This window comes from Falco punctatus (assembly GCF_963210335.1).
Source record: "Falco punctatus genome assembly, chromosome: 3".
NCBI lineage: Eukaryota > Metazoa > Chordata > Aves > Falconiformes > Falconidae > Falco > Falco punctatus.
Genome location: NC_137582.1, coordinates 87597556 through 88174271, shown reverse-complemented (window position 1 = coordinate 88174271; position 576716 = coordinate 87597556). Strand labels below are relative to the sequence as shown.

At 40.1% G+C, this 576716-nt stretch overlaps 4 protein-coding genes and 2 long non-coding RNA genes across 35 annotated transcripts; 2 read left to right on the top strand and 4 right to left on the bottom strand.

Annotated features, from left to right (window-relative positions):
- Window positions 1–98829: 98829 nt before the first annotated feature.
- LOC308061303 lies at window positions 98830–121689 on the bottom strand. 2 transcript variants are annotated; one of them, XR_013927161.1, is made up of 4 exons: window positions 121033–121689; window positions 118452–120467; window positions 108227–118121; window positions 98830–107815 (listed from the first exon to the last, which is right to left on the bottom strand). It is a non-coding gene; the product is annotated as an uncharacterized lncRNA (long non-coding RNA). The 2 variants fall into 2 exon arrangements; XR_013927162.1 differs by lacking the exon at window positions 98830–107815 and having other exon boundaries at window positions 108202–118121; window positions 118452–120505.
- Window positions 121690–121826: 137 nt separating this feature from the next.
- Window positions 121827–123229, top strand: RPLP1 (ribosomal protein lateral stalk subunit P1). Of its 2 annotated transcripts, XM_080381101.1 has the most exons (4): window positions 121838–122013; window positions 122119–122193; window positions 122519–122636; window positions 123109–123229. In XM_080381101.1, exons 1-4 carry the CDS (start codon window positions 121942–121944, stop codon window positions 123186–123188), a joined length of 345 nt encoding a protein of 114 aa, XP_080237227.1. In that variant the 5' UTR covers window positions 121838–121941; the 3' UTR covers window positions 123189–123229. The 2 variants fall into 2 exon arrangements, with proteins under 2 accessions (XP_080237228.1, XP_080237227.1); XM_080381102.1 differs by lacking the exon at window positions 122119–122193 and having other exon boundaries at window positions 121827–122013.
- A 1282-nt stretch (window positions 123230–124511) lies between these two features.
- PTK2 (protein tyrosine kinase 2) lies at window positions 124512–348738 on the bottom strand. Of its 18 annotated transcripts, XM_080381071.1 has the most exons (37): window positions 348494–348738; window positions 333353–333411; window positions 307293–307393; window positions 303714–303740; window positions 256016–256242; window positions 244134–244300; window positions 234881–234968; window positions 217726–217805; window positions 216060–216122; window positions 211531–211585; window positions 206989–207129; window positions 206187–206264; window positions 205043–205150; window positions 203664–203781; window positions 195686–195716; window positions 193187–193239; window positions 184289–184372; window positions 183064–183081; window positions 179102–179158; window positions 177656–177676; window positions 176496–176593; window positions 172842–172926; window positions 164821–164921; window positions 163395–163510; window positions 160797–160897; window positions 159409–159498; window positions 157860–158064; window positions 151335–151446; window positions 148378–148464; window positions 147095–147232; window positions 145365–145496; window positions 136697–136759; window positions 132287–132326; window positions 131426–131532; window positions 127247–127402; window positions 126708–126788; window positions 124512–125761 (listed from the first exon to the last, which is right to left on the bottom strand). In XM_080381071.1, the coding sequence occupies exons 5-37, from the start codon at window positions 256208–256210 to the stop codon at window positions 125549–125551; spliced, it is 3282 nt and encodes a 1093-aa protein (XP_080237197.1). In that variant the 5' UTR covers window positions 256211–256242; window positions 303714–303740; window positions 307293–307393; window positions 333353–333411; window positions 348494–348738; the 3' UTR covers window positions 124512–125548. The 18 variants fall into 18 exon arrangements, with proteins under 18 accessions (XP_080237197.1, XP_080237211.1, XP_080237212.1 ...); XM_080381085.1 differs by lacking the exon at window positions 307293–307393 and having other exon boundaries at window positions 348494–348736; XM_080381086.1 differs by lacking the exons at window positions 307293–307393; window positions 348494–348738 and adding an exon at window positions 347689–347912.
- A 14387-nt stretch (window positions 348739–363125) lies between these two features.
- On the bottom strand, window positions 363126–437677 carry LOC308061304. 3 transcript variants are annotated; one of them, XR_013927165.1, is made up of 4 exons: window positions 421805–437417; window positions 421630–421725; window positions 420086–420172; window positions 363126–417084 (listed from the first exon to the last, which is right to left on the bottom strand). It is a non-coding gene; the product is annotated as an uncharacterized lncRNA (long non-coding RNA). The 3 variants fall into 3 exon arrangements; XR_013927163.1 differs by adding an exon at window positions 437548–437677 and having other exon boundaries at window positions 363126–421725; window positions 421805–421905; XR_013927164.1 differs by having other exon boundaries at window positions 420086–421725.
- Window positions 437598–482738, top strand: DENND3 (DENN domain containing 3). Of its 4 annotated transcripts, none has more exons than XM_080381066.1 (23): window positions 437598–438200; window positions 444849–445122; window positions 445861–445976; window positions 446485–446615; window positions 452795–452906; window positions 454507–454626; window positions 456070–456288; window positions 458607–458728; window positions 459187–459342; window positions 462095–462191; window positions 467456–467559; window positions 467864–468045; window positions 468651–469172; window positions 470020–470282; window positions 470834–471004; window positions 471858–471987; window positions 472456–472563; window positions 473796–473935; window positions 475164–475324; window positions 476900–477033; window positions 478039–478154; window positions 478284–478421; window positions 481197–482738. In XM_080381066.1, the coding sequence occupies exons 1-23, from the start codon at window positions 437766–437768 to the stop codon at window positions 481395–481397; spliced, it is 4152 nt and encodes a 1383-aa protein (XP_080237192.1). In that variant the 5' UTR covers window positions 437598–437765; the 3' UTR covers window positions 481398–482738. The 4 variants fall into 4 exon arrangements, with proteins under 4 accessions (XP_080237192.1, XP_080237193.1, XP_080237194.1 ...); XM_080381067.1 differs by lacking the exon at window positions 452795–452906 and adding an exon at window positions 452715–452764 and having other exon boundaries at window positions 446474–446615; XM_080381069.1 differs by lacking the exons at window positions 437598–438200; window positions 452795–452906 and adding an exon at window positions 452715–452764 and having other exon boundaries at window positions 444985–445122.
- A 6156-nt stretch (window positions 482739–488894) lies between these two features.
- Window positions 488895–576368, bottom strand: SLC45A4 (solute carrier family 45 member 4). 6 transcript variants are annotated; one of them, XM_080381091.1, is made up of 9 exons: window positions 575754–576368; window positions 529036–529170; window positions 525252–525868; window positions 502275–502463; window positions 499106–499285; window positions 497921–498996; window positions 497723–497822; window positions 496503–496714; window positions 488895–495674 (listed from the first exon to the last, which is right to left on the bottom strand). In XM_080381091.1, the coding sequence occupies exons 3-9, from the start codon at window positions 525493–525495 to the stop codon at window positions 495312–495314; spliced, it is 2364 nt and encodes a 787-aa protein (XP_080237217.1). In that variant the 5' UTR covers window positions 525496–525868; window positions 529036–529170; window positions 575754–576368; the 3' UTR covers window positions 488895–495311. The 6 variants fall into 6 exon arrangements, with proteins under 6 accessions (XP_080237217.1, XP_080237216.1, XP_080237215.1 ...); XM_080381090.1 differs by lacking the exon at window positions 575754–576368 and adding an exon at window positions 553604–553721; XM_080381089.1 differs by lacking the exon at window positions 529036–529170.
- Window positions 576369–576716: the final 348 nt, after the last annotated feature.

Sequence of the window (576716 nt, the reverse complement as noted above, 5' to 3'; positions counted from 1 at the left end):
TTCACAGTGTTGCCACATTCTCACAGTCTCAACCTGCTTTTTCTGACTAGAAACTCTTAAAGCCAAGGGTTTGGGCCACAGATCCTTCCCTGTGGATGAGAATGATAGGGACAGCATTAGAACCCACCCCCAATCTCTTGCATCTCAGTTGCATATTTCTGCTATTTTCCTATTGCGTAAATTACATACTGTGTAAGGAAATTATTCTGAATAGTCAATAAGTCATTATTTCCTATTACACTTATCTTAGGAAGTAGAGATAGTGTTTGTACTTCCATAATGATAATTTCAGAACAAAGGTCTACATCTGGATCAACATGCAGATTTGGTATTCTGTGTAATCATATCCTGCTTAGATATTACTGAGTTCATTTAAATATGGAGCCAAACAACTTTCCTAACTCCTCCCTTCCCCAGACAAGATATGGATCCAAGAGGGGATCAAAGCATTTTTGGTTAATCTTGCTTCTGAACACTTTGCCTCTGAAACCAAAACACCTAATGTGAAAAGAGGCAAAGAGCCAGTGATCGCTGGTACAATACAGAATCTGCTGTTAGGATGACTTTTCATGGTAGTGATTCCCATTTTCTTTACTACATATTATATATTCTAACAGGTTTCTCTTTACTGTACAGAATATTTTGGTTAAATGCATGGTAAACCACTAAGGAAGTCTAACTTCCTTTGAACTCTTTCTGGAGACAAATGTTTATGTTTAATTATAATTGCTACCCTCTTTCTTTCTATTTGAAATTCTCCAACTATTCTAATTAGGCTTCCCCAAAGGACAGAGAACATTAACAATCTGGGCACAGTCTGGCTTTCTGAAGTGCTCAGAATTCTACTGTTAGTGCTATTTGAGGAAACATAAGAGAAACCCAACTGCCCTGGCTAGCATGGAATAATTAATAATAATAGCTATGTAGTGATGACAGATCCAGGTTAATTGCATACTAATTAAAGGCTACAGTAAAGCAAATGACTGTTTGCATTTGAAATGATGGCTTGTGGCCACAGTAACTCACAGAAATTTGCTGTAGCCTCTTGGCAAGATCGCAAATGGGAATTAAATTCATTTGAGACATGTACACGTGATCTAGTCTGAGGAGTCAAGAGCTTTGAGAAGCTATCACAGTGAGATGGCGATAGTCATTAATGAAGAAGAGTTTGATATGAGCTGAAGTTAAGTTCTGAAAGACTGAATGGAGAGAGTGGCTGGCAGATCTGGGAGTCAATCAAAAGATAATTAACGGACAGTGCAGAGTACAAGGAACTATTCAGCATGAAGAACAGATCTTTAGTTAGGGGCAAACAGCGAAGGAGCCAGGAGGGGAGTCCCTCAGTTAGCTATTCCTGGATGCTTAGAAAGAAAATTAAGGAGCTTGTCAGTCAAAGGATAACTGGCTGAAAAATGAGTGCTGGTCAGCTAAGAGCTATATTAGAACTCTGTGCTGTTCAGAAAATAGTCTGAGGCTTTACCTGAGCATTTTTTTAGTGTGTTGTGAGATAAAGGGAAAGTGATAACAGGCTGTTTCTGGGGAGGAAGGACATCTGATACATTGAGTAATCAAAAGCTAAACTGAACACTGAAGAACACCTCATGTTAGTATATTTGGGGAAATAGTAAAGAGGTCCAGAAACACAACTTGCAGTCATCACTACTAAGTACATAGACTAATCGTAGGTCACCATCCTGGATTTTTCCTGTGTCTGATTCATATTAGACTTTGGCCACATCCAAACTAGAGCCACTCCTTTGATGAGTGGGAGCAAAGAAATACAGGAACTGAGAGAAAAGAAGAACTGGGTTCGTATCTAGTGGTTAGATTCAAGTACCACTGAAATTCAAAGGGTTTTGGATTATATACGGGTTTATTTACAGAACAATTAAATAGAGAAATACAACATTTGAAATAAAATAACAAAAACAGTGAAATGAAATAGTTACCTAATTAACCATTATAATAATAACTTACGTTTCAGTTTTAGCCTACAGGCTTTATTGACATGCCTCAAAAACCAAATCTCTCCCACAGAACCTTGCTAGAATGCATAGTCATGTAGCCCTTCAGTTGTATTTAAAGTAAGATTGAGTAAACAAATTCTAACCCTACAATTCTAACTTTGTTTCCTTTGTACATTACTGCAGCTCTTAGAGCAGATCATGTATACATGGGGCTTTAATATTAAAAAAAAATCCTTATATTAAATATTTCCCTCTATGCATATTAATATTTCATTATTTGATTGAATTAAGAAAAACATAAAAACATTTTAAATTATTCTGTGCTACACTGGAAAAGGCAAAGTAATACCCAATTGTTTAAGAAGTTGTGAATATTCTAACTAATATACCCTGTAGAAAACAAATTTTGTGGCTAGCTTTCAGCATTTTTTCTGATTGAGCAAAATGCTTAATCTAAATCGAGTTTTGTGAGGATGCTCCATTAACGGTGGTTTTAAAGTCCAAACCAATGTAAACTTTAAATACAAATGTGGTTATACTTGGTGATAAAGTAAAAACTGAATTAGAGTCATTAGTTTCAGAAGATTTGGCCATATAAAATTGTTTAGTCAAAAATAGTTTTTAGAAGGTGGGTTTTAGCCAGAAAACTAAACTATATTACCTTATCAGGCAGCTAGAGAAGCAGCTGATGTTAGTTGACATTGTAAATGGACTTCAGCAGTGTAATGGTAGCTGTTATCAGTTAAAGAGTTGGTCCAAATTGTTAGTGAAATATTAAATATGTCATGTGTCCTATATAGGTTTGCTGTTTTGTCTGTAAAACTCTACAGCACCAGCTGCAGCTTTTCCCAGTTTTATTATGGCCTTTTTTTCCAAGAGAAAAAGAAGTGACTCATGAATTCTTGTTCTTGCAGTTGAGTTTCTAAGAATGTGTTTTAAAATCATAAATAACAGGATATTCGGTTCTTTCAGTAGCTTAAGTGAACTCAGACTATGGTGTCAGAATTTTTAAAAAAAGAAAGATAACTTCATGCACTTTGAAATCAATGTGGCAAATCTGAGAAACCTTGAGTAGGCAGAAGAAGCTGAAGGGGTTGAAACTTTGCAAGACCTGTGCTAGATAAATGACCTGCAGCCTGCAAAGCCTCTCAGTTTCTAATATACACAATGACAAAAGATTAGGATATAAGTGGCAAGCTTATTTAAGCAGAAGGGAGAAGTACGGTTTTGCTGTTCAGGGTATTTGAGGCATAGTTTTTCTGAGGAATAAGCTGTTCACAAAAAGAAAAAAAAAACTTTTGGGAGAAACCGGGAACCTACTGAGGCAAATGATGAAAGGCAATGACTTACTGCTGACATTAAGAAACTGCTTTTACAGGACAGGAATTTAAAGAGATCATACCTGAAAGACACAAAGAAAAGTACTACCAGAAAACAATTTAATGATAGAGTAAAACAACAGCAATATCTGTCTACCTCCCAAATTTTAGAAGTTAGAAAAGCATGTTAAAAACAATTATTTACGAGTCTAGAGAGATGTGCTCTACCTTCTCCTTCTTCCCACCTCCCCCAGAGACCAAGACTTACAGTATCAGAACCTCAAAAATTCTTTAAAAGTTGACTTTAACACCAGTTTTCATTTTGGCTACATAAGTAACAAACAGAGCACTAAACAACAGATATTAGTATTAGCCCAGAAGAACTATTAATACAGAAATCGATGCTGTTGTATGAATAAACAAGGAAAGTCCTACTCATGGTTTTGAAGCAATACTGCCTTCATAAGTGAGATGGAAAAGTAGAAGAGCCAACTGTTCTGACACAGAAAATACCATGTTAAGTGTAGGGACAATGAGAAATCTAAATTTCTCTCTGAAACTAATAGTGAGTCTGAAATGCTTAGAATCTTTAAATTTTAGTTTTGGGGGGGGGGGGAATAATTAATTATTGTCAGTTGGTGCCATAAAATCACATTTTACAGCAAAATAAAATTAAAAAAAAGAGATATCCAGATATTCCTGAAGACATAGAAAACCTGTCAAGACACTGTAAAATCAGGCAGCAGAAAATCATGCCAGGAGTATGAACACTGCTGTTAACTATGATGCTTGAAGTGAAATATAGTGCAGTTTAATAAATTGACTAATAAATTGACTAATGACCAGTGAAAAGAGTTTCCTCAATAAATATAGTAGTAAACAGAAACATCAGTCAGAATGCACGTTAGCCCCTAAGAAAAATAATGGATATAGTACTTTTGAAATAGTGCAGCATCAATACCCCAGGATAGCATTCCTTGGACAGCTCTAAATTAATGCGGTGTATTAGACACTCACTTGTGATACTTGCCAGTCAGACTGCTGTAACTGCGGGTAAATACTTTCACTACACTGTTCCTCACTAGAGTTTTGAAAGGCTGCTACTCAGTGTATCACCTTCACAAGGAACATGTCAGGAATAAAAGGCTGCAAGCATATTGGAGGAATCAATAGAATGCAAAGTCACTGGTGGTAGATAAATAACATGAGGAACATGTAAAAATTCACTTCAAAATTCACTACATTACAGCAAATTGAGAGCTCTCCAGGAGAGATCACCACCCATTAGTTGTTTAACTATCACCTTTTGAAAGTACTCACATAACTGACACTTTAACCTGCAAAATATAATTACACCACACCAGGACGATCCTCACCAGGTATACCATTTGTAATGAGATGCTTTTACAGGACTTAATCAGAGGGATGATTTAGAAAGTAAGGGCTTGTCCCTAGAAGTTTAACTGTTTGCATTGGTTTCAGTCTATTGGACTATCTCAGAAATATGCGCAAACCTGAAATAAGACCCACTAGGGTATTTAAGATATTTACCCCAGTTCATTAAACTAACAAAGCATGCCTGCCAAACCCTAGGCTATACTTCAACTACAATTAATGAACTGCTGTGTGGGTTTCACTGCAGCTGCTAACAATACTGAGCTTAGGACCTTCTGTTGGAGCGATGTAAAACCTGGGTCCCTAACGCTGCTTTGAATCAGTAGAAGAAACCACAGAACAGAAATTACACACAAGGTAATGTGAGAAACTACTGAGATAAAAAACATTTGCACTGCTCCTGGTAGTGCAACTCAATGCATAGTAGAAATGCAAATGTTAATGTTTGTACAATAGATTAAAGTAACTATAATTCTGTTTAAAAAAATTCTTTTAACTGTCACTAGGTTTAATGTACTTCCATCACAGCATGTCAGGCTCCTGCTTTGTTATAGTTTTCGAAAGAAAGGTTTAGGCTAATAGTTTCCTCTCTCACAGCTAGCATATTGCGATTACTACTGCAGAATTTTAAGATTTCTATCAAATTATGGCAAATCCAATGCTCATGTGTCATACTGGACTACCTGGTTATATTTACCACTACCTGCAAAACTGATGCTGAGCATTTGTAAATCCAGTCTGAAATGGTGCTTAATGCTAGAGAGGAGTTACTCCTGAGTTTTACAGAACAAAAGGACAAAGCCTCTTTTAGTAGAAAACATGCTATTGGCTAGCTTTTACACACTAAATGTTGAATCTGGTACAGTGTTTAAGGAAACATTGTCATTTGATTTCAACTTGGTTAATTAGATTTAGTTTCTGTGGTGGGTTGGCCTTTCCTGGTTGCAAGACACCCAACCAGCTGCTCTTTCATTCCCCCTCCTCAAAGGACAGGGGAGAAAATGAGATGAAAAAGTCATGGATAAAGACAGGGTCATTGCTTATCAGTCTACCATCACTGACAAAATGGACCCGGCTTGGGGAAACATTGAAAAATCAATGTTTCTTGCCAATTCAAATTGAGTTGTAGGGTGAGAAACACAGCCAAAAAATAAAACACCTTTCCCACCATTCCCCCTTTTCCCAGGTTCAACTTCACTCCTACATCCCAAACTCCTCTACTTCCTCTCCCCCAAGCAGCACAAGGGGATGGGGAATGGGGGGCTGCGGTCAGTCCATAGCAGCTCCCCTCTGACGCCCCTTCCTCCTCGCACTTCCCTGCTCCTGCTCTGGGCCTTCCCACAGGCCGCAGGGAACCACCTGCCCTGCCGGGGTCTGCTCCGGGGCTGCGGGGCGCCGGAGCCCCCTGCCCACCTCCCGCTCCCCCCTCGGGGCTGGCCGGGCTGTTTCTCACCCCGTTGCCCTCAGCCCTGGCTGCCGGGCACCGTTTTGCCCTTTCTCAGCCCGGCTTTCCCCGAGGCGCCCGCCCGTGGCTGCGGGGCTCAGCTGTGCCCGCGCTGGGGCCAGTGGAGCTGGCTGGAACCGGCTGGAACCAGCTGGAACCGGCTGTGCCCAGCATGGGGCAACCCCGCCACCACCTCATGGGGGCCACAGCTGCAGACCCCCAGTACCAACACCTGGACACCAGCACCCAGTTCAGTTTCTAATCAGTTTTCTGTTCTCCATTCAATCAATTTGTAGATTGAAAAGTCACCTCAGCTGCAAGGCTTCACAGAGGCATTCACTAGATACTGGCTCCCACTGGCTGTTTAAGACAGAAGTTCTCTGAGCCAGGACCTAAGGATCAGCTCAGGCCCACAGCCCTGCAGCCTGCTTGAGTGACTGACATTAGGTAAAGGTCTTCTTTTTCAGCCTGCCTCCTCCTTAGCATCCTGAATACAAATAAACACAGGAAACTTTTAATCACCTGTGACTTTGAAAATCAGCTGGATCAAGATAATACATAACAAAACCTGTGCTGAAGATACTGTGTCTTGATGGCAAGTAGTGTTGGCTTTGTGCATACTTGTTTCTGGCTGGGCCAGTAATGATTAGAGTTATCACAATACAAATATTTATCTTCATGTAAAATGCTCAGTAAGAACATATGCCTCCAAAATGTCATAACATATTCATTTCTGTTTATAATTTTTACAACATATACTTGGAGAACTAGTTTTATATACTTTCTTGATAAAGAATGTAGTCTACCCATAGCTCAAGATATTGCTAGATTTAGCCAATGTAAACCTTGTTAACAACAAGAACAAAATATTTCAAAAAAATAGACAGTAAAATCTAGTATTAGGTTTTCTGACTGTTGTGGTTTAATCCTGGCTGGCAACCAAACACCATGCAGCCGCTCACTCACTCCCCCTTCACCCAGAGGGAACAGGAGGAGAATCGGAAAGGAATGTAAAACTCCAGGGCTGAGATAAAAACAATTTAGTACGTAAAAAAGCCCTGCTCACACAAGCAAAGCAAATCAAGGAATTAATTCACTGCTTCCCATGGGCAGGCAGGTGTTCAGCCATCCCCAGGAAAGCAGGGCTCCATCACGCTTAATGGTTGCTCAGGAAGACAAACGTCATAATGTCAAATGTCCCCACCTTCCTTCTTCTTCCCCCAGTTTATATACTCAGCATGACATCATATGGTATGGGATATGCCTTTGGCTAGTTTGAATCAGCTGTCCTGGCTGTGTCCCCTCCCAATTTCTTGTGTCACTCCAACTTTCTTGCTGGCAGGGTCCAAAAACTGAAAAGTCCTTGACTTAGTATAAATATTACCCAGCAACAACCAAAAACATGTGTGCTGTCAACATTGTTGTCACACCAAATCCAAAACACAGCACTGTACCAGCTGCTAAGAAGAAAACTAACTTTATCCCAGCTGAAACCAGGACACTGACCCACAAGTGCTACGTAACCAAAAGTGAATTTTGTAAAGCTCTTACAAGGTGGAGGTGTGATAAAGCATCTTAAGTTCCAATCAGACTTTGCAAACAAGTGCAGACCTCCACAGTTAAGCCTGACTATTAATTACAAACATAAATGATAACAGAGCCAATTTTACAGATTATTTCATACTACTGACAAAATATTATACTGATAAAATACACTTTTTGGCAAACTGACCACTAAAGAAGGTGATGGAGAACAAGTATTTCATGGTTTGGAAATTATCTGCTCAGAACTGAAGCTAACTCATCTTTCGCTTCCATACAACCATGGTTTAAAGCTGCAGTTTTCTCTCAGACCACTATATTTAATATTAACAATCTTGAGTACCATGCAGTACCTACGTTTTTATTCTCTGCACAGTAAAGCAAAATAGCATTTCTTTTAGGACAGGATGACTACAAAGAAACACACATCCTTAAATAAGTGTCTAAACAGGTTAGGTTTTGAAGTGTTTTTCATATGTCCTTGGAGTACTGAAGTGTATGGATACAAACTCAGTGTTCTAGTCTACATCTCTGGATGCATCAGTCCAACCCCCATTAATGGGTCTCTCTGAACAATGTAATAATCTGTTTCTTAGCCTCTTGAAGGAGAACAAATAGATATGATTTTCTACCAAAGTCAAGAGCTCTAATATATTTTCTTAAGAATTTGAGCCAGCTCCTCAGGAACTTGGAATCTCATAACAAGTACAGCTCTGACTAAACTCCAGTCTGTTAATATCCTTTGTTCCTTGCAACTAACATAGTATGCTAAAACACTCTACAAAATTTCCGTATTTTTTTTAGATCTGACTGACATCTGTTTCATTACTGACAATTCTGAATCACCAAAAGTTGCAAGGTGTTTCTCGGTCATCTGTCCCTTGCCAAAAAAATGCTGGTTAATCTCATGTGAATCTTTTATTTCTTTTATGCACTCATCACTGTTACCCACTAAACTGACTCTTACAGCATGGTGAAGACTGCACTGCTGCTCCAACCACCCCGTTCCTGTATTTTTAGTAGATATGACTGTACTCTGACTCAGCTCTTTGGGACTGAACTTTTCTCACTGTTCCTAACTGAAAGCAAGTACCATCAGCATAAAACAGTCACCCAGGCTGGAGCTATTAATTACCTGAATATACCAAAATTTCTATGTTTGAATGAAAAATGGCTTCATATCTTTTAAATAAATTGCCGATTCATGTAAGCATGCATCTTCCATGTTAATACTCCTGTAGATGCTTGTGAAACAGTGAGAATTGTCCATTGTTCATTTATTACAAATCCCACACTTCTATTGAGGAAGACAAACAGAGGAATTCTTGTCTTATTAAAGAAGGCAGAATAAAAGGTAGACTTTTGCCCTAAGTTAATATCATTTGTGTATCCATACCACAGAACATTTTTCTTGTAGTTTTGGTAGTCCCTTCTCCCTTACCTTTAAAAAATAACACAGAATATTATTTTTGCTTTAGAAGTTACAGCAGTTAACACTGCTCTGGAATTACATTGTTATATTCCCCTTGAATTAGTAGATTGAAAGCTGAAGGAAGATTTATGTGGTAGAAGTATTGATAGGGCTTGTTTCTTCTCACAGCACTCTTTCTACAAATTGGCTGGAGTAGAAGTGTTTGCCAAAGAAGGGAGTTCTGGTGAGTATCTTCAAAATACATAGGTAAAATTTGGTATATCATGAGTTCTTTCAAATTAAATGATCTCACTGCATTTTTCACTGAATATCTTCTGTCAACAACTCATCTCTACTTCTCTTGCTCACCCGGACTTTTTGGAATATGTCAGACCAGTGAAGTACAGCTATGTCTTTCTGTATGGTGAATACTTGAAAGGCTAGCTGATGATACTGAGTTTTGATACACTCGGTACATTAAAACTTTAATAACAGAGGCATTCAATAAATTAGGTGTGGAAATGGAGAAGGAACCAGCAAAGAAAGCTGAAAGCCCAGATGAGATTTTCACCTGCACATGAATTACAAGATTTTACTATATATATATATATATATACTTTTTTAAAAAAAGATCAAGGCAGCTAATACTATATTGTAACTCTTCTCCAGTTGTTTCTGTGTCTCAGCAGATAGTAATAATTGGCTAACATCACTTTCTGATACTCTTAACCCTTTTATGCCTGACAAATATATCAGATGCTTTGGGAAATTATTGTTGGCATTCCTAATCTCTTTGGTATTGTCTGCACCATATAGATTTGACAAACTCCTCAACTTTTGATTAAATCAAAACAGAATGTTACACATTCTCTGGACTGGATATAATGACCTGTTAAAAAAAAAAAAATAAAGTCTCCTGAATAAATAATAGGCAAGGTTTTGTGTGACTGAAATCAATAATACATTCAGAATTGGATTCAGATGGAACAGAAAGTTTTCTACACAGTACTTGAAAAATATTTGAACATAAAAGATGTAAAATTTCCAGATATAAATAAACAGAGATGGCAAACAAAATCTAATGGAAATACTAAATGAGCTTGATTTTTTATTTCATTGGAAAGTATTTGAAAATAGTCACGCAGAGAAAACTATTAGCAGCACTGTATTAATCTACATTCATTGATGGATGAATAGATCTAACAATTTGTGCTCTTTGAGTAGGCGATAAAGCAGTAATTCAGCATCTTGACCAGAATGCAGCAAAATGTCATTTGCAGGGAAAAATGTTATTTTAATGAAATATCTAGTCCTTTTTATGGTGCAGATTTTGGCCCAAAACACAGACTGCTTATTGATCAAAGTAGTGTAATGAATATGTAACACATCCTCTCAACATATCTTTCTACTGTCTATAAAGGGGCAGCTAGGCTAGCCATTTCCAACTACATTGTACATGTGGCAAGTTAGATGAGAAAAAATTCACTTTTTGCATCTGAAATTTACAGGTGTAACTAAGACCATGTTATGTGGCAAAGAAGGCAGGCACAATGTGTAAGCTAAACGCTGGCCACAGTACCCAGGGATTTTCCTATGGGTTAGCAAGCAGGCAAGTAAGCAAAGGATGATTTCTCAAGACTCTGCTACTGGAATATATTTAGCTCAGTTTCTACAGCCACAATAACTGGGACAATTCAAAAAGAATGTAGTCATTGTCAGGAACTGAGTTTGCGTTGTGTCTTCTGGTGACTACTGGAGGAGGCAGAACAGCAATACAGCACCAGTAGTTTTGGTGTTTATCCAAAGTGTTTATGGCCACAGCGACAGTTTTGTTCCATATTAGAACTAAGCTGAAAGGTATTGATAATTAGTTTTAGCTATCATCATATTAAGACCAATAGGCTTTTCACTGTATTGTTAAAATTTGTCTCTGAATTTTGTGTCTTGGCCTGAAGGTACCAGCAGCCCTGACTGTCCCTGCCCAGTGCTTACAGCTCCTTCCCACCCTGCCCACGTCCTGGGACCCCATGTCAGCCCCTGCCTCAGCAACACCACAGCAGGGCCAATCTGCGGCTCCCCACAGCCCTGCCCCGCCTGCCCACGGGCCCCCAAGCTGGGCTGTCCTGTGGGCCCCTGGCTGCCAGCTCCTGGCTGGGCCGGTGGGGTGGCCCTGGCTGCCAGGTCCTGGCATAACCTACACAGTGGGACCCCCAGAAGCTTATGGCCCCAGGGTGTTGCTGGCCCCCACACTGCCCTGATGAGATTTTAGTGCCTGGCCCCATGCAAATCAGTTTGCCATGGTTTCTGCCAGCCCCCACAGAATCTCAGTATTCTGTGCTCTCATTTTAGTAACACCTCACATTAAATATAAACCTGTGTTTCATCCCTCACCCCTCTAAATCTTGCTCAGACTGGCTATACTGTACACCTGAAGTTTTTAAAAGTAAATGACAAGGGAATGAAAATAAATGTTGTCTTGTCAAATGAGATCCACAATGCCACAGGTTAGTTCATCTTTCTTAAGGCAATGCATCTAATTGCTGAGCAGTCAGTAAAGCATTATTTAAGAATTGTCCTAATTAAATTAGGCTACTCCAGTTTGCTTAAACACATATTAATCTTTCATAATGATATCAAATTTGCAAAAGCCTTAGGGAAAAATTCTGCAGTAAATAATTTGTAAATGTAATAAATGTTTAACCTGTAAAACAATATGTGAGGTAGAATACTTCAAAGCAGTTCTAGTTTATGACATTTTTTTGCTTGAATAAAAAAGTGAATGAAAGCTGCTTAAAAATTTCATTGTATCATTCATGCGCAAAGTCTACTGTGTTGTATTTGATTGATGGGAAAGGGGGCAATTTGTATATGTCCTAAACATAAAACCTTTTTTAAAAGTTCACATTTTAAAAGTTCAAGTTCCCTCATGTTATACTTTGTAAAGTACATAGAAGCTGCCTTGTTTTCCCACTCCAATTTAAAACTGGAACTGGGAGAAACTTAATTATGATTAGAATAATGGTTAATGGCAAAAGTATATCGATTATAAGCTACAACACAAGAAATACTACTTTTGGTGCCATGGCCTGAGACTAGAGTTAGAGACATGACCAGTGTTGGAAGGTAATTCAGCAACATCACTTCCAATGTTTGTATTCAGCCTGAGTTAACTTTGCATGCAGTTTACTCTCAGAAGTGAGAGACAAGTGGTGGCATTAGAAAACTACACAGCAAGTCTCTGCCACTCCTGTTAAAACTTGGCATGGTGGACTGCACAGTGTGTGAGCTTTCTCTTTCAAATAGCTAAGCCACAGTCCTTTGCAGAAGAATTGGTAGTAGCTGTGACTGATCCATCAGGTGGTGCTCATCATCTCACTGAATTAGACACTGTGAGCAAAAGCATCCAAGTGTACCAGAAACTGAAAATGTTACACTGTTCTAGAATGAGACAAGTGGAAAATATATGCTATGGGCATGACCGTACATTGAAATGATGTTCACAATTTGCATGTATTTGGTTTTCTCTGAACAACCCTACAGAAATCCCTTTTTGTATGCAATGAGTACTTGACAGGAATCCATCTATTTTTGTTTCTGTAAATCACATTATTTTGTAATGTATGTATGTTTTGTATCACTTATTTGCAGAAGTGATTGTGTGAGAAAGTGAGCCTGTAGATGACTATGTCTGCATCCAAACTTAATAGCAGATGTGTGCTACAACACCACCTGAGTTTTTCATCGGTCTGGGTATACCCTGCGTATTCTGTGACCTGCCCATACCACATTATATCATTCTTTTAACATATGTTAAGATTTCTTCTTTATAAATACCAGGGTGCAAACATGGCACAAAAATGATCTAGAAATAAGAAAAGCTTTTGTGTCCTGCAAGTCTCTGATTATGACTACAATTGCAAACAGTTTGGACAAGCACAAATGCTGATGCTGAGAAATTGATGTCCATGTTGTAACTGTCCTCTATAGAGTGCAACATCTGATCCTGAGGATCTGACAAGCATGCTACACACATTTCAAACACTTTCTTTGTTTGATTTTTTTCCTGACCTTCAAACTAGACTGGTTCCATTAACTGGCATTAAATCTGCTCCTCAAACAGTTTCTGGTTTAAGGGTATCCCTAGAGTGAACCAAAGCATAGTAAATGGGAATTATCAAAAGCTTTGGTTCAGAAATAGCCATGATTAGAACTCCTGTGTTCATGTAGATACATTTGCAGTGACTGAGTCAATAATATACAACTGGAAATTAGATTAAAATCCCATGAAGAAAATTTCCTTTAAAATTAGGCAATACAATCATGATGAGACTTCCTCTTATTGTTTTTTGGGTGTATACAAGTTCAGTATGTAGTTTACATTAATTGTTTAGGCTTCCAATATGGGTAACAGGACCAGAGACAATTATGGTGAATAAAAAAGTTGGATTTCTCATCATTGCCTTAAAATGGGTGAAATTATCTTTTGGATGTATCAGGCTGCTTTCATTGACATTAGAGAAGTCTAGAGCAATGACAAGATACCTAATTTTTGGGCAGCTCGAAGAAGATGGTCTCCATCCCAGTTCTAGTAACATCTTTTAAGAAACTTTTAAGTTCTCACTGCTTTTTGGTGATTTTATGCAGAAGGTTGTTTGTATATAGAAAAATAAAGTCTGTGGTTTGCAAACAGTGTTGGCAGTTTCTGATTTTCAGAAGAAATCATGCCCTTTTGAACTCTGAGGAAAATTAAGCCAGCCAGTTGTTCAGTTGCTCAGCTGATATTCTAGAGATGTTTGAATGTATTACCATGGTTTCACAAATAACTGAGAACTAAACTGAGTTTATGGGTGAAGTGCTGTTATTAACTATTCACACACAGAAGTGTTTTGGGACTTTGTATGGGGTATCTGGCCAATTTGTGTCATGTTTCATGTAAAGTTAATAAAAAACAATAACTAAAAACATTTAAAGAAAGCCTTTGCAAAGGAGACTTCCTGGGGCATAGTTTTCCACTTACAATAATGTATAGAGGATTCTGATGCGGTAGTTCACTTCCTATTGAGCAGAGTTATTCATTTCAGGTGGCTGTTAATCAGTCATAGAGGGAACACAATGCTAGATTTCATAGGTTTTCTCAAACTAGGTTATTGCTGTGCTCTAACTGATTATCTTTTCTTATTTACTTCCTCCTGACATAAACTTTAGCAAAACTGATGTGTCAGAATGTTTCAGCTTCAGTGAAACAGCATTTCTTCCTGTCTATTTATCACGTTCATGTCAATGTTAAATTTGCTGATGAAAAATCCAATTTGAACTAGCATGAAGTTTTCTGAAAAGGCCTGTTCAAAATTTGTAACTTAAGAAAAGCTTTGCTATCTGTAATCCTTCCCATTAGCAAGCAAAACCTGTTTTGTGGATTGGGGAGACTCCAGCACCACTCATGGGACTATCCATTCAAATGTCCAGTGGAACTGTATAGTGAGACATTCCCAAAAGTACTGCAAGATCTAGAGCATGCAAAAAATTTGCAAGAAGAAGAAATAATTCCAAGAGAGCAGGACTGCACCACCAGGAAAGACTAAAAATTATCCCGTATTAAGAACTATCTTTTGGATGCATATCAAATTTTCAGGAGGATGCTTATGAGATTCTTTTTGGCAATGCTTGTACCTCACTATATTTTAGGTGTTTTGCTAAGCGTCAGCCCTTTCACCTGGCATAAAGAGTTCAGAGCAAGCATAAGAATCCCACGCTTGCTTTTTACATTAATTTCTAAGCTCTGTTGTTTGCATTAAAGTCAATAATAGAGTTCCTAGTTTTTCAGCAAGATCAAGATACAAGCATTCTACTTTCCTGTGATTTTTTCTTGAATATAGAATCCAGTAAAGGACTCTACATTTTTTATATTAGAAGCCATAAGAAAACTTGTTTGCCCAATTAGAAAGAACAGAGAAAAAAGATGTTCATTTTCATAAATATAACACAATGTTTATTACTTGTTGAAACAACATTTTCACTAACACAATGATGCATTTTATACAATTTATTATCATGTCTAGTAATTTAAGGGAGAGGAAAGCCATTTTCTATAGCATGGGTCCCACATGGTCTTGCACTAACATACAGTACAATTATATGTCTCAGATGAGGATCTGATAATAATTGTGACAGATGGACAATGGCCTGGTAATAAATGAGTATTTCATAACTGAAGTACATAAGGGAAATTTCTTTCAACTTTAGGGGAAAAAAAATAATAATCCCAGCCAGATGGTTTAACTTCAAGAGCAATAAGTGAGCAGGCTGATAATGAAAGCATGCTTTCTAAGTTAGTTTCCCTGAGAACAAGTCAGCTGTTCAACAATCTTCTGTAATATGCTGAGATTTAATAATCAGGCTGACTATTTGTGGAGCATTTGAGTTGTTTCTTTTGCCTTCATCTGTATTCTTCTTGTCCAAAAGTGCAGTAAAAGAAGTGTCTATGTCTTTGTTAAGATGACACTACAGCTCTATAGCTGATCTACAAGCACGCTGTCTAACTTAATCGGGTTATAGGCAATGTGGGTTTAGTTACTTTAGGCAAACATTTTGCGTGAAATTCTTCCTCCCTAATCTTCCAGAATATACTTTTGAACAGCTGTATCAAAGAGTTGATCCCTAAGGAGAAAAGTTCACTGGAGAAAAGGCCAAAAGTTTTAATGGTACAGTAGTCTGTTAGCTTTGGGATATGGTTGCCTCGGGTGCGAGTTCAGATCCTTTGAGTCTTTTGAGTTACTGTTAACAAAACATAAATTATTATGGTGTCACCTGTACTGCAATGCTATTAAACCTTTTTGACAAGGAATTTGAAGAATTTCATAATACTGCTGTTGAGGGCAAGACGTTCTTTTTCTGCCCTTATTAATACCCATCTTGCAATAGTTAAGGGGGCAGAGCCTCTGCTTGGGTCAATTATCGTTCCCTAGAAGAGGCTGTAGCAAAACCAATGCTGAGCATGCTTGTGCTGCATTGTAATTTGAAGTTCTGCTACTTTCAGACAAGTTTGTTTTTGTCTGTTACTCTTCTGAGACCCACAGGAGCTCTGTTCTGGCATTTCCCTGAAGGGCAGGAACACCACAGGCTGTGTGGGACCAAAATGTATTCTGCTTCTAACTATTCCGCTTCCCCAGCAGAGAGGCAAAGCAAGTATCAGGGTTATTGTTGCTGTTCTGAACACAGGTTATGGATACTGGAGCACAACAAAGTAAACTGTATGAGAAAGTTCAAATGACGATGTAGGGCAGGGCACAACACTGGTATTGCTACAGAGGATGCAGCAATGTAGTAATAACAGTACCTAGTAACTGGTGTCACAAGCATCTAAACATCATTATAACAGTGTTATAATGACATAGGCATACTAGCTATTACCAGTGCTATGATGAGATATACCTTTGAAACTGTTAACTTAATCTTTTGGGCTCCTGTTATTTGTTCTAGTTCAATTATTTGCTCTTTTAAGAGTTAGATCTCCAGCTACACTACTTGCAATTAGCTCACAAAATCCTGTCTTTCTGACAAGATTGTACCATTTTAGTTGCTTACAATAAAGGACAATGAATTTACAAGAAGTATAGGCAACTTAATGAGCATATCATTAGTGTATCTCTGTCAGGGATATATTTTACTTCTCTTCCTTGCATGCAGCAAGATATTTGAGCTAGTAACTAGACATCCCTTTTGGGACACAGAGCACTCTTGTAATCTTGAAATTGTCCCTGGTTTTCTCTGCCATTCTGTTCAATATACACATGAGCTATTCAAGAATCTTCCCCACTGGCTCCCTAAAAAGCTGTACGAAATTACCATCACCATCATATATGGCTAGATATAGCAGGGCTGACCTTAGTATCTTATTTCTGGGAAACTGCCTCTTAACTTTTGAAAATCCTTTTCTTTTGTTGTACAGTTGGTAATTCAAAAATAGCAAAGAGAACAAAACAATCCTAAACCAAAAAAAAAAAACCCAACCCAACAGCTGAGTAAATGCCAATATTATGATATTTAAAGTTTTTGCATTTTTTTGTTTTGTGGATTTTTTTTTCTTTCTTTCTAATCTATTACAGGATTTTTATTTTGTTACTGAAAGTGGACACATAGATAATTATGGCTCTTGGTAGCTCATTAACAGCTCTGCCTTTATAGATCAAAACATTTAAATAATGAGCTGGTCTAATTTGATTTCCTTGTTGACTACCAACAATTGATTTTCTTCTCTCTCTTAATGAATGATTCTGTTCTTTATTTAGGAAACTAGTTCCTGGGCTAGACCAAGAGGTAGATCTTTCATGACTGCATATGCTTATGTGCTTTTCTTTAGATATGTCATAAATCATTATTTTATGATATCTTGATTATTTATTCAACTGTAAGCTTTATGGAACTGAAATGTATATCTATACATAGATACTTCCATGGACGTGTGTTCCACATGTTCACTGTGAAATTTATTCTGAACAGAGATAGGGAGGCCTGTAACAACCTTTTAAAAACATATCTAAGGTGAAACATAACAATTGCTTTGCAATATGTAGGGGTCACAGCAGTGAGAAATAATCTTTATTTCAACTGATACATAAACAGAATTTTCACAAGTACTGTATTTTTTAAGCTCATTTCTGAAATGTCTTAAGACCTCTTTCTCTTTGTGAAAGATGGAAACATCCTTTGATACTTATTAGTGAGCTGAGCAAAAAGGTGGAGTGATGACTCAATAGCCCTGCATGTTTAGATGTTTCAGAATGTCATGGTACAAATATTTTAAGTATACCTGTTCTGACACTGCCAGAAATACAGATATTTTCACTCCAGTAAATATTGTTGCAAGAATTAGAGATGTTACGGCTCCCCATTGTCTGGCCTGCCTCACTTTTGAAAATTATTACCTGCATCACAGAAGGGGCAAAAGGTTGTGCCTGAGCCACTTCAAGTTGTCTTTTCAATGTCTAAACTTAAGCCATACATGATTGTGAGTTTGAACTAAATAACAGTAGGCTTAGCAGTTGGTAAGATACAATTACACTCCTGCCTTTGCTTAGAAGAGCTGCTACTAGTGATGTATGGGCAAGCTATAGCAATAGCAGGGACTGTTGATGCTTGTCTGCCACTGCCAGTAGAACTGACCTCTATTGTTAAGTTCTGCCAAGATGGCAAAGCTGTGAGGAAAGAAAACATATGCCCCACTTAATGCAACTATGCCTTCAAAACTCTTGATGTCAGTGCAGCTTTACTGAATGTGGAGTGCTTCTGTCAGTTTAACTGTGTCTGCTGTTTCAGGATAATACAGCTGAGCTGGCAGGACAACTGGAAGTACGTACTTCCTCTCCACTAGGAGGAACTCTGCTGAGAGAACTATTTTATAGTCTCCAGTGTAGTCATGTATACTTTCAAGAGGCTGTGGTATGATCTTCTGTCTGTAGGTATCAGGAAAACTTGTATCAGAAATGGGATTAATACCAAAAATAAAATAAAACCTCAAATGTAAAAGTCCTTATGGTATTATTTGATAGCAACCTACTAATGTGAGAGAAATCACAGCAGAAAGGAGTAAAATGGGAAAAAAGTATGAAGTCTCTCTCGTCTTTTTAGCAGAACCATGGTTTTGAGAATTTTGTCTGTAGGTGAAATAACTGGTTGAAGGCACCCCTTGATCCCTATTATGACAATATAGGTTTCTCTATCTATTTCTTAGAGTTGCCTCCTGCCAGTATGAGTTAATGGGCTGACGCTTAAATTATATGAGAAAAAAGAATAGAGTGAGGAGGAAAACAAGCAATTTAAATGTGGGAAATAAGGAACTGCATACAGCCTTAAGTTGAGATATGGATAAATGCAATGGAAAAGGTTGGAGAAATGTGGAAGTGAAAAGAGGTCTCATACTTCTTCACTGTAGTATGTGAAGAATGGGGAAGAAACATAAATATGGGCCAGCAATAGAACTGATGTGTATAGTAGCACTTAGGTACATTCATGACTGGCAATACAATGGTGCAAGGCATAAAAAACTCTTTGTAGAAGACTTATGATACAGATCCCTGAGAATAAGAGCCAACAAATAATGATCCAGTGTTTTTTGAAATTAATCTAAGAACAATCACAAAGACTTTGAAAAAATATAAAGTATAAAAAGACATCTCGATATAACAGTCAGGAAGGGCTTTCAGGAAAATGTTTGCTTTGTAACTGAATAAACGGGAAAGTAAGAGAACAAGTATTTGGATTTGCACAGATCTGGAGACAGGTTGTAAAAAGCCAGCAGGAATCCCATACAGGATGTTCTTAATGAAGCACTAGAAACATTTTTTCCAATTTTCTACTAGTGCCAAATGCAAGTCTAGCACTATAGGTCTTCCAGGCTTCTCTGGTTCATAAAAAAGAAATGCAGTGTTAGTTTTAGGCTTTGTGCTACCCAGTGTCATTCTATGCATAGTATGCCCAGACTATGTAACTTCTAGTGATCCTCAGTGGGGCTGCCAAAAATGTAATTATCAGGCCCACCTGCAGCATATACTAATACTGGAAAAGCAATATCTAAGTTAGAATAGTAGAACCATTTAGATGCTTTCCTCTGCTCTTTCACCCTGGTTCTTCATCAGCTGAAGTTCTGTTGAATTTGGTATGGAGCTATAACTACCATGGCTGATATAACTGAAAAATGTCTAATAGTATCAAATTCCTTAGAGTGGTTTATTGTATTGTTATTGTTATTAGTGCAGAATACTTTACCTTTTTACACTATTTCAGGAAACTTTGGAGGGTGGTTAAATACATGCTATCATAGTCCTCTCAGAGAGAGCAGAAGCTTTTATTTACTCAATACTTAGTGTTTTTAGATGGGAGGGAAGTTTTTCAGCAACAGCTACTGTAAACCCTTTTGAGATATCAATGCTTTAATAAGGCATGGCTTCTAATAGGATCTAATGAATAAAGCATTTTGCACTGTTTCCCATGACATGCTGTACAAGCATGTCTGCTGTAGCTTTTGCAAAATTGCCTTTTCATAGGTTAGGTAAGCAAAACTAGTCCAAAAGTTATTGGCACATTAAATTTCCCACCACTGTTTCTTTGAAAAATTATCACATCTAAATTATTTGTAGATTTCGTTAGTTTTATTAACATTGAAAGGTGAAGTGATATTGCTTTGGCCAATATGATTGGGCAGATACAAAATTGTTTTGAAATGTTCAGTGCTCAACCACTTAACAAAAGCACAATACCAGGAGAATGCAGGTGGCTGGAGTATTTTTGTTTTTCATATAGTATAGTGTTTGCTTTTTGTGAAAATTCTATGTGCAAATACTGAAACAAACTAGTTAGGTTGGCCTAGTTTGTACTTTGAGTCCCAAATTCTTACTGAAGAGCCTAGTGAAGAGGAAAATAATTGTTCCTTATACTTACTTCTGCAATTTCAATTAAAAGTCGAAAAGGAAGACCTATGTTCTATGGCATGTTCTCCTTCACAAAGCTACAGCTGTTTCACATGAAAAGTAAGGGAGTAAGTAGTGCTGCCCAGGTAATCTGGCTTCTGTGCACAAAGCACAATGCCTGTGAGTGTGATACGAGTAAGCTTTTCCTGGGGGGTGGGTGGTAGGGGTGGGGGTGGGGTGGGGTGGGGTGGGAGAGAGACTGCTGTGACCAGAACCTGACATCCCACTGAGAAAAGCTTCTAGCAAAATCTTTTATGCCTAATAGAGGGAGAAAAAGTGAGAGAAACAATTGAGAGAAACAATATTTTTGAAAAATAAATAATCATTTGTTCCTCTGTCAGGATTAGCAAATGAATATTTCTCTGATACTAGGCAGACCTTTATAATTATTAACTTTTAATATAATTCTTCAGTTAGGAATAGTCATTAGGCTGGCAACTAAACATTCTTAAAAAAAAAAAAAAAAAAACAGAAAAAATCAACCCCCCAAAAGAAATTATTACATTGAATATTTCAATATTGAAATAACAAGGGGGAAAACGTCTGTCCTTCCACAGCTGGTATAGGAAAGTACTTGTATTTGTATAGTCACTTCTACTAATTTTCCAGGAGAAAGACATAATGCAATTGCTACTAAAAGAAAAGTGAGATGAGAGGAGGGTGAGACAAGAGAGAGAACTTGTTTGAGATGTGGATAATTTGTCTTAATTCTAAGGGGTGGTGAGTTTAAAATGCTGAGTCCCTTAAAATTCAGTGGACTTGTAAATATTTGTGCAACTCAGTCTTGTAAAGAAAATTGCTTATATCTGAAGAGGTCCAAAATGAGTAAAATGAAAGAGGACCTTCAGAGAACAGCCTGCTAATATTAAATGCAGTCTGGTAAATTAATGTCTTGAGATTGCAGCTTAAAATCATGCATAAAGAAATGCAATTTTTATTTCAACTTTCTTTTCACTCTTTATTGATAGTTATTTACTGTCACTTGCTGTACAAGGGTGCTGGGACAAGACGACTTCCAGAGGTCTCTTCCAACCTCAACCATTTTGTACTTCTGGGATTTAATCTGATGTCCATTCACTAGTTCAGGTGATGATTAGTCCAGGCTTGTGGTACTCAAAGACATTTTCTGTCTTATTTTCCCCTTCTAGAGGTGGTTCTCTTCTGCTCTGGGTGGGGTTCTGGAGTTTTCTGGCTCTATTTATGATTTGTTTTCCGCTTTCAATCAGACCAGTTGCTCGTGTAATAAGTAAGAAAGTGTTAGTTGGCCTGAATACAGCTAACTGAAATCGGTCTTCAGCTGATTTTTTTCTTGCCATTTTTTTTAGTGTATTTCCTTTTTTTATTCATTTTATATTCTCATCTGTGACTCAGACATTAGAAGATGTTGACAATCTTGCTCAGCTTTATTTTGTATATCTCATTTTTTCTGTCCCAACTATTCCAGAGATTTGACATTCACTACTATCTTGCTATTGTATCTCTAACTATTGAGACAGGAACAGGAGTCTCGGCAGGCAAGCTAAAAAGGGATGTGGAGCTGAAAGAGAGCATGGTTGGTATGTAAAGAGGTAGGCTTGAATAGGCCTATTTGTTGGAACAATAAAAACATACAGAGGCCATGGCCTTTCTGTGATTTAATGGAGGGCAAGATTGGTACTTTCCCATCAGGTACTTGTATTGCAAATGAACTTTTCAAACCTGACCTGAGGATTTAGCCACATAGCATTCATTAATTTTCTTAAGAGTTAACTCCCATGAACTCATCCTACCTCTTTGGGGTTAAATTTTGCCTTCAGTTACATTCATATAGTGTCACCGCCAAGTTCCTGAAGTATTGCCAGGAAAAGACAATTGTGTATCCAAGGCCAGAAGGGTCCCTAACAGCAAGTGAACTGGTAGTGTACTGTGTAATAGCTTTAATTTACTGACAGAGGTAAATTTTCTTAACTGAAAACAGAGAGCCAAATTAAAGTATTTATGTGTAGCTGCTGTTTAAGACAAGAAAATATATATTAACATACTTTGTTCTTTCTTTTCTGATAAAAAGCAAGGGTTCATTTTCCAAAGTGAAAAAAACAATGTACCAGCTTGTCTATGCCATCACTGTCATGGTGTTGCTGTGACTAGGATTTAATGCGGACACTTTCTAGAGACCTTGCAGAACTTAATTTATCTTAAATGTTTATTTTTTCCTACATGTTTAAGGAAAACAAATTAATATATAGAAGGAAAATCTTGATTTGAATTCAGTTAAATGTCAGCTTATGTCATATTAAGTAGCACTGTGGGAGGACTGTTGTGCAATTAAAATGGCTTGGTGTCAAGAAGAAGTATTCATGGTGATACTGAAATATTAGCTGGGATTTAAAGATGTTTATAAACTGGTCTCTTGATACCTTCTCCAAGTTATTTCCTCCAGCAACTGCATTAATTTCTAAAAACTTCATTCAGATTGCTAAAATCAGTATTTTCACAGAAATCTGGATCACTCTGGCCTAAATAAAAATGTATTTACTTACTTCAGTTTCAAAATTAGGTATTCATCTGTCATTTTATCTATAACATCAACAACAAAACAACCCAGCTTTTCAAACCTTTGGGATATTAGAAACCAGTAAGAATCTCTGGAGTCGTCCAAAGTGTTGCTCCAAAATCTATCTGTAACTAAGACATGTCTAACTACAAAGAGAAATAGAACAAACTCCTAAATCTGTCTGCCACATGAAAGCATACCTATTTGCTCAATTTCTGTGGGCAAAAGCAGATACTGACTTAAGTCTTGGGAAAAATAGGTGTGGCAAAAAGCAAAACAGGCCAGAAATGTGTCAGGCCCATTTTCAGTTGTATACAAGATTACAGTCAGGTCCTGGATGGAGCTTCTGCATATCACACAAAATACTTTAATATAAAAAGATATAATCAGTGTCACAAGCACAGATAAATTTAGCTAGTATATTGATAGGAAATACAGACCTTATGAAGTCTAAGACAAGATGTCTAACAAAACCAGGAAATTTGTTCCACTAGTTTTTCAGTTGTCAAGCCACCATTATTTCTATTTTCTCCAGCTATGTTCTGAGATCATATCCTTACCTTAACATTTGACTCTACTTCTTGCAGAAGAAAATTCCTTCACTTAAGTGTGAGCATGACCACATTAGGTTTGCAGAAGATAACTTGCAATATTTTTTCTGGCACTGAATGCTGAACAGGGTACTTAGCGCACTGTGGAAATGCTGCAATGCTTGAGACCATGTTACTTATATATGTTACCAAAGGAATTAGGAATTACGTGTGGTTAATTTTCAGCTTCTTAAACAAATGCCCTAGTTCATCAGAAAAGACATGTAAGCTTTGTACCTTGATTTGTGCTATGTTGCTTAGAGATACTGTGAAATGTGTCAGGAAAGAAAAGTCCTTGAATTTCTTCTCCTTCAGTTGTGAGTCTATTAATAGAATGGGCAGAGAATTGTAATGCTTCATTGCTTTTGGCTGATGGAGGGGAATACAAGGACCTTACTACTTTCAAAGTGGCTTTGAAATAGTATTGCCAGCAACAAGGCATCAGAGGAGTTCAGCACTGTAAAGTAAAAATTATATTAAAAAAAATATATGTATAGAAAAATGCAATTTTCTCCTTACTTTTACTTTATCAGCAGGAAACTCAGATAACTGGCTCTGTCATTTTCCTTATCTTCTGCAGCTTGAAATTAATGGGGTCATAAAGATATACTAATAAACATAAAACTTAATAGTAAAAGCTTTCTGGTAATCATCTGATTAAAGTGGACACTGCATGACCCTATAGAATAATCATGATCAGTTACTAGCCTAGTGACTAGGAATAAACAGCTGATTATATGACTACACAAAGCTTCAAAATTTTCATAGCAGCTGAAGCTCCCATGTATCTGAAATATTTCGCATGTCCTTGTGTAAGGTATCATTTCTGGGGGCTGCTAAGGTCCAGCAGTTTTCCATTAAGGTAAATAAGAAAGTCTTGACCATCACAGTTTGTGCACCATTGGGTCCATTATCTTTTGCCTTACAGGTGATTTGCTATGTGTTTTATTACAGAAGACAGAATATTGTCCTGCAGACAGAAATGTCAAAGCTTATCCATATAGGGGTACAGTGATACTTTCCAAGTTATACAGTAGAGTATTGCATGATTCTCATTAATTTTTGTAGGAAGTAGATAATTTAATATCAAAAAATGACTCTGAAAAGGAGTTAGAATTATTTTTTTGATGAAACAAAGCATACAAATGCATACAGAAATTTTTAGTTGATTTAACACAGTATCTTTGACCCTAAAAGAAGAAAGAAAATCTGTTATAACTAGGCACATAGCTAAAATATAGTGGCATGTGCTGGCAGACGAAAATGTTCATGCAAGTAGCCAATATATTAAAATGGCTGTAACTGTACAGAATTCCTCAGAGCAGATCCAAACAGCATTTCCACGAGCATACTTATTTCTTTTCTTCTGCCAGGTACTAAACATCTCTATTCACTGATGAACTGTTACCCTGTTAAAAATGTTGACGTGTGACTAGCCTCATGCAGTTCTCTGACTATATTCTCTGCATTTGTGTAGCAACTGCAGGGCCGATGCCAGGCAAGGTTTGGAATGTGTTAGTCAATCTCCGCGATAGCCAGCAGGGGGTGCTGCTGCATCGGTTTTCAGGGTTGGTCACCAGTATAAATGCTGGATATTTTTAAACCCACGGATGAAAAGGTGCCATTATCTTGAAATAAGAGACAAAATATGTATGTTTGCATGAGGAGTTTTTGCCAGACTATGCTTGGGATGAATAAGCTACTCAAAAGTGAGAAAGCAGAGAATGAGTGGTGTACAATGGAACAATACTATTTAGTGTTTGAATTTAATATGTCATATATTTACTTAGACTGCTGAATACAGGAGCCTTCAAAAGCCGGCTTAATATAGATTCAGTGATTTAAGCAATTACTAGATGACTGTAGTCCTTGCTCCGTGTGCATAAGAGAAGCGCTTATGTAGAAAAGATGCTGGACTGGAACAAGCCTGGGTTCTGTTCTCAGGCTCATCATGACAAGTGTCAGAAAGTCATTTGGGCTCCATTCAAAATATTTTTCTTAAGCACATGCTTATGGACTTAACATCTTAATCCATCTGATGTTCAGTCTTTTATCTTTAAACAACAGTACAATACTTTGCCCTTCCCAACTTTTTCCTCATATTAAAAAGAGGTATGTTTTGATGTCAAAAAGCTGTAGTCCTCCAACTGGTCTGAAAAAACCCAGTGTCTTAGCACATACTTTTACTTTATCCTTAAAACATTATAGGACATTACAAGACTTCGAAAGTTCAAGGACAAATACCATGAAACTGATTATTTAAGAGAGCTGTAGACCGAGAAATTTTTGCCAAATTTGTCAGCTGAATTTGAACTAACTGTGTATATGATCCTAAAACAATGCTTTAACTAATAATGCATCTTTTCAGTTTCTACCAGGACAGGTTTTGTATGAGTATTATCACACTGTTAACTGGCAATACTTTTCATACCTTAATAATAATAGATGTGTCAGATAGTGTGGTAGAAAAGAGGTTTTAATTAAGCATGTATAGAAGCTCTGTAATTAGAAAGGCCATTGTCAATTCTAGTATGAACCTTGCCTTGAGGATGTATTAACAACCCATGAAGAAAGTTTTCTCATGAAATCTAATATTCTTTTTTGTCCAAATGAATGATATAATCATAATTCTCATATAATTCTAATTCTAACCTTTCTATTGCTTGAAAGTCCCTCAGCAGGAACTGCAAGATTGCTAGACATCTGAATGAAAATTATTACTTCACCTGTAGGACATTCACTAGTTTAGAACTGACTCTTTCCCATCTTCAACTGCAAACAAATGGATTTTCTTTCTCAAATGGAAGTTTGTTTTGAAGGTGCTTATAGATGTATAGTGGGGATTAACTTGTAGTTCTGTCCAAACTAATGCATTTGTATAGCAAATGACAAAAAATTACTGCTTGCTCAGAGGTTATGATGCTCATGACAATAAATGGCACATGTCCACACATACTTATAAGTTCAGTTCTACCCTGGTAGCAACTGAGGGAATGGCCACAATTTATCCCTTAAGATGACAGAATCAGCTGGCAACTTACGAGTAATAAAGGGAAAGGGAAATTCCTATCCCCTACCCTGCAATTATTTTTATGTTATGAGCCCTTATAAGAATAAAATTATTTGTATTACTCTTCTGTCTTCAAGGAGATTAAACTTTACTTTAGAAATTGAGTCAGCATATATTTCAGCTCTAATAAATGCTGTATACTTATGTTTCCAGAGGAGTCAAGACACCCAGAAGTACTGCTGTAGAGAGTGTAACCATTTAATCTGTCTATTGGGGAAAGCTTTACCAAAAAGGCTAAAAAATAAACCAGCAAATGTTCAACTGGTATAGCTTGAAAAAGACTACTTGGCACAATTTATTGTATCTGTTATCTTCTAAGCTGTTTGCTTTTGTTCAAATAGCTAATGCAATGATGGAAGCAGGGAAATATTAGATGCAGGATAGTGGCAGGGACTTTTCCCCAAGAAAATATGGACACCAACAGTCTGGGGTGGACTCAATGACCAGGCTTCAAAATTAAAAGCAACTTTAGAGGAACCATGGTTGTGGGGAAAATACCTTTATGCAAGCTATTTAAGAGATTCAGCCTCTTCAGTTTAATACAGAGAAATGACCCAAGATTTACGTTATTATTACAGCCTATAAGCACCTCTAACGGAGGAAAGATTTTCAGCAGCTTATGTCTCTAAATTTAGCAAGTAATAGCACAAAAGGACTAAACCTGCCACACAAACCTTGATACATTCAGGGTAAAAATAAGGGGTATAATATCTTAAACTACATATGTGCCCATATTACAGTTCCCAGCTTCACATTTTCCTGTGGACTTCTCAGAATGCTTTTCCTAGTTATTTTTTGTTTTGACAGTAGTGTTTTTAATTGGTACAGCCTAATTCAGCTCTAACACTTGTTAAAAGTTACTCAAATGTGATTTATTAATAATTATTCTAATAATTATTATATTTAAGTAATATAAAATTATACACCTCAAAATCTGTCATTTACTGATGGTAATGTAAGTAGGTTTAGGCCTTCTGCATTATGCAAGCTGCTATTCTACTCCATCTGTACAGTTAATCATATAGTAAAGCCAAAAGGACAATCAAGACTTTTAATTTCCATATTTATATAAAAAAATGATACTTAGTAAATCCTTGATATTATTTTCTTGGTAAATTACACTTATTTCCTATATGGTATTATAATCACTTCTGGCAGGCATTACATCATTGTATTTGTAGGCTTTCTTTATAATATCTTAGGTCTATGAAAAGCAGAGTCATAAGTCTTACTTCCTAAATGTATTTTTCCATGTATATATAACAGACAAACTGTGAATAAGGTGTTTAATGCACAGAATTATAGATAGCTTCAGAAAGGAGAAGCCACAGTGAAAATAATCATGTGGGTGTCTTAAACAGAACATAGGGTGGCTTTAAGCATGTAAATCCAAAAAGTCATCTAAAAAAAGTCTCTATTACTATATCACTGCAAGTATCCAAAATTTGTAGGCATCTTATTTTCACCTTCTGTATATTCTCTGGAAGCTAGCAATTCTCTTTGCTTGCCCTGAACTGTCTTCATGTGAGCAATGAGAGGCCTTTTCTGTTGTTGAAATCCAAGAACCAGGTAGAATGAAGCCCGTTTCCTAAGAGTATCTAGTAAATGCATTTAAAGCATACCCAGAACAAGCTGCTTAGATAGGGCTTCCTGGAAATGCCATTGGAGCGACTTTATTTTTTCAAGTGAAGATGGTATATATAACTTCTGTAGTACAGAAATCACACAGTTCAGGAGGTAAATAGTCTACCTTTGAGTTCAGTAACTAGGATACCTAGTAGATGAGTCCTCATTTCCCAGGACTATTGTTGCTTTAGCCTGGTAACGTTTCAAGAGAAAATGATCATCTATACATAGGTAAGTATCCCAACCATAATGATACAGAATTATTTTGCTCTACATCTTTCTGATAGCATAAATGTTTTCTTTTTTTCTCAATACTAGAAAAGAAATAAATGAATAACATAATTCTGCTGTGTCAGCTGTGTCAGCTTCATGAGCTTCCTTTCACCTTTTCAGAAGGCAAAGATGTATATAGAGAGTGCTGCTTTTCCATCTAAATCCTCAGGTATGTGTATGTTAATTTTGAGGTGGTGCATCACTGCTTCTGTGTAAGAAGCATTGCCATCTACACAGCTGCAAGATTGTTTCATGTTACTCCCTCACTTGTCGAAAAATACAGTCCAGCTTTTCCATACACTTCCTTACAGTTTTAAATATTCTGGAAAAGCACTACTATGCCCCCCCCCTGTTGTATATTCTGATGAACATCACCACTTCTGGCTAATCTGAGTTTTGGAGCTCTTCTTTTCTTGCTCAACACCTCGTGAGGCAGCTAGCTTTTGGCACGACACTCCTTGCAGCCCACAACCTTGCAGTACCTCTGACAGCTTGTTTTCTAAGCACCCCACACTGTATCCCACTCAGCTGCCAGTCACTTCTCTCCTCTGTAATCTGTCAGCATGAAGCATTCCCAAACACAGGTTAGCAATGACCAGTCCTGGGCCTGATCGCTTTCTCCACAGTTAGAAATCCATTTGCTTCACATAGGCATCTTGGGCAGAGACCTAAGCCATGCTGAGGCAAAGTCTTTCTACTGGTCATGTAAAATTTTGAAGAGATGACCTTCTACACCAGGGGTCCTCAAACTTTTTAAACAGGGGCCCGGTGCACGGATGAAGTGGCAGGCAGCCATCTGCGGCTGCTTGGTTCCCCCCCCAACCCCCGGGGGGGGCGGGGGTGTCTGTAAATACCGGGGGCTGGATTGAGGACCCTGGGGGGCCGTATCCGCCCCATGGGCCGTAGTTTGAGGACCTCTGTTCTACATCCATGCATCAAGGACAAATCCTGATTGCAACCAGTCTGGCACAGTTGGGTAGGATCCAGATTAACATTTCTGCGCATTTTCATCTTTGAAATGGAAGGTTGAAGAAAAGACGCAGATGAGAGGATTTCAGGAAAGGTAACACCAGGCCCTCCCACACACACACAGGCACACAAGCACACCCAGAGGTGCTGCAGTGTGTGCAGAGCAGTAGCCTATGGAACCAGGAGTGAAGCAATGCCATAGGAGGGACAGAGGAACCAGCTGAGGAGCAGCCACACAGTTGCCTCAGGAGAATATGGGAGCTCCCTGCCTCTCCCAGGGTGCTGGTGCCCACACTGAGGCCTAAACTCCTGTAGGGCCCTTGCAGCAGGGGTCACTGTGGCTGGTGACCATTCCCTTGACTGCAAAGGACTTGTCCACAGTGCACAGAGGGAGGGTGTCAAGGCAGTTCCTGGGCTGATGTCCTGCAGGGCCTGTCTGACAGTTTGCAACCAGGGACAGGCCTAGAACAGCAGTAATGTTGGAGTAGCACACATCTGGACACCTGGCCTCCCTGGCACCCTCCTCACCCTGTGGCCCCTGGCCCTGATACTACCACTGGATCTCCATTGCTTCTGTATTAACATCTATGGACTCATTTTCCATCCACTAGCAGGGAAATGCCCCAGTCCCATATACCACTATTCCCAGCATGCAATGCACAGGACCAGGTGACCTCCTGGGTAGGGGTTTGGTGCTGTGGGAAGTTTCTCTCCGCTCTGTGCAGCACCAGCAGCATGCTAGGAGACCTTCTGCCATGGGATTAAGCCCTGCCCAAAGAGATGAGCATGCCTAGGAAGGGTTGAAGTGGCTTCAATTAGAGAAATGACCAGTAAGAATGACAGACTGTCCAAGAAGTTTGTACATAAATAGAGACATCCTCAGCTGAGGTCACCTAGACTAGCTCCTACACAACCGATGGAAAGAGATATCCTGGTTTGCATCAAATACGGATGATTGGATACTGCTTCAAAACACCATGTACAATGGAAATGATCTCACCCTGTGGGAAAATGTTAGAAAGGAATCTTACAAGGCCAGTTTAGGTTACGGTTGAACAGGGACCTGAGAAGATACAGTGTTTAGTTAATATCAACTTACCTAAACTGAAACCAACTGCAATGGTCCTCCCTGTCATTGGTTTTGTAAGCAGTGGTAGCACTGAAATTCTCGAGTCCTGAGATTCTGTGGTTGCTCTTGCCTTTGGAGTCCTAGGAGTGAGCGTCATGATTGCTCTTGAGCAGTAAAGTTTTGTTCCTGTATTGATTTATAAGTATTTTGATGGGGTATTGTGATGGAAGTTAAAAGATGCAGGGATAAAACATGTTAACCTGCAGTTTCCAGTTTCCACATGTCACTACACTGGTGTGTTCAAATGTACCAAATAACAAAATGAGACCTGTAGAGATTAATTACCAAATGGCAGCAGCAGCAAAAAATTGTGCTGCTGGTTGTTTAGGGGCTTGCCATGGCCTCAGTGTTTTTAATCCTGTTCCCTGTACATCATTACTCCCATAAGAATGATGAATACAGTACAGGTGATTTAATGCTGTTACTTCTTTAACGGAGGGGGAGGGGGAGATATTTACATAGGTAATTAGAGTTCAATTATTCAATTAAACATAGTTGTAAAAGCAGAGGCAGATGAAGTAAGTGGTAGAACTGCTGTGTGAGAGGAAGTGCAGAAGCAAGTTTGGTGCACCTGTTGTAGGCAAGGTTTGAGAAGAAAAGAGGGGACAAATGTCTGTATGTAGCAAAGGTTGACAGTTTGTATGAACTGGTAGAATAACATCTGAGGAATGTAAATTAAATAATATTTAATTTAGAGAATTATTTGCATTTTCAGGTACATACTCATTTGTGCATGGATGACCAAGTGTTAAGTTGATGCTGGAGGAGGCTTTCATTTTGCTTACTGTAAGGCATGTGAAAACAAGCCTTTTGTTGCACAAGTAGTAGTTTCTCCATGTCAAGTAGCACTGTGAAACTAATGTAAAATGTAAAAATGTCTTCCTCTGTATGTTTATGGAGAGGTCAAGTATGTGTAACTGCATGCCACTGTGCTTTACCCGTGTAAAGGTGCAGCTTTTACACTAAAAAGTGTAAGACATATTCTCATTGTTTCAAGTGTTTTGTTTATAAACAAAAATTCTAAATTTTGCACTGAATATTTTTTTATTGAAATTCCAAAATATTATGGTTCATGATAGTTTAAATGCTTCAGGTTACCTTTTATACAATGCCACTCAAAACATGTTTATGTAGCTCAAAGATCAAGTCAGGACTTTAATAAATGCATATTTATTTTAAATGAAATTATTATATTTAATACAAATATAAGTTATTCAGAATACAACATTTAGATATTTTAAATTTAAAAAAATACTTTTTGCCCCTTTTTCCCAAAAATCTGTTGAAATCACATTATTTCCACAAAACAGTACCTTGCAGACATTTCTTTGTCTGCTCTTACAACTTCTGATCCTTCATTGTTCAAGGACAAAGTTACTTATAATCCTTTTTCATAATATGCAATATGAAATTGTGCAAGTCTTAAACTTCTTATAAGAATAATCTCAAGAATCAGCATTCATTGATAAATACTCCATGATGTACCATATATTGACACAATGCAGAAAAAACAAAAGGTTCTTTTTTTTCCTCTCAGTCAAAATGCCTCTGTGAACTGCTGTAGATACTAATAACCTTCTGTGCATCTTTAAATAACTGTGACTATAAAAAGCCATAGTCTAGTCCTCTAGGTAATTTGCAGAAGATAGTAAAGGGCAGTTCAACAGCAGCCACATGTCAAATAATAGTGCTTAGGAAATCTCTTCCCTATGTTTTTTAATAAAAAAGGATGCATTCAGGTGTTTATTTTGTTTAATATAAAGCTTTAAAAACAGTGATACTGAAATCTTAACGTTTCTATTAAATTATTTAAATTAATCCCATTGAGTTCAGAAGTAGATTTGAAAGACACATCAAAAGTACAGTTAAAAACCTTAAAAATACCCCTCAGAAATTGAATTAATTCCACTGCTTCACAAAATCTTTTATTTAATTTTTTGTGTTTTGTCTTTTTTATGGATCTTTGCTTGAAGCAAGAAGGAACCATAATTAGCTAATTAGGTCTTTTACAATCTAAATGATTCTATGATTCTGTAATTCTAATTAAGATTTTAAGGTTCAAATATTATTGACCTTTTCTTTTTTGCAGTATTGGTCTTCAAACTTAAAAAAATTGTCTTCTCATCTACTTGGAGCTCTCCAGGGCGTGACTTCTAAGTGCGTTTTCAGAAATCATCACCTCTAGTAATTTGAATATAGGGCATATACCATTATTTCCTCCCTGCATGGTGTTTGCTGAGCTAGCAAGCAGAAAGACACAGAACTGGGAAGACTTGAGAATGAATACTGATTGCATAGGGACACATCTTAGTATTTACTCTACTGGTGTATGCAGGAGAGGAAAACTGCATTTGGTATTCCTTATATTTTTAGAGGCATGCAACCTGTTCTTAAACAAAGCAACCACCTCCCACCCTGCAAAAAAAACCTCAAACTATACATCAAAAACAGAGTAGAGACACAGATGGATGTTCTTCTTTTACAGATCAACTTTGAAGAATCACTTTCATTCTGACTACTTCATTTGCATTTTTTATAAAACAGTCTTAAAATCAAATGTTACATTACTGATGAATGGTCAATAGCATACAGCTCAGACTGCTGTTTAGACACTGCATTACCTCTGAGGCAAGCAGGCTGTTCCAACAAGAGATTGTCTAACTTGTTGCAGAATCACCTGTAAATGTGTAGTAAACCCTTGGAGCTTCAATCATTTTCTTATCTATTCTATTGCCCACAGGCTAGTCATTACTGCAGTATTTACAGCTGTCACAATAGTTAATATGATCTAGGCATAGCTCCTTGTTTACTCATTGATGTGATGTGACAGTTAAATAATAACCATCATAATCACAGGTATATAAAACCAGAAGTATTTTTTACTCCTATGGAGATGCTGCTTTCATCTACTAAAGGCATTGCATGCAGTCTTTTAAATTATTGCACCACACTGGGAGGCATTATAGGGTATTTTTTGCTTTATCAGCAACTTTAAAAAACACTGCTTTTTCTGTTTCCCCAAAGAGGAAGAAAAAGATGGCACAGATTCTGGTTTTTTTCAGATAACATGGGGTATTCATTGGTAAAAAGTAAAAATGAATGTTATCCCAAAAGGTGAAAAAGAAATAAAATCGGTATAAGGTTAAATCCTAGAAAAAGAAAGAAAAAAATTATGACAAAGATTTACTATGACAAAAAAACAGATCAGTTTCCGGCATACCCAAATGCACTCATTTACTGCTACGTTTACTTAGCATTTTGTCTGTTTTCTCTAAGGCTCAGATTAAATGGATAATTTTTAGCTGCAATCTGAAAGGAAGATGCTTTGGTGGCCTATGGACAAGGTTTCTATGGGTACAGATTTGGCTATTTTGTATGACTGATCCCAAACCTCCTCACCCCACCTGCCTTTTAATCACATACAACACTCAAGAGATGAGAAAAGGTGAGGCAGTCAGACAGTCCTTCATTTCTCTTTCATAGCATGATAAAGCAAGAAACTCTCCAATGGTAACAGAGCAGACCATTGCATTTGTTAAGCTCTTAATCTTAGTGTCAACCAAAGCCTCACCAGATGAAATTGTTTGTCTCTTACAGTTGCGTGAACATTTGTACTGTAGAAGCTCACTTGAGATACTGCATTTGGATCTCATGTCTATCCGTGACTGGCACGTTAAAAAGCCAGAAATAAAGCCCTTGTGTGGCTACTCAGTGTGAATAAATTGACAGATCCATCCAGGAAAGATTTACACTTAAGGTTTTAAATGAAAAGGCAATGAATTTATAACAGGTTTATACAGCAGCTTTAATCAAGTTTGTACAATGCTGAGCTGAGAATTCAAAGAAAAACAAGAGAAGGCACAAAGTATTGGCATTTATAATTGCCTAAGAAGACTTCAGCAACACAGGAATTTTGCAGCAGCAACAGATTCTTATGTGGTTAGAAAGACTGAATGCTATTTTAGTTCTTGTGCTTTACCAGTTAGCTTTACTAAAAGACAAGTCTCCAAGTGGCAAGTTACATCTAGGTTTTTTTGCTCCTCAAAACTCACAGATATTTTTAGTCAGAGTATATTTTTTGGCTGTTCATTCACATCAGGTCTGGCTTAAAGTTTGTGACAGTTTTAGACCAGTAGCGTAAAGGCTGATTATCAGCTGATCAACAAGCTATAGTGGAAGTCTTTCAGAACTTTCCTAAATTAGAGGGGTTTCATACCCAGAATGTTTACCTCCTTGTGCTCACTCTGTTTTAAAAGTGAGCTTGGGGCTTCTTTCATAATGGTAGGGATAGATTAAATAAAATATTCTGTATAGATTTTTCATATAATCGAAATCCCAGTTGATGCAATTACCAAATTCAATGGAAAAACATAGAAAAGGGAGACAGAAATTAAGAAGTACAAGTTAAAAAGGAAAAAAACATTTTCAGCCAGGATATGAAATGAGATGTTGATAAGGCAAAAAGATAGAGGAAGGCTGTCATTTCAGGTATAAGGTACACATTGCTTCAATTAAAAGAAAAAAAAAAAGTCACATTCTATTGCACAAGCTTTCAACCAGAAGTGTTTATCCTTCAGCTGTCATCTCAACTGACTATTTACATGTTGTAACAGGCAATAAATTCAGCTCTAATACTACAGAACATCTTACCAGAAATTGGACATTAGTGAAATAGTCTCTTTGGTTGTTTCACACAAATACTGCATAGAAAAAGCTTTCCATTGTAATGTTTAATGTAGTAATTTTGGGATTTTCTATTGGGAAAAAAATATGTAGAAATATTGAGTAACTGATCCTCTGCTTTGGAAATGTCACTGTCATGCCAGTCAAAAGTGTGGTTTGGAAAATAGTAGTAGTTGCATCCCTGGAAAGCAATCCATGTAAAAGAAATTACATTTAGGAACAGGTATTTAATCTTTAGTTTATATTCATGCATAAACATCCCAAAGAAGATCCATCTTTGACTACTTATTACTAGCTCTCACAGCAGGCATCTTTGACATGTCATTTTCCAAGTCTGGGATGTGTCACATGGTTCTTCTCAAACTATGTTGCCTATGGGCAGTTGCATTTGCTTAGGTTGTTTGAAAGGTGTCTGGAAGAAGGAGGAGGGATTGAACATCTTGGCTTTGCAGGATAAACTCCTGTGTCCTAATAGTGTCTGCTATCCCAGAGGTAAAACTGTCCTTTCTCCTTTAACAGCCTGGGCCACAGGCAAAACCAGTGTCACCACCACTACCTCCTAACTGACCTCCACCTTCATTAGTGCTGCCTAGACCACCCTCTCCTCCTCTAACAAGTCACACAATGGTTGTTTCATGCAGCACTTTTAGAGCAGATATCCCATATTTTCCTCCATTATGACTCCAGGTTGATCCCCTTCACCAATTTACCTTCATTTGCCCCCCACCCCAAGCAACCGTGGTCTTATTCCTCACCCTTTCTTAGACTATCAGCTTCTTTCACAAGATGCTTTTTGTCTTTAGTGAGATTCCTGGTCTGAGCAGCAGCTGCAGGTCTAGCTCTCTCATTAGAGTAACTTGGAAGTAATCAAACCTGGTAAATGGAAACTTACGCTATTACATTCTGAAAATGCATGTCATTCAAAATGTTAGAGTAACCTCACCTGCATACATTTTTTGGAAAGTTGAGGAGGGAGTACAGGTATTACTATAAATATTTTAAAGCTGTGGCCAATTAAATTACCTTTTTTGCCATTTTTTCCTCTATCTTCTTCCATGCTCTCAATTTTTCAGAGAATTTGTGATTTGGCCACTTGAAAAAATGACAGTCTCAAAACCTGGGCATTGGAAGTGCATAAATGTTCTTTTCAATTCTGAGAGGAACATTTAGCCAAGGAAGTTAAAGCTGTGTTTAGAAACTATTAAATCTGTCACTTTAAACTATACCTACCCTCACGTTGCCACTGATAAGGAAGCTCCTGCTGCCTAAGTGTTTTAAAGGAAATTATTCTCTTGAGGAATGTCAGACTCACTGCTTTAAATGTTGCTTCCCACTGCAGTGTGACTGAAAAGTCTGTTTGCCAGTATTATAAAAAAAAATCCACGTAATTCCTTTTCCTATGGACATACATACCTTGAAATCTACCTGTATTTGCAGTTACCATATTAAAAATAGTAAGTGATGCTTTTCTTTCACTAACAACTGCATCAAACTTTTATCTGGTGGCACACCAGCAAATAAGCTTCAGTGAAACCAGTGGCATGTTTCTGATAATTCAGTGACATAAGACTGAACCTCAGTAATTTTATTCTATGTCAGGCCTAAATGTTTAACAATTTTCACAGCAGTCAATCAAGCCTGTTTCTTCTTATCTAGTTCTTTCTTTCTCTTTCTCTGGTGTAAATTGGGAACAATCCTCTCTGAATTCAGTGGAGTTAGAATATAAGGGGAGAGTAAGACCACTTTTGTGCTAGCTTTGCTCTCTGACAACTGCCTTAAAATAAGCAAGTAGAGTACAAAAAGAAAGAAAAAAAAAACCCAAACAACAAAAAAACAACAACCCTAACCAATACTGAAAGTGTATGACAGAGGTAGCCAAACTACTGAAAGTCATAAATCCTGCCAGTCAGACAACTATGACTATTCTTTTTTCCTTTGGCCTGATACGTGGCCATTTTATCATGACCTCAGGTTACAGTTTTTGTCTGACATTTTACGGTACCCAGAGGTATTGACATATCTGTTCTATATCCCTTTTATATACATAATTCTCACTGAGTTATTTGGGGAATTATTTTTCAGAATTTTGGTGGATTATCACAACTCATTCTGAAAAATAACAATGTCACTCCCATTTTTGTGAATAAGTGAATATTATTAGATAATACTAAATTTTCCTTGTAATTCTTGGTATCATGTCTCCTTGCTTATTTTTAATACAGTTATTGTACCATGGGCACTTTTTCTTCATGTGTATGGAAGATGTGTAATGTGTTGTGCCATATGACAGTGTCATGGTTTAACCCCAGCCAGCAAATAAACACCACACAGCCACCTGCTCACTCTGCTCTGGTGGGATAGGGGAGAGAATCAGAAGAGTAGAAGTGAGAAAACTCATGTGTTGATAGAACTAATTTAATAGGTAAAGCAAAAGCCATGTGGGCAAGCAAAGCAAAACAAGGAATTCATTCACCATCTCCTACCTTCAGGGATATATAATGCAATTGCTCGCCACTTACCAACCAATTCCCAGCCAGTTACCGACAACAGGCTTGAGACAGTTTTCCCCCTAGTTTATATACTGACCATGATGTATGGAATATTCCTTTGGCCAGTTTGAGTCAGTTGTCTCCTCCCAGATTCTTGTCCCCCCACTACCTCCTCATTGGTGGGATGAGGTGAGAAGCTGAAAAGTCCTTAACTCTGTGTAAACACTGATTAGCAACAATTAAAACATCAGTGTGTTATCAATATTATTCTCATCCAAAATCCAAAACAGAACACTATACCAGCTACTAGGAAGAAAATTAACTCTATTCCATCCAAAATCAGGACAGATAGGGAAATGGAACAGGTGACATTTCAGGGTACTTATTTTTCATACTTCCCTATTTATAACAAAAGGAACTTCTTGGAATATTCAATACACTTGCATACTGTCTTCACTGTGTCTGTATTAAGAAGAGGTAATATAAATATGGTAGGAATTCTAGAAGAAATTCATAAATATGTGTATTGCAAATCTTTTGTAGAAAAGATTGAGAATATTGCAATGTGTAGGTGTTATTTGTTTCTGTGTGGTATAGCTGAATTTTAACTGCCTTCATTTCTCTTTAAAAGCAGATATGCAGGATCTTCAATTACATCTTTCACATTTTCCAATTTCTTTTATAATTTAAAAGTGCAAGTGCTTTAATTCTTTAATCAAAGTATTTTTTTATTAAATTTTGTGAGACATTTTTCATTGTTAATCTTACTTAAATGGGCTTACTAAATGCTTCTTTGCAGGATATGCATCCTCTCCAGATTCTGCTCTTCCTCAGTGCAATGGAAATTGAGTTGGTCATTTAAATTACCTAGTGTACTGAAAATAAAGAACTTTTCCAGAAAACTGGTTGAGTTCATAAGTTACTTGCCTGTGAAGTACAATTTAATCTTCTTTTTGTTACAACAGTGTAAATTTTTGTACGCTAAAAAGGTACTATAGTAAAAATGTTATGATTATCTGATTCTGATACACTGATAAGGTACATGTAACTGGAATTTCATCCTCTTTTAACAGAAATCTGCTCTATTTTGTCAGTCTTCTCTGCTGCTACAGGCAATAGGAATGAACATAAAGAGAACACCTCCCTGGACTTTTCTACAGGTTTTAAACTTCAGTGTGAAATTTGCTGCACAATATCTTTTCAGCAAAAGTCATTGTCAGTGAGCTCAGAAATACTCAGAAACAGTTTTGGTGCAATGATCATTTGCTAAATCCAGGTGGTCATTCCAAAGCAACTTGCTTAGATTCTTGGCCTTGTGCAGTCCAGTGCCTAGTACTTTTCACCAGGGCTGACCAGCTCTTCTCTTTCAGCTGCTTCGCTTTTTTTGGTGTTCACAGAAAATGTAAAAGGAAATAATTTTCACCGAGCAGCTGATAGTATCAAGAAGTTTCAAGTTTGAAGAAAATAATCGCTTAAAAATCCAGATCAGTCCAATGCCTGGTCTGCTCTTTTGTGCTATGCTTTTTATAGTAATCATTAACAGATGCTTACATGTAGGTGTATAGCTGCTTATAGTGATCCTAATCATAGAATTGTCACAGGTGGGGAGAACCTTGCTATGAATCTGGAGGGATTAGAGCCATGTTCCAAATCACAGACAGTGGCATCTTGTTGGTTCTTCATGAACTTCAAAACATCTAGTTTTTTTCTAGTCATGTAATAGGAAAGATCTGGATTTTTTTTTTTTTTAAGAGATGAGAGAAGAGAAGATCATCCCTCAGATCAAAGCAATCTTGTTCCATGGCTGCTGTGGAGCCAGGGACATAAGGATTTCAGGGAGTGTGCTGCAAAAGCAACATTCTAGAAATACTTGAGCTGCTAATCTTCAACTTGTAGCTAAAAATAAGAAACAAGGTAAGGAAAACTTTATTCAAGTGTTATTGTTGAGATGTACTCTGGTGAATGTTATGTCTTCGTTATTTAGGGCTTTTTTAATGCATGTAGTTATTGGTTATTAGTTAGTAGTTATTGATAGCTGTTTAGTTTTTAATACTTGTTTAGTTATTAAATTGTTAGTATATTAAAATATACTCTTTTTGTACCCACTTTGTGGAGGTATTTTTAAATAAATCAACCAAATATATGTCAGCTATAATTTTTAATTTTAGAAGTGGAAAAAAAATTTACAATGAGGATTAAATGGAAGTGTACTTTTCAAGTGAAAAAAGATTGTAAGTTTTTATTAGTGTAGGCTTTAAAATTCCAGTATTGTGAGGTAAGAATGGTGTTAAAAGTTTAAAGAATTTAAAATTATTTTTAGATCAAACCCTATAATTTGTAAATGGATTTTGAAAACTATTTTTAAGTGGATTTTGAAAACTATTTTTAATCTTTAGGCCTCATCATTTCAGATTTTTATGAGTAATCTTGAGAGAGATATTCTTAAATGAAATTTCATACATTCATAAGAACTGAGATTTTAAAAAGTGTTAAATTCAAGAGTTAGAATGAAATATCTGGTGGTGGCAACAATGTTGTTTCAGGCTCTTACCAACATCTCTTACACTTTTAAAACTATCTTATGCCTTAGGACCTTTCATACCATAAGCAGAGACTGTTAGTGAGTTTGGAATTTTAAAACTTGCATCTTCAATGTAAAAAGCAATTAAAAGAAGGTGTCTGGGGCACAGTACGTGAATGAAGAAGACTCACCCTCTCTCCAACATGCAATTCATCAAAAAAGCTTTTCTTTTCAAATTAATTTTTGGGGTCTATAGGGTATCATGAAAATATGAACTTATGTGAACTTCCAGAAAATAATAAAGAAGCCTGAAGAACCCAGAGCATTGCAGCTGCTGAGTTTCTCTATAGCTCAGTTGAAAAGCTACATAAAAGACAGGTTTCCACAGCTGCTGAACAGGCAGACCTTGCAAGGCTTCTGTGACCCTTGATCTGGAGAAATGCGTGTATTTATACGGATGTTAAATGAAGGGAGATTTACAGGTTCAAGGAGACATACTCCTTGAAGTATGGTGGCCAGGCTTCAGGAGCTGTAGTTCAGCTATGATTCCTCCCAGTTTTTTGGTCTCTCCAATGCGATAATTTTTTCTTTATTCTTGAAAACTTTGAAAAATAGCAGAAAATTCAGAACTGTCATCAAGTTTGTGACCAATTCTGCTTTAATTGCTGTTTAGAATAGCTTCCCCCCCCCTCCTTATCAGAAGACTTGTTTTCAAATTATACAAAATAAAGAACAAGTGCTGCAAATTCCCCTGTGACTCTTGAGCTTACTGCACTCTAGATTAATCTGGGAATTAGAAGCCCAGGAAATAAATTTTAGGTGACAGGACACAGAAACAGTATACAGGTCTGTGCTCCAGACCTGTGCAAAATGGGTTGGTACAAGTTGGGGACATCATGCTTCATTTTGCTGAATATTTCAGTCTCTGCAGTTCAGTATCAAACATTAAGTGTATGAATACTCAAAAAATACTGAAAACTTAAGTAATAACATCTTAATAGAAGAATTTCTTTAAAAACTTCTACTACATTTTGTAGAAACCTGTTGCACCATGCTTTTACATCAAAGGATGATAATTAAAGATACAAATAACTCTAGTTAAGTCTTGAAACCAATACATCACAACATTGGGGTTTGTAATTAATTTCAGAAAAAGTTCCATACAATACCATTTGTTGACTTCTAACGTAACCCTGCTTGCTTAGCTGTTCAGATATCTTCTTCTATTTCCCATTAGTGGGGGAAAATACTCAAATATACCTTAAAATAGCTGGAATTGTAGATTAGAGTTTATAACAGCACAGAATAATACTATTTTACCAGATTACTTGTTCTCTGTTGTTTTGATTTGGATCTAAGTTTGCTGTAGGTTCTGAACTTGCTTCCAGTATCCATATGTCAAAGGCAATGTGTACTAGCAATACATATTTATATACTAATATAATAATTCTATTATATTATAATTTATAATTATTTATAACAATAATAATTGTATAAAATGTAATATAAATATATTTTAAAAATATACATCATGTGTGCACAAACAATTCCAATTTCAGATGCACGTCAATATTGCTAATACTACATCCTGTCACATTAGTAAGATGGTTTCTGTTAGCAGAGCTCCATTTTTAATAATTAAAAGGATGCTTCCAAGACACAGGATTTGTGCTCATGCATTTTAGTAAACAAATGAAGACCTGAGTTAGCAGATTAATTCCTCTAGGATTCTTCCATAGTCCAGGGGACCACTTCCACTTTGGGAATGGAAGGACCCCCAAGGTTTAGGTTAGATGAATTGCCAGTTGGAGTTTTGTATTTCTTGGATGACTTGTAGATACAGGGTAAGATAAATAGGCTTCTAACTTGCCCACCTTATTTAAAATTGCCTAGAGTTCAGCTTGCAGAGCACAGCCACCAGACGCAATAGTCTCTGCAGCATTTTGTGCAAAAGGGTGTGCAGCAGGGGCCGGGAGCTCTGCTGGAAACATCATTGCGGGGCTCCAGAATGGGGTGATGTGCCATGGCACAGTCCCCAGCACCAACTGGAGCAACTTTTCCTGTAACATCAGAAGCCTTAATTCAAACTGAGCTCCTGACTGAACTCTGCAGGTCTGGGCCTGCAGTGGTGACTGGGACATCAGGAGATTGTCTTGTATGCAGGTGTGTTGTTTAAGATATGTGTCACTAAGTAATGGTGCTGAAGGAGGAAATCAGCAGACTTTTCAGGAGGAAAGCAAGTCACACAAGTGGGAGTCTCTCTACCACAGGGGATGGAGGCCCCCATCTGCTAACCTGATTTTCTTGTCTAGGGGGTTTGCTGCTTGCCAGGGCCTTGAATCTGGGATGTTGTGAAAAGACTGCTGAGGCTTGTCTGGCCCTCAGACTGCTATGCCCTGCTGCTCTCCCTTATAGGTACCAATAAAAGTGCCAGGGGTGACCTGGAACACAACAAACATGATTACGGGGAACTGAGGTGAAGGGCATGAGGCCCACAGTGGGTTGGTTGTTGTTTTTAGGGTCGGGGGGGGGTTGATCCTGGCAGTGATAGGGAAGAGCTTGAGGAAAAATGGATGGATGCTGTGGTTCAGCAACACTTTGCACAGCTGGTGTCAACAGCAGAGGTTTGATTTTTATGAGTGGAAACCTCTTTGAGGATCAAGAACTAGGAAGGGATAGGATCTGCCTTTCTAGTCAGGGAAGAAGCTTTTCTTATCTGGTGAGGAGAACTTTAAAAAAGAACAGTGGAGGAGGGAGAGGATGACCTGCAGTCAAGGGAGAAAATGGTGAACTAGGTTGATCTGCAGTGTGATGTGGAGAAGACAGACCTGATAACCAATGAAACAAGGCTAAAGGAGCCCCAGTTCAAGTGTTTCAAACTTTCAAAACAAGCAGGCAGTATCCTGGACTTCATTAGGAAGAACATTTCCAGGAAGCAGAGAGGCTTATCTTCATCTGCTTTTAACTCTGGTGAGACATGTCGGGAATGCTGGGTCCCTGCCAGGAGTCTTAAGTACAAGACAAGAATGGAGATCTGAAGTGAGTGCAGTGAAGGGCTAGAAAAGATGATTAAGGGTCTGGAGCATCTGATAAATAATAGGAGGTTAAGAGAGCTAGGACTGTTAAGCCTGGAGAAAAGAAGTCTCAGGGGGATCTTACTAATGCATACAAATACCTGATGGAGTGAGTAGAGAAAATGGAGCCAGATTCCTCTTAGTGGCACCTAGTGACAGGAGGAGAGGCAATTGGAACAAATTGAAATACAAGAAATTCCATTTAAACATAAGAAAAAAGTTCTCTTTTTATCATAAGGATGTTCAAACACTGGAATAAGTTGCCCAGAGAGGTGGTGGAATTTCTGTTCTTAGAGATGTTAAAAACCTGACTGAACATGGTTCTGAACAACCTTTTCTAGTTGACCTTGCTTTTAGCATGGAGTTTGGACTAGATGAGCTTCAGTGGTGTCTTTCGAACTCATGAGTGATTTTGTGAATGCCCAGATTTTATCGGAATAAATTTGAGCCTCTGACAAAAAGATATTGAGTAAAAGAAGGAAAGAGACTACAGTATATACACCCTTTCACAAACTTACCAAACAACATCTTAAAAAATACATAACCTGAGGGTTTTTTTCACACTATTAATATATATCACACTATCAATATGTAAGTACAGAAACTATTCTAGATAGCATCTGCTGGAATTTTCTCAAAAAGCATTTTAAAAAGAAAAAAACCTATAAATTCATTGAAGTCAAAACATCTTGTTGAATAGCCTTCTGTTTTCATGAAGAGATGGCTCTGACCTATCTAATACACACATTTCTGACAGAAACTTGCCCAGTTTGTAGCTACTTCATGGTGGGATTTACAATTCCTACACCTCTAAATCCCATCGCTACAGCACAGCAACATTACAGAAAGTTGCACATCTCTTGTGCAAGAAACTTGAATATGAGAGGCATACAGGTTACCTACAAGTCCTGAAACCCAGAGTTCTAGACCTCAGGTCCTGAACTGGGTATTCTTATGGCTTCATGAGATCTCTCTGGGTTGTCTTTTGGGAGATGAAACGTACAAGAAAAGTCTCAAGCAATGTTTTCTTGAGGAAGTTTATCATATCTTGTGAAATACAGGTTTGATTTAAGACTAATTAATGTCGAATTTGCAAAAAATAACATTTTTTCATTGTTGTTAAGTGCTGAAGATGTTTTCATTTACCACATCTCCCATAAATAACAGATTTGTTTACTTATCAAATTGTATTTATTGAGTAGTCTAGCTGTATAACATAGGTAAGTTCTACATAGTGATGTTGTTTCTAGGTCGCTATCGTTCAGTTAAACTGTAGTGCATTCCTGACCAAAAAAAGTCTTAAAGGGGAGAATCCAAGAAAAAGATGTGTTCTATTAACATCTATTAAAGTAAAGATAAATGAAAGGAACATTGGAAAGGCTTACGATATTTTTATGTTAAGTACATTGCTATGTTTTGTCAAGAAACTTCTACTAAAGCAGAGAAAAAATGGTAAGAATATGATTTTGGACCAACTAATTATAATTTAAAATTTCCTAAGGTAAAAGGTCATGTTAATTTGTAACAATAGTTTTGACATTGGGAAGAAGAAATTAAAGAACAGAAGAAATTTAAGAAATTTTAAGAACTGAGGAATTTAAGAAATTAATGTACAGAGGAAAACTGAACTGTTTGACTGCTGCAGCTAACAGAAAAGCTGTTAAAGATTCTCTAACATATAGAAGATTGTGTCAGCGCTGAAGTACCATATTTCATTCAAGTAGAGAACTGAATTAACAGGAACCATTACCAAAGCTACACATAAAACTTTATAACTGTTTCTGAATCACTTTGTTCAGATAGCTGGAGTCCAGACTTGGGGAGGAGGAAGGCTGCAGTTTGGGTGTGGAGCAGAGCACACTGAGGAAGGACTCAAAAGTGGAGCAGACACAACTTGTACTACCAGCTGAGCAACAGCTTGAAACCTAGCCCTTCTGCTAGAGACTTAAAAATCCCTTTTGTGTGAGGTGTAGTTAGAGGAAGAGTGAAGCAACTATTTAACCAAGAAATTACCTTGGATATGAAAAACAGGACTGAGATATAATTGAAGTAATGCTTCAGAAATCAGGAAGTGAATGGTATTGGTTTTCTATTTGGTTGTCTATCTTTTCTCCCTTAGTAGAATGCTATTAGGTAAGCAAATTGATTGGTATTTGTGAATGGAGAAAATGAGCTCACCAAGTACCAACAGGTTTTAGTTTAAGCTTTCCTCAGCTTCTGGGTGAAGATTCAAGCCACTGTTTTGTCAGCACACTTTAATACGTAGGCCAAGTTGCTGATGGTACAGGTTTGAGAGGTAACATGTCTGGATCTTCTGCAAATTGCTGAGCTCTTCAGTTCCCATTAAAACTGCTGATGAATCCTGAACCCTTTAGAGATTTTGGAACAATGGATAGACTTACAAAGAAATCCTGTAAACAAAAGCTAGTTATCTAACTTCTACTGAAATGAATGGTAAGTAAAAGCTTTTTAAAATCTCCCTGATGTTTATTTATGACTTCAGGCATATAAATTCCTAGCAAATTTTGTCTTGGAGAATCTTTAAAAAATCATCCAAAAACCCCAAAGACTTACCTTTATCCTGATAAATAACCAGTGAGGGTCTTTGAAGTAAGCTGAGGAAATCTCCCCAAGAACTGAAAATATCTGTATACTCCTAAAAAGATGGAAATAGAAATTTATCAAATATTATGACAAGTAATAAAGAAGGGAAAAATAAAGGGGGTGGAGGGAGGAAAGGAAATGTTTGTTGCAAAATCAGTAATTTTTCTTTGAGAGAGTCTACCTATAGTCTTGCCTGGCTTACTGTTGAATTAAAAAGTCAGAACAGGGTAAACTTACACCCTGTAGTATGCAAATACTCACTTCGGGCAATTACATCTCTGCACATGTTATGTCTTTTCAATGCAATAGGTAACTGGTTTAATTTAGTTAACAGGCTGATGCTTTAGACATACTGCTCCACTGGTTTGCACATGATTTTATCTTTAATACTTTCTAAAGTTTAAGTTAGAATTTTGACTGCTGCTGAACTTCTGAAATTACTTTATCTGATATGTAATTCCAGTAGCTCAACGCCAGTAAAAATGGTAATTATTACTTAAGTCCAAATGTAAGTTGAGTTTGTGAAATGCAATAAAGTCAGATTTTATAAGTATTTTATAATGTTCTTTTGCAAAGGTCATAAAATTTTAAGATATTAATAATTCTGCTACTTGACAGCATTATAAATTATGAACAAAGCATATTCTCCTTTCATTCCTTTTTGAAGGATGTTTTTAATGCAAGTAATAAGCGAAGGTTTCAAGTTCTTAAAATACAGCTTCCTTGGTCAAATTGGCTTTAATAAAATCAAGGCAAGTCCACTGTGAGCTTCCACAGTCATACAATGGACATAAATGAGAAAAAAACAATTTACAGTGAAAGATGACTGTAAAAAGAGTAAAAATTTTTAATTAATGACAATTCCACTATTGCTGTAGTTTGCAAGAAAAAAGGAAAAAAAGGAATCAAAAAGCAGATGATCTAAATGTGATTCATAGTGCTTTTGTTCTTACATTTTTTTTAATTTTGTACCAAAAGTCTACCAAACACCTGAACCATGACAGTGATGGCATTAAAGCCTTCTGATGTCTGTATTTGCCGCTTTGTTTCAATTAGACCTGTTCCAGGCTAGATAGGAGCTCATGTCCTTCTGTGTGCATTTTCCAGTTTTCTCAAAAAGTAAACTAACATGCAGAGCACTGAACAAACTTTATGATTCACAGAATGCTAATGAGCAGTAAGTAGTGAAGAGGCTGATATTTTCCTGTTTGGTCTGAGAACAATGGGAACATCTATCTTAGATCTTAGGACAATATCAACTACATTTTAAAATAAACCTATATTCCTTTTATTTCTCTTTGAAAACCTAGTTGAGTTTAAGCTATGCATCTGACCAATTTCATTGAAGTATTCCTTGTCCCCCTCCACATTCAAGAAAAACATTGTAATTGCAAGAGTTTCTAAGTTATCTGCCTTGGTTTGGCAACTAACTGTTCTGTCTCTTTCTGGGACTTAGGATATGCTGTCAGATTCAGCGAAAAACAATGTTTTTTCTCGGGATGAGGCACTCTGCAATCTCTAACCTCCTAGAAAACAAAAGTTTCTTACCTTCTTTTCTCTCTCCAGCAATTTATAAGAACTTTCCCCACCATCTGAACAACAACTTTTGGGTATTCCAGAGTTTTCCTTTAATCCTGGAGTAACAAAAAATCAGCAAAAGAAATTTTTCATCACTTACCCATTTCACTTTAATCTCTTGAGAGTTAGCCAACTGTCTGACCATTCCTTTCTCTCATTTAATCTATTCAATCTTCACTTCAGGTGGAAGTCTCATGTTCAGTTCCCTGTATGATATAGCTTTCTGCTGTACCAGTCAGCAACCTAAGCCATGACCAAAGCTCTATTGCACAAGGTGTTGTAAAAACCCACAGATCTAAATGACGATTTCTAGTCCCCCAAAAGGGAGGCAAACAGCTAACAGGCTTTTGCAGACTTTTTACTTGGTTTCAGATCCTTTGTAGGAGCATATATTCTGTACTTTGGAGACGGTAAATGAAAACTCTTACTTGATATAGGGCCCAAAAAGATATTCATGAAAGGAGAATGAAAGGAAACAATAACTAAGAAACCATTGAAAGGAGCATCCTTTTGACTGAAATAGATTGAACTAATCACAAACAAAAAAAATCTGAGTATTTAGAAAACAGCCTGGTTACAAAATTAGGCTAAAAATTTGACTTAATCTTCCCAAAGGCATGCAACAAGTTAGAGCTATCCATTTTCCATTCAACATTAAAACAGTCTTATTTTAGTGATTTGATAATAAAAGCCTGACTGACATAATGTTCTTCACATTCACTCCAAGGTTTCCACCTGAAGAAGTGATGATACCCTTAATGTTTTACATGTTAACATCTAAAACTTAGGTAAGATGTAGGAAATAAATCATCAATGTGTGATTTTCAGAACTTAACATTAAGAATTCTTTCTTTCTGTTAAATCTGTAATACTGTATTTTATTGTGTGTTTCTATTGTGTGATCATTTACTCTATTATATAATCAATATTTTCAGAAACCTTTAACAGTATTTCTTCAGAGACCTCAGCTTTGGATAAATTCCTTGAGCTCCTGTTATACAATTCTTGTCAATAAATAAGCAATGTTCTGTGTCTATATAATGTCATCTTTCTTTCCTTTTCAGAGCTGTGTCCTAATCTCCCTGCCCTGGGTGGTTTGAGTCTTTCCCTGTTATTTTTTCAGGTTTTGAAGAAAGCAAAAGGTTCACCATGCCATGTGACTGCATTTGTAGCCAAGAAAAATTGCTGAGGCACTACATTGGTTGGCAATTTCCCGGTGAATACAGTAGAAAGGGTTATCAACAACAAGCATGCAACATAAATCTGTATTGTATAAATTTAAATGTTTTCAGCATGAAGTTAAAAATGGACTGTTTAGGACAAAATGAAGTTCCCCTTGTGATACAGTCTGATCACAATCTGTCACATCAATTAATGACAGTCAGATGCAAAGACAGTCTTAATTAGTCAACTTCCAGGAAGTAAGAATTAAATCAATGCCTGGCAATACTTAGAACAGGCTTTTAGAATGAAGAGTAAATTATCTTGACATTAGTAATGTGATGCTTAGAGGGAGATGAATTACCAGTAAATTAGTACTTAAAATATTTCTTTTCACATTTAAAGTGTTATTAAATTTTTTTGTTTTGATACAGAATGAGGTTGTTGACATATCTCTTATGAAAAATCAGTCATAAATACTATATCTTTCAGTTCAAGGGTAGTATGAATTTGATTGTTAACTTCCCTTTCAGGTTTACTCAGAAATGCTCTTTAAACTATTTATTTCCATAAACATCTTTCAGGGACACTGGGAACAAGCTTAGGTCAAGCAAGAGATCCGAGTTCTTTATTTGCTTATCATGAGAGCTGCTTAGTTTCTGATGATCTGCAGTAGATCTAACACAGTATCATAATCCCTCAGTCTGTGACAAGATAAATTGAAAGTTATGATTTAATGACCCAACAGATACATTATAATATTGGTTCCCATTTTCATGCCTGGACAAACAAACAGATATTTTTCTACTTTGTTTTTGAATACCTAAGATGTTTATGAACTCCAGCAGACAATGTATGCCCCAGCTAATATTGTTTTAATATCATAAAGCTGCCCTGGAGTGAAAATATCCATTTCTGTGGCAGCTTACTGGAAAATTCTAGTCAAACTCAATTATCTATGGTTATTTTCAAGTTTGCAGTTCATTCATTATTAATGGATGAGTTAATTAAATTAATTTCAGTGAAAATGTTGAGACAGCAATTCATGTTGAGGTGATACGCCAATATACGCCAGGAGATGTCTGCTTCTTCATTAATTTTCTCTTGATTGAGGTTAAGTGAATCCCTCTGAGCATCTTTTAGCAAGCTTCAGTCCTTGAGGTGAGAATCAGTTTCTGCTAAAAGCAGTTGTGTGTAGTGGAGATTTGGGGTTTTTGTAGCTCAAACAAGAAATTAAGAGTTGCATTAAACCTTCCCGTATATTGACTGCTTTTAATTAGTTAAGCATGAAGATTAAAGGTGTCTCCTTGCACAAAATGTATCAGAAGGTGCTGCCCTTGTGTTTTCTGCTGACTAGAATAGATTCTATAACCTTGAATTAGGTTTGACCACTGGGTTCATATTTAGGGTTTTCAGCTTCTGTTTCAAGAACAGATAAGTGGAAGCAATGTAAATTTTTGTTAACAGAAGAGGAATTCCCCTGAGCTCCAGCTGCTCTAGACCGTCAGGAAGGTCTGAGCAGCGCTGTGCAGGTATGTCACGGCACCCATTACAGAACTTTCACCATTTCAATTTCTCAGCTTGCCTTGTACTGCCAGAAAACATGACCTAATTATTTTTTCATATGTTTCTCTGTTCACCAGGAGACACACTGACAGTGTTGCTGAATTTAAGGCGATGTTGATATATTTTCAGTAGTGACCAGAACTGGAGATGTGCATAGTGGCAGAGATTCCCTACCTTCCTTGGTGGGCTCAGCCCGTGTATGCACTGGGGTCATGCTCTTCCCCACCACCACCACCCCCCACCCAGTGAATAAGGCTTTTCCTAGAGCATGCTGGAAGTCTAACTATCTGCCAGACAGAACTTAAGACTATGTGGTCTTCTTATATGGTCCTAACAGTCAATACAAGGAGCTTTGATGAGATCCCCTCTCAGTCTTCTCCCAACTGAACAGTCCCAGCTCCCTCATTCTTTCCTCATAGGAGAGATACTCCAGTCCCTTCATCATTTTTGTGGGTCTTCGCTGGACTTTTTCTCTTTTAAGCTGGGGAGCCCAAGACCTGGGCACAGGACTACAGCTGTGGCTTCAACAGTGCTGGTAATCAAAATTATTTCTTTTTAATTAATGGCAAAATTGAAATGATGGTGAATTAATTTGCATATAGCCAGACACTAAAATCCTTTCAGGGTACCAGGGGGTCCAGTGGCTCCCTGTGGTTGTCAGTGAATGTCAGGGGCTCCACCAGATGGGTCAGGGCAAGGCCTGGCAACCGAGACCCATCCCACCACCTCAGCCAGAAGCAGGGCAGCCAGGGCCATGGACTGGAGCAGCCACAATCCTCAGCATCAGGCAGCTCACTGAGGATGGGAATGCTCTGAGGCCAGGCCAGGACATGGGCCCATGGGTGGGCCAGGCTCTGTGGGGCGCATGGATGAACAGGCCAAGGCTGTGGAGAGCTAAACTGGCTCTACTGTGGCATCACCGGGGCAGGGGCTGGCAGCCCCAGGGTGCTGACATGAGGTTCTGTGCTGTGGGCAGTGTGTGGAGGGTAGCCCTGGGGGCCTGGACAGAGACAGTCAGGGCCTACAGTGTTCCCGGGGACATGACCAATCCTTAGAGTTGATTTTGTCTTTAAACTAATTTTGGTTTTATACAGAGCTTTGAGATGTCACTTTTATCTAAAAAAAGTACAGTGTGTTGACAGAAAGTATTATATTCTACAGTTCTGTGTTTATTAGGTAAATATGCCTTTTTTTTTCTTTTTTTCTTTTTTTTAATAGCTGTCACTAATGATTAAAACTGCCCAAAAAAGCACTGTGAATCTTATTTTTCTTGTGTATGTTTGCCATATTTATCTGTTTGGCATGGAGTTGTTTGGATAAGGGAACCTTGACAGGGTGACTTCTGATTTCTCATAAAGACAAAAGTGAAGAACAGAAGAGGCTTTGCCCAGAAATTGATCTTGCACATATCCTATTAAAAAAATGTTACACCTAGAAACAGGACATAAAATTCAGTCAACCTGGTGTCAATTTAAACTTTTTTTCTTTTTTCTTTCTTTTCCAAATGAAAAGACAATAAAATATATTTAATATCCAAGCCTATGGAAACTTGCTGCACACAAGCAGTTACAGCTGATAATCAAATATTTTTGAGGTTTCAGTCTATGCTGGACAGAAGCTTGGACTGAAGATGCAAGCAGGATTTATATGAAACAGGCTCATGGCTGGTGATGGCTGCTAACTGCATGACAGCAGTGAAGGTGACAAGGTGGTGTTACATGAATTAGGGCACAGACAGCACTGCTTTCTCCCTGCTGTAAGGAGGGGAAAGAGTAACTAGAGTCAAGAGGGGACAGGCACTTTAAGAAACAGAGGAGACTAAGGGGCCAGGGAGTGAGATAGCTCAGGAAAATGGATCTGGGAGAGAGATCTGCACTGACTGGAGAAATACTAGGCCTTTATGAAGGCAAGGAGTCATTTTAAAATGGGGATAAATTGGTGATGCTGCAAAAATCATCTCACTCTACTTCCATCACTGACTGCTAGTCTTCACACACTCTTCCTGCTTTCCAGTCCATTAACCTGCCAAGAACAGGTTTCATTTTAACCCAGAACAAGACACAGTGGGAGCGGAAATGAGAGCCAGGGAGAAGGAATGAGGTGTTAAGATTGCTGCTTTTCATGCTGCATGGCTTCCATCTACTTGTCATGAAACTACAGCCTGGGAGGAACTGGGAGAAAAGCGAGTGAGTGATAGCAATGGGTATGAGATGTTGAAAGGGAAAAGATGAGATGTAAATGGGAGTGTCCTGGTTTTAGCTGAGGTAGATTTAATTTTCTTTTTAGTAGCTGGTGCAGTGCTCTCTTCTGGATTTGGTGTGAGAACAATGTTAAACCACAACAGGGAGCTAAAGGCTAGAGCCAAGAAGAGGCTGGAGCAAAGGGGGTACTGTGGACAGCATAGGAAGTGCTAACTCCAGTGACTCTGCATTTTCTTGTGTAACACTTAGTGTAACACTTACTGGAAAATGTTTCTGGTTTCCATGTGCTGTGTAGCTCGTGTAAACTGTGAGACTCATGATGATTACATACCCTGTTTCCCCAGGGGATAAAGTTCTGAGTATCTAAAAGTTCTTAGATTCCTGCTGATCAGTTCCTGAGTCAATATAAATGGAAACATGTCAGAAATACTTATGCCAATATTTTTATAATAAATATCATATTTTATAATAATTATTTCATAATCTGATTAAAACTTGCACATGAAGCACAAAAATAATGTCAAATTAAGAGTTTCTGTTGCTCCTGGCTGACTGTGTGGGATAGACAGCATACATACAAGCAAAGCAACACCTACTGTTTTCTCCTTGCTCGGGTTTTACTCCAGCATTAGTCCACATTGTTCAGACCCAGTTCTCAGCAATGAAGTATTAATTTCCCTCTGCAGTTTTCTGATGTTTTTAACAGTTGACTATCAAATGCTTTGGATAAATTAATTTGTTTTTACATTGTGGAGGGGAAGCAACAGTTAAGTTCAGAAGCTTACTTGGGAGTCTCTATTGCATATACACAAGTATGATGTTTTAAAGGATTATCTGTGGCAGTACAGTTCTGGCACTTGCTACTTTTTTGATTGTTTGGAGAACAATGTACTGTAAATGTATCTCTTTTGTATAAGAACTCTTTGGGTTCTTTATGTTTGTTTGCTTTTTTACACCATTGTCAGCTAAAACCATAGGAGAAAAATAAAAATAATTTTCCTCTTCTTCAGCAGCTTAGCAAGTGTCTGTGGGAGCTATTCATCTGTTTAACAGCATACTATAGCAGAAGCAGTCATTGAATTAATTGAACTCTTCTAATTGTATTAGCCTTTGTCACAGTTTGTAAATGTGGAATTTCATTGCAGTTTTAAATGGTGTGATGTATCTCTGTGTTCAGTTTGAATTACATATAGACAAGCTCTTTTCACATAACTGAAATCATGAGGTAGTACATACTGCCGTAGTATAACTCACTGACAAGGCAGACTTCACATCTGCTTTTGAATACAGTTGCCACATGCTCAATTAATATGGAAGGGTTGTAAACATGGAAGCTAACCATGAAATGGAAGACATATAAATGTGTCAGGTTTTGAGATCTTCATTGTGAGAACATGTGCTGCTACTTTAAATTGTGGTCAAAATCTCTGCAGTTAAGATACGACATGCTTTTCTGGTAATGAAGTTTTCCAAATTATGTTAGAAGCATACAGAATCACATGATTATTTGAGCCCACTACTTAGATCCAGAAGTATTATGCCTGAACTACAGGCTGTTAATTTCACTTTAATTAGAACATCATCTTAATGTCCAGGTCCAGTTTTAATGATAAGGAGCCCTCAAAGTTTCCATTCATTTGTTTTTTTCTTATTCAGTAGTCAAATGCATTTAATTTTAAATCTTACTAATCCACTATCATTTAGGGAGAGCAATATTAATCAGTTAAGAGTATACTGTATATATTAAAAGCATTTGCTCATTCAGATTGTTTAGTGTTTTTATTAAAATCTATTTTAAACTGATTAATAGGAATTTATGTATTAATTTGTTCATGTGAATGTAGATAACATCTAATGAAAGTAAAGCTCCCAAACATTTAACTTAGATAAGGAGTCACTTAATGAGCTTCTTATAAAACCCAATCTACTTAGCATAAATAATTACATTATGATTTATTGCACTTTTGCATAGTTAAGGGAGCAACTCAAGAAGTGATTAATTTCTGTTCTTAACTTCAATTTCTTTGCAAAGTAAATATTTTTGCATTTTAAAAAAATCAGTATATTCTTACATCGATGTAATTATTTTTCATAATACAGGCACAAACTCCAATGAGTCTTCTATCTTAGCCTTTAAAATAAATATACTTCAATAGATAAAAGCAGATAAACTGCATTGGAATAATGGATGTTATGAAAAAAAGTAGAAACAGTCACATTCATTTAGAGGACATATGCTTGTACCTGGAGCACAAAAATAAGAAATCTACCCAAGTAATTTGCTCTCATGAGTATGCGATACATTAATAGCCAGCTTAAAACATTCTGAAAGACATCCACCTTCCACAGAAAACCATGCTTATGGTAGCTGAAGGTGTTCCTTGATTGTATTCTTCTACCCATAGCAACTTTGCACTTCATAGAGGCATCTTATGTAAACTGAAAAGCCTAATACAAATTCTTCCCTAGATACTTCACAGTCACAGACCAGTTGCTGAGTTTGGAAGGGAGCTCTGGAAATCCTCCAGTCCAACCCCTGTGCTCAAAGTAGGGCCAGCTGGGGAGCAGATTGCTCAGGACCATGCTCTGTCATGTTTTTAGCATCTCCGAGGATGGAGTCTCCAAACCTCTCTGCACCACCTGTTCCAGTGTCTGACTACTCTCATAGTAAAAATGCTTTTTTTGTGTGTTTAGAGGGAATTTTATGTATTTCAGTTTGTGTCCATTCCCTCTTGCTCTTTCACTAGGCATCACTAAGAGTCTGCCTCTGTTGTCTTTTCTCCCCCACAACCGATATAAATGCATTAATGATTCCCTCAAACATTTTCTTCTTGAGGCTAAACAGTTCCAGCTCTCTTAGCCGTTCCTCATGTATCAGATGCTCAGATCCCTTTAACCCTTTCATGGTCCTTTGCTGGATCTGCTTTGATATGTCAACACCCAAAAAAACCATCTAGAGGGCTTGCCACTGTCTATGCTTTGTGCCAGAATTAATCAATACTGTACACGCATTCTGTCTTTCCTCATTTTCAGTCATTTGAGTCTGAAGTAGCTAATTATTACTGAATTTTCAAATGTTTAGGTTTTGTTGCATGTGATGCTTTCAGAAGGCACAAGTTACCAAAACCAATTTTAAATCTTCATAAACTGTTTTATTTTGGTATTATTATTATTATTGTTGTTATTATTATTATCATCATCGTTGTTATTATTGTTATTATTATTATTTAAAATATTATTAGTGGTTTTAAAGAACAGCTCAAAATCAACCTATGTCAATGAAGCATTTAGTTTATACAGTGTAATTTATAAGTCTGTTATTATAGAGTCATACCTCTGTAGGTACTGACAACCTGGAAAACATGTAAGTCCCACCACTGTTTTAAATCACCTGTATCCTACTAATGACAGTGAGGGACTGAAGAAGATTGATATAATGCGAAATAAGAAATGTGTTTAAAACTGTGGTAACTCCAGTCCTACACTATTTAAAGGGTTGTAATTGACCTTTGATGTCTTTCCTTTCACCAAATGTGCTTGCTATGTCCAATGTTACTTTTATTTAAATTATTCAGTAGTTGAAGGCATACCTTTAGTGAGTTAAATTTGAAATTCCCAAATATTATTTTATGACAGGGATCATCAACTTTAGCTCAATTTAATTTCAAATGCCAAAGTGTGCATTGAAATTTCAATGAATATTTCCAGTGATAATTACTCAATTTCTATATTTATAAGGGAATTGGCACCTCATAAATATCACATTGTGCTATTATCTCCATATGTGCCTGTTCCTTCTAAATACAGAAAATCAGCAATTAGCACTGAAATACTCATTAAAGTTTGAAGGTAGATAAATAACAAGCAGGAATGCCATTTATTTATTATAATTCACAAAGCAAAGAACATCTAACTGCTTCTCATTTGATTAATGTGTCCCATGCCACCAGTTACACTAAATACTTAATCTGACTGAACTATGAGTAGATAAAATTCATACTAGTTAGTATGACAATATACTAAATGACCTGTCAGTTTTGGCATGGCACAACGTCTAGTTAAGTTTTAATTATCCTCACCTCTAATGTTAGGATTGCAAAACCATCATAGAGTTACTTTTTTTCCTCCACATATAGAACTGTCTGTTGGTTGGTTTTATTTTTGGTTTGGTTTTTTTTCAAATAGAAAACAAATTCATGAGGTGCACCAGAGGTATATTTTATGTCAGTAATGTTGTCTCTTCCTTGGTTTTGACATGTTATCTGTCAGATCGTCAAATCAGTGAGCTACCTGTACTGAAAGCTGAGTCAGACTGGAAAGTACAAAATTAAGAAAATTGGCTTCATTGTGCAACATATCTTCAAAATGCATTCTCATTATAATTTCTGTACCATGAATAATCTAGCTTGTTTCTCTTTGCACATACTAACTGTTGCTCATTTGGTGCTGCACTGCTTGCTACGTAGAGCAGATGATATGAAAAGTTCTCAATACCTGTCCAGATATCAGTCTTAAGTCTAAAGATGATAGAGTAAGAAGTTCTTATTTTCTCTAACAGTATTCATGTCTCCCTTTGCACCAAAGCTCAGGGCAGGTGAAAAGTCAAACCACCATGTGTAAAATAACCTGTAAGCAAGGGAATCTTAGGCTTAATAAGCTGCCTTTCCTACTCTTTACCCTTTCCTTGACAGCACTTTGATTTATGATTTGGATATCTTTCCACATAGCCTCAACTATTAGTGATACTTTTGAAATACAAAATTATTTTTCCTAAGCAATTCATTTTCCTATAAGCATACACTCAACAGAAAACATTAAAAAGAAGTATTAATTTTATATGTTCTTGGAAATCAATTATTTTTTATGAAAAAAAGGATAAAGAAACATTTAGAAAATCCCTTTGTAATCTCAGACTGATTTTGATACTGTCTTAAGGTTTGTTTTCTTTTTTACCTGTGTTAGGGCTTAACATGCAGATACTCACATGTTTCTGAGGAAATAATTCCAATTTAGATGAGATTCACATCTCTCATAAGCCAATATATTTAAATGGTATATGGCTGCTTCATTTATACTGGACCCAACTTGTTTTCTGTGAGTGTGTAAAATGACTGTGTGTTGTTACATTATTGTAACAGGTACCACATATGAAAGGTTGTACATTTTCATCTCTAAAAAAAACCCAAAAACTTAGGAATAAGGGGAACTTCCAGATAATATGCTTATCTGTCCTGAACACAAATGGTACTTAGAGCTGGAAGTATAGTAAAAGAAAATGTTACCCATTGATTATTATAACAAACTTCTTTACCCAAATGAGCCTGATTGCAAGTGTCTGTGATGGTAAAACTATGGTAAGACTAGAGATTGGGAAGAATGGAAATTTAACCAAAGTGATAGTGGGTATTTTTGTGTGAAACTTTGGCTACATTAGTTAGGTTCTTAGGAAACAATGTCTATCATCTTACACTAGGAAAACCTCTGATACATTACTGAATATTTTGTTATCCCTCAATCTGTGCAAGAATCCACTGCAGGAAAATTGCTTTGAGAATGTCATTTTCTGCAAAACCATAGTAAAGCAACATCAGCATTCACTCTGTGATTTTATCTGGCTGATTTTTTTGTAAAAAATATTGAAAATACAGGCATATTTTCATGCCTAATGATCTGAGGTACCTAACTCTGCCTCCAGATTTTGACAGAAACAGATAGCCTGGCTATCTTTCAGTTTGAGAGGAAGTCAAAGTACTCCAAAGACCAAAAAAAAAAAAGAACCTCTGTGGCACAAAGAGAGTCACCAAAGGGGAATCCATGACTGTCTCTTGTCACATAGGAATTAAGAGAAATTATTTGCCAATAGCAAAGGAGAACACAACAGCTGGGACTGAAGGCCCGGAGATAATAGACATCAGGATGGTCTGAATAGGCTACAGCAGCAGCCTAAGCTTAATTGTTATATAATGCTCCAGAATAATTCAAGCTTTGCTACAGATGTGTCTGTTAATTTTACCTATGTTTTATTTGTAATTGACTTTTGCTTTCTCAAGTGTTATTTTATGGCACATATCTGATAAAGCATAATACTTGTATAAAGCAAACATTGCCATACAATTTTATTTCTATGACTTATCAACCTTGTACATGCATCCTTAATATTCTCAACAGGTATTCTCACCCTAGCTTTTGAGAATGTGTAATGCATTTAGCATTTTAAAGTAGGATAAGCAGAAAAAAAAAAAAAAAGTAGTGGAGGAAATTTAAGAACTTAGGACCAGACTGTGAAGCTAACCATATTTAAAGCAGGTGGTGGCAATAAAGACAGTTTTGCTGGTTAAACTAAGAGTAGAGCCTACTCCAATGGAATATTGGGTATGTTTTCAGATGCTTTGGAGTTTGTAATGATGTATGGACTCATAATATACTGCAGCACTGCCCTTAAAGTAAAGACAAGCCTTGATATAACATCACAACTTGAAAGGGAGTAAATACTTAGAAGCATTGTATAACTTTCATTCTTACATATACTTCATGCTGTTGGCTTTAGATTACTTTACTGTGCATCAGAAAAGACTGCTCCTGACTTTGCTTTAAATTTACTGTCTTTTTTTAATGCACTGCTGAAGGTGAATAGATGTCAAGAATGATACATTAGTTAATGGCTAAATGTATTCATATTGAGAAATTGAAGGACAGTTAGTTAAATGCAGCTGGACAGCAGGAAAATAAATGACTGCGTTCTCAGAGTGTCACTTAGAATTTCATGGTTGTCAGTCATCAGAATAAATTCCAGTGTGTCTATAATGGGGACTATAATTACATACATAAGAGGAAAGCTGGTGGGGTTTTTTTGACACTTAAAGAAAAAAAAATCTTCCAGTATTAACTCTTCTTTTAACATTTATATATATATATATATATATATGGAAGTCATCTGGAAGTCATCTGTACTAAACTTATTGTATCTGAGCACTTTAAGTATCAATGTTCCTATTTAAAATACTGCTTTGGGTCCATTATATAGTTTAATTATTATTAATTGGTGTAATCTATGGTAATACTTGATGAATTAGACTTGTTGAGTCATAATTCTGTAAGATTAAATGAAATCTTTTTATTTTCAATTGCTTACCAATAAACATGGTTATATTATTACTGGCAGTGACCAGATACTAGTTCTACTCTTGGTGCAATGTTAATTACATGAGATCAACAGGTAGTTGTGGTTCTACAGACTGGGCATGCTGAAGCTCCTGAGAAATCAGAGGTTTCAGCAATAGTTATTACCCTAAATGTCTCTAGCTTACAGATCTTAACAGGTAATGCAGTGCTGGTTACAAAATATTATACAGCCTTATCACCCTTTCTGGTGATTACTGCCTTTGTCAGGATCTACTCTACTTAACTCCACTGTGCCCCAGTCTGTACAGATTGCAACCTGTCCTGGCCGTAGGTGCTGGCAAATGGGGGCTGCGGTGGCGGCCCTGTGAGGCGGTGTTGGGGCTGCCCCGTGCTGGGCACAGCCGGTTCCAGCCGGTTCCAGGCGGCTCCACCGGCCCCAGCGCAGGGCACAGCTGAGCCCCGCAGCCACGGGCGGGCACCTCGGGGAAAGCCGGGCTGAGAAAGGGCAAAACGGTGCCCGGCAGCCAGGGCTGAGGGCAACGGGGTGAGAAACAGCCCGGCCAGCCCCGAGGGGGGAGCGGGAGGGGGGCAGGGGGCTCCGGGCACCCCCGCAGCCCCGGGGCAGACCCCGGCAGGGCAGGTGGTTCCCTGCGGCCTGTGGGAAGGCCCAGAGCAGGAGCAGGGAAGTGCGAGGAGGAAGGGGCGTCAGAGGGGAGCTGCTATGGACTGACCGCAGCCCCCCATTCCCCATCCCCTTGTGCTGCTTGCGGGAGAGGAGAGAGAGAGTTAAGATGAAGCAATGAAGTTGAACCTAGGAAAAGGGGAAATAGGGGGAAAGTATTTTTACGGTTTTGTGCTTTTTTGTCAATATCCATTTGAATTGGCAAGAAATTAATGTTTCCCTGAGTCACGTTGGTTTTGCCTGCAACGGTAACTGATAAGTGATCTCCACTTATTTATCTTGACCTTCAATGAGCTTTTCCATCCTTCTGAACTCCCTGACCACACAAACTAAACCATTTTCAGGGCTGGGGTCCTTGAAAGTTTCCTCCAATGCAAAAGCTTGACTACACTGCAGGGCTGTAAGAACCTGCAAATCCAACTGTTAGTGTCTCACTACGTGACAATGTTCAGACAGGTATTGTTGGTGAAGTGCGATATGATGCAGTAGCCAGCCATTAATCTGCCCTTGCCGCCAGTGCTCAAACTGCTGGTGTCGTGTTAAGATGGCCAGGTGTTTGTTGTGCCACCGCTCCTACCATAGGAGGTCCTACTTATACTTACTGTCCAAGCAGAGAGTTGATTCAAGGAATTGCTTCACTGGGTCATGGCTGCTGGATTATTTCTCCTTCTCAGTCTCTTCATGAGTCAGTTGCTTTGCAGACTGGTAGCAGTCAGTTATGGATCTGCACAGCATTGGCCAGGAGGATGCATACAGCCCCTTGCTAGGCTTTCTGTGGAAAAGGTGGCAGGGGACAGCAAGACCTGCACTGCTCTGCTTCCCTTTTCTGTCATGTTCCGTAGAGAAAGAAGGAAATAAAAAGGCCATTTCTAGCATCAACACTTACGTGATCTGTGGGGAACTGTGGAAGGCTTGAAGATAGGTAGTTTTGGGGCATACACTATTTAACAGTACAATCTGATCTATCTGCAAGCACAAGTGATTGCCAGTTTTCCACTGACGTCCTCTCAGCAGTATTGTCAGGTCAGAAATTTAAGGGTTTCCTTAATCTAAGGCTTGTCTGACTGTAACACTTTTTTCTATGCACTAATCCCCATGTACTAATTTTAGTAGGTGTTGACAGCCTTTTGGCTGTATGATTTTTTTAAGAGTTAAAACAAGATACATTATAAATTGTCAAATCCTAGGGTGGGGAAGTAATCTGGGGCCAATCCCTGACTGGCGATGAAACTATTATAAATGAGGAGATGGTATATAATTTTGTGGCATAGTGTTTTTGTAGAAGGGTTTTATGTGTGAATGCAAAGGAAGAGAAAGATGTGTCAGGGAATGGTGAAAAATTTATCAAAAGGCCAGTACTGCTTCAGGAAAACATCTGTGCTTATTTCAGCTGCATGAAGGGGATGCTGTGGAAAGGCACAATTTTGACAAGTCCTGAGACCCTGAACTGCCAGGTTAATAGAAAGTCCATAACCTTTACTAGTGGTGGAAAAATCAAATGTGCTGAGCTACATCCCTTCGCACACACAAAGGCCCCTTTCTACCCAACAGCTTGTGATTTAACCACCTTGGGTATTTTTAGTGCTTTTGATGGTTAAGACTATGTAAACAAACACAATTGAGCTAATGTTCCTAGAGGGCAATGTCAATACAGATATTTAGGTCTATACAAAAATTGTATAATAACTCTATTTTGAATTCTACAGCTTCTTTCTAGCACAACAAATTTATAGCAGGAAGTTCTTTAGCAATATTAATGTAGAACTCCTGAAAAAAATATTTTAAGCCTTAATTAGAGCTTTGAAAAACTGGCATCTTTAAATTAAATATGCTTAGCTTTCATTTTTCTGTAGAAGTGTTCAGCTCTGAAGTAATTTAGTTGATTTACAGTGCACATTTTAATAGCAAATTATTATCATGTCAATAAGGACTTTCCATGTTTTCCTTTCTTTTAAGCAAATAAACCACTCCAAATTAGGTCTACTTAAAATATTGGCAATAAAAGATATAATAAAATTTTGAACAACTGCAGATAGTACTAAAGGGTTTGTCTGAAAGTTTTCCAATGTTATTGTTCAAAAAAATTTAACTGCTTCATCTGAGCACTTTCAAGGTTGTATAGAATACAGTGTTGAATTATTTCTTCCCTGTAAAAATTAAAGACAAAACAAAACAAAACTCTGATATTTTTACTTCATTGACATGAATTATCACTCATCCCAATTGTGTATTTTTTTATACTATTCTTCCAAAGGAAGTGCAGAAATATTATTGATTTTATCGGATAGATTGACAAAATGCAGAAGATTGTACTACTATACTGCCAGTAGTAATACCTTTTCTCAGGATGCTTTCACTGTTCTGTACAACTAACTTTGCATACACCCAAGGTAAACTCATGTCTCTTTTCTGAGCTATGAGGTGGCACAGAGGTATGCCTCAGCATAAGTTATTAGAGGATCATGTCCTAACCATGTGTTGAACTTGATTTTGAAAGATAGTGGACAGTCTAACCTGGGTGTAGCCAAGAGTTTAGGCAGATTATTAAGACAATAGATTTGCTCATTTTTCAAATATTTGTTTACATTCTGTGGTGTTTTGGATTCCAGCAACTGGAAAACTCTCAGAACTTTACAGTAGCTAACCCTTTAATATTCTCTGCTCAAGGTAACGCTTTGTTGCCCAGCAATTTGATTTGATTTTTAAATGCAAAACATAGGCATCTTGGACATGCTTTTAAATCTTAATTTTCCTCATCTGTTCCCCTTGGGCTTACCATGACTTTGCAAACATAGTTCTGTTTTGCATTTCACTTTTGTTTGCTACAATGAACTTTTAGGAAAATGCCTGGCTGACTGAAGAATGCAAACTGGTAGATGCCAGTTCATTGCAGATGCAAAACATTTACAAAATGTAAACTCAAGATATTATGATCTGATCTTGTTTTCTAATTGCAAAAAACAATTTTAGTGGAAAGAAATTGTGCTCCATCTGGCTATAAAGAAAAAAGAATATGTAGTAAGGCTTACTGTAAACACATGCTTAAATCTGCAGATGCGGATAATCATTATAACTTTTTTATCACAGACAGTGGGCAGTGGTAGATTCCTAAGCAAAGGGAAGATGGGGCAAATGCATAGTAATAGTTTCGCAGGTCCCAGTTGTGCAGATGCAAGCACTTCCTGGCTTAAGAACTTCTTGAGGTCATATCCCTGTTGCTGTTTTAATATCATTAGTAATTTTCTTTCCCTCACGGAATGTATCTAATTGTTTGGGTTGAAACTCCCAATGGTTTCAAAAGGTTATGGCTCAAAGGCATAGCCACAGAATTTACATAATAAGCACACACTTGCTTTGTCTAAGTGTGTCAACCTAGGAGTTTTCCTGGATTATTAGGGACAAAGTTAGTTTTAAAACAAAAAAATACCTAATTTTATCAAAAGAAAAACATCTTATTTGTTCAACACTGTAATTTAGAGCTAAGAATCAAACAGCTGGTGCATAATATGCTTGTTATAATTTGAATTTCTTTTACCTGACAAGATTTTATTTGGGGAAAGAGAAACTTAGCTGTTCTTTCCTATATAGTCTCAGTGGAATCCAGAGGAAAATGGAAATGGGGACATTTATCTGGAAGATTTTTGCATACAAAATAAATGGCAAAGTTTTAAGGGCATATGCATTTGAATACTATGATGAAAATGTCATTTAATGCAAATTCCAAAAGTAGTATCAACATAGAATTATAAATTTGACAGTGAAGTGCCTTTCATGAATAAATAAAGAAAGGTTAGGATATTGCTGTCTCTATCATGCTTCTGTTTGATCTTCATAGTTCCTGCTATTCCAATTTGGTAAAAATTAGGTGGTGTTTAAATCCTCTTTTTTTAAAAAAAAAAATTATATTAGCTATCGGCCACCACTTTTCAGTATTCTGCAGATATTCAAACATATCATTGTCCTCTTTAAAGCAGAAATAATCACACATGTAAAAATATGCAGTCAAGACATTGCTCTTATCCATTAAAAGAATATTCTGTCAAATCACTTTAAGTGGGAAGTGAAAGGGGTTTTATTTTTAAGCTTGATAAAGTGTGTCTTTTAAAATTGGAAAAGCAAAGCGGACCCATCTTAATTTCATGGTAATGCATTCACTGGAAAAGGGCAACATTATAAGATATATTTTCCGTCTGTGCTGAATTTTCCTTATTGGATAAAAGATAATGAATCATAGAATCATCTAGGTTGAAAAAGACCCTTAAGATCATCAGGTACAAATGTTAACATAACACTACCAAGTCCACCACTAAAGCATGTCCCTAAACATCATGCCTGCTATGTCTTTTAAATAGCTCCAGGGATGGTGACTCAGCCATTTCCTCAGTAGCCTGTTCGAGTGCTTGACAACCCTCTCAGTGAAGAAATTTTTCCTAATATCCATTCTAAACCTCTTCCTGCACAACCTGAAACCATTTCTTCTTGTCCTATTGTTTGTTACTTGAAAGAAGAGACTGACACCCACCCTCCTACAACCTCCTGTCAGGTAGTTATAGAGAGCAGAAAGATCTCCCCTGGGCGTCCTTTTCTATAGGCTAAACAACCCCAGTTCCCTCAGCTGCTCCTCATAAGACTTGTACTCTAGACCCTGCACCAGCTTTGTTGCCCGTCTCTGGACACACCCCAACACCTCAATGTCTTTCTTGTAATAAGGGGCCTCAAACTGAACACAGTATTCGAGATGCAGCCTCACCAGTGCCCAGCACAGGGGGACAATCACTTCCCAGGTCCTTCTGGCCACACTATTTTTGATATGAGCCAAGATATTATTGCCTTCTTGGCCACCTGGGCACACTGCTGGCTCCTGTTCACCCAGCTGTCAGCCAGCACCCCCAGGTCCTTTTCTGCCAGGCAGCTTTCCAGCCATTCTTTCCCAAGCCTGCAGCATTACATGGGGCTGTTGTGACCCATGTGCAGGACCCAGCACTTCTCCTTGTTAACTCTCATGCAATTGGCCTTGGCCCATTGAGCCAACCTATCCACATCCCTCTGCAGAGCCTTCCTACCCTCAAGCAAATTAACACTCCCATGCAACTTGGTGTCATCTCCAAACTTACTGAGGGTGCACTCAATCCCCTCATCCAGATAATTGATAAAGATATTAAACAGAATTGGCCCCAGTACTGAGCCCTGGGGACGACCTATTATGACCAGCCTCCAGCTGGATGTGACTCCTTTCACTAGCATTCTTTGAGCTTGAGTTTTTCACCAACCAGCCAGTTTTTCACCCAGCACAGAGTACACCCATCCAAGCTGTGAGCAGCCAGCTTTTCCAGGAGAATGCTGTGAGAGACGGTGTCAAAGGCTTTACTAAGGTCCAGGTAGACAACATCCACAGCCTTTCCCTCATCCACAAAGCAGGTTATCTTGTCATAGAAGGAGACCAGGTTTGTCAAGCGGGACCTGCCTTTCATAAACCCATGCTGGCTGGGCCTGATACCCTGGCTGTCCTGTGCATGCTGTGTGATGGCACTCAGGGTGATCTGCTCCATAACCTTCCCTGGCACCAAGGTCAGGCTGACAGACCCGTAGTTCCCTGGATCCTCCTTCCTGCCCTTCCTGTAGAGGGGCATCACAGTGGCTAAACTCCAGTCTTCTGGAACCTTCCCAGTTATCCAGGACTGTTGATAAGTGATGGAGTGGCTTTGTGAGTGCTTCCACTTCCTCAGTACCCTTAGGTCATTCTCATGCAGCCCCATGGACTTGTGTGTGTCTAAGTGGATCAGCAGGTCACCAACCGTTTCCTCCTGGACTATAGGAACTTGATTCTGCTCCTCGTTCCTGTCTTCCAGGTCAGGTAGTCACAAAGGAAACATGCCTACTGTGCTGGGCAGGAATCTGTCACCAATGTCCCCTATCCCTTAAGCTCACCACATTCTGCGAGTAGAAGAGTGAACAGGGAATCCTCCATGGAATCCTCCATGCCATGTGTCCTGTCTGCTTTTTGGGCCTGTCCCAGGGAAGGTAGGGCACAGTTCCAGTAGTCTGTCTCTCTCTCTCTGTCACTAACTCCCTGATACTCCTCAACTTACTCACCTCTTCCCAGAGCTCTGCTGCTAAGCAGGGGAGTTCCTGTACCTGGGCACACCTCCCACAGGTGTGCTCACTGCTGCTGTCCAATACTGCTGTAAGAGCAGGGCACAGCCTGCAGCCTGGCTCCTGGGTGGCAGCATGTTCCCACTGGAGCTCTGTCTGGGCAGCTGTGTCAGTCACGGCAGGTGCAGTTTAGAAAGGCTATGGCTTTCTGCCAGTTGGAAACCGTTGCTCCCTGGTCAAGCTGGCAGAGTTACAGCACCCTTCCTGCATGCCCTTCCACTTGAACCGGTGCACGACACCCTGTCTGCTAGTGCTCCCCAGTTGGCTGGCTTTTGGTAAATGCATGGGGAAAAGAACACAGTCAAAATACTTAGAACATATACAAATCAGGGTTTCAATTATGTATTTCATGTAGTACATTATTTTTGCAATCTACGTGACACAATGAATAAAAGAACAATCGGTGGAAGGAATTAAACAAATAAGAAAATGGAAATTAAATGGTAAGGTTTTGCATGGGCAAACCATGATAGTATGTAATATGGATGATACTTACAAATCCATTGTATCAGTAAATTAAGGAATGTTAGGAAGGTGATGAGTTTTACTCATTTTACATATGCTGAAAAAAATTGCTTAATATTCTATAATGTGGAATATGGTTAAAAAGCCTTTAAAGTTGACCTTAACTGAAGTCAAAGGCTAATCTCACTAAATTTTCAATTAGTTCTCACATATTGAGAGTATAGTTATGTAAAATAAAAACAAGCCTAAAGATCAGAACTTCCACAGGTGCTTTTAACTAACCACTGTTTCAGCTAACTGCTTTGTTAAATGCTTTCCACATTAAGATATGTGTGGGTTTTTCTCAAGCATGTAACACCTTTTTCTATTATACTTCAAAGAAGACAATCTTTGAACGGCCAATACCCAGTATGGACTAAGGTCATAGAAAACTTTCCATTTGGTTCAGTCTCAAAATTTCAAGCTCAGATTTTACTGTTGGTTTTGGGGACTGTGCTCCTTCCATCATAACTTTGTGATGATGTTTTTGTGTGTGTGCATGTGTCTCTAACCTTTTAATACTGAACAGTACTTGCTTCATACATGTATAGTTAATATGATTCTTCTGTGTTGTCACCTGTCTCTAAGAGAACATGTCCTGAGTGGTCCTGCTTCCACCCAGAAAGAAACATTTCAAAATGTCAGAATTCATTGGGTTTTACAAGAACTGTTCCTGAATGTTTTATTGGCAGCTCTTTGTTTTCCTGTTAGTATGATGATGTAGTCTACTGTTAAATCATGGAGTATACATTTGCCTTGGAAAAGATCTGATAGGTAGTGGTTGAATCAATATTTTTTCTGGTGAAACTAGGAGTGCTAACGCCCAAACATGCATGGCTGCAGGCCCAGAAATGCTTTAATTTCCATTCTTTTTAATATTCCATAGAAACAAGCTAGACATTTTTGAAATACTGGTGAGGGAAGTTGAGGGAAGTATCTGGGGGTGTTATGTCTCTATCCGAACATAAAATGAATTATTGAGAAAATCTTGGTATTGGAAGCATAGAAAGCCAGAGAACAGGTTCTGTCCTTTGATCAGTCCTGGAAATAGAGCAGTTTGTAAATCATGCCAATATCATAATTAAATGTCATACAGTGGAGACTTTGGCATGTTTCAGATTAATTGGTAAGTGTTTGGAAAAGGTGAGGAAAATGAAATTTCATAATTTCTGTGGTAGTCTGTGTCTTAGAAGAAGCCCAGGTTGCTCAGAAATACAGTTTGCAGGAAAGATAATGTCAAGAGCCAACTAACTTGACTACTCCTTCCATGACACTATAATAATGCATGGTCTGTCAGATACTGAGATAAAGAGTGAAAGAAACATCATTTACCAAGCTGTCCTTTCTCCCTTCTTCTCCATAAAGAAAGAAACAACAGAAGGCCTTATGATTATGGGAGGGAAGGTAAAATAACTGACAAAATACTTCTGGCAGAATTTTAAAAATTATATAAATATTTTCAAAATAACTTCATATATTTCTGTATGCTATGGTTTAACCCCATCCAGCAACTAAAGCACCACACAGCCACTCCCTCCCTCCCCCCCAGACGGAGGGAGAAGAGAACTGGAAGAGTAAAAGTGAGAAAATTTGAGGGCTGAGATAAAGATGGTTTAATAGGTAAAGAAAAAGCTGTGCCTACAAGTAAAGCAAAACAAGGAATTCATTCATCACTTCCCATCAGCAGGCAGGTGTTCAGCCATCTCCAGGAATGCAGGAATACATCACATGTAATGGTTACTTGGGATGAAAAATGCCATCACTCCAAACATCCTTGTCTTTCTTCTTCTTCCCCCAGCTTTATATATACTCAGCATGACATCATATGGTATGGAATATCTCTTTGGTCAGTTGGGGTCAGCTGTCCTGGCCATGTCTCCTCCCAACTCCTTGTGCACCCCCCGCCTACTTGCTGGTGGGGTGAGATGAGAAGCAGAAAAGGCCTGACTCTGTGTAAGCACTGCTCAGTGATAACAGAAACATCCCGTATTATCTACTCTGTTTTCAGCACAAATCCAAAACCTAGCGCCATAGCAGCTACTACGTTAACTCTACCCCAGCTAAAACCAACACACTGTAATTGTACTATATAAGAAATACTCAGACCTTTTCTCTTACAAAACTAAAACCAGTGAAATATATATATTCTAAGAGCTATTTTGATATATCTTGAGTTAGGGGGAAAAAAACCCATACAAATTTACAAATAATACATATTCTGATATGCAATTCTGTCCCAAGAGGTTTCAAGTTTCATTAAGAGACTGAAGCATTTTTAGTGTCTGAATAAATTTAAAATATTTTAAATCTTTAAATTTATTTACAGCTTTTCATTATCACTTCATTATCTTAAAAAAAGGAAACAAAAAACCTGAAAAGTGAGGAATTTTTTGCCCATCCTTGTGTAAGTGTAGCCTGCTTATGGCTACTCTACTTAAATATTATAGACCATGCTTCTGTTTCAAGATGAATGTGGTATCTGTAGTTATTGAATGATATTACATTAATCAGAAGTTAGAAAGCAGTGTTTTTCCACCAATGGCATATATTTATCTGGAGACAAGATACAGGAAATATGCTCTGATAGTGATGAGAATATGGAATTCACCTTTATCATAACACATATTCAGCGTGACCACTCAGTTCACAATTTGCCATAATCTTATCTTGTTTTGCTTTTGTTGAACACTTTCAACTCCTCCAGCTTGCAGGAGAATGTGATTTTACTTTCATGCAACTAGACAGAGCACACAGATGTCACACAAACAAGAAAATATAGTTTAGATATTCCCAGAGCATATGTGATGAATGGAGGGTTAAGAGAACCCTGAAGTTCTTGATAGATGCTTTATGAATTCATGCTCATTATAACTTGGTCTAACACAAAAATACTGGGTTTTCCTCATGTTTTAGCAAAACTTTAATATCAGAATACTCTGCTAAGGAGTCATCATGAGATTTTTTTTTTCTAAAGTTGCATAGCTCCAGCTTCTCTTAAAAGTAGTAGCTGCCCATGCAGCTTATACCAATATCTTAGACTTTGCAAAACAGAATATAATTTGTGGTAGAGGAGCTGACAATTCTTGCAAGAACTGTGATTGTTACTGATTATTTATGACAAACTATTTTCAGCATAATAGCACCAAGGAGTCATAGCTGTAGATTGGGGTTGTAATGTAGTAATCACTGTGAACAAAACCTAGAATAAGAGGACAGTCAAATGTAAATTGATGCATACAACTGAATTTACAACATTAGCTCTATTAATGTTCATCTAAACTAGTGTCCTTATCCCAGTATAAATGATGGTAGAACTCTAGCTGATATAACTAATTGATCTTTGCTTACTGGGTAGTTACCTTCATTACTCATTTAGAGATTTTGATTCTATTAGAGATGTCAAAGAGTTTAATCATGGCAAATATGTGTATCTTGGAGTCTGGGGGACCAGTCTATGGCAGGCCCACTATGTACCTCTGTCTTAGTGTATAAAGCTTTAAAAACACTTAAAATGAAACAGCATTTATTGAAAGAGATTGAAAGTAAGATTTTTTTACTATTCTCCTATTGAAGGGGATGTCTGGTTATGGTGCTCCTCTTCCTAGGTTTTCTGAAAAGAAGAAATCTTCCTAACAGTTAACAAATAGCTTCAAATTACAGAAGGGAGAAGTGATTGGAATGTTATATCCACCATTTATGCACAGGACTTGCATGTACTCTATTCATGAGTTTAAAACTACAGAGGCACCAGAAGAAATAAAAAAATAAATTTAACCTTGGTAGAGTAGGATAAAGGTTATTAAATGTTTAGAAATTCCACCTCAGTATTGCCTTTATAATCTTTTCCTGGTGGAAAATTTTCAAAAGAACCTGAACAATTTAAGTACTTAGCTACAACTGACATACAATAAAACATGAGAATCTTGTTTACCAAGATTACTTTAAGATATCTTCCCTAATAATTTTAGCTGGTAGTGTTTAATGGTCTTTTCTTGATGTTTGCACATTGCTGGCGTGCTTTAAAGATGGTATTTTTGATCTCTGGAATTTTTCTTTCATTAGTTAATACACAGTTTTATGTTTGTTGAGTTTAAAGATCAATAGCAACAATAGCCTGTCTTAAACCCTGATTTGAAGATAATGGAGCCCCAATTCAAATTATAGATAAATATATCCTGTGCTGTCTTTCCAGATAACTTGTAGCCTAGATGCAGTAGACAACATTTGCCCAAAGTTGTCAGAAACCTATATAATTAATACATCTAGTTTTATTCCACTTTTCAAATTACATGAAGTAGTGCAGTTTGTCAGAATCTACTGTTAATAGTAGAAGATCTTGGCTTATAAAAGTAATGATTCTGTGATTATTGACAAAATTAAATGGATCACTAGTAAAAACACTGTCAGTATTCCACCTCAGGACACAGTTTAGGAACTTGTGATAAAAGCAACAGTATATCAGAAACTGTGGTAGCTGTATGTGTTCCTATACGTTTCACAAAAAAATGGCTGAAAGGAAGTAATTAATTACATCTGTAGAGTGAAGCAATATCAATCTGTCACTCCAGCTAGACCAGACTGCTGTACTAAAAGTGCTAGAAGTCCACAAAATCAAAGGAATCAAAACATGTCTGTATTTCATTTTTTATTTTATTATTTTATGGTGCACTGGCTGGTAAAAACGTAACTGAATAATTCAATACTTCTATCTTGAAAATAAACCAATAATTATGAAACTTAATTTCTTGACTTTTATACCTGGCATATAACAAATCTCCTTCAGTTGTGTATTGAAATCCAGTAAATGATGGATTTAATGAACAATGATATGATTTAAATTAGATCTCTAAGTGTTACACATCTCAAAACTCATCAGTATATTTTCAGCTGAAATAATAAATGAGATGAAAGACTAATTTATTTTATCAAAGTTGGAAAGTATATTCATGTATATTCTTTAGGAGAAGAGACAGAAGTATAAAGAACTCCTGTTTCCACTTGGTTCAGAGAGAAGTCGATGTTCAGTGGCTTGTCTCAAGCTATATGTAAAGACCATGGCAGCACCAGGAACATGAATACATTTTCTAGCTCACAGCATAGTTCAAACTGTACCCCATCAAAGTTATTGACCAAAAACTAAACCAGACATAAATAAAACACAAACCTAAACCACATTCCAGCTAAAAGCCAAGGAGTGTGTAAAATAAATCTGACTGTGGTTGTTAAACTTCAAGTCTGTTACAATAATTAATATTAAGTAACAGTTTAACTGTGCTTCAATTCTAAATGGAAAATGCTAAGCCTATTTAGGACACTTAATTTAATGTGTTTACCTAATTGAATCACTATACCAATTCTGGTACAGAGCTAGGCTCCAAGTGCAAGGAATTCAGAGATGGAGAACTGAGTAAGAACACTTTATGCATACAGAAAAAACTTAATAGCAGGATTTCAGGATTTGTGCAAAGCTCTAGGTGCTTTCATGCTCAATACCCTTGCCTTAGATTTGGCAGACCCTGGTTCCATTCTGCCAGAGGTACCTGAACAACTGCTTCACATATTTCTATTGATCCACATGATTGATATGTGCAGAGTCTCTTGAGTCCTTCTCAACTTTCCCTGAGAGGCATGAAATATTTTTGTATAGAACTTTTAAAGACTCCTTAAAGACTCTCCAGGATGATGGCTATGGCATTCACATAAAGGTAGGATGCCTGGATTTAGTGGAAGATTATGAAGAACAAAGCAAAACCTAAGAATATCTGCCCCATCTTCACAAGCACATATGTATTGGAGTACACCATGGTCTGATGGTTGAGGATCTGCCCTACTGGGGCAGATAGAAACTAGTCTCCCACATTCCTGGCAAACAGAGTAAATAGCAGTCATAAAAGGAAACAAAGCCATCCTAGAAACTGGGGGAAATTTTTATAAGAAATACATTATTTTATTTGTATTTCATAAAACCTGCATTATTTCATTTTAATTTTACAAACTTAACTTGATTGGTAAATGTGGAGAATATGAAAGAATTCACTTGCACAGAGTGTTTTTCAAGAGCAATGACAACATAATTCAAGTTGGTAGAGGCACCTGGAAGTCACTGGACTGCCAACCCTCCCCCAGCTAATAGTTTTCAGCTGGTATATTATTTCTTTCATGTACTTATCACTGAAATAAAACTTGCATGTGATCTCAGAGAATGCATACTGTGATTTTTTTTTTTCATTTTCAGCTGCCACTGGTTCTTGTTCACGTGTTCTTTACTGCCTGATTTAGAGTTAGGTCATTAAATGGAATAAGATCATAACTATAACCATTTGAGATTCCAGAGGACTGGAGTCAGGAGCCTTTTGCTTCTGTTTAGAAACCCTAGTACAAAAGGTACCATTGACATCATGGGTAGACATGTTTAGATACCAACGACATAGAATGCTATGCCAGGAATGTTCTTGTAGTCAGTTCATAAAACTTACACTTTCACATAGATAGTAGGTTTATGACCAAGTTATTTCAGGAGATCCTCAGAATAGTAAAGGCCTGAGCCCTAAATCACCACTGTTCTTCAGAATATGCAGTAATTTACACTAGAGCAACATTTTAATAAAATGTTACCATGCTGATCTGAGAGCATTACATGCTTACTTTAGATGTGTTACTGATGCTTGCACAACACCCATAGGAATGATGATGAAGAAAGTCTTTGCTGCTCGTTATATTTATAGGCATCCAGGACTGTTGGCTTGCACAGCATTTGAAGAGCTCCTTTCAGACCACTCACAGACTAAGAAGCGATCAGTAATTTCTCAACAATTCTGAATGACATGCAGTAATTTCATATATGCTTGCCATGATTCAAAATCAGAAAAAATAAGTTCTATCCATAGAAAAATTATTTAGTAGGAATACTTTTTCAAGGGTTAGCTTTTTAAAATTACTCATAAGAAAACATGCAGTAGCCTCAAACATTACTGTGCATAGCCTATCAATTTCTTACAAAACGGGTTTGTGTCTGAGTAATCATTTTGTTCAGTCATTATTTCCTGGAATGTATGAATGGCAATTTTTTTACACAGAAAAAGGGAAAAAAAGTCAAAGGTGAAGCTCTTTTATAGTTGATGTTAACTAGTAGGAAGGATGTGATAGAGTTCACAATCCTTAGGAAGAAGAAAAGCAGAATAAAAATAATAGACTTCAAAAAGGTGGACTTTAACAAACTCAGGACACAGAAATGAAATTTTTGAAAAATGAGTTAGGGAGGGTCAGCTGATTCCTAAAGAGAAAATATTAAGGGCATAAGTGCAAACTATCCCATTATAGAGGAAGAACAGAAGTATATTAAGAGATCAAATTACAGAAACCGTGAAAGATCATACAGGCTATGGAAACTAGGTCAGCTAGAAACTTGGAAAGGTAAGAAAAGTAGCACACATAGGTAGGAACAACAGAACAGAAACAGCCCAAGAAAATACAGTTAGGAAGTAACGTGCAAGAGCACTGAGAAGTCATTCTACAAGTACATTTAAGGAAAGACAGGGATAGCAATGGTCTATCAAAAGGGGAAAATTGCTTTGTCTTTCTACCAGCATTCCCTGAAATGCTCAATTATAGGCATAGGTGATGTCAATGATCAGTTTTTACTGCTAGAGAAAAAATAAACTGGAGCATACTCTGAAAAGATGAGTCTGCTCAAATCTTTTGGCCTTGATGATCTGCATATTAAACTGCTTTAAAAATGAATTAATGGCAGAATTGTTAGCCATTGTTTTTGAGGGTGCATGAAAAATGAATCAGGTGTTAGAAGACTGGAAAATGAAAAACATAACATTTTCAACAGGAATAGGAGAAAGAGATGGGAAAATATTGCTAAATTATTTCAATTTTCAGCTCTATTCCACACTTTCTTCTCCCCTAAAATAGTGACAATCAAATGATCTGTAAGGTTTTAAAATATAATGAAGTAACAACTAATTTGGATTTAATGTTTTATGTATAGTAGAGAATCAAAAGATACTATGTCGCTTGACCTTAGTAAGACTTCTGGCAGTTTCATGTTTTTGTAATTAAGCTTCGCAGATACAGTATAGATGAGACCACCTTATAGTGAAACTGATCACAGGATGGTATTGAGACTGTCGATGGAAGGAGCTTTAGTTCTGAGTAAAGCCCTTCAGTGGATCCTACTTTAATTTTCGTTTATATTTCATTAATATCCTGGGTGATGGAATAGAAAGTATGCTTATTATGCTGTCCTGGTATAAACTGCAAGCATATTGGAAGTCTGTATTATAATGCAAAGTAATTTTAACAGGGAAAAAATGTTTTTAAATGTATGATTCAATTCAATAAAGATGACTACAGGCTTCTACTTTTGAGTTGTAATATCAGATGCCTGAATACAGAGATAGCAGTTCTACATGAGTTGATTAGATAGCAATTCAATATTGAAGGATCTGAGGATAATCCTCAGCAGATCATAAGCCACACATCAGTCAGTGGTGTCATGCTGCTGTAAAGGAGAACATTGTAAATCATGCTGGGATATGTAAATGAAGTACAGCTTACCAAAAATGCTATGTAATTCTTCTGATTTGCTTATCATATATGAAACCTTAGCTGGAGTACAGCAACCTGTTTTGGGGAGCATTTGGACCCATCAAGAAAGCTATACACCAATGCTACAAATAGGTCTCAGGGGAAAATTAGTTTACTTGGAGATCTGGATAATTCTTCTAGTAAGGGGAAAATGTACAATTTGGGATTGGTTCTTTGAAAGAAACCAGAAGTTTCAAGAGTATTTAATATGTAAAATACTACTTGAAAGAGGAAAGTAGTTGTCAGTTCTCTGTGTTAGTGATGTCACGACAATAGGTAATTAATAGGTTTAAATAGCAGTTTAATTTACATGTTGAAATAATAATCATAATGATATATTAGAAGAGGCCAGTTTCAGAGTCTGTGAAGTCTGCACTGTAGAAAAGCTTTCAGAACTGGAAAGAAATATCTTGCACATAATTAATTATACTTCTTTCCATTTCGCAGAAAAGAGATGTACCAATGAATTTGTGAGAACCCTTACAGTTCAGTTCTATAATTCTGTACTCATTAATTCAAAAATTGAGAGTCTATAAACAATTATTTATTTATTTATTACTATGTAAATGGAAGCAAAAAAAAAGGGGGGGAGGGTTTTGAGCAAAATTCCTGGTGTAATTATGACAGAGGAACTGACAGTTATTTCCCCAAAGACTGGGTTTCTACATTGTCTAATTGTTCTACATTTGCAAAGAAATATAATTGAATCTCAAGGCAAATATATGCCCTCAAATCCTGTTAGAAAATAATGGGATTCAGATGTATAATTTCTCAGCTCCTGCACACAGCTTTGAAAATACCCTGAAGTCTAAAAGATCATAAAGGTATCCACAGTGACAAACCCCCAGTTTAAAAACAAACGTTAAACAGTTTTGTATCTGTTCACAAAACAAAATGCCACATTTCATAAAGACCTGCTTCAGGTGGAGAAAGAAGGGGAGATATTTTCATATCCAAGAGTGTTTATCAACAACCAGAGTCTGCCCTGAAGCAGATGACACCAAATTTAGCAGTCACTGTTCACTTCAGTGGGATACCTCAACCCACCTCTGGTTAATTAAAATGATTGATTAACTCTGCTTAGCATAAAATAAATTTTGGCACTGTAAGAAAAATGTGAACTACCAAAAAATCTCGCTTTATTTCTTGTGGTGTCATGGTTCTATGATTGAACGGACCCAACATATATTGCTGAATGACAAAACCCCATAAAAATTAATATTCAGTGTTTAATTTAAGTAATGTGGTAGTTACATGCACTAATTCAGCTAATTAAGCAAACAATTAAGAGCTTGCAATATTAACAAGTATTTGTATAATAGACATTTATTGAAGTTTGTTTGTAAGTTTGTGTTATAGGCATTTTAATGATTTTCCTAATTGTACTGACACATTACACAAATTAGAATTAGACCAAAAATTTGGAAAAAGCCCTGGACAACACTAATTCAATCTTCTCAAGCATTTATAGATAGCTTAAAACAATTATCATTGATTTAACTAATTATATTTGCTACTTAATCTAAATGGAATACTTCACTGCAGCCTGAATTGCAAGTTTTACTGGCAGTTATAACACAAAATATTATGCAGATAATTGGTAGTTATAGTACTGTTGTTACAATAAGACTTAACAAAAGTTTATATACAGATTTTATGAAGCTCTAAGGTTGAACTTAGAAGAGAAAATTTTTATTTAGGTCACAGTATTAAATATTACAGTACAATTATCAATGTTTTATTATAGAATTCAATGATTTCATCTTAGTCCTTTGATATTTTATATCAACAAGGGATTCATTACATCATGGAAATAAGCTGTTTGTGCAGTTTTATGTCATGGGAAAGGGATCATATCTCTGTGTGCTAATGAAGAAATTCTAAGGTGTTGATCTAACAGAAGAAAAAAAACAGACTCTTCCTACTCTTTCTCAGCTACCTCACTTTTCTTTTACTGCTGCATTGCTAGTTATGTATTCAAGAACAATGGAACCTTAATATATTGTTCTTTCTTCAGAAATTTAGCATGTTGTTTGCATGATGTACTCTTTTTATAAGAAATGAAACAACAAACTATCTCATGCCTGTGAACCAGATTTTTTTTAAATGTATATATTGGAAACCACTTGATCCTAAGAAGTTCCTCTCTAGCAGTAAGTAATTTTCAATATCAGATTTTTTCCTTTATCTTGCATTTTCCTGTTCTCCACAGAATTCAAGAAATAAAGTTCTCATAATGCTAAATTACTGTACTGACACAAAATGCTAGTCTATGTGAGGGGTTAATGAATATCAAAAGAGATCATAAAAGCATTTAGATATTTAATATGCTTTTAAAATACAAACACAGTATTACATATTACACTACAAATACAGCATTACATACAAGTGTCTGAATGTCTAGGCAGTTGCCTGTTCGGGGAAAGATACTGAAGAACCATTTAGGTATAAACTATAAAAGCGCTATACTGTATAGCCTGTCAATGAGAACAACACCTGAACAGTGATTGTAGTATGTTGAAAAAGAACTCATGGCTTCCCCCTGTCATGTGAGAGCTCTGTTCAGTGGAGCTAACAAATGAAGCAAACAAAATCATCTGGGAAGGACAAGTGCCCCATCCCTCAGAAAAGAATAGCCTTGCTCAGTATGAGGCATACCTCCTGGAGATAAGTGACATGCATTTAAATTGTCTCCCAAATAACTCGGGGTCTGTTCTGATTTTCCCTAATTTGTGCTCCGGGATCTTTTTCCATCAATCTGTCTTGCAAAAGGAGGCCTTTAGAGCTGTTGTTCTTATATGTAGGGAGAACACAAGAAAGGGCAAAGCTCAGCTAGAGTGGAAACTGGCCAATGTCGTTTCAGATAACAAAGAAAGGCTTCTTAAAGTATGTTAATAGCAAGAGGAGGTCTAAAGGAAATATTGGACCCGTGCTTGTTGAAGATGGTCATTTGACTGATATGAAGAAAAAGCAGAGGCATTTGATGCTTTTTTTTCCTCAGTCTTTAATAATACTAACAGACCCTGGGCTGCCCAGTCCCCTGAGTCAGAGGACAAGTGTGGGAACAGTGAATTTTCATTTGTGGACACTGAAATTGTAAGGGACCAACTGTATCAGTTGAATGTTCACAGGTCCATGGGGCCTGATGGGATTCATCCCAGAGTTCTGAAGGAGCTAGTGGATGTTACAGCAGGACCTCTCTCAGTCTTCTACCAAAGGTCCTGGGAGTCTGGGGCTGGGGAGGTCCCTGCTGACTGGAAGCAACCCATTGTTATTCTAATCTACAAAATGGGTGTGAGGGAAGACCCAGGGAACTACAGACCTCTTAGACTAACCTCATTCCTGGAAAAAAATATGGATTTACAAAGGGAAAGTCTTGTTTAACCAATTTGATAACCTATGATAAGGTCACACACCCAGTGGATGAACAGAAGGCAGAGGATCTAGGCTTTTGGGAGTTTAGTAAGGCTTTTCATACTGTCCTTCACAACACTCTTCTGGACAAGCTGTCCAACTGTGGGATGAGCCCATTCACACTACGCTGGGGGAACTGCCTGAACAGCAGCGTTGTAGTGAATGGGGCTACATCTGGCTGGTGACGAGCCACCAGCAGTGCTCCTCAGGGTTCAGTTCTAGGGCCACTTCTGTTCAATATTTTTATCAACAATCTGAATGCAGGATTTGAATGCACCATTAGCAAGTTTGCTGATGATACCAAACTGGGAGGTGCCTTTGATTCTCTTGATGGACAGAAGGCATTGCAGAGAGATCTGGATAGATCGGAGCATTGGCCTGTTATTAACAGGATGAAATTTCACAAGTCAAAATGCCAGATTCTACACCTAGGACAGAGCAATAGCAGGCAGAAATATTCATTGGGAGAGGACTGGCTAGAGAGCAGCCCTGCAGAAAGGGATCTGGGGGTGCTGGTGGGCAGCTGGCTCAGTATGAGTCAGCACTGCGCCCTGGCAGCCAAGAGGGCAACCCACATCCTGGGGTGCATCAAACACAGTATAACCAGCCCGACAAAGAGGTGATTATCCCACTGTATTCAGCACGAGTGCATCCTCACCTTGAACGCTGTGTGCAGTTCTGGACACCATAATTTAAGAAGGGTGTGAAGGTCCTTGAAAGCATCCAGAGGAGGCAGCAAAGCTGATGAAAGCGCTGAAGGGAATGTCCTGTGAGGAGCGGCTAAGGACTTTGGTCTTGTCTAATTTGGAGAAAAGTAGGTTGAGGGGTGACCTCGTTGCTCTCTACAGCTTCCTGAGGAGGGGAAGGGAACAGGGAGGTGCTGGTCTCTTTTCCCTGGTATCCAGTGATAGGATGCATGGGAATGGTTCAAAGCTGCGTCAGGGCAGGTTTAGACTGGACTTCAGGAAACATTTCTGTACTGAGAGGGCAGTCAAATAGAGAGGTGGTTGATACCCCAAGCCCTGTGTTTAAAAGGCATTTGGACAATGCTTTAGGTTGGTCAGCCCTGAACTGGTTATGCAGCTGGACTAGATGATCATTGTTGGTCCCTTCCAACTGAAATATTCTATTCTATTCTATTCTATTCTATTCTATTCTATTCTATTCTATTCTATTCTATTCTACTCTGCTCTGCTCTGCTCTGCTCTGCTCTGCTCTGCTCTACCTATTTTTTGGATCTTGAGATGAAAGGATACCCCCCTCCTATGTTCTTTAAAACATAGTTCAGATGACCCCCCTCACAGAAAATTTCATAGTACAAAGTCCAGTGTGGATGGTTTCACAGAGTAAAGCATTCAAAAAGCAGAGTAGTAGTTTGCAAAGTGATAGCTTTGTCTTCTAGTTTTGCTACTGTCTAGTTCAGATGAATTAAAGAGAAATTTAGGTTTTGGATCATATATATATGGCAGGCAAGCATGTAAGTCAGAGGTGCTACCAGCATACCTGCTAAATTCATTAGTTCCTTTCTTTGTGTGAACCTTATTTTGTCTGGTCCCTCTCTTCCTCATCTGTAAAATGGTAATCAAAAACAAACAGGGCAGGATGATGTGATAGGGGGTGGAACAGGGGTAGGGGAACAACTGCATGCCTAGGAAAGACAGTTGCCTGATACATTTCTTGAGCTCACCTCTACAACATCAATTTTATGAAATCTTCTGCTATGAAATATAATCTCATAGAAAGGTTTCTATTCTCATCTCTTCTGCTTTTCTTTCCCTTGCCTCTTTTCTTGAGAGGAAACATGCATTAAGACTGAACTAGTCGGTTCTTTGAAAAGAAAGAACTGTGTTTGCATCATGACTCTCAGAATACAAAAAGAATCCGTCTCACTGAAAAAAAGTATTTTTGTAATTAAATCATATAAATAAACAGATTTTATAAGCTAATGATTGATGTCATATTGTGGTTGTTAATGAGGAGTCTGAGCTTATAGCTATAGTGTTTTCAGTGTAAAAGAATTAAAGTAAAATACTGGAGAAAATCTTCTTAAGAAAGAAAAGGATTTGTGTTTGATTCACTCAAACTGTTAACTGTCTAAAAGCAAGCAGTCTGTATCAAAACATTCCAAGGGATGTTATATTTCAGAATAAGACTTCTAAAGAACTAGATGTGTTACAGTTAGGCATAGCTGTGGATGACTGTCAGTACTTTACCTTTCAATGAATTTCAGTCTGTATCACTCATACTGCAGAAAACTGTTATACTATTGGTTTTTATAGGAACTGGCTCTGTGGTTTTGTCCTGAAATTTTTGTTTGGCTTTGAGAAACCTTTCTAAATGAGAATTTAATGGAAGAGAAATAAGTTCTTGCAACTTAGTTCAGTTTTCAGGTACTGAAAACCATTCCACTAGAAAAGAATTAGACAGATAAAACCCTTGTCCAAACCTAGTGTAAATGCCTGGAAATGTTAACAAGCAAACAGGCTCTGGAAGAGGTACATTTTTGAAAGCTTAGATCCATTTTTCCAGTCAGACAATCGTCAGGCATCTTGTAACATTTACAGTTATTCTTATATGGCAGAGGAGGCTCCATAGTTTCAAGGGACATAAAAGCTCCTGTTGGCCATACCTGACACCCTGAACCAGGTTATCAGGCCTCCTCTGCATTAAAGTGAAAGTCACTTATGCTTCTGGTGGTCTCAATAATTCAAAATCCTGCAACTGTTTCATAAAAGTTTGAAAGATTTATCACACTTAATCTGATTCATACTTCCTATTTCATGTTAACCACAGCAGGTAGAAAGAAATAATTTCAGTCTTGTGAAAGCTGAAAAAAACCCTTCACATCATAAAGTGATAACTAAATATTTTAAAGGTTGACCATCAATATGAACCAAATGAGCTAGATCCTAAAGTTCAAAAAATATATAACATTTTGTTTTATAGAACTGTAAATTAATGCCTTTGGAATAGCACTTAGGAATAGATGACAGGAAAGGGAAATAGAAGAGCATATTATTAACATGAAATGTGTAATATTGCTGGGTTGTTAATATTGACAGAGGCATAGAACAGTTTTTCCATTTGACATTAGTGAAAATTTTTTAAACTTGAGAGCAATTTCACTTAGGCTACATGCAGTATGCAACTGCTTCATTAACAGAAAGCAGTATGATATAATTTTTTGAGTGGCAATTATTTTCACTTGTGCATCCACCTTCACAGGGTTTATCTTAATGTTTCAGAACTTTTGGTACACAGCAAAGCTTTTATAAGTCTGTCTGCTCAGAGGAGGTGTATTGATTATGCAAACTTGCTAAATGTTGCTCACAGTTACAGGGATTCAATAAAAGCAAATACTGGTTGTTTAGTTGAGCTGGTCTTTCAGTAAAGGTCTGATGAAACTTTAAATGTTGAGGCTATTTTAAAATTATTTATTTCAAAACCAGAGAATGAAATGAAATTCTGACTACAGACTGAACTTTATAAATTGTCATTATATCCCATTTATTTAAAAACCTATAAATTGAAAACAGTTATTTCTTGAATTATTTCTAAATGTTGTTTGACATTTCTTTTTAAATATGAATCTTTCTACTTGACTGGAAACCTTATCATTGGATATGATTTTTCTACACTATTTGACACACGGTGACGTTTAGAGGAAATAAATATCAAGATTCTTAAGAATTTAATACAATAATTTTGGTGTCTCTGATTTGTCAGTGTTTGAGGGATACATTTTGCTAGCTAGCGGTGATTTATTCTGCACATTTTGATGGTGTGCAGAAAATAATGTCAAATACGCAGATTACAGTTAAAAAAAAACCCAACAAGTGAACCTTCTGGAATGGCTACTTGTAAAAGTACAAACCAGGGTGCTTGGTTTAATGAGATGGTCCTATTACTGGATCTGGAATTGTAAACTCTATTTAGTTCTGAAAATCTTTTTATTTATTTATTTGTCAGAATTCAAGGCAACACATCTTTTCACGTGAGACCTATAGATGCCTGTTTCAAAAACTGAACATGTCTTTTGAAATTCAGCAGGTTTGGATGTTATACATATTTTCAAGTAATACAGGCAGACATTAATTTCAGAGCTCTTTCTCCCCAGTAGTCCTGAGAGATAAATCCTTTATAGTCTTATTGTTCTACCACCCTTACTGCTGATTTCTGTGTCCTGTTGACATTTGTACTTATTCACTGAAAGTATGGACTATCTGACAAATTTTAAGTTGTGAGGGTTTTCTGAAGTACAGAGAAACAATAGGATATAATTCTTTTTAGTTCATTTCTTTCTGTCTACATTTAAATATTTAAATTTTGTCGGAGAAGGGGAGAGTTTAAGTTGGCACTAGTTGGATTATTACTAAAAAAGTGAAACCAAATCTAGGCCATATAATAAGTAATTGTAAAATAACTCATATTATGACACTCTCCCCAGTGTAAGTAGAAATCCTTCATATGAACAAATTGTAGTGTCTTGGAAAGTATTCTTTAAAGGAAAGTCCTGTAATGAACTAACTGCATTATATCTTATCTAATATTTATAATTCGCAATGCAGCACTGTATTGTAGGAGTCTGCACATCTTTTGGCTCTAGTCCAAGGCATCAATTATAGCTATACAAATTTATAGGTATGATTTTATAATAGGTACCAGCAAGAGTAGTGTGGAATAGTGAAGCTGGTTGTAAAGCTGACAGTGGGAATACACAAAGGTCCATAAAGTGTAGGACATGAACACTCAACTGAATATACACTACCATGGTTGATGTGTTAGCAGTACTGCTGATTTTCAACAAAATGGATCATTAAGTATCTCATTTGTATATTGTGAGAAGTATAAACAACATCTACTGTTTGTGAGCATCTATAATACTAAGTAAAGTTAGAAATGCATGGAATATTGCAAGTAGGTTGTTGGGTTTTTATTGTTGCTGTTTCTTCCTTTAATATTAATTTCCTATACAGAGCTTAATTTTGATTATAAATGAAACCTTCAACATTATTTTTTTTTCTAAAATTGAACAACTCTATATAAGTAATTTCAAACAAATGCCATTTGTGTCCTATTTTTAAACTGAAGAATTTTAAATAGCATTATTTATACTTTAAGTATGTTTCAGCAGAAAAGTTAGAATCATCTCGAAAGCCTTCTAATTCTTCAAAATAAAACAAAAATGTAACTTCTTTTTCACTGTTAGTAGTCATGACTGTGTTGGGGGGGTTTCAGTGCTTGAGGAACTGTTAATTGAAATTTAAAAGTGTAAGCTCACAACTTTCTGAGGACATTTGAATTAAAAGTATTATACTTTTTACATTAAAATCCATTAGCTTCTTGGTTCTCAAAATCACAGGTAAACAGATGATGGAAAAGCTTTGACAGTCTTTAGCTACAAAACGGTGAATAAATTATCAGCAGATTGTATAGCTAGAACATTCCTGTTCAGAATGCATGTTACTGTGTTAAGAAAACAAACCTATTGATTTCTTTACATCCTAATCAAAATTGTATTGCTTTTTTCCTTATCATTTGGAAGCTAACTGTATATTATGGAAAGGTTGACAGAAGTTGGTAACTTGTGAGACCCATTTCTGCTGCTACTCTGAAAATGATTGCCAGTCCATTGTTTTGTGTGCTTGAGGCCAGGTGCTGCATGCTTTTGGCTCTTGTGGACTTCAACAGTGTGTGTGGGAGCACATTGCTTCTGAGGGTTGGGCCAATACTGCATTGAAAAGCCTAATATCAGTATTTCACTGTTCTGTAAACTCTTTTGGATTTGAAATTTCTGTGTCCTTCAAGTTCTTGTTCAAATGAGCATGAGTTTGGCTGGAGGAGTAGTTGTAAGTGAGTTTTCAACTGCCTTGTCCTATGGAAAGTATGAATTATAAATGAACTCAGAATCAGGGTTACAGGCTGCTACCCACAAATAGCTTAATCATGACATTTCAATTTTGACTAGCCTTTTTCCTGTGGGTCCTGCTGTTGGGGGACAAGTCCACTGGGATATATATATTTTTTTTTATTATTTTTTTTTTGTAATTGCATGTGGTAAAAAGAGATGCAGGAACATGCCACTAGTGTGCCCTACTGCAAAGTAGGTCTGTCATAAGGGTATTTCTGTATTCTTGCTTGCAGAATAAAGATAGACCTGCTATGATAGGTTGGACTAAATTCTGAGTGGATCCCATCAATCAGTGTGCCAAAGGCACAGACATATGCCACCTGCATGTTGAAGATATCACATCTCTTGGATTAGCGGACAGGAACTATCTTGACATGCCAAAGAAGTCTTTGAGTCTACTTTGTCCTGAACTTTTAGCCAAAGCTGCAATTTCATCTTTTGAATTTTAAACTATATTCCTTCAGCCTACCCATTTACCATACAAAAGAGACAGAAGGCAATGCTGAGTCATCCAGTGAGCATGTCATGATGCAGCCCCAAAATGCAAACATTTCTAAGCAAGCTCTGTGGGCACACAGCAGTATCAAACTTTTAGAGATTCCCTTTTGCTTCATCAGGACACAGCAGGACTCATACATAAGAAGTTTAAAGTCCTTTTTTTTACATGTTATTGACAGAACCAGCTGACCACCACGCAACTAATGATCAGTTCATTGTCTTTAAAGTTATAACCTACAAGCAAAACAGCTTGAAATGAAGCTCTCCGTTATGGCATTGCTGATTTTTTCAAGCATAAGAATTTTTAATGTCAACTTGTTTGATATTTGTTGAGGAAGATGTGGAAAGTTTTAATTACATAGAGCACCTTTATACTCAAACATTATTTTAAAATTATTATTGTTGTGACAGCTTCTATTGCTGCAATTTAAGGAAGGCTGTACTTTGGAAATATGTTCCAGAAAATACACTGTGCAAACAAAGGGTAAAATAGTTTCCTTGTTTCTTTATTAAATTCTAAATAAAAATAATATTGCTTTGCAATAATTTTGGAGGTATAGACTTTCAAAGTCAAATCTTAAAATTATGATAAATCTATCTGGCATCATACAAAAAGCTAAGATAGGCCCTCATGCTGCACAGAAGCAAAATGACAAAGCTAATTAATCACCTGTTGCACCTGGAGAAGGCATCACAGATACTGTTGAAGCATTCAGATTCCTTAGCCACCAGCTAAACACAATTCCAGTCGATGTGTCTAAACTAGTATCCAAAAGAGCAATATACAAAAGTCTGCATCCTGATACATTGCAGCATCCAGAGTACTGGCTGGCTGACAGCAAGGATACTCAGTCATTTGAAGAATACCAAGAGTGGGAAAATAAGAGAATATTCTGCCATTTTGCAAAACAAATAACATCAAGTAATTTTGGATATATATTTCCCATTAGAGAATTCATACCTCTACTTGAAAGTAAAATAGTGGAAAATCCTATGTGAAGCAATTCTTACGAGATGCACTTCCTCTTTGTAGAGAATTTATATTGCTAAAATTTTAGATACATGTGAAATCACAGTTCCAGATGAAACACTGGTATATTTATCACAGGAATTAACTCTTACCTTTGCCACTTCTACTGTGTTGGCTATGTGAGAAGAAATGTTTGAGTTCTCAACAGGTTCCTGAAGGCATTTTTGTTTCAGAAGTGACTTTTTTTGATGTGAAATGAAATATAAAGAGGTTCACTGCCATAGATATGAATAAATAACTGCTTTGGTTTAGGCACAGCAAAGACTAAAAGAATCACTGTATCTGTACTGGAGGCCAGCATATTTAGCTTATAGTATACTAACACTTAATGTATTAGAGGAAGCACTTCAGAGGGCACAGTCACAGTTAATTTAGGGTTTATTGTATATTCTGCAGTGCTGCTCATTTACATGACTGACTACTGTGCTTGAAATTCTTTTTATTTGTCATATTTCTTTAGGATTTAATTCTGAATTATCTACACGTATAACTTTAAGCTTCTTTCTATATCTAATCTGTGTAGGATGCAGTGTCTCATAGCTCTAAGCAGCATATCTTGGTAATTACTTGGCTTAGTAATTCACATCTCACTTTTAAAACTTCCCATAAACTTAAGTGAAACATACTACAGAAACACAAAGTAGGCCATTGTTTACTACTTCAGTGGAATTATTCATACAGGTAAAAGTAGCGTTTCCTGCATTGGTCTCACAAAGTACCATAGACAGATAAATTTGGCAAGCCTTAAAGATAATTGATAATTAACTAAAGATTAAATAAAAAAGGACAAATAAGTGAAAATAATATTACTTTATTATCACCACATTTTCATGTCAGGGGCTTGTGTATACCTGTGTATATTACACACAGATATGCACAAGCTTATGCCTTTTTGTCTATAAGAGATGCTAAATTTTATTAGGAATTAAAGAAAGAAGATGTGCCAGGGTTTCCTACAAATAGGTAAGACAAGAAATACTAGATTTCTTAGTTCTTAAAGTAGCAGTTCTTTCTGAAAGGAAATAACTGCTTTAGGTTTGAAAACAACTCAAAAGTCAAAATGATCAAGAGAGAATTTATTGTCTCTCCCAATCTTTCTACTCACTCTGGTAAAGTACATTTGACAGAGAAACTTCTATGCTAACCACATAAATACTGGGAATGCAATTACACTCCCACTGGCATCAGTCACTGCAAATCAGTAGGGAAAAAATGTTTTGTGTAAACGCAGTAACTCTCAACATGTTGTCTTCTGCTTCTACTCTTTTGCTTTAGAAGTGGAAAGCATGAAAGATGTCTTATGAATCAAAGTTTGAGTGAGATCTGTAAGCAAGAATGGTGAGCTGGCAACAGAAGCTAAAAGCACTCATTGCTAGTTTTTCTGAAGACATAAAATGGTGTTTGCATGCTTCAGAGACCATTCTGGAACAGAGTATTATAAATTATTAATGTGTAATGTGATCTGTAGAATAGGTCTAAAAGAAAATATTTGACTTACTTGAAAGGGCTCAAGAAATGAAAATTTTAATATATTTTCAGATCATTCTTAGAATTTGACTAATTTTATTTATTTTTTTTTTTTATTTAAGGAATCCAAAAGCCGTCTTTTCAACACACTGCATAGTTTTTAAGCCTCAAAAGCATTGTTTTTCCTCAGCAAACATGTTAGTTGTCACCTTTGTTTTACTTTATCTCTCTACTGCTATACATTTCCATTAGCTTGGTTTCTTCATAGTTCAATTATACCTGAAGAGAGATAAGCAAGGTATCAATCATGTGAACAACTTTTCATGTAATACCTTACTTTCTAACTCCAGCAAGGTTTTGGTGAGTTAACATATTCACTACTTAAGCTTGTCAATAAAAATAAAAGAATAATGGAGTGCTTGCCAGTTTTCATTACATTTTAGTATCAAATGATGATGGGACATGATTGCTCTTGGAGAAGAAAAATGAACATTGGATTCTTTCAAAAATACAATGCATTTAGGCAACAGTGACATCAGAAATTGCACAGCAGAACATGTCCTGAATTTATTGATTGTGTCACCTATCTTTCCATGTGTAGGTGCCTGAATATTAGAATAGAGAAAATACTGGCAAGATCATTCTTTCTTTTGTTTTCTGGGTAAAACTGTGAAAGTCTGTGGCAAAGTCTCCTTTGTCTCCTGGGTAGAGAAAGGAGGAGGAAGGTAGCTTTCTTTTCCAACATAAGAGCCAGTCCCACTGGTGGTCTCTCTTCCCTTCTGAGGGGGTAGAGGAGGTTCTCTTATCTTATTTTCTCTCCTGGGTTTCACTTCTTTCCCATCAGAAACGGGAGGGGTGGGGGTAGTGGGAAAGCCAAATAGGGGAATTTTATTGTGGGCATTTTTTATTTGATTCAGAGCATTATGTTAACCAAGGACTGGAAAGAAAAACGGAGAACGTTTGGAGAACAATGCATTTCTTAGTAATGCTTTTTCTGCTGTTGGTTTCCTCACCTGATTTGCATTTTTCAGCACTCAGTGGAAAGGCAGAGAGTTGGGCAGCTAGAAGCCTGAAAGGAGGAATGCTGCATTTCCTGATAACCAAAAAGAGACAGAGAAAAAGGAGTCTTTCTGTTCTGATCATGTAGGAAGTGGTATCCATTACCACTGGATTGACAGTGTGTGTTACAGACTACTCATTTCTGGTCCCTTTTAGATGATTGGATTGATTTTTCCAAAGCCAAAGCACTGTTCTATCACTAGATCAGTAAGTAAGCCTTTGATACTTTGTATTATGTATTTGCATTTGTAGCAAAAGAGTGCTGCTAAGCATGGAGATCTGTCAAGACTGATCCTGTGATGTGTAGGTCAGTTTTATTGTTTTCCAAGCATTCTACCTTTATGAGTATAGAGAAAAAGAAGTTGGAAATCTCTAATTAGTATATAGGCACTATTCCCACCCCTGCATAATAATGGTAACACAGTAATGTTACCGTAAAAGTCAAGCAAGAAAGTAAAGTATCTTTACCCGATATAGTAACATGAGCTATTTTTCTTCAATAGATGTTACAGCGCTTCATTTGGTCTGGTCACTATTGTCACAACTTCTGCATCTCCATTTCTTGCCATCTTTCAGAGTTTTTTCCTCCCACATTATGGTAAACCTTAATTTACATCTGTGTTTGTTTTAATTTAAATCCTGTAAGCTCTTTTTGGCATATGTTGCCCATGGAATATTTGCTTATGTTTCATTGCTGGAATAGGAAGGCATGTTTCTCAGGCCACTACCAACTTTAAGGTTGGTTTCCTCCATGGCCAAACAGCTTTGGTAGTAACAGGGGTTAATTAGCATTAATTTCTTTTTTATTTTTGAAGTTACAAAACATCCCATATACAAGTTAACCAAGAGTTTCAGCATCACAATATGGTCATAGGATGTAATTACCCAGTAGATTGGTAAGATTTTAAAATGTTAACTGTTACTTACATTCTCAAAATGTACACTCATACAGCCCCAATTGTCCATCCGTACTGATGTTTCAACTGCATAAGCAGTTAAAATGCAAGCTGTCTCATTGCAGTAGGACCTTGCTAATTTGCTCATAGCTTCTTATAACATGCATCATCAGTGAGCATGCATGAGCATTCACAGCGCTTGGCCCATTGCCCTACGCGCTATGTAGCCCATGAAACAGAGCACTCTACCTGGACGGGAAAATGTCTGCTATGTGAAAATGACCCAGAAATCCTCATAACCACACATGACCACATCTACTTGTCCAATGTCACAACTCGCTGATGTCCTCAGGATCGTAAAAGTCCCTCTTTCATAAGGAACTAATTGTAAATTTTCAATGCTCCTAAACATAGGCAGTCCTTTTACAACACATTGCAGCCAGTCTGGAGTAGTTTCAGCTGTCAGGGAAGAGGAGAGCAGACATGGTGTTTTGGGAACGCTCTTTTTTAGCCACAGAGCAGGAGCAGAAGAAATAAATGAAAGATTAAAAAGAAACAAAGTGACCTTCAAATACTTTTCCTATCAGTGGAAACACCCTGTGCACGCCCTTCTGAAACTGTTGCTAGAACTTCAGTAGTCTTGACAAATTTAGGCAGAAACTTCCAGCAAACAAATATGACTAATTTTATAAACTTAGCTGGAGAGACTACCCGTTAGAGAAAGCACCTTTTAATGTCAGAGTTGTGATTTATGTAACTGTTTTGGGGGCATAGTGGCAGAATTTGAAAGTGCCCCATGTGACTCCAGAGGTATGATAAACCAGGTACAGGACACGTACCATTATACATTGCTATCTAATCAGGCTGACATATGAAAAACAGCCAAGTACAATGATATATATTCCGTGTTCTCTTACCCAGAAGGAAACTAAGTTATAAGGTTAACATAACAAGCAAAAAAGGTATACTTTGACCTTTCTGTACAACAGTTTTAGAAGGAACTCTTTAACTGCCATTGGGATTGAGTGCTCCAGAGCGTGTTAAGCCTTGCCAGCCCACTGGATTCACTCCCATGGATCAGAGGTTGAACATGACAAATATGCCTATCAATGTATTCCTTGCAGCTACATGTGTTTCTGTATTTTCAGGATCAGCAACCTTGTTAAGTAAAAAGTTATGGGAACTATTTATACAGGATGTTGTAACAAACTATTGTTCAATATAAGGTTGAGTGTTTAATTTGTTTATTCATTTCGGGAAGAAAGTAGGACAATTTATATTTTGAACAGGTTGGCTATAAATATACCGTTATGCCAAGATAAATGGCTAAAACAGTGGTTATAAATTTTATTTTGGCATTGCAGTAAATTGTGTATATTCTTTCCTGAATGTACTGTGAATTAGCATTTTTATGTATCCATGACATGACCTTTAGGATTTAAACTTTCTTTAGGAAATTGTTCTCCTGGAATCTTTATAGTTCTTACCAAGTCCTTACTGAGATATGAACAAGTGAGGTCAGTGGCATCTGTCCCCTACAATTTAATACAATATTTTGTGCAGTCTCAGAAATTCTAACTCATCATCTTTTAAAATTGCATCTGTCAATGCTCTTTTCAACATCTTTTTTTTTTTCCTGTAAAACACACTTTTCAAATAAAGAAATACAGTTGCTTATTAAAAAAAGAAAAAAAAAAAAAAAAAGAAAAAAAAAGAAGCATCCTTGGGAGGGAGTAAGGGGTGAATCAAACAAAAAAAAAATTTTTTTCCTGTTTTTTCCTTTCCAAATCAATTTGGCAGTGAGATGTTCTGATATACAAATGGTTGAGTCCTCTTTTGTTTGTCTTCCATTGGCTGGGATGGACAGAGTAAATCCAAGACCTCATGCATGACCCCAACAGTAGTCTATGCTAAGTTACACTGATGTGCTTCAAGAAGTGCACTTTTCACAGAATATATACTAATGAAAACAGGAAACTGTACTGGATATTAATTTCCTTACTGGATGCCATAAATCTGTCACAGAAAGATAATAAGGCTAATATTTGTCTTTAGTGATCTTCATTATTACTTTAAACATATTAATAAAATTAATAAGCTTAAACTGAACCTCATTTCAGTGTCTGCCAAGCAATCAAATGGGAAGAAAATTCCTACAAAGGATTTAAAAAAAAAACATTTAAAAATTTTATTATACTGAAAAGATGCATGTTAAGAATCTTGTTATTTGCTTACATGTGGAACATATTTCAAAGGTCACATGTATTACTGATGAGCTTATTGTTTATTATTAAAAATATTTGTCAAACTGTGACACAAATATTTATTTTCAACATATTAGCTAAAACATTAATTATTTTCAGCTATTAGAACATCCTAATGAGAAACTATTATTAATATGTCTAACAAAGTTCACTTTTATTTGAGACACTCACTGAGGTAATTAGTAGACTCCTTTCATTCATTAACATTTCAAATCTCATTAAAATGTAAATGGGAAAAGTTTTTGCGTATTAGAGGGTATTGGCACTCATCATAGTAAGTAATTTGGTCTTCATTAATTATAAAGAATATAATAAATAGTCATTTACTTTTGTGAAAACAGCTGGTTAAAGGTTGTTGTACTTGTGGTTTTTAGTGTTGCAATCAAAATGGATGATTCTTTGTATAGGTCTAATTAATTCTCAGCACTGCACTAGATGGCACACAAAGTGAACAGACTGTATAAAGGGTTCCTGTTCCTCGTGCAGCTGTGTATATGCAGGAGAATTACCTTGAAGTAAAGGGCTTTCCTCCCAGAATGTAGATGGGTAAGGTTAACACAGGATATTTGATAATGACTCTGATGCTCACATTCTGCTTGTAAAATGGTAGTTCAGATAATAAAGATAGTTTATTTTCATAATCAGATCTATTGAAAAGTTTTCATACAGATGTTTTTTACACCTTCCCATCCTGGATGTCAATATTATATTGACCACCTATTTGACAAGCTTTTGGAGGAATTCTAGATCAATTTTTTCAGTCTGGATAAGATCACATAAGATTTGATTTGTATGCTAAAATTTAACAGGCTTCTAAAATAAATTGTTTCTGCTATCATTTTAATGTAATAAAAAAAACAGGGGTTACTTTGGTATATAATGCTTGACCTTTACATATATTAGCGTAATTTTTCCTGTCTTGCATATATCAGGTAATTCTCTATCAAAGCAACACCTATAAATATGGAGGTGAAAGAAAAAAGAAAAAAAAGAAAAAAAAAAAAAAAGAGGAAGAAACTGAAAGACATAAAAATGTTAAGAAAGTATTTTATGTACATTTTTGTAAATAGAATTCCAAGTGAAACTGTTGTTTTGATAGCTTTTTAACACACTTTCTGTCAGTTTTTCATAGTTCTGTCCACAAAGGGCTGGTGGTTGTTTTATCTGAATCATTTTGTATAGGTATATTAGTTGAATTAAATTTGACCAACACTTACTAGAATAGTTTGATTTTTTTAGAATTTATTTAAGATTAGTTTCTCAATAAATGAAGATTTATTTCAAAATATGTGGCAATAGCAACCACTAGTTGTTAAGCATAATTTCTAAAATAGTAAGAATATGAAAACTGATGTCTTTTCCTTTTTCATAACAAGTCTCAGAATGAAGCATTTCCTTTTACATTTCTTAGGATACCAGCTTTTATACATATTCTGAAATGCCATCCTCAGACAAAGGGATTATAAACCAATTGAATTAACGAGCATACATAAATGAGTAGCTTTTTATTGTGGAAGAGCACAACATACCTTTTCATTTGATAAGCACAAGAAGAATCATTTGGAACATAGGAACAACATGGCAAAACACCAACCTGTGAAACTTACCTGCTGAATGACTGAAAAGTAAGAACAAAGAACACCACAATCTACTCAGGTACTATAGAAATGATTGAATTAATAAAGGATTTATGTGTCCAAAGTGGGACTTACAGAGTTTAGGTGCTAACATGTTCACTGTTACATGTTCATTCAAAACCCCTGCCTAACTACAGCCCAAGCCTTGGAGTATCAGTGCTCCAAAATCTGCTGATTTCTTTTTCCTGTCAGGTTCTCCAAGTACTTTGAGTTGCACATCTGCTCAGCCCTTGAAGTATTCCATGCTACGCAGCTTAATACCAGGTCCCACCCAATGGAAAAACCTGACATTTCTTTATCCTTGTGTGCCAGTCTAGAATGTGTACTGCAAGAACCACTTAGGACACAGCCTGCCACAGGACACATTTTTGGCCAATATTTTTATGTCACCAAAATTGTGGTTATGATTCAGTCTACCTTTTGCTTAAAAGACTGGGTACACACTCAAAGCTTAATTTCAGTTGGAAGGAAACATCAATAAGTAGCAAAGTCAGATTCTTCTTCTTACTTCCATTTCTCCAAATTTCCTTTTTTCTCTTTTTCTTTTTTTAATGTTGGCACAGTCGTCAAGAAAGGGAGAGGAATATAACAACCAATATATACTACATTCTGGAAGTTAAAGCAATATCTGGTTAGTAAATATGAACTTGAAGTACCTTCAGACTACTAAAGCAATTATACTCATGTCTCTTATTTCCTCAGTAGGTGTTTTCCTTGTTATACTGCTGCATGGAAGGAGGAAAGAGATGCATAGGTTTCAAGAAAAGTGTTTGAGCTCTACTTATGTCTCTGAAGGAAGATACATAGACCTGTGAATCTGGAGGATGGATCACTAGTGCAGGGTTTTTGACTTGTTCTCTTATAATTTCCCGACAGATAACTCCTGATTGATGCTTTGCTAAACACAGTGGCTCCTCTGGATGCCATGCAGACATTTACCCCTTTGTAGCAGCTGTGTGTGCTGTTCAGAGAAGCTTGGCACCAGGATTGTGTAGTCCACCGTGGGGAAGTGTGCAGAATTTGGGGATACGGTGCCTAACTGTAAGTATTGAATTATTTAATAGAATTTGGATCTACTGCAATCTTCAGTACAGAGTTTCTCAAGGTCTCCAGTGATATGCCCTTTTTTCTTTCCTTACTTTTTTTTTTCTTTTCTCTTTTTATTCAGGAGCTTTTTTTTTTCTTTTTTCCTTTGTAGGTCATGCAGTTAGTATCTCCTAACTGAGTTGGATAGGTATACTGAAGAAAACCTTTCTACCATGATTCAAGCAAACTGTACACAACATGTACCCTAAGTGGTCTGTTTGCATTTTCAAAATATTTCCTGTGATGAGCCTGCCTGTGTTAGAGCAATCACAATAACACTACTTTTAACTATTTTCTGTCCAGTTGTTGCTTAATAACCTGGCTTTTTATCAGAATCTCCCATCATGCATTGTTTAGAGTAAAGGTTATTTCTTCTTGTATTTTCATAAAATACTAAAACAATGAGATGGGGGCTTTTAGGTATTCTTGTAGAACAGGTAAGGAAGTTAATAGTTAAGATACTGCAACCAGTTTTATGCTGAAGATGATAATTACTGGTGTATTAACTTGAGAACCAAAATATCTCTGGTAGAGTTGGATGAAGGTTATTTCAATTAGTGGCCCAGAGTGCATGGCACTTCTGTAGAATCAGTTACTGAGGGGCTTAACATAGTTTCAACAACATACTGAAGATTCCCTCCCCTGAAGGAAGACTGTCGTTAGAGAAAAGGCATGAAGTTGATAATGAATACCCCAAGTACCTGTAGTAAAGAGAGATTTCACATCCCTGAAAGAATCCCACTGGTGCTGTCTCGCTTGTGCTTGTCAGGAAAAGCCCCTAACTTCTCTAAGAGATTTTGGGAGTTGACTTCAAGGGTGACATTGTGTTTGCAACTAAAAAGGATGGAGCAGAGACAAATATATGTTTTTTCTCTAGTGCTGAGTTTTCACCATTTATCTCTGCAGTAATCCTTTCTTTTCCTTTAACTTCACCTGATCTATTCCAACAATTTAAAATAAGTGTTCAGTAAACTGAGTTCATAAGCAAGAAAGTTACCAGAATCATGCCATTTCCATGTGTAAACCTTCTGAGCTGCAGATCAAATCTAACGTGCCTACATTGCAGTCTTGAAAAAACGTTATATGGACTTGCTTGAGGCAACATTAGCCCAGGAATTTCTGTGTTCCCTATTCTTTCCTCAGTGTAGACCCTTGTCCTACATATTCTTTGTGTTAGTCATAACATACTATTTCCTGATTCTTTATTCCCTTTTCTACACTAAATAATTGGGACTTTTTCTTATATCCAAGAACAAATCTGCTCCAGCATTTTAAAGGTGCAACGTGCAAGTGTGTTTTGCTTCTACATTACTCAATCAGATACATATCCCAGAGGTATTTATCTGTAAGTATATTAGGCCATATGTCAGATTGGAAAAAGCCATTTGTTTACAAATGACTAAAATTTATTACTTCATTTCACAGGAAATACTGGTAGTGATTTCATCTGCTTGAAAAAAAATCTCTAAAAAATTCTCGCTAAACAGAAGGTTTTGAAAAACAGATTGACAAAATACCTGCCTCCAGTCTATAGAAAAAAACTATTGGTTTTTTATGTCTTGACTAATGTAAGGCTAATGACTAATTAGGCTATAGAAACTCACCTAGGAAATGCTGTTTGGAAGGGTATGTAGACAGATTCCAAGACCTTAAGCCTAGCCCAGGCTTCCCAGGCTCCAGCTTCCAGTTTCTGAAGCAAAAAGCCTGAGCATCCTGGTACCTTTAATTCTTGGTGACTGTCTAGGTGCTTCCAAGCCTGTGACAAGGCTGAAAGCCAATGCTGTTGCAAGTGTGTGCTCCTTACCCTGTAGCATCGAGTTTGTATGGAGGTTGCTCTAAGATGAAACTACAGATAACTCCACCCAAAGGAAGCATGACAGGAGGGTTACCCTGCGATGTCTGATGGCCATGCTCCCAGGCACTGAAAGTTGTAAAGACACGGTCGTAGGGGCAGTTTGACTGGTAGGTTTGACACAGACGTTCTGTGGGAACCCTGACTTCTGATTTGCCATAAGTTAAATTGGAAATATTTAAAATTATACACTTTTGTCTTTTAATAAAGTGACACCTTTTACAGCAATTTGTGGGAAAATTACTTGGGGGGGTGAGAGGGGGAGGGAATTAGAGAAAACTGCATCCTACTAGAAACATAGCATTACAGAAAGCTTTTCAGGGTAAAATACAGTTATCACTTTCAAGATGGTTGACAAGCACAAAATCTACTTTACCACGGCTCCTTAAGAAACACACCCTTAACACATGCTGATAGGAGTAACAGAGTATGGAGCAGAGTGGAGACACCCAGCCAGGCTCTGCAAGAATGGCAACTTGATGGTACCACACATGTGATAAGATGAGAAGATGTCCACTGCTGAGCCAACAGTTGTGGTGAAATTACTTTCCTTGGATGAGATCTCATTGTAGTACCAGTGCACACCTCCATCCCAAAGTTACCTGCCTCCAAGGTACTACCACACCTCACTGGGCACATGATACCAATCGGTAACAAAAACATGTATGACTAGAGTCACTCAAGGTCCACCTAAATGTAAAGAAAACCAACTGATCTTGGACTGAAAAAAAGTCATGAAGGGAGGAATTGTCTAAACTTCCAATTTAATAAACTGATTTCGTCTTTAACTATATGTTAAATATTTCTGTGCACAAAGTTTAGCTCAAGCTGACTCACACTCTGATTCATCAAGACTGACAAATGAAAGGACTTATAATCAAGGGAGTCAACCTTGGGAAACGAAAAGATGGGGAAAAGAACACTGCTATCTAAATTATGCAGAAAGAAGCCTCCACATAAGAAAGTTCTGGCCACAAGAGGAGACAAGTTAATAAGGTGTTGTAATCCTCAGAAAATTAGTTGAAATTAGGACATAGTTAATTATGGTAGTGGGAGATCACGACCTCCAACTCAAATAACCCCCCTGAAAGAGGGCAAACCCCAACTTGGAGAGCATGTGTAGTTAGTAAAAAATTTCAGTAGTGCTACCTGAGGATGTGTACTAATTTGTATTAGAAGCAAGAAACTTGTAACCAATCCTGTGTATGATAATGATACGAAGTATAAGAAGTAACAAGGAAAGGAAGAAGTTAGGGAAGACTCCATCATAACTCCTGGGATCAGTTGATAGGCTGAACCTGTCTTCTCCCCCATAGGGACATCTACTGAGTAAGAACTTTATGACTAACTCACACTAGCTGTTATTAGGTGGATTATTTTAAGCTTGCTTTGCAAGCAGTGTATTGTCACCGGCAATCTTTGAACCTAATTCTGTCACAAACTTGCATAATAAAAATCTTTAGCTGAAGTTCATTTTGTATAAATCTCTGGAGATTTGAGTAGTTGTTGTAAGGGATTTGACTCAGTGACACTGTCAGCGGGTCTCCCTGAATAGTTTAGTCGAGTCACCCTCCGATACAGTGGGCGGTCAGGTAGCAGTCAAACTGGTCAGGCACAAGGGTCTCGTCTTTCTTGGGAAACTGGCAGGCTGATCAAATATAACGGGCTAGAGGAAACCCCTCCTTTTAACATGAGTTAATTGTTTCTCTGAAAGTTTCCAGCTAGTTTTGCATGTGTGCATCCCTTCAGAGGCAGTGTTAGATGGTACGTTGCAGTCAGTTAGTAGCGGATGTAAAAGGACGAAATTATTAAGACTACTATAGACAGGTTGTCAGATGCTGTTTCCTGTGATTGGCGAAAAAAGATGACATCTCCTTATACCCCATCCTTACATTCTACTGACAGTTTTCTGGGAAATGAGGCTTGGAAAAATCACACAGTATTTCTGTCTGCCTATCAAAGATACCGTTCACGGTTTTATTTACTCCTTGCACACTCTTGATGCAATTTTGCTGTGTTTTCCAAAATTACTGCTGGGTTCTCACATCACAACTTCATAAAAGTTTTGGGGGTTATTTTTTTTATTATTTTATTTTCTTTCTTTTCATATTCAGTGTAATCTGTGAAAAATGGGTAGTTCTGATTGATTTGTTTCTGAGTTTTTGATGGAGGCCCAAGCCAGCTTTGTTTCACAATTTGATGTGTAATCTTTAGATTTGGAATTTGACTCCCAGGACTGCTAATAAGATCTGAAAGCAGGCTTATCCTTGCACGATTGCTGTTGTCAATTTGTAGAAAAATGAAGGAAAAGCCACATTCTGCAGTACATGTGTGAAGGAAACAGAGCATCCTTCTTCCCCTATGCAATCCCAGTACCAATATTTTCTGAAAAACAGGCAAGGAGGGATGAAAGAGTCAATGCTGTATAGTTCCTAAGGCTGAGAACCAAAAGACCTGTCTTGTATTTCCAGCTCTGTCACTGACCTGTAGTGTAAAGTGCAACCTGGCGTGTTTGGAGTTTGATGACTTTGTGTATTTGTCAGCGGTCTCCACTCCTGCCCACTGACAGTTTGCTATACAGAACAATGACACCTTTCTCCCAGGATTAGGCAGAACTTTTCCTCTATGCTTTTTGATTTGAGGACTTTTATGGTTCCTGAGCTTTCTCTGGGACAGAACTCCCAGTACAAAGCTATACTTTAAAGGGCATAACATAATTCTTGATATTAAAATTAATGTGATTTCCCTCTAGCCAAAATTCTCAATATTATGACATAGCCCAAGAATGCGAAAAGGAAACCTAACAGAAGGAGAGCAAACTGCTTTATTCGGACAAGCAGGCACCAGCGTAAACTCAAAAAAAATGTACTGTGTATTAGCTTATTCCAATAAAAATAAGAATGGTACCAGATGATAAAATATAATACAACAGAAATACCAACAGCAAAATTTTAAATTTATGTTTTGAATGCCTACTTTAAAAAGGTCCTTTGTTATGAAGAAAAGCAATGCTAAAAGTTTTTGAAAGCAGCTGAAGCACATTTTCTAATTAGCTCACAGAGAAAGGGAGTCATGAGATGCTTATAGTTTTGGTTCTGGTTCTCTATACTACATACAGTATATATGTATACATAGAGCTCCTTTTTGTTTGGAATAGCAGGCATGGTCATTCTTCCATATATCTGTCCTTACTATCATGACAAGTGTTGATAGTCATCAAATAATATAGAATTTAGTAGGTAGCATGGGTATAAACAAGAACATACCGCCAACTTTTATTGCAAAGAATTTTGCTTAAAGCATTCCTCATTTAATGGATAAAAGTGACTGTAATTTTAAAGTACGTTTTTGATGTTGATGCCGCTTATTATAGCAGCTGGTTCTTTGTCAAATTTGATAATAGTCAAAACAGGATTTTGTTGTCCTTCTTCTTCTTGCCATCTGTTGCTGCTACAGACATTTTTTCAAGAAATAGCTTCTAAATGAATTAGGTCACATTGTTAATGTGTTCTCTTTATGAAATGTTTAAAATTAAAAGCATAAGGAAAATTATGGTGTAACTTAATCTCATAGTATAACTTAATATACAAAAATTTTATTAAAAAAACCCCAAATGTTTCTTTTTAGATATATGTTTTCAGCTGATACAGCTTGTAATCTTATAAGAAATCTGATTGCTTACAAACTTGTAATTCAGTTTGCTATTTGAACACCAGGCAAAGTATATAAAAGATAAAATCAGGTGCTGAAATAAAATAAGAACAAAGGAAAAATACAATCCTGAAATCTGACTTTGTTATACAACCTGAATCCTATTTCATACATGTCTTTCAGCCTCATTGAACAGAGTAAATAAATTCTTTAGATCCTGAGCTCAGCAAATCTTACCAGCATATGTCTCTAAGCATGCAAGTAGCTTTTTTCACCTCACTCTACCTCGAGTTCCTGCATTATCTAATTATTTTAAGGATGAACTATTAAATTATACTGGATGGGAGAATTACACATGCAGAAGATTAAAGGTTTTCATGTCTGTCTCTACCACAGCTAAGCATTTTTTCAAAAGGAGAGAGAGGATTTGTTTGGATATTTAAGGCCTGAGCAAATATCTTGATTTCATCTTCAGAGCACAGAGTACCCTGAGCCCTGAACGAAACACAAAGAAGCAGAAATGTAAGTGAACCTGTTCTTAAATATACAGTCATATTGCACAAATAAAGAAAGAACCATCTTTTCTGGTTTTTAAACACTTACCATTGCAACTTTAAACATGCTTTTACTGTAACTTTAACTATGCAATGTATACTTAAGGACGTAAGATGTCTGAGCTGGAACAAGCTTCTTGGAGCAATGTTCACATTGTATGCATGAACTGGGTCAGTACCCAAGGCTGCATTTGTAATGCTTGCTGCATACAAAGAAATAAAAGGCATGTGGCAAAGCCCCTGTGAATTGCTACTCATTTGCAATACCTGATAAATGTGATAAATGCCATTAATGTCCTCTCTGAAATTAATGTAATTTCTACAAGTAGATCAGTGATTGCAACTACTTGTTATCTTAGCAAACACCTGACGGAAGGCAGAGTTTCATAATATGGACAGACTTGTGTAGAATGTGCAATGTGTTGCAAGTGCAAAAAGGACTAGCCAGGCTGACTGCTTCATTAGCCAGTATTTCCAGCCATGCTCCGTTTAGTGAAACTACCGCTTCTGTAGCAGTAGCTAACATTTCTTACCAATTAGTACGTATTAATTGTCATAGTCCTTACACAAGCATGGGCAGGCATCATCTTTCTAATTCCTGGCTAGTAGTTAATTTTAAGATGGGGGTTGCTTTTCTCCTGCTTAAATAATTATTTGATAACTGGTGAAGTGTCAGATAAGTAAAGGGTTATAGCAAGTTTGTTGTCTAAATGTGAAGGAAGGTGGGAGGAAATTCCTGACCCTCAGCATCACCAACTCAGAACACCAGAACAAGAACTCCTTAGACTCATTTGCCAAGCCTATTTTCACCAATTACAGTCTGAATCTAAAAACACTCACTGAAGTCTTGTGCTTCTAAGCAGCAAGTTTAGAAATGCAAAGTCAGGAGGCCTGGATCCTAGTATTCAAACTTTAGGTAAAGATGGGTAACCACTTAAGCCTTGAGATCTGAACTCCAAACAGCCTAAATTGAAGACTGCCTTGGGTTAGGTTCAGTCTTTTGCTCCCCAAACTTCCTCCTCATAAAATTTCCACTATACATTTGTGGAACTGCAACTTTAAAGTACTTTATGGATTTTGGTTCCTTTTCTCCTGATGGAACACTATTACAGAAATTTATTTCTCCTGTGGCTTGAAATCATCTTCCAATGATCAGCTTAAATTCCTCATGGCCAATTTATTCCCATTTGATCTGTACCAGTGGTGTTCTTCAGCTAAAATAGTTCTCTTTCCCTGGAGTTTTATTGCCCCAATCTATTAGATTCAGTCTCTTAAGTCCTTGTGTTGCTTACTAATTTTTATACGATAGCTTCCTTATTCCCTGATGATCTATCTTTTCTCTGTATTGTTATGTGTTTGAGTTACTTTTTTCTAATTAATTATTGTCACTATATACCAAAATTCTATCAGCCTGTATTCCAAGTTCTGCAGGTGATACACAGAACAATGGTAAGCAGTCCTAATTTGAACAGTAATGAGGGAACTCTGCACTGTATGTGGGTGTACTGATCATACAGCAAATATTTCAATGGTTAAAGACAGTGTGTCAGTCCACAACTTGGAAACTGCATGTATGCACCAGTTCATATTAATTTTAACTAGTATCTTGCACAATGGCATCAATAGTTTCCTGTTATGCTTGAAACATGCCACCTGATTCACTTCTGTATAGTTTTACATCTATACACACACATATATTTTATATATAAGGAAAATACATACATATGTGTATATATATCTGTACCCAATTACAATTGCACTGTGTTTCAGATTTATAATTATGCTATTGCCAGGGACTGTTCATGGGTAATCTTCATTCTCTGCCACTTGTAACTGATGAGCTCTGAGCTTTTAACAGCAGTGTTTCTTTGTCCATGTGTACACTGTATTCCATGTTATGCTATTGAACTTTGGTGGACTTGGCAGTGCTAGGCTAATGGTTGGACTCGATCTTCAAGGTCATCTAGTTCTTTCAATGTGCTTTTGTTATCTCCTTTCCCACTGGAGGGGGCATCCCACCCTTATGCTGTCATCGTATTTCATTAGTCTGAATCTTTTTCTGTGCCATGTCTGTTAATAAAAATTCTAAAAATGATAAATTTCAAGGCCAAACCTTAAGGAATTGTCCTGGTCACCTCCTGCTAACCAGACAATTATCCTTTCACCACAAACTGACTCTGCCTAGCTAATTCTGTATTTTAGAATTCTTTTGCTAACTCCCAATTTGGCTAATAGTTTCCGATGAAGAACCATATCAGATACCTTTCTGAAGTCCAAATAAATTAGATATATTACATTTCCCTTGTTACTCTATTCTCTGCATATTGGCAGTGTAGCCCTTTTATACATATTTATACATATTACTTGCTCATAGAACTGAATGTATTTTCATCATTAATATTAGATGTCTCCATACTTTGTTAATAACCCTTGTTGTTACAGGTACCTGGTGCTTTGGGAAGGATTTCTTGTGTTTCTGAAATATTTGATCACTTCTGTTATTTATCAAATAGCAATCATATCACAGGTTATAATCAGAGGTAAGAAAATATAGCTTAGAAATCTTCATTGGATTTTTTAAGGCTCAAGTCTGCAGTGTTTCCAAGTCTTCTAGTCTTACTAAAGTGGGAAGCTAAGATCTTTTGAAACAGAATTAATCTTTGTAAGAAATATTTGGCTTCTTAGAAAGCAGTTATTTTATTTGAAGCTTTTAGACTCCATACTGCCAATTTCCTCTGAAACAGCTTTTCCATCTGCATCTAGAATCTGCCTATAATGTCATACCTTGCTCAGGATTCGGGTTTTTTTTAGTTTTGGGATGAAACTTTTTTGGAGGGGTGGGGGACAGTTTTGGGGGATTTTTTGTTGTGGAGGTGGGTTTTGTGGGGTTTTTGGGGGGATGGTTTGTTTGTTTTGTAACATGAAGTGTAATTTTTGCTTTTTGGCATATTATTTCATTACAAAATCCTGTTCACCCAGCAGGGTTTTTCACTATGTGAAAGCAGAATTATTATAGCTGTAAACTGTTAATGATGGCATAAGGAAATATAAATTGCCTTCTACAAAAGATTTTACTATTATGGGGAATAACATTATTTTTAAGAGCAAATAAAATCTATCACCTTTTTGTTCTGTGTCTGAAGTGCATTAATAGTCACTGTAAACTTTCAGAGCTGATGACTAAATTAAGCCTGGAAGATCCAGCCCCACAGACTTCAAAGTGTGCAGATTGAAAAAGTATTTCAGGGCAGCCAGGCAGGGGGGATAAGTTACCTTCTGCACAAGACCCTAAACCAAAGAAATCAAAATAAATAAATGAGCACACATGCACACACAACATCCAAACACACACACAGACAAAAACAAATTATAAAGAGGTTCCACACATTTTCTTAAATAGTCTACTGTTGAAAAACATCAGATCATATTAGATCAGGTTGATCTAAACCACGAACATGTTAAAATCAAACTTTGAAAAAATCAGAGTGTGCATATTGTTGTGATGGTAATTTGATTGCTGTAATTTTTTTGTCAGTGAATGTGCTCATTAAACGATGATCATGCTCTTGCTAACAAAATCCTTCTCTATTCCACTTCAGCAACATTTAGCTATTTTTCAAGGCCTCTACGATGACTTCAAACTTCTCTGGTTAATTAGTAGACTCAAAAGGATATTATTTTTAGACACTAAGGCCTACTGTAGTACATTTTATTTTCTTGTCAGAGGTCTAGTCATTAAATAATTGGATAAACCTACATGTAAATAGTTATGTTCTGACAGATCAATTTTTTTTAGTAAGATTTGTTTATTTCTCTGTGTTTAAGCACAGTGAGTAGATAAATCAAATTAATAAAAATGATCAAAATGAAAAAAATAATAGAAAGGTAGAACAAATATAAACATAAGTGAATATATTAAATAATTTTATTTGCTCTGAAACTCATGTATGTAATTATTCTGATGTCTCATTCATGAAAGCATTTTTTCTAAACTGTAAATACAATTATATGCTGGAATTACTTTTATGGCTGTGTGCAGGATTCACACACTGGTCTCCATGAAATGTCTTTTACACAGCTATCTGGTCATTCATGTCTACATGTTAATGGGTACATATGGTGATATGTATGTATCTGAAGTAGCTTCACAGCTGGCTTCATAGTATATTAGCTCCAATCAAAAAGGAAAAAGGAAAGAGAAAAAAAGAAAAAGACAGTTTTTCTTTTTTACTGCTTTTCCCCTAAACTTCTAGACACTGCCCGTGGCAAGACACACATTGTGACATTAGGATATCTTTTAAGTGGGGTAATTCTGAACAATTTTCAGTTACATTTTCTTATCCATAGTTGTTCTTCAAAATAACAATTATTTTTGATGGGCAGGAACATTGTGATTGAGACAGATCACAGGTAATTTCTGGTACTAATTTTTCAGTGCCTGTGGAGCAACAGATACAAAAATGTTTGAAAGGATCTATCTTCTCTTAGCCAGGCTGGTTATGTATATGCTTTTAATGTGACATGCCACTTTTCTGATTTGTCACTTCATATTTATGCTACACAGCCATATGCTTAATCATTTCATGAGGAGTCTTGTCATGGTAACTCACCCTAATATAAAACGAAATGCAATGTAGCATGTCTAGATACAGAAATACGAAATACAAAAAACCATATAATATTCTATGACTTTGATATGATTAAGTAGCACACTGACACCTAGCAGAGCATGTGCAATAAAATTAAAGATACTATTTATGAAAGGAACATTCTTGCTCTTCAAGCAGTTCCATAGATTCAGTGTATTAGGATATAAGTTCCCTGTTTCTGGGAATTTTGGTACATACAGCACTAGAATTGGACTCAAGAAAAATGGTTTCCTCCCATGTCTTCCACAGTGTTGCTGAATAACAATCATAGTATCTAGGGAGTGTATTCGTTCTGTTGGCTTTTCTGCTTGAATTGTAACTGCTGAAGAATGTCCTCCAGCAGCTTCACTTTAGTATCTGCCTAAAAAGTTTAACAAGTATATGATTTTCGGTTTGTTATACTTCTAACTCCTGAAGACCTGAAGAATTGAAAGAGAATTCAATTTTTTTCCAAATTGCCTTCAGCTCTGATTTTAAAAGAGCATAATTTGTTGGAATTCTTTAATTTTACAAGGTAAAATTCCATTTCACTAGAATCATAAATTATGCTTATTCATGTTACACATTCAGTTAATTCCTATCCTTGCTCAGGAGAAGTAAGATCACCATTGCAAGCTCAAAGTTTCATGCTTTTACTTTCTATTATTTTCTACATTTCCTTCAATATTAAAATTATTATTTCACCTCACCAATTCATGTTCAAATTTTAATAAATGTTCCATTTAATTTTGGTAATTTTTTCATTCACTACTACTGCAACTTTGTCCAGTTCTCCCTCTGGTAAAACAGGGACAGCCCTCATTCCTTCTGTATGCTCTGCATGTCTGCAAACACTTGGATGTTTTGCAAGTGATATAATCCATGTGTCCTTATTCTAGATCTCTGTCACACATCTTTTTCAGGTTTGCATTTCTCCCTGTCTTCATCAAGGCACCCTCCACATAGCAAACTTACAAAATTGGGTGGGAATTGTATCAGTCAGAACCTCTTTTATATTTCTTTCCCTCTGTATTTTGTTTGAAAACATTGCTCTCCTCTCTCTTCCTGTGAAATGTGCCACACTTTTTTTTTTAGTATCATATCTGTCTTCCCCTGCTTACATTAACTGAAAACTATAAAACTTACCAACTGAAGACATCAGGTGTCTGAAGGCTAGCAGTAAACACTTTCCACCGGTCAGTCTTTGTCCGAATTCATTGAGTGCAGACACATTTTTGTAATATATCTCTGAGGAACTTTAACCTTGATAAACGTTGTAAGTACACCATTCCCACTGCCTGGGGTATTGCCTTGGTTTTATTACTGGTGATATGTATTTTTTAATGACCGCTCTGAACAATGGAGACAAAGAAAAATCTCCCTCATTCATTATCTGAATTTAGCTGATGCATGATGGGTAACAACTTTGCTAAGCTTTTCTGGCATAATTTTATTAGTATTCATAAAAAGCCATCCCCACTGATGAATAATCTTTCAATCATGAACAAATCAAACTCAGTTTAAAAAATATGATGTGGAAACAAACACATTCTTTTACAGTGCTTAGAACTGGAGGGATTACCTAGTTTTCCATAGGAAACATTAACAGACATCTATCCTCTCCAGTATTAACTGCAGTCAAAAACTCAATGTACAGTCTGTTGGTCATAAAACAAAATTAGCAGGCTTAAACTCCAACAGCACAAAATTAGCATAATAACAATATGTATCAGACCTTGGTGTAAGATAAAAACAAAGCAAAGGAGCACTAGTTGGAAGAAAAAAGAGACATGTTTGATGTGACAGATACATGAGTGGAGCATGTTCCTCAGTAGGAAACAGACTGAAGGGCATTCAGAGCAGTCCCTGGAGATACCCAGCAGTGGCAACCAATAGTTCCCAAAACAAAGTGAGTGGAGGAACAAGTTCCCCCTGCTTTGCATAGTCCTCAGTGGGGAGAAAGAAGGCAGAATCCCATCCTGCCAGGTTGGGAGTAAAAAGACAGGTATTTTACTCCGCTCATGTCTAGGAACAGCTGGTAAACTTCATTCCTGGTGTTCTCCATGTAATGTCTTCTTCCACTTACTGCAGCACTGCCTTGGCTCTGCAGCAAGCCAGGAGAGAGGTCATACCACTGCTGCTACTCCTGGGGCACATGACAGCCTCAGTGTTGGCAGGATGGACCTACCACAACAAGGTCTCCTAGGACAAATGAGAAAAGTAAAAATAATGCCAGCTCATCCTGCTTGTCTGTCTGCTATGAGACAGAAATCTAAGTCATGTACAGTCTTCTCTGAATCCCCCTGGCAAGGATATCTTGTTGCTATGTTGCACAGGAACAAGAGAAAGGGAAAGCTGTGATTGGTTTTCTGGCTCAAATCTATAAGTTAAGATAAAAAAAATTAACAAATCCTCCCCAAAAAAAACAAAAACAAAAAACAAACAAAAAAAACCACAGAAAAAACAACCAACCAAACACACACCCCCCCTCCCCAAAAAAAAAGAACACACCAAAACTCCACCACCACCAAAAAAAACCCAAAACCCCACACCCAAAAAGCACACACTCACAGATACCCCTCCTCAGGAAAACAAAAATAAAAGGTCTGTCACCTTCTGTCAGATGGCAGCTGGCGTTACCGCTTTTCTCATCAGAGCTATGTAGAAGTGTTTCTCTTAGGCCTTGTCTTTGTTGATTCCCTACTCAGGTCCTAAACACACGGAAACAGTAAAAGATGGGAGAGAATATTCTGAAGAAAGCAAAGGGGTTTATAATTCCCAGCTGCATTAGGTTCAGGTACAGCCTAACCCTACATTACTCACATGATTCAAGAAAAAGTAATTGATATTACCATAAGTAGATGTTCCCAGAATCTCTCTCCAACAACAGACAGACACTGAACTGAATTTATATTTGAAGTAGAGATTGCTTTTGTGCTAAGAACAGTGAGAGCTGGAAGAGCAAAATGTCCTGTCTTGACGTTTGAAAAATAAGTGTGGAGTGGAAGGTGGGGAAGTGGTGGTAGAATTGGGATGAACAAAGCTAAACTAGGAGTCAATCCTTGACTTCTGTGGGAAACCATAATCCCACTTTTAATAAAACTACATTCTTTTTTCAGGACATTGGCTACCATTCATTACAGAGTTTTGTGAAATTACTGCATGCTATGTGTGAAGCAACTCATTAATCTGAACAGGGTTTAGCAAAGCCTGTGTTATTATTGATCAGCACTGGGCATTGCACTGATTGCTTTTTAACTAGAGGAATAAACATGCTGAATGTGGTTTGGCCATTTTTGCAGTGTCTGTGGTACATCTACTGCACGTGTAAATCCATGTGTTAGTGCCAATCACAAAATTACCACCTTTCTGGGTATAAATTAATGGTTGTCCTTATTCAAATAGATATACATGTAGATTCTATGAAATAAATACATCTCATAGAAAATGAGTAAAAATGACCCCCCCAAAAAAAAAATTACCAAAAAAAAAAGTATTTTAAAAACATTTTCATAGCTCATGGGCAGCTAAATAAGGCCCTTATTCAAGAATAGAGTTCAGCTATATCAGCTCTGTAACAAGTGATCCCTCTTTTATGTAGTTTGAATTGACTAGCTGCAGCTTGTTCTTGACCATTAGGAAATTTAGATCTTTTCTCCCATCTTGCCTGAGAGCTTCCTTCTTCAAGTACATGGGCTGAAGCCTGCAATATGTCTTTGCAATATAAAGGATTTCTGTCTAATTTAAATTTTATCATTTATAGAAGAACTAAGCTATTCTTGAGAGAGGGAGAGATCAGAAAGTGTATTCACTATCTCAGCTTTGAAATATTGTCTTTGAAACTGCATAATTTGGGAGACAAGAGTTAAAATCACAAAGACATAGGTCAATAAAAACCACCAAGGATTCCTTCTTTCAGAGTAGCTGGTTTATCATATCAAGTATAATTCAATGTTTCTGAGGCACAAATGTGTATCATACTGAATATTTGGAAAAAATATGGTCTAAGGATAAAGATTAAATACTGAAAGTGAGAGAGAGATTTATGCTGCTCTTTCTTGTGAAGGGATATGAAATATGAGACAGTACAACAGGAAAAAAGGTGAACATGTTCTTGTACTGATAGGTAAAAATACAGCCACTTAAAATAAATTTGTTTGCGTTGAGTCACTGGCCAGAGTTTTTGGTTCTGTAAATATAATGAAGCCGAAGTCTGATTTACTCCATGAGCTCTTTCAGAGCTCCGTTAACTCAGTAAAGTGCAGAACACTTCTTATCCATTGACAAACATACAGTATCTGGGCTTTGAGCTGTCTTTCTTTGCCTACCTCTGAGGGCAACTTCAATTTGTTATTTCCACATCTCGCTAGGTCCCGCTACAACTCCAGCTACAGCGCTCCCCAAAGGAGTTGTATTTTCTCCCTGTATTTGCTGAGGTTTGTGGCCTCTCACTGACATAATACTTTGATTGTTTGTTTGTTTTTTTGGGGGGGTTGTTGTTGGTGGTGTTTGTTTTGGTTTTCTTTTTCTGGAAACTGAGTGAATTCTACCCTTCTTTGATGACCTGTTGGATACAAGAATCTGAAAAGTGACCTTTTCGTTTGCCAGTCTGATTCCCCAGAAGAATTTAAGGATCTTTAATAAACTCTTTTTTAGTTCCTAAATTTTTCTGAAGTAATAAGTGTTGCAAACAATAACAGGAAAATTTAGGTGTAAAATCACATTACTCCAATCACTTAAATCATCAGCTTGTAATCCCAGTTAAGGAAAACATGCAAATATTTGCTTGGAGTTCATTTGAGACCTCTGACATTACAGCTTTCTCCCTCCACACATTTTGTAAAACAGCTGTAATTGACATTGAATATGTATGAGGAGATTTCCACCCCATCTCAGGAATGAAAACTTTGGAAACTTATGATGGTAAATAGAAAGAGTCTGTAATTACCAAGATAAATTAAAGTAAATAAATAAAATTGAATTAATTTGCTCAAAGGAATATAGCTAATTTGGAAATTACATTTTCTAGTGGTTAATTCATTGGAGAAACACTTTTGAGTTCCTAAATTCAAGAACTGTTAGATCTAATTATTTTTTTTAAGCTTAAAATGAGGACATATAATTGTAAACACTATCTTTAAAACATCATTGCCTTTAAAGTGTTTAACTTCTATGCCAGGGACATATGCATGAATTGAAAGGCTTTTGTATGAAAAAAGCAGCTAAAATATTGGAGGTATTCAGCAAAAAAAGTAATAATTGTTTATTTCTGTAGTATTCAAAAGCTACCAACAGGTTATTTATATAACGAGTGTTGAGTTTAACTATAAAAATATGCACCTTTACCAACCTAAATGATTCTGATTCTATAGTTTCAAATAAGTTCCTGCTGTACCCTATGTAGGCATGACATTTCAATATGCTGTGACATGTATATATATACCCAGTGAAATGTTACAAGATTAACATATCAGAAATTCAGAAATCTGAAGTGAAAAAAGTAAACTTGAACCCTTCTACATGTGTGTGTGCTTACCTAATAAACTAGAACCTATGATAAAAGAAGGAAATCAAGAGACTGAAACAAAATATTCAAAAATAAGAAAATATCAAACTTACTGTGGTCCAGTCAACATAGAATTTCTAGTTTTGACAACATGCATGTTTCAGATATATCTTTTATATTTCAGTGGTCTCAGTCAAAATAAGTTTAAAACAAAACTTTAGAGCTACATCTAAAGACAAAGGTTGCACAACAGTAAGTATATCAGTCCTCATCGGAAAGCCAGAGGAAAACATTCTGGAACCTTTTCACTACTTTTTATTTTTGCTCCATAAGATTTCCAGTAACTAGCAGTGTACCACAGGGTTCAATATCTTCATCAGTGACCTGGATGAAGGGACAGAGTGTACCCTCAGCAAGTTTGCTGATGTAACAAAACTGGAAGGGGTGGCTGATACACAAGAGGGTCATGCTGCCATCCAGGACCTTGACAGGCTGGAGAAATAGGCTGACAAGATATATATACTGGGAGCAACTGGCTGGAAAGGAGCTTTGCAGAAAAGGACCTTGAGAGTCCTGGTGGACACCAAGTTGTACACGAGCCAGCAATGTGCCTTTGTAGCTGTATATGGTTTATGGGGCTGAGGAAGGGCTGCAGGGGTAGCTTCTCTGAGAAGACTCCAGAAGCTACTCACATGTTGGACAGAGCCAGTCTCAGCTGGCTTCAAGATAGACCTGCTGCTGAGCCAAGCAGCGATGTTGCTGGAGCCTCCGTGTTAACATATTTAAGGAAGGGTAAAAGATGCTGTGCAGCAGCTGTGAGAGAGGAGTTAGAATATGCGACAGAAACAACTTTGCAGACACCAAGGTCAGTGAAGAAGGAGGGGGAGGCGGTGCTCTAGGCACTGGAGCAAAGATTCCCCTGCAGCAGGTGGTGAAGACCATGGTGACACAGGTTGTCCCCCTGCAGCCCATGGAGGACTGTGGCAGTGCAGATATTCACATTGCAGCCCATGCAGGAACCCACAAAGGAGTAGGTGGGCATGACCTGAAGGAAGCTTCAGCCTGTGAAAAGTCAATGCCAGAGCAGGATCCAGGACTGTGGCCCATGGAGAGGAGCCCACACAGGAGCAGGTTCTCTGGCAGGACCTGTGACCTGTGAAGGATGCATGCCAGAGCAGTCTGTTTCTGAAGGACTGTTCCCTGCAGAAAGAACCCATGCTGGAGCAGTTCTTGAAGAACTGCAGCCTGTTGGAAGGACCCAAATTGGAGAATTTTGTGAAGGACTGTATCCTGTGGGAGGGTCATCACACTGGAGTAGAGGAAGAGTGTGAGGTGAAAGGAGCAGCAGAGATGGAATGTTATGAACTGACCCCAACTTCCCATCCCCCTGTGCCACTTGGGAGGAGGAGGCAGAGGAGTTAGGAGTGCAGTAGAGCCTGGGAAGGAGGGGTAGGGGGAAGGTGGTTTTAGTTTGTTTTATTTCTCAATATTCTAATTTCTTACAATTAATTTGTAATAAATTAAATCAATATCCCCAAGCTGAGTCTGGTTTGCCCTTGATGGTTTTACTGAGTGATCTCCCTGCCCTTTTCTTACCCATGAGCTTCTCATCATATATTCTCCCCCTGTCATGTTGATGGGGGTGGCGAGCGACAGAGCAGCTTGGTGGGCACCTGACAGCAAACCAGTCAGCCTGACACACTGTCAAAGGCAACTGATAGCATCCTGGGCTGCATTAGGAGTGTTACCAGCAGGCTGAGGAAGGTGATACTTCAGATCTACTCAGCATGGGTAAGGCCACATCTAGACTCCTGTGCCCAGGTCTGGGCTCTCCAGTTCAAGAGAATTGGACATACTGGAGACAGTCCAGTGAAAGGCCATGAAGTTGATGAAGGGATTGAAGCATCTCTCCTATGAGGAAGGGCTGAGACAGCCGGGACTGGTCAGTGTAAAGAACAGAAAGATCAGGGGCATCTCATCAATGTGCAGAAGTACCTGAAGGTAGGGTGCAAAGAGGATGGAGCCAGGCTCTTCTCAGTGGCACCCAGGGACAGGCCCAGAGGCAATGCGCACAAACTGAAACACAGGAGGTTCCCTCTCCGTCACAGGAAACACTTTCACTCCCGCTCTGCTACAAGTTGCCCACAGTAGGTGTGGAATCTCCCACCTTGGAGGTATTCAAAAGCTGTCTGGACGTGGTCCTGAGCAACTGGTTCTAGGCAGCCCTGCTTGAGCAGGGATGGCAGACAAGATGACCGCCATGCTATGGTTCATTAAAAAAAAAAAAAAAAAAAAGGAAAAAAAAAAGAAAAATGTAAAGAAACTGTAACTCTAACTGTAACTGTAACTTTTAAAGAAAAGCTTTTCAATATGTATTAGACTAAAAAAGAACCTAATTGCCTGAATGTTTTCTTTGGTCTTTAATTAATCCGATCCCCTTAATAATGTTTTTGGGTTTGTTTTCATTGCTGAAATTATAGAAATAATTTAAAGTATGAGTTCTCTGTCTCTTACAATCTCTCTACACATAAATTAGAAATTCCCCATAGCTTTTTATGGTTTTCTAAGTTTTCATTTCACACAGGACAAAAAAGCGCAAAACTTAGAGCACGTGTACTTTGAATACAGATGGATACAACTGACCAAAAAAGCAAAATACACATTCAGATACCTGAAGCCCAGTTACATCTGTGAGTAGTAAATGGTTACCATTGACAAAAATTATGGCAGGCACTAATAACATCATGTTAGACAATTCTAGTGTTATATTATTTATGAAACCAAAACTCTTAAACTAACAATCAAGAAAGGGAAATGCCAAGTTCTGCACCTGGGAGGAATAATCCCATGCACTAGAATATGCTGGCAGCCAATCAGCTGCAAAGCAACTTGGAAGTAGCTGGAGGTCCATGCAGACACCAAGCTGACCACTACACAGCAACGCATCCTTGCAGTGGAGAAGGCCATTAGCATCATGGGCTGCATTAATCCGTGTTGCCAATGGGTTAAGGGAGTTAATCCTTTCCATCTGCTTAATTCTCGTAAGACACAATTGGAGTGACAGGTCTAAGTCTGGGCTCTCCAGTAAAAAGTGGAAATACTGGAACAGGTCTGGACCATGACAATGGCTGAGAGCAGCAGGGTCTGAAAGGTTAAAGACAGATCTTGCTCCTGCCTACAAAAATAACCTAATGGAAGAGTACAGAGAAGATGGAGCCAGACTCTTCTTGAAGATGAACAGTGATAGGTTCATCTGTTTACTGATAGCAGTAAATACAAGCTGGAACATGAGAAATTCTGATCAGATACAAGGGAAAACTTCCACCAACAGGATTGTCAGACACTGGAACAGGTTGTCCAGAGGAGCTGTGGGGTCTGTATCCTTGGAGATACACAAATTCCAGCCAGACACGGTGCTGAGCAAATGTCCTAACTGGATTTGCTTCAAGCAGGAGTTTTGGACTAGATGACCTGCAGGGTCCTGTTCCAACACAAACTATTTTGTGACGCTACGTTTTATTATTATTATTATTGTTGTTGTTGTTGTTCTTATTCTGCATAATATATTATACAAGGCAAGCACAGCTGAGTTGAAATGCAGCACTGAACCATACAACAATTCTCTGTTAGGCTTTTATGCCGCCTACAATTCCTTCATCTACCTCTTACTAAATGACTACTTTTGGGAGCATAAAAAGGAGGGAATTTTGCAGTTAGAAGCTAGGGAATACATGCTACTGATTTGAGAATCAGTCAGCAATATGCAGGCAAGTGGAGGTTATCTTTATTCGGCAGCGCTGGGTGCATGGGGGATTGCTCCACCAAAGTCATGCTCACCGAGGGGACTTTTCAGTCCCCCCTTTATACAAGCAACTCATACCAATTCATTAGTTTTCCAAGAAATCGTTTACATATTCATTACAATTCTGAGAATTCATTTACATATCTCATGCCTGTGCAACATCCTTGAGGAGTTGTCTCTGCACAGACTCTGTTCCTTAGCGGCCATGTTTAAATTCTTCATCTTCGCCACGTTGCATGTACAACAGGAATCTAAGACAAAATGTCCCTTCTAAAGATAACCAACCCAAGGACTTAGCAGTCTGTGCATCCATCGTGGCAATAAGGGTCCTTGGACATTTCCCGACTTTTAACTAAACATAGGTGCGTCATCCTTTAGATAAGTGGTAAAGCATTCACTATTCATTCCCTCCTTTTCTAACAGCTATTGTAAATTCTTTCACAAATACAGAAAATCATCATATCTTATGATCATTCTTCGACCACCAAACAAAACATTGAAGTAATATACATATTAATATTCCTAAAACTACTACAATAAGTATTATAACAGAAGCATGCTTTAACCATTCTAAATTAGGTAACCACTAAGTCAGTTTGTTCCCTATAGCTTCAAAACTCCATGATAAATCGCAGGATCTGCACCTTGTTCCATATCTTATGGACGTCTGTTTAATCATTCCATCCATCAGACTGGGAACAAGTATTTTGCCCTGGGTTTCCAGGACATGCTCCTCCTATCTTGTTTGAGCTTTCCAATGACAGTTATTATCACTTTTCATAACTACTGCAGTGGTTAGGTTTAATATTTGTAAATCAAATCTAGGAGCCAACTTATACGTTTTATTATCAAATAGGCAATATCCTCCACCGTTTGGCTTTTTCCAAAAGTCTGGCCATTTGTCATCGAGATAATTCCAGTTTTGGGAGGCCACCCCATACAGGGGTGTTATCAAGCCTCCTTTAGGAAGAGAGGTACATATCCAGCATTCCTTAGCTTTTGTAGCATTAACAATTATTTGCAATGTTTGAAGACAGGTATTGTTTACCCATGTTTCAGTTTCTAATATCTCTACAACAGTTACAATTAAGATCAGAATAACTTTACACAAATGTCCCTGATCCTATTTGACAGTCCATTGTGTCTCCAGAGATTTCTTTACGACTTAAAGAACCATAGTTTCATGGGTCCTGCCGGGGTGATGGCCCATGATTTCTCAGGAGCCTTCTTTATCTGAAAGTAGTGAATCCAGGTTGGTTGTTCTCTTACATTGGTGAAGGTTGTCAGCAGCACCTGATAGGGTCCTTCCCACTTTTCTTCCAAAGGTTTCCCTGAAAAAAGTCTTTATATACACATAGTCACCAGATTTAAAGGAATGGACTGGTTGATCCAACCCTCTGGCCCTTGTTCCCAATACTTGTTTATTTATAACTTTTAATTGTCCCTGGAGGGCCTTCACATATTCACACAAATATCCCTCCCCTAACTGCCTTAAATCTTCTCCAGCAAATTGTAACTGGTACGGTTTCCCATACAATATTTCAAAAGGGCTTAAATTCTCCTTTGTTCTTGGTTTAGTTCATATTCTTAATAATACCAAGGAAAGAAATTGTGGCCAAGTTAGATTTGTCCCTTATTTTCGCTATCTGTAAATGGTTCATTTTTCCACTTGCCCACTTGTTTGAGGCCTACAAGGAGTGTGTAATTGCCAATCTATTCCTAATACTGTGTTTACTTGTTGTATTATTTTGGCACAGAAGTGTGAGCCTCTATCAGAAGAGATTGTTGCCAGAACCCCAAAGCGGGGGATAATTTCATTTAACAATTCCTTCGTACCTCTCTTGCTTTATTTGTTCGACAAGGGAAAGTTTCTGGCCAACCTGAAACCGTTATCAGTCATAACTAATAAATATCGGTACACCCCCCCCTTTTCTTGGGAGTTTGGAAAAATCAACTTGCCACTGTTGTCCTGGATAATTTCCTCTACTAATGTACCCTAGTTTTATTCTATTTGCTACATTGGGACTATTACGTAAACACACTTCACATTGCTGAGTCACCTGTTTTATTACAGTATATAAGTTTGCCCTATCAATTTCTGATTTAGATTTTTATATAACATATCAGCTCCCCAATGAGTCTTATTATGTTCTGTTAGGGCTGTGGTCCATATTAAATTGGATGGTACCACTATACAGCCATCTGCCAAATAAGCCCACTTATTTAATTTTATTTTACCATTCATGTCCTGAATTAGCTTTAGGTCTTCTTTAAAATCGTTTGTTTGCTGATCTGTACTTACAGTTTGGATTTTACCATCTGGTATTAAGGATAATTCCTCCTTTCCCACCTCCTCTGCTACTCGTCTGGTCTCATGGTCGGCCAGGCGGTTTCCAATTTCCAAATCAGTGCCTCAATGGGCCATCTTATGTTCTTCCTGCCTGGGTGACCCTCTTATAACAGAGGGGGCCATTCCTCACATCAAGGTCTGGCATGGCATGTTCCCACCGCAAAACGCCCACTGGGTTGCAGCCAACAGTAGAGCTGAAGATTCTTCTTGGTGGCAAACACAGAGGCCAACCCAGTCTTGCCCTTGACCATGGTAGGAGGCACCTGACCAACCTTATTCCTTGTACTTCGTTGTCAATGCAGAGTTTCATCTGCGCATCCCATAACAAGTCACTGTCATGGCAAAACACACGGATTTATATTAGTAGAACTATTACAGAGTGTATTTTATTTTAGTTTTTATGCCAATATCCCCCACAGCCCTGCTGACCAAGGGATATTGTTTTACCTGAACTAGGCAGGACTCCTGCTTATCATTTTTACTGTAACAGGTAAAGCATTTTTTGCCTTACCTGGAATTTATTTCCAGATATACCTGGTTAAAGATTTCTTTTACTTCAGGGAGGTCCTCTCTTCCACTCTTCTGTTGAATTAAAGATAAGCTCAAGATTTCAATTAATTGATAATTTTTAACTTTTGGTTTCATTTCTCCTTTAAACGTCTAGATGTTCTAATAAATCTCATCCCAACAGATTTTGGTGAATTTGGCATTCTTATTTGTTTTCTTAGTTTGTACTTGAAAGGTTTCAGGATGTTTTCCTGGTGGCCAGCAGCTCCCACAACTTCAACAAATTCTTTTCACTGAAGTTTAACACCAAATAAGTTGGTTTTGTATTCACTAAAAATTGCGCCTCATTTTTCCTAGTCCCTAGTTCACCAGAACCCCTTGCTGGTTCTTCATTTTAGGGCAATCTCGCTTCCAGTGCCCACTTTCCCTACAATATGCACAGTGATCTGATCCCACAGGAGAGGGGTTCGCTCTTTCACTTCTACCTGACATTCCTCCTCTGTCTCTGCCTCATCTCCTCTACCAGTTTAGCAATACCCAGCTCTTCTTCTCTTACCTTCCGTACACGTTCCTGGTTCCTTCTATCAACTTTTCTACACCACGATTACCTAGTAACAATCAACTCGAACCTTTATCTAGTCCTATTAGATCATCCTGATAAGTCTTTCACAACCAACTTTCAAACATCTAAATTTCCCATCAAAGATTCACCTTTACTCTCCTCAGACCCGCTGCCTGCCCTAAATGGGCCGTTACCGGTCCTGTTGTACTGCAAATGCTGCAGCAATTGGGGTGACATTGTCAGGTCCTTCTGCTCCTTTGTCAGCAACAGCAACCCCCTCCTCCTCACCATCTGAAGGATTGGAGCAGGAGATGCTCTTCCTGCTCGGCAGGGTACACAAGCCTGCCTCTGCAACAGCACTTCTGTTTTAACTCCTTCTTACCCTGAATGCAAATCTGCCACTTGTTGCTTTAAGTCTGTGTTCTTACGCATCATGCCTTTGCGGGGAAACAGCAAACACCCTGCCATGCATCCAGCAGGACTCAGTCGCACCTTCGAGGCGGTACGGGGGTTTGTACAAACTCACCCCAATACTTTAACACTTTCACAGGGTCTTTGATTCTCCACCCCCCACTTTAGGTCTTACATACATTAGTGCAAGTTTTTATCTTACAACGTGCTTCATTCTGGTTGCTCCACAGAAGGAACCACAATCTGAGCTCTTCTCTCTTCCCCCCCCCCCCAAAAAAAAAAAAAAAAAAAAAAAAATTCAACAAGAACATCTTTCTAGTTTAGGTCTCAGTTTTTCCCTTATCCTTTTCTAGAGCCATAATCAAAGATCAGGTGGTGTTAATCCCACTTTTGTTCTCTACGAAGAAACAGCATAAGCTGTAAAATTGTGTTGTAATATAAGACTTCTTCGAGTGGCCATCTTTCACCATCACCTAGTGTATACAAAGGCCACCAATTCTGACAATATTTTTAAAATGTCTTTTTGTTCAAATTTCCACTGGGAATTCTGCCAAATTCTTTCCTATGCTTCAAAATACATCCCAGGGGTGTTTTGGTATTTATTTCTTGGCTCGGTCTGCCCCCTATCTTCCTAATAAGTCTGGCAATTGTCTACAATGTATTAGTTATTACTGGAGGTACCATGCTTATCTCAGAACACACACCACAGTTCAAGACCTCTATTTAGCCTTATTTCTTGGTCTCAAATTATTATTATTATTATTATTATTATTATTATTATTATTTGCGAGGAGATAATATATCTTAGACACTTGCCACCCTCTGCTCGAGTATACAGACAGCATCTACGACACTAAGGGCAGAGGCTAATCAGTGCTTTTTCCAAATGATGTTAGTTCTAATGTTTTGTCCACAGTCTCCAGCTCTAATTTCTAATTATGCATCCAACACTTCGTAAATTGATTTTTTCAATCGCTCCGTCCCTCTCTGGCCGGCCCCTCACGGGGAACACGGACACGCGGATCGGGACTCCCCACTCACTTTGCAGTGACACCGCGTCTCTCACACACATCACACTCTCCAGGCAGCCCTCGGTCACACGGGCAGTGTGTTACACGGTACCGTGCACTTACAGCTCTAGGAACGCTGACAGTTCGCATTATCACACAAAGTACGCGTTTCAATGAACAATCGCCAAAAAACAGATTCTAATTTTTTTCTGGCCTTAAGCAGAGTGTTAAGTTTTCAGCTATTTGCCTAGAATTACCAGAATATTTTTTTTTCAACATACATTTCATAACTCGCATTTTGAACGTGTAACAAGACAACACATAGAACAAGACACAGAGCACTATTTCAGTTGTTATATTCTAGGAATTCCTCAAATCTTAAGACAACCTAAAGCAAGTTTTTAGCTTCCCACATCTTAAGACAATCAAATAGGGAGGGCTATTACCCTTTTCAGAAGGCATCCCTTCTTCTCAGCCCTGCGAGACGGCGTCCCATCTTTCGTCTTATGGGGTAAACCCAAATCTTAAGACAAATAAATACTCAAAACAAAGAATAAATATAAATACCTTTTATGTTGTGCAGAAGTCCTTGTCCACCTGTGTGAGAAGCCGAGGGGTAGGGGAGTCTTGCCGACAGAAGATGCAGTCGGGGGCCCTGAGGGTCCCCAGGCCCCTGGATACCAGCACTGGTGGAGAGTTCTCCTGGCTGGCTCACCAAATTGATGCCAAAACAGCACAAAGGAACTGCTCAGAGACAAATTCTGTCTTTAAGCAGCAACCCCCACCATATACTCAATAATTCTTTACCCTATATGCGCTTTAAAACATATAGAGGTTTACACTCAACCCTCGGATGTTCAAGACAATAACCGCATACCAACATCCATAATATACCTAATACAGAAATGTTCTCACATTTCCAGCATAAAATGAGGATAACAATTATTATTAGTAACCCTATAATTATTAATCCTATATACACAGATTGACTTCAAATCATCAAACGTGTCAGTCTTCCGACCAAAACAGAATCAGAGTTCCGATATTTATCCGATATATCGGAACGAATACCGGAACAGAATCAGATGTATACCTGGGATGCCAGCTACCCGGCATATGCCATCCTGCATAAGCAGACAATGATCTTATGTCTTACGGACAGCTTTACAGATGGACCTGTCCCAGAACAGAAATATCCCAAACAGTACTGTTCAAAATATAATCTTAATATAATATTTACAATTAATATAATATTTGAATAAAAACAGTACCTTTGCTCCGCAAGATGGAGTCCTTGTCTGCTCCTGCGGTGATCCAGATGAGGCGAGGAGCCCCTCCGGGAACATCCCCGGGGGTACCCTAGGGAGTCCCCGCTCTCAATGGGTCCCGCAGCCAAGCAGAGGAGGTCCCATCTGGGTTACCAAATTGATTCAAAGAATCAGTCACCAATATTCGAGTGAGTGGAGGTTATCTTTATTCGGCAGCGCTGGGTGCATGGGGGATCGCTCCACCAAAGTCATGCTCACCGAGGGGACTTTTCAGTCCCCCCTTTACACAAGCAACTCATACCGATTCATTAACTTTCCGGGAAATCGTTTACATATTCATTACAATTCCGGGAAGTTATTTACATATCTCGCTAAACTAGTGACCACGATTTAAGTCCTTGTCTTTGCCGCGTTGTATAAACTACAGGAACTTAGGACCAGATAGCCTTCTTAAAGATGACAAATCCAAGGACTTTGCAATTAGCACATCCGTCATGTTAGCAATAAGGGTCCTTGGACGTTTCGCAGCTTTTAGGGAAACGTAAGTACGTTATCCTATAGATAAGCGGTGCATCACTCATCATTCAAGAGACACGGGGAGGGCGCGAGGGAGGGAGGGAGGGAGGGAGGGGAGGAAGGAGGGCCAGCGGCAGGGCAGGAGGGAGGAGGGCCGCCCCATCATGCCCCCCACGCCGCGATTGGCGGGACGCTGCCCCGCCGGTCCCGGGTTGGCCAGCGGCGCCGCCGCCACCGTCGCGTCTCAGCTCGCCGGGTCCGCGATTGGCTCAGGGCGCCCTTATAAAGCTCCGCCGGCAACACGAGCCCCTTTCCCTCCCCGGCGGCCCAAGGTGCTGTGTCCTTCAGCTGAAGCTAAGGCCGTCCCACCCCGGCGACTGGCACCGCGCCCCCACCATGGCCTCCGTCTCCGAGCTCGCCTGCATTTACTCCGCCCTCATTCTGCACGACGACGAGGTCACCGTCACGGTGAGTGCGGGCCGCGGCCGCCGCGCGGCACAAGATGGCGGCGAGCCGCGGCATGGCGGGCGGCGGCGGGGCCGGGCTGGCTTCTGAGCGCCGCTCTCGTTGCAGGAGGACAAGATCAACGCGCTTATCAAGGCGGCGGGAGTGAACGTGGAGCCGTTCTGGCCGGGCCTCTTCGCGAAGGTGGGCGAGAGGGAGCGGGGGCCGGGCGGGGAGGGGCCGCGGGCGGCGGCGGCCTCGTCTCGGCGCGGGGGCTGCCGGCTGCTGGTCACAACCGAACTAGCGCAGGTGACAGCAGCGCGACAAGCCCCGGCACCTTCTGCTGTGAAACGCGACCTTTAACGAACCTAAACAGCCCCGCGTCCCCAGGGGTGCGGGGCCGCTGGTTTGTCATCCTGCGGCTGCCCCGCCGCACGGCTGCCGCGGCATCGCAGGTGCGCGGGACCGAAGCGGAGCTGCCCCCCGCAGCCCCTGGTGACGAGGCTTTACTGCTGCTTGTTCCCCCCAGGCCCTGGCCAACATCGACATCGGCAGCCTGATCTGTAACGTAGGAGCTGGTGGTGGCGGCGCTCCAGCTGCTGCTGCCCCCGCGGGTGGCGCTGCGCCGGCGGGCGGTGCTGCCCCTGGTAAGTGGGCTTCCGGGCCAGCCTAGGGAGCTTCCGCTGGGGGGAAATACTTAGTTAAAAAGCTGCTTGTTACCAGGTCAGGAGCCAGCCCGGCTTTTCCTTCTGCGATTTTCATGTGGTTTCATGTAGTACGCACATGGGAGTTCTGGAGCAAAACAGACCTTCATCTTAAGAAAGGCTGGTATTGCACTGAGGCAGTGTGCAGGATTAGCCTTACCTCAGAGTTAAGGCTTGTCTTCCTGTACATCACCAGGATCTCTGAAGTTACTCAGATTTGATAGAAATTACTTTTGAAGGCACAAAATTGCTTTCCTAGTGGAAACACTAGTCATCATGGGTTGTTAGCTTAGCTTGTTAGGATTGCTTAGGTCTTGCTTCTTGATTGCAGTCATAGTATATGAAGTCTTTTGTGGCATGTGACTTTTATGAGGTGACAGAATGCAAAACCCCTGATTCCTTTCTTCTTTTCTAGCTGAGGAGAAGAAAGAAGAGGAAAAGAAAGAAGAATCAGAGGAATCTGATGATGACATGGGCTTTGGTCTTTTTGACTAATCAATTTTGTACATGTCTGCAATAAAGAACATTTAATTGTAGTCTTGTGTCTTACATGGAACCACGTGGAGTGGATGCAGGATGGCCAGGTTACCTGCAGGTTCCAAAAATGCTGCCATCACATGTTGATCTAGTGGTTTTACAACTTCCCTTGTTTGTTCTTTATACTTAGATGCAGCACAGTGACAGTTCAGGCCCCTAAATGGCACAGCATATGGACAAAGGTAGAGGCATGATCACAGTGAGCCTGGGACATGGTCACGTTTAGCAAAAGCAGTATGGCTCAGTTGGTATTACGGCCTCTGGGTGAAGCTGCTGTGTGTTTGGTTAATGCTTTAGCAACAGTGCACCTTCTACCTTGGCAGTTTCTAGTACCAGGTAATTTCAACCTTTTTGGAGCAGCTAAAGCAAGGAGTACATGCATTTTGCAGTGGAGGCCAGCTGTTGAGCTGAAGAGTGGGGAAGAAGCCTGCAATCCTCAGGTAAAGGCCCTTGTTAGAGGCTAAAGTTGGGACACTATTCATGAGCAGGTGTAACTGAAAAGCAGGCTGAGCCTTGCAGTGCTAGGCGCTAAGCCTAGGTCGTGTAAGATGTGTAATTTTTTTTTGCCTTTCCAGAAAAATGTTAAGGAGCATCTCTGAAAACCACTTTGAAGGGTGGGTGTGGAAGATTGTATAACTTCATACAAGAGGAGTAACTTAAAGTATGTATTTCTAGAGATAATTTTTGAACAGGACTTGTCCAGAGCAACTGAACAAGGTAAGGGCTGTCTTTCAAAAGTGTATTCTGAAGTATTGGATGAAAATGGGGCATCGGCAAAATGTTCCAAGTGTGTAAGGACTCCAGAGTTGCGTAGGAGGGTTGCTTCACATCTAGACCCAAAACTGATGCACTGTCCCCATCTTCCCACAAAGTGAGAGCTCATTTCTTTTTTGAAACATGCAGGCACCTGTGGAAGAATTTAGTCCATGCAACTGCCTATTGCTGCTGGGATTTCTCACTTACCACCTATGCTTCCCCTGCCCCTTTCTGAAGAAACCTCCCCCTAGGAAAAGCTATTTTAAAAGTTTCCAGGAGTGTAAGGAGTGACACCAAGTAATTAGAAGTCAGCTACACAGATGATTACACTGACTCGAAAGAGAGGCTTTCTGGAAGACTACTTAAATCTTGCATTTCTCCTCGAATGCTTACTGTTACTCCTTAAGTCCTGCATAACTGAATCCTTAAGTTTGTGGATTGGGGGGTGGGGGTAAATTCCAAGCACAGAAAACTTGCAGTGGTTTCTTCTGCAGTGCACGCATACAAAAAATGATACAGTCAGGATTTCACTGGTAACACCTTTTTAATAGGTCAAAGTAACTGTACAGTTCATTATATTCTTCCTGAGAATAATTTATATCCCTCAACAGCAAAAAGGGAGTGTGTGGTTTTTATTTTAACAGAACAGATGGCATAACTGAAAACCAAAGAAAATCTAATTACACTGCTCTACTGTAACTCCTCCCAGGCAAGATAGACAAAAGGATGGGTTAGTTAACTACAGCGGGTTTAAAATATTCCAACATGGCTTTAATCTGTCTTTATAAATTATATAAAAATGGGGGACATGAATGGTTACAGACTCCTCTAAATGCAGCTCTGAATTGCTCTGGTACAAAGCAGCATTTTCACTTCCAAGGAAAACAACATTGCTACAAAAGAACTGGCACGTTATTCTGGTGAAAAAGTTTTCAGTTGTGTTCTACAGCTAGTTCCAAACAAATGCTTCACACATTCACATAAAAGTAAAAGGTAGGAAGATGAAGAGGGCTTTAGTTTGTCTTGAAATGACTGAAGTCTTGAAAATATAGCTTTTTATTCTTTCTCTGTAAATTGTGATTAGCATATTGCGACGTAAGTGTTCTAATAAAAAAATTCCAGTCTGGATAGTTCATATACTGTGGGCAAGAATTCTCAGCCCTGAGGTTTCCCCGAATTCTTCACTTCACAATATCTTTCTCTGATCAGCTGCTCAAGCAGTTTTGGCTCCAAGACCATAACCCTGCTGCAGCTGCAGGCTAAGAGTGTCCCATGCAATGTATAGAACTGAATTGCACTCCATAGCTGTGATTTCCCGAGGACTCCTGTACAAACTTCATCTTGTGATAATGCCACTTTTTGATTCCCAGACCAGCTTGGCTTTATGATAAAAAAACTTGGTTAAACTTTTGTAATGAGAACCAACAGCGGTCAGGTCTGCTGAAGCAAGAGGTGCTGGAAAGCCAGAACTACACTGGGTTAATCCTCACTGCTGGTGGAAGGTGAAAGAACATCCCTTTGCAAGCAGAATTCTTAGACTGATGAAACTCCTCCCTCAGTACTTAGTGCGGCCTGGACTGACTGATCATTTTCAGTCTGGCTTGATCAATAACATCCAGCAAATTTTTGGCATCCACAGCTAGAGCGTGAGCAGCTGTCAGCATTTGCTTTTTGTACTCCTGCTGCAGGCTGGTCATGACGTACTGCTGTGCCAATTTCATCTTGTTAATGAGCTCAGCCAAGTCGGAGTTCAGCAGCTTCTGTGCCATCTCAATCTGGAATGAGAAGATTCGGTCAACTGTGCAAGTTGTTGGAAAGCATTGCACTTGTGGCAGCGATACTACAGAGCAGCAGCGCTACCTACCCTACCACGACAGCCCCTGCTTGTTATTTCTGAGCAAAGCTGGGGCTGTTTCTGTGGGCATCACATGGAGCAGCAGGTGGAATATTGACACTCGCTGTTCTGTGCAGTGATCAAGAGCTGCCCACTAAACAGCACCAAGACCTAAATGGCCAATAATGGATTTTAAACCACATCTTGGAGTGGGTTTTAACACCTTGATAATTAGGACCTGGAAGCGTATAACATCACTCATTATTAAAGTAGCTTTAAAAAATATAAGGGGTCAAGTAGCCAGATACACGTTACTGCACAGCTAAATGGGCATGATGCTCTGTGGCACTCACAATTTTCTGGCTTTCTCATTATCACACTCTTTCAATGGTTTTACTCCCACCTCATGAAAGATCTTGGCACTTCTCATCCAGAACAAGGTTTACCACAGAATATCTTCTCATCAAAACCTTCCAGCTGCACCAACCTATACTCAATTACCTCTTCCATGACTATGTGTGCAAGCTGTACTTTAATGAAAGATTACACTTACACTAAGAATTAACTCTCAGATGGTCGCCCTGCATTAGAATACTGGTTTTGCATAAGCACTGCTAATGGTTTTTATGTCAACTTCCTATGGGTGGTGTGGTGTGCTCTTCAATTATATCCAGTTCATGTGTTTTTGCATAAGTACAAGCCTATGCCCATGCAGCAATTCCAGTAAAGTTTACGTCATGTAGAATTACAACTCGAGAGTTCAGGCTGCTTAGTGAGCCAAGATATATGCATATGCAAAGCAGAGAGAGCTAAACCATGTCCAGGTAGCTGCTCTGGCCGAGGCAAAGCATAACGATTGAGCATCAGGTCAGCAGAGCTCTACATACCTCTCTGTGGGTGCTTGCAGGAAGCACTGGGAGGGTCTCGTCTACTGTTGCCAGTAAGGTTCTTAGTGCCAAACCAACCTCCTAAGAAAAAAAATTAAGGAAATAAACTTTGAAAACATGGAATGAATAGATGAGAAAACTGTAACAGTGCAGGAATCAACAGATACAATTAGTTCCTCATCTGAATAAGGGAGTTAGAACATGGCTGAGAGACTTTAAATCCCACCTGCAATTGTGTTTCACTATCAAAGCAAGATGCCAAAGGGTTAATTAAAAGTTTTTCTTAAAAAAGTGAAATGCAGATTAGATAGTGCAGAACTTGCTGCCCCTTGATAAGCACAGGCAAGCTGGGGAATAAAAGCACAGTTGCCCACAATCCTGTTAAAAGCATCCAAAGTGCTAGCCCTGTGACCACGAGTTACCTGCCCCACAAACACAAAGCTTTTCTACTCCCAGCTTCCCAGAAGGTTTCTCCTACGCCGCTTAAGACCTCAGTCAGGAGAGAAATAAAACACTGATTTTAGGAACTGCCTCCATACCTTTACCATGGGTACGTACTCCTCTGGTGGAGCTGGTTGTATTTTACTGGACATTTCTATGACCGCTTTCACCAGCCCAGTTACATTCTCATAGACTTTGTCGTTGGAACGGTCCAGGTTGGCCGTAGGAGGAGGGCTGATTTCCTGTGGCTGAATCTGGAAGCAGAGAGGGGTTGTTCAACCTCCTGTCCCCAGCAGATGGTGCTCAGCAACTTCCCAACCTCCACAGACTGCCGGGAAGGTCTCATTCGCAACAGCCCCGCCCCCCCCGCCCCCCCCCCCCCCCCCCCCCCCGCCCCTTGGTCCCCAGTCCTGGCTGAGCACACTCACTCCTGGATCTGAAGGAAGTTTCCTTTAGTTCTTTTGACTGAACCTGATCTGTGAAATGACCCTGGAGAATTATTTTTTTCACCAGGATTTCCCTTAACAGCTTCCAGTATAACTCCCACAACAGAGAAATAATTTGAGGAACGAGGAGTAGGGAGTACATGATGTGTCTAAATGGTTCACTACTGATGGATAAGTTCCACTGCTAAGGCAGCAGGTATCAGGTCCCGTGTTCGGGAAAGTTGTTTTGTGCTCCAAAACAATGTCAGAGTACATAGTTAACATACTGATACAGTAAAGAGAGAGTATTGCAGTACATACTGTTTTGTTAGTGAAAATTCACGGCAGATTAACAAAAAATTGTGTCACCACTAGAAGTGGGAAACACCAACTCTTTTCATACAGTTTGTTTCCAGTAGATCAGAAAAAGAAATGGGTTAAAAATCCAGTAGTCCTTACTCAAGCAAAACTTCTGTTGAGTCAGATCTGCCTAGAGTTAAATCCAGGACAGACCAAAATAATCCTGGGTCAGAAAAGAAACAGGCATTGAAAACTTCCTCTGTAAGGTCTTCTTCAGTGTCTCTGCTTCTCAACTGTGGAACTACAAGCATCCCAGTTTCCTGCAGCTCTTCACTGCTATGGGATGCCCAAGCAACTGCTTCGTGGGAGCAGTTGGTTAAAAAATTGCTTATTTTCTACTGGTCACACAGCAGCTGCCCACTCTTGATCTGAGACAGCTCATCGTGTTTCAGCCCACCATGCTGGGTTACTGCTGGTTCCTAGAACTGGTCCTAGCTACAGAGATGTTTCACTGGAAGCACCTGAGATACTACCCTGATGGAACTATAAAATACTTGGATGAAACTTTGTCTAAGGAAGGAGTGAGTGCAGGATTTAGTGCATGGTGATTCCATTTTGTTGCATTTCACCAAGTGCCTACTGACAACTTATTACAGAGATGCAATCAAGTATATTGATCAGAAAATACCTAAGGAAAAAGAACATTGTAATTGCCTCAATCACCAGTGAAAGGCTGTGATTCCAATTGGTTTCAGCAATCGAGAAGTTAAAACAGTCTTCTGGCAGAGCCACATGCAAAGACATTTTGGAATAAGAGCACATACACACACGCTCACGCACTGCTTACCCTCCATGGCTATGGTTGAGCAGAATGTGGGGGAAGGTTAAAGAAATTTACCAAAAGAAGGGAAAAAAGAAAAACAATATTAATAAAACTCAGCAGGAAAAAAAACCAAACCAAACCCAAAACATGTGTAGCAATAAGAGACCAGTTAAAAAGCCTGCAACAAAAATGCATCCTCAACAGTATCGGCAGTCATTCATGTTAGCTCTTGGTCCATTTGTTACGGAAGCACCGTGTGCTGACAACCTGCTGTGCACCGCGTAGGAAGTGGAGGTATTTGCCATGCACCCATGCTTACTTTTTACTAAACACATGGGGAAGAGATCATGCAAAGCTTGACAGGAGCAAGCCAGTCTGGCGAGCAGCAAAGTGGTGAATGGAGTAGAGGGCCTCTGCAATGGTGGGAAACAACATGTCCTGTGCAAACAATCCAGTATTCAATAGACTGAAGAAAATTTATCTCCTTGAAAATTTCTTGTTCTTGAAAAAAATCATGATAGGAGGAAATAGAGAGTCCTCTAACTGTGCAGCTCCTGTCTGCGATGACTAATCACAGTTGTGGTTAAGAACTATCAAGAACCCAGTCTAGATGAGCCACCTAATTTCTACAGCCAGACCCTGACATTTCAAGAGCATGGACCACCTGCATTTCTTAACACTCTGTATTTTTTTTTTTTTTTTTATATACCCAACATCAACACTACCGCTCTGCAGACTAAGAAATCAGGAGTTTCTTTGTGTCGACTGGGTGGCTTTGCCTCAGCAAGTACCACAAACCCATGTATTTCCTGACGCACGCCCTAAAGGCTCCTGAGGGCAAGCAGTTCAAATTCTCTTAATTTGTATTCTGCAGAAAAGGGAGACTGAAATGGCAAGTCTGAAATGAGAGCCTCAGAAGCGTCTTCAGTTTAGGACTGCAGACATTAACAAAGCTATACGCTATCAAAAAATAACGGGCTGTTTTCTTGAAGGAGCATAAAACAATCCAATTTCAAGAAACTCTTGACAGAAAACCAAAATCAGTCCTTCTTTTCTACTGAAGAAGCTATTTAGTACAAGAATCTTGTTCACTTGTTATTACTGATGATTTTTGGCTGCTCAAGGTTGGTTTGTTGTGAAAAGGATATATTTCAGAAAACATCTTTCATGTTCCAGTATCAGCATTTAGAAAGTAAATTTTAGAGAAGCCAAGTTTAGTACACATCTGTTACTGCTTTTTGCATTTTCTGAGGCTTGGCAGCTTGAAAGGCACTGGCATCAGTTTATAATAAATAATCCTGCTCAAACTGGCCACTGCTGTCTATTTACACTGAATTCTTAAATATTCTGGTAATCTCAGAACGAGAGCAAGAGTGACACAGGCAGGCGGTGACTGAGATCGATTAGTGAGATCGATCAGGTAAGTGGCTTATCACAACAGCCGCACTTACCACAACATGGATTCCTGTTCTTTACTACAGGCTTGGCAAGGCTTAGAATAGCCAGAGGTTCTCCTTCTGTGAGGAGCCGTACTATTAGCACTAACTGTTGTATTTACAGCAGGGATTGCCGCAGTGTATCTGCAAAGCCTGTGCTCTAATGGAGACCTGATCTTTCTTCTCTCAGGAAATAGCTGGAACATAAATACATCACCTCCTGGGGTGCTACTGATGGCATCAGCTGACAGAATGAGAGCAGCAGCAGGAGTGATCCTGCTTTTAACGCTCTGGTCAGTAATACCGCCATCAGACCAGCAGTCTTTGTGGAGGTATTTGCCTGGCTGCAAAGGTTGTGAAATAATAAAACAGCGATGTGTATAGATCAGCTGCACTTCTGTTAGAATACTCTTAACTTAAATACTCCTAACTTCTGTTAAGAGTATTACTGACAGAGAATTCCCAGACTATTCTACCTAGCTGCTGGAAACTCCTAGCATCAGAAATAGCTCCACTGGATCCCCTCCGGAGGCTCTGAGGTCACTTGGGTTTCTGTTTCCTGAAGAGGTACTGGAGTCCCAAAGGCAGGGAACAACACGAAAGGCAAGATTTTAGATGTGACTGACATCCTAAGAAGCACTTCCCTTGGCACCAGCTGCAATAGGGACATGACGCTGTGTTTCACAGCATCCTGCAGCATTTCTGCTAGAAAACTAAAGTTTCATTTTTGGCTGTATTACCTATTTACTAGAGATCAAACAACACATTGGAAAGTATCTCAGTCACAGGTCAGACAGTCCAGTTCCCCTCTTCCCTTGTTCCCCAGAGCCAGGAGGGTTTTGGGCGCCTCGGTGCTCCAGCAAGAGCTTTTTGAGCACCACAGTTCAGACATGTCTCACTTCTCTGTCACCGAGTATAGGAGACTTTGGTACTACCAGAGTAACTGGAAACCCTAGGTGCGCTCCTTCCTGCTTAACAGAGCTGCTGAGCAGGTAGCTGAGTCCATACAGGAGACCTCATATCGTATGCTCTTCAAACTAGAAATATGCTCACCTGGGAAAGGTTCTAGGTGAGGAACATGCTGAATCACAGTAATGGAGGATATGAGCCTACCGGTTAACTCCCCACTTCCCTGGAGAGCTGCCAGTGCATGTTTGCCCCATGACAACATTCACTTGGGAAGTTTAGTTGCTTTTGCTTTCCACGGTCTCCACTTAAGGAACAGCAAACTAACTGAAGAGTGGTAATGTTTTATTTTCTGAGGCATATTTCATGTGGCACTGAGCAATGTACCTTCACGCCTTCGTTGTAGCTGTCCACAGGGCTGTTCAGGCTTGCAAGGCTGCCCAAATGGCTGGGGGCTCCAGGGCGGGGAGGTTTCTTTGGTGGAGCTGCGTGATCTGATCAATAAAAAAAATCTGCATTTTAGAGGACCAACATATTCAGATGTACCTGCAGCATTTTGGTCTGTCAATACTACAAAGGCTACATGCGCTTTACTGTGCTAGCAGAGGAGATGTACATCTTTATGTGCTTTACAGTAAATCCAGTATTTGTAGGAGTTACACTTACATCTGTATTTCTATTGGAAAAATGCAGACAGAAAAGGTTATGGAATTCATTAAGTTTTCCTGTGATTCTGAGAACACGGATATTTTAGTAAGATACTTAGAAAATTCCTTCATGGGACAACTGCTACTCATCTCAGTACACCTACCCCAGACCTGAGAGGTACTCACCCCGCTCTGTACCACAGCAAAGTGCCACACATGCTGCATATGTCTGGGAAAATTGGACTTCATGGCAGAAATCCTGGGTGTGATTCACTTTTGAGACTGAGAAACCTAAATTTAGGTGTCTACTTTTGTTTCACATGTCTGAACTCCACACACGGTGAAGTCCTACAGAGTGACTCAGCTTCCTCTAGGCCCTTCCCGCCTGTTGACTGAAACACTTTCTTGTCTTTGCTGACTACATCTCTGGGGACCACACGTGGAATTTAAACACACAGTGCACCGAAACATCTAGGTCTAGTTATCTGGAACTGAATCCACCCCTTGTAAGAAAATACTGGCATAGATCTTTGTTCACCACTGCTGCTAGACGACTTGTAATCAAAGATTCAAGATGACAGTATATGGATTTACTGCTTACCTGGTTTACCCACAGGCTGATATATGTGCTGGTTACCAGCCTATAAAATAAAATACACATTTAGATTAGTTATTACAGTGCTCACAACCTTTACCAGCACAATCTCAAACATTAAGAGCAGCCAGTTTTCAGCACATTTCCCAACAGTTAAAAATACATCCTTATTCACCAGCATTAGCTAAGCTCCTAACAACAGGTATATTATTTATAGAGTAAGAAAAGAATTTCCGTTTCTTTTGTATCGCTCACAACAGCCCTGGCTTCCACATTAGAATTTATTGTTCATTATTAATCAAACGTGGTCATATATTCCCAATAATTTTCAGTCTGTATTCAGAGATCAAAGTGTAGAAGTCATGGTGGTGAAGAAGAAATGGCAGTGCAACACTGAGAAGACTGGTATTTCTGCACTGTTGAATGGTTTCCATAATGGTAACAGATTTCTAAGCTGGTTTACTTTTGGGTTTTGTTGCAAAGCTCTTAGTCAGGGTCAATTTGCTTATTTATCTGGAAATAGTTAATAATAGATTGAAGTGACTTTCATTGGTAATCATATTTATACAACCTTCATGTCAACCTCAGTCACTGAGGTGAGCGGCTCCAGTGGAGCGCTGCAGCATGGTGCACAGGGAGGGTTTCCTCAACTGGGGGAAGCTCAGGGGAGCAAAGACCCGCCAGAAGCCCACAGCTTGCGCCCCAGCGGCTGAGGAGACCTGGGCAGGGACAAGCAACGGCAGCCACTCCACACACATATAAAATCAACCCCTGACACAGGACTTTGCTTAACCAACTTAATTTCCTTTTGTGACAAGGTCACCCATCTAGTTGGCCAAGAGAAGCCAGTAGATGTGTTTTTGGACTTTAGCAATGCTTTTGATGCTGTCCCTCAGTGTCCTTCTGGACAAATATCCAGCACACAGCTAGACATGTCCGTAATATATTGGGTGAGCACTTGGTTGATAGACTGGGCTCAAAGAGTTTAGTAAATCGAGTTACATCACGCTGGTGGCCAGTCACCAGTGAGGTTCCCCAGGGCTCAGTTTCAGAGCCAGTGCTCCTCAGTGTTTTTATAAATGATCTGGACACAGGAATCAAATCTTCATTAAGTAGGTTAGCTGAAGACAGTGAATTAGGAGGAGCTGTGGACTCCCTCAAGGGTGGAGAGGCCTTACAGACAGATTGGGATAGACTAGAGAGCTGGGCAATTACCAACCATTGGAATTTAACAAAAGCAAGTGCCCAATTCTCCACCTGGGGTGGGGTAATCCTGGTTATATGCACAAATGGGGGGGGACGAGAGGCTGGAGAGCAGCCCCATGGAAAGAGCTCTGGGGGGTTTAGGTTTATAGCAAGTTGAGTATGAGTCAACAGTCTCCCTGGTAGCCAAAAGGGCCAACTGTGTCCTGTGGCACATCAAGCACAGCATAGCGAGCTGGTGGAGGGAGGTGACTGTCCCACTCTACATGGCACTGGTGTGGTCTCATCTCGGGTTCTATGTGCAGTTTTGGGTGCCTCAGTAGAAGGAGGACATCAAACTATCAGAGTGTGTCCAGAGGAGGGCAACCAAGATTGTAAAAGGCCTCAGGGGCGAGACTTGTGAGGAGTGGCTGAGGTCACTTGGTTTGTTCAGCTTGGAGAAGAGAAGGCTGAGGCGTAACCTCATCGCAGTCTGCAACTTCCATAAGGAGGGCGGTGGAGGAGGAGATGCTGATCTTCTCTCTGGTGACCAGCAACAGGACACAAGGAAAAGGAATGAAGCAGCATCAGGGAAGTTTAGACAGGACATTAGGAAAAGGTTCTTCACTGAGAGGGTGGTTGGTCACTGGATCAGGCTCCCCAGGAATGTGGCCACGGCACCAAGCCTGTCAGCAGAGTTCAAGGAGCATCTGGATGACACTCTTAGTCAATGCTATTATAAATCACCACCTAAAAATGTTAGTACATTGACTTTCTTTTCTGACCTTTTATGCAACTGTTCTTGAACATCTCACATTCTCTGTTTTCAGGAACACAGCCAGGTAACAGGGACAACAGCAGTGCACTTACTATAACTTAGCTTCTAACTCCACCACCACCTCATTTCAGTGCTAGATGACTATGAGGATACCGAGCAACCTTCCCAACAGCATGCAGCAAGTCTGCACAGGGTCCTCAACCGAAACGAGAAGCTCATGCCTCAACAACTCGCTCATCTTTCCATTATTGCACTGGAGGGATACTCACAACTGTAGTTCAGCATTTATTTGAAGTTTCAGCCTGGCATTTTTAGAAATTTAAAAACTAGTTTTAAAACTACAGGCAGATCTGACAATGTTTCCTATGGCTAAGGTTGCCTAGCGCTTCATGAGGCCTGCTTTCAGCTGCTCAAAACTTTGCCTAATTTTAACTGCATGAACTGAAAATTCCCATACTAACTCTGTACTTCAAGCTAATTTCTATCAGTTTACTATGGAAAATGGTGGCAAGAAGCCCAACTTTCAGAAAGTAAGGTTGCATAAAAATGTATTAGAGAGAAATCCAGTAAGTCTCATAGATGATATTCTAAAAAAATTGTGTATCAGAAGTATGTCAAAAGAATGTGCACTAAGTTATACAACCACGTGCTCATCAGTTATGAACCACTAAAATGCTTGTGGTAACTTTTCATTTGTATCACCACCTCCAAGAACAGGATCATGTATAACTCCTTCTCCCTCCCAGCGTCCCTGAACTGTGCAGATGATGCTGCTCTGAGCAGGAATCAAAGCTGCTGTGCTTTCTGCTCTAAACCCTACCAAGTACCACAACGACCGATCAAACAAAAAGGCATGTGTGGGGAAGACATAAATGACCTTGGTGAACTGGATTCTGTCCTCGCCATTGTCACAGAAATCTCCGTGTAATGCCGGGCAATTATTTAATCCTAGTTCTCCTAAACATTACCACTGCCTATTTATTTCTCATCTTCTTCATGAGAAATAGAAATTGACTCACAGACATTTCCCACTGCAAATGAAGTCATTCAGAGTTATGTTCTGAACATAGTAAGAACTATAAAACCGCAAAACCAAGTTCTGGAACTAGGACTGTAGTTATGAATTAGAGTCTCTTTTAGAATTAATTTTGCCAGTGATCACTAAGTGTTTTCTTCACACTCTTTCAAATGGGGTGTGAAATTGTACTACCTCCTCTGGGAAGAAAGGACTTCCCCTACAAGTAGATTGGGATCTGGGTGTTGTCATTTTTATTCTAACCCCAGGCAGTCATGCTGAACTCAAGGAGCAGTCAGAGAAACCAGCTGCTGCAAGAAGCTGTACTTTAAACCCACTGCCACTGACAGCCACCTGATTCAAACCTCTGACGTAACTCAAAAATCTCCATGTTATCTCAAAGCAGCTTCATGAGTGGCACAAAATGCAGCTATACTTTACTTGCTCTTATATATAGATGCAACAATAGTAAAGACCTAACAATAACTAATAGTCTTCTCCAATTTCATGGAAGATGATCTTAGCAGCTTCCAGACACGAATGTCTCTAGACACCATGCTGCGGTGTGTCATTAATATACTCATTCATGACTGTACTTTGGCTGCAAAGGCAGGAAGAGTCCCTAAATTCTTAGGTAGTAAAGAAATACTGAAGCCAATCCAGGAATTTACAATTGCATCCCAAATGAACTAGGAAAGTAAATTTAAAATATTAACTATTTTAAAGGTGATCCCTGGGGACAAACAGTAAATGAAGCATCAGGTTTCTATCATTAACAGTCCCTAGCCTAACCTCCCTTTTCAATCAGTATGATTCAGAGATTCCAACAGCAATTAAACAATTGGAGAGACATTTTTAGTTAAACAGACGAGAGTTAAGCCAGTAAGAAAGAATACCACAGCTGCAGCTGTTGTCTAGCAATAAATGAATGACTATGGGGTTTATTCTACTTGTTTCACAGCAGATCATTTACCCCAAGCAGACTTCTGGGTAATACAACAGTAACATTTAAATTCCTTTTAAGAAAACCCTTCAGATATTTAAACTACTGCAAAAGCTATTTTAACCCTGCTTCCTGTTGACAGAACTTTCAGAAACCTCTCCACAATTTTAAATAAAAGGCCCAATTATACAGCATACAAACATTTAAAAATTATTGCAACACAACTGTGGAAACATTTTAGTATTTGTTTCAACAGCAGCTTCAAGGGAAAAAAAACAACAACCCCCAAATCCCCCCAAATGCTGCATGAACAAGTTTGCCACGGCTGCTGTTCCCGCAGAAGCTGAGCCTCTTGGAAAGTTGCAGAACTATGTAATAACAGTGGAAACGTTTAGCAAAAAATTTAAATAATCTCCCACAATCAAGACAGCGTACAACATGTTCTACCAGGAAACTGGAGAAAGAGTTTGGAGATTAAAAGATCCCACACATACTTACTGGGCCCTGGAGACCTCCATCCTCTCGGTCGATGCTGCCTCTGGAGAGCCGCACATCAGGCTTCTAAAACAGAAAATACAAATTTCATTCTATACTCCGCGTACCGATTCATGCAACCTAGCTTAAAATCATTTTAAAGACAGGAAAATCCTGTTAAAAATTTACACTGACAAATACAGATGTCATTTCATTCCAGTCTATACACCCCCGCTGCTGCGACTACGTGCTTCTGCAACTGCAGCTACTGAAACTCTTGGCAGCCTTCTCGGCTGCTTCTTAACCACCCATTCTCAGCACATGTGTAAAAATGTTTGTTATAAATATCAATAGTACCATTTCCCTAACACAACATTGGAAAACCTGCATTTAAATTTTCTTAAAAGGCAGCAAAAGTTGGGCGTTGTTTTTTTTTTTTTTTAAAAACAGTTTGCTTCCCAACAGAAAATTTCAACCACAGGATGCGAAATGCTGCACATTAATTCCCGCTTCCTGCCGGAGGATGGCTTATATGTACTTGGCTCACTCTCCAAGCCTGCAAATGGGGCCAATTACTGGAGCTCCTTAAACACTGCATTTGGATACAGAAAGCTAATAAAGACATCCAGATGCACTATTCTCATAATAAAACCAACAAGCAAATTTCTGGTTTATATGTTTTAAGCAAGATATAGGAACCTGGGGCTCAGCCGTTAAAATGTAAAAATAAGACTACAACAATTTTTTTTCACACAGAAACCAGTTATTTTTCTCACCTCCCCAGAAAATCCAGGTATGTTACTGGTACTCTTTGAGAATAACATTAATTGCATAGAAAGACAAAGACTGGATGTGGAACAAATGTTAACACTGATCTGAAGACACACGTTCAGCAAAATGAAAATGCTTTTCTAGTGCACTAATTCTGGCACGTAAAAAAAAAAAAGGATTTATCTGACTCTTCAATTCACTCTCTTATGAGACTGGATGACGAGTTAATGAAAATGGTCTACATTGCTGTAAATACAACCTCCTTCATATGCCTGTAAACATATATACATACACATGCACATAAAATGGACACACACAGCATAAGAACGAAAATTTCCTATTTTAAGTGTGTGAATACTGATTGTAGGGTTAGTTTCAAAGGATAAATATATCTACTTTTTCTTTAAAGCTACTCTGGATCCTTTTTCTTCTTTCTTTCCAGAAGCACTAAAGAATAATTCCAACTTGCGTGACCTGCTAAATGACCCTAAAAATGCCAGAAGGGCAGACGGAACTTGCAAAGATACACTAATATTGATCTTGTATTATTAAAAATACTCATGTTGGTAATCTGTCAGAAGACCTTATACTTTGGATTTTCATTCAGTCTTCTGCAGACTGAGTGAAGCACAGCCAGAGACAGTCACTGCCTTAAAGAACTTGCAGATTAAAAATAGACAAATCATACTAGACAGGGAAATATTTAACCCCATCTTAAACATGAAGAACTGAAGCAGACACACGCAAGCAATTTCCCAATATTTCTTCAGGAATTTGTGACAAAGTTTATGACGAAAGTTACCATTGACAATCTCCAGTTTATTTCCTTTATTATGATGAAGGATTTTTTTTTCTGATTGAAGTCTTATTTGATATGGGTATGTTAGATACTTCATTAGATATCTAAAGTAAGCCATGATTCACATTACATTTTTAAGCTAAAGCAAACAGCTATCCTTGTTTATCTAAGCATAGGACTAACTACACTAATGTTCACAATTTGCCTTCATTTCATGTTTGTTTCTAGCCAGGAAAGTGCCCAAAGTCTTTGGAAATAGTCAAATACTATTTTATCACAGAGGTCTTTAATGCTTTTTGCACTTTTAACCATTTATTAATCTAGAAATGCACCCTAAACCAGACTCCAAAGATAATGAAATATTTAGCATTTTAGATGATTCAGAAATACAAAAATACACACTAGTCCAAATAACATTTTTTTCTAGTTTTGCAAGAAAAAACTTAACAGACATAATATCCACCTCCTCCCCTCCTTGTCTTTACTAACTAGGTCCTCCCTTTCAGCCTCTAAACCCTCTACATGCCCAATTCTATAACCTCATACATATCACAGCAACAATTCAGTTACCCAAGCCACGACGCGCAGCAAATGTGCAGTACCTGAGCAGACTTCAGGTACTCAAACATTATACACCCACCTAGACACAGCCTAAGAATCATTTCACAGAAAGACTGTAAATACACATAAAATTTTACTAAAATTAGCATTATTAACTTGACAAACACTTGCTTTACACATTGCCAACAAAAACACAGAGTGCTGTTGACCACCCCCTGCAAAGTGAAGCCGTGGAAGGCAGTGGTGTTGCCCAGGTGTCTCCAAGAATCTGACTTGAAAGCGAAGATACCAAGTGCCAATGGGTAATGGCAAAGTAAAGGGTGTACAGCTACACAACCTACCTGCATCTCAGTGATCTGCATATTTACATCTTAGACTTAAGGACTGAAAATCTTTAGTGGTGCATAAATGCAAGCTCTTTCAGCTTCTCCAAGTATTTTCCTCCTCCTGCCCCATCAACACTTGGAAAGTTAGGAATACAAGGAACAACAGAGAAATACTCAACATGCTTTTGCGTCCAATAACTAGTAAGAGGCCGAATTACATTTCTAGTGACTTGACTGTGTTCTAATAAACTCTAACAACTCCTGTTTTAGTGAATGACACTGATTTATTCATTTGTGTAGCTGTGGAAATTCCAAAAGATGAACTATTTTACAGTGAGTTATGACTAAATTCCCATTGTATTTTTAAATATTATTTACCAGCAATTCTCATGCTTCTACAGCAGTAAGAGCTTTGATTTTAGCCCCTCATGTTGGCATTACATTGCGATGCGTTGCTGGATTTTTAATCCTGGTATCTTTCAGGTGTGTTTAATGCAACATTCCCTAGGTCAAAAATAAGCCTCACACCCAAACTGACCCATTCTGTTGTTTACACCCCATTTCAGAGCCCCACAGCACACCATTCTATCTTTCCAGTACCTGCTACAGCCTTATACCTCCACCAGGGTTGATATAGGGTACTGGCCATACCAGAGAGCTTCTTGGCTGGATGGAGAACGATCCTTTCTGAAAGGCAGCTAAAGGGGTTGGAACGTGGGTGGTGGGTGCTGAGGTGCTCGGCACGCCTGCGTTTTTATGAAGAACATTTCTGGCAGTTGCTGGGACATAAATGTACTGAGGATATAGACACACCAGGGAGACGAGCTGGAGGGGGGAAAACCCTCAAGACATCTACTTGGTTGCGAAGGTCTGAAGTTGAACATCACGAGTAAGAGTGAATCCCTACAAAGGCCCTCCTTAACACTCTTGTGCAGTGTACGACTGTTTCAGAACACGAAGCCCTTGGGAAATTAGAGATTTAGGGTTTCAGCTTTATCTGAAAAAGTTGTAACTTGTGAGTATATTTTCCAAGCCTTGAGGCTAAACAGTGATTGACTATGATGACAAATTATCATCAAATGTGTTTCATACTCACAGTATGGTGCAACTTCTGAAGCAAACAAACGTTAGTGCTCTAAAATTTTATTTTTTCAGTGAAAGTGCCAACTGTACTAAACTAAAATGCAAGTTTAAGCAAAACCTTTTCTACTTACTATTCTATTCATTAGACACATATTTAAGATTTAACACATTTAACAACGTATGTATGTCGTTAAAAACCTCCAGAAAATCAGAATCTTTCAAAAGCAAATTAATTTTTTCCTAATAAACAGTCTATCTGAAATCTTTGGAAATGTCAAGAGGACTTTTCAGACAGGATGCATATGTTGACAAACTGGAACATAATGCATTTTTTCCCCAGTATTTCTGGTTACTCTCTAATAAAAGAACGTTTAAGTCTCAGCATTCTCAGGCCATGCCAAATTGTAATGCCTTGGTGGGATTTTCTCATGCTAAAAGTTAAGATCTTATTTTAGCAACAGTTCACATCAATTATATTTGATTTGCAGTTCTCAGTGTCAAAATAGGACAAAACCACAACTATGTGGGAATTTCAGAAAAAAACCCCAAACCCAAACATGATAAGGGAACTATGCAAGTTATTTCTTCTTAACCTGTTAATCACAGGAAAGGACTATAAATTTCTTAACACAACACTCTTCTGTCTGCTGAGGAGTTACGAAAAGGCATGCATATATATGTCTTTATAAGATTAAAACCAATGCCATACAACATCAACGCAGCCACAAAGAATGGTTCAAACGGGAAAGTAAATATAAATGAGGCTGCAGGTAACTAAACAGCCCCCAAAGAAGAAAAGCATTCTGCAAAACGTTCAGGGACAGTTAAAGGCAGTGCCAGAAGTTACAGCATTAAGATCAGTAACTTCACTTTACTGCTGAACTAAGAGGGTCACCTTGAAAAGACACGAATGACAGTTTCTTTCCCACAACTTCTGCAAAGTAAACTGGCTAGCTACCAGTTCAGTAGGCTCTCTCATGGCATCACTACACCACTGGTTTCCTATCTGTGATTACAGGCGATTCTCCTTGTGAGTCAAACTCTGCATTAAAATACAGAAGGTATACTTTCTCCTAAAACCAATTTAAACCCCAAAAATATCAGTGTAGTTTTTGGCAGTTCCAGACTTTTGTCAAAACCTACAAATAAAAGCGTGCTCAGGGAGGGGCCTTTAAAATTATTTCAACTCAATGAATTCATTGATTTGCTTTTAAATTAATTCTACACATAGGAAGTCAGGGCTGGAAGATTAACATACATCTACTGTGGCCCTCATGGAGTAATTTGATTCGTAGGAGCTGATTTTCTGTGTGCACAAATACTGTAAAGGAAAGGCAGCATACATGCCAGACTGCAGAGTAACGGGGCCAAACCTTTTTGGTTACAGTGAGCTGCAGACATCAGCAGTTGAGAGGCCATTTGTGATTGTGGAGTGTTGCCTTCGGGGATGGAGGTTGTTTGGCTTCTATATGCTATGCACTACGTACATATAAAATCTTGAATAACCTTCATCAGTTTTATTTTTTTGGGGTGGAAATACCCGTATGATCCAAAAACAACTCAGCAGGAAGTGCAGAATGAGAACTTTATGAATTTGTTGTAATACTGCCCATGTGACTGAAGCCAACTTCATAGGTTATAAATGAAAAGTCCACAAGACTGTATCACCTAAAAACTCCTCACAGAGAAGGCCAAAACAGACTTCCACTTGTTTGACGTAGTATGTTTGTACTGCAGCCATTTCACCCCTCCACCTGCATATGCCCTGGACAGAGACTGTCTTCTGTAGTTACCTGTACCAACCCTTAAGTGCAGTAATGCTTTCTCTTTGCTTCAGCTTCCTCAAAAATAATTAAGATATTTCTGTCTTCCTTCTTGGAGATGCTGATATCTGAAGCACTTTTATCAAAAGAGCATGAAAACCCGTAAGTTTAATCAGTACCCATTAAAGCTACCAGACTGGTGTGCAACATCCCCACTCTAGCGGAGGTGCGAGGCAGTGTCAGTCCTGGGAAAAAAATGTCCCCTGAAATCACCCCCCCCACGTCTCTTCGCCTCTCGCAATGACTGTATTTGGTACCATTCAAGACTAAACACTTCTCTAACTTTTGGTTTTTATGCTACAGGTTTATTTTCATTCAGTTGCTTCCCATGAAGGGAGATGCGTTTGTTGCCTCTTTTTACAGCAGAATTTCAGAATTCTGGATTCTGTTAAGGCTGCAGCTTGCAAACACAATTTCTGTCTCCTTTCAAGTATTGACTAGTCACGTGTTCTCAAAGGACCAGTTTCAGGCAAACTGCTTACACAGATAACAACCTCTCTGATGACTGGTAAATTTCCATTTCAATGCCATTGCAATTTAATTCTTCATCCGGGGTGTCTCTTCTAGCAAACACAGCGTAAGTGCTGTTTATATGTGTACTAACACGCTTTGAGTTGTATTTTTCCCCTGTAGAAGCAGCAATAAATTTCAGGTCATGAGCAAGTTGCTGTTACTCTGGGGAAAGATGAATTGTACTAACAGAAACCCCACTGAGGATTTTTCTTCTCAGTGCAGCATGTTACATGAAATGATTTGCAGTTGTTCCCCTGTGAGTCCAGTTCCCAGAAGCAAAAGCGAGATATAGTGTAGGAGTCTAAAGACTGTAAATAGAGCTGCTTTTGAAAGGAGCCAGTTTAAACTGAGAACACTACGCTGTTGGGTTACAGAAGTTAAAAATTAAAACCTGGCTCTACTCTCTCTATTGTTCTCTGTGCTTAAAAGGAAAAATACTCTTCTGAAACCTGCCTACAGCAGGCAAGGAAGAGCCAGACTTCAGCAAAACATTTTATCGAAATCTAAATAAAGGTTCGTGCAGAAAGGTGTCTCAAAGCAAGTGAGAGATGACATCCATTTGGAGAATTAAGTTGGAGAATTAAGTTGCTTCTCCTCCCTAAATCACCTGGAGGGAAATTAGAGAAGGCCCTTCTCCCAGGAGAAATAATGGCTCTAGTCACTCACTAGAGGACATGGGCCAAGGAGTGTGTGTGTGTGTAATATATGGCTTGCTGCTACACTGGGCCCGTGTTTGGACTCTCATGTATGAATTGGGGATTTCCTTCCTCAGGAGATCTGCAAGGCCACCAAGAGTGACTCCCCACACTCTTCAACCATCTTGATTTCTTCAGGGCTAAACCCAGAAAACCACATACTTGTTCCAAGACACACCCGTATCTATAAACTGAGGATTCCTCTGACATACATCCTGCTACGGGTTCAAATGTACCCTCTGTAGCCATCATTAGCTTGTTTAGCTTTGGGCACAGAATATAAATCTGTAACAGGCATTCCAAAGCCTGTACAGTAAAAATGTTAGTGCGGAAAGAAAAAACTGAAGTCTCTTATGGATTCCAATTCTTCATTTTGGCCATTTAAGTTCATACTTGCTTCCACTCAAAACTCTTTCTCTGTTTTTTGCCTTTTTAAACCTCTAAGGGATTACATCAACCAAATCCAGCTCTGGCATAGGGCTGTATAGCTGCTCACAAGTTCACAAGTGCTAGCAGTCCTTCGGGTAGGGGTGGCAATACAGACTGTCTCCTCGCAATAAAAACTAACACATAATGAAAACACGGTAATTCTTTTCCAAGCATATGCCAAGACTGTATTACAGATCAAAAGAACAATCAGCAAGTCTCTCCTCAAAGAGCAATTCAGGGGACAGTAAACATCCTAATGGTCCAGAGGCTGAGTCCAAAGACAGCAACAAACACTACAAATAATTATCGTCTATTCTGCAGAAAAAGTCAGAAAGTTCAGGAAGGTCAGAAAGTTTTCTCCAGAAAGTTCCCACACAATCTACTGCCACCTGAGATCACAATGCCTCATTCTCCATAAGCATATTAATTCTTCAAAAAGTTCTTGACCATCTTGAAAGTTTTAATGGACGATGGGATCTTTTTGACCTCCTGGGGCTGTGAAAGTCAAAAACGACTGGTTCCACTGAAGACTGGAAAAGCTCATGCCTGAATTAGGGAAGAAATTTTCCTTTCCCCTCCCTCTCTTCAGCTTGTAATAAATTGGACAAAGCAATCTGGGTACAGTGGTTTCTCTACTCTCATCCAATGGCAAACCGCAAATTCCCAAGTGCATTTACAAGGAAACCCGCCAAAAGCAAGCTCCAGCATCCTTTAATCCAAAGTAACATCTTAACTCTGGTACAATCTGGATCTTGGCAAGACACGGGGGCATCTACCAGTAGCTCTCAAGAGCCAGTAGAGATTTATCCTACCTTGGTTGTCTTCACAGCCAACAACCCATGGTACCTGCATTTATACAGGCATGTTTTTTAACTATGTACAACAAAATCTTTGAAATACACTGAAGACCAAACATGCGACTGATGTTGTCACAACCCATACCACACCACTGTGATTATCTACCTGTCAAGAGAGGCTCATGCCCCCATGGGCTTCCCAGCATGAGCCTATACAGAGAAATAGGCTACACTACCATCTTCTGCTGCATCTGCAGCCATCAGTCTCAAGTAGGAGAATTTTAACGCAGAACTTGAATTTTGTCAACTGGGAAGCCAGTGTTGAACTAAAAGCCATACACCAGTGGCACTGACAACAAGAAAACATGACACTGCAAAGAAACCGCAACAGAAGATCCCATGACCAATGCATTTCCTCCTCCTCCTGGTGACATTCAGAGCTTTTTCCCCACCTTGCAGAGCCTGCTCATAAATTTTCTTCCCACTAACATGTCTCATTATTCCTCCAGTGCAAGACTGCTCACAGCTCTTACTACAGTCAAGGTTCTTAGATGGCTGATGGTTATCCCTTTTTTAGGGGTAGATTATGCACAGATCCATCTCCTTAAGAACAAACAGGCAATCTGGAGATTGACACAGAATTATACCCTCAACTTCCCACACATAAATACTCAGCTGGATAAAATGAGAGATTCCCTAAAAACCACAGCTGTTCAAGGTATTTGAAACACAGGACTTGCTAGCCGAACACTTCATTTAAAAACTGTTTCCAAACCTACATTTTGGTAGTGACTCCTGTATTCAGTAAATACTCTTCTTTTCACAAAAGTGACCAAGCTGCAATAAAGAGAAAAGTCAGAATGAATTAAAGAAGCACTATGAAACAAAGTCTTACCAGGAACCGTTCCTCTTTTTCAAGCCAGCGCTGATCTTCTTCCATCTCTTGTTGTTGTCGTATCAATCTCTCCTCCATAAGATGTGTGGGTAGAACCTGGCCCATTCCTCGTATGTCCAAAGTGCCTGTATCCTACAAACCAGAGTGAGTTTATTCCATCTTACAACTTAGAATTTGTATAAACAGATGCAAGAAATTATGGATTGTAGAAGAGATTTTAAAAAGCCGAAACGCTCAACAGCAGTCAAGCAGGGTTCCTTAAACGCCTTATAAACTGAAGCAGACCATCAGAAGAAACTCTTTCCAACTACATTTTATCTGCCTTGCTTCTAATCACTGGAACCAAAAAGATTTGAAAAATTCTGAGTGTTTTTCAGTAATGTTGTCACTTCATATATTGCACTTCATTTAAGTTGGACAACAAAAACAAAAATTTTGTTTTCTTGGCCTTGCGCAATAACGTAACTATCCAGTTGTTAAAAGCTGCACGATACGTTTTTCACTCAAAACAAATCTGCTTTTCAGTTTTATCTGACGCTTGCAAAACATGTCACAAAAGACATTTTAAACGGATTTTTGAACAAGTTTTTATGCATGTCTTAAGCTTACAATACTCCATATACCATATCCCAATGCTGTCTGGAAATCATTAACAAGTAGCGTATAAATTCCACATTTCTAAAAAAGCCAGGGGGAGTTTGGTTACAAACTTCACTGAGATTGTTTTTAGGCAACCAACTTCCCAAGCTTTTGTGAACTTTGGCTGTAACTTATTACAAAGACGTGCAAAGCATTCATATGTTTCCACCAACACGTTTTTCAAGTATGACATAGTTAGACTAAGTTGTTTCTAGAATCAATAATCTACAGGGATGTTGAACTACTTGGGACTACAACCCTCAAGTATGTACTGTGTGAACAACTGCATGGCAGCAATGGCAGAATATAGAGCCAGATCAACCAAGAGAAAGTACAGGCAAATTGAAGACTTGGACACCTATCTGCTTGCCTGTATTTAATGGTTATCACTTAAATGTTCATCAGAGACACACGGAATAGAGCGTTGGTTAGAAAGGAAACAAATCTAAGAAGCTGCACAAAGTGAATCTTTGTGGGAGGGTAAAATGGAATGCAGAAAGTATAAAATACTGGAGGAGAACAGAAAAAAAACAAACCCGGAAGGTTAAAGGGGGAATTAATTTGATGTTCCTTGCAGCAGCTCTGTGCAAGCTGAAAAGCACCTAACAGGAATACAACTGAAGAACAGTTCTGTAGACCATTTCATCTTCTGTTTGGGCTAAGTTCCGAGGAAGCCTCAGATACTTTAGCTATACTGGGTATCTCCCAACAAAGGGGCATTTTTAAACAGTAAGGATACTATAGATTTTTACAATAATGTTCCCATCTCTACTAAGAGCAGTAAGTTTCAGTAAAGCCTTCTTTTAGCAAACACAGAATATTTGCTATGACTCACTTACTTAAGATAATAAGTAACAATAACCTCATCAAGTATTTGCATAAAGATTACACTTTATGCCCAGTCTCACACAGGATGATTTGTTTCAAATAGAACAGAATTCAGTCATGACTCCCACCCCACTGCAGTAAGGCAATTTAAAAACCACCAGAGAAACATTTAGTTCTCCAAAAATAATCTCCAGATGTACCTAAATAATACAAAAGTGTATTTACTGTAAGAGCGCAACAACAGATGTGTCAGTTCACAATACCTCCATGTTTGGCTGCCACACTGGTATTTCCTGAGGCCGATGGTTCCAGGAATCTGCTTGATCCAAGAGAGCAGCCTGCCCAGGATAAATGCTGCCTGCCATGGCTGGTATCCCATGAGAACCAGGGTAGCCAGACACCTTTGGGGAGGGGGGGGGAGAAAAACTTTATATTAAATAAGACCTATGCTTCCCCATAATTAATCGCTTCCCCCCTGCCCTCCTCAAGGAAGCAAATATGACAGCACAGAAATTACTAAGTTCAAGCAGTCACTGGGAGGGAGGAGGGGCAGCAACATCAGAAGGAGGAAGCTGAGCCAAAATATGACACAAACCCTCTTTTTTCAGTCTTTGAGGATGCCTATCATAACTGTTTGAGGATAACTATAAGTATTTGAGGATGCTTATTAAAACAGCAGCATGAGAAAGTGTTTTAACCTCTGCAGTCAAGAAGATCAAAGTCCTCTCGTGAACAGAAATGAATCTGTTGACATATTTGTAAGGGCTACACATGCAGAGCTTGTACTAAAGTTAACAGGAGCCTGCAAACACTGCCTACAGAGCCATATAAAAATGTACCCCTAGTGTATGTTACAAGCGTAAGTCTTGAGTGACAGGCTGTAACTAGTGTGCTTAGCCGCATGGCCTGAGAACTTCTCCACAGGAAAATCGACGCAGCTTTAATGAGTCTGAAGTGCTGGTGAAAACAATGAAAACCTCCCACCCTCCACGAAAAGAAAATCTCGACCTAGACTGCTGTATATGGCTGTAGCTTTCAACAAACCCAAGAACGCCTGAAGTACTTTCATAACAAACTTTTGTTTTGAATTTCTTCAGGAGTGTTAGGAAGAAAAGCAAAACTTGTGAGTATATGAAGCGGTAGATCTAAAGGTGGCTATCAGCCAACAGAAAATAAAAATGTTTCAGAGAAACATCAGGGAGCAGAGTATCAATAAGCCCAAGGAAAGTCCACCAGTTAATGCCATTTTAAAAGTCAACTAATTTCATAGCTTAACACAACTGTTAATAGGAACACCACATTCCTTCAATAAATACAACAACGTCTGATGTGTTTTGTTGCAGTTTTAGGAATTTGAGCACCGTATCAGGTATGAAACTATTTGCCATCTGGAGTAAACCTACCAGGCTCGGTTCAGGGGTTGTTCTGATGTAACCCAAAACCTATTTAACAGAACTGAATGAAAATAAACCACACAAGAAGTGAATCAATTCCACCAGCTGCAGCTGCGTTATAAACCCAAAATGCACGGTGTTAAATGTAATACCTGATAATGATTTGGCTGTACCATATGCTGTGGACTCGGATAAAACCCTTCACTGGATCTCGGACTGGGGTAACCAGGTCTACTGGGCTGTAAATATAAAGGAATTTTTAGAGATTTTAGAAACAGAAAACTGAAACCAAAAAATTACTCTTCGTTGAGAGAAACATTTACAGGTGGCGCATCACAATAGCAAGCTCAAAAAACTTCCTCTGAAATAAACACTCTAATCTGACTAACATTTTTTGTAAACAACTAAAATTAAATTTTCCTCCATTTCTGCTTGGAAATGGATGCAGCTGAATTGTTTGCTAGGTATGCCCATAAATAACACTTGCTGTGTGAATTCTTTGTGTGTATTTAATTGCTTGCACTAAATGATCTGCTTTGTGCCATTTAACTCTAGAGAGGACATCAGCTAAGAACGTAATTCTTAAGTGATGTTTCCAGGTGCAAATATAGCGTTGGGTCTGAGTTCACAATCTGCAGTACATAAAGCTTTGGTATTAATTTGTTGCTTTTGTGACCATTCCCAAAAGCAAATTCTTTTGCTTCAGTCAGAACGCAAAACAAACTGGTTTGTTTAGCATGAATATTTCCATGTGTTATTCCAAGGACTAAAGTTGTGATAATTAACTTCTGTGTAACCAACTGCCTCAACAGGGAAGGTGCCTTTGATCATATTCTGAACTCCATGATCGCTTCATTGTCCATGCTTTGTTTGGCAGCCATTGCCAGCCAAGAAAAAACAAGACAGAACTAGCTCCTGTTAAAGAGGACAGCTAAAGAACAGCTATCAAGAGTCTTTATCTGACTATCTTGCTTTACTCCTTCAGGAGAAAGGCAATCCTTTACAGGTAAACAAACAAGATTATAATCACAGGAACACATGAGAAAAGTCACCGGCACTTCAGACAGCACTATTATTAAAAAACTGCATGAAAAAGAGCCTGGTTTTCTGCACACATTGAACAAATCACCCTTTTGCCAGAACAGGTATAGAAATTTCACACTACTGAAAGAAGTAATGTTGGAAAATGTTGCTTAGAACAACATACTTTTATCTTCAAAGCAGAAGTGTTCTGTTATTTTGGTATTAATGCTCCAGAAGTGTGTGTGTGTATATATATATGTTTGTTTTTTTTTTTAAAATGAGTAGCAGTGCTGTTGGGTGTTTAAGGAGAAAAATTAACCAAAGAGGGAAAAAAACCTCCAAACCTCATGATTCTGCAAATGGGCTCTTTCAGTCTCCTGACAGTTAAAGGCATTACTTTGAGATTGCAGAATTTTATGAAAAATGTCTTTATCATTCTGTACTAGGATATTTTCTTAGGTTTCTAACGGAAATCACTTGGGATACCAGTAATTTCTTAGTACAAATGGTGATTATTTGAGAATTATTGAATTAGTTGAGAATGTGTAGGAGTTTAAGGCTATAAATAAAATGGCATTTAAGACCTATAAAGACCTGAAACTTTTATAATGAATTATTGGAAGAAAAAAAATCAAGCTGTCACTATTAAAGAATTAGATAATAACCTAAGAGATACGTAAAGTCTCATCTCTACAAAATTCAATCTGTTCAAATGTCATTAGTATGCACATCAATATTTAAACACAAATACCGTATAAAAACACCTAACCAAGAACTACATCACATATACAGGGAGGACATACCGACCCCCTCAAAAAAGATACGCAGCGGTAGAATGAATTTCATCTTAATAACTCTTTTGTCAAGTGTTTCAGTTTATACATCACACCCAATGCTCTAACAATAATAATTTCTAATATTATGTAGCTCATACATTACATTAGTAAAAGGCACTTACTCTGTTTGGATTAACTCCAAAACTTCAAGACTAAACAAATTCTTCAAACAAGACTGTAATGATTAAGTAGCATATTGTTGCAGTTTATGCAGTTTGTCTGCTTCTGTAACTCGGAATATTCTCTGCTTGTATATACACCAAATCCTGCCAGTTAATCTCAGATGGCTAAACAGGTTGATGGATTGTTTGCTGGTTTTAACTCTGAAATGAAAGCAACAACTCCACTGCCCATATTTCTTGGTTGCCATAAAGCTATCAAAACGCAGAACCAAGCTTGGAAATCTATCAGGCAACAAGCTGGGTATGGGGAAACAAAACAGAATAAAAATAAGTTGCCTTCCTATGAGTGCTGGGGGATGTGTGCAGCAGAAGGTGCCACACGAATACTACTGAAATCATTATCAGCACCAGAGCTTGCATATACAGCTACAGGAATTCATCACAAACTGATCAGGATGCAGATAATATTCCACATTACAGCGGTGACTGCAGATGAAATTCTTCAAAATACAGGCTTGATCCTTCAAAGTGCAAAATAACTCCAATGAGAAGCAAACAAGTTACTGAGAGAAGAGAGTGCTCATCAACTGGGGAGATCAGAATACCACAGCTGCAGAACACATCCGCGACATCCAAACGGGACAGGCATGTAATGAAACGAAATTAAGTGTAAATTAAATCACATAAGGTCCTTGGAAGCAAATCTCTAATTTTTTTGTCCAGAATAAGGAAAATGCCATTATTTGATTTCTATCCTTTCACTAACGTGTTATAAATAAACTTCTTGCTGGTCAGTGGACTCACTAGCTAATGTTTCATAGGAGTGCTACAAGAGAAGAAAAAAGAAAAGGCCAGGATACAATTTTGTGGCAACTATGGCAGTCTTTTACAAGTTAACCAAGAAGAAACAGAAAATCATTAGTGCATTATTATAGCGTGTATCAGTTCTAATAACAGTTCAACTATAGCTGGGTCATTTCAGGCAAGTATTAGCAGGATGATGATAAATTTGACCAGAATGCCGCTGTTTGAACAAACCCGTCAAAGAAGGCTTTGAAGAAATAAAATGGAATAAAAAGAGGGGTTTTATTTATTTTTTAAACCCACATAATTTGCAGTCTTAGATACCTTGGGAGGAGCTTCATCTGATCCTCCTGAGTCCCAGGATACAGTGACTTGTCGCCTGGATTCCATTCTCATTCGTTCTTCTTGCTGCAGCTTCTCTTCTTCCAGTATTGTACTAAGAAAAATGCATTATATTTAAGTAAAACTCTAGTTCAATGTCTGACAAACCTCCCCCCAAAGCTCTCACTTTTTCAGACTAATGAACACTATTCAACAAAGTGATTGAGCACTGAAACACAAACTTATTTTACTTATATTGTATATTGGTTAGGTTTCTGAAAATCAGTATCAGGAAGAAATACTTCTGTAGGATTACCAGCGTGCTTTTAACAACAGAAGCAGCACCAAGTTTTTAGAAAGCTGTGGCTGATCTTGCACAATTTTTTTTGCATGTTAACAGTCCTTTTGATGTGTAATTACACAGAGAAATCCTCAAAGACAATAAATCAAGCGCTTACTTGCATGAAAACTTACTGTTCACAAGAAAATACTACACTGAACTGCCGCAAAGGTTCAAAACAAACTGAATATGTTCTTTACTGAAGCCCAACAGAGCTTCAGATCACTGGGATTTGTTTTCTTTTTTAAACAAAGCAGTCAACAAACATTTTAAAGACTAGTCTTCAACTCTTATATTTTAGCCTAACCAGGAACACATTCAGCAAACTAATTTAGCAAAACAGAAATATCTGACAGTATTCACTCAGCTTCTAAACATTCAGGTCAAAAGGCTATATTTTCAACAAAGTACAAGACAGTAGTAAAACTAGTTTGCTACTTACCACTGTTCTGACTATTAAAGAGACTGTTTGAAGTTCAACGTGATACTGCTGCCCCCACAGCAGCCTCCTCCCAGTTCTGCTATGTGGATTATTAATGTTGGATATTTGCCATTTGAAAAATACTCAGAATGAAGCTTTGAAATAGGGAGCTGCAAAGCCGTTGAAGCTGCACGCTACATGAATAGTCTGGAGATGTGAGTAGGGCAGATCATTTACATATTGCTATCCCCAGTGTAAAGATAATCCTGTAAAGGAGCTATTCCAGTTTCTTAATCACTCCCGTTTCCAGAAACAAAGCTAGGTTCTGAGTTTATAATCTCCTGTTCAGCCTTCTAAATAGCCACCCAGAATTACTCATGCAGGGGATGAGATCAACTACAGCAATCTATTCTAATCTTGGAACTTTGTTGCTTATTTCAAGAATAAATTCCTGCTTGGTTAGAGATGAGAGCTGTGCTTTTCCTTACTCAGCCACCAAAAAAATCTATGCCACTTCTAAAAAGCAGAGAAGTCATCTCGTCTCACTGCAGCTAAACCAAGTTTGTAAGTATTGCTGCAATTTCCATCCATCATTACTGAAGTAACACAAGAATGTGGAATGAAAACAAAATCGGTCAAGTTATTTGCAAAAGTCATCCTGATACAACTACCATGGAAACACAGCTACAGCCCAATGCAGGGAACTAAATAGAGAAAATCTTTCTATTATACCTCCCTCTTCTTTCAGAATAAGGAAAATGAGGTTATTTCCTACTTGAATCCATGAAAAACTAGCAAAAGCGCACAGCTTTACAGCTAGGTCACACTTCAGATATTCAGCGAGCATTTTTATATAGCCTGAAAAATCAGCTGACATGCAGCCGCAGCCATGAACCATGATAATGACCTTTCAAGAAATACCTCTGAATTTTAAAAAAGCACAACAAATCAAGACAAAAAGAAATCCATCCAGCCATTACATGAATAAAATACAGATTTTTTAACAGAGTTGTTGATACAGTAGTTGCTCTACTCCGAGCAGAAGAATGGAACAGGAGTCGGCTAAAAGCAGCTGACTAAATTTAGAGATGGCTTATTGACAATTTGGGGCCATGCGTATAATTTGGAACAGCACAGCCCTGTTTTTCCACAAGGAATGAAACACCAATACCTATCTGCCTTGCCATCAAGGCCATTTTATCTGTGGTGTCACAGTATTCAATACAATACCATTAACTTAAATCACATCACTGGACATGACGAATTTCTACTGAAATGGCTTGTTTTTTGTAACATAGGCTTAGATGTTTGCCTTAGAACTCTAATTCATCCCGCTCTGCTCTTTCATCACCTGGGTCATCAGCGGTCCTTTCCCCAGCAACCCAGCAGCCTGGTCAAAGCCCGATCACTGTAGCGGAATTTGTACTTGGATGCCCTTGAGTATTGCCAATGAGAATATAAAATAGAAATGCCTCAGAGAAGCATTACTTGAAAAAACACAGAAAATATAAATGACTCACAGAAACGTCTTTGTTTTTGCAAAGGGAAGACCAATCCATAGACAGAGTAAAAGCATGCCAAGAGATATTTTTGACCTTTTCCCAGTGCAGCTGCTCAAGCACTCTGAATACTTTATTAGAATTTGCAGAAGGTCAGGGAAGTCAGATCTAGGCATATTTTCCCAAACTGCATGTATTTTTAGCAGCACAGAGGAGCAAGCAGAGAAGTATTTCTATTCATATGATTCCCCCAGCAAATCTTGAGGTAGTACAGACAAACTTAACTCATCTTCTTGGCTAGGTTAAGTTGATGAAAAATCTTGACCATTAACAGTTTGCAAAATTGATAAACTAACTGAAATTTACTGAAATTGGCCCGTGACAATGGAAACGAAACATTTACTGGGAGCTTCAGTGTATGAATATCTGAAATACTAAAATGTATCCTTACATTTCAAAAGGCACAGCAATAGCAGTGTTTGCTGCCATGGTGAATGGGAACCCACGATAAGTGCTGACCATGATCAAGCAGCCTTTTTTTCCTCTCAGTGGTCTCCAGGCAGCAGAAATGCAAAGCTGGATGCTGAAGAACATATTTTTGCATACTGCTCTAATTTAAAAGCACTTTCATATGGATCACAGATTATTCCTAATGGTCACTGTCAAAGAGCAAAAGGCTAATGAAGCATTTTGCAGCCTTGATCACCTATCTCAAGTATGTGATAAAGTATTTTTTTGGCAGGATGCCACAAAAGGAGAGGACTCAAACTGCTCCCCACTCTTACCACTTTTGTTTCTTTTATTTACAAGCAACATTTTAGGACCTACACCAAATGCTCAAGTCCAGTTCTCATCAGTTAATTATGTCACTGTTCTAACAAAAAACAGACTTTAAAAGCATGAATCAGTCTTTTCTTTCTTTCTTTTTATTTTTTCCCCATTCTTTTTAGAGCTGTACTTCACAGGCTCTGCAGTGCTAGGATACTACTGGGGTCGCCCACTCTGTTAAAACCTCTGCTGCTTCACCAGTGACCAACAGAAGGCCAGTGACGCTTATCACAGCAGTGATACAACTGCTGATTATTTTGCTATTTTTAGGAGAAAGGGTTACTGCTAGGTGCTTTAAACAGAATTCATTCAATGATGCAGTGAAAATGTCATTCAATTACATTAATTTGAAAGCTCAAAATTAAAATCCAACTTAACCTCCAATGCAAACCCCCCTCTGTTTTAACAGAATTACCAACCAAAAGGACATTCAGGGCACCACAACTTGTAAGCGCAGCCTGGGACCTGATTTACATGAAAGCCTGTGAGTACACTGGGGCTATCTTAGCAATACAGGCTTGCAGCATATGGAACATAGCACTGAATAAATTAAATTTATTATGTGCATGCATAAGATAGCGTATGGTTATAGTGAGTGTGCAATTATAGTATAGTAAGTGTATGGTTACAGGAAGTGGCTAGAAGTTGTTCTGAAGAGAAATGCTGTAAAAGTGATATTGTATGATCTGGGTACATTGGTTCACTTTGCAAAGGGCCTTTTGTATTAATTACTACATAATGCAAGACTAAAAATCTCTTCTACACAAAGTCAGCAAGGCAACCTGATTAAAATATCCCAGATTCTAATTTTGGCCCAGTCAGTAACAGAACTGCAGGAGTAGAAAGGTAGCACCTCACACCCAGACTTAATCTCGCTTTTACATACAATTTGTGCAAAGCAGATGTACCAGGAAATGGGAAAAACATCAAATAATAAACAGAGAACACATGAAATGCTTATGTTCCCATCAGTGCTATTTCAGATGCAGAAAAGATTTTTTTTTTCCCAAAGCCATTGACTTTTTCTCATTAAAACAGAGAGGAACGTTGCGGTACTGTATCATTGACTTCAAGCAAACAACTAGTCTGCTCTCAGCTTGAAAAGACAACCCTGGACAGGATCCAGAACGAGCAGCAGCAACACCACACAGAAAAGGCCACCAGGGAAATGGCTTGTTTTTGCAAGTTCATGGGAATTTGAGTTTTGAAACACAATCTTTTCTAGCTGCCTGAGATTGCCTCATCATAAGGGAACTGGCAACCTTTCCAGCAAGAGGCTGCCTCTGTCTGCAAGCAGCGCAAAGAAGCCCTAAGGACAACTGTGCTGCCTAACTTCCAGGAGACAAAGGTCACCAGCCTGGTGTGGCAGAAGACTGCTTTTGTGAGAAGAGAGTAAAAACTGGATTTTAGGGCTGCTGTGGCGCCAGGAGAGAGGCTGCCCTCTAAACTATCAAATCTCCTAGCATGAATAAAGGACCAAAAATCCCACCTCCCTCGGTGCATTTTTCATCTAGCATCAGAGAATCATTTAGGTTGGAAGGGACTCCTGGAGGTCTCAAGTCCAGTCTCCTGGGAAAGCAGGACTCCATGCACAGCAAGGTCTGGCTGCTCAGAGCCTTTTCCAGTCAAGGTTCAAAAGTCTGCCAGCATGGAAATTCCTGAGTCTTTCTGGGTGACCTGTTTCAAAGCTTACCCACGTACACTAGGAAACACTTTAATTTGTAACCAAGGACAATTTGCCCTGCTGCATGTCATGAGTGTTTGTTCTCACCCTTTTTTCCGAGGAGAAGCAGGCTCTTGGGCACTGGCCTACCCTTTTTATATGGTGCTACCTTTCCACCAGATCTTTCACTTTTTTTTTTGCCCTTTCCCCCTCCTGTCTGTAATTCTTGCTGCCTTTGCTCTTTTTCTGAGTATAGCCCACATTTACTTCACCACCCACAAAACAATTACTTTTAGTCTGGATTTACTCATCCTTTTCCCTTGCTGGTGAGACGCCCTCCCTGCCCTGCCCGGGTTTACACACCATAGCCCTCTTCCTAGTCACATTTTTAGGGCTTCATCTTCCTCTGTGCCAGCCACCTGTAAGTTACCAGTACAATCTGACAGCAAATTAAAAAGAATCCTATTCTTCCAGAGCCAAAAAAAAAAAAAAAAAAAGCAAGCACATTGCCAATTTCCACCTATTACGTAAATCACACAACTGGTCTATCTTTTCCTTGCAATCTCTACCCAGCCCTATGATGCCTTCCTTTGTGGTTAACTCCACACAGTCAATAGGATAACTTATTTGTGAGAAGAGCTGTTCTTCCTCTAGCTATGTCATTATTAGTCTACACTGCAGCTCCCAGAGTAACAGATGGTGGAACCATATGAAATGTTAAGAAATAGCAAAAAACTTAAAAGATAGCTAACTTATCCACACTGCACCTCTGAAACAGCATCATAATTATATTAAATCTGTCTCTTATTTTAGCTACCTATGAATTATCTTCTATCATGAACACCCAGTGACAGCACAAAATGATATTATGAAAACAAAACATGCCATAAAGCACAACTTTGAAACAAGACATAAGATAAAACTGAATAATTTGGCAGTGAATTACAACAAATCCAAGAATGGATTTACAATGTACAATAACTACATATAGTTTAAAGCTTATATTGACTTAGGCAAAATGGATCAAAATCTCTCAAAACCACTCATAAGATCTCAAAGTTGGTCACACATATCAGATGTGTCTGCACAATATCTCAGTGACGTTTCGAAGTTTAAATACCACTCCCATTTATGGCTGGTGAAACAGAGATATGGACACTGGAATAAATTACTGCAAAATAAACTAGGGTGTGAATTTAAACTGGTATCAAAAGTGTGTGCTCAAATTTATTCCAAGGTATGTATAAGGTAGTCTATATCCTGGTTTACAACAGGTAAAAGAATCTCTAGTCAATAATGCCACATTTATTGCAGGCTCAGGCCAACTAGTGTGCTACGTATGCTATAAAAATAACTTTCAACAGCATTCACCTGATAGTTCATTTATCTAAGAAAGGATACATTTCTACCCCAAAACTGTCCTCTGCATTCTTTACTAGGTAATCACTCTAAGCTCTTTCTGCACCCCTCCCCAAAGATTGTAGCATACATAGCTAAAATTACAAGCAAACTGCAAATTGCTAATAAAATATGGAGGTTTTATTGGGAGAGAAAGGTGATTCATACTTCCAGTTATTCGAATTTATTACCTAGTCTAATTTTCTCCAACAGATAAGGTCCAGATTTCCAAAAGAGTAGCAACAACCTGGCCTTCTGAAGATAAAACTTAATACACTGTGTCTTGCATTTTCCACAGAAAGATAATACTGTAACAGAAGATACAGCGAAAATAAGTATTTCTGAACAAGGAAACGACCTTTCAGAAGTATAACCCTACCTGAGTTGTGCTTTAAGTTCAGTAAACCTGGGTCGTCTACTAGGGTCGTATGCCCAGCACTTGGTCATAAGGCTGTAGAGGGTAGGAGGGCAGTTTGGAGGCATTGGGAGCCGCTCACCGTTCTCAATTCGCCCAATCACATCATTGTTCTTCACTCCCTGGAAGGGCTTTACCCCATGCATTAGGATCTCCCACATACACACACCTGAGAAATACAGACAAAAAAATTTTCTCCAGTGTAAGCAACCAACAAAACCTGTTAAAAAAGAAACAACCCCCAGTTCTGTACAGCCTAACAGTGCAATTTCTTCAAAAACATACAGCTAGGGAATCAGTTTTGACTTACCAGCCAGCAGCAGAGATGAGTGACGCGCAGTAGGATTACACACCCAGTATCAACCTGAACTACTTATGAGGAAGCATGACCCACAGCTGGCTCATGGCAGCCTGGCTTCACGTGTAACTAACTACCTTTTACCTTTTGTAAATCAGAATGGTTGCTCATATTCAAATCTACTTTTTTATGAGGTAGCATGAGTTGTGTTTGCTTTTCCCTTTGACTAGTTCTAACTGGCTTGTTTCGACACCTCGAGCGTATTTTCACTTTGAGGGTGTTTTAACGCTGGCACTGATCCAAATTTTTTGTGCTCAAACTATGTAATAAAACAGTTTCTGTTGAAACTGTGTTAAAAGCACAAAGGGAAAAATGGTCTGTCAGCTTAGGATTGGCCAGAGTGTTCCATTGACTTCATTCTTCTAACTCTGACTGTACTAGAGCTTCCTTCAAACTATTAAACCTGCTAAAATTCACATACCCTTTACTTAAAAACATTCAAATGTTATTCTGTAAAAAGGGTGAACTCTTTCTTGACTGCCCTGCTCTTGTTTTAAGTCTCATCATCTTTGTTCCTTTACACAGCCTATCTTTGCACTGTCCAGATCAGCAGTCTGGACAAAGTCTGAGCACCAGTGATCAGATTCATACACAAACTTGCGTATTTAGGAGAAAAGGTCAAGGCTTCAGGACATTCCCATTTACCCTTATTTTACTCAGTTTCCGGTCATAATTCGTAAGCTAGCAGGAGATATGAAAGTCAAATTAAGTAAGAATCTAGCATTAAAGATCTGGAATAGGATATCACATAGGCTAATCTATGCTATAAGCAAGGAAATGGGCGTATCATCATAAAAGAAAAAGTGAGAATACAAAATAGAAACAGCAAGTAACAGTGGTATAACAGAAAGAAATCAGAGGGAAAAACAACAGTAAAAACATCACCTCATGACTATGACTTAATTTTCTCATACTTTCATTTCTGTCAGCTTCTTACTAGAGGCAAAAAGGCACATGCAACTTTAGGCTTACTGAGTAGAAAAAGGAAAGAAAAACACATAAATGGAAAATGTGCTGGAAGAAACCATATTTTCAGAATGTACAGTAAAAACAGTGCCAAGTATCTGGAAATTTTTCATGTACAGTAGTTAAAATGAAACATCGAACTTTTCTAACAGGACACTTAAGAAACCCCACCACTTAGTGTTCACTTACCAAACATCCACACATCACTAGCTGAGGTAAATCGTCGGAAGTTGATTGACTCTGGAGCCATCCATTTGATAGGTAATTTTCCTTTGGAAGCTACGTGGAAGGCAAGACAAGGCAGGCTGTTATTCCTCCTGCTACTGAGCTCAAACAGATTTTGTTCTCGGTGAAGTAATTCATAAGCAAAACCCATCCCCAGTGAAGCACTTTATCAAACCTTGTGTTGCTGTCACTATCAAATATCACAAGAGATTTCTGTACTGTCTGACTGTACTGACTGCTGGGAGCCCTCTATCTAGAAAGAAGAGCAGCACTTTCCTTAAGTATTCAGACTGACTGAGCTCCTTCAAGTTTTAAGTTAATTCTTATTTCGAGATGCAACTACTACAGTTAAGAAGATACAGGCACCAGATCTCACACAGTCACAATATCACACCAAGGCAGTAGATGTTTTTATATGACTTATTAAGAAAGGGTAGGTTGTTTGGCCTTATATAAAGCAGAAAAAAGAATGAACAATAACAACAAAAGAATAAATCCCTAAACCTCCCAATAAAGCCCCCGACAACAAACTCCAAAAGCACAAGAAGAAATGATCATCAAAATTATACCCCCTCTCTTCTCAGCAATTAAAATAATGATATGTAGCTCACAGTGATATGGGACAAATGAAACGAGGAAACATAATGGGAGTATAAGGGGACAGATATAGGATATTTTAAAACATACAATGAAACTAGAAAAATATTAAAAATTGTATTTATGAACACACGGTTTCATAATATACACCAGATCTGAAATGCTAGTTTGGTACCCTACATGCAATCTCTGTTCTGCTTTATTTCCCATCTATCAGGCACTGCAGGACACCTCACAGCTGCTGGAGTCACTGAAGATCAGTATTCCATCCAAAACGCAGGGAAAAGTAAGCTTTAAAGACTTTTTTTGCACTGCATCTCCCTAGTCCAGAGGCATCTGAAGTATGCAACGTATAAGGACAGCACAAACTCAAAATTTATCTGTAGGTAACCTTGAACTCAGTTTAGGTTACCTGTGTTATGCCATGAATATTAACTCAAAAAGGCCTCATATGTGGGTAGTCTTCTAAAAATTACAAAGAAAGCACTATAAGCTTGTCCTAAAAAGCAGCATCTTACCTACATATGAATTTCCTACTTTTTGCAACTTAAATCACACCTTGTGATTCTTCTTCTTAAGCACACCTGTAGGAATTTACTGCCATCTATTAAATTGTTGAATAGCTTGCCTTTTTATACAAATAAACCAGCTAGACTAAGTAAACTGCTGAATTACTTTTGACAACAAACTCAGTATTTGTGAGAAGCAATTGTGTTCCAACTGCCCTGTGAGAAGGGTCTGGAGTATTAACTTACCTTTATAGTAAGTACTGTCCTCCATGTATCGGGATAAACCAAAGTCACCTAATTTCACACAGTCAGTGGCAGACACCAGCACATTTCTAGCAGCAATATCCCTGCCAAAGAGAGGAGACATTATTTCTAGTCATTTAAAACCATAAAGCGCTGAAATATCATTTGAAAACAATTATTAAACCCCAGAAGTAGCAGACTCCTTTGAAAGGACTGAATTATTTTTCACGTCATTGTTTGGGTGTGTCTGTACAGAAAAAGACAGTTATGTATTTGTCTACTGATGCTGAGAAGTTTGCAGAAATGCTGCAGTACAGTTGATCCTTGTAAGTAGTAACTGTTGTCTGAAAGTATAACTGTCAATGTAGTCATCAAAAGAAAAAATTTTATTCTTCATCTATTTAAATATCTCAGGAGAACAATTTTTGTATGTTAGAACTGATGGAAAGAAGAAAATTTGCCTCCCGACCCTGCAAAGGTAAGGAACTGGTTTAAGATCTCAGTCCTGTAAGAGGCTTCCTAACAAGGAGAGCTCAGGTTTTAGTGACACCACAGGGATTACAAAAAGACTTAGGCATTTTTCTCTTGAAGTTTCTGAGGTGAGACAACCTGCCTTATTACGTGTCTGTTGATTCTGGATTTCAGCAGGCTTGACTAAGTATAGACAAATTTAGCTTTGAGCACCAAACTAAACGAACTGCCCATTACAGGACAGTATGAGTAAGCTGTATCATAGAATCACAGAATGGTTTGGGGTGGAAGGGACATTAAAGATCCTCTAGTACCAAACCCCTGCCACAGGCAAGGACACCTTCCACGAGACCAGGTTGCTCAAAGCCTGGGCTTGAACACTGCCAGGGATGGGGCATCCACAGCTTCTCTGGGCAGTTATTTTGAAATTTTATTCCTTGAGTTAAAAAAAAACAGCTACTTGGCCAAAATCATAGAATTGCTTAGGGTGGATCACGGAGTCCAACCACTAACCTAACACTTTCTGTTTTCAATACTTCCAGGGATGGTGACTCAACTGCTTCCCTGGGAAGCCTGTTCCAATGCTTGACAGCCCTTTTGGTGAAGAAATTTTCCCTAATATACAGTCTAAACCTCCCCTGGCACAACTTGAGGCCGTTTCCTCTTGTCCTATCACTTGCTACCTGGGAGAAGAGACCAACAGCCTCCTGCCTACAGCTTCCTGTCAGGGAGCTGTAGAGGCCATAAGGTCTCCGCTGAGCCTCCTTTTCTCCAGGCTAAACAGCCCCAGGTCTCTCAGCCGCTCCTCACAAGACTTGTGCTCCAGACCCTTCACCAGCTTCACTGCCCTGCTCTGGACACGCTCCAGCACCTCAATGTCTTTCTTAAAGTGAGGGGCCCAAAACTGAACACAGTGTTTGAGGTTTGGCCTCACCAGTGCCAAGTAGTCCTGCTGGTCACACTTTCTGATGCAAGCCAGGATGCTATTGGCTTTCTTGGCCATCTGGGCCCATGGCTGGCTCCTTCTGCAGAGCCTTTCGGCCCTCAAGCAGATCAACACTCCCACCCAGCTTGGTGTCATCTGCAAACTCACTGAGAATGCACACGATCCCCTCGTCCAGATCACTGATAAAGATATTAAACAGGACAGGCCCCAATACTGAGCCCTGGGGAACACCACTTGTGACGGGTCACCAACTTGCTATAACTCCACTCACCCACACTCTTTGGCCTCAGCCATCCAGCCAGTTTTTTATCCAGCAAAGAGTATGTCTGTCCAAGCCATGAGCAGCCAGTTGATACCCTAGTATCTGTAACAATCCTAAGGGCTTGTTATTTACAATGTTTTTATATACATATGTATATGTATACATACCTAATATATATGTGTTTGTACGTACAATATATACAACATACATGTAGAACTGGAATGTATGTATTTAAACACAAATAAAACCTTCAAGTTCAAAATGAAATTGTACATGATAATTGGAGTGCTGTGAACTTCTAATTGCATAATGTAAGAGGCTACAGCCAGTTTCATCTCCCTAGAAAGCTCATGTTCAAATTCAAGGGAGTAAAATTCAGAACACACCTAGAAGGAAATTTTGGTTCATTTTCTGGTTTAGCCAGTACTTATACTCTACAAATATTTTGCTTTCTTTGCTCTTTACCTAAGAAACTGGCTACCCCTTATTTTGCTTTTCTGTATTTGGATTTCGAAGATTACAGTTGACTCTCAGCTTTGAAAAAATACTGTAATCACAAAGCAGCAACTCAGCCAAAATCTGTTCTGATTAAAAGCCAGCATCATCTCCTAGTCAATCTAGGATCAGGCCAGCAGGTGTCACTCTTGAAAAGGGTGTCGTTTTGCTGACAGCATCTGAAAAAATGGCATATAATACGAAGTCTAACAAAACAGTTCAGTGGATTTTAAGAGTTTGAAATACTCTTTGTGTAAGTCAAGGAAAAGAAACACAAAAGGAAGGCTTCAAAGAATTGAACTATGTGTTGTAAATGTTTGTGGTCACTTGAGCTGATATTTCTAACAGCCAGACCGCTACCAAAACTCCGTTAATCTAGAACACCTCGTATAGAAATAAACATGTACATACATATAAAACAACTTACCTATGTACAAATCTTTTGCTCTCTAAGTAGGCAAGTGCTGTGCTAAGCTGGTAAGCATAGAGTATCAGAGAGGCCAGATCCAAGCTGTATTTTCTTACTTGTAAAAACGATCTCAACTTTTTGCAGAAAGAAGGAGAAATGGAAAGAAGTTAGGGCAAAAAAAATAACAAATTTGAACACAGCATATCTCAATTTGTAAAGTTCACACAAGTATGAACGGACGTGTTCCCTTAAGACTGGATGAGAAAAGAAAACCACTTGCCTTGAAGAAATATGACACGAGTTAATTTCAAGCAGTTTTTACTTCACAAAAACTTGTTAGCTAAACACATACAAAAAATTTTTGTACGTTGCTTTCATGCTCCTTTTGAAGGGCATATGCTGCTGCTGTTCCAGAGCAAAGCACTCCTGGACTTTTCATGCATTCTTCCCTTGAGAACCGTTCATGGCTTTGGCCTAAATAATTTCAGAACAAAACAGTACATGGCCAATCCAAACACTGATTAGATCAATATTCTTTTGGAAGCATTTATTTTAATCTACATTTGCTAAAACAACTGGATTTAGCTCAGAGTAGCCAATATCAGTGCAGAATTTTTGTAAGCTATATTCCCAGTATAAGGCAGTTAGGACCTAATGGAAGGTGGCACTAGAGTCTCTTTATAAACTAAACCAAGGCTTTGAAAAGTGATTTGGGCACTGGAAAGGAAATCTGTAATTTTTTGACAGAAAATCACTTCTCTGCTACAGTTTTTTCTGCCCTTTTGTTTTTTGGTTGGTTTGTTTGGGGTTTTTTTTTGACAACGTATTGCAGTTTGGTTATTACAATGACTATCTTACAATGCAGTATGAAATACCACTACAGCTCACATTTTCAGAAACACAGCTCAAAGAAAACAAACTGATCATAAAAACTGAGATCTAGTTTTGTGTAAACCATTCATCCAAAAGACATAATAATGAGGAAAGTCATCTTATCTAGGGTCTCTGCTGCAGAGACTGTACAGAAAAAAAACCTGTAAGAAATTCAGGTTTCCAAGTAAAAACACAGTATTTACTCAGGAAGAATAAACGATGTACTACAATTTCACTTCTAGAAGGTATGCTTGAAAATGCTGTTTAAATGATATCACATCATCTTCATCTTGACACAGGTCAGGCTCTCACTCTGGAACAGCAATTGAATTATCTGAAAAACATGACTAAATCACTTTGGTATGAACTGATGCAGTTCCTCAGCGGAGGAGTTAGGTCAAATGCTGCCACTCCTGTTTCTGAGTCCATAGTTCTACAAACAAGTAGAACTTCACGTTTGAAGAGAATGTCTTTGCATTAGTAGTACTGTGAAGTGATTTTTTTTCAGTCTTTTGTAAAGGTATCTGTGAGCTATGAGAGAAGACCAAAGTTGTACAAGGATTTTTCCTACCTCCCCAAGCGTACAGAGTTCCATGATTATCCAGACTGGGTTTTCTGTAATAACTCCAATGAGCTTCACAATATGAGGATGATCAAACTGACGCATTGTTACTAACAGGAAAAGAAACAAGTTGGTGCATTACATAAAACCTTTTTTTTAAAAAAATAAAAATAAAAAAGTCAGTTAAGAAGCATTTAGTTTGTGACTGAAAAATACAATCACAGTTCTGCAGGAACTGAAACAACTATGTGCAAGGAATAACGTCTGGCCATTTAATCTTCTGTGGGCAGTATGAAACACTGCTTGCTTTAGTGGTACTATTCTCCACTCACAAAAAGTAAATTGCCGTGGAACGTGCAAGTCAAGTCAGGCTCTCTGGCTCTTCTGCCATGGTTGAGCATAACTTAACATAAAGCCCTATCAATCCAGTGCATGGCCCACTCTCCTGTGCCTTACTACTGGAAGAGGAAGAATGAGAAAACAGCATATATAATTCAGTGTATGGGAAAAATGTGTGACAGTTTATGACACAGACAAAAATCTCACTTCATCATTATATTTGCATCTCATTTTATTTTCCATGGACTTAATTTTCAGTCTCAGCAGTGCAGTCACATTATATTTTAGGCAGTAAGACAGATCACAGAATGAGTTGGAGGGGACCTTAAAGATCATCTAATTCAAAAGCCCCATCCAACCCTGGCCTTCAACAATTCCAGCAATGGGGCATCCACAACTTCTCTGGCAACGTGTTCCAGTGTTTCACCACCCTCACAGTGAAGAATTTCTTCCTAGTATTGAATCTAAATCTACCCTCTTTTCAGTTTGAAACCATTACCCCTCACTGTATCACTACACATCCCGATAAAGAATTCCTCCCCATCTTTCCTGTAGGTGCCCTTTAAGTACTGGCAGGCTGTTATAAGGTTTCCCCAGAGCCTTCTGTTCTCTAGGCTGAACAACCCCAGCTCTCTCAGCGTGTCCTCAATAAGGGGAGATGCTCCAGCCCTCATGACCTTCATGGTCCTCCTCTGGATCTGCTTGAGCAGGTCCATGTCTTTCTTATGCTGGAGGCTCCAGAGCTGAACACAGTTCTCCAGGTGGAGTCTCACGAAAGCAGAGCAGAGGGGGAAAATCACCTTCCTTGACCTGCTGGTCACACTTCTTGGGATGCAGCCCAGGATGCAATTGGCTTTCTGGGCTGCAAGCACACATTGCTGGCTCATTCAGTTTTAATCTACCAGTGCCCCTAAATCCTTCTCTGCAGGGCTGCTCTCAATCCATTGATTACCCAGCCTGTATCCATGTTTGGGATTGCCCTGATCCATGCCCTTGCTGAACTTCAGCAACTTCACACTGGCCCACCCCCCAAGCCTGTCAGGAGCCCTCTGGATGGCATTCCTTCCCTCTAGAGTATCAGCCACACCACTCAGCTTAGTGTGATCTGCAAACCTGCCGAGTTTCAATCCCACTGTTCATGTCCCCGACAAAGAAGTTAAACAATACTGGTGAAGGGCCTAGAGAAAAAGTCTTGTGAGGAGCAGCTGAGAGAAATGGGGTTGTTTAGCCTGGAGAAAAGGAGGCTCAGGGGGGAGAGACCTTATTGCTCTCTACAGCTGCCTGAAAGGACGTTGTAGTGAAGTGGGTCTTGGTCTCTTCTCCCAAGTGACAAGGCAAGAGGAAACAGCCTCAAGTTGCACCAGGGGAGGTTTAGATTGGATATTAGAAAAAGTAATATCCAATATCCCTTCACCAAAAGGGTTATCAAGCATTGGAACAGGCTGCCGAGGGAAGTAGTTGAGTCACTATCCCTGGAGGTAATTAAATGATGGGTAGATATGGTGCTTAGGGACACAGTTTAGTAGTGGACTTACTGCTGGGTTAACGGTTGGACTCAACAACTTTTCCAACCCAAATGATTCTATGATCCCAGTACAGACCCCTGAGGGACACCACTCATCACTGGTCTCCATGTGGACATTGAGCTGTTGACCGCAACTCTTTGAATGTGACCATCCAATCAATTCCTTATCCACTGAGTGGTCCACGCATCAAATCTGTGTGTCTCTGTTTTAGAGACAAAGATGTGCAGGACAGTATCAAATTCTTTGCACAAGTCCAGGTAGATGGCATCAGCTGCTCTTCCCTTATCCACCAATGCTGTAAACCCATCACAGAAGGACACCACATTTGTCAGGCACGATTTGCTCCTAGTATAGCCATGTTGGCTGTCACCAATCATCTTGCTGTTTTCCGTCTGCCTTAACGTAGCTTCCAGGAGGATATGCTCCATGATCTTTCCTGGCACACAGATGAGACTGACCCACTTGTAGCTCCCTGACTTTTCCTTTTCCCCTCTTGTTAAAAATGGGGAACCCCATTTTTTAAAAGGGTTATGTTTGCCCTTTTCCATTTACTGGGAACTTCACCAGTCTGCCATGACTTTTCAGATATGAAGGGTAGTGTCTTAGCAACTTCACCTGTCAGTTCCCTCAGATGTATCTCATCAGGTCCCATGGACTTGGGCACATTCAGGTTTCTTAGATGGCCTTGAACTTGATGTTCTGTGGCAGGCAGTACTTCTCCCAGCCCCTGCCTCTGGATTCTGTCAACTGGGTGGCATAGCTAGAGCACTTGCCAGTGAAGACTGAGGCAAATTGAATACCTCAGCTGTAGCCAGCTCTCCCATTCTGCTTATCAAGGGGGTACATCCTCCTTTTTTGTCCTATGTACCTTAAGAAACCCTTCTTGATATTTTTCATGTTCCTAGCCAAGTTCAGCTCCAGCTGTGCCTTCACCTTCATTATCCCCTCCCCTGCACCCTCAGGCAATATCCCTATCATCTCCCCAGGATGTATGCCTCTGCCTCCACTGCCTATGCATTTTCATTTTGTATTTTAGTTTGGTCCTGACTTAGCCAAAGTTGGCCTCCGACCTCCCCTGCCCAACTTCTTGCACATTGGCATTGAGAGGTCTTGCGCCCTAAGAAAAATGCCTTTAAATACTTCTCATTTGCTCCTTTGCCTCTGAGGGCACATTCCTAAAGGATCCCATGCATTAGCACCCTGAATAGGTGAAAGTTTGCCTTTCTGAGGTTTAGGGACCTGAATCTACTTTTTACCCATTTGGAACCCGACAAGATTGAGAATTCCACAAGAGCATGATCACGGCAGCCAAGGCTATCTCCTATCTTGACCCCTCTGGGAAGTTCTTCCGCACTAGTGAGCAACAGGTTCAGCAGTGCCTCTCCTCTGGTCAGGCTCTCCATCACCTGTACTAGGAAGCTCTCCTCAATGCACTCTAGTAGTTTCCTGGACTGCTTGCAACTTTGCTGTCACTTTTCCAGCAGATGTCCAGGTGGGTGAACTCTCCTATCACAATCAGGGCCTGTGAGCATGATGCTTCCTGCAGCTGAAAAAGGAACTCTTCACCAACCTCTTCTTGATCAGGTAGCCTATAGTAGAGACCAACAACAGAGTTTCCTCCCCTGGCTTGGTCTCTAATTTACACCCATAAGCTCCTGACCTGTGCATAACTGTTCTTCAAAGATAGCTCCATGCAATCAATCCCATTTTTGGCATAGAGGGCAACTCCTCTAGCTCTCTGTCCTTGCCTGTCCCTTCTGAATGATTTATAGCCATCAATCACAGCACTCCAATTGTGTGATTCATCCCACCATCAGGTAGTAGTTGTCTTCGATATAAACAGTGGCTACTGGCTCCTCCTGTTTGTTTCCCATGCCGCATGCATTGGTATAGAGGCACTTCAGCTGGGCTATGGGCCACATCCCCTTTTTTACAAGATCTTGCTCTAATTCCCTTGAGGCAATTCACAGGTGCTTCCCTGTTGCTTTCTAATGCCTCAGCAGTCCCTGACTCTTCTTGAGTGCTTAGAGCCCCATCCGCTTCCCCTGCTAAATCTAGTTTAAAGTTCTGTTTGTAAGTCCAACCAGCTTATTGTTTGCCCAGGACACCCTTGCCCCACTTGGTCAATTAAGCCCTGTCAGCTGCCCACAGGCCCCGTTGCTCAAAGGTATGCCAAAGATGGCAGAAGCTGAGATGCTGAGTGCAGCACCAGCCATGCAGCCAGTCATTCACTCATTCAATTTGTCTCCTTTTCCTCAAGCCCCCTTCTCTGACTGGGAGGATAAAGGACAACACCACCTGTGCTCCTGATCCCTTTAACATCATTCTGAGGCACATAAAGCATCTTTTGGTATTTCTGAGTTGCCCTGACCCTAGTTAGAACAATAGGAATGGGTGATAGTCTGCAGGCTTTGCCAGGCTCCGCAGCCTCTCCATGACATTATGGGATGCAAGCTCCCAGCAGGCAGCAAACTTCTCCAGAGATATTGCCTGGGCAACAAACGGGTGCTTTGGTGCCTCTCAGCAAGGAGCCTCCAATTACTAACACACTACATACTTTTCTGGTGGCGCCAGTACTAATGGGGGGGTGATCGGACAAATTTTGCACATTGGTCCTTCCTGGGTCTTGCCCATTGCACTCTCTCTCTTCATTCTCCAGCCCCAGGGCATCATACCTGTTATGTAGGGGCACTTCACCAGGAAGGGGAAGATTCCTCCTCCTGCCCTGAGCAGAGATGAGAGTCGTCTCCTTTGTCTTGTGAGTTGGTTCAGTCTGTGACCTCAGGGTTTGAAGCAAGTTTACTTCCCTGTTGCCCAGCTTGTGACAGCGCACAATACCACACATTGATCTCTTGTTCAGATGTCTGGATACTGCGCTGCCTGTTAAAACTCCTCTTGTAACATGGCCACTTGCTTGAAAAGTACTTCCAGCTAAGCATGCCTGCACCCATGACATCCACCTCTGCTTCTGGATCCTAAGGGGACTTCCAGGTTCTGGGTTTGGGAAGCTCTTTCAGTTCCTGGGGGGTCAAGTCTGGGTGTAGGTGTCCACACAGGGAGGTTTTATCACTTACACCTGCGTTTCAGTTATAGCTTTGTAGTTGTGGTGGGTGCAAACAATTTTATATCAACAGAAGGCTATCTCTGTTCTGCTCCCAGAGTAATTACGCTGCCCTCCCTGGGTGCCCCTTCATGCAAATTGCTGTGCCAGGTCCTGTTTGCCCACCCTGGTCACTAGTGCCTTTTACAGGTGTGGGGGCTGGCTGCAGTTGCTTCTGGCCTCACCCAAGCCTTCTCAGCCACGCTCACAGCAGCTGCCGGCTCCTGGCGGCTCTCTCCGTGCTGGCACAGAGCTAACTGCCCCAGCTACTGAGTGCTAGTGGTGGTTACATCACGTTTAAATCTCGTGCTTAAATCTCTTGCTCCTGGCCCTGCCCAGGTCTTCTCAGCTGCTGTGGCACGAGCTGCAGGCTCCTGGTAGATATCTCTGCTCCCCTGAGGTTCCCCCAGTTCAGGAATCCCCACCATGCACCAAGCCAGAGTGCCCCACTGCCAATTGTGCCTGCACTGGAGCGGCTCACCTCGGTGACTGAGTCAGTGCTAATAACGCTTTGGGGAGATGTATTTGGTAGGTTAAATGAAACATCAGTCCTCTGATTAAGTTATTCCCTTCCAACACACACATAACAAATATCCTTAATTTAATCTTGACAAACATCCTTAATTTAATCTACAGTTGTAGTGTCAAGAGAAAGACAGAGAAATCACCAAACTGGAAAGTCTGTTTCAGTTTGCCTAAAATTAGGCAACAATAAATACCATTATATTTTGGCTTTTGATTAATCACAAGCTGAAACCAGCAGGTGTTTCTGGATTCCTGCTGTGATGAGCTCTGAATTCTGCTTCTGTGCACTGGTACACAGCAGCTGTATAACCAACACATATTGCAACACCACAAATCCCAAGAAAAATCCTTGGCCATCCAGTACTGTTTGTAAGACCTAATGTTATCATAGTTTAGTAACATATTTTCCTGCAAAGACACGTATATGGTCAAACTTAAGAGAACATATTCCTTAAAATATTCACATGATCTGAGTAATGCAAAAAAAATAAAAATTAAAAAAACACACATCCCTATCAATGACATAGCTTAACGCATTAACAAAAAGGAATAACTAATGTGGTGAAATATCAAATGGGCCAAAATAACTGCTAAAATGCTATACAGAATTGAAGCTAGATTCCCAAGTCACTCAATTCCCCTCCTCCCTTTTGAAGTAAATGGAATTTGAGACAGGGATGCTATTTCTGACACCTTAAAAAAGTATGCATTAGTAAGTCTCAGTAAATAATGTGTATATTCCAAACAAACCCCAATTATTCAGCTTTAGGGCTCTCTTGTGCTAATCTAATTCTATGCAATTTACAGTGCTTCATAACATGGCAATGTTGCTTCATTGATGAAGCAGGAATACTGTTTTAATTATCAATGCAACAGAAAGACAACACAAATAGTTGTATATCGTATTGCCTTACCAGTTTTAAACACAAAATACTACATTGTTGGAAAGCATTTCCCAGACATTAATTCAATCAATGTTAGCTAACAAACTCACAAATTCAGAAAGGTAGTAGTTACTGTATCATTTTGCCACCCAGCTTCTAGAGGTAAGAGGAATGAACTACTTGCAGAAAGGAGCTATCTACCAAAAAGCCAGTGAAAGATCAATAAAAATCTCCCCCCCCCCAGCATATACAAATGCATTAGTAGTAATATGCTGCTATGCAAAAGCACACAGGAATGAAGACACAGGTGCTGCTTGTAGAACACTTTAATCTACTTTTTATTCTGAGGTGTTCCTCTTTATGAGAATCAATATTAAATCTCAGCATTGAAAACTCTATCACAAGTAAACAACTGAACCTCTTAAGTATTTAAATATTCCTAATATTAAAATATCAGAAAATATTTTTTTTAATTCAGTGAAATAATCTCTCCAGATACTGGATTTGGGCCTTTTGAAAAGGCAGTATCTTCTGAGAGAGTTTGTAATCTGAACACAAACAAGAGAAAGGTAAAAGATGGGAAACAGAATTAACAAAAAAAAAAAAAAGGCAAAACTATTAAATCGAAATTGAAAAGCACTATTTATCTGTCTACTATGTTGGCACTTCCTAATCTGTCAAGCTCAAAGCATAATAAGGAGCATTCAATGAGCAATTATTTTCTACATTGTTAAGAGACAGAAGCCTACCTTTGACTGCTAAGTTATTACTATAAGCAATGGTATTTACTTTTTCAACAGCTAGAAGTGTAATGGAAAAAATTATAGTAATTTAGGAAAAATCTGACATCCAAAAGTATGCCATTAGCCAGGAACATAGATTTTCTGAACAATTAGAAAAAAGTCCTTGAACAAAAGAATAGTGAATAAAAGTATGGTGTAACATCTGGCCAGTACCAAATAATTTATCGATACCATACCAGTACCTTTATGACATTTATCGATATACAGTAGCAGATGATCATAGGCAAAAATTGCAGCCTAAGTCTCCTATCTTAATTTGCTTACAAACCAAATAGTAGAGAAATCAGTAACTACAACATTCTTCTAGAACTTTTCATTACTATTCATCTCAACAAAAAGCCTTCCTCCATGTATAAGATGTACCATTTAGGGGATGCAGTATTTGTGGGCAATTATTTAGAAAACTGTTTTATTCTATCATCATTTTTAATTCTGAATTTTCAAAACAGATCTCTCTCTGACATAACATTTTTAGCCATTTTGTTAACAATCACCTGACCTTGTAAAGTGATATACTGGAAAAAAATGCTATGATTTTTTTTTAATGCATTAAGGGGAAATAAGGAAATAGAGGATCAGATCTCTAATATTCCAAAACTGGTTCTGAAGCCCTACAGGAGTCAGACATCACTGCTTGATTTAGAAAATCAAAGAACCCACATATAATCATATACACGGGCAATGCAAGGATGTAAAGCAGTCTTCCTGGCACATATTGCTGGAGAGGAGAAGGTCATGCTATATATTAATAAAAGATTTACATTAGTATCAGATGTTTCTGGCACAGATAGCTGCAGTCTTTCCAAAGACCAGTTACAGGAGCTAACCCAAAAGGAGTTATTTGAATACTCACAGGCTTCTTGTAAAAATTTTTCTCTAACGCTGTCTGAGGTGCAGTTTTTACATGTTTTGATTGCAACAGCCATAGCTGGATTTTCCTGGAAGACATTATTGAGAAATAACTGAAATACAGTTCACGAAAAGCTAAGTCCTTTAAAATTCTAGCAAAACTGCTTTAGAGAAAATTACTGTCAACCAAAATATCTTTAGTTAAGAAATTCAATTTTGAAAGTTTCCATGTTCAAATATTATTACAATCAAGACATCTAGTGTACAACATTTACATCTAACGCACCCAGGAAATATTTAATCTGTTTTAAACTGTTACATGGTACAAAAATTATGACAAAAGGCAGTAAGTTTAACTGATACTGTAAACATTTTGCATTACTGAGGATGGTAAACTCTTGACAGTATTTAGCAAAAGCAGAAGAAACAAGTAGATATATGCCTAAACCCCACACTTGGCTTATGCAAGCAAGCCACCTGGAAAGCCAAATAAGGGACTATTTGTGGCTCTTACAGAGCACAGACTAGCTCAAAGATTTTGAATTCAAACTACAAAGGGAAGTAAACCAAAGGTTTTACATGTTAGCTTCACAATCAGTTATATTAGGTGCTTAAAACCAAGTTAAACAACACGTATTTAACATCAGAAACAGATTTTGCCACCTCATTGCTTATCCTCTGAATACTGAAAAATGAGAAGCACTGAGACAGCCCAAAAGAGCCCTCTTAGCTCAGGCGGCATCTTTCACCTTCTCTTGCTTTGGTGTGTTTTTTAAATACCCTTTCCATAAATTACAGCCAGCCCAGAGAAGCTGCAAGTGCTTTTCTCCTGAGTAGCTTTAAGTGTTCAGGCTTCCCTAGTATTCAGAATGCCACGGCTTAGAAAATGGTACTTTTACAACACAGTGTATCTTCACAGTAACATGCAGTGCTCAGATGTCATCACTCATACAAGTTTTTAACAGGTTGAAAACACCTGAAGTGTTTTAAAATTAAGCTTCTACATTAGGTATAGGTCTGCTCAAGGACTAGTATATGCCTGCCTTCCAACGGGGAAATTGGGAATTGTGCACTGTTTAAACGGGAAGATTACAAATGCATCTTTCCTTGAAAGGCTGCAGGGTTGATGATGTGTGTCCTCAGTTTTTAAGGCCAGTGAGAGCTGAAGATTCACAGAGTTATGTTCTGTGTCTGCTCATACTTGCTCTATTTTTAATCTGGTTTTATAGACAAACATTATCAGAATCATAGTATTTGCATTTTCCAGGCTTAAATGTCTACACTTCGTAAGTTACTCACGACATAGCTCTTCAAGTTGACTTTTCAGGAATATATTGATTAAAACCTCTTCTCATACATAAACATGTCCATAAACTGACTGAAAAACTGGTGGTAAATTAAGATGATTTTATTCCCTTCTGAAATCAGGATTCAATAATCAACACCAGATGAAACCTCTGGAGGCCTGCAAGACCAATCCGGCTCCTGGTGTTACAGATGAAGTTTTTGAAACATCTCATAACCAACATCAGCACCAAAAGGAAGAGTTTCAGTGTCTGCAACCAGCAAAGGCCCCAGACATTTTCCAAAATTAATACAGGAAAAGGCCTTGTTATCAGGGTTTTGCTGATCTTTTGTTTTCGGATAAGGAGACAAAACAGTGAGGATACATCAGACTGGCAACAGTTTGTGTATTGAACAGCAAACACTATTTTAAATGACGCATTTAGATTAAACCCACAGGAAATCAAGCTTTGAACAGTCTTATTTGAATTGTGTATGTCTGAGCAAAAGGATCCCATATGTATACATACATTTTCCATTCAGTATCCTATAAATATAGGCTGGTTCTGCTATTTCAGGAATACCTAAGCAGTAAGCAGCATTCGAGAAGAGGTGGATGCTGCACAGTCACTAGGAATAAGAACTTTACAAGTGGAGTAACAGGGATAAACGTGATTTTTCAGACTCAAATTTGAGCTAGCAGAACAAGAGGCCAGAAATCTCCCCTGTAATTTTGCATGCAAGATGAATGATGAATATATACAAGGATGGAAATACAATCACGTTTCTGTAACTAATCTTTTATCTGTTGTAAGATTTCTTCCAAAAGTCCAAGTTACACTTGTGATTAGTACATTAAATTTTTATGACAATATCTTCCTGTTTTCCCTTCACATATTCAAGTGTCTTAAATGTAGTAAAATTTTATTAATAAAAGTAATCATCAGGCTGACATTTAAAAACCTCATACTAGACACACGATGACTGAATAAAAATATGTTTTTCAAATCAAGAAGGGATAGAGACAGCATTTTCAAAACAATAATAGTCCCTAAGAAAAGGGGTCATTAATTGGTTTTACAGAGCACTGTATTTATCCACTGTGTCCCAAGTTCAGTGAAACATTACTCCCCAAATACTCTTCTTAACTTGGACAGGATTAAATTAAAAACAAGAATATCCCTTGATGCAAAGTGTATCAGATCTGCTTTTCTAAATGAAGGTGTAAGAACAGACTTCAAACTTGTCTGAAAAGGATAACATGTATCTTTATTTATCTACTTAAATATTGCATTAAGGATTTATTTATATAACCCACCTAGCCCAGGATGCTAACCAGCTGTTTCTGAAGTTAGAACTATATGCTCGTCCACATGAATTATTATGTCACCTATCAAAAATCCAGACAATTTCTCTTCACACGAGAAATCAATCTTCATTTTACACTTGTAGAATTAGTTTATTATAAGCTTGAAATTGGTTGAAACTAAATAATTTTCCAGCTTTCTCTTGCTTTTTCCCCACAAACTTAATTCCTTTGGGGCTGCAGTCTAGAAAAAACAAATAAGCACCAGCCTAAATTAAACAGGTCCCACCAGCTTCACTGGTTTCACTGAGGTGACTCGTGCATTGGGGTTTTGCTGGATCAGTGTCCAAGTATTTTGTATCTTCTCTTTCAGGAAGAAGTAGAAACTTTATTGTACAAGCCTCCTTGTGAAAGACAGTGAAATGGTCATTGGAGAAATAGACACATTTGTTAAACATTATTGTCACTCTGCTATAGGCTACTGCCCTTCCAGCAGAACAGACTAATATTTCTTCTCTGTATTTCAGCACAGACGTTAGATTAGCTTATCCCGACACAGTTGCCATCTTTTGCACTGAATGCTGAACTCAAGTCAGACCGAACATAATAAACAGTTTCGAGCTTTGGAAACGGTTCTAAAGCATTGAATGCTCAATAAGGGAGTATGATCAGAGGGACATGAGCTTACCGTGCTTGGACACACTCAAAATGAAGAAGAGAGTATATGGCTGGGGTTAAAAGCAATGACTTCTAATTCCGCCTCAGCCAGTGGCTTTGGTATGGTCCTGAATAATTTATTTGGCTTTTTGGATTCCTTTCACAATCTAAAAAAAATGAGGATATAGGAGCAGATAAACTGCTCTGGAGCTAGTTTTCTACTTATCTGAAACATGGGAAATACTCTCTGTGTGCTGATTATTCTGAAAAATAAATCACAAAGTCAATATTTTTTTTTTGTTTTGGAAGACTCAGACCACGACATCCAAGGAATACATTTATTTTTTATCGTACTTTTTAACTAGAAAGTTTTTATTGTTTGTTTAGTTTTATTTCAGAAGTGAGGCTTACCGGACTCATGTAAACTCCTTGGTGTACATCTCCAAACTGTCCTTCACCAATGCAGCGCCCCAGTTCAATTCTCTCCCTTTGAATTTCATAATCTCTGGCTATAAGAATATAATGCACTTAAAGTATTAAATTTCTGATGAAAGGCAAAGAAATGATCCACAAGATACAAAATTCAAAGTAAGTCACTCAAATGTCTCGCATATGAATAACTACAATTAACGTTTACTGCACACCAACCTATACAAATGCTGTATATACACAGTGGAAACCTCTTAAACAAACGTTTGAGCCAAAGCAATGAAAAAGGAATTGTGAAATCTAATTTGCTAAATCAACTACTATGCATTATTTATATTTCAATGCAATAGACATAATTGAATCTTGGCTTAATTATAGCTAGTAAAAGACAAAGAACACTAATAAGCCTAGGGCAATACCAATGCTACTAAATACAGCCTTAGAAAAAATCCCTTCAGATGTTTAAGAGAACTCCACTATGTGGTATTTTAGATTTTGGTACCATCAAATGAGCCCAGAGAATTTTTAAAGAGGTAACTGCAAGAAAAAATACAGAAGCAAGAACTTTGCAAATAAAAGATAAAATGAAAGAGCAAAATTTTGAGTGCACTACACCTCTCCGTGTGTAATTGAGGTAAAATTGATATGTTTCATAGAGTTATGCAATTTTGTTAACTTTGTGGTTTAACAGACTGAGAATATTACTGATAAAAAATGGCTCAGTACTTCAGCAAAACATTTAATCAATTGCAATTGAATTACTTCATTTGCAATTTGCTTTCTAGCAGACATGAAAAAATATTTCAGCAATAGCAGAAAAGCATGTACAGTATATGTTTTCACCTCTACTTGTAGCATTCAGAGGAAAAAAATCTGAACAACCAGCTTAGGACTTCATGACTGATGATTCTGACTTCATTAACACTACAGAAATTATGTCATCTAGAGCTGGATAACAAAGTGATAAATACCTTTTTCATTTCTTTTTTTAAGTACTGCATTTTCCTCTTTAAAATCCCAAAGCTAACTGGTTTAACTATAAATAAATAATGTTTATTAAATGAAAGTGAATAGTAAACTTAAAAATTCCACATCATTCCAAATTGCAAGCATACAGGGATGGGTAAAGGGTCTCCTGTTACCTTCATCTATTCCATAGCTTTCTGCAGTGCAATTAAGAGAAAAATCAAATGCTTACTTAGATAAAGCTTCTTAAAATCAAGACAAGGACAAACATTTTTCAACATTCTTTTTTTAAATGAAGAAATATACTGATGCAATTTTAAGTTTACATTAGCAGAAGTCACAGGTCTGTTCTTGTGATCTTTACTGACTCAGTCCTTTGAGAGCTGAACACTTGAGTCCGCTTCAATCCAGCAAAGCACTTAATGAATTTCACTTCCTGTAACAGCCCATCTCATGGGCTTTGAATTGAAGGTATACTTAAGCGTTCAGCATCATCCAGGGCTGGGCCTACAGGTAATTACTTCCATGAGAATTCAAATGTAAAATTAGGGAAAAGAAAAGATTCACACAAAGTTAATATGTTAACAAAAAATAAAGGATATAATTTATCACAGTACTTTTTGATCTTGCAATTATTTTAGTAGAATCATGTAGTGACTTACTGCAAGACATTCAAAACACATTGTTTATTTCTGGAAAACATATATTCTTGCTTTTCAAATATATATGTTTTTCAAAACATATATTCTTGCTTTTCAAATATTTTCCACAGTAGTGGAAACACTGAAGTGATCATGAAACCTTCCTGCTACATGGTAAACTTGAGAAATCCTTACATACATTCATGGTTCTCCAGCAGAACATGGTACCAGTTCAGCACCATCCTCCTCCTCTTACACCAACCAAACTCAACATTTTGGCAGGTCTATGCATCAATGGATTGTCTACTTCTAGAGAAATCCGTAGTTGCCAAAATGCAACTGTAATTTCACAGACACAACTTTTAAAATCAGAATACTACATTTTCATGTTAAATTAGTTAACCTGGACTGTTTAAGATTTAGAATATATATTAAAAATGCCATAAGACAAAATCCTTGTGGTGGCTAAAGAATCTTTTTTTTATGACTTCAAAGATGAAGACTCAGAAGAACTTTGAATTTTTATTTTTGTTTCAGAAGTCTTTCATCTTTAACAAAATTGCATGTGGTACAGTTGACTCCTCTATCACGGAATTCGACAGCAGCCAGTTTGTCACAGAGCAAAGGTGAGATACCATTAAGATAGCAATACACAGAAGCTTTTCAAATTGTTTGCTCTATCAGAGAAATCTTATGCATTCTTTCTTTAAGCACTGTGTTCAGTATGACAAAAAAAAAATAATCTACATTTAGAGCTGTAAAAGGAATTTCACTGTGAAGTCACTGACAGCAGCAAAACAGAAATTGGTTTTATTTCCTTCAAAACCTTAACTTGAAAAACACTGAATCTATGAGTTTTCAAAACACAACATATATTTTCTTTGCACACATATTACTTAAGGCTGAAATATAAGACTTAGTCCCTGCTAAACCAAAGAAGTTTTCAGATAGAAAAGTTCCCAAGTTAACTACCATACTTACTTGATGGCATTGTGTAAGTATCTTCTTCATCTATAATCTCTGCATAGTCATCTGTCTCTGTAAAGGGAGGAATTTAAGAGTTTCGGGAAAAGCAGATGAAAATAATTCTCCAGAACAATATCTCAAATTTATCAAGGCTGATATGTGACAACCCCCAACTTCAACATTACTGGGACGTATTTACAACAGCATGAATAAAACTTGCTCATGCATAATTTATGGTATGATAATGACCTCAGTGCCAATTATACTACATCACATAGATGCATTCAACAAGGAAAAAAAGGAAGACTCATTTGTATTCAAAAAAGTTCCAAGTTCCATAATTGAAACCCATCTAAACTGTTGACTTAAAACGAAAAATCTTTTTAACAGCAAATTCCATTGCAGTAAGGAGAAAACATTATTAACAGATTAAACTGCTTCACCTTCAATAAAGTGTGGATAATAGTTTCCTAGTTTTTTGTCAAACAGGCAGAACAGACAGTAAAGACGTTCCAGGGCAGCATCTACCTCTACTATCAGTGTGGCAAGGTGAGTTATTTTCCATAGTCTTCTGCAGCATAAAGGTCTTTTAAACCACACTCTTGCCTTACATCCATTTTTCCTGCATTAGCCTCAATTTTCCTTGTTTAGTGGATATTCACCACCAGCTTTGCTGTCAAGAATCAACATCTCATAGACAGCGTTTGAAAACAAGCAGTTCGAGAAAAAAAATCAGAAAAATGACAGTGTATGTCTTCTTCTGTTTAAAACTTAGGACTTCTACATCTTATCTGTTCTCAAAATGATTTAAATAGTGTCAAGTCATATCAGAAGGTCCTTCTCTTGCTCTAAAGAACTTCTAGTGTGTGTAGGCAATTTCCTAATGGTCAGATAAATCCCTCCAGGGGTTACAAAACCAGTCTACAACAGTGAGACAATTTTTCACCTCAAGGCTGTTAAATTCTACTCACCAATTTTGAATGCATAGAGAAGTTCTCAAAATTGAACAATTTCAAATCCAGTATGCAGTTTTCATGGTTCATTTCAGGTGATCACACATTGGGCCTCTGAAAGGCATGATTTACTCCCCTTTTTCCCCATCTGCCCTGGAGCATACGTATATCCCTACGCCTCCCTGGCACCATTTCTAGAGGTATGGCTTCTGAATAGTGAATGGGACAAAGCCACAGTGAGAGTGGAAAGAAGGGTGGGATGAGGATCCCTTCTGGCAGCAGCCTTCAGTTCAACCAACTAAAGCCAACTCTGAAACCAGAGCAAGGCTCATAAATACACACATACATAGTGTAACAAGAGGCTTGCTTTTCAGACAGACTGATTATTCAACGATTAGGCAACTACAGGTTGCCTATAACCTTTGAAGTTCAACACACTTCAATGAGTAAACATAGTTTTACGATCCTAACTTTGTATTATTTAAATAAGTTAAAGCTATTTTTCTTTCAAACTCCTGTAGGAATATATTGTGTCTTGTAAAAACAGAATCAGGAAATTCTATACCATTTAAATTTTTGCTAGGCAATTTCTATTTAGGACACAGCAAAACAGAGTCACTCAATGAAAATTCAATGAATTACGAAGACAGTGCAAAATTCTAAACAGGCAGCGTACTCCAGAGGATTAATCTCTTTCTTGGTATGTTTTTTCCTCCCTACATTGTAAACTAACGTTTTTTGTAGAAAATAAGCCCTGGTTTGATCTAAGAAGTAAGCATCCATTTAAAGGAAATCATTAGTGTGATACCAACGTAATGGGGATAAATCACTTTGCTTCCTTGTAATATTGTGGTAACATGTTTTTTAACTTTTAAGTGTAGTATGTATCAATTATTGTTACAAGCTAGTACTTGAGGATACCAGAATTCTTAAACTATGTAAAAAAAACCAGACTGAATGAGACATTATTATAAACATATGTGAGAAGAATTTTACAAGTTAGGAAACTACAACTGGTCTTTAAAAAAACAAAACACCTGTCACACTAGATTACTGAACAGTGCTTATGAAATGTGATAAACGGCTGGGCTTGTTCATCTCTCTATTTTAAATTAATGAAGTTAATTCATAATAAAAGTATTATCAGAACACTGCAGAGCACTTTACATGGTTTTGATACATCGCCCTAAACGGTCCTGAAACCAAAAGGGTCTTCAGTAGCCAATTCAAATACATTAAATGTATGCACTTAGCTAAAGAAGTACTTCTTGTTACACATTTAACACTCTGGACAGGAATATATAATAAGAATTCAGAAAGTAATTCCTATACATGCCTGGTATTGTTTCTGGGAATTAGAGGAAAATTCAATGAAGGCATTAACACTGACTTGCTCCAAGCATTCTGCAACAAAGATAACTGACCTCTCTCACGAGCAGTCCTTATATCATGACTATAGAGTCACATACTGTGAGACTATTACCAAGTCTGCTAAGAGCAACTATGTATGCTAAGAGAGAGTTCAGAACCTATGTGGAGTCTAAAGCAAAACTCAGCTAGACAAGGCTCTCCAGGCTGCTTTACAAGGAAGAATATGTCTCAAGAGCTAAACACTCACAACAAAGCAGCAATTCCAGGAGACTGTCTATCTCTGAGGCCCTTGACAAGTCTGCAAAAACTAAGATTTAAAAATGGGGCTCATTACTGCTGCTCTCTCACACATTTTAAAACCAGCAATGAACCTCTTCACCTGTTGGGTCAACCCCAGATTCTTCTAGATGGAAAAACAAATAGGTCACTTTTCCAAAAGAAAACTGTTGGTGGCACAGGTGACTGAGCCAATTTGAGCTTTACTAAATCTGAATGCATTTATTAAACAGTAGGAAAACACATCCAAGAATATTACATCCGTAATAGCTAATCCATGATGTTAATCACCTGTTCAGAATTTCCCTTTTCATGATTTTTTTTCCCATTTATCAGCACCCATAATTTATAAAAGAAGGCAAGCATTAATAAAAAGATGTAGAGGGTTTGTATCTGAAATACAACTTCTGAATTTAGGACAGTACAAATGTCCTTTGAGTTTTTCATGTTTAAGAAAAGAGAGAAAATTGGGGTACTATTATCTTTGATTTATATTTGAAGGAGAGAAATGAGATTAAAAGCTAGACACCCCCTTTACATTTTACTGAACGGAAGGCCACAAGACATTATACTGCTTTTTATGCTGTTTCAGTACCTCCTACTTGTAAGAATAAAAGCCATGAAATGCTACTACTCATAGTGTACTTTTTTTTCAACATCAGATGGAATCCTTTAGAGAAATTGCTAAAAATCTCTTTAAAAAAAAATAAAACCAAACCCCAACTTGTTTTCGGAGGATAGCAAGACAGTATTTTCGAGGAAAAAAATCCACTTACGAAGTCTGGAGAAGTTAAATATTTCAAAGTAGGTTTAAAAATTTTGAAGAAAAACATTAAAATCTGTATCTAAAATTAGTAGTTTGAGTAGCTAAAGCCTGGTTATTTCATGTATTTAATCTACATTGTCTTGTACAGCTTCTTTTTATGCAAGGAGCAGTAGTGGGTGGACTACAAAGCACTTTGATGCTACCATGCCTATAAAGCATTACTTAGTAGAGTCATTTCTCACAGGTTACATCCATCAATCCCACTCACTGACCAAAAAAATTCTGTGATATAACCATTTCAATCAAACTGAATGGACACTCTTGCAAACCTAATAAACCTTTGCATCATGCCCGAAGTCTCATTGCAAACACATGCAATACCCCATCCCTGTATGTCTGAAATAGTTTTTCATTTTTCAATTCCAGTTCAGCATGAGTGTTAGTTGCACAGCCTGTAAAGTGTAGTATTTATTGGCTAATGTCCAAAGCAGACTGCTTTTTAATACTAAAAGCTGTATAAAATTTATTACTGAAATGTGCATTAAGTGGTATATGGATATAAGAGTTGCATATTGCACGTTAGTTAACACACAGACTAGAAAACATATTACCGTCCCCACTAATTTCATCTGCAGATCCAGGTGGCATGCAAGGAGAGAGAAAAACAGAGGGGGAGAGAGAAGGGACAGAGAAGGGGGAGGGGAAAATATACTATTAAATTCATGAGTAATCCAAAAGTATTCAGACTGTAGTTATCTTATATACCTGACTCAAGAGAAACCAGAAAAAAAGCAGAATTTAAGACTTCTCACCTAAAACCCAAGGGACAAAGATACAATCTAAGAAGCTTGTATGATGAAACAGAGTTAATGACTTTCAAACACAAATGTAAACAAAAATTAAATTTGGGAGTGGAACTAGTTATTTTAATGCATTATTAAGAAACGCCATTTTCTGGTTTTATTCAATACTTAACTACAAAATAGATACCCTGCAGCCAGATGAGTCAGTTCAATTTCACTTTGCACATACGCTTATGACTTTGGATAACATAGAGTTGGTGTGACCCTTTCAAAGGAAATGCACTCCTGTGCTGTCATGAAGACATCAGTAAGAAATGGAACCATCTAAGTATTAATTATACAGAGCATATCCCAGTTATACAAAGCTGAAATTTAAACAAGTGGCAAACGGAGCAACTCTACTAGGAAGATGTTCAAATGAGCACTGTATTCTGCACGTACTGTAGCGGCCCTATTGCACACCAATACCCACAGCACAAGCCGATGCACTTTAGACATGATTTATAAATAAAAGGAAAATGTGCATTGATGTTATAAAAGTAATGCACTTATTACTCCAATTCTTCTTACCCCTAACAAAGCCAAACTGGTCCAGACCAAGTGCTGAACCAGTCAGTAAGCAGCCAAAAGCATCGCTGTATTCAATATTTAATTCAAAGTGATCTCAGCTGATGCTTATTGTTGCTATTCTATTTCATTCATAAGCATGCTGTATCAGGGGTCCAAGAATGAAGTCATAATATGTTAACAAAAAAACCATGGTAGACAGGGGCTGAGTAGCTATACAAATGAAATCATTCATATGTTTTTATTAGTAAGATGCTTAAAAACAAGTCCCACATAAAAATGGGGACCAGCAAGCTTGTGACACTGAAAATCCAATTCAATAGGAGGAAAGGGCTAGCAGAAATGTAACGAAATTATTCTTGGAACTCTGTTTATCTGGGACTAAAGTAGTTTAAAAACAGTAACTGAGTTAGTATATTCAGCTTTTGGGTTAATAAGGCAGCCTATACAAAGAGCAGTGCAGTACCCTTAGGCGGCGACTCATGGGAACAGAAGACGAAAGGGAGAAAGCGTCTAGCTTTCTTTACTTTATGCTGACAGTGACTGACTCCTTTACAAAGAGGCAAGAAAAGGAAAGAGAAAAACAGAAACAAATTATTTGGAAATAAAAGAAAAGAGACTGGAGAGAACATCTACAATGAATGAACATAAAAGTAAAGGTTTACATTACAATTCTGTATACGCAAATGGATATACCAATGTTGTTGAAACTCTAAAGCATAATTGGTATTTTCCTTCAAATTCCTTTCTCCAGCAAAGTTATTCTCAGTTCAATTTTTAAAAGTGAGACTAGAGTCTATTAAAAAGTCAGCTTTCACCAACTATGTATACCATCCTTTGGCAACGCAGAGAGCACTGTCTATCCCAGAAGCATAACCTGCTCTTGCAACCTCCCCATCTAAGTTCTACTAGACCGTGCTATACCTAAATTCTGATTTAAGTGGCAGTCATCAGACTTACAACATGGATGTATTGACTTTCTGGACCCTTAAAAAAACTTAACACAAAACAAGTATTTCACATAGCAGGGTTACATAGAACAAGGAAAAAGACAGTTTCTCTGTCCACTGAAATACAAAACTGACATATTTTATGATCTGAAATCTGCCACTGGAGTTTTATAGCCAGTGCAGAGCTGGTCTTGCCAATTAATCTTCTAGCTTTCCAAGGATCTCCGGACAAATGCCCCATGGTGCTATCCTCAGTGTCCCCTTCCCTAGTCACCCTACTGCATTTAACCAGCAAAGCGCTTACTGAAGAAAATGATTTCTGAGTAGGAGAAAATACAAAGAAGCCAAAACTGATTTCACAAGGTGAGAAAGAAGGACAACAAGACAACACTAAGAACCTGAAGATAGCTGCTCCTTTTATTTCTCTTGTTACCTGTTCGCTCCTCTCTCTGCTGGCCTCTTTTCTCTCTCTCCTCTATCTCAGGAAATTTGAGAGGTGGTTTTTTAAAAAGTCCATTAACTAAAAACCCACATCTTGTGGCTGACAGTCCTTCACAGTCAAAACTCAAAAGGTGAGGTCCAGCCACCGTGAGTTACACAGGCTGGAGGTACAGGTGTTAGAGGAGAAGCCCAGTACCACAGAAGCAACATACTGGAACAGCATACTAGTCAGCGGTGGCAAGAGTACAGGAAGGGCAGAAAAGGAGAAACACCTTTTAGTAAAAATAATTTCATGTTTTTCATAGATTCTGGAAACCTAAGGAGCTATACTTACACAAAAGCACCATCTTATACACAGTTGTGCAGTTTTTAGAGGCCAGATTTTGAGGGATAATGTGCAAAATTTTTTAAGATGTGTACTAAGTATGTTTCATCACCATCCAATCTGGAGGCTGCATGTTGAATTTCACGCACACAAATCTAATGGGTAACAGACTATCATATACAACCCATTCTTTGCTAAGATGGCAATTTTAATCCAAAGTTAAAACAACTGGGTGAGTTTTATCATTATATCCTAAACAACAAAAACTATCATTCTAAAAACTGCTGGGGTAATTAAACAAACAGATGTCATCTCTCAATTGTGAAAATGTACGTGTCATTGGAAGTAACAGAACATTAATCAGATTCAATGCTAAGAACTAAAAGAGGTGCAAGGACTGGGCAAGATTATTGAATGAGTGTATTAGTATTTCTGTGTATACCACATTACTGCAATCCTAGGGACTTATCTTCCCAACATCACATAGCACAGTTTTCAGCATTATCATCCTAACACAAACCTGAGGTAACATTCATGAAAAGCTTCATAGTAAGAAAGAAAAGAAACAAATACTACAGCTATTTTAAGACACTACTGAAAAGGTACTGAAATGAGACTAAAGGAATCCAATACTCCATACTGAAACAGAAGGAGAGGTAGAGTCACTGGAAGCGATGCAAGCTATCTAAAAGAAGAGAGATTTCACCTTCTGACCTGTCTGCTCAGGCTACAAAGCTAATTTAAGCCTGAAATGCTGAAACGCTGTTCACTCTTGCATTGATACATGTGTAGCAAAAGCTGACTGAAACCTGACTAACCTATTTCATTGAAGAGCACATTGAAATGACAAAGGCGTTGTTAATTCATCGTGTACACGTCCTGATGTGTCTTCTGCATTTCAAACTTTGCCTTTATGATTTACCATCTAAAGTTTGTTCAACTGTTCTCCCAGACAAAATGGAAGACTGCTTTGTCTCAAACCTACCATATCTTCAAGTCTAGCTACAAAATAAGGTTTATTTAGGTGAACAGCTAACATAAGTTTAAAAAAAAAAAAAAAAAAAAAAGGCTGAAACTGATAATGTCCCACTCTTCTAGATATACATTCCTGAACCAGTTTGAAAAAAAAACCCTGGGGAAAAAAATCTGTAGAAGGAATAAATCTATTTGTTTTCAAGGTTTTGAAATAAAATGAGCACTGTGCAGCTGTCACATCAAGTATGTTAATACATAAACAAACCCCCAAGCCTAATACTGCATGGAACATTTCTTCAGTCATACTACAGTGTTACTACTACCAAGGCGAAAGTGCTGCTCAAATCAAATGAATGGATCACAAAGGAGTGTAGGAGGTTAAGAACTCTTCAACCAACAACACAGACTGATGAAATCAACGCATAACATAAGCACTGATATGGAGAAAAGCTGTTTAGACTGTCACCACAGTTCATTCTAGTATTTTAATGTACAAAAGGAAGCATTTTAGTCAGTCTAAAATACAGAAAGATAATGCTTTATTTTTAACTATATTATCTTATTAATCAGTGGAATAGCTGGGTAAGTTAAGAAGCAAGTAATTCCATGAACTTGGAGCCTAATGACTTGCTCAAGGTTTGTAAAATTAATCTGCAGTAAACCTTACACTTGAATGTCTCCCAGTCCTGTGACCATGTGGCAGAGCTACAGCTGTGCAAAGCCTTTATATTCATAAAATCACAGAATGGTTTGGGTTGGAAGGGACCTTAAAAATAATCTATAGTTCCAACCCCCTGCCACAGGCGGGGACACCTTCCACTAGACCAGGTTGCTCAAAGCCCCATCCAGCCTGGCCTTGAAGATCTCCAGGGATGGGGCATCCACAGCTTCTCTGGGCAACCTGTGCCAGTGCCTCATCACCCTCACAGTAAAGAATTTCTTCCTAATGTCTATTTTAAACCTATCCTCTCAGCTAATTACTTAATAATGTGAATGTATAACTATGTAATTTAAGCTAAGACTGTCATGTTGGGGTTTTTTTCCCCACAAGAAACAAGCTAATTTAGAGCATGACATAACTGACCCAGCAGACACAGCCATAAGCACTCAGAATACAATTTTTCACCTTAAAAAAATCACTTGAACTTTTCAGTATTGTGTCTTTGGAGCGACTTGGGAAAATGGCCACAAAAAAAAACCCACAACTTTACAAACTCAAGAAAAGAACACCTTTTACCCCTACCAACTAATTCAAATGGAACTAGGAAATACAAGTCCTACACAAGAAACTCTTTCAGAGTTAGGCACAGGGCAGACCTTCATTCTGAGCACAAGAAATCATGAAACAGAGCAAGCACTGTGCTCTGCAAGCAGAAATGATTCACTAAAATTGTATTTGTCTTTCCATGCCTGCTCACAGCTTTGCTTGTGATTAGCTTGTGTACGTTCAGGTCTTTCCATATGTTGATATATCATTCTTTAAGAAACTTTAAAGTGTTATAATACTGAAATCAGGTGAATAGATTTATTGATTTTTTCTCTTGTTTGTTGTGCTTTGACACTTGGCTCCTGCTGTATTTCAGTTTGCTCTAGGTAACCTACTGGAAGCCTCTCACAGACAAGTTATACCATATCATTTTTTTCTGCATGCTAAAATCTCAAATAATGCTTATCTCCTTCAAAAGGAGAAATTTTTAAATTCAAATTGAACTTTCAGATAATTGGTACGACTAAATTGGCAACTACTTCAAACAGGATCTGCTCCTAAGTTTCACCTGAGAGAAGAACTCTCATGCCACATCACTGCCATGGATCAGGAGTTAACCACAGTATGTGAATTTAGGTGTCATGATATTATACTATAAATCTGTGACTCTAAGGCAGAACCTGGAAACTTGCTGAGAAGCCCCCTTTTAAGGATGCTAAAATCCTTCAGTTCCTATAAGGAAGCTTGCTCCAAGAGATGGGATTTTTCCTTTGCAGGGCATGATACCAGCTATATGTAAACCACGGGATGTAGTAGTAATTTCTTACAGAGTCCCTCTAAACAAACCGGTTTCTTTTTTTCCTCTACAGAGAGGCAATGGCACACCAGCATTAATTAGAAACTTATGCCCTCATATTACCATACACTTGGCAGTTACACTCAATTTGACTTTAAAAAGCTACCTGTTAGTCACAGCAGCTGCACCAGCTAAGGAACAAGACGACAAATTTCTCTTTAAGATACCTATTTCCCTATTAAAGGTATGTGCCCTGGGGTTTGTTACTTAGATGACTTGAACAGCCTGCTTTAACATCTGAAATAGTGATCACATTTTTAAACAACTTCCAATTTCCTTCACCAAATAAGCACTGACTAAAGCTGCAAAACCAGCACCCATTTTGAACTAGGACCAACCCTGTGCCCCTTCAGACACATCCCTTTTGCAGAATGGCTCGTCTTCTTCCTCACTGTCATCTTTCCTGTTACAGCTCCCTCCCCACAAAAATGTTATTATATTCAGCAGTACCTGAATATCCAAATGCCAAGAGTGACTGCTGAGAATCACAGAGTCATTTAAGTTGGAAAAGACCCTTAAGATCATCGAATCCAACTGTAAACCTAACGCTGCCAGGAACCTAACACTGCCAAGACTTGTTCAATACTCTGCTGTTCAATACTCACTGAAAGAAGTGGGCCTGAAATGTCATACTCTGTAGCACTGCATGTCAAGTAACACTTGAGCTACAATTAAAAAAAATTACATCCACAGTGTTCTCTGGTGCAAAGGAGACACAGCGATTAGCCAAAAGATGCAAAAGCATATTTATTCTTCCTAGTCATAGTTATGTGAGTGACGATGGGGCAGAAGAAACCAAAGAACTCTGTGTCAGAATTTATGGAAAAAGGGAGCAAGCAAACTATGGCTTTATTGACTTAATTTTATGAAGAACTTTTTATAATATATAATTGACTAAGTCAATTATTTTTGGAAATACATGTATCAGGAAATATATGCATCACCTTACTAAGGCTAATGTCTGCTATTTCAAAACAAACTGCTGGCCAAAATAAGTTCCTGTAGACTAGAGTAGAACATTTTAATAAGGTGACTCCAAGCAAAACAGCAGGAAATCTAGGCAATAAAATAACAGTAAACTGGTAAGCTGCTCCTTACAAATTTGATATACTATTTGCACAGAACAAATAGTTCAGCCTTACTGTTTCCTGAGTGCACACTCTTGGCTAAATACAAAGAATTCTTTTTTAATGTAAAGACAAAAGTAGAGTGAGAAGGAGATAAAAGTTGGAACTATCTACCAGTTAAAACACTCATTGCCTCTGCTGATTCACAGTAACTTAAACCAAAAACATCAGATGTATACCAAAGAAATCTAAAATCCAACTCATTTAATTGGGCTTCTTACATTTATTTATAATCCTATACACACACAAATGTAAAATTTGAGGGATAAAATTATTACTATGCTTTAAAAACCAAGGGAAATCTTGCAGGCATCTTAATTGCACCCAGTGAAAGACAGTGCCCACTGCAAGGAACATATCATTTGAAGAAGCAAGGCAGACAAATAATACCCGAAGAAATAGAAACAGAAGCATGCAGTAAGAGGTGTGTGGTGAAACCTGATTCAGTGACACACAGCCGTAAGAGAACACTTCTTGGCTCCCAGGTCCAGCAATCTGCTGCTTTGGATTCCTGAAACCAACTTCACCCTTCACTAGTTTGAAAAGGCCTTTATTTAGAGCAAAAAAGAAAAAGTATTTAAAAATCTTCTATCTTTGTATGCTTTGGAATATTGAAACACTTGGAAAGAACAAGTTTTCATTTCTCTAGACCAGAAATATTTCAAGGTATGTTAATAAATATTTCAAAAAGAAAGACAAGGTGTCTTTCATTAACAGGTTCGTTTTTAAACCTATAAAACTTCAGACAAACTGAACTTTTAGCCCACCAAATCATGTTCCACACTCGTTTTTGGCTATTGCTAGTTTTCCCAAATTGTGGTGGGGAACTCACTGTGAAACCTTCCTTTAGAACTAAGGATGTTAGTACCATAAATATGTCTGACCACTTACATTTTCCTGCCAAATGCCCGTCTCAGATTTTTACTATTTAGCTTTAGGATCAGGAAAGGTCTAAACAAATGGGAGCAATCTCACTGCAAACAAAGAGCAGACTTAATTTATGATTTAAACTATTAAAGGCATGAAGGATGTTACAGCTGTCAGTAAGTTATAAAAGCTCATCTTATTTGAAGCCCTTAGCTCTAAGTCATTTAAATGTCACCAGAGAAAAGCTCTTATTCTGAAAACCAAGATAGCATCACCCACAGCTGGCTTTGCACTGGATGCTGTCAGCTGTCAGACTTTGCTGACCTGTAACTCTCGGGTTAACTGAACATTATGTACATCTGTTGTCTTCGTTGCTCTGTACTGTTGGATCAGTTACATGTGACAACAGTAGTGACACTTCTTCACATTTACATGAAGTATTACTTCATTTATAACAAGTTGATTCCTCTGGGTACTCATAGAGATTCTTATGGAAAGCACCTCCTGAGGAAAAACCCTTATAATGCAATATCATCTTAACAATCTCTCTGTGGTTTATATCTAATATACTGACAACCATGCCACACTCAATGCATTTCAAATAATTTTGGGGCAAAACCCCCCAGCAACAAAACCAGTATGTCTGTGTTCTGTGTACCCTTGAGACTGAATAATAAATGAAATGGCTCAAATCATTCCATTATTTTGTCAGTGTTTCCAGTGGTTTGTAACATGGTATAAAAAGCAAGGATCAAGCACAATGATTTAACTGTGGAAAGATATAAAACCTTACTATGATACAAGAAAAATCCTAATTGGTTATGATTTTGGTATTAGAAAGAGAAGGACATTTCTGGTTTAATTTTATTGTTTTGCTTATGGCATCAGACGCCAGCTTTGTGCCTTACAGCTTCCTTGACATTCACTTAAAACAACCAGCTCATCTCCAGCGCTGCTACTTCTGTTTCTTCTGTGGTGCGACAACAAAGCTCTCGTTTGCCCATCATTCACCTTTACGTGATGCCCTCAATGCCAGAGTAATGTGGTCTTACAACTAACTTCCCTATATTAATATCAAAACACTCCTTCAAAAGAGTAGAGAAGCAGCAGGTTTGTGCTCCGAGACACAAGAGTACTTCAGATGTAACACATCAAGCAAGATACCTCAATTTGCAAAGTCAAAGTGACAGCAATAAAGGATCATGAAGTAAGCATTTATTACTGCTTTTAATAGCAGAAGTATATCAGCATTCTTAGAAAAATTGAAAGGGTGAAAATTTGAGGTGGCAGGGGAATACGACTTTTTTGTCCCAAAGATTAGCCGGTTTTATGTGAGTGGAGTGACTGAAAAGCACAGCACTAATCCCTTAAGAAATTTCAACTTTTTCTAGCAGCCAAAATGAGCCACACAGGTAATCAAAAGAAAACATGCTGACCATGCTTCATGTTTATCTACCTTATCTACCATGCTTGCTTGATAGGTACTGAAGGAAGAAGAGCTGCTATTTGACTCTGAGCGGTAACAGTAACTGATGAAGCTCTATTACACCTCTGCAGCTTGATACACATTTTAATTCCAGATCCTCGCATCTATTCTCTTGCACAAGGTCTGTTTACTTGGGCTTCCTATATCGAGGCGTGAATCTCAAACATCTTTAAAAAAAAGGTTACGGATGGGGAAAGGAATCTGGAAAGTAGGAAATCAATCAAACATCTACGTATCTTTCCTTCTTCTATGAAATATGTTGGTTTTTTGAATATGTGCCACTAAGTGCTCACATACTTATTAAAGTGGGGTTGTAGCCTCCCTATAAGTCGGGGTGGACACTCCACTGGGTCACAGTACTGGTTCCTGAAGCTCGTGGCCAAATACTAGAAATCTACAGGAACATATCATAATATTAATACACTTCTGCATTGAAAATCTCCTTAATAAATACTATGTGTAAGGATTCAGAAATGTATTTTCTACTAAGACACTGAATTAATCCCTTAAAAGTATTTGTTTTAAGGTTCTGTAAAAGAAAAAAGTTTTCTCTCAAGTACAAAAGCTTAAAAAACCCCACAGTAACTAACAGAAATCTTAAAAGCCTATAAGCTATAGAAACAACATGTATTACCTCACATGCTCATCCTTCAATTAACTTGTGATTTTCAAAAGCAAAAATTAACTGCTTTGATCTAAACAGCACCTACAAAAAAATAACTATTAAGTTTTTTCTTTCTGAACAGCAATGATTAATACTTAATTGCCTATTTTCACTTTTCAAAGCTGCTCCTTCATAATTAACACACACTCAGGTAATTTCCTTTCTAGCCCACAATGTTCTACTTCATTACAAAGCTAAGTGAAAATATGGACAAGCAGCCTTGCTTTGAAGTATTCTGGCCCCGCGTTACTGCACAGATATGGCTGCGCTCACAAGCGACACTACGTAGGACAGCTGCAAAAAGTTTCTCTTTAGAAACTGAACTACAAAGGCAGCACAGCTACGCTCTTGGGAAAGTCAATAGCCATGTAGCAAGAAGTGAGCTAACTGCGAGTGAAAAATCTGTCTAAACATCTGCTAGCTTTACAAATAAACTTGCTTTTTTTTTTTTTTTAATGAGCCTTACCTGACACAGAGACTGTGTGTGACCTTACTCCTTGCTTCTCATTGTTGGCCAGCCTGTAAAACAGAGGTTGGAATCGCTGAATGCTGTACATTCTTCAGAGTCACATACACTGGGAATTCATCCTAACAGGGCACCTACTGTAATTAGCAGGGCCAATCCATTTCCCACAGTGACAGATTTTGAGGGGGAGAAAAGTCAGAAAGGAATCTACCATTTCAAACCCATCTGAGGGAGTAAGAGTGGAGAGAATGCGTTACCATTTTAATTAGCATATTGATTCACCACAACGGAGCACATTTAAAAGAAAAACCAAAACCTAAGTTTTACAAACTTTTAAGATTAAGCCGTGCATGTTTGTCAATGTATGGAATTCTGATGGTGCTTCTGCTTTCTGTGTTATCTATTGGAAATAAAATACGAAATGAGTTTTTGTGTGTAGGATGACTTATCCTGTGCAACAATTTCAAATTAATATACATGTCAAGTACATGAAGAAAAACAATTACATTTAAACGTAGTTAGGTATAAATGTTCACTAAAATCAGAAATTTCAATGAATTCTTCTAAATTTTTTCACATACATATATCAACACAATTTCAATGGTAAGAAAGAACTGCACTTCATGCTTTCATAAATCTGGAATTTCATTTGGCAAGGGCAAATCTTTCCAGATGTAAGATGCTGTTGGCTAGTAGTTTCATGTATTTGAAGAGAGTTCATTCCTCTGCTGCTAAGACTAAAAGTGTATGCGGTGCCCTTGTTTAAGCAGACTCAAGCATACAAATTCAGGTTTGGCAAACTGCCCCCAAAATAGGGAGAGGCTTTTCCTTCAAACTTTATTAGAAATCCCTACAAATAAAAAAAGGATACACTTTATGTAATTAGAAAGTTATTTTGCATTTCTCAGTTGTATCTATTTAAGTAAAAACAAATTTCCTCTTCCATATGAATGCACACTAAGTTTACCAATTTTACTGCTTCCAGCCTTGCCTCTAATTTGCTTTTCCTCCCTGCATTTTAACTCCTCTCCTTCTGCACCATGAGAAAGCTACCTGGCTACCAAGGGCTGCAGCAGGACCCTGCATAGGAAGAGCAAGCAGCAGTATCCAAGTGGCTGGTTTCTTGCAGTTTCAGGAACAAATTGTGTTCCATACTACACCCCATAGTTAAAAAAGTAGTAACACCAACTCTGGACTCTTTCCAGGAATCAAGGGAAAAAACAGAACGAGGTGCCTGGGTCAAAGTAGGCACAGTCCCTGTGTCCCAGAAGAAAAAGGAATAGATAAGGCACTATAAACTGCTGATACTCATTTGGACTTTCAACAGTTATCTCCCACTACTGGGATACTGGTGATACTGCCTGATAAGGTTCAAAGAGAACAATCTGATGATAAGTGACTTTAAAATGGCTCTGAATGTGGCTATTGAGGAAGCAGTCAGGTTACAAACAAGCAAAATAAAAAAAGTGGCTTGGTAAACTGAAGTTCAGGAGGCTGCAATAATGAACTGTCTGTGGAAAGGGGAGAGAACCATCACAAACTGTCCAACAGGATGGTGATGTAGCTACTGACACCAGGAGTGTAGAGAATCAGCAGGCAGAATTAACAGGCTTGCCTACCACTGCATTATGGACTCCCAACCAACTCCCAGCAACGTAAGATGTGTTCTTAGTTCAAACATAGTTAATGAGAAATCTTTTCTTATTTACCTTAAAGCTTGGAAAGAAGAAAAATGCAGATATATCTTAGAATACTTTATAAGAATTATTAGATGCAGACAGAACGTCTCAGCATACCTTTGATACAGTATCACCATAAAACCAGCCATAAAACCAGCCAGAGGGGAAAAAAAAAGCATATCTGTTTGCCCAATATAGATTAGCAATTTTACAAATCCACAATTACTATCAAAGAAGAATATTTTTACATTACTATATTAAAAAAAAAAAAAAATTATTTGCCACGTAAATGGTATTCTTTATTACACTGAACCTAGAGATCCCAACTTAGACTGGCCCCATTACGGAAATTTTATTAACAAAAGGTGACACAACAGATTCATGATATAAGGAGAAAAAAAAGTATTTTCTGTATTTCACATAGCAGAAAAAGGGACAAATAAGAAAAACAAGAGCACAGACTGAAACCACAATTCAAAAACTGTTTAGCATCACGCCTATACTTAAATTTATTCATGGACTCAAAACAAATAGCCTGAATCCCAGTCAAGTCTTTTCCAAAACATCCTTCTTTTGTTACTGTCAAATATGATGGATGCATTATGCACTTTTTTTCCTCAGGTTTTATTTCTGGTATCCTTATAGTTTAATACTGCTGTCAGTCATTTATGCCCCTTGGTCCCAAATCACCACCTGCTATTTGTCCTAGAATCCAAAAGCAAAAATAAAAATCAAGCACATATAAAAAGTCCTAAAGTGTCACTTAAGCAAAACTATTTTTCAAAGCATTTTTAAATATGTAAGAAAACATAAAACTTACTTTGGTATTGATGGTAAAGCTCTTTCACCTTCTGTGTAAACAAGAGGAAAACAGGATTAAAACTTTTTCAAGTTTCCAAATAACCTCTCTCAACGTGCAATACGTACATCCCTAAAACAATAATCATCACAATCTCTCAGGGAAACTTATGCTGATTCAAAAGACTGCTCTATACATATATTAAGAGCAGCATATCAACACAACTCCTTCTAACCAGTGATAAAGACCTTTTGGCAAACTCTTATCTGAGAAAACAATGTATACGGAATATAAAAGTTTTTTACTCTTAACAAATAACTCTAATAAATCACCTGCAGAAGGTATGACAGTATCTCATCTCTCTAGTAAGAAATGCTTTTATCTCCAAGATGTGCTAAGTGCTAACATATAAATAAAACAATTGCAGCCAACTTGGACTTCCAAGTAAGACAACTAACATAAATCATTAACGCAGGTAACTTATCATATTGATTTCACATTTGGTTGAGAATATACAACAGTAACACTTAGCATCCAGAGATGAAATTAGCTTTTTGTGAACTATTTCAAATCCTTGACAGTCTTTTCTTTGATAATGGTATGGTGTATAAAAGCTTGGATGTACATATTCAAGGGGTTTTTGTCCCCTGTTGGCTTTGATGAGACACCTGATATACCTGTGGGGAGGGATGATGGAAAAGTTACTAATCCTTTACTAAAACACCAACAATTTACAAAAGATTGAAGTATGCAGGGAAGGACAGGAGGTAGGCAATTAAAATGGGCTTCACTCTCTAAATCACTTAGTACTGACAAAGTGACCTGAGAGAAAACTGGATAGCCACACTTCTAGTATATGTCACCATTTTCTGTTTATAGAACATCGTGTAAATTCTAGTTTGTTTTTAGCCCATGTTAAAATTTCTGAAACTTCCAGACATCATACAAGTAAACTACAGTCTCACCTTTGTGCACACCAAGATGTGCCCAATTCCCAGACGCCATGCTCAACATGGCAAACTACAGTATTTCCTTACAATTCTTTTGCTGTCTGAAGGTAGAACATCATTATTTGGCTCATCAACCTAACTCTGTTTTGATCTGTCCGACAGGGGCTGTTGAAAAAGATGATGCAGGAAAGGTGGCAAACAGGAAGTTGTGATTTGGAAGATGACCTAGAGCAGCTCGGCAAAGTCACTACAGCAAGCACTTGAAACTGGAGGCCGAATGAGGAACAGCAAGATTATACAAGAAGCATGAGGTGGGAAATAAAGGTATTGTAATAGTTTAGGGTAAATGATACCTTTGGGGGACGGAAACAAAAGGCAGAGATCCTTAGAAGTAGGGTGGAGTGACAAGTATGAGGTCAAAGGCATGAAGGTGGTAGCCTGGCAATAGAAGACTGGAGGCTAGGTGCCCAAAAAGGAGACTGTAATGGGCACTAGAGGCTTCACACTGGATGGAACTGAGCAAAAGACATCAAGATTGGAGAAACAGGTAGAAGAGTCCTGCCCGCTACTATGCAGACCTCCCTAGGGTTGTGAACAACACTCAAAAGAACCTTAAATTCCATTTGATACCTACATCAGCTGTCACCCATTATTTGTGAAAGCACCCTGTGTTGTAGTTTACATCAAGCTATGCTGCTACTGCTAGTCATTCCAACACTGCTCCTACATTTGGCAGCGGATTTAATGGTTTAGATGTTGCTGACGAATCACAGGTCTTACTGGCGAAACATACTTGCAGTCTGTTGTTTTTAAAGGTTTAGAATGTGATACAAACTTCCGTATTAAAAGAGCTTTATTAAACTGCACAGTTAACTTCATCATTCCATGTTTTTAAATCAAGATAATGGATGCACAATTAGTAAGCAGCTATTCAAAAGTCTTGCTCTTAAATATGTAGCTCCATTGCATATTAACTGCATACTACTAAAACTGTATTCTAAAGATGGAATTTTAATTTCCTCCAGGTTTTTTTTGGGGGGGAGGAGCACATCAGTATCGTATTTGGGGACTTCAGAAACGTCAGTGAATGATTTTGTAACACTTGGAGGGCCAGAATGCTTCATATTTAAAGTACTGACCTCAGCTGCAGATCAGGTTCTCTCTCCTGCAAATGTAGCCCCAACCTCTTAAGAAAGTGAGAAATACCAGACATGGCAACTGCTAGTGTATGCTTAAGTCAATTACTACCTATCAAAAAGGATCTGAGAGAGATAAAGATAGAATCTATCTTTCCAGTGCAGTATTAAATTTCCTTAACAATGAGAACCCTGTTCTGTTCCTGCAAGTCTGCACGACTGACTTACTGAACAGCTTCCTGTCAGTGCAAAATACAAAGCAAGAATGATAGTAAAAGATCTCTTTCACAATAAAATCCTGATTCCATCTTCACAGTAAACTCATTCTACACATTTTGTGAGGTAAGGAGATCGTGACTAGAAGTGGTATTACGTAATTAGTTGAGAAGTAGTATGATGTAGTTAACAAGTAGAGTGTGACAAAGGTGAAAGGAATTGAAGATGGCTGGAAAACTGTGAGAGGAAATGAGATGGGCAGACAAAGAAAAGCAGACTCTAACACAAGTTAAATGTTTGTTTGTTTCCAGATTGGTTGGAAAAACAAGCAGCATGCATGGGTTCAACATAGCTAAACTCCTGTTATATCTGATCACCTTCCTTTTCACTGTCCTTGGGCAATTTCCACGAGGCATGACTGATATATATATTTTTTGTTCTCATTAGTACCAGAACAATCCACTGTCACGCACTGAATGGAACTGGGCCCTCGTCCTCTGGGTTGATGGGGGTAGGAGAGGTGGGCAATGCACACTCAGCCCTGGGGAGAAGGAAGGAGCACACAGCACTGCTCTTAAGCCACCATCTGATGTATGTATTGACCGCCCTCATGGACAACATTCCCATTTTGGCTGCTGGAGATACATGTCAAGTGGGAAGCCAGATATGGAGAGGGGAAATGGGAAGTAAGCAAGTGTATGTGTAGGAAAAAAAAAAAAAAAAAAGAGGCAACCAGAAATGAAAAACTACTATTACACAGTATTAGAGATGCCTCCCCTTTCACTGGAGAAAATTCAAGGAAAATTCATCCACATGTAACTACTGTTGAAATGGCAGTTCAAAGCGTATCTTATAGACACCTACATGCTTGCTGGATACACACTGCTCACTTCAGGCAGCATTTCCCAAGTTGGTGCTCACTTGTTTACAGCTTATATCCCAAATAAAATACGAAACATTAATTAGTACCCTTGGAGGTCTAAAGTCAAAATTTGTTACTAACAGCATCGCAGTAAAAGCATATGTTGTTTTTCACAAGTTGAAACCCACAACGTTTTGCCGAATTCTATATCCAGTTAGAAATCGGGATATGCATGATCGTATTGGCATGCCCGTGCCCAGGCACTGGCAGCAGGAGCTGCAGCACAGCCTCTGTGAGGGGAGGCCGGGGTGCCCCGGTCCGGCCCCAGCCGGTCCCAGCGCCCCCCCGCAGGGCACAGCTGAGCCCCTCAGCCAACCCGGGGGCGCCGGGGAGCGGGGACACGGGTTTCCGCAAGGGCCACGGGCGGCCCAGGCCGAGAAGGAGGCAGCCCAGGGGGCAGCAGCAGCGGCAGCCCCAGGCCGCAGCAGGAGGAGGGCAGGAGGTGCCGCAGGCCCGGAGCAGGGCTCCCCTGCAGCCCTGGCGAGCCCCCGCCGGGGCAGAGCCCCAGCCGGCAGCCCGGGGAGGGCCCCAGGCCACAGCTGGGGGCTCTGTCCTGCAGGAGCTGCGGCCCTGGCGAGCCCCGGCGGGAGCAGCGGGTCCCTGAAGGGCCGCAGCCCGGGGCAGGGCCCGCGCTGGCGCAGGGAGACGGGGCAGGAGGCGGGAGCGGGGCTGACACGGGCTGACACACAGCACGGCACGGCCCGGCACGGCCCGCGGGGGCAGAGGGGCCGGGAGCCGGGGGGCAGCTGGGAACGGGTAAAAGTTGACAGAGAAGCTTTTTTTTTTTAATGTTTGTCTTGCTTCTCACAACCCAAATACATTTAAATTGGTAATAAATTGATTTTCCTCCAGTCAAGTCTGCTTTGCCCATGTTGGCAACTGGTAAGTGATCTCCCTGCCTTCCTCTCAACAGCTGAATTTGCTCATCCTACTCTGTCCCCCTGCCCTGCTGAGGAGGGGGTGAGCAAGCAGCTGAGGCTGGCTGCTGGCCAACCCACCTTTTTGGTGCCCCATGTGGAGCTTCAGGAGTTCAAGGCAGCAACAGTAATTGAAAAGGTGGTGGCTGAAAGTCAGGCTGGAGAACAACAGGGAGGGGAATAAATATGGGAGCTTGGATGCTGGTGTTGGGAATATGTTGTCGTAAAGTGGCAATAAGGAGAAGAGTTTTACTGCGCATATACTGTTGTGGGTTTTTTTTTCTTTTTAGGTGATGATACCTTAGATCCATTCCTACCACCCCCTGGCTCCAGGAGACATGAAAAGAACTCTCAAGTATTTTGGTTCATCACAACATAAACTGCCCTCATCTAACTGAAATTATTGTAAAAGCAAAATCAGTGAGATGTCAAACTAGTCAAATTGGTAACAGTATCATGAGATTTATTAAACATTGTCATTCCATTAAAGTGAAAACGGTGCTTGCGGTTAATTTGTGTGAAAACAGAAAAAACTTATTTAGAGAACTTAATGGATTATTTAATTTTGGTATTTTGAAACTCAAAATTCTCAGTTTTCATTTAGCTGTAATCTTTTTAGATTCAAAGGGAATGTTCCAATGTAAAGGTGAGTTCTGCTATGAAGGAATGACAATCAGATAACCATTTCAGTTGCTCAGGTGTTTTTATTCCCCAGAGTCTTTTTGGCCTTTTATAAGAGTGTTGACAATTTTGCATTACCTGTAAAGCTTGTTTAAAGTGATTAATAGATACAAAACTCAGCCACTAGACTTAAGATCACAGGAATGCTACTTCGTGCATAGCCCAAACAGTACACGGCCACTTCGTATCAGTTTAAGTTTTTATCAGTGGCTTCATTTGGGCTCTTTGCTTGTAAAAGTTAAGTGTGATAATGGAAACACAAATATTAAGTTTAAAGTTTCCACATCAGTCTAAAGGGATAATAGAAATACTAAAATGTTTATGAAAAATTAAACAAACTGAATGGAAATACGCCAAAGGCTGTCCAGATCTTAAATGTTACCAAGTGCTCTCACCAAATGAAGAGAAAGTGGGTTATTAACAGATATCAAGACAGATAATATCACAAAAACACAGATTCTTTTAGTAATCAAGAAGATAATTTATGAGGAGACTTGCAATAAACATGTAAATTTACAACAGAGGGGATGAGAAAGTTCAAAGAGGGGAGAAAACACATCTGTTGGATCAAGAGTTGTTACATGATTTGTTTCTGATGTGCCTTATATAATCAGAGCTCACTGTGGAAGGGCTCTGGGAATATAGATCATGGCAGGGACAGCTCCTATGAAATGTTTAATTAATATCTTGAGTTTTGCTATGAACTTAAAAAAAAACCACCAACATAACCCTCAGACAAAAGAACCCCACAATTTATTTTAACTGGAGGGATTCTCTTCATGTTTGCATAAAGAGGAGTGTTCCCAAGTGCTATATAATGCTCCTTTAACTCAATCACTGCTCATTTGCTTTATGTTAAAATACACCAATAAGAGTATCACACAAACACAGTCCATTAGATGCACTGATTTATTTTGCATTCATGCCTACCAGCAAACCACAGTGCAACACAGTTCTGCAACAGAAAAATCTGAGATCATGTCCTTCACCGAGCTTAGTGAGTCTAGAAGATGTAACAGCTGAATGATAAGCAAGTCAGATCAGAGGAAGACAAAAATTAGAAAGAAAAAGTGCAAATGCAGTGAGTCAATTTATATTGTCACCACCTATAGTCAGGACCCCACATGCCCTGCAAATCTTAGATGGCAGCTGCTTGTATGCATTGTGAAGCAAGTAAGCATTGGAGAGGACACAGTAAATCCTGTAGAGATTTTGACTGGGAGCTGCTCTCTTGCCTGGGCAAGAACGGCAGAGCAGGGTTTGGCTGAGAAATGGAAGTGCATGTGACTGGAGCACAATCAGCGCCACAATACACAGCACTGGAAGCTTGCACATGGATGAACAGAGTTAAGACTCGACGAAGGCCATGACTGCCTGCAGTTGCTGTTGTGAATGACAGAATTGGAAACCATCAGGCAGTGGTATTTTGTGAAGAGCCTTTGTGTACAGGTAAGAAAAGAAAAGCCATTCTAGTGGCAGAGGATCAAGCTGATAATAGCACTGGCAATGTCGACTGGATGGACCAAACTGCTGAAATACCACCAGTGCCAAAGTGGCAAGAATTGGGACGTATTCTACAGAAAAAGTGGAGGACAGTCTCAGAGCTACCCATTAGCTTAGTATGGTTGAGAAGTGGGGAGAGGAAATGTGTTAAGATCAGGAAAAGTTTTAAAACCTCAACTTTGGCTACTGTAACTTCAGGCTGAAAAACAGCCAACCCACTGGGTATTAGAAGGAAAGTTTTGGAACCGAGTACTAAGGATTGTAACAAATGTCACACATTTTTCAGAAAGGAGGCACAAAAGACAATTGCTTACAGGTATTGACTAGCCTAGTGAAATGAAAAAATTGGGTTGTGATGCCTGTTTCATTTTTAGAACAAAAAACTACCATTATCACTGACGCTTAGCTTATCCTTTTGGTGATGAATTTTGGTGTCAATGGTTCATCATCACTGAGCTGCGCACCAAGATGGCTAGAAGAGATGAGTTTGTGTGCTGGGAAGATTCTCCTTTGTATGGAGGTAAGGTTGCATGACTAATGCAAATTCTAACAAAGCTGTTTGTGTTGGAGCTAGAGGTCACTCACACACGCTAAGGGTCAGAATTAACAAACATGCAAGTTTAAGAATAATCTGAACAATTACTAATTGCTGTCAAAGTATCTAACACCCTATAATCACACTTCTTCACTACTCAATGACCAAGTTTCAGTTTGTTGGGGATTTTGTGCTGTGCGCAGGCAGGATGCTACATATGGACCTGGGAGAGACCTGAACTATGTTACTAATATTCATTTGAACAGTTACAAACCAGAGAAAACCAAACAAAAAAGCAAAAACATGGTTAAAAAGGGACTCTGCTTCAGATTGGAGAGCTGCTGGGATAGTTTGTGTACTTCCTTGTATTATAAACAGGGAAGATGGAAATAGTTTATTTTTTTAGAAACCAAAAATTTGGATGGGTTTTCACAGATAAAGATTAGTACAGGAGGACAGAAATTTCCATCTTTAGGTAGCTTTGCTTGGATGTTTTCAATAATTAAAGCTGGCTGAAATGAGAAAACAATCTAATGAAATTTAATTCAATTTCTCTCTTTAAAGCGAGGGGTACCTGCACCCTTGTCTCACTGCTCCCAGTTTGTGGGTTGCTACAAAACCAACAACACTACAAAATGCATCTCTGCTTTAGTTCTATTTTATGAGAAAAGCTCAGGAGACTTCTCTCAAACTTTCTATTTTTTTAACTGAGATGTTCTGAGTATCTAGGAGGAATGCAGAAATTTAAAAAAAATTATCACTAGTCAGAACCTTATCCAAATGCATTCTAACCAACCTCTCCGAATTTCCACTTATATATTAAGGAATCACATTTCAAGATAACACGTCCTTGTTAGGAGCGCCTTTAATTACAATTTACTTCTGCTAGTTAAGTTTAGAATAGTGTAAAGCACTGATTACTGAAAATCAGTCTAAATTATCAGCCATTAAGTCATTTTTGATGGAGTGACATTTACTGCTGGCATGCCTCATAACAAAAATACCTCATGGTTCCTCCCCTGAAAGACAAAAGCTTCAAAATGAGGGGTTTGCTGCTACCTTGTGTCTTCTATTCACGTGCAAAATAACCTCTCAGTAGATAGGAGTATAGCAGCTACCAGAATGAAACGTGTCCTTACCTTTCTGTGGCCTGATAATAAAAGATTGCGTAGCTCCATTCACCAGTCGGCAATATCCGTCTATCAAGTCAGCCATATTCTCTGCAATGGTTAAGGATGGTGCTGTCACTGTCAGAGGCTAAAGAAGGAAAAAACAAGGCACCAACAAAGAGGTATTATTGTAGATGCAAACACTGAGCAGAACAGCTGTGTCATTGCATCAGAACTTTACACACATTTGCAAACAGTAAACAGCAGAACATGGATGAGCAAAGAACTACCAGATTCTTGCTTTACCTTTTATGTAGCAAATTCAAAACATGAGGTTCAGAAAGCACAGCTGGCAAAACTTTCCACCCAAATTTAATACTAATCTGGGTTTAGTAAGTGGCTGCTAGCTAAACGTTCAGCCAACCAACCACTGTTCATTACAACTGCTATGACTTTTATGGCAATAATTATAATTCTGAAGAAGCTGCTTATTCCTTAAAGTTCTTAGAGGTGCTATCTTTTTCTACCCTTTTGCAGCAATTTATTTCTTTCCCTAAAAGGTAACACCCCCCCATCTTCAAAAAAGATAAAAATAAAAACATGGACAGTGGAAAAAAAGATGAGACACATACGGACAAGCTATTAATTTCAATATTGCCAACATTCATCACCCTCTGTGCAGATTTGCCAACTTGCCCTCAATCCTCCTCTACCACAGTGACTGCTTTCCAGTGCACTGGACCAAGAAAAAGATTTGATCTCATTTCCAGCTCTGCCTCCCTGTAATATGAGGGAACAAATTTCCCCTTTTTCCTATTTCCCCTTTTCAGAAAAGTGAAATTACTCAGTTTCCTCTTTAGGACCGAGCATCATATACGTATGCACTACTAACTATTAAGTCGCACTTCAGGGCTAGCATTTTTAAATTAACCTTCTTTTACAAATGTCAAAATCTACAAGCACCAGATGCAAAACCTAAAACATGCAATGTGTTCTAAATCTATTTTAGAAACAAAAATACGTGACTAGTATGATGACTAGTCACACTTGACTTCCCTTTCCCCTTAAAGAACAAGAAAAATCTAAGAACTGCAGAATGCCTAGAATGTAAAATGTTAACATAAAACACGCTGGCTGTAACTGCAGGAGGAGCAAGAGAGTTTAACAGTAACTGAAGTCTTTACACACATACAAAGATAGGCAGTCCTCAGTTTAAACACGCATGTACAGAAGTGAAGTATACATTTAGTATATCATAATTATGCTGACAGTAGAAAAATCCAGAACGAAGTTACAGATCAGAACACAAGTACAATATACAGAGTATCTTTCATTCAGAGCATACTGACCTCCACCCCTTCCCAGGAAAACCAAAGCTGGTAAGTTAATCACAACTGTCAATATCATACCTCAGGTGCACCTGCTATCTTGAGTTGCAACATGCCTTTTCTGTCCTTGTCTTCACTGTTTGAATACTGAATAGTTTGCACTTGATTAAAGTCTGCTAGATGAGTTGGCTGCAGAAAGGCAATGGAAAAAGTGGGGAAAAATTCAAAATTCCAGCAAAATACTTTGCCTTTATTCCTGATGTTGCAAAAGCAGGTGTAGACTTTGATCTCCAAACTACACTTGCCGAAATCTGTTCCTCCGTTTCTTTCTACGGTTCTGTTAGGCTCTGGCTAACGTACACAAATAGCCACAGTATTTGCAAAATGAAACCAAGCACCACGTCTGCCTACAGAGGTCGCTGTTGAGTAACTCCAGGCATACGCTGATCTACATAGTAGAAACAACCTCTTGGAAGTTAAGACCGAAAACTTAACAGGTTCATCACAGGGAACCTGCACTCACAGTACACACAACGTTCCTCCAGACTGCTGTAAAAGGTATGTTCCTAGATAGCTATGTATTCTTAATCTCCAAACCTTTTCATTACCTTTGAATTTATTTCAATAGAAGTTGGACATGGGCTTAACTTAAGCCGTGATTGTAAAGGTCCCACATATTTCGCTATAAGAACCTGTCTGAACATAACTTCCTTGCATCAGGGAGACATACAGAAAATACTGTAATGCAATGCACATCAGGTAATGAAAAGGCTATTAAGGGTCTGAAGTAAAGCAAATATGCCAGCAATGGCTGCAAAAAAGCTAAATACTAACTGATTAAGCAAGCTCTGCATTTTCACGTTCCTAAGAAAGAATAGAATAATTTGCATGTTTCATTGTTAAGAAGTCACAACTAATGCTTCAAATTCTGCAAGTGAGCACTTCATTGGGTACAAAAGCCAACAAGCTCAGTGCTATGGCTGACAGGGTCTCTCAGCTTCACCCAACCACATTTTCTCCAATTCCAAATCATGAGTTAATATCTGAGCAACAGCTGTATATACTGGATCTCCCAGCTCTTCTGTGTTTAACTCAAAGATTAGACTTGTCATTCCCCTTTTTGTGAAGTTCAGTTCACAACAGGTCATGGTTGTTAAGACAGTAATTGAGAAAAAAAAAAAAAAAAAACACAAAAAACCACAAAACAAAACAGAAGTAGACTTACATTTGCACCCTTGTCTGTAAGGTAACTGATTCCTTCTTCTGGGCCAATTGCCAGTTCCACTGAAATAATCCAGCTTGACTTCAGAATCAAAGGAGAAAGACAGGGCAAAATTTCAATAGTAAGACAAGACCTTGCTATGGAAACACTATCCTCCAATGTTATAATTGCAGTTTTTAGTAATTAAACTCTAGAAGCTTTTAATCTCTTAAAACAATTTAAAATGTATTAAAATCAAGTAATTTTATAAGTAGCAAAACTCCTCATGACTGGCTTCCTGCGGATCCCTGCTACTCAAAAATGCATTTCCATGTGTTTTATCTTACGTCTACATGAGAACACTGTATTTCCCGTATTTCCTCTTCTATTCTCACGGACATTGATGTGCATGTTCTAATTTCTACTTGTCTATTTTCACAAAGTTTGCAGGCTTACGGCCTTTTCTCAAAATTTGCTTGAAATTAGTAGATTAAAAGGCATTAGAGGAAAATTTACAAACAGAAGAAGCCAAGAAGTCTCACCTCCTTACAAAACCAGCTTAAAAATTGCTTGACTTTCACAACAAATCGCCGATAAAAATAATTTTAAATGTACAATTCTTACCCTACCTAATGAATGGTACCTTTTAAACAGTCAACTGAAAAAGTTCTAAATAAAATCAATAAATATATTTTGTTGTTAATTAAATCAATGTCTTTACATCAAAACAGGAACTAAGCAAGCAATTAGTTACAGAATTAAACAAATCCAACACAACTCATAACTACAGCATGTATTCTAGTGACTGTCACATCCCCCTACTTACACCGAGAGCACACTTGAAGCATTCCTTGTCAAATCTGTACACTGGAGAGAGGATCTCAAAGAATTTCAGAATACTTTCTTCTCTATTAAGGTTGGCAAATTGTCGAAATGTTTGTTGGATTAATTTTCGTAGTGTTTTGGCCTGTGTATAAAGTGTTTAAAGATCAATGATATTAATTTAATCAGTGACAGTGCATTTGAAGAGTTTCAGTCAGTATCACTAACCATTTCTTTATCAATGAGATGCAGAGAATTCTCAAGAAAAAAAAAAGAAGCTTCAAAATATAAGTAACAGTTGTGTCTTCTAACTTCTGCCTGGGAACAAAATTCCTACTGCTATATATTATAGAGAGAATATCTAACTAATAATTTTTTGAATAAATTATAATAAAAGACATGTTAACCTTTGCAGGAACTATTCTAGACTACTCATTTCTCCCAACTTTTTAACTATGTACCAGTACAAAACCACAGCACCATAGGTTCATACGAGGTTTTAAACCTTCATAGTAGGTTTTAAAACTTCAAAATTAAAACATCATTTTCTTATCTGGTAATAACAACTCAGCTGTAGCAGTATCTGAATCTCTGTGCACAACAGTGGATTCTTCAAGTCTGAAAATATGCAAAATAACTTCCATATAAAAAATTAAAATTTAAATAATAAATTCAAAATTAATGTAAAAAGTAACCAAACAAACTGTTTAACTATATCACATATAATTTAATTAATTGTTTTCAGGGTAGAAATAACCACATAGAAAGAGCATCAAAAATCCTCCCAGCATCTGGGACAGTGGGACAGAGCAAGACACCTAATAATGTACCCTGAAAAAGCAAGCATGTAAAGGATACATGCAGGCTTTCAAACAACTGCATTTAATAAAATAAAATAATAAAAAAAACCCACCACAAACAAAACCCCTAATCTAAAACTTGTCAAAAGTGAAGTATCTGCCTGTATAAAAACTGAATCTGAGAAGCAATTTCTTTACCATGCCCCAAAACTGAACAAGCAATCAAGAATCCTGAATAAAAACATCTCTTTCTGAACACTAGAATTCATCTAGACAAAAGTGCAGTGTCTTCTCTTCATCTGCCCTAATCCCAAGAATCACAGAGCCATTTAGGTTGGAAAAGATCTACAAGTACATGGGTGCTCTGTGAGTAATGTAGGGCCAGGCAACCTACTCTTTACATCATGTAGTGCCAAAACATGAAAACCACAGACACATCTATTATTTTTCCTTTTACCAAGCTTGACCCATGTCTAAAGTAACTGAATGTGTTTAAAAAACCTAAGTAATACCCACTTCTAATATATCTTCCAATTAACAACTACAGAAGGTAAAATAGTGATTATTTTTGCAGTATGTCAAGGTTGACAGGAATTACCATTGTTCCTCTACCAAACAATATCTGAGTGTCCTACTGTAACAGCATCAAAACTCCTCATTTTTTCACATCGCCTGTTAACTGCTCCGGGCACTATGCAAATAGAAACTCCCTTTTGTCTTTAGCACTTCCAGCCAGATTAGGCATTCATTTTTAGTAAGCCTTTGAAGAACATTCAGAACTCCAAATTGCCAGAGCTTTTTAAAAGGACTGTTTAGAAAAGAGTCACTCTAATAGCAGTGATTGAAGGGTGTTGTATATTCACATACAAAATCAGTTTTCCAACACACATACAGGTTGGAAAAAAACTTTAGCTCAGCACATAAACTTTAGGTTATAAAGTTTACACAGACACCTGCCATTTTATTGTAATTTTAAATTACTGTGTCACTTTAGGAGAACCTTTTACCAACTATCAGGTGGATCACTACTCTTAAACAGGCTGTGGATGCTTGCGTAGGATAAAGAAAGCATCTGGCAGTCAGGAGACCTCCCAACTGCACCGAGAGCTGCCTAAGACTTTGTTAGGACTCAAGATGCACTATACTGGACCTGTCTTTTATCATCCTTTTTAGAGAGAAAACAGATGTTAAGGGAACTGAAGACTTTAGCCTTAACTAAACACCTGGGGAAAAACAGGAGCAAGACACTACAAAAAGAAAAAAACAACTCCGCTAGCTCCAGTCGTCCCAAGTATTTCAGCCACTCAGTTGTTAAAAGATACTTTATTCTGCCCATGGTTTGTTCCCCTGGCCTGTTTCAGCATCATCTTGACTTCCATGTGTAATGGCATATGTTATTTGGCTCTTTAAGTCCACCAAGATGACTTACTCTTCACTTTGAGATCATTAGTAAGGTGTAAACATAGAAAGTCAGTTAGAGAAACACCTCTTCCGTAACAGAAGAGCACCATTCATGAGAAGTATCTGCAAATGACAACTTCAAGGGAAATGCAGTGAAAATTTGCTCTTAAATATTTCCTAAGAACATTTTATTTTTCTGCTTTTGCCCAAGGCATGCTCTAGAGTGAAAGTGAAGACCCCTAATTCACAAACTAAAGACAATCTGGTTTGCGTCCATTTCCCTGCACCACCCCCTGCCCTCCAGCTGTTGGTTTAGTTTAAGTAGATATTTCCCCCCCCCCATAGTGTTTGGCATACTTAATACAGCTACTTAGAACATGGCTTAGTGGTTATGGCATCACTGAGGCACCATTTACTAAGCTAAACACAGGAAGGTTTCTTATTCTTCTCTTCGTGAAGCAATGAAAATGGAAGGCCTGCTGACTCAGCGACTTTTCCTATGTATCTGGAATTATTCAGACTTACTCTTTCTTGAACATGGATAAACAGAACTATTTGCAGCACATATGAGAGAGAATGCATTTTTCAATGTCTTTAATGTTTCCTCCTGGAGAAATCTCCCTAGATATCTCCTAAGACAGCACTCGCTTTCTTTTACAACATTATGTCGTACAGACACTCTGTGATCAGCTAATACACAATGTCTTTAAACTCCTGACTTTTAAAATGTATTTAATGAGCTCCTCAAATAAAGCTGAACGTTCTGTTTTTAAATCCCTGTATATCACTTCATACTTTGCACTGCTAAATATTGTGATTTTCATTTTTCCAGCCTTCTAGTCTTCCCATACATAGAGTGACACCCTCTGTATAGCTGGCATCTCCTAAATGTGTAACATCAACAACGTCGATTACCACTGCAATACAGTCCAAGCTTTACCTCACTAACGGAGAGAAATAATTTTCTTTATTGTAAATGTATTTACAATATCTTTAATATATGGATATTTATATATCCATGTAAAATAATATGTATTATTTTACATGGCCATCAGGAGCCTTCCTTTGCCTGCCAGTATAAAATCATTGGTTTTCACAAAGTCAAAGAGTCATTTAATAACTGAATCAATCCTAGATTATTTTTAATAGGGATTTAATTTTCATTAAAAAGCAGATCTCTTCTTCCTCCCCTTGTTTTTCCTCTTCGTAAGTCCAATACTTTTTTTATGTCTTTAAAAGGTCCTATTCAGCTTCACCTTCTGGCAATTCTTAGTACTTGTTTCTGCTGTTCTCTCAATTTCATGATTTCTAAAGACCAGTTTTCTTTGTTGGTCAGTTTTCTGGCTCCATAATACAATTTTTGAGACAGTTATTCATTCTTTTTTGTCTAGAGCATTTCACCACAATTTCTCCTGTTAGTAGAAAATACAGTTTCAGATAATTGCTTAAATTAACATGCAGAGGGATTACTCAAATCCACTTGACTTCATTAGCTTTTGATTTTCAAGTCTTTTGAAACAAACCCCCTTGATGACAGACCTTTTCTGTTTATCTATTTAAATCACAATGTAGAAGCTTTCTAAATCTGAAGTTAAACTCTATTATTTCTATAAAACCATCACTGCTTACCAAACCCAGCTCTAAAATACTGATTTATGATTTATACTTTCACATATGAATGGTAAGAGGTATTTTACCAAGACATTTATATCAAGATGGATATAGCTATAAAAATAGTTGGTGACTATTCTTAATCCCTCTTTTGAGAAAAATTTTTATTTTTTACTCTGGGACCATATGGACTTCAATGGAAGTGAGATTCAACTACCATTTACAGTCTTAACTAGGATTAACAAATGTAGAAATTACTGGAAATCTCCCTTGAATGAGTGGGACAGAGTCTTGATGAAGGGAGGCAGAATATGGTTTATCAAGTTGCCAATGAAAATATGCTGTTTTCTTACATGTCTCCTTCCTCTTTCTTCTGATATCTCATTTAGAGGAGAAAACAAACAAACAAAAAAAAAGTCAGTTGATACTAGAGGATCTGAGGACTTGTTTTGAACTTTTGTCCATAAGGTTTGAGAAGCAGAGGTGTAATTCTCTCACAGTAGCTCAGCAAAGCCACGTTGAATCATTACTATCTTAGTTCTGCCAGTTGCACACCTGTAGTATGGGATTTATATCCTACCAATCTGATCAACAGCTTTGATTTTTTTCACCAAGACAACATAACTGCACAGTAATTCCTTTACAGCTATACAGTTAAAACGCTAACACAATTTTCAGATTTCTGACACTTATTTTTCCTAAAGTTGTATACAATGGACTGGAACTATAATTACCTTCACCGAATCTAGTAAACTCTTCGGAAAAAAACGTCTTAAACCAACATCTTTCCTGAAACAAAAACACACAGAGCATTAATATAAAAAAGATTGTGCAACATTATATTGTTCTTTTTCAGGGTGGTGCTTTGGGTCTGGTTTTTTGTTTGTTTTCTTTTTCAGCTAGCACATGCTATATAATAAATGATTTTCATAGTAAGGTCTTTGACAAGCTCAGCGTAACAAACACAGTCCCGTTAAAATGCTAATCACAGTGGCTCCACAGCAAATGTGAGATAGCAGTATCTTCTAGTCCAAATTCAAAAGGATATTGCATTTACAACAGGTACCTGGCGTGGAAAGTGTATTATTTGAAACGTTGGCTTGGGCACAGAGAATTTTTGAGAATAAAACCTGGTTTTTGTACATGTTTTAATAATGCAAAGAATATTGAGAAAATATTCTTACAGCATGTGATCAGGTGAGAAGGGAACAACATGAAAATGGCAAATTCTAATAAACATCTATTAGAATGGAGTAGGAGATACAACACAAAGGAAAGGACTTCTCATGAGATCACCTAAGTAAGCATGTTCACTTCCACTACTGTTTTACCATTTGCACCACTATAATTAATGTGTTTTTTTAAATTTCTGCTGTCACTTTTTCCTCATATTGAGCACCTAATGTTAAAATTCCTAGCTTTTTCTTGCAAGTAATCTCACTTCTTGCGTTTGTAAATCAAGATCCTAATTCCATCCATGAGCCTGGATTCTGCACATTGAATTACATCAAGCTCATGTTCAAACTTATTATTAGGGTTGCAGCCCTGGTTTGAAACACACAGCCATAAGGATTAAATGTTTTTGTGGCTCAGATGTGTGCACCTAGCTTATGTCTGACCTGTATGCATCACTACAACTGAACATTAGCTTCAAGAAAGATGCCTGAGAAGTTGCCAGAGATATGCTAGTGCAGAAGATCATTGTACAACCAGGTAAAACAAACGCTGCATGACCATGAACTACTTTTGTAGTATTAGCTGAAAATCTGCATGAGAAAAATGAAGAACTAAAAGAAAAATGTAGATAGGAAAATGACTTGTATCCTTGCCTCTCAAAGGTGTTACTGCTTTCCTTTAAGAGGTTACAATCTCTTTCAAACACACAGTCTTATCTGCTTCTGAAATAAGTATGAAAGAAAGCTTTCCATGACCACATGTTTTGAACATAAACAGAAATACATCTGGAATTCCCACATTAGGCAAAGCAAAGCCAAGCTGTTAGTGAGCCTGAGATATACAGAATATATTTACTGCTACCTAACGGCGCAAGAAAGCCAATGTTAAAGTCAATACAAAAAGCTTACGTGAAATACTGAAACAGGGTATTTTTAAAGCTCTCCAAAGACAAATGGTTTACAATTTCACAAAACATACTAAACATGTCCTCAAATGAGAGGAACAGCGCATTCATGTGCAGCAGCAAACACTAGCATCTGTGCAATGACAGTAAGCTGAAAGATTATACAATTTTCATAAATGTTAATTCCTTTGATGCATTTCTTCTCAAATGCAAATTATGTGCAGTTTATCATCCCACACAGTTAAATAAATCTAACACACTATTACCATCTAAATAACATGCAATGACATTTTGACAAGGAATATATTAGTGTAACATTAAGTATTTGAGAGAGAAATGGTGTTCTCAAAAATGAAGCACCCTACAACACTCCAGTATTACTCATGTTAACAGTACTGCAGCACATGGCTGTGACAACCTGATTCAATTCGTTATTAAAAAGATTTGTAAGTAGCCTTTATTGCAAATCTGTACGTAACAAATTCAGAACAAATTCTATGCAGAATACAGCAAAACACAACTATTAATAAAATGTGTTAATAAAGCATAACCTGTGTTTAATTGAGATGGCATATTTACTGGAGGAGATTTTAACATAAGAAGCATGCAGATGTAATGCCATGGTCAATAACAAACTGTGGTTATCGATACACAAGATAATAAGCATCGGGAATTAGAACATACAAACAGTTTTAAACACAGAACCCTACAAACTCCTTCCCTTTCCTCCTCAGCTGTACTGCGTGGGGGTAAATTGGCCAACTCAGGATACACACACAACTCAGTCCTCCAGATTAAGAACTCTGACATCTGTTTTCTGATTGCCGGTAAGAGATAATTAGCAGCAAGATCCCCCTTCATACAATTCTACTACAGCTTTCTACTTAACCTCATCTACTCCATCCTACTTGTGGGCTTAAATGTAAATTTACTTTTTGTGTATAAACTTCAATAGGATTAATAAAACACCAACTACAGATGGATGATACTGCTTGTCATACAATGATAAGCAGCTTTAGGCAACATATATCTTTATTTCTATTTTTCATCTCAATTGAAGTTACAACAAAAAAGTAATGTTAGATTAACATAATAGACTAACATGCTTTTTACAAAACTGTGGCTGCAGCTGTTCCTTCATATAGCTCCCATTTTTGTACTTGTAATTATCCCTGTTCTATGCTAACAGGCTTCACAATTTATTATGAAAAAATTCTTTCATTACATGAAGGCACAACTATTAAAGGCTACTTAGCAGATTGATTCTATCTACCATTTCCCATCCAGATTTGGTCTTGTATGAAAATCTGATCAAAGACAAATATACATCAAATAGACATCTGACAAAGACAGGCAAGAAGCAATCACACCAAATGCAAAAAAGTGCCATTTAAAAATTGCACTCAGCTGGTTAAGTGCCTCATGATGTACTAAAACTAGCAAAAAAACCCACCAAACAAAATGCTTCACTTGAGAAATAAATATTACTTGTGTAGATAAACCTTTATAGGCTATTAAGGTGGTAGGACTGAATGAGTACATTTTGGGGATCACTGGTACTTTCTGTAGATTCCTACTAGCTTACAATTATCTATAGCCACTTTAAGGTGCTTTTATCCTTCATCTCTCCCAGCTAAATCCCATGCAAAATACATTTTGCTTCTCAAAGGAAAAAAAAAAATTACAAATAATCTTGAAGAAAATTCTACATTTCCAATTTGCATGGCATTAAACTGTTAGTTTTTGCATAGCGGAGTTTTGCTTTGTCTTTCACAGCAGCAGTTAGTTATTTCCTATCAAAACAGGTACTGCTTGGAAAACAAATGCACTGAAAGAAACAAGTCACTGTTAAACTGGAAGCAGCCCCATACCGAGTCCTCCAGGAACTCTCACCTGTTAGAATTCTTAATACTTCCTGTCATCTGTTATGACCCTTGTTTCCTTTGTTTCATTATTTCCAAAGTTGTTAACCTAACCACTAACGTTTTAGCTTATGAGTTGCCAAATAACTGACTTAAAAATACCTTTCTCAAGTTGTTGGAACATATGTAAACTGCAACCACTGTAACTCACAGCACTTTCAAATCTTTTTTATATGATCTTCTTAGCCATGTCTATCTACTCATGTTCATCCTTATTAGTCCTTCCTCATTTTGTTACGTGTATCCTCAACCAGGATATTTCTGCTAGTGACTACAAACAGAAAACTAAAGTCCTTCAAAACAAACACGAACACCCTAATTCGACCAAAAGCACAGCTTTAAAAATTCCACATATATAGAGGAACACTACATAAATAGCAGGTACTATATAAACAACCAGGAAATTATTAAAGTTATTTTGACCTATTGAAATCATAGTTTCCCCAAAAATCCTTGTGAACTTGTGCACTGTGGTGAAAAATCTTTTCTTCCATTCTCTTAATTTCACACCTCTAGAAGTTAGCACATTTTATTAAAAAAAAAAAAACAAAACAAACATTGACTTCACAGCTACACCAACCTTTTATCCCATTTTATGTTAAACTGTACATCATCTTTTCACAAAGATAATTAGTAGTGAAGAGTAGCTCATTGGTGTAGGTATGTATGAAACTTGTTAATTAACACAAATAAAACCAGTTTTAAATCCCTGACGCTTCCAAAGGACTTTGGATCGAAACCACCTACTCTACGTGATTAAGTAACCAAAACACTTTCAGTCTAAGGATGCTGCTTAAAATTTGTGACACAGATACACAACAAACTTGTTAATTGCAAGGTCACAACTCAGGAAATCTACATACTGAGCAAAGAGAAAAAAACCTCCAAACTGTACCACAAAGATTTTCAAGTAACTAAAACTTTACCACAGATGAGTCACAATGAAAAATGCAACTATGCACAGAGAGACATTTAGAAACAAAATCACCTTAGAACTAGACTTGATGAACCCATAACCATTAGCAAAATTGCAAAAAATTGTAATAAAGCTCTCAATCAAGTTTAAACAATTCCAACTCTGTTGGAATTCCCTGGACCACAGCTAAAGGTATTCTTCCTACTTCTACACCTAGGTAGGTTTCATCATCCATTTCTTATATTAAAGCACTGAAGATCTCAACAAACTTAATGTTATTAAACTGAATCTAATGTTCCCCAATGAAGAAACAGTTCAAACCTCAAGCTAGGACACAATACTTACTCTAACACTTCATAGTTGGACTTCTTTTCTAATGCATTGCCTCTCATCTCTCCGTAGGATCTCCTGAAGTCGAAAAATATTTAAAAGCAACAATTATTGGATGATCCAGCCTAAATCTACAACATCAATGTAGTCAAATCTTTCAGACTTATCATTAGAAAACATTGGCAGAATGCATTCAAATATAAATATTGGTATATTATTCTCCTACCTCAACAGATCTGATTTTTATTTTAAAAAATAATTCCCATGTAAGGAACATTACAGAGAATGACAGGAGCACTGCACTTCCAGAACCACTTTAAACCAGCTTAACTACACTGCTACCAAAAGAAGTGATCTAACCTGCCCTTCAGCAGCATCTTTCTACCTCCAGCAGTATTTCCTTCCTTTTTAACACCACTTGCATCTGTGCCCATATCAGGAAGAACCAGAGGAAGCAGGGAATGATGAAAACTAACGGTGGGTGGGTGGGGGTGGGGGGTGTGTGGGGGGGTGTGGGGGTGGGGGTGGGGGTGGGGGGGTGTGTGTATGTGTGTGTGTGTATTAAAAAAAAAATAATCAAGAATGAGTGGCTGTTGTTATCAGAGAGCTGGGATCATTGTCTTCACTGAGAAAGTCGACCAGTAATGCTTATGAGTAGGACAGTCTTAGTAGTCATCTATTAGAAATACATGAAAATGCTCTGAAGAGCCACAGCATGAGAACCACGAAAAGCAGGACTTGGCTGACAAAATAATCATGGATTATTATACTCATTACATATTTTGAAATAAGGCACCAACAATTTTGTCACTGCATAAGGAGTTTGCAGTTACACAAAGAATTTTTGTTTTCCTTGGGGCTACCAGCAAAACTCACAGCAAAGGCATCAGGTTCTCCTATGATAGACACCTAGGAAATTTCATAATTCTAAATTTTGTTTTATTTTGGAAAGTACTGTTCAAAGGACACTTTTCTTCTCTGTTAACAAGTTTACATTTGCCATTACTTTCTTATCAATTTTACTTCTTTCCTAATCTCCCTGTGCGAGACAACAGCTTAACTAAAAGCAAATGTTTCAGGCTGGAAATTCTCCATAAGTTAGAAAAAACCAAAACATGCATTTCAAAAGCTGTGCTGGGAACTCTTAATCTGATAAATTTATCTTTATTTTCCAGCTGTCTATACAGCTGACAAGAACACCAAAACCACCCAAAAGAATCCTTAAGATTTAATAATTTGAAAATAGAACATTAAAAATTGAGTAGAAGCAGAAAGGAAAGGTAGCAGCGTTTATCTTTAATTATATTCTTTAGCTGTAGGATTTATATATGCACAATGATAAGACTACTTGCTAAATAACACCACAGATGCTTTTTTTTTCAAGTATACTTCACTGTAGTCTACAGGCCTTTGAATTATTCAGATGAAGAACTCACCCAAAAGGCAGTATCAAGATGTAATTAATTAAAAATTTAAAATTAATGTTAATCTTAAAATCACTAGAAATTGGTTAAAATACAATCTGTTCAGTTTTTCTTCAAACTACTTTGTAGCAAAAAAAATCTTACGATTTTTTATTCAACTATACTGTTCACAAATCAATGAATTATAAGCAGTTTCAAAATTAATGTATATATTCTATCAGAAACATGTTGAATAATAAATGAAATTTTCAGCTTACCGGATTTCAAGGCAACCTAGTTTCAAAGCAATTTCTTGGTCCACTTGATCTGCTATTTCTAACATATAGTCATTTTTCACCTACAGCAAAAGAAGTAGGTATGCATCACAGAAAGATCAATTCAGTGCCAATACAGACTAAAATACTGCCCGAACAACTTTAGAGTAAGAGTCCCAAGTGCAATTTTTTCTAATTACGACACATAGTGTATGAAGAGAAAAAAGAAGTGATGCTCATATTCTCTACAAATGAACTGCACTTTTGGAAAAGAACCCTCCTGATTGCAATGAACTCGATAAAAAAAATCTTATCTACAACAATATTACCTATGTTTTAGTAGATATAATCAAAACCTTCACAGGAGGCTGAGCAGATGGTTGCACCTGCATTCAAGTTATGTGAATGTATGCTGTATTCTTCAACCACCTTGGTCAACAAGTTTTAATTTTGTAGATGCATCTAATCATGCATATTAGACAAATGTTCATGCGTTACTGTGAAAATAACACCAGCAGCAAACAAAAAGAATAGTATTTGAAAAGCATACTGCATACTGACTTCAAATGATTGAACCAGCAAGAAGCAGCACCAAGAGTGAAACTTGATGGTTACAACCTACAGTAGGAAATAAAACGGACCAAGGAGTAGGCTCTGACCTGGAGGAAGCCAAATGCTATGGCCAAAGGCCACCTTGCCTGAAGAGGATGGCTGGGCCAAAACAGCATACTTGGACCGCTGCTGGCACTCATTGTCCACCAGCTCTGCTTGGGCACAGTCTGAAAGAATGCTGAAGTGGCTTGTGCAAAAGCTTGTACCACAGAGCATGCTAAGTACTCATTACGATAACTACCAAGGTTCAAAGCTTCATCACATGTCCTGTACATCACATGTACATGATGTAGGTAGGCAGAAGGCCTACTTTTTAAGTAATACTTTCACCACATTGGAGTAAGTAATTCATACAGTTAGTAACAACAACAACAACAAAAAGACAGCAAGAATCAAACAAGTGCTGAAGAACTTAACTCTGCACATCACATCTTCTGTGCAACAGCATTTTTTACAAGTAACATATCTCTACAGAAGTGCAATTTTTCTTTAATGGCTCATGTTATCCTCTATCTTAGGAAATCATAAACTTGCTGTTGAGATCCTAAAACCTATGACCCTAAAGTTGCAAAAAGTCCTGAAATATCACAAAAATCTACACGACTGACTTGCAGATCAAAGAGGAGATTATACATTATGAAGGCAATGCACTTCACAAAATATTTTTCTGAGGGATGACAAGTTGTAAGAAAAACTATTTCACACTGCTACTATTATGGAATTAATAATTTAGAAGATAAAGAAGTACAGCAGCACATTTAACAGCTGAAGGTCCTCTCCAGTCAGCATCTTCCCAGTAACACACGAGCACCACAGCACTCCCTCACCACCAATGCCACAGCTGGATCCAGCCCTAGACTACAAAGCAACAAATACATAAGACCTTCCCACTTACAAAATGCATGAAAAATGTTGATTTCTTATTGAAAGATGTGAAAGAAGAAATATGATAAAACTGTGCAAGAGTGAGAATATGAATTCTTACAATAGCTGCAACATCAGGGGAAAGCCTTCATTTTAACTCACAGAGGTACTCAACATGACAAAACAAGCTTTTTTCTCAATTCAACTCTTCCAAATAATGAAAGCGACAGAAGACGACATAATTGTCCTTCAGCATCATGCAGTTTGTTATTTGTATACACACAGGGAAATATTAATTCTCTACTCCCATGTTAGTACTACAAAAAATATGTAGAATTAATGTCATTTTCTTCATTATGCTTACAATTAAAAAAAACAAACAACAAACTTCTCATGTGAAACAGCATTCTACTTGGGTTTTTCTGATAACACTTAGAAAGATTTATCCAATTAAAGACTGGAGGTGGGGGGAGCCCCCCTAAAGCCACAGACTCTATATATCTGGTAATTACAATGGCTGTAAGTAATATAAAGTGGGAATGTTTTCCAGGAAATCAAGGTGTTTTGATTCTGTATCTTCATTTGGAACCACAAAGGTCCCATAGTACAGAGACCTATGTGTTCACCAAGTAAACAGTCATTGCTCTAACAGACGAAATATCTTCTAATTTATGAAATCATGTACCGACAACCATATATAAATTAGACAGAACTGTCAGTCATATGGCCACACATATCGTGTGTATCTACAGTACATAGCATGGATATGGATCTATGGGCCGAGGCCAACCGTATGAGGTTCAAACAAGGCTCAGTGCTGGGTCCTACACTTGGAAAACAACCACCCCATGAAATGCTACAGGCCTAGGGAAGAGCACCTGGAAAGCTGCCTGGCAGAAAAGGACCTGGGGCTGTTGGTCAACAGCTAGCTTAGTACGAGTTGGCAGTGTGCCCAGGTGGCCAAGAACGCCAATGGCATCCGGGCTTGCATCAGAAATAGCATGGCCAGCAGGACCAGGGCAGTGATTGTCCCCCTGTACATGGCACTGGTGAGGCTGCACCTTGAATCCTGGGTTCAGTTTTGGGCCCCTCACTACAAGAAAGACATTGAAGTGCTGGAGTGCGTCCAGAGAAGGGCAACGGAGCTGGTGAAAGGTCCAGAGCACAAGTCTTGTGCGGATGAGGAACCTGGAGTCCTGCAGCCTGGAGAAAAGGAGGCTCAGGGGAGAGAGACCTTACTGCTCTCTGCAATTACCTGAAAGGAGGTTGTAGTGAGGTGGTTGTCAGTCTCTTCCCCCAGGTAACAACTGACAATTTGTGAACAAGAGGAAATGGCCTCAAGTTGCACCAGGGGAGGTTTAGACTGTATATTAGGAAAAATTTCTTCAACAAAATAATTGTCAGGCATTCCAACAGGCTGCCCAGGGAAGAAGTTGAGTCACCATCCCTGGAGGTAATTAAATGATGGGTAGATATGGTGCTTAGGGACATGGTTTAGTGGTGGACCTGGCAGTGTTAGGTTTACAGTTGGACTCAATTTATCTTAAAGGTCTTTTCCAACCTAAATGAAATGAAATTATCATGTTATCTATTTATTTATAAGATACAGAAGACACATTCCATTCATCTGAAAGGCTGGGCGAAGAAGGCATTGCAGAAATAGTTTCTGTAGGGGGAACTTAAGGTCCTGTTCTTCAGCATCAGGTGTAACACACTGCCTAATGTTATGAAATGGCTGAAGAGGTCTCCCATCTGAATTACCCAGAATCACACTGGGAAGGAACCTGTGGAGGCCATCTAGTCAAGCAGGGCCACCTAGACCCACTTGCCTAGGACCATGACGAGACAGCTTTAGAGTATCTCCAAAGATGGAGGCTCCAGAACCTACCAGGACAACCTGTGCCAGTGCTTAGTCACCCTCACAGTAAAAAGAACAAAAATGTTTCCTAGTGATCAGAGGGAACTCCCTGTGTTTTAGTTTGTGCCCATTGCCTCTGGTTCTGGCACTGGGCACCACTGAAAAGAGCCTGGCTCCATCCTCTTTGCCCTCTCCCTTCAAGTATTTATAGGCATTGATAAGAACCCCCATACCACGCCTTCTCTTCTGGCTGAACAGTCCCAGCTCGCAACCTTTCCTCATAGGACACGCTCCAGGCCCTTTATCACCTTCATGGCCCTTCACTGGACTCTCTGCAGAAGCTTGATCCTCCTTGTACTCAAAGTTGCTACAATGCCTGAAGGCGTTTTCAAGAAATTTGGCAATTCAGAAGGCTGGGCATTTCTGACCAGCCTGTAGTGCTTAGTATCGTCAAGCGCCAACATGGGAAGAAGTTTCCCTGGAAGGACACTTCTGGAAACAATACAAAAAATGCTGAGATTTTGAGTCATATCTTTTCTCAGCTAGCATCCATTTACAATCACTCTTCATTCTACTGCAGAACTGCACCTGTTAGTAATGGCATAGTATTTCCCTAAAAGAAAATCTCCTATAACCAGGGTTTTGTTTAACTTTAAATCAGAACTGCCATCTAGATGCCATCATAAATGGCAAAACATAATAAACAGAAAATTAAATTAGAACTGTTCATCAGTACAGACACAAAACCTGTCCTGCATTAAAACAGTCAGACCCCATCTCAGAGCAGTTAAATCAGGAATGTAGTTTTCAGACACCAGTGTTACTACCATAAATGACCTCTGCAGTACACATAGGTGGCAAACAACAGAACTGTACTCCTCGTCCACAGGTCTACATGTAGCTATTTGAAGAAACAAACTGAAGATGCAAACTCTACATGAGTTCAGTTCTCATATGGATGCCTGTATAAAGAAATTTATCAAGTTAAAAGAAACTATACTCAATTTACTTCTTGTTTATATTACCCATACTGAGGTTTAATGAACTTCAATTGTACTTTAAAGAAAAGCTTTTATTTCATTCTCCTACCCTTTTTCTGAGAATTCACCTTTATGTACAGGCCAAGTGACTTCGCCTAAAAAGCTGACATACCTGTTTACAAAATGCACTAACTAGCCTGCCTTACATCCACACAAATCAAATATCCATTGGCTAGTTCACTTATCTTTAATAAAACTTTTTTTAAAAAGAAACTGAGCATTCAATTTTTTGAGCCACTGCAACAATTTTGCATCACCAGGAAATGTCAGAGATGTTATCCACCTATTCCTTGAGGTATTCAGACACCAAAAAGAACTGGCTGTAGTGAAGTATTTTTTCAGTCCTGGCATATGAAACTTCCCCTTGCAGAGACTATGCTAATTTGAGGCTACTAGTACAACCTGATCAAATATGCATTCATTTATCTTCACAACTCATTGCCTTGTAGATCCCAGCACTGAAGTACTTAATTTGTTAAACTAAACAGCTTAAGAACATCTTCAGTTTCATGCAAACATATTTTAAAATGCTGCTAGCCTCAAGTAACTACTGTTCCATAAATAAATAAGCAACATTACCCAAACATTTAAAAGTTCAGGGTTTCTTTCCTCTTGCCCTCTGGCTTGTGAGCTTTCACAAATTCCAGTCATGTTTTCCCAGTTTGACTCTGTAACTACAGGCACCAGAACTTGACTAAGAAAATTCTTAAAAAGCAACCCATCCAAAAAATTTGGAAGAAAAAAATAAGCATTGTGAAAATTCTCAGCTTCCTTGCAAGACAAAAGTGAGACATTTTCACCATAATGCTGCAAGTAGACAGTGATATACTGGAATGCATCATTTTGTTAGTGTGACAAGCAGAAATAAAGGGGGATTTTTTTGCAGACCCCAATCCAGAAGAGATGGACAAACATGGTATTTCATAACGGTGGAGTAAATTACATACATTCCTTCGACCTCAGATTTCAGCCAACAAAGACTCTACTCTCCCCTGCTGATTTATTGTGTGGGGTATGTGCATATGTGGGTGTTGCTTCTGAAGTTCCTTGGTACAGTAAGGTGGAGTTTCAAGTCTTTCATAATAACTACATTATATGGTTCAGCCAGAGAAGTGGGATAAAAATGCCTTTATCCATCCAAGAAATGAGACGAAAACAGAAAAAATATCCCCCCTCCAATGTCCAGAAATGACTAACCAGCAGTGTTCACAGAATTAGTCATGACACCCTCTCATCAAAATAAATAGCTGCACCTCATTACCATAAAACACTGCATATAGGTTATACACACCTTTTTATTTTTGTGTTTAATTTTTGGAAGGTATACAAAGAGATTATAGGCTTCAGGAAGCCTATGGCCATAATCTTGTGGTCTAATTAGATTGAGCAGTGTCTTACTATGGATCGCAAAGGTAATAAATTGATAGAAGGAATTAATTTTATCTTGCTTTTTTCAGAAACTTGTCTGCACACATTCTTCTTTAAATTTCAGTAAGTCTGAGGGGGTGGGAGGCAGATTCAATTTCTAGTCCCAGAATACTAATGAGAACTTCTCTTATCACCTTTAATTTTTCTTGACTGCTCGCTTTGAGATGGCATTAGATCAATGCATGAACTAATGCTCGTGCAAATATTAGATAAGAATTTTTCAAGAGGTTCAGCACAAGCTGCATAACCTCCTAAGGAAAAAGCCTGAAGAAATATTAAATGGGAGAGACGCAAGAGATAATTTAATGGTAATTAAGTGCACTGCCATGGGGCAATTGAATAGTTTTCCTAGAAGTCTTTTGTGTTTTCTCAATTATTACTTTCATTATTATTGTTGTTAATATATTAAATGAGATAAATGAGAGTATTTTTCCTATGTTTAAGAGAAAAAAAGGCCCTGTCTTTAAGAGCCTAAAGGCTATATACAAAGACACAAAAATGAAACCCTGACAAATCTGAAGAATTCTACCATTTTTTTCTGTTTACTACAACTTCAGAGTAAGTACATTAAGAGGGAGGATGAATCTTCATCTGTGGGTTTTGGAGATACTGTTATCTGCATACTCCTGTTACACCTGCAGAACTTCCCTCCTTGGGGGTATGTGCGAACCTTTACTTACAGCTTGCAAGTTCATTTAACTGTATGCAACACCTAGAAGAAGGCTGAAGAGCACATCATCAAGTTCTATATATTCTTGAAGAAGTTCAAGTACCACTGCTGTTGTTCTGCTCCCCATTTCAGTTGTTCAGAATGGGATCTTTCCAAAGGCTAAACCAGAAAATATTGTAGTATGTTATTTAATATACATTAATTTTATGTAGTTTTAAAGAGAACAGCAACTTAAAGAAACCTGTCACACAAACCTGGTTCTGAAAAAGCCACCCCCAAAAACCAACTAGCTAAACAAGAAACAGCAAAGCAGCAACCTGTATCGATTTCCACCAGCCCAATGAAGCCTTTGAAGTACTCCTGCTAACTGAGTGGCATTACTTCAGCTACACCACATACTAAAGACCAGATGCTCTGGCAATGATAAGACTAAGTGAAGCCCATAGTCATGTCAAATACTTCATGGTCACGACGTTTTAGCAATAAAAATGCATAAAGATTAACAAGGCAAACAGATTAGGCAAACACTAGGATTAGGAATTAAATGTTATACTGCCAAAAGCCTATATACTTTTTATTCGGTAACAATCAAACCCACAAAATATTATGCCTAAAGTGAATTAACTTTGGTTTATGTTGCTTGCAACACACTTGCTTCCACTCTAGCAGAATGTGCTTATCTGAACTTGCAGAGAAAAACATATTGGAAAAACAGTTTAAAGAAGGACAGAGATAAAAATAATTTCTTGATGCAAACTGTGGTACTGATTTCAAGCACCTTTTCCCTAGGATTTTTTTTTTTTTTTTTTGGGGGGGGGTACATTTTCTAACAAGTTTAAATCACATTTACAGTCAAGCAGGTGTATGCTTGGGAGGGGAAGGATTAGTTTAAGTTCCATTAAACATGGTATAATGGAAATGCGAACTACTTCAGGCTTCTGGTGAGCGCTAGTATAATGTCCGTGTTAGAAGATGTAACTGTACTTGCATTTGCTCATTCACAGGCTGGCAAACAATAATTAAAGTGTGACTTATGCTTCAAATTTGTAGTTAACTTGCTGGGGTGTAAAACATGACTGCCAAGCATAAATGCACCTCTCAGAGGTACAAAAAAGTAGTCTTTTACATGTTCTGATAAAACAAAAAGTGAAACAAAACTGTCACTCTGCCCCCCCCCAAGATACACTACCCCTGCTCAATAAATACATGTTTAGAAAGGGCACTAGTATTTAAAGCAAACAAGACCTTAGAAGTCCAAGATAATCCTATGCCATCACATATTTCCTGACATATTAATGTCCTGATATTCAGCAAAAAATCACTTTGCTTATTTACTTCTCACCAATATTTTCTGAATATTGCTTTCATCACTGTTCTTCATTGGTTAGCCAGAACAAAAATCTCTCATTTCTCTAGTCTTTTAAACACTAAAAGTTCAAAAATACTCTTGAATCATAACAAAAGACAGGAGGTGAACACTGAACCATGAACTAACAAGCTTTTTCCACAAGGAAGACAGGCACGTGAACAAAAGCCCAGTTTCATTTCTGATGTCTGACTTCGAAAACATTTGTTCTTTTACTTGAATGGGCAAATTACTGACAGTGCAACTTCTAGATTTCTCAAAATTTAGTAGGAAATAATGGGCACTTTCCTAGCTATATAGATGGCTAACAAATTCCAGCTGGTGTAATTTAAAACAAATACCAGAAACAGAGGAAAGCCCATGTTTGTGAAGATAGAGAAATTAGAGAATAGCCCTACGCTAGCACACATGACTTAAGAAGAAATCTATCACAGGCCTCGTATTTTATATACCAGCTGCTACTTTCAAAAGCCATCTGCTTCACTTTTCTGCACACAATTTTTTTATGCAGCTGCAGTATTTCAGAAAAATGTTCACTCAGGCTGACAAGCCATCTTGCCAGTGCAGTTCATAAAAACACCATGCTGGATTTAATTTTTTTTATTAGGAACATGAGCAAAATCATTCTGAACTTAGTACTGAATGCTTTCCAGGAGTTCAGGGATTTAAAAAGAACCATACATTCTGTGCCTTAAAAATATATTTCAGGTTTAAATCTGCTTATATCCTTAGAAACTAATAAATAAAATTATCAGACTTTCTCCCGAGTTTTCTTTTCAAGCACAACTACGGTGGAAATTCTTTAGCAACAGTACTATCAAATCATGTCTTAAAAATTGTGAATACCGGTAATTAGCCACTATGCTGTCTTTCCTAGCTCATACAATGTTACCAAGAAATTTCCCACCGGATAATCTCCAATTTTTCAGAAGGACAGTTTAAAAATAAGCAATCTATTTCTCCTGGTTTACTTTCAATGCGTATGACCTACTTACACAACTTAGTCCTTTTTTATTTCTTTATTTTGAATTGGCACTGCTTTGAAAACTGCATTTAAACAGCACTTCAGTGGTTAAGTGCCCCCTTAAAGAGTTAACTGCATAACCAACTATATCACCACCACAACATATAAGATATTTAGATAAACAAACAAAGAAACAAAATGTCTTCCGTACTCCATTTAGTAAGCAGTGTAAGAATTGTACTTACAATAATTTAACAAAGCATGGAAAACAAAGATTCACATTACATCATTTTATCCTTATTCATTTATTCTAGCCAGGTATTTTTAGCTGGTGGTTTTTATGTTAAGAAATTATGTACTTGAGTTTAATTAGTGGCATTTATATTAACAAATACAACCTTCCTGTGTCTGCAATAATTATTTACTTCTCCTTTTTAACAGCTGACGTGTGGTTTAGTACCTGCTTTTAAACATTCAAGTTTCTAATATCTGAAGGTATTTTGGTGTTGGGTTGGGGGTTTTTTAGTTCATTTGTCTTGTGGTGTTTTTTTTTTAATAGCCCACTTGGCCACCACAGAACTGCTCAATCAGGATCTTCATTTTATACTCACGCACAATGCTTCTGGTTACATTGGTCCTACGAAAGCCCAGTGAAATTTTTCCCGTAATCTACCAACTCTGAAATTCCAGCTTCTGTAACATGAAAGTGCAGAATACCTCAGTACATCCATCGGAAAAGCTGATCTTCAGCAACTACCTATGTGACCATGACAATGATTGAACCATGTACCGCATTTGTTTTCCCAACAATTTCACATTCAAATGCAGAATGTTCCTCTGTGTCCAGAGTACTCCTGTTCAGACTGTTTTGTTCCACACTTGCAGCAGGTACCGCATGGAAGTCCACCATGAGCCACAGCACAGCTCTTCCATGGTACCCTATCAGACATAATTATCTCAAATACTGTGCGGCTTCCGCTGTAATCTTTCTGGGTAGCGTTAAAATTCACCACAGAAATGCTGTAGTGTACTCTGGGGCAGACACATCATCAGATGAATGCAGAACAGTCACCCAATATAATTGCTTATATCTGTTATCACCAAACTGCCAAGGAAATGGCTCCGTCTTTTCACAGCGGAGCCCACCCTCGTCTACCAACAGCAGGTGCCTGTAGGACACTGAATTTTCTTCACTACAGAATCAAAATAATCAGCTGGAAAGAATAAGGTCCCGATCCACACTACAACAGCTTCAGAAACCTTACGCAAAATCAACCTTCCAAGATTTCTGCCTCATCTGCTTTGAATGAAGTACCATATACACAACAGCCCAAAGCATGCTTCTAATGTCATCAGTATTTTTAGGAGTCACCTTAATGATTGTAATAGTAGGGGGTTTTAATATGCTCAGGAGGGAAAACACATATGTGTTTCCAGCCCTATTTACCCATTTGATAATATTAGAACTACAGAAGATAAGTCTACATTAGGGAAAATTAAGGCTTTGGCCTCTTCTAGTGGAGTTAAAAGCACAGATTCACTATCAGGATAACATTCATTTGCCACCTGCCCTCAGCTGCTCCTCATCTTCGTCTTCCAAGGTCACAGTCTCTATATTATCTAGAGGTGATCTTTGACATCTCTAACTAATTTTGGAAGCTCCTCTGTTAATAATAAGGGCATTAGAGATAGGGTGGGGGGAATCAACTTCTGATGCGGCTTTGTTAGGGACAGAATGGCTAAAAATGTTCCCTTCTGTCTGAGTGGGCTGATCTCCAGATGTCACTGCAACAGACACTGCTGCCTCTCAGATCTTCAATAAAATAGGACTATACTCTTGGGAGCCATATAGTAGTCAACCTACTGAGCATGCCTTGCTAACAGCTAATTTTATACTTCTCTTTGACAAAGAATTTTGCTTTTCCAGAACAAATGAGTCCAAGTATCAATGTAAGTCAACTTTTTTTTTTTTTTTTTTTTGGCCTCATGAATGTTATATACTACCAGATACACTAATCAGAGTAGCATTTTGTTCAAGATTACTATGACATATCCATGCATCAGTACATGGAAACCTGTCCTGAGCATTTAAAATTTATCATCTTGAATTAAGAGTAATTCACATATGACTGCAAGAAAGCCAACAAACACTGTTTTCACCACTCAGGATGACAGGTGGAAATATTAAATCAAAGCAGCCATTTTTGTCTGGACTGAGCTTGGCTGACTTGTATTCATAAATACCTCTTAAATAGTAAGTTTTACATTCCTATCATACAGCGCTGCTAACATAAAACACACATCTGACACACAAGATTTGGAAGAAACCAAAGCAGCTACACAACTATACAAACAGCAAGATCTACAACAAGAATGTCAGCATAGTGTTGAGTGTGTAAATCAACTTCTATAGTTAAAAAAATTATTACTTTATGAGATTTGCAAATATGAGTATATTGCAAATTTCAGGAATTTCAAGAACCCGACCCCTGTAAAGGGTATCTCATAATTACTTTTTCAAGCCATGAGGAGCAGACAGGTGATGTTCAGTTCTATGTATAATTTTTTAAAAAATATTTTTTTAATATCTTTCTAAGCAACTGCAATTCTTACATTTATTACCACTTCCCTGTAAGGCACAGCTTATGTGTCAACCATTAAGTCTTCCTGAAACATCTTTTTTTTGTTTTATTTTTTGTTTTAAACAGGCTGCCAATATTGGGAACACTGCCAGCTTTTCTCCCTATGTCCTTGATTTTCTTCAAAGCTTTTCCTGTCAAAGTCATTTGCTTTAGGTCTCCTATTTTTATTAGGGTATAAGAGATGTTGTTATTTAATTAGGTTAAAGAGTCTAATTCCCAGCCTGCACTTCAAATTATATCTCATGCACCTAAGCCTTATAAAAACTTAATCATTAAGTTGCTACAGTAATTGCCTGGACTTAAAATTTCCTACATGTTGGGGACAGTGTTATGAAAATAATTTAATTTGCATGATGCACTCATCTGCTACAATATAAAACAGAATTTTCATTTTTAAAAATACATTTTAAGTGTAAATATTATCTTCACAGACTCTACAGAGACACAGAGAAAAAGTGTTATTTGTCTATAAGAAACTGCCTCCTCTTTCTTTAAAGTTTTTTTTTTTTTTTTCCAGAAGAAAACAAGTACCACTTTTTTCTCTTTTCTTTTCAAAACCACTCTTCTTATGAAAGTGATCCTGCATTGTACTTGTCTGGTGAAACACAGGATTTCTGTGGCATAGAATTCAGCTCAATTTTTGCAGAACATCATTTATCTGCCCTAACTCTGAGATCATCCCCTTTGCTTACAATTCCTTCCCTTGTGCATTACACAAACTTCAGCCCATTTTAAAAAGCAAATCCAAAACATGGTCCAGTCCCATGGTCTCCTTTATTTTTTATATACGTATGTATACCTCCAAGGCAGCTCCACACCGCAGGCTAAAAAAGACAGCAGAGAGAAAAATTCTACACTGATAAAAACCTTTTCTTGTTCTTTGGGATCTCAAAAAGAACCCAAAAGTTACTTTAAAAAGTCTTCTGTTTGAAGCACAAGGACAGCAACAATGAAACAACTGATGACTGAGAGCTGGTTCCCCCCCACCCCCCATACAGATGCTTACTCCCTTTTCATCAAGGGATAAACCATCTCCAATTACTGGAGGCTAACATGTTATTCAAGGATAAATGTGTGCAGGCTCTTGTCCCACAATAAAAGGAAGGCAATTCAAGTAGCTTACGTCTGATTCTCATTATATGAATGTTTTTAAAACCTGTATTCTATCTTGATGTGAGATATGTCTTTCCTTCCTCGCTCAGCTATTAAGGCAAGAGAGAAGCCTGTCCCCTTTATTTCCACCTCCGAACAGCTATGTCACTGGAACAGAAGGAAAGGAAGACATTCGCCATGAATTTTACCAACACTTATTCAAAGCAACTGGAAATGCTCCAAGAAAGTACAAGAAAAATGTGAAATCTAATTTTCATTACTCAAAAACCTAATTTTTATTCCTCCTTTCATACCTTTAAGCTTGTTTGCTCAGAAGTTTTCTTAAAAAATGGTAAAAATTCAGACGAGACAGATCTTTATTCTTCTGAGATTCACAAAACAGTCAACAGAAAGAAGAAAAAAAAAAGAGGTTACTTATTGATAAAAATTAGATTACAGTACTTTTACTCAGCAATCCTGTGTACTTCATGTTTAAGGCTTTGCAGGCAGGATTAGAGTTCACTTTGGTTCAGATTTGGGTATACAATAACAGGGGACACAACTGAAGGCTGGCACATAAAACCTATGAGGCAAGCATCTGCCAACTGTGCAGACAACCATAAATCTAGCATTTCCCCATTTCTGAATACTTTAACCTCACAATTCAAACAGCACTGGGTGGGATCCAATTTGCCTAATCTGTCTGAAATTGTAAGCAGTTGGGCCCAAGGGAATAATGCAGTCAATGCAGCATCACCACCTAAATGCTCCACTTCATGGGGGGGGGGGGGAGAAGAGGAGACACCTCTGAAGACCTGTCTCGTCTGCTACATTTGACACCTTCCAAACAGGTAAGTAATAAAAGACAGAATTCTAACATTAATCTGTTGATCACAGCTCTCAACTGGGATGTAAAATGACATGTCTTGAACACACAACTCCTCCGGTCAAGAGGAATGGCCTAAGCATCAGGCTCTACCCCACCTCAAGTCTCAAACCTGAAGCACAGCCCTAAACATAAGATATTTTGAACGAACCCCGTGTTATCACTATTAGTATGAATAATTCAGATGTTACTAACAAGTTGCATGGTGTGTCCCCCCCTCACACACACTGATTTTAATCCTTTGCTCTACAGATTGTAAACCAGGGGCACTTCTATGAAAAGTCTCTTTAAGTGCCCTGCTTCCAATTAGGACAGCTTACGCCCACTGCAGATGGCAGAATGACCGGCACCGATTACAAACGGCTGTACGTCAAGCTACAAACAGTTCTGGTCATAGGTTCTTGATTTGTTCAATACTCTTAAAAAAAAAAAATCCAAAACAAAGAAATGTCACAGCATCCTTAAAATAGCAAAATCAAGGAGGAAAAAAAAAAAAAACAAATCCAAAAGATTTCACATATTAAGTCCAAGCTGAGAAGACTTAAATGCTTGCACCAATTTATACAGGGCAATGCACTCATTGAAGTGAATGGGAGTAGTCATGCATGTGAAGTTACAAACGTGTGCCAGTTTTCAGTTTAACAGCCTGATAATTGTGGCTTGGGTTAACTGTATGAATAAACTGTGTCTGTTGACAGCGATTAAGGTAACATTTTGTTATCCTTACAAATGTTCTGTGTTTTTCTGGAAGATTACAATCACTTGAGGATTCAGCCTCTTACTCAAATTTTCAGCTTCTTTTTCAACAATAATGCTGCTCTGCAACTCAAGTCAAGAAAATAATCATATTTTCTAAAATTCAGGGACAATTCATGGGTGACTGAGGTCACCATATTTCTTTTCCTTCTCTGTGAATTTTTTAATTTGATGTTTTACATTTTTAATAAGTCAGACAACATGTGCTTAGATGTTAGCAAGTTAGTAACAGGTTCTCAATCTCATCCTGAAAAGAAGGATTTAGTCACGGGCAGCATCTGGTCCTCAAAATTATTTTTTTTCTCATTTATAACACACCAGACAACAATGTATTTGACTTTCATATCCATAAAAACCAGTTTGATTACAGAAGCATTATTCTGTTATATTTTAAAAAACTAAAGTGGGTCCTATGTTCATTATTCCCAACATAGTTATTTCTGTGCAGAAAGCTGAAGATATCTATGTATGCATGCATGATTTACGTACATTCTGTTGTTCTTGCCTATATACAACATAATGTGTCTGAGAGCTGTGCTTAGTAAGAGGATGGTAAAATATTGCAGGAACGACAATGAGAGAGGAACAGACTGTGAAAAATCATCCTTCCTTGGTTTTCCATATCCTCCTCTGTTGTAGCTCTGTTTTATGATGCGGTGTTACTACTCAAATTCTTTCCCTGCCTTCTTTTCCTAAGTCAGTGGGGTTGTGTTAACACTCTCAGAGATAAAACTAATTGTCCTAATTTATTCAAGAGGCCAAGTGAGACTTACAGAGCAAAACAGAATCATGGACAAAGAATGACAGCTCTGGAAAGGTGTGCACCTGATTTCCGTGACAATGGAGATCCAAATACCTTGCAGCATCCCAGAACAAAGAACTGTGACTTTTGAAGCACTGGGTTTAGAAATACCTCACCATAAAGTGGAGAAGAAATGGGAAGAGGGGATAAAAAAAAAAAAAAGGTATGGTGTGCTGAGCAAGGAGACAAGAACATCTGATTTTCATTATTAGAACTGAACTAGGATTCAGAGCATTGCAGATACACGCAACTGTAATCTTTGCATATCAGTTCCTGATGACCTTCATAAACCTTCTTGCTATTCTGAGCCATCTGTATATTTTTCTATTTCCCCAAATTTAGTAAAAACGTGTTTCCCAGAAATTGCTAAAAAATATTTCACTAGCATTTTAAATTCCTTGCTTGTAATAAATATTTCTCTGAGGCACAAATGAGGGGGCACTGTAGACTTCCCAGCTGTTGAATAGGTAAATGATGGAGTTCTGGAAATTATTTTGGAGCTCACCATCCACTTTTGCATCATGGGAAACACAAATCTTCTAAGTTTAAAGCCAGTACGAACAGTCACTTGCCGCTGAAGTAAAAAGGAAAATGATTTTGCTGTTGCTACAAAATACCCTGGCAGTACTAAAAAGTCACCAAAATCCAGTCATTTTTAAGCTGAAGCAAACATACTGCACGGATCAGTGCTACACTAGAACTGTCTTCTCAGAAGTCAACTCCATCATGTATCAATACAAAAATTTCATCATGTATTAAAAAAACTAAGTTATTTACCTAAGACAGGAATGTGTTCATATACAATAAAGGATAGAAGACATTTAAGAAATGAGAACAAGTATGTTAATATTATATTGGTTTGGATGAAGTATTGAACAGAGGGGAGTATTATCTTTTCCTCTTTTTAGAAACTCAAAAAGAAAATTTAATCTGAATTACTATTTCCTTCTTCTTTATCTGCAAATGTGTCTGCTCACAAGGGCAGAAGTGTGCCATGCTTTGGACCAGCTCAGTAATATCCTAATTTTAGGGGATGTTGCTCAAGGATTATGGTATGCCTCAAGCAAGCAACCTAAGATAAGGATATTTTTGAATATGGCAGATACATAAAAACGACAGTAGTCCATGGGAATAGTTTTGTCTGGTAGAAGCCTTTGGGGTTTGAGTAACTTTATCAGCACTTCATATTGTTGTTTCTTTGACATAACAAAATGCATCAGGTAAAAAAATTTTCCTATTTCAAAACAAAACTCCAGAGCTTTCATGATGCAGCTCTTGAGCTCTGCCATTTCAGCTGACTTCACAAGCACTCTCCTCCTTATCTCACTCCTACCTTATTCCACTTCTATCATGACAATACTCCATAAAATGACTCCTCTAATCTAGATTAAAACTGATCCTCTATATAGTAGTATAAAGTATTTCTTCAAACTTAACATAAAAACATACCTGGCTCACCAATTTGTCACTATTAGTAACACAAACTGTTTGTTAAGCACTAACAATATTTCAGTTTATGAACATAAACAATGTACCATACAGACACTGAAAAAGACCCACCGAATACAGCAAATAACTCCAGGGTTTAATTTTCACAGATGCATAGATTCTTAGGGGATATGATAACCATTCTGATCCAGACACCTCTAAAAGATATCCCCATGAATTTTTACTTTCACCTTGCCAGTCTACAAGCAGATTAAAATTATTTAAGTGAACAAAATGAAGATTTAGGTGCTTAACTTATAGAAACTTTTACTATTATGCAGTTTTGCTAAACAGTAAGAGAAACTGAAATCCAGAAAATGACAAGTGGAAAAAACATTCCATGGTTGTAGTGAAATTTGTGCATGCAAAAATACAGAATTTCAGATATTTAATTATATGTGAAGTAACTACAAGAAGCCAGCTGAACAATAGTAAATTTTATCCAAGTTAAGATGACAACCACAGAATTACCTCGTCTTTGGAAAATATTCCTCACCAATTATCAAGGAGAAAGATGTCACGGGCTTCATGCCCTTTCTGCTTTATACATGCAGCCTTAAATTTTACTAATTTCTGTTTCTGCTGTAATACGCTATTTGCATAAACAAATTCACAAGTTTCCAAATTCAGCAAGAACAGAAAAAATGCAAAATGCAGAAAATTCAGCAAAAGTAGTAGCACTGAACACACCTGTTGATAGAAAAAATTTAGAGTTGGCTTGTCCTCAGTGAACTGGTTTAGAAATCCTTTTGGCAAATACCGAATTCTCAATTCATATCTGAAAAGCAAGAAAAAGAGACAAGTGAGCCGGTGAGACAAAAAGAATAATCAAGATTTCCTCACAAATATAAGACATCTTCAAGCATTCTTAAAAATAAGGATAAAATCAAAACAAACCTAGAAAATTAAGGGAAAATTTCCTCTTTTGACTACCCAGAGAACTAAACTGGAATAAAGATGTTTACCAAAGACCTTTGTAATGGAAGCAAATGCAATGCCTTCTCAAAGCTTCAGTGAGGACTGAAGCATCAAGATTTGGAGCAGATAAGCTATCAGGTCCAGATCCATCAGAAGGAAAGCCCCACTCAGGTGATGACAGCAGATGATCTGCCCTAACTACTGACATGACCCCCAGCAACAGCTTTTATCTTTGGTTATCACAAGTATGGTATTTAAAAACACAGATCCCACTGCTTCAAGTAAGAGTGGCAACCAGTATTACCCACCAGGAAGCCACATCCTGCAGACAAAACAACAGCTTAGTCAAGGAACATGACTGCTTCTCTGATCAAGTGCTGTACTATTCACCTCTGAATCGTTTTGAAGGGTTTGAAGGGATTTCTCTGTAAAAAGGTTTCCTACTTCCTTAATCTTCATCAAGATGTATGCAAAAGCTGAATGAAACAGTTTTCAATGTGACATTCATATTTTTCAAGTCAACAGTACACCACGTTCAGAACTAGCTTTGATTGATGACCTACATCAAATGTCTATCTCTTCTAAAACCCTGAACTTCTGCTTCCAATCCCTAAATTCTGTATTACTGCTTTTCCTGGGGCAACAGCGCACAGTATTTGACACACACTGCATGCTTCCTCCTCTAACACATTCCTGCACTGAAACTCTGATAATAAATGTCCTCATCCCTTTGGGTGTGCCAACAGCGTTGTGTCCTAAGTATAAAACACTTGACAGCCCTTCCCCAAATAAAGTATATTTAACAATCTACTCATGATAGTAACAACAAATATTGCAACATTTCAATCTGTTGGTTTCAGCAGGACAAGAACTTTTTAGCAAGTGATCTGGCTACCTATAACAAGTTTTATACAGGGATTTTATAAAAGGTACTTGGAGTCCTGCTTACAATACTGCTGCAAACGTAAGTTGCAGTATTCTTTGCTTTGAAATCATTGAAAATACATTGTCCCATTAGAAATCATTAAAGTAAGGAAAACATTTAGAAACTGTAAAAACACACACACACACTGTATACAAACTAGGAGTACTTGGAATGTACTTTTTCATGGTATGGGAAGTTTATTTCATGAAGGAAAATGTATGCTCAGTCTTCTTGTTCACAAAAGTATGTTCTTAACCACAGAAGAGTTTTCAGACTGTAGAATATAAAAGAGAGGTGAAGAACACCTGAAGGAGCGTAGATTCAAATTGGACATAAGGAATAAATTTGTTACCATGAGGGTGGTGAGACACTGGAAGAGGTTGCCAGGAGAAGCTGTGGATGCCACATCCCTGGCAGTGTTCAAGGTCAGGGTTCGATGGAGCTTGAGCAACCTGATCTGGTGGAAGATGCCCCCGCTCATGGAAGGCGGCTTGGACTACATGATCCCTAAAGGTCTTTCCTAACCCAAACTGTTCTCTGATACAATGACACAGACAGGTAGGTATACAAAAAAATATACAAAGTCACAATTAAGATAAACTCTCAAAAAATCTAATTTGGGAAGGCACAGTCACCTTCTGTTGCTGTTCAGCATTTACATTTAATGATATATAGCATATATCTAGTTTTTCAGTAAAATTTTAGATATAAGCCAAATAGTACCTGCAGGTGTTAAGTGCAAAGGAGAGAATGCAGGGTGAGCACACTGTCCAGAAGCAGAAAAGCAAAGCCTGCCCTATTGCCTGCTTCTGCCATATGCCCTCAGATCTACTGCTGAACACCACTGCAGAGACTGATAAGGAATAAGACAAGTCTGTGTAAAAAAATTACTTGTTTGCAGTGTTTGGGGCAATATAACACAGTGCATTTTAGTTGTCTTTCTGCATTTTAAGATTAAAACCACCTCTGTTCTCCGAGCTGTTCTTATTGATTCCTCATCATTTCCCAGATGCACTTTCTCCTGCTATTCTCCCCTCATTCTTAATCTGTTTCTATCCAGATTCCTCTGTGGCAGCAAGTTCTAAGCCTTGCTGCATGAAACAGTAAGCAGGAAGAAAAAAAAATTTTAAAAAATAAAACTATTATTAAAAAGTGAAGATCGGACCTTCGAGCAAGAAAAAGTTGACTGACATGATACTTGAAGGTGACTGGGTAACTGATTATCCACAATGCAGTATCCCCTAGCTAATTAAAACACAATTTCATCCTTTCCCATTGGAGCTGCACTTTGTCAGATCGCTGGCTGTTAACACAAAATATGGCACCTTTTTTATTATTGTTCTCATTAACCTTTCCAAGGGACTGGCAAACACATAGCAGAAGCTGACATGCAACTCAAGGGTATTAGCAGCACAAATAAGAATTTATAAACCAAGACAGTTAAGTCAACCAAGGAAAGTTTGTATTCTTGCAAACCAACACAGGCCACTTTCACTTTCTTGGGTGCAAAGCTACAGCCTTACCTGAATGAACTTCTACATACATGATTTGTGTACAAGACACAATACCAGCCCACAGTGCTTCTAAGGACAGGTAACGGACAATATGTTTTCAGTGATTTCAAAGCAAAGAAGACTGAGTGTACCTGCTGTACTGGGTGCCCGTGCCCTGGCAGCAGGGTGGCCTCTGAGGGCCAGGGCTGCCCCGGTCCGGCCCCAGCCGGTCCCAGCGCCCCCCCGCAGGGCACAGCTGAGCCCCTCAGCCAACCCGGGGGCGCCGGGGAGCGGGGACACGGGTTTCCGCAAGGGCCACGGGCGGCCCAGGCCGAGGAGGAGGCAGCCCAGGGGGCAGCGGCAGCAGCGGCAGCCCCAGGCCGCAGCAGGAGGAGGGCAGGAGGTGCCGCAGGCCCGGAGCAGGGCTCCCCTGCAGCCCTGGCGAGCCCCCGCCGGGGCAGAGCCCCAGCCGGCAGCCCGGGGAGGGCCCCAGGCCGCAGCTGGGGGCTCTGTCCTGCAGGAGCTGCGGCCCTGGCGAGCCCCGGCGGGAGCAGCGGGTCCCTGAAGGGCCGCAGCCCGGGGCAGGGCCCGCGCTGGCGCAGGGAGACGGGGCAGGAGGCGGGAGCGGGGCTGACACGGGCTGACACACAGCACGGCACGGCCCGGCACGGCCCGCGGGGGCAGAGGGGCCGGGAGCCGGGGGGCAGCTGGGATCCGGGAAGAAGCTGAGGAAAAAGGTGTCTTTTTTAATGTTTGTCTTTTTCTCTCACTACCTGAATCTACTTTAGCTCACAATACATTAAGTTTATGTTCCTGAATTTGGGTGTTTTGCCTGTGACCATACTTGGTAAGTGATCTGTCTTTGTCGTTGATACACAAGTTTTCTCATCCCATTTTCTCCCTCTGTCCTGTTGAGGAAAAGGAATAGGAGAGGGGCTGGGTGGGGGTCTGGCAGCCAGCCAAAGTTAACCCACCACAGGGGTATCAAGTACCTGACCAAGGGGACCTTCTAAATCCTGGAAGAGAAATATTATGATTCAATTCAGATGGTTAAGACATCTTATTTTAAAAACAGATACTGAAGATGGGGTTGAATTTTCACACTATACAAATTATAAACAAATATTGTCTAACTACTGTAGTCGCTCCACACCCCTTCTTCTCCTATGTTTTAAGTCACCCTACAAGCCAAAATCAGAGACATTCAGGCCTGAAAAAAATGTGTATGGAACTGATTTCAGACCCTCATTCAGCAGCATACATATTGTCTCACCTTGAGCTAGGCCAAGATATACTTGAACTACTCAAATAGTTTGTACCCCCCACTACAAGAGGGACACTGAGGTGCTGCAGCACGTCCAAAGAAAGGCAATGAAACTGGTGAAGGGTCTAGAGAACAAGTCCTATGAGGAGCCGCTGAGGGAACTGGGGTTGTTTAGCCTGGAGAAAAGGAGGCTGGGGAGAAGGGATGAGGAGGGGGACGATGACACACACCTTGTTGCTCTTTACAACTACTTGAAAGGAGGTTGTAGTGATGTGGGTGACGGTCTCTTTGCCCAGGTAACAAGTGATAAGAACAACAGGAAACGGCCTCAAGTTGTGCCAAGGGAAATAGGAAACATTTCTTCACCAAAAGGGCTGTCAAGCATTGGAACAGGCTGCTCAGGGAAGCAGTTGTGTGACCATCCCTGGAGGTATTGAAAAGATTGTGCAGATGTGGTGCTTAGGGACATGGTTTAGTGGTGGACTTTGCACTGCTAGGTTTACAGTTTGACTCAATGATCTTAAAGGTCTTTTCCAACCTAAATGATTCTATGATCATGTGATTCTAAGATGTAGACCACCTTTACTCACTGAGATTAAAAAAAAAAAAAGAAAAAAAAAAACAACCTCTATTTTACAGGGACTTGTCTTCTTAACTGAGAAGCCATGAGAAGTATTGCTTTTTGTAATAGGATCTTACAAGAAAATCAGGTAAGGCAAAACAGCTTGGCTGGGACAGTGACTGAGAGTGACCTTCATTACCTATTTATAACCTAATCTCCGACTACGCCTATGGGAACGAAGAAGCTGACTTCCAAAGGCCAACACTAGGACGGGCTTCATTTTCAATATCCTCTATATCTACTGTCTTTGGAATGCAGCCATCTGACCACAGAATCACAGATAAGGATGAGTCTCTTTCTCACGAACAAGGTCTGCTTTCAGAGCAAGTATCCCAGCAGATGATCACCTGGAACACCACTATTCTATACTTTGAGTCTGCAGCTATACTGGGGTACAGAAGCACTCTAACAGACACTATGGGCCTCCACTCAGATCTGCAGAGAGGTGGGCATTAACAGTTAACAAGCTGTATGGTGAAGTGACTGTCCACAGCATTGCATACACTACTGAGCTGTTCTTAGAGGTTTCTTATGAGTAACAGGCACTACCTGGGCAGTTGTTGGAGCCAAAAAAAGCAAGGATGATCTACTTTTAACATTTTGTCGTGCTGAAAGAAATAACCTCCCTCACCAGTCCCAACCACACAGGTGGCTTCCAAAAGGTTCTGATTCAGTTCAGATCAACAAATAAATAACCAGAAAGGAGAAAATGGGAACAAAAAGGGCAGACAAAGGAGGAGCCTTGTATGAATTTAATGAACTGAATCAGCTCACTGAAGGATTAGATAAGCATTAAGGCTCACAGAAAAAAAAGGAAAAGGACTGGATAATGAAGCAAGAGGGGAGATGACAGACACTGGAGAGGAGAGGTACAGAGCCATTAGATCAACTTAGTCAACTCATTAAGTCATTCTACAGGTGGTCTGGGCTTTGTGTCAGTACTAAGGCATTTGTATTGCACATATCAAAACTTATAGTACAGAACCGCTAAGAACTGCAGCTTCCTTTGGGGCATCTTCTACCTGTTAGTGCCAAAGCATAAATGACACCTGGTTACAAGGACCTGCTTTAGCTACAAACCTTAACTATAACACCAGAAGGTGTGTACCCTGTTGGGAACAGTGTGTTCCAACACATACAGTTTGTTACTTGAACCTCTTGGTATTTCCCTTGTGGGACAAAAAAGACCGGCAAACGGAACAGTGCTTTGACACATACCATTTTTAGAGACAGAAAGTATAGCTGCTGTTGACTGCTGTTTAAAGCTCAGTGTAACAAAAAATGATGAGGGTTGATGCTATCTGTGATTTAAGAGTCCCACACCCTGCTAACCCTAGTTCACCTAGCTGTAACAGAGGTAAAGATGAAGGTTAAGGGAGGAAGGCTCCTTCACCTTTCTCCTTCATGCCCTTGGAAACATCCATACACTAAAACTAATAATAATACTAAAAGTCAGGAGGAATTTCTTCATTAAAAAGTAAGTTTAACATATGCCTTACTAGCATAAACCCCAAGAAACCGGATGCAAAAAAATCCACTCCAGTCTTTATTGCCTTCCCATTAAAAAGCCCTAGGATTTTGTTTGTTTGTATTTCACCTGCCATCTGGGATCATCTCCCATGCCCAGGTAAATCCTTAAGGAACAATTAACAATTTATGCTACTGTAAGATAAATCTAACAGCAGCAGTGTTGCTGGAATTCAGTAACGAATAAAGCTCTCAGACTGCATTTGGAAGACTACAGTTATTCCAAAACAACTGCATGGAATTACACTCAAATTATACAATGCTTTCGTAGTGCTAAATCCTGCGTAACTCAAAGAAATAAGACTGTATTACCCAACATGACATAAACCACAGCAGACTCAAATACTTATTTCCTGAACAATCTACTACAAATAAGCAAGCAGTTCCAGTAATTACAACTCTGATCACTTTTGGCACCATGATTTAGACGCATTTGGAATTTTCTGGTGCTGGAAGGAATTATCTTCATTGCCAGACAATAAAATAAAATGGAAAAAGGATATTTGATATGATAGAGTTAACTAGCATGAATGTTCTTAAAGTAAACGTATAGTGAAGATACAGGCATAGTCAATACAAGGCTTCTATCTGACCTTTAGCATCAATTTTACTTTGTAGGAAAAAAAACAGAGTATTAGGTCTTTACTGATTTTTATTTAAAACAAACAAGCAAAACCACCAGGAGATAGTTCAAACCTTCTGCTATCTCATGCAAAATACAAAGCTTTTTATCACAAGAAGGTGGTCAGAGAACTATATAAAAGCAAATGTGAGGATGAGAAAAAGACTTCCAGTAAACAATGATTTCCTGTTCATCTTCTGCAACATAACTGAAGTTATCCACTGGCAGTTTGGCAAAGCTAAACTGTGTGTCTCCTGCAACTGAACTGCTGGGAAGAAAATTTGAAGTGACAGAATTTTGGGTGACCTTGCCCTGAAGTCCACTATTACTCATCCTTCCTAAGCTCTAACTGCAGCTATACCATCTGACCAGAGTCATAGCCCTATTTCTCCCCTTCACTAGCACTTTCTCTGCGGGATTATAAACAAGTACAGCACCAAACGAAGGCTGCATATACTGGAGACTGACTTTATTCTGGTAACTTTTGCGTCCAACCTACTGACAATCAATGTAACTTCTAGTATCTGGATTAGTCCAGGAAAACGTCTGAGATCCAATTTCTGAACACTGTGGACATACAGCCCTTTCAATTTAGATGATTAAAATAAAATTAATCAAATGAGAGGCAATTACTGGTTTATTAACACTATAGGAAGCTTTTAATTTAAGAACCACTCCAAGACTTCTCCCCCTTTACTAATCTAAATATTTTTACAAGTACTGTCATGTGATCTTAAACACTTTGTGTTATGGTATTACAAGTATGACAGCAGCGTTTTGATTATGCATAGCAAATCTCTATGGGTTTAAAAGGTATGTCAGGCAGCATGTATTCAATAAAACATTAAATGACACTCTGGAAAGGTATTGAATAATTTACATCTTATCATAGCTCTTCCATGGGTATTTTATACAATTCCTTTCCACAAACTTCAAAACAATATCTACTTCTGCTTTTAAAACTAATTAACTTTGTTCTGCAATATGTACAATGCAAGTTGTACCACCTAATAAAAACTGAACTGACACTTGTATACTATGTAACAAATTTCCACAGCATCAATTATTCACATCTTATATGCAGCACTACTATCATGGAGAAGATTCAGGAAACCCCTACTTCCTAAACTGTGATTTCACAGTATTATCAATGAAAAATTTTATGTGACATACAAAAGCAAAAATATTGATGCACATCCTAGAAACACTAAAAGGTAACATGCACAGAAGAGAATGCGCAACATTTCTGAAACTTAAGTTTTAAACATTCCTAATTTGTTTGAATTTGTTGCATTTGTTAAAATCAGGTCCCTAAATAAAATTTATAAACTGAAGATTGCCAACTTGACATTTGCTAGTATGTCACAACTCCATTTGCAAGAAATTAAATATAGATTATTTACAATAATTTTGCAGAAGATATGTATAGCCTTTAAAATACCTAGCAACTTCTGCACAAATTGCTGTTACGAATATAAACCGTAAAAAGACATGCACAAAACCCCTGTAATGAACTAGTAATCACAGTAATCTACTGTTTTGTGTTCCCACACGACTTTAGTACTATACTTAGTTTAATGAAATTTGAAAACACTGAGCTCCGCATCTTCTCTAGTAAACTACTGTGTCTTTCTACCAATAAATGTTAGTTTCCTCGTGTCTTCCCCACCAGGGAAATGGACAATCTTTCCCTCACTCCTCTCCAGCTCACATCCTCTCCTAAGCATACACCATCAGCTTACTCTGCTAAAAAGCTGAAGAAAACTCAACCTTCATCAGAACGTAGGTCATACCGCTACTTTCAGCCAGCTAACTGGTATCATAAAAATATCTCAGCAAATGCACCTAGGCTACAAAAACAACCCCAAAATTCTCCAGTTACCTTTCTATTGTTCATTTCTCCGGGTACAACTGGAAAAGATCCTAGTTAGAAGAAAGGCAAGTGTCACTTGTCACTCTGGCCCTCAATTCATTACCCAATATAGTTTTACAACTGAAAATTTTTACAACAACAGAGGGATAAACTGATCTATTCACTGCATTTCACTCTTTCCAAATCACCTCTCTCCTACTTAGTCTATTTTAAAATACCGCCAGGACTTAACAACGTCTTCTTGGTTTTATTTAAATAACAAGATTTATCCTTTTAAAATCGCAGCAGTGTGATTATACCACAAATAGGAATAGCATTCCTGTCCTAAAACTTTTAAGGATGAGAAAATCTGAGATGGTGCTGGTTTACTAGGCATACCACAAGCATATTTTCAGGACAAACAATTAGGAGATTTCTGCTCCTGTTTTGCGCCTCCTCTACATCCCAGGTTACACATATCTGTTCTCTTCAGTTTGCAGGAAACCCCTTACACCAAAAAAAACTTAAAGCAAAAACAAACACCGCTTACAGCTCTTTGTGAAAAGTTTTGTGGTTGTTTCCCCCCTCCCACCCCGTTTCATCACCTCTGTTCCACCACAAGACGATCTTCCTTCGTAAAGGCAAATTAGAGTAGTTTTTAAAGACAAGGCAAAAAGACTTGTATGACTATTTTGACACCGAATAGATTTACACTCTTACTTCCATTCTTCTGGAGGGTGGGCTAGTTCAAATTTCTCTCTCACATTGGACACCCCCATGTCCAGGTGTAGCCAGTGAACCTCCTCAGACTGCAGATGACTGAGCCGTAACCCATAGCAGGCCACATTTTTCACTTTCTGACTGTCCACAATCTTCTGAATTATGCCCTAAAACAGAGAAACACACACTCCTTACAAGCCGTAAAATACAACATATATATATTTTAAATATTATAATACCCTACATAAAATACTAAGCAATAAATCAGGTATCACTTTTATTAAGAATACTAAACACGTTCACTTGTAAGCTATATTTTAATCATTTACAACTTCTGAAGTTTTACTAGCACGGCTTCACAAAACATCAGTAAATGCGTCTCCATGCACCTTGCCAGAATTAAGCCACTCTTTCCTCTATGTAAAACAGAGTAACATAAAAGCCAAAATATAAAAAGCGTTATTAGTGGATGAAAGCAATTTGCTATTTTTTTAAAAAAAACCAACCACACACCCCAAACACCCAACAAAATGAAAACACTAGCAGACTTTAAACATCACTCTTCATCTACAACTGGAAAATCATCTTAGACTTTTATCCGATTTAGTGCCCCAACAGCCAGGATTTGGTAGGTCACAGTCACAACTTCTTGGTTTCCTTCCCCCTCTCCCCCCCACTCATTTTCTCCTGAGATTCAACACAGATCCCTTATAAATGAGTCAAGAGACAATTATTTGGGAAGATTCTCAAACAAAACAAATGTCTGCTTGTTTGTCTTGAGGTAAATTTCAGTTTGAGCATCTCTTAATGAAGAAAAGAACTTTTCAAAAAAAACAGAACAGACTGCCATTTCCCTTCCACGTTAGATGTTAGTAAAGTCTAACGGGCGGTAACTAGAATTCAAATGTGTTAGTAGATCACAGATTAGCAACCTTTCAGGGGCAGTGTGCCAGGCTGTCCTGCTCTTATCCAGATTAGAAAGTCAGCAGGAGATCAGAGTTGCTGCCTTACAACCGGGTAGAAGGGAAGGCTTGTCTGCAAGGCAGCAGATGCCTGCCGGTAGAGTTTAATGCTCAGCAGGAGCATGGGCTATCTCTGCTCCCAGACATGCTCCCAGACACTTCTTTCAGGAATTCATAGTCCTTTGCTTCTGATCCTGCAATGGTCTGAAAGTTTCCTACTGAAAATGCTCGTGTGTGAGTGTGCATATAGATATATATACATACACATGCACATATATACACACACAGAAGCACAAGCTGTCAATTCTTGCTCAGAATTTCAGAAAACATCAACACGTAGCCAGTGGCAAGTACTACAGGAGCCAGAGCAAAAGTTTTTTTTACAGGATGACATTGTTTTCCCAAAATTTATTGTTTTATATCCCCGAGAAATCATGTAAGACCCTGATTCTGTAAATTAAGCAAGAAAAAAAACTAACTGCAGAACGAGAATTATGGAAGCACTGAATTTGAATAGAGGGGGAAGCTGACACGTGTGGGAGTGGAATCATGCTTTTGGTGAGGTGGTATTAAGCTGTTAGCTCAGCTCACATATCTTACCGAACTGCAACCTTTAAATAATCCTCCAGAAGCAATACAGTGCATGGTGAAAAGTAAAAAAAAAATAAAATATAATAAAACAAACAAAAACCCAAACAAAACCTTTCAAGCCTACAAGAGGATAACACAAGCCCTGTTAAGTTCATGGAGTGTGAGTCAGAAGAGGTTCCATCAAGCCCAGCAGCCGTGGCATGAACCTCCTCAGAAGCATCATACGCTTCAGTACCAGTAGTGTCTCCCAATACCCTCGTCTTCTTCCATGCCCAGGAGTTGGCCCTCCACTGCTAAGTGGCAAGCCCAAACTTGAAGTACGATGGACACAAACAACAAAGCATGCAGGATGCTTGCAGAGGACTAGCATGTGGGAGGGAGACTTCAAAACACACTGGCAAATCAAAGTTTTCAAGTGGCACTACCAGCTGGCAGCACCACACAGAATAACCAGCAACAGCTGAGTCCTGACAACCAGAAGGCGCTCAAGTGGCTGGGACAAATATCTTATGCAAATCTCCCTGCAGGTATGTTGGTAAAACAACTGAAGGAAAAACTACAGTGGTCACAGATGCATGCTGGGGAAAAGGTGACACCACGCAAAGAGACACCACCAGGCAAGCACATGTGACACTTTCCCCATGCGACACTTCCCCTACGTGCTCTCCTAGCCTCTATTTTTATCCAATTATATTTCCTGACCCAAGTATTGTTTCTGTCACTAGTCAACCTTCAATGAAACTCTTCCAGGTACTCATCCTGTCTCCTCTTAAAACAGTTAAGTTTTTGCAACCTTCCCCAGCAAGTTCCAAAGGTCTATTGTCAGGTCAGTGAATGCTTTTAAATTTTAATTAAACGTATTGAGCACAGCTTATAAAAACTGCTTGTTTGTTTCTTGCCTGTATTTAAGGGTCTTTGTATCAAATACTGCAAAGGAGTACAGTTGCCTGTATCCCAGGAAACACATAACAATCACGAAGTACTCTCAGAAGTGACAGAGGCACATTTAACCTCTCCTTTACCCAAAGGACAATCTCTGCTTAGTAAAGCCTAACATTCTGGCAGTCACGCTCTGCTCTGAAGTGAACACTGCCAGCTTTTCTATGTGCATGCAAACAGAAGAGATTAATTCATTTTCATCTCTTCCTGCACTCTGCACAGAGTACATAACATGCAGTGTTTGTTTTTGAAAATCCACCCTTTTCCGTGTCTCTGACACTGTCAGTTGATAATGAAAATGGGGGTGCATGTTCTTAATCAATGGTTAAGATGCTGTGTTAAGACATGGCTTTGAAAAGAAAAAAATATTATGCCAAAAATTATCTATGACCATGAACTACCAAGAAAACTGATGTATAAGGCTCAGCTGAAACCATTAGTATTGACTCAGGAAAGAATCAAGCCAGGCATCTCAGAGCCTCTTTAATATTCAGGCTGGGGTTTCAAAAGAACTGAAGAAATCATATGCCTTAATTCCCACCAAAAGCGAGTGAGATTTTTAAGCCTCTATCCTTCCTATATCACTGATCAATTCTAAACCTATCACGGAACCAAAAGTAAATAATAATAAAAAAGTAAATTTATTTTCTAAATCATGTAAGAAAGGTATCCCACCTGCTCTGGCCAGGTAGTTGGTATCACCCCAAGAAAATTATTAGCAACAATTACTACATACTGCAACTCAAGAAAAAGTCAACTTCAACATTAAGGTGATAACAGCCTTGGTGCAATGGACGTCAAGTGCAAGTATTTGAAAATACATTCTAAAAACTTATGTACACCCAAAAAAGAAGAAGTGATGCTTTATGCAAAACAAACGTTAAGTGGCTTCTCTTTTGTTTAGAAATGCTGCAGAGCTCATTCCAGATGCTAACAGACCATAGCCAGGATCAAAAAATGAAGAAATACAGAAATGCAGTGATTAAGACATGCAAAATGGCTGGTCTGCAGAGGAAGCCTCTCAAGCAAAACATCTGTTTGCTTATTTATTTTTTTACTAAGAAACCAGAGAAATTGGATTTTAAGACATTTAGAGCCACACCTTCTATCAAAATAAACCAGCACCACAACAGTGTGGTTCATGCAGCAACACAAACACGTACCAGAAGAAGCAGAGCATATAAACAGTATATAGTAAGTTCCCACGCACTAGGACACGGTTTGTTTTATTAGGCTGCTATTTCCAAATGGTACAAGGTTAGTCTCCAAGACTTGCACTGGCACCACAGCCATAACCAGGTCAGTGTATTTATCTCCAGTGGGGTAGTAAACAACATGTTGAGTCTCCTCAGGTCCTGGACAGCCTCCACAGACCAAGTGGAGATGCTTGGAGTGTCAAACAAAGCCACTGCCATCACTCCAGGATGGGCAACAGCTTCTCTGCCTTTCATGGTCGCAAAGTTAGGAGCCTTGCCAGAAGCATGCCTGATGTTCTTTGTGGTAGTGATCAGAATGCTTAATCAGAAGTTTCCAGACAAACAATTTAACTGCTTAACCACTGCACAATAGTGACGAAGATATCCTGCTGAGATGTCAGGACAATCTTTTAACTGGAAGCAAGCCAAAGAAATCTGAAATCTCTCCAGACTCTACTACAAGCAGCCTTTTAGCTCAGGAAGCTCCTCAGATGCATTCTTGACTGGAAAATAAACAGGCAAAGAACACTGAAGTTTCAACCTGAACTACTTACAAGCTTGTGACCTCAAATTAATCACAGCTAGAAAAACTCATACGAGAGCTTGACTCCAGCAGTAACCTACTTCAGAACAAGATTTCACTTTGTGTAAAAAAAGTGTTTGGCTGTACACAGGATACCTACAGGAATATAAATTTCTGTGAAGAGTTTTCATGTGTCTATTGTCATTCCCATAAATATCCTACAACTGTAAGAAAGTCACACAACCATATGCCAGTTGGATACTGTTTACTATAATCACATTGACTTTAATTTGGTTTCCAGAGCTAACATTTACAACCCAAACATAAAATAGGCTAGCACAGCTGAGCAGAAGAGAATGGGAAGCCCTTAGAGGAAGTTCCTATCAATAACAGGTAAGTGGTAAGTCACCTTTCCCTCCCTTTAACCCAGAGGGAAGGCGGGGAAAAAAGTTTTTCAATAGCTAGAAAGCGGGATAGCACTCATTTTTACTCATTTGTCTAAAGAACCCACAGATATTCAACCCAGCTATTTTGAAAAATAGATTAATGGTTGTCCTAAATTAGGAGAATGTGTCCAGAAACAGAATTTACAGTACAATGTATTTAGGAGGCTGTTGAAAAATCAACACAGACCAGAGAAAGGCAGAAAGGCACAGGATACCCTAGGCTCTCCCAGTATATATCAATAATACCCTGTGTTTCTGTAAATGAGTGAAAATGAATTGCTTGCTTGTAAATTAACAAAGCTGATGTGCTACTATGAATAAATGGAAGTTGAAAAAATACACTCCCAGTGTGACTACAAACCTAATTTCCCTATTTAGTAGGAAGGAGAAAGTGTCTTGCACTAGAAAAAACTCATTTCAGTAGCACCTCTGACATAAGGACACAGTGTTAATGTTTGTGAAGCACTTCAAATATGTCAAATGTTATTTATAGATCAAGTTTTATAACTCCTAATGAGATATTTATATGGGGAGCTTAAATGAAAAGCTGAACAAAAGTAAACTACAAAGCTGTGATGCAAATTAATGTACAACTTCCATAAAGGAAAATTCTAGAATGCCGCTACAACATCAAAATGTGGGTTGCCCTCTGATGACACTACACCTGACATTGAAAGAGAAAAGCCCACATCCCTCTTTCTCATTAGCGTGCTACTTTCTCTCTCCTGCACTGACCCAGCAAGCACATTTGTACTTCACATGATCAACTAGACTGGGGAACTGATTCAGCTGAATGCGAACTCTGCCACTGAAGCCCAGCAACAATTATGTCTTGAAACTATTGCCTGAAAACACATTATTCTGATGCCTAGGATTTAGTCACCTTGCAAGCCCAGAAATACCATCAACTCAAGCAACACATTCACGGAAGTGCCTCAGCATCTTTCACACTTAAGCCATACATAGATCTGCCACCCAGAGCCCCTCTCCGCACACACACGTAATTCCACTGGGAACCTCCAAGCGCATGCTGACAGCACTGTCAGAGCAGAGCTGGTACAGCTGTGCTTTCCGGTCTCCTTGGTTGAATCAGCAATTTTCTGATCCTACTGTACACTTCCCAAAGAAACTTAACAGTATTTTAAATGTTGGCAATGTTTAGTTTTTCAGAAGCTTAACATCCAGGACTCACGATCCCCTATCCTCAGTTGCACTTGCAAAGTCTAAGAGCTTCCTTGGATCCAGTACTTGTATGGTTAAACACTAATGCAGGATGCGCTGTTGACTTGAAGCCATCTATGGATCTAGGTGTTTTCAGGAAGATGTCAAAGGGTTATTCATATTGTTTTTTAAATGTTATTTCATATGTGTGTGTCATCCAAGGATATAAAGAGTATTTTGCACAAGTAAAACAGGCATCAATCAAGCATTTTTTGCCTGCTATAATTAGTCTGATTACCACAGTACCATATACCTTCTTTCTTATACTGCTTACATTTGCAGGTCCTTAGTTTTGAGTTCTTGGTACTTTCTGCAAGTTCTCAGAAGGGAGGCACATACTAACTAACAAATAAATTATGGCTTGTCACCTGCTACAATGCATGTAGGCATGCAGCAGAGGAAAGGAAGGGGGGGGGGGGGGAAGGTAAATGGTACTTATTTTCCAGCTCTATCACTAGATCAGGCATGATTTTATACATTTCTACATTTATCTAATTGATGTTGAAATCAGCGCACTCCAGTCTGCTTCTATATATCAAAAAGTTTCACTGCCTCAAAGCACATATATTACTGTATACATGTAGAAATTAGATTTGGATATGTAACCATTGCTGTATAAAGCAGACTCCTATAACACCAAAAATATTTACTTGGCATGGTTTTGAGTCCTGCTTACAAACTCCTTCCACAGAATTTGTGTGACCAACCTGCTACCACTGTATTATACCATCATAAGAACCTATTTTAAAAGAAAAACCCAGTAGATAAAAGAAGTTTCCTGTATAATACATTTGCATTCTCCTTTACAGATAGCAGTAGATACATTAGGAACAGCCCTACCACATACCCATTCCCCTATAATTATTCAACCTATCTGCTTGGTTTAGGAGGAACCCAAGAAGCAATAAAGCTTATCTGGCCCATTCAACAGTTGGAAAGCAGTGGGTTCAACTTCTGATAGTCAGAATCAGTACCATGTAGACCAGCTTCACTCCAGACTGGCCACAGCTACCTTTCATCCAGATACTGGGTCAAAATAAGGAGGGTCTGAAAAAGGGGAAGAGACCTGGAGGACAGAGATGAAGGTGAATGGGTGGAATCCTGGCTACAAGTTAGTCATCTCAGCGACTGCTGTTAGACTGAGAAGTCCCTTGCCCTTTTCCAAGACATGCAATATCGTTCTTAACAAATGTCTGGAAACCAGGAATGCTGCAGTGGATGATGAGGGATGCTCATAAATAAGGCTTTAATATGCTATTCCCTGGTGGTGCAGTAACACTGCAGTGCCAGCACAGTCATTTCCTTTCTTCCCCCGGTCTTCTCAGTTGTGTTAGTCTGCAAGACGATGCAGCTAACAAGACTGCAGAACCGATGTGGGTTAAAAACGACACTAAAACCGTCATTCATTTTAACTTGGACTGAGTTTGCCAGTCAGTCACAACACCTATGCCAGCACAACTAAGGTGGTAGAGTTAGAAAACAAAACAGCAAGGAAGCTAGCACAGCTGCCAGAAGAAATGCTTGTCTAACTAGGATATCAATTGAGTTGTAGACCTTCGCACTGGAGGCTTTTTCCACTCCACCACCACAAGCTGGATCTCCCATCAAATACGCAGGTCTCCTGTACTACTGGGTACAGCGACATGATACAGATTGAATGGGAGAGACAAACAGGAGAAAAGTAAGCAGCAAATACTAACACAGTAATGCAGTGTAATAAACCATTATAATGATGTTCTGGCTGAATGTGCTTCTGCCCTTCTCCTCCTAAAAAATTCAAATTAAGGAACTGACTAGAATATACAATGCACCCATGCCTCCCACCTATGAAAAATAAGATTCTGCAGATGGCTAGGGAAGCTGATGAATTTGCTTTGGGCTTTTTCCATGATGTAAGCATGGGAGACAGCCAAGGCATGCCCCTTGATTTCAAATTTTTTGAAGTTAGATATATCTTTATCCCTCACTAAGGATTATGTTCCCCTTTTTTTGAGCTTTTTGAGTTCTTATTGTGTCAACATTAAAGAAGCTGACATTTCAGGGTGGTACTGCATAGAAACCAGAAAAAGACATCTGAATGATGAACAGGTTAAGAGAGCCCTGGACACTGTATCTTTATTTGTCAAAGACTTCTAACTATGCTTCTCCCTAGCTCCAGAAATAAGAACAAAGCTGACAGCTAGAAGTTTTAATGTTATCTCTATCCCATTCTTGTTTTAGAAAGTCTTACCAAATTTTAAGAGAATGAATCTGTATGAGAATCAAGGTGTGATGCATGTCTGGCAATAACCTAGTTGCTTCAGATTTCTGGTTGTTATTTCCACATAAATAATGCCATCTTTACTTCTCACTACTATTCAAGAGCCAAGAACAAGCTTTAAGGGCTGGAAGTTTAAAAGAAGGTGTAAAGGATGCAAGCTGGGCACCCCTGGGGTGGGAATACAGACCACGGAGCAGAACTGCACCTCATCTATAAGGGCTCACACAAGGCTTCCTAATGTCTGTTTTCTAAAAAACCCAACTCTTCCCTACACCCTCAATCTGCTAAATGTAGTGCACTCATTTCTCTATCAAATATGGTTACAATTCTGCCTCAATTGCATCTTCTGAAACAAGAAAAGTGATTTACTTGTAACTGCTGATCAAGATGCGGTAGCAGTGTTTACTTTCAGGGCACACTTGAGACCAAAGAAATTCCATCTCAGCAACACCCACCTACTTGCATGCCACACCTGTGGCTGTGAACAGGGCAGAGCAGGCCCTGCATCCTCTCCAACCCCAAAGCCTGGAAAACCCTCTCCGTGAATATGCACGTAGGCAGCCATACCAAGATAAACAACCTTTCTTTGGGAAATGCATAGCTATATATGCATTTGCAGCAGGAGACCAGTGTTTGCACATTCATAAAAGCCTTTTTTGTTCTTTTGGCAATATCTTTCATACAATACCAAGGAAAAAAGGGTAAACAGAGCACACCAGTTCTTTGACACCCATGAAAGCATTTCTAAGACCTGAAAAGCTGTCCTTGAATCCATTGCAGAACACAGACTCATCCCTCAGAGGAAACAGCTGCCTTTGAGGGACTAAATCCATCCAGAACAAGCTGAGGTCGACAGCCAGAAGTTCCCCTCAAAGCAAAGCCTACATATAGCCACGCTATTGTTTTGGTTAAAGATACTTCAAGTCCAATAGCAAGGAAATCATCTTTACTCCAGCCACTTAAAGAGACTCTTACAGACAGCTAAATTCTGTTCATCTCAGGTTAACACCATTAGTTTTTTTAATGAAAAGGGTTTCCCTTCATCATAAGGATGCATACAGCTAAAGCACTGTTTCCACTCTACTTTTAGGAAGTCAGAAACTATTTTTTTTTCTTTTAAAGGAAAAGGGCCTTTCCTCACTTCTCTGACTGTCAAACACATGCTTTCCATTGACAAAGACTGTTAGAAACAGAAGATGTTAGAAATCACAAATCAGGAAAGAAAACTCCACCCTTACTTTCCCTTGATAGCAGCACATTCCAAAATCTCCTCTGCTTTACCAGCAGAAATCGTTTTAATTGGCTTTTCTGCAGATTTCAGACCAAGTCTGACTTCTTTCGACTGCTGGAAGGGCTCCTCAGCTATCATCCCAGAAGCTGTGCTAACCAGGGAGTAGTCTTGAAAAACCGTTTTTTTTCTTTTCCTTTTAATAGTGGAGGTGTCTCAAAGACATTCACCTCTGAATATTCTTACAGAGCTCTTCCGAAACAAGCCAAAGGCCAAACTCAGCACTAGTCTCCTCAGTTTGTAATTCAGAAGAAATGGAATCTTAAATTATTCAGCTTGGTCGAACAGCAGTCATTCTAATGGAATGTAGGCTTGTACTCCAACAGCAGTTTACTGTTTCTAAAATAAATGTCAGGACAGTAGATCTTTACTACAGAGTACCTGCACATTCAACAGCCATTGCCCCAGTTTAACAAAATAAAAAAAATAATAATTAAAAAAAAAAAAAAAAGAACCACATTTGTTAAAACAACAAAGTTTAACAGCTACCCATCACATTCTTCCTCATCAGGAAAGAACAATACAAAAATCCCACTACATTTAGAAACAACCATCCAATTAAATGTGCATCTAAGAAAACTGAAAATTAAGGCAAGCTTCAAGAAACTGCTACTTGCCTGTTGTTTTGATCCTGCTTTCACAAAAAAAGATGCCACATTTTTGCTTAAAGTAAGGATGCATAACTGCAAACTGAACTCAGCACTGAACTTCTTAACAGGGACTGTAAGTTTTGGATCCTTAAAGCCCATAACCACAGGTATTTCTGAATTGGAGAAACCAGAGATGTAATCTCTGCTTCTGTTTTTCAAGTTTCTACATACTTTGGAAAGATAACCTCAATTTCAAGTACCACATAAAGAACCCTAAACATTTGTCCACAGTAGAGGCGTGCAAGGTTAAAAACATACTGAGACATAGTTTTTCTTCCCTCGTACCAAGTAACGCACTTTATGAAACAAACCAATTACATTAGACGTAAGTGATGGAGCAAAGAGGTTTCATGTGGCACCCAAAAACCCCTATTCCATTTAAAGTAAGTGTATACTATTGATGATAACAATTCCCAGTGTTGCACCTCTAATCTGTCCGCTCACCAAGTCATCCCTAAACACAGGTATGAGCTTATTAAATTGGCAGGACAGATTTTCTGATCATCACCAATGAAAATCCTTGAGTTTCACAGATCTATTATCACAGTCACAAGGTCTACTTCACTGAGGAATGGCTTTTCATACGCAGCCATGCTAGAAATGAAAACGTAGGGAAAGAAGAGAAAACATTCAAAACATTCGAAGTCTTCTTTTACCTTATTTTCTTTTGCACAAAGGAAACTTAACAGTGGGCAGGAGGAGACAACAGGTCTCCTTAACTCTGACAACTCTCTCCCTTCAGCAGATTAGAATAAGGCCTTGTACTGGAATTTGAATTATTATACGGAGAATACAAACATTGGAAGGAATGAGCAGATGGGAACCTGCTTCTACAATAAGAATCTTACAGAAGAAAACAACCCCACACACCACCTACCACCATGCAAGATTCTGCTTTTGGAGGATAATGAAAAACCAAGCAAACCAAGTTTTAAAAGCATTAGACACGTTAAATTGAAATTTATTTCAATTTAAATACCACAACACCTCAAAAAATTGAAAGAGTAAGCGTAGCAAATGGTAAGTAAAGGTCTCAGCATTAAAGACAGTGTATGCTTTAGAATAAACACTGTTTTTTCATGCATACATAACATTTCTACATAGCTCAAAGATTACAGATACTTAGAGTTATTCTTTAAAATATCCCAACCTTTGAGGTTTTTTTGCATAGACTAATTGAAGGACAACATTGTAAAAATACAAGCAGCAGGTCACACTACCAGAGGAGAAGAAAACAGAGGGACTTGAGAGGAGGAAGGACTCTTCAGCTCAGTTTCCCAGCACTCTGGGAGAATGAATTTCCAACCAAGACTTTTTTTTTTTTTAAATCATGTACACATTATGTTTAAATATTTTAAGCACGTAAATACACACATCTTACATTTAAACATGTAAAAAATTATTAATTTTTGCTTAAATATGAAAAATGTCATTTAATGTCACCTTCATCCCAGGTCTCATTCCTGCCATCCTGCCATGAGGTGTCACACAGACTTTTGAGGAGTAAAAGTGGTAAAAGTCAATCGACATATGTCAATATTGGTATCTAGACTGATAACCACTGTTCTGAATTTCAAATTTCAATTCTGCAAAAACAGGGAGAGTTCTCATTTCTTTAAGATAATACAATCATACATCAAATTTTTCTGTTCTCGTTACTCGTGATATAAAACAGTTAAAGACGCTTTTAAAATAAACCACAAAACTTCTGTGTTTGTTTGCTTCCAGACTTCTACCTCCCATTTTTTGAGCATGCAGTTAACACTTAACCTAAAGATGGCACAAAAATGCTCAAGAGAGACTTACTCGGACATCAGTTGCATCTCCATGACGGATAATGCTGGCCCATGTTGTTGGTTCACTGCTATTTTCAAAGTAGTGAAAAACTTTTAAGACTCGTTCCATGGCCCCTGGGGAACGCTCCATCCCAGTACTGAGGTGCGTCTTTGCACTTGAACTTGGTGTATGATTCAAGTTTGGATCAAGGTAAGCTGCTGCCATGGTTTTGCTGGATGCTAGGTATCTGTCATATTCTAGGAAACGGAAACAAAAAATAAATCAAGTTTAGTTATATCTGAATCTTACACTGAATCATACACAAAGCATCTACTGGAAATACATTAAAGACTCATTTTTAAAGACATTTAGTTGACTTTTTTGGAGTCCACTCCTAAACAAACTATACAGCTACAAACATATAAAACCCACCCAGATGACTACTAGAGAAACTACAAGCCCCTTGGAGCAAGTGATCTGAATTTGAACACCACAATCATTAACGAAAGCAGCATCTTTAGCAAGACTCCTTCCTTTACTTTCTCAGTGACTTAACCCAGGCCCCACCAAAACCTTCAAGACCAAATAGCGACATCCAGTTTGAACAGGAGTTCCTATCCCTAAAATCTATCAAGTCTGGTCTTGCAACAAGTCTCTAAAGATCAGCATAAGGAAACCCTGACAGAGCAGTCACCGAACTGGGGGGCTCTCTACTAGGAAGCCTCACACCAACACCAGGCTCTCCTGTTTAATGCTAAGACAATGTCACATCACTTGTTTCATGCTATTTTGGGAAGCAGTGGGACTCAAAACCATCCACAGCCAAATTCATTATTCCCCGAGGAACCACTAAGAACACCACCGTTTCTCTTCTCATCAGCTACTAAATAAATGGCTAAGTTTTATCATCAATTAGTCCGGTTTCCAAGCGATTTCCAAGTCTGGTGGCAAAATGCATGGACCATGGTACAAGTCTGCATCTCAAAGAAAAAAAGAAAAAATTGCCTCTTGGCTACTGCTGCAAATTAGTCAGCCACAAGCAGATGGTGTCTAAGAAATAAATGCAGTAGAAAAGAAAAAGAGCAAACAATACCTCCTGCCTCGCCTGACAGTCTCAAGCATCATCCCAGTCTGCTGGCTGGAAAGAGCAAAGAACTGCAGGGCTTTGCTCCAGGGCTTGGGCAAGTGCACAGAGCTTTCTGTACCTCCTCCCCACAGCGAGCAGCCAGTGGGGAGGCAGTTTTGGAAATCTGGAGATGTTAAAAATAAAATAAACTTGATCTTTTTGGCATGGTACTCCAAATGCCTTTCTGGTAGTAAAGCTGGCCTGCAAAAGGGGGCTGGAGGAGTGAAACTGCCTCAGCACTGCTACTGAACGCCTGAGCCTTAGTTTACTTCACTGCGAGGCAGAAGGGACCCATGTTTCTAGCTAAGCTCCTATAACACCTGGCTGCCCCTCAACAGAGCTTCAGCCATCAATGTGCCACCCGCCATGGTGCTCTGCTGACCTTCCTGACACCTGGTTCAGGAAACTACTGGAAAAAAAGAAAAGGCAGTTTGGTTTTCAGGGTTGGCTTAGTTTTACACCACAGATGCCCAAGTTGCCACAGATGTTAAGATAAGCACACAGGAAGAGAAGCAGAAGCAGCCAGTGGTTGGGGGCAGGAGGGGAGACTATCTCCCCTCCAGCAGCAGCAAGCCACCATTCACCAGTAACACCAAACCACACCAGGAGCTCAGCTAACAGGAACCCAGCACCAGCAATATCAAGATTTGAAATCTTCAGATAACAACATTTGCTAGTGGCTGAAACAGGACTTGAAGTTTAACACAACGATCTGAAGTGCCTACCTTAATTCAGACCCACAAGGTTGGGAGGAAACAGTATGTCTTTACCTCTTGAATAAATGGTTGAATTGCATTCATCCAACAGAACTCTGAAGAACTTAAAGTTAGCAGTATTGTGTCACACAAAAGGCCTCCAATGTCCTGCCCTCAGGGAAGATGGTGCGAGCAAGCCAAGGAGAGGCTTATCCCAGACATTCCCCCAGCCTCTGATCCCTGAAGGACTCCCCCACCTGCCAAGTGCTAGCTTAGTTTCATATCCCTGTTGCCTCTTATCTGAAAAGCATTATAGCTTTTGTACCTTGCTTTATAATTCTCTGTTTTGGCAATCAATACAAATGTATTAACCCAACCTTATGCCACATTAAAACCTTTACTCCTATCCACCCTACACCAACATACAGATCGGAAAATGCCAGGAACCTCTCTGCAACGCTGCTCCTGACTTACCCTCCCCAAAGGAGGTTGTGAGTTGTTTTCATATAAACCTTGACTTGAAAGCTGAAGCAGGTATAAGTATCTCCCCTGTGGCAGACTAATACCAAGATGACATGATCGTACGTGCTCCTAACTGCAGGGCTCCTCTCCTCTAAGATTAAAATAGCCATCATGAAACTCGGTGTCTGCAGGGTGGGGAGTTTCATCCGGACAAATTCATGCAGATGAAGCCCTTTAACAGTGCAACTGCTAGGCATGAAAAGGCAGTTTTCAGGCTCAGACATGGGCTGCTTAACTTCTACATTATGTTCTGCCTCCTTCAGAAGAAGCTACCCTACCTTAAAGTCACTAGTAAAAATGTTAAACTGTATTTCAAGCACACGTATGCAAAAAGCAGGAAAATTTCCTACAAACCAAAGGAAGGAGAGCAATTTTTTAAGTAAAGGAGAACTAAAAGAAAGCATGCTTTAATATTAATTTGCCATATTTCATCCACTGAACATATGCATTCATCAAGTTTTATTTGGGAAAAAATACCGAAACAAGCATTTAGAAGATGTATGACCACAGACTCAATATGGACAATCTACATCCCTGGGGAGCAATAAACAGAAAAGGAATGAAAGACATCAGTTTCTACGCAGAGAAATGCACAGGCAGCATAACTTCAATGGACAGGCAAAACATTATTACAACTTTTTTCACATTCATTACATTGAGGGGGAAATGTGGAATCAAGCATCAGACTGACCGTACTGGGTACAAGGTATTGTCAGTTTTCACAAGGTTTTATGGGATAGAGGTTTTTAAAGGTAAATCATCCTTCTAAGCAAAATTAGAAAAATAGTTTTCCTTCAGAATCTGAACATCACTGGGTTCCTTACAACTTCTTTAAAAAAATCCCAATGCTTACTTTATAAGGTACCAAAAGGGCAATAAATTTGATTGCTCAAGGTACAGAACAGAATGCTGTATCCCTGCTTATGGACCTATTAACATTCCCATTAAAACCAGCCGCTGGGTTTGACTTTGTAATGTGACCATAAAACTGCCCCAGGCCAAAACTCTGTAAAACATAGCTGCTCTCGATGCAAGGATAGTTAGACAACTATTTCACAAGATATGCTTGGTTGTTTAATGATACAAAGAAAGCTAAGATTACAAAACTAGGATGCTTGTTAGGGCTCTTCTAAATTCAGATCAGACTGGTTTGTAATCCTTCCATGACACATCTCAGTTTCAAAGAGCAGCTCTACTCCTCTTGGCATTAAATAGACAAGTGGTATGCTATGATGGAGCAGAAACAAGCTAGAGCCAACGAAAAGAAGGCTAAAAGAATGTAGATATAGATTAGATATAAGAAATTTTGTACAATGAGGGTGGTGAGACACTGGGACAGGTTGCATCTGTGAATGCTCCGTCACTGGAAGTATTCAAGGTTGGGCAGGGCAACCTGATCTAGCAAAGATGTCCCGGCCCATGGCAGGGAGGTTGGACCAAGTGATCTTTACAGATCCCTCCCAATCTAAACCATTGTACTGTTCTACATTGTGTATGGAGACTTGATTCTGCTGTATTTCATTGGATGTTGTGGTGAAAAAAGAGCTGGAGCACGTCCAGACTAATGGTCTTAAATGAAGGGTGGTCAAACTTGTTTGTATGCGAAGTCATGTACCAGCTATCCCTTTGAGCTTCCAAGAGCAAGGACTATTGTTCTCCCAATGCTTGCGCTTTAGAAAAAGCACCTCTATTTCTCAGCACTGTGAAGACTTATTCCAAGCTGGGGAGAGAAGTGAAGCAATATGACCCTGGTCTGGTGATACTTAGTGGGTCTGCTGAGATGCTGCAGTTGTTACACCACCGTGATGCATGTTATTGAGATGATCTCCTCTACTGTGGTGGAGCACCTGAGGTTTAGGAAAGCGTATGGGAGACAGTTAAACAAGATTAGAAGATCAAGCTTTTCAGAAAAACAAAAAAACCCCAACAACACTGCGTTTCTCAAATCAATTACAAGAAAGCACCATTTATCTTTTTTGTGCTTCTTTCTGTTTCAGTACAATTTGTTTTGAATACCTGCAATTTTCATTACTTAGCAGTTATAATAGGGAAGTATAAAAAAAAAGTTTATTTTCTCAAAAAACACACAATGGTGAGAACTAACTGAATCCTTCTAGAAGGCATTTGCTGCTCAATGTGACTCCTGCTGACACATCTGAAGAGCACTGAACATTCTGCACATTTGCTAACAACACTGGGCACAAAGTCGATATTACAAGTTCCAGGAGCACAAAGTTCAAAGTCATATTTCACTACCAGCTCCCGATACTTAGAAACTAAATCATTTCCACTAATGAGACAGTCAAAAATCATAAAAAATATTTAACATCAATTGACTAAAAATCTATTAATAAACGGATAGAAAAGTCAAAGTAGTCTTGTAAGGGAAATCATTTAAATGCCAATAATGTCTTCAACATCAGCAGTTTGATAATACATTAAAAAATAGTAAAGAAAAATAAACAAAACTGTTCCTCATACTAGTACTGGCAGATGGCCAACAACGCAGCATTAACAAGTTCATTTTACAAGGAACCAAGCTGTAATTATTCACACTGTGACTTCATGTTGTCCTTTGTAGATACCACGAAATTTCACAATGCTGCTCAGCCTCCATATTCGGATCCCCATCTTGGGGGCTTGAAGGCATCAACACCTATGAGCTAAAGCCCCTTCCAAATAGCATTTCTGCAAAATAACTTGGCCCATCTCAATTCAAACCTATAAAACCTGTAAGAATCTATAAAAAAATACAATAAAAATTCAGAGTGCATTTCTTTCTCTGGTCCTGGTGTAGTAATTCTACAAGACTTAAAATACTATAACATACTAAGTTTATTAAAAGAAATAAAAGCCTTCAGGTTACTTGCATCCTCAATAAATAATGCTGCTTTACCAGACCGACTGGCTGGAAAGCAGCTTTACAGAGAAGGACCTGGAGGTCTCGGTGGATAACAAGCCAAGCATGAGCCAGCAACGGACCCTTGCAGCAAAGGCAGCCACCAGCCTCCTGGGCTGTGTTTGGCAGACCATTGCCAGCTGGGACAGAAGGGAGGTGATCCTTCCCCTTCTTCAGCACTGGTGAGGGGTACTGGGAGTGCTGCGTTCCGCAATATGGGACACAGACATAAAATGGAGACAGTCCAATGAAGGATCACAAAGACAATTCAGGGACTTGAGCATCTGTCATACAAAAAGCTAAGAGAGCTGGGATGATTTGGCCTGGAGAAGAGAAGGCTCAGGGGGATCTTAGCAACGTGTAACCAGTAAAGATGGAGCCAGACTGTTCCCAGGAATGCCCAGTGAGAGCACGAGGCAATGAACATAAAGTGATGAGAGCTTCTGCACTACACAGGTGGGTGAACACTACAACAGGTTGCCCAGTGAGGTTGTGGAGTCTCTATCCATTCAAATCACGACTGGACACAGCCCTGAAGCTACCACCTGTAGCTGGCCCTGCTCTGAGCAGGGGCATTGGATCAAACTATCTCCACAGGTACTTTCCAACAACTGTGATTTTGTGATTAAGACTAACTTAAGAATTTCTTTCGCACTCTAAATCCCTTAGAATTATCCATAATATATCTCACTTCAGACAGTACACACCTCATGAATTTTGAGCTCGATCCATTTTCACAGCTTGTATTGAATCCTGCTGTAGCCCACCTTGCAAAGACTAACTCAATTATCTCAACCTCACAAAAAGTAAAGATTTTAAATACAATTTTAACTATGTACTCCATGACAAAGCTTGTATTTTCAGGAGTCTGTGCTAAGAGTTGGCACATTGCTGACTTTTGAGATGCCATCTCCTGATAGATATCATTTATTTAATTTTTTTAATCATAAGATCTGTTTTTTATGTTTGCTGCTGGACATGAAGCGCATGACTCACTAAAATCCTTCTCAGAAGAACTTAAAAGACACGTTTCTTCTAAGAAAACAGTCATAGTGTATTCAACTACATGCTGATTGTCGGTCATGTGGCATGGTCGCACGCTTGGAGTGCCTGACTATGACAATAGTCCCTTTCCCAGAAGACCAGACAGAGTGGAAAAGCAGAAAAAGTAACCTGGTCAAAGCAGCACCCCCAAAACACATACATGCCACAGGAAAGAAGCAGCAAGCATACTAGGTGTGCAACATGTTTGGGGTTTTTTTTTATTTACCCAATGTTAACATCTTGTTCCACACTTAAGGATGAAACTTTAAGAAAGCCATTAGGTTTGTGATTTCAAATAAGGGATAAGCACAGAAAGAGAAAAGAAAGGGTATTTTTTCCTATTATCATCGCTTCTGCCTTCAGAAAGAGTCAATAATTTCAGCTATTTCTATAAATCACACTGGAAAGTGCCTGTTTGTTTCCTACTGAGTTTATTTTTCTTGTTCTCTTTCTTTCAGCTAATGCTGATGGTTCAAAAGCAAAAGAAAAAAGCAGTAATCCTTTATTCCACTTTAGACAAGTTTCAGCTATATTCACTCCTCTTGGTAGTATTTGCTATGACTACACCCAAGAACGCTTTTATTTCTCTTGCTGCCTCTTCTCTGATCCTCTCCTGGCCACTGCTGTCTCCTCACTCCTCCAGATACGTATGTATTTTTAAGTACATTACGTTGTTTGCAGTCAGAAACATTTATGAAGACTCTCACAGGTCAAAGTATAAAGCAGCCCGGCCAGCCACATTAAATCAATCTGAAAATTGAGCTCTAAATATCTATTTTAGTCTGAATTGACACACCGAGTATTTCACTATATTGAAATGAAATGGAAGAATGGCCTGGTACAGGCAACTCCTCCAAACACTTCCCCACCCAGCCCACCCATTCCCAAAAACACTACCCAAGAGTTACTAACTCTATGTCTCAATACAGTTTAAAGCAGAAATGTACAGATTTCTGTCTTTGGTATTTTAGAAATACATCAGTAAATCAACATGAAAGATAATACAGACCAAAGTCAAAACAAGTTTAGCAACGCAAGTTGCCAACGTGGAAAAAAACTATTTCAATTATATCAGTGTTTTAGCAGGTTAAATATTCAGAGGAACAGGAAGGAGGAATTCAGAGCTACAAGACGCTTAAGAACCAAAGCAATATGACAACTTTGGGCCTCTTAAACACAAGGCAAGCATATCTCTGAAAAAAAATCTATTAATACATACATGTATCACTTAAACTAACTGAAACAAGGACATATTCCGTGTAACAGCTGCTATTGATGCCAGCTGTCTTAAGGACTGTAAGTCACTTGTATTTTCAGGAGTCTGTGCTAAGAGTCAGCACATTGCTGACTTTTGATATGCCACCTCCTGATATACATCATATAAATATTTATATTTTTTTAATCATAAGATCTTATTAGCAGCTTATAGATCGTAAGAGCTTAGTAGCGCTACAGCAGCAGTAGACTGTTACTTGGGTAGCACTGCACCTTGAGATGAAAAGAAAAAAGTTTCAGGGTACTGACAATCAACTGAACTATTTGCAGCAACTCAAATTACCAAGATGTCTTCCACTGTCCATGGACATTCAAAACAGTACCCATCCTTCTCGGTAGAAACCCACAGGATTAAGTTCTGACATACCTTAAACAATTTGGTTTAACCCGATTTTATTGTAACATTGCATAATCTGCACTATCAGCAATTCCCTTTGGAGTTGGCACCAATTTCTATTTTTAATATAAAAAAAATTAATGAGGAAACATCAGTTGTGTGGGAATACAAGAAAACCAGTGTCTGTATATGTCTTAATTAGAACAAGATACCCAGCTAGATACTTGCCCAGTTTCTCAACAGCACTCTGAACCTTCACTGTGGTCCTTCGGCACCACTGAAATCCAAGTAGACACTAATCTCCCCTTACATCTTCTGTTGTTGATATTTTCAATTTCTCTAGCAAGTTGTAAAGAATTACAGAAGTGCAGTTTTCTTAAAAAGGGCACCACAGAAATGAGGAAGGAAGAATTCTGGATTTTAAAAATAAAGGTTAAAACATGATTCTATCTATTTTGAAGCTGCACTACTGGCTGGCAGCAGCCCTTCCTGTGAACATCAAAACAAGAGAATGAAGCCATATGATTTCAAGCAATCTTTTCTAATACTACTTGCTGAAATACTGGTCTGCGGAGGCCCTACGTAGCACAAGCTCTTCTTCTAAACAGCTTTAGAAGTAAACCAAAGCAGTGAGAGTTCACTGTCTTTCTAGACTAGTAAAAACTAATTATAGAGTTAGTGATAATGCAAGTGTGGTTCTCAGAAATTAAAAACTGGAAGTGGCTGAAACTAGAGGCAGCGGAGGAAAGTAGTAGGGTATTCTGGCTATGCACTATCACAGCGTAACACACTTGGCTTTGGCTACCATTTGACTTTAAGCCTGTCTTTCCTAGTTTTACATTACTGAACTATACCATCCCAGTTCTACATTTCAAAACATTCAGCTGTATAGGCTTTAAATTTTTAACCCACCTTAACACAGTTTTAACCAGAAGCACACATCAGATAGAGGGCACTTAAGCACTCAAGAGGAACGGAGCATGTCACCAGCATGACAATGGCCTATTACATAAAATTCAATGACCTGTAAAAAGTTTTACTTAAGCCTATTCCAGCTCAAGTGTTTTCCAAAGCCAGTAATTACAGTCTCTGGTACATAGGTAGAAATTAAGAATAAAGTGGGTTTTATTCAAGTGATTAAATGAAGTTGTGTAGGCTGATCATAATTCTCCTAATTACAAGCTTTTTTGAGATTAACTTCTCTATCTCTACACACACACAAAATGAGTGATTCTCATAGTTGCAGTTCTTGGAATTGGGCACGTACCAGGTGTCTCCTTGCATCCTCACATAAGGTCTTGAACAGCAGAATAAATTGTGATAGTCCCTTGGATCCTCTTAGGAATCAAAGCTCTTGGCTTCTCAAGATTGTATGCTATGTTTGAGGACCTAAACACCAGCCACATCAGTCTTTAACTAGACATTTGTTTCTCCTTCTCCATCTCTCCTCCAGTCCCCATGCACTGCACCCAAAGACAGCCAAGTAAGCAGAACTAGCTTAATCACTCAAAGAAGAAACTTAATACTTCCTCAAATGTGGCATTTGATTTAACAGTCATGTCGAAGGCATAATGCCTAGTAAGAACTCAGTTGGTGGCCTCCAGGATTCACGTACCAACATTATCATGAAATTGGCACGAATTGAAGCCTCTGCTAACATGACTAGTAAGTCTCTGTACTCTGGTTAAGTCAAGCTAGGAGCAGATATATATACACTGTATGGCCCATTTCAAGATTTTTCTTTAAAAACAACAAAGGCCCAAAAACCTCCACTTAAACAACAAGAGAACGCCAACATATTCTCCATCACCACCACCCCGCCTTAAAAATGATTAACACACTTAGTCCACCTGAAGCAGTACATCAGGGCCCCTCCAGACTCCTGGAATCAATACCAATGATTCCATACTGCTTTGAGGCAGAGTAACATTTATGGATTCTCCACCAGTGCTTTCACTCCAGGTGGATCCTCTTGACATACTGTGTAGGGCTGACTCTAAACCCAGGACACTATCTCATTGCAGCTGGAATTCTCCATGGACACAGTCCCTTGTCCCCACACTCTCTACAAACGAGGGACTTCTGTACTGTGCACTGCACGTGTACTGGGAGGGGTATTCGCCATCGTTGTTCTTTTCAATACCAACGAGGTTTATGCTACTGATGATACTTGCAGATTTTTCCAGTGAATGCTCCATTAAGTCTTTGAATAGAACCATCAACACTGAAAAGCTCCGAACACCTGTATCACCCAAGAAACCTTTGGACCCCGCCAAAGAAGGCATTTTACAGTCTTTTACCTCCAGTCTACTAACACGGGACTACTGAACTCTCCTTGAGTTTAGATAATTAAAGCATGTTTAATATAGTAAAGGTCCTGAGGTTCAACATTTGCATTTTATTGGGAAATAAGGAATTCATAATTTTAAGGAAGAGCTGTCACTTGATCAAGGTAACTTAAGATAGGAAGTGGGTTCAGAATGGGGGTTTCCTCAATGTGCAGTAAAAGGGGACAGAACAGACAACTGCTTACCAAACAAATGATTTTAGAAAAACTGCTTTAGGTTTTTTTCTATAACCACCTCCAATATGTATGCCAGATCAGACAATAAGATTCAAGATATCAAAAGGTTAAGACTTCCAAGTTGAAGACTGTAACAGCTGCAATTAGACCATTCTATTTCCAACTCAGCTACTTCCTGAAGTTTTTAAACAAGGAAAATAAAAGCCATTCCTAAACTAGTTATTAGCCCATTTAAATATGCTTACATTAGGGCTTCCTTCAACAAAGGTCTCTGAAAGAGAAACTTAATACTTCAAAGGGTAACATATTGGTCTGTAGTAGAAAAATTCATTGGAACTCGCAAGAGCAGGGCTCAGTCCTCTACAGCATGACAAGTTTTGTTACCATTAAGCTTCATCAGTTTTGTCATTTCAAATTGTGGAAGAAATCATCAGGAACATCTCAAGAATACTCTATCACGGTACATGTGGCACTGTTTTCCTCTCCCCTGCATCCTCCCAGGACAAGGAGCATCCTGGGTCAAAACTACATCATGCTTTGCAATGTGTGGGCAATAAACACAACAGCCTGAGCCACAATGAGCTTCAGCCTGTTCCATTAAAGCAACTGTCTGTGTTGTTTCATTTAGCTCATCTCATCCCACCTGAACAAATCCGGGGATTTGTTGGTTACTGACAGTTATCTAATTTCAAACAACTTGGAAAGGGGTCAAGAAATACCAGGTAATTCAATTGCTGCACATTTTGGGAAAAAAAAAACAACAATCAGTAGTAAATTCATCTTTGCACATTCCTTGACAGCCCATCAGCTGGCTAAGGAGCACAAACATGACAGATTATCAGCACTTGCTCAGGTCCAGAAGCACCAGTGTATGCTGTCCCTCATCACAGGAGGGTACCAAAGGAGATGAAGGATGATTGGTGTAACAGCTTCACAGTCAAGAAACTAGAGCAAACCTGAAGAAATCAAGTAAGCAGGTTTCACTACCTCCACACAATGTACTGCATCTTTTATAATGTATTTGATCATGGACAGGCATTAAGAAGACTCAAAAAGATGAAACTGTTACTTTATAGTTCATTTTTGTTCTATTCAGTTATTTCCCTGGAAACAATACATCAATTCCTCACCATATCATAATGATGAAATACGCTATTTGTGTACAACAATCTGACCATTTGCAGAAACAGCAGGTGGTAATAAATTAAGTTGGTGTTACACAAACAAGACACCTCCATAAGCCAACAATATACACAGAGCTATCAATCCAATCTTCCTTCAGCCCCTATTAGAACATACAGAAATATTAACTTGGGGGAGCTACTTAAACATGCAGTTTTTTAAATACTGAGTTGTTCCTGGCCTGAAAACATAAATCTCTTACAAGAGGATTCGGTAATTAAAACACCTTTGCACATGAGCTTCAGGAAGCAAAGATTTTTTTATATATTTGCAATCTGTGCTCTTAATATGCTTATATTTATTATTTTAAAGTAAGTACACTTCATAGTAGCTAGTGAGAAAAATAAGAAAACAATCTGTTTCAACAAGGAGTATAAAAATACATACATTTTTGCACAAAACCAAGGTATTACACCCTCCACATTAAAAATTGATTTTTTTTCCATGCAGCAGTATTTCACAGGTCAGAGGTACCTACCATCACTCAAACCCCTATGCATACTGGTACAGTAGCTAGCATTAGGAAAAACAACACAGATAAAATAGTATTAAGCATTTCAATCAAAGGATAAATATTTCTTCGCACTATTAATTTTAGCCTGAAACTGGGTCTTCAGGATCTTTATGACTTGGAAGCCGTTCTGTCAGTGCTTACTAAAGGCAAGGGGTGGGTGTCTAGTATCTTCAGCATTCTATCCCATGCCAGCAGAGAACTACAGATTAAGTTTATTCTATTTTAACCCCAAGGTGCAACAGAGTAGAAAATTTAATGCAATTTCCACCACATCTTGAGTACCGCCCAGGAAGTCCACATAAATACAACTAAAATGATTAAGGGGCAGAGCAGCAGCCACATGAGAACCTAAAAAAGCTGGGACTCCAGCAGAGAACTTGATCAGTATTTGCAAAATCCACAATGATGGATAAGCAGAACCCTAAAATTAATCCCCTGATTAGTTTCAGTCAAAAGATCTTTTCTAAACAGGAGGTAGTGGACAGCAGACTGTTGAGGCAGATGGTAGCAGCAAATTCAGACAGGTATGGACAACAGACACAGGAACGGGTATTAAAAAGACTCTCCAAAAGTCTCTAATGCAGTGGATGTTGAAGAAGCACAAGGATGGACTGCAGAGACAGCCATGCTCACATGGTCTCATGAAATAGTCACAGATGGGAAATGATGTCAAAGGAAGCGCACCAGTGATGTGATGCTTTTTTTTTTTTTTTTTTACATTAAGCACATACATAGAAGTTTAACCTCTCGCTTCTACTGTTGAAGCTGAAATGTGACCCTTAGTGCCTCCAGAAGGTTCAGATGAAAATACAGATACACCAGCTTCGCAAGTTTTCTCACGCCTGATGTTTTATAGACTACATTTATCAAATCAATAGTTGCCAGTGCAAGATGATGATTTCCAGGCTTGGAAAAGATTGACATCAAGTCTGAAAACCAAAAGAAGCTAAATAACATTATTATTTTCTTGGATAGAACAAATCAGAAAATTAAACAATCCCTGAAAAAAGCACATCTATGAATGCATCAGGGAAGTCTAGATCATATATTTTGATCCTTATAAGGGTTCATATAGGTATGTCTAAAAAAAACCCAAAAACACCTACAGATGGCCCATCACTCACATAATATTTTCAGAGCTTTTTTAGAAGTTGTCAAATATTTTCTTGCACACAGTTCAAGTTCTTATGTGCAGTTTAATGTTCAAATATCATTAAAGGAATTTAAGTCTGGTTTCTCAACTCTACCCACGTAAGAAGCTACAGAACTGACATACCGTTGCTTCTGAAGAATGTATTTCTATGTAAGTCTGAGTTAATTTTTCAAAGGCAAGTAAGTTGTCACCACAGGCTACTGAACCAACTTAATACAACCAATTTGTCCTTGCTGCTGCCAAAGCTGCGGAACTTGCTACCCCTTTTCCTCCCTGCCAAGTGTTTCCTCATCCTCTCTTCCCAACTGCGCAGCCCTCACTCCCTTCTGTGGCCTCCTGCTGCTTCTCAAACAGATTCTGAGCTGCTTTTACTTACTAAGACAGAAGAAATCCGTTCAGGCTTTTTTTTTTTTTCAGGTTTTGGTGGGGGGTTAGTTTTGTTTTGTTTGTTTTTTTTTTTTGGGGGGGAGGTCCATTTAAACAAGGTCAAGTGGCTCAAGAAGAGCTTTTAAAAGCTCTGGAGCCAGCACAAAGTCAATAGCAAAAGCACATGGCCAGCAGTAGGGAGGAGTAGGCTTCCCATTTTTGGCAGCTGCAAGTGGGTATGTCAGCTCCTGCTCTTGGACTACATTTGAGGGACAGTGGGGGGGAATAATACATGAATGGGAGGCAGAAATCATCTTCTCTGCACTCACAAAAGGATTAGAGAAATGAGTGAGCTTTGTATTGGTGAGATTTGTTTTTGTCAGTACACCCGCACGAATCATTTGCGGTCCAAATCTGACAGGTCTGAGCCTCCAACGCTAAACTATTAAATAGCATTCATTGATTTTCAAGACCTGGTCAAAAGAGGGTGAAGAGGGGAGAAGGAGGACAGAGCACTGGTAGGAGAGGAAGAGGAACTCCTCCACTGTAATGATTAAAGAAGGCAAAAATAATTTGGTTAAAATACCAATTTAAAAAATTCAAGTCTCATTTTCAACTTCCATCATATATTTTCCCCGTTTCCATTAAAGTCATTTATCAACTATTTGCTGATACCCAGATGAGTTTGACGAACTAAATGGGCAGATTTTAAAAGAGACAAAGAACATTTAATAATAATGTACTGAAATGGCACAGAGAAATACTGAGTAAGCGTCAGAGCGGAGAGAAAAAGGAACAAATGTGAAGACAGAACAGGGAGGAGAAGAAGTGACACCTTCAAGTCAGAGTGCCTGAACTCTCATGGCGTTCAGCAGCAGGTTCAAAAAAGAGGGTCCAGCTTCCTGGTTGAACTAACCCTCACCATTCCAGTGGCTTACCTACCTCACCACGGAGGATCCTGCTGATCTACAAAGCTCCTATGTACAGCTCCCTAATAACAAACATAAGCAGTTCTTTAGGTCACCAACAGACCTATGTAATCTCTATTTTGGACCTGGCATACTAAATAAAGAAAAAGCATGGAAATGGAAGATATGTTGCATCTCAATAAAGAAAAACAAGGTTTTTACAGTAATGGCTTTGCTGACATTTCGAAGTTTTGTTTCTGTAACAGACTTCAGTCTGTATATAACAGACTAAATGTAAGGCCTCAGGCATACATTAATTTATGATTATTCTTGCATTTCCTAACAGTAGAGCCACACATGAAACTTACAGTGATTTTCTGAAGTGTTTTTAAACTGGACAATTACAACTGCTCTAGTATCATGTTCTTCTGACATACAACCATCTTCTAAAAATAAATAATCAATCTGATGCTATGTTTTGCAACATGCACTTGGATGGTATTATCAAATACATACAAATGAAGAATAACAAGGCATGGAAAGTATATTTGTGAAATACTGAACACATTTGTAAAAGTATATCAGAACTTCCTATCTGTAGGAACTTTTACTATTAAAAGTTAAGGAAAAAAATAGTCCAATTACCTGTTTACTGAAAACAATTACAATTATTTTTTTTTTTTCCTTAGGAGCAGAGTGTTTACTACTAGATGAGACAGTAGTTCTGGTACTAGAGTAGGTTTTATAATTTTATACATTCTTACAACAATGAAATTTTTAATTCCGAAATTTGGACACAGACAGCAGTTGATGAAATTCCTGGGGAACAGGACAGACAGGTAAGGCTTGTTTGCATACAAGGCAGACAAGGTGATGAGCATCTGTAATTTGCACCAAAATCAACAAAGCATCTGGTAGTTAACTATCACTGCACCATCTACAGATCTTCAGCCAGGGATCAGAATTCAAAGAGATGGTAGAAGCTCCACATTACCCGTTAAAAGTAGTTTTTCGGCCAGAGACCATTTGAACACATGACAATGACTACAATGAAGCGTAAAGGAAAAAGGTTTATTTGAAATGCACCTGGCACAGGCAATGGCAGGATAAGCACACCTAACCTCTAATTATTTCCCAATATTTTGTATATGTCAAAGTATGTTTTGTAAAAATGTTCAGCATTTGCCTGAAACAGGTTTCCATTACATTTTAGTCAGCTGCAGCATATTTCACTGATCAAGTGAAGGGAGTTTCACAGATGACAGGCATTCAAAGAGAAAAGCTCACTCAAAATGCAGCTATATTCTTCTGTTAATAACAACACTACTCAGAAGAACGACAGACACCAAAAAGAGGTGATGAGAGAAGCAAAGAGCCAAAAAGCAGAGCTTGTCAGGCTTCGAGAACATTTTTGTTCCACCCGGACAACAGAACTGTCCTTGTGGGACAAGGTGTACATACTGCTCTGCTGCCAGGGTTTGGGAGGTGTAGCGCCTATGCTCCTTCTACACAAATGTAAACTTCAAGACATTAAGCGTTAATAAGATTTGCTGCAAAGAAATAAGCTGCAAATTATTTTCACGCTCCAGAAGGAAATTAGTTTTCCCACTTTAAGAGGCAAATAGAAGAAATATTTGGCTAATATGAAGAACAGTACAGAGCAGCAAACTTGATGAGACTTCATGGTTTAGTCTACCCTTCATGTAACAAAAAACAAACAAAAAATAAACAAGAACTGACCACACCCATAAACAAACACCCTCAAGCACCACCTTTCACTTACTGCAACACTACACATTTATAAAGTTTTAAGAGCGAATTCTGATTCATTAATGTGCAACACTATTTCCTCATTTAAGGTGTCAGTGAATAAAGAGACTGAAATCATCCCCATTCCACTCTTCTTGTGAAAAATCTATTTTTCTCTGCAAAAAACTTCAGCTGCACAGCCTGCCTCACTGCTATACTTCATAAGGTACACAGGGAAGGGTGTTGCTGTAAGAAAAAAAACCCTTCAGGAACATACTGGCATGTTTCTTCACTGCAAAAGCAGCAGCCCAGGCTACATTAACTCCCTTATTTTAACTATCCCTTAACGCGCTCCTACTGAAGATCAGAAAGCTGCATTTCTGTCAAGATTTGTTCATTGGAGTTGAGGTTTCTATGGCCATCCCGAACTGTGGAAGAAGTTCCTCACCCCCAATCTGTGCTCAATAATTTTTTACATTAGGCAACTGAAGATTTTTCTTTTTTTTTTTTTTTTATTTTTTAATTAATCAAAAGAAACTCGAAGCTCAAAGATTTCAGAGAAGATAACTGATACCAGAATTAAACAAAAACTTGTTTCAGTTTCTATTTACTGCACACTTATGGTGTTTTTAACATTTACTAACATTTACTAGGTTATTTGTTAAAAACATCTCTTATCCATTTTCCCTTGCGCATAGCAATTCAGTCATTTTAACAGTATGTAAAAGGAGAGGACTTTAAAAAAAAATTAAACAACTATTTCACTGGTATGCCTGCCTTTAACTGTTCAATTTTCTATCACCTGCAAAATACTTGACATAAAATACCTGAAATTAAGAATTGTTGCTTTTATAAATCAGATAAATGTCCAGAAAAAAAATAATCCTTTATTCCTCGTTTTTCAAATGTAAACTGTATTTTAGAAATGGATTTGTTCTTTTGGAGTTTAATTTAAAAAGAGGAGTATGTTGCTATGCAGCATATATTCCATCTTAAACTTACCGATTTACCTTGATGTTTTGATTTATAAGGCATTTAACAAAGGTATACACCAACATAAGGTATTTACAAAGAAAACCTTTTGGATAGGGTTTGTCAATTCTTCCAGGACATAAGAGACTTAAATTTCTTGTTTGTTTGTTTTAACGCAACAAAATTAAGATTAAAGAAAGATATAACAAATTACATTGGGAATATTCCTATGAAGATGTTGTTTCGACAGAAAGCTCTGAACTTATAAATCAAGTTATTATAACATTTATATAAACTACTCTTACATGCTAAACAAAACAGTTCACAGCAATAAAACAAACAGTATCTCTCTGGCCTGAAAGGAGCGTGAGGAAAGGGAAAAGAACATGTAGAAGTTGTATTCAAAGCCAGAAATAATACGCCATCTAAAAATTCAGTGCCAAATTACACTGTACCACCAAGTCAAAGAACACATATGCCATAACTAACAAATCATCAACACAAAGTGTGCAGGATCCACCCTTCATCGGTATGGCCTTAGTTTTGCAAAGGGATGACCATACCTATGGACTTCCAGGAGAACAGCAGATTTGAATACCTGACAATAAAGATACTTGTGTATTTAAGTTACTGCAAACTTTCTGTGCAACAAGTCCTCAAATTCCTTTCTATCAGCTCAATAAGCAGATATCCAATTGTAAAAATCCTCACACTGGGTCGGCGATTGGTACATTCTTGGTTTTGCTTTCTCTTTAATTGCCAAACTATCTTTCAAAAAATCAATTCTCTACTTCAGTATTTTAAGTGGAAGTGGGCTGGGGGGTATCATACACCAGGTAAAGTGGGCAGGACTTGGCAGGGAAGAGGTATGGGCTGTGATCGCCAGTGCTTTATGCCACTGTATGACATTCATTACTTAAATGAAGCTGGTGTCTAATGACAGCATTACTGAAGCACTTCACTATAGTTTTCACTCTTTCCTCACTCTTCTTTAAGGAACCTGTTATGCTTTTCCTTAAATTGTTGAACAAATGCCCTGCAAGAAGTATGGAGCAGATGCTTACAACTATTTTCATCATTGTTCTGCAACACGGTATCAACTTTTCCAAATCTACTGCTACTTTCCAGTCAATGTTTAGCAACTAAAACTATTTTCTACTCAGCATCGAAACAGGAGACATAAAAATTAAATGTTAACACTTAGGAAAGCATTTATTTTATGTAGTAGTGCTTCTTAGTACTTATTTTTAGTAAGCAAGATGGTTGTTAACTAGAGTACAGGAACAACAACAGAAATTAGAGGAAATCTTGCAGTAAAAAAAAAATTAAAGACAACAAAATAAAAAAAAAGCACTAAGAATAAAACATTCACATTAGATGCACTTTATTTACAGAAACACTAAATATACAGTACTTTCCTCCTTTTCTCTCTTGTAGAAAAAAAATTCATAGAAACATAGAATCATTTCAGTTGGAAAGACCTGTAAGATCATCAAATCCAACCATTACCCAGAACTGCCAAGTCCACCACTAAACCATGTCCCTAAGCACCACATCTAGCGGTCTTTTGAGTATCTTCAGGGATGGTGACCCAACCACTTCCCTGGGCAGTCTGTTCCAATGCCTGACAACCCTTTCAGGGAAGACATTTTTCCCAATATCCAATCTAAACATCCTCTGGTGCAACCTGAGGCCACCTCCTCTTGTTCTCATCACTTCTCGCCTGGGAGGAGAGACTGACACCCACCTTGACACAACCTCCTTTCAGATAATGGCAGAGAGCAATAAGGTCCGTCTCCCCCGAGCCTCCTTTTCTCCAGGCTAAACAACCCCAGGTCCCTCAGCTGCTTCTCACAAGACTCGTGCTCCAGACCCTTCACCAGCTCCGTTGCCCTTCTCTGGACACGCTCCAGCACCTCAATGTCTTTCTTGCAGTGAGGGGCCCAGAAGTGATTCAAGGTTTGGCCTCACCAGTGCCAAGTACAGGGGGACAATCACTGCCCTAGTCCTGCTGGTCACACTGTTCCTGATGCGAGCCCGGATGCTGCTGGCCAACCGGGCACACTGCTGGCTCATGTGCAGCCAGCTGTCAACCAGCCCCCCCAGGTCCCTTTCCGTCAGGCAGCTTTCCAGCCCCTCTTCCCCAAGCCTATAGCACTATGTGGGGCTGTTGCGACCCAAATGCAGGACCCGGCACCGAGCCTTATGGAAGCTCGTACAACCGGCCTCAGCCCATCGGTCCAGTCTGTCCAGATCCCTCTGCAGAGCCTTCCTGCCCTCAGGCAGATCAACACCCTTGCCCAGTTTGGTGTCTGCAAACTTCCTGGGGGTGCACCCCATTCCCTTGTCCAGACCATTGATAAAGATATTAACCAGAACAGGCCCCAGCACCAAACTCTGGGTAACACCGCTTGTGACCAGCTGCCAGCTGGATGTAACTCCATTTAGAACTACTCTTTGGGCTCAGCCATTCAGCCAGTTTTTTGCCCAGCATAGAGTACCCCTGTCAAAACATGAGCAGCCAGTTGCTCCAGAATGCTGTGGGAAATGGCACCAGAGGCTTTTTACTAAGACCAGGCAGACAACATCCACAGCCCTTCTCTTTCCCCTTTGCTAGAAAGGGCAAAATACAGCCCTGCTCAGAGGAACAGCAGCACCACTGATCAATACACAGCCTGGCCCACTGCTTCCCACAAGTCACAAGGTGTCATGCAGTTTAATCGCACCTCCAGCCAAACCAAGGAGCTTGCTCGGCTTTTCCTATATGAAATGGGAATAACCAACATGACCTCTTTGTGCATCCAGGTGTATCTAACATGTGCTTGCTCCTGATTTCAGATAATTCTTATTACCAGCTTGTCCCCACTCGTATCTCTTAACAGTCACTGCTCCCTTGCAGAACAGACTGGACACAACAACGCCGTAACTACTTTCCCTTCAAATTTTAGAAATGAGTGATTTTGGATGAAATATACTCCAGTTTCATTTCAGCATATTACAATAAGAAATTCAGTAATTCTGAGTTCAGAAAATGACCTGAAGCATGGTTCATCACAGAAGTCTTTAGGTAGCCGCAGCCATAGGAAATGCTGCTGTTCCTACTTTAATACCTTGTTCTTCATCACTGTGTGCTGTTTGTACAGTTTGAGTACGCTATCACATCCAGAGTTCTGAAAAGAAGTGAGATGTGACAGATAGGAGTAACATTCCAAAGGAATTCTTACTGCATCTCCAGCCTGACAAAATATATTTAAATTATGTTTAGACATGCAAACTTGATACTGCAAACATCACATCCAATGCTACTGGCCAATGAAGGTCACACAGCTTATTTCAGTAAAACTAGATCACCGCATCCAAAACCAGCAAGAAGTTTGTTCACCATCAGATGAAACCAGAATGCATACAACTCCCAGAATGACTGGAAGAAAGAACAACTAATGGATCTTGGTGTATTCAAGCACTGATAATGCCTTGTTATCTATTCATTTAGTTTATATGTATTATTTATGTACTAAATATTACATATTTTATATCATATACTCTATAAGTATGTGTATATATATGAAGATATAAAAATAAAAGCAATGTGGCTGAAGGAACTCAGCAGCAAAAGTACAAATCCCTCATTTCAAGGGCAGAACTGCAACACTGCAATGACATTCTCCTACCTCTGCAGAAAACCCCAGGCATTAAGTCCTCCCCTCATAACATGAGCAAAACCCCCTCAGTATTAGAACACATAGATATAGAAACATATACAGAAAAGCCTACCTTCTGCTAAAACCTAGGTAGTTGGTACAACATCAACAAATTGAACTGACAGGCACTGCTGCTATATGCCCACCTCACCACTTTGCAAGAGGACATCAACAACAGCTTAGGGTGCAAATCATCAGTTTCTTTGCCACTCATGTGATAAAAGCAGTGTACTAATTAGCACTGCACTGCCAGCACCTTTGGACGAACCACCGATGCACAACCCCTTGCCATATGAGTGGTACTTTTACCCTGCGGTAAAGGGTTGGGATGGGCATCTACAGCACATGTATGCTTCCCTTTTGACAGGTACAGTTATATATAACCATAAATCAGAGACCTTTTAATGCAGCCTTTTAATTCTGCCAGTATGATTCCAGACCATTGCAATCTAACACCCGAATGGACAAAAAGCTTCTGTTCAAGTTGACTGGTAATGCAAGTTGTTGTATGGGAATCAGGTGTTACAATCAAATTGAAAAGGCTGCTTTACTCTGAAGTATCTTTGTTGCAGTTCTTCAGTTTATCTTGACCAACCATCATGTCACAGACTAGACAAAAGCCCCTTTGAGTTGAAAACACCAGGATTTCAGGAATACGATTTCTACTAGTATCTCCCCCTAACAGCAAAGACAACAGATTACTGCCAAGTTGCACACGTAACAGCACGAAGCCCATGAGAAGAGCTTAAATCTTACTGCCCCTTATCATCAGAAGCCAGCTGAGAAGCTGCAGGAATACATCCAGTTCCTTCCCATCTCCTCCCTAGAAATAAAGATTTAACAGGACTGCAGACCAATACTCATCATGCAACTACTTGTGATGAAAAACTTCTTTGCTACAACATTTAGATGCTTACTAAAGGAGATTTCTCAACCATTATGGGAATCCATGACCAAATACTGGCAATAAAGTAATTAGTCTAGCTTCATCAAGAAGTAGTACTGTTCCGTTCAAGCAAAGAAAAGTCTGGTTTTACTGACAACTGTAAGTAGAATCGGCTTTGGGCAAATTCTTATAGGAACCAGAAAAAAAGCATGCAATGAAAGGAAGACACTACCATTTTTCAATTTTGAGTCAGACAACATCAGGGTGTCACATACTATAAATAACACAACAGTGAAGACCATCTGTATCTTCTACAAGGTTGAGAAGCAAAAGCCTTCCATCGCTATTTTTGAAACATTTAAAATTATTACATCCATACCTCTTCCAATTCTGAAAGGAAACTGCCACATTGCTGAGGGCCCATTCAGCTAATGTAAGTCGAACCATCAAACACTGGACGCAGAGGAGAAGTGGAGACTACTCAATTTTCATCTGACAAAAAGAGACCTTTAGTTCTACAGTACAAATTGAAATCGAAGTTTAGCTTTCCGTCTCAAAATGCTACAATTCAGTTTATTATGCTCTTCGTCTATTGACATGACACCCTCTACAGCTCTTCCCTGAAGTATTTTCAGTTGCTGGGAGCAGATGTAGCAAGCAATGGCAGAACTGAAGGTCACACAATGATTTTCTTCCTGTACTTACTCAAGATGAGGAGACTCAAGCCATGAAAAAAAAGCTTTTTTCCTTAGACATTTCCTCAGTTAAGCAAGAGAGGAAAATTTGCAGAGTGAGTCCAATTTAAATAAAAAAAAGACAAACCAAACCCCTAGTGCTTAGTTTTATGGATCTGAAAATCACTGGCTGGGGAAACACTATTTTGGAAAGTGGTGATGGTGCTTGGGAAAGTAATAAGCAATCTCTCTCCGGGCAAAGAAACAAACCCTGGTTATCAAATAAATAAAAAAAAAAAAAAAAAATAAAAAAAAAACAACAACCAAATGCAGTTTGTTTATTTTCAATGCAGATTATTTTCAATGAAATGACTCAGCAAGACTGAATTCCACCCAGAAATATTTTTCATAACATCTTTACTAAACTACATTCAGTATCAGACAAGGAAAATCCAATCCTCTTCCTATATCCTGGTAAATAAAGCATCACACAAGTGCTGAGCAACCACCAGTTAATTCCATAAGCTCAGCAGTCCCTTTCCTTTACAACCTGTCCAGAAACACTGGCATCAGTATTTCTCAACATGGATTCAACAACAGATATTGCAGTGATCTCATTTACTTTGCAAGATGATTAAATCTTCACAAATGCTACAGTATTTTTGTATATGCTATAATCAAAAACATTTATGATGTACTGTACTTAAGCTTGTTTTAATATAACTGTTACAAAGACATTTCCTTATATCTGTCTTTTGTTTGCTGTGCTAATTTATAGAACCCAGCAGCTTGTACGGGCTTGCCTACTGTAACGTGACAGTATAAATTAATTTGTCTCCTGTTTTTAATAAAATATCATGAACAAATCCATGTCAGGTCACGAATTTACAGATACTGTAATATTTTTATATACATATATATCTGTGCGTGTGTCAGACTAATAGTTAATGGAAACTACATACTCTTTGCTGGCATACCAAAATTCTTACAAGACATGAATTTGCAACTATTCTGTTTGAGCAACACTTCAGCAAGTAGGACTGCGACAAGCTGATGCATTTCTTACAAAACAAACACCAGTCAGAAAAGCATATTTCATTACAACAGTCCTTCCAATAAAGGCTGTGCATGAAGATCAGTTGTCCAATGAATTGTGTTAGCTAAAAACACAAAAACAGGTAAAAAGATCATCTTCAGTATCTAAGGATACCGATTTCAAAATATCACAACTATTGCCAGGCTAACTGGGTAAGAAAAATGATGCTGAGTCAGTGTGTGTGTGCACATATATCTGTGCCATATAGAAAATAAAAATATATAAACCAATGTGACTTCTGATGAAAGAATTCAAATACAAACTGAGTAAGAAAGCTATTAAGGCCATGAACGCCTGTTTAACTTTTCAGCAAAAATGCATCATTTCAATCAACGGACCATTCTCTTAAATGGTGAATTCCAGACTTTGCTCTGCAGCCTTTTTCTAATGCATCTTCGAAAGGTTATTCTAAACCATTTTGTTTTCCTTGCATTAAGTTTTAGTTTTTCCCAGGCAAATCGGCAGTTAATTCCATGCCGGTTCACCGGTTCATTACTAGGTGCTACAACTGATAAGATCATACATCTCCATTACACAGGGCACCAAATGCTCCCCCAGTGTTTGAAACAATCACTTTCCTTTTTTGTAAAAATATCTCAAGCTCCATCTTCTATTCCAGTAGTCTTTGAATAAGAAACAAATCACTCTAATGGAAACGCATCAGTACTCTCACAGCTGCATACTTCCCATACATTTTGAAGAACATCAATGCTACCCAACCCTGTACTGTAACACTGAAGGAAAGAAATCCCTCGGGTTTTCCAGACTATTTTCTACTTTTAAAAATACACAGTCATAACTGCCTTTGAAAATTAGTTGTTTAATGAAATTAACCTTTGATATATATATACACACAAAGATTTCCAACAAAAAAAAAAACAACCTAGGCACACACACAAATTGAAAGAAGAGATGCTTTAACAGTGTGAAAGTCTCACAATTAAGAAGCCACTAAGTTAATAAAATTTAACAAAAGTTTAGGTAAATTTATGGTTTGGAAGGAAGCGTCTGATGTAAGCCACTCTAATAAGTCAACGACAGACTGTCAAGTGACAGACTAGGCTCTTTTCCCAGTTGTTAGGCCCTCGGAAACCAAGGGAAAAGCACTTCATGGCATTCCTGAACTACACTTACAGATTCACAAAAGTGCAAGAGTGGGTGCCTCCCTCCGGTCACCTCAACTGAAACTCACTGTGAAGATGCAGCAGAACATTCATACTAACAGAACGGCTTTCTTTCTTTCCTAATACACAATACCCATTATATTTCTATGTTATATATACAGCGTCTGTGTCAAAAAAGGTAAGAAATCTGCCTCCCTTAGTGGTATTGGCAATTTTCCTTATGCTGTTCCTATCACCCTGCCCCTTCTATTGACTACTTACCACCTAAAAATCTAAGAGTCTGTTGGACCAAAAATTATCACCCAAGTACTTTCTGTTAGCCAAACAGCAGAGACTTATGAGATGGAGATGAAGGAGAAACAGCATTGAACTTTTTATGTATCTATCTTGCTTATACTCAAAGAGATCACCAACAGGCTCCATCTGAACACACATCCTGAAACATCAGGGGAAAAAAAAAAACAACCCAAAACCCAACAAAAAAACCCCATCATTTAACTTGGAATTGCTTATCACTTAAAAAAAAAGATTGCAACATTAACAGATTGCAATAAAAACAGGGTAAAATGCCTTCCCAGCTGATCAAATATATTTCACAACATAGCTATCTTAAATTTTTGATTTTTTTTTTTTAGTATCAGGACAAGGATTTGACTGAATTGAGATTGATTGTCTTAAGCAGTATAGAAACAGTTGAACTCAAGAACTGTGATCACCCTTCATTAACTACTCACATGACATACACTTAACAACATCATGTTATTTTATTGTTCATAAATTATTAAACAGCTTTTCACATGCAAGATATTCAAGAAGTTTCCTCCTTCTTGGGGTGGATAACTTACAGCTACACAGCAGAACGATCCTTAACTGTTACATTTACATTTCTTTCACTGAGTAATTTTGTAAGCTTAAAATGGCATGCCACATGAAACTCAGGGAAAGATCACTAGCAAAAGCATCTAAATCAAGGTACAATATATTTATTATACAATTACTAATCTTACCTAAGATTAGAGATATTAGTGAAAAGTTTTTAACGATCCATGACTACTTTCTAGTCTACTGTTACAGTCAGAAAGATGACATCCTTGCATGATACCAGCACAAATTTTCAGTACTTAGCTGGAAAAGAACTACTGCCTTCTCAGGGACAAAGACACCCACTTCAGCATCCCCAGAAGCTGCAACCGAGCTTGAGGCTGTTTATTCCACAAGAGCAGAGATTTTAAGTTTCAAATTACTTAATAAGAGAAGGGGGGGGTGGGGAGGAGGGGGATGGAGAGTGGCCAAAAACATCTTACTTCTACCGATAACAAAGTAATACAGACTTGCTTGCTGACAAGAAATATGCCAGTAAACAAAACACACAGTTTCTCTTCATTTACCAACCACAATATTCTCAAATCTGGAGTATGCAGATCCAAACTAAATCACTGAATTCAGTAACACTACTCAGATTGGACTGAGTAGGCAAAACAGATTACACGAATACTTTATAAAGAAAGCATCTTATTCTTTGATGCAGTCCTACAGAGCACACAGTATTGACTGCAATTAGGTCATCACGCAGTATTGCTAAGAAGATTGAAGAATTTAGATTTAAGAACACTGAGGGAAAAAAAAAAGGTAGAAGCACACTCAGTATGAACACAGACTCCCTTAAATATTTCAAGGTATTTCCAAGGAACGAATGTTGCTACGAGATCACACCTAACACACTGAAAGCTTAATCTGTCACATTCAAGAAGAGAACGGATCATTTAGAAAGAAGTTATGGATAATAAAATACATACATCAAGGTTACATTTTAAGACTTCATAAAATACTTCTAAAAGTTTTATCAATTTTTGCTGCAGGTAACCTGATGCTTTAACAGAAAAGCCAAAGAGACAGAAAAAAAGCTATTGAAACGAAATGTTTCTCTCGTTAATAGATTACCTTTCTTTGACTGTAGATATCTCACAGCCCTCATCAAAGTAGGCCAGATCCGTTTCATTTCCCTAAGGTTAAGCTGGTGAGCAGTATACAGAGTATTCATCAGCTAAAGAACAGCCACCCTTCAGCGACAAATATAGCACAAGCTATTTCTCATCTGTCCTATTTTTCGTGGAGGCTGAGATATAACTTTTTCTAGAAATCATCACAATTGGCAGCTGCAAAGACTCTGTTGCCTTGGTCCTCTTACGCAACTCCTGGCATCCCCCTTCTCCCCCCAAACAGGAATAAGAAGAGATTACATGGCTGTTCTCTATCTCGGGGCAGAGGAGGCCGGATAAGCCATCTCCCCTTAAATTACGTTTGGAGAATACTTCACAGGCAACCAGGGGAAGGAGGAGGGATCGTTTTTCATTCATTTTAGTTGTGAGTGGGTGGGGGGGAATCGATACCTTTTATCATGGCCCAATGCAGCCACCTTCTGCAAGAAGCAGCTAGCCCTGCTGTAGTCATCCTCTGGTGCTAGCTCAGGAAGGAGAAAACCAATATCCCCAATACTAACCAGCCTTAACAACAGATGGTAACAACCTGCTTCATCTTTGAAAACATTTTTTCTTTCCCGCTTTTGAAAATTACTCTCTGGGGAAGTACCTTCATTCTGACCCTCACAATAGTTCAAGGAGGTGAATCCTGATTTCATCTAACACTTTTGTTACCCAATTTATGACACACAGGAGTAGGCACTGCCGTTACCCCTTCATGATAAGTTTTACTAAAAGCAAAGCACGCTTCATTTTAGCTTTGTTGCCAGCAGCTACCATTACCCACCGTTTTATTATTATTCCCCAGTGAGCTGACAGATTCTGTACTTATAAGACACTACCAGGATGTGGTGTTCCAAGTTCTGTGATTTCTTTTTAACTTACTTTTACCATATGCGCTACTATAACATGTCAGTATGTGGCAAATGCTAGTTTAGCCTAGGCAGTTCAGCAAGGTGCAGAGAGCATGCAAGACAAAGACTCTGTCAAATGCTCCTTTGTATGTCCTCCAAAAAATGAGACAATAAAAGTTATAAATAAATTTCCTGTTATTTTTTCCAAGACAACTAATTATCATCTACTCCTACCAAATCCTTAGTTCAGATATGTTTCCCCTGAACTTCTGGAGTAACTGCCTGTGTCTGTGATCCAAGATTACAGTGACGCAATACTTCACTGCCAGTTTCTCTTCCAAAAAAGAAAGTGCATTGAAATGAAAGTGAACACGAGGTAAGTTATGCTTACAATCAGCAACACTCAACCTTTTACAGTTGTTCTCCATCTAAGGAAGACTTGATTCTTTGGCTACCAGCAAAATTTCAAGCTTAATCCCTGTACTGTATCTTCATCTACACACCCCCACCCACAACACCAACATACAAATACCTTCTAGATTATAATAGGGTGAATATTAATGTCTAGGGGATGTAGATTAAGATAATCAAGCGAATGAGTTTCACATGTCCATCTAATTACTGTTCAGCCTCAATGTTAAGTCAAACCCTCTCACTGTAATAAATGCATGCTTTGTGGCTACTTATTGTCTCTTGGGGGTGAATAACAGAGGTGGCAACTTCTCAGACATCACACAAAAATATGTTAGTCTTCCACCGTAAATCCTACCTACAATAATCAGCCACTTGAAAACTACTTCTTCTGAAAGGTAAGCGAAAGCAGAGTTACACTCGCAGTGGTTTCAAACATACAAAGATCAAAAACAAAGCCATTAGATCCTCACATCGGTGGAAGTAAAAACCAAACAGCTCAAGCACTATTCCATTTCAAATAATTCTGAAAAGCAAAGAGAGAAAAACTAAAACATTACAGCCGTCAGGTGAAAGAAGATCCCAAGGACTCCTCTGCATTACAAGCACATGACCCAAATAAAAATATTGTTTTCTAGCTTTGTTTTTTTCCTTGATAGGAGAAAAACCTTACAGACCCACAGGTGGTAATTTATTAAATTAGCAGAGGATAAAAAGGAAAAAAGAAAATATATAAAAGAAGGTATGTGTACCTTTAGCCCAGCATATCGGGAATGGGCTACAGCCGCTTTTCTCCATATAGCTAGCACCTGCTCGCTTCGGGGCCTGCTGGCCTGCCACTTCCAGCAACCACATACACCCGACCGTATAGAGATTCAAGCCAGGCTCCGGCATACAATGTCCCAATTCAGTGCTCCAGCGGTATGTGGTCCTGCGAGGAGGGGGGGGGGGGGGGGGGGGGGGGGGGGCGGGAGGAAGGCTGGGAGCCGCTTCTAAGTACTCGACCCACCAGCGAGGCAGGAGAACCGCTGCCCCTTTTCCCGGCCGTGCTGCGCTGGCTTCACCTGGCGGCGGGAGCGGCGGCGGCGGCGCGGCCCCTCAGCGCACCCCGGGCAGCGCGCTCCGGCTCCGGCGGCAGGGGGGCACCGCGCCGCGGCTTCATCTTCTCCCGCCTCGGCGATGGCAAGCCCGAACCATCCCTTCCCGCGGGTGAGCGACCGAGGAGGGCGTAAGCAGGCAGCAGAGTGAGCGTGGGTGCCCGTACTCCTGCCTTCATTCAGCAGGGAGGCGGGGAGGGAGGAGGGGAGGCGATTAGCAAGCGCCACATTAATATGCTAATCTCCCCCTTCTGTTCCAGGCAGCCGGCAGCCGCCTGTTTACCGACCTGCCAGCCGGCCCCGGGAGCGGCTGAGCCGCAAAGCGGGCCCGGCCGGCGGCGCGGCGGCTAGATGCTTCCCCCGCCCGTTCCCGGCGCTGCCGGTGCGGCCCCAGCCCCCTCGGCGGTGGGGCAGCGCTTTTAGGTGTTTTCTGTCTATGCTTGTATACCGGCTGGACTGAAAAAAAAATAGGAGGGGGGGAAAAAAAGGAAAAAAAAAAAAAAAAGACCCCCTACACCCTCTATAAGTGTGCAGTAACTAACCCTAATTCCTGCTGAAGTTTCTGGAAGAGACCCTGCATCACCACCTGCCAGCCTTGACAAGCACAAGGTTCCCGATGGCAGAAGCCCGAGAGCGTTCCCTGCCTTACAGAGCAAAGAGCCCAGGGCAGGGCAGCCAGGGCAGCAGCAGCAGCCGCCGCAGCCCCACGGCCGGCCCTCCGAAACCTGGGCTGCTGCACCCGCTGCTCAGCAGAAGGTGAAGGTCACCCCGGCCGGACAGGCGTTTCTCCTTAACTTAGCAGCACGCCACATCAAAACTGCTTACGATAATTTATTTTTTTTTTTAAACTGAGTATAAACTCATGCAAAAGCATTTTTATCAACACAGCGTATGTATGGGGAAATAAAGAAAATATCCATTTTATTCCTAGCAAAAGATTTCACAAAAATTATGAACAACCGATTCAGCTAAAATATGCATTAAAAATAATAAATCAACAGGAACAACAGAATCACATTGGTCATTAAAGTCCTTTATGTATTACATATATTACACAGTAATCTTTTCTCGCTCCCAGCCCTCAGCAGTAAGGCATAAGGCTTATCCAAGACTATAACCAAAAGGGAATTTATCTAAAGCTAGCAGCCTATCTGCCTACTTGTAGCGGCACGTACTCATCATGCTCATCTACAGCATACATTTAATTACCTTTCTTTACCTATAATACTGCAATCTTCATTTGTCAATGCACTGGCTATGCAGAACTACGGTGGTGTCTGTTAAACTCTTCATTAAAAAAATGCAGCAACTGCATGTAAGTATTGCTTTCTTCTCTATTTAAAAGAGAAAAATAAATATTCACTGGGGAAAAAAAGGGGGGGAAAAAGTTAGATTAGGCCACAACCAGGCCCATCAGATGTTCTGCATCACTGCTCAGGCACAAAGCTCTTTCTGGGGCTGAAGAAAGCCAAAGAGAACTGAAGACATGCCTGCATGCCCTCCTCCCCCCCCAAAAAAAAAGTTTTCAAAGCCCCCAAAGTGCTACACAGCCAGCCAAATACTTTCGGCAACAAGGTCGATTGTATTTACCTTCCATAATAAAGCAAACCACATTATAGTAGTATTTAGAACACAAATTATTGTATTGGCATGCCTAGCGAAGGAGCAGAGGCAGAGGATAGGCGCCTTTTGAGTTCAAGCTGCAGCTCACAGCACAGGAAAGCTGCTATTACGCATCCAGCTCTGCCATGGGCTTCCTTGATGACCTTGAGCCAGTCAGTCTTGTTTCATTACAAAACAGAAAGCTGCAGATAGTTCTCTAGTTTTCCCTAAGTTGGTTTGTGCTTTAGGGTGTAAAATAAACAAACTCCGTGTTTCTTCCATAAAAATGTTTTGCAGAAAACTAAAAAAAACCCAATACATGTAAAAGGTAAAAATGGTATGGCCTGAATTAAGTTTTATTTATGGGGGGAAAAAAACCGCAAACCACCAACCCTTTAAATATCAACTGGTGAGTGCACTACCAAGGAGAATTTTAATAAACAGATTATGTGGACTCACATTTTTCTTTATACTTTTAACAGATGAGACTAATACAGATTATCAATCCAAGTGTCAGGAGACACTATCTGCTGTTACGGCTATCCTTATTGATGATACAACTATTACAATCATTCCCCTCAAGGACATAGTTTCTTGTAATATTAGACTACAAAATGAAGGTGAAAAGGTACTATGTAGCACGAGAAATTCTTTATTCAATTTTACAAGTTATCCAATATTTTACACTCTGACCATGTACTTTTCAAAAGAAACCAAGCGCTTCCTTGATTTTTAAAACCAAAAATTACTGAATTTCTATTTCTTATTCGAAGGAGTAACCAGCAGACATATGCTCATTCTCACCTTTCAAATAACATTCTGTGTTCTGCAGAAAGTCAGAAACCCCAAACTTTCAGGCAGGAGGGCAGCAGGGATAGAACAGAAGACAAGGCAGACTAACACCACCCCCACCACCCCCCAAACTGGGGAAGTTAACTATGTCTCTAGTATACTTAATACCAAGTGTTTGCAACATTTTATAAATACTGCACATCAAGTAGGTATCTGAGTACCATTTATGTAAAATAATCTCTTTTAAGTAATGCCAATCAGATTACAACATTTACCGAGGTAAGGAACATCTGTCAGAAATTAGGACTGTGGAACAGGAACATTCATTCTTGTTGTGCAAGACGCATATGCTGACATACGCTGATAGTATCTGCATAGTACTCACTGTGTAAGCAATTACGCTAAGAGATATCAAAGAAAACTCTAATTTTAAAAAATTAACATCAGTTCATAGTAAAGCCACACAGAAGCACTGTCCATTTTCCTAAAAAACACATTCTAACCAGAAAACACTCAGACTACCCCAGTAACAACAGACAGGCCAAGGTCCTCAGCTAAGAAATGGCATTTTGCCTCCAAGGAAATTGAAGTCAAGACTTTTCTACTAACTGTGACTTTGGTTGCTCAATTTCAGCCTGGTTTTAGAGACTACTGCATGTCAGCATCAGCTTTTTGAAAGCAGGGAGGGGGAAAGTCAAAAGCTTTTGAATTGTATCAAAGCATTTAGGTTTTGTTTTAATTTTGCCTGCAGGGTTGATGCTGTCTCCTAGTGAAGTCAACTGCAAAAATAACAAAGCCTTGTGGAATAAAGGGTTAAACAGCAGTTTTGTACAATTGGGAGGCACATAAAAGGTTGTATAATTTTTTTCACTCAAGCTTATTCACACAAAAATAAAGATCTAAAATGCCTGTCGGATGAACTGGCAAAGCTTGGCTTTCTCTAGGGTTATACCTAGAGACTGAGCTCCTGTGGGGTGTCTCATACCTAAATCAGCAGAGTACTAACTACAGTTTCTCCCTCAGTGAAGAGCATCATTAGGATCTCTTCGCTATTCAACCAATTATTTTCACATCAGTTAATATCTCTAGTCATCAAATTTTGATCAAACTGGCTGGCAAGTTCGAGCACTGTTGGGAAAGGAAACACGACAGGACCAAACAGACAATACTTGCCTGAGTTCCATTACCCTGAGAAACTAAACTCAGTATTCAGAAGCTTTGGGAAGAAAGCAGACAGATCTGAATCAACGCAGTGTTTGACAGCAGAATGAAGATTTCTTTTCCAGTTCCTCTTCTGCAGTATCTCTGCTACCAGATGAGCATACCAGCAACAGAGATCTTTTTAAGACAAAAATGAAGAGCCACAGCCTAGAGCATAGCAATCACATCATCACTACTATTATTTTGGACTTGATCATTCATACTCTTAGCCACTTCATGGGCTACTGTTTATCCCTCTAGTAGTTACTAGAAGCTGAACAACAAAGTCATTTATTTTAAGAAAGTCTGCATATTAATGTAAGGGATGGAAGAAGAACACACCTTCATTGCATTCATTTTGCTAATAAAAAAATGAGAGCTCCCAAACCAAGCTTGTCCTCAGCAAAAGTGGAGGATTTTTTGGTAAAGCCACAAATGCATTTTACTGAAACAACTGCAGAACAGCCTGCAAAGTTAAGAGTGCCTGATGACTGTTCTAAAAATTAAAGCATGTTTATTGCTCATATGACAATCTTCTGCATCCTAATTCATTTGCTTTTCCATCATTGTATCCAGAATTTGGCAAACATGCTCTCCAAGCATTGAAACTGTGCTGCAATCTTCATTTATCTTCATTCTCTGAAGCCTGTTCCTTAGGTTTTTCTTAATTACTATAATTATTTTGTGTGCATGTGTGTATTATTTAAGAGTGGAAAGGATTATCTGCCCTAAAGTTCCCTTTAGCCAGAGCCAAACAAGTATCTTGTCCTTTGTTCACAGGAACTACTGAAAAATGGTGCATTATATCAAATGGGGACTTACAGCTCGTGAAGTCTACCTTACACTAAGCTCAAGTTTACTAAGGCTGTCTTGGAAATCTGCCTTGGATTACCTGGTCTTTATCATCCTTACCCACTATGAAGCCCCTGACCCTCCACTCACATCTTCTCTAACATAGTCTTCTCCTGAACGCTGTTTGCCAAAGGGCACAACAGAGAAGAAGGACGACAAATTTCATAAACTCAAAGGATCTCTGAAGACTGAGCAGCTCAGTCCTTATTGTACTGCCATCACAAATGTTCCTTCTTATTTAACTGTGGGTATTCTGACAGATAAAACTGAAAGAAAAATGACATTTGAGTGTCAAAATCCAAGCCCAGTCATCTGACAGAAATAATTCAGCACAACTGAGAAGGCAACGTTGTCTCCATAAATTCATTTGACTCTTTGCAACGTGGACAAACTAATTCCATGCTCCAGATTAGATTAAGCATTTTTTTATTCCTGAAGGAAAAACAAAAAGGACTTAAATAAACCCTAGAGAACCAATTTAAAAAAATATGCAAACTACTAGTAACATCCATTGCTTGTAAAGCTGAGTGCTCTTTTGTGAGGTTCCTATCAAACAAATTTTTAATTTAGATTTGGGACTTTAGTCTTCATTTTGAACTTCTAGTGGTACCTGCTTTAAGACTTCTTACTCAGAGAATGCTTGAGATTTGAACGAGTACAACAGAGTGAAGCTCACACTTCCCAGCTTCAACCTGGAGCAGTCAATAGCCAGGAAAAGAAAATACACTGCAAGATTCACACTACAGCACTTCAGTCGACCAGAAGACTACGTCAGTATCCTAAACTCATTCTAGAATATAAACTGCTTTGGATCTCTGCTGAAGACATTCTTCTGGCAGAAATTCAATGCAGTACTGAATTTGTTACCTTCCTCTATTTGGTGAGCTTTATAGTAGAATATATCTAGGGTATTCCTGAAAAGTGCAGTTTTAAACCAACACTGTTATCACCATCTGGGCCACAGTCATCGGATTAGCCTTACTACCCTTTGAATTACATTTTGAAAACAGTTGTCAGAATTCACTACTTTTGTTTTACAATCTCAACCTACTGGTAGCAGTGAGACGGGGAAAGGAAACAGCAGCACATTGGGAGAGAGCAGGAGGAACAGAGTATTAATGATGTTTGCCATGCTTCCCCTTCCCAAAGGATCCTCTGATGTTGAGCAGCAGAGCCTACAGCATGCAGCCTCCAAGCCCATGCTGATAAGACAACAGACATTAGAAGGACCACTAAGTTTAAATTTATTTTTATTATTTCATAAATAAAGACTAGCCACTTTTTAAACCCATATGGGTAGTAATAATTTTCAGGCATTGAAGTTGTAGCAGATTTTCTTGTGGGTAGACTAACCCACTCATATGCTCCCACTTCCTTCAATGTACTTTTTGAAGGCTTACTGTAGAGAAGTATAAAGTCAGCACCATGAAAGCTGAGAATGGTTTAAAATTACTCCCTCCTTAGGGCACCGATTCCAATCTTCTGTCTCTTCATGTTCTAGGTTATTTACAAAAAAAAAAAAAAAAAACAAACAAACACCACCAAACTCCAAAACAAAACAAACTAAAAACCCACCCAACAATTCCTATCCTCAAGACATCTTTGAGAAGTTCCTTCACAGTTCCAGTGCTTAAAAGCAAACACCTGCTTCATGGAGACCTGGAAAACTAAGAGAAGAAAGAGTGAACCCTACATATCCTTCTCCTTGTTTACTGCAAAACAGTCTGATAATTTTGCTCTTTGACAGGATCACTGTACTTACCAGTTTGTACTGCTTCTCATCAACCTTCTTGGATGGGAGAAAGATGAGAGGTGAGACAAAGTTATACTGAATGGTCAACAGAACCTTTTTTGACTTTATAAAGCTTCCTCTGTTTCTGCAGAAAACATTCTGTTTATGAGGTAAACACAGCAGAAGGTAGCTGAAGGGGGAAGACCCCACCTCTTTGATGCTATTTAAAGGAAATGCATTCTGTAAGGATTACTTTTGTTCTGTGGAAGGGATCCATGAGTGGATCAGTTGACCTTACAGATGCTTCTTAAAACTCTTCATTCATTCAAGGGTAACCTAGAAATAATTAGTCACATCTTCTAAGAAGGATATAGGAAAGTTGCTTATGGGTCAGCAAGTCTCTTCAGTGCCTGTTTATATCTGGGCTGCTTTCTCTCTCATCTAATAACCCGTTACACAGAAGAAAGAAAGAAAGCTGTGCAGCCACAGAGAGTCCAATTAATTTACCAGAAATTATGTAGTCTGGACATGTGTCCCTTGTACTGCTCTTCCTCTGTATGCTAAATATGAAGTTAGAACAGCTTACCAAAAGACTTTGTGCTAAAAAGATGTTACAACGGAGAGTTGTACCTGAATTATATATCACTACACCTCAGAAGAAAGTATGTAATTTTCAAAGACTCTCAGCATTACATAAAACACAAAACATAACTACAGCGATTCCTCAGACTTCCAAACCATCAAATGCGATTACAAACTGAACAAAATTAATCCATGAGCTCACAATAATGCAGTACTATTCCATTTATATTTAAAAACACACTGTTGGAACACTTAACATTGTATTTCTTAGTGAAGGATATGCATAGCATAAAACCCCAATGTATACAAAAACACAGGCTAAGACAGATAGCTATCTAACTTTAAAGTGCCAGTATTAAGGAACAATCAACAAGCTGGTGTTGATGTCCTTCAAGTCTAAAAAAAAAATTTACAAAACTCTAAAAAATGTTGTGTAATATAAACATTAAGGCTGCTCTATTAATCAAACAGATTCTGTGCCTTAACCTACCAAGCAAGACTAGTGTATTTAAAAAACAAGAAAATATCGTTAGAGACAAATTCCCCTTTCCGACTCCAATTAGCATAATTTGGATTCAAAACTGTTACATGAGAAATCCCAACAAATTCCACTTTGATGTTTTGTTTAGGAGAACCTCTAGTAGAGCCCGGGTGTAGCTGAGCCTCTAAACCACAGAAAATTCAATTCCTTTTCCCTTTAAATCAACCCCTCACCCAATTTTATACCAAGAAGGGACATTCACTTTACAAGAGCTTTCACCTATCTCGCTGCTTCATGAGAGCAGCAATAAACTCTCAAGCAGCAGTTTGTCAGGCGGTCATTTTATGCTCTGTTACAGAGAATCAAAGGTCATCTTTAGCTAACAAAACTTTTCACTCGATGCAAAATCCACCACCTTAAAATAGCCTCATTTGTTCCTCTAATTACACAAGACAGCTTGTCGTCAGCACAGTTCTGTCAAACAAGTTATATTTACCTACAAAAAAATACCTGCAAAGTGGTATCAAAGTGCTCAGAAAACACAAGAATGTGCTACTTAGTTAAAAAGGCTTCCAAGGAGCTCACCACCAAATAAAGTTCAGGTTAGTTTAGCAAAGCAGCTGTGACACTAGATGAAACAGCCCTCAGTATTTCAAAGACAGAAAACATGCCCAGTCTGCATCCTTTTATAATACAAAAATTGATGAGCAGACCAATAAAGCCTCTTGTTTGTAGCTCCAAGTTCATCTGAACTTTAAGTGTAATAAACTTTTATCCATTGACTCAAGGACGACTTCAGCATGAAAGGCAGGGTTTTGGTGAAGCTGAAAACACATTCAAGAATGCTGTTAAAATTAAAGTAGACAAGACCAAGATCTACAAAGACCAACCCATACAGCTGGAAAAGAGCCAACTTTCTGGGCACAGCCCTTCTTCAGATCAAGGGGAAGGGATGTTAAGTATCCTATGTCTTCAAACAGTAAAAAAAAAAAGAAAAAGTGTAGCAAAAAAACCCTATTTCTGATGCAGCCTGAATGACCTACATTACCAAACATCATAGGAACAACACTGGGCACAGAACAGCATCTGACATGGCCAAGAGTTCATCTCTTGTGTAGTTCTGAGCTATCAAGCACCACTACCAAAGAACTTGTCGTGTTGCTCTCCTCAATCCCATTTGATGCATTTCAACCAAGACACAGTACTAAAGCTTTTAAGAGACCAAGAGACTGGGACAAAAAAAAAAGTAAAAAAATAAAATCAGTGAATGCATAAACAGAGGAAGACTATAAGCCTTGTCCTGCCACTCATACGTGGAGAACAAAGTCAACTTAAACTGGTAGCTGAGAGATTCAAGTATCCTGAAATGAAAGCATAGTAAGAATTTTTAACTGCAGAAGGAGCTATGAAACTGCCTTCTTAATAGGTTAAATATCTTCAAAGGATGACTTAAGACAAGTTCTGTCTTGGAGTTGAAGGACGCAGGTCATGAAACAAAACCTAACCACTGTCCTTCAACTTTCTACTTAAAACCCTTCTTTAAGAAATTCTATATAAAACTATATACTGATGTTTCCAGACCCTCAACGATCATTACTACCTCCAACATCTCACTATTATTTGGCTCCCCTACCTTTCTCTATAAAGTCCTCAGGTTTCAGTAACACCTTCCGCTCTTGGAGGACGCATAGTTCACCAGACAGTCAGCAGCAATTTCAATGCAAACCAATAATGTCTTAGCAGGGGTCCTCAAACTTTTTAAGCAGGGGCCGGGCGCGCGGATGCAGTGGCAGGCAGCCATCTGCGGCTGCTTGGTTTCCCCCCCCAACCCCGGCTAGGGGGGTGGGGGGTTCTGTAAATACCGGGGGCCAGACTGAGGACCCTGGGGGGCTGTACCAGGCCTGCGGGCCGTAGTTTGAGGACCCCTGTCTTACAGGGACTAAGAGCCTTAGGTGCATTCTAAGTTTTCATTAGCAGTTCAGCTGCTATTCGGATCCACAGAAGCCTGCTCCACTAAGAGACAGATCCATTTTGCTGGAGCTGTTTGTAAAGTATCTGTAGGATAAGCAGAAAAAACACCACAACCATGTGTGCTTACACCCTGGCCCACCAACCTTTATAGATTTAGTTAAAAAGCAGGTAATTCTGAATCACAACCAAGTGTACTAATCCTGGAAATACAGTTCAAATACTTCTCTACATTGAGCCTTTCACAGAGTTATCACACATTGCTGTAAAAAAAAAAAAAAATCAAAAAACTAAAGATAGCAAAGCATGTGACACCATTCCAGCAACTAATCTAAATGGAGACTAAGCAGAAACTTTAGTTGTTAAAGATCTTTTTAAAGGGGTAATTCGTGAATGAAGATATAATCTGGAAAACATGTTTGTGCCAGAGTTAAACAATTTCTTAAGAAGTTTCACATCCATCTTAACTGTAATTCCAGCCTACCAGTGGAAGCACAAGCATTTAATGCTCCACTTCTGTTATTCTGACCCCTTGTCAAAATAAAGTCCTGAAGAAAAAAAAAAAAGTCTGCTGCAAGAACAGACTTTTTGTTGTTGTTGTAAAGTTTGACCCTTCCATATGAAAACCTGAGGAACATAAGCTTTATGCCTGACTACTGCAGTTTTTCATATTCAAATTATTGTTCTCCAGGAAAAAGGCCTGCAGGAAACATCACAGCTATCATAAGCTGTCTGGCTATTTTCTTAAATGTATTCTATTATCTACTTTCTGAAAATAAAACAAACAGGAAGGGGGGGAGAAGTCATAGGTACAGTATCTACAATTTTTCTTACTACTGCCTTTTTCCAGTCTTCTGCTAAGCAAGAAAAAAAAACATTGCATAAATAAAAAAGTTGTTCGCCAACTGCACAAGCAGAGCAGTGGAGCTATACATTAAGGATGTAAAAATAAATGAAAGGAAAGCTCGTATAACCGTTTATTTATGGTCACTTTAGGTGTAACTTATAACAAAAGTAGTTGACAAGTTCAGCCGTGCAATGTTTTTCCTCTTGGTTCACTGTAGCCCATGATGTTCTACTTCAAACAAGCTTATGTGTATTTTGGGAGAAGATCCCAATCCACTCCCAACCCAGGTCCCACAGAACAAAAAACACACTCTAACTACTAACATTTTATATAAACCAACTACACAAGATCCAGCCTGATTTTCAGACTTCCAGTAACACTGTGAAACCCACCCTTCCTTTACTTAATAGCTGCTGCTATGAAAACATTAGGTACTAACACACTCTGACACTACAGCAAGCATCTCCAATGCACTCATCCAAGAAAGCTTCAGGTCTCATCAAAACCTACCGCTAATTGTGCCCAATTCCCTTAGTATTAAATTCTTGACAAGATGGAGGGATGGGGACAACCTTCCTTTCCAATGACTTTTGTTTTTCCCTGCTGATAAAACACAACAAAACCAAAAAACCCACACACACCCCATCTTGAAAAACTTACAAATGCTCAGTTATTGCTCAGTCATTTCTGTTGCTTCCACAGTAGGAAGCTATGATATGGGATGTAAATATAACTGGACAGGAGACTAATAGGGTGTGTGGGTTTAAACTCCTGCAGATGCATAACACAATTAACTTGAAGTTGAAAGAACTGCAAGAGTTGAAGAAGTTACAAAAATTCACAGAAACTGCACTTTCTGTGCAGTAGTCCTATAAAAATAGCAAATGCATCACAGGCATAAGCAGGATACCACTCACAGGACAGTAAAGAACATTTATGTACCATAAGTATCGATTTCTTCTGTTTTCAAAATGTCTTTTACTTAAGAAATTCTGGTGACTGTCATGGAAGATTGTGTGTTATAAAGCAGCAACAGAACCTCCCTTTTGCAATATCTTGATGCCCTGATTACAGCTCACTGTCCTCCATTTGGGAGGCTGACTCTGCTCATGGATTCCGCACCCCACCCCCACCAAAAGATAGATTAATTTTCCAGTCCTCTTGGCAGATACCCACACCCCCTACCTTGCCTACACAAAAATTTTCATAAACTAAAAAAACCCACACTACCCAAAAATTAAATAATCCTATAAGTTCCAACCCCTTACCAAATACCCTTTTTAAAGTTCTAAAATTTGCAACCATACAACATCCTGTGGTAACTGAGCAGGTAACTGCTCAGAACTAGTACAGCCAGTCTTGCAATATAAAAGCAACTCTCTCCTGCTAATGTTTGACTACAGCACTGGAAATTAGCTCACTGTTTGCACAGAGTACAAAACAGAAAACAGTTTATGCATATTCTGCTACTATCAGGATGTCTCATTCCAGCAAGGTTTGTGACACAGAGTTAGAACAGGGACACTCCGTCAGGTCTTTTTTACAAAGGTACCCACAAAAGTAGGTGCACCAGCTCCACCTCTACTGCAAGTCAGCAGCAACCACCACTTGTACACCTGCTCCCAGAGACCTCTGAGTTCCTCCTGCAGAAACATGAGAAATGTTCCATTTCTGTAAACCTGGTGGAAACCAGACAAAATTCTACTTTAGATCCAGATCAAATACCCTTATCAATGCCCCTTCAGCTTTTTCCACACTATCATTGCCAACCAGTTCGCCAGCAAGGACATGCAGGTGGGTATACAGTGTAGGAATGAACTTCTTCCCTTACAGACTGCCTTCGCTGAATTTGAACTGCCAGTTCCTAGACACCAGTTTTGTTTCAGCAGAATTGAGAATATTTAGTGGTACAGAACCCACAAATAACCATTCTCAGCCTGTACTCCTTCAACTCCAAAACAGGGAAATGTCTACTCATAGCAAAGAAGCATCCTGTTCTAAGCAAAATATTAGAAGTTATATAATTTTTTGACAGCACGTAATACAGAGTTCTAAGTCCTGCTGCAATTCCTCTGGTATCACTACTGACAAAAATCCATAAAATTCAATAGCATCTGTCCTAGGTAGGTTTTTTCCCCCCCTAAAGAATTCAAAAAGAATTAAAGAATTTTCATTAATTCTGTTATTTTGTCCAAAAACTGTCAAAATCTTGCCTTTTTATTTTTTAAGAATGCCAGCTCTTATTATGCTTAAAATAAAGTATTGGATGATCCTCCTTCCCTACACCCCTAACTATCAAGATATAAATTACCCATCTCTCAAATGGAAATCTAACAAACCTCTCCCTGCAAAACTTGCCTGAGGAGTATGTCAATAGGTGCCTATATCACACTGAAGCTCAGGCTTCTTCTCCATCAATCTCAGTGAGAGAATATTTCTAAAATAAACTTCCCAAGCTAGGAATAAAATTAAGCATGCTATCTAGAGGAATAGAGAAAATGCGCAGATGACTTAATTCAAAGCTAGACTACATAACTGGAATCAGGATATTTTGAGTTAACCAGTGTTGCTTCACACTGGATCTCACCCACACCTTCTTCTGTCACTTGCAAAAGGAAGTTGAACAATTTTCCCTAGGAAGAGTATCCTTATCCCTTCAAACTGCAAAATTCCTGTTCTAAAGACATCATTTGTAATATTAATTTCTAAGGAAGCAGATAAATGACCAATTTGTCCTAAAGTAGCTATGAACATGTCTATATAGTCAAGCGATACAATTTGTGTATGATGCACCCGCCTACTGGAATTCTTCCACTTAAGCAATGATCACACAGGAGTAAGCATGAACAATCCTCACAGTAGTACGTATGTCCCCAAAACCTTGGGAGCCAGAACTACAGACAGAAAACAAATGAAGTGTGCTGAACTGCTGCCTTTGTACTTGTTCTAAACTCTTAAGACTATTAACCCGGCTTGTTAACATTGATAGGAACATCGGGCATAGGACTCAAAGGACCCTTCATGTCATCAACTCCTACTCCCTACTTCCTCATGCAATTGAGTCATAGTCCTATTAAGTGATAAACATATCACATCTCACCTTCTTTGAGCATCAAAACAGACTAAAGCAGTTACTAGGGGTATCACATCATTCCCAGTGCTCCCGATTTAGGTCCTGAGGGGTTTTTTTAATCCTACTGTCAATACTCTATATTGAAACTACTTTCCTTCTACCTCCCATGTCCTCCTTTTTCCTCCATCCCTATACATACTCCCAGAAAAATAAGTCTGCAGCCAGGGCAAATTTCTTAACTATAAACCATTTCACAGCCTCTCACGGCAAATGGAGGAGGTTCCCGACAGCTGGAAGAAAGCAAACTTAACTCTTGTCCTCAAGGGAGGCAAGGAGGGAGGGTCAGGACAACTAGACCCTCCATTCCTGACAAGGTGATGAAGAATATCCTGGTAGACATTTCTAAACACACCAGGAGAAGGTGATCAGAAGTAGTCAGTTTGGATATATGAAGGGGACATCATGCCTGACCAACCTAATGGACTCCTACACTGAAAGTACTAGCTTGGTAGTCAAGGGAATGTTGTTTCTCTTTACTTGAGCAAGGCTTTCAACGCTGTCTCCAACAACAACATTCTTATAGACAAACCGATGAAGTACGGACTAAATAAATGGAAAGTAAGATGACATGGAAACGGTCTGGACTGTCAGGCTCAAAGGGTTGTGATCAGCAGCTTAAAGTCCAGGTGAAGGCCAGGCACTACAAATAAAAGATTAGTAGGAACATCAGTTTCTGAAGGAAAAAGACTACATTCTAGGTTATCTGAATTTTAGTGAGGTGTTTAATATGTCTCAACTACATAAGTCCGGCTCATTGATAAAAATGTTAACCTTTTTCTTAGCAAACCATGCTGTTGCTATTGACCTGGGCAGACATTAGCTATAAAATACAGATGGGAGTACAAAGAGGGCAGTATCAAAAGCACAGTCAAAGTAAGCAAAAAAGTTTCAATAGAAAGGCTTGTAAATAGACAGATTTCATGTCAAGATCTCAGTTGTCATCTCCCCACCTCTCCAAAACCCCAGATACTAACAGTGATAGCTTACAAAGGATAAATGTATCGCTTTTCCAAGTATATCAGAGGTATATAACAATGGGAAAATGCATTTAGGAGGTAGAGATTATTAGATCACTAAAACTACTCAATACAATTTTCAAATAGGAAGATTTAACACACAAATAGCAAGGGAAACTTCCTCAAAGTGACATTTAACTTTGCCAGCAATAGTCTCATCCAGTAGTAATAGATGTTTTGTGATACAGTATTTGGAAATGTACAAATAGCACTCATCTCACCGCCAGTGGAAAGAATTAAAACTATAAGGCATACTTGCATCAAAAGGAAAGCCTTCTCACATCTTCTCAACTATAAGGGGCTAAGATGATAGCACTAACATTTCATAAACTGAGTTTTCAGTTCCATACTCTTCATTTGTAGAAGTACCTCATAATTTAAGTGCAAATTAAAAACATTACAACCAAAACCATTACAAATATATGAAAATCGAGTTTACTGTTGGATAAAATCAGAATTCTTGATAAAATCTGCAAAGATTCCTAGAAGAAAAAAAACTTCCTGATTTTCAAAGGGATTACTGCAAATACTACTTTTAGTGAAAAAGAAAGTGCAGGTTTCCCCGTGTAATCCCTTAAGCACCATCATGTCAGGCATTCTGATGTGAGAGGAACTGTTAACAGTCTTAGTGCAGTTTGTATTAAGTTCTTATTTAAAACTGAAGTGACAAATCAAAAAGCCACCATTTTGTACTTTTTTACTTTTGACTATGCAGTTGCATTCCCCCCCCCCCCCCCCCCCCTTTAAGCAGGGACATTAACAACAGTTCTCTGCTCATTTTACTGAATTTTTTCTCAGCTGTATGAATAATTGCTGCATAATTTGTTATCCCCTGTAACACCTGTGAACATTTAATGTAAGAATTCTGCATATCCTCTATTCTGTCATTCTTGCTACTGCAACTTCATCTGGCAATTCCTCAACTTGTTTTTAATTTTTCATCTTTTAACACCGTTGAAAATATCCATGCCATTGTTGAGAGTTTTTTTAATTGTAGTCTGCGTTACATTTCAAGTTGCTGTATTTAGGTTCACCACACAGGCAGGTGTAGGTTTAGGATAAAGAAGATCTAATTACACAGCGTAGCATTAAAAGACCCCCACCTCATATCCGGTGGGTAAGAGAAAGCAGCAGCAGGCTGTTTCGAGGCAGTGTACTTCTGTGGAAGGTGCCAGGAGATGAATCTGGTTTAATTAAATGGATCACTAGCAGGCCTTATGTAAGCAGCATGGCCATACACACAAGAACATGTTTCTAATTCAGAAAGAACTTCAGGTTGAGCTGAAACTGTTTACACTTTTTTTTTGGTCCCTAACGCGCACTTTAAACTAAAACTAGTTCCAAAGCCATTTAATATTTCACAGTTACAACTGTGTGGATAGTGCTTACCTAAATGGTACGCTATACATGAAAAAACGCACACAGAACTAGACTTCAAATATGCTGCATATCTGGAATTAAACTAAACAAAGGATGCTCATTTCCTATTGATTTTTCAATACCTTATGCTAGGAGACTACAAGATTTTACTTGACTCAGATGTTTTCTGGACGAGAGTCATAAAGAACCAACATCTGTACCTAAGATTCCATTCTGGGAGAATGTTTTGTTCCATTTTTAACTGAAAGCCCAATATATGCTTACTTCTTATTCTCCTCTACCTATCTTATGTATTTTTTGGCATAGCTTTTCTCTTCATTACTATTATTTCTTGATTCCAGTAATAAATGCTTACTTGCACTTGATCAAGAACAAAGGACCAAATCTAAAGATGTTATACTTATTGCCCTCTGAATATAAAACAAAATCCAGAAGGGATTTTTTTTAATCCCAACAGTGCCAACAGGCAAAGTTTAACTGCATTTACCAGAGGAAACTAGTCTTTCATTTCTCCAGGCATACTGTGAACACACTCATGTTCCAAGATAACTTCACATATAGACAGGAATATATGTGCGTTCTTTATCTGGGTTTGAAATTATGATATATTAGCAAGTTGCCCTCCAAGCCTCTACTGGTTTGCATTCCTAAAATTCTCTATGCTTATATCCATGGCCTCAAGTACAAGGTAGTAAAAAAAACTCATTAGCCACAGACTTCAAAGCAGTGATACAAATTCATGCAGGATAACTCTCCTGAGTTACAATTTATCTAACCACCTAATCAAGTAAAGCATTCAACAGCACACAAACAATCCTTCTTTACAAGAAGATTTTGCTAGGAAATCAAAGCAAAAAGGAAGCATTCTGGATGACCTTGGTGTACCACTGACTGGAAAGAATTTACACATAATACAACCTCAAACAAGACCCGACAATAAAAGACCTCCCTACTGCAAAGCTCTCTAACATTGCAAAAGGCCTCTCCCCATGTTATGATGCAAATTTAGAGTACTAAAACCAGGTGGCAAAAGTGAGAGCATTTCTAGTGACATCTATTGTTCACTGCTAAAAGTGGCACCCAGAAAAAAAAAGTTCTTCAAAACCTGAAATAAAAACATACTGTTATTTAAATAGGAGTTCTGATGAATAAAACTTCCTATCTCAATGTCAAACCTCACCTTTATTCAAATGCGTTACAGATTTTATCCTGGCAGTTTTCTAACGTGCCAAATTCTTTGAATTTTAACCCCATTATCCAATGTGCTCCTATATCTTTTTGTATTGGTGTTACTGGCAGACTAAATAGGCACATAGAGTTCATCATCATGGCCATTAATGAAAACATCAGCAGACACGTCAGACCTCTGTGGGACTCCATTTGAAACATCCTTCTCTTTTGACAATATTTTAAGTGTGTTAAAACCAGGTTTTATATTTGCTTCTCCGTTGCATACTGTCAAATCTCTGCTGCAGGCAAGTTGGTATAAAAGCTATACACCACCTCTATAAAGGCCTCTTACCATACCATAGAAAAAGGTTACCATTTCAAAAACTTGGGCAAATTTTTGCCCTCTATCAATACTTCAATGACAAAGCTGAAGAGTACAATTAGGACACTCCCACACCCATACCCAAACTGGAAAGAATCATGTCGGCATGACTCAGGTTTACAGCACAAATTCTTCTAGTCCCAAATGGAAACTGGGAAGAAGATTCACCACACATCCTTGTTTTAGAAGCTGCAGAAAAAAACCCACAGCCACCCTTATTGTCCCGTCTGCCTGACCTAAACACCAGGCATTTATTCTTCCAGTATTCTCCACAAGCACTTGCCTGCCTGACAACTGCTCTCAGCACTCAAAATCATTTTAAACGTCTTCCTTAAAAGAAAACTTCTTCCACATGTAGACTTCTCTTCACTGCTTCAAGCAAACATGGGTTGGTTTTTTTTTTTTCCAGAACAGCCACTCTAAAGTTCCTGTGGAAAGACTACAGCTATCAGCTATGAGGCTTTTAATTGAAGTTGCCATTTGATTCAAATGGCAAAAAGCAACTACCTCCAGAGCAGATTCATATTGACTAAGTACCATTACACTTTAGATATTCACTTGCAAAAAGACACTTTGTGGAGATGAAGCACATTTCAGTAAGAATAAATAACAGAACGGATACATAAGCAAAATCACCAATGCAGAGTAAGAGCAAAAGGCAGCAGACCTGATAAAACATCCAATCCCTTGCTCAACCACAAGTAAAAGCACACTACAGTTATGATTCTAGAATTCACATTACAAATAGTGAATAGACGGACAAAACGCTAGGAAACAGAAGACATCTTCATCCTGACCTCTACATCACAACTTAAGCCTACAGCCCAAGTGAATTTATATAACAATACTTGGTTAAAGACCAAGTTTATCAAGCAGTAAACAAAAAAATACTCCTTTTAAAGACCAGGTTGGTGGGATTGATTTTTTCATTGTTTTTTGTTGTCATTGTTTTGTGGGGTTTTTTTTTTCCGTTTTCAACCACCACTGATAGAAAAGACAGAGGCCAACAGAGATGAGGGATAGTTCTAGCTCCAGCACAAGTCACCTGTGACCCCAGCCAAGTGAATGTGTCACCTTCCCTACTACCACCTGGGGAGATCCCTTCCACCCATAAACCACTCATCCACATTTTCTTGCACACTGTCCCTCTGATTCACCACTAACATTATTTATGGCTGTTCCTAATCTGTTCTTGACAGATGTATCACATGCTGTGCTGAGTCGTTTTAAGCATTAATTATATCACACGCATATTTAACAACTGCACATAAATATATCTCAGTTACCTCCTCCCCTTGACAAAATACGTTATTTAAATGTAAAAAAAATATCTGTACCTCAACAGGTTTTGTTCTGACCTCAGATTCCAACATGACTAAGCACCATGACAGTGTCAATAAGAACCAGCATTCTGATTACATAAAAGCATGACTATATTGCAAAGCAAGCCCTTAAAAGCTGCCTACTGTCACATCAAGACATAAACGCAAGAAGAGAACTTACCTGCGGGCAAGGAAAGTCTTCAAATATCTGTAACAATAAAGAAATAAATTTAGCAACAGAAGAAAAAATAGCTCTAAAACTGAATTGGCCTAATAATTTTTCTGCAAGGCTGTACTTGTTTAATAAAGCACATTACCTGAAGCAATTTGCTAGCTACTAGGCATGCCACATGCAAATCAAGAGCATTTTCCTTGTCTCACCCTGTTCATTAACAAGATTACATTTTGCCCACCTAACTGCAGGACAAAGATTATACTGCTAGGCAATGAGTGTAATTACTACAGCAGAATACGGGTCACTACTCTCAAATTAAGTGTTACATATGGATTTCACCATGATCACCTACATAATTTCAGAGCTGAAAGTGTCAGGGTTAGTCTTTGCATACAAAGAGGACATCACTGTAGGTTTGCTTTATTCTTAAACCTTCAGAGAAGAGGGAGCCAAGCTTACAAATGGTTAAGTATGGAACGCAGGAAATAATACTAAAATAAAGGAGTCCGATTTTTGTCACTAAGGCATACAAGATATGGTTACTGAACATTTTTATAATAAATGCCAAAACCGTCTTAAACTGCAGTCAACTTTACAAGAACCACTGCCTCTGAGTCAAAATAGATCATACTAAAAACTACACTCCTGAAGATGGGTATAAATGTGTATACATTAAGTTTTTCTAATTAGTTAATTATAGGAATTATAACATTTTTTTGTCTGCTTTTCATATATCTACTTTCCAGCTCAGTACATGATTGTAACTGGGACTTGAGACACCAATCCGAGTTCAGAACAGAAACTAGAACCCACAAAGAACTGGAAAGCAAGAATTACTCAAAGTCTGTAAGGACAGGGACTGGGGACGCACATCAAGGGGTTAACAGAAGCGGAAATAAATACAAGTATGGGGGCAAAAGAAAGGGGAATAAATAAAACAAATGAGTAAGAAACTGAACTGAACCCAAGAAAAAGGTCTACAGTTATTTGGTTAAAAGGAGACAGCAATGTTGAGTAACAAATTTGCTGTACTGGGTACAAAATCCACATGGAAACTGAACTTTAACCATAGGTGTAGCAACTGGAACAGATTCAGAGATTACCTAAGCAGATGGCCACTGCTTTGCTACCTATTAGACAAAATAGCAAGGCTCAATAAATTTATTAGCCCTGCTCTCACCAACAGATTCTTAACATCATGCTTGCTTTCATTTACAATCCACATTTGTGGCTGCACAACATGACAACTCAAATACCGAAGAAATGCACCTGAAATTTAAAGGCAGTCCACTAAATTCAAAAAATGAACTGTAGGACTCTAAGGAGACAAAGTTTAAACACAACACAAAATGAAAACAGCAACAGGACACCACAAAACAGAAAATATTGCAGCCTTTATTGTGATAGAACGGAGTAAAATTTAAAAAGATAAGAAGGCACATTTAAGAGATGCTCATGATGCTGCCTGCTTATGAACAAAACTGCCTTACGTAAGAAGAAATGCCTTGAGATAGAAGAAGCCCAAACAAGAAGCAGCAGCATAAACTGCCAGGAAGAAAAACCTGAAGTCACCTCCTGCAACAGCTGCTGCACAGCATCCAGATCAACGCATACGGAATAGAGCTTTCTTCTGGCAGAAAAATGTCACTGTGTCAATCAATTTGAAAAGTTAACAAATAGAAATGTTAGACTTTTTGGGCTGTTTATATATGTTTAATAGTTTCTGTGTTCTCTTTCTATAAAGTTGCAAAAAAATTCCTGCTTGTCACTAAGACATACAATATGAACTGCAGCCACCCAAGTGAAACAACTAAAACGGCAGAGCAGAAAATACAGTATTTTATTTTAATTTTTCTACAATGATATAAAGCAATCTAACCTTAATTATAAGTTAAATTTTTTAATGTTCTTTAAATTCAAGATACAAGCCACATAAAACATTTCTAATACATCAAGAATTAGAAGAAAATTTTAATTACAGCACTTAAAATCTGTTGTGTAGGCATACTTAATCGAATAGTCTGCTTCAAGAGTTAAAGAAAATAACGGTAAACATAACCACTAGAAAAATACCTCATCTTATACACACGTATAGGCAGAACACACTGATTTACATTCCAGGAACTTAGTTAGCCATGCAATTTCTAACACCTCCAGGGAAAGCTCTGCAGCTAAGACATGCACATATCTTTAACTTCAGACCGACTTCATCGTATTCTAGTGTTTGTCCCTAATACCTGAGCCACAGGTTCCGCTGTGATCTCCTCCTGCACAGGCACCAGCATTCACACAGATCACATTACTGCACTGGGACCTATTCTAAACAGGAGACCTACAAGATCAGCATCGTTACTATATTAAAGTCAAACAGCATAATGATTTCTTACTTCCATGTTCCACCGCAAAGTAGCTCCACAAGCACGTTAACTGAAGAGATGCTACAGCTCTGGGACAACTAGACTGACTGAACAGCTTCCTGCAAGTACATGTTCTTCTAATACAATTTAGTGTAAGAGGTAATGTTTCCAACAATTAATTGACACACACTAGTTTTAAAAACAAGTAGGACAAAAGAAATGGAAGCATGAAGGTCATAACAGTCTACTCAAAATTGCACAAATGCACTTTTTAGTAAAGTTACTTGTCTCATATTTTTCAAAGATCTCTAATTAAGCACAAGGTCTTCAATAGGCTAATGCATCTTGATTCTGGCAAACACCAGCCACTACAGAGATATAACTCGTAAGAGCATAAATAAATCCAACAGTATCACAATTCCAAAGATCAACATAATTATTTCAATTTTATGTGCTTGTGTAAGTTAAATGTTCATTACCTTCACGTGTTTCTATCAGACTCACATCAGGAACTCTGATATTTCTTACCCTTAGGATTACCCTGTCTCCCCAGCTCACTCATCTTTTCTGGCCTAAAACTCCTTAGCTTTATTCCCCAAATATGGTTTTCATTTAGCATCTAATACTGAAAAGATTAGTGGATTCCTGCAACATTTTAATAAGTTCGTTCACTGAGAAGTAAACTGAGACTACACATTTAGGTAGCTACTCACTTCTGATCACACTTACAGACTTGCCTTCTTTGCTGTTCAAAACCTTTCCCTTTTTGAAGCACCTTACACATTCAGATCTCCATAGAGGAGGAAGTAATTCAACACAGATTTGAAAAGAAAAAAAACCAAAAATTAGGCTCCAAACCTGATTTGTGACTATTGAGCGGAGACTTGAGAGTATCTGGGGGAGCTGTCCTGTTGGGTAAGGATTCCCTCATGCAATGAAGGTCTGGACTGATTTTTCTCCTACAGCACACGAACCTCGTTTCCAGCTGTATAACATGAATCAACCTTAATTTCTTATCTGCTCCAACGTAGTTCTTCAAAGTGAAATTAAAAATTAACCAGATTTCACATGCTTCTACTCCTAGTGATACTTTCAAGGGATCAGTCACGTTCTGCATTTATATTCTCACATGTCTTACTGTACTGCTAAGTAAGGAGCAAACTGTCAGTTTGAATAGACAAAAAGAAAAATAATTTTCAGACCATATTCTTTACAAACTTTTACATACCTGGTAAAGGTTAACCAGTTCAAGGAAAACTGTTTTAATTCCGAAGAGATATTGGGAGAATGGAGCAGATAGTGTCAAGAGATCCTTTCCAACCAAGGCTTCTGTAATACCACACAAAGATGACAATAACACAAAAGAAGCTGTAATGACATCAGAGGTCATTACAAAATAAGTTCCTCAGCCAAACAAAATGTGCCAAGTAAACCCATCATCTATATGAATTCACTGAGGAACAAAAAAAAGACTGTATATTAACAAAAGAGCACTACTCTTACTTCTATATGCACTGAGACTGTTTGGGACAGTATAGCCCTCAAATAGGCTTTGTGGATCCCATCACAAATAGGTTTTATTCTGCTGTCTATGGATACCTTGAGTATCAGATGTCTCCAATGCTGTCTTTGTTTTCATGAAACTGCATTTTACCTTGCAGGATTTTCTCAAATGTCTTTGTGGAAATGGAGCCGCAACTTTAAACCTTCTTTCCAAGAATAACATCTAATCATCGAACACAGGAATATTTTGTGAGCCTCATGTTCCTACCTCAAGGTAGAATGAGAACATGGCTCCACAGACTACAGAGGCCGAGACTCTCACCCCATCTGCAGCATTGATCTCTTTCCCAAGCTGTGGTAAGCAGCAGACCACAAGAAATTTAATGTTGTTCTCCTGCAGCCGGAACTGACTGACTAACCTAAAACTATTCCCTTTAAATGAATTCAAATATTCAGGTGACGAGCCAATCTCATTCCACTGAAGAGTAAAGGCTTGCAGCACACATGAACCACACACCACAGACTCCAGAAAGCAGAGTAGCACATGTCATTTAACAATCCTTCCAGCTGAATGAGGAAAAACACAGACTCAACATAAAATGCAGTTTTACTATTTATCTACCAGTATCAAAATCATTTGGGAATACACACATGTATTCAGCTTTTAGCCTTTGCACAACTGATGCTGAAGCATGTTGTCTCAGAGCCTGCAATCAACAGCCTGGAAGTCTCCCATCCTGTTATTCTCTGGCAGGCTGGAAGGGCAGCTGGATGTTCCTCTAATCTTTAATGAAGTTGAGATCTCATTATTTATGTCAATTTTTTTTTTAAAAAAAAGCCAATATGTAGGCAGAAAACAAAGGTCACCTTTCAAAAAACTGCTTTGTAAAATTACATTTGAGAAACTCAAGGATTTATCCATGATCATCTCATCTATTGAGCAAAGACCTTGGAGATACGATTAATTCATTCTGACAGAACACCCACCAAGGAAAAGCTGTTAAAACATTTTACAATATGGTTAAAAGATTGCATAAACCACCAATTAGATTGTTCTATATATGCATATTTTTTTTCCTTCATCATTAAAAGTGCATCCCTTATTTCTAACCTACTTCTAATTTAACAAGCTGCAGAGCTGAATGTTAACAGTCCTTTATTATATCATTTCCCATTTTTAGGGCAATTTTAAAGAGTGACTCAAAATCTTTTCTTCTATCAGCCACGTAGAATGAGAGGCAGAAGTGGCACACTATAAAGGCTTATTTTTCTAAACCTTTGATCATCCTTACAAGTCTTTAAATGTTCAAACTGTTTTGCTTTCAGTAGTTTCCCCAATTTGCAAACACCAATACCTGACACAGAATCCCTGTCACTCGTAACAGCATTAAAAAATATCATTTGCTTACTTAGAGGGGCCGGGGGGGGGGGGGGGGGGGGGGTGCCCCCCTATTGATATATTTATTACATTTGCCTTAGGCACAGCAGTAGCTGAACATCCAGCATTAACTGCAAATTTTTCTCTCTTACCATGGGGAGAGATGGAGTGGAACAATTATATGACAGACACCTCCATTCACAGAACTTGCTAACATTTTTTTGTGCTTTGGCCAGATCAGAAGAAATTCAGCATGCAAATCTTTTGTTCACAACCCTACTTCATAGAAGATCCATGTTCTGCTGTACTCCGTTACTATCTTTGTTTAAATCTTTACTTCAACTGCAAATATCAGCAATAATGATTTAACACTTTCATTTAGGTCTGTTGAAAAGGTTAACTAGCAAGCAGCCAAGAATGAACTGCTATGACACCACCTCAGGAAACGTGCACAGCCTATGTTACGTTTTTGAGTTCTGTTTAACCAATTATTAGTTTTAATGCAAGCTGCTGCTTCTGAAACACAAAATATCAGAGGACCAACTGCAGTACTGCACAGAATACAAAGGGGTTTGGTTTTTTTCTCAGATTGTATGTTTGGTTGACAAAGTACCAGGCTTGCTTGACAAAATAGGTTACAATGTGATCACCACAGTATCTGACATACCTCAAATATACATTTGCATGTTTGAAGCTAATGTTATTACAGCAGTACAAGCGTCAGCTGACTTGTCCCCTACCTCCTGAACATGTTCAGTTTATATTTGCTTCCTTAAGTGACAAACTGACAAACCAGTGGCTCATTAACTGTCAGTCTTTCCACTGCCCCAACCTTCTGTTTATACCTGCCTTCTGCTTCCCACGCACCATGATTTAAAAACAAAAGCAGTATTTAGTCTCCTTAGTTTTTAACACCTACAAAAAAACCCCAACATTTCAACAGTTTCCAATCAGTTTCCCCTCCCACTGACACAAACTCCTCCTAAATGACTCTGCTTGTGGTTCTTACATACTAGTTTTTGAAACTGAAAAAATCCAGACTCTGATTAAGATGCTGATAGTAAACCACATGCATTTTCCTTCATCTCAGCTGAACCCTGCCCTGAATTAAAAGGGCATGCACCTGGAAACTTCAAATTCATTTATACCACATCACTGATCATGGCCACAAAGTTACCTATCCAGCCACTAGTAGCCAAATTTTAGACCAGGCACACTGAACAGTAAGATATCAAATGAAGACGTTCTGGTGGAAGCTACATACAAGGAGATTGAGAAGAGAAGAGAAATTAATCATTACACAGGGCAGGTGGGATCAATCTCATTACACACTCAGTTACAGTACATGCAGTATCTAAGTGACTCTGATAAAGGATTTACTTTTATTATCTAAACAAGTACTATATATACACCTTTTGCTTATGGGGAAGAGAGGTATGGATAGAGAAGAAACTGGAGTAGGCTCTCCAAGGATTGGTTTTAGTCAGCATCACAAAACGAGTAAGCAAAATCTTCAAGTCTGTAGGTGACATTAAGCTCTTATGGATAGGCAAAAACATGCCAAGGGCTGGGGGGGGGGAACCCAGAAGGATCTTACAAAATGAAGCAAGTTGCTAAAAGACAGCAGATACACTTCAACACATAGATGTGATGTAATGCATCTAGGGGAAACAACACTCCAAGCAATAGCTCTTCAACCACTTAACACTTCCACTTTCCCCAGTTCCAACTGCGGGAGGAAGGCTGAGTCACTGTTTTCTCTGAAGTCACCAGCTCAAAGTGCAGTAGCAGACCAAAACAAGGCAACAAAACTACCTATCTTTAGGAAGGGTATTGAAAACATGGTACATATTACTGTACGAAACAATAGAGTATGTGTATCTTGTGTACAGTTCTCATTTCTGCACCAGAAGGAATACAAACTGGAGTTAAAAGAATGTCTAGAACAGGACAGCTGAAACAATCAAGGGATGGAGCAGCTGCCACAGAAGGCCAGACTACAAGGTCTGAGACCCCTCATAGCTGGGAGGACATGAGGCTCACAAAATACGACAACAGCTTACAAGCAGAAGCAGGAGGGAAAGAGAAAAAAGGAAAAGAAAATCAATGCAGCACCTACCAGTGCTGTACAGATTGTACAGATGTACAATCATCAAATCCTACCAGTATGAGTAGTAGGAGGCATTTGAGGAAACTACTGGAGATTAGCTTTATATGAGTAGTGGTGCTTCACAGCCAGCAGCAAGCTTTTTGCAGTCCTGTTAGAGAAGGTTGTGGCAGCAGGTACCATCAGCAAGTTCAAAGGCAGTTGTCTGATTCACAGCAGGTTTACAAGGGAAGATGACAAAGACTCATCAGGAAGGTACCACCTGGCATCCTTGATGCAATGGGGATGCCAAGGAAATACAGGGCCAGGCCTGCACACTACATAAACAACACCTTCTGCTGCCACTGATGTGTACCACTAGGCTGGAGGATCACTGGTCTCTCATCCAGCATCCTGGCTTGTAGCAGAAACAGAGTGGCCAGCAGGACCAGGGCAGTGACTGTCCCCCTGTACTCAGCACTGGTGAGGCTGCACCTCAAATCCTGTGTTCAGTTTTGAGCCCCTCACTACAAGAAAGACATTGAGGTGCTGGAGTGTGTCCAGAGCCGGGCAATGGAGCTGGGGAAGGATCTGGAGAACAAGTCTTATGAGAAGCAGCTGAGAGAACTGGGGGTGTTTAGCCTGGAGGAAAGGAGGCTCAGGGGAGAAAGACCTTATCACTCTCTACAACTACCTGCAAGGGGCTGCAGGCAGGTGGCTCTCGGTCTCTTGTCCCAGGTAAGAAGTGATATGGACAAGAGGAAACGGCTTCAAGTTGTGCCAGGGGAGGTTTAGATTGAATATTAGGAAAAATTTCTTCCCTGAAAGGGTTGTCAGGCCTTGGAACAGGCTGCCTGGGGAAGTGGTGGAGTCCCCACCCCTGAAGGTATTGAAAATATGTGTAGATGTGGCACTCAGGGACTTGGCGATACTGGGTTAAGAGCTGGATTCAATATTAAAGGTCTTTTCCAACCTAAATGATACTCTGATTCTTGTATTCTTAAACTTCCCATCTCGCAAAGCACAAACTCCCTCTGTGAAAATGTAGGAGAGTCACAAGCTTTAGATATAACTTATAAGAATACCTATTCAACAAGAAGTGCTGTTTTAAGAATATGTCAGCTACATTATAAGAATGTTCTTGTCCTTTAATGGCTTATAACAAAAGGAGACATGTTTAACTGAACAAGCCCAGGGAACTTAAACACCACTGAAGATGTTTAAGGGGGGACATACGTGTGCTTGCAATGTTTCAGATCTATCAGGAATATCTCCAGCACTGCAACCTGCAGAAATTTCCTGATGAAAATACTGTGACTTTTTATGAACCCAACAATTCAGGCCCTCAGGCAAGCTTAGGGAAAGCTTTAGACATCCCCTCTATACATGTCTAGCTACCCACCACCACCCTTTGTACTACAGCATGCTTGTTCTTAGAAGTGATAGGTTTAGTGGAATATTTTTTCAAAAAGCATTGTCTTGACATTGCTTGCTATCACTGAATCTGCCTTTCCATGATGGACTCGTGACATGACACCACAAGTCACCCATGTTTCCATAAAGTGACAGGATTTCACAGTTCCTGTACTCACATACGAATTAGCACTGCATGCCAGTGAAGCTGGTTTGCACTCCAACAGGAACTCAGCAAGAGTATCAAGATGTTTTAGAAAGTAAAATAAATGTTTTCCCAGGTACAGAAATGAACACCAAGGACACAGCTAAGAACAACAGAGATTCAGGAGGAAGTACTTCACGTGAAATACTAAAAAATAACTCAAATGGAGCTAAACAACCCGGACCACAAAAATTTATTGGTGGGTTGTTTTTTTTTGTTTTGTTTGTTTTTTTTTGTTTTTTTTTTGTTTTTTGTTTTTTGTTTTTTGTTTTTTGTTTTTTTTTTTTACAGGGGTGGGGGGCAGCATTGTTTTTAAAAGGATAACTAGTTAAAAAGATTTAGAGTAACAGTTTGTTTGAATACCAGACCAACATTTCACAAGATTTTCAATGGTTTTAAGACCAATTCTTAGAAAGTTGGGAGAGTCATTTCCCTACATGTTCCACCACTGTAAAATTATGCCGTTTCCATGGTTATGGACCACACACGGAATTCCATTGTTACAGCGGTTTCAGAAACTATAATTCTAGTTTTTTGGTTTTTTCATTTGAAGTTACAAAACATTCAAGATGAGTGAAAGAAGGTTGAAGATGATTAATGCAGCCAGGAGGAAGGGAGGAAAAAGTCTGAATGACAGCTTTCCAGTAAACACAAAGTAGTTTGTCAAAAGTTTAACAGAAGATTATCACCTTTGCACATACACTGTACTTAGGTAAGGGGGGGAAGAGCAATTACTAGCTAACACTTGCATGCACAAGAAGACCAACTTACTTAGTGCCTAAAAAATAAAATGTTTTATTGATCTCAATGGGATTACTGCAAGGTATTCAAAGTGAGCTTGACAGCAGCTGCAGAATTTTTGTTCTATACAGAAGTCTGCCCCAATAAACAGATGAAATCCATTTTTAACAAGAACCCTGGTGTTTTCCTAGTCTAACAGCGATACTATGGAGGGAGAAAAATTTAGCTGCAGTCAGAGCATGTTCTCAAAGAGAAGCATAACATCCCTTTACAACAAATGGGTATTTGCACAAGCATATGGCTTAGGGCATTTGCAGCCAGAGCTACAGAGTCTGAAATCAGCTCTCCAGTGAGATGTGACAGTTTTGGATCTTAACGATGTAAGAAATAAAAGAGAACTAAGTATAACGTGCTCGGTGTGCTAGACAAACTTCCAGTATATTTATCACCACAGGCACAGGGATAACTCATTTAACGTAATCTTGTTACAGCCTTACAGATCTTACCAGGGACACAGATTACAACACTTCCAACTGCTGTACTGTTTGGAGGCACAACATGCTGCAAAGTACGATTCTGGTGGGGATTTTTGGGAGGTCAAAAAAGCTTTCCAAAACCTAGGTCACAAATACTGTTTCAAGAACCATCTAGACTAAGTAAATTATTTGTCAAAGAACAGAGTAGACACAGGGCAATGAGAATTAGCAAGGAGATAAAAGCAAACATTATTTCTACCGTTACACAAGCATATATAATTATTTTTAAGCCAAAAAGACACAAAGCCTACCTCAGGGTCTTAAATAGGAATTCAGGGGCAAGAGAAATAAAGACAAGAAACCAAGAAAAGGCAAAAGTCTCATTATAGAGTTATAGATTATGCATTCATCTAAATTCCCATAATTAATTTTTCTTGCTGTTTCATGATAGCAGTATTTAAGTCGCTCCCCCTCCCCCCCTGCAGGGAGATGGACCAACAGAAAGAGACAAATCCTTTCCCTAGCTTCTCCTCTGCTCCTCTGTCTCCTTCTATACAGTTTTCCAGATGGAAAAGAGACAGAGGACAAATTAAGACAGCAAAAAAGGATGACAAGCAAGGTAGGATGGAACCACAGGCAGAAAAAAAACTAGCAAAAGCAAAAAACACACACATACAGCAGGACAGAGAAACCAGAAGAAATGACTGATGAAAACTAGATTACAAAAGAAAAAGAGGGGATAATGGGGGAACAAGACTGCAGACACAGAATTTCAGTACACAACATGAGACAGGCTTTCTTCTCCTAATTGGTTCTGTCATGTAGCCATCGGAGAGCAACTCTCAAAAGACAGTGTCGTTTGTGTAAAAGGAAAACCCCCAACACGTCTGTTCTTTGTAAGAACATGATCAAACAAGAGACCCAGTTGGCTCGACAGAACATAACACACAGGCAAGTTCCATATTCTGTTTGCTGCGACTTCCAAACATGGCCATTACTCATATCAGCAAAGCAAGCGAGTCATAGTTTGTTTCTAATACAGCAGCACACGAAGTCTAACATATATGATTAACAGATTCTCATATCCACAAACCCACTGAAAAATTTCAGCTTGGCATCATTAAGATTTTACCAGTCCTGAACTGCAATTTAAGATAGTATTTTTCACCTTAATCTGCTGCTCTACTTAATCAACTTAATGCACAGTAAAAACTTAATTTGACAAAATTGAAAGCATTACTCCTCTCTGCCTCTGGCATGAAACAGATTAAGACCACCAGAAATACTTCCAGAAAGATTTAAGATTCATTACATGTTAGGTGGCAGATAAACATTAGATATGCTATAAACTCTATCGTCTGTAGACTCAATAACGTGTCCAAGAGCTGTAGGTTTTAGTTAACACTACAATTACCTCCCCAGCAGCTAACCGAAGCTGTGCCTCCTACACAAGCCACAACTGTGATTTTTAAAGTCAAATCTCAAAAAATATTTCATACAGTACTAACAAACCACAGACACTAGGGAGAAAGAACAAGGACCGCAAAGACAACTCTCAATTTACATATACTTTACATCTCCTGTGTAGGTTCCTGGTCAAAACCAGGTTAAATAAATGCACAGGTCAGAACAGAATGCGTTCTAGGCCCAGGTCCCTGCTGTTTCTGAGGAGGTAACAAGCAACTTACAGCCCTACCCAAAATTTATCAAGGTTCAATTTAAATTAATTCGTTTATCCACAGAATGTGTAAAGACAGTGACAGAAAGCTGCCATATGTGAACGTTTGCAGGTCCATACAGAATGACTTGAAGCTAGAAGTTAACACACGTCCAGTAGCCAGCTCTACCAGCAGCCCCCGAGCTGGAGGTACCCCAATGCTCCTGGGGCAAGACCGGAGCTGGTTCTGCAAGAAGCATCTCCTGCCATCCCAGGGCCAGCCTGACAGCACTATTTGTACTGTGAAACAAACACTTCTGCCTTCAGGGCTGTCAAACCAATTTTCCTCACAAATAACTAACAAGCCAATTTTAGGGCAGCAATAGTGAAAGGAATCCTGACAGACTACTGTTCACAAAACACACAGGACTGACTTAGCTAAAAATTACTAAGCCCCATCGTAACTCTGACTTATCTCATACTGGTAAGTACTACCGAGTGTTACAGTCTGTTCTATCATGATTTTGTACCTAGACATGACTTCTAAGAGAAAAAAATATTTTTCCATTGCAAAATGCATTTACTATTTAAAAAAAGTCTGAAATTCACCATTTCTGCTGCTGATAAGAAGCAGTGCTCTTTCACTTGAAAAGTATGTAGTCAAGTATTTCAGTAACAGCTTTTTCCATTTACGCAAAGGGATCATAGAGCATATACACTTGTACAATTACATCTTTCTTGAACTTGCTTTGCTGATACATAAACTGCAATACTACTGGTGAAAACATGTGTGGCCTATGTATGATCCCTCAGCAAACCAAGTTAGTGTGACATGCATTGGCAGAAATAAAATCATGATGTAGTCATTTAAGACTAAACAAAAAAGGACCGCAAAGATCCTATTATATAAGCGGATTTGGTACAACCCTATGTATATCGGACTCAGTAAACATTTTCTGCACAAAGGTTAGAATTCAAGATCAAATAAGTGTACAGAAGAAATGTGTGCTTCTGCCTCAGCAATGAATGCTAGAAAGCAATAACACACAAGATTTTTGTATGATAATATCTCTAGGAAATTACAGCAACAGTAATAAAACCTAAACCAAGAAAAAACACTGCTAAGCTTTTTGACTTTTTCCACTGATATTATAATTTATTCCTTACCTCACCATTCTGCATGACTGAAAAGCCAGTGCCAGCCCGCCTCTTATTATTTCAAAGAAGAGTAAGTTATTTGTGGACTATTCTCTAAAACACTTCTTTTCTAATCATTCATGCATGAGCATGGAGGAATAAAAGACCAGCAAAAAAGCTATCCAGCTCTCCCTGCTCCTGATCCAACTTGGACAAAGTCAGATACCACCAAACCCCATAAAAGTAAGAACAAAGAATGAAACTCAGTCACAGTAATTATCTAACACTGAACTGACAGCTGTTTCACACACTTTCAATCTCAGTAACATGAAAGTGAACAATCTTTAATTACACTATGATCTAATTTTCAATAGATCATGTATGAAGTGTCAGGTACCACCAGCACACCAAGCTATTTAGAATACATTGTAACAATATTTCTACAACCCTATAATGTGTATAATACATACACAATGCTTATTAAAAAAATTACATTAAAATATAGCATTAAGTTCATGATCTCTTTTCCCCAGTCTTCCCTCTCTGAATTGCTGGTGAAGGTATCCTAAAACTCACCATCAAAAAAAAAAAAAAATCATTTGAGTTCAAGCTTGAAGCATAAAAGAAATAAAATGGCTGAAGGTCCAAATTAAAAACCTTATTGAAATTTCCAGTAATTACTACAAAGATACTCATTTTCAGTGGAAGCTGTTAAAGATATTATCAGGTTCAGAGTGGATGTGAACTTAAAATTGCTCGAAGACGTTGAAGTAATTTTGGCACAAAATCATCCAGCTACTGCACAAGGATGGCAGTATTTCAAGAACTTCTGAACACATACATCTTTGCTGATATGCAGAAAGATCAAATTAAAGAACTACAGTGTGTACTTATTCCACTGTCAGCTCTGGTACAGTTAATATTTATTTCATCATTCTGCAAACTAAGCATTTGTGACAGTACAAAGGAATTTCAGGCCGCATATGCTAACAACATGTCATGTTATTGGAGTTGAAGTAATTTCTACTTTCTATTCATGCATTTCTTCTTAAGTGGGGCTGCAGCAGACAAGTTTTAATAACAGGATACTGAAAGCTCAGAGCAAACCAGAGGAAGCTTAAAGAATGAAAGAATAATTTTCAGCCTAAATGACAAGGATGTTAACCCTGTTGCAACATGAACACAATTTAAGTCCACCCCTTTATCTCCCTTTTCCTCTGTGATTCAGGAATTAAGAAAAGTCACAAGGCCAGAAGGAAACCACAGAAATCCTCTAGATAAATTTGGGGTAAACTGGTCAACTCTGGCCTCCAGAGAAGCAGAGCAGTGACTTTTCCTATCACTGCAGCAATTTGGCTGGATTAGTTCTGTCGGTGACCTAAAGCATTCCCCAGTAACACAAAGCTAGAATCAATGAATCTGAGACTGGACTGGATTACGAGGGACCATAAAGATAATTAAATCCAACGCCACCTGCTGTGGGCAAGGACATCTTTCACTGGATCAAATTGCTTAAAGACCTGGACCATCCCGACCTTGAACACTTCCAGCAATGGGGCATCCCCAACTTCTCTGGGCAGCTCTTCTAGTGTCTCATCTTCCTCATGGTAAAAAAATTCTTCTTTATATCCAACCTAAGTTTACCCTCTCTCAAACTTGAAACCATTACCCCTTGTCTCGTCATTACAGGCCCTCTTTCTTTTCAGCATTCTGAGCTGCATAACTGGGAGCAGAACGAAGCCCACATAACCCAAAGGGAAATGATTAGCGACCTGCTACACCACCCAGACACATACAAATCTACGGGGCTGGATGGGATCCACCCTAGCGTACTGCAGGAGCTGGCAGAAGTGCTCACCAAGCTACTTCCAATCATTGATCAGCAGTCCTGGCTAACTGGGGAGGTCCCAGTTGACTGGAAGTTAGCAAATGCGATGCCCATCTACAAGAAGGACAGGAAGGAGGACTACAGGCCTGTCAGTCTGACCTTGGTGCCATGGTCATGAGTATGCAGCACAAACAGGACAACCAGATGATCACACCCAGTCAGCACAGGTTTATGAAAGGCAGGTCCTGCTCACCTAACCTCCTTCTATGACAAGATGACTTGCTTAATGGATGAAGAAAAGGCTTGCATGTTGTTTAGACCTTGACTTTAGTAAAGCCTTTGACACTGTTTCCCACAGCATTCTCCTGGAGAAACTGGCTGCTCATGGCTTCAATGGGAGTATTCTATGCTGGGCAAAAAAAATTGGCTGGATGCCCAAGCCCCAAGAATGGTGGTGAATGGAGTTACATCCAGCTGGCTCCCCAGGGTCCCCAGAGCTAAGTATTGGAGCCAGTTCTTCTTAGTATCTTTATCAATGATGTAGACAAGGGAATGAAGTGCACCCCCAGGTGGTTTGTAGACACCGAGCTGGGCAAGAGGGTTCATCTGCTTGAGGGTAGGAAATCTCTGAAAAGGGCTCTGGACAGGCTGGCTGGATGGGCCAAGGCCAACTGTATGAGGTTCAACAAGGCTCAGTGCCGAGTCCTACACTTGGGTCAGAACAACGTCACGCAGCGCTAAAGGCTTGGGGAAGAGGGGCTGGAAAGCTGCCTGGTGGAAAGGGACCTGGGGGGGCTGGTTGACAGCTGGCTGCACATGAGCCAGCAGTGTGCCCGGTTGGCCAGCAGCATCCGGGCTCGCATCAGGAACAGTGTGACCAGCAGGACTAGGGCAGTGATTGTCCCCCTGTACTTGGCACTGGTGAGGCCAAACCTTGAATCACTTCTGGGCCCCTCACTGCAAGAAAGACATTGAGGTGCTGGAGCGTGTCCAGAGAAGGGCAACGGAGCTGGTGAAGGGTCTGGAGCACGAGTCTTGTGAGAAGCAGCTGAGGGACCTGGGGTTGTTTAGCCTGGAGAAAAGGAGGCTCGGGGGAGACGGACCTTATTGCTCTCTGCCATTATCTGAAAGGAGGTTGTGTCAAGGTGGGTGTCAGTCTCTCCTCCCAGGCGAGAAGTGATGAGAACAAGAGGAGGTGGCCTCAGGTTGCACCAGAGGATGTTTAGATTGGATATTGGGAAAAATGTCTTCCTTGAAAGGGTTGTCAGGCATTGGAACAGACTGCCCAGGGAAGTGGTTGGGTCACCATCCCTGAAGATACTCAAAAGACCGCTAGATGTGGTGCTTAGGGACATGGTTTAGTGGTGGACTTGGCAGTGCTGGGTTAATAGTTGGACTTAAATTTTAAGTTGAATCTTAAATTTCTTTTCCAAACTAAACAATTCTATGATTCTCACAAGCCCCCTTTCTATACTGAATATGCCACAATAAGGTCTCCCCAGAGTCACCTCTTCTCCAGGCTGAACACCACCAACTCTCTCAGCCTGTCTTCAGAGGAGGTACACCAGCTCTCGGATCATTTCCGTGACCCTCCTCTGGACCAGCTCCAAGAAGTCCATGTCTGTCTTGCACTGGGGCCCCCAGAGCTGGATGTATACTCCAGGTGGGGTCTCTACCAGAGCCAATGAGTAGAATCACCTCTATCGACCTGCTGGCCACGCTTCTTAGCATGCAGCCCAGGATACAATTCGCTTTCTGGGCTGCAAGCACATATTGTGCAAATGCATAATCTTCTAGGGCACACTCATTTTTTTCCATAGTGCAGTTACATGTCTCCCCAATCAATCTGTTAAAAACAAAACAAAAAAAAAAAAAACACACTACAACAAATTCTCCATAGTTGGAGGATTAGCTGGAAACCTCGATCTTGTACTGGTCTTCAAGTACACAGTCCTAAGCCTTTCCCCTCCTGAGAGTTTCTCTCAAACTGGAACTCTAGGAAAAGATTAATTCCTCCCGCTGTCCCATTTCGCCACATGAATCCCATCCCCTTACAGGATGTTTTTGTAAGTTTTCAAACTTAGCCTCAACTCAGCAGCTGTAAAGATCACTTCACTTTTTACAGTGCAAATGAAAATGGAAAGCAATGCCAGAAAACTTCCAAATTTAAAAAGCAAGACTATGATGCAGATGAATGGCACAGCATGGTGCTTAATAGGATATCCAAAACCACAAGACCACTTTATACACTTCCAACACTATTTTACCTTCTTAAAATATTAAAATATATACATTGCTTTGAAACACCATATTAAAAAACGTAAAAATCAAGAAACTTTTCTGAATAGTTTATTAAAGCATTATTTACCCCACACCCATACATTCAACACCATCACAGTGCTCTGAACACCCCTGAACAAGAAGAAAGCAAAACAGTCATCAGTGTGACCAGTTTATCTAATGCACTTGTATAGTAGCAAATCTTTCATGGAACTGATCTGACCTGCCACTACCTGCCTCCTGACAGCCATTCTGGCTAACCCCTGAGCCCCAACCCCACCTCCTTATAATCAGCTGGCAAGAAGTATCATAGTACTCCAGATGGTTCAGAGTTCCAGGCTTACCAGTTGGGGGGGGGGGGCATACTATGTGTCACTGATGTCAGCAGCCTAACATCAGCAGCTCCATTCAGATGTGTTTCGAAGCTTCTGCCTCTATGCAGAGTTTGCAAGGAACCAGTTTGTGGCCAAAAAAGCATGGGGGAGAGGATAACAGAGAGGTGGCATGCAGCTCAAGTCTAATTCAGGAAAGCAGGTAACAACAGACAACACTGTCACTGAGAACATGACCATAGAGAACAAAGTGTAATGTCAGAGGTGGTGACTTATGGTTTCATCCTGTCCAAGGGAGTTCCTGGGCAGGGAAGAAGGGTATGATTTGGTCCAGACTACCTCTTACAGAGAACATACACAAAAAGGCTTATCCTAATGATGTATGATTAAAATATGCTTGCTAAAATTCATTTAGGTCAACTCAGGAAAAAAATACTGAAAAAAAAGATTTCAGGTTTTTTCCCCATACACACAGCCTTTTTTAATTAGGACATCTTCACATCTGTCTGCAGACACTAGCCAATGTCAACAGGTTTGGCAATTACATACAGCTCTAAAATTTAAAGTTGACAAATTAATTATACACTGTTCCAAAAATCATCAAGTGCAGTTTTGAGGGTGACTTGTTTGAGGGTGACAGCAGTGACTTGTTGTTAGTCATTCTGACACCCCTTTCCCAAGCACTCACATGAATGCAAGAACATCAAAGTTTTACTTTCCTGACCTGTCCTGCATCCAGAACATTTCTTTCTGAAAATTCTAAGGAACAATATTATCTGGTTTGGCTTCTAAGAAGTTAATACCAAAAGAATATAAAGCTCCAGCTCCTCTCTCTCTTCCCTGAAGTATAAAAATACCAAGCTACACTGAGAAACTATGGACCTCATCCTTCCAAGACTTAATCCTGCACGACTCAACTCTTCACTATCTCCCCAGCCTCCATCCCAAACCCTAAAACTAAAACCATTCCAAAATGCAAAATGTGTTGCTTTTACAGTTGTGGTAAGCAAACACAGTAGTTTTGCCACAAAATGACTTGCAGTCCTTTCCATGCAGATCATCAATGGACACCTTGTCTCCTTATAAACTGCTGGTCGATGGAGCCAACCTATATTACATCTCATGTCCTAAGGCTAAGATCAGCTTTTCAATTACATCTCAAAGACAAAAGAACAACCGACTTTACCTGCTGAAGAGTTAAGGCTATCCCACTATGTTACACCGATGATGATGAGCTGCTAGAAGTTAAAAGACAAGGCTTCCACGCATTAAGCGGCTCTTTTCAAGGGCTGAACTCAACAGCTGCCCTCTATGAAACAGTTGCTGGTGGACTTTTCAATTTCACATTATGACCAAGACTAGAGACCTGATGGACCTCTGCCACAACAACCTTTAAAGATAGGCACATTATTCAAATGAAAGGCAATCAATTGTAACATTAAGAACTAAATGAATATGCATGCAAATGCTTTTAAGTTTTTTATGATACTTAATCATACCTCTTATGGCCTCATACAACAGCCACGAAAATATATTTTCAGTGACAAAATCCTCTCATTCAAGAAAACCATGACAGATGATGGAATTTAGTTCACATTTATAAATTGTGAGAAAAAGCTAGCAGAAACCTATGTTGGGAACATTCATGGACACAATTACAGCCCTGATTACTGGCTAAATACTGACATTTGTGACTGAAAGGCCCAGAAAACTGAGGTCTGACTTCTGGCCTTTTTGAAAACTGAATGCCATGAGATGGACAGCATGAATAGCAAATGTGAGGAATTTCCAAGTATTTTACATGCAAATAATGTTACTTTCACACTAGAAAGCACATAGGCAGTAGCTTATTTCTTGTTTTGTTCTATCCTTATTTCCCCTTCATATTTACAAGCATTTCAAGATTAACTTGCACAGCAAAACTAGCTAGCCTCAAGTTCATGAAATCAGTTAAATGGGAACCACATGTGTAAAACATACAGAAATTTGTAACTCAGATTCCTTGTTTTCAGAACCACATGTGTTTAAGTATTAAGCTGGAGGTGCATTAATCACAACCCAGAAGGGCCTTCAAGCTTAAAGACCAGCAATACACAAATCAGTACTTAATTTGCAGTCAGCATAGGAGTTAAAGAAGTAACAGAAGTTATCTACCTAGTTTATATATTATAAACCACAAAGTCAAATAAATACCAGTGTGCACTACCAACAGCCTCAAATACATACTACAAATATTTCAATGTATTTTTTTTTTTACTCTCCTGCTTTTAACAAAGATTTGTTAACAACCACCCCATTTAAGCTACAAATGGCATGTATGTGCCACTATTTGCATAATCCAAAAGTCCAAAACCAAATTTTTCCCACATATTTCTTTTTCTACCACAGGGAATAAAGTAGGCTTGGAGAGTTTTCCTTGTCCTTGAATTGCTCACGTCCCTGCTTCCCTCCTTCAAATTTCTGCATTCTTTAGAAATTTGATGTATGGCAGACAAATCAAGACATGTTCTTGCTTCAAAATACATTTTAGGCAAATGTAACTATACAAGAGAACAGTAACAATAAGAAAATGCAAAGTTACCAGGATTTCCTGAACAGATCCTCTGACCTCAATGAAGTCATCAGACCAGCTATATAGAACATATGGATGCTGCAGAGACGAAAACAAGTATTTAACTGAAATGTGGCAATTTTCTGAAATTATGCATTGCTGCCACTTAAGACAACTGAGAATAGTTCTACCATCCCAAAAGCAACAAGTCTTTTGTTCAGTTTCTATAATCTTGTACAATTAACTATAACCTCTATGAGAGCAGAAATTCTAGATGTGAGACCAAGCTTTGTATCCTTCCTACAAACTGCTTTTCAAATGTTTGCAAGTTCCCACTAATTTCTCTTGAAAAATTATTTGGAAGGAAGGGGGGAAAAAGTTCATGCTAAAGTAATACATTTTAAACTAAACTCCATCCAAATCACTCAAACAACAGTTTTTTCCTGCCAAAAGTATTTTACCATTCAGATGCAAATTCAGGGATTAAATATGTTGTTTAAAAATATCAACCAGGTAAGGAATTTGAATGAAGAAGGGATTATGTCCTCTTGTACTTAACAGATAGCCTACTGACTGAACACAACCCTCCCTCCTCCCCACTTCAGTGCTTCCACACTTTTTCCACTAAGAATTAGGGGATGTAGAACTTGTGTTAGAAAGGCATTACAAGCTAAAAGAACTCTGTATTTGTGTATTTCAGCTACTTCTCAAATCTGCGATGCTCCTCTGAATATGGCCATCACAAATTTTCTTTGTATAAGCATATTTTCAAGTGGGAGTTTTAGTTAGAAAAGCTAAAACATCATCTTCTGACCTGTATCACTCGTGCTGCTTGTATAGTTATTGTAGTGATGGTAGCAGCATTTTGTGCAGGTTTTTGTGCTATCATCACTATGGATACACAGACCACCAGTATATTAAGCAATGTAACTTACTGTTTTCCTTGTGTTGTTCTTTCTCCCTTCCAGGAGAAGAGCTGCATTTACGTTTGTCTCCAGAGCTACGTGCTTATTATCAAAAGCAACATAAAAAATATTAAGTCCCTGTATTAGCAGCAAGATTCAGTAATTTTTATGTCACTTGAGCTCTGGATTTAGTATAGAGCTCTAACCCTTAACCTTTTCCTTCAAAAAGTGAAAGAGTAACTGGTAAAAGTTTCACACCATACACATACACCCCAAGCAAGACTTCCAGGTAGCTTTGGCTTGGCTTCTCTTCAAGCCTTATGAACAGGAAAGCTCTGAACTGAAGCCCAGGCTTCACCACCAGCACCAGATGCCCTGTTCTTTATTGACTACTTACACCCATACAAGGTCTCCTGGGGAAAGCGGGCCTCAAAATAAAATGGAAAACGTCACTCATAAAAGCCTTCCCCAAAAAAGATGTAGAGGCCATAGATTAACTGCCACCTTCATTTAGGGTCCCATCTGTTTAGGATTTAGCACAGAGCTAGAAGCACAAGGCTGTATACAAATACACCTTATGCTCAGGAATTTTAGGTTATTAAAGAAGGGCTAATACATAGCCCTGAACACTATGCAAAAAGGAGATGCAATTTAAGATCCTGTTTGCAGCTTTGTTTTTCAAAACCAAAAAATATTATGCAGAGACTTCTAAGGTAAATCATTCACCATAATAAGAGTCCAACTAAAATTTACATGTAAAGCAATTTATAAAATTCAGTATACATTCAAGGCAGAGTACAATCTGAACAGTTCTGCTTAAAATAACTGGGATACAATATGGTTCAGACTCTCAGTAATACTACTAGCAAAACACCATGAAAAGACTTCCAGAAACAGAGGAAAGTTTAAATACATGAGTATTACACTATTAGAAAAAGCCTACCATTCATTTTCGATATTGCCCTTGTAGAGATTATTTAGAATAAAAGAATAGACTGAAAGGCAGAACTCCAGGATTACAGCTGCCCCAAATCTTCTGGGCCTTAACACTTCCTATGATTCTGCCAAGCTTTTATCATCCTACTCTGAAAGTTAAACTGAGTAGACTGATCCTGAAAGAGAGAAATGACAACACAACCACCTGCTTACAATACATACAAAAATAACCTGGAATGCCAAGCTTGGGGTTCTGTTGACAGCCATGACTAAGTGCCCTTTTCCTTTCTACACTCTAAATACTATTTTACCATTTTTAATGGGAATCTTAGTAAGCAATTCAAAGACTGCACCTTCCACAATACAGCTGTGAGTAGACTGTGTTACAATATGCTTTCCAGATGTTGTTAAAGGGCAGTATTTCAGTGGTACCCGAAACAGCTATTAGTAACTTCTGCTGGGCAATCAGGGCTCCCGCTTGGTACAGAGCATCGTATCTCATTTAATGCATTCATTTATGGGTGCAGTGATATGACACTTACTGCCTTCTCATGTCCTCTTCATCCTCCTTAAGAAGGAAACACTTCCCAAGCTGCATTTGTCCAGAATCTGAGGGAAGTCAAGTTGACTGCTTTACTTCTTGCCACAGGGGAAAAAAAAAACAAAAACAAAAACACCCACAAGAAAAAAAACACCTACAACCCACCCAACAAGAAACCCCACAACCTGATACATAGCCATCACTAAAAAACAAAAGAAAATCACTTCACTTCTGAGGGTCATTTACTCTATACCCAAGACAGCAGTATGTGTGGACAGTACACAACATCATCAAAAATAAACCACTATTTCTGCTAGTCCTTGCCTACTGTAAATTGATTTAATGACATTCAAGTACATGAAAACACAGCATTTCCAAAACAGAATACTTTCAAAAGAAACTTCCATCTAAAGAATTATGGTGCACTGGGAATACGTATGCTACTCAAGGTCCTAAAGAAGTAACAGTAAGCAAAACCAATTGACTACAAATTAACTAGGCATAAAGAGATAGTCAGGCCAATTTGAAAGGATTTATAATGACTGTTCACATAGAACTGGTAATGTGTCTTACAAATACATGAGAAGGAAAGAAGTTGTATCAGAGGCTTTAACACTGTGTCACACGATTTCCACCCAACAGCTTTACAACTAGGTAAGAGTAACCAGCCTTGCATATACAAAATGAGTTTACTAGCAAGGCAGTATCACCACAGAAAATTGCAAGGTTTTAGTAAATCAAAAGTGAACAGGAACTATTGAGACTACAGAGATAAGGGGAAAAAATAAATGTAAAACCAGTATTATGTTGGGACTTCTGAACACAGGGTGCCAAAAATAATGGACATAAGTAAACTTCACTTTATACAATGCTGATAAGGGTTAACCTGGAACATCAGGTCTTGTTTGGAGTACAGCACAATATTTATAAGCCCAGAATTTCCTGAGGAGTGAAATTCCCTGCATCTCAGGCATTGCTAATTAGAACACATTTCAGGAAGTGCACTTGAGACCGCTTCTCTTCAGAGGAAGTTCTCCTTGAGTGTCTGCCAGGAAATAACCCAGAACATTCCTGTACTACAGCACACACAAACCAACCTTGGCCACTCCCTGGGTTCTCACTTGCTGGTCCTGCCACCTATGAGGCTGGCCACTATTTTTTGCACGGTATTTTATGACTTGTCAATACGTTTGTACCCACTGGTTTTCCTCTTACAAGCACGCTCGTTACAACCTGCTCTACAAGTACAACTCAAGAGGCTATATACCAATAAAAAACACCATCACAGAGAATAACAGGAAGCCTGGCAAATCTAACTGTTTACAGGTAAAAAATGAACTTTTCAAGCCTTGAAAAGATGACAATTTGGCTCAAATTTTGGTCTTTTTGATGCTCCCAGAAAATTCAAGTTTTCTTCTTACAAGCAGGAAGGTAACACACTTTTCAAGGTGCGAGGCTGATGGTTGATTCACTAAGTGTCTGAAATCTGGATGTACTGAAAAGCTAAAAAGTCAGCCACCTAGCAGCAAGGAGCACGTTATCAATGACCGTTTTGTATAAAAATGAGTCTTCGTGAAAGTAGCAGGATATTCTGAATCATTAAGAAACTTTCCTAGGCCAGTCTTAAAACAGTCTAATGCATTTCCTGCAGCAAATCACAGGTAGTACAGATCCTAATACATTAGCCAAAATACAGCATCAAAGGATGATTATACATTACAAGTGAGCAAGTGAAGTGTTTCCACAGAAACAGAGCTACAGTGAACTTTATTGCAAATACAGCCCTGCATTCCCAAAAGCTCTATGCCTATTTTTAGAGAAGTGAAAATACTTTAGTGGGATGGAACAGAATAGCCATATTGAAACAAGAGTTAGTTTTGCTTTTTAGACCAATAAAACGGGTTTCATCCACCTTCATTACAACTATAAGTAAGAGCCTACCACTATAACAGTTAAAACACGTACAGGCATGCTTGATTCCAGATACAAAAACTCCTCTTACTGATTTGGAACACATCAACAAGGTTGCACAAACTTGAACAGGTATGCATTTGCAGGGCTGGGATGAAGACAAAAAGTTAGTTGCCCCTAGACAAGAATATATTCTATGAAAAGGTCTCAACCTTTCCAAGCTGAAGCAATGCTGCAACATACAGACTAAGGCCCTGATGTATAGGGAAAAGCTTCATAGATATTTAACTAGAGACAATCATTCAGAAATCTGCAATTTAAAAAGTCTGGAAGGTAGCAGCAGCATTACAGGGCTATTCCTGGCATCATCAGAATGTACTACTAGAGATCCATCCAAGTAGTATTACAAAGGAGTACTATTTACAGACTCAGACTTTGTTTTCTGCTTTATACTGCCCTACTGACACTTACCACAAGGGCTAGCAACCAAAACAAGTAATTTTGGTATACAGAAAACCTTTGGTACCTCCAGAAGGAAGACTAAAACCCTATTTCATTCTACTTTAGTAACATATTCCAAGATATGTCCACACAGGCAGAGGTTTTATTAAACTCCACTGAGGGATGAGACAATTAGGAAGAATATCACAAGCACTGAAATTTATTACCCTCAGCCTATTTCTATGTAAAAGACAACAGTTGCTCTGGGCAAGAGGCTGAGGAACAACAGCTATGCTGAGCAAAGGCCAGGACAAAGTTCAGAAAGGCACTAGGCACCACGTGGCATGGTTTGTGTTTATTACATCCAAGTTCACCACTTTTAAAACTCTGGTGATGCCTGCCAACTCAGATAGAGCACAGAGCCCTTCACAGTACGAATCCAGCCAGAGAGAAGAGCATGTTCCACACTGAACCACTGGTGAACTCACACACACATGTGAACCCAGCTTGCTCGGAAAAAGTTGAAGTTTACCATAACCTTGGAGGAAAAGTCCATCTTACTCCAATTCCCCAAAGTCTACAATAATGTATCAGATAGCAAGCCAAGCAAAATTCCACTTTCAGAAGCCAGGAGGAGCCATAAGCACATAGGTGTTATTGGCAAGAAATAACGTACATTAATTACCTTGATACTTGAGAACAGAGTGGTTTTTCTTTCGTTTCAAGTTCAAACTGAAAGCTTTTGAAACAGTTTTTTTCAGCAAGGGAAAAGCTCTGCAAGTATTAACACAAGATTACACGCATAACGTCCAAAATATACAGAAAACATGGATCTTTAAGATTTCATTAGAGAAGCATTTCTTACTGTAAGAGATAAAAAGGAACGTTGATTTATCAATCTGCCATACTGTTCTTAAACAAGTGCTATGCTGGATACAACAAGCTTGCGCATCAAATACTATGTGAATTTCAATAGAAATAAAACCATAAAGTCAGAAAGTATCTGATGTCACTTGCAATAGGGATGTGATCAGGAAAACATCTTTTGAAAGCTGCTTCTTAGGTGGAAGTGCTAGCATGACTTACTGTCAACAGCTGTCTAATACCTTTGAAAACACAAGCACAGTAAATACCCATACTATCACATGTACTCTTACTTACAGAATCCCTGCACCAATTCAGTGCATAAAGGCTGACCTGGGGAGGAAGTCAGAATTATAAAGCTAAACAAAATTGTTGCTCGTAATACCTCTATTGATACCCATCTTCTGCATTTGCTAATAATCATATAATCATTGGGTTGAAAAGGAACTTTACAATCAAGTCCAACTATTAACCCAGCACTGCCAAGTCCACCACTAAACCATGTCCCTAAGCACCACATCTAGCGGTCTTTTGAGTATCTTCAGGGATGGTGACCCAACCACTTCCCTGGGCAGTCTGTTCCAATGCCTGACAACCCTTTCAGGGAAGACATTTTTCCCAATATCCAATCTAAACATCCTCTGGTGCAACCTGAGGCCACCTCCTCTTGTTCTCATCACTTCTCGCCTGGGAGGAGAGACTGACACCCACCTTGACACAACCTCCTTTCAGATAATGGCAGAGAGCAATAAGGTCCGTCTCCCCCGAGCCTCCTTTTCTCCAGGCTAAACAACCCCGGTTCCCTCAGCTGCTTCTCACAAGACTCGTGCTCCAGACCCTTCACCAGCTCCGTTGCCCTTCTCTGGACACGCTCCAGCACCTCAATGTCTTTCTTGCAGTGAGGGGCCCAGAAGTGATTCAAGGTTTGGCCTCACCAGTGCCAAGTACAGGGGGACAATCACTGCCCTAGTCCTGCTGGTCACACTGTTCCTGATGCGAGCCCGGATGCTGCTGGCCAACCGGGCACACTGCTGGCTCATGTGCAGCCAGCTGTCAACCAGCCCCCCCAGGTCCCTTTCCACCAGGCAGCTTTCCAGCCCCTCTTCCCCAAGCCTTTAGCGCTGCGTGACGTTGTTCTGACCCAAGTGTAGGACTCGGCACTGAGCCTTGTTGAACCTCATACAGTTGGCCTTGGCCCATCCAGCCAGCCTGTCCAGAGCCCTTTTCAGAGATTTCCTACCCTCAAGCAGATGAACCCTCTTGCCCAGCTCGGTGTCTACAAACCACCTGGGGGTGCACTTCATTCCCTTGTCTACATCATTGATAAAGATACTAAACATAACTGGCCCCAAATACCAAGTCCTGCAAAACACCACTTTTGACCAGGTAAAGAATAAATAACTAGCATCAGGAAGACAACAAAGAACCCTTTATGAGTTGAAGCAATTAAGTATAATTTAGGCATTCAGGGTTTCTGGATAATGTTAATAGAGTCATTTAGTCAATTTTTCTGCAATCACCATGCTTTTCTGTCACGGACACATGCCTTGATACCTGGAGGGTTAAATACAGAACTGCCAAGTACATTCAGGTCCTATTCAAAACAGTGATATTTCTGATTTGAGTGCACATTTTAAGTGTCACAACAAAAAAATGGCACATCTGAGCAGGGACCCAAAATTTAAACCTTTGATCCTAAGTTCTGCGACTCCGTCCAACACAGATACTAATAATACTGTAAGGTGAATGGACAAGGCCAGTACTACCATGGCAAACTTAACAGGAAAAATCCATCCTGTAAGAAAAGGACTTTAAGAGTGCAGTGAATAGACAAGTATATTTTTGGTACCAAACAAGTTACTGGTTCTGTGGAACAAAGTATGTGATAGCATAACAAAGACACTAATGTGATACACGTAAGAGCTTAACTTTTTGCAATATGAATACAAGACTTAAAATGACAGTTTATAAAGCAGCTGGGTAAGCAAGAGATTCCTTACATTTTTCTGTCATTTTGACTATTTGCATATGTAATACCAATTTCAAAGAGTAGAGCAGCACTAATGCCTTCCCCCTACCGAAGCTCCAGCCAGAAAAAATACACATACTTCAATGTAAACCTGAAAAGTCAGAAGTACTTGCAATTTACATTTAAGATCTTTTGCTGTTTCTTCCTACTTGCCATTACATTTCACCGCCTTGTTATTCACAGGGCTGGTTTTCTATAAAGTCTTATCTAGGAAGGTATTGCAGGATATTTACCTAACAAACTAATAAATACTTAGCTGTCATGGGTTTACCAGACTGTGACTCATTTCAGCCTTCTTTAAACCACGTATCCTGAAGAACAAATGGCTTCAGTGCTTTTTTTACTATGACATCACAACAGTCATAGCTGTTCCTTTTAAAAGGTCAAACAAAATGAAAGGAAGCATAAGAAAAAAAACAAAAAATCACAGGCCTTTATACATGACAAACTGAGGAGGGGGACCTGTTTTGCCACCCCCCGACACCTTGTTTTCTTCGTTTCCCACACTGTTAGTTTTCCATGTTCAGAAAATATTTCTAAAATGTCTGCGCTTCCATCTGAATCTTAGTTCAGAAATAACAGAACACATAAGGCAGCAAGTTTTAGTCTTAGTAAAAACAACAGTACTGGTGCTTTTTGTTCAAACTGAAGTACTTGGTTTTTTTCCAGTTTAGGTGTCAAAACTGAAGATTACTATTTTTTTAAACTACTCAACTTATTCTTTGCAGTAGTGAAAGCAGACAGAATTCCTTGGAAAAAGCTAATCACATAATACAAACAAACATCATCCCATACCAGAAAAGGGAAGGGAGAAAGTAGAAAGGAGAAGCAATTAATCACCATAAACTTGAAAACCGGAGTTTAAGAAGGGCTGACTAATACCCAGACCACTCAGTAAGAAGTTAAGCAAAAAAGTTACTGAAGAATAAAAAACATCCACCCCTGCAAATTTAGATAGGAGATGTAAGTGACCCTCTGCTGTTTTCTGAAGGTGAAAATCCAGAGAGATCCTGGAGAGGCAATACTCTGAAGCTGAACTGCAAGGTAACAGCATGAAGCCCCAGTAGAAAGGCCTAGTCCATGTGAAATGCTAGCAGACACACCTCGTTTGTTCTCAAGTGTATTACAGCCCAGGCAAGGAAAACGTTAATGTAATCTAAAAGAGGTTATATATTAAGTCTTAAACAAGGCTCCCTGCATCAGCAAGTTGGATGGGAAAGTGCTCCTGAAGTAGCAGATGAGTTTTGTTATCTGCCAAAGCCTAAGCAAAAGAAAAAAAAAAAGTAACAGAATACAGGCTCCCAAACCACCAACCACAGGGAAAGCTGTAGAAAATAAAATAAAAAAAAAAAAACAACAACAACAAAACCCACAAACCAGGAAAAAAAAAAAAAGAAAGAGGATCCAACAAATTATTCTGGCCACCCTCAAACATAAGAATATTCCAAACATCCACGTATGTCAACAGCAATAAAAACAGAAGTCAGAAATTCCAAGTATACTGAGGAATAAAACTCAAGTTTGCAAATATAATCATTCACCCTGGAAAGAAGAGGAATCAAAACCAGAATCAAAAAATAGGAGACCAGAAACAGATTCCTGTAAAACAAACAATACCATGGCTATTCAACTTCCTTAGTCCCACTTATAGCTAGACTACTTAAGATTAGGCCAAGTGCCCCTACAGAGAAGATTTTGCTTAACACAGATTTTTATGTATTAAAAAAAGCAAAATATAAGAAAAGAAATTCATTAACATTTCACTCCAACATGTCTGTTGGGTCAGACAACTTACAACTAAGTAGGTTTGGTAGGTGAAAAAACACCTTACAAATTCCTCCCATGCACAATAAACTACTTGCTGCCCAGGTCCACCCATCTCTGTATCACTCAGGCTGAATGAAAGGGCCATAAATGGGATGTCAGAGAAAGGCCTGTTCTAGGAGGCACAGGGAAAAAAAGAAACCAAGAAATTCTGGTTTAACAGCCACTATTTAAAAAAAAAAAATTCAACTGTAACTGTTTTATCACTAAAACCCTGCGCGAAAGTGAAATCATTAGCTGTTCTACATACCTTAAGTAGACTTTCCAGCTCTCAACAGTGGGTGCTCAATACAGGATGAAACATGAAATCTGAAACAAACATTTAGAATTGATTAGGAAGTTTTCATGACCTAACATCAAAGCAGTCAAATATCCAACAAACATAACAGCAAGTAGCTGATATTCTTATTATGAAGACTAAATAACCTTCCAAAAGGAACAAGCTCCAGTACATACCCTACTTTACAAATGCAGATTATTTAGCTAGGAGTCCTCAGGGGAAAAACAAAAACAAAAAAAAACCAAACACCAAAACTAGAAAAACAAACAAAAAAGAAAACACACAAAAAAGTTCTTAGGAAGTAGAAGCCAGGGGCTTACATTTGAACTCAAAATAGATACTTCAGAAAGTTGACAGAAAACCTGTAGGTCCCATTAAAGCAATCTACAAATCTCACAAGTTGTATGGTTTTGGTATTTTGAAGAAGGAAGGTTAAAGGATTCTTAAGTGAACCTTTAATACAGCTAGCATACATTTAATGGCAATAATTCAATGAGTACTGAAAACCCTATTGAGTGATTCAAAATGCTCGCAGCATCCAGATCTAGAATTAGAAAGAGTGCTTCCCTGGAGAAAAAAAAAAGATGTGTGGGAGGAACTAGTGAAAAGCATTTATTTCCTCAGGGTACGTGCATCACAGGACAGCCACGCCAGTTTTTAGCTAAAGTAACTAATACATACAGATATAGCTCAACACACACATGTAATACACTGTCCAGAAACAGTTGTGGGTTTTTATCCTTTAAGGAAATGATCAATCTGAAAGAACTCCAGAATCCAGTAATCTACAGTTAGCATTGCTACTTGGCTAGTTGGTTTCGCTCTTTTGCCTCTCAAACAACAATATGCTATAGGGACAAAGGCAGTACCAGTAGAAAGCCTAAGCTTGCATATTAAGCATTTAAAATTTGATTTTTAAGAACTGTTTCTGAACCTTTTTCATCTTGGCTACTTAAAGTGTTTCCCACACACAAAGGCCAAAAGATTTCCACAACAGAAGAGAACCTGATGAGATAGAACAACAAAAAAAGTTTAAAAACTGTGGAGAATTTTTTTAACTGTTCATCTAAGCTATAATAAACTGAGAAAAATAAGAAAACCAAAATACTTGAATTTCTACATGAAAGCCACAGTAGTCACAGACACTCACCCAAAACATACATTCATACTATCAGAAAAAATATCACTGAAACCTTGAACTGCTTTTATGGTGGCACGTAAGAGGAATGGCACTGCCTCAAAATACTAATTCTAAAGTTAACACAGAATCTGTTACATCAGCCTGCTGTCCCATTATTTCTAGCAGTCTGAGCAGCAACAACAGCTTTCTCGATAGTCATGTCTGCTCTGAATATTTTTATGAAATTAGTCATGATTTGGGACAATTTGTGAAAACACCAAGGATTAACACAATGGGAATGACATCATGACAAACCCTTTATGAAGAGGGAAATTGCTCACAAGGCACTCAGATTAAGAAACCATGCAGTTATTGATTCAATTAAAGATGTTTTCTGATACAGCAAAAGCTACTTTTAATTTCCAAGGACGACAGTAATGACCTTTCCCCACTCTGGGAAGTTACGTCAACAGCACCCTTAAAGCATTTGTCAAAATAATTGTGTGTAATACCATGGGACTTGCTCACATGCAACATAAAAAATGCACCAGACAAATAATAGAAAAATATTATTTTAATTGCTTAGGCATCAATAATGCAAACAGAAGCATGTTAAATTTTCCACACAAGTTATCCCCCTGATTTTCAATAGAACTATCCATGTGTGTAAAACTCAGGGTACAAACGCATGCTACTGTGATTTGATGGTGGATGGCAACCCTGGAGCACAGATAAAGGGCCTCTCTTCTCATCATTAGCTACTAGGAGAGTAACACAGTCAGAGACAATCCAAATAGAGGACCATCTCCGTTACACTTGCAGCTGTTTCCAGGCATACTTTCCCAAGATTTGCTTTTGCAGGTTTACTTTAATAATTACTTAGGAAGCAGGTGGTAGCAAGAACTCTCCTATGCTCAGCTCAAGTTTGGCCAGTTGTAACACTTCTTAAAATAGCAATTAGTCTCATTCTAATAGGGATAAATGCTGAAAGCTTCTAAAGTGGTCAAAAGGAGATTAAATAGAAGTAGTGGTTTGGGTTAAGCAAAATATTGTGCTTTCATTTCCACCTTTTGTAAAAAGAAATAAGAAAAACCATTTTATAAGGTACATAGGTTATTTAAAGTAAAAAAAAAAAAAAAAAAACAAAATACATCTGCTGGGGGGTGGGGAAGGAGGTTTTCATAGCTTTTGAAATTTTTTCTACCTTTCTCCACAAGGAAAAGGTTTTCAATAAACTGACGATATTTAAATGTTAAGTTTAACACATCTTTTGTTGTGAAGAACTATTCCTTTTTAGACTTTTTCCAACTGGCTGAAAGTCATCCATCGGCCCAGTTTTATATGTTTCCTTATCTTTTTTACTCAGTTTTACCTATCACTATCTTACCTTATTTTCTTCCTAAAAATCACACATATACCTTCCTGTTTTTTCAAATAAAAGAGAGTGCATACTTGTAGATCTAAGCGTCCACGTAGACTCTCTGAAATTTTAAGTTTTATCTTCCAGCATCATTCCATTCCCTCTCCAGTTTGACTTCTTCGCCAAGCATACCACTGAAGACATGAGCCAATTACTAGCATTCAAGAATAAAAATCTTAAAATATCTTCTAGGCATGGAGTTCATCCCTTAGCATCCACATGTTTTCTGCTACTTTTAAAGCTCTTTGAACATGTTCAAAAAAATTTGTCCTCTGCTCTTTTCTAATCACTCCATTAATTCACTCTTCACAAATTCCTCTCCTAATCCTTCATTCCATTTCGATACAGCAATTCCTCATCTCAAGCCTCACAAAGCTGAAGCTGGACCACTAAATATCAACATTACTCATTTCACTTCCCTCTCCTACCTCTGATCCACATCAGCAAAGCAAACAAAACAATTTGGTGTGATGCAACATTTTAATCCTTGTAAAACATTTAACATGATCATATCTGGTCTCTAGTGATGCCCCATTGGCACTACAGCAAGTAACAGGAAAACACCACAAAAGATCAAGCTAGACAGGAAAGACTTCAAGGTCTCTGCCAATGCAGTGGAAGAACAGCAACAGCAATTTCTGGGCACAAGTAGTATTTTCTTTAGCAGAGATACGACATAATAACTAATTTTCTGCAGTATTATTGTTCCTGTGCACATAGTTTTTTAGGTACTCTCCTGTATCTTGCTTTAACAACTGTATATACACAGCTCCTCTACATTTCAAGCAATGAGTGTAATGGACCTGCCTGGAGCATTTTGAGCAGTAGGACCAAGAAGAAACCTATGCAGAACAGTACAACACAGCCCCGAGTACAGCCTACTGACAAATGACCTACAAATGGCCTTCAGGAAAGTCCCAGAACAGTCAAGGCAGTTAATGAAATCTAGACCAACTCAAAGGCACTATTTGCGTGGACAATGCTGTGAAGATTTAGTAGTCTTGAAATCTTAAGTGTTTCACCATAATTGGTGTACAAGCACTAATTTGATCTTAACATTGCTTAGTGGCTTGGACACCAGAAAAATGTAGTCCATAAAGCAGAATTTGGAACAGGTTCATTAGACCCAAACATAGATTCAAGCATGTCACCACAAAGCATACCTGTATGGCCACTGTCAGCCTCACCACCAGTAGTTCTACAGAAACTTTTAACCAGATCATTGTAACAATTGGGGGAAGAAGGGCAAGCTTCAGCAAGGTCAATTCCATATCATATTAAAAACACACAAACAAAAAATACAGGAGTCTGTACTTACTATTACCTCCTATTCATAAGAGCAATCACACAAAATCAGCTATGAAGATGAAGATTTAACAACACAGAACAGAAGTCCAACATAACATTTAGAACTGCTGTAACAGAGACAGTCCAAAAAACTATCATATTTCAAGTGACAGCTGTGCATTAAGTACTCACATTATATGCACATGGGCACCACAGTTCCCCCCCTCCCCATTTCATTTTGATTACGTTTCAAATCCTTTCTCAAGACCCACTACTTTTATCTTGCCTATCCAAAGCTGACCTCAACTCAGCAACCCACAAAATCTACTCTTGATAGAAGTAGTAAAATAAGGGAAAGTATTAAAACAATCATACTTTGTGCACATTTATTTTCACAACTTACTGCAGTCCTCACTGTTCCTGTACTTCCATTCTGTGATCTCTTGCTTGGTATAATATGACCAATATTCTGCTCCCACTTGAGAATTCAGTATCTATTTCAACAGAAATAACAAAGACTTTTCAAAGAAAAAACTTCAATGCAAGCGCCATTTATCTCCAAAGAGCCACACAGATAAATACGTTACAGAACTCCAAAATTTGTTTCCTAGGAAGGGAAGCTCCTGTATTCAATACTCTCCGCAGATTATGAAACAGTTTAAAGGTTTTGTTTGCCTTTAAGAGAAGAAAAAGCTGATTCAGTTGTAAAATGAAGCAAATGATACACACTCCTGTCTTTAAGATTCCCTCTTCCCTTCTGATGAAAGGAGAGCAAGGCATAAAACTAGCTGTTGAAAGCAGTGAAACAGCATGAGACAAGCAGTACTGCCACCACACAAAGAAACTCTCCCGCTTCTACTAAGGTTGAATAAGCAGGGGCTTATAGCCTATGACACAACTAGACTTTCACTTCATTTAAATCCCCAGCTGAGAATTAATCATCTATGCTGCACACCATCATCTTCTAAAGGTGCCTAATCTCCTGAAGAAATCCACTTGTGGTTTATTTCACACAAGTAACAAATTTCCATCAACAAGGGAATGAAATTCAGAGTAATAAAACCCAATTTCTTATAAAGATGAAATACTGATGCAAACTCCAGGCAGAAGTTGGGGTAAATGTGTATTTGGCCTTGTATCCTGCTCCTTCAACTCCATTCTTTGACTAAGTTTTACAGGGGCACTGACTATGCTATTTTTGTTTCTGTCCACAACCCGAGAAATACAAGTAATAAACTCAAACTAACATTCACAAAGCATTCAAGAAAAGACAGAATATTCCCACAGGATAAGCACACGCCATATAGGTTTTTTCCCCTATTTCTCTTATAAGCTTCAATCCTTTAACTATGCCATCAAAATACGTGGGCAAAACAAAAGGAATATTATTCACCTCAAAATGCATTGATTTTTCCTGATCACCATTGATTAATTAGTATGTCCAAAACCATTTATGTACATAAGCATTGCTATTATATGCCTTGGGGCAATCCTCCTCCTTGGAGGAGGTCCCCCCCTGCCATTGACCAAAAATCAAACAATTTAAAAGGCAATGCTAAACAAGAAATTCACAAAAATCTGAATTTATTAAGATTATCCCAATAACGAGAATTTAGTATCTAGTCTGACTACATACTTTTAGAACTGATTAAACAGAATTTAATACAAATGATGAGGAAAAGATTTCCCCTTGCCTCCACATCACACACGTGGGTTTTTTTAAGATGACCTTAGTTCCCTAGACCACAGCAAACTGCTTACAACAAAAATAATCTATACACATGGCACAAATGTACACTCTAAGCTTCACCTTATAGCTTAAAGGCTCCCTGAAAACTCAGATGTAGCACTAAAATGTTAATTTCAGCAGCTTCTGCCTCTGATTTTAACATAGTGATTAAAAAGCTCTCAGATCAATGAGTTTATTCTTTACTTTCATAAGGAACATCTCAAATGCTGGGTGCGTCATTAGTATCAGTTTCCAGCAGAGGCTGTACAAGTACAGACAGCCATGCATACCACATTGTCTTCACACACATTTTCACTGAAGATTACTTAATTCTGTTTCCCCAATCTCAGTACTGATTTATTCCTTCCATGACAAAATGCTCAGAAACATTTTGACTTCCTTCAAAACAGATTAATTCAAGCTACAATTAAGAGGAAGCCTACTGGTGCAACATCAAAATACAAGCTATCACACTGAAGAGTGAAAGACAAAAAGAAAGTATAGTTTCACCAGAAGTTCCTATTAATTCTGAAAGCAAAGCTCAGTTTATTAACATGTAATAAAATAAAGTCATTAATTAAAGAGCAATACCCAAAGGAACAACAGTCATCCTCTAAGGCCACTTTATTAACTTGTTTGCACAGTTTAGAAGTCTTGCATGTTCTCTTCCATGAAATTTGTAAAGTGCACAAAAAAGGCAACTAAGCTAATTGTTCTAATATCAGCAACCAGTTTACAATTCTGTTTTTCAAGTCACATCTAGGTAATATCTGCATCTATAGAAGAGCATGACAGTTTAATTTATGGAAAAGATCTTCTCCCCATGACCTTTACAGCCACAAGTGAGAACAGCATTCCACAAAGAAAATGATGTTTTGCCTGCAACAGATTTACAAAGGTGCACAGTCTCAGGCAATAGCTAACAAGTTCACAGCAAGGAGCTGCTTACAAGAGCTTGGAGAAAAATATCAGTTGCTGGGGTTACTATCAATTACCTTTTGACTATTGGCATAAACCTGAAAATAACAACCTCGCATTCTTTACCTGTTAGCATCACTAAAATCAGTGCCAGACAGGACTCAAGAGGTCATCTTGTCCATCTGCCACTCCTGAGGTGGTGATAAACAGCATCTCTTTTCTGACAGATGTCTAATTTGTTAAAGTCTGTCATTGACAACAGTCCCTTCCCTAATCTATTCTAATGGTTTGTTACTCTTAGCATTAGAAGTCTACCTCCACAAGTAACCCAAGTCTTCAGTCCTATTATTTCTCAACTATTTCTTGGTTTAGCTCCCCTAACCCTTTATCTTCTTCATCCTTGCTGAAGCCTAGTGCATGTGAATAACTTAAGACCACACTGTAGGAGATAAAAAGTTAAAATTTCTATTTTTTCATTTCTTGTGTGTCATTCTTGGATATCTTCTTCTACTGAAAGCATCCAGAACAAATGAAAACCCTTTCCCTACCCAAAATTGAACACTGTATTCTAACTAAACAGTACTGAATTCAGTTGAACAGTTACTCCAAGTATTTACTCCCTTGCTACACCACAGTAGAGCATTTTTTTCTGCACCAGCAGAACAAGGTTAATCACAAACTGAGCACCAATCAATCAATAACGTGCACATCTCAGCTTACTCAGCTCTTTCAGAACTTGAAAAGTATGCTTCAAGCAGACATTTGAACAACAGAATTCAAAATGCACTAAACAGAGTAGGAAGAGCAGCTTGAGTTGAGAGGCACCAGAAAAAGTACAGAAAACAGCCAGCTTTGTGATTTATACAAGCTAAAGTGAAAACAACAAGATAATTAATAAACCAACTGGAATCTAGAACCCTCTAGGATATAGTGCTTAAGCCTGAAATAGAAAGTGAGAGCTGATAACAATTCCAAATTATTTTAGCCATTAATTAACAGCATTCCAATAATAGTGCTGTTAACACAAGAGTGAGAACAGAAACTCTAATTCGTAACATTTGCAAAAAGCTTCACTGCAAGCAGGAGACCCTTACATGTCAGTACTGTGTAAAGGTTTCCTGGGTGAAGGGTGGCAATGGAAAACTAGTTAAAAACATAAAAAAAAATTAAAATTTAAGTCTTCAATACAATTAAAAATGCAACCCAGAGATTAAACCCCTCCAACTTGTGGCTCATCACTTGGGATGTACATTTTTATATCCATATTATCAACCAGGTTTCCCCCCTACTCATAAAATAAAATGTAAGTGCATTGTATTTAGTGAATGCAAATGCAGTTCTGAGTCACACCTCATGAAAGGTTCACATTTGTTAGTGTACTTGTTAATTAATTGCAACGACCATGCCAAGGTTCATTGCAAGCACTAAGATGGCACCTTAAATGAACAACTTTGATCTAACATCATGGTTTCTGCTTTTCCTTATGAAGGGCATTTCAAACCCCTCTACAAAAAGCACTTCAGAATTGTCATGTGTTCCTGTGCCAGTGGACAACACCTGAGCAAAGCACCATCATTATTTTAAGAGGGAAAACAACAGCGCAGCAGTTAAATTAGTTCAGTCATCAAAAGAGAAAAAAAATAAGCCACAGAAGAGGTAGAAAGAAAATTCTTGCCTCTTGACTTCCAATACTGTGGCTGTACCAGTGTTTCCTGCCTCTTTCTACCACTGGTTAACAAAAACAGTGGTATCAGGCACAAGAGGTCCTAGGCACTGACAAAAAGACAAAAATAGCTCAAGTACTGAAACTTGCTGGGGGAAAGGAAGGTAAGCACTAATACAAAATTAAAGAAGTATAAAGTTTAACTTCTCTTTGTAAAGAGTTCAAGCAACTGAACTATGAAGGTACCTGTTACACTTTTGTGTGCTACTACCTAAGCAGTAAAATCACTTATGAAGAATTATCTCTGCCTTTAAACAGCATCTACTACAGAAAAGCATCAGTAAAGAAGCAAAGGGGATGAAGGAGGAGTCGCTAAAACCTGAGGCATAAGCAGGCATAAAAGAATGACAAGAGCAGCCCCCAGCAAAAGGAATTTCTGCTTGAAGAAAGGTATTAGAAATGGGGGGGGAGGGATGACATGGGACACAGAGAATGACCAACAGCTAGTGAACATCTTTGTTAATTAACCAACATAGAAAGGAAATGTACTTTTAAACACTAAATTTCTTTTTCTCCTTTCTGTAGTAGTCTTTACTTGAAAAGAGCGGGCAATTAAAACTCCAGTATTCTAAACCACAACGTAAGACAATTTTTCCCTCAGAGGACAAAGATTACAACTGCCTCGTCCAAAAACGGAAATCAAGAACTGATACCTGTGTGAAAATAAGAAAATGTCAGTAGTTTTTAAGCTTTCACACTATCTTTCATAGAAAAAGAAATTTAAAGAATACCTAAAATCAGTAAGAGGAAATTCTCTTTAAGATCACAGAAATCCTGAACCTCAGTGCTACAGAGTATTACTGAGGACAAACTTGCCTCAGCATTCACACTGAATGTAAAACCTACAGCAGACAGGATGAAACAGGTATTGATTGATATCAATCTCCACCACTGGGTATAACTCAGACATTGGGATTTATAAGTCTCTTACCAGCACTTTCAGCAGCAGTAATGTTGAAGGCAGTGCTAGGAAATTAAGTATCAAATGTTGATGGACCGGGAGACCTTACTGGCTACCGCACATCCCATGGACTGTAGCAGCAAACACTCCTTGCAGCATTAAGACCAATCTGGGGTAAAAAAGCTAGGTACCTGGTTAAAGGGGTGCATTCAGGTCTGCAAAATACAGCATTTAGCTCATTTTGAGCTTCTGCCACCCCCTTGCAACCAAATTATTTGCTATCCTAGCAGAAAGAAAACAGGGAAGAGTAGCAGCTCCTGCTTCCCATATTAAAAAAAAAAAAAAAAACACACAAAAAAACCCCACACCCACAACACAAAACAGACCAACAAAAAACCCACCAGCTGCTGCTTCGAATCCTTCCCATGAACTTGAATCAAGGAAAAATTTTATCTGCCTTCCAAAGGATACTTTATAGCCTCAGATGGTCTGCTCCTCCTCCCCTCCCCCAAAACAAAACAAAAGCAGGAATTGCACATTTTCATGTACGGGTAAACAATGAAAACCCCCAAGCATGGCAGCAGGAAGCAGGAGCAGTCAGTAGAACCCTCTGACCTCTTTCTTACTGTCCCAAACAGCAAAAACAGCTTCGGCTCTATCACAATCCTCTGCAAAGGCAATGAAAAGTGCCTCATTTAAGGAGTCTTGACATACACACCGTCTAAACACATCTAAATTTATTGTTTATCAACATACCGAGAACGATAGCAGTGACAAGGAACATGTAATCTCCCATTACTGTCTCCAGGACAACTGATGCACGTGTTTTGCTTACACACTTCTGGTCAAAAGGAAGGAAATTACTCCAGGGTCTTAAAATGAGTTAAATTACAGTTCCATGGGCAGGGAAAGGGCCAAGATTAATCTTTAAGGATTCAGCTCTAAACTGACCTATATTACTCTCCACGAAGTTGGAACCCTGCAGCAAAATGAAACCAAGTTGAACACTTGTCAGTTCCCCTTCCCAGAAAAAAAAAAAAATACTTCAATGCAATAGGAAGCTAACAAAAACTACTTAAACTTTTTCTATATGCCCTTTCTGGACTGAACACAATAAAAAAGGGCAGAGGACCAGCGCAGAGAATTAGAGGGTGGAAGAAACAGTCTTGAAGTCATAGGGGACAAAGGAAATCCGATACAGGAGAGTTTTACCTATTCAGCTGTGGACTGCTGCAGACCTAAAGAAAATTTACACAAACTCACAATTAACACCGGTGCAAGCAAATCATCAGATGCTCTCTAACAAAGCCTGTTGCCTTCAGCTTTCATTATTTACCTCTTTCATTCTGATTTTTTACTTGACAGAAATTGCATTCACAGCTTATAAACCAGGTTTCAGAAACTATTCTCCAATTTCTTCTTAATCTACGAACTACTGACACCACCTCTAATCTGCATCTCCAGATTTCAAGTACTGTCAGAGCCAGAGAGCATTCAGTTTCTGTGGTTCTTCTGCCATCTCTGAAACTATTTCTTCCATAGACATGATTCCCTGTGTCAGCTACCTCCAATGACACATCCCTCTGACAAAGCTTTCAAAACATGCCCTTGCAAATTTCAGCAGTTCATACACCTTTCAGCATAACACACCTGGGTAATCACAACAGTCTAGAGACTGTATCTGCTTTATACAAATAGAGAAAATCAGATCAAGCCAGCTGAAGTTTTTTGTGCTTTTGGTTGTTTGATTGTAGGCAGGGGTTTTTTGCATGTGATTTTTTTTATTATTTAATCACTTTCTACTCATGAAGACATAATACTCAAAAGTCCCCACCAGTTGCAAGACTTGCATATCCCAGTGTCAGGATCACTAAACACCGAGCAAGCAACAAACTCCTACCTTCAGAAGCTCACATGGTAGAAAAAGTTACAAAAATTTAGAATAGGGAAAATTTAAAAAATTAAACCTAAAACACAAAGCCTGCAGGTTTTACAAGCTGTTCAGTCCCTAAATAGCCACTTTCCTCAACAGTTCATCTGATTAGCCATCAACTACTACCTGAATATGGAGAGCTGGACATCAAAAACAAGAGCTATTAGAAAGATCTATTTCATCATCTCCACAGAAGTCCTTCCTCTCCTACACCAAAAAGACTATTTAAAACCAGATATCTACCTGGATATCACATTTTCCATTTAATTTCCCATTCTTTCAACTTCATGTCTTCCCAATATATACAATAAACCTCATTCATTGAACACTGTGGTAGAACACACTGGACTTCTGAGGTTCCTAAGTAGCAGTCATATACAAATCAAGAGACTCACTTGAAATTCATAACAATTTATAAACTTGAAACTTGCATTAATCTGCATTAAGTTCTAGGGTTTTTTCTAAACACTTCAAAATATAAAAGACTGCTTTCAGTACAAAAACCACTATCTTGTAGAAGTTGCCATTCAGGGAGACAAGAATCACTGTGGTTCAGATGCTAAATAAGTAGATGCGGAATTAGAGTTTCAGTGTTCCTAAATAATTTCTGCTATCATTCCATACAAGAGTTCAAAGTGATACAGTAAGGAGTTGTTTGCTGCAGTTTTTAAAACCCTAACATCTAATTAAAGTCCTTTCAAGAAATTTAGTCAGTAAGTCCATGTTTTCATGTTACTCAGCAATGGTACTTGAAACTTCAGAACTAATACCAGATGAGAGGAAGAACAGATTTAGTCTGGAAATCGCATCTGATGGAGCTAAATATCAGTCACACACTTGAGTTTTCATTGACAAAACCATACCTTAAGAACACAGAAAGTTCTCTGTTACAGCAGGAAAGACTTTTCCACAAATCCTAAGAGATATAAAAGGAATGGAAATAGCCTGTATTGTTACTATAAATGTTTTATCATATAAAAGACCGTACTGCTACACAAGGCAATGCCTACCAGGGGAAGAAAAAACCCAATCATTTTGTTATACAAATGACAAGATATGAGTTATTTCTTGAGTTACCCTCTTACTGAAAAAAAACCCCACCATATTTATACATGCATAAAAAAAATAGAAGACAACTCCTAAACCATCAAAGTCATGCATTTTACTACTTAACCTCCAAAAAGCACTCCTGCTTTTCTCTGCTCCTATCATCCCCCCCAACAAATATCTATTAGCTTGGTGGAACTTACAAAACCAAGATTCCCCCATTCAACTATTAGTCATGTGGTAAAAAATTATATCAAAAAAATAAAAGCAAAAGCCCTTTCAACAGCATGTAAAGTACTTTGAAACAAAGTTACATCACTACATATGTAGAAGTTGTAACCATTTTTAAAGCTATTTCAGCAAATTACACATTCAAGACACACCAGTGCTATTCTAATATTCATTTCTTGATTAAGTACTCCAACACACTACTATGTTAACTACATAAGCTTAGTACTTTTAATAATACCCAGGGCTGAGACTGAATAAAGCTTGGAGCTTTTGACAGATAGGTATTATGCCATCTTCCTCTTATGTGTAATTTTAACCTTCACACAAAATAAAAGGTCAACGAACATAAACATCAGTCCAAGCCATGTTGTACAAAAACTGGATTTAAGACATAATAGCACCAAAGGCAAATTAATTTCAGAACTGTTTTTCTCTTGTTGAATATCCTGTAGAGTTTACAGTCCTGTGAGTGAAAATGTGTGCCAGCAACTAGTGTCTCTTCCCTCTTTTGGGTTTGTTTGGGTTCTTTTGTTTGTTTTGTTTTGTTAACAGCACCCCCAAATTTTAGGTCCATTACATTTATTGCACAGGCTCTGATCTCAAACATACACATATATATTCTTTACAGAACCTCAGCCATAATTAAAACTTGCTTTGAGAAAATGAAAGGCTGTGGACCCCATCCACAAATCACACCATACAGGCAAAGGTGTTCCAATAAAGATATGAGGTAGGATAACAACCTGATTTCCAAGGTAACAAAAAAGGAGCCAGGTAGAGAAAGGAAGTGGTGGAATTTTGGACATCAGTAAGATAACAAGCTCTTCCAAAAAAACACGCAACATTTAATATTGTCTGGCCTCAATCCAGTTATGCACTTGACCTTACTGAGGTTTAATAGAATCAGAGATGATAAAGGCAGATTAGGTTTGAGGAATGTGGGACTTTCCCCATTAACACAAGCAAAAAAGAAAAGATTAAATGACCAAAGGCCAAAGGAGTGAATTTTTAAGGGACACTGCAATACCACTTCACTCCCAAGCTAACATTCACATTAAATACTTCAATATGAATCCCCAAGTGTTTCTCCTTTCAAGTGAACTTTTTGTGCAACACATTTACTACAGCACTGCTATTATCCTAGTCAAACTGCCAAAAACTGAGCTGCAGGCTGACGCTGCTACCACACTAGGGCCTACAGGATACACTCTGCTTTCAAAGCACTTAAGTAAGACTGACTACACGTCAACTAACACAGAAACAATGTAGTGAACAGTCTTTCAGCCAGAAAAAAAAAAGGACGGGGGAGGGGGGAAATCAAAGAGAAAGACTATAACTTATTAAAAAAAAAAGCATCATCTGAGTAAAGGCTGTTGGGAAAGAGAATGAATGTGAAAATTGGCAATATACAACATAGGCTTCAAAATTAGTCCCAGGGATTCGAAGAGAAAGATACTCTGTTACAGCTACAGAAGTACAATCTGCACCATACTACAAAAGCAGGTTTACAACCGAAAAGAAAAAAATACCAGATTTCCTCAAGAAACACAAAGGCTCCCCTATCCAACCCAACTTCTGTGGTACCAGCCGGGTCGATCCAAAGCCACGCTAAGGAACACTCGCTCCTCTTCCCCGCTACAGATTTCAGAGGCTCTCGCCGCGCTAAAACGTGTCTGTGCCCAAAGAGCTGCCTCTGCTTCTCTTCGGATCACACAACCTCACTCTCCGGCGAGCTCAGTAACAGAATAAATCAATAACAACAACAACAACAAAAAAAAGAAATCACCACACCAAAACCAAACCCCCAAAAACCCCAAAACGCACAAAGAGAAGAAACCTTAACCACTTCCCCCGCGCTCCCACCCAGGCTTTAAGAGGCAACCACAGATTTACCAGCACGCCCGGAGAGAGGAAGGGGCAAAGCCCGGCTCCGGCAGCAAGGGGACACCTTCTCCTCCCCCTCCTCCCTTCCCTTTCCCTTTGTTTACTTTACGGACCGTCCCGCTCCGCCTCGCCGAGCCGCGGCCCCGCCACCGCCGAGCCGCCAGCACCTCGCCACATCCGGTGGGACCGGACCGGCGCGGCCGCCCCGGCCCCGGGGAGCAGGGAGGGCCGGCCGCCAGCCGAGCCCCCCGGGCGGCGGGCAGGGCGGAGGGGCCGGCCGGCTTCGCCCCGGGGAGGAGCGGGGGAGGCAGGCGGTACACCAGATGACCTCTCCCCGCAGGCTCCTCTTCTCCCATTCCCTTCCCATCCTGCCCGTCCCACCAACACCGCCCAGCGCGGCTCCCTCGCAGACGCCGCTGGCGAGGGAAGGGAAGCGGCGCTGCCCGGACCCCCAGCCCCATATCCGCCTTCCCCCTCGGCCGGCTGCAGCACCTCGCTTGCACCGCGGCCACGGGGCGCCCTCAGCCGCGGGAGGCTTCCCCGGCCGCGGGCACCCACGGCTGCGGTTCGTGGGTGCAGGTACGTGTGTGCGCTCACACAAACCCCGTGGGAGGATGGGGTGTCTCCTGTGCCCCCTCCCCGGCGTCCAAGGCAGCCCCTCCCGAGCAATACAGAAGAAACGGGCGGCTCTGCCCCTCAGGAGACGGGGCCGCCGTCGCACCCCGAGCCCGGGGGGGGGGACACGGGGGACACACACGAAAGGAGAACTCGCTGCCCCCCCCACACCCCTTTCCACCGCTTCCCTCCCCGTTACGTAAGTTAGGGCCATCGGGGCCGCTGCGCCTTATTCCGCGGGTCCCCCTCGCCCCTTCCGTCCCCTCCTCCTCCCCTCAGGCAGCCCCCGCCGCCAGCACTCACCGCGCTGCGGGCAGCCTCCTCCGGCCGGCGGGCGGGCGGAGGGGCCGCGGCGAGCTGGGGGCGAGAAGCAGCGAACTTGTCCCGCCGAGCGCCGGCTGCTGTGGACGCCCGGCTGCCGCTCGCTCTAGGTGGGTCTGCGCGGCGGTGCGGGCAGCTGCCGCCTGCCTGCCTGCCTGCCCTCCCGCCCGCCCCGGCCACTCCAGGCCGCTCCCCCGCCCTCCCGGCGCGCTGCACCATGGGATGCGCGGCTGCCCTCTCTCTCCCCCTCCCTCCCCGCCCAGCTCGCTCCCCACACTAACATGGCTGCGGGGGATGGAGAGGGGGCGGGCTGCCGCCCCTCAAGCCGGGGGCGGGGGGGGAGGCGCCCCGCCCCGCCCCACCTGCGCAGGCGCGGCGTGCGGGCCTCAGGTGGCGCGAGCCGTCAGTCCCCCGCCGCCGCCTGGAATCCTGTCAGGGGCTGAGCGCGGCGGTGGTGATGGCGGCCGGGCGCATCCCTTCCCTCCGCCGGCCTCAAGGGGCTCTTTCCTGCCTCCTTCCCCGAGGCAACGCGGATCCTGAGGGGCCGGGGGGGTGGGGGGTGTTAGCTCGAGAAGAGGGGAGGTTTAACCTCCCTTGTCCTCACTCCGCTTCTCAGTGGCGGCTCTCAAGCTCGGCTCCTCGGTGTCTCCCTGTTCATTTATGACCGGGCGTCCCAGCTGCCTGGAGGCATGAAGACGCCTCAGACAAACTCGCTCTGTTGGCTTGTTCTGGGACCTCTGGCCTTGCTTCATTGCCACGGCGGCACCGGTTGGCACAATTGTTCTCTTGTTTCAAGACTAGGATATTCTTTCAAGAAAATACTTGCATATTTACTTACGTATGACCTCAGTGTTTGCGTGCTTGTCAGTCGTTGAGTATATTTAATAACCTAGGTCTGAAATAGTCATTTTAAAAGTCCGTATTAAGCCACCGCTTGCCTCTAGTGGCAGTTGGACTCCCTTTTTGCTCCTCTGCATGCCCCACGCAGCCTGAGCTTGAGCAGATCCTGAACCTCCACCTCTGGAAGTTGCCAGTGTGTCTGGAAACCTGCAGTAGGATGCATTTCACTTTGGATTAAGTGTATCTGGAGCTGACTTAGCTGGCTGGGCTGCCTTTATCGTTGGTAGAGAACTAGTCACTGCAGTGCCATTTGGGATGCGATTCATCTGATCAAATATGGGTAGTTTAAGGTAAGACATGTCACACTCTTAAACTTACCTATATTTATTAGTTTTAGAGGTACTATAAGGACACTCAAGGGAGCCATGGTTAACAAGTAGGCACCTAGATTGTATATCCAGTTTTTCAGGTGATTCCCACCTAAAATGTCCCAGGCCCCTATAGGAGCCAATCCATCAGGTAAGCTCTGAACAGGATATAAATGCATTGAGCACCGTACAAAAATAAGTCCTAGAAATGTTCTTTTTAACAGCAGTACAGTAATCCTAAGCATCTTTTATAGAAAAATGCTTGGCCATTAGAGGAGAGAGTCCTTTAAGCCGCACAGTGTACGCTGGATGGAATAGTAAATGCACTCTACTCTTTCTACTGAAGCCGGACCACTATGCAGAAATGAAGGAAGGAAGGAAGGAAGGAAGGAAGAATGATTTCAGTTATTTTATAATTATTGGTCTTGGGATCACTATTGATGCTCTTGCCAGAAAAGGTAGAAATGTGCTAATTAAAATTACTGATGACAGAAAGTTGGGAGACATCAATAAAGAGGATGTTCACAGGAACACAGAGGAAAAATTGAGTGCTCTTGAGGACTGAGATAGTAAAAATGGAAGGAAATGCATGAGTAAAACAGGAGTATATTTTCTGATTAATATACAGGGAAGGGGTGGCATAAATACTGGAAAGAGAAAATGAAAGGGAAAATGGAGCTTCATAAATTTTTATTATATGGTATTTAGCAGTAGCAGGGAATTGCGCTAAATGACCCTTCCAAGCATTTGATCCCAATTATGAATCATTTCTTCTTTGTCTCAGCCTTCATCTAAAGATGTCAAAGTGCTCTAGCCTCTAAGCAAACTTGTGAAGAAGATAGCTATCCTCATTTTTTGTACTGGAAAGCTGAGGCAGTATTTGAGCTGCCAAATTCACACATTATTCGCTTGATGAACAGGCCTAAAAGCAAATAGCTCCTCTCCAGGGCTACATCCTACACATACAAGATAGTAGCAATACCTACTTTCTGTCATGTGTAGTATATCCTATTGATTTTATATACAGGTTTAATAAACATTCTTCAGGTATATTTTCAAATGTCCTTGCTTTAATAAATAATTACTATTCCTGTGTGTTTATAACTATCCTCTGCAGGTTCCCTGGGCAACATCAGTGTAACCAATTCTCTTCGTTTTAGAGGTGAGAAAACTAATAAGAGACATGGGTAATTTATGGAGGAGACAGAGTAATGCTACAGCAATGGTAGAACTGTGAATCTGATTCTTATATTTTTGCTCAATCTTTTAATAGCTACACTTGTTCATACAGAAAAGCGTGCTGTCTGTAGTCTGTGGGAACGTACCCATTGATTTTAATGGGATAAAGGTAAGCCCAAAATGATAAATCAAATCGATGGTTTGTAGCAATTCCTGAGAAGTCTCTGTTTCAGGTCCTGGTGACAAATTTTTTTGTTGGTTTCTTGTTACTTTCTTTCATCAGCAAGATACTTGTAAGAACTTTCATCAGCAAGATACTTGTTGCCTTCATAACAGACTGATTTTTATAAAACACTTGCAAGGAAATCTTTCTTATATTACAGAAAGCAGTTTGTTTTTAGTCAAATGTAAAGGAAGTTCCATAAAAGCTGATGATTCAAGCTCTCAGCTGGGAGAGGGGAGCTGTGTTGCTGTCCGATGGAATGTTACATGATTATCCAAAATGATGGCTTTAGCAGAAACTCATGAGACTCAAGTAGGATGAGAATCATGGCTTCTGTATGGACTATAAGGCATCCAGATTAAAATCTCTGCCATTCCCATGCCCCTCCCCCCCTGCCCCCAACTTCAGGGCCCCATGCAAACTAATTGCCTCTGAGAAAGACACTTCCAGAAGCTCATACATCCTACCTATTGAGAATACCATGAATCGCTCTCTGATTACCCCTATTTTTCTCAATTGTCTAAGGGAGAACCTAGGTAATTAGCCTAAATCTTTACATCACTGAACTTTTATAACTTGTGATTTGCACCTTTGTCTTCTAAGATTCTTGTTTTCTTCTGATTCTTGAGAACTTGTGCAGAAAAGTTAAAGTTAAAAAAGTTAAAGTTTTCTTGCCATGTCTGTCTACACAGAAGTTGTTGGTAAGTGGAAAAAAGACTATCCCCTATGATTTATTATCAGATGATTAATATTGAGGTAAGACATTCAGTTTATTACTAATGGTATTATTTGCCTAGTCCATGCCATTATCTCATTTAATTTACAGTGATTATTAAACCTGTGCTGCATTGGTATAGACAAAAAGGTAGGAGACTTCATTATAGTGTAGCATGTATTGTCTTTCCTTTTATTAAGTGATAGAGCTGGGGGAAATGGCTCTAATGAGAGCTAGCTCTTTCCAGCATTTTGGAGAACAGCTTCAGTCTGGCATATTCAGCTTTTCTGCAGAATGGTAAATATTTATTAAAGCAACCAGAGTGATCAGGCTTATTAAAGACAGGTAGCTCTGAACTGTGGGGCTGTTTCAAGCTGTGACAATGAAATGCAGAGGGATTTGGGAAAAAAGGAGAAAATGGCAAGATGTTAAGTATTTCACAATATACACAGTAACATTCTTCATTGTAAGAGGGAATGTGTAGATGTCTTTTTTTTTTTTTTTTAATCATCTAAATTAACCTGAAATGAAGAAGTCTTCAAGTGCATTCGTAAGGAGTCTACATAGTACTCTGACCTTGGTAAGGAAATGAATATAGCAGATAAGTAGATAGAAATAAAATGACAATGCCTGTCATATCAGAGTTACAATCTGCTGCAAACCTGATGGTGCAAGTTTTTCTGATGTGGGAGTTTTCATATTTAGTTTGTAGGGTCAGCAGCATGGGTTACCTTGAGGGACCAGGTCCTACCTACATTTAACAGTGAATAATGCCACACAGATGGAGGATGCATGTTACAGCAGTTAGAGCCACAGTGGTACATGCAGCCTCATGGCTAGAATTACAGACTTGAACAATTAAGGGCACCAAAATGTAAATAATCTTGATATGCACATCTCTGCTGCTCTCTGGATTTAAAAAAAAAAAAAAGACAAACCATTATATTAGCATTTCTGTGCAGCACCTAGAGTAGAAATGGAATGGAAAGTCACAAATGGAGGTTTTTCTAATTTATTAAAAAACAAAACAAACCACAAATTCTTAAGAAAAGCTCCAAGACAAGCTGGCAAAATTGCACAAGATCAGGAAGAAATTTTCAGGTGGAAAAAACTACCTACCAGCTGGGAGACCCACTTGATGAGTTGCTGTTATTAACTAAGACCTCCAAAGCAAATGTTAATGTGTTAATTAGAAGCAGGGTAATAACCTCCCAGATTTCCCAGTGGGAAACAAAAAAACCAAACCAAACCAAAAACAAGACTATTTTTTTCTGGCTATAACTGGTTAAAACCAAACATGTCAGCAAGGGACCCCCCCGCCCCCACCCCCAGTACTGCTTCTTCATTTTCTGAAGCGTTTGCAGCATTGCTGCCCAATTGGTAATGTAGACCACCTTACCTGGCATTTCAGCATGGTGACTAGATGGAAGCACGGAATCCAGAAGTTTATCTTTCCAGAAAATCAAACAAAATCTCTATCCTGACTGGTAGCTTTGATTTCTAGAAAGAAAGAAAAAGTCCCGCATTGGCTTAGACTGGTTCCAAGTAAGAAAAAAGTAAGAAAAGGAAATTAAAAGGGAAGAGGAGAGATTCATTTTCTGTCTGTCCTGTCAGTATAAAAACACAAGAGTCTGAATGAGCTCTCACATGGAGCCCTACTCATTTTATTTTGGCTCCCATGATAGAAATCAATTTTTTTTTTTTTTTTTTTTTTTTTTTGCTAACCAACCTTCAGACAAACTTGTAGCCAAGCAAAATCAAACCATATGTTTTAAAATTGCATTCTGTTGAGACCAAACAGCATAAAGGGATGTAGCTCTTACGGACATTTAGGAAACACTTGAATTCTTTGACTTACCTTCTGCAGTTTTTTACCATTTGGATGCCTTGAGCTGTGTTGCATGCTTTTCTCAGGAAGGCTCAAGAGAGATGGAGGGTATTCAGGCGTATGCATTATCCGCGGGGCTAGCTTGTGGGAAAGCCAGGACTGGAGCCACAGTACTTACATTCCAGGAGCGCATTTGATGACTTTCCCGGTAAAGACACAGCCTTTCTTATCTCTCAGCTCTGAGCCAACCCACGATCCTTATATTTTCATTTAGTATTCATAAGAATTGAAAAAACTCCTTTTTTTTTTAATTATTATTTTGTCTTTACACGTTCTGGTTCTTTGTGATTAATCAGATCAACTCAGCTTTTTGCAGGAACTGTGACAGTAGCGTCATCACTCTGTTCTCTCTCAAATTCCTCCCAAAATCCCTTCAGCTGCTTTGGTAAGCTTACACTTTTACTGTGGAGTCCCTTGATGTGTAAAATATATGTGATGTTTTGATCAAAGGAGTTCTTGTACTTAATGTAAATTTCAACACACTTATAGCAGTCAGATGTGAATGTATAGATCTAATCCTCCTGTTCACCACTGGGCCCACAGGACATCAGTGCAGCTAGCAAGGAGGGCAGGGATGATTGGTGAGGAATATTTTAACTTCTATATTTGATTTTAAGACTGCGTTAAGCTTTATCCATTTATGATAAGATTAACTAATGTTCTGAACACCTATCATCTGAAAGGTTACAACGATCACATTTGGGAACAGTTGTCTTTTTTTCTTTCACATTTTTTTCAACATCTGAGCGAATGGCCAAAAAAAATCTCCTTTCTGCAATCCTTTTGGCCACTTTAAGTGGCATTTTAGATATCAGAGAATTATTTTCTGTAGATTTATTTTCAAACACAAAACCAAATACATTAAGTAGGGAGACTGTTTTCTGTGGGGTATTAATGGTCATTGCTGACCAGTCTCATATTCAGTGAGTGATTTTGAATGTATGTGAACATTGGTTTTTCTGATGTTTTGTTTATTTTCCAGTCTCTGTTTATTCAACTGTAGTATCTACAAATTTATCAACGTAATTTTTAATTCTAGGTGGAAGGAGTTCTGAAGAGACAATGCCACCTTGGAATCTGTCCCAGAATCTTGAAGACTTTGATACTACTTTGATTTGGAATTTAGGAGTGGCATACAGGACTGGTAGTTGTTCCATATGCCTTTCCAGTGAGTTACAGGGTTCTTCTTATTTTCCCTGAAGTTGTGGCCCTGGAAATTTACTCTTTCTCTCCTCTCTAACAAAAGAATAGAGATGAGGGGCTCTAATTGCTCCATTGGACCAAGTGTCATTGGCTTTCATAACTGTGTAGGATGTGGTGAAGAGGACATGTTCTAGCAGTGACTTGTGGGGTGGGGTGAGTCTTCCTATCCTGTATCCTGTTGCAGAGGCAATCCTCCTGCATTACATTTTCCTCTTGTTAAAAAGAGTTACTTTAAGTTACAGGCCAAGATACTGCTGACCTGTATGAATTCATTTTACAATGGCTGTGTAGAGAGTCCCTGCTGTCTACATGAAGTCATTACTTGGGAACCACTGAATGAGTTACCTCATAAATTTAAGTCAGCCAGCAGAAGGCTTCTGTCATTCCTTTGATTTGTTCATCCTGTGCTACTTTGAAAGGTGGAATAAAAATGGAATAAAAGAGGATTGTAATTTTCTTGAGTTCAGGTCCTTGCTCTTCAGCTGCCTAATTAAAAATCGATCATTTATTCTCCTTTAGGATTCTGCAAAGAAAGGGTACTGCTCTTACAAGTTTTTGAAGGGAGCCTCTGCAATGGATAAAATACAGAGCTAATTATCATAGCAGGTACGTTTAGAAGACAGCAATGCACTGGAAAATACTTTCTTTGCAGGACTGTTGGACTCGTGCATGTCCTCCTGTTCTTTACCCCTTCAGTACACTGCCTGACATTCATTGGCGTGTATGTATTTGCAGTATAGAAAAAGAGATTTTCTGAATTGTCATCTTTTCCATGTTACATATACAGTTCTGCCTACTAGTTTTCTCAGTACAGGCATAATACCTTTTCATCTATTGGAGGTGTTCTGTGAAGTGCCGTTGTATCTGGTTACCTCAGCACCACACTTGAGTTTATTTGCTTTGTAGGAAGAACATTGCACACAGAAAAGGGGTACAAGGGAAGACCTGTGCTTTGACTTAAATCAGCGTGTTTTGCTTTGTGTTGATGGCAGCACATGTAGGGGCGAGTTCATGCTTTAGAGTAACCTCTGAAGAATAGACCACGTTCCTTAACAATTGTGTTCTTATAAATCCTCATGTTGTCTGCCATTTCAGTTTGACATAGCAAGCGATGAAAACAAATATATCTCTTGGGTTCCTTTATTCTGAAAACAACTGCTATAACAGAAGGATCACAGCCAGATTCATTTGGGTTTGCACAAAGATTTTTGTTCTTTGTGGCAATCTAACATTTCTGCATCAAAGTCCCTATTAGCTATAGAAAAGTGAACTGACAGCAGCTGAGTCATCTAAACCAGTTTTTAATCAGAATTTGCTCTTAAAAATGTTACTCTCCCCTCCGCCCCCCCCCCCCCCAATTGAACCAGTTTAAAAACTGTGACTATTTAGCTTTATAACAGAATTATAGCGTTGAATAAAGGCTGCTTCAGGAGCAGGAAGAGAGAAGTGCACTGAATTATGGATTTCTCTTTCTAAAAGAGTCAAAGATTTCTTTCTTATGGATGTCTGCCTCTCTAGAAAGTTATCCAGCTGCTTTGGTATGCAGGAAGGGCAAGAGCCTTGTAAATATGATGTAGATTATTTCTTATTATTTATTTAGAAACATTTTTTGCACATCACAATATTAACTTTGTAAGAGTATTACTTTTCAGCATAATACACATACATGCGATTGAACTGTCAGATGGTTTACTATTTAGAAGAAGCAGTGCCGTGTTAGGTCTTTTTTCCTGCTCTGAATTTTATGTGGATTTTAATATCATTTAGTGTTTCGATGCCTCCAGTTCTAGTCTGTAAAATAGGTGTAGTAATTTGATAGCTATGGGAAGACACTGAGAGCTGCAATTAGGAGAGTTTCAGAAAAGAGGTTGAAGTTGCCTGACCATTGATGACAAAGTGTATAAGCCAGGGTTTTTTCTCTTTCTTCATACAGTTGTTGTTTCCCCAACCCTTTTATCTGTATCTTTGAAAAAAACCTCCTACAGTTTCAGTGAAGGACTGGAGTTGTGCATAATGGAGAAACAAAGATTTCAATACTGGTTTGGTTTGATGTTGCTAGATCAGCTCCTGTGTCAGACTTTAAAAAAAATATCTGTTTATGTTAGGCTAGTTCTAGTCTGAGCTGCTTTGTTTATTTACCAAGCAGGTGCAACAAGTGTAGGGGTTTTTCAATCTCTTGTTGGTTACCCCAATGCTGTCTTTCACTGTGATTTAAATTAGATTAATGCAACCAAAATGTAATAAAATTAAGTTATAAATTTAACAAAATATGTAATAAATATGTAATAAAAAAGACCATTAAGACATTTGAGAGATTTTGCACTTAAAAAGCAAATTCTTGTCTGTAGAGGTACATATTGGTTGCCCTTTGCTGTAAGGAGAGAAGCCCTGCAATATGAAAACAGAAACTCACAGATGTTGACATCAAGAATAGAAATAAAGTCCATGGATTCTAACCAGGTGCCAAGGAAAATATCAGTATCTGCAGAGAATATTGTTTTCTTTATGTTCACATTGAAAGTATATGTAATTTTTCTGGGAAACGTATGATATTTTGGGGATATTTATATATTTTGTCATTGTTATGATTTAATAAGGAAAAAAAGTTCCTTGAGCATGTCAAGGTATTCCAGTGACTAGCTCAGAAACTTGGAAGCAGCTGCAAGAGCCACCAGCTGAAATGCCTGGGTAGGCAAACAAAAAGCCATATGCTGTTTGCAGCGTTTGCTCCAGATACTAGCATCTGGGCTGCTTGGCAGGGATACCTCTCCCACCCTTCCTACAGCAAGAGACCACTTGTAGGCTTTAGTTTTATTTTATAGGGTTATCTGTGTACTTTAAAGAGTGTCTGCCTCTGTTAATCTTTCTAATGTTTCAGAAGTGAGAGTTCAAGAATAATTAGAAGCTTTCTAGTGCATTGAAAACAATTGTCTTTGTTAAGGACCAGATGATACCAACTGCCATAATATAATACGATTTGTGTACACAAGCACTATGCACACTGCAGTAGTGTTCTTCTGTGCATGTGCACATGATTCTAGCACGAAGGGAAAAATGTATATGATAAATATAAAGAGCATATGAAAGGAGTGCAGAAAGTAGGATTTTGCTGTAGTGTTATTAGCTCTAAATTAAAACAACAGTACATTTTAGAGAAGTTTTGAGTTTAACAAGTTTTAAGATTGCTAGTAATACACTAGATTTCCAAGGCATTCCAAAATTTTTAGATAGAAAAAGAGAAACAAGTTACTGAAAATCCCTGTAGAGTACCCAGCTTCCACTTCCATGCCAAGCCATGCAGTTTTACTTAGTTATGTTATAAAGCTGAGACTGGCTTTGCAGGTTTTTTAAATAAATCCTGAAGATTTTTTTGTTTTGTTGAAGACAAATTGCAGCTAGGTTTTTTAACCAGAATACAGTAAACCATGGCAATAGAGCTTCTAGAATTTCAAGTTTATCTGTAATTTCCCTGCAGTGGAGAGAACACCCTTTCTCTAGGGCTGGTGAAGAGTTAGAACAGTCTTGTTTACATCTAGCAAAAATTATGAGAAAGTTTTTATGTTGATAGATCCAGTCCCTGCCTTGCTTCACTCAGTCTCTGCCTGAGAAGTTCTCCACAGGAAACAAAAATCAAAAAGAACAAATTCAATAGCAATAGTAGTGTTATTTTTAAACTACTGTACTGAACAATGTCCCCTCAGTAAAAGTAATACAAATACTAGACTATTGACCACAATAAATGCGGACTAGTTTAGAGTCTATTAGGCTTCTGTTTTCTTTCCTTACACTGCAGCTGTAGTGTCAAGTATTAGAATTACCGGAAAGTCACCTGTGGAATATTTGATGTGCTTAAATACAGGCTTGGTGATGTTTATTTTTAGGTACATAGATCAGCAATCCTTCATTATTTTGCCTTTTCACTCTAAATTAAATTATTTGTCTTGAATTTCAAGAGACATACTTGATATGTTCATTCATGACCTAAAATAATCAATGTGAGCCCACAGAGGAAGAGATAAATATAGGAGAATGGCTTTTACTACTGTTAAAACTGGCCAAATATTTGCAGCTTTGCAATGATTCATCCTTTTTCCTCTCTTGTTCAGCAGGATTTTGAAAGAACAGACTAAGGAAGGAGCTAATGATACTCCTAATCCAAACCAAGTCCTTTTTTTGTGATTAATTTTATCGGAACCAAACACTTCATTGCCATAATGTGACCACAGAAGTGAGCAGAACTGCCTCTATTCATCCCAGCTGAGGAGCAAGCCCTTTATCTTATGTTTTTGGTCATATTTATTGTTTATTTTAAAATTAACACTACCATTTCGCATTCATTAATATTTTTATTGAAGGAAATACTCAGGCCTGGGGACCCAGCCTGAGAAAATTATGGCAAAACATAGATTGGGGCCTACCCTGCAAGGAGCAAAGTTGGGACTGATGCTCGTGTCATCAGTGCAGTATCCTTCTACCACCAACTGCCTCGAGGCATGAGCCTGATCGTGAATTGTTCATATGCAACTACAAAACATTTCACTTCCCAGATCTGCAAGTTCCTTCAAGAGTGTGTGGTTAACTAGTCACGAGTGAGAAACCTTCTTTCAGTCTCCACAGCATGTTTGTCTGGGATGTTATTTGTGTTTGCCTTTTTCCCTAGGTTGTACCTTAAGTTAAACAGCTCTTTTCTTTCCCTTCACTTCTTTTCTCCTGTTCTATGTCTACAAGCAGCACCCAGTTCCCCTCTCTCACTTTAAGATGCCTCCACTGTCTTAAATAACTTTATTCCCCATTCACTTTGGGGTCCTTGCCCTTGAGCATCCACAATGCAAAAACATGAGTTCAGTCTCAACTGTCTTTAGAAGTCACTCAGATACTTTCTTCTGAAATAAAATTAGCCGTAGTGTTGGTTTTATTCACTTCTAAGACCACTCCCAGGGGATCGTACAAGCAATTCTATAGTTTATCTCCCTTTGTTCTATACAGTCCTCCAACACCCTTTACACCATCAAAAAAAAAATTCAGTTAGGCCTTACGGCAGCAGGGAGGAGCCCCAAGAGCCCCAGGTACATGCATCAGTCTGTTCTAGAGAAGGTTTAGCCCTGAAAACCATGCACATCATAGAATCATAGAACGGTTTGGGTTGGAAGGGACCTTTAAAGATCATCTAGTCCAACCCCTCTGCCATGGGCAGGGAGGGACATCAGAAAGCCAACTGTATCCTGGGCTGCATCCAAAGAAGCATGGCCAGCAGGTCAAGGAATGGTTTTTCCCCCGGCCTCTGCTCTGCTCTCATGAGACCCCACCTGGAGTACTGCCTTCAGCTCTGGCGCCCTCAGTACAGGAAAGACGTGGACCTGTTGGAGTGGGTCTGTAGGAGGGCTACAAGGATGATCAGAGGGATGGAACACCTCTGCTGTGAGGACAGGCTGAGAGCTGGGGTTGTTCAGCCTGGAGGAGAGAAGGCTCTGGGGAGACCTTAGAGCAGCTTTTCAATACTTAAAGGAGGCTTGTTAGAAAGATGGGAACAGACTTTTTAGCAGGGTCTGTAGCGATAGGGCAAGGGATAACGGTTTTCAACTAAAAGAAGGTAGATTTAGACTAGCTATAAGGAAGAAGTTTTTTACAATGAGGGTGGTGAAACACTGGCACAGGTTGTCCAGAGAGGCTGTAGATGCCCCATCCCTGGAAACATTCAAGATCAAGAGGACGGGGCTCTGAGCAACCTGACCTAGTTGAAGATGTCCCTGCTCATTGCAGGGTGTTGGACTAGATGACCTTTAAAGGTCTCTTCCAATCAAACTGTTCTATGATTCTCTGATTCTTTCACTAAATCAGGTTACTTAAAGTCCTGTCCAGCCTGACCTGGAACACTTCCAGTGGTGGGGCAAAGCACATCACAGCTTTGCACTCCCTTGTGTAGGGGCCAGGGATCATTCACTGTGGCAGATACATTTAGCATCCTTAGTGTCCTCAGGCTTGCAGTTTCCCTGATGAAAGTGAGTCCTTTGGGCTGGGATTTTAAGATGCTGGGTCCTCAACAGCAATACTCTGAAGTATTCTCATTCCTTGCTTTTCACTCCGGCCCTGATACTACAACTGTATCACTAAAGGTGCTTGAGGGGTTAGGTTGGGAACTGGAGTGTGGAACTAGTCTGGCTTGAAAAAAAACACGTTGGGGTTCTCAACCATTATAGTTTTCCTAAATATACTTGAAGGTTGTAAGATAAATGTACACAAATATGCATATCAGTTGTGGAAGCCAGAAGGGAGGAAAAAAACCTTGAGATTTACTTCCATTTATTTACTTTTCTTCTTATACAGAGTTAAACAGAAGCACCAGTTCCTAATAAAAGAGAGGAATATTCTCATTGCTGATCCACCTCTTCGTGTCTAAAAGAAAAAACACATTAAATGTTTGTGTCCAGAATGTGCTGAGGACAAATACTGCATACAGACAATCAAGACCATGACAGTAATTTCCAGAAAGACTGTTTTATTCACGACTGTTTCAATAATGCCTCCACTTCTGTGATGTTTCATCTGAAGAGCTCAAAGCACATTATAGGTACAGGTTTAGCTAAATTGATAGCAGTCTCTGAAAGGTCAGAAGGATTCCCATCTGCAGGCGCACCAGGTGGCACCTCAACAGATAGAACATTCTGCTCAAGGTCAGAAAAATGAGTTGGTGGCAAAGCTGGAAGAGAACTTTGAGAGGTGAGTTTAATATGTACTGATGGCAGCCAGCTGCCTTGCTGCAGCTGTGCTTGGGGAACATTGATCTTATACTTGTTGGTGTAAATGAACTTCTCTAGACAAAGAATCGCACATAAACCCAAATAATGTATCAGCTGTTAAGAGAAGTGAACTGTAAAATGTTATGCTGTCACCACTGTAATGCAGACAGCAATTAGTAAGCACTAATGTGGTGACGTTTTTCCTCTCCATCCTTGATGCATAGAATCATAGAATCATTTCAGTTGGGAAAGACCCTTAAGATTACTGAGTCCAACCATTAACCTAACACTGCCAAGCCTACCTCTAAACCTTGTCCCTAAGTGCCACATCTACACATCTTTTCAGTATTTGCAGGGATGGTGACTCAGCCACTTCCCTGGGCAGCCTGTTCCTGTGCTTGACAATTCTTACGGTGAGGAAATTTTTCCTGATCTCCAGTCTAAAGCTTTGGTCCTACATAAACCTATTTTCTAGACTCTTAGCTTGGTAAGTGCATATTTTGATCATGGAGTACTTCAGCCTGAAAACCCTTCCACTGCTTATGCTTTTTTAAAATGTAGTATTCAAGGATCTTTCCATTTTGACATGCTCATCCTGTTTCTGGAAGCAGAATTACCTAGCCTATAACTAAGTCTATAGAGGCCTGAATAGAGAAATGTGTAGCTTCAGTACTTGAAATGAAATTGCTGTGCCACTAGAGGCAATGTGCAGACTTGGCCTATAGGTAAATTAAAAACCAATGAGTTAAAAAAATTTGGACAAGGCCCTTTATGCTTTAACTTTTGGACAGTCCTGAAGTGGTCATACAGTTGGACTAGATGGAGATTTTATGTCCTTTCCAGTTGATACACTTGAAATATTCTCTTCTCTCCCACCTCTCCTCTCCTCTCCTCTCCTCTCCTCTCCTCTCCTCTCCTCTCCTCTCCTCTCCTCTCCTCTCCTCTCCTCTCCTCTCCTCTCCTCTCCTCTCCTCTCCTCTCCTCTCCTCTCCTCTCCTCTCCTCTCCTCTCCTCTCCTCTCCTCTCCTCTCCTCTCCTCTCCTCTCCTCTCCTCTCCTCTCCTCTCCTCTCCTCTCCTCTCCTCTCCTCTCCTCTCCTCTCCTCTCCTCTCCTCTCCTCTCCTCTCCTCTCCTCTCCTCTCCCCTCCCCTCCCCTCCCCTCCCCTCCCCTCCCCTCCCCTCCCCTCCCCTCCCCTCCCCTCCCCTCCCCTCTCCTCTCCTCTCCTCTCCTCTCCTCTCCTCTCCTCTCCTCTCCTCTCCTCTCCTCTCCTCTCCTCCCCTCCCCTCCCCTCCCCTCCCCTCCCCTCCCCTCCCCTCCCCTCCCCTTCTCTCCCTCTCCCTCTCCCTCTCCCTCTCCTCTCCTCTCCTCCCCTCCCCTCCCCTCCCCTCCCCTCCCCTCCCCTCCCCTCCCCTCCCCTCCCCTCCTCTCCCTCTCCCTCTCCCTCTCCCTCTCCCTCTCCCTCTCCCTCTCCTCTCCTCTCCTCTCCTCAAAAAGGAAAGTCCAAATCTGTGCTCTTTTCCACCATCCATTTATTCCCATTAGTACAGTAACAGTAAAGAGAGAGTAAAAACTTCGGCAAGGTACCTTAGACATCTGTGATTCCCTCAGCATTATATTAGGTATCTGCTGATGGCAATCAAAAGAAATAACAAACCAAAACCCTAGCTTCCATCCCGGATGGGAAGTATAAAAATGACTACAGGAATGGGTAAGCAGTATTTCATCTGTCCATGGCCAGCTATAGCAGAGATACCCCATTCTCTAACTATAGGTGACAGATGAGTCTTTGTGGCAGACCCAATAAAACCCATCCCGCCTTGAGGTCATACAGGGGAATGTATCAAAATGAATAGATCATCAAGTCCGGCGAAATACTTAAGAGGGTGAAAACGTATTTCCCCATGGCTGATCCGCAATTTTATGTGATCTTGAAGTGCCTTTTTTCTTCATCTTTTCTTACAGACCACAAGTAGCTTCGTCTTCCCTGAAGGGACCTGAACATATTAAAAGGTCACTGCTAGATCAAAATGAATATGTTTAAAGAAAGGTATTTCCCTCAGTTCCCAATGATGCCACAGGAAAGCTGTAGTAAAAAGCATGCAGTTTACCTGCCTGATTTTTGTTTATCATTTATCTTAGTGTGCTGAAAAACAGAGTCATTCTTCTCCCATACAGTCATTCGTTCTTGCTGGTTTTATACTAATTGAAGCAGCAATAGTGCCAAAGCTCGCAAGGAAATATTTAAACACTAATTAACTTCTTAATTCTGTGTGTGGGCAGGCCCCTTGTTTCCTCTGGAGCACAACTGATTTTCAAGATATTTATTTGGGATTTCAGGGTGTTTGCTTATTGTGTGTGGCTTCCTATGTACATGTTGGTATGTGTGTGGGATGCCTCTGGCTGTATTTGCCTGCAGCTGAGCCTGTACAACATTACCCTTAGAACAGGCAAGTTTTCCAATATGGAAGTTAAAAACCCCAACCCTCTCTCCTATTTTATTCCAGTCGCTAGATAAAAGGCAGCAAATCACATGGCTATTCCATCGAGCCGTGTTACGGTGGCACAATAAATGCGTGTCACTCCTGGTTGTAGGGTGCTAGGGGAGATCAGTTTTCAACGTCTGTCCAACAGAAGTTCAGCCTGGAGCAGTCACCCTCTACAGAGGTTTTCCTTTTCGATTTTTCCAATAAAAAGATCTGCACAGTGTTATTGCTAACACTAATCTGATTTTCTCTGGGAGGTGCTTAAGCATGTGGCTAGAATTTGTATTAGCAGTTACTAAATTTGCTTGTGTTCCCATACTCCCTTCCCATTCAGCTTCCTCTTTACAAGTCACCTCTGCTGTGGCATGTAAGAAATGGCTGGAAGGACAATATTGAAGCCCTACACTGAAACTGCATGTAAAATGTATCCAGGCTGTGTGTTTCTGCCTGTTGCATGAGAAGCCTTCACAGAAAGTTCTTCATGCAAAATTCAGCTCTCAAAGCATTAAAAAATACTGGGATTATTGACAAGATTTTAAAATGGTTTGGTTCGAACAACTGTGGAAATGGCTGTGACTCAATAATCAATTTATAATGTAGCCCTTTCTACCCTAAAGCTGCCTCGACGGAGCAGGGGTGAGACAAGCCTTGTGCACACCTGTTCATAGTGGTTTCTTCTCACCATTAAAGACCAGGGCACTTCCAGGGGAAGAAGCAGGCCACAGCTTCGTAGCTAGAAATCATGGAGAAGCCAGGGCCATTCATGCATGGTTCAGGTGGAATTGCTCCCACTGAACCTCGGCTGTGCTAGTTTTATTCCTTAGTATTTGGGGGAAAGATGTAGGCACTTCAGGGACAAGAAGGCGATGGGAGGCCCCAGCGCTGCAGACAGCTGAAGTTGGGAGCGGTGAGTCCCAGCCCCAAGGAATACCGAGGTAGCATTGAAGGACTTGTTGTTTCATGCCTGCCCAACGGGAGACTGGAGGCATGTGAGAGTAGATTAAATCAGCCCAGCTGGCATTATCTGCTTCATATATTCCGCTCAGAGCAAGAGCAAGGTGCTGCACTGGACCCTCCCATGCTTCTGCTGCTGCAGCTTCCAACATGCAGACTCCTACAAAGACTTCTGCTCACCCAGATGTTTCAAAGTACAGGTGTGCCCTTTTGCAGGGGAGAAAAGACCCATCTGCGACTTTTAAATCAGTTTTCCCTTTGATTTGTTTCATTCTGTGTGATTTCTCATAACACTTCAAAAAGAACCGGGTATGTAACAGATTTCCAACAATGACATGGGTAAAGCTGAGCATTAACCTTAAAAGTTTTTTCTCCTTGTTACGTTGCACTTAATAGTGCATAGTTATACTCCCTGTGTGTTGAGAGAGCAGGAAATTACATAGTAAATGTTAGCAGAAGCTGACGTTTAGGCTTTTATTCTCACTTGATAAACACATGTAAATCCCATTAATGCTGAGAGGAATTATAGTTGTATATCAGGGGAAAAAAGAGACCATTTGCTCTCGAGTGCATGTAACTAATTAAAAATTTAAGATCATATAGTACATAATTATATTGGACTGCAGGTTAATGCTCCTGAATGAAAAATGCCAGATGAGCTGAAATGCTTACACAGAAGAGAAACGCTGGCTGCCTCTGTGCAGTGAGCCTGCATGCTCACCATGAATGGCCCTAGTATTCACTGCTCAGGGCTGCTCTGTGGTTGGGGGCTGACGGAAACGGGCATATTGCTAGCTGTGACCTTGGTCAGGATCTGCAGGGCAGAAAACAATGCAGGGAAAGACAAGAGGACAAGCCTTGGCACCTACAAGCCGGTTTCACATCCTCTGCTGAAGTTATTTCTAGCAGAATTTTACGTGCCAATGCAAGCAGCAGGCACTGTCTTAATTGCCACCTTTCTCACCCTACGACAGACAGCCTGTTGTAACCATCAGAGAAGCTCAGGTTTAAGGCAGGTTGCTCTCCTGGGAAGAGCCCAGTGCCAGCATACTCTAAATGCCTGTTGATACCCAGCCTCCAGAGCCGTTTCAGAAATGTGTGCCTGCAGGAAGGGTGTCACCTTCCTATGAGCAAGAAGCCACCAGCCACTGGTACGCTCCAGACAGGATGCTCATGGGGTTACTGGAATAGAAAACATAAATCTATACCTTCTGCTTCCTATATAATTATGTTTTACTTCACAAGACTGTCTTAGAGCCACATTATTGTTAATAAAACTGTAAGTAGCCCATAATCTTCATTAAAGACACAGATAATTGAAACAATAGCAGCAATTACACAAAACAGTGATCTGTCCCTGCCCAAACAAAGGCATGTGCAGGATGGAGAATGGCTTCCAGGCAGTTAAAAAATCAGCCCCAGCCCCTGGCACAAAGATGATAAACGTCATCCCAAGAAAAAAGGACCATGAAAAAGATTTTTCATTTTTTGATTCTTCTTGAGGTTAAAGAAAACAAACTTACCAATTCCTTGAAAATAAAGAGCATGGGACCAAAGAAATACCCAGCTGTGCTACAGGGTTCACATCCACCTAGAAAAAACTAACAGGGAATTAAACCTTTATATTTAAGTTAATGCATGTTCCTGACAATCATTACATTTTATGGCAAGATGAAATTGCTAGAACTAAGTCCATGGGCAGGTGCACAGCCCAACTTTTAGTGCAACTGTCCTCTTATTCCCATTTCCTTATAGTCCTATGGTTTCAGAAAGCCCCAGCAACACAAAACCCCAACCTTTGAAGTTTCTGTCATGTGATTTACACCCTTAGAGGCACTGCTGTTTTGAATTTCACATCCATTCTTGAAGTGAAAGTTGAGCTGATTTTTTTTTTAATGATAAAAGAGCAGCCACTGATAAATAGCAGGTCAGTATGATATATATTAGAGCGTGGTTTAGCATTTATGTTGAGAATCTCCTGTCATTTTCACCACCACCCACAAATGCCATAGCAACCACATTGCAAAGGGGCTAAAATGCATGCACAGTTTAACGTGCTGTTAAATGAATGCACTTCTTGTTTTACTATTGTGATGATGAATTCATTTCAGCTGTAGTCACTGATTAGTAGAAAGCTTAGTTCCCACTGCAGAGAAAATAAACAAACAGCTCCGATTTTGCCTTTTTGGAATTTAGCAGTTATGTAGAATTCAGCTGTGTGGGCAATTAGCTAAAAGGACCTCAGATTATATGTTGCACTTGCTCTTGAACATAAGCTTTTAGAAGTGCCATAAGAAAGTAGTCATTGCAGTGAACACAAGGTTCAACCAGAAGAAGCAACAATTTGTTGAGAACTTAATACAGAACAATACTTGTTTGTTCACCAGTGTTTGAATATTTAAGTATTTCATACAATTATTCTTAAGAATAATGGCCTGAGTTTCAGCAATGTTTTGTAAAGCTTGTGCAAGTCAATAATTTGCTGCAATTAAAAATATGCAGCTAGCATTGTGATTGCTTGCAAAATACAGGAACATTGTTTTTAACACATTCTTAGAACGTGTTAAAAACACTTTAAAAGTGTGCTAAAGCATCCAGCTTGTTCTTCACCATGTACTTTCTTCACAGCTTGTTCCCCCATGAAAAGCTACCTCCAACAGTGTGGGCTTTTCTCAAATACTGCCATGATCCCACTCTGTTACACCCACTTCCAACTTCCCCATGTCCCTGTATATCACTTCCAGGCATTAATTATTCCATACTCCTTGTAGTGATCATTAGTCAAGTATTTAAATCGAAACACTAGCTTACATATTGTTCATAGACAGCTCTAAATCCAAGAACAAATTGTTCCTGTTACGTATTCACTGGTTATTTTTCCCCTCTGAGTGCCTCCAGCCATCTCCCAGTAGAGCTGAAGAAGAAAACACGCACACATGAAAAGGGAGGGACTGCATTCAAGGCAGTATCTGGAGCCAGATGGATCAGTCTGATGTTAGCCACCCCTTTCTGACCTTTGTTTAACTGTCATGTTTGGCTACCGGCCTTTGAAGTGATGGGATGAGAGGTCTCCAAAAGGGGCAGGTAGGACAATGGAAATAAATGGTGCCGAGATACGGGCGCAGTAAATAGCTGATATTTTTTAATGTCTTTCTCATGTACAGCATTCCAAAGTGCTGCTGCTCTCTGGCCTTTCCATTTTTCTCTTGCTCAAAGTGGTCAATGTATAATTCTTCCTTCACCTGAGGTGGGGGGAAGGCACAGCAGTTTTCTTGCTTGAGCCTGCTATCTTTGTCTCTTGGTTGGGTTTCTCTCTTGAGAGATTAGATGAGAGCTTTGAAAGTGCTTCTTCTGAGACAGGCTGTGCCACCAGATTCAAATCTTTCAAACAATGCAACATTTCTTTGGCACCAGGATCAGAAGAGAGAGACAAAAACCACAGAATGAAAACAGAGCTGGAGGATCCTGGTCCCAAATTCTTTGGCACTCAAAATCTGGTGTGCAACAGGCTCCCAGTTCCTGGCTTGACTAGGTAGGAGGACCTGTCAGAGCTTGCTGTAGCTCTTGGTTGGACCATGCACCTGGATTTCTCTTTGTGAGAAAGGTCAGTGTGTTCCCCACCTGTGGTGGCAGGATATGGCCAAGGTGTGCACCTGGTATGGGAACCCGGACCAAGCCTGGTGGCATGGGACATCTGTACTGGCTAGACTGAAGACAACTGCTGAGATTCGATTTCTCCCTGGAGGTTCTTGGATCCAGCCACCCCTTAGCTTTCTTTTGACAAGCTAAATAGACTAAGCTTCTTAAATCTCTCCCTGCAAGTCATCTTCCTCAGGCTTGTGTACATTCTTGTGTCTATTTCTTGAATTGTCTCCAGCTTTTCAACCTCCCTCTTGCTTTGTGGACACAAGAGCAGGGCACAACGTGTTGGCAGCAGTTTCGGGAGAGGGGGAATACTCAGACAACATAATCCTCCTCTTCTCCCTGAATTTCCTCCAGTTATATATATACAGATTGGGTCAGTTCATGAACAGTTCATTACTCACTACAACTTGCAACACTTTTGTAGTCACAGCTTTCCAGGCAATTACCTTCTTTCTCCGATCTTGTGACATAACCTGGTTGTTCTTGCTTACCTTCAGATTATCAATTACCCATTGGTATCCATGACCTGTATTCCTTCCTTTTCCACTTTCCCAGGTTTTTTCATCTGAAAAATTTGTTGACAACGATTTAAAGTTTTTTTTTTTACAAAGTTGTTGATAAAATACAATAGTGTAGAGCCAAGAACCAGTCCCCATGGGATCTCTCCAAGCACACACCCACTCAAAGAAATTTTCTCTGGTTATAATTATATTTGAGACCTGAAGTTAGCCAATGCTTAATCAATTTAATGTGTTTTATAGTGGGTTTGTATTGTTTTAGTTTCTTCATCAGCATGCTGTACTGTTACAAGGCACATTCCTTACAGAAGCCCAACATCAATTCCTTCCTCAGCTGAACTTGTAATCTAATGAAAACTTCCCCCAAACTGCACTAAAAAATGGGGTAACAGGAGATACCTGCCCCACTATGCAGCAGCGTAGTGCAGGGAGACCCATAAGTGTTAATAAACTGCTTTGTTTGGGTATCAGTAGCAAGGTGGGCACACCAGCGTGGCAGAATATAAATTATCTTTGCCCCATGCTCTCCCCTGCCGCCTTGTTCTTGGCAAGGTGAAAAGCTGCTGCAGATGGTGTTGGTGTTTCAGGCTCTTCAGAAGGCGGTTATATGATCCACCGTGCGATGTCCTGGAGGAGAGTCTGTTTTCCCAAGACTAATCCACCTCTTTGTAACCAGAGCCTCTGTTGTTTATAATTCCATAAAGGATTTGTAAGCTGAAGGTGTTTAAAAAAAATTCTGGTGTGTTGGAGGTAACCTCAGCCTTCTTGTTCTGCTGTCAACAAAGTGCAACGCCTCTCTGGTTTCTCAAGCACTTGGAGGGCAACACGAGCAGAATGAAACTTTGAGGCAGGATGTTTATCCTCTTCTCCCAGAGTGTTTGGTGTGATTTTTATCAGGGAATGGGGCTGATCAGACTGTCTCTTTTTTCCAGCTGTAGCAGCATCTTACCTCGTATGCTCCTAATGTATTTGCCCTGCTAGAGATGAATGGAATAGGGTTTAGGTCATGGTACGTATCTTTAGTTAATCATTAAGTGGTATGATCAGTACAAATTCAGGGATTTCCTTGGATTCCAAGAGGGTAATTCAATGACCTGTCCTTTTCAAAGACACCTTTTGAACTCAGAGAAGGGACCTGTGATTTATCCTGGTCTTCTGTGGGAATGGAAATGCATGTATTTGCAGTAGCCTTGGATCTCTCAACTTCTCCAAAAGGTAGGTAACCCACAAGTTATATACACACACAAAATAAAACAATTGTAATCTGGATTTAGATTTGGGAATGAACAGGATGTTAATGAGATAATGTCTAGGCATGACACCGTCTCACTTCTTGGCATAAGAATGCATAATAATGTCTTCTACATTGTCTGTTTAAAAGGACAAACTGTAATATCTTTTCAGGATTCCATACCTATTTATTTCTATACATTTATTAGGATTAGATTATTTATAATGTCAATGTTTCTTAGTGTACATAAATTCCAATGTAATGCTTATAAATAACTTAAATATAATGCTTAAAGGACAATGATAAAACAGGAAACACTGGAGCAGAGGAAGGTTAACTCGTCAAGGGCAATGCTGTTTCATGGGAAACTTTATCTGCTGCCTAAAATGGAGTCGTTTGCTGTAAAGTCCAATAAAACTTTCAGATTCAGTTTGATTACCAAAGCGGGGATTATTCAGCAGCAACAGCCAGAACAAAAATCATTACAGGAACAAATTAGGAAGGCAAGATCTCTGCAACCAGGCTTTAATTCATACTAATATGTATGAGAATGTAATTAGGGGAAACTCTGAATTGTGGAATGTGTGCCTGATGACATGCAAATCTCATTTCAACAGGGGCAGCCACCCAATGCAAGGGGTTTAATAGATTATCCAAGTTCTTATCATGCAGCAAACTATTTGGGGTGGAGTTCATTAATATAAATAAAAGAAAAAAAGAACATCAACTCTAGAAGGATGAGTGGGTGGATCGGTTATGAGCTGGAGCAAATCATCTCCTGGTAATACTCTTACTTTGACCACCTGTAGCTGCCTTTGCTGTTTGGAGAGTTCAGCCCTGCCGAGAGCAGGAAGTGTGAGGCAGAAATTCTGTTCAAGCTGCACTTTTTTTCTCTCCTGATCTGCAGAAGGGATTGAAAAAAATTGTTGCTGCTGCTAATTGTTTATCACTCTGAAAACAAACCTGGCCTTGCAGAACTAACTGCAATCAGAGCACTGGGGAAACTGGGGAGAGGAAGAAAGTATTCAGATGGTTTCTAGATGCTCAGATGTCTCTAATTTGGGGTTTCCTGTATTTCACTTGTGTGATTATTTTGTAGTCTCATAAATTACGCTGTTGAGAAGCTCTTCTTTTTGCACAATCTGTATTTTCCTTTGGACAATTACACCCAAATACTTCAATTTATTATTCCCTGCTCACTTCCGACTATAATGGAGTCCTTCTACCATCCCATCTATCTGCTGATTCAGTCTATTCCAGCTAAGAATGAATGAACCTGCATTGCAGTATCTATCACAGGAGAAAAATCCTGGTTGTAAAGTGTCCGTGCTCATGACCAGCACCAAAGCCTCTTGATCTTGACTGGGACAGGCTGGGAGCACTGCAGAAAGTAGAAAGTCCCAGTATAAATGGTGAATGCAAATTAAAGGATGCCGGTCAGACTTTGAAGATTTTCTCTGGACTGCTGGCTTTTTACACACTTTGTATACTTTGTATCCCAGGATTCCTCTGCAAAAGTGTCACTTAATTGGAGCGTGAAGTTCAGTTTGCCGATCCCTGTCTAGGCTCCTGAAGATGGATGGAAAAGCGCCCAGGTGGTCAGTGATGCTGGGAAACGTCCGCGATGCAGATTGCGTACAGTATGGTTCTGTTTCGGTCCCACACTTGCAGTTAGAGAGGAGGAGGCTGCACACTCAGGGCAGGTGGCTGGAGGTCCTTCCAGGCCCACCTCCAGGGCATGCTCCTCACCTCCATGCTCAGTTTCAGGCTCTTACACTCTCTGAGGGTTTCAGAATCCCAGCAGCTGAATTTGCCTCACACATTCTCAGCTAACACTCCTGAATCATCTTTTTTAAGGTTTCTTCAGCTGACATTTTTATACAGACGTGTCTTTTTGTTTCTCCTTTGGGCTTTTGCACTGGTGTGGTATTGCAGGACTGCTGGTTGCGAGGAAGGGTGGCTGGCCTGAGCGCGTGTGAAGAAACCAGAAAGGAACACTTGTTTGGAGAGGAAATAAAGGTCACATGGACCTTGCAAACATGTTGAAACACAATGAAACATACATGGGTTCAACTTTGGCAGTGAGGGAGTAACGTTGTTTAAATGCAGATACTCAAAAGACAATCCAAATAATTTCCAGAGAGGAGAAAGATGATCCTATGGTCTGCTTTGCAGCTTGGACATGCCTCGAGTCTAGCAGCAAACCCTCCCTTGTGCGCAGGACTGCCTCACATTTTGGTATCTGGCAGGTGAATCGCTCCCTGCAGTGGGCTGTGTGTGGGATTTTCCCAGCTTAAACTTTGAAGTTGGCTGTTTCGCCTGTTCTGTGATGTGGTGATGTATGTTTATAATTTGTGAAGCACCTCGGGGTGAAAGGCCTTCTGTAAATGCTGTTATTCATCAAGAAATAAGCGGGCCCGTCCTTCGTTAGCTGGCATCATTCCCAAACCCCACCGCCACATTCAGCTGTTTATTATTTTTACTACAGCGGCACCCGAGGATGAAATGAGAGTGGGGGTCCCTTGTGCTAAATGCTATGTGAATATAAATGTCATCTTCTCAATGACGAGAGGAAAAGGCTGTGGGAAGGGAAATGTTTTATATGCTGTGTCTGAGATTCTTTCTTTCCCATCTCAGCAAGGATGATTGAAGGGCAGGAGGTTTCTACATTTCTGCTCAGACCTAACCTAAAAGCAGGCCCCTACAATGAGAGCAGCTCCATCAGAGCATCTGGGCTCCCCTTTTCATTAATGAGGGCAAAGAGTTATCCTGGGGACAGTTCACCCAAGCTGGCTCAGACACCAAATTTAAGATTAAATTAATTGCAGCCTTTGTGAACCTGCTTCTCCTCTGTGATTAAAAGGGCAAATCATAAAAAGAATCCAGATGTAGACATGTACAGGTAAGTTGAATTTGGCCGTCGCAGGTTGGGATGAGAGGAGTACCCAGGGAGAGACACTGGGTGCTACTTGTGGGCAAACCCCACTATATCATTCTGGAGAAATGGAAAAGCCCCTTGAGATGTGTTGCCTCAACCTTGGGGCTGAGCCACACACTGACCTCCAACGCCATCCCTTTTCCCTTTGCTGTACAGGAGATAAAGCAATCAAAGAAGATATGAACTCTCCCAGTTAAAAGTAGTAGTGTAATGGTGGGAGTATGTACATCCAACGAGAGTGGGACAAGTGGAAATACCATAGTGAATTAGATGTTGTGTGTCTGACAAGAGGCTAGTCAAAGCTGCAACAAACCTCCATTTATCCCCACAGGAATGTCGCATGTCTTATAGGATGCCAAGGACAGTATTCATGTTAAAAAGAAACAAAAAATGTCTTCTGTGTGAAATTAATACTGAGTCTTAGTGCCTCGCGTAGGGATTTGGACTCTCTTGGGCTTTTGGGCTGCAGAGCTCTCAGCGTTATTTCCAGGGCAATTAGTATCCTTGGTAAAAGTGCACCTGCTTACAAGCCATGACGGACCATTATGGGTTTAATTCAGATGATTAGCTAAAATCCAGCTTCCGGAGCCAGCAGTGTGGGGCTGGAACTTGTGCACAAACAGAAGTGCCTGTGGCTTCCCTGTTTCCCGGCTCCTACCGACTCAGAAAGGCTCCAGCAGACCCTCTCCTCCTTTTGGCATTTTAACATCTGATTTTGGCAGAACTCCACCATATCAGCAGTGTATAAGAGTACAGAATAAACCAAAAGTAACAGAAGGAAATAATTTTGAACAAAACACCAGCCCCTCCTGATGAAAACATTGGGGCAGCTTGTTCAAAGATCTTGCCTCCAATCCTCTTATGTGTTTCTGCTGCCCGATCATTTGGGTTTCACACATGTGCAAGCCTCTTTGCTAAGTTGAGATGAATTTCTTTTGAGCCGGGCCCAGGCTCTTAGCAGCTGGTTGGGAAAAGTGGAGATATTCTTCCTGCTCCTATTGAGGTTTGCTCTGGGGAGTTAGTCAGTCTCCACAGTCCAAAATGTCCTGGAACTATCTACTCTGGAATAACACTGTGTTGTGATGATTGGAGAGTGCTCTGTGTCCCTGTCAGCATCTGATTGTGCCGAGTTTCATAGTTTGATATAAAAGGATTTATTTTCTTTAGGTCTGGGCTAAATATTCCTCTCTTGTGAAAACAGGCTGAGAGAGCTGGGGCTGTTCAGGCTGCAAATGAGAAAGTTCCGGAGAGACCTTCCTGTGTTGTTTCAGTACCTAAAGGGGACTTACAAAAAAGCTGGGAGCAGACTTTTTAGCAGGGTCTGTAGTGATAGGGCAAGGGATAACTGTTTTCAACTAAAAGAGGGTAGATTTAGACTAGCTATAAGGAAAGAATTTTTTATGATGAGGGTGGTGAAACACTGGCACAGGCTGCCCAGAGAGGCTGTAGATGCCCCATCCCTGGAAACATTCAAGATCAGGTTGGACGGGGCTCTGAGCAACCTGACCTAGTTGAAGATGTCCCTGCTCATTGCAGGGTGTTGGACTAGATGACCTTTAAAGGTCTCTTCCAATCAAACTGTTCTATGATTCTCTGATTCTGTGAAATGCAGTGAGATTTTAACCTTCCTGGGCTGGTTGAGGGTCTCTAAGTTGTTTTGCTCTGCCAAGGGGGAACTGCTCCCCACAAGGGAGAAGGATCCCAGCACACTGTAGTGTTGGTTTGAATTGGTGCCGTTTTCTTCTTGCTCTAGTTATGAATAGTGTTTTTGGAGACCTTGAGGAAGCTTTGATTATTTCACGAACGGTTGCCTCCTAGTTCTGGAGCAACTACTGCTGCACCTCCTCCCTGGCCTGTTTACATATGCTTCGATCAAAAAGCTGCCATTGGTAAGGTGGTGTTTTGTACCACCATGTGTGTCTTTCCATCTCTAAACCACCTGGACCTGCCAGTGCTCAGCTTTGTGAGCAAATACCACTGCAGATGCACTACACTAGGTATAGCAACAGGGACAGGCTTGCCCTGTTACCCATTAGCTTTGCAGCACTAAAATTTGTCACATCAGTAAAAAGTGACATTACCTTACCTTCCCGTTACAGTAATTCATTCTTTGGACGTTGTGCTGATATTGAAAACACCCAACAACCAAATGTAAACACACCCTCTGACTCAGTCATGGTGTGCTTTAAAAGACACAGCCTATAAACATCCTTTCCTGCTAAGGTCCAAACAAAGGCAAAGGGCCTTCCTCCAAGCAGGATGCTGTAAGGTTGACTTTGAACATCTTCTGCGGATGCTATAGAGTCCCCTCTACTTTTGTCCTATTTTTTCTACGAATTTTGTTAATTATTCCCAAGATGACTGAGTGACAACGCTTAACAGCATTCCTCAATCATGCGGCCTGGCATAACAGGGCAGGGGCAGTTATTTGCCTAAAAGTACATGCCAAAATGTGGCTGGCAGATTTGTTTTGTCCATCAAAGCAGATCACATACCCAAGCAAATTTGTCTGATTTCTGTTATCAGGGCTTGAAATCTGATGTCTGTATGAACACTTTCCTCCTTCATTCTTTGTGTTTCTGAGGGATGCGGGCAATGACAGGAATTGCAAATGATTGTTAATTAAAAGAAATCTGATATAATTGCCAAAATGAAGTGAGGGGAGGCTGACTTACATGACTAGAGCATCAAAACTGCTGACTACAACCTGTGCATGAACAGTAGCGTGTGCCCAAGAGAAAAGGCTGAGTGGGAAGGAGACCATGACCTGTTTGTCTGTTAAATGCAGAGGTATTAAAGCTCTAACTAATGAAGTTAGGGGGTGTAGTGAGAGGTGAGTGTGCATGTGCCTATAAAGGGGATTACAGACCATGGGTTCACATTAAGAGGTAAGCTGCTCCTGGAGCTTTTATCTGTAATAAATGGAAAGAAATATCGGGTAATGGGAGATTTCAATCATAAAGATGTATGCTGGAAGTCTCATATAACCAGAAATAAATCTCTTTGAAGTTTCTCAAATGATGTGTGATCATTTTCTAGCCCAGGAGATATTACACCCAACATGAGATAACAGTATTTCAGATTTCATTCTGACAGATTGGTCTGTGTGTTGGAAGCTGACGGTATCTTAGGAACATATGGCTGGGACTCCATTTCAATAGAGGCAGAGGATGGACTGACGCAGTAATGAATATATTGAGTAGTTCAAAAGGGATAATTTCCCGTACTGAAGCAGAATATGAAAGAATGAAAGTTGGGCTTTCTATAAGAGGATTTTACTAGCTGACCAACCACCTCGATTTCACAGTGATGTGAGAGGGCAATTTTGATTAAAAACCTATCCCGCTAAAAAAGGACAATGTCGCGCAGTATGAGATAAATGACTTAATAAGCTGAATGGGACAAATAAAGCCTACCTTAAAGTGGACAGACGCAAAGTTAGACATGACAGCAGCCACAGTGCCAGGGCATTTTGGAGGGCAGTGTGGGAGTGAGCTTTTTTCTTTGGCTGAAACACATCCAGCTAGCATGTTCAGATTTAGAAAATGTTGAAGACTGGGCTGAGCTGGTGTTGGTGGGAAGGAGAAGCTAGAGGCAGCCTGAGGCCCACCAGAAATGCTTCATAGCCAGATTTAGGAGCTCTGTTTAGTTTACCCAAAAGAAGACCAAGGGATGACTTGGTATTTATGTTTATATACTTTGTGGGGGAAGCACCAGGTAACTGGAGGCTTTTTAATCTTTGGCAGAACGGCATGACAGCAGCCAGTGCTGGGAGGTTAAAGCTGGACAAATTGAAATGAGAAATAAGAGTTTCATTAAACACAGGAACATGATACGCAGCCAGTGATGGACTTTCCATCTCTTGATGGCTTTGGATTAACATGCAGCACCTTTCTACACAGTATGGTGAGCAAAAGAGTATATTCCTTGGCTGAAAACAGGGCTAAAGGAGGAGACTGTGCTGTGTGCACTTGGGAAGGGAGCCGGTGGTTCTTTTTGCCTTTAGAAAAACCTGAATCTGTGAAAAGCTAGTAAGGACACTAGTGATATGTTATTATACAAAGTCTATTCAATGTTCCATGCAGCTTTCTGGAATGACGCAACATCGTCTTTCCCAGGCAGTAGACTCAGTAGGGTGCCAGACTCGTTCCAGCAAGGTATGCTTGGGGAATGTTATTCAAAGGCTCTCTGCTTTTGAGCCTTTGATCCATCAGAACCAAGGTAGGAGCCAGCAGATGGGAATTTTGCATCCTGGATTCCTGTCATGCTACTAGGGAAAGTGAAAAGATGCAATGAAGATGTCGGGCAGAGGGAATCCTGCTTTGGTTCCTGTTGTTTCTTGATTGCTGTTTTCTAGATAAATGAGGACCACATGCTGGCTGGCCCTGGCAGCTGTGTGGTCCTTGCATTCCTACTCTGCCTAGAGAGCCCAGAAGCATCCTGGGAGGAAGCAAAAAAATGGCCAGTTCTGCCAAGGTCCCCTAGACACCAAAGGGCAAAGTGAGACATGTTTAAATCTACCCCAATATATGGCATGAACTAGGAGTAAAAGCCTTGTTCTCCGTGGGGACACAAGTTGAAGAAACTACTTGCTGAATGAGCTACAGAGGAGGAAGATAGAAGAAGGCTAGGAGAAAGGGGGACAAAAACATTCAAAATCAGAAATACTGTGAAATGGCAAAATACTGTGGAGAAGCCTGGAGGTTTCATGTGAAGGAGACTTTAGCTATGACACTACATCCCCCCCAGGGGACCTGGATCCTTGTCTCAGCTCTGCTGAACGGCAACAGGCGAGTCACTACCTTCCCGTGTCTCCATTGCCCTGACCGTAAAACAATCTTTCACAGAGCACATTGGCATCTCCTGTGGAGAACAGCTTTTTAAGTGCTTGCTGTTATGATTATATTATTATTCCAAAATGGGAGAAAGTAATTTCTTTCTCTTTGCAACAATAATTGAACTTATCCAAGAATGACACATTGATGGGGTCTGGAAAGGGAGCAGGAGGGATGTCTAAACTGGCCTGACATCTCTACATTGTAGCATCTCTGGGAAGCCTTCTGAGTACATATTACTGTGTCTTCTGTCTTTGAAATCATGAAGGAAGTCAAGAAAAATCTGTGAAGTTTTTGCAGGTGCTCAGATGAATTTATTTCTTAGGAGTTCTCAGGTAACCAAAGTTTTCTTACCCTTTTTCCACAAAATTGCAGCCCTTTTCTTGATCTCACATATAATGCTGGATAATCTGTCTCTTATTACAGTGCTTTCCCAGGGAAAGAAGGGATAAAAAGACATTTAGGATCTATCTAGCATTGCAGAAGGATCATTTCCAAGTGGGTCGATAGGTCTATTTCAGCAGAAAACTAGAAGAAAGAGCCTTGATCTTGCTGCATGGCTTTATTTCTATGTAGAAATCAGACCTGCAGTAAGACCTCGTGGGCTCTTGGTCATTGTGCAGAGGAGCCACTGTGGTGAGATGTAGTGAAATATTTGTTACAAGCCATTCTGCAGCTGCTCTGGGTTTAAGAGAAGAGCCCCAAAAGACTGAAAACACCATGAAGTGTGGCATGGAAATAGCTTGCACAGAAAGCTCAGCTGTGGCTGCATGAATTAGTTAATTTGAAATGGCAAACATACCTAAACTCACTTTTTTGGCCAAACACCACTTCTTTTATTTCTAAAGTGTGGTGGGCATGGGTGCTCTTTGTCTGTGGTAAGTACTATGGAAGTCAAAAGAAAAAGGGAAAGAAAGAACCCTTTAGCTCCCCATAGCTAATCAGGTATTCACCTTGAATGAGTACTAATGAAACCAGCACCACATCAAAGGAGAAGCTGGCTCCAGTCGAGAAAGTTATTAAAAAATTTAACAGTACCAGATGGCCCCCAAACAGCATAAGTGACTACATTTTACATTCTGTTTTGTAAAAAGACATGATGCCCTGTGCTTGACCTCTCAGCTGCCACCTGCTTTGGGGCTATAGCAATCAAAAAGAGGCATTGGGGAAGCCATCCTTGCAGACAAGGATGGTGGTTTTTTTTGCTCAGTGACTCAGTATTTCTCTTACACTCTTCACCCAGCCAAGTTACCAGTATTTACTAACATGGGCCAAAACCACCAGGTGCTGACTTCTTTTTGACGTAACAGCAATAGCTAACTCCTTTCTGTCATTGAAGTAAAAACATGTGGAATATTCTGAATTAGGAAAGAACCAAAATATCCCACTTGCAAACAAAGTGGAAGAAAAATAAACATGGTTTTGTGGTAGCAATTCACTGGGAACGGGATATGTACAGTTTGGTCTCCAGCTGTATACAAGTGTAAGAGGAGAGGAGGGAGTCCCAAGCTGGGATGGAGCCATTCCTACATTTGTAGGTGGCTTCTGCTGCCACAAAATGGATATTTATATCAAACAGTGCTGCAGGTGAGAAGCCCAACCTGCCTCTTCGCCAGGGGCAAAGACGTGGGCATCTCCATATCCCTCCCAGCCTGAACTGCAGGATGATGCTCCAGAGATGCTCTTTTTAATGACAAGTGCACTAAGATTTCTTGGTGTATCAGCATGAAGGAATCTTCATTACTGCCATCACTGGGGGCTTTTCCACTAGACTTTGATGGCATAAAAGCATACCTGCATGCTTGCACATGTGGAGACTGGGGTAAAAATTCTTCTTATAAAGAAGTCTTAAAATCCTTATTTTTTGTACCATTTTGGACTTCTGTTATCTGACATGACTCCCTCTGAGTGCAAGCTGAAAGCATCCAGGGTGTTATCTACAAATAATGGCATAGCCAACCATACCTAAAGTGATGCCTGGTGTAGGGCCATTCCTTTAGCCAAAACCTCCTCTGTAGGTCATCAAATCAGAGTAAGCCGATGCCAAATGAATCCACAAAAATCTGCTTCAATGCACATCTGAATCATGTGAACTTGCAAAATGACACAAAAATCCTCTTTGCTGTTTTGAAGGTACAAATTGGTTGTGAAAAAATATGCACAGAAAAGTGAAAACACTGCACATTTCATCCCAACAACGCAAGAGCAAAAAGCCAAATTCACTAATAAGCTGCCATTGGGAAAGCTGCGTGTTGCCACAAAATGACAATGTTACCAGTAACAGGTCTTAGATCTGGAAATGGCCTTGACAAACCTTCAAGCAAGGCTGCACCATGGATAAGCTGCTAACAGTGTTTGCGTGCCAGCAGCCAGATGCTGCGTGGTGTGAGCGTGAGGGCAGTTTTTCTTGCAAAGGCTGAAGATATGCAAAAGGAGGGAAGTTAGGGCTCTTTCTGAGAAAAGGCTTTGTTCGCTGTCTGGGTGCCAGGTTGCAGAGTGATGATGCCTTACAATGTAGTGAGGAAACAACTCACACTCAGTCTGGCTCTCTGAGCTCACCTGCAAACCAGTTCTGTGCACACCTGTCTGCAATGAGGGGCTGCCCAAAGCCCCCCCCAGCTTAAATCCTGATCTGGGAAGAAGAGAGCTCCTCAGGTGAGCGTGGAGGGAGTAAACAGCTCGGTGGGGTGTGAACTGGCTGCAAAGGGGCTTTGCTGTGTGTAGGCGTGTTCCAGGGTGGAACTTGGGTGGGTAAGGGATTGTATATAACCAGCACTTATGTATGTAATGGGGGATCTCACATGAGGTCTGTGCTTTCATATGCTACAGAGGGATAAAAAGAACATGGTAAGGAAGTGGGAGTTCTACTGCAAATGTAGGCGCAAAGAGAAATGCCTTGCAATGCTCTTTACAAAGAAAAGTGCCTTTGGCTCTTGCTGAACTCCCACCATGTAACATTCCAGGGACAGAAACGATAGTCCTGAAAGTGTAAGTTTGTAGATTCACACCTTTTCTACTATATCATATTTCTGCTGTTAGTGCCTTAAAGTGCTGGCACTGACAGCACAATGGCTATGTCAAAGTGCACCTTTTCACTTGGTGCGTTTGGTTTTGGGCTAGGTCTGGTGGCTTTACTGAGCAAAAGTGTGTTTCACCCTACAAGCAAGTATTGCCAGGCTCTCAGCTGCTGGCTGGGCCATGAGGCTGGCTGTTTGCAGAGTGTTGGCTTTGGGGATTTTGCCGCTGGTGATGGTGCGAGAAGTGCAAGGAACAGCTGGATCCCTTAGTTTTCAGGCTGTGTTTACATCGGTCACAGGGAAGAGAAATAGCTTTTGATTTGGAAGTGTTTGAACATTCTTTGTGTTGGATGGGGCTTTGAGCAACCTGATCTGGTGAAAGATGTCCCTGCCTGTGGCAGGGAGGTTGGACTAGACAATCTTGAAAGGTCCCTTCCAAACCATTCTATGATTTAATGCTCAGAGCAAATTAGATCTGCAAGCCTGAGTCCCACCATGTCAATCGTATGGTAAGGCTTGTGCTGGAATTAAAAGAAAAGATCCTCTATAATTAATTCAAACTTACATCTAAGGGAAAGCATCTCTCAGCTTCAGCAATGCATAACACTGCTGAAAGCATAGGCAAAGCACGCGGGATGGGAAGCTGCTGTCAGAGCCAATCAGCCTCAGGTGGCAAGGTTTGCAGAAGGGAAACTTCATGCGCACAAATTACCTGGTAGAAGATGTCTCTGCTTGTGGCGGCTAGTTCGGGGGTTTTGCTCACTACTATTTTATAAAAATTCCTGTGTCTGTGGAGTCAGAAAGGCTCCAGAGCAACTAGAGGAGGCAGCAAGAAAACACCAGGCATCGCCTCGGGGACAGATGAGACAAAATAAAAAAAAAAAAAAGAAAAGAAAAGTAATTTTGGCACTGAGTAGCACAGAAGGAATAAAAACAGAGAGAGCAAAGATAGTCCCTGCCATTTGTTTCTTGCCTTGCCAGGGAAAATAGGAGTTTAGCTACACAAATACACTGGGCTGTGCCAATTTTACCTGGCTCTGTCATCAATTTCTTTTCCATCCTGAGCTTCGAATAACCACATGTTTTGTATGAACCCAGCATTAGCTCGGTTCAATGTCCCCACAGTGTTGTGGTTTACAGGGTTCACTGGTTTTTCTCAGTCTAGCTATGGTGCAGATATGTTGATGCCCTGACTAGGAAAAAAACAGGCCGTGCTTCAAAATATTTAATGTATTTATCCACTCAGTATCCAGTGAGGTAGACAAATGGATTTTCCGTGTTACAGAGGGGCATGCAGTCTAAAGGGGTGGGGGAAAAGTGTTATTAAGAGCTGCACACAAAATAATAGTTGTGTATTTCTACATGTGTGTGTTTTCCTAAATGGATGAAGTGGGCTTAGAAAATGTTAAAAAAAAAAAAACAAACACAATGAGGAAGTCTAAAATTGTAGCTTAAAAATGACTGCAGCTGACAAAAATTATCCTTTTAAGCAGAGGAGTCACATGAGAGCAATGGAGAGAGCCCCTCAGCCCAGGATTGGCATGACCTTGGTGGACACAGCCTCTCAGCAGCACAAGAGGTTGAACCCCAAAGGCCTAGGAGCACCACGAACCCCATCTTGCAGGAGACCTTGTATTTCCTTTACCTCCTGGGTTTGGCAAAGCAGGTCCCACAGGCTGTGGCAAGCTTCACCCAGGAAAGCGGGACTGGCACAACCCATCTTACTGACCTTACTGGAGGTTAGGGAAGGAGCCCTGACCTAAGCATCCTTTCTCCAGCTGTGTGACCTGCCTTTGTTTGAGACTTTTATTGTTCAAATCCTGGAGAAGAATAGGCTCTCACTGGGAGCTCATCACAAGAAGAAAATTGCCACACAGGCAAAAACTGTCCTCATGTCCTGTTTCCAATAGAACTGCATTTTTTGACTGCCTGGTTTCAATAAAAAGTCCAGAAAGAAAGAGTTGAAGAGGGCACTGCTTTTCATGGTGTGCCAGCAAATAATTGCAAAAAGTTGCTTATTTTTAAAAAATTGCATGACTAGGGACAATGTAGGGTGTTCAGGACTGCACAGACATGTCTGATTCCACACCAATTCTGGATTGAATTCTGCTTCTTACTCTTCTCCCTGAAAACATCTGTCCTGGGCATTTATCTTCATCTTCTAAAGCTTCTCCTGTTGCTGGCTATAGCAAGGACACAGCGAGCGGAAGCATTAGCTGCATCTTGGCTGCTTGACAGGAGTGTTCAGTCACAACGGTATTTCTTTATGAAGATATCGATCCTGGCACTTGACAGACTGCACCCAGGCGCTGGGGCTGGGGCTGTTTCCCTTTGGCTGCCGCAAGGTGACAGCATGGTCAGGGTGGAATTGCACCAGCAACTCTACATCTTCCACTTCAAATTTCACTGTTGTTGGACACGCTCTGTCTCTTCTAACAGCCTCAAAATAACCCCAAGACAAAACATTGACAGAACTTTATAGAAAGTCTTGTAGAATTTATGACTTTAAAAATGCTAAGCATACAGATCTATGCTATATATAAATCATGTCTTGTTTTTTTTCTCATCATTTACCCTTTTCTCCAGCGAGTGCTGTTTGCTTTGTGTTTAACTGTTGTATTTGTAAAAAGTTAAAGAACTTGTGGATTTTGTATTCACCATCACTAAAATAGCAAGTACCTCAAACATTTCTGCTTTGCACCCTGAGGTAGCTCCTGCAGAACTCCCTTTGCATGTCTATCCATACCACACCTGCTGGCATAGGAGTTGTGGGGTCAAGGAGCTTAGACTCCACAATACAGGATTTTTTTGCATTTCAAAAGCCACTTTTATTTGGAGCTTTTAGCCCAGACTTTACAACCTATTGAGCATGTGCTAGCACCAGGTGCATTGGCAGGGAGATGTTTTGCCTCCCTTGGGGAGCCAAGAGGCCCTTCTGGTAGATATACAGTCCCTGCTGGCTCCCTTTGAGGTTCGGCAGGTCTCACAGACATAGGCAGCACTGGGACAAGCCAGGATGCTGTACCCCACGTCCTACAGTATGCCCTGCAGGATGCTCTTCCTCTGTATAAATATATAAGAAGACTTGGGAGGAAATTCCCATCAAATCTGTTTCGTCCTTGACCAACTCTTTTTTTTGTTTGTTTGGTTTTGGTTGGTTTGTTGGTTTTTTTTTTGTGCTGTTCTGCCAGTTTGCTGCAGAGGCAGGGATGTGGAGTGATCATCAGCGTGGTCTTCTGCATTACAAGCAGAGGACAATAGTTTGTTGTCTGCGGGATCGGTTGGGAGGCTCCTGAGGGCAATGACAGGAGAGGCTATAAATACTACAAGCATTTGCCCCAGTTTGGGGTCAGATGGGGTAATGCAGCCCCACAGTGCCAGTATGGCGCTTGTCCCTCTGAGTTCAAAAAGCTTTGCAAAAAACCCTGGAAAAACTTTGCAGAAGCAGAAGAACAGACAGCAGAGGAATTGCTGCTGGGGGCCCTGCAAAACCACTGTTCCCACTTGATGGGTAATTGCAACAAAGCATACCAAAGTCAGTTGTTTTGAGAAATCTATAGCCATAGGTGCTGCTCAGTCTTTTAACTCCCTTGGCTCATGGTTTCCCACCCTCCACAGCCCATCTTCAACCACTGTATAAAACATACCCGCTCTTCAGTGCACTGAACAGCCTGGAGGGAGCAGGAGGAAGCCTCCTGCTGCGTACCCTGGACCACAGATAAATAGAGATGATAGTGATAAATAGCAATAACAACAGTGGTAAATAGCAAAGAAACAGGGCCGTGAGTAGGTGGTAACAGACAGCAGAAGATAACTGTGCTTGGCCTGTCTCAGTCTAGGATGCAGAGCAATGTGGAGAGCCTCGGAGGCAGCACTGCTTCATGCACCATTAACAATGTGCAGCCTCAGGATGTTTTTAACCTCTCTGGTCATGAAGAGGGGGGCAGAGTGTGGGAGCTTGGGTGAAATATTCAGGGTGGCAAATTGTTGAACTTCTTAGAGGCAATTGTAAGCCTCAGGGATGGTGAGGCCCTTAGAGGAAAAGAAGAAGACACAAGAGGGAGATCTTGATTGGCTGGACCTCATCCTGCTTGGGCTCCCAAGAATTCTGACTTTAGGGAATGGCGTGGGAAGGTGTCCTGCCATAATGGGAGAAATAAGACAGCTCTGCCTTGAAATGTCTGGGCAAAGATTAAATGCTACTTGCTGGGAAAAAAACCCTGCTGTGATATTGTGCCAACAGGCCACATAGCTGTTCATGTTAAGATTAATTCTTCTCTCTGTTAAGCAGCACGGGGCCCTGTGCCTGCCAATTAGCAAGTTTGGGGAATGCATCTTGCGCTGCCTCTCCTCTCCTGCAGCAATGCAGTCGCTTGCTGTGCTGCTGCCTCTGGTTGGGCTAGAGCTTGTTCTTCTCTTCAAGAGGCCGAGAACTCATCACTCCAATTTTTTAACATGATTTTCTCAGTTCAAAGCAAGCAATGCTTGTTTTAATTAATGACCGTGTTTCTCTTTTCTTGCTTCTTGGCTTACTGCCTGGTACTGCGTTTTCATGCCTCAAAGAATAAAATGTTTCATTCAAAACAGAATCCTGTTTGTCCCTGTGTGGCCACTGCTTGGAGAGGTGAGGGAGCTGAGGAGGCAGCAGCGGTTTCGATTCTGGGGGTGGGGGAGGTAGGGAGGGAGAAATAGCCAGGATTACAGAAGAACTGGAAAGAAAAAACAAATTCTGTAGCACTTACTGCACTTAACTCTTTCAATTTTCCAAGAGCCATGGTAAATCCTATTTATGCAAATCCTCACCTTAGCAGTTTTTGAATATTCTTAGAGCCACTGGTGTGAATAGAAGTGGAAATTGGCAGGTATATAATCCTAGCCAAATGCTACGTACCTGCAGAGTTTGCTGCAAAATTTTTGAGTAATGATGTGGCACATTTAACTTGTGTTTGCTGACCACTACCCCCCAGCATCAGCTGTTTTTCACAGTTCTGCCTGAGCTTATCAGCCCTCCTTGATATTGGGCTAAATTCCAAATAAAGCAGGGGAATCAGCTGGCAGTTCATTTGATGTGTTACATTTTTTTCCTCCACACTTAATTGAGCATTCCACTTCGAATAATCCTCAGCATTAGATTAAATCTCTATTGATCTCATTTTAATGAGCTCACCACTGTGACCAACAGCCCTTTCTCCCATAGCAGATGGAGTTGTGGCCATCTGAATGTGCGACAAAATACTTTTAAGAGGACTGACACCTTCTCCATACAACCCTCCTTGGCAGCCCATTACCCCTGAGCTTGCAGACCCAAAGCCAGCAGATACGTCCTGTTCTTTGCACCGTGCTTTTGTGAGATTGCTTTTGCAGTGGATTTCTGTTTAAACCACTGCTTATAGATTTCATTTCTGAGAGGCAATGTCCACATTCATCAGTATGAAGGCAGGTAGCCGAAGGCTGTATGCAAACTCTCTCTCCCATGCCACAGGGAAACCAGGCATGCTGGAGTGCTTGCAGCCCCCAACTGCCTGCTTAAGGGCATATATTACAAATTCAGGTCTGGGGCAAATCAATTTTGTGAGCTACAGAATTGATTCTACTCTTGCATTTCACCTTCAGACACCTGCATTTAAATTTCCAATTGAGATTAAAATATAAAATGAAGGAAATCTCCCTTTCCCTCCTTATGATGGAACACTCTCCCCTCTTACCTACTCATTAAGGAGGGTTTAAATCCTAATGACAAACAAATCGTGATGACCTAGCTCTTCTGCTGTCAAATAATTTGCTGCACTGTAGCATTTTGTAGACTTCATGGACCTCTAGGGTCAGCTAATCACACCTTCTACCTAACAAAGGTCATAGACATTTTCTCAGTAATTTTTGCATACATCCTAACAGCTTGTATTTGATCTGAACAATTTAACTCTTTTTGAAAAACCTTGATGTAAAAATAACAGCACAAGCATGGGGATGTTCTTGGGGCAGGGGGAAGCTGTGTAGTGCTACAAGAGACAATTAAATGAGATTTAACTGAAATCTCATTCTCATGTGGTTAAGAGCTTGTATCATCAAAAGATTTCATATACTAAATGGTATTTTAAGGCTGTATGCCCAGTGTGGTGGTGTGTAGTTTTGTGACAAGTAGCACTACTTAAACACAGCTGAGATGCAGCGACCAAGGCAGGGCTGTGGGCTTACTTTTAGCGTGAAGTTTGCAATGTGGATTTGCAGACACTGCCCATCATAATTTCCAAGTTTGGTTATTGCTTGCTTGCTTTTTTCCTTTCTTATCTACAAGAGACAATATGTTTTGCATCAGCAGATTAAGATTAATAGTCATGATGTGTAATGATGTTAATTAGCAATAGCTATTGCTAATGATTAATAACAGCAGCTAAGTAAAACCTTGGCTGCAATGATTTATTTCAGTACTTTTACTGAGCTGTGCATCTGGCAATATTGTGATGCTCTAACATCTTCAAGAAGGAATGTCTGTGTGGGAAAGTGAAGAACTGAGAAAGGCTTTGAGTGAGGCAGACGTATGGACTTGGCCCTCCTCATTGCTGCGCACAATGATGCACTGGGAAATCTGGTTGCTTCAGTGGGATGGAAGACAGGAGCTCATTATGCAATGTGCCATGCAGCTTCAGCACAGGTCCGTTATTGACCATGAGCTCCAGAAGGGTTTGGGAAGAAGGCTGTAATTACTCATCTTGGAATGAGATGTGAGATCCCCTCCTGTCAGGTGTCACAGGGTTCATAACACATAGAAACCCTGTCTGGACTGTAGGAGCTTTTGTCCCGGTTCTTAACCTCTGGGTGTCCACCCGGAGAGGAATTGCTCATTCCTTTCACAGGACATTGAAGCCTCCCTTCAGAAATGGTGATCTGAAGCAGTGTTTAGATTGCCAATGAAGTCCCACCTTAGAGGTCAAAATATAAGTTGTTTTGCATAGGTTTTATATAGGTCTTTCACAAGGAAACATGAACGTCTGTAACGTGTTTTGACATTGGATGGGAGACAAGCCAGAAGCACAAAGCAATAATCTCCAGCGTTGCTAGGAAGGACCTGAAACAAATTCCAGCTCGGAACGTTCCTGGACTTGGGTAAAACTCATCTCAAATTGGAAATGTGAATTTGCAATATGACACATAATTGTTGTTCATTACTGATCTGAAAGGAACGGAATGGACCCCTCTTCAGCATGGCCTTAGTGCCAGTTCCACCTTCTGGGAGAACTGAACTTGCAAGTACAATTATTCCTTTTTCCTCCTGCTTCCTATTAATTATATGCAATTTACTCTGAAAAGATATGTTACTGTGCTAATCTTAGCAATCACCATACTGCAGCAAAAACATTGCACAATACTGTAAGTCTGTAAACGTTTCCAGAGATGAAATTTCAAATTAAAAAGCAGCAACAAAAATATCCTGGACTACTACAATTTCCCTCTGTGGAACAAAGGTTTCTAAGAGAAACATTTTCCTTTCCTTATTTATAGTCACTTCTCCTACCGCTGCAGTTGTTCTTGTGGTCTATTCTTTCTAATTTAAGCTGCAGGCAGCATGAGGCAGTACGCAGTTATTTGATTTGTCTTGAATGAACCAAGCAAATGAATGATGCAGGCTGTGTAATAATAGTCAACTTGTGCTGGGCAGGGACTTAGAGTCTGGTTTATACAGAAATGTCCAACTAGCTTGGAGGAACCGTTGGGCAACAGAAAGCGGAGTGGATGGAAACCTTTCACTGAAGAGCTAGTGGTTGGAGTGCAACTGCGGGTAGTTGTGATGGAAAGATAGTTTCTGAGCATCAGGAGATCCCCTAGCGTTTTACGTGGTACAGATGAGAAAATGACTATGTAAGGAGTTGTGAAGAGGTGAAAACCACAGAGAGCACCACTGCCAAAGTCTGACTGACATGAGTCAGAAGTCGCTCTTGCACCACGAGCTGTCTTTCTCTGCAGGCTCTGTTGAAACTCACAGACAAGGTTGTGAGAAGGAACCCTGACCTCCTGTGGCCTGCATTGTTTTTTTGGGGGGTGCCTAGGCTGGCAGCAGTCAGACAACAGCCACTGACAGTCATAAAGGGCCAAGCTGACCCTCTCCACTGACATCCAAGGAGCAAAGGCCTCGGAGTGTTCTACACTGGGCCCAGTAACTTGCAAACCAGTTCAATCAACTATTTTAGAACAAGGCACTGTCTTTTTAGTGATCCTTGCCAAGTGCTTTGAAGACCATTACAAGAGATACGCATTTTTATTGCCTTCATAGCTGGACCTGAAAGGTCCAAAGGATCAAGCCAGCAAATTCTTCTTGGTTAAAGAAATGATCCTGGTACAGTGGCAGTCCAGCCAACCCTGTCTAAGCAGCTACCACATCCTGAAAACATCCTGGGCATGTGATTCCTTTGACTAGATTTGGATCTACAGTGTGGGTCCTAAGAACTCATTCAGGTCACCTTTGTAATCAGTAGGGTAAAAGGCACCAGTCAGCTGAACTCAGGGTGTAATTAATCTCCTGAAGAAGACACCTGCATTTGTTTGGGTGAATGACACACTACACTTAATGCTGATGATTAGACATCTTCTAATGATGAGTACCCAGGTCATTAGTTCAGATGTAGGCTTCTTGGGTGATGTTTAGTTGCCTTAACAAAGGTGACAAGCAATGCTGGCTGCCATTGCAGAATGGGTCCTGTATATTCAGTGTCACATCTTCCAGCCCTGTGGAGAGGTTTTGGGTGACACAGAACATCCCATATGGCAATAGGTATCTAGCACGTAGATAAGCAGTTGAATCCCAACCGTGCATTTTGTGAACTGCTAAAGTGAGGTGGGATGAATCATATCCTAAGTGTCATTGTCTGATCTGAAAAGTCTTCTTCAAAATTCCTCTGAATTTCCCTAACTGAAGACCAGACAGGGTACTTGGGGTGACAAACCAGCTGAGGATGGGTTTAGTGAATACCACTCCTCCCCACTGTGCTGAACCCCAGAAGAAGGCTTTGAAAGCCAGGCAGGCAGAAGGGGTCCACTTTTCAGCCCGTTGGATGCACAGAGGGGAGATGTTCTGGTGCAGACATGTGCTTTGTGTTTCCTGTTGGTTCATTCCATCCAATCCCCTGGTCGGTGTTTGTGGTGTCATGTTTGTACAAGATGCTTTGGTCTCCCCAGGGACTGCAGAAGGACTTCACCATCTCTTACTGGATTTTTGAATCCATGGTGGGTCCGATTTTGCTAAAGGTTTTGTGAGTCTTTCCTCTGACACATAAAACCAGGTTGTTAGTGCCTGGAACATGGCTACAACTACAGAGTGAGAGTCTGTGGGGCCACACATTCTCTGACCTGAGCTTGATGGTAAATGAATACATTAGACTTTGCACTGAATTTCCATGCAACGATGTGGCTGGTTGACTTGCAAAAGTAAGTTGAAACCAGCTTTCAGATTTATTCTCTTTTGCTTTTGGTGCAGTCTGGTGTGCAATTTTTCAGTGGTAGTGCTGAGCTAAGTAGACTCAACAAGGGTTAAAAGGTCTTTAAGAAAAAAAGACAGTCATGTTTGGTCAGGTTATTATTATCGCAGATAGATCCTTGCAGTATTTATTGAGCAGCCTGTGGAAAGTTGTACTGCACAACCGAGTGGGCAGCATGAGATATTGGGATTGTAGCTAGATCAAATTGGCATAGCAGCTAGAAAAAGTGTTTGCCAGCCTGTGGCATAAAAGAAAAGTACTCCTTCAAAGTGAAACCATTGGAGTGACTTACCTACTCACTGACTTACCTATTACTGACTTACCTACCCAGTGCACTGGCCCTAGTGCAGAAAAAATAGAGGAGATAGTAGAAGTCCAGGTCTTTCTTAGGTTTTGTTGAAAAGAACTTGACACACAGAGAAGACGTTCATGGAAACGTGTTCAAGACTTTTCAGTAGGTAGTATGGCCAACTGTTAGGGAACTCCTCAGTGTAATTCATGTGCACAAAGCCAGAAAATGAAAACTAGAAATGAAAGTGAGACAAAGCAAGAAAACACTAAATACCTTAATGATTAGTAAAGCTTCATAATCAGAAAGAATATTGTAGCCTTAAAGCTAGTGACTAATAAAATAACAATTTTGGATCCGAATGTCCAAAAAATGCCTACAGATTTTGTATTTGTGTAGTTTGTTGGATTCTCACCCTGAGGTCACTGTGTGAGCCTGATTTTTAAAGAAAGCGTAAGACCTGACTTCTCAGAACTGAGCCATTTCACACCATCTGAAATAGGTGATCCCCCATCACTGGGGACTTCTGGAAACTTGGGAGTTCATGGCTGTGACTCTCAAGTCAGCTAAGGTAGCTTAGTATCTCCTTTTCCACTGAGCAAAGTGCTGACCCCCCACTAGCTGCCTTTAAAACCTCATCCTGTGTTTATTACTGCTATATATGGAGTCTAGCCCCCCAGTTTAAGTGTAATACATTGAGCTTATCCTCATTTTTCAGCACTGCCAGAACTGAACACAATTACAAAGCCTCTTAGAGGTGATTTGACTATGCAGACACTCTGCAGCCTGCTGAATTTTCAGCCACATTTAGCACTTGTTGAAGAACAGAAATCCTTCTAGGCTGATATTGGAGCCATCTGGTGATGTCTTTTTCAGTCCAGTAAACACTTCTGGGTTCAGTTTCGAGGATGTCAGTATATAACAGCTTATTTAAGAGCCAAAATGGATGAACATAGACTGGGTGACTATGAAAAACACATACACATTGGGAATGCTGTATAAGTGGAGAGAAGCAATTGTGAAGCAATGATTATTCCTAACACTAATCCCTAACGGTAGACAGGAGAAACCTGAATAGTTTCTCTTCAAGCATGGGTTAGGGGGTTTAATGGAATTTCAGTGTCATCTCTAAAAATGACAGCAAGCCTCCTATTTTGTGGAATGACTTGAATGTAAAAGTGTATCTGCATCAAGTGGTATCCTGCTGTACTGCCTGGAGCAGAATAACACATTGATCCAGCAGGCTGTGGAGAGAGGTGCAGCATTTAAAGGATGCACGATGTCTGATTAGGCTGCCTTGCTCCACCAGAGGTGTTCTTTACCACCACGCAAAGCCCCTGGCTCAGCACCAGGTCTGGCGGAAGCAGGTCACCCAACACACCTTCTTCTTCCCACAACCCAGCTGTTCTTTAGACCTTTCCCATCCATGGCAGGACCAGCCTAACTCCATGGGACCGGCAACCTCTCATGAGCTCGTACCTGTGGCTGCCTTTGGTGTTGGCAACTCCTGAACTTTCTGTTTCAGGTCAACCTCATTTATGTGAACAATAGGATTCTCTGTGAACAGCGATTTAGAAATAACCCTCTTCTGCCAGTGTTTCTAAACAAGAGAAAGGTCTTTCTGTTATTGGTTTTTCTCTTAATTGAAATGCCTCTCTGTAACTTGTATTGACACCGTGTGTAACTGACAGTTACAGCAGCCTGTTGACTAATCGATATGATACATTCTCACATATCCAGCTGCTCACATCCCTCCCTGTCCCTCCAGGTCAGTTTTTCAGGCAGCAGATGTGTCTCTGTCACCCCTGACTTTTGCACACTGATTTGGCATGCTTGTTTTCTGCTTCAATGACTGCAGCAGTGCAAGACCATGCTGAGGGCAAGGAGAGCACTGCAGCCCCTTTTCCTTCAGATTCCTCCCTAAAAATTGCCCTTTCCCCACATTATCTCCATGATGTGAAGCAACAGGAAAAACTTCCAGAAAACTTTAAAGCAGCATCAGCCAGATATTCTCCTGGTCCCTTCACTGCCAGACATTGGAGGCTCTCCCTCCTCCCTGTCTAGCAAACCACTGTGTTGTGCTGTGACTAAGCCACATGCTGGTACTTGTTGCTATCAGGAGCTTCCCCTGGTGCCCTTCCATTTCTCTTTTATCGACAGTGGCCCTTGTGCTGTCAAGCGTTAATTAGATTGCAAGTTCCCCAGGTCTGCAGCCCTGTCTGTCAGTTTGTGCTGTGAGGCATTTACATACTTTCAGGTGATGTCAAACCATAACTGATACTTCTAAAATTAACTGCTAGAGGACAAGGTTTTGAGATGGTTCTCCAACATTTTATACAATGAGCCATATTTTATGGCAGAAATTAATTCCCACAGTCATTCATGACTATATGTTTCTTCCCCTTACAGCCCTTTGCATCTTCTCTGGTGTCCACTGCTGTTCTCTGCATGTCATGGTGGTATTAGGCTGAGAATGAGATTTTGTCATATTTTTGATCCTAATTACTGTTGTTGGAAAGGGTGGTCAGGCTTACTAGGCTGCACATTTCCACTATGTCCATTGTGTTAATCCCGGTGCATATTGGTGCTGGGAACAACACCAGCAAAAAACCTTCTGTGGCATAAAAACTGGAGGAGTCTGTGCTGGTTTAGCTCCCTGGACTGGTACAATGTGGGTCAGAGACATAGTGGTTGTGGTGAAATAGAAGTTACAGGATGCATGCCATGGTCAGGCACAGCATCAGGGAGGTGGACATCCTTCTTGGCAGTATCTAAAGGTAGGTTGGCTCCACTGTGTAATAAAATCACAGTTACTTAGGCCCCTACAGAGCTGCGTATCGTCTAACAGCTGCCCGTCAGTACCAGTGTGAGAAGCGATGTGTTGAAATTTGTTCAACAAATGCAATCTTGTTTCTTCTTCAGGAGCTCATGTATATCAGACAGGATTTAGACTACCTCTTCTTAAGGGAATGAGGTAAGCAGCCCAGTAAAGTGAATCCTGAGGTCTGCCAGCCTACAGATCCCATCTTCCCTCACAGTGGGTGATCTCAGGAACCTTCTGAACAAAACCAGAGGCTTCTTGATTTGGTAATCTGAGAGCATCTCAGGGCTGCTGGGAGAGAGGCAGGAGGCACAGCAAGCTAGCATGCCATGCTTTCCTTGGTGTAGGCAAATGGAAGCTCTTCTCCATGATGGGACAGTGTGGTTCACATTCAAAGTACTGGGAAGCCATAATGTAGACCCCTGAGGTCATCTATACAAGGAAACACCAAGATACACAACTTTACACATCTCACCCAGCATGTACGTGCCTTCAGGTGTCACACTTGTGCTCACCTGAATTACTCAGTCTGACGAAGGTTTTCTTCCTGCACATCTGTGTTCCTGCCAGCAGCACCCTGTAACATGAGTCACTCTGCAGTGTGACGGCTGGTTTCTACCAGTGTCTGCTAAAATGTTTCACCTCTTCAAACTTCCCAGAGAGGTCAGCTTTGTGCTGTGAGCCCAGTGCAATATATGGGAATGGGGTTTGTGAAAAAGTATCAAAGCAATACATTCCTTGGGGTAGGTCAGGGCTCCAGAAAGCTCTCTACAGTCAATGCAAGTCTCAAAAGTGCTGGTGTTTCACTTGATTTAAAATTTGTTAGAACTAGAAAGGGATGAAATGTACTCCTCATGAGAGGGAAGCGTGCTTGTTTACCTTTTGGTGGTTTATTTTTGAGGAAACGACCACAAGGCCCTTCTTGAGCTGTTTAGCAGCTGCGCTTTTCGCATCATTTATTTTGCTTTCAGTATTTTCCAAAATTTAAAGAGGAAGTCGTAACCCCACCACCCCAAGAGTGGTGTGAGACTGGTTAGATGATTTAGTCCTCTGCTTTCCCAGGCAATCAGTGCAGATAAATTGATTGATGAATTGGCACCCTCAAAACAAAAAAATCATCCTGATCATTGAAATAATTAACGTTGGCTTATTTGATGAAGCCAGATTGTTGCCTGCATGAACTTCCCTCTTAAAAGGGAGGGGTGGGAGCTGGTTGTCTGGGAGCTATAAACGTGTTCCTGATTCACCACATGCTAAATAACTGCTTTTCCTTGGGGACTGACTGCAACTGGTGGCTGGCAGCAACTAACTTGTCTGGTGCTTCCTCCCCTCATTTGGCAGGATTCCCACCCCCAGGTTTTTAGGGGATGTGGTGAGAAAGGGGCATTTCTTGCCCCTTGGAGATGTGACCAAAGGGAGGTGTGTGCCCATCTTGCAGTTCTGACAATGTGGAGAGGACTGAGCACTGACTGGTGGGGAGCATTGCCACAAAGGCTGAGGTACTTCATGATTTCTTTGCTTCCATCTTTAAGAGAAAGACCAGTTACCTTCAGGGTACTCACCCCCCTGAGCTGGAAGACAGTGAGGAGGATGAGCAGAACAAAGTCCTCATAGTCCAGGAGGAAATGGTTAGTGACCTGCTCCACTTAGACATGCACAAGTCTATGGGGCCAGGTGGGATCCACCCGAGGGCACTGAGAGAGCTGGCAGAAGAGCTCGCCAAGCCACTGTCCATTATTTATCAACAGTGCTGGCTAACTGGGGAAATCCCAGAAAACTGAAGGTTATCCAATGTGACAGCCATCTACAAGAAGGGCAGGAAGGATGATGTGGGAAGCTATAGGCCTGTCAACCTCCCCTCGGTGCCAGGGAAGGTTATGGAGCAGATCATCGTGGGTGCCATCACACGGCATATGCAGGACAACCAGGGGATCAGGCCCAGCCATCATGGGTTTATGAAAGGCAGGTCCTGCCTTATGAACCTGATCTCCTTCTGTGACAAGATGACCCACCTAGTGGATGAGGGAAAGGCTGTGGATGTTGTCTACCTGGACCTTAGTAAAGCCTTTGACACTGTTTCCCACAGCATTCTCCCAGAGAAGCTGACTGCTCATGGCTTGGATGGGTGTGCTCTGCGCTGGGTAAACAGCTGGCTGGGTGGCTGAGCCCGAAGAGTGGGGGTGAGTAGAGTTAAATACAGTTGGTGGCTGGTCACAAGCGGTGTTCCCCAGAGTGCAGTACTGGGGCCAGTTCTGTTTAATATCTTTATCAATGATTTGGACTGACTTCCTTGGATTAATTGGAACTCTTGCCCAAGCTGGGCAGGAGTGCTGATCTGCTTGAGGGTAGGAAAGCTCTGCAGTGAATCTGGACTGGCTGGACCAATGAGCTGAGGCCAGTTGTGTGAGGTTCAACAAGGAGAAGTGCCAGGTCTTACACTTGGGTCACAACAACCCCACACAATGTTCCAGGCTTGGGGAAGAGTGGCAGGAATGCTGATCGATGGAATGGGACCTGGGGCTGTTGGTTGACAGCCAGCTGAATATGAGCCAACAGTGTGCCCAGGTGGCCAATAGCATCCTGGCTTGTATCAGAAACAGTGTGGCCAGCAGGAAAAGGATTTGTCCCCCTGTAGTTGCCACTGGTGAGGCCACATCTTGAATTCTGTGTTCAGTTTTGGGCCCTTCACTTCAAGAAGGATGTATTGGTGCTGGAGCATGTCCAGAGAAGGGCAACGAGGCTGGTGAAGGCTCTAGAGCACAAGCCTCATGAGGAGTGGCTGAGGGAACTTGGGTTGTTTAGTCTGAAGAGGAGGATACTCAGGGGGGATATTATTGCTCTCTACAGCTACCTGAAAGGAGGCTGTAGGCAGGCAAGTCTCTTCTCCAGGTAACAAGTGACAGGACAGGAGGAAATGGCCTCAAGTTGTGCCAGGGGAGGTTTAGATTGGATACTAGGAAACATTTCTTCACTGAAAGGGTTGTCAAGCATTGGAACAGGCTGCCCAGGGAGGTGATGGAATCACCGTCTGTGGACGGACAGGGTTTAGTGATGGACATGGCAGCCCTGGGTTAATGGTTGGACCTGATGATCTCAAAGGTCTTTTCCAATCTAAACAATTCCATGATTCTATTACTGCCAGCAGGGAATTTTGCTTGTAACATTTTGGGGTAGGTAGAGGAATCCTAGCATGGGGAAATGATGCTGCTGTCTGAGTGTCATGCATTCACTTGTATACTTGACCAAAACCAATAAACAGTAAGAGGAAATTCTGGAAAAAAAATCCTAACTCTTGCTTTTCCGGCATTTGAATGTTGCAGTCTGGAAAATACAGATCCAGTGAAAGTGCCTTTGCCCCAACCTTTCAGATTAACATGAGGCCTCAGCTCTTCCAGCAGCATAAGAAACTAAGTGCAGATTGGTATTGTACTGCTGCTTTGTAAAAACTATCAAAAAAAATGGAATTAGTGGACACATGGGTAAATGTGATGTACTGTGTAAGAGTCAGCATGGCTTTTAAAAAGGGAAGTCCTGCCATATAGTCCCACTTGAGTTCTCTGAAGGTGTCAACTAGTCTTTGGATAAAGGATATCCTGTTGATATAACCAGTATTTCCTGAAAGCTGCAGACAGCATCTCTCACTAGAGGTTTTTATGGAAAGTCAAGATGTAAATGGGAAGATCCCTGCATAAATAAAAAAGCAATGAATCAAAAACCTAAAAAACAGAGTGGGAGCTCATGGTCAGGTCTTGTGGTAGAGGTTGATCAGCAGTGTTTCCCCTGGAGATATATGCTATTTGCTCAGCAAAATCATATATGAGCTGGGAAGGAGTAAACAGTGAAATGACAAGGTTTAGTCCTGACACAAATCTACTATGGTTATTAAAGATAAGGATAGACTGTGAAGAACTGCAGAATCTCAGTGGCTGGACAGTGAAATGATGCACAAGGGAGAAAGCAGCTCTCAGCTCATATGTAGCCCTGAACTGGCTGTTACTGGCCAGGAGTGAAAACTTGGGGCTGTAATAGATAGTTCCATGAAAAAGTTGGCTAAGCATTTAGAAACAGTCCATAAAGCAAACCAAATGTTAGGAATCGCCAGCTAAGGGATGGAGAACAAAACAGGGAATGTTGTTATGCAATTATATAAATCTATGGCTATTCTAGCTTGAAGCCCATAGGCAGCTCTGGTCCTCTCACTTAAAAAGGAAACAATAAAGCTAAAAAGATTCAGATGAGAATAACAAGGATGATAGGAGTACAGAACTAGTTGATACAAGGAAGAACTAAATAGGTTACCTCTTCAATCTAAGAGATGACCAGGATAAATTTTTAACATCATGAACATCATAGAGAAGTGGAAAAGATTGATTTTTCATTGCATTTTCCAATAAAAGAATAAGGAAGCAGCAATTTTAAGTGGAGAGGACAAGCTCAGAGCAAACGGAAGGAAGTGACTCCTCGTGTCTGTAGTTAAACTTTGGAACTTCCTGCCACAGTGTGTTGTGGGAACGAAAAGCTGATGTGGCTTCAAAAGTATCCCTTCTAGCAGCCTCTTCAAGGAAAAGAAACAGATTGAGAGTTATTAATATATGAAGCTCACCTTTTCAGGAAGTCCCTGAACTGCAAATGATTGCAGACTGGGAGTCTGCTTTGTCCAATTCTTACCCTCTTCCTGAAGAATCTACTTTGGCTGATGTAAGAGGATTCTTAGAGACAACAGAGATTGGCCCTCAGGCTGCACTAAATCAGGGAATAAGCTCATGCACTGACCATCAGCACCTTCACAGTGGTTACAGTATTGTACATTTATCTCAGCATTGCTGTGCATTTAAGACTTTGTGGTTTAACCACATCTAGCAACTAAGCCCCACACTGCCACTCACTCACTCCCCCTGAGCTGGGATGAGGAAGAGAATCAGAAGAACAAAGTGAGAAAACTTGTGGGTTGAGATAAAGACAGTTTACTAGGTAAAGCAGAAGCTGCATGTGTAAGCAAAACAAAACAAGGAATTCATTCACCACTTCCCATCAGCAAGCAGGTGTTCTAGTAAAGCAGGGCTCCATCAAATGTATGTACTCTGAATGTACACGCCCTTCCTTCTTCTCCCCCCAGTTTTATATGCTGAGCATGATGTCATATGGTCTAGAATATCCCTTGGGTCAGCTGGGGTCAGCTGTCCCAGCTGTGTCCCCTCCCAACTCCTCGCGCACTCCCAGCCTCCTTGCTGGCGGAGTGGGGTGAGAAGCAGCAAAGCCCTTGGCTCTGTGTCAGTGCTGCTCAGCAATAATGAAAAATTCCCTGTGTTATCCACACTGTTTCCAGCACAAATCCAGAACACAGCCCCATACCGGCTACTGTGAAGAAAATTAACTCTATCCCAGCAAAAACCAGTACAGACCTCAAGAATCTGACCTAGGGAAGCAGACAAAGCAATGATCTTAAACATTCAGGTGCTTTTTTCTTTTTATCTTATTTCCTAGAGCCTGTGCTTGCCTTGCTGTCCTTTAGCTTGCCATCTCCAAATTCCCATTTTTTCTCTTACAGGGACACCTTTTGCGATCATTAGCAGTTTGAGGATTTTGCTACTATCCACTGCACAAAGAAGGTAGAATGACCACAAAACGTGAATTCTTAGTTTATTATTTCAAGTGCTATATTTAACTAAATTACCCCCTCTTTTGGAATTGTTTGTTATTCCTTTGGTGATAGAAAAGCATCCTGTTTGCGTGCACACATTGCAGCTGCAGTTTAGTGAAATCCTCATGGGTTTCTTGAAATAGCTTTATAAATTAAACCTCCCAAACACTGCACTGTACTTTTAATTTATTTGACTAGATCCTAGTATGAACTAAGACTGTTCCTATCACATTCTTGTTGTCCTTCAGAACGTATGATCATAGTGTTTTTTATAGTGTAAGTGCATAAAAATACTCCTGAATTATGCAACTTTACCAAACTATGTGACTCATATCGGGCAAATTCCAGAAGGTACGTTTGCTTCCATAACTTTAACTCAATTATGCTGCACATCCTATGTGAATAATCCATTGTCAACCACAGGAAATGTGGATCTTGTTGGACTACCACAACCTGATTACAGACAATGATCCATAAACTGGTAGTTCTGAGTAATATTAATCACTTCCCTGAACATTTGAGTTCAGTTATATGGCTAGATGATGAGTTCAACGCTAATAAATTTGGAGAATTTGTAAGTGTTAAGCTCTGCTACTATTATGGCAAACAAGTACGTGTTCTAGTAATATTCCTCGCTGTCTATATTCTACAAGTATCTCCCTACCTTAAGAGAGAGACTGGGGGCTAGGATTGCTTCTTGCTTTTCAAAGAGGTGATCTTCACATTGAGGTTTTATTTTGTAAACACAGAACACTGATCTATGTGTAAGCACAGGAAGACCCTGTGTCAGCATAAAGCCCTGGACCTGCGCAAAGATGAAGAGCACAAGCTCTCAGAAAATGCCATTTTAAGGGACCAGTCTTGGACTGTAAACAGAAATTACATTGTGAAACTTCACCAGAAAAGATCTGGGCAAGAACTCTGAAGATTCTTGAAATACTGTAACAGGGGAAGAAGACACAGGCCAATAAAATGCAGAAGGGCTTGATGATGTGGACTGGGCAGTCAACTTTCTCTTTTGCCAGGTGAGAGCAGAGGTTACGTATAAGTTGTACTGCTAGGCCACAGCTTTTGTAGAAATTCTGTGTTGGAGGACATTTGCCACATGACAGGCTCAAATCCTGCAACTCTTTCTGAGTATGTGGGCACTGCCCCTGTTTCTGTCACTCTTTTGAGTCTCCTTGCAGTGCTTGAAGGTGCTGCTTGGGGAACAACAATGGGAAACAGAAAGGCGGAGAAGGGTGTTAGGTTTCTGCCTGGAGTTGCATTGCACTGTATATACAATTAGGGCACTGTATATATGATTAGGGCACCATACCCAGTGGAGATGGGCTTCCCTGTGTTTTCAAATATAAATATCTTAACCTTATGGCTCATCCACCTCCATTTTTCTTTCTCAACCCAGCTGCAGGATTGGGTGTGCGCTCCATGCTCTAGGAAAGTGGGGCATAGTCTGGGTCTGCGGGCCTCCTGGCATTGAAGTTTGCAGGTCAGGGAGAAGTATCACCTTCACTGAGGGGCATTTTGGTGAGTGTGAAACAAGGGAGTTGGGACTCAGTCTGGCAATCTGCAGCTTGGTGACAACTGATGACTGCAGTAAGTACATCCTCAATGCTCACTCATCTTGCTCCTGCCTCATCTTATCCTGCCCCTTGTTTTTCTCAGTGACAGTTGTGTTTAACTTTGTGCTTTTTGTGCAGTTAATACTTGGGGTTTTTTTCCCCATTTTGATGGTTATCACCACTGACACCAGTGGCAAAGCAAAAAACCCCAGTGAGTGCTGACTGATCCGGATTAGGTGGCACCTATAAGTGGCTGACTGAGACAAGGCTCAGACCAAACACATCAGCTTAACAATTCACCCTGCACCCAGCTGTTGCTCTTGCCTCCAACTGAACTTCTAATGAACTGCAAATTGCAAACAAGGTTACCAGCAGCTTATCACTTGCTTAAAGTGCTGCGGATAAAGAAAGGTTGCAAGGAGTTGCTAAAAAATACAGGACGAGGCAGGAAAAGTGTTCCATTAAAACAAATTAAGAGCAAGGAGAGAGTGGTGGTTTCTAGGGTTATACTAAAAAGCTTTGATGAGCAGCAGCTCCCAAATGATGGTATCAATTATCAACTGCTAGCCTGGGCAAACTGGTTGCTGTGTCAGCATCAATGCACAGACAGTTTTTCTGATGTCATCCTAATCCACATTAGAATAGTCATCTCTTCCTTCTCTCCTTTTCCAACCCATTCTTCCCCAGCTCTCACCAGCACAAAGCTTTATTTGCACTCTGTTTTTCTTCCTCATCTGTAACATTTCTCTCTTTTCTGACCCTCCACTCCCATAACCTCTGTGTACTCTGACTCCTTGCAATCATCTTCCTCCTATCCTTCTCTTTTGGTCGTGCTGTCCCTGGAATCTTTCCTCTATCATGGATAAGATCACAGCTATCCAAGATAATTTTCCAACTCTTTGAACCTTTAAGACTGCATCACTTCAAGGGAAATCTGCCATTTGTCAAAAAGGGAGAAGGCAGAAGAGTGAAATTTAAGGGCTATACAGGACGTCAAATCCAATGGTCACATCTGGCTCTATTTCTGGTATCTTTCTCCCTCCAACTTCTCAGAGGTCTTATCCTCTTCAGCTGGCAGTTTTTCTCTTACAGAGGTCTCCCATCTTGTAATAGAAAGAAAAACACTGAACTTTGCCTCTACCTGCTGCCTTTAACCCCATCCCACTTCCTCTTTCTAACTCCTTCCTCTTTTGAATAGTTCCTTCATTTGATACTCTTCTCCCCTTACCTATCCATGCTACTGCTTATCTGTAACTTCCCAGCTTCCCTCCATCACCCTTCTTTTATTTCAATTTCTTTTCTTTATTTCTTTCTCCACAACCTTCCCAGTTGGTTCTCAATTAATTTGTTAATCTGGATGGGAACTGGGTGCCCAGCTGGCTTCTAGGGCCAGACTTTTCAGGGATACCAAGAACAGGATAGCTGCAATATTTATTTTTTTTTTTTGTCTGACTGTTTGCAGAATGGATGTTCAGTTCACTATTTCCTCATATTGATTTCCTCGGCAGCTATTCACAGGGTTTATTCTGTGAATTGATTCAACATTAAGGCTGTGTTATTTCCACCTAGTTGGAGAAGTAATGTGATGCTGTTTCCATTCCCTGCATATTCAAGGGCATGAAAGATCAGCCATGAATATTTGTCTGCAAATGAAAACCTTTTTAGCTATTCATTCTCAATGTGAAATGTACTCACTATCAATGCTTTTACCTGAAAAGAACTTTATAATTTGCAGAGTTATGAACTTAAGACATTAAATATAAACACTAACTTTTCTGCTGTTATACCTAACATTGATTAAAATTGGAAAGAAATATTCAAGGCAGTTATTTTTCATACTGTTCCCTTAACTTTAATTGCTTCTTTCTCTACCTAGACAATAAATCCATAGCAGAGCTGATAGTTTCATGATTTCTAGTCTACAGACACTTCTTCCCATGTATGTAAAAGAATTAATAGAAATGGAGGGAATTCTGTGGCTTTCTTCCCTAAATCTGGTAGATACGGGCTACTGTTTAAACCTGTTTTAATCTTGAGTTGTTTACCTCACACATAATAATCTTAAATACGTTCCTGACATATGGACTGGTTACTAAGGAAACCACTGGGAAGTGCATTTTGGGTTGGATAGCTTGCGAAAACAAAAATCTAAACCAAAGCTTGTATTTAGCCCTAAAGGCTACTTAGCCTGAATGCATCTACCAGAAGCATACCTGCGGAAACCTTGCCCACGGCTAATGTCCAAACTGACTTTGACTCTGGGTTGCCTCAAGCTGGTATGCCACCAGCGTGGCCCAACAGCAAGTGTGGAGGACAGTTAAACTTCTAGCTCTGGTGCTTTCCTCTAACTCTGTTTCCTCCATGGGTCTCTTAGACATTTATATGTTCTCCAGCTTCTTCTAAGTTGAACATCCTATAATCTCTTTAATAGTATCCTCCTGCCGGTGAAACAGAATGTTCTTATTAACCTCATTCTATTAATGTGGAAGTTAAAGGGCTGCTAAGTGACTTGCCCATGGTCATAGATATCATGTACCTCAAAGAACAGGGCAATTAATTAAACGGTGCAGAAAAAAACTTGTGGAGATCCTTAACTGGAAGGCACTTCAGAGAGAACAATAATTATCATAATTAATTATGGTAGTCATTAAGTACTTGTTTCTTTGGAAAAAACCCTAGCACATATCAGTTATGGTTGGGTCCTAGTCATGTTGTTCTGGCATGTGCTCATCAGCTGTCCATCACAGCTATTGAATGCTCTGCAGTGAAGACATTCCCACTCAGTCACTGAGGCTAGCAGCTCTGGTGCCAGCATGATTGGCAGCGGAGCGCTCCAGCACAGTGCACAGGCAGGTTTCCTGAACCAGGAGATCTTCAGGGGAGTTGATGGACCTGCCAGGAGCCTGCAGCTCTGGCTGAGGAGACCTGGATTGGGTCAGAAGCAATGGTGGGAGATTTAAATGCAGTGTAATGGAAATGAGCACTCAGTGGCCAGGGGATCAATTTGTGCCAGCACAATCCACACCTGTAGAAGAATCCCCTGGGGAGTGCTAGAAACAGGGACAGGGAAATGGCATGGTGCAACATGGCACGGTGTTGTAACTCTGCTGGCTAGACCAGGGAGCAGTGGGATCCACCCAGCAGAAGGCCTTGTCCTCTCTATGCTCTGCACCCACCGTGACTGACGCAGCTGCCCAGACAGAGCTCGGGTGGGAACGGGCAGCCACCCCGGTGCCCCGCTGCAGGCTGTGCCCGGCTCTTACGGCAGTACCAGCCAGCAGCGGTGAGCGCTCCCGTGGGAGATGTGCCCAGCTGGAGGAACTCCTCCACTCAGTGGCAGCGCACTGGGAGGAGGGGAGTAGGCTGAGGAGGATCAGGGAGTGCAAGAGGGAACCAGACGACTGGAACCGTGCCTGGCCTCCCTTGGACAGGCCTGTCAGGCAGCCAGGAGGCATGAGACAGAGGATTCCCTGTCCTCTCTCCACCGGGCAGAATGTGGTAACTCCAGGGAGAGAGGGCCATGGCGACAAGTTCCTGCCCGGCAGGGCAGGCACATCTCCTCCATGACTACCCTACCTCCCCAGGTGCCTTTGCATCATAGGTACAAGGCTCCACCAGTGGAACTGAACAATGACGAGGACAACAGTTCATCTAGGTTGGAGGTGTTGCCAAGGTTAAGTCGGCCTATGCCCTGTGTGAAAACCACTTCCACAAAGAAAAGAAGTCGGGTCATTGTCATTGAAGACTCTCTTCTGAGGGACACAGAAGGCCCAACATGCTGACTGGACCCACTTCTCTCAGGGCAGCCTGCTGCCTCCCTGGAGCCCAGGTTAAAGGTGTGAAGAGGAAACTTCCTACCCTGGTACAGCCCTCATTGTTATCCGTTAGTGGCTTTTTATGTGGGCAGCGATGAAGCTGCCATAAATCCAAGGGTGATCAAGAGAGGCTTCAGGCCTTAGGATGCCTGGTTGAGGGATCAGGAGCACAGCAGTGCTCTCCTTTATCCTTCCAGCTGCAGGGAACGATGAGGGAAGCAACAGGCAGATTCAGCAGATCAATACCTGGCTCCGTGACTGGTGTCACCGGCAGAATTGTGGGTGTTTTCGTCATGGGCTGATCTACATGACATGATGCCTGCTGGCAACAGGCGGGGTATGCCTGTCTCAGAGGGGGAAAAGGCTCTGCACAGAGTTAGCAGGGCTCACTGCAAGAGCTTTAAACTACACTTAAAGCGGGAAAGAGATAAAACCAGGCTTGCTAGAGATAAGTCTGGGGGTGGCATGACAGTGTTTGAGGGATGGTGTGCTAGCAAGGTCCTTCAGTCCGCTCCATGATGTGCCGAGTACATTGGAGCACATTTGAAATGTCCCTGTACTGATGAACACAGCACCTTAGCCATCTCAGTGTGGGTAGGGGATGGAGCTGCATATGGTAGCCAAGACATAAGGGTTGTTGATGTGTTAGAAATCATGGAAGTGCCTGAAAGCAATCACACAGGAATTAGGGCTTCTTCCCCAGTAAAAGATCAATAGCCGAACAGAAGTGCCTCTACACTAATGCACACAGCATGGGCAATAAACAGGAGGAGCTGGAGAAGCCATTGCGCAGCTGGAAAACTATGATGTAATTACAATCACAGAAATGTGGTGGGATGACTCATACGACTGGAGTGCTGCAATGGATGGCTATAAGCCCTTTGAAAGGGGTAGACAGGCAAATGAGGACAGGAAGTGGGGTAACTATGTTTGGGAGTGTTTTGACAGTCTAGAGCTTTATGATGGTGATGAAAGAGTTGAGCGTTTACAGGTAAGAATCTGGGGAAAGGCTAACAAGGCAGATATCATGGTGGGAGTCTGTTACAGACCACCCAGCCTGGATAAAGAGGCAGATGAAGTATTTATAAGCAGCTGGGAGAAGTCTTGTGATTGCTAGCCCTTGTTCTCATGGGGGACTTCACCTTACCAGATGTCTGCTTGAAATACAGTACAGCAGAGAGGAAACAGTCTAGGAGGTTCCTGGAGTGTGTGGAAGAGAAATCCTGACACAGCTGGTCAGTGAGCCAACTAGGGAAGGCGTCCTGCTGGACCTGTTGTTTGTGAACAGAGAAGGACTGAGTGAAGTGATGGTTGGAGACCATCTTGGGCATAGTGATGATGCAACGATAGAGTTTTTAATTCTCAGAGAAGTAAGGAGGGAGGTCAGCAGAACTGCTACCCTGGACTTCTGCAGGGAGTCTTCGGCCTGTTTAGGAGCCTGGTTGACAGAGTCCCTGGGGAGGCAGTCCTGAAGGGCAAAGAGTCCAGGAAGCCTGGACATTCTTTAAGAAAAAAATCTTAAAGCTGCAGGAGCAGACCATCCCCATGTGCTGAAAGACAAGTTGGCAGGGAAGAAGACAGGCCTGGCTGAATAGAGAGCTTTGGCTGGAATACAGGGAAAAAAAAAAGTTTACAACATTTGGAATAAGGGGCAGGCAACTCGTGAGGACTACAAAGATGTTGTGAGGCTATGCAGTGAGAAAATCAGAAGGGCCAAAGCCCAACTAGAACTTAATTTGGCTACTGCAATAAAAAAAAAAAAACAATAAAAATTTTTTTCTATAAATATATTAGCAACAAAAGGAGGGCTAAGAAGAATCTACACGCTTTATTGGATGCAGGGGAAACATAGTGACAAAGGCTGAGGAAAAGGCTGAGGTACTTAATGCTTTCTACAAGAAAGACGTTGAGGTGCTGGAGTGTGTCCAAAGAGCAACAAAGCTAGTGAAGGATCTAGAGAACAAGTTTTACGAGAAGCGGCTAAAGGAACTGGGGTTGTTTAGCCTGGAGAAAAGGAGGCTCAGGGGAGACCTTATGGCTCTCTACAACTACCTGAAAGGAGGATGTAGACAGGTGGGGCCTGGTCTCCTCTCCCAAGTTACAAGCGATAGGACAAAAGGAAATGGCCTCAAGTTGCACCAGGGGAAGTTTAGATTAGATATTAGGAAAAATTTATTCACCAGAAGGGTTATCAAGCACTGGAACAGGCTGCCTGTGGAAGTGGTTGAGTGATGAGCCCTGGAGGTATTTAAAAGGCATATAGACATGGTGCTTAGGGACATGGTTTAGTGGTGGACTTGGCAGTATAGGGTTAATGGTTGGACTCGATGATCTTAATCATTTTTTGCATCCTAAATGATTGTGATTAACTCCTAGAATGCCCTGTCATCTGGGGATTTAGGTAGTGATTTAGGTTTTAGGCTGCATAACTTTTTTTATTAGAACTTTGTAAAACTTGGGATTGAGGGAGAAACTTGGCCACAAAATACCATCCTTTAGAGCAGAATAAAATAGAGTCCTGGTCCAAGAGGCACTGAACACTCTTGTGTTCTCCTAATGAAATTTATAAATTCTGCAGTTTCTCAGCTTCATGAGGCATGGAGGCCAGGCAGCCAAGAAGATGAGTGGAAAACTGGTAACAGAGCTGAGAATAGTCGGTCTAGCTCCATCTTGTAATGCAACTGGAGAACAGCTGTGTGTTTGGTTGCAAACTGTGATACAGTGGGGAGAGGTCTATTCAATGTTCAGGTTCTTCTAGGATGTGTTTGAACTGCTTGAGCTCCCTCTGCCGCTTTGTCAGGGCAAATAAGAGACACGGTGTCTGCACCCACCTGGGGGAATGAGTAACTCAAAGCCGGGAGCCATATGGTACAGACGTGCATTATTACCAGGAAAACTCATCTCAAAAGGTCTGGGCTGGATGTGAATCAATATTAATTCTAGGAAGGAGAAATTTGACCCACCCGGCAGTTGCTGAGTGAAATTAATGCTCTCATCCTTGTCTTGGAAAGTGCTGCAGTGGCTGAGGCTCCTGATGCTGAGCCTCAAACAAAGCTGCCCTGAGACAGGTGTCTTCAGCATCCCAGTGTTTCCAGGGCAACCAGAGCTGGAATTCAGATCTGATGAAAGTTCACTGAATCCAAGATCTTTCAGACATAATATTTTTTCACTGGCTGAACTGGCATCTTTGAAAGTTGTTTCTGAACAGTGGCTCTAGTGTGCACAGCCATTTTGAGTATCAGCAAGGGCACAATAGGCAGATGTTACAAATTTCTGGAAATAAGAGGCAGCTCCTTTGCCTTCAGTGCTGTTATTGTTCCTTAGGAACACAGACATTACTGTACTGTTGGATGCATTGGCCATTTGGTGGGATAGCTTTTTTATGAGAGGGTTTAGTAATGGAGACATCAGTAGAGGGTGGAAACAAGCCCTGGTATCTTTTCCCCTGATGGTGTAGTATCAATCCCTTATATAAAATAGATAGCAAAGCATTTATCTCCCTTTTGGGTTGTTTCTTACTACCTTTCAGTGTTGCAACTGTACATGTTCCTGTTATCACATCAAGATTTCTTACATTCTGGGTTATAAGTAAATTCCAGAGCTCTGTGGTTTGTAATTATGTCCAGCAAGTGCTTCCACTGTAAAATAGTAATTTGCTATTTCTCATCTCTTTAAATGACACACTGCTTTTTTAAAATATGAAAGGGAAAATAGGCATGCTTAATCCACATGTTCTAGACTGTACATTACCTGATTTATCACATTTTATTCTTCCAGATAAATGGCTCCAATCCTTCTTTTAATTTTATAGTTCATTCCTGCAAGAATGCTGCTTGTCCCTGAACACCCTGGTCCTGTTCTTTATTTTTTAGAGTAACAAGCACTGAAGACAGTCTTCTAATGACAGCAATCACATACATTGTGTCACTGAATTATATAACCCTTTATCCCATCCTTTGTATAGCCTCGTATGTTTGCTTTTTGGATGCGACCACACAGTAAATGCAGTTCTTAACTGACCTTTCTCCAGAAATAGACAAGGATTTTTTTCTGAGTTAGTGTTTGTACTAGTTTATCGTGGCACAAAGGCACAGTGAACTATGACAGCTCAGTGGTATAATTCCCAGCTGTGCATATGTATGTTGCAGCAAGTCTTTCCACAGAGAGGAGCTATCCCAAAATCTCTGGAAAAGTCTCCCATGTTGATAAGTCCTAATTTAGAGCTACATTCCAGTCTCAAGAGTCAGTTTGGGAAGAATCAAGGAGATACGTAAAAGGAAAAATAAATGTATGAGCCATGAAGGTTACCATGGATAGTGGAACAGGGAGTACACAAGGCTGGTATGACAGGGTAGCTAAATAAAGTAGAAGTGACACAGTCAAAGACCTTGAAACATACAGCACAAAATAAAATATTTCCCCAAAAGACAGACCACTCAATTAAAAAAGAAAAAAGCCTCATTTCTAGGCAGAATGAGCTGTAAATCTGTCTAAGAATAGAGACTGCAACGCTCTTCTCAAGTTAGGGTGAAGGGTAATAAATCTGCAGGTAAGTCTCAGAGCGACTGTTCAGCACAATGACAGACAAAGGTCTGCAGCGTGGCTTGCGGCTTCTCCTGTTTGTAGCATGGAGATGTAGCTTAGAGAGGTAATACACCAAGTCAGGCTGCTGGGATAGATTTTGGGTACTGCATGCTAGAGGCTGTTGCCTCAGCAGATGGGAACTATGTATTGAGGACACAGGTGATGACAAATACATGTGGCCTGCCAGTCCCAACGGACTGCTTATAGGAAAATTTAAGAACTGAAAGTTTCAGCTTAAGCATCTCTGATGAAACTCAACAGAGCTTCGACAAGCATTGTAGCTCATTTCATAGTATGTTTAATTATCTGATGTCATTTAAATGGCTGGTGAGCTGCAGCTGGAGGGCGTATCAGTGAATCTCAGGCAGATAAGGGAGTGTTATTTCCTTGGGAGCTGCTCAGGACTGAATTTTCTTAGCCATGCTGCTAAACATGCCTAGGACTGCTGAGTTTTGTTTGTTACCATGCTCCTTTGTGTTGCCCTCAGACTGACAGCAGGACTACCTTTTCTTTCTGCTGTAATTAGGAGCCTGTGTGGAAATCTTTACTCTTCTAGGTAGCTGTGAATGATGGGATTGCTCCCTTACATTGCTGTAAACCAGCAGTGGTCTCTATGGTTGGGGTAATTCCTGCCTAATGCTTCTGAGTCCAGAGGCCATGCCCATGAGGGAGGAGAGGAACTGATGAGCCTTGGAGGGTTTCTTTACATGATGTCTATTGCCTTGCTTATTGGGAAGCTTTGGATACAGCAGCGTTTCCTTTAGCAGCTGCAGTAATCCTGTCCCAGCCCGTATCTCCAACACAATCTGATCCTAAAATAGCCTGTTCCTCTGCACAGAAGTAGGAAATCTCATTTTCAAAGCATTTCCTCTGCTGGTAGTCTCCCAGCTTTTACTCATGGTGCTGGTATCCAGTACTGCTGTGGCAAATGGGCAGTGACACCCATGGAGAGGGAGGAAGGGAAGGGACCTGAGGAGAGGAAAAAATCATCCCCCTCCATAGTGCAGGAACTGGGGAGAGGCCACATGCCAAAGGGCCACCACACAAAAGGCAAGAAGTCTGCTGCTGCCTGGAGAAGCACGGTAGGTGGGACAGGCTGTCTGAAGGTAGCTCGGCACAGCCCATACCGGGTGCTTCTGCGTGTCATGTGTCATTCCACAACCAAAAGCATCAAGTGCTGCACCTTCCAGGGCCTGAGCGAAAGCTACATGGAAGGTGATGCAGGGTGCTACGGGCAGGGAATTGTTCATGGTGGGTGGAAAGAAACACATTTCCAAAACAGGAATTAGCCACCATGCTTACAGCCACAGTTCCTGTAGGAGACTGCCATCTCAGCTACAATGGAAATACAGTCACGCTCAGCTGTATCGGGAGGAGGGAAGTCTCCAAGGTCTTGTCCTGTTCCAGTGTCTTTTCAGGATAGCTCAATTCTTACTTTCATTCATCTCCAGCCCGTTTCCCTTACCTCGTATTTTCAGTCTACTTCACTATAAAGTTTAAGCAAGTTAATGCTATTACAAACATTGCTTGCCACCTCTCCAAAGTGTGGAACTTCATATATATGTATCTGTATGTTCTCATATGCATGACTACAGAATTTCTGATTTCAGCCCTGAACTTCAGGAACAAATTCCACAGAACTGCACAGGACTCTGGTAGATGCACCCCAAATGGGATTTATCTCAAGCCTCTAAAGAGCACATGCACACAAGTTAATATTCAGTACTACATTAATATTCATGCTCTTCCTCTGTGGTGATTTATCTTCATAGAAATAGTTTTGGAACTGTCTGTTTCCTTCACTCTGGGATCTGTCCCTTGCTTTCCTCCTGATTAATGTGTTGATATGAGGCTTCAGGTAAATGGCCAAACTTTCATTCATCTGTCCTTTAAACTAATTGTTTCTTCACAGCTAATCAGCTCTGTTTATTATGAAAATCTTGTGGTATTTCATGCTGTTGGGACATTACTGCTGGCTAAGTATTGCCTCTGTATACCATAACAACAAAGAATGTGACATCTTCCTTCTGAGTCTGAATTCCCATGTCCTGGCCTAGCAGGAGCTCACCTCCTTGCCCATCTACCTGCACCACGTGTGATATACAGTGATGGATTATTCTCCATGGGGAAGACAATGTGAAACTCTGAGTTTGCCTTTTGTCTTGTTTCCTCTTCTAGAATGATAATTTGAAATATTTTTATAAAAAGCACCTACTTCCCCACTGGGTTTTTTTGTAGCAGAAATCACTTTGTAGAAAAATGTATTTTTAAACTGATGTAAGGGTTTGACAAGCTGTTCAAATGCAGTCCAGCTGTCAGAAAACAAACCTCTACCTTTTATAAAAAAACCCGACCAAACCACAAATCCACTACCTCCTTTCCTCCTTCAGAGGTCCTCTCTGGGCAACATCTGGAAAAAGTTTAATTGCTGGTCCTGAACATAACCCAGTGAAATCCTTCCTTGGCAGAGTACTAGAGCTGGACCGTAAACCAGAGGCCATACGATCTTATTATAGCCAGATCCTTGCTCATCCCACAGATACTGCTGCCTGGACAAGGCTGATATAGCCTCCCAGAACCCTTTGCTGTGACTAGATCCCCGCAAAACCCAAGAGCAGCCTCAGCATCAAAGTTGATGGTACAGGAGGAGGGGGAACTGCTTAGGAAGCAGTGGGACTTCTGCATCACACCAGAACCATCTGCATACTAGGGGAAATCCCACCAGGGGTTAGGAGGTGACTTCCTGGCAAAATATCCTGCTCCAGCTGCGGTGTGCAGCATGAGCGGTTAGAGGCTGACCCGTCTGCACTTGTGTATGTCCTTTTGACCTCATCTGCATTTTGGTTTGGCTGTGCTTTGGCTCACAAGCCCTCCCCAAAACCTACAAAAGGGACATTTCCCTTCGGATTTCCTTCTCTATTGTACCTCAGAAGGTAAGAATTTCACAGTAAGAACTTTACTGCAGACCCACACAGCAGGAAAATGTTTGTAGTGATACAAATATAGACGGATGCAAAAAGAATATACCTCAGATTTTTGAAGCTTCCCTACATTAGAGGTAAGACAGGGGCTTGAACTGAATTTTCCAGAAGTGATTAGTGCAGAAATCATGGAAAACAGCTGAGGTGTGAAGCACTCAAGAGCTCCTGTTTGAAGGGAATATCCAGCAACTCTGGCTCTCAAAATGTAAATAGGAAGCAGTCACAAAATCTTATCTGTATTTTGCAGCTAATGAAAACATCAGTCTCTCCTGAGAGCCACGTCTTTGCTCTAATTTTCTTAGGTTTTCCTTAGCTGTGACTAATTTGCACTGTCAGGTGTGCCTTTTTTGAAGTTAAAAAGCGTATCTGAAGTGCTACAACCTCTAGCCAGAACATTTAAATTAGCAGCTACCCACTGAAACCACATCTCAAAGCCTGTCAAGTGAGGTGATGGCACTCGGATATCCTCATGCTCTGCTGAGTGATGGGAAGAAGCAATCCCTGCTCCCATGGGAGCCTGCAGGCAATTCTTCCCAGGTGAAGTGCTGTTTGCTGTGCTGGTCCCTTGTACTATTTGGGCTGTGCACAAACAGCATTTTGACTATCAAGCACAAAAAATTTCAAAGCCAGATCCCAGCAAGCAGTTTTATCAGTGGAGCATGCAGTGGCCTTCCCCTCTCTGAATCCCAGAGTGCTGGTAATTTTATGTACAGTTTGGAAAACACACTGAATCACACCCAACTTTTTTTCTTTAGGCTATATCCTGAAATGGGTCTAAATATATATAATTACATATATTTAATTACAATTTTATTATAATATAATAGACCCTAATAATATTACTTCACCCATCTGCTTACTATGGCTGTGTTCACATGATGTATCAAACCTGGGCTTGCTGTAAAACCTCTGGGCTACGGTGCCCTTTAGCCAAGGGTTAGGAGACCCCAGGGTTAGAACTTCACAGGGTGGGCTAGGATGGCACTAAGCTCCTCCCAATTTCTGTTCAGCTGCTCCTTCCTCTGGTTCAGCTGATCCCTGAGCTCAGGTCTGCTCAGTGATCAAGGAGACAGAGAAACGAGAGGGCTGAAAGTGCTCACAAGCAGACACCAGCCTCAGCTGGGCAGCTCACTCTGCATGGCAGGCTTAATATACAGGGTGGACATACCTTATGGTGCCTGTGACAGATGGAATAACATGGCATACTGAGGTCATGAGAGCAATTCAGGCCACCTGCTACCCACAACTACTAGGCTGTGGAGGCCAGGCTCTGCCAAGCCTGGGTAGGAGGTCTCTGAACTGCTGTTAGAAGTCATTTAAGATACAGTAGTAATATAATAAGTTGCTTAAGTGTGCTGCCTTCTGCATGTAATTTGGGACCAAGATGGCTTTTCCCACCTGTGTGCTGGCAAAGACCAAAAGGAGCTGCAGTCTGTTACTTCAATAAAACTAAAGACCGCTTCAAGTTAGGTATTCAGTGCCATCTAATGTTGTATATTCATATACGGGAGGGTAAGCAGGGATCTGAACAAGGGTCAGAGATGAGTTTGCACATGACTTACACTTTAATGTTAGGCATGTGACTTGCTACCTACAAAATGAGGTGGTGTTTGCACATAACTGTGTGTATCATCCATGCAGCTAAGCATAAACAAATGAATGTGCATTTGTTTGCAAACGTTAACCCTGCAGAGTAGGGAGGCTAGTTCCATGAAAGCTGGATCTGTGGCAGCGACTCTTAACTTGTGAAAAGCACAAAAAGTAACAGATGTGTACAACATAATTAGCATCTCAACAATTGATGTTTTTATGTCGGGAACGTAGCCAGAGAAGGTTTCTTGCTGCTTCCAGAAAGTTGTCAGCCCTTCTCTCAATATAATTTATTTTGTCTAAGCAGGGACATAAAAAGCAGATTTTGCGAATTTACCTATCTATTCTTGTTTTTTGCCATGGAGATCAGATAAAGACCTAGGTGCTTCCTGAGTACAGCAACAATATATGCAAGCTGAGCAAAAAATCCAGTCAGTGCTGGATTCCAGAGGAAAAGGTTACATTTGGATGTCCTGTGCTGCCTGGAAAGAGACCTTCAATCTGTTTTAATTCAAATATGTTGGAAGGGCAAAATGCTGAACAGAAGTTCATGCCACCTTTGTGAAAGTAGGCAGATGGGTAGAAATTAAAGTACCTGTAAGCATACTTAAGTGAAGTAAAGGCTGGAAACTCATGCACCATTAGAGAATCCAGGTGTAGGGACACCTTGTAGGTGCTGCTATTGTGGGAAAAGATTCACTTGGTGATTTTGCTTCTTTAGATATGGAAGGCAGTCAATCAGGGTACAAGTTTCCAGGAAGCCAGGATTCACTGGTGGTCAAAAACTACTGTGCAAGTTTTGCAGGTTGCTAGAAAGACATCTCTGCATAGGTAGTTTAAAATAACCTACTCCACAGTTACAACATTGCTTCCTTTTAGAAAAAGTTGACAGTGTATCAACATCACATGCTAGAAATGCAGTCTTTGAAATAATTCATGTATTACTAAATAAAACATCCAAATTTACCCCTTTAATCAGAATGTCTCGAAGCACTTTGCATATGTTAGGAAGTTATCCCCATGGATGAGGGAAGCCTTCTCATTTTACAGAGGAGAAATGTCTGGCAGGCAGGTAGAATGGTTTGCTCAGGGTTACGAGACAGGCTGGGTAAGGGGGTCCAGCCCTGAAGATGCACGAGGAGCATGCAGTAGACACCGAGTTGTTTGACTGGTGTGCATCTGCTGCATTGCTGCCACACAGTTGTGGCCTGGTCCCACCTATTTGGTTCTCATGGTTTGGTTGCCCAGCACAACAGTTTTCAAGCTCTGGCTCTGTAGTCTTTGCAGATAAAGAACTGTTAAGTCAGGTACAACCAGCTTGTTTTATGTAGCTTATGTTACACTTCAGTAAAATAGATGAAGGCTTGTAGTGTGCCAAAGGCAGCGGGGTAAAGGCATGACAATTTCAGTAGCCACTAGCACACAAGACAGACACGTAGCTAGCAGCATAGACTTTCAGCTTTTTTGTAAAACAAGATTCATACCTATGTCCAAACTGTAACACACCGGTCATTGTGATGCCACATACTTCATTAAAGATGCTTTCAGTGCTGGGTCTTCTCATACCTGCTATTGTATCAAGCAGCATTTGGCTTATACCTGTTGAACTCTAAACCTCAGGGGACCAAATTTCATCTGTAGATTATTTAGGTGTTTATTAAGTACTTGTTCTTTCCATGAGAACCACACAGCACTGCAATTCTGTTGCATCACACAAAGTTAAATACCTGTCAAAGCATCAACTAATTAATCCTCCTTGCTCACACCTGTAGTAGGCTAGCAAATATGAGAAGATGTGTTTCAGCTTCCAGGGAGGTGGCCAATGTAGTGAGGCTGTGGAAGCTGCTATAATAAATCACAGCCATAGTACCTAGAAAATCTTATATGCATTTTTAAATGCAGATTTGTTGGGTTCTTGAATACTGAAAGAGCAAACAAAAGGTTTGCTTTCTAAATAACTTTCTAAGCTTTGAATTCTGTACAAGCTTGTTAATGTCCTGCAAATTTGTGTGTGCATGAACTGGTTAGACTGGACAGAATTTGTTTGAAAAAGGTGGCAAAGATCTGGATTTTTTGCATTAAGCTCCTCATATTTGAAGACTGTTCGGCAAAATAGGCAATGGATAGAGAGATTCCAGTCTTTCTGCAGCTGACCTAGCATACTTTTTCTAAAGGCATTTGTGATATCTGAGCTTTGAAATGATGAATATAATTGAAGTGCAAAATCTCCCAGAAGAGACATTTCAAGCTTTGCAAGAATGAACATTTCAAACGATCAAACACCCAACGTCATCAGGTTTTCAGGCAAACTGAAGGAAAAAATGTGTATTAACCCAGAACAATTAACAGTACTAGCCAAGCCATGATTGCCCCCTTTCCAGACCTTTCTGGAGCCCAGAGCTTTGTGAAAACAAGATGGGTCATTAATGAGAATGGGGCCTTTAGCTGAAGTAACTTTCTGAGAAGTAGGAGTTATAGATACAAACACTTCTGGGATCAGTAAGGCTTACAACCTTTACAAATTTTGCAGAACTTTTTTGTGTAAGTATCACTAGAACCCTCCCTCTAGCTCTGTCAATACTGGCTGGCTGTGCTGGGTGGGATGGGATCATACTGAGACAGTAAGGAAATCTAAACAAGAGGTAGGTACCTCTTTCCGAGTTGGTGTTGTAATGGAGCTTAAGTCTCAGCTCAGGCTGGGACATGTCGACCATTTCCAGGCATCATGAGAGCCTGGCAATCCCAGACATAAGGATAAGGTGTAGGTGACTGCAGCATCTGGCAGCCCTGGGTGACTGAAGATCTTAACTATTCCCTTGATCTAAATGCTAAAATTTGCCAGGTCCGTTATAGGCGGGAGATGGTCTGAATACGGCTCCTAGTGGTTAAAAGCACCCATGACATGTTGTACATGAGGTTTGCTAGCGTTATGAAGCTCTTGGGAAACTGGATGAGTAACTCTTCATTTTCCGTATAACTACCCATCGTAGTCTCCCTTCCTTTTGCAAATTGATTTTTCATCCTTGCTAGAATTCTTGGACTTCCTCTGTAATGAGAAAGATGAAAACTGTGAGAAAAAGGATGCAAACACAGGAAGATGGATAGTGCCCTGACTCCTAGCCATCACAGGATATTTTAGGCAAGTCATTTTGCCTTTTCCTGTCTGTCTCTCCATTTGTTCACTACTGTGCATGTTGGATGTTGGAACTGCAGTCACAGAAAACGATCCTATTGTGACTGAAGCAATAAAAATCTGAAATGAAAAGGTCATCCTGCCCCAAATTGCTTTTGAGGTGTGAGACAAGAAACAACAGATGGATACAGTCACAGAGGGGAATTTAAAGCAACAGTGAAGCAATGCTGATCAGCGTGATAGACAGCCACCACAGGGTATAAGCTGTTGCCAAGGCTTCCGTATTGTGGCAAAAACATTTTAATGATGGATTTGAGGAAAGCTAATGAGAGAGCTCTGTAAATATTTTCGTAAGCCCAAAGCATGAGAGAAAGCATGAAATTGATTGTTTGAACATCTAACAGTAACTAATTTGTGTAGTAAGTATGATACCCATGAATTTGTAATGGAGGTTATGAAGGTTAATTCATGAGCATGTCTAAGTGTGTTTAAATACCATTGAAGAGTAGAGTATCGTTAAATTAATCATTCCAGAGAAAAGACTTAGAATCATTTTAAAGAAAGGCAGCATGACTTTAGACAGATGACAAGCAAAGAAATTGGAAGACACTAGGCCATAACCTTCTGATATGAGCAGAGAAGGTCATTAAGATGAAGATTGCCAAAGGGATTTTTTAGCAATTGCAGACTCTGCCACATCAGATTGGGTTTTATTTTCATTTGCAGTGGCTAAAATACTGGTTGTGGCTGCTCTGGCTTTAGTACTAGTGTGTGTATTCATTTCAGGAAGTAAAAGACATTTCACTGGGAGCGAGAGAACTACTTACCCATGTGTTGGCATAAAAGAACTAAAATACACAGCAAGACTTCTAGCTAGCATGTTACTGTCAAAACAGTTAACCCATCTCGGCACAAGTGAGGTAACTATAATGAAGGAAGCATCATATCTAAACCCAACATTTCTCTTAAGCATGTCTCAGTGCCCCATAAAATTTGATTTTGAAAGTATTATTTGGAACAGAAAATAACTTTTAAAGGACTCCAACTTTTAATCTCACAAAGCTCCTCAGAGTAAATTCCTGACATAGCCCACTGCCCGCTGACCCTGAATATTCTTGGTCTGCTGTCTGCAGTGAAGACAACTGGGAGGACCACTGTGAAAAAGACTGTATGAAGTTACAGTTATTTGTGACATGCAACAGAAACTAAAATATATTTCCTGAAAAACAGATCCTCTGGTTTTGTATCCTTTTGAATTACTGCAAAGACTTGTTTGCCACTGTTTCTTAAACATGAGATTATCTCTGCTGCATTTGTAAGAGTTGAATTTGAGGTTGTCAAATCCAATCTTTTTCAAGAAGCCTTTAGAATCTTTCTAGTGTGATTTGTGCAAGATGATTCAGTCTTGAGCAAATGTGACCCCTCTGTGCCCTATTCCTGCCTAGACAAAAGCAGTTGCCTGCAGCTGTGTCCATCTTGCCCTCAAAGGATTTTTAAAATGCCACTTGACACGCTGATTGTATTTGAATGAATATTTTCTGTCATTACCAGTTGAAATAACTCCTGCCTTCTCCTCATGACCTTCAGATCTGGAGCCCCATAGAAGAACAGCATTCTTCCTCTTTCAAACAATTCTAAATCTGATTGCCCCATACCAAAAAGGAAGTTTATGACACTGGAAGTATTTCCTTGTTCATGAAGAGGGGTGGTGGGTTAGATAATCTGCATAGACATCATAGGGAACTAATTTAACAAGTCCTAAGCTCTAGTTTCAGGCTAGCTCAGACATGAGCTCACTCTGTGGCTGTGGACACATGTTAGGGTATTTTATCAAGTCTGAATTATTTAAGTCTCTGTGAAATCTAAAACAGTATTGTTGAGTGACAGTGAAAATCAAATAGCTTTTCCAGAGAATCTGGAAGTAGGCCTACCAAGAGTTAAGTGGCAGTGGACAAAAGGAGCTGGGGTTTTCTCAGCTGGAAGACACTACACATAAAAAGGAAGATAAAAGGAGTACTTTGTGGTGGGGGAAACCCCGATCTCAGTTGTAGGAAACAGTTTGTTCCAAGTAGGCCCTTTGATGAAGACTTTGACTTCAGTCTGTACACATGCTGGCAAGGAACAAATAACTATAGCTTTTTCTCCTCTCTTATCAGCAGTACTAGGGAAGGGAAGTCCATAGTTTACCAGCATTTTATCCAACTTCTGTTTTTCAGAGAGGGGGTAAGTAGTTTTCCCCCAAGCTTCCTCAGAGATGTCTCTGGCTGCCAAGAAGCCGTGATGGCTGTATACCTCCAGTTTATACTGCAGTCAGAGACAGCATTTCTCAAAATTTCTCTTAAGCTACTTCAAACTCAACATACAAAACCAGTCAAAATCAGTAGCTACTTCTGAAATTCCCTGTCTCCATTTAGGACGTGCTTACATTCCAAAGAAAGAATGCAAGCAGAAAGTACACTCCTCATACATAGACAAGTCAGCTGGGGTTTTAATAGAGAGGACTGGTTATATCCTCAAGTTTCCCTTTTAAGTATTCATTTACTACTAACCCAGGTTAAAAACCTCAGTTGCCATACTCACAGCAGTTTTAGCTCAAGTTGTCCAGCTTAAGAACACCAACACCCACACCCCACTGCCCCCAAACTGATATATTTTGTCTTATTTGTGAAATGGTTACTTCTTACCTGTTCCTTCATGGGTATTTTTATGAGTTAATGCTTGAACAGAGCTTGAAAGAAGACCTTCTTTATTGAATTTGAAGATCAGAAGTTGCATAAAATAAAACAGGTAACCACCTCTGTACATCTAGCCTAGCTTCTTACCTGCCCTGTTCACAGTGTTTGTTTGCTTTGAACAGATGGAGCAAACAAAATAAGCTGCTAAAAAAAAAAAAAATCCTGTGGAACTATTGTACCTGTTTTTTCTGCACAGAAGGTGAAACAAAGAGGCAGGCAGCTCAGGTCCTGAATGTCAAGGCACAATGGCAGCCAACACAGTTTGCCTGTTAGAGAAGAAAGTGGTGCACTGATCTTTCTCATGTGATCTTACAGAGGTGAGTCACAGTGAAGAGAGGTGCAGATACAAGTACTTTATTTATAAACTAAAGGAACCAAATAACAGTATTACTGTGCATCATATGGAAAATGCTGCTGGTACTATTCAACATGAACAGGCTGGCAGGGAAAGGAAATCCAGCTTGTTATTTTAACTATTTTAACTATTCTAACTTAAGTCATCTTAACTATTACCTTTCTAATCTTTCAAACTAATCTTTCAGGCAGAGTCATTTGCTAGTCTTAGTAACTTCTTGTTAGCAGTGAAAAACAGGTGAAAAAACACCTTATATAACCTAGCATCTTCTTAATAATTCCAATTAGAATCTAAGTACTGAATGCACAGATGACATCAAATGTGAAATTTTTTTCTCCTCGTTTGTAACTGGGAGGTGTAACTGCAGATGTACAAACACTTCTTGAGAAATTTGCAGCTTCCTATATGTATCTATTGTTCTAATGTTTCTGTATTCTTATTACAGCAATTAAGCTGAGGTTTGTCACATTGGTCTTTAAGTACCAACCGAAGTACCTAAACTGAAATCCACTCTAAGCTCCTTCTGTTCTCAGTATTGTCTTCATCCAACTGTCAGGTTGAATCCTGGTCTGAGTTGCTCCACAGTTGTTACAAGCAAAAGGTATACTTTCAAAACCAACTCATTGTTTTTATACACTGCTGTGTATAAGCAGTATCTACAAGCCTGAAGCATGACAGGCTGGAGGGAAAAGACTTGCTTTGGTCTGCTAAGATATAAAATTGGTGGCATTGACACTCAGAAATTCAAATGCTTGTGGAATATCCTTAACTGTCACCAGCTTTTGCAGTTGGTTACTTGTGGGTAGGCTTAGGAGACAGGGAACTTTACAGCGCTACAATTATTTTCTCATACCATGTTTGCTCACACCACTACTAGTCAAAAGTAAACCTTTCCACCTTTGTTTACAGTTTCATGGGCTGCATCCAGGATGTTTGCACACACTTACAAAGACAGGTTCCTTTCAGTAGGATCTTGCACGTCAATGGTGTGTCACAAACAGCTGTCATATCTGTCATATTGAATACATCATTAAAAAGGCTGCATTTCCCCTCTCTTCCCCAAGAAAAGTGAAGCTTCCATTTAAGCTTTTTTTACCAGCTCACCTCCTGCTTTTTCCTATTTTTTATGTGCAGCTAGTGCTGGTATATATTGCAAGCAGGGGTGACCAGATTTGATGTTGTGAATCTGAAGCGACATACTTCATTTGGCATTGCTAATTCCTTAGTTATCATCTGAGCCTGTAACTCTGCCCTGCAGCTGCTAAGTTTTTGGAGGTTTGCTTTTGTTTGATCTGCAAGTGCACAGTTTTGAAACATTCACAGCAGGTTTTACCAACACAGGCAGAATAAACTCTACGCACTACTCACTAGTAAACAGCCTTTTCCCAATCTTGTACTTTCCTTATTCCTTCCATCCCGGTGCTAACAGAAGTATTCTTTTTTCCTCCTGGAAAAAAGTGGACACTAGTGAGAGCAGAGGATTAAAACTTACCAAGAAAATAGCTGCAGTGGGGGAAAGGAGATAACAATGACAGTTCCTCACCTTTGTGTGTGAAACCAATCAGTCCAGTTTGGGCTCAGTAACTCCGGTCTGCCATCATTTATAGTATTGCCTTACTACTGGGTTTTCTTGTTTTTCTTTACCTGTTGAGAAATAGTCTCTGTTACATTTATGTATCATGCTTGTATTCATTCACCCAAAAGATCAGCACTGAAAGCAAAGAACTTACATTGACATTTGAAACTTTATTGTTTCCTAATTAAATTAGGAAATCATTAAGTGGTTTGAGTGATAGTAAATGATTTAGCCTGTCTAACTGTAAATAGGAAAGCCTTGCTGCAAGATTTTCTTTCACTCTTATTTTCCTCAAAACTGTTTACAAAAAATACCTGCTTTGATATCTGTTAGCATAATTTCTATGGTTTCATAAAGAGGTATAGGTTTACAGCTGTAGCATATGAGAGTCACGTACTTTCGTGTGTTACTGTTTCATCCTGTGAGTGGCAGAGTGCAGCACACTTTGACCTCTGCTATGCACAGGCTGAAGACATTTGGTAGAGGTGATCTAGTATAACCATGAAAGGGCATACCCTGATGCCTTTATGCACTTGAATAAATTCCACTATGAGTTCTATAATGTGGTTCATGTGCTTAAAGTGATCAGGGCATGGCTGCAATTGCTTGCAAAGTTCAGTACCTGCTGCCATGGGATTGACCTTGGCTGGCTGCCAGCCCTCTACCCAGCTGCTCTCTCACTCCCCCTCATAAACAGGGTGGTGGGGGGGAATAAGATCAAAAAGTTCACAGGTCAAGATAAAGACAGGGAGATCACTTACTAGTTACTGTCACGCGCAAAACAGACTTGACTTGGGGAAAACTAACTTAATTTCTTGCCAGTACAAAATAGAACAGTATGGTGAGAACAAAACTAAAACTAAAACCACCTTTCCCCCTCTGCTCCCTATTTCCCAGGCTCAACTTCATTCCTTCCTTCCCAACTCTACAACCCTTCTCCCCATCCAGTACAGGGGGATGGGGAATAGGGGTTGTAGTCAGTCCTTAACACTTCATCTCTGCTGCTCCCTGTTCATGTTCTTCCCCTGGTCCAGTGTGGGGTCCCTACCACAGGATACAGTCCTTCATGACCTTCTCCAGGGTGTGTCCTTCCCACCAGCTGTAGCTCTTCAAGAACTGCTCCAGTGTGGGTCCTTTTCTCAGGCTACAGTCCTTCAGCAACAGACTGTTCCAACATGGGTCCCCAAAGGGCCACAGGTCCTGCGAGAAAACCTGACGCTGAATGGGCTCATCTCCATGGGCCACAGCTCCTGCCAGGAGCCTGCTCTGGTGTGGATTCTCCATGAGATGCAGCTTCCTTTGGCGCACATCTACCTGCTCGAACAGGATCCTCCATGGGCTGTAGGGAGATCATGTGTCACCATGGTCTTCCCCAGGGGCTGCTGGGGAATCTCTGCTCTGACACCCGGAGCACCTCCTCTCCCTTTTTCTTCACTGACCTTGGTGTCTACAGGACTGCTTCTCTCACCTTCTTCTTGCTCCTCTCTGCTGCTGCACAGCTTTTTGGTCCTTCAACTATGTTTTCCCAGAGGTTCCAACAGTGTAGCTGATTGTCTCAGCTGTGTCCTGTAGTGGGTCCATTTTGGAGCTGGCTGGAGCTGGCTCTGACTCAGAGATCAGCACTGCAGCCCCCCGGCTGTCACCACCTGGACATGAACACCCAATATGCATGCTTTTATAAAATGTAGAATCAAGAAAAATTCAAGTTGGAAGGGTTCTCTGGAGGTCTCTAGCCTCGAACCAGTGTCTCCAGTCTTGAAGCAGGGGTAACATGTAAATTAGATTAGATTGCTGAGGAATGGGAATTTCATGATTAATTAAAAGGAAGAAAAACTTGTTGGGCAGATGATTACAAGAGTGGAGACTACAGCCTAGTTTGCAGTTTAGACTTAGCCATTACTGAGGGTGACTGAGTGTCATGAAATCAGTATTGTGTTTGAAGAGAAATCAGTATTGGCATCCACACAATTTGCAGTGGAAAGTGTTCACCTGACAGCAGTCATCATTACAGCTACCACTGACTGCTTCCATTCTGCCTTGGGGCAGAATATGCAATGAGGGTGAGGAAAGATGGAGAATGAATATTCCCTAGGGTAAACACTACAAATTTATACTGCATTTAGCAAAGTCTGGATCCTGGTGGCTTTAGGTACCACTGGAATACAAGTAGTAATGACTTCTTTAGGAACCATTTTGAGCTCCATTGGCAAAGGTAAGGGTTATGTGGTCTGTAGAGAAAACCACTTGTAACTGAAAAAACTGATGACCTCAGCCTCCTTCCTTACCCTTTTCTTTCATAGAAACCTTGCATACTCCCTTGCTGCAAATCAGCAAATGTCTTGTAAACTGACAAAAGGAAAAAATAATTAATTGGGTATTTCCATGATGCTTTTGAGTGGCACTATAGCTACAGGGTGAAAGCAACATTGACAAATGTTAAGCACTGAAACCAGACAATACCTATAAATCCCTGGTTTTCAGGTACAGATAATTCAGGGTTACTGACTCTGCAGGCAATCTTAATTCTGTCATCCTAAGGAGTGAGGACAGATGCCTGGCTGAGACTAAGCATTTCCTGGCATAGAAAACAGGATGAATAGGTGAAGGAGAAGACCTGGGCTAGAAAACACATGGGAAAGCTGTGAAGAGCTGAGCATACTTTTTGTGCCTTGAACAGAATGGGAATGTAGGAGCCCATAGCTGTTGCTTACATGCTGGCAACCTTTGAATCTTCATTTCACACTCCTCCTCCCTTTTCCTTGCTGGCAGCTGGAGGGGTAAGCACATCTCTCAGAGCTCTGACATAGACTACAGAGGTAGCCATGGATGTTTTGTTATCATAGAGTTGTCATGTGTCTGGAGCTGGCTTTGCTGTCTGAAATGAGACTGGTAGTGAAAGATAATAAGCAGAAAACATTGCATGATGATGTAAGTGAGATGCAGTTAGAATTAATACAAAAACAAGGCTGCAAATCCTGCATATTTATGCAATCACTTGTCTGGAGGGTGTAGATGTTATATTTAAGTTGTAGCATTTATTTTAACTTAGCAGAACTGAACACCATCTGTACACAGAGAATAAAGACAAAACAAGCCCATGTTGCTTGGCTGATGGTTCTGTAAGCTCTTTTGAGAAAAGACTATGCCATGGGTCCATAAGGCACCAAGCATCAGTGGTGTTTCAAGCCCCCATGGGGTATCTAGGTGGTAGGAAAAAAAATCAGAGTAAAAAAATATTGTACGGGGGATTCAATAGCTGGATTAGTGCTGAATTACAGATTATGCTTAGTGCCAAAGCTTTTGTGCGGTTTGTTTAAAGTTTGTTTTTTGGCTGAGCTGAAAAACAGAAGGCTTGGTTGTTATTTCACAAGATTTAGATAGGTCCAGATCACTTGGAAACTCAGTTTGAGGGTTGCTTTCTCCAAAACAAAATTTGCTGCTTTTAAACGATACTAATTTTGAAATAAATGCAGCCTTTATAACATATTATAAATATATACTGCAGCACAGTGCCCTGTAGTACATTTTTCGGCACTGCTTTACTAATAGCCTCTTTGATTCCTTCCTGTTTAACTCTGATCTTTATGCAGTAACTCTAAATACTTCCATATTGAGATTCAGATTTTGCTCTGCATCAAGAGACTGAATGTTTCTGGACAGTATGTAAATAAATTACCTTCTTTCCTTTGAAATCTTTATCATAATTACATGATTTGCAGGGGTAATCATGCATGTCATTATGAAGAAGTGATTGTATCTGTTCAAGTCAGCTCTCTACTGGTGCTGCATAGATATTGGCAAGCAAATCACTAAGAAAGCTTTTGTGAAAAATCTTGTTAAATCTGGGAGAAAACCCAGGGAAATATGTATTAAAGAATAGACTCAGCAGGAAAGTCTGTTCATAGATTCATTTACGAACTGCACTAATGTTGCTTTCTTGTAACTATAGCCAAGGAAAGACAGGAAAGACACAAGAAATTTTTTTGAACCAGCTTTTACTAGAAGCATGTATTCTTGTCATTAAAGACACATGGATTCTATCAGTGTGTGATCAACTTTTTGACCTATGAGCAACTTGCACTGCCTGAAGAAAGTCCTGAAAGGGAATGCCTCACATGTTGTGCCAAACTACACATACCTAGCATGCTTGAAAAATTACCTCTTTTGGTGCAATGTGGGACAGTGCAGAATAATGTATTTCACGATTTATATTAATGTCACTTCCAGCCACATTTGGTGAAAAGGCCAAAATGCAATCTGCTGAAAGATGTAAAGCAGCTGTCTTTTAAAACAATGATGGAACTTTAACAAAGAAATACCAGAAAGCAAGTAGTTGTTGTGCTGTTATCCTCACACCTTGGATCAGTGCCCTGCTGTACTACACTCGGAGAAACCCTCCTACCCTGAGGCATTTACAATCTAAGGTTGCGATGCAATACTGAGTTGTGTGGGCTTGATCCTGAAGAAGAAACTGTGGCTGAAGGCTTAATTTTAGAAAAGATGCAGCAAGTGAACTTGCCAATACATAACATGTAGATGAGAACAGAACTAATAGGAAAACATTGTTGTTTAAGCCTTCAGTCTGCATAATGTGAGAACTCAAAAGAAGTCTGTCTCTTTTGGCCAGGACTTAAAAATAAAACCTGTAGTCTGTGGAAGCACTAATAAATTTGTTTCCAACTCTAGCCTGGGCTATATCTATTTTTAGTTTTTCATACAAATGTACTTAATACAATCTCTCAAAATTCTATATATTTTTATATTACTTAATTTACCTTCACTAAGTGAACAGCTTTGGTGACAATATTATAGAAAGTTATCAGCAGTGTTTTCTGAGTAACTGCTTCCTGTAAGAGGAAGCTTTCCCAAATCACACAACAAACTCTTTTTCCGCTCTAGAATTCAATAATTGCCTTTGCATTCAACTCTTAATCAAATAAAACCCTTTTTTTGCCCCACAATCACCATGAGCACTCCTATAACATTATAACAGCATTTGGCAGCTGACCAAACTGGGCTCCTGTTGTTGTGTGTGCTCTACAAACACAGAAAATTAATAGCTACCCTTCAGAAGGATCACCTTACACTAGGAAGGCCAGAGTTGTCATAAATGGTTTGTGCTTTCTGACAGTAAAAAAATTGGACATAAGGTTAATCTTTGTGGAATATGAAGCTACTTTTATAATTTTCAGTCATTTCCATTTATGTCAGGTTATGTTATTTCACCAAGTTGAAACGTTATATTTTGGTGGGTTTCTCCTACTAGAAGATTTGAAGATTTGAGGTAAATCAACTCTGAAAAGTTTTCCAAACAGCAAAGAAAGACAAACTGAAATAAGGAAAGACAGCATTAGATTCAGCTGTGCCAGAAAAGAAAGCCTAAATTGCTCTAAAAATGGTTTCTTAAAATACCTTTGATGAATAATTCAGCTTTGTAGATGAGATATCTCTGCTCTTCAATTAACTAGATAGCCTACAGAAAACTAGAATAGCTATTATGGATGAATAAAGAACCATAGAAAACAAGACAGTGGGGACACACGGTCAATTAAGTTTTCCAACCCCAAATTTGGCAGTTCTTTGTTTTAACATCAGAAGTGCAACACGGAAAGCAAGCACAGACTATCAGGTGGTGCTTATACTACTATGATTTTTCTTTATACAGTCCGCTATGCAGAATCTTCCCTGGCCTTGTGGCAGCAAAGCATGCCTGATCTAACAGCAGAAGTTGCCCCGTAATGTCTTCATGCAAATCAGGGATTTTTAAGCAATAAAAGGGAATTAATTATTTATCAGAATTTACGTTCTGTCCAGTTTCAGTCATACATGATACAGCAACATGTGCCTAATTGCTATAGTTGATGTGTCAGGCAATATTTAAATATACTAATTTTATACTGATATAGAAGTACACCTAAAAGTATGATATGTTTAGCTATGCAAATGGATGAACTTTCGTTTCTGTCTGCTGCACTTTCAAAATCTCTAAGGACTCTTGGATGCAAATAAAACTATATGGACTTAATTAGTTATAGAATCAAAGGCAAATGTTTAGAAGGGACCTTTGGTGGTCTCTAGTCCAACTCTTTGCTCAAAGCAGCAATAACTTCAAAGTCAGATGTGGCTGCCATGCAGCCAGGTTTCAAAAATCTCTAAAGAAGGAGATTACACTGCCTCCCTGGGGACCTGCTGAAGTGCTTAATCATTCTCATGGTGAAAACTTTCTTCCTTATATTCAACTGGAAATCTCTTGCTGCAACTTTCAACTGTTGCCTCTTGTCCTCCCACTGTGTGCCTCTGAGAAGAGTTTGTGTTGCTCTTCTTTATAACTTCTCTTCAGGTAGATGGCAATTAGATCTCTAGATATCTCCTTAGCCTTCTCTTATGGCAGCTCTGCCCGTCAGCCTTCCCCTGTATATAGGAATGCACACACTTGCTGAGGATGCCTCTCATTGTATTGTCCACATTCATGATGAGGATGCTAAGTATTAGCCCCAGTATCAAACATTGAGGAATGCCACTCATAACCAGCTGTTAGATTTCAAACTGTTCATCCCAACACTTTGAAACTGATGGTCCTGACAGTTTTCAACCACCCTGTGCTTCACCTATCTAGTCCATATCTTCCCAGCTTAGCTAGGATGGAAGACTGTGTCATGCCATGTGAGAAGGTAAATGACATCCATTATTCTGCTTTCCTCCACCGAGTCAGTCATCAAGGAAAGGAACACAGAGTGGTAAGGGATGATTGCCCTTGCTAAACCCATGCTCACCACTTCTAGGCACCTTGTTCCTTCTGTGCTTACAAAGGGTGTTAATGAGCTCTTGCTCCATGATGTTGACTTGCCTGCTAGAGAAAGAGAAGCATCAACATGAAATGCTGTCAAGTTAGAATGGTCTCATGCTGTACATAACCAGACTGGCTAAAGCCCATGGATTCTCCTATTTTTGTGTTTACATTAGACTGTTATAAAGGTTACTTGCTGTATGCTGCCTTGCTACAGTTCTTCTTGATGCAATTTTATCTGGGAATAAGCTGAGGTCACTTAGAAGCTAATTATTTTACATGGAAAATACAACTGTTTGGTATTCTGGTTAGATCCAAACCTGGATTAATCTTCTTCAACAACCTAGTAATGTGAATATTTAAAAATAAAAAAACATCATATTTAAACAGTTCACAAGCTTAGAGAAGACTAGGTTTTATGTAACAAAGTTATTTTTATTTACATATGCTGGTTTTTCATAAAGAGAGTGATGTAGGGGCAGCTAGAAAAAGATCAAGAGGGAAAGGGTTTGGATTTTAATATGTTTCACTAAGGTAACATTAATTACCAGTGAAGCGTACTATATTGTGCTTTTGTCAAGCTATGAACTGCTGATAGATGTTTTCTGAACACAGTGGAGTAACCCAAGAGATTCTTCAAATTCCAGGGACAAAACCAAGTTTATTAAAAAAAACAGTTCATGGTTATGAATTATGGTATCTCTGCTTATGCATTTTAAAGTTTCTTACACTGATGTATACAAAAAGCTATTACACAAAAATTGTTCTTCCTGAAATTTTTTCTGTATCTGACTGTCTTTCTGTACTAATTGACCTCTCCTCTCTCTTGTCCCTCCACTTCAGTAATTCTGAATCTGTACTTCTTTTATAGGACTGCAGTAAAAGGACAAATGTTATGAAATCTTAATGCTACTACAAAAACAGCTGCAAAATCTCTTTGGCTGCCTGAGAATGTGCCAGATGGTAAAGACCTGGAAGTATAATAAATGTCATGTTAAGCAAGTCAGGTTTGAGGGACATGTTATGCAACTCACATAAATAAAACACCGCTAAAAATGACCCTAGAGTGATTAGATTTAGGAATAAGCTCTTCTGTAGCCTCAGGAATATCTCATAATATCTACAATGCAAAGTGTTTCTAATATTCAGAGCACTCACATTAGTGCGGTTCTTTGCCAAGACTTGGCAGCTTAGTGGTGCTATACTTGTCTAGATGCAGGGGCTGTGAAAAAGCTCAGCTTTTTTCTCCCTCCCAGAACTTTCAACAGATTTTTTTTTCTCAGAAAAATAAAACTACAGCCAGCCTCCTTATCAGAAATACAGAAATGATGAGGAATAAGTGTTGCACTGACATCCAAAGCTATTTCCTTGGGCCTCAGTTATCCTATCACAAAAAAATTATGCATGTTAAATTGAAAGGTTATTGACTGTACAACTGGCTAAGGATCTTCCTTACTTGGTTGACTGGAATTCTAACTTTTTTTTCCTTCATATAAAATTTTTTAACCCTCTTGCTGTATTTGTACACAGAGCCCCTGAGAATGACAGAATCGTCCAAGTTAGAAGGGGCACCAGGAGATCTCCAGTCCAACCTCCTGCTCAAAGCAGGGTCAGCTGTCAGATCAGACCAGTTTGTTCACAGCTTTATTCAGCCTCTTCTTGAAAACCTCTGATGATGGAGATGGCACATCTCTAGGCCTCTGCTCCAGTGCTCAGCTAATCTCAGAATTAAAACGATTTGCCTTAGATGCAGTCTGCACTTCCCCTGTTTTCGTTTATGACTGTTGTTTCTCCACCTCTGGCTGTGCACCTTGGTAAAGAGTCTGGCTCTGTCTTCTTGATGACCTCCCTGTAGGTGCTGGGATGCTGCTGGTTCCCCTGAAGCCATCTCTTCTCCAGCCCTGTGGCCTCAGACCCTCCTCACAGGGCATGTGCTTCAGCCCCAACCATCTTGGTAGCTCTCTGCTGAACTTGTTTCGGTTTATCAATGTCTTTATCCCAGTCTTGCATGTGGTAATCCTACAGTCCTTGCAGAAGCTTCAGTTATGTTATGGGATGAAAGTGGGGCTAAGGAATCTTTATTATCCTCATAAGCACTCTCTCCCTCCCTGGTGGGGCACAAATATCAGGTCACAAAACACAGCTGTGTGTGAGGCACCCTTCTCTCCCTCCCATATCCTGCCCTCATTCACAGTGTGGCTTGATCTGTATATATGTTTAAAAGGATGGCAGACGTTCACGTAACTAATTACAGCCATAATATAATCCAAAGAATATTCTGCAAACAACATATTAATCTGATAATTTTTCATCTTAAAAAGACTGCTATTGACAGTTCTAGGATATATCTATACTGCATGCGGTAGTGCAGAGAAGAGCTACTAGCTCAGGTACTTTAAGAGCACTCCTAGGTTGAAATGCCTCACTTCACTGCTATTTGTTTTTAGTACTTGCACTGCCTTATTCAGAGGTGGCAGAGAAATATGACAAAGCTCTTCAACATAGGTGGACAAATCCCAAGGATCTGAGCTTTAAGGGGTGTATTTCCCTACATAAGTTTGAACTGGGGCTAACTTTCCATAGCTTGAGAACAGAGAAAATCGCAGACAGTAGCTGAGTTCTCCAGCACACAGGCAGGTACAAGCTGTGGAGAATACAATCTGGTGATATGTTGAAAAACTGGTCTCGTGCTAGCGTTTTTCTGTCATGTCAGTGAAACATATCTATGTATTATTGAAGAGATGCATGCTAAATGACAGTTAATGTTGCAGAAAATTTGTGTTCTGTTATACCATAAACGGTGGCAGCACGAACCAGACAAGCCAAGTAAAAAAGAAAGAAGATGCAAATGGAACTGTTAATAGACACAGAGATCCCTAGACTGCCCCTTCTTTCCTTCTGATATATTTACACAGAACCTGGTGACCTTTTACAGAACAATACTGGGGTCAAAGTCATTGCACTGAATTGGATGATACCTGTGACAATGAAGAATTCTCATAGTAAGTTTCTGTAGCATTATTAAGAATGGGAATAAATGTCTGAAACACTGAGAGAGGAATTTTAAGACTGCAGGGGCCTAGTTTGAAAATTAAGATTCAATTTGCATAATCAGTTACCAAGTGATTGCTTGGTTGCTAATATCAGTGTAAATTTAGAAAGTGTATTTTCCTGCAATGAAATAAATGTTATATCTGCCAATAAAGATCTTTATCTGCAGATTCATCAAATTCTCCTGCTTCATTATTCTGGAAGAAGGAATATAAAATGAGAAGTGTTGAAGCTGGAGAGAATACGTCAAGCTGACTCCCTGAGTTTTGTTCAAAACGAATCCTTCCCCCTATGAATGACCTTGTTAATAAGAACTGATGTTAGAGACAAAGGGTTTAAAATCCTGAGATGCAGTGTTTTTGGATGGACTTCTAGACTGCACAGAGTTGTCTAATCATGTCAGAGCAGCACACATCATGCTGTACTTCCTGTCTTCCCTTTGGCTAGAGCACACAGTTCTTGCCAGACTGAGTAAAGACTTCATATCTATGCAGTCTTGCTTGGCATAGACACAGAAATCACAGAATCATAGAATCATAGAGTAGTTTGGGTTAGAAGAGACCTTTAAAGGTCAACTAGTTCAACTCCTCTGCAATGAAGAGGGACATCTTCAACTAGGTCCGGTTGCTCAGAGCCCCCTCCAACCTGACCTTGAATGTTTCCAGGGGTGGAGCATCTACCCATCTCTCTGGGCAACATACATTCCTCTGAGCCAGGTACTGGAATAAAGCAGTGACCTGAGTTTCAGTTCTCACCTAAAGATACTACCGTGCAACACACATAAACGTAAGCCAAAGACAGGATATTGAACTGAGCAACGTATCAATAAACCTGCAGAATACAAGTGATGTCTACATTCAGTTTCAAAAGGAAATTCCTGTAGTCCTTAAACACATCATGGTGAAACTCTGCCAGAGTTCATGGACGAAGTCCTGAGTTTGCCTACATTTAGTTCTCAGCCCTATTTGAAATGATGCACAAGCATGAATATAAATCAGCACTAAAAGAACATGCCCAATAATCATAGTATTTTGAAACTCCTTAAGTCACATACAGACTTTACAGCATACAGCCCTAGAGTTTCTGGAGGTCAATTTCCTTTCTTAGATTTACTGCAGAGCTGTTGTTATCAGGTGGTTTTATCATATCCATCAGGGGGGAACATATTAATGGTTGAGGACTCAGTCCTGTATTATGGGTACCAAAGATAAAAGATTACATATATGTGAGAGAAGATGCTATGATGAAGATATATTGAATGGCTTTACCACTACATGGGATAGGATTCATTTCACTAAATAGAATCATAGAACAGTTTGGGTCGGAAGGAACCTTTCAAGGTCATCTAGTCCAACCTCCCTGCCATAGGCAGGGACATCTTTCACCAGATCAGGTTGCTCAAAGCTCTGACCAGCCTGACCTTGAACACTTCCAGGGATGGGGCATCTACAACTTCTCTGGGCAACTGGGTGAGGTGCCAGTGCCTCACCACCCTCATTGTAAAATAAATTCTTTCTTATGTTCAATCTAAATCTACCCTCTTTCAGTTTAAAACCATTGTCCCTTGTCCTACCACTGCAGGCCTTGGTAAAAAGATTCTCTCTGTCTTTCTCATAGCCCCTTTTTAAGTGTTGAAAGGCTGCAATAAGGTCTCCCTGGAGCCTTCTCTTCTCCAGGCTGAACAACCCCAACTCTCCCAGCCTGTCTTCACAGCAGAGCTGTTCCACCCCTCTGACCATTTCCATAGCTCTCCTCTGGACCCACTCTAACAGGTTCATATCTTTCTTGTGCTGCGATTCCCTAAGGTGGACACAGTACTCCAGGTGGGGTCTCATGGAAGTAAAGGGGCAGAATCACTTCCCTTGACCTGCTGGCCACATTGCTTTTCATGCAGCCCAGGATACAGTTGGCTTTCTGGGCTGCAAGTGCACATTGCCAGCTCTTGTCCAGTCTTTCATCCACCAGTATTCCCAAGTCCTTCTCCTCAGGGCTGCTCTCAGTTGATTCATTACCCAGTCTGTACTGATACTGGGGATTGCCCTGACTCAAGTGCAAGACCTTCCACTTGGCCTTCCTGACCTTCATGAAGTTCACATGGGCCCACTCCTCAAACCTGTCAAGGTCCCTCTAGCTGGCATTCTGTCCCTCAAGTGAATCAACTGCACCACTCAGCTTGGTGTCTATCATTCACAAATTTGCTGAGGATGCACTCAATCCCACTGCCTGTGTCATTAATGAATATATTGAATAATACTGGTTCCATTATGGACCCTTGAGGGACCCTGCTTGTAAGTGATTTCATTTGGACATTGAGCATTGACTGCAACTCTTCAGATACAACCATCCAACCAATTCTTTATCTGCCTAACAGCCCATCCATCAAACCCGAATCTCTCCAATTTAGAGGCAAGAATGCTGTATGGGACCATATCAAAGCCTTACAGAAGTCCAGGTAGATGACATCTGTAGTTCTTCCCTTGTCCACTGATGCAGCCACTTCATCATAGAAGGTCACCAGATCAATTAGGCACAATTTGCCCTTGGTAAAGCCATCACGGCTGTCTCTAATTACCTCCTGTCTTCCATATGTTTCAACATGTCATTCAGGAGGATCTGCTCCATTTTACAAGGCACAGAGGTGAGGCTGACTGGTTGGTAGTTCCCAGGGTCCTCCCTTTTAAAAATAGGCATGATGTTTCCCTTTTTCCAGTGACTGGGGGCACCTAACTGCCGTGACTTTTCAAATATGATGGGAAAGTGGCTTGGCAACTACATTGGCCCATTCCCTCAGGACTCTGGGATGCATGTCATTGGCTCCCATGGACTTATGTGTGTTCTACAGGGGATCTTGAACCCGATCTTCACTTAAAATGGGAGAGCGAGAGAGCGTGAGTTTGGAGAGTGCTGCGACACTTTGCCTTGAGGTTCAGGGGCTTGAGAGATGTAGGAAGAGAGATTATGATTGAAAATGGAGGCAAAAAAAATATTGTTGAGTACCTCAGCCTTCTCCATGTTGGTTTTCACCAGTTCTCCTGTCTTATTTATCTCTGTGTGTGTGTGTGTGTGTGTATACTCTTTCTGTAATTTTCAATTTTTGCCCAACATGCCTGTAGAAGCCCTTCTTACTATTCTTTGCATCCCTTGGCAAAGGCAGCTCCAACTGTGCCCTTAGCTTTCCTGCTCAGGGAATATGTCCCATATTCTTCCTCATTCCACTGCTTGTGCATTTCTTTCTTACACTTTAGTTGGAGCAGAAAGTCCTTACTGACCCATGCCAGTCTTCTGCCCTCCTTGCTTTATTTCTTACAGATGGGAGTTGAAAGCTCTTGTCTCTAAGGTCAATGTCCTTTAAAGAGCTGCCAAGTCTTTTCAGCTTCTTGAGAGCAGTTTCCCAGTGGGTCCCATTCACTAATTCCTTAAACAACTGAAAGTTTGTCCTAAAATTCAGGGTTCTGACTCTACTCTTCACCTGGTCCATATCCCATAGGAATCTACAACTCAACAAGTCACTCAGAGCTCCTTTCAGTCTTGATGGAGAGCAACTCAACCATTTCCATGCAGTCTACAGCATGCTTGTCAGACAAATTCCATGTGCAATTACTAATTTACAGCAGTAATTTGAAAGAGGTGAGGGCAGAAGCTTGGAGATTATTTTGGAATGTATTTCAAATGTAAGGCTGAACACAGAAGGCTGTATTATATCATCTATGAGTGTGGGATTTTGAGGGTGGCCTTGTTAAACTAGAGCCAGCTCATGGCTTCTCATCTGATTGGGTAGGGTATATTTTATAAGCAAGACTGCATCAAAGAAACACATGACTTGTTAAATTATTTTCTCCTCTTAACAGAGGCAGTCTATCTGAAATATAAAACCCTGTATTTGGAAGCTGAATTTGATTTCTATGTCAAGGAAATCTTTAATTATTCAGATATGGCTCTCAGGTCTGATAAAGCCTTATCCATGTTGAGGATATATCAAGATCAGTGTTTTTTCTGCATATAGCTCTAAGCAGCCAAGTACCACATCAGACAGTTAAACAAACAAACATTTACTGTATTTGCAGTCTTACAAAAACAAAACACGTAACAAAAGCTGGCATTTCTTCCTCAGTTGGCAATTTTTCTTAGGAAAAAAATGATTTAACTACACAAATCTTTTTGTAGCACAAAGAGGTTCTTCTCTATGTGAATTATTTTGTCTCTTACCAGTGACCCTGTATAGCAGGTTTCCTACTTCCAGAGCTTTTGAGATTTTATCAGATTCACATTAGTACCTTTCATCTTGTAGTTCTGTTCTGATAATAACTTCACTGTATCTTTGCTTTAAGGGCTACATTAATTATGAACAAGAATCATTCAGTATTTATCATTGCAGACAGCAGAGAAATCAGAAACTAATCATGATACAGATTAATTAACTACAGTGTGACCTGGATTTGCTTAATAGCCTCAGTTCATTTGTAATTTCCTTTTAATGTGGTCAAATGCTAGGTCATAATCATTGGCCAATGAATATAAGAGGTAGGATTGTCATGTTGGAAGTAATAAACCTAAGAAAACCATACAGGGTTATGGTCGATAACCAATTAAACTTTACACCCTTTTTGAATGATTCAGATATGGGTCTTTCTCTGATTTAATTAGGTAGGGATATCAATTAGAAATAGCAGTGTGACATACCACTGTATATTCGGCAATAGTAAAGCTTATTTCTGGTGTTCATAATTAAAAAAGAATATTGGAAACATTTGAAGATGCTGAGAAAAGATACACACAAGTGATCAGGAAAGAAATTTAAAAAGTATGAATTGTATAATGTCTTAAAAAGAAATTAACAATCTTGAATTCTGCAAGAAGTCTTTTCATAGTAAAGAATCTGTTCAAACAGCAGGAAAACTGTAACATCATCAGTGGCAAAAAGCTAAACTAAACAGTGAAACTAAAAATGAGATGCCTAACTTTTAACAGTGACTGTTAGTAATCCCTGTTGCAGGAATTCATGGTGTCAGCCAAAAGTGACAAATTTAATACAGGAACCAGTCTGATTCTGTGACCTGGGCTACACAAGCTAAACAAGAGGATTTTAACAATCCCTTATGACCTTCAACTTTATTAACCTAAATCTTTGAGCCTCTGATCTTCTATCACTTTGAAGAAGTGACCCCTGAACTTCCAGGTTTTCAAGAATTTCCTTCTTTTAGTCAGTGCTATAGTTTCCTACATTCTGCATCTGTGACTTCCTCTAAAGGGGCCATATAATCCTGAGCTTTAACACCACAAAAATACAGATAATAACATCCCCACAAAGACCACATCTTGTGTTTCTGATGTTCTCTGTACTTTCTGAAGAAGTCTGTTCTGAACCCTGGACTGATTGCAAACTTGTGAAAGCCTGGAGCCATTTATACTGGGAATTTTGGCATTTTAAATGCATGAATGTTAGCCTGCAAAAAAAGTTTGTTGCTATGATAAAACTATGTCTCACACTTTCAGTTTCAGAGTAATTGCTCTCTACATTTTCAGGTACTTTATGCCCTGGTCTGAGAGGAAACATATTTCTCTCAGTGAAGATCTACAGCGCCAATACATACAGAGTGACTCATTGTCTATTTAGATTAAACACCTCAAAAAGAAATCCTGAGTCCCCTATGTTGTTTCTCTGCTGTGCAGGCAGCTCCACTGAAAACCCTGCTGCTCTCGAGGTGAGAGCACCACCCAGTCTGCCATCAACTGTGTGCTTACAGTTCATTGAAACTATGACCCATGATAAAGACTCTTATTTAGCAGCAGTCACATACCCCTGCTGAGTCACCTGGAGCAAACAAGAGGGAATGACATCACTTGTCAAAGCACGAGGCATGACTTCACCCACCTCTTGATGTGCCAGTGATGGCCAACCCTGAGGCACCGCAGCTCCTTTGGGCCAACAGCCTCACCGGGAAATCAGCCCGTGGCAGGCCAGGAGAAAAATTAACTACTCCTTGGGTCGGTAAGCGCCTTCCCTGGGGGCTCTCCTGGCGTGAAGCGAGCAGAGGGTGACTACGTGCGGCTAACTGCAAGCACCGGCCGCCGTGCGACGGCGGGGCAGCCATGCCCTCAGCTTTCCTCAGCCCTCACCTCAGCCACCTCGCGCCCCGCCCGCCAACGGGCAGTGACGGACTACGCCCCGCCCCCGCCCGGCCCGCGAGGCCGAGGCACACACGTGCTACCATTCTGATTGGTTATATCCCATCAGAGCGACGGGAGAGACAGCCAATCAAAGCGCGCATTACCGTGCGGGGTGGGGAGGGCTGCTGTGCGAGTGCTTGCCTGGGCGAGGGAGCGGGTGCTCTCCCTTCTCCGCCCAAGCCAGCTCCAGCCCGCGGGGAGGGACCGAGCGGCCCTGCGGGAAGGAGTCGCCGCCGCCGCCGGCTGTGCTGGCAGCCTCTGCCCCGTTGTGCCATGGAGGACGTGCTGCCCTCCGGCCTGCTGGAGATATGCCTGCTGGTCGGTGTGCCTAGGGAGCGGGTGAGGGCGCTCCTGCAGGTGAGAGGGGCGCGTGGTGGTGAGGGGGCGCGGGGCGGGCGGGCTGGCGGTGCCCGCCGGCCGGGTGTCCCGGCTGGTGCGTGGGGCAGCGCCGTGCTCTGCTCCGAGGTCTGGCCCGAGCCAGAGCCGGTTAGCGGGGCCTCTCCCTCCTGCGGACTTGAATAAAACGATTGGGTTGTTGCTGTTATATATCGGGTAGAGCTGCAATACTTTAAAGAAAACTTGTTTTGACAAGGCGAACCTCAGCAAAGTAGGAGTAGTTCGGTAGTGATGTTAAGGAATTATGCTTTTTCAAAGATCTGAGCTTAGACAAAGAATGCGATGTGGCTTTATATAAGCAGGAACAGTAAAATGCTTGAACAATCCATATCCTTTACGGGATGATACACCATTTCCTGCCATCCCTTGGAGATAAAAGCTAAAGACAGGGGAATAAAGCCTGGTGACTTGCATCCTTAGGCCAACAACCAGCTCTAAATCCCTGAGTTCAGTGCTCTGAATTTAGCAGGACCGGAGCAACTCAGATCTGGCAGAAGTTAATGAGTCTGTTCCTGCTTTGAATATGTGGTTTATAATTTGATTATGACTGTAGCCTTTTCACATGTGAGGTAAAAATTAAAGGCCTCATCCTGATTTTGCTTTATTAAAATGTGCAGATGATTTTGTGAGATGCCTATCAGCTGCCTGACTGTGGGAGTAGCTGTGGTGCCAGCACGTGCGGAAAAGCCAAGCTGTTCCCAGGGATCGCTGTTGTCTTGCTTTAACTTGAATTTGATTGTGCGCTCTAATACCATTAGATAAAGAAGTCTTTGTTAAACTTGTTGCTGCTAACTCGCTGAGGAGATGGCTTTTGCTGATGTCAGCTTCTTAAGTGATACCAGCTAAGCAGAGCTTCAAATTCCAGGATCTCATTCATGTATACATTCAAATTTGAGAAATAGTTTTGCCATAAATGTCACCACCAGACTTTTGAAATTGGTGTATGTGTGTGTGTTGTTTAAGCACCTGCGTGTATAGTAAACCCAAAAGAAGGGCAATTTCTTTTTCATTCCAGTCTGCTCAGTTGGATCTCATTGCTTCCAAAAAAACCAAAAAGAACAACAAATAAGATAATTGGCAACAAACACAGAAACCATTCCAATATTCTGGTCGCACCACAGGTTTTGAATTGTTTTTTTTCTGAAGGTGTAAAATGGAGTGTCAGAAAGGGAAGTAGTCCCTATGCTTGACAGTATTAACTGTAGTAACATCCCTGCAAGCTGTTACACCACAGGGTTTTCAGTCGCTGTCTCAGGACAAGTTTATAGATTTAGTCTGCTTCTTCTTCCTTCTGCAGCACTATCTATGTGAAGAAATAGTGGAATATTTTTGTGTCTAATTTCAGTGAATGTAGAAAGAAGAGATCTTGTTGAAAGAAAATAAGAACATTTCAATGGAAAGTAGTGGACCTCTGATATTTACAGATGAAACAGCAGAGTAAAAATCTCGATAACGCTTCAAATCTTGGTCTTGAAAGTGTGTTTGGTATTCTTAACTTTATTGCAATATGTTCTTAACTTTACTGTAACAAAGTCAATGAAGTTAGTGGGAATGTGATATAACCCACTGTCAAAGGAAAGTCTTGTATGAATGACCTGTTGTCAATGGAGATTCCAATGGAAAAAAAGATAAAGTTTTGCACTGAAGCTCATGAAACTGAAGTGTCTGGGCTGTCATCCATCAGTTGTCCTTATTGCCAGGATACTGTCACTCTAAGATTTAAATTTTAAGAGCTCAAAGGCTGCTATTTTCAGCTAGAGATTACTTTTTAGTGTTGGAAGTGTGTTATTTTGTAAGAATGAGATGTACAACAGTGAAGATCATACAGCCATCTTTGATAAAACTTCTTTCCCCTAAGTTATCTTCAGCTATAAAGCTGGGGTTTGATATGACAAGTATGATGTGCAAACTATCAGTGAGATGTCTCAGATCTTCCTGTTGGCTCCATTGTTGCGTTCTGTATCTACCTACCACAGTCAGTGGTATAGATCTTGTCTCTTACAGTGTCTGCATCGTGCTTTCAGGCCCTGCTAATGCAGACATAACCACCAAACCATATTTTTTCTTTTTCTGTAACGCCCTCCTGGCTGTCAAATTGTATGAAAGGAATGAGGTGTGATCAAATTGAGCATTAGTTAGTAGTGTGTGCTTGTGGGACAGAGGGATAGAAGGGACAGAGTGTACCCTCAGCAGCCTTCCTGATGATACAAAACTGGGAGAAGTGGCCGAATGGCAGCATAGCCTTCTGGTGTAAGACCTGGATAGGCCAGAGAGCTGGATGGAGAAGAGCCTAATGTAGTTCAACAAAGGCCAGTGTAAGGTCCTGCACCTGGAGAGGAACAACCCCATGCACCGGTACAGGCTGGGGCTGACCTGCTGGGAGGCAGCTCTGCAGAGAGGGACCTGAGCGTTCTGGTGGGCAGCAAGTTGCCTGTGAGCCAGCAGCGTGCCTGTGTGGCCAAGAATGCTAATGGGAATCTGGGGTGCATCAGGAGGAGTGTGGCCAGCAGGTCGAGGTAGGTGATCCTCCCCCTCTATTCTGCCCTAGTGGGGCTGCACCTGGAGTGCTGTGTCCAGTTCTGGGCTCCCCAGTTCTAGAGAGACAGGGTGGTACAGGAGAGGGTCCAGCAGAGGACTACACAGGTGATGAGGGGAGAGATGGAGATACAGTTTTGCACTGAAGGTCATGAAACTGAAGTTTCTGGGCTGTCATCCATCAGTTGTTCCTATTCTCAAGATACTGTCACTCTGAGACACTGGAGCACCTCCCTTCTGAGAAAAGGCTGAGAGACCTGGGCCTCTTTAGCCTGGAGAAGACTGAGAGGGGATCTTTTCAATGTCTGCAAGTGTCAAGAGGTTGAGGCCGGGCTCTTTGCGGTAGTGCCCAGCAAGAGGAGAAGGGGTAACGGACACAAACTGCAACACAAGAAGTTCCTTCTGAATATGAGGAAAAACTCCTTAGTTTGCAGGTGAAAGAGCACTGGAACAGGCTGTCCAGAGAGGCTGTGGAGTCTCCTTCTCTGGAGACATTCAAAACCTACCTGGACGAGACTCTGTGCAACCTGCTCTAGGAGACCCTGCTTTAGCAGGGGGTTGGGCTGGGTGATCTCGAGAAGTCCCTTCCAACCAGAGGCCCTGATTTCTGCAGCAGTGAAAAGTGAGTGTGTAATGGCCTGCATCATCAGGACCATAGCTCGTAGGTGAAGGGAAGGGATTATTACTATTATTGTTATTAGTCAATGCTCTTCAGGTTGCATCTGGAATACTGTCCCACATTTGGGTACCTTGATACCAGAGAACTGCACGCCAATGGCAGTGAGACCAGAAGAAGCGACACTATATGAGGGCTGAAGCACAAGGATGGAAGAATCTCCTGCCTAAGGGATTTCTGAAACTTGACTGGACGAGACCTAATGTAACCTGATTTAACTTCAAAGTTACCATTGCTTTGAGCAAAGGGTTGCACTAGAACTTCCAGAGGTCTCTTCCAACCTAAGTATTCTAAGCCTTCATACTTTTCCCTGCCCAGTTATTCCTTAAAGAAGCTGGTTCTTTCATGGCATTTAAAACAATATTAACTTCTTCAGTGACGATGAGAATGAGATCAAGGAAACGCCAAATAGCTGAGATCACACTCTAATCTGTGGTTTCGACACACTACTTCTTGTTTGTGTCTAAAATAGTGTGGTCAGTGTAAAAAGTCTTGTCTGTTCTATATGGCATCATTGTTATGGGAACATAATTGGTAAATGGGGATGGACCAATGTCCCTGATTTCTGGAATCTTGCAGAATTACAGGGAAGAAAAGGCATTAGTATTTATAAGAGGTTATGCATGATGCAAGGACATTTGATCGTAAAAAGCGATAGAGAAGCATTTCAAAATGAAGAATTAACAGTAGAAGCAAAGACTACAAAGTGTTCAAAGAATAGTAGAAACAAGTGAATGTTGCTCTGTTGCTGCCTGCTCACTATCTCTGAACTGAAAGTGTAAGAAAGTACAACTTTGGCTGCAGATGTTAATACGAGCCGACTTGGATGCTGATTGACTGAGTCACTGGGTCAGTGACAGTGCTGACTGTGCTTTTCTCTGGGGCAGGGGATGATGGAAAATGGTGTTTAATGCCTCTGTTGTAGTTCAAGACATTAAGGACCTGCAATTTTAGAAGCTTGTACGCTGTGAGGCTATTAAATTGCTGGTTGTCATCCAGCACTTGTATCACAGAGATTCCTTCAATGCAAGTCAGGGATTGCCCTCTCAAAGCAGCTTTGTATAGAAACCTCTGCAGGGCAAATCTGCCAAATTAAGATTGCTACTGTTTGAATAGGTCAGTGTTTTTCTTGCATAACAGCCTCAGGGCTGATCGATAATTGTTCATTTGCTTCTGAAATGTTGAGCTGCATGTTATTTTGAGTGATCCTGTTGGATTTATCTGCGTTTCCAGTTTATTCACTTGATATGGATGTCAGCTGCCAGCTAAGGAAAATGACACAAAGTTTTTAGCATGGCAGGATCTGTCACTGAGTACCCCAGTTTGTAATGTGCTTTTGTTGTGGTTTAACCTTGGCTGGTAATTAAGTGCCACACAGCTGCTCACTCACTCCCCCCTCACTGAGGGCTGGGAAGGAGAATCGGAGAGGAATGCAAAACTCTGGCGTTGAGGTAAGAGCAATTTATTAATTGAGATAAAATAAAAACAAAAGAACAATAATAATAACAGTTATAATGAAAAGAAGGGAGAGGAATGAAAATCCAAAGGGAAGTGAGAACAGAAAACAAGTGATACACAATATAATTGCTCACCACCCACTGACCAGCCAGTCCCCCAGCAATGATCCACAGGCCCTGGCCAACTCACCCAGTTTATATACCGAGCGTGGCGTCCAATGGTATGGAATATCCCTCTGGCTAGTTGGGGTCAGTTGTCCTGGCTGTCCCCCTCCCTATTTCTTGTGCCCCTCCAGCCTTCATGCTGGCAGGGCCTAAGAAACTGCAAAGTCCTTGACTTCGTGTAAACACTATTTAGCAACAGCTAAAACCATCAGTGGGTTACCAACATTATTCTCATACTAAATCCAAAACACAGCACTGCACTAGCTACTAATAAGAAAATTATCCCAGCCAAAACCAGGACAGCTTTTTAAGGTAGTTCCTGTCTTCTGAATATCCCAGTGGATACTTTCTGAAGTTTTATCTTTTCCACTCTAATCTCTTTCTAGTTCAGGCTCTGTGTTTATTAAAAGTATTTTTTCACTTGTTATTTTTATTGAAGTACTTTCTTTCAAGTATCCTAGTATAGAATATGGTGGAGCTTATGATACAGTAACAACTATATCATGAAGGTAAGTATTCCTTCGCATTTTTCCTGTGATGCTCAAATGTGAAGAAGACTACTGGTGGACTCATCTACTAGGACAAATAAGCTGAGACTTTCTGTTCCAAAACTTGGATGGAGGAAGATTGGCTTCAGTGAAACAATAGAGCTTTTTATGTCGTAGCTATTTTAAAAAGCAGGGAAATTATGAGAGAGGCCAGCATTGATTCTGAAGGAACATCTTAAATACAATACTGATGCATTCATCGTGTCTGAAGGTAAAAGCAGCATGTATGCTGCATCTGTCTTTGAATTAGTTAGCAAAAAGTTGAAAATGAAACAGCTTTTTAGCTACAGTTAGCTTGCCTTTCCTGTTTCCAAATATCCGTTGACTAAACAAGGCTTTTTTTTTTTTTTTTTAACTTGCTGTTTTGACCTTGCAGGAAGAATTAAAATAGCAGTGAAGTAATTTAAAATGCAGCTACTTGTCTTTACTATAGGGTCAAGAATACAAAAAGTGCTTGCAAGTACAAGGAAATCTCCTCTTCTGATTGCTTCCTCCACAGGTCTTTCATAGTCAAGCTGCAAGGCGTTTCAGTGCAGTAGTACTTTAAAAGCTGCCTCCTGAAGAATGTTGCAATTTTATATATGCTCTTGGGATGCCTGTTGCACTTAGTCATCAGTATACAGAGGTTTTTTCATGGCTTCATGTTGTACAGTGTCTTAAAATTGTGTTTATTGTAACAGTGATTGTAATTTTTAATTGTACTTTCTTAATTGTCTTACAAAATTAAAAGTTGTCATGTGAAACCTTATGTGTTTTCTTGGTGGTGTTTTTTTTCCTGTAGTAGTTATTCTCCCTTAATATGTCACTTTCCCTAAAAATGAACAAAGGCTTATCTAGGCAGTTCAGTTGGTTTTCTTTGTTTTCGTGTATTTGTTGCTTGGTTCTGCTTACTACCAGTATTTATTTTAAGTATAGCTTACATTTCAAAGGAGGAAATACAGTGTTAGATATTTGTTAGTTTTCTTGTGCCAAAGGTGTAATACTGATATGGTGCATTTTGAATGATGAGGAATGATTCTTTACCTACTGAAAATGCCCCGAGTATTCCCTATGGGTTAACATACATGAAGCAAGAAATTAGAAGGAAAAATCAAATATTTAGGAAGAAGAAAAAATGTAGTCTAAAGCCACAACTTAAGGGTGGAGAGAAAACAGGGCTAAAACTAGTTTAAAAAAAATATTAGGATGAGTGTCAACTTAGTGATTGTTTGTTTTGGTTTTTTTATAGGGTACACAAAGAAAACCCAAAAGTCTTCCTCCTCTTGATCCGGAAGTTCTTTCTGTATTTGTGCCACCATTTATCAGCAGAGATGATATTCAGGTGATTAATGCTGGTAATAACTCGAATAAAAGCAAACGCCGATCTTTCCGAAAGAAAAAGGAGAGACCAAAGATTGAAAACGTCAAGAGTCTCAATGGGGAGCAGAAAGCACCTGACGCTGAAGACATTGCAGTTCCAAAGGACATTGATCTTATTGGTTTGCCACAGCTATGCTTCCCAGGTACAGTAGAGTTTACGCTTTTTAATGAGAACTGTTTTAATACGTATTTGTTGACCCATAGTACAACCAATTAATTTTTTTATGATCATCTTATCTATCTCTTTCTCTTTCCCAGTATAAAAAGTGTGTCTGTGTGTGAGCAGGTCAGTGATGAAAGCAGCTGTTAACTGGAATGGGTGCGCTTACTCTGTATGGCCACATTATGTGAAACGGATCTATTAGCAGTAGTAGCTGCAACACCTGCAAGAGAAGGAAGTTGAAAGTCACTTTACCCCTTATGGGTAAATCTGAGTTAGAATGAAATGCACACTTTTAAAATCCACGCCCTCCCCGCCCCATGACCAAATACTCTTTCGCTTTTCATTTGCTGTGAAGATATACCTGAGGTAGTGACTGTTTCCTCCAGGTTTAATTGCAGAAACTTTAATATTCATGTCACTATTGCAGATCTTACAAACATCTTGAAAGGAAAAAAAAAAGGGAACAAAATCCATCTATTGTATTTTTCCACTTAAAATGAAGAATAATTACATAATATTTTTCTTCCTCAGTGATGTGCAGCCTACAGCCTTTGTAACAACCCTTGGATCAAACGGACTGTATACATGCATTTTAATCCCTTGAAATGAGACATTTCTCTTGAAATTAAGTGGAAATGTGCAGTATTTGTCATTAATTGCTTTCCAAGCAGCTGTAGTTAAATATGTAGTTAAAAAAAGGTTTCTGCCTTCATTGCAGGAGGACTTTATGTAACTTCTGAATCAAAAGAGGACCACATTCATTTCCTGGTCTTCACAGATGTCTGTGGTAACAGAACATACGGTGTTGTTGCACAGTATTACCAGCCTATGCAAGTATGTTCCTTAACTCATGCTTTTATTAAAATATATTAAAAGATACATTAAAAAAAAACGTTTTGAGAATAATTTCAGGTTTAAATTATGAAATTAGTGAACAGATACGTTTTTATGTTAGTAGGAGTACTGAACTAATCGTACTTTATACTGTTATTGTATATTAAGTACATTGGAACAGCATTGCATTGGGAGGAACTGTTATGGATTTCAGTTAAGAGTTTTGAATATTTAGGAGCAGACTTTGTCCCTTCGACTTTTTTTTTTTTTTTTTTTGTGAAGATTGTACCCTGGTTTCTTTCTGAATATCTTTTGTGCTGAAATTCTTTTTAATACGTATGTCTAGGTCTTGTGGGCTGGCATTTTTCTGGAGGGCCTAAGGGAGATAGACGTCCAAATCCCCTGGAAATTTAGAGGGAATTGGGTATCATATCTCTATGGTTCTCAAGACAATATGAGCTATAAATTAATGATTAACATAAATACATAATCTGTAGTTTTCTTGCAGGATGGCTGTATTTCGCTGGCCCGTTGGGAATCTGCGCAGACTGGGAAGGTGCCTGTCTGTTTTGTACCATTTGCTGTTTGTGTTATATCCAGATATCCATATTTTAATGTCCTCAAGGATTGTCTGTCTTGGTAAGGCTTGCTGTGCTGTGTGCTTCTGAAAGTCACTGTGCTGGTTTTAATATGTGAATTTGCATCATGTGGTCAGGATAGCTGCATAATACTAAAGCGGGTGTTAGTTCTCTGTTACACCCTCCCACACACCTCACACTACTGTATTGTGGTTCAACCCCAGCTGGCAACTAAGTACCACACAGCTTCTGGCTCACCCCTCCTCCCCACCCCCAGTGGGATGGGGAGGAACATCCCGGGAAAAAGGTAAAACTTGAGGGTTGAGGTAAGAACAATTTAATAATTGAAATAAAATAATAACATCATCATCATCATCAATTGTAATGAAAAAGAGAGAGTAAAATCCAAAGAGAAGAAAAAAACCCAAGTGCTGCACAAAACGACTGCTCACCACCCACTGACCAAGGCCCAGCCAGTCCCTGAGCACCAGTCAGCAGGCCCTGACCAACTCCCCCCGGTTAATATACCAAGCATGGCATGGAATACCTCTGGCCAGTTTGGCTGAGCTGTCCTGGCTGTGTCCCCTCCCAGTTTTTTGTGGCCCTCCAGCCTTCTTACTGGCAGGGCCTAAGAAACTGCAAAGTCTTTGACTTAGTATCAACTGTACTTAGCAACAACTGAAAACGTGCTATGTGTGTTACCAATGTTATTCTTATACTAAATCCAAAACACAGCATTGTACCAACTACTGGGAAGAAAATTGACTCTGTACCAGACAAAACCAGGACAGAGAGGAAAAGAAGAAAGGTAATGTGAATGTGACCAGACAGTAAGCACAAGTTCTAAATATCAAGGAAATTAGTAATGTTGTCTTTGTTTTCTTTGAGGTTATTGTAGAAAATACTAACTTGCAGGAAATAGATTTCGCAGATTTTGGTGGCTGGTGTTTTGTTTTTGTTTTGGTTTTTTTTTTGGAAGAGAGTTGACTATAATTTTACCACACTAGTGGAAATAACTTCAAAAGCACAAACCCCTCTTTACAGTGCACCAAATAAATGTCCTAAGAACATGAATATATGTATTGATAAGCAGTTAATGACACTTTAACTGAATAATCCAAGTCATTTGAGGGAGTATAGTGAGTACTTCCCTGTCGTAGATCTAGGAGCAAAAATCTTACGATACAGAATACTTCATGGATTAGAAACACTTAAACACTCTGCAGTGTAGGTGAGTTAAAAGATAAGTGAATCTGGGTCTGTCTTATTATTTAGTAATTTAACTTCTTTTGAGGTTGTGTGTTGCTTTAAACTGCTAAAATCCATGAACTTCCATTCTGAAGCGTATTAAAAACTCCTTGCGTTGGGGAGCCTGTCTCTGTACGCTGGACATTACTGGGTGATCTTTACTTGTGGGCCTGTGGGCCAAAGGTAGAAGAGTTTTTTTCACCAAATTCCAGTCAAGCTTTCTAGAGTCAAATTTGAAGTCAGGTGTTTTCCTTTTGCAGGTCTTTGCTGCTTATACGGAAGATGAAAGATGTTAGTGTTTTAGGTTGGAGTTTGGCAGAACAAGCTGGAAGACTCAGTGGTTGGTGTGTTGAACAGATGAGCAAGCAAGGGTGTGCTTTCTGGGCACTAGCTGAGGTGCATCACTAGCCCCTAACCTGACTCCGTAACAGGATGAGACCTGAGCACTCATTTCCTCACCCCACGCACCTCTTCTTCCCAGTGCTGTGGGCTTGGAACTGTTTGGAGCACTGACTGGCTTTCCCTGGCTTTTCCATGGTTGAAGAGAGCCCTGGAGGAACAAAGCAGTGTCTCTTGGGCAATTCAGATGTTGCCATCAAAAAAACTGCGATAGCAGAAAGAGTCACTCTGGCAGCCCTTAAGTATGAGCAAACACACCACTCATGGTGTTCACCCTACCCTTGCTCTGTCATTTTCAAAGCGTTAGTGAAGGGGTTTAATGTGAGTGAGGGACTTCAACATGTTGGAAACTATGTAGGCACAGGTTAGTGTGAAATTGTGATGAGCTGTAGAAAGAATAGAAAGAAAGTGTTTGTTTCCCTTTCTCCTTTCCTGACCAGGTCACTTTTCCCACTTCTTATGTTTAAGCCAGTTGCATCAGTTGTTGGTATTGCAGGAGCTGATTCGTTGCTGTCTTTTTATAGCCTCAAATCTCAAACACTAATCTGCGTATGTAGCTCTTACAGCTGTATACCTGAGCTGTGGTGCTCTGCTGTTTATATCCAGTCTTTGTAACAGGACTCATGCTTTTATGCTGTCAATTCAGTCTGTATGAGGGCTCACTGCAGATGAGCTTTCCACCTGGTGGGAAATAGGGTAGATTCAGCTTTACCGTTATGGTGTTCGTCAGTGGTTTATATGGTATATCCATAAATGAGTAATTGCCTCTCTAAAGTGAGACAACTCTGAGCTGGGAGAAGCAGTCAATTTGCAAATGGATCTTTTAGAGCCCACTGAGGGAGAAGTGGGACAACATTTAAGAGAACCATGGAAAATTCCAGAGGTTACAAAGCTGTTTCTAGATCTCATGTTTGTTTAGAGCAGACAGGAACCAGGTGGAGTTAACTCTCTAGAGATGCAAGCTTTGCCTCTGGTGGGTATTTTAAACATCATAATTAAACATCTCTGGGTTGATCATATGTAGTAGGGTTTTGCAGCTATTGAAAGCATTAATGTCCAAGCTAACTACTATGGATGGCTTTCCCCTTTAAGCTGAATCTGTGCTGGTTTCAAAGGAGAGTTCAGATTTATCAGTAACCTGCCATCTAAGCTTTAAGTGTTTTGTAGATATGTGAATAATTATAGAGGAGTTTTCAGCAGGACAGTAGCCTTCCACGTTAGTACTCTATGTTGTCCTGGGCATTTAACAGGGGAGTTTGTCATATACCTGCACAGCTTTTCTCTTTCCTTTTTGCTGCTGCATCTGAATGTGAGGTGCAAGTCTGTGTAACTGGCGGGAGAGGGGGAATGCAAGTGACAAAGCTGTATTTGATGCTGGTGTTTCCCATTGCACTGGAAACTCAACTGATTAGGTTTCCATTATATTTTCCTCTGGATTTTTTTTTTTTTTTTTAATATCATAATCACCACATATTTTCCTTGATACTATTTGATAGATAATTTCAGGATGTCTGCCCTTACATTTTTTTGCATTTTTTTGGAAAAGATACTTTGCTGTGCTAGAGTATACTTGAGTGGGAGGAAAGGAAGGGGTGGAGAGGTACTGTTTTTCCTTGTTTTGATTGAGTCACTGAAATTTTTCCGTATGGCATGAAACAGCTGCTGGGATGTATGGCCGTTCTGAATGTGATATAAGCAATTACAGTAAAGACAACTATGATGTATTTCAGTGTAGTGCCCTGTACAGCTGGGGATGTTTCAGCTTTTTGTAACATTACAAAACATTGATGTTGTTTTCCTGTAAACCAGAAAGGGAGTTATTGTCATTTTGGATGCCTTAACTGTAATCAGGTGGCCAAATAGTTAAAAATCTAATTAAATGTTTTTGTTGACTGAGTGTACTCAAGTAGTAGTTCCTATATACTTAAATAATAATGTGTTCAACAGTGCACTTCTATCCTTGGTATACTTCAGTGGTGTTTTGCAGGGTGCTTCAACATTAATTGTTCTGCAAGTCTGGGGATTTGAAAACACTTGCTGGTGGACCTCATACCACTTATTTCTAGTGTGTAGCCCTTTCCTCATGAGAACTGGCTGAAGAACACTAATTGTCATTGCTACTGACATGTTGAAGTAGCTTCTAAAGGGGTTCTGCTTTCATTCAGGATCTTTGTGCAGCAACAGATTTCATTCTCCTCCAGAATTCTTCTATGCCTATCTTCTTCTTTCCAGGACCTGCAGTGCACAGGATTGCTTATAGGTGGGGTGGTACTTGTTCTCATTCAGAACAGTCCTTAAAGGTATCTTATAATCTTAAACATTCTTGGATAAAAATCCATGTTCCTAAATTTTTTTCAGATGGCATAGTAAAAGTCATAACTGAAAACTGAGGTTAAACTGACATGCAAAGGCAACATTCAACTATAAATCCTTGTAGGTGCTTTGAACTGCAAGAACTTGCAGACTTTCAACATAGAATAGGAAGACCTTCATTATTGTACAATTAATTTTTAAAATATTACTATTATACAGTGCTTTCAAATCTGGAACAATTTGAATGGAGTGTGTCTGCCTTTCTCCAAAGCAAGCAGATGTGCATCCAGAGTGTTTCACAACACTGTGACTGTTGGATTATTCTACATTATTTGAAAAGGTTCAATTTTAAATTGAGAGGTTTTGGCACTTTGCACAGGTAGTTTTACCTCAATCTGTAACACTGCGTGAAAAGTGAAATATTCCTGGCAGTAATCCCCTTCTGGATGAACTCCCATCTTGGATGGATGAATAGGCTCCATTCAAACAGTAAATCTTCCAACCTGTGTATTAGTCCTTTCAGCTGCCTTGAGGAAAGGTGGAACTGTGGAAATAGCTTACAGCACTGCGGTCGTACAAAGGACCTATTCTTAGATGTTCTTGCTTTCTGAAATATCTGTCTGTGGACAGTTAATAGAGGTAATGGAAGGTTCATAAACTCCTTAGCTCTCCACTTTAATGTTTTAGAGATTACTTCATTTATTTCAGCAGACGTTTGCAGTGCAGACCTGTCAACTGCTATTATGTTGCATTAATGGACACAGTGTACTGACTAGGGAGCACTTACATTCTTCTCTGTACATCGGCTGCTTTTTCAGTGTCAGAGTCAGGTTGTTTCTGTTGTTAACATTGACTGGATGTGTTGATATGTGCTTTATGTCTAAAAAAAACCCCAACCAACCAGAAAAGAAAAAAAACCCCAACCATGCTACCTATGCTCTTGGGCCGCACCTAGGGCATTACAAAGTGTGACAGCGTATTTGTTTAAATTGATGGCTCTGCTATCAGTTTTTTCTTTGGTAATTCTCAATTTTCCTTCTTCATCTGCACCCCTGAATAGCTGATTGGCTTTTTGGGGATATGTGTAACAGCCTAGTACTCAGCCCAGGGCAGTTTCCAAATGTGAATTTGTGAATTTAAATGTCTCTTTAATATTGATTAAAAGCTCAGTACTATATGGCAGAATATTTTTATTCTGGAATCTAAGTGCCATACACAAATACAATGTCCTGAATTCTAATATACCTCTTGACCTACTCGGCTGCTTTCTAGACCACTTTATTCCTGAAGAGCAAGTATTCTTCTGCATGAAACCAGTAAAACCAAACTGAAACAAAACTGCAAGGGAGAATATAACCATTTTAAGTTCCTAGTTTCTGTATATATAGACTTGCAGGCTTAAATTTCTGATTTTGTAAAGGTTTGGGGTTTTTTGGGTTTAGGTGTGGTTTTTGGGGGTTGATTGATTGGGGTTTTTTTTGCTATAAATATATATTCAATCTTGAATAAAATGCCCTTTCTGACTACAAACTTGTTAATTGTTACATTTCAGAAATGCAGTTAGACTTAATGGTTTGCAGTCTTAATAATGTGTATGTTTAAATGTTCATGAATTGATCTGGTAATAACATAAGCTGCATGACCTTTGTGGCTTTGACACAGCCAGGGTAATGGTAATACAGTTCTAAAATAGAAACATTTGGCAGGTTTGCATAACTGTATTTGTTCTTTTACAGTTAGGAACAATAGCAAAGAGCAGTGTTCCTGCAGGCTTAGGCTTTACGCTAGATATGGTTCTTGCTTCACATTCCTCTGCAGTTAAGCCCATGTCTACAACCTCTCTTTTTCTCTGATGCTATTTTCCATCCCAGACCTGATGTCTGGTGCTTGGAATGAGAGAAACGCCATGGCACTGTGTTGCAGCTGTGGGTGTTTTGTTCCTCAAGCAATCTTTAAGACACATTGCTTTAGCTGTGTCTTGCCTCTCCATTTTCTTTGTCATCATGAGACCCAGTGTACTATCTGCATCCCCTGATATATATGATGCAGCAGTATTTTATGCATGCAAGTAAAACCCCTGCTTCTGACATAGCAGCATCATTAAAATTAAATGGAGCCACTAAAGTATCTAATAAATTAGAAATTAATTAGCTGCAGTAATAGCTTCATTGCTTGTAATTTATTATTATTTTTTTTTTAGTTCTAGGTTATCAGCAGAAAGGCACATTTTCTGTTCGCATATTACTGTTTGTAAGTAATTTTTCTATAATTTAATTTCAGCCTACTAGTGCAATTGCAACCTTTCAAGGATTTAGATGTTGAGGAGCACCTAAAAGAATTTGCAGCAAAGTTATTTTTGATACCCAGCCCGCCACCAGGACCACTCCACTTGGTAATCACTGATGCTGAATGTCATAATTAATTTAACATTATGTTTTATAAAGCGCTAAGATGTTGTTTTCTATAAATTGGGAGCTTTCTTCACTCTCAGGTCAGAGGTTGTACTTGCTGATATAAAATTGATCTCATTACCCGTGCTTTGAAAATAAGGCTGTGCATTATTAGTACGTAAAATAACAGGGTAATCAAGGTGCAGGCTTGAGCACTGGCATACCAGTTGGTCGTGCTGCTTAATTTTTAGTACTCTTCAGGGGAGGATTTGGCTCATGCCAACTATTTACTGTTTGAGATGATGCCTAGATAGGTCTGGGACAGTGTAATCTAGCTTGTGATTTCTAGAAGGTCAGCCCACATAATCTTTACTACAGGTGGTTGGAAGTTCCAGTCTGTAACTACTGTAGAAGAATGGAAGCTTGCCTTTCACCTGGACAGTATGGCATTACCATGTCATTGAATACACATGTATGAACTCCAGTAAATCATGTAACTATTTAGTCCACCAAAGTGTGGGAATTCCCTATCTCGTGTCTGATATCAACACACGCTGCCTGATGCGGATGCTTATGGCTATCATCCGGATGGTGTGATGGGTGGACATGCAGCTGTGAGACTGAGTAGTGCAGTCCCTGTGAGAGAGAAGGCGCCAAAGAAATCAGTTGCTTGGAACAACACGTACAGCTGTGGACTTGTTCTTTTTTTGTGTGTGAGTGACTCTAGAGAAGCAGAACAGTGTGGAGTGGATTAAATGTTCTGGTGAGTGAATTAAATGTTCTGGATTGGCTGCTGCCTGGATAAGACCTAGCTGAAAGGAGAAACTCACATAAACATTTGTATTCAGTGTAGAAGCTGAGATGTGTGGGCTGTGTTTGCTTCTTTATAACCCTTCCCAAGTCCAGCTAGATGTTATCTGAAGCAGTGATTTCAGCACACTCTCTCTTTTGACCTCTGAAATGGCTTCTAGGGAAGCAGTGCTTTGGCCATGGATTTCTTAGATGCTTTCCTTGGCCCTTGGGATGAGGGGTTAGGAGCAGGATTAAAAATAGCATAGATGGAAAATTGTCTGAATGATTGGCTAAACCAGCTGTGACATGCTGAACTATCCAGCACGTGCAGGATCTGGCCTCCAGAGATTTGAGCTAGAATATGTGAAACTTTGAAAGAGCACATTCATTTTGGCTTATTCTATCTTTTTAACATGAGCACCTATGCTCAGCTATTTTTTCTATTTTCTGTATGAATTTTATCAATGCTTTTGATTTCCCAGTTATATCTACAACTATAAATTCCATTATTTTATTATCCTTATAACAAAGCAAGTTTAATTCTGTTAAAAGAATATATATATACACGCACACACACTTCCAAGGTTTTACTGGTTAAACAACCTATGAGAGTGAAATGAGATAGTCCATGTTAATCTTTCAAACTAGTTATTATGGCTTTCTATTTCAGTTTTCTGCGGTCTGTAAATATCTATTGTCTTGGTCTTAATTAATATTAATATTTTGTAAGTTGGAACTAAAATCCCAAACTATACATGCTGTGGGACCATTTTCATTAAGAACTAAATGGGAAAACATCTGTTATTACAGGTATTTAATATGAAACCACTTCAAATAATAATTCCTTCACGAGAGGATCCAGACAGTCCAATTATTGATTTGGATCTTCATCTTCCATTGCTGTGTTTCAAGCCAAAGCAGGTGCTGCAGGTAAAACTAACTGATACTTTAAAATGTGTTAGACATTGACAGTACTGGTAATTTGTGATTTAGAAAAAGTAAAAGCGTTTAGTTACCCAAAAAACATTATAAACCCAGGAATTCAAAGTAGTGATAATTCTACATATTAGACATATGGCACAATAAAGTATATTTCTTAGTAAGATATTTTGTTGTTTATAGACCAGATTAGATCAAGGTATGCTGGATTTTTCTCCTGTGGTTTAGCAATAGGTACTAAATTTCTTAAGAGTAAGTTTTAAAACATAAATTCCCAAGCCGATTGGCAGATTTTGAGTTCTCATTTCTTGCATTTCTACAAGATTTATAAGAACCTTCTTAATGTGTAAGAAAAGGACCTGTAGGATGGATTGGTAACAATTGGCACTCATACAAATAAAGTGTAAATGATGTAGAAAGAAGTGTGTATATATGTGTATATATATATATATAAAGAAGAATAAAAACAAGCTATTTGCAAATAATTTTTTCAGTGCTTCATAGAATCTTACAGTAATTTCAGCTTGGAGTGTCCTTTGTAGGTTTCCTGACCCAATTCCCCGCTCAAAGGCCACCTGTGAAGTTAGGTTGCTCAAGGTCATCAGTATTATTGGTGCCACTTCCTCTAAAAAGAGCAGGCTGGAGGTCTATTTCCAGGGATGATTGCAAACTTCCTTAATCCTGAGAGTAGGCAGACTGGTTTATTTTTTAGGATTCTGCCCACATGTGCACGTTATGAATAAAACTTATCTCAAATCCTAAATGGTCTTCTGCAGCTGGTGCATCTTGAGCTTTATGAATTTTACATTGGCACCATTGTGAGATGTCGTCTGTGTGCCGTTACTCTTGGCTTGACTTCATCCCACCTAACTTGAGGCATCTGGTGCTTAGATGCCACTGGATCCCTTTCTGTAAGTGGAAAAGGGTGGACATCTCCAGGTAGCTTCCTGAATTGCTCTGTGAAAGCACTGCTCCCTAGTGGCACTATAAGGAACCTCGACCAGCTGTCATCTGGAATAGATGTTTGGCTGAGATGTCTGAAACGTAAATGGCCTTTGTGTTCACCATCAAAGACAGGTTTGCTTACAGTCTTCATCTGGGTACTTTTTAATTGACATTTTATGGTCTAATACTGCGAAAGAAATGCGACAGGTCTGAGTAATTCCAGCTAGATCCTAGCCTTGTTGACATTGGTGGCAAAAGTCTTATTAACTTCCACTGTCACTTCACCACCTCTCCTTTTCTGTTTTCTCCTCCTCTTAGTTTTGTAAGAATCCTTAAGTGGACATTATTTCAGTTTGTAAATATGTAAGGTAGCTATTAAAAAAACAGAACTTGTGAGGCTGAGTTTCACAAGCAGATGAAATATTTGTGCATATCTAGTATGTTCTAGATACAACTCTTTGTAAACATTTAGCATTTTGTTTTTTCCAGATTATGACCTGTATTTTGACTGAGCGGAAAATAGTTTTCTTCTCTTCAGATTGGGCTCTGTTGACGCTCGTTGCTGAATGCTTTATGTTGTACCTTCATCCTCTTCAGTGGCAGCACACTTTTGTGCCTATTCTGTCTCGTCAAATGCTGGATTTTGTAATGGCCCCAACATCTTTTCTTATGGGATGTCATATTGATCATTTTGAGGAAGTTAGCACGGTAGGTTTTAGACTATTACCACTCTTGCTGTTCACTATCCCCTTCTTTCAGATGTATGCAGAAACTGGCTTTAGCGTGGCTTTAGGTGTATGAGAAGGAAAAAAAGTAAAAGTAATGGAGCCATACTGATGTGACCACTGGCTTATTGGAAAAAGCTTATTGTATCCCTTACCTTTCTTTTCTTTGCAGGATAATATAAAGATTTTTGTGAGTTCAAGTTTCATTTGGGCAAAAATTCTCCTTACATGTCATTTGTGTAGTATACATAGTTTTCCCTCAGGTTGGTGAAGTTATTTTTTGCTCAGTCTCGTGTGGGATGAATTAGGTGCCTTTTCCAGGCATCTGGGTTAAGAATTGAGCATGCACTTGAAAATACTCTAATGATGCTGCTGTTCCCCATAGTGGAGTTAATTATTTAATAAAATAAGAAAGAAAAAGCAATGTAAAGAATATAATCTCACAACTTTTCTGATTTTTTTTCTTGTCTTTTTTTCAGAATATAATTTAATGAAGTCTCTTTCAGTGGGTAACATTATCTTGGTTACCCAAAAAGATTTCAGAAGAACTCAACTTCATAGTAGAGGGCTGATGTGAATCTACTTTTTTGAGGATTTCACATAAGGTTTCTGTGGGTGTTCAAAATGGAACACAGAAAAATTATGTTAATTTTTATTAGATTTATCTATCTGATTATAAGCCAAAGTGACACTGGTCCACCTAGACAAGTCCAAAATAAAAAAAAGTTAAAATGAAGGAGATAAATATTTTAGTTAGTAGTAAGATGTCACTATTAGAAATAAGTACAGATTAGAGAACACATTTTTCTTTGATGTAATTGGAAAGATTTTATGTTTACTTTTATATACACTGTGTTGCAGACTGATCTTTAAGGTTATTAAAATTGCAAACTGAGGGATAAGCATGGGCTTTACCTCTGTGTGACTTTTTGTGCATTAGCCTGTGTTTCTGTGTTTTGGACTGATACATAAACCCTCCCTCTCTCTATCATCCCATGGGGTAAATACAAGAGTAAATGCTCCAAGTGGAGCCTCATCTATGAGCCACAGTCTCTCCAAGAGTATACCTGCTGTGGCATAGACTTATCTACAGCCATAGTCGCTTTGAGGTGCACCTGTTCAAGCGTGGCCTTATCCATGGGCCACAATGCCTTCAGAGACAGACCTGCTCCAGCGTGGCCTTACCCACAGCCGCAGTGCCTTCAGAGGTAGACTTGCTCCAACATGGCCTTACCCCTGGCTGCAGTCCGTCCAGGGGTGTACCTGCTCTATTGTGGGCTTATCCATGGCCATGCAGTTTGAGGTGGCCCATCATGTCCTCCCACACAGCCACTGGTGCTTTAAGGTGTACCTGTTGCAGCAGGGACTTATCCACAGCCACAGATGCTTTGAGGTGTACCTTTTCCAGTGTGAACTTATCCTTGGGCCACAGTCCCTTCAGAGGCATACCTGCTGCAGCACAGGCATGACCATGGCCGCAAACACCCTGAGAGACACCTGCTTGGGCATGGGCTTATTCATGGCCAGAGATGTTTTGGGGTGTCCTGCTCCTGCATAGACTCATCCGCAGGTCTCAGTCCCTTCGACTCGAGCTCACACTGGATTTCCAGCCTGTCCAGTACAGCAGCACAGAAACAGCAGCAATGCCCTGGCCATCTGCCAGCCCCGGCGCATCGCCATTGATGTTATCAGAGTGTTTCCGGGCACAGCACAGTAAGATGACAAGCAGTGCAGCGGTACAGCAAGCAATGAAAGTGAAAAGCAGCCACTAACGAGCTCTAGACTTAAGTATACAGTAAGGCAAGCAAGCCCCATGGCAAGCACAGGAGCCTGCTGATTAATAGCTAAACAGCAATAACAGCTATAAATTCAATCCAGTACACTTGAATCGAATCTGGCATTACCTCAACCCCTTCGTGCCTCGTGTTTGGTGACAAAAAGGACTGCCACAAAGCTTTCTGGGAGCCTCTTTGTGTACATATATATGGTTCTGTGCATATCCTCATAATGTATAGCTTTTCCAGGATGGGCTTAGAGATCCAGTATTGATTTAATACTGCATGAAGATCATATTGGGTTAGTAAATGTTTATGTACTGAGATTAATGTCTATTAATGACATTTATCTTTCTTGAAAGTAATTGTTTAGTTATCCATTTTAGTTTGGGAAAGAAGTCAAACCTCTGGTTTACCTCCTTGCTCAAATAATTCATTGTCTGAGGATTAAAGAAAAGAGAACAAATGTCTTTTAAAAAAAAAAAAAAAGTATATTTACAGTCATTCTATTTTCTTTTGTTAAAAGGAAACCGAAGATTTAATTCTAATTAATATAGATAATGGAGATATTACACATTCAAAAGTGGCTGAAGAGGAACCTGAAATTCCAGATGTTCCAGCACAAGCAGCAGAAGCTTTCATAAAAAGGTGAAAAGATTTTGAAGTTGTGTTTATCTTAGTGCATAAATCATGCTTGACATTCTTTCTTTTACTTTGTATTATTTATGATTACACTCTTTCATTCATATAAACCCCACTTTGTTTGATAAGGGAAAATTGGAAATTTCAATTGATGGATTATACAGGTAACTGTAAGCAATAATAATCATAACCAAATTATTTTGCCACACCTGGAATTACTGTTTCTTTTTTTCTTACTGATTATTTTCTGAACTTTACTGTTCTCTACAAAGAAGACTGAGTGCACTGTGGTTTACATGTGCTAGTAGGACTTCCAGGAATCTTGTTAGCTTGTCAACACTTGCAAATCAATCTGGCACTTTCTCTGGCTGTAAGATGTGTGAGGCCTAAATGACTCTTTTTAAAAGGTATGAAAAAAATTGTTGGTGTTGGGATGTAACTTGGTAATTTTCTTCTCTCTGTAGAGTGGAGAGTCTTCAGCTGCATTATGATTTAGAGCTCTGCCATCAGCGAGCCAGCACAGATCTTGGTGAACTCCAAATGCGTAGAAGGGCTTGGCAACAGAAACTGAATACAGAAGTTCAGCAAACAACTTTGCAGTTAATTGTTAATATCTTCAGGTGGGTGGATATAGTATTTTTTATTATAAGAGCACATGGTACTGGTTAAGATACTTTCACTGTCACTGAAAATTTTCTTGTTTTGTCTTTCTGTATAGATATTTTATAAATCTTTTAAGTTTTGTGAGGGAATATGAGAAGAACATCCTGCTAACTTGCTGGAATATCAATAATTAAAGTATTTGGGTGCATATACATTGCTAGGACATCTTAGATAAAATTGTTCTAATTTTGAAATTGTATGTCTTTTGTATGAAGATTCTGGGAAGAGAAGCGCAGTCTTCGTTTTGTAATTAGGAGGCGTTTAAGGCCCAGTAGAGGTATCAATTTGTAAATGGACACAATCTTGGTCACTTTGTTAGAGGAAAATTAATTCGAGCCAGACCAGGGTAGAAGAGCTGAAAGCAGAATCGGGAGTTCGAAGCACCTGAGTGTGTTTTGGCTAACTAAACAAATGCTGAGAAAGGATAAAATATCTGGAGAATGCAACCACATGGGAATGAAGGAAGGAGAGGAGCAGTTTAAGCTCAAGGACACAGTCATGGCACAAGAAATGATTTTTTTAACAATGATGTGGAGTAGGGTTTGGGTTGTTTTTTTCTCCTCTAGAAAAAGATTCAGCTATGCTAGTTTTCCTTGTTCTTAATCTAATGTAATGTGTTGATACCCATAGTTGCTTTATCTTACCTGTCAGGGTACTGGTTGTAAATTCTGCTACTATTTGCTTGTATATGGGGAGAGAATGGAAGTGTGGTAGGAGATTTGTACAAAAAAAAAGTGTGGAAAATGGGCAGCTGGTTTGCACATGCTTCATTTCTTTTTGCATAGATACTAACATACTCAACCATGAAAGTGAAACTGCCTACCTGGTACTTCTAAAGAAATACAGACAGAGGTCAGCAAATAGCTGTGCACATGGCCATGCCCAGCTATTTCTTCCTGCCTTTTGTTGGAGATGGTGCTCCCCACTGGATCAGCTACTCAATGACTCACACGAATGCTCCCTAACACTTTCAGTCAGAAGATGCTGGGTTATTTTATATAGTCCAAATACCAGGTCTCTGATAACCTGCTTGCTTTCGTTGGATCAGCTTAGGGACCATACATACAAGTGGCTGGGCCCTCCAGGAGGACAATAGCTGCTGGGTGTGGAATATAGAGCAGACTTTACAGCAAGCTGGATATGGAAACTGAAATGCATTTACAACCTGTTGTGCTACCACAGTGGGATCTGGTGGATTTCAGTGTTTGGAAACAATATGGTCCAGATAAAGATGAGGAGAAAGGCGTTTTGCTGCTGACAGCTTGAGCTCTTTAATGCACTAAATGCTTGGCTACAAAAAATGAACAGGTGTTTTGCTGTCTAAGAGACAATATGTTTTGCAAAGGGATTGATTCTTCACTTGCTTTCATTCTCCTTTCCTTCAAACTTACGTTCTCTGTTCTTTTTTTTCAGCCTTGTTTCTTCTATCTTCTAATGCTATAACTACCAGTGTCCAGGAGTGAAGGGAAGTAAATCTCCGATGCAATTGTTCTGCCAGTTGTTACTGTCTTCAGTGAAGCACTGTAGTATTTTTGTGTCTGTGTAGGTTCCCCGTTTAAAGCAAACAATGCTAAATTATGTAGAATTATATAGAACTATGTACTTCTACTAATGATTGTTTTTCTGAACCCATACGGCTTGGTAAACTGTTATGCACTTTTATCACTGATCTGTGAAAGACAAGCGATGTATGTTCTCTGCATGGGTATAAGATTCCCCTTTTGTGCTTACATTCAGATTTTAGCTTACCAATTTATTTTCTTCATTCATGTTTTTTCATGGGAATTTCTTATTCATCAATACCCAGCATGAGTGGATGAAATAAGATGTAACAATAAGAGCCCTGATTTAACCACTTGCACATACCTGTTAAATAACTTGGATTTCTTACTCACAGACTGCAGTTTGGAGAACAGTTTTTTTTTCTGAAAAACTCCCACTTTCTGCTTCTGAAACAGCTTTTTCTGGCTCACCTTTAGGGCACGGAAGTTACTATTGATGTCTGGTTTTCCAGGGATAGCACAGGACCTCTGCTGCCTGCTGTGACCATGCATATAGTAAAATACGCATCAATTCTTTACCTTGCTTTCTCTTTCTGTCAGCGGTTTGGTGTCTTTAGTTTAACACAATTGCTAGTTACTGCTGGCTTTATAAGCCATGTTTGAGAGTGCAACAAAAAATTATGTAATCTGTAATATTTCGTGTGTGTGTTACAGATGAAATGTAATAAGGCAGTGTTGAGGTCAGATGACAGCTTCCAAATGGCCTATGCAGATAGTTACACTTGTCTTTTTAGTGCTCCAGATGGGTTGTATGTGATTCAGGAGCTGTGTATGTAAATGTAATTCCAGGATTGGAGCCTAAATCATAAATATAGATTTAATAAATATAGAGCCTAAATATATAGATTCTCCTCTGTGGTTTCCTAAACCTAAGACTCTAAAGTGAATCTGCTGATTTGAAATGACAGTGGCAGCAGGTAGCCTGCCCTACTACTTAGAAGAGTTTACGTTCTTTGTCTATGATTCAGTAACTCAGACTTTTTCATTAAAACTGAGATTGCCTTCTGATACTGCAGCATATTTCTAATCTGCCTTCTGATGCTGCAGCATATTTCTGGTAGTACCAGTGGGCTGCTGCAACTGCAAAAGTGCAGCTTGCTTACAAATCTGCAAGTATATTTATCTATGTATTTATTTTTTTCGCCAGGGAGGTAAAAGACCATCTAAATTATGAACACAGAGTGTTCAACAGTGAAGAATTTCTGAAAACAAGGGCAACTGGAGACCAGCCATTTTACAAAAAGGTAAAATCAGTGTTAAATACATTGTGATTCTCTGTTATTAATTTTAGGATTAATGTCAAATATTAATGAAATGGTCACAGTTTGGTCTGTGTGGTGGTGTTGAACCACCCACTTTCATGGAATGCTTTACCAAATTTATTTTATTTGCTATAAACAGATAAAATAGTTGACAGTATTTTGGAGAGCAATGTACTGTGTAGTTCCAGAGCAAATTAAATGTAATTCCACGGGGGTGAGATTAACCTATGGCAGGTGGTCAGTAAAGCTATATCTAAACTGTATTCTAAGTGCAGGCACTTGTCCAGACTTTTTGGACCAAAGCCCATATGTAGACATGACTTTTCAGCAAGCCTGTGAGCACAGCAGAAGGGAGCTTCAATGACACAAATTGAAGTACCTGCTTTATCTGAATCCTGAGCAACAGGGCATGGAGTTAACGATGCCTGTTTGGCACCAGGCCATGAGCGTGTTGCCCACAACGAGTCACGGTGAATGCATGATGCCGACTGTGAGTGCGTTAAGTGGGCACTGGTGTCCTTAGGGCCTGCAGTGTGACATGGCATGTGGGATGTCGGTTGATTTAGCTTACATGTATTTTACCAAGTAGTATAACTGTAAGTGCTGGTGAAGCCTGTGAAGTAATACTCAAATAGTGTATAGCCTCAGGCCAGGCCCAGTAGTGCCAGAGGCTAAGAGACAACCTGAAATCTCCACTTAGTTGTTGGGTTTTTTTTAGCCCTCCTGTTAATTCAGCTGATTAGATACTTATCTGAGTTTGAAAACCTGTAGGGGGGTGGAATTTTTCCATTTAAGCCCTGAGTCCCTTTTGTACTTGCACTGATCAGCTTGATCCTTCGTTAGCATCAGCTCAATCAGCTGAAGGTCCAAAATGACTCCGTTTTCACCCAGTGTATACAGCGAACCAGCTTTTTATGGAGGATGCAGGTCTGTTATCCCATGGAGCACAGGTGGTACCGGTGCCTGAATCTGCCCTTTTCTGTAATGGCTTTGTATATCATGAGGCAATGGAGTGGATTTAATTTCTCACCGAAAGGAGGATGTCTTTGCCACCAGGCTGTAGAATTTGGAGCAGTTCTCCATGCCACTGACCATCAAAGGTTGGAGTTACTTTGGGTAAGAAGGAAGGAGAAAGGAAGGGGGAATAGAAGGAAAGGAGCAGTGAAAGAAAGAGACTGAGAGTGCACGGGTTCCTGTGAGACTATCTTGCAGTGTTAGGGTACTCTGCCCAGAAGTGGGAAGGTTGAGAGTTTCATCCTTGCAGTTGAGACAGTTATTTTACATTAAACTGTTTACACCTGATTAAATTAGTATTTGCCTTCAAAGAACTAAACTGTTGTATATGTGAGAAACAGAATTTACGTGTTTTAAGCATTTGTATCTACCCACATAGTGTTCTAGGAGAATTTGGTCTTGACATAGCAAGCCAAAATCCAAAGTTATAAACTCCTGTGATTATTTTTTTTTTTTGGTGTTGTGACTATTAACCAAATAAAAGGTTTGCCTTAGTTAAAAAAAGTAATAGTTGTTTGGAAGAGTGTTACCTTGAACTGGGAGTGTCTATGGTTGACACCTAATTTCTGAAGGGATGTGAGACATCTTTCTTGGCTTCTTGCACCCTTTGATGCAACTTACATAGTAGTTTTTAACAGATGCTTTATTAAGTAGCTTCTTATTCTAACCAGCTGTAAGACATGTTGTGCTGTTAGTTAAGCTTCTCAAAAGTAAAATATTATGGAATATGTCCCCACTTTTTTTGGTGATACTATAGCTTGTTTAACAAACCTGTGGGTCAAAGCAAAGGTTTAACAAGGAGTGTAAGAAAGTGCATCTACCATCTTACATTTGCTTTTAATTATGTTCCATGTGTGCATATGAAAGTTCCAGAGGTTTTCTTTGCCACTAGAATTTGGCAGTTAACTCTCTGGAGTAACTGTTTTATACCTGGCGAAAAGAACTGTTCACTAAGGTCAACAGGCTGTGGTTGATAACACCTTCTTAGTTTCCTGTTTTGTTTTGTACTTCAAACATATGGTAAGAAAAGTTTCTGATCATCTGTTTTAACGACATGTCAGTGTGTGAAGGAAATGATCAGAAAAGTGTCTCATTTTACTTAAGTGGTAGTTGTCAAACTTGGCAGAATATCTGGCAATTCAAAGATAAACTGATGAATCCTAAATAAGAAATAATGTTTGTTGGATAAAGCTTCTAACACTAGCAAATATTCTTAAAAACAAACAAAAAGAAAAAGTTAAAAAGAACCTATTAATATGCCATCAGGAGAGAAGCTAATCAGAAATGTTCTGACCAGGATTGCAAATGAATAGAAATAATTAAAGTATTTTCAGTAGCAGTTTCTGAGACTTAAAATGAAACAGTGGCAGTTCTATGAATTGAAATTTAAAAATAATTTAAAATTCAGATGTGCATATTTAAGAAGAGCTTTAAGCAGTTGACTCGCTTCAGTAGTAAATAACTAGGGGCAGGTTTGCCTTCAAGTAAATCTTAGAAGATAACACGGTATGGGATAGTTACTAATAGTATCTAGAATTATATAAAGAGAACTCCAAAAAAGCGTTAGACTCTGCCAGTTCCTGCAGCTTGTCATCTCCTACACACACAATTGCCAACAAAATACGCCATCTACTGGCGAAATATGTAAAAGCAGGTACTGTTCAGCATCTTCATGGGTGACATGAGCACAGGGGTTGAGTGCACCCTCAGCAAGTTTGCTGATGACACCAGGCTGTGTGGTGCAGCTCACATGCTGGAGGGCAGGGATGCCATCCAGAGGGACCTTGACAGACTCAAGAGGTGGGCTCGTGTGAACCTCATCAGGTTCAACAAGGCCAAGTGCAAAGTCCAGCATATGGGTCAGGGCAATCCTAAGCACGGATACAGGCTGGGAGGAGAATAAATTGAGAGCAGCCCTGAGGAAATGTAGAGGAATTATAGAGGAATGAAGCTGGATTAATTAACATTGATAATATGCAGCTGTGGGCTGGTTTCAGGGGTGGAGGGTTAGTTGATATGGATAACATGCAGCTGTGGCTGGTTCTGTTAAGTAGTTAAATAGCTCTAAGGACGGGATAAAGAGGAGCCCTGGGTGAAGAGAGACCTGTAAGAAGCAGAGGGAGGAAAGAGAGAGAGTGTTCTGGATATAGGAGAGACAAGGAGAGGCCCTGGGAGAAGCAGGGGGCCTGGATGAGGAGAGGCTGGCTGGAAGAGGAGCCTGGATGAAGAGAGAATCCGGACGCAGCAGAGGCAAGTAACAGGGTGGACTGGCCCAGAGGATGAAGAAACAGCATGGACAGTAGATGAACTTTTGAAACCTTGTGGTGGATTGGTGGCTGTGCCAGGGCAAGGTGTGGGAACTACTTATTGAAGTTAACCTGGTAAAAGCCAGGGATGGTAAAAGCCTTGTTGCAGCCGGCTAGTTTTGAGAGTGCTGTGACAAGGAGACAGACCTGGGAGTGCTGATGGACAAAAAGCTCAACATGACCCAGTAATGTGTTTGCAGACCAGAAAGCCAACTGTATCCTGGGCCAAATCAAAAGAAGTGTGGCCAGCAGGTTGAAGGAGGTGATTCTCCCCCTCTGCTGTGGTGAGACCCCACCTGGAGTACTGCCTGAAGGATACAGCTCTGGGGCCCTCGACACAAGAAGGACATGGACCTGTTGGAGCAAGTCCAGATGAGAGCCACAAGGATGATCAGAGGGCTGGAGCACCTCTCCTATCAAGACAGGCTGAGAGAGTTGTGGTGGTTCAGCCTGGAGAAGAGAAGGTTCTGGGGAGAGCAGCCTTCCGGTACCTAAAGGGCCTACAAAAAGCTGCAGAGGGACTTCTTACAAGGATCTGTAGTGGCAGGACAAGGAGGAGCAGCTTTAAAGTGAAATAGAGTGGATTTAGGTTAGGTATTAGGAAGAAATTCTTTACTGTGAGGTTGGTGAGACACTGGCACAGCTTGCCCAGAGAAGCTGTGGATGCGCCATCCTTGGAAGTGTTCAAGGCCAGGCTGGATGGGGCTTTGAGCAATGTGGTCTAGCAGAAGGTGTCCCTGCCTGTGACAGGGGGTTGGAACTAGATGATCTTTAAGGTCCCTTCCAACCCAAACCATTCTATGATTCTATGAAATCTTAATGTCTTTGTAGATGTTATTTTACAGGATACGTTTCAAATGGATTGATAAGGGGCATCTTGAATAAGAATAGCTTATTTGTTGGTGAAATATTTCTATTAATTTCGGAGTATCTAGGTTACTTATGAATCTTTCTCATTTGCTTTTTAAAAACATCATAGAAATACACTGATCAGTGTTTTTTGGGGGTTGGTTTGGTGGTTTTTTTGATCTTGTGATAAACTCCAAGACTAACTAGGGTACTTTAGGCAAGCCTCTGGGATGTATCATTAATCATAGTAGTTTTTCATAGTTACATTCAAAGATACAGCTGTCTGTCAGTAAGTTTCTAAAGCCTAGAGGTTGTATAAACATAAAGACGGGATTCCTGGTTATGACAATATTGTCTCCTGATGAAATTTGCTTTTGATTTGCTAAACAGATTAGTTTTCAGAGTTATTTATGTCAAACAATGCTAAAAGCCCAGTGCTAGAACTAACAGTTATATAGTACACATGTTGTATTGCCTCAAATTCTAGCTTTCATCTTGTTCTAATTTGCAGTGGTGAGAGGTGATAGCTCTCCACTCTTTTTAATTCACACTTGTTATTTTTTATGGTGTCGTCTATCCTAACAATAGCAATTTGACCTTTTAGGAATTATTTCTGGATAAAACTACGATAATTACCTGGGCAGGGAAAAATTTTGGTGGTTAGCAGGAGTAAAGATGCCTCTCTTGTCATTTTACTTTGATTGCATAATGTTAATTTAGTGTCACAAACTTCTTAATCCAAATCATAGACAATATTATCAGCACTTAGGCAGAAAAGATTCTGTTAAACTTGTAGCTAAAACTCTCTGTTTTGCTTAATATTTCTTTGGGGTTTTTTTGTTTCATCTTTTTGAGGGCAGTCTGAGATTACTGTTTGCCACTAGGCAAGTATTGTGAAAGTACGGAAGGTGAATGGAAATTGAGTTAGTTTTTCCATTGTTGAAGCTTTCAAATATTTTTGGTTTTGTGATTGCTGTTCTCAGCTTTGCATATGTAAAGGTAATAAAAATGAGAAAAAAATGCTAAGAAAAATGTAATTTGTAAATGATCCATGGTTAACCAGTTTGTGTCTCACAGGTTTTAGAGACCTACATGTTTCACTCTTTTCTTAAAGCTCGTCTGAACAGAAAGATGGATGCTTTTGCTCGACTTGAGTTGAGTACCCAGTCTGAAGAGGAGAGGTAAAGTTTTCTTATTCCTTATTCTGATTTTGACTCTTTTGTTCGTATCAGTGATATAAGTCCTTTTGACTCTATTGGTATGAGATTAGGTCATCTTTGAATAAGATGATGGCTAATTGATAGGCCATTTTATTAAGATTACAAGGGTGATATGAACCTGTCCAGCAATGGCTGTTGAAATTGTAAATTGGTACTATAATTGTAATTTAATACTATTATACAAAAAATAATAATTTAGTAATTTAGTGTGTATGTATACTGAATTTTAATTATATAGTTTATATATAGTCTTTGTTTTTCTCAGATTAAACTTGATGTTTCATAGCCCGAGAAGACTGACTATTGAGAAAATGGCTTCTAAACGATTTAATCCACAGCGCATAATTAATAGGCGTATGGTAATCAGTATGCCTAATCTCCAAGATATCAAGCTGCCAGAGGGCCCTACGAGAAATTCCTCACTTCAAAGAATAGAAACAGGCGTTGGTAAGAGAAGGATGTGTTGAACAAATACAGTGTTTTTTCTGTTGTCTTTATGGGTGACATCACCGAGTGATTTTCACAGAAACAGGGTCAGATGCTGTAAAGAACTGGTGAGCTGAGTCATTTTGCATCTGTGCTTCTTGCATGTTAAATCAGTCTGCAGCCTGCTGTAACTTTTGCTGTGCCTGATTGACAAAAGACTGATTGGTCACAAGAGGACTGATGGAGATTCGCTTCCTGGGGCAGTGACCATGTTCAGTCCTCGCCCACCTTATGTCTAGTTCTCCACTACCTTTAAACATAGGCTTAGGCTTATCACTGTTTAACAAGGTGAGTCTTAATAAAACTGCATGTTGGGTTTTTTTTGTTTTTTCTTTCCCAGAATTGGCGTTATCAGATGTGGGAATATTCTGATGGTAAGAACAGTGGACATAGAAATATATTTGTGTCCTTAGCACAACTGTAATCTTACTTGAATTTCACGTGATGTAATTGCTTGTTGCTGTGATGGGGATTCTTTTTATTGTTTATAGTATTGCTGGTTGTGAAGATACTTGCACTTTTACTCACTGCTTATTCTAACTACTGTACTTTTTGTTTGTTTTTAGCTGTGAGAATGCCCTCCAAATCAGTCAGTATGTTCAAAATTCCAGAAATTCACTTTCCTCTGATGTTCCAGTGTGTTCACTCCTACTATACAGACTTCTTCAATCATCTCAGCAAAGCTATAAATACCTTACCACCTGATAACTCAGCATTGCTGGCAAGGTACTTCTACCTCCGGGGACTTATAAGCTTGATGCAAGGGAAACTACTAAATGCGCTTTCTGACTTTCAGAACCTAGATAAAACAGACTTAAGAATTTTCCCTACTGATCTTGTAAGAAAAATAGTGGAAACCATGCCTCCTTCTGAGCGTTTGCAAGCAGACCGCAAACCTGAGCTGAAGAAGCTGATAAGTCGAGTGATGGAAAAACAAAGAGAAGTTGTGAAAATAGATGATCATGTAAAAAATTTTGAATTACCAAAAACGCACATGCAACTTGATGATTTTGTGAAGCGAATCCAGGAATCTGGGATTGTCAAAGATATAGACACTATACATCGGTTATTTGATGCCCTAACAGTAGGTGAGTATAAGATACATTTTTAGTGACCATCTACATAGGTTCATAAAAAAAAAAAGTTCAAAATTATTATTGCACCAAAGTAAAATTTGTCTCCAGTTGACTTTAATTATTATTCAACATTTTCTGGGCCTCTGAAAACTCACAATATGTGAGCTTTATGGACAATTTTATTTAATTAGGATAATTACAGAGAATAGTTTTAATGTATTCAAGAATGCCTATACTTGCATCCACAATGAAGACGACGAGTCTACTTATATTTGGGCACACAATTTTCAATTTTTCATGTTGTGTAGGTGAGGTAGTTTTATGATCTGATGGTGTGCAGTTCTGCTTTGGAGTAGATTGAGTGAAGTGAATACAAACTCTCCTAATGGAAAATAGCTCTGTGTTATAAAACCACTAAGTAACATGACAAGATGGTGGTCTGTTAAAAATAAACTAACAAAATCCAGAATTCAAGTAGCTACAGTTAAATTCCTCATGGATGGTCATCATAGCAAAAGGAGAGGTTTTGTATAAACTTGAGAGAATTTTCTTTTCTCCTGAATGAGATCTGAATCTTGTGATTGATTTCTAAAAAAAAATAGTTTGAGGGTGCTTTTATAAAATACTACTCAATTATCTTCTGTGCCTCATTATCCTGGTAACTGTTGTATTTTGTGGCCATGAAGGATTAAACACTGGTCAAAATGGCAAGACTTTCTGAAGCCAGAGGTAGCATCTCACAAGAATTTGTGTTTGCTTGAGATTCTGCTGTCCAAACACTTGAACTTTTAGAGTAATTAATTACTTGGAGTAACTATTGCTGAAGTCTTCAACTGTTGCAATTTAAAAAAAATTTTAGGACGTCAGAAACAAATTGATCCTGAAACATTCAGAGATTTCTACAACTATTGGAAAGAAACTGAAGCAGAAGCTCAAGAGGTGAATCTACCACCAACAGTAATAGAACATCTAGATAAAAATGAATGTGTCTACAAGTTATCCTGCTCAGTTAAAACTAACTATGGTGTAGGAAAAATAGCTCTGACCCAAAAGCGCTTGTTCCTTTTGACTGAAGGAGGACATCCTGGCTATGTCCAGATTGCTGCTTTCAGGGATATAGAGGTGAGCATCACGTAACTTCTTGTTCTCTTGCATGCCTATGGATATAAGCCATGTTCCATTCTGCAAAATGATCTGTCTCTCAACTTAGTTTCAGTAAGGAGTGTAGGAAACCTCTGAAGTCAGTAACCTATGAGTGATTAGATAAAATTCTGAGTCTTTGGACCAAAAACATCAGAGGTGATGTAGTGTGGTTTGCTAGGTGCTAGGATGAAATAGAATAAAAATCTAGAGGTTGTAGCCTCTAAATGTACAGAAATGTGCACAGTGCAGCACATGGGATATAGAGCTAGAGAAGTTTAACACGAGCTGTAAGTGTGCTTATTTGAATTTATTTTGTTGGTGTCAGTGAAGCTTGTATCCACTGTAGAGTGAAGTCTGTATGATGCTGTTTGGAACTTACATTTTCATAAAACCATCTCAGCTTAACGGTGTGTATGGACAATTGAAATTATTAGCTATAGTTAGGAATAGAGAGTTGCCCTGTAGGGGTAGGTGCTTCACCTTATCTGTGATACATCCTCCTTGTTTTCTTTTTTCCCATACCTTTCTAGGATGTTAAGAGCACAACTGTAGCTTTCCTTCTTTTGAGAATACCTACTCTGAGGATTAAAACATTCTATAAAAAAGAAGTCTTTGAAGCTAACCTTAAAACTGAGTGTGATCTCTGGTACCTGATAGTGAAAGAAATGTGGGCTGGAAAGAAAATGGCAGATGATCACAAGGTATAAATATGGGGATTTCTAACCAGATAAGTATGAATTATGTGCTTTCTGTTCTAAATAATTCATGTATCAATCTTAGAATGTCTAAGTTCCAGCAAAAAATAGCTAAAAAACTTTAAATTTTGCTTCTAAATAGAATACTTCTGGAATAATAAAAAAAGGAAAGAAATAAAGTTATAGATTGATTTTTCTTACTCGTTGGCACAGAACTTTTGATTTACTCACCAATTCTGTGAAGTAGTTTCTGAAGCTAACAACATATGAGAGTAATGATCCTAACTAACAGAAAATTTTCCTCACCTTGTTTCAAAATATAATGTGTAGAAAGAATTTGGCCATGCTGGGACCCTGGTGACTGTAGAATCTTTCAACGAATGGAGCAAAATGTGTTCTGCCACAGAAGCAGGGTTTTCACTTAAACTACATGATTCTTCATGACTGCTGAATATAATAGTGAAAATATAGCTTGGTGGTTTTTCAGGAAGGAAGCACAATGTGTAATTCCCTCCTGTGAAGAAAGATCTAGCCTGAAAATGGGTACCCATCCTATGTCTGCTGTATGTTTTCCATCATTGCCATTCATATGGTTTCATTGGCACATCTGTATCAAGATTACATCAGATCTGAAGTATTCATCCAGTCTAATGAATTTACACTGGCTCTTGACTCCCTGCTCCATGCCCTTTCTTGGGAGTGCAACATGTAATGTGGAAGCACAGTTTCACTGTAAGTTGCATGAATTATGCTGCAGGGCAGCAACTGGTCAGTGCTTGTGTTAAGAAAGACGTGTTGTTGAATGTGGAGATTGTAATAATGAGCAATAGATAAACTACATTAAGATTTTTGGTTTTAGGATCCTCAGTATATTCAGCAAGCATTGACAAATGTTCTTCTGATGGATGCTGTGGTTGGTGCCCTGCAGTCCTCCAAAACCATATATGCAGCCTCTAAACTGTCTTATTTTGACAGGATGAAAAATGAAGGTCAGTCACATGGCAATGATATAAAGCCTGCTGCTGTTGTATCATGTGTCTCAGCTCTTTCTGTTTATCTTCTGTTTTTCAAACTGATTTTCTGTAGAAATATAAAAATATGTTAGTCTTGATTGCACTTTCACAGATATAGCTTATTAAATAGTATTACTAGAAAGCTTAGGGTTGAGGGTTTTGTTTGTTGTTTTCTTTTTCTTCTGTGCATCAGAACCTTAGTTGGTATGTATGTCTCCATATTGGATGCAGTGTTTTTGTTTTGGTTGTTTAGACTGCTTGGGTGTTGTATGCATGCTTCTGCCACCAGAATTCATACAAATGGTGTTTGGACTCTCCCAGTCAGCTAAGGCTAGAGGGAAAGAAAAGTGAGAAATGTGAATAAATGGTGCAGAATTCTTATTTCACGAGAATCTATTTCAGGCTTAAATGTGCGATTCATGACCTTTTAAAAATCTGTTTTAGTGCCTATGATGGTCCCCAAAACAACTTCAGAGACATTAAAGCACAAGATCAACCCCTTAGCTGGTGAGACATTTCCACAGGCAATAGATGTCTTGCTTTATACACCAGGTAATGTGATGTATTGCTTGCTTTATGTTAGCCCAGCTTTAATTAGTCTATAAAGCATGTTATCTCATAACACTTGGTATTATAACTGCCTGATTTTGTTCACATTCTGACATGCTTTGGTTGTGTGTTGAATACTAAAGCAGAAAATCATTAAAAAAAACCCGGTAATAATTGGAGTAAGATACTCCAAGGCATAGCTTTCACAGTCTTAATTTGTCTTCCTGTGTTTATATGCCTTATAGTAGACCTCAATTATGTGTTAATGTGCTGATTTCCCATTAAGACTTCTGCCTTATTTATTGAGCAGGGGGTGGTGGTGAATGATGCTCCACTATTGATCAATATTCATTTTAATTTTTTTTATTTTTCAGTAGAGTCATATGGGGATGTTTGAAACAGTGCAGGGAATAGCGTACCACCTCTTGAAATCCCAGGCAGACCTATATGCCCATGACTCTCATCGTATATTATGTGATTTAACGTACTGTTCATCACATGTAATTTAAATCCATCCCTGCAGAAAGCACTATCAATTTCCTTGTGAGCTTTTTGGTGATACTTGGCACATTTATATCTGACTAACTCAAAAAGCATTAGAGGAAAAAAAAAAAAAAAAAAAACCAACCCCAAAGCTAAGGACTGCGTGCAGTGGGCATGAATTTAGATAGCAGATTAGTTCTGGAAGTTCCTAACTCTTAGCTTCATAACCTTGCTAGTCTTCTGATGTAAGTTCGTATGCGATTCCTGATATTTGGGCAATTTGAGATGAAAGGGGAAAGTTAGTGGAATTCCAGCGTTAAGAAAGTGGGAAGGAGCAATTTTGTGTGGGTGGGTGGTGGTTGGTTCAGTGGTGCTTTTCTTTCTTAGAAGCCTCATACTACAAAGTGGAGCTCTAATGGAGCAGGCAGAATGAGTAGATTTATTAGTTGTATTTCATAGGGCTTAAAAGCCTTCCGGCAATCCCAGTTAGCTAAGTACATTATCAACGAAAAACATTGCCTCTGCTCTGAATAACTTTGAAGTGTAAGATTAAATCATCAGGTGAGCTCAACAAATGGATGAGAACAAGCACAAATGCGTTGTGAGAACTGTGTTGTATGCTGATGATGTAAGTTCCAGAATACAGATGTATTTTGTTAGAAAGCTGCTCTGCCTAATAATGGTTTTCCCACACATCTCCAAAAGTGGTTTATTTTCTTGTATCTCTCTCATCTTCTCTGCTTTATTTCTAGGACATCTTGACCCTTCAGAAAGACCTGGCAATGCTCATCCCAAACTATGGTGTGCTTTAAATGAGGGGAAGGTGGTGGTCTTCGATGCATCTACCTGGTCTATTCAACAGCACTGTTTCAAAATGGGCCACTCTAAACTGGTAAGACTGACACACATTGCGATTGCTGCTTTAGTTTGGTGCTTTTGTTGCTATAGCCTGTACGACCCTGAATCGCTGTCATTCTTTTAAAAGTTGTAGAAAAACAGTTGAGATTTTTGGGCCTCAGTTAACCTGGAGAAATGGAGATTTTTGAGAAGAAAGGAAAGGAGAGAAGGTGGGTCCATAATGAAACGAGTCAACTGGTGGAAGTGATGAATTGGATATTGGGAAAGCCTGCTGGCCTAATGGCCTGCGTTCATGGGGCAGGAAGGCAGGTTTGAAACAGCTGAGGAGAAGGAGTAAGAAAATCAATATAAAGAGAAGATGAGAAGGGGAGCCCTAAGAACAGATGAAGTGTCACCTGTGCTGAAGAACTGGAAACTGGGGAAAGGTATAAGGAAGACAGGTGGATGATATTGAAAGAGAGACAGTGCTCTAAAAGAAGATGACACAACCTGCAGGTTAAAGATTGTTGCTTGTGAAAGGCCACCTGAAAAGAGTAACTCTTTTGATGAAAGGGGAAGCTGACCAGAGCTGTGGACTGAGTGAAAAACATGCAGTAGAGAGAACATGCAGGAGAAAGGGATTGGATAGGGTACTTATGTGAAACATCTCTGTGGGTGAGTGTGGGAAAGAGTCAGAAAGGGAGAGGAAAGGCTGATGTTGAAGAGCTGGGCGGAGGGAAGATAGAAATCCAGGAGAAGAGTCAGATACCAACCTGTTAAAAAGAAGAGAAAGAAACGAGGACGGAAGTTTGGAACTGGTGGGACTCAGGAGGGAGAGAAATGAAGAGCAGCTGAATGAGGGAAGTATGTCCTGGAGTCAATAGAGGAGAAGACAGTGTTTTCTTAGACACTACTTCAAACTGAAGTAGGAAGTATGTTTATATCAGACAGGATGGCTTCCAGTGCAGAACAGAGAAGTACGCTAACTTCTGTGGTTTCCCCTGATGCACTTTGTAACATTTACTTTGGGTCAGAAAAAACAGCTTTGAATCATTTACCAAGGTACATTATTAATTGTATTTACGGAAGAATAAACTCAGCAGAGATCTGTGCTCTCTCATTTTTAATAGAGCAGAGAAAAGGATATAATACTGGAGCACCAAGTCTTGATCTTATATGGTAATCACCAGAAAACTTTAGCATCTTAATACAAATTTTTTCCATGTTATGTTAAAGAGTGTTTTTTCTTCTAGATCTTATTTAATCTTACTTTTTCTCTCTAGACTTGTATGGTCATGGTAGAACAGAGTCAAGTGTGGATTGGTTCTCAAGACTCCATTATTTATATTATCAACACCCACAGTATGTCTTGTAATAAGCAACTAAATGATCATCGTTCTGATGTTACAGACATCATTGTGGAGAAAAAGAATGGAATACCCAGGTATATTTAATTACTGTGTTTTCTTCTTAAAAATACATATACGAGCAAATGTGAAGGATGTCTGTACCTGCCAGAAGAGACATAGACATGTGGAAAATCTTCCCGTGGTTGAGTAGAAAGCCATTTATGTAGCTAGAATAGTATTCACCACCCTAGAGAATTTGGCCTGCAGTCAGCAGAGGACTAGTTAAAGATCCAAATGATATATGTTGTGCTTTAATTATTTGACTGAAACAAGGGCAAAAAGTTAACTTGTGGCAAAGAAAAAGGAGCCCACACAGGAAACCAGTGACTGATCTTCCTAGATGTTGGAAAGAATTTATTGTTTTAAACGGGGGAGCTTATTCTGCTAACATAAGCCTTCATTTAGCCTGTTTTTGTAGCTCCCATATTGTATATGGTAAAGTAAGAATTTCCTTTTTAAAGAAAGGCCATTATGTACTTTGGAACAAAGAGGACAAAGGAATGCTTTTTTGGATGAGGATGAGAGCAGCCAGGAATTGGCAGCATCCAATGATGAATCAGTACAGATGCAGTTTAAAGACCACTTCACTTCTGCTTTGAACACATCATCAACTAGGTGTTTACAGCATGCTTCTAGATTTTCCTGCCTGTTTGTAAAAGAAAAAAATACATTTATTGTTTTGTTAAGACAAAATGCTTTTGATCTTTTGGTAGCACCGGGAAGAGATTGGCTGGAGGCCTTAACCTGCTGTCTTCCCATGGGAGCAGCAACTCCCAGGCCAGACCAGACATCAGCCGTAGCTCTGCCATTGGTGCAGCAGGCGTAATGGGTTTCAGGCAGAATTTGCTTAGGTGTTGTTGGAACCTTCTGAAAAAGGTTTTCTCATCTGAAGACAACAGATATTAAGGGTAGAAAAAAAATACTATAGTTTGTTTTCTCAGGTGCAGTAACAAACAGTTCTGAGATGGTTTTGTCCTAACTTGAGAGAAAAAGAGAAAATCCTATAGGCAACAATATTCGGGATAATTATAGGGAAAGTTTTTGTTGTACTTAACTCCTCATGCATGATGTAACATGTACTCCAGTTCACTTGGAGCTCTGAATTAGCCTGCAGTGTTTCCAGTGATACAGAGTACACTCCTAAGAAGAGAAAGGTACCTCTACTGGAACACTAGGAGACATAAGCAGCTTGAAAGTTGGATGCCTGGTTGCGACCCAGAGCTGTTCATTGCTTAAATGCACTTTCAGCTGTCTAGAGCCAGCTACCTAGAATACAGTGAGGGAAGAAAAGAAGTTTAGATCCTTCCCTAGGCCTGTGGGCACAGGATGGACATGCTTCTGTGCACTCAAGACTCTGGTTACCTTGTTTTAAAGAATTGAACCAGTCTAATTGTTTGCTAGTAGAAGAACTACAGTATCTGGCCTTGAAGACTCTTGGACTTCAGTCTGTTTGAAATCATTACGGTGCTTTACTATTCCAGTCTCTGAAATGAGGAACATTAATTTGGCTCACTGAAAATTGGTTATTTTGCAAGTGAGTCTCTTCTGTGGATGTGCTCTGTTTGGAACATGAATGTATATTATACTCTTCTTTTAATCTGTACAAACAGTGAAGCATACTCGAGCAGCTTAGATGGAACAGTTATTGCTTGGAACATCAGCACTCTGAAAGTTAATCACATCTTTCAGCTGCCCTGCCAAAATCTCACTTCTATCAAGCTTCATAATGACCAACTGTGGTGCTGTAAGTTCACTTCTCAAATAATTAAAAAAACCCCTACATCTTCACATAATGCGCTGTTTTATTAGAACAATACATGAATCTCAAACTCAGACTTATATGTACGTGATATTCTTTCCCCATTCTCTATTTAAGCACCCTTGTGTAGGTAAGGCCTCCAAAACACTTGCATAGATGGCTAGCTTGGATCGCTCCTCAAGGTATTGCCCCTACTTCAGGGTGTGACTTCTGGCTACACTGTATTTTTCTCGCCTCCCCTAGTGATGCCTGTAAACTGGAATGGAAAAGTCCTTTTGAAGTCTAGAGGGCCATAGCAGTTGCAAATTTTGTTTGATATTTCAGCTAGATTTTATGGTATTGGTCTGGCTTGGTAATCCTCAGACCTGCATTTTGGCTACTTGTAGAAATTTCTCATTCCCTCTGTAGGAATTTAGATGAACAAAGGCAAGTTTTTTGCTAGGGTAAAAGATCACCTTGAAGTTGTTTCATAAATGGTGACCGGATCAAGAATTTTGCACTGATTCTCAGTACTGCCATAGTAAGAGCCTGGATCCAAACATATCTTAACAGCAGCTAACGACTTGGGAGATCCTGGTCCTGCTATGGGCAGTAGTGATGCTGCTGGTGCTGTAGTAGAGTAAGGATTCAACTCTGTTAACCTTTTAGCACAGACACTTGGTCTCAGTTCTGTAGATGAAAATAATTATTCTTGTTAAGTTCTTAAGTATGAGATGTCCTAATTTTAAGGAGGTTTTTTCTCAATTGTTTTTGGATTCTAAACTAATAAGTGTATGCGCTGCAGAATAGAAGTCGGTGTTTGGAGAAAGAACGATCTGGAAAACGGATACTGTGAAAACCAGGAAGAAGTACCTCAAAAATTTCACTGTTGACTGAGAAACAAGACAGTTGTTAGATGCATCCATTTTATTTAGCCTTTTTTCTCCATGATATATAGAGATGGAGGAAGTTGGCACTTCTGTTACTAACTTTTTATTTTTAACATTGAAGGTACTCGGAGTTGCATACTTGTAGTGTCAACTCATGAATATCAGCTGCAGATGAAAATTGAGCATCACCTGAAGGATGTGTGTTCCTACTTTCTGTGCTTCCAGCTCTTTCCTGAGGTATTATATCTAAACTGATAATAGAGTTTAAAGGAAGCATGACTATGTGGCATTACAAGCCATAGTTACTTATTGCAATATACCTCCTGTCAGCAGTACTCATGTTAAATGTATCTTTCTGTGCTTCAGAGAGATGAAGTGTGGGCGTCTTACTCGCGAAGTAGTGACGTGTATATTTGGAACACCAAAGACTTTTCAAGTACACCTCAAAAGATTAATCTTCAGGATTGCTCTGAGATTACTTGTATGATAAGAGTTAAAAATCAGGTGAGAGACATTTGGACTGTTTTTACCTGTTGTGGAATTCTTTGCTGAAGTTTTGTTTGTTTGCAGCTCTGACAGGCTGTCATTGGTTAGTGTCCTTACTGGGTGTTTGCCATATGTACTGGTTTGAAACTTTGATTCCCCTTTGAAATCAGAAGCTAATGACTGCCTGCCACAACTGGCTGTTACAGGTATAGCCTAAAATGCTTCTCAAGCCAAAAGCCTCATCAATAATTAAATGTGTGGTGACTTTTATTAGCCATTAACGTTTTTGAGGAAGTGTAGAAACTGAACATTTAGGTTTGTTGATATTTAATCTCAGGATTCCGAAGACTAAGCCTTGGAAAAGGTTAATAGACAAACAGTAAATGGCAGCTAGCTAGCCTGTTTTTATATATAACCTTTTTCTTGTTTAGTTACCACATTTGTAACTCAACAGAGACAAAAGGAGCCAAGGGCTTCCTACCTTAGCATCTTGTGTTTCTGTCATACCTGTTGCGGTGCAAATGATTGTAGTTGTGATACCACATGGACAGGTTCTGGGTTAACTTACAAATAAATAGCTAAGATGTATCTATTGGGAAAGCAACTATCTGAATCTTTGGTGTTTCCTCCTTCCCTCCTCAAAAATGATTTTTTTCATGAAGTGCCTCATGAAATAAGGAAGCTCTCTGTGTGTTCAGCCCTTGCTTAGATTTGTGAACTAAAATAGAAAAACCTTTTGATACATTCTTCCTCAAAGTAGAGATGAATATATTTAACCCAGGGGGTTAAGAGGATTGTTTTGAAACCCCAAGGCATTAAGCTCTCTTTTGTTCTACCTAAGAACTGTGTTCCTTTTCTCTTTCAATTACTCCTCACACAGCTCCACCTTAACTACCATTGTAGTTCAGCTCATTGATACCAAAGGAACAACTGGAAGATATCCCTGTGTGAAATGTCTCCTGAACTTGAGTGTTCAGCACCTCATCTTTTAGCCTGCCAACAGCTCAGCAGCCTTGGTTGTCCAGGGACGAGTCTGGAGCCTGCTGTAGTAGCTGGAGCACACGTACTCCTCTTCTACACAGCGTTGCAGTTGCTAAGAATGAACTTGCAGCTTGTTAAAGGCTAGTGACAGCATTGGTAGGGTTGTCTGCCACAGGCTTGTGCTTCAATTAAAAACCAGCCGATTTTAGTCTTTAAGAAACCTGAGACAAAACCATTTGTATAATGTGCCTGTCTGAAGTAAGATGCTTTCTGGCTGCCAAGCATTGCTAATACACAGCAGTGAGTACTTACCTTGTGCAAATTTTTGTGCAGGGTGACCACAGCTTCTGTTTTTTCTGCTGTGCCAGACCAGGTACATCTGACCCTGTATTCTGCTTCTTACTGCTGGCAATAACAGTGTGAAGTAGGGAGCACACGTGAACCTGGCCTGTACCTGCAGTCCATTCCCCTTAAGCACCCTCACTATCCGTGGTCCTTGTTTATGGGTACTACAGTATGCACATCTGTCTCAGCCATTTATTAGCTATTTTTGAACCAGATCTCTGTGGATCTGATTGTATTTCGAACTTGCTTGTGCCACAGTTTCCCATAGCAGCTGTTTCTAGAAGTTCAGTGCCAGCCACGTACAGAGAAGTACTTTTGTCTAAGTGAAACTGAACTCTTACTTGCTTCCACATGTGACCCTTACTTCTCTTAACTGTGGGATGTGAAAAATGATTCTACATTCTGCTCATCTGCACTTTTGTGACTTTGTAAACCTTGATGTGATCCCTCCTCAGCTGCCTTCTCTCCAGCCTAGGGAGTCCTGGCTTTTTCCATCTTTGCTCATACGACAGCTGTTTTTTTTCTCCTGATAGTTGCAGTTAATCTTCCCAGGATTTTCACTGCTCTTGCAGTGCAGAGAGCAGATATCCAGAGCACACAGCACTGGAGAAATGGGCATGCTGTGGTTTATGCAGTGGTAAAGTGACACCTTCTGTTTTATTCTCTGCAGTGGGTCCGTGGAACAAAAGGCAAGTTGAGTTGCTGAGGTGAACAGCTCCAGTGCTGGCACGATCAGCAGCGGAGCACTCTAGTGTGATGCACAGAGATGTTTCCTGAACTGGGGGAACTTCAGGGGAGCAGAGACACCTGCCAGGAGCCCACAGCTCACATGGCAGCGGCTGAGGAGACTGGAACAGGGCCAGAGGCAACAGTGGGCAAGCCACCCCACCTGTAAAGGAAACCCCTGGGGAATGCTAGAAACAGGGACAGGCAGATGGGCTACAATGTGGCAGTTTGTGCAGCAGTTGGTGCACGGGAAGGGTGTTATGACTCTGCTGGCTAGACCAGGGAGCAATGGGATCCACCCAGCAGAAGGCCCTGTCCTCTCTACGCTCTGCACCCACCGTGACTGACGCAGCTGCCCAGACAGAGCTCGGGTGGGAACGGGCAGCCACCCCGGTGCCCCGCTGCAGGCTGTGCCCGGCTCTTACGGCAGTACCAGCCAGCCGCGGTGAGCGCTCCCGTGGGAGATGTGCCCAGCTGGAGGAACTCCTCCACTCAGTGGCAGCGCACCGGGAGGAGGGGAGTAGGCTGAGGAGGATCAGGGAGTCGGGGTGGGGAAGACAGAAAGACTTGAGGTGGGGTGGGGAGATACTTATATATGACATTTTTAGCGTTTCTTTTTTTCCAGCCTAGCAAGAGAGAATCCTCATTGTATCAATGTGGCACATCAAACTCCTCAACTGTGTCCTAGCCTGAAATGTGAAGTAATGAAAATGATTGTGGTTTGGTCTTGTTTTATTCCAGATGTGGGTTGGCAGCAGTGGAAGTTTGCAAGGCAAAACCAAAGGGAAGATCTATGTGATCAATGCTCAGAAGAAGACTGTGGAGAAAGAGTTGGTTGGTCACGCTGATACAGTAAAGGCGTTGTGCTCAGCAGAGGACAGATACGTCCTCAGTGGCTCTGGAAAGGAAGAAGGGAAGATTGCCATTTGGAAAGCTGAATAGTTAAGCTATTCAAAATATGTCTTACCTGTGCTGGAAAAAAGTGAAGACCTCAGGCTGTGGTTTACTCCAGCATTTTGCATATGTTTCAACCACCTGTCAGTGTTACTGTTTTCTATTTATTGAATTATTTTAATCCCTACATCGTTGTAGAAAATCGAAATGGAAGTGACTCTCTCCTTGCACCTTGTGCTGCTCCTGCAGGTTTGGTAAAGAAACAGAAATGTGAACAGAGGGGTCACTGGCATTCAGCTTGCCATGTGGTGATATGAAGGATCAGGGTTATAGGCCAGGTGGCACCAAAAGCATCGAAGCCAGCTCAGTAATTCTACTGGAGCTCGTTTTGTGCAGTGCATGTGTTGCCTAAAAAATGGAATTAGATACTGTGTTTACAGCCTATAATAGCTGGAAACGATCACCAAAAAGAAAAAACAAAATGCATTTATTGGATTTGTGGAGTTACTATGAATGCTGAGTATCTTTCTGACCTAGCAGCTAGATTCAGCTGGGAAGACTGTCCGTTACCCCTGTATGTATATTTATGGTGCCGTATTTCAAATGTAAACACAGACAGGTTCTTCCTGGTGGCACTGAAAGCTCACTGCTGCTCAGACAAGACACTTGCATATTTTTTAATGACCGTTGTACTTAAAAACTTTTCTTCTTTAAAAACGATGCACAGCGCTTGACATTTCTAACTGGTCTTTTTTTCTCTGAAAAAAAACCCACCTTTTTTTTTTTTTTTCTTTCATCTGAAGCACTTAAATTAAGTGGTTTCTGTATATATTATACTTGCTTTTGGAAACAATCTTTCAGTTACTGTGCAAACAAACCTGTGCTGCTCCTCCTTTCAGTCACAGTCTCCAATCAGAGGAACTGCTGTTATTTTGTGTAGAAACTGCTTAATTTTTAACTACTGCAGAGTCATCAAACTACTCCTTGATTACTGAAGTGAGCATCATCAAATTGTGGTCTGAGGATTCTCTTTAGCGTTCCCTAACTGCTTCCTGATGTACGTCTTTTTTTCCATTTATGACAATTCTCTATAAGTAAAACAATAAATATATACAGAATAGTTTTATCTGTATCAGTGCTGAGGAAAGTGGAAGGCAATATTTTAAATATTGTAAATAGAAAGGAAAAAAAGGGCTGCTACTTTTGTTAATAAATATGAAACAGTGTAGACCTAATACAAGTGTAAAGTACTGGAGATATGCACCTTGTAATATTTCTAACTCTTTCAATGTACTGATGAAAGGTTTTATCATATGATGGTAACTGGAATTGTACCTTTTTAGTTTTGTTTTATTTTTCAATTTAAGAATATTAAACACCATATTGATACTCTGGTCTCTATACTTTCTTTGTTTTCCTGTGTAACTTGATACATGATAAAAGAATGATGATTTTTAGTGCTCACTTGCATCCTGTTTGTGTACTATGGGGAGTAATTGCCTGGCTTTTTCCCTCTACATATTCTCCTTTCTAAAATCAGCTTCTCATCTGTAACTTTCAGGCTCCTTATTTCCTGTCCTGGGAGCTGTCTGACTGGTGATGGTAAGTGAAATGAATTATTTACTGAATCAAAAGATTTCTCTGTACAGAGACACACAATGATGAAAATGTCAGCTCTGCTCCACATTTTAAAACTGCATTCTAAAGGGAATGTGAAATTTTAAATGTGAGCTGTTGCTACCAACAACTTTATTATTATTAGAAAGAACTTGTTAATAAAATTTCACTTGCTACAGAGGTGAACAACAACCTGCCACCTGGCTGTCATTGCCATCACTGATTTTTTCATTCCTGCAAGACTTCTTAAACCTGGCTTTGCCTTCTCAAATGGTTTGTACCCAGCTTGTGAAAATGTCAGGTGACAAGAATAGCAAATATCCATTTTCATGCTTATAAATTCTTTCACTGATGAAAGACTCCAAAGTAATTTATTGAATAGGAACATAATTTACTGAGTAGGTATGTCCTTTTTAAAAGCACTGCTTTCTTTAATACCAGCTGTTGAAGACCAGTGTGTAGAAGAGTTTAACCACCTCGGACAAAACCATGAGATACAAAATCCGTCAAGAACACTGACCTGTCCCCAAGAGCAGGAGGAGGACCAGCAATACCAATTTAACTGACACGAGGAGCACAACATCATGTTGGTCTGTCTCTCCCAGTGCCATGAGGACACTCAGGTATGTGTTCACTTACCATTTCAGCTTTGCCACAATGTTGCAGTTGTGGAAATGAATCTGCAGGAAGGGTGAGGTAGGGTTTTGTTGAGTTTTTGGTGGATTTTCTGTCACTTCCCCTGGGCTCCTTGATGGTGGGAAGGCATAGGGGGAAGGGATCCTAAGATCTCTGAGCTCTTTGTTGCAATGCTTACTAAGAGATTGCCAGGTCTAGTTGCCTGTGCGCAGTCCACACTGGCTTGTGACTTTGTGATCTCTGTCTGGCTGTTGTTTCACCCTGGAGTAAGCTGTTTGAGGCAGAGACTATTCTGGTTGTGCTCATGTAATGCTTAGCATGGTGCTGCCTTGGCATGTAACAAGGACTCCTGTAAGTAGTGACGCTGTAACTACTAGTGCTTGATGGCTTGAGTTTTATAAAGCTTTTGTTGAGCTTTTTCAATTAAAAAGCTGATTGTCGGGGCTTTAAAGAGGCTGACAAACACTGGAAGGTTTTATGCTCTACCTGAAATTGTCTCACTCTCAAAACAGCGCTCAGAGGTTGCTATGCGAATACAGAAGTTCTTCAGCTATTTATGAGTGGATTGACCAGACAGAGCCCCTGGATCCTGCCAGGCTGTTCAGGCTAATGTGTGTTCAGCTCCTTTTTGCTGCTGATTTTTCCCCACTTTTCCCAACCGGGGAACTTCAGGGGAGTAGAGAGACCCGCCAGGAGCCTGCAGTCATGGCACAGCAGCTGAGACCAGAACAGGGCCAGAAGACACTGCAGGCAAGCCCCCACCCTCCCAAACCCCAAAGCAACCCCTGGGGAGCACTAGCAGCTGACATTTAGGGCGGCAGTTTGTACAGGATGAGTGTTATGACTGCTGGCTGGGACAGGGAGCAGTGGGATCCACCCAGCAGAAGGCCTTGTCCTCTCTACGCTCTGCACCCACCGTGACTGACGCAGCTGCCCAGACAGAGCTCGGGTGGGAACGGGCAGCCACCCCGGTGCCCCGCTGCAGGCTGTGCCCGGCTCTTACGGCAGTACCAGCCAGCAGCGGTGAGCGCTCCCGTGGGAGATGTGCCCAGCTGGAGGAACTCCTCCACTCAGTGGCAGCGCACTGGGAGGAGGGGAGTAGGCTGAGGAGGATCAGGGAGTGCGAGAGGGAACCAGATGACTGGAACCGTGCCTGGCCTCCCTGGGACAGGCCTGTCAGGCAGCCAGGAGGCATGAGACAGAGGATTCCCTGTCCTCTCTCCACTGGGCAGAATGTGGTAACTCCAGGGAGAGAGGGCCACGGTGACAAGTTCCTGCCTGGGGCAGCTGGCATGTCTCCTCCTTAGGTGGAAAAAGTATGGATTGGAAACAAGGACAGGTGACATGGGAGGACTACAGGGAGCAGCCCTGTAGAAAGCTCTGGGGGTTTGGGTTGATGGCAATACGAGCTAACAGCATGCCCTGGCAGCTAAAACCATGTCCTGGGGCGCATCAAGCACAGCATAGCAAGCTGGTGGAGAGAGGTGATTGTCCCACCACTGCGCTCGTGTGGCCCCACCTCAAGCTCTATACGCAGTTTTGAGTGCCTCGGTAGAAGAAGGGCATAAACTATTAGAGTGTGTCCAGAGGAGTGTGGTGAAAACCCTCAAGGGCAAGACAGGAGGAGTGGCTGAGGCCAATTGGTTTCTTCAGTTTGGAGAAGAGAAGGCTGAGGGGTGACCTCATCGCAGTCTGCAACTGCCTCACGGGGGGGGGGGGGCAGTGGAGGGGGAGGTGCTGATCTTCTCTCTCTGGTGACCACGACAGGACATGAGGGAATGGGATGAAGCCATGTCAGGGGAAGTTCAGATGGGACATTAGAAAAATGTTCTTCATTGAGAGGGTGGTTGGTCACTGGAACAGGCTCCCCAGGGAATCGGTCACAGCACCAAACCTGTCAAGAGTTCAAGGAGTGTCTGGATGATGCTCGTAGTCATATGGTTTAGTTTTAGGTAGTCCTGCAAGGAGCAGGGAGTGGGCCTTGATGATCCTTATGGGGCCCTTCCAGCTGGAGGTTTTCTAGGATTCTGTGATTCAAACCAAGGGATGGCAGTGTTTGCTTCTAGAAATTACCCTGCTGCGGAGATGGGAGCTGCTTGGAAATTCGGGCTGACTTGTGCTGGCTGATCAGGGCCGTGCAGCAAGGTGGGAAATGGCCCCTTCCTCTCCTTCCAGCCTGCATTCATGGGCTTCTGCGGGTCTATTTGTAGGACCAGTTCCCTTTCGCCATCAGTACTGACTGAACCCTGTCTTGCTGTCAGCTTGCTACAGTCAGCGAAGCAAAAGCCAATCCTCAGACACCCCCCCCCATCCCCCCCCCCCCCCCCATTAATTACTTGCCTCTGTTGCTCTTTCTGCATCTCTTTCAGCTACTGTGTTCCCAGCCCTCTCCCCAGGGGGTGGTGGCGGGGCTGTCATTTGCTGTGTGGCATTGAGTGGGTGCCAGCTGCGCTGGGGTCAGCTGCCGTTTGGAGGCTGAGGCTGAGGTAGAACGTAAGCTGCAGGATTTCCCCGGGTGTGTGACTTCCTCCTCCGTGGTGCTTTGCCCCAGCGCCTCACATGGGTCCCCCGCTTTTGGCTGCGGGTGGGTGGCCCGTGTGCCACCCCAGGTGTTAGGTCAGGAAAGATGTTGTGCAAATGCCACTTTGCACCAGTGCAGCCTTCCAGGCCCAAAGAAAAGGAAGCAAATGCTGTCTGCTCAGGGCTGGGAGCTGGGGCAGCGGCTGCCCGCCACCCTTGACCCTAGGATTTGGGCCACTGTCCTGCTGCAACTCCCCATCCATCACCACGGCCCTCCAGGGCTAGTTCCCTGCTGGGTGGCTGCCCCCGGCCCCTTTTCAGGCTGCGAAGGGCTGCCCACTGCATGGGACCCCAACTCAAGGGTGTGTGTCTGTGGTGTCACCACCTGGAAGATGGTCACATCCCATGTCCCCGTGAGCTCTGGGCTTATGAGTGTGTCGTGCAAGGTTGGAGCTGCTGGGGAGTGGGCAGTAGTGGGAGTCTGGGAGTGCATGAGGTCTCAGCTCTGCCGGGTGCCTACGTGGGGTGCAGGCAGCGTGCACGACAGGGCCTGATCCTGCAGGGCACAGCAGGGTTGGGGCTGCTCAGCAGGGCCTGCGACAGCCGCACAGAGGCAGTAACTGGTGGCCCTTGGGTTCCTCTGTAAATACCCAGTGGTAGCCCTCGGCAGTAGGTGGCATTACCTCCCTGCCAGCACTGAGGGCTGGCGTGGACATGGGCACAGTATACCCCTGCCCCCTGCCCCAGGGTGGGAGAGATGTTACTCCAGCTGCTGGGAAGCCTGCAGGGTGCAGGGACTGACTCCACTGGGGCAGACTGGGGCTGACAGGAAGATCCTAGTTTGCTGGTTGTTCCAGACTGGGTCCAGACTGGGAAGCAGGGGAAGCACTGGGGCAGGCCCCTCTCGAGCTGTTCCCAGCTACTCCAAGGCCACTGAGCTATTTTTTAATGGCTGTATTTAACTTGAACGATGGCTCAGGGGTGACCAGCTCCTCTTCCCTCACCCCTTCCTCAGCATGCTTCGGCCAGCCCAGACTTGGCACCCTGCTCCCAGCCCGAGGAGGGACCCGGTGCTCCTGACCGGGGATGGCAGCCTCCCCCTCCTAGGCCAGAGGGTACGTCATGTCTCCTGAGCCAAGCAATTCCTTTCTGCACTTTTCCTCCTCTCTGGGCATCACCCTTGCAGGAACAACAGCACCTGAGAGGTTTCTGTTTCTTGTCACTCTCCCCTGGCTGCCTTGTGACACTGGAAAGGATGAAGCGGACTGCCCGGTCCTCCCCATCTCTTGGCACAGGGGACAGAGCTAACAAGCAGATACTGGGGAGGAGATGCATGGACAGAGAGAGGGGCTCAGTGTCACGCCTTGCAAGACCCAGCCCAGGGAAGTTCAGGGTTATTTCTTTACTCCTTTCACATCCTTTGGGCTTCTTTACTTTTAATTGTGCTGGGAGAAGACAGGGATGCAGGGCAGTCCCTGCCACTTAATCCCCACTTTACTTTGGTTGGGCTCTGCCTGGTGAGCTCCCCATGGTGAGGGCCCTGCTCTGCCAGGTGGGGTGAGGAAGGGAGGCTCTTGCTGATTGTAGTTTCACCCCAGCCAGCAACCTCGCTCCCCCATGCTTCATAGCAGCTCTATATGAGGTGCTATGAAGAAAGTTAACTCTATCCAGCCAAAACCAGCACAGCTGGGTCTTCTGTAGGTATTTGGAATAGCTCCTTCCCCAAGGAGGCAGTGTCCATGCTCTCTCCTTGATGCTAGTGAAAAAACAAGTTCATAGCCCAGGCTGAAAGTCAGATTTATTGCATTTTATGTTTTCACTTCTTTCTTAACATCAGGTCCAGTGAGAAAAGAGTGCAGATGAGCTGGGTTTAGTCAAAAATGAACTAAATGCTGCACAGGCATCAAATTCTCTGAGCTGCTTATACCAGTTCTGAAGAAGTGCCTTCAGGGGAAGTCACAGAGCAGATCTGTCAAGTAAAGTGCTAGAAATCAAATCAGGACAACTGAGCTCTCCACAAGGCAAGTTTAACCCTGTCAGCTGGCATTTGTAATCAGGTACACTGGTCTCTGGCTTTCCCCTTGTCAGTAGCAATGGCCCATGTGGTTAGTCAGTTTGGGTGTGAGCTGGTTTCTTTGGAAGCTCCTTATAGTTACACTTATTTCCTCCTGAAATGCTCCCAGGCCCTCCTGCGCAGAGGAATCCCACACCGTGGTAAGGAAGAAGAGTGGGAAAAGACCAATATGCTGGCAAAGAAGGGACAAGACCCTCCCTGCCACCCACTGGAAGGGAAGGCCTGACAGCCCTGAGGCCCCAGTAGTGCTCTTGGTGATGGCATGAAGATGATGGATTTTGCTGGCTCAGCAGGTGACAGCCACTACCCCTCGTTTTCTCCTGGGAAGGGGTCAGAGCAACCAGCGCAGGAGCAGAGTCTGCAGCTGGGGCCATACACCTCTCCCAGGCATCACTGTTTGCTCTCCATCTGCGCTCCCTCCTCTGTTGCACCTGAACCCTGCAAGTGTCAGGTGAGTTTATCAAGTATTTGTGAACTGTTTGGTGTTTGGTTTTTTTGTAGTAATGTTTTTAGAAATATTAATTAACCTTTGGGAAGCCAGTGAACATTATTTGTCTTGTACAGCTCAGGGACGAGGGGAGGCGGCAGCAGCGTTCAGCCAGTAGCAGGCAGCCAGCATTGCTGCCAGCCCCGCAGGTGCAACCACAGACAGGACACTCACGTTCCCTACAAACAACACAGGAATGCCAGCCACCAACTCTTACTGAAATGTTTATTAAGATCGAACTTCTGAACAACAGATTGGAACACAATGTTTTGTGGAGTAGAATATTTCTAAATTGATTTTTCTTTTCTATACATAAATGAAAAAAAATCAAGATTATACAAAAAGAACAGAAAGTGCAGAACACAATAAAATAGTTCTCATGCAACAAACCTCTTCTTTTAACCTTAAAACAGAAAATAAGCTCAACAGTGTAGAAATAAAAATCATACATACATTATGCCATCTACGCACTCAAACATTCATCTGTGACATTACTTTTCTTTATCCCTTTTTCCTCATAAAACAACATTATGTGTTTAACACATGCTTATAAACATTGCTAAACTCAGCAAGAGCTATTATAGTGCCCCAACTTAATAAGTTGATAAAAAAGTAGTTGTCATATGGCCAGTTCACAAAGGAACTAAATATTCTTTTTTTTTCTTTTTTTTTTTTCTGCTATGAGATGCCTATATATGCAGCTTTCTATTAATATGAGGCATTTAAAATAAGCTGGTCATTTGGCTACCAAAAGGGCTTAGTGTTCATGTTACATCAGAAAAATAAAAATTAATGTTGGGAACTGCCAATTTGTTGAGAGAAAAGTCTTTCTGGTTTTTGGGGCTATTTACTACAATTTAGCTATCATTAAGGATTCAATAGGTGCAGACTAAATAAGGGGATGCCTAGTTCAGCTAAATGTTCCTAAAGCTTCACCCTCAACTTCAAAATTTAAGAAAAAGTGTATTCAAATCGAACCGTGTTTGCTAAAGTTTCAGCAGGTCACAAGGGCATCAAAAGCCTTTTAATTTTAGCAGATGCTCTCTTCTAGGGGTGGAAGGTATTTGTCCCTCCTGGGCGCCCGTCATGGTCCGCTGTGCCTCCCGGGCGAGGGAAGGCGAGATTGAAAGACAGGTGAGCTGCAGGGCTGCTTGGGTTGAGGAACCAAATAAAAACTTAATTTAAATTACAGGAAAAAGTGGAACATCTTAATGGGCAGACCTTTGCAGATATTAGTGCCACAGTAAGAAAAGGCAGTTGAGCCTTTTTGTTAAGACTATTTCCTAACTCACTGGGTTGCTGAGTCTTGAAACTCAAAATCAAAAAGCCAGTTGATATCTGAGCTTCTGCAGCTCACCTCTGCCAATGGCTTGTTCTGGATGCAACATGAGAAAGAGAAAACTTTGGGTAGCTCCACTTTTTAAAAATGACCATTTTTGATGCACTTTACAAACGTTCAGCTTTGTCATTTAAGGAAGAATAACAGCTAGAGAGCTCTCTGTAACCATAAAGTTTCTGCAAAGAAAAATAAAATTTGGTATTTCTTCTACACAGTCATTAATAACATCTCTGTGCAACATTTGGTGTTCGTTACATTTATTTGGCCTATTAAAAGGAAAGAAGGACAAAACAGCTGCAAATAAAAACCAACTTCTCTTTCACAATAGATACTTCAGATGCCGAAGCTGCTACATGTGCTTGGAATATCATGCAGGAGTTTACTTATTATTTAAAATAGGATACATATTTATAGCTGAGCTCGTCTCGCATCAGACAAGGATGAAGGAAATCTGGAAGAACTCAGTTGAAAATGTTGAGTACAGTGATGACAAGCACACAACCACCAAAAGAGATTTTGGCCCGAGCAGTGTGTATATAAATGTATACACACACAGATACATAGACACACGCACACGCACCTAAAAAACCCCAACTCTCAGTGACTGAACTACAATTTGTCGCAGGGACTGAACAACGGAGTGTTGTGCAACCCGGCTACGTGTATATGCAGAGTTACTGAAACCATGAGCGAGCACTGAAAACGAACGCTGACCCCTGTGACATGCCTCCGGGAAGGCAGTGCCCCTCAGCTCCCCTCCTGCCCAGACATGGAAGGAGCTCTCGCAGGAACAAACTGAGAATTTCTCCACCTTTATTTGTAAATGTAACCTCAACCTGCGTGGCTGCAAGACCCTACTAGCAGCCATGCAAATCCTGCCTTTAATGGTGAATGCTGGAGGAAGACCAAGCTCGCCACAAACCGAGGGCGGGTGAATGTGTTTCTAATGATAGAGGTGAGGTTTTAATGAGGTACCTGGCAATAATCACTGTTGTTGCCACTGTCATTCCAAGTGCTGAGGGGGGGATTCAGATCAGATGGGGGAGGAATGAGAAGGGCTCAGCCCTTGCTTCATGCCTCTGTGGAAAACTTCATGCAAGCCTGTTTCATCACGGGGCCTGCATGCCAGCATCGGCACTGGCAGGAAAACTGGGACGCTAAATGTGCAGCTGCCTCCTTTTCAGCCTGCCGTGCCGGGAATATTTCATAGTCTAGAACAAGGCTCCAAGTGAAAAGGGAAAAGGACATTGTGTGTTTCAAGGAGCACTAACCTCCGTTGGATTTACTGGCTTCCTCCCTTCTGATGATGAACAATCCATATCTTTCCATAACTGCTTACTGCCAGTGCTAGCAAATGACCAGATTCATGCTATTAAAAGGCTATTTAGGTAATAAATCTCTATGAAAGTCATCTAACCAGCAGGAAGAGAAACATTCCTAAGAAATTATTGCTTCTGGAGTCTGAAACTGCCATCCACAAACAGTGCAGACCTGATCAGACTCTTGCAATAACCCAAGGGTGCAAAAATCCATGCTACACCTTTCTGAGTGGTTAAAGAGAGCTTCTCTGCTCTCACGCAAAATATTTCTAGATGTGCAGCTTACTGACTACAGCACTCAAGAATCTGAGCACTAACAGTGTCTCATGTCCGAGGTGTTACACGTCACCAGAAGGACTGCAGCAGAATATGGTAATATTACTTACAGTATAGAGCAACACAGAATGAAACCACTAAACCTTAAGCCTACTGTAGGAAAGGTCCAAAAAGACGGAGCATGCAGGATGAATTGGACTATACAGTAATACCGACAAACAAAAAATGATACTTACTGTCATAAGGAGTAAAAAAAAAACCCCACCCTCCTTCAAATCTCTCTTCCCACAACTTCTGCAATAAACACATAAAATCATACTACTTCACCTTTTAATTGTGACCATAAAAAAAAAAAAAAAAAAATCATCATTTCTGTAGCAAAAGGTAAGGAACACACAAAAAATAAATCATTGCCTGCTCTACCCTGAGAAGTGCCAGGACTAGGAAGAAAACTCACTAATTCAAGGAAAAGCATTACTACGAAAGACCTCGGGAGCCCTCACCAGCAAGCACAGTGAAGCCAGTGTGGTGGTTTCACAGGCCAGCCAAGGTACCGGAGGAGATACTTTGGCTGGTGCTCCCCCAAGTTAAATCTTCTGGCAATACTACAAATACTTCAGTGTGTTTACAATGAAGAATTATTTCCTTCAGCTTTTACAGGGGAGTGAAATAGAGCTTCCTGCTGCAAGGCAGTGTGCACATTCATGTGTTACACACAGTAATTAAACAGCCCCATAAACAACTCCAAATACATCTCTGAACGTCCCATTCTTAGAAACGAGGCTATGCCAAATGCTGGCTGGGACAGAATTGGGCCTGCCTTGCCTTTGAAAACCTCTGGGTTCAAAATGTCCTTCCTCCCTCCTCACCCTTCCCCTGACTGAAAAAGCTCAGTGTGTGTGAGCTCATACCCCAAACAGTTTCACATTCCCTCTTCTGGGTGTGAAACGAGAAGGAGCTTCAACTCCTCCCTGCAGCTAGAATCAGGGGTCCTCAAACTTTTTAAACAGGGGGCCAGCGCGCGGATGCAGTGGCAGGCAGCCATCTGCAGCTGCTTGGTTTCCCCCCCCCAACCCCGGCAGGGGGGTGGGGGGTTCTGTAAATACCGGGGGCCGGATTGAGGACCCTGGGGGGCCGGATTGAGGACCCTGGGGGGCCGGATTGAGGACCCTGGGGGGCTGGATTGAGGACCCTGGGGGGCCGGATTGAGGACCCTGGGGGGCCGGATCCAGCCCGCAGGCCATAGTTTAAGGACCCCTGAGCTAGATCTTGGTCAGCTCGATGGTGCTGTGAAAGAAATCTTGGCTTACAAAGGTGCAGTGTGGAGTAGTGGTGCTTTGAAACCACACCGATCCATGAAACTCGTGGGGAAAAGGCTAAAGCTGGCACCAGTCAGAAGATGCAGATTTTTTAAACTGTAGAAGAACCTTTCCAGGAACAGATTAAAATAAGGAATACTTGACAGCGTTCATTTAACCAAAAGAAGAATCTTCAAGGAGCTTCAAAAATAAAATATTAAAGCCACTTTAAAATGTCTAACTCAGTGTGCATTTCACATGAATGCCAGTTATAGGGTGAAATACAACACTCATCTCTGTTGTACATGAACATCACTAGAATATATTAAATGTAACTGAGATGATAAAATTCACGGCAGAAGTTCAGTTAAAGTTTCCTACAACTGATTTCTTCAGTAAGGTCTCATATTCTTCAGTAGTATTATTCCCCTGTCTGAACACAGTTCACAGTAGGTGTTCTAAATAAAAAATATTCACCTCAAAGAAAAAAAGACTTTCTCAAGACACATGAAACTAAAACCCCTAAGTCCTGTGCGATTATGTGTACTTTAGTGCTCGGTGATTTCACCAGCCTAAAAACAACATTGTTACCCTTGATAGCACAGGGCATCAGCACTGACTGAAAGCCTTCAGCTAAGAAACCCACGTATGCCACCAAAATTTGTCAACGATGCTGGCCAAGACTGCGCATTAACTTCAAATATACCAAAACATACATTTCTTAAATACATTGACAATTCAAGTAATTTATTAAAAACTGCTTTTCATTTTGAAATATATATTCTTCTTTTGAATGACTATATTGCAGCATGATTTACACATGCATTTTAAAGTACTGTAGTATGAGAAGTCTGAGGCAGCAGAAATCTTACAACGAGCTGTGATTTGTCTGTTCAGCAGACGGACTGACTGCAGCCCAGAGGCCCATGCGAAAATGAGTAAATAGCATCACAAACACTTCTTATAAGACAACAAACAGAAGTTCAGTTTCTAAAGTTGCTTTAAATGACTGCTGGATCTCTGAGCTTTGGCTGCCCGTGGACTGGGGCGCATTGCTAGCGATCCAAATGCTGTTTTAAATCAGGTTAGCACAACTCTTTCAAGCTCTTCATAGAAAAATGTCTTTACACTGCAGCTATATCCTGAATCAAGGAAGGGGGCATGGAGGTTGCGCTGACGACATCAGTACAGCAGCTCAGAAGAGCTCCAGCCTGCAATTCCTCCAACACGGGGACTGGAACAGCAACACATGCTAGTGGATTGAATTTTAAGGCCTAAATACTGTTTCTGACACAGATTTTCATACACCCAGACTATGCCATAAAGTGACGGAGGTAGGCCTTTGGTTCACCTTGTTGTACTGACACTGTGTCTTTACCTTGGCTGCTGTGTTCTCAGCCAGGAGGTTAAAGGATCATAAAAAGTGCAATTAATCAATTACTTTCCCTACAAAAGAGAATCTGCACGCCCCCTTCCCATGAAGCTGACCCCAGAGACACCCTTTCTCTATGGCAGCTTCATCCAGAGATGACCAGGTTTAAAATGCCAAGAAAACCCTCAAGTTCACCAGCACAAAAAACACCAGGCTAAAAACTGTCACAGCGTATTCCAACGACATTCTTGAAATGCAGCACTTGTGATAAAAACCTGTGAGTGCTGGTCACCTCTCCCAGCTGCTGCTCCTTCCCTCTACAGTTCACATCACCTATGTCACCCTCTCTTGACAAGCAGCAGACTTGGGAGTAGCTGTTGAACAGTGTGACTGAAAGGATTCACGGCAGTTTCTTAGAAACCGCACTAATTGCTTTTGTTTTTCTTGAAAATAATTGTAAATAAAACTATTCTGTAGTAATTGCACTAACAAAAACATGAAGTCTAAAATTAATGCTAAAAAACTGTAGCTGTCAGACCAATAATATCATGCTTAAGAAAAAATTGATCAAGATGTCTAAGCGTTTGATTCGGCTATTACACTAGTGAAATCTGAAATGTTCAGACAAAAAAACAGCAAGAGACTGTAAGTCAAGATAGCTTCCATTTTCAGTTTAAAACCAGCCAAAAACTTAAATTTTTCTAACTGCTAATTGAATACACTGTGAGTCTCATGCAGATTAATAAAACTTATTTGCAATCTAAATGTATTCTTAATAAAAAAGTGTTCAGAAATGATGTTTCTAAGTTGTAGAGAAAGCAATTAGCATCATAGCTACCTGTTCAAATCTATATTAAGGACTACAGGATTTCATTTACATTTTTGCATGAAACCGCCTTTTCTTTTGCAATTTCAGCTACAAGTAGTGAAGACCCTAATTTTTTTTTCCTGGGGAAAAAAAAAAAAAAGTTCTTGATCCTGCACCTGCATTCCCTGGAATGTGAGTGAACAATAAGCGATGGTCTCACACAGCTGATTCACTCTCCAGCTCCGATGTGGCAGCTCCTTTGCGTGTGAGCTTCAGCACAGTTGGCTTCTCTGCACTCATGCCGTTGCCCTCGGCTGTCTCCGGAGGACCTAATCCTTTCTGTTCTTCCTTTGGCTCTTCATTGACTTCGGGGTATATCACCAAGAAGGTAGCTGTCAAAAACCCCAGGAAGGATCCCACTGAAGCCACCATGGGAATGACTGTGACTGTGCCAACCGCATCTACCACACCACCAAGAGCAGAGGCCACGAGGATCTGAGAGATGTAAACCTGGCATGACAGAATAGCGCAGTCTATGCCAAACCCTCGCTTTGAGTTCCCAGGGCTATGGTGAATGTACTGGAAAAAGACAAACATGTTAGAAGGCAAAACAATGGATTAAATCAAATAGTTAAACATTAGCATCTTCCTCAAATTTCTCAGCGATGTGGTGGACTTCATGCCATCCTTGTGCATCACGCAGGCTATACAAGCCCAAAGAGCCTTCTCACCTACTTATCAAGCACATTCTCATCTTGCACCATGAGACAGACATTTATTGGGGTACTCCTAGTGTCAACTGGCTCCAAGATCAGGTTTTGTAGAAAAAAATTACATGAAAGAGTTGGTGGAAATTATAAAAAGGAATCCCCATCCCAATCCCAATGCAGAAACATGTTAAAATCAACAATCCTCCTGTAATTTGTAATCCAAATGGAACAGTGATGAAAAATGGAAAGTAAATCTGTCCTTTTTTCCAGCAGAATCAGTTTGCCTTACATCTCCCCAAACTGATAGTTGACTCACGTCAATATCTAAGACTCTGAAAAACCTGAGTAATGCTAACATAACACATCTGAAACAGTATAACAACTAGGCATATAATAAATAGCGCAATAATTATTTCATCTCTTTTCATCCTACCACGTCCACCCAAATCCTTTTATACCTCAGCACATGGTAAAGTAATCATGACCCCACCGAGCCAACTTGAAGCTTGGTACTACCAGCAGGTTTAAGTAGCAGCTCTTGCTATTTACTATCAAGGATGAATTTCTGCTTTGGCCCACATCCCAACAAAGCATGTACCTCAAATAATGGGGTTTAATAAATCCATTTTGCCACTGTGATCTTCAGCGAAATGTGAATGCTCTGCTTTGATTAAAATACCCAAAATATTCTACGTACCTGTTTAATATCGTGGTATTGTCCCAAAAGCGCATAGGGACAGTAGGAGATACTCATGGAGACTATTCCCATAGTGCTGATCATTATCATAGTGACATACACGTTGGGGAACATAGCCATCACTGCAGTGCCAAGAGAAAAACCCAGCGTGCCCAGGATGTAGATCACTTTTATACTAAGGTCATAGTTGTCCAAATATTTCTGCAACAAGGCTGCAGAGATGAAGAATGAAACATAAATGTCAGTTTACTCGACAAAGTTTTATGGTATTGATGTGGCCATGATGGCTCGCTATGCTGTTTAGGGCTTGGATGCTCACTGCGTATTTGGCTTGTCTTGGCAGCATAGCTCAGCTGTCGTTGGGAAAGAAACGCGTTGCGGCTACAGAAACTGGGGAGCAATTGAGCTCAGAGACTTGCCTAAACCATGCTACAAGTCTGAGGCAGAACAAAATGCATTGAGACTCAAACCTATCATGGTCCACTCAGTCCATTCAGTAATTTTACCTATTCGTTAACTTTGTCAATGCGGGTACACACCGAGCACAGAGGCCGTTCTGTTTCTAACACAAGCACATTCGCTAAACAAAGTGATCAGGTAACTGATGTTCACAGACCCATTTCAGTTTGTGTTCAGAAACAAGCTGCCCACCTGAACTTCAACTTGACATGTCTCAACAAAGAGGCAGTCCCCACGATACTGATCTGTACAGACATGCCTGCGCACGTACTGCAGAAGGCAGAATTTGGCAGAATTTACATTTGGCAAAAGCTCTCAATTTCAGAGTCTGTATTCCAAGCTTAAATTGTCTGTAGTTGCTTTATCTGTTGATTAGAGAACATGAAAGACTTTCAGAAATACATATTTATAATTTTGATTTTAAAAAGTCTTTGCAAAACCTTCTTACATATGCTTCAATTTTCTAACAAGCATAATTTTAGTTTCCTGATGACTAACCAAATGCCATTAATATTCTTTGATAAAATTTTGTCCTTTATGCCACTTAACTGATCTGTTCTTATTTCCACCCCTACGTTTGGAGGAATTTTTTAATATTGATTCTTAAAGAAGCCCCTTCCACTTTGACCACATCAAATGCTTTTCCAAAATATCCTTCACACCAAATAAGGATGCAGATGCTAACTGAAGCAAAACTATTTCTACCTTGCAAATACATCTATGAGGTGCATTACACTGTCTGATTGTGCATAGTCTCTTACCTGAACAAACAGCAGCAGTAGCAGCATAAATTACCAGTCCCCAGCATCCCATCTGAACTCCAGCGTTATAGGCGTGTAGCTCAGTTGAGTTAGAAGGGGCCTGCAACACACACAAATGCAAAGCCACTTTCTTGTAACGAGCGCATCTCAGAAACAAGTAACTGCAAGCAGGTCTGCCAAAGGTAACTGTCCTCTTACCTTTGGATCGCCCTGAAAAATGACTTGTCCCATGAAATCTGTATAGAACACAGCTTCAGCAATGATCGAAAACCAAGTTAAGAGGTGACAGACGCACAGTCTCAGCAGCTCCTTTGGCATCTTTAGCATTGACAACCACAGGAGTCTGACGGTGGTTTCAGTTTCCCCCTCTTCGCTCTCTGTGTCTCCACTTGAATTTGTTGTGCCACTCTGATTCCTGTGCCTGTACCTCTGTCGCTGCCGCTTCTGCATGTCATAGATATCATTCATGCTGCGTGAGGACTTTATCAAGACAATGGCATTGGCCCGACGAAAGCGATAGCGGTGGGAACCTATTTTGCCATAGTATGAGAAGGTGTAAGATGGCTGACGGTAAAACATGTGCCTCCGCCTTCGCATGGAATTTGAAGTACTAGATTGCTTCATGCCTATTCTAGCATGTCCGTTGAGGAACTCTTTTGGTAGGGAGCCGTTGACATTTGGGACTTTATCTTCATTTAAGCGATTATCAAGCAACATTTCCTCCTCTTTCTCATTGTCCCTGAGGAAAGCAGACAGGTGGTTGAGTTTGGACTTCATGATCTCTTGGCTTGTGTTGTGAGGAGTGTTGGGATACGAAGCATCCTGAAAAATGGAGGGTTCGATGTCATGCAGAAAAAGCAGCTCCGATTCAATTTCCAATGTAGCATCAGGCATGTGTAGAACTGAGTCGCTCTTGCTTCTTACAATGTTCACCTCAAGGAACTCCATATTGAGATCATGCTCTGATTGCACCTCATCATGGAACATAGAGGCTCCATATGGGTCTTCCTCACTGATTACATTCAGTCGATTTAGAGGGGGGAGACTACCACTGAATTTGACACTGGAAAGTGTGTCTCCTTCATCATCAATCCTGTCCTGCTGAGGGTTATATTGCTCTTCTTCAATGCTAAAAAGGTGGAGAGCAACTGAGACAGAGAAAATAATGGCTGCAAAGAAGAAAAGGACTTGCTCTTGAGATTTAAAAATACCACCTAAGAAGGTCTGTGTCCAGTCCAGCCCTCCTAACATATAACCAATTGCTCCTCCAAGACCTGTGGAAAGAAAAAATGAGAAGTGAGTTCAGGAAAAAAATCATTCGGCCACAACTCATTCATCAGGAAGACTTGACAGCTGCCAAAAACATATCAGCTAACTCCATACCAGCTGAAAACGCATGGATGTTAAGGGCCATGTCTTGTTCTTCACTGTCCACGACATCCAACAAGTAGGCCCGAATTGGCCCTTCTGTTGCATCAGCGCAAAAGTCCAACACCACAACACCAAGCACTGTGAGAACTATACCAATGGGTTGCTTGTCTGGGACATCGCCAATAGCCAGACCTGGGGGAAAACAGAACAGGAATCTGAGCATGTTATTCAAAAAGGGAAAACTACAAAGCGCAAGCTTAACTCCTTAAGAGAAAGGTGGCCAACACACTCACTGGAAATGTTCCTTTACAGAGTAAAAAAGCAATTTCAACTCTTTGGCACAGCTTCATGGAAGGTCTGGGACAAAGATTTTGTTTTTACATTTTTAAGACTGACATTTCTTTCTCAAAATGTTATTTTCAAAGTATGTCTTAAACCTCTGAGAGCATTGGATATTATTTCCTGATCCTCAGATGTATTTTCCTTTAAATGCTGAAGGCTGTTTTTGTAAGACAGCCACGGTGAGGAGAGCATCCAAAAGCAAAATGACATACTTCATCTGTCAGTTACAAACACAGGTAACTGCACTGTTGACAGCATTACTGACATGGTACCTGACATGCAAGGGTCACAGTAAATCACAATCAAGTGAAATTTAACCCCTTCACCTCTCTCTTTGCTTTTCTTAAACATTCATTTTTCTAGATCATTTTTACAAGCAAAACTTTTAAGAATGAAGCAACATGAAGGTATTTTGCATTGCAAAAAGCATCAGTCAGCTTCTGTTGATAGCACGGGGTGAAATGCTTTTTTTCTACAAAGTAGAAAGGCAGCATTAGTATACAGCTGGAAAATGTTTCATGAAACAAACCATTGACAAAAGCATGAATTACTTGAATCAGAGAGATTTAGAAGTCACACATGCAAGACTGATAAAACCGTTAGCATAACTCATGAAAATGACTGCGGAAAGAGATGAACTGGCTAAGCCACCAAAAATCATCTAAATCTCAAGTGCATATTCAATCCTCATTTATACCAAGTCCTCTGAATGCTAATGAAGTTTATATGTGTCCCATGCTAAGCTGAATCTCACAGCAGAAAACACCAGCAGTGTCCGTGTTTTAGATTTGTTGGAAACTTGAACAGTGCATATAGTGGAGAGAACAAGAGTTGAATAAGATCTACACATAGCTGTTCTCCTGGGACATGGTTCTATTACTATTAGGATTAGTGAACCTCTTCTTCAGCATGCTCTTGTGTTCCCTGTTCTCCTCACTATGACTCCTATTGCCAGAGGCCAGGGTATGGAAAATGGTACAAAACAATGACCACGTCAGTTTTTGCAGCACCTCCTGTAGCCCTAAATTGAAATTGTGATTGCCAGTAACTGGAGACTAAGGACAGGAAAGCGTGAACCTAAAATGGGAAGAAGTCAGACAATAAGAGCATACAGGGTCCATTTAGAAGAAAATGTGGTTACAAATGAGGCCTCTTCCTGCAAAGAGCTTGACACCCCCTTTTGCAAGAGACTGGGAAGCAATGCCTTTTCTCTCTGAAAAGTGGGACAAATCACAATTTCAAAAACTTTAATTAAAGAGAGACTAATATAACTTTATCATATTGTGCATCTGTTCTAACTAGTAGTTCAAGTTCTGTCTTACGCTGATGTCAAGTGCTATCTTATGTCGATGTAAACTGAACATTGGCAGCAAACTTCTATCTTCTAGTATGGAACAGGTCTCTAGAAGACCATGGAACAGCTCTCTTACTTCAATTCACTCCAGGTTCCCTTGAGAGGCACAGTGGTGTTTAAAGTGCCTTTCAGAAGAGGGTTTTTGTTCGAGATGTATCATAACCATGTCCCAGGAGCAGATGCATAACCTCTGTGTTTTAAAGAAATGTCATTGCACCGAAGTACCACTGGAGTATCTGGAAAGCACAAGTTTTCTAGAAAGCTATGCAACAGAGACTGTATTACTGTGCAACAAAGAATTAAAGAAAAATTAAAGACAGTATTTTGTGCTGATTTATTAGAAGCCGAGACACTTTAAGCCTATAACCTGCATATGACGTTTGCTTGCCAGTACCAATGGCTACCTGTGTGGAAGTAAGAGCTTCCTATCAATTAAAATCTTGTAAGAAGGCTGCAGTCTAACATCTTGCATACATCTGGAGGAGGAGGAATAAGTCTTGGAGACACAACAACAAAGTACAATTGATATCATATGACAGCAATTCAAATAATATTTATTGCCTGGGTAAATTAAAAAAGGATAAGCTAAATGTCATTCACCTGAACAACTTGTCCACTGCAGTTTGCAGCAAATTGGAAACGATCATATGGCATCCCAATGTGGCTTTAAAAACCTAACATGCTGAGCCAAGGTAACGTTCCACTCATTTCCCTCAATTAGTAAAACTTTTTCACAATAGAACTTCATCTAACCCAAGACAAAAATGAGAGCCAAGAGGATGTTATTAGGTGCTAAGTTCCTTTCATTTGCATCAGTCCAACCATGATGTAAACATTTCCCCAAATGTACTTGCTGTCACCTCTCCTACACTAAATTTACAAAAAGATTGTAGATTGTAGATTAAGTTCTGTAGTAAACTATGTTCAAGGGAAACTATTTTTACCAGCTTTGATGGGGGCTCAGGAAAAATTATTTTCCCACAAAGTTTTTGATAAACAAATATTAACTGTGTTCTGGACTTTTTCAATACCAGGTCTAAGAAAAGCACAAGAAAAAGTGAAAAGATAATTTCTGAAATAATGCTGGAAACAGGATGTGTTGCCAGATATGCATTAAAGGGAAAATGGATCACAACAGGAAACATTTCCCTGTGAACAGGTTGCTACAATTTTCCCATGTCAAGGATTGACCAAATTCATCTCAGCAACTACAAATGTGCTGGCAACCATTGTATTAATAACGCTGTATTACCAGTTACAGCTATGATTGCACAATACTTAGCACAGCACTGTAACTTTTGAGTGAGAATAAAAACATGCAAGATGGATAGCTCAAATGCAGCGTTGCAGAGATTTCTAACAACTTTAACATTAAACCTATGTTAAATTAGCTGCATATCATTATCTTTACTTCCTACATAAACATCTTAAAGCAGGTATGTATGTTAGCAGGAGATATACGCAGGTGATTTCCTCATTATTTACCTATAACAGAACCATTAAGGAAAAGTGCAACTCCAAAGAGGACACCAATGCAGAGAGCAAGAATAAAAGGCCGCCGGCGGCCCCAGCTCAGTGTGCAGCGGTCACTAGCCGAACCTATAAGCGGAGTGAAGATCAAGCCCAGGACAGGGCTAAGGAACCAAGTGAGGCTGTAGTATTGTTCAGGAAGACCTAAAACAAAGACAAAAATGATGTAAAGGTTACGCACTACACATAGAACAACTTTATACATTAAACTTTCATACCTTTGGAACTGTAAATTGATCAGTAATTTACTTACAGTAAATTCTCTCCCAGATGAACAACTCCGTTAAGATTTCTTATCAATGGTTTATAAAAACAGCTAAGGAAAACACAGATCATTTATCTTTCAAAGACCTGGGCAATAAGAAGGTAACAATAGGTATATTTAAGCTACTGGGAAAAAAAAGTTAAAAAGCAACCCAAAACCCAGAAATACTTCACAGTGGACTCACCAGTCTAGATTTGTTACTACTGCCCAAAAAACCACATTTTTGCTGAAGTAGCAGCCAAGGTCTGCTGTGTAGAAGCCAAATGGCTTTGTGCATCCTCTCTCTCCATTTGTGGACTATGAAAAAAGCTTTGGGATGCTTGGAAAGCTACCTGGTTTTCATATACACATACCCACATCTCAACAAAAGTTTCAATGTTCAACAGGAGTTGAAGTTTATAGTGGTACTGTTCAGCTAAGACCACCACCACCAAGAGTTATTAAAGATTTAATGGATTGAGAATGATGGGCAGAATTTGACTGTCATATGAAATGCCCCATTTCTAAGCACAACAATGTTTACTTATAAAATTGAACAACGAACAATAAAAGAAAAAGCAATTATTCATTAACTTCTAGAGAAATCTAAGGAGCTTATCTCTGCTATCCTTGGGGTTTTTGGTTGGTTTTTTTTTTTTCCCCCTATAACCGAGGTGACTAGTCATAGGATCAGATGGAAACAAATTAAATTTAAATAAATAACATTTACCTAGGGAAAACAAACTTGTTACAAATAATTTCTGGAGAAGGAAAGAAACCCCCAACCCCCTGCGTTACCTCTCTCCCAACGGAGAGCAATGGCCTGCAGATGGCAGGCTGGCCCAGAGGAGCGCATCCACTCCGCTTCTGTGAGACCTGCCTCCCTCTCGGTTTATCAGCACAGGTCAGCTAACCACGTTTCTTAGCAAAGCATTGAAAACAAAACAATTTCTTGCAGTCCAACTCCTGCCATGCCTGAAAAACCCAGTGTCTCTACCCCAGGAAGGAAAACCATTTATTATTCAAAACCATGAATCGTGAGTGCAAGGAGGATTTGACCTTTGCTGGTGAGATCAACCTGTACCTTGTGCTCCCCGTTCAGCACACTGAGGCATCCATTACCGAGCAGGATTATACCAATCCCTGCCCAAAATAGCCTGCGCTGCAAATCTGGAAGTCTAATCTCCTGCTGTTTAAAGTACCATCAAATCTTAACTAACACTGCTGACTTCTTCCACCAGATAAATCAGATTTTCCTGAGACTGTTGTGTACTCCACAGCAATGCAGAGATTATGTTATAGGAAAATAAGGTATTTTTTTACCGTAAATAATAAATTTCATCATCAGGATTCAAAATCCAGGTCTGAGGCCAAGGTCTTTGTGATTTCACTCAACTTTGGCTAACAAACAAGCTAACGGCAACAGCCGCCTGGATGAATGAAGTGTTATTGGAAGAGACTTGCCTCTTCTGAACCCATCCAACCTGCGGTTTTGGACCAAATATGTCCATGAAGACCCTGCCCACAGGGGAATGGGCATGGCATCATGGTTTAGCCATCATTCCTTGTTACAGGCAGCTGAAGGCCTCTACCAGAGGCCAATACTTTGTACCAGCCCTTACCATGTACCTGTTCACTCCTTTTCAACTACTGCCTCCTTCAGTGGCAGGTTTTAGATCTCTAGGAAAGGGCTGTGTTCGTACAGATGGCACCTTGTTCACATCACGGTTCAAACTGCTACCTCTTGCTCAGTCTTTCCAACTGTTCACTGACGTCTTGGCTGACACGGAAGTTTTAGCTGAGACATACTTAGTAAAGGGGCATATTAGGTTTAAAGCTGTTGTTCAAGAAGCCATAGCTGTTAGCAACGTTGCTGCCAGCCTCACACTTACTTACACCACCCAGCTTCTCTTAATGAGTGCTATCCTAATCACAGGTGCAAGTCAGCAAGCCAGTAATCCAAATAAAAGTGCAGGGAAAAACCTCCATCTCCCCATAGTTTCAACATTCTCTTTAACTTCACCGAGTTCAACAGCTTTCCCAAGCACACAAGCAAGTTCAGGCGCCGTGGATTAACGGACACCTCGCCTGCTCCAGGATGCTAATGCTTATCAATGCCTCAGTTGGCATATAGATGGGGATGGGGCGGGGGAATCTGCTTTAAAAAAAAATGATGGGAAGGAGGAAATATTTAGTTCAAGGCAAGCAAAACTACATTGTAGGCAGGTTATGATTCATTTTGGGTGAATGATTTTTCTGCAGGACACAGAAGAAATGGCAATATGTAAATACTCATCCCATTTTGCCTCCACAGTGCCATCCTGTTGAGCTGCAGTTATGCATCAGAGGTTGCTACTGTGTGATGCCGAGTCACTGCAGTGAGTCTGTTTTAAATAAAGTTAGAAGCTTAACCAATGTCACTGATCTTTACTGTAGTGATTGCCAACATCTGAAATGAGTTGATGTCCTATCACTGAAAGAGGGCTGTATGTAGAGAACAGAAGCTTGTTTTCTGATTCATGTTGTGACTTATGAAGTATGAGCTGGGACATCTTAATCTAGCTTATCCATCAGTAAACACTTGAGAGATGTTGGGATGGTTTTGCAGTAAATCATACAGTTGCTTTAAATAAACACTGGGGATGAAGGCTAGCAAGAGCTCCATTACTAGCATTACAAGCATCATCCTATCTTATATGAATAAACAGCTTTAAATAGGGAGATGTAAGTAAACCAGACAATTAAGAGACCAGACTCTCTTCTAATATGCCAACATCCACTGAGACAATCAACACATTTTAATAGAGACTATGAGTAGAAACACAAGGAAACACTAGTACAGCTGAGACAAGCAACAGGAATGTATATCCAGGGACAGCAGGGGCTTGCACAGGTCACCATCCCTCTGTCCTTGTGGCCACCACTTTATCTGTCTCCAGTCTACAATGGCACTTGCCTGTGGCATCTACAAATTTTAATTAAAAAAGTTCTGAAAACAATTAATCCATTTGAAATTATGATTGAAAATGACTTCTGCAGAGAATTGAAACCTGTTCACAAATATTTTTCCTTCAGCTACAAAAACTGCATGTTCCTAAATTGGAAAGATAGGGTTGGTTTTTTCTGCTTTATAGCCAGAGTTAACCAACTGTCAAAAAGAAATACCCTTAGACTGAAAAAACACAGTGATTTTTACTGCTGGCATTACTTTGACTTCAGTACTATCAAGATCAACTTTGCATGTAATAACTTAAAATCAGATAATCAGATTAGGGCCTACATGTGAGGGCGGCGAGGCACTGGCACAGGCTGCCCAGAGAAGCTGTGGATGCCCCATCCCTGGCAGTGCCCAAGGCCAGGCTGCATGTGGCTTTTAGCAGTGTGATCTCGCGGAAGGTGTCCCTGCTCATGGCAGTGAGGATGGGGCCAGATGACCTTTAAGGTCCCTTCAGTCTCAAACCATTCTATGGTGATTCTATTATTCTGGTTTGATTTTACAGGCCAGTAAAAGAAAGGAAAAGCCCCTGTTACATACCAGCAATTAGAGAGTCTTACCTTCCCATGTATGAGCCAGAGGAAAGAGACTTAAATGCTTTCTTGAGACGACTTTATTTTCACTGACTGAAAAGGGCGATCTTCCTAACGTTTAAGTATTATAAATAAAAGCCTAAATCCAAATGTTTACATTGAAAATGGCATACTTTGCAAAGACAAGAATCTCAGTGATTTCAGAACAGAGCTAGGGATACAGCTTTTATGGAAGGGTAAAAAGGACACTTAAAAATCCAAGACTATCATATTTGGAGATCTTTCCTTAGCCAAACCACTGTGATGTTTTTTTTATTGAACTACTCTTTAGCAGCCAAAATATCTATCTTTAGAAAAAGAGACCATGATAAAAATCTATACAAGAAGTAATAGCCCCATGCCAAGAAAAATGGAAGAATTTCTAAAAAGCTTTCAGTGCTCCTCCAAGTAAACAGGAAAGGGATAACTTTCAAGTGAAACATGAGCAATTCCCACAGATTGTATAATGGTAGGAACCATCAATGTGAGCATAACCTGCTTTTTCCCTTGCTGGAGAAATCATGCTATAGGACTACTTCCATAACCTAAGCAGCAGGGCTCTTATAAACTGTACTCCAAGTGTAAGCTAGCAGTTTATAAAATCATCATATGTGTTTTACGTAGTTATGCAGAACTCAAAATACTTAAGTGTATGACTTCTCTTTACTGTAAGTATGTAAACTGTGATATCATTACATTAGAATGTAGTTGGTTACTTGTGTGGAAAACTACTGAGTGGGGTTAGAGAAGATTCCTGGCAGGAAGATGGTGCATGTGCAAGCTAAAATAAAACAGCACAGGAAAAATAAATTTGCTGAACCTGTCTGACAGACAGCAGACTCCTCACCTGAGTAGTGTACGGGTAGGCAAACAGAGCAATCATTTTAGCAACAGGTAGTAAAGTTAGTTACCCAAAGCTTCTTTTTGCATTTGCTTTCTATATCTTGAAGTTGAGATGTTACTGATGAGCTGTAGTCTACCCAGTCAACCAAAACTCTACAAGGCAACAGTTCTGGAGCCTGTAAGAGCCTTCTCTCTCTGCATAGATGTAGCTGTCACCTCTGCTGTCTGCACTCAGCACTGCTGCTGCAAAGTCAAGACTTTTGTAGAACTCTCAGCCATGTTCTACCATGGGTCTTGCAGAAAGAGCTCTGAGGCACCGAGCACTACCTCCACTGTCCCACAAATCAAGACTTCAAAACACACCTTGCAGATGTTCTTCATAAAATTCATGCTTCATACTGGCAGAATCTACAGGACCTACATCATTTCAACAACAGGTTCACTTTAGCACTAGTTGTTTTTGCATATAAGTGAGAAAGTTCCAAACAGACAAGGAGGACTCCAGTCCCAAAATACTTCTTTCCCTTAAAAGAGGCTGGTTCTGGTTTTAGTATCTCAAATGTCTGCATACATGATATGCATGTTTAGGTTGGCGTGTATGATTTGGCAGTAGAAGCAAAATAAGTAAGACTGAAAGTTGAAAAAGAGTTTGTGCGTGTATATATACATCTCTCTATATACATATACACACACCACACACACCCCAAAACCCAAGTCTTCCAGTTTGCTGCCTCACAAGAATGAGCTCCAATAATGAAACTTTACAGAAATTACGCCTGTGAAGGGCACTAGGCAGTTGAGGAAAGTAATTATGTACCCTAACGGTTCCTTTCTCTGCACATACATGCTGCTATACCTACAGAACGTCACCATTTTATACAACGAAGACAGTCAAGAAGGCATCGCAAGCCAGGACAAGATGATGATAAACAGAAATGAAGAGATAAAAGGGAATGTTTTGAGACCAGATTTCTTCTGATACCCCATCTAGTGGCAAGGACTCAGCTCCAGCACATATTTTAAAGAACTCGGCCACAGTGGTGTGCCCGGCCAGCAGCACTGCAGCATCTAGCCTCTGACGTGCAGAACAGATGTACGGGTGCTGGTTTTGACTAGAATTCAAGGCAGTATCACACAGCAAGCTTGTCATCCGTATGACTGCCTCACTACAACCTCTTACAGCCAAATGTGAAACGACCCAAATGCTGAGAGCTGCTACACCCACCTGGAACAGGCTGTAACTAGACTGGGACTGATTTCATATGGCCAAGAGAAGTATCACGCAGCATATGCCTTTACCAAAGGCTGCTGAGACTCACAGGCAGGCTCAAAGGCCAAAGCAGCTGCATCCCATTACCAGTTTAATGTTGTTTCTTTATTTTGTCTGTAATTTTCCACCTCCACATTTGCCTTGCCAGGTAGCAGCTCTAACAGTGAACCACCATCCACCAACCCAGAAAAGTAACCTGGTAGCCTCTCGGTGGAGGAATAATAGCTGGAGGATTATTATTTAGCCTTTTACTGACAGCTAATCTGAGGAAACACCGAGGAGGAAAAAAACATATTGGATAAACAAGGTTAGTATTTGTGCCGTGAACTGAATCTGGAGCAGGTCACAAGGCAAACTCAGAAGTCTCATACAAATCAGTGAGAAAAAGAGCAAAACACAACAACAGCTTCTGTTAGCAGTGACGACTGCCACTGAGACCCTTGTAATATGGCATTTCCCAGCCAGCTACAAACAAACAGGACACTGGCTTCTAGTAAATAAGGGTTTGTTTTTTCCCAGACAAAAAAAGTGCCCCAACAATAGTGGGACCAGCACTGCTCACGGTTCACAGGAAATGCTCACTGTGTCACCATCAGTCTAAGGGCTGCGTGAGGTCACGAGTTACATGGAAGAAAGATTAAGTCACATGCAGCAGTTTCTATTCAAAACCTCTTTTTGATAAGTTCTATTGGGGGAAAAATGGTTCTTTATAAGCTTAACAATAAGATCTGATATGGGAATAGGATGCTAAGCTCCTATTTTCATTTGTCAGAAATCATCACCTACAGACTTGTTTATACACTTAAAGTAAACACCATACAAAATTCTGAACTAACATAAGAAGCTGTCATGCCCTGCAAATACTTTGTATTCCACAACTTCATCCCTGTATAAAATACTGTGCATTGCTAAAGATAGTTCACATTGATCTGTTTAAAAATGCATTGCTTATACAAGCTCCTTTGTTTAGACTGTAGTTTTCAAGATTGTAGGCAAGCAAAACCGATGCTTGTCAAAAAGCTGTGAAAAAGTTAGAACCCCAGTATCTGCTCTTCATTTTGTTACAACAGAATCATAGAAACCACTGCAAACCCAAGTATTGTAGCTTTGGAGCACCTGTATGAGGAACAGGGATTTCAGAATGCAGTTGCAATCATTTCATAAATGCACCCTGATATCGACTCTCTGATATTTAAAATAAAAATACAGAGCTGCCACACATTTAGGTCCCCCTGAGAAAATGCAAACAAGCTGCATGCCTATTTTGACAACTATCACCATGAAACTTCAGCTACAAATGCTTTTGCTTCTTTCTATCTCCCCTCAGATTTTAGGGCTTCCAATGGTTTAGCGCTCGTGTGGGATGCTGAGCTGCCAAGAAAACCATATCCAAGCCAATATATGTTGAACCAATGCACTGAAGTAGGCTTGCCTTGTGGTCTAAGCACTACTGCAGTACAGTCAGCACTTGCACGTTGAGTTTATTGCACCCACGAGAAACCACTTTCTAACTTCTGGATTGCAATAGGAACTCTGACCAACAGGGAAGAGATATGAAGAAGCACAGCAATTTCTCCTGGTGCCCATTACCATGCTTTGAGCAGCTTCCAAATGTGGGAGTACAAGTTTTTAAGAAAGAAATAATTTTAAGTACTACCTGAAATCAGAGTCCAATATCCAATAAGACGAGAGAGCCTCTCATTTGCATCCCTAATGCTACAGTATCTTAACAGCTGCTGGGGTGAGAAGAAATGAAGTCCTATACTGAATTTCACTTTTACATGAAAATTTTGCTCTTCGTTAAATTTCGCTTGCCCAGCCTTTATGATACAATGACACTTGCTCAAGCATCACAGCACTTAATGAGCTGAAACTGAATACAGATTAAATCTGATGCAACTTCCAGCGTGCCGAACCAGCAGTAATAAAGTTTCCCTTTAACCTCTACCAAAGAGCAGTTTTAGGGATATAACAAAGGTGTTTACATCAACTAAAAAGCTGAGAACTTTCTTCACGGTCCCAGAAAAGCGTAGGTTGTATTCAACTATGCAGACTTATCAGTGTAACCACCCAAGGTTAACCTCACAGTGTCAGTGTATTTATTCCCAGGCTGCAAATGCTGTCTCCTCGTGCTGGCCAGTTAAGCAAGCTAGAGATACAGGAGGACTCAAAAGGTCACACACAACTGCACTAGCGTACATTTCCCATCACTCACAAGTGTCTAAATGTATGCAGACACATATATGAATGCAGCAATCAATAAATTGTTCTACCACACTAATCCTTCCCTTGCCTTTATGGGATGTAATTAAAATGCATCAGCTGTACATGATGCCCCACTTTGACTCCGCACACATTACGTAACACTGCAGCACTTCACCACTCTGTCTCGCTGCAAGATTAGACATCAATTACAGTGACATGTGTTGCCTGAAGATACACAGCATCCCAGTTTATCCAAAGCTCAATAGCGTTTTTCGTCACCACTTCTAGAATATTGGCAAATAATAAACAAAGGCACTTTGACTCAAACGGTCTTTGCAATTCCCAAACTCAAAAGACTTTTACATGTACAGTAGAAAAATCTTTCAGCACCAACTCGTAAGCCTGTTATGTTAATCAACAGTGGAGCTTTTGTTGCAGCGATTAACATATAAATACCCTGGAATATGACCATCTACTTACACAGCTGAATCAAATCCTAAGCAAAACCTGGTGTTAACACCAGGGTTTTTTTTCCCCCAGGTAGAGCCAAACCTGAACTGTTAACTCTGGGTGTCCAACCCAGACTGAACTCTTTCCCATCCCCTAAAAATATATGGTTAATGATCAACTTCTCCATTCTGCCTTAACAAATTTTCAATTAAAATCATATTTGCTTAATGGGGACCTATTCAACATTGGGCTGGTCATAGCTGGGAGGGGGCTGCCCAGCAGCATCACAAGGCTGCAGTGAGCACAGCCTGAGCCCTTGGTTGGGTGCTCTGATGCTGTGCTGCTCTGCAGTGCAAGGATTTTGCATCTAAAGAAAGCTTTGACTATCCTTCTGCACTGCTCTAACCAGACCTCAAGGGGAGGTAGGAGTGTGACGAACACAACTAAACAAGGGCAAGATGAAAAGCATGGCTAGGACATCCCAAATTTTGTAAGGCTCACTCAAGGTTGTCTTTTAAGATACCATTTCTAGCAAACACTGGGCTAGAAGGCATCACCTAGATATTCAACTCCCATGCACTACAGCAGAAGTTTACACCTGATGTGTCTGCTCTACCCTATCAACCCCCAATCCCTAGGAAACCATAAAGAATCTCGTTCGCACTGCCAAACAAATGACTGGCACATATGTAGCCCAGCACGGCATCTAGTCCGTGCATCCAGGAATGGAACTTGAAAAAGGAAGGCAAACAGACTTGAAGGTAGCCAAGAAAGTATTTCTTGTCAAGCAGGCAGCCAGCCAGAGTATGGTCTGCACAACATTTGTGCCCTTGAATTGCAAGCAGCAAGGAAAACAGTTCATTTCCAGCCTCAAATTGTGGGTATTAGAAAATGCAGAAGGTGTACAGCAGAGTAAAATACAAGGAGCTTGTCTTTGCACATTGATAAAAATTATCCTCTTCCTCAATTTTTAGGCGTGACTACACATTTGGAAGCCATGTGAAAACAGTGAGTCAAGAAAGTGGGTTTTGGCCTGTGTACCCCTGCAGATACCACCTGAAAACCTTCATCTTCCTGGGGATTACCGACCAAACAGTTGATCTTTAAATTTCAGCTGAGATCACATTTCCATAGGCCTTTTAAGAGTCAGTAATTGGTGCAGGCAGCTCCTTCTATAATTACCATAGCTGACCTAACACAAAGAAATATAACAGCTAATAAACATTATAGGTACCTCGTATAAACTTTATATTCTAAAAGCTGTTTTTTTTCCAGCTAGAAGTGCACAAACTAGAGGGGGAAAAAGCTGAATTAATCTACCTACACTCCTTAGGCCATTCAAGTCACAGCAGTCTCAAAGTGCTTTACTCCCCTTTTCAATACTCACTCAAAGCCTCCCAAAACGTCACCATTCCTGTAACAGGCTTACAAACAGTGTATTGTTAATTGTTACTACACTGCAAGATCAACCTTCTGGCCTTTCTAAAGTCTTTAGGGCTATAGGTTTGTTTATGACAGGAATAAACACTCTGCCTGCGATCACTTTCGTCCCAATTATGCTACTACTGGGAAGCCTTACCAGCTAAAAGTCAGCAAAGAACTAACACTGCATTCACTTTTAAATTACTTGGTATTTTAAAAGTGTTGCTGAATTATAGATAAACACACTGATTCTTCTAACTCATTATTCATTGTATACTTTAAAAAAAGAGAGGCATTTTGAAAATAACCCATACTAAGCTCCTAAAGAGAAATTGCATTCCTCTACACAGTCCCCTTTATTGAGGTTAATTCCTCATGTGGCTATATCAAGCGAAACATAAATCCTATTAGTGCTTTTCTTATTTGCTTTAACAAATGAACTGCAAGTTGTAGTTTGCAGGCATGGTTTTCCACACAGACCACTGCTCCAGGAAAAACACTGCAATTCATCAGTTGTTTTAACAATCTTTAGACATATGAATGCTGGTAACAGGACTACCATACAGAGAATTTTAATCAACTGAGCACACACACCCCCCCGCAAAAAACAAACAGTGGTTTTCCTTTATAACTATTCATGCCACCAACTGCCTGCCTTGTGGGTAAAGCATTACAGAAAACCATCTTCTCAGATGAAATTATGTGGGCTGATTAAAAAGATGGTGTTGGTGTTTATGTTGCCTGCCTCAAACTTTCAAGTTTTCCTACATGCCACCTTCTATAAGCTTGTATGTTTTGGCTTGAACATTAATTTACATGAAACGCATTCTGCATGCGTACTGAGGAGATTTAAAAGCAGAGCTGCTTTCACATTGAAGTCTTCTAAACTTGAGCTATATAAAAAAAATCATCTTCTTAGTATTTTGAGCTTGCAGGGTCATACTACAAAGTTGCACACATGGGAAATTTTGGTAACTAGAGTTACTAGAGTAACTAATTCCCCAAGACAGAACTTGGCAATCCTTTAATATCTGACAGAGGGGAAGTTGTACCGAACCCCTCGCCTGAAGGTTACAGATCAAAAATGTTTGAAAACTTAAACACATTTTGCCACATCAACAGGGTAGGAATCCATAGTGCAGAAAAATAACCTTCCCCTTCATTTATCTCTGTAACCTCTCACATATGCTGACTGATGCAGTCCTTGGCACAAGATTTATGACCCATGACTTTGACTACCTCAGAGAAGAGGGGAGCACTTGTTAAGACCACTCCTTAACTACAGAGGAAGCGCCACCTTCAGCTTTTTAACTGATTACATAATCTTATTTTCTCATTTCGTCCCCAAATAGCCTGAAAGCTCCCCCATGCACCTGTTCAGCATTGCCACTGTTACACAGCATGTCTGTATCTGGGGCCATGCTGCAAATCACTAGGGAAGGGGTGTCTACACTGCTGCTCACCACAGGTCGCTAACGACCTTGAGATGCTAGCCAGTTTAGGTTTGAAAACTGTGTTTCTTGCATATTGCTGTTTGTTGAGTCAAAAAAGGAAAAAAATTAAATTCAATTTTCATTTCAGACACATGACAAAGTTTCCTTCTGCTCTTATTTAAAGTCAATATAAAGTAAGCATCATTCAATTTATGTGGCAAAGGCATTATTAGGAATAATTCCCTTAGTGAAAAAAAACCCCAAACTTTTCAAATAAGCAGTTTTTCTAAAAAAGCAGATGTAGTGCAGAACCAGTACAAAGGTGATAAACTGACACTGAAGTCTAGCAACCAGAAACCTATTTTTGTAAAGTTTTACAGAAGAATGACTCAAGGAGGGAGAGAAGGAGCAGAGCACTGTGCATCTGGTCTTCATTTCTGTTGTAGTTTGGAACAAAACCCCAGATTAGAGGTTTCCGAGGCTGCAGTGGCATCCCATAGCTACATAAATTGTTTAATTTGCATCTGAGTACAATAAACAGTAATTTTTAAATCACCTGATGTAGTCCATGTAAGTCAGCAGGTATGCCTGTAATGAGTCTTCCTTGCCAGAAAATGTCTGGCTTCGTAATACATAGTGCCTGACTTTCCAAATCAGGCAAGGAAAACAAGAGTGAATGCTGCAACAGTATCCCCTAGAATAATTAATACTGGTAAACAATCAGTTACCCAAATATCCGAGGCATTTTGTTGGGTTTAGATTCACAAAGATTCCTCCTTGAGCGTCAAAATTTCATATTACATCTTAGAATATGCAATTTAATATTAATTTTCCTGCCACCTACTGTAAAGTATGCAAACTTGAACTCCAGTCTCCAAAGAAATATTTTCATTCCCAGAAGTATCCAGATGTAACATTTTTAAGAGGTATTAAAACACCTCTAGATCAAGAGCTCATTTAAAAGCAGCAGGGTATTTTTGGAATTATGCAGATTATCCTGGAGGGCCTCAATTCTGATAAACTAAATTATTGAAAGACCATTGTTTACAGAGCAGCACAACTGATAAAAGGAGGAAATTCATGTTTTTAAACAGTCTATACATAAGAACACAGAAAATGATCCCGCTCAGTTTATCACTTGAACCTGAAAGAACATAAACGATCCAGAGGAGGATAGAAATTCAAGGTTAAGACAATCTGAGCAGAAGCTATACAAAATTTATCGGCATATTAAGAGATTTCACTGCCTTGTGGTGGGACACTTGCCAAAGACAAAATTGATACTGAGGACAGAACCAGGCTGCTGTAGGGACTGATCCTTTTGATTCACTGTTCTCCATATTGACACTTCTGCAGGGAAAAAGTAGTTTTGCTCTGGAAATGTGTTAAGGCTTCTTCAGCTGACTGCAGAATCCGTTTCTGAAGACTGCCTGTCACAGTGACATTTGTTTTGACGTTATTTTATGGACACAGTTCTGGCTTCCAAGGAATTCAGTCTCTATTTGCAGAAAGTTTGCTTCATTAAAATGTTTTTTATTTAGTAATCTGGAGGAAGACGACAAAGTTACGATTTCGGCATTCAGCTGCTCTACCTCTGAAGTTTAAGCTCATCTAGCTTTTCTTCAAAGTCTCCTTCCAGCTGCTATGCAAAACGTTGGTGGGATCCCACGCAGGAGTGCCTGAGTGGTTCCAGCTACCTAGGGCCTGCGTCTACGTAAACCAGCAGCTCTGCCCTCACACACAGCACTACTCACAGCCCTGGGAGATGGCATCTAACTAGTGTTAGATCAGTGTAACGCAGCAGCCACCATTCCCTATAATAAAAGAAACTCAGACTCAAATCCTTCTGTTTACCCAATGCCAAGAAGGTATTTGCATCTAAATCTTTCCTTTTCAGAACGCTACATGGACACTGGGCATTTCAAGGTTGAAACAACTTCATAAAGCACCTACTTTACAAAGCGATTCAGCATAAATGTGGACAGCTGAAACATGCTACAGTGACAGCACAGTTACTTAGCAGACCTGTGCTTTCATGAACTTATGCTATTTTACGCAAATGGAACAGTTTCCAATGACAATGATTGGAAGGGGGGAAACCTTGTTTGCCGTCTTCCTCAGCAGCGTGCACGTGGATTGCATGTCTTTCCTCAAATGAGGAGTGACAATAAAGGACCTGAATCTCTTCTCAGTTTCAAAGCGCAAGTAGAATCACCTACCAAGTCTAGCAGCACTTGCTAAGTACTTTAGTGCTCTTGCCAGCCATTACCTTTTCTTCCCCTTTGCTACCTACTCATCTTACTCTTCTTTGTGAGTTTAGGCTTTCAGGTCATTCTGGTTGCAGGCAAGTTATGCTTCCTTGTCTGATGAAACCCTTTTAAATCCAGTTTATTTCTGTAAAAAAACCAGGTCATACTCAGTTTTCATGCTCTGTATCAACTACACTGCAAAAAATCCACCATGGGGCTTCAACTGAAGATCGCCAAATGTTAATACAATATAGTGCTGAGTTTATGGAAAAATCTGCATCTGTGCTGCTTTGTACCCACTGTTACTCAAGACTTCAGAGAAGAATATGTTTATGGAGTTACCTGAGCTACTGGGGATTTATCCAAACCAATGTAAATAAAATCTATGACCCGTTTTTCCCCTGTTTAGTTAAATGGACTTGTATTAAAATTTATCCTCAAACTGAACCAGCAGCTCAACACTTCTCCAATAATTTCTTGCAAAATAGCCTGCAGAAAGCATATCTGAAACCTTCTCAACCGTTGTTTGGATAAAAGAGGATGATTAAAATGGAGTCCCAGAGGGTGCATCGCAACAGAAACACTGTTGCAACAAGCACACAGGAGACTCAGAGAGGAACAGAGCTTAGCTTAAGGGGCTGCAGCTTTGACAATCCTCTTGAAGCAAGCTTTATTAAAGCATTTCATGATTTGGCAACAGCCGGTTGCCATTCTTTTAATTTCAAAAGTGGCCTTAATTTTATTTCCTTGAAAAGTAAGACTCCTGTTCACTAAGGAATTCTCAGCCACTCCCTTTTCATTACCTGTTTCACAATCCACGTTCAACAGAAGACCACTGATTTGAGTCTTGGCATTGCAAGTTTCAGAAGCTGGGTGCCCGAATCTTGGTCCTGCATCTACAAGTCTCCACCACCAGAACCTCATCCAAAGAGTTGAAAGTTTTCTTTTTACACTAAAGAACGGGCAACTGCCTGCTGGAAAATTCCCCTGGTGGCAATTACTGTGTAATAAAGAACATGGAAACACTATTGTGTTTCATCTGTTAACAGGAGGGAAAAGCTACCTCTCAGAGTTGAGGGGCAAACTCAAACTGAAACTCAGACAGCCATTGTGCATGCACATATGTTCACATATTCACCTGACATCTTGCTCTCCTAGAGGCTGTTCAGACAGAAATATGAAACTATGTGGGCTTTGTAAATTTGGCTGAGAGTGTACGTGGGTGGAAAGAAGATTAACAGGAGGGGTTTAGTAGGAAAGAGGTTGCGTAAATGTGCGTGTTTAAAACCACTCAATTTTAGTACATTTTCAGGAGGCGAAAGTCTGCCCCTACTTCTCCCATCCTTTCCCTGCTACTCACAGGAGATCTTATAAGGGAGCACTAAAAATACAGGGATCATGCAGTTCCCTGAGTCCAATACATGCCCCTTTCTACTCCAGAGCTACCCGTGAAAGCAGAAACCTATAGGCTTGTCTTGGCTATAGCAAGAAGGTGGGTCTGATGCGTGTGGGAGGAACAAACTGCAAGACAGTTCAGTGACCCAATGTTAAAAGACAAGTAAAAAGCACATTTACAATAGACAAAGAAAATCTAAAAGTCATTGGCTGATATGCAAACTAAAACCAACAAAAAATCTGTATATAATTTAACATAGTCCCATAACCAGTTCATCACTATTAGCCTGTAGCAGTGTTATTAACTAGTCCTTATTTCTGCTGATTTACTAGATCTCCTTGGGACAGAAGGGAACAAGAGATTGGGAGAGAAAGGGAACACATATGTCAAAGTACTCCTAAGTCATTGCAAAAGTTTAGCCTCTCTTAAAACTTGGCTACTCAAGATAAAAAGGAGACAGCATGCTGGACAGGAAAGATTTACTGGTAGAAAGAAGCATCTGCATAAGGATAGAGATGTCCATTTCCTTCTTAGGGAGTGATTATTTTTGGAGGCCTCAAGCTCTTCCCACAAATCAGACTGAAATGTCTATCGCTGCAGAAAAAAATAGATTTGAGGAATGGAGATGACAAAACCAAAACCCAATTTTAAGCCCCCCATCCTTATATAAGAGCTGACAGTCTGCATTTTATACAGTTTGCTTTGTCTTGCAGCATGCTTCCTTTATCAGTCCATGGTTCTCAGACGTGTTAGCATTCCCTGCATGTCATATGGTCCCTCATGCCAACCTCAGATCATACAAGCTCTCAAAAGGAAAACTTCTGAGGATTCAAAGAAGTGTTCTCACACACAATTTTTACTGCAAATACTCTTTATGCTAGGGGGGGGGGGAAAAGTATTAATATTCCCACAATACACAATTAAAAGATCAAGGCTTTTTGTTAAAAATTCAGAATGGGAGAAAACAGCACCAGAGCAAGTAGAAGACCTATTTTAGAAAATACGTAGCTTCTTTAGCAGATGTTCAGCCAAAAAAAAAGGGAACAACACATTACCTACTGCTAAGTAATAGGAAACATCTTTCATGCTATGAGAGAAGCCTCTGAATTTCTTTGCACTCAACTTCCCTTTCCTAGTAAGGCTATTCATCCAAAAGTCACACAGTCTGTACAGTCCTAAAGCCAGCACAGATCCTCATGTTACCCCAGCTGAAAATCTGCCATGTGTTATCAGTTGTGCCTCTGAAGGCCAGATTCAGTGTTACTTAAAGAAAAACAGAACATTGATATAAAAAAGCTCTGTAAGTAACAGTTGTTGCACAACTGCCAGACCATGTGGCATTTGCCTTGATATGAAAATAAAGCATGTACTCCTACTGTCCCCAGGATTAACAAACTTATTAGCTGCACAGCACCTTTCTTTAAAGGTGCCTTAAATGCATCCTTAACCAAACCTTTCACTAAGGACCACATGCATTCAAAACCTGCTGCTATTGCATCGAGGTCAAAAGATATTTTATCTAAGAGAACAGTGACACGATATGAAGGCCTTACTGACTTGCTTGTTGGTTAAAAAACCCAAAAGTACAGTAAAATTAGTCTTACACAACTCCTTAGTGGACATAAAATTAGTCCATAAGTAAAAAATGATGGGTGCGGAGGTTTTATAGGGCAATTAACATGTGCCTCAAGCACAGTATTTGCTATTTTATACATTCCACAAATTAAGATTTGAATACAAACTTTACATGATCTTAAAGACCAGCTTCAAAGCTAACAAGGCTGAAAAATTTATTTAGTTAAGTGTTTATTATGCTTGGGTTTTGGGATCCACTGTAAATTCAATTTTTGTCTTTAGATTAGCTCTGTTACAGTCCCCTCTTGGGACAGGTCAGCTCTCAAGCCATTAATTCTTCCAAGGAGGAATTCAGATCCTGCAATTCACTGTCAGCATCAAACACAGCTACACCTGGGAGCCCAGATGCAGCTAGACTGTACAGGAATTTAACTTTGAGAATCAAAGAGCAGCTTACAGCAGCTCAAACAGTTTCATCCTGGTCAGACAAGGTAAGGCAAGGCACAGCTCAAATGGTAAGATGCAGCTTTGTACAAAGACAGTTATAAATACATATAACCTTAACATAAACGTAACCTCTGGCAGAGATGAGGAATAAACTTCACTACTTTGAGCTGTGCTAAAATAAGGAGTCAGTGCTGCTTTACGTTGAAGAGCTTCCCCCCATCTACGAGAATTTTTCCAGCCAGTCTGCCTTTTTTCACTTGAATTACAGGCATCCTCTAAAAGCTCATCCAATCCCTTTGTTCCCCTTTCCCCCACCAGATTTCAGGTTTTTAGATTTCCTTTGATCTCAGGCTTAGCCTTAGGAAAACTATCCCCCTTCCACGCTGAACTGAGTCAGCAATTGATACCCTAATTCCTTTGAAGAAACAAACCTAGAAGCTAACTTACCTGTCAGATTTCATGCTTGGTCTCTAAATACGTCTCCATAACCTCCTCTTTACCTACATGTATTCTTCTCAGACAGGTATCAACACTAGATTTCAATGGGGAAATTCACTACTTCATACTAAAAGTCTGCAATATTAAATCTCTTCGGCATAATGACTTTTCAGCTACCACACAGATTTCTCAGAATCAGCAGTTTGAATTATTGCTTAACACACTTTTTTCCATACTGGCAATTTCACATGAACTACATTTCAAGACCCTTTAAGCATGGTCTGCTAAGCTTTAGGCTGGAAGAATTCTGAGTGTTAGATTATTTTTTTCTGAGCTAACATGTTTAAATGCTCTAACGGAGAAATGACAGCCCAAACTCCTGAACAGCTTTTCTACATGTATAAGACCTAAGAAACGTATCTCTTGCCTCTCATGAGACAAGAGAAACCACAGTATTTTGCTGATTTGAAAGCATATAATAAGAAATAACTTCTTTTCCAAACAAAAATAATCTATGGTATTCTGCTCTGCTTAGCTCAGCCCTTCTCTTTATTAAAATTTATTAATTAGCATTGAAATACAGTTTCCATAAATGCTATTCCTTTGTGTTACTGCCTAAAAAGAACACCATGATCATGGTTATGCTTAAAATGACCAACATTTAATGCTAAACTGGCTAATGTTTACTACAAAAGCCCATTAACTCTCACAGCAAAACAAAGTAATGCTATCACAGATAGGCACTCAGATATGAAATGCATAAAAATCAAGGTACTGTACCAGAGAAACAGCCCTAAGTTGAAGTGACATTATAAACGTAAGCAGCACATATAAACTGTTCAAGTCTTTTCCTTATGTAAATGTACATAGTTTCTTTTTAAAAGCACTAGTTACTATATTTAATTTATGCAGAAGAATAAGGAACAGTTCTGGTGCTGACAATCACTTCTGTGCCTATTAACTATTCATAGAACACTCAATGACATTGGGAAGAGCCTTTGAAGCAAGCTTTGCAAAGCTTTTATATTAACCAGACAACGTAAAACTTCATGTTTACAGCTACCACTACTCAGAAAGCAAGTTTTTCACACTGAAAGAAGCAGCCACTCCAAGTCACAGAACAGAGATTTTTGTCTTTCATAGTCCTAATGAAACAGGCACATGGATCCCACCTTTAGAAGCACTGTAATTCACTGGTTGCATTACAACCCGAATTGTGCTTGAATTACAACTCAAAGGATCTGAAATTACCCAATTACGTTATTTAATAATGGCTTAACGTGTCATTAACAGAAGCCATATATTACGATTTCATTGAACAAGTTTCTTCAAAAAGCAGTTTCTCTAAGTTTACACTACACTAGTCATCAGTTTCTCCTCACTTTTATTCACTCAGTCCCTTGCAAAATAATCCTTAAAATGTATCCAAATTTTCCATGAACTGTTATGAACTGGAAGTAGTTTTAGAAATTTAATCCTTAGAAGCCAAGTTTAACGATGGAAGAAAATACACTGTCATCTAAACAATAGCAGGATTTTAATTCCCTCTCACAGATAAGCAGCATTAAGTACCAGATGTTTCAGAAGACAAAGGCCTCATCTTGCTTCTATGGAGTTTACAATACATGGCTGAAATGTGACAGGGGAAGCAAACAGTTGTGTTAATGCACCAAACATACTCAGGAGTAATACAAAAATCACTCAGTTGCTCAAAAACCTTGGATGAACAAGTAAATCTAGGGTTTACTGACAGTTTATTTTCTAATAAAATTTTAACACTGGCTGGGAGGAACTGCTGATTGAACAGGTCTTCAGAAAAGGTTAATGAAGATTTCCAGAGATCAAAACTTGTGAAAGTGACAGCTAATATAATGTTATCTGAAGTCAGCCTGCCACTTCACATATTTGGCAAATTTTTATATCCTCTGAATTCTTCTAAAGAAGTTCTCTGCTCATTTTGGATTCTTAAGCTGCAGACAGTAAGAAATCAAACAGCAAGTTAAAATAAAAAACCCATGTAATACATATTTGGCTTGTTCTTGTTGCTAAGCTACTAAAGCCCAGTTAGGACTAGAAGACTTACAGATTTGTAGCTGCATTTCTAACAAGCCAATATAACATCAATCTAAGCATTGCAATAAAGGCAAAGATTAAAGTCACAAATCAGAACTTATTTTGGTAGGGGTACAGCAACTCCAGCATGTCCAGACGCTTCCAGTTCACAATACCTATTGATGCAAGCAGCTTTCACTGATGCCTTTAGTTCTTTACAAAAAGAAATCAAAACTTCAGGAAATTTAAACACAACAGGCATTCAACCACTGTTGAAATGAAAAGGGACTATGCAAAGGACTATCTTCCTCAGTTGCTAATATCTGGTGGCTTACAGATCAAGTACAATAGGTTGTTCAACTGCTAAATCATAACTACACCTCTGATCCAGTGCACACAAACAGCTAGGGAAGTGGATTACCTGCCGGCAGAAAGTGTGTAACATTGTACTAATGTGCCTAAGGTTCTAATGGTGGTAACCGATAGGAAACTCTGGTTTCAGTTTTCTCTGAGATACAGGACACAAGCATACACTGTAAAACTTAAATGTTAATATTCAACATAATCTGTAAGAAATAGTCTTTCTTGCATACCCAAACTGAAGATCCAGAAGCCTTTTATTATAAGCAAAGTTGGTTGAGTCATCACACTTCCCCAGGTGCCACTTCTCAAAAATAGTTTCTTGAGCCAATTTAAATCTCACAGAAAACAACTGAATGTTGCTGTTACCAAAACAAGCAGCAAAGGGAATATTACAGGAGTCTTACAGCTACATGCAACCCCCTCCAGTGAGGAGCAAATATAGCTCATGTTGAGGCAGACAGATGTTGAGATTGATAAAGGTAAACAGAACCATGTAATTATCAAACAAACTAGGTAAGTCACCCGTGAATAACTTAACCCTTCAGTGAATCCAGCCTTGGTTATTCCCTTGCTGAGGGAACATGAGCAAGAGCACAGAAGATTTTAACATTTATAACCAGCTACCTCCATTTCTTATCTCCATGGCATGAAAGAACATTGCATGCCCACAGCCTTCTGCATCACTTTGTTACTTGCCAGCTCTTCTAGAAGCGAACGCTCTTTTCTTCCCTTCCTCCAAATCCCAAAGTTACTTTGATCACTGGGGTTAGGGAAGGAAAGGAAGAGATGTTTCTCAATTATCTGGAGGAAACAGATATGCTAGAAGAGCTCACAAAAGAAATGTAAACCAGCAGACTGGTCAGTAATTACCAGGATGGTTTATTTATACTGTCTGACCTTACTCTACGGTAAGGTAAAGGTCAAGCTTAGCCAGCTATACATTTTAAACATCCAAGTGCCAGCACAAACAAGAAAGCCCCCTGTACTTGGCACTGGTGAGACTGTACCTCAAATCCTGTGTTCAGTTTTGGGCCCCTCACTACAAGACAGACGTTGAGGTGCTGGAGTGTGTCAGAAGAAGGGCAACAAAAGTGGTGGAGGGTCTGGAGCACAAGTCTTAAGAGGAGCAGCTGAGGGAACCGGGGTTGTTTAGCCTGGAGAAAAAGAGGCTCAGGGGAGACCTTATCACTCTCTGCAGCTACCGAGGTGGGGGTTGGTCTCCTCTCCCAAGTAACAAGCAATAGGACAAGAGGAATTGACCTCAAATTGTGCCGGGGGGGTGGGGGGAGTAGACTGGATATGGGGGAAAATTTCTTCCCTGAAAGGGTTGTCACACCTTGGAACAGGCTGACCAGGGAAGCTGTGGAGTCACCATCCCTGGAGGTATTGAAAGGCATGTAAATGTGGCACTTAGGGTCATGATTATTAGTGATGGACTTAGCAGCGCTAGGATAAAGGTTGGACTCAATCTTAAATGTCTTTTCCAACCTAAATGATTCTATAATTCTATAAAATAGTACAGGTCACTTACAAAACTGGGGGTCATGCAAAGCAGGATGCAATGTTTTGCATTCATGATAGACAGTAATTGAACCAACACTGCTAGTACATATTACTTAATTCGCTAAATCTCACTTTGCCCAAAACAAAAAAAACTCAAAACATTATGGACAATATAAATGTTCCTAGATTAAGTTGCATCTGTTTTATTCAGCAAGTCAGGCTGATCAGAAAGCTTCTATTTGCAGAACACTGATAATGTATTTTAACTATGTCACAGATAGATCCAAAAAGGACATTTGATGAGCTCTGAAAATGAAAATTTTCATGAAAACTTGAAGGAATAATTCATCAGCATCTCTCATGGCACTAACTGCACTGATTATTGACTGCTCTGTTGACTCAAAAGAAACCAACTAGTAATTTCATACAAAACCAAATTTATAACTGCAGGTAAACTACACAAAAGTATGTGTACATTGCATGCTCACAAGTTCAATCTCTTATTCCTTTTTGTCATATCAAATATAAAAATACAAATGTTTCATTTGAGATGCTAACCTTGAAATAATTTTTAAGCAATGTTGTAAATAGCATTCAATTCATATTCGAAATCAACTCAACCAGAGAGTCAGTTGAGTGCTTCTGTTTGGCCACAGCTAAGCATGCTGTAAGGCACAACCACATGTATAAGCCAAGGCAAACATTAGCAAACATCTAACATGCATATATTGTATATACACCTATACAGTGTGCACACATCATTGATTTATTCACTCACAGTAGCACACTCAGTCCAGTACATCCATTCAGTTTCATTATAACAGTTTCTGACATCTGATAGAGAACATGATTTTCTAGATTTGATAAAGGTAATACCAGATACTGTTAATACTGTAAGCAGTTTATCAGAAACCTAATACAGTACTCACCACAAAATTTAACAGTCTACTCCTATTCTAAACTTCACTGCCCCCCCATTATTATCTAATTGTATCATGGTTTATTTGTATGTACTCTCATGTTATAAACTAGATAGATCAATCACATAAGACAAGACTCAGTAGTGGTTTTAAACAAATACAGTATTTCAGCAGTAGTTGGAAAAGCCAAATTATCTAACTGCTTAAAGTATTGTAACCTGAACCACTTCTCCATAAATAAAAAAAGCTTTTACAGCCTAATGTTGTTTCTAGTTTCTACAACACTTACCTTTTAGTAAAGAATTTTAGACTTACATCAGATTAAAATTTTTACAGAGAGAAGCAGTATTAGACAGAAGATGAATGTAAATAAAAATCCTTCCCACTTAAACATGGTCACATAACTGAATCTGTGGCACAGTCAATAACAAAACAACAAAACTCTTTTTACCTTACGTACTTTTAGTTGGTGGACCCCACTTCCCTCTTACTCTGACCTCAATGAATGCAAAAAGGTATAGAAAGTTTCAATTAACATAAATGAGAATTACTTACCAATTTGTAACAATACAGGTGTTACCAAAGCTGTCTCCATGGCATAACAAAATTCCCTGCCAAACATTACTGCACCATGCATCACCCACAGGCGTATTGGTATCCGGTCTATGGATCCTTCACTAATGGTCTCCTCCCTACTTTCATTCTCCTTGTTTTCTGGTTTCTGAAGCTGTGCCACAGGTAGATCTTGAACTTGCATAGATTCCGAGTCAGCATTCTGGGGAGCCATTTTCATTACCATAAAAAATATATATTTGTTATATCTATATAAATAATACTACCATAACTCCATGAACAAGTTAGGGTGTCTTCTCTTTCTGCTTCTGTTCCTCAGGCAAGTAATGCTTATATTCCTTTTGTACAAACAGGTATCTTGCAACTTCTTGTATACATACAAGACATTAAGAAAGAAAAGCTATTTGGTAGGAATTTCAACATATGGCTTGCTGGTTTACTGTGAGTTAGAGTTAAAAATCCATAATTGCCATTCAGTTAATACCAGTTTCATAATTATTATTGAAGAAGTGCTGAAGTTGTTATTCTTGCTACAGAGAGGTGGAAAGCCGACACAAAGAGGTGCTCCACTGTTAATCCCCATCGAGTGGCTGATTAATCTGCAACAAAAAGCAAGCATTTAAAAATTTCAATAGCATTTTTCAGGATATTGTGGCCCCCCCTCCCCCTTAACCATATACCCTATTTCCTGCTTAATGCTTTCCATTGTCCTTGCCTAGTGTAAGGTCTTTTATTCCACATTCCCTCCTACCTCTGGACTTTCCACTGAAATGCAGTTACTCTTCACATTTAAATGATGCTTAACTGTATATATCAGTGTATTTGTCTGAGATCCTTAGAACATTGAGCACAAAACTAACAAATTCTGGGAAATTTAATGCAGATTTCATTTCAGAAACAGCATAGGATATTCCAGTACTATGCCAGGAAGATGATTCATCAATTACCATTTACTTGCTGGCCAGACAGACATCTCCATTTAGACTTTTGGAAGTTGCCAGTTATTTTGCAGTAACCATCTCACTATCCTATAATGAAAATATTCCTCAAGCAAGCATACGTAAAAATAAGCCATTAGGGATATAACTTTAAGGATTGATATTTAAGTATTTAAACTTCTAATGAAGACATATACAGCATATGCACCCATCTTCACTTTCTGCTCACAAGACCAGAGTATTTTACTTCCACATCCTACAAGGCTTCTGAAGTCCATGACAGTAGAATGGCACAGTATCTTCCACCATACATTAAAATTATTAAAATAAATTTCAGCCAGGTAAGAGAAGCTTCTCCTGTGTTAACACCTCCTTTGTGCCACAGAAAGTCTAAGCAGACTACTTACTGTAATGTGTCAGTCAAAATGTGTTTAAGCACTTAGGAGAAAAAAAGGAAAGCATTGTATAAAAAAAAGTCAGATGACAATATTTCTACTAGAAGGATGCATAGTAACATCTATGCACACAGTATGACTGAACTCATATCCCAGGATAAAACCCCTTGGGGTTATGGTTCCACAAGATGCTGGCTTTGGCAGCAAAGCCAGCCTAAGAAGTCCCCATGCTGCAGCTCAGCTCCCTGCCCCTTCAGTTGTGGCAACTAAAACTCTTTGTGGCTAGAGCATAAACCAGATCATTAAGCGGTGAACCTACAAATGAGCCTTAAGAAAAAGATGACATATTTGGGGTTTGAAGCACATCACATCAGCAACTCTGTTTCAGTGTGATCTGACACACTGTTCAATTAAAAGTGCAGCATGGGAACATCATCTTGATCATTCCCTCCTGCTGATACCCTCCTTTGAGCTGTACCCCCAGTGGGTTTACTCTGTGTATTTTGTTCTTCCATTCAAGAGCAACTTTTTTGATCTGGCTTTTTCTCCTACCAGGTTCCCCAAGGTTACTGGAGTTCTCCGATTTGATCACCTCAATAACAACTTAAATACTACAATTTGCTTTTGGGCTAGTCAAACCTTTAAATCACACAAAAGAAGTTAACTTTCTGAACACACGTGCTCTGAGCCAAGTTTTAAATTCCAGGTTTTAGTTTATAAGCATTAAATAGTTCGGACAAAATGGACTCAAGAAAGCGTTTCTCCACCCACTCACAATTAAAAGGAGGAGCTGAGATGCACTTCCTAGGGTAACTGAATTACGGCACAGACAGGTAAGTTCTTCATAAGCACCTTTTTTTTATATAGGTTTTTCTTTCTGCCAGTCAAGGTTTAGATTAGCCAAGCTCCTGCATGCAGGCAAGTTCATTTGTTCCTTCTAGTAGTTAGTACAGTGTTAAACCTGCATCAGGAGAGGAAGGGATGTGATTCTCTTCCTTTGCTTTAGTGTCTGAGGTTTCAACTCAGTCCTTGAAGGGCTATTAGTTTATCATAAATGTGAAGTTAAGTACTATGTGTATTTACAAAAACACACATCCGCTTTTCATAACACAAGTTATGGGTGAGTAAAACCTACAAAATACAGGTTCCAGAGCAGGAGCAATTACTTTAATTACAGACTAGTCATAAAATGTTTAATTGCTGGCAGACTCAGGCAAAATTACATTCAGTAGAATTTAAAAGTTTATATATCAGCTCTTACTATTTGGAACACGTGTGCTGTATTACAAACTAAGGTTCACAGATAGCAGTCCTGTACAAGATGGCTTTTAAGTCTCTGGTGTTTTCTTATGCTTAATTTCCCCCTGTCTCTGTCTATGAAGGATTTAACTCATTTCCCTAAACACCTCATTCAATATGCAGTTACAGGGTAACAGAATGAGGCATGGAGAGGAAGGCAGTTCATCACACTAGAATGTTTTATGATGCACTGGGGCAGCCTGCATATGCAAGCAGGATGACACCAGGCTGAGAGCATTTGTCACTGGAAAGGATAAAAAGGCAGGACAAAAGAGGATACCTGAGATTTAGTCTATTTGAGCAAGACTCTTAAGGGATCACTGAAAAAGTTATTCTTGAAGTGGAAGATTATGGGGAGAGATCAGATAATTTAAGAGACAAGAATAATGGATGATAGATGGAGGTAGACTTTGAAGCTGTAATTGACACAGATGATAAGAACAGTATATTTTAAACATGCCAGAAAAAGCAGTTACAGTATTCAAGTGCAACAGCAAGAGGCACAATGAACAGGTTTTATCTAAAGGAACAGAGAATTACTGTTCCATTATGTCAATTTTGTGGTAAGCATAACACTAGTCTTCCTGCAGCACTTTCATCTGACTCCAAGTGCACGTCTAACGTAAGAGCCAGAGAGTAACAAGAGACTCTCAGAAAGGTCTTCCAGTTCTTTTGTAAATCCTGCTAGGTTGTGTTCATATTTATTTTAGACCCATCCAGATTCTGCTCCTTCCAAGTTAATTTTGAATTTGACAAGTTTGAATAGTGGCATTCTTCCTTATCAAAAAGGAGATACGAACTCATTTACCTGCTGGAAGTAATTATTACTGAAGCTTTTATGCTAAGAACTCAAAAGTAAATGGCATTTAAAGAGGAGATGGATTAAAATATGAAAGAGAGCATGCTCCCACGTCTGCATTTAGCACAAATTCTTTTTTCCCATGTTCGTTGGCTAGCGAAACCAAAACTTAATTGACAATCTTTTTAATTGTAGCACTGAATATCCATGGTAATGTCCAATACAGTCCCTTCACTTATACTCCATGCGATAAAGCCTTTGGACCATATAACTAAGAAATAAGCCAGCACTATTATCATTTTTTAAAGTGTGAATTAGGCTTACATTTTACCTACCATTCAAGCTGGCTAGGTACTAAGAGAGTTAGCCTCCCTTCCTCAGACAGATGTTGAGAGACATGGTGGCAAAAGTTTTCAGAAAGACAGCTTCCTTTTCATCTGTACCTTTCTGACCATCCAGTCATGCAGCAGCTATACAAAATAAATTAAAAAAGTAAACTGGCATGAGACAGCATTTATCTTACAAAGCTGAGACCATGTCCCCTGTTCTGCCATGCACTCTCACTATACTTTCCATAAAGTTTCAAAAGGCATTTTCATAACTAACAAAGAATAAGCAAGTGGAATGAAGAATTTCTAATACTGGAGAGTATCCAGTGAAGGGCTACAAAGACGATTAAGGGGCTGGAGCACCTCCTTTCTGAGGACAGGCTGAGAGGACAGGGAGAGGAGAGCTGGGCCTGTTTAGCCTGGGGAAGAGAACACTGAACTGAGGGGCGATCAAAGTCGGCAAGTGTCAAGAGGAGGGGGCCAGGCTCTTTTCAGTGGAGCCCAGCGACAGGAGAAGGGGCAACAGGCACAAATTACAACGCAGGAAGTTCCTTCTGAATATGAGGAAGAACTTCTTTACTGTGAGGGTCAGGGACAGAGCGCTGGGAACAGGCTGCCCAGAGAGGCTGTGGAGTCTCCTTCTCTGGAGACATTCAAAACCTGCCTGGACACGTTCCTGTGCAACCTGCTCTAGGAGAACCTGCTTTAGCAGGGGGCTGGACTGGATGATCTCTAGAGGTCCCTTCCAACCCTGAGCAGTCTGTGATTCTGTGAATTTCAGCCATGGAAAGAGGTTCATGTTGGGCATTGTAAAGATGTTGGATATGAAGAGAAGTTTAGACACAGAAGTATTCCTGATCTTTCAAACTGTTTTATGGGAGAAGGGGATTGATTTCACTAGCTCTTCAACTTAATTGCATGTTTTACTTTGACCTTTGGCCACATTGCAACAATGACAAAACCTATAAAGTGTTAGTTAATATTTCAACTAAACAGTCAGGTAACATTCTGAAAATTAATCTGTAAGCAAAATTTTATAAAAGGTGCTCAAATTGCTTGTAATCTGATCTGTTATATTTTTACTAACTTCCATCTAGGCATAAGTCTTAATATGACTATGTGAAGCACAAAGCAATATGTTACAAGGTTGACAAGGCTGTATCACAAAAATCCTATGGCTCCAATAGGTATCCTTCAGAAAGTACATGAACCACTGAACCACCAGAGGAAAATTACTGCCTGCCTTTAGGGTTTTCCGAAGAAGGGGAAGAGTTATATAGGTCAGATTTGTGGCCCACAGAGTTCAGTGGTTTTCTTTTCCCTAGCCAGCACTAAGATGCTAGAGATGGACAAAAAGCTCACACTAAACAGTTATGCAACACAATGCCTTGGGCAAATGACTTCTATCACACTTCCCAGAGTGTTTTGTAAGTGTAAGACTCACAGGTTGACAAGCAGTGTTTTTGCATTTGTAATACCACGATGTGGAGGTCAAAAGATTGGCAGTACACCCATCGATACCAAAATAAATGGGGTTAACAGTGATCCTGCCCAAATCTTTTAAGACTGAACTATTTTTAATGCATGTTTCCAGATATCTCTTTGCTAACAAGGAATAGGAATGTACTGTTCAACAAGCAACTAGATTTTCTGAACCAGTGCCAAAGCATATGACTTTGAAGCTATGGAACATACAGCAAGTTTCAGGTAATCACACACGTACTTTTACAAGCAGTAATACAGCCTGGCGAGTAGAAAACAATTAAGTAGGCCCAACTGGATACCACAAGAAAATTTCAAATCTTTAAGGAGGGCTTTCTTCCTCTGAAGCCATTAGGCAATCCTTAAGGCATTTATTGGTGTACGAAACAATTAATTTCAACAGGGTAGTTACAAAATCCTAAGTCCTGAAGGGAAAAAAACAAGCACAGCCTAAGAAAAACTAGAATGAGTAAACTGAAAAGGATGGAAACAGTTCTGTGCAAACACTACTAATATCTAAGGGAACATGGAAGGGATCAAGCAGAAACAAACTACCCCCTTCTCTCATTTGGGTCTTTAAAGTTTATTGCATTAACTTCCAATCACTTATTTAGCCAGCTCTTGTCTTCAAGACCTGCCTCTTACATTATCATTCCTTTCTCTTACATGCAAGTATACAGATTGATCAAAGCCTCCTCAAATCATGGTGAAGAGCTGCATTCAGTTTTGCTCCATGGGAATTGTTTTCTAATGATGTAGGAAATACTCTAGTTCAAACAAAGATTCTACAGTTTAAAAGAATTATACCTTCTTGACCCTGCAAGAAAGGATGAAGAGAGGCCTTGAGCCATCATTGTGTACAAATGCCTTTTCATTGTTTACCACTAACTTCATAAGGGAAAAACACTCAGAAACAATTCTTAAACACTCAGAAACAGTTCTTGTAGAAGTAGGCTTTAATGATTCCAGTTCACAATTGTCACTGGATCACTAGCAGGTCCTCAGATGACATCCTGCATGACATATCGAGAAAACCATAAACAAAAAAACCAAAGCAAGTGTAATTCTGCTTCATTAAATATGCAAATGTTTGACTGGAAAAGAGAAGTGTTAAGAGTCCAGAAATTTCCAGCCTAATAGGACAAGATTTTTGTTTTCTCCCAGACTCTTACACCTTACCCTCCTTCAGTTCTTCAATGAGTACATCCCACAGACATACACACTCGTAACCATACTATTTCACCTGTGAACCATGTTAAGCTGGCAAGCCTATTATTGCCCAGTCATTCCATTTATTTGTCAAATACTTAACTTTTCTGCCAAGCTGGTTTAAGCTAAGGTTTTCAAGTAGTCTGGCCATCTCTTGAAACATTACCTAGACTGATTTAAGTATAGCTTTAATATTAGTATTGGAAAGAAAGGCATTTGAGTTTATCTGGCTTTTCCTCAGACTAAATAAATGTTTGGCTGAACACTTCTACTCTTGCGTTGCAGACAAATATCACTTATTATTCCTTCTATGATTAAATGCAAAAGGGACACTGGGTTCTACTTCAGCATCTGACTGGCTTGCAAAACGATACATTGTTTGGACTTAGGCCTTTTAAAGAGTAAAGTGGCATTTGTCCAAGGATAATTACTAATGTTTTGAGTTCAAATCCTCTGGTGCTCCACCATGCCAACAGACAAATAGCATGTTGCTGTGAAAGAGTAGCTCTTAAAGGCAAGGCTGACCTTCATCCCTCTGCAAGTGTGGTTATACCCCCTCACAAAAATTTGTCAATTCTCAAAATAAAGTAAGATCAATTCCAGAAGATGCTGATCCAACTGATTTTGTACAGATATCTGCCCCATGATTAATTTTGTTCTACAGATCTACAATAGGGACAGTAGCTTGCACTACAGAGGTAGTAGCAGCTGAAACAGATAAGATACTCCTTGTAGTATAAACCTGATCACAGCTTCAAATTCTAACAAACTATACTTTCGCTAGGACAAGTCTGTTTTGCTAGCAAGGGTAGTTTTGTTTTACAGCCAGCTGCTTGCACAGGAATATCACACGAAATACATTACCAGCTTATTATACTGCTTACACTATAGGTTTCTCAATCACTTTAAGCTGGCATAAACAAGTACTTCCTCTAAAAGCAGCACCCTCTTCTTCCTTTTCTTTGCCCCAGGTTCCTTACTCCCACCCCTTCCTGCACAGCCACACAAGTATCTAAGTAGTGAACCAGAAAGTGTAACTGATCTAGGTTGAAAACTAAGCTGACAAAAACATGTCCAAGAAGCTAAAAAGATCCTTTATAAAGTCAGGTTGGTTTTATCTGATTGCGTGGCTGGATGGATCCATACCAACATAACAGGGGAAGGGAGGAACAGAGGCAGCTAGAAGTATTACTTTGGGTAGCAAAACCTAAAGCCAGTGTAAAATTACAGCTCACACAGAGCAAAGAAGTTGTCAGTGGATCCCTGCAGCTACAAGGTCAAAAGGCAGACGCACCAGCGCAGCTCGAGATGCCTTCTTTTCAGAAGGCAAAAAGAAGGCTCTTCAGTCATGCTGTGAGAGCTATCATGCATTCTGCCCCCTAGTACTTGCCAGATGCAAGGCAGAACACTCCTTGCTTAGCCAACAGGCAGCTATTTTCTCCCTGGTTGTTTTGTGGCTCTGTTCCTAATTATTAGCAGCTGTTTATAGTAACAGAACTGGCCACAGGGGAAGTTTCTTTGGCCCATGTCAAGACACAAGTGTTCAGCCACTGCAGTAAGAAAAGCATCTAGGTAACATACCTGGACTTTTTTGCCCAGCTGGACAAATGTGGTCAGCTAATCTATCTGAAGTTCAGCAAAGGGGCTGTATCCTTCTGTGGTCTGATTAAGTTGTTCCTTCATAAAAGTTTAGACTCAAAATTTCCTGTGACTTTCTAGAAGAATCATGATGTTAAGGGAGTCATGAGGCCTTTGGTTCAAAAGGGCAGCAATTACAAGCAGGTAGTTGTTTAAATTCTCATTAAGACTTCTCCCATAGTTAAATGCAAACATAGAAAGATTTTTAGCTATTGCTTCCTAAAAAACATAACTTCATTAACCCTATCTGACAGGAAAGGCTATAGTTGTTCAGAAATAATTAAAAAAGTAATTGTACAACATATTACTTAATAACAGTCCCATATGTGAGCAACATTACTCCAGATCCTGAGAGAAAAGCCAACCTCTAATTTTAAAACAGTCTTAACATTAAACTGGACTAACCTGTTTTGAATCACTAAAAGCCTGCCAAAGGGAAAAGGTTAAGGCTAACTGGGTGCAATCAAGAACCACATTCAACATGTCCTAACATTTAATTCATCATTCAGGTAATCAAAGGCACTGAAACACAACAGCATAAACCAGCTTGTTCTACAAGGATACTATGCCTAAGCAACCCTACAACTGACAGCGAAAGAAAGCTTAAAAGAGATTTTTAACAAGTTCATCTTGAAACCTGAGATTTAAAAAACTACAACATATAAGGAAGCCACTGGAAGCAGCACAGTGCTTTTGCATCCTGACCTACTTTTAAGGCTACCACAAAATTTAGGCCACTGAAGCAAGATCTGGGAGGCTGGAAATCATTCTGCAGCATGTTGCAAATGAAGTCAATATGGAGCAATCCACCTCAATGGAGAAGCAGTGTTTCTTTCCACTTCTTGCAATGAAAACTTTCGCCTGCCCTCAGGACTCTTCACACACTGTAATCCAGTCGATGTATCTTACAACCTTTGCCTTGCTGTTGTTTAAGTAAGGGCATAACTTTTGAAAAATATACTCAGCTGAAAGAAATTATTCTGGCACCCCTCCTACTATTAAGGCTGAACATAAGACATCTCAACTCCCCCAACAAATCCATTAAAATATCCAAACAACAATCTAAAACAGAATAGTAAGGGTGTGTGCCACTTCATTTTGAAAGGGTTAATGAAGACTTCTTGCACCATTTCCTTGGTATGCATACAAAATTCCAGAAATTAATAAAACCTGACATAAACAGGCTTCCAACTCCAGCCCTGCCAATATTAAAACTTCCGTAGGGTTTCCTGCCTATTTCTTTCCATAAAGCATGGCCTTGATTAGAACCTCCCTGGCTTTCTTGGGATCCTCTTTCCACCCCTTCCAGCTTACTCAGAAAATGACCAAGAATAAGATTTTGGCTCATGCTGGAAGACATGGCGATGCAGTCGCAGCTGGCAATCTGTGCATGACAAGCTCCCCTTATGGGCTTTTTTCTGCCCAGACATGCAAGGAGGAATAGAAAGCTTAAGATGCAAGGAAGAGAAATGAAGGTCCTCATGACATCAGGGAGATCATCTTTGCAACAGACAGCACTACTTCCTCATTCTGCATATTTTGGGGGTCAATGTCATTGCCACAGCCTGATCATTACTGGGGAAAAGATGTAGGAAACCATGAGTCTTTACAAAATTACTGGAACAATTCTTGGAAGCCATCCAGAATTTCACGTGAGAGACTTTATCCAGTGCATTGGATATTACACTGCTCTCTAAAGGCACTCACTGTTACTAATATTAGATCAGAGTACATTGTTAAGTCCCTGCTGCTGCTGCTTTTAGTAGGAAATACTTCATTTTCTTAAACTGGGTAGGTAGCCTTATCTGATTAAACTTATTTTTTCTTTTATGCTAGGTAAAAAACTTCATATATGGCCCTGTTACCCTCATATTTATTAATACAGATACATTAAATAAATAAACATTAAGGTGGCATGGACATAAATAGCAATAGAGAAGCCTTCCTACCTAGTGGAAAATCTAACAGCTGGGACCAGCAACGCTGGTAAAACAGGCACTAAGAAGCAATGTTACACTACAGCAAAGACACAGGCATGCCTTAGTGATGACAACTGGATCTTCAAGTAGCAGGTTCTACCCCCAAAATTAGGTAAAGGTTAAGGGGCAAGATAGCGAGCACTGACAGCTAAGTACTTTCGATACCAAAAAATAACCATCTACTCACTACATAAGCACAAAGAACTCATAACTCATGGGGATGCACATCACTCAAAGCCAGCATGCAAATATTCTCTTACGGTCTAACAATGCTGCAAATAACTTTCACTAAGAAAATCCACTAATTTTGTCAGAGAGGCACAAACTTCAGTCTGGCACAAGCTAAGCATGGCTCAGCTTAGGCATGCCCTACTAAAAGATCCTCAAGTTTTAAAACCTTGTTGAACTCTAGACTTATCTCCCACCAGAACTAAATTCATTTATTCCCTCTGTCTCAATGACAACAGTAAAACAAAATTAAGGCTATTATCAGGGAACATCTTAATACATTACCAAGTGGATTAACTGGAACAATCTTACCTTCATGCAGAAAGAAGGACAATGTCTAACCCAGTGGGGCTGGTGGTGCAAGAATAATCAGTACATCATTGCCACTAGCGCTTTTTTATTATTTTTTTCCAAGTTCTTTCACCAAGGCTGTCCTCCTGATTGCAGTGTGGGAAATGCAGTATACCAGTGCAGCCACTTGCAAACTCTTTGTTACTCTCCAGAATGAGCAATACTTTCTATAACAGGTTGATATTAGTGTTTTGCATGAATATTCATCCATAAAAAATAGTCAAGCCAGGACTGATTACTTAGTTCTGTATATGCAAAGTTAGATATTCCTTGCAGATATTACTGTACCTATGATGAAGAGCACAACGCTTTATTTTCACGTACTGGAATTTGAACTAATTATATTCACTGCTCTGAAAATTCACAGGCTGGTTTCTTCAGGCTGTAAATGCTTAAGAAACCCAAATACTGCCAGAATATGTATTAGACAATTAGAGAAGCTATTCAACAGATCAAGACAAAAAAAGAGCACAATATAGATCTTAATATGCTGACTCCCCCTCGCATATCATTAACATCTGCAAAGTTTAATTCATTGGAATTATCTCCAATTACAGATCCCTAAATGCATTACCATCATTCAAATCTCAGAAAACTCTGTTAAAGTAAGCTTTTGAAAGCACCCATTGAATTTTGTTCAAATTGTACAAATTTGTACAAAGATGGAGAAATTAGGTCTTGGCCGGATTTTATTAACTCTTCACATTATTACTCCCTCAGAGAAAACCCAGAACAACACAGAAGAGGGTTTCTCACACCACAGAATTTCTGAAGGGTTTGTAAACAAATATATAGAAATGGTTGCATCATCGTGCACTAAATATTCTCATTTTGCTTTCTTTGACTGGAGTCACAGATCAAACTGGTACATCATCACTGTGATGGTTTAGTAATAAGCAACTGCTTACAGCCTAACCTGCAGTTGAGCCCACACTGATTCAGCATGATTGCTGGCAATTGTCTCATCAGCATAAAGGAGAGATCTCTTCCCTTCCACCTCTTCCCCATCCCAGCTTCACATAGCTTCCCTCCATCTGGGCCAAGTAAAATATTCTAACATCCCCTGATGAAGTGTTAAATGGAACTCACCACTATAGTATTGAAAGAAATGTGTTTAGAGATACTGAAAGAAAGCTGCTTAGAGATTAACTTTTTTTTCTTACTTACTTCCTCCTTGGCATCCAAGGAGGCCTGCCTCCTGCTAATGCAACTGTGCTGCAAAGGGTGCAGTAAAATAGCTGCTTCTCAGCCACATGACCACAAGCCTGTGATGCAATGGAAAAAACAGCTATAGGTTAGGGCAGCAGTTTTATGGTGCAGCACCCTTGGTAAACATCTTCAGTGCCTCCCTTCTGAAGCACAAATGATTACAAACAAGCATTGAGACAGCATGCTTCATAAAAATTATAGCTCAAGCACTTGAGCAGATCCCTGCTCCGGTTTTTCACACTGTCCCAAATACCAGCATGACAGATATGTTTATGTTCATTGCCATGAAGTATAGCCATTTGATTTATTTTCTCAATTATTTAACTAAATACTTGAACTGGCCTAGCAGTGATGCATAGCCTGTATTTTTAAGTAAGGTGTAAGATAAAGAAACAAAATTAAGAATCCCCTCTTAGTACCAATTATCAATAAAATTAATAAATCTTAGTATCAGAGAAATACTGTTTGGCCAATAATATGAATAAATCACTGCTTAGAAGGGTTATATCACAACACTGATTTCAGACCATATCTACACCATCTAGGAACAATACAGTAAGAGCTTCCAAAAACAGTACTTTAAGCAAAGTAGCTTAAACTTACACATTTAAGAGTTACACCTTCTGGAAGAAAGCAATACAGGTAAAAAACAGACAATACTTTGACCAACATAGTATATTTACAAACCATGCATTTTAGAAAAATTAGTGCAAGTAGTGTGATTTAGCTGGTTTATAAGCAGCCCTGTGGAAAGCTGGTGGCCACATTTAAGAGCAGCTTGATCAGGACATATTTTGAATTTGAACTATGAACACATGCTATTTTAGTAATGTGTTTTGCCAAGCTGCAACCCTGTTAGAACTGGCAGGATAACATATTTACTGACACACAGGCTAAAATAATAAGAGGCCACAAGTTCTTGGCAGTTGGACTCTACACATAAAGACCTGCTAGCAGGGAAATATTTAGAGGACACAAACACCCTCCATTTGTGATTTTGTAGAACTATGAAACACTTAGTAAAGGCTTGTCAGAATTTGGTATTTTTACCTAATTTGGAAGTGACTGTCAGCCATTGTCCTTCTATAGGACGCATGAGCTCCAGCATCCATGACACTTTAACAGCATACATCTGGACCATTATGGGATGATACTTGCAGCAGTTCTGTACCAAAGCTGAAACCTTTATAGTCTGCTGTTGTATCAGCACAATCACTACTGCAGTTCTGACAGCTGACAGGCACCTTTGGCAGGTGAAAATGAAAGTAAACACGTCCCACAGCCTAGGTTTGGTACTGTCACATTCAGAAAATTTGATCGTGCTCTGTCAGTCCATCAACTTTTCCTGTATGCTTGCTGCAAAATATACAGCTGACATCGTTCAAGGGAAGTTTTACATAGGACCTAAGGAATCCTTTAGGGGCAAAGCTACGCTATGAGATGGGGGCAGATCTCATCCACACAAACATAAGCATTATCACATTATCTAGAGCACAGATCTTATGCCCCTTTAAATCCGCACAGAGACATTTTCCAGGGGCAGAGTGGTTAAGAGGTATCAGCATAACACTTTTGTCAGCTGCATTATAATTGTTAGAAGCCAGCTGGGGCTACCACAGGCAGGCCACGAAGGCACTAGAGATGCTAACCTATATTTAACTAGCTTGAATATTGGGTTGGTCTTGTGAACTATTATCCCCCTACCCCACCAAAATAAAAAAACAAACAGCAAATGCTCTTTGAAAAGCATCTAGTATCTTGCAAGCATTTTCTGTTGGCAGTTATGATGAGCTATGCAGCCTTAAATTACCTAAATCATCCTCAGTGAATCGATATTACACAAACTAAAGCAGTTTTTCAATGTCTCTAAGGACAAAATGTTGTCGCAATATTTTCTACTGGACTAGGCAGGCTTTTTGTAGTAGAAGGAGAGTTTCTTCGCATAAAAAGGGTAAAGTCAACAAATCATAGCCAACATTAATTTAGATGTAAGGTTCAAAGTGATTGCACTTGAGTAATTTTCTAGATGCAGGGCTGCTGGCATAAAGAACACTGTAGCAAGAAGCTCAGCCTACACAAGCACGACTGACTTTAGAAAACAAAGCTAATCTAGTGGTTGTTTCTTTATGCACAGCTAATTGCATACCAGCTACAGTACCTTTCGAGATCATTCTTAGAGGCAGAATGAATTTGTGGTCAGATAGTATCACAGGTATTTCTGTAGGTGGATAGAGCTGCTTTAATACTTGCAGGCACTGAAAGCAGCATGTGAGAAGATCAGGACAAGGGAAACACCAGAACTTCAGTACACAGAATAACATGACACTGAAGTGCAACAGCCAAGTTAGCAGGTTATTCTACCAGACATCTAATATCCTCAGAAAAGCATCAGATCCTCTACTCAGAACTGCATGCACTAGAGTAAAAGAACAAACAACAGTTTTTCTCATGCTGTTACCCTGGATAGATCATGAAGTTTCAAGCCAAGTGGGAAATTCAGTTGGTAGATAGCAAAAGAAGTAGCATCCTGAACACCTAACAAAATAGGTTTAGGTTTGTAACTTTGTTTACAGACACCAAAATACACATGTAGTTAGCATAAGCCATCTTCAAAGGAACGAAAATAAAAGGGACGCCACAGTCAATATGAATAGACTTTCAGTGTAAATAAGAGCTACAATAGATTCAGGACCCCAGAATTGGTCCAGTGAATGTAGATGAGGACTCTTACGCTTTTTAAAATGTATACCAACTACAGCTTGGAGACTAGCAAGTGAAACTTGTTGAGTGTTGATTTGAAGGATAAACAGGAACAGCAACATCTTGCTCAAAGTAGTAATTTGGATTAGTCTAACACGCACGTATAAGGGACCTCCTATTTCAGGGGCTGCATGGCTATTCACAGAACATATCAGAGGAAGAACTGACCACACTGAGAGCTGATCAATGAAAGCTGCCTTTAATGCACTGAAACTCTGCTTACGCATCTCAACAGTTTGACAGAAGCCCTCTCTAAACTATTAATTATTCTTGAGTATAACACATAGCAACAGCGTGGGCTTCACAAAGATAGTTAAATAGCTCTCCATTCATCTTCTGTCATCCACATACCTTTATTATGCTGCTTTAAGTTTGTGGTTGCACCACTGACTGTTCCACATCTTGTTCTGCTCACGTTCAGTCTGGCTTCACCTCTGCTGCTCTGCTTGTATCATAGAAGAAATGCTGGTACAAGGTTTTTAACCTCTACTCTTTGCCCTGTTTTAATCTTTTGTGATTCAGCAGAAGCTGTTGAGAATACACATACCACAAGCTATGGCATTCAGCTCTTTGCTTTAAGCTTTCATTGCTTTCTGATCTTAAAAGTATAATGGATAGGCTTCCCACTGCTCCTCTGGAAAGCTGAGCCTGACCTTAACAATATTCTAGATGTAACATTTCCAGCTCCCTAATCTGTCAATCATGATCAACTCCTGGTGGCTTCTACTTGCTATGATATACTAATTTCTCCATTTCCAAAACTGACTTGATGCTTATCTTCAGGAGATGACAACTGCCCACAGCAGCAACCAAAGCAAGGAGCATCACTAATCACATGCAGGGGTTGGATAAAGTATGATGTGAGCTCACATACACCTGGTTGAGTGTTAGGTGGTTTTGAGTAGATACATTTCTGAAAGGGATGCTTTATTTCTGTGGTGCAGAGGAAATCACAGGCTTACATGTGGGGGTAAGGGGGATGACAGGAAGACTGTCATAATTCCTACAACAAAGGGATGAGCTATAGCTGCAAAGTCAAAGTAAAATAGTTGAATCAAAGAATGGTTTGGGTTGGAAGGGACTTTCAAAGACCATCTAGTTCCAACCCCCCTGCCATGGGCAGGGACACCTGCCACTAGACCAGGTTGCTCAAAACGCCATCCAACCTGGCCTGAACACTTCCAGGGATGGGGCATCCACAGCTGCTCTGGGCAACCTGTGCCAGTGTCTCACCACTCTCTCAGTAACAAATTTCTTCCTAATACCCAACCTAAGTCTACCCTCTTTCAGTTTAAAGCCATTCCCCCTTGTTGTATTACTACAGGCCCTTGTAAGAAGTCCCTCTGCAGCTTCTTGTAGGCCCCTTTAGGTACTGGCAGGCTGCTATAAGGTCTCCCCAGAGCCTTCTTTTCTCCATGCTGAACAACCCCCCCCTCTTAGTCTGTTAGCTTAGGAGAGGTGCTCTAGCCCTCAAACATCTTTGTGGACCTCCTCTGGACTTGCTCCAACAGGTCCATGTCTCTTATGTTGGGGCCCCAGAGCTAGACAGTACTCCAGGTGCAATCACACAAGAGTGTAGAGGGAAGAATCACCTCCCTTGACCTGCCAATCATGCTTTGTTTGATGCAGCCCAGGATAAGTCTTCAGACAATTTCTTTAAATAACTGCTCTACTTTAAACTGATAAGAGAAAGTATTCAGTTAATTCTGGTACAAGATAGCAGCTTGGCTCCCAACCCAGTTCCCATGAAGATAGTTAACACTTACAGGATTCCTTTCTCTAAAATTAGTTAGTTTTAATGCATCACACATGGAATTGACAAGGGATAGCACATTTGCCCCTGAATTATTGTGCAATTTTGGGCTGGTTCCCTCACTGCAAGGTGTTTAAAAGCAAAAGTTTGTTGGGATTAACAGACTTGTTGTTCAGGTTAAGAAATAACTTTACTATGCATTTGGCCAAGTTCCTGAAGAGCAGAAAAAAGTTTTTACCTTGACATAGTAATGTACATATTAGTCCTAAGTATTTAAATTGCTATACCTGCTTAAAGTATACGACTGTTAAGAGCAGACAAACCAAAAATATCAAGTGAAGGAGGCTTTGAGTGGCAGAGTTACACAGGTCAGACTGTGGTGATGTCACTTTTGCTTACTATTTCTAAAAAGCCTGTTGCAAGCCCTTTGGCATATTGGATGGCTTATAGACCTTCTCTGGTTTCAGTTAGAGACTTTTAGAATATATTCTAGACAACTGGAATTGCCTAAATTTGGTCACTCGAAGTCTTCCAGGACAAATCCTATCTAAACACAAGGGCTTTAAAAAAAAAAATCAGCAGTTATGCAGGATTTCACAGGTCTTGTTTATTAATAAACATTAGTAGGTGCCATGCATCCCTATATTAAGGCTCTGGCAACCTTAGAGGAAACCACCACAGAAGTGAGTAGGACACTCAGATTGACTTAGAGAACATTACAACAGCTTCCACAACTTTTACTATAAGGAGTAACTGACTCCAAAATAGTATTTCTGAGTAGGGTTTCAGGAGCTTTCTAGTGTTGGTCCAGAAATATCATCAACTCATGCACTGCAGCTTACTGAACAAAGATCTGTAAGGACTGCAAAAGACAGTTGACAAAAAACCCAACAAATATTTATTCAAACACTGCTCCTGCAGAGAATGTATTACACATTTTTCAGGAAGGCCTGTGGGTTATAGCAGAGAAGCAGAACCCATGTCAGTATCCTGTTGAGAGCAGATATCCTTACTTTTGTCCTAGTGTTACACCAGCAGTGAGGATCACCTCACAGGACTAACAATTCCTCACCAAGCACAACATTCAAACTTAACACTTCAGTGAGCAAAGCATGCTGTGTAAACAGACTGAGCCAACTAGAAAAAGCTGGAGGAGGAAGTAATGGAAAGGACAAGAGCCCAAAGACAGAACTACAAGACTGAAAGGCATGAGATTATTCCATTTAAACAAAGGCTTGACAGTAGGTTTCAAATTTAAAAACTGTTGAAGGACAACATGAAGTGATCTCCATCAAGAGAAGTAATGATGGGCCCAAGTTGTACCCAGGATTATAGCATAGTCTCTAACACTTCTGATACTGATACCATGTATTATACATTATAAGACAAAAATCAGGTTCACTCCTTCCTTGCCACACTCATTGATAACTTTCACATGGCTCCACAAGCTGAGGTTGCTCCTTGCAATTCTTGCATCTTCAATGGTGAGCACACATCCGGTTGCCTAGCTACCAGGTTCCACAAAGACACATTTATAGATGCTGCATGTGCAGTTGTACTCCTTCAGTGATAACACAGAAAGCTGAAGCAGCAAACTATCTGGTTCTTGTAGCTTGTGAACAAGCAAGTACATTTAGTATCTAACTAACAAACACCTTAAAGTTGATGCAAGTTACTGGTCAGCACATGGAGGTATTTAACATCTTAGAGCGAGGAAGACATTAGGGTGAAAATTTCATGGTTGTTAAAGCTTATTTTAATGAAAAGTGTAGCTTGCCCCTCTAGGCTGTATTTTAGTTTGGCAGCTTTACTGAAAACACTGTGCTTAGTCATTTTACTTTTCCAATTACAGTACCAGCTCATGCAATAAACTAACATGTTTACTGTTTGAATGATCACCTGCCAGATTTTTGAAGGAATAAGATTTGATTAAAGCAATGAGCAGTTAAGCATAACATACTTAAATGTTTTATGTTTTAAGAGCCTAAATAGACTTGAAGTATCTTAATGTTGCTTTATGTAGCAGTCAAGATTAAATAGACAGAACAGGGGCACCACATTCTTGTTATCTTTAAGTGAAATGCATTTATTATCCTTTAAGACCTTTAAGTTTTTGTTCTTCCAGTAGCATATTTCTAAGTTCAACATATTTCCTCTAAAAAAAAATATTTCTGCAAAATGAATGAAGCAGAACTTGTCTGGAAAAGTACAGATCACTATATAGTAAAACAGCTACAGTTTGAAAGGTCACTTCCATTCTGTTTTAAACTTATTAATTCAAATGAGACTTTAATTTCTAAGTTACAATTCCACATTAAAAGAGCTATGACAGGATACATTACTACCCTTAGCTTGCATTCTGGTTCTCAATCAAGTTGCAGAATTTTTTCCCTAGGAAATAAAATTTGTTATCCCCTAAGCTCACTGCAGGAAAAGAATTCAAATGCTGCCTGCAAACATCTTCCTACTTATACACACTGCAGTTTGCATTGACTACAGATAACCAAAAGTTCTGGCTAGGACAACTTTCTCAGCTCACTGTCCTTTAAGGATTTAGTATGCCCTTGCTCACTACTCAACATCATGAAGTCTGGAGAAACAGGATGAATATAAAGTATGCAACTATATCCTGTATTTTCCCCAATGAAAGAATACTTGTCCTGTAACAATACACTTCTACCAGGCTTAAACTTTCACTGGCATGGAAAACAGAACTCTGCAAATAAAGTGTTATTAGCCTTCAAACCATGGGACTGAAATTAGCATAGACACAAGTTTCCCAGGTTCAGTAGAAAATGTTAATTCCTACTGAAAAAAACTAGTGCAATCAAAAGAGACTCCAGTTTACTTCAGGAGACACATGGGGTAACATAACCAGCCATCTGGGTAGGATCCCAAGTGGCCTGATCCCAGATTTCTTTGCTAGGCAGAAAATAAACCAGGGCCTTCTCACATGCTTTCTATTAAACAGTTCCTTCCATGAGAAGCAGGTGTGACTACCATTTGCTGCAATTAAGCTGATTTCAGAAGCATTGGCAGTCATACACTAAAGCCATACTCCAAATCCCACTAGATTGTGAACAGTGAGACTTGTCTGTCACTTTGGATACATCCTCCCCACATACACTGTAAGTGAAACTGCACACCTAATTGAGGAGAAAAGCTACCCAGCCTTTCAGGTTTTCCCTGCACAATCTGGAGTTTAAGTCTTGCCTAGCCTACTTAGTCTGGATAATGCAGATCTAACATTAAACTACAAGCCCAGACATAAACAATTGAAGATGTATTCAGTCATGTAAGCCTTCTATATTTTCATTCTTTTCTGCAAGTGTGACAGCACTATTACAAGCCTAAACCCTTTCAGATGCAAAAAAACCCCAAACAAACTTACATAGCTTTAGTCTTAGCTGCTCACTAAGAACTGAGAGCTACTGTTTGCTCTGTGAGGCCAACAAATTCATGAAGCAGTTCTGGGTCTTGCTTGCTTTATCAGATACAATAGAGTCAAAAAAATTTCCAGCCTTGGCTTCCTGGTTTGCTCTCAGTCTAACCCAGTATTTTTGAAGTTTCTTCAGTGAAAGCCAAGAATTGGCCCATATTCTTAACTGTTATTTGAAAAGATACCACTATTATCCAGGCTATTAAAAATTGCTTAATTCCTACTAATTAATACCATTACTGAGCAAGAAAATGAAGCATTATAATGGCATTAAGATAACCACACCACGTAAGAATTTGAAGGGATGCTGGACAGTCACTGAAGCAAAAATAAGGACCACATTCTCATTTAATAGCTGTCACTTGCAGGCTTCCACTCATTTTCCAAGTTACAGGTAGATGCAATATGAATGAACTGAATGCTGCTACTGGAGATAGAGTATTGCTTTCATTTACACACTGCTTCCACCCTCACCACACTAATTTAGATGCAAGATGGACAGTACATTGTATGGTGGTGTTATAATACTGACCTGAAGTATTTGAACACATTAACATTAGACTCTGCCCTTCTTAGACAATATACCCTTAGTATTAAAGCTTGGGGAACTATTACCAACATCTCTTCTAGATTATGTCTCTAGTTCACGCTTTTTTTTTCCCCAAGTACAAAGCAATTTTACCAGGAATACTCAAAGCACAGAACTGCAGCAGCTCTTAGCCCACTTCCTAGAGGCAAGATCTCCAAATCATTTGTCCTGCAGCAATTTCTGCATGTACTGTTGAAATCTTATTCCCTACTTAAAGAATTTCTTTTGTAAACTATAGTGTATATATTCAGTCTTAATACAGTAATTGCTATGTAGGGACTTAAAGCTTTCTCTAGTAGGGATGTTTGACCATGGGCCACCTCCCAGTCTACTGCTTTGTCAGTGGGAAAGTCCCTAAAACTTCAGAGATCAGTGAAGGCTGGCAGGGACACATCAATTACTACATTCTGAGGAGGCAGAATGAGGTTGTAATGATCCACAATGAAGACAACTTGTCATCAAGTTCATTGAAGGATCCTGTAAGTGAGATCTTTAGAAATACCTACCACAAGACAGCAAGTCTGTTGAGCAAAAGCTTCTGAAAGAGGCTGAAGTTAAGGGAACAGTGTAGCTATTATTGTACCAGTGATAAATTTAGGCATTAATTACAGCCAGTTATTCAGTAACCAGCTTTAACACAGAACTGGAACCAATCTCTTGGAAAGAGCATTCATTTAGGAGCATAGTTAAAGAGAAAGCTACGAAGTGCAGCTCAGGGAAATACCACACAGTGTTGGGCTACCGGAATAAGCTGAAAGTTTGTAGTCTAATGAACTGTATGTTTAGTAGTTTGTAGTTGTTGAGTACTGGGGTTGTGTCAAGTGTACCTTTCCATGAAGTAACTTACGCAGAGGTAGGAAAATACAAAGAAATCTGTTTAAGGAGTACAGGATCAGATTTATACTGAACATCCCTGAGATATTAGGTTTTTACATAGACAAAACAGTATTACTTAGCTCTAGCCATGAAAAGGCTAAGAATACCCTAACACAAAGTAGTAAAGCTCTATCTTAAGTCATCACACCACTGACTTACTTGCCCACAAGTATATCCTACTGTTCCTAACGAGCAGAATTACCAACAACTTAATATCAAGTCCAGTACATGAATAGGTATCAATGGAAGATGCTAGCACAAGGTTCACTGGATAGGCATCCAAATGCTTCTACATACAGCTTAACTGGGAGCTACTACCCAGCTGAAAGGCCACAGTAGATATATTCTACTTGGATGTCCAGCTCAGCTCATATGCATACAAAGGTCCCACTATACTAAAGGGTCAAAAAACTTATTTTCAAATGGCATCCTGAATTGTCACACAAACTATCCCAGAATGACCACTTGGAAGAGGACACATCTTATCTGGTTCAATGCCATTTCTCCAGTAGACTGAGCAACTCACTGCTGCACAGCTGCATATTGAGAGTTCTGAACAGACCATACCTGGAAGACAACAAATTGGATAGGTGATATGAAAGCAAAGCAGCAGAAAAAGCTCCAACTCTAAGGCCAGCAGTAACAGTAGGAACATGAAGGGTACAGATAACCGTCTCATCACTCCTCTCTTCAGACCATGAAAAGAGCTAGATGTTTTGACTTTTAGGCTATGACAACTGATGTGAATGGCAGATGGAGCCACAGGAGTGCTATGATGTTGGAAACAATCAGGATAACTCCTGCACCAAGAAGTGTAAACCTTTTCCCTCTCCACACCAAAGTCAGAAGCAGAAGAGCCAAGAAAAAGGACAAGAACAAACCTACATCACAAGCAGATTCCCCCAGATATATTTCAGACAGAAAACAGGACATGCACACTAGATGTGTTAGTGTTAAAGCAAGCTGTGCATTTGTTTTGGGTTATTTTTTGAACTCCTGGGAGCTGGCTGGCCAGCCACACTACTCTAAGGAGCAATAGTTCAGACTATAAAATCTCTCCTCTGGGAGTACCCAGAGCCAGACTGCACAGGCCAGCATACTTGCTCATATATTCCCTTTGTAAAATGGGAGGAGTATTCTTGCCCTGTATGCATGCCTTCTCCACCGCACCCTGCAAAACAAAAACAAACACCAACCCTGAAGCTCATTACCTGGAAGAAAGATCCAGCACTGAGACTATTCTACCAGTTGATTCCTGTTCCTCCTATTTGTACTCCCATATGATTGATAAGCAAGTTGTAGGTTTAACAGCACTCAGATTAAATGTATTCTGGAAGACTGCTGTGTGTAAGTGATGATAGGAAATTAAGTGGCACAGAAATCCAACGGTTATGTAGTCACCATTTGTTGGGTTAAGCCACTGGTTTCTGGACATGGTCCAGGAAGACTGATCATATATTCATGGACAGAATGAAGATGGTAAGTGTTACATACAGTTGTGCTTTTATAAAAAGAGTGCTCTGGGGTCAGCCCCCAGTTAGATCATTTATTTATCTGGCACCAAAGGGTGATAATGGCTTGTTTTCAAGTCTCCAAAATAAATGAACTATACTGCATGCAGAAGTAGTCCAGGCCAGCCAGCAAAGGATAGAAAATATGCAGGGTCAGCATAACACTGGTTTCAATTTCAGTTACAAAAACATTAGAGCTCTCATTTAAAACAAGATGAGGAAACTAGGTTCTCTCTCTGCTCTAAAAGCACCAATCTTGCTCTCCCCAGAATGCTGATAAAACCCACCTCAGACAGTTTAGCAAAACAGTTCAGGAGTAATGCTTTCCTGCTGCTGTTTATGCACCATGATCTTTAAAAGCATCTTCAGTCTATTCCTTACAGCGAAGTTTTGTTTACCTCCTACCCTTTTACATCTTGCTACATGAGTAGCAGCTATTAACTGACAATTTTAGTCTTGTAAAGGAAGTAGGTCTCAATCCATTCCCAGAGCACCTCAGGCCACCCCATAGCAATCAGTCTTCATAAAACACTGCAAAGAGACTTCTAGTCAAGCCTGAAGTGTCAAGCCAGCTAGGTGTCCTAAAGCTAAAGAGACTAGTTTAATAGCCTATACCCTTCATAGATGGGAGTCCTAGAAAGCACATCTTCCCCAGCCCTAACTGGGTTTTAAGAGTTTTATTAGTTGTCCACATTGCAGAGACTAACTTCCCATCACCTATATACTCAGATTTATGTTCAAGCAGACTACATGCCAGCAAGAGGCAAACCAAGGGCAGAAGCAGCTCCTAAGCCAAACTAAATCATTACCCAATGAAAGCCTTGTGCCCTGATGCTCGCCAGAGTCACTTGCCAAGAGCAAGTTTGATGAGAAAACCTGGCTGCTTCTCCCAAGTTGTTATAATGCAGTATGCCAGTTGCAGTGTAAATGACTTTAGTGCTGTTATTTCCAACAAGTGCTGTAAGGGGCTTTAGTTAAGCTACTGTGTGCCAGTTTCCCTAAGATGGCAGTTCACAGTACACAAACCACTCAATGCCTCAAACATTGCAGTGCTCTGGAACCAGTGCTGAGATGCCTAAAGTTCAGCTTTTAACTTGAGGCCAGCAACTCTATCACAGGTCTAGATTTAATAGCATGAACTCAGCTCTTTTTCATGCAGAGTATCTTATTCCACTTGGAGGAGTGAACTGTGATACAGAAGCATAACAGAATAACCAGTGTATTCAGGCTAGCAGTATTATTCAGTGCTTGGATTCAAGAGACCCTCAGTCCCAGCTGGAGCACATAATATCCTTTACTAGTGGAAGTTTTGGGTGGTTACTCCAAGCAGGGCTGTAACCCAAATGCAAGATGTGTGGGTAACTGATAAGCTGCTGACTGTAAAACAGTCACCTGACCAGCAGCAGCTTACCAAAAGCATGTAAAACCTTTAGTTCACAGCCCAGAGCCCCACAGCTTAAGAGTGTCTACCTCCAGGCTTGGTTTCTGGGCTGTTCAGGAGCTCCCATCTGGAAGGCAACTTTCAAACTGAAACACCAGCTATCTGTCAGGCTGCACACATGGTGTCAATCATTCTGACAGCAAGCATTCTGCTTCAACTTTCTGGCAACTAGATTTGCCAGAATGATTCGTATCTTCTGCTTCTGTATGGCAACCTAAATGCACAACTCTGCTAAAAAGTTTATTGGACTTGTTAAAGCAGTTACCAAGCAGAAGGAATGCTCTGCTTAGAAAAAGTAGTTTCAAACACTTCTATCAGTTTAGCACTGGTATATTAACCCAAATGACAACCCCTGCACTCTCTATTCCCCAAGTTAATCACACCGTTAAGTGAAAGCTGTTTAGTAAGGCTGACAATGTGCTGCAAGCTGAAGGACCAGGAGCTCCAACAGAATAGTTATCAAATCAATTAAGCCTTCTCAGACAGAACTACACATAAGACTACACCATTGTCAGTGTAGTTTTGATGACTTATGCCTATAACTGAAATAGCTCACAGCCTGGGATCTTGCAAATATTACAGGTAAAGGTTATGGGAGTAGCTTGCAGAAGTAAAATGCAGCACAAACATTTTTTCATGTTACCAGTCACTGCGCAAGCTGCTAAAGCTTCCCCCTCCATCATAACAGCCTCATTGCTTCCACAGCAGCTCTCCTGGCAGATCAAGTGGAAAGCCCCATTTCAACCCAAGTAGCTTTGCCTCTGTTCTACATGCTTTTACACTAACCATCACATTAAAAATCAGTTTGAGGTGCAAGTGGAGTTTGTTTTTATCTCAAGCATGACACCACTGCACTTGTGCTGTTGCTCACACACACTGCTTGATCATTTGATGCAAGTGTTTTAGGGTGGCTTCTGCTGTTAGGAGTAACAGCAAAGGTACAGACTCCTAGTTAAGCTCAAAAAGAAGTACCAGCTGCAGCTTTGTGATGCGTGACATGAAAGGATTTCACCGTTTCTGCCTTAACATACATGTAGATGTGCCCACATACTGTGGGTGAAACTGGCTACCTACTCTAGGAAATGAGGCTTTAAGTCATAAGGCGTTCAATTAAGACCAACAGCATTACATCACAGGCAGAGTTTACAGATTAAACTAGACAAGATCAAATGCTACTGTGCAAAAGAACCGTTTATGGCTTAAGTCTTCTGAAAGTACAGAAGTGTTATACAGAACTGTTCACAACTGCAAGCATTATCTAGCAATTAGTAAGCCATTTCAGTCATCAGCTTCCCACCTAGGAATTTATAAGATGCCTATCAAAGTCTAAGCTACTCAGTTGGCAACACATTTTGACTTTAAGGTTTTTCCAAACATTAGATGCTGTTTCACTGTTGAAATACTCTGCAGGTACCACCCAACATTTAGTATTCTCATAGCTTTTAGAAATGATCCATTTAAAACTAGTTTATACAGACAAAGCCCATACATTCCAGCCTTAGTATACAAGCAGACCGATACTAAATTACCAAGACTTAACTTTCTAGTTGTCAGTGAATCCAGGAGTGGAGCGAGTTTAAAGGTAATTAACCTCTGAGGTCACAGCCATGTGAGATAGGTCCAAATTCAGCCTGCTTTCCCTAAGCTCCTCAGAGCCTGTATTTCCACACAGAATAAAGGGAGTTAGTTCAGAAAGCTCCTCAAATAGGCTACAGATTTACTTCAGTGTGAAAAAATGAAGGTCACACATACTTAGACACACAAGCAGTGTCAGTCAGTTACACCATACTTCATTGGAAGCCACAAATACACCCCTGGTGTTGCCCCACAGAAAAGACACATGAACAGAGTTGTACTTCATTAAATTTGAAGTTACATGACAGAAGGAGCAACAAAATCATCTACATCAGTTGTTCTTGTAACAACCTTCTCGCCACTAATGAAGGACACCTCCAGCAGAAGACATCCTCCCTTGTCTGCTTAAGGCAGTATAATACAAGTGTTTTTAAACCAGACTGAATTGCTGAAATACATTTCAGCTTTGAGGGAGAGGATTGCTTTTGATTGCAAGCCATCCCCACAGCATCCAAACAAGATCCCATCAGCAGATACTGTTCATTGCTTTCTCAAACTCCCAGAGAGCAGCAGGTTCCTGTAGGAGTTAACATGCATTACACAAGAGGGTTATCTATAGAACCATATGTTTTCAATTTTACTGAAGATGCCTCAGTCACACATAATTGAGTGCAAGAACTGCTACCATTTACTTGCTCAGAGGCATGAGCCAACCCATGTAAACTGGCCTCTGATATTACAAATAGCTAACTAAAATAGAAGTTGTTCCACTGATCCCATCCCTTACAACACGGAAATTGTTTTGACATGAAAACTTCTTTAAATATCCAATTTAATCTCATTAATATAGGACTGAAGCTCTCACTTCTAAGACAGCAGCTGCCACCACCTTTGACAGACACAGGAATTGGTAGATGTTTGTGGATGTCTCAGACTACTGAATGCAGTTTCAGGAGCTTACTGAGTGTTCACTGTAAGTTTTAAAAGCTAAAAGTACTTCTGGAAGCATTTGTAGCCATAGTGTCAAGTAAATACCTTAATCTCTTGTCTGAAATCCCTTTCCTTATTTAGGAAGGGAAAAATTAGGCCTGTTGAACATTTCATCAATCCAGTATAATCATTAAACAAACCAAGCAAGGAAAACCTTCTCTTTTGCAATACTGTTGTGGGGGAAGAGGGCATATACAAGCTACATCTATGCAACTGCACCAGCAACCACTTCTGCCAGACACTGACAAAAAATCCTGACTTCTAGAGGGAAACAAAGTATTCACCAGCTCACTCTTTGAGCTCAAGTGCCTTCAAGCCATATTTCCTTAAATATTTTAGTAGCACAGTCTGATTAAAGCAGTGGAACATGACGCAGATCACACTGGAGCAGTTTTTACAGAGCAGTAAGGATACGGCTGTAACAGTGCAATTTCCTCTCAGTCCTCATAATGTTGCAGTTATCTGTGCTCTGCACCTAGTGCTGCCTATCCCTGAAGGTCCACTTCTTGTAACATCTCTCCTTTCCTTAAGGAAGAATCACCTCCTCTGTCCAACATCCTGCAATATCTTTCCTATCCTTTTCCATTTGTAATTCATTGCATTAGCCAAGCTCTAGCAACATTGATTCACTCACCGCACCCCATGGCCAAGTCAGAGCCTTGGCTAGATTGTTTCTTCCCCTCCTTTTCCTCTATACATAGAGAATACTGGAGGCCAATCTCAACAACAGAAAACTGCCCCACAGGGAAAGTATTTTTCAAGGTCAAACACAGTTTCTACACCTGATAAAGATGCTAAATTAGGGCATCTTGGAGTTGCAAGTCACCGATAACATGATTTTAAGGAAAACTACAGCCTTTGTGCAACACTTAAGTGCCAAGTAATTTCTTCCCCCAGTACCTTCCCACGATCAGACTACGAGAGGTGAGACTCAACAGTTTTATGATAACATATTGCGATCAAGTTACAGATTAAGTGTAGAATTATTCAAATGGAAAACTAGTGAAGTTTAACAGTTTGAAGAGCTACACTAATTTCCACCTTTGGCCCCTCGGTCAAGTCCTCTTGCAGCACACTCAACACCCAACACAGTCCCAAAGGGGCACTCAACCACCTCTTTCTCACCCCATTTTCAACTCATTAGGACTCACTATCCCAGACAAGCCTCTCCAACCCGGCCTTACTCACCCTACCATTCATTCCTCAACCCTTTCCAACATCTGCAGCCCCACGTTTCCTTTAGCCCAATCCCTCACCACAGAGCTCAACCCTTTCCAACTGCCACCTCTGCAGCCCCATGTCTCCCTCACCTCACTCCTTATCCCCTTCCCCCTCTACAGCCTCACACCTCCCTCACCCCAAAGCTCCTCACCCCTTTCTCACCTCTCCAGCCCCAACTCCTTCACCCAAAAGCTTCTCAGCCGTCCCTTACCCCATTGCTTCCCAACCTCTCCTTACCTTCACACTCCCCCTCCTCACTCCAGGTACCCCCCACAGCTCAGCCGCCACCCCTCCAAGGCCCAGCCGCCCCCTGACCCACTTACCTGCCCCCGGGTCTCCCCCTGCACCCGGGACCTGCTCCGTGCAGCGGGGGAGGCGGCGGTGCCGGGAGGTGGCCGCGGCGGCCGTCGGGGAGGGTGGGGGAGGGGGGGAAGAAGGGAGGGGTGAGGTCACTCACGGCGGCACGAGCACGGCAGGCGACACGGGGTACCAGCGGCCGCTTTATACCGGGCTCCTCGGAAACCGTCTCCCGCTTCCGCTTCCGCCCCCTCCCCACCCCCGCCCCCTTCCCGCGCCGGGGTACATGAATATGCAGTAGGGGGCGTGGCCCGGGGGGGCGGCCGCGGTCGGGCGGGGGGCGTTGCTATGGTGACGGGCAGGCGGGCTACGGGGGCGCCCTGGCATCCGCCCAGGGGCGGGGGTCGCGGGCGGCCCTCCCACCTGAGGGGAGCAGGGAGGGCAGCGGGCGGCTGCCGGGGCCGGGTCAGGTGTAGCGGTCGTTCCCGCTGCCGGGGGACGCGCGGACGAGCCCGCTGGCACCTCTCCCGGGGCCGAAGGGGGATTCCTGGCCGGAGAGGGAGCCGAGAGCAGACTGAGGGCGGTTGGAGGCTGCCACCTGATCTGCTCCCGCCGAGCCAGCCAGCGTTTTCCACAGAAACTCGGTGGGGACATGGCGCGGAGCCGCTCTCCCCCGTCCAAAAAAGTTGTGCCAAGTACAGCTCCAAACTAACAACTGCGAAAGAGCAGGGGTGGACGCCCTTCCCTACCTGAGATACTGCAAACATGCCGGCCCAAAATTGTTGACGTTTTCCTGCATCGTGAGGAAAAATAACACCTTTTCCTCAGGCTTGGCCACACGCAGAGTCCCATCGTGCTTCCCTTCCATCAGCTCTGTGCCCACCAAAGCCTGGGAGCCTCCTCTCCACATGTCCAGCCCTGCGCTTTAATGGGGTGTGACAGGCCAGTGCCTGTCACCTGCTCTGTACAAGGGTCTAGTCTGACATTCATCACACCCGCAATATACAACGTTCAATATACAACATGCAGGGACCCTCAGGAAATCAAAACACTTCAGTCCTGATTGAACCATAGTCCTGCCACATTGTAAGCACCCCCTGCAAACTTGCCATAAAAGAACACGTTCTTTCAGCACAGGTGTGGGGTTTTTTTTATTCTCAATTACCATCTCCTAGCCTTAATTGTGCTGACTGCAACGGGCAGGGTAGTGTAATACTTAATTTTTACTACTTACATAAACTGAGGATGCATAAAGTAGTGTATAAGTGGCATGTAAAAATGCACGTTACATTGCGTAAGTGTAGTTGTTTTCTGTTTCTTGACATGCCATTAAGTATATATTCCAAAACAATTGTTTTATTGTGAACTTCTTTCTCTGCAGCTTATGAATAAATAAACCACAAAGCATACCAGACTCAAGAAAAAGGAAAACCACAGAAGGCAAAATGGAAGAACTGTACACATCTATGCACTATTAAAAAGCAATAGGAATCTTGAGTCTAACAAAAATACTGCAATTACAAGCCCTAAAGAAACAAAAAAAATTAATTATTCTTTTCTTCTGGAATGCTATTATCAATATGTATTTATTTTTAGGTTAATTTAGACCAACGACTGAAAAGCATGCATGACCGCAGTCACACATAACTCACTAAATCAACCGTTCTCTGATGATGATTCCCGAAGTCTGTTGAAAGAATGATGGGTTTGATGACATATTGCTGATGTTTATAAATATTTTAACAATATTGCTAGCTTTTTTAGAAAAAAAAAGTGGCAAAATAATTATTTTAATTAGCCAAATGATAAAGCTACAATACTGATGACAGCCCAGTGTAACACCTACTCTTGACAGTAAAACGACACTCACTACATCAGAAGTGAATGTATGTAGTATGGCTTAATAAAACACTAATTTTTTTTTCCACAGAAGAAAAAAACCCACCTATATTTACAGTAGTAGAGAAGAATAATGATTTGTGGTAAGAGAAAAGACTTCAGTGACTTTAGTGGAAATTATATGAGACCCTAACAGAACTGAAAACACTGAGAAGGGATCTCAAAATGTGGGTGTAGTTACAACTTCTAAGATGTGCTTCTTCTTACCCATAGATCTGTGGCAGCCTGGAGTACCTGATGTTTTGACACCTTGCTTTAAAATAACTGGAAAAAATTGCTTCTTTTTTTGTGTGTCTTTTTGTTGCCTGCTGTTGTAGCAAAGCGTGGTCCTTACCTCACCCTGACATTTTAGACCTGTTCCAGCAATGTCCAGACATGTCCAGACGTGTCCAGATATTTCTCCATTGTATTTCCTCATTTTATTTTCACTTGAGTGTTGTTAACTGTCTAGCTGAGCCTAGAGTCATAAAGAGTAATTTTCCATAAAACGAACAGTTTAGTTTAAAAAATCAATTTTTTTATAATGAGAGTGAGGGAGTGGGGGGAAAAAAATCCAAGGAAGCAGACCCACCTTTTCCCTCTGAGGTTCTTACTCAACTCCAAATATTTAATCCATAATAAATAAATGCATCCTCAAGTCTTGGCAGGGGAGGAATGAGTGTCAGTTGAGAGACTGATGTGCTGTCCAGACGTGTGCTCCGTTTGCCCAGGAGAGGGACTGATGTTTGTGGGACTGGGAGAAAAGCTTCTAAACTGTGGTTGAGGGTGAGGTTGGGGACACGCTCTGCTTCCCCATGTTTGTGAGAGTCGACTTTTAGCAGGTTCCTTCTCAGCCGGGTGGTGGTTTTGAGTCCTTTTCCTCAGTGTGTTCTTAGGCAATGTGTAGCGAGTTGAGGCACTTCAGCAAGAGCTTTCCCTAAAGAAAGCATCCCGAAGTCACCTTAAAATCTCTCTATGACTCTTATTATGCATGCTTCCATTTTGTGAGTCACGTAGTTGGAGAAACCCCCAAGGTACTGCTCCCTCACTTATCCTTGCTTCCACTGATTTGTTTGGCATGCAGTACCCAAGGACTTAAAAAAAAAATTAAAAAAACCTACAGGACCTCTGAACACTGAAGAGCAATATCCTGCTCTGAAAGCCTTGCCCTCTGTCTTGGCATAGAAGCTGGAGCAAGGGGTCTTCCCTATTTAATGAGATATGTTAATACACCAGACGGCAGGATCATCAACAAGCTGCCATGACTTCTCTCTACTCCATTTCACAGGTACTTGGCTTACAAAATTGTTATGAAAATTTACCATCCAGCCAAGCCAAACAAACAACACCCCCAATATTATTTTACACGCGTGTCAAAAGAAATAACTTGCCGCAGGCAAAGCGGGTGAAGGAATTTTACGAGGCTGTGTCTGATCCTCCCTCTCCCCTCCCTCAGACAGTTAAAGAAATGTTTGTATGATGAAAGGGGTAAGGGAGCAGAGGACAGCTGGTTAGGAATTAATGAAATGTTTGAGCATTATCATGCAATAATGGATTTAGTTGACTGTTTGCCAACAATCAGATCCAGTGTGAATTGCTTTACATGCGACGCAGGGATTCCTAGATTATCCAAACCTCATGAGACGGGCTGCTGCTCCTAAATCCTTTGAAAGCTGTGACTTTATAAAAAAAAGGTAATTCTTCATCTGGATGGACAAAAGCCCATGGGATTGTTTTGACTTGCTTTCAGACTTAATGATGTTTGACACAGCCAACTCTTAGAGGTGTCTCCTAACTGGGAGCGGCCATGGGTTTGGGAAGCCCGAGGCTGGACTTGAGGCAAATCTGAGCACCCAGAAGCCCAGGTGAGGTCTCCTAGCCAGGACATTTGTAAAGAGGACGTGAAAAATGAGACTCAACTTTTACACATTTGGCCTGTAGCTTCTCCCCAGGGTATCTCTCATAAAGGGTGAGATATCTGATGGGAAACCAGTGCTCTGGGCTTGAAACTGCTGTTTATCCTTCTTCCCACCCTCCCCCAACATGTGCTGTCATTAAGCTGGAACTTTAATGGTTGTGTAAAATGGCCCATGTCCCTTGGTGCCTTTTTTTTTCCTTTTTTTTTTTTTTTTCTTTCTTTTTTCCCCTAAAAGCATTGGGTTTCTTCTGGTTTCTGCCTATGGATGAGGGCTGTAGACTTGAAGCAAGCAAACCAAAGATATTTTGTCTGGACACAAACAAGTCTCAAGAAGGTTTTATAGACAGCACGATACTGCATGTGAGTTTGTGACTGCAACCCAGATAGGCAGATTCACAGGTCAATTTAGGTTGCCTGTGGCTGGTAGCCAAAACTGACTTTGAAGTTTGAGAGCCAAATGGCTTCAGACAGGACATGCAGGTATAGAGTGAGACCTAGCCCTTTGCCCTGTCTTGTGCCCAGAGTTTACCCATCTGGAGCCATTTGGTTCATGTCACCCTAGAGCAATGTCAACAGTCCTAAGCAAACAGGGTGGTGCAGGTGTAGGGTCCATTTATTTTTCTCCTGGGATGAAACCTGGTGTAAAAGCAGTAGCTGTACCTTCCCACACCATCCCCATATGGAAAATAAATGTCTCATCGTGGAGACTCCAGCTGATAGCAGTTATGTTGGCAAGATCCTAATACGGGCTGTAAGATACGTTTGCTGCTGCTGCTGCTGCTGCCGCTGCCGCTGCCACTTGTGAGGTCTCATCAGGAGTTCATGCCTTGAAGAATGAGAGTTCCCTATCATTATTTTCCTGGTTTGCACAGCTAAAAAGTGGTATTAACAGCTGCAAAAATTATCCTGCCTCTTGAATTTATGTGGTCTATAATTATCTTCACAATAAAACTGCGAGGAATTAAACTCCAGTGCAGTTTATAGTTGACAAGGGATGACTTGACAGTCCTTCAAGAACTGTGGCCTTCAGTCCTCATTTAAGTGCCAAGAGCAGTTAAAATGCTGCTAGACAGCATTTGAGACCTGCAGGGCTTGTTCAGTTCAGTCACTCCTTCCCTTGCAATGGAGAGACCAAACCCTCATTTTTGGAGGCTATTTACTCTTTCTGTTTCTCTCTGCTTGGGCAATGAGCTGAGTTTAGTCAGTTTTCCTTCCGAGCTGCCTCATATTAAACCATGACTATGATGTTTATGTGGTTTCCATTGCCACACAAGGATATTTGTACTTTGGTCTCTCTATTTTTACTCAAAGCCAAATTGAAAAATGGATTTTCATCACACTGGGTTTGCAAAGAAGCAAAATCCTGAACCAAAGCCCGAAGTACAGGAGTCTGTTTAACTCTGAGATGATTTTCAAATTACTTCATTCACATTAGCCTTACCCTGGTGAAAGCTGGCCGGTATTATTGCCAGTTTACACTGGTGAATACAGAAAAAAGACCAGTTAGTTTTCTGGCTGCACAGGCTCCTGCAGCATGCCAGAAAGCCAAATTTACTGAAGTTTCACCTGTAAGATCTTGGTTCCTTAATGCTTTCTCATAACAACACATTTCATGGATTAATTTATAGATGATAACCAGTCAGTCTAGTCCAGTGCAGAATAAAATACCATATTTTATCCAGTCACAGCACACTTAGTCTGTAGCGCTAGACACTCAAACATGACCTCTAGTAACTGAGCATTAATTCCTGTTCAAGCTGCCTTCTTGTTTTGCAGCCTTTTAGTTACAGCTGGATTCAGATATGCACGTGTTATTTGGCACGTCTGTTTTGATCACCCAGGTGGGACCTGAAGCCTCTATAGCCTTCCTGAAGGATTCGCTTTACTCTTTGCTTTGCTAAGGCCTGTTATAACCACATGTTGTGATTTATCTCATCTCTTGCCTTGCCTAATCGGTCACATACCTGATTGGTGTTTGCAATATTCTGAGTCCTGGCATAGACAGGATTTCAAATTGTTTAGCCTTGTGTCATCAAAACTGCATCTGGAAAACCAGCAGTGTTCTCTGTATTTTTGGAAAATTCTAAGAAACAACTCAGAAGGAGCTACACCTAAGCTAGTGACTTTTGCAGCTATGACTCAGTGTTAGCAGAGGTCCATGAGCAGTCGCAAAAATAGACACTGTTGTGCTGACTAAATTCAGGATTTTTTTAACGTACTCCTGAAAACATGAGTAACAATCACCTGGGTGATGGAAAAGCAAGTTGGATTGGCACTGCTTGGCAATGGGATGGAAAATTAGTATGTAAAGAACCTAGTGATTAAGATAATAAAAACAATGTTAAGAGTCTTAGGTGAAGCCAAGTTTTATAGCCCTCAAGCTTTTAATTGTGAAATTGTTGGCTCTCTTTTTGTTTCTGAAATAGAAATCTATTTAAATGACTTAAGCAACCCAAGTTTCAAGAATAACCCTGAGCAGACTGTTGTAGCTGTGGCCGAAAAACTCAAATGAATTGAGTGAATGCTTTTTATTCTAATTACTTGAATTTCCAAACACAACCAAACAACTGCAGACCTTGAAGTGTTTCATAAGAAAGTAATTAAGTAATTATAAACTTTGAGGAAAAAATAAAGTGCATTTCCAAAGTCCAAAGTTGATTGGAGTGAAAATTAAAATCCCCAGAAAATACTGAGATTTTTTTAGAGTTCTTTTAGTTGCTTCCCCCTCTAAAAGTTGGGTGAAAATGGACAAATTCACAGTTTTTGACCTAACTCAAAACAGTTGTGTTCAACAATTTCCCCTTTTCCTAGAACTGAATATCACCCCGGTCATCAATTTTCAGGCAATGTTTGATTTGGGGAAGTCCTGCTATCTGAAGCACAGTGTGGATACTGCACACTTCTGCTCTTAGAGTCTTGTTTTACTTTGCAGCTATAATGATTGAAAAGCTAGTTGCTCCCAGAAGGAGCAACTTTTCCTTTCCTTTTCATCTGCGGATTGTATATGCTCTGGTCACCTAGCTGGTTTAGTAGAAAACCCTACATAAAGAACTGAATACTTTTCTGTTGAATAAACCATGCACATTAACTCATGTGACAGTCCTAAACCTTGTTTCAGCTTGCAGAGGCTGGCAGAAAATGGTCAGGCCCTTTCACATCGTGTTGTCTCTTCCAGGGTAAGTCACCTTCCAGTTCTCACTTCCAACCCCTATAGAAACAGCTGCACTTTCCAGTTCTTTCTCAAGCAACTTCATAATCTTCCTCAAACACTTTCCAGATCTTCCCCGGACTACAACACAACCTGCTGGAGGGGGACCTGGAGGTGTCACTGTTCTTTTGTAGAGCTGTGTGTGAACACTGTGCCAACAGCAGTGAGATCAGGAAGGTAACAGAGATGTGCTTTCCTGCTGCTCTTCTTACTTGGGCAATCCTATCAGTTCAGCAGCTTCTTTCCATATCTATAAACAGAGCCTGGCAACTAAGCTCCAAATTTAAGTACCTCAAAGACCCAGGGCTGCTTTGATAGGACCAGAAGTTTTGTATTACTGGTTTTTTGGTCCCATCCTTTCCCGCCGCACTCCCTCGCCGCTCCGCCCCCCCTTCTCCTATTATTAGTGAATAAAATGCAGCAGGGGCTATTTTCTGAATATGTCAGAATAAGAATAAAGATCCTTTCTCCTTGAATGGGTTTCAACCCATTTTTCTGGACTGGCAATGTATTTATGCTGAGTCCAGATAGATGCTCTCCCTAAGGATGTCCTAGCGCTCACCTGGGCCAGAGCACAGAATGACGACAGAAGCTCCGAAGGTGATGATTTGAACGGAGATTATTCACAACCTTGAGAGCTGACTCAAGAGGTTATAGCTTAAGATAAAGAAGTTAATAAAACTGAGAGGAAAGAAAGTTCCTAGCAATGAGGTTATTTGGAAGGTTTAACAAGCTCCCCAGGGAAGCACTGTTCCTGAAGATAACTTTGAGAAGAGACCAGCAGAAATGTTTTTGAGGCATTTAGATTTTTCCTGTAAAGTAATCAGTTGTATTTCTGCCAAAAAAGGCCCTCCCCAGTCCCAATTAAAAAAGAATTGGCCTGAATGGATTACTCCAAATTTGAACAAAATATTTTTTTTTCCATCTGGCAAAAGTTTCATGTATCTTCCTCACTCTTTTTTCCCCTTGTTAGTGGTTTTGGTCAGACCAGAAGCATATGTTGCAGAATCTGCCAGAAAAAAAAAATGTTTTTCACAATTGATATTTTCTTAAATGCCTTTCAAAAATTCAGTCAGTGCCCTTGGAGACAGAAATCCTCCCTTCAATGATACAAGTACAGAACAGCCACCAACCACCTCTCATTTTTTCTTATCACAGAATCAAACGGTTCAGGAAGGGACCTTAAAGACCATCTAGTTCCAAGCCCCTGCCATGGGCAGGGACACCTGCCACCAGACCAGTTGCTCAAAGCCCCATCCAACCTGGCTTTGAACACTTTCAGGGATGGGGCATCCACAGCTTCACTGGGCAGCATGTGCCAGTGCCTCACCAACCTCACAGTAAAGAATTTCTTCCTAATGTTTAATCTAAATCTACCCTCTTTTGGTTAAATCCATTCCCCCTTGTCCTATTTCTACAAGCCCTACCTAAAAAAAGTCTGATCATCTACCAGACTTGAACTGCAGGCCTGGTGCTGCTGGCACCGTAGTTCACTCTCTCTTTCACCTGTCTTCTGAGGTGCTCAGCAAACCCATGATGTTGCCTTTAGGGTTTCTTTTCTGAACCCTGACAGGCAACACTGTTCCCCATGACCTCTCAGTATGGTTTGGTGAGGCTGTGGTTGGAGCATGGCTGAGGAAGTTCAGAGCATTGTTCAGGGAGTACAGGGCACTGAACCAAGTTGAAATGTAGATTGTTTTCTCCTGATAGATAGTCCTGGAAATGACCTACCAGATGGCCTGGTCCTTTCATATTGATCATCAGTTACCCTGCTGCACAAACTCTTCATCTTCTGAGAAAGGCGAGTGTTTTTTATAGTGGATATGTATTTTATATCATCCCTTCTGGCTTGTTTTGAGCTTCATTTGCCAGAAGTGAGAGATGCTGCTGTACTGTTCCCCTTTTACTCCATTCCCCCCTGCCCTGCTTTGCTTACTGCTAGCCAAGTATTGCCCCAAACTGTTTCTTCTCTTACAGGTCTGTGCCTTTCTGTTAACTGCAAACTTCAACCTGTTTTCCTGTGGTTTAAGCAGATACAAGGTCTTTCTACCATGTGGATTTACTCATCTGAAATACCACAAAATCCATATTCCAGATGAGCCACTTGCAAAACTCCTCCTTTAAGCACTTACTTTAACAAACTTGCAGCATTTCATCTACTCTGTGGTTTTGATCTCCCTCTGAAATGCAGCTGAAGCCAAGACGTTTAGGAAAGGCGGCATACTGTTGAACCAACCTCACACCCTTAGAAAACTAGTGTAAAATTCAGAGACAAGCCTAGAAATTGGAGTTCCCAATATTTCCAGGGCTTGGAGGCAGAGGCTGCATTTGCACACTTGATGCTGTGTTTTGCCTCAGCTCTCTGAGCTCCATCTGAATTCTGCACTTGAAGCCAGACCCAGCAAAACTTACAGCTACTCAGACCTATGCTTTTGATTTGTACGTGACAAAAGATACAGACCTGGTTGCAGCAGACCTCTGGCAACTGTACTGTTAATGACAGGAAGAAAGTGAAGCTGTTCAGCTGATCCATGACCATTTGCAACTCAGCCCGTGATATATTTGAATTGCAAAAAACTTCAGAAAGTTTTCACGCATTGCAGGGACAGATATTCCACCACCTGTCTCACTGGAGGTTTGCATGATGTCCCTTTTTATAGATCAGAAATAGTGCACAGGTGCAGAATTCCCAAGTACAAGGTACTGTGTGTGTGCATGTGTGTGTGTGTGTGTGTTGCATTCATTGACTTTACTTTCTCTCTAATGACCTATGAGTATCTCTTGTCTCATGGAATTGAGTGTTGTTTGCTTGTTCACAGTTTCCTTTCCTTCCGTTATCCAGCAAAGAAAGTTTGCTTAAGTGGCTTTTGTGAACTCTTTCAAGATCCCCAGAAGGATGATACAGGAAACAGAGAGTTTCCTTTCTATATAAACTTCTAGGGTGTTCCCATAATAGCCTGAAATTTATCTGCACTCAACAGTCTGCAACTGGACAAAAAATTAATGAACTGTCAAGGGATCAGGCAAAACACAATTAAAGTATCGGAGAGAGGAGAGCTTGCAATAAAAAAGAATCCTCCACTTACATAGCATCTTTTATCCCATGTTACCAAACACTTTCCCTTCTATGTTTCCAATTACTTTACAAGTTGGCTGTGCTTTAACCATTCAGCCTGAAATTTTCTGTAGTTGCTCCCTGCCTCAAGTTGAATACATTTTTCAGAGAAGAAGGAAAAGTGAAAAGTTACACACACAAAAAAAACTTTTTTAAAAGGTGCAGTCATATTTCACTGAGATTAAAACTAAAGAATTAGTTTTATGAATGTTTAAGCTTTCTCCCTCTTTATTTTAAAGAGTATGTTTGCACCACAGGAGGCTGGAACAGGACTGAGATGCTTGGCACAGAAGCAGTGCTGGGGATCAGAGTCTATTGCTGTCTCTGTGAAAATGCATCTGGATTTGTCCAAATAATAAACCACAGACAAACCTCTACTTGAAAGTATTAGAGGCAGGCTTGCACCTCGTTTTTTATGCCTGCTGACAGCCGTGCCCATAGTTTCTACAGCCCCCTAAAAGCAGCCCCCATAAGCAGAACATCTGGACAAGGCGCTGACAAAATGGATTCTCATCTTTCATGATTTCACCCTGGGTGACCTGGCACAGTGGGTGAGATCTGGGAGGATTGTAGTACTGGGAGGGAGGGCAGGGCCTGTGCTGAAAGCTGACAAGGTAGAAATGTGAGTCATTAAAAGGCAAAGACCAAACTGTAAAGAAACAATTACTTACATTATTATTTAAAAAAAAAAAAAAATCAGATCTGGAAGGCACGTTCGCCTGGTGGTTGACACTCCCTACAAAAGCACCGTGTTATTCCAAAAGTCTCCCATGAGACGAACAAACCTTGCCAGGAATAATCACAGATCTGGAATTGTGTAACTGCTCAACTAAACACAGGCAGAGAACAGATAGGGAACCTGTGCTTTTCTTTTCCTGCCCACTTCCTTGATTTCAGGGCTGTGTGGTGTTTGGGAGCTCTGTGGCTTACATTGGCTGGAGCAGTCAGGACACCAGAAAAAAAAAAAAAAAAAAAGCTTCTTAGCAACAGCTTCACAGCATCTGTTGTTTTTAACTCCATTCATAAAAGCAGTTAGCCATGCTGTAGTGAGGCAGGCCGCTACACTTAGCATACTCAACCTTTGCGAGAAGCAGAAAGCTCTTGACTTGCTCTGAGCTGAGCGCTGGCAGATTTCATGCCCTCCCAGCACTAATCCAGCGATAAAGAAAATGGCTTTAAGCCACTTCAGATTCTAGTGCTCCCATTAGTATTCTCCAGTTACAGAGATCAAAGGACTACAACGGGCAGTGCAGCGAAGGGAACGAGGAGATGCAGGCAACAGCTTCACCTCCCCTCTTAGCGGGGTTTGGGCCATTTTCTCAAGCAGGAGAGACCATGTTTGGGGAGTAGATGCCACGTCAGCCTGGCTTGGACAGTTCTGCAGCACGCTGGCACTCCCACATTGCAGGAGTCTGGGCATTGCATCAGGCAGCGTTAACGGCAGGGCTGTGGTGCCTTTATTTTAGCGATAATTTACGGCTAACCAAAAATCAGATACTTAACCTGCTGCAGCCTGGAAGGCAAGTCTGTATGTGAAATGACCCATATCTGCATGGCCACAGGCAGAAGCTGATGTGAAAATTGTTTTGGTAACAGCAGTTAGTGCAGCAGTAGTTTTTATTAATTTTCTAAAACAACTTGTGGAAATTAATATTTTTTAAATTAAGAAACACTATTTGTCACTTTTAAAATCAAAAGCCTCATGTTTACTGAGAAAGGGTTGTCTTTATTGACAAGAGCCTATCTTTTTTTCCAAGACAAAAAAATGCTGTGAAACAGTACTATTTAAAATAGTCTCTGAGCAAAGATAAAGAGGTTCTGCTATAAAACCTCACCATACAGAGGAAGTAACTGAGGAAGGCAGCTGATGTGGGATTTCACATACTGAGAAGGTTTGGAAACAAGAGTCTGGTGGAGCTCTGTTATGTTTGCCTTGCAGCAGAGAAGGCTAAAAGGGATTTGATCTGTCCCCAGAAATACCTGTGGCAGAAGAAGGTACCAGGTTTGAGCAGGCTGTCTAATCTGTTAGGCAAAGTGCTGCAAGAGCTATTTCCCAGAGACAGAAACAAGAGATGTTCCCTCTGGAAATAAGGATCAGAGGTTAATTAACTGTAGGAACATCCTACCAAGGAAGCCACCCTGTGAATTTCTATATGATAGATTGTGGGCATTGCCATTGAACATTTTAGGTGTAACCTGCTTTGCTGTTGATTACAGAGGGATGCCAGGGGTCTTGCCTCAGGTACCCAAACCTCAGGGCTGTGAATACCTCACAGGTGCCTGCTGGAGGACCGTGCCCTGCTTTGATGTTTCTCTGTGAAAGAGCCTCCTCAAGTCTCTGGAGAAAAGCAAAACAAGGACAAATTTGCACTTCCATTACTCTGTTTTCATTTACAGCCAAATTCTGCCAAAATTTGTGTGTCCATTTAAAACTTTTATTTCCTCCCCACTGTCCTGCCTCCGTGCTGGGGTGCATGTTCCTCATGTTCCTTTTTTTTTTTTTTTTCTTTTAGTAACAGCTTTGCGGTTGCTTCACAGCCCACTTGATGATATACTCATCACTCCAGACACAACAGGGCTCAGAGCTGAGCACAGTCTATGTACAAACAGTCTATGTACAAACACTGCTATGTGAGGTTTTGGAGCCTGCCCCATGCCCAGGGCAGAAGGCAGAAGACTGCAACAGACTTTCCTTGGCTGCAATACTACGGCTCAGCCCGTAACTGGGGGCTGTGGAAAATTAATTTATGGGCCCTGTTTTCAAGGCATGGCCGGCAAGGTCACAGTTTTGAAGCTGTAAGGGCACAGCCTTTTCCTACTTGCAGCCAGTACGCATGCCAGCTTTCCTGTACTCGCTTCAGATGTCACCAGATCGCTGTCACATGAACACACCGTGGGTGGGGGAATGCCCTGGCTGCTCCAAACACGGTGCCATTGGCTGCCCAGCCTGTTTTCTTGCATGGTAAATCTATGAATGCAGCCTGATGATTGCTCAAAGTGTAACTTAAACCCACTCTTCAGAGACGCAGCTTCTGGCTGAACTCTCCTTGGCCCTTGCAAGGCTGAGCAAAGGAGTTTGTTTAAACCAGCCTTGAAGACAGTGCTGCCCTGTGTAGCAGTGTACAAGAAGTTGCATGATGTATCTCTGCTGAGGGTATCAACTTGTACAGTTACGCTTCCGCATCTGCTTGGTGGTCAGCCCAGCTGAATGGAGACAATTTGAATGCAAAGAAATGGATTTTTCCCAGGCACCGAAGCCAGAGCTGATTCCTTTTGGACATGAAGAGCCTGGGCTTGGTGTACATTGAGCCCTGTCCCTGGGCAGTTTAATCTCACCAACCAGAAATCTATGGATTTACACTTCCATATGCAACTGTTTGATAATCATGTTGCCATGGCTACATTTGAATCTTGCAATAAATGTGTAATTTCACACATTTACATCAAAAGGAATTGCAGGACATACAACTGCCTACTGCCTAACAAAGCAAGCTGATCTCTCTCCATAAGCACTTTCCATTTTTAACACTGTATTATTGTACTCATTGGGTGTTTTGGGGGCATTGAGGGCTATAGGGCAGGTTTGACAGCCTGGAGGTCAAATTCTTGAGGTCTTGTCTACACTAAAGCTTCCCCAGTGCTGACATCAGGGCAGTTGCCCTTCTGGGATCTAAACAGCCAGTTTCAGGGCAGTGCTGGTTCAGTAGCTGCTCCTGCTGCCACTGTGCCTGGGAGCTGCAGGATGCTGAGATCTTTTGCAATTAAAAAAAGAGAGTTGAACACAAGGTCCTGGTGTGCCTGAAATGCAAGGTGAAGGACTGAGGAAGAGGAGTGGAGTGAGAGGCTCTGCTCAGGGGTCTGAAGCCCTCCTCTTTTCCTAGTTTGGTCCCTTCATCCTCTTTTCAGCCCCGTCCTCTCATAACTTCCTTGCTGGGTCCCTGTCTCCTCTCTTTCACCTTCTGCCACCAGCACTGCTCCTTATCTCAGGAGCCACCTTGTCCCAGTCTCTTTGCTCCACTGCCCCCAGGCTACCTGCCCATCTGTCCCGCAGGTTCCTTCTCCCAAGTGTTCTTCCACTTCTGATGGCTTCTTAATCCCATGCACAGCTCTTGTCTTGGTCCATGCCTCCTTCTCTGCCTCTGACAAAAGTCAATGGGCAGGTAAGAGTCATTTAGAGAGGTGCATGTAGCAGGGGTAGCAGAGAAGAGGCTGCGTCCAAGGTACAACTTCAACCAGCAGCAGCTGAATGCAGTGGTGGATGGCAGAGATGCACTCACTGAGCATCAGATCTGGAGAGAAAATTGCATTCAGATTCTATCCCTGCCGATTTAAACAAATTTTTCAGGAACTCAAAACTTGGACAGTTCTGCCTTTGTTTTTTTTTCCTATAGCAACAGCAGCTGGAACAGTGTCAGCACCAAGGCAGGGCTGCAGCTGGGTTTATCCTTGCTCAGAAACAAAGAGGTGCTGGAGAGTCTTTAGCATTAACAGAATGTGGGCAAAGCAAATGTTTCACCTCACTCTATGAACTTACTGTTGTGTAGAGAGGAAATTTGACTGAGACAAGTACCCAATACTGACAATTGCTGTGTGAGAAACTGGAAAAGTAAAAAATACTGGAACAGATTAAGATATTTTTTCCCTAGTTGTTTATACAATTGGAAAAGTTAAGTAAGCCTAATTATTGAGGTTATTGGTTTTAATGAGTCACCCCCTTGCTATTATTATTCCTGGTTTCTGTTGCCATAGGACAAGAAGCTGCAGCTGGGCTAAGCTGTGCTGTGCAACAAACCCTTACATTTGCTTTTCCAAGATTGAGACATAGGAAAATGGGTGGACTCAGGCAAACAGGGGAACGTGGGGAAGGAAAGTGATGCTTGCCAGTATGGCCTGTGGCAATCTGACCATTGTGCAGATACTGGGGGCAAAGATGAGTTTCTACCAGGGGCTGGGGGGACTGATGTGGCATTGATTTTTGGATGTTTCTGAGGAGCCCTTTCCAAAGATGTGGTAGAAAGTATGAGGAGGTTGTCCACAGAGGTTGTCATCGTGGGCTGGTTGTTGGAGGCAATGGCCATGGTCAGAGAAGTCACAGGGCTTTGAGAGTGAAGATCTGAGTTTGATGCTATGGGATGGGAGGAGCCAGTGGAGGGATAGAGGCTGGGAAGCAAGACAAAAGGGAGAGGTCAGGAGAAAAATCTCCATGGTAGTATCCTGAATGGGTAAAAGCGAAGCATGAACAGGGCCCATTGAAGGTACTTTAGTAACAGAGGAAGGGAGAGGTAGGTAAGAGATTTACCTGCAGGGCTGGAGAAGCTGGGCTTGAAAAAATCCACAAGGTTCAACTGCAGCCTAAATTCATGGACCTCAAAAGAGAGGTGTGAGGTGGCATTCAGGAGCCGTGTCTGCATGGCAGATAACGCATTTTGTTGCCCACTGTGCTTTTAGAAGATTTAGGGAGAAAGCTTGGGAGGAAAGGGATGTCAAAATCTCTGTCTTATCTAGGCTGAGCTTTAGATAATAGACATCCATGATACGTCCTGTCACCTGGGATGATTGCTTTGAACTGGCCTTTCTTACTGAGAGCCAAAACAAGTGTGCAAGAGGACGTGGGATCTCGCTGGAGGAGGGTGTACTTGTGTGTGTGTTAGTGTGCAGGCTAATTCTGATCTGCTGTTCAGGCGGCACCACAAGCCCACGGAGTGGCGGCAGGAACATGCTAACCCACAGTGTTCCATTGATTGGTTTCAATTGATCAGTTGTATAGAAACAAAGCAAATGAAGTTTCTGGTCTCTTGGATGTTGCAGTGGGTGTCGGGTTTGCTTGCAGCAAGTTTATCTTTTTCAGCTGATCCTGCACTTTCGGTTCTCTCTCCAGGATGGTTGAGAAAAGTCTTTATTGAGATGGGTAGCTGGCCTCAGGAAAAAAAAAAAAAAAAGGGAAGATCTGCTGGAAGAATGTACTGTCAGATTTTCTTTCCCTCTTGAATGCATACAAGGACAAGTACTAAAAATGCCATGGGAGCAAGCATGGGAGGGGTATGTACAGAAATGAGCTGCCCGGTGGGTGTGAAAATCATTCTTGAGCCATTGTGTTTTCCCTCCTCCCTTCCCTTAGCCCAACAAGAAGAGTTGCACAGTCTTTTGTCTTCCAGTACTTTAGTGTACAAAGCCTGGAGCAGAAGGAAACCCTCACCTTTCTTTCTGTGGCATGGGTAAAGTGTGCCTCCCCTCTTCACAGCTACCAAAATCTGGCCTTTCCTGCTTGATTATCCGTTTCCCAATAGTTCCCAGAGCTCGAATGCTGGACTCCACCAAGGCTTCACAGAGAGATTAGCGTGGACTTGCCTTGTCCGTGGATGACCTTAATTCTCTTTTGCATTTATTCCTCCTAGAGGATCAAGGAGAAGGAAGGGGAGGGTGAGCTACAGTTAAATCCGGTTCTTGGATCTCCCTTCAGCCAGTGGAGAATGGGCTGTGTGCCTAAAGGAACCCAAAAGGCCCCATGGCGTGAGGTGCCTCACAACCAAGCAGGATGTGGTGGACTATTCCCAAGTGCCTGAGCTGCTACACGCTCCGGCCATGCTCCAGCAGACAGCACAACCCAGAGACCCTGGGGACAGTAACAGGGCTGCTGCCAAGGCACCGAGCTCCCCTCCAGGCAACTGGAAGATGGCAAAAATGCAGGTCGTGAATGCTGTCTGGAGCGAGTGACCTGGATGTGTCTGCCCAGACTTCATACAAAAAGGCAACGTGGTCCCGGCTTCGTTGCTCACAGGGCTTTGTGCCGGAGGCCAAAGCGGATACTGTACAACGTGTAGAGAGCCACAGCTCTTGCCCAGTCGCAGAAGAGGCCACTGTTCCCAGTGGTACCCAGTACAGCTCTGTGAACCCATCTGCACAATAGACTTGTCAAAATGGATGCCAAGAGCATCCAGCCTCTCTGCCGTTACTGCCAAAGCTTTCCAATAGCAGGCTGCTCTGCAGCCTAATGCAGCTCACTAAGGGCGAAATTCAGATGCTTAGGATGTTCAGATGAGAACTGCATAATGCATTAGCAAGTTATCAACGTTTTTTCACTCTTGAGGCCAATTAATTTTTGGATGCAAGCATGCTGAGACCACCTTGTGCAGCACTGCTGCTGTGGTTTCCATGGGTTGTTAAAGCGAAGTTAAGCTGTGTTTTTCTTTGTGTGTTTATCAGTGTTTTCTCTGTTAGCTTGTGCATGTGAGAATTGTTATCTGAAACACCCTCTCCTCCCTTCCAAACCACACTGAATCCTCTGGCAGTGGCAAGTAGCCCATGGACCACAAACTGAGAAGAACCTGGCTCATTCCCTCCCTCTCCTAACAGGTATTTGCTTGATATTCGTGAACACAGGAATCAAACACAGGAGTTCCCAGCTAATGACAGTCACGATCCCAGTTGGAAGCTGCTCCTGTGCCTAACAGTTAGCTAAGAATTATCTCAAATACCCCAAAATAGGTCTTACAGGACAAGTAGAGGAGATCTAGAAGGTTATTCAGTCTGCCTCCAGCATTGCACAGGGACAAGGCTCACTCCACCTTTGCATGACTGTAAGATTTGCTTCTTCTCTCCCTTGTAAAACTGTATGATGAAAACAGTTTTCCCCAGGCATTTGCAACTTATGAGCATTATTTAGTGCATCACATTACAAATAAAGGAAAATACTAAATTTCTGCTGATTTTTTTTTTGTTTTGTTTGGCGCTCAAGTTTTGTATCCCTTAGTCCTTTTTTGACAGGTTAAAATTAAAGGACTTTTCAGGGTGATCAGGGTCAAGAAAGAACTAGAATATCAGTCTTCTGCTGAATGAGACAACACAGGGGAAATTTTCATTAGATCATCTTGAATCTTGGGATCCAAATACTCTTTTTCTCCTGCTCTTCAAGTCAGGTCAATGTGCAGGGTACCAAGGGCCAGACTAGCAGGAAAGGCGGCACTGCTTTTGCTTCCCCTTCCCTCCTGCATACAGAAATGAGGGACATGATGAGCTTGCAAGCTCAGATTAAAAAGGACTGTCTGCCAGGGAGCAGACATGCTCCCCTAGAATCATCCTTCCAGCTCTCCCATGTGGGCAGGGAGAGATTCTGGTTATTTCATTCTCTTAGTTAGGAACAAAATAGCACGTCCATCACTCGCCACTAACAAAGAAGTACAATTAATGTATCTGGTGATACATCCTGTCTGCCCCGAGGTACTGTTGTGCAGTGGAAGTTGATAAATTGGACCAAATAATGCCTTAAAAATACCCTGTTTTCACAGTATCTTAAACTCCAGGTCAGAGTGGGCACAGGCTACATTGGGCCACAAGTGTGTGGGATGTCACTTCTGACTTTACAGACACTATCCATTTTCCCTCCATGTCCCTTTTTTACCACCAAGAATTTAGCTGATTTAGCAAAATATCATGGACAATAATAGCTAGTGCCAGTCTTGAAGGATCAACATCGTTTCTGCAGTGCAACCCACTGCATGCAAACTGGGAAGAGTCAACGTGGGCTTCCTGGGAAGGCTGATGCAGTGATGAGAAGAGGAATGACATGTTATTAGACTGGTATATATGTGTCAGGTCAAAGGCCTCAGATTTCTGCAGAAAGATGGGATCTTGCCTGACTTCAGCAGAACTGGTTGCATCAAAAAGGTTTAGTGCTGGATTTTGTGTCTGCAAGGATACAATGCTCAGACTCTGTGCTCACCAGCATAGAGACGGTAAGTGATACGTGAGAAGCCTCCACACTTTACAATTAGAAAAAAAAGAAAGCTGGCATGAGATGGTAAATGCTGCCATGTGGTGTTCAAGGAAAACCTGTTTGCGTGGGATGTGCTGGAAAAATTGCTCAAGAATGGTGCATTCTCATAAAAAATGATCTGGCTGCTGTTCAGGTCAGTGTCTTTGTATAGAAGCTGTGGGCTACGTGGTTGCTTCAGCATATACGTGCAGCCGCTGGCAAGGTGATTGCTTTCTGTGTGATCTAATCCCCCTTGCCCTGGAGTGTTGGAGATCTTTGCCCTCACCTAGTTTTGGGTCTGGATCCATCTTCTCAGAGCAGCTTGCATTGACACAGACCTTCATGGCAGAGAGAGGCACCCTGTGGATGTCAGTCCAGGAGAGCAGCTCAGCCAAGATCAGTTTACTGGTGGTGCTTGGTCCCTTCTTGGGGGGAAGGTGGGAGGGCTAAAATGCCACACTCACTTTATTAGCAGATTATAACTAGGTTTCTGATCCCTGCCAAGCAAAGCAGTGACCATGCTTCAGAAGAGGATGAAGAGATTCCTGGAGATTCAGATCATGAATTAGCACTAGCTGCAGGAGGAAATAAATGACAGGAATGCCCAGTTGCTAGCCAGAGCCTCCTTTCAATCCCTGCTTAACAAACTATCAATAAATTGTGAAGGGACAACCCCGCCCCACCCACCCCCACCCCCACCCCCCACCCCCCATCTCCTTTTCCACCTTAGGCGTAGGCTGAAAATAAAAGACAGCTGGAAGCGTCCTGCAAGCCAGAGAGCTGGAAGCCTTCCCTCATGCACTGTTCTTGCTCTTCTACTACCAGACCTCCAGCCTTTCTGACTATACTGATGTTGGTCTACACTAGGTTCCTGTAATCTTCAAGGCTAGAAACAGCATGACTACCACCAAAGCCTGCAGCGGTTAGCCCCTCTGGTTTCACAGGGTGAAGTTTAATAGGCATGACTTAATATGGTTGCTTGGTACAGAAGGTCCTTTGTCCTCAACCATATTAAACAAAATAATACAGACCATAAATTTAGTGTAAAACCTGTAGTTAAGGAAAATGAAGTAGCAATCCATGGCAGATTGCTGCTTCTGCAGGGGAAGCACCCTTACACTGCTGAGTAGTTTGGTCATGATCAGTCCTGAAGCAGCCACTGGGAATTAGAACAGAGTAAAGTTATGCAGGAGGAAGGTTGTGCTTTAGGTTCCTTCTGCCATTGCTTTTAAAAAATCAGCCTTCACAGAAACTGCTCTTTTCCTTCTGGAAGGAGAGCTGAAGCAGTGTTTGAATCTGAAGTTTATAATAGAGAAGTGGGGAAGGAGCAAAGGTCCCTTTTTTTGCAGACACACAAAATCTCTCATTTGTGACTTCATGCACTGGCTGGTGAGTGCAGACAGAGATGGGTCAGCGCAGGGAGCAGTCCCTGCCATCACATGCACAGGTGCTTACATACCCTCGCCCCTCCACACCCCAGGAGCTGTCCCAGCACCACAAATGCTGTCTCTCCATTCTGGTCCCTGGTCGCCTCCTCTCCAGGAGGATTTGTTGCTATTTGCCCTCCTTTCCAATCTCCATCCTGTCCAAATCAACACTACCAAGTTGCCCTCCTTGGCATTTTCGCTACTTTGCCCCAGTTGGAGTTGTGTATGAACTCAGACCTCACATCCTTGCTGCATCTGTGCACTCATAGCACTGGGTGCTTGATGCCAGCTTTTGAGAAACAAGCACCAGCTTTAACTATGAGATGCCCAAGACTGTGAGCACTGAAAGCACCAGGAACGATCACTGTGTTACACCCAGCTAGGCTGTCCTTTTAAGAGCACAGCCCTGCCTGTGTAATACCCATCATCACAGCTACTGCAATGCTATGGCTGCAAAGACAAGATCTGGGGTACAACGAACAGTTCACACCTCCTCCCCCAGACACAGATGCATACACACCCATGCACAAAACCAGGGCATTAAAAATTTCCTCTGTGACTGGGCTGTTTTGCTTGCACAAACATTATTTCTGAAAAGGCCTGGCATTCAGATGGCAGGCAAGATAACTGTTTTCAGCAGTGCCCATCATTGTGGTGTCTGGGCTTTGCAAAACAGGCTCTGTCTTTGGGGGGAAAAAAAATAAGGTAAGAAGAGCCCTCTAAGCTAAGGTCTCACCCCTCCTGACTGTCTCAGAAAGTAAATCATACTGAACCATGTTCCCCTGCCTTGAGATTATTATACCATTTTGAAACACCAGCCTGGTCTGGTAATCCTGCGTCTTAACCAGTCTCACAGGCTGCCTCCTTTAGCTGCCAGCAAACATCCTCTTCCCAAATCAACCCGACCAAAATGAGCTGCAGCAGAATCCGCATTAATTGCTCTTCTTGCTCCAAACAGCATGATTTACAAAGGGGACATTTCCTGCAGTAGCCAGACCTGCAGTATTCATTATTCTTAAACTAGGGGTTGCTGCGGTATCTTTACAGCCCTTAATCTCACACACTGCCTTTAAGCAGCACCCACCGGCTGCAGCAATCCCGCAACATGCCCTCTTTCTGTCCTCTCCCAGGCAAGCAAGGCAAGAGGCTCCAGAAAGAGCTGGCAGAGCAGGGGCGCTTTTCGGCAGTCACCCGGCAAGAGCTGCATCCCCCCTTGGAGCCAGGCATGCAACTTCCACCTGCACTGGCAGGCGCAGAGCACTCACGTTGGCTTGGCGGCAGCGCGGATCCCTTTGAACAGCTTAGCTGTGATTCATTTTTAACCCCGGCCAGCGGATCTAAGCTTCTGTCCCCAGGGCTGAAACAGAGGTGCCTGCATGACCCCGAGGCATCCAGACGCGGGCTTACCAGCTGACGTGTCAAAGCAATGTCACCGTTAGCAAATATACCAACAAACCGAGCGACCGACTGAGCAGCCCACACATTGGTGTGAACAGCTCGCTCTGTGGCGTGTGGGATCCCTGCTGCATGGGCAGGCAGCTCATGCCTCTGTCGCTGCTCTTGGCTTTGTGCAGCCCCATTGAATTCGGTGTTGCTAGCTCGCATTTTCTGCTGATGTTTAAAATAGCATCAGGAATGTTCCCTGTTGATCTCCCCGGCAGTGCTTGCTGAGCCATACCGGGTACTACAGCTCCTGCAACTGCCTCCATGCAGCATATTAAACATGATTGCTTGTTTTCTCCCTCCAGAGGAGGTCGGGGGGAGAAAGCCCTGCAGACATTTCTCACCCAGCTACCAGCAAATCCCGACCTGAGCTAATTCTGCCATGGCTGAAAGCAGAGGATGTTTGCAGTGCATGAAGCTGATTTGCTGACTTACCCTTCATCTCTCTCAAGAATGCCAGGTGAAGAAGCCGGCCTCTCGCTCAAGAAATAAACCACAAGAAGCCCGACAGCAGCCACTGCAGAGCTTGCTCAGAAGTTCGCTCCCTCTGTCACAGTGTATGCAGCTTGCCAGGTATAGCCTGGATGAGAACACCCTGTGCTTTTCCCAAGATGAATGAGATCAGCACATAATTCAGGCAAGGAAAAAAAAAATATTCACTGCTAATATATGTGATGGTTTACGACCCAGAGGTAAAGTGCTGGTCTACGAGTTCCTCTGCTTTACAACTCAGGGTTTTCTGGGGCAAATTTCACAGGGAGAGGGAGTTTCTGTTCTGCATTTGGTGGTAGTAGACACATGTTAAAAAGCAAGCAAATAGTACATCCACAGGGCAGGCAGAAACCCTGTCCTCGGCAGCATGAGATGGAGGACACATGAAGGGTACCATTATGAGCAGCAGAGACACCTTTATAATGTTCATGCTGATGCTTTTTTGACTCAAGCCAGCACCTTCTGTTATATACTCCACATAGTTTGAGCAGATCCTCACTCTGCTGGTCCTGGCTTTTCTGAGCAAGGTTGTTCAGATTAAACTCTTTACCGGCTGGCTTCTTCATGCCTTTCTGCTGCCAGGTCCTTTGCATCAAGCATTTCTCAAGCCTCATCACCTGCCTGTTGGGGTTGGGGGATATCACCGTGCTGAAGCCCTGGGGTGACAGGGAGGCAGGGAAAGGGCATGAGCTACTTGGAGGACTCAAATGGGCTGAAACCTTTTGGTGGCAGGGAGTCAAAAAACATCATGTACCTCTGGGATCTCTGTCCTTGTGCTGGGGGGAACCTATACTATTAAATGCAAGAGGACCATGGCATGGCCAGGAGTTTTAATGGCTGCTTTGGCCTTAGCTAATGGTTGGGAACCTGTGTGGCACAAGAACAGGGAATGTTCCTTTAGTCTTA

Coding starts and splice junctions, on each gene's coding strand:
- RPLP1 (XM_080381101.1), top strand. CDS start 121,942: ATGGCCTCCGTCTCCGAGCTCGCCTGCATTTACTCCGCCCTCATTCTG. Junction 122,014..122,118: donor ACGACGAGGTCACCGTCACG/GTGAGTGCGGGC, acceptor CTCTCGTTGCAG/GAGGACAAGATCAACGCGCT. Junction 122,194..122,518: donor GGCCGGGCCTCTTCGCGAAG/GTGGGCGAGAGG, acceptor TGTTCCCCCCAG/GCCCTGGCCAACATCGACAT.
- PTK2 (XM_080381070.1), bottom strand. CDS start 284,870: ATGCCGGAGCCTGGCTTGAATCTCTATACGGTCGGGTGTATGTGGTTG. Junction 244,301..256,015: donor GAGATGCAACTGATGTCCGA/GTAAGTCTCTCT, acceptor TCTCTGTTTTAG/GGCATAATTCAGAAGATTGT. Junction 163,511..164,820: donor AACTCTGTACGCTTGGGGAG/GTAGGAAAAATC, acceptor TTCTGCAAAAAG/TTGAGATCGTTTTTACAAGT.
- DENND3 (XM_080381066.1), top strand. CDS start 437,766: ATGCCCTCAGCTTTCCTCAGCCCTCACCTCAGCCACCTCGCGCCCCGC. Junction 458,729..459,186: donor GCAGAAGCTTTCATAAAAAG/GTGAAAAGATTT, acceptor TTCTCTCTGTAG/AGTGGAGAGTCTTCAGCTGC. Junction 478,155..478,283: donor GCTTCCAGCTCTTTCCTGAG/GTATTATATCTA, acceptor TCTGTGCTTCAG/AGAGATGAAGTGTGGGCGTC.
- SLC45A4 (XM_080381091.1), bottom strand. CDS start 525,495: ATGGTAATGAAAATGGCTCCCCAGAATGCTGACTCGGAATCTATGCAA. Junction 499,286..502,274: donor CCTTAATGGTTCTGTTATAG/GTAAATAATGAG, acceptor GTTTTCCCCCAG/GTCTGGCTATTGGCGATGTC. Junction 495,675..496,502: donor AATACCACGATATTAAACAG/GTACGTAGAATA, acceptor GTCTTTTTCCAG/TACATTCACCATAGCCCTGG.